Raw genomic sequence first — 518,522 nt, forward strand, 5'->3', positions numbered from 1 at the left:
CTGTCACTTAATACCTCTCTTGGTCTGAAGCGATTAGGTGAATTATTAACAGCAGCTTGCGATTTTTTGACCATTTACAAGAAATGTTAGCCCCAAAAAAACAAGGCATTGACTCCCCAATATTGCACACAGATAAAAGCAAGATTTCTGATCTGCTGCTAAAGCCGTTAATGCCAAAGTCATTGCTTGATGCGGAGGGGCGGCGGCTCTGCTTTGAGCTCCTCCCGAATGTCTGAGCTCCTCACCCTCCCTAAGGCTGAGCCCTGACACCCTGCGGAGGAAGCTCATTTCTGCCGCCTGTATCTGTGATCTCATTCTTTCAGTCACTACCCAAAGCTCATGATCACAGGTGACGGTATGAACGTAGATCGACTGGTAAATCGAAAGCTTCGCCTCCCAGCTGAGCTCCCTCTTTACCACAACAGAATGGTACCTCATCCGCATTACTGCCGACACTGCACCGGTCTGTCTGTCCATCTCCCGCTCCCTTCTTCCCAAAATCCCGAGATACTTAAACTCTCCACCTGAGGCGCTAGCTCGTCCTCCACCAGGAGAAGGTAATCCACCCTTTTCCGATCGATGCTAGTACCCCAAGTACAAATCAGCAAATACGCAGGTATATTCGATGATTCTTGTGAACTCTGGGGTGGCTTTGGGAAACTTTCACAATGTCCAGAATAATTAAATGGATTTAAAGTAGTTTCAGCGTCAATAAGAGACCAGTAAGGATGCAATTCAAAAGTACAGGGTAACATGCAAGAGCCAGTGAAGTAGCCCGCAGTGCACTGTATAAGTGTGTAGAAAAAAGTGCCTTCAATTATTGTTTTTAATTCTTTTATTAATCTTCTCATTCCACATACATACAAGAAGGATCTAAAAGCTCTGATTTCTGACACCAGAAATAATTCTTCTGTTTGATCTATTCATTTTATACGATGAAGGGAGAATTCGCATCACTAATATCGTCATGATATCAGCTGCCAGTTACTGTACTTCTGACACATTAAGGCAGCAATTTAAGATTAAGGATTATTTAGGCTGTGCTGTGCCGCAGACCAAGCTGTTTGCGGCACGGTGAGTCTGTTCTTCTGTTAATATAGAAACATATTCTGCTCTGACTCCTGCTCTGACTCCTGGAGATCCACAAACAGCTGCTCTCTCATTGGTGAGGCTTGCGCTCAATTTTTTCTGCCAGGAGTAACTGGATCGGGTTCCAGGCCTGGATTTCAGCATTGCTGTGGCCAGACTGATAATCCTACATGGGTTAAAGTGGTCAGATGTATGGCCCGCCCCGCACAGAGCTCCTGACAGCTGCCATTAAGCTTGTTCCAGGAGACACGAGGCCTTTCCGTGGACCGTCAACCTCATTATCTGATTTTTTCAGCATTGAACATGAGCATTACTTGAGCATCTGACCACATACAAAGTTAATGGATATAGCCAGCTATTCCTTCTTAAACAAGCGATGTGTGACCATTTAAAATTACTTAAATATTTTTTTGGGATATTGGGTCTGTTACTGTTATGCCTGTTGCCAAGATGAATGACCAGAACACACGGATCTTTTTATGTTTAAAAATAACATGAATTATGGTGAGGATGCTAATTTTCCTCACCTGGGATCTGGAAAAGACAAATTTAATAATGGTATAAAAGGGGGACTGAAATGCTGCAGCATTCAAATGTTTTAAATCACCTTTTTGTTTAAAATGCATATGAAAAATATTTGATTTCGGTTGAATGGATTAATGATTTTGTTTAATGGTTTTGTTTACATTACATTGGTAACGGAGTCCAGACCTGACTTACTTGCGCAGCTAAGAGCTTTGATGTCATTTACATCCATGACATCTTATTTATGACAAGGGAAGCGTTTGCATATCAGACACACTTCTTTGCCAGGTGATTTATCCTGCATAAAAGTTGCAGGACCCCGTGGAAAAACTGGTAATCCCACCGGGCATGGAGAATCTGGGAAATTAGATCCAACCCGTATTTTGATTATTTCCTCCTTTTCAGGCACTGAAAAACCCAACAAAAATGGGGGGGATGAAACAGCAGTCCAGGACAAACAAAAAGATCCCTTTATGACGAGAAACTGGGAAAAGAACACGGCAGTATGGACACATTGGGTTTAGGCTTACGGGTGAGGGGGGGATTCATAAATATTCAGGGAAATAAGAATCAGGTGGAAGAAAAGCTACACAAACACACCCCTGGTCATCCCGGGCCGTGAGGTGTCATTATCATCAAGGACCGCTGAAGCCATTTCAGGCATAACAACAGATACTCTTTCATTTTTCAGCACTGGATTTCCATGGAGTTTAGGAATATTCTTCGGATTCTATACCATAAACGTGCAATTATTTGTGTTATAAGAACACTAAATTTACACTTAAACCACACTATGCATATTCAACTACAGGATTCTTATGATACCCTGAGCAAATCTGGCAGAATCCACAGCTGAGCATAAATGGAACTTAGATTAACCTTCAAATGAAGTACATGTGTAGGTTTTTACCGCCGCTCATTTCAAGACAGCAGTCTGAGTGATTTGCAGGGAAGTTTGAAAAGAAAGAAAGACTTTTGAAGTACCAGTAATCCAGAGCAAAGCTGAAGCCCCAATTGGCCAAATCTCCCACTCAGCCGTCCAACATTCATCCACTGATCTGTACAGACTTGCGGGTGTCACGTCCAGCCTTCCCGCCTGTCTGATCCCCTCGTTTCTCCTCTGGTGTGGCTCTAAAGTCGCCACACCTGGGACTCGTTAGTCTCTTGTCCCCATCCTCCTGTTAATCACTCACAGCTGCCTTGTGTTTGATCCCTCGTTAGTCAGGTATATTACTGATTCCCAGGCTTGTGCTCCTGTCCTGCCATTGTTACCTGTCAGCATGTTGTATCCTGTCTAGTCCTTTCAATAAACCCCCCTTTCGTGGGTTTTGCTCAATCGTAGTCTGCATTTGGGTCGTCCCTTGTCCGCAGTCATGACAGCAGCAGGCACCTTGATCCTATCCTAGGAGACACAGAGCACAAGGTGGACAGAGACCCAGAAGGGTAGCAGTGGGCAATATGGCAAAAATATCATATCACAATTTTTTAAGGCAGGATCACGATCCACGATCTTATTGCAATTCTTATTCATGCTGGGTTAGACTATTTTGTAAGTTAATGAAAAGTACAATAAAGCGAATTCCCTTTTTTTAAAAAAAAAAAAAATATATATATATATATAGCTGTATAAAATAACAAAACATTAAAAATAACAATACACTCTCTTGGGTGTTTTGTTTTCAAGTTGTTAAAAAAGTTCTGATTGCAAACCATGGCAAATTTTGTATACAGTATATCTATTGTTTACATTGTGTTGGCTTTGTAAAATGCAAAAAAAAAAATCCATATTACCGACATCAAATACGTTTTAGGGACCAACTCCTCCATGTCGTCCAAGCCGATACAATGCGAAACAGGGAATGTCCCATGTTGTGCATCGCATGTTGAGTCGAGGTCACAAAAGGGAGAGAACTACCTACTGTTTGCTATTACCGGTTTATTGGTGAGTAGGAAAGGCTTTAGATGTGTGTATGAGCAAAGTAACTGCAACTGATAACTGTAGTGTGATGATAACGATCCGTCCATAAAGGCAGATCATGGATACACTGTAATCGGTTATGATCTAACACTGTGAAATGGCCCAGGCTTACTGAAGGGGATGTCACTGCATCTCAGGGCCCAGAAACAACGTCACACACTGTAAGACACTCAGACATGCCTGGATTTGGACTGGGGAGGAACCCATGGCAGAGCAGTGCAGCACGGACCCGGCATGCTCCACTATTACAAAGGAGGGATTGCATTCAGACATTCTGATAACACTGTTCTTGTTGTAAATTCTGGGTTACGGCCCATGTCAGAATGATCCTGCTTTTGATTGTGCTGTGTTGTAATCTTCCTTTTCCTGATAAATCCATGCAATCATGTAATTTGAATTTATATGTGCGGAAAACAGGTGTTTTGTGCAGAATATGTTTTTTACATATAAAGGAACTTCTTTTCTTTGTCTTGTTTGGTTAATGACATCATCTGCATGAAATTAATTAGTGTTAATACAGAGGAAAGTTATTACCGTGCCGCTCTTAGTGATGTCATAGGTAGCAGACGTTAGATGCTTTGCATGATGATGTGGCTCTGATCGTAGCTCATGCCCCAGATGAACAAAGGGCGAGACATGTCAGTCTTCCTGGACAGAGACATCATTTTCTAAGCCACAGACATTCCTGCATAATTACTGAAACTTTCCTGAAAGCCCTCAAACACTTTCTTTCTTTGTGATGCATTTCTACAGTGTTTCTCAACCCGGTCCTCAGGCTCCCCAACACTCCACATTTTTGCTCCCTCCCACGTCCCGTCACGCCTGTATCAGGCATTCGGTGTTTTTCATTGGCTGGGAACTGGGAGGGTGCAAAACCATGAACTGACTGAGGGCTCTGGACTCCGGGGTTCCCCACAACACACTTTGCTGAGCACAGGGACACCTACAATGAATTTTGCCAGCCCACAATCCCACGGGTGCGAGGGGAAAATGGCCAATCTAGCCCTGGTCAGACCATGGCCTAATCTGTCCAGCTAGATCATTTGGGATAAATATTCTAATAATATTGTAATATTTAATAAACAGCATCCCAGATGCAGATCCTGGCAATAGTTTGGTGTCCATCTTATGCCAATATGCCACTGTGTCCACCAAAGAATGTCAGCCCCAAAGAGTAAATTCCATTTGGGACTTAAGTACAAACAGATCACCGACTGGTTATTTGCTTTGTTATATTCTTTGCTTTGATAACATCTCTCCATTTAAGTAGCTTGATGTCTGACAGCAGTAACGCATCTCCTGGGGCATAGTGAGGCATGACGGCATGTTCTCCTGAAGGCTTGGGCAGAAGGCAGGACAGGCCTCAGGACAGGGTCCTGCCTTTTGAGGTACCAGCGGCGCGCAGCATTCCGCGCCGGAATAATCCGGCAGATATCCCGCGCGTCGGGCCCGTTAGCCAGCGCTGGCTCCGGCACGCGCCGAAACGAGAGCACACGAGAAGCGCCACCTGGACTAGATTCCCGCATTCTGGTCTGGTCACGGAAACCATCGACTACCCGGAGCAAAGGGACCTCTGACAAAAGAAATGAAGAAAACAGACAGAAAATGTAACTCATACGTCTTCCTGGGGATTACTTTCATTTTTACAGCAATAATCTAATCAGCGACTCTGAAAAACTGTTTTAGACAGTCCTGAACACTATCAGATAAATATACAATATATAATTTCAGGGTAGCTGCTAGAATAATTTGAAACATCTGCTTCTTTTCTGCTTACCTTTATCTCTTTCATACATTTTTTTTTCTGTGCCAGAAGCTCCAATCCTATCTCTCCATATAGGAATCGCGGCAAAATTTCATGAAGTACATCTTTGAAGCACACCATGCACGAGAGTACAGATGCCCATGAAGGCATCGCTTTTCCCAGAGCTTCCTTAATTCACTCTGCTCACCAACCATCTCCTTCATGAAGTGGGCATTGTGGCCTGAGCTGCATTCAGATGAAAAGGTAATTTATTTGGCGTCTGCACATGCAGGTACATTCAGGGATGTAAATTATGGGGGGATGAGGGGGTTGTAACCCCCCAATAATTAAAACCAGACAATGCAGCCCCCTGGACCCCCTTAAATGGGTGAAGACCTCAACCCCCCCAACGCTCAACCCAAAATGATGCCCTTGGGTACATTGTAGTTTTTTTTTTCACGCTGGCCATTGTGCTGTCCTGTCAGACACACACACGCACACACACACACACACACAGACACACACACACACACACACAGCAAAGGTTGGGGCCTGAGCACGAAAGGGCAGACAAGAGGCACCGACGCCAAACCTGTTGAGACACACACCATTTCCTTCAGCCGCCCCCCCACCCCCCCCATTCAGTGATGCCATATGTGCAGATAGGCTTCCGGCACTGATGTATGCAGCTGATGTACGTTCACTGCCCCCCCGACCTCAGCTTTGCAGACATGACTCAACACGCCGGAGTATTCCATAGTCACCCACATCTGCTTTCCATCCCTCTGCTGACGACTGGTCTGTGCACACCGGCACGCATCTGTCATCTCGTGCTGTCTTGTGTCGCAGCGTAACCCCCCCCCCCCCCCCCGCCAAGCTGCCGACGGCAGACGGCTAACTCGGGTTAAGACGTCTTGTTTTTCTGCCGGGAACCTGTGAAGGATTAACGATAGCGGCACAGGGGGGAGCTCTTTGCTCCGTCTGTGAGGGCGGGATGCAGCGGTTAATATGAAAACGGGTTTCCCTTCATAGTGACACGGGACAGCGGCGGTTTTTCATTAAAAAACATCATGCATTTCAGGAGTAGCTCTCCGAATTTTAACTTTAAAGTTTAACTAAAATCCTTAACAGAACTTGTCCTATGTGACACGTGTGTCACTTTCCTTACATTAGTGCATGATGCCTATTTTTTATAAAGGGGAAAAAGTCTGATCAAAGCAGCAATGGATGCAGCTTTGTGACCCCCCCACTTCCCCATGAGTTTTTTTTTTCATTTGATTTTAAATTGTTTGTAACTATCACTGAAAGTATTATTAATACCAGAGAATGTTTTAGATGGCAATCAAAACTTTAATGGATCACTAGACTCTTCTGGAGACCTATTAAAGGCGATATTGCATTTGTTGTAAATCTTGCCTTTTTCACCCTAATTTTGTTTTATTTGCTTTCTCTTTCATGCATTTCTGCTTGAGTCGACTCCTCGCACTGCTTGTGTGGATCATGTGATAAAGCGTCCTCAAAGGTTGGGACTTTTTCCAGCGGAACCACTTACCCACGCGCAGAAGAAAGAGGCCCATCTTAACAGCAGTGCGGCACACTGCAGAAATGCCAGCAGAGCCAGTGCTTCATGTCAGAGATGAAAGAGGCCCATCTTAACAGCAGTGCGGCACACTGCAGAAATGGCAGCAGAGCCAGTGCTTCATGTCAGAGATGAAAGAGGCCCATCCTAATAGGAGTCCAGCACACTGCAGAAATGGCAGCAGAGCCAGTGCTTCATGTCAGAGATGAAAGAGGCCCATCCTAATAGGAGTCCAGCACACTGCAGAAATGCCAGCAGAGCCAGTGCTTCATGTCAGAGATGAAAGAGGCCCATCTTAACAGCAGTGCGGCACACTGCAGAAATGGCAGCAGAGCCAGTGCTTCATGTCAGAGATGAAAGAGGCCCATCCTAATAGGAGTCCAGCACACTGCAGAAATGCCAGCAGAGCCAGTGCTTCATGTCAGAGATGAAAGAGGCCCATCTTAACAGCAGTGCGGCACACTGCAGAAATGGCAGCAGAGCCAGTGCTTCATGTCAGAGATGAAAGAGGCCCATCCTAATAGGAGTCCAGCACACTGCAGAAATGCCAGCAGAGCCAGTGCTTCATGTCAGAGATGAAAGAGGCCCATCTTAACAGCAGTGCGGCACACTGCAAAAATGGCAGCAGAGCCAGTGCTTCATGTCAGAGATGAAAGAGGCCCCTCCTAACAGGAGTCCGGCACACTGCAGAAATGGCAGCAGAGCCAGTGCTTCATGTCAGAGATGAAAGAGGCCCATCTTAACAGCAGTGCGGCACACTGCAGAAATGGCAGCAGAGCCAGTGCTTCATGTCAGAGATGAAAGAGGTTTAAAATGTTAACAAATATACACAACACATGACTCTCCCATCCATATTTAAAACACAACTCCAGACATCCAGCAATTCACAGCCTTTTCTGGGAAACACAGGGTGCACACTGTAGATTTGATGTCAAACACACACATTCACACAAACCCTCACACACTAAAGGCTATTTTGAGTCAGCGTGTCACATGACCTGTCACATGACCTACATGCACTGGAGGCCAAAACCCACATGTGCAGGGGAACCTCATGAAAACTCAAGCCTGATTTGAGTCAGATTCAAAGAGGAAGCCAGGGAGAGGTAAGGTGAGAGCACAATTCTGTGACACTCTGTACTGCAGTCTATGTAAAATCTATGCACATTTAAAAGGATTTTCAACACATTAAACGATTTCACTTTATATATTCTGTTATTATATAATGGATGAAGATATCTTAGAGAAATATGAAATTAAAATGCTTATTTATATACATTCTCTCCCAAACCAGCATAAAACCAGCTGCCCCCCAGGAAAGATTCTTGCTCTCAGTTAATGGAGGGCTTTGTACAATAAAGTAAGCATTTTATTAATATTCAACATGCCCGAGAGGACCCTCCATGCTTCCTCTGCAGAGCCACACTTCAGCTGTTTGTCATCAGTACGTCTCTGTGAGGATCACACTGCCTCACCGATTTCTCCATGTCATCTTCCTTCTGTCCTGCATAACATCCTACAAAAACGCTGCCTCACATTCTGGCCTTTCTGCAAAGTGGTGGTACGGTAGTAGTCCTGGTTTTCAAAAAAACTGCCAATTCAAAATGTCACCCAGAATTTCCTCCTCAAGTCCGCCCTTCTCTTCCAGAGTTTGGAGACTCTGCTGAGTGCTGACATGTGGACGGTTTTACCCCAAAAGCAAGAACAATTAATGGGGCTGAAAGGAAACGTTTAAGCCTGTTGACAGAAGTTAGGTGGTTTAACGTGGCACCGCTGCCTCGCACCTCTGGCCCTGAGTCCGGTCCCATTGCTGCTTGCAGATCCGGATCCTTTCCCTGCACCCCTCAGACAGCCCCAGCGCTGCTTGTCCGTCAGGCAACAGTGACTATCAGCCCCCAAATAAGCATCTTCCGTGACAGAAGCAGACTCACAACATGCACAGACTGACATATCTAACAGCATCACAGCACCAAAAATAAACCATGAAGGTTGCTTTCAATTCCTGGCAGAAATTAACATGCCAAAACACCCCTTTGACTTGTCAATGAAAGGTCACCTGATTGAGATCAGTCTTACTTACAGTTACGCCACACTGGTTAAATTGTTTTCTTATGCGCCTGCTTAGCCATACTGTTGCAGAATGGCAGTGGACTGTTGTAGAACGTTCTTGCTATAATCAGATACTAATTGCATTAACATGCTGGACTATGGTGCCTGTCTGTGATAATATATGGACGAATGCCTCATTTACATTTTAGCAAATATCTTCCTTTATCCAAAGCAGCACACATTTTTTGAGAGAAGTAGGGTAAGTGGTAACACTTTAGTTGGGGGGCAAATACTTAGTAACTCATTTACTAATGCAGGACAAATCAAGAATAAACATAGTCGCTACTTGAGATAACAGGTGTGTCACAATTCATTAATGATGAATAAAGATGAGATCAGTGTTTTTGTATAATTCATTATTTGTTCCTTCACAAAAGTTTATAGAATTAGCAGATACTGTAAGAAATAACGGAGGGCCGGTGTCGGTGCTGATTTTTGGGATGGCCTCCCAATCAGCCAATCACAGTGGGTCCCCAGGACCACTGCTTTATTATTGGCTGATTGAGAGGTGATCCCCAAAAGCCGCAGCGGCTCTCCACAGAACAGGTTCCCCACCCCTGAAATATAGTAACTGCTTGGGATAAAAGATCTCACAATTCATTAATGATGAACAAACATGAGATCAGTATGTAACTAACAGTTAGTTTGTGGTTCATTAATACATAGTGTAAGTAGTAGCATAATTCTGCATTATTTGTGCCTCCTCAAGTATTATGGGGTCAGATGAAGCTTGGAATGATTGGGAGATCGGGGCCTTGCTCAGGGGCCCAACCGTGACATCACTGTGCTGACTGTGGGATTCAAACCAGCAACCATCTGATCGCAGGCACAACAGCCTAAACGACTGAACCACAGACCAACACAAACATGGCCACAAAGAGTGTGGTTAACATGGAGATATGTATCTAGAAAGGGTTGAGGACAGTGAGCTGGCTGGAGCAGACAGTAGCATCGCACATGAGCTTGAAACATCACAACTGTAGGTCTCCCAGCCTCAGGCGGTCTTTCCAACCTCCTGGATCAGGCATATTCCTGTCCTCCCACCATCTTCCCCCTGGAGTTTGCCGTTTCCATATATCACCTCCCACGTGGGGCTCCTCTTTTCACCACATCCTTCCAAGCCTCTCTTCCTTAATGGCTTTTATGGGGTAATTATACACCATGCAGAAGGCAAGGCTTTGGGAGCGCAGAAATCGGCCGAATGGAGGCACCGGCGATTTTCAGATTTCAGTCATGTAGTAAATCAGGCGACTGAAAAACACAACCCTGGTGGAGGACCAGCAGACGTCCATGACTCACTGAAAGCTAAGCTGCCAATGGAATGTAACCCTGCCAGGATGACTGTATATTTCACTGGTGATGTATCACTGGACACAGCAACACAATGCACAAGGCCTCCTCGTCACAGCAGGCCCTTCAGTCTCCACCCCACATGCTGACAATGTGTTTTAATAACAGGAGCCTCCTAAGGACATTGTTTGAATGCAAGGCAAAGTCCGTGTTTGCATGCATGAGGTAGAAAATAAGTTACCATGGAGGCGGTTTGCCTGAAATACACCGAACGCTCGGCCACAGAAGACAGAGTAGCCATCTTTGAGGGAATTGCAACTTTCAGCAGCGCATGATGGAGAACGCTGCCTCAGTTTGAAAGGGCTGGACTGGAAGCTCTTCAAATTGCCAGGATTTATTATTAAAATAATTAAAGCTGATCGATCTGTTTCCATACTTCGCTTTCTGCACTGTAAGACGTCAGCATTGGCTGAGACAGAGATGTTATTAGAAAAGACTGGGGGGTTCACTTTCTAAATTAATAATCAAGGTGATTATGACCAGAAAAATCAGACTGAAACATTCATAAGCTGCCACATGTGCCTTACATTAGGCCTGAATCATTTTTTCCTTGGCATTCTTTATAATAAAGAGGAAGCATTTGTGAAACAGGAAGGCAGGTATATAAGACAGAGCATTTCCCCTGGAAGGTGTTTTGTAATAGGTTAGTTAGTTCCTGTATATTTTCTGGATATCTTTTTTTCTGGAATAGTTTTGTGTTCCAGGAAAAGGCCAGAAAAACTTGAATGAGAATGATTGTATCATGAACCTTTAAATTTTTTGGAACAAATCTTTAATCAGTCAACTTACACAGTCCAAAAACAGAATCACATGTTACCTCTCAAGAGTGTTATAATTTACTACAAACTTTGACACAAATACTACCTGAGCAGATGTGGGTAGTTCAAGTCCAGAAAGTACAAATCCAGACCAATATTTTGTTTAGACCAACCAGCTGAGTACTCTGTGACTGTGACTCTTTATACTCACCTGGTTGGTCAAAACAAAATGTTGGTCTGGATTTGTACTTTCTGAATCTGAACTATCCACCTCTGTACCTAAGGCCCCTACAGACAGACAGACAGACACGCAAAGGTTTGTAATTATATCTTTGTGGGGACTCTCCATTCATTTCTATGGAGAAAACTAATCACAATATGGCAACCCTAACCCCTACCCAGCCCTAATCTAAACCATAAGTAACCAAACAAAATACAAGACTTTTGGCATTTCTACTTTTTTTTTATTGCATACACAGATCTTTGTGGGGACCTGAAACATGGTCCCTTCAAGGTCAAATTAGCAGGCTTTTATTATTGTGGAGAACATTTGGTCTCCACAATGTAAGATAAACCCAATCACACGCACACACACACACACACACACACACACACACACACACACATACTTCCTGCAGACTGATCTCTTTAATGGTATTTCCTGCTGGTTATCATATTATTCGATTGTCATTCACTTAGTGTTTGTTAGTAATCATCACCATGAAGTTGTTGCATTTGTAATCTGTCACATTGTTCCTTGTTTCTCTAAAATATTCAGTACATACTAATAACACACTGAAAGCCATAATCTTCTAATGCCTCTTTTTCTTGTCAATTCTACACTGCATTTTGATGGACATCCCTCATAAGGAACCAACATTTGTGCAAATATATGCCCAGAATATTTTAAAATAACATGACGTATACTGTGTAATTTCATTACTGTTTAAGATTTATTCAAAATATATTCATGAAACAATAACACCAACAGGAAAAATACATTTTGAATGCTGGATTTAGAATTAAAGTAGGGATCACAATAAATAAATAAGACCTTATAAATCTGCATGATCCTTTTTTGTTGAAGCTACTGTTTCTTCTCTAAGTTACAATGGCAGACCAAATACCCGTATTATTTAGCGATTTCAAGCAGAAGTCTGACAGGTGCAGTGAAAAATGCCTAAAAGCTTTTTCATCATAATATTTCCTGTGTATTTTTGTATAGTAAAAATATTTTCAAATGTTTTATATTTTCAGATATCTTCAGATTATCCTTGAATGATGACATCTAGATTCATCCCTGTGTAAAATATCACTACGCTATCTTCTATCCTGTATGGAATACGCTACTTTGTATTTGTAATAGGCATGATATACATTTTTATAATATACATTTAATGTAAAGCAAGTTAACTTCCTCCATGTTGGACTGTTCCGTAATATCCAGTTAATGTATATTTCAACCCCCTGTTTCCTCTGTATCTAATGCCAAAGCGAAGGGCTTTGTGTGCTCCTGCCACAAAGCATCGTGAGGCTTTTCTGCTGAAGTGTCCCCCATGAAAAGTAGGACAGCAAACTTGCCAAAATTCAAACTGCGCCAGTAAGGTGTAAAGGAAACTTTTCAGCGCGGGATCATGCACAAAAGCAACGTGAAAGAATCCGAAAAAAATCTGGTTATTCATAACTGCATAAATATACATAAAATTAGACTTTAGCAACATGGAGATGATTCTGCATGAACCTTCTCATCCCTGATCTGCGCGCCAGTATAATCTCTGTCATTTTGTTACAAAAACATTCTGTGACAGGTCTGCAAGGTCACCTCATCCCTGAAGAGGGCATACAAATAGTGAGATTAGTACAGGATTAAAAGGCTAACCTCAATGGTTTCTGAAGCAGCCATTCTGGACGATGGCTGCCCTCTAACGCCAGGACATGTGGTCTGAGTTAGTTTATTGGCAAAAGCCGCATAATCTGGAATCTTCCTCACATGGACGGCGCCCAAGCAGACTCTCAGTCAGCCACAGATCTTTAGAGATCTTAGTGGAAAATCTGCATTCAGTTATGCTGTGAAAATACTCAAGTGAAACCTGGCAGATTCTGATTGGACGAAAACAAGGTGGGTTGCCTGGGTGCTGCTGAGACACATCGGATTGGCTGGTACGTCACTATCAGACAAACCAAGCTTATATACTCTGCTACACAGACTGGGTAATTACATAAACATTCATAGTATTTACTGGTAACCCATTGTTTGGTGCGAACACATTTCGTGCCAGTATGTTCTGAGGTCATATTCAATTTGCAGTCATAAAACACGAGGAAAACTTGACACAATGCAACAGCATCCAGCCACCGGATTTTCATTTTAAACTTTTAAGCTAACAGGCATGATTAGGGTACATTTACTCTGTGTTTTATGTACTAAATGTACTTTTTAAAAAAAAAGTTGCCCCCATTATACAATGTGTTCGCTATGTCAGTCGCTGCATATTGGAAACTTGGCATCCTAAACAAAGATGTGGCTGAAAAATAATGTGGAATCCCCACAGACTCAGAGGGTAGCTGGTTTTACATTTAGTTTAGGTATTTGGGAGGAAAAATGTTTTTTTGATAATTAAGCATATATATATATATATACACACACACACACATATTCAATGCTGTATTTTCATTTTGTTGCTAAATCTCCATTACTACCGTAGTGCCACCGCTAAGCTGTCTCTCCTTAAGGCATCAAACACCTGGCTGTGTGACCTGGCCTGTGCACCAGGACACTGTTTGCACCTCAGATTGCACTGATAACATACTTGAGCTCAAGTTTCTTTCCAAATAAACGGCAGAACTTGCCAGTTACCCTGCGAGAGCGTTGAACCCCCCCAGCGTGAGAGGACCTTCCTGCCTGTGCCATTGTTTTCCTTCCTGCCTGTGCACCCCCAGGATTAATTATAATCACAGTCTATTACTATAGCCGCTACCCATTAAAATGTACTTACATTCGACTCATTCGTATTTTCAACCAATTAAGTGAAATTAAACATTAAAATACTTTTCTATTGAAACATGTGGCATTATACCCAAAACAATATGAATTATTTCAAGAATCTATTTGAAAATGTTTTAACTATACATGATCCTCTACATAAGTACTGTTACATACTGTATGGAGTCCTGTCCAGGGTGTACCCCGGCCCAGTGCCCTGTGATGGACTGGCATCCCGTCCAGGGTGTACCCCGGCCCAGTGCCCTGTGATGGACTGGCATCCCGTCCAGGGTGTACCCCGGCCCAGTGCCCTGTGATGGACTGGCATCCCATCCAGGGTGTACCCCGGCCATGTGCCCTGTGATGGACTGGCATCCCGTCCAGGGTGTACCCCGGCCCAGTGCCCTATACTGGCCGGGATAGAGTCCAGGATCACTGGCACGCTTACAGGGATCAGTGGTTATCAGAGGGGCTCAGGGGGTAGTGTTTGGTTCAGCAGGCTAAACCTCCTTGTGTTCAGAAGGTTGCTGGTTCCAGCCTGGCTTCGGCTGAATAGTCACACATCTGTGGGCCCTTGAGCAAGGCTGTTAGCCCCCATTTCCGGGGGTGCCGCATGCTGGCTGCCCCGGCACTGTGACCCCCAAGCTCGCTGTCATCGGCATATGGGTCTGATGGGGTAAGATGGGGTGAAGTGAAAAGAGAATTTCCCCACAGGGATGAATAAAGTCTCGCTATTCTATTTAAAAGATGGCTGAATTTAATTTAATCTCTCTTTGTGTAGCTACTGTCCATCACATTCTGGTTTATGTGGAAAATCCATGTCGCTGTTTAAAAAGCCGTCCACATCGTTCCCGGGTTCCTGAGCCGCTCTGTCTGTGTGCTTGAGGGGTCACAGAACCGTGTGCTTTGTTTTCAAAAGAAAGAACATCGAGGACCTGCCCTCGTGTACGCATCGCAGTTCGGAACCCCGCGTGTAATAAGTCTTCACATCACACCATGCAGACGCATCCTGTGCCCCCCCCCCCCCCCCCCCCCGACATATTCGGGGCTCTTGATGGGCCCCTGCAGCCCCGCCAAGCCCCTGACACCAGACCTGTGATGCCTGTTCATTACAGATCCTTAAGAGGACTTACCAGGAGGAAAGCACGCCATTATGTGAAGTTAGAGAATACAAAATGGTTTCTGTAGGGTCTCAGAAATGTCCAAATAAGCACTTTGCCATTGAACTCTATGTCTGTAGGCACAGAATATGATTAAAGAAAAAAAGGTGAAATTCCCCCTCCCCCATTATTGACAAGAACAGAGAGATTTGCTGCTTATACAGTTTCTGTTGATGAATAACTGGAGGAAGGTGACACAGGCCAGAAATGTCCCAGTTTATCTCCGCAGCAGCTGGAAGCATCAGGCTGTTAACGAGCAGCACAGCCTGAACATTGGGCTTGTGGGTCCTCAGCTAACTTTCCCCCACGTGCAGGTAGCTCTCAAGAGCCTAATGAGCCTTTATGTCATGAAGCAGCATCAGCGCTGAAGGTCTTACGGCGTGATTAAAAGACATGTGGCTAAAACAGACATTTTCCATGGAGACTGAAGTAAGGAATTCCACTGGTGCACCTGGTGGCCAAGACTTGTTTTAGTGGTACATCCTTGAATGATCTGAAGACTTTTTTGTGTGTTTTGTACTTCTAGAAAGACGTTTGGGAGCATAAACCCACTCGTCATTTCCAACACTCGTCCAAATTTGTAAAAAGTACAATGAAAGTCAAATAAAAATCTGATCAGAGTCCATGTTTCCTTATATTAAACCAGCTGTACTGGTATTAGAGATTTATAACTTGTTCTGTTCATTCAAAGTAAAAAAATCACTAAATCTGGCACCAGACACAGACTTGTGACTTTACACTTTTATCTTATATACTGACACTAATAAGTATAATAATGTGTTGTGTTACTCAATCAGTACATTTAATTCGTAAACAATGTTATGTTTTTATTGATTTAATGAGTGCAGGGTCTTTAATCTTGCAATAGAAGTAAATAATGCAATTAATAGCCATGCATTCCTCCATAACACTGAGATCACGGACTTTTTATGTGCCTAAAGCAAAGAAATCTCATGGAAATTACCAAAACATACATAAACAAACCCAGAGTAGATGTGAGCAGTTTTAACTCCTCATGATTCTCGAGGGAAGACAATCATAATAGGAACGCTGTTCTATGGGGGATGGTTCAATGATTCTTATTATGGGTGAAGAACCAGGAAATGCACCAGAAAGTTTCTGTTTTCTTTTTAAAATAAAATAACTCACACTGATAGCTTTCGTTTTGATGATTCACACATACATTTGGTTTCAGTATTTCATCCCTAGTTGGGCAATATCTGATTGGCTGAATGACAGAAGCACTGATATTTCATCAAAGAAAACAGAGATACTTTGCAAGTGTGTATCATCTATCTATCTATCTATCTATCTATATGGACAAAAGTATTGGGACACACCTCTTAATAACTGAATTCAGATGTTTCACTCAGACCCATTTCCACAGGTTTATAAAATCAAGCACCCAGCCATGAGGTCAGGTTTATAAACATTTCTGAAAGGATGGGGCGTTCTGAAGAGCTCAGTGAATTCAAGCGTGGTACTGTCACAGGATGCCACCTTTGCAATAAGTCAATTCCTGAAATTTCTTCTCTGCTAGATAGTCCACAGTCAGCTGTAAGTGGTATTATCGCAAAGCGGAAGCCTTATGGACAAACAGAAACTTTACAAAGTGACAAAGTGGCAGACCAAGTAAAGTGAGCAGGGTCGCCGAGTGCTGAGGTGCATGGTGTTTACAAGGTGCCAACGCTCTGTTGACTCAATAACTGCAGAGTCCCAGGCTTCCTCTGGCTTTAACCCCGGCACAGAAACTGTGCGCTGGGAGCTTTATGGAATGGGCTTCCATGGCCGAGCAGCTGCATGCGAGCTTCACATCACCAACTACAATGCCAAGCACTGGATGCAGTGGTGTAAAGCACGCTGGCACTGGACTCTGGAGCAGCGGAAATGTGTTTTGTGGAGTGACGAATCACGCTTCTCTGTCTGGCAGTCTGATGGACAAGTCTGGGTTTGGCAGATATGCCAGGAGAACGTTACCTGCCTGACTGCATTGTACCAACTATAAGGTTTAGTGGAGGAGGGGTATGGTATAGGGTTGTTTTTCAGTGGCTGGGTTAGGCACCTTAGTTCCAGTGAAGGGAACTCTAAATGCTTCAGCATACCAAGACATTTTGGACAATGCTTCCAGCTTTGCGGGAACAGCTTGGGGAAGGCCCTTTTCTGTTCCAGCAACTCCATTTTGATGCCTATGGATTTAGAATGGGATGTCATAAAAGTTCCTATAGGTATAATGGCCAGGTCTCCTAGTACATTTGTCCATACAGTTATAGATTTTTTTTTTTTAAATCCACAATAAATTTAGGAGAAGATGACTATAACTAAATGTGAATAGATAATTATTCTAAATAGATGAAAACACATAAAAATTAACTATTCATTTTGTTGGAGTCAGAACTCCGCCGGGTCCGTTGATGAGAAGAGATTCACTGCACAGTCGAGGAGTAGTTGCAGGTCACCAGTTTATTCTCTGACAGATTGCAATCTGGGAGCAACCATCTGACACACATTCAGCATGTACAGGAAGAAGCTCGAACCCTAGGTGTCGGCTCTAGGTCTTTATAGGCCTTTTGGGGTGTGGCCCCCCTTTTCTGTACTTTTCCACCTACGTGACTCTACCACATACATTGACATTTACTCTAGTTAGCCATTAAGCACGTGTCCCCCCTCCCCTTTTATATTGTGCAAACATTAGAAAAAGTATTAGTTCGACCTGTTCTCTGGCGCAGGTCATCTCGCTATCAATTCCTGATTCCTCCCAACTTCATGAAGTAGGATCGCCCCATCCTGCAAGCCCAGTATCAGTTCCCCTGTCCAGTGTCTGCATTATATTCAACACTGTGTTATTAGACATTAGTAAATTAGTATTGGCATTATTGTATAATTAACCCCTCAATTTCATCATGCCCTGCTTTAAGCTATATTCTCCTTTTCCTCTATTCATTGTATGTTCTTTATAATTCTATTGAATCCCACAATTTTCACAGGCAAAACTATAAAGCATGATTATCCCTGACATGGTTTTACCCATTTATTGTTGTAAAGTTTAATTAGATTTGTTAGTGTATTATGTTTAATTCAATTTCTCAGTGGTCTGTATAATGTATTTTTGTTATTACAATAATCTGTTATTAAAACTGACTAGTACTGATTGTTTTATCAGATTATTTAAAGAGATGTTAACCTTGTCAAGCTATTTCAGGCTAACTTCAGAATGTGAGCAAGAGACAAAACAGGCAACCTTCCCAAACAGGAAAGCTTAACCTTGACATCTGAAATGTTACAGAAGCAAAAGGTTAGTGGGAACTCTGCAGTGTGGCTGAGAGAATAAAGGGCTCACAGAAGCAGAAGGTTAGTGGGAACTCTGCAGTGTGACTGAGAGAATAAGGGGCTCACAGAAGCAAAAGGTTAGTGAGAACTCTGCAGTGTGATTGTGAGAATAAGGGGCTCACAGAAGCAGAAGGTTAGTGGGAACTCTGCAGTGTGACTGAGAGAATAAGGGGCTCACAGAAGCAAAAGGTTAGTGAGAACTCTGCAGTGTGATTGTGAGAATAAGGGGCTCACAGAAGCAGAAGGTTAGTGGGAACTCTGCAGTGTGACTGAGAGAATAAGGGGCTCACAGAAGCAAAAGGTTAGTGAGAACTCTGCAGTGTGACTGTGAGAATAAGGGGCTCACAGAAGCAAAAGGTTAGTGGGAACTCTGCAGTGTGACTGAGAGAATAAGCGGAAGCCTGACTACTGGTCAAAACCACAAAAAATGCACTGAGTGAGTTTTGGAAATGTTCTCTTCTAATGTGAGAAATTAAGGACGCTAGGTGGATTCTGATTGATTTGTGAGGAAGACATTTGAGGACCAAACCTTAAAATTACTAGAAGCACCATCATATGTCCACCCTGGCCTCTAAATATCACTGCGGATGGATGTACAAAGAAACCCTTAAACTGACCAACTATCCAATAGGAAGGTTATGCGCCCTGCACAAAACGAAACAGCTTTACAAAAAATTACTAATCCTGGCTTGATAAAATATCTGTACAAATTTGGAAAGCCCAGAAAACACTGTAAGTCCTTGCACTATAAGGATGTGGCCAGTCAGCTGCAGCCTTTACCTTACTCAGGTCCACCTGGATCGACCCTCCTGTGAGGACAAAACCCAGGAAGGGAAAGTGTATGCTTGGGGAAATCACATTTTTCATGTACAGGTTATTCTGGAGGAGTCGCTGCAGCATTCTGTGGACATGTTGAACATAGTCTTGTTCTTTCTGAGAAAAAATCTGAACATCATCTAAATAAGCAAAAAAAAAAAAAACAAGTCAAGCATGCCCCAAAGGATGTTGTTAATTAGGTCCTGGAACATAGTAGGTGCGTTAGTGAACCCAAATGGCATGACTAGATACTCAAAGTACCCAATGGGTGTGTTGAAGGCCATTTTCCATTCATCACCTTCCCTAATCCGGACCAAGTGGAACACATTGCAGATATATCTAGCATAGTGAAAACGGTGGCCCGCTGAAGTACGTCGAGTTCATCAGCAACAATAGATAATGGTTCTTAACTGTGATATCGTTAAGGCCTCTGTAATCTACACATGAGCGGAGGGACCCATCTTTCTTTTCCACAAAAAAGAACCCTGCCTCTGCAGGTGAAGGTTGAATGATGCCAACCAGTGAGTCGCTGATATACTCCTCATAGTCTGTTGTTCAGGGGCAGACAGTGAGTACAGACCCCCCTTGGGAGGCATAGTACCCAGAAGCAGATCTATCACACAGTCATATGGGTGGTGCAGAGGTAGAGAGGCAGCTCAAAACTTACTGAACACCATCTGGAGGTCCAAGGATTCAGCTGGGATGGCTGGCAGATCCTGGCATTTCCCATTGGTCGTGGCAGAAGCATGATTCTTCACTCCATTTCCACTGCTCCAGAGTTCAGTGGCGGCATGCTTTACATCACTGCATCTGATGTTTGGCGTCGCGCTTGGTGATGTGAGGCTTCCATGCAGCTGCTCAGCCATGGAAGCCCATTCCATGAAGCTCCTGATGCACAGTGTTTGTGCTGGGGTCAATGCCAACGTAAGTTTACAACTTTGCAGTTATTGAGTCAATAGAATGCTGGTGAATTTTACATGCATTCAGCTACCCTTCTCTGTTACTTTACATGGTCTGCTACTTCATGGCTGATTGTCTGTTGTTTCTAAACACATCCACTTTGCAATAATACCACTTACAGTTGACTGTGGAATGTCTTACAAGGGAGAAATTTCACGAACTAATTGCAGAGGTGGCATCCTATGACAGTACTACACTTGAATTCACTGAGGTCTTCAGAACGACCCATTCTTTTACAAATATTTGTAAACCTGACTGCATGGCTAGGTGCTTGATTTTATACACCTGTGGCAATGGGTCTGAATGAAACACTTGAATTCAATGATCAAGAGGTGTGTCCCAGTACTTTTGTCCGTGTATTTGCATCTCAGTTGTTCTGTGGTGGTATTTTAAGTTCTGCTTTGCAATACTAACAGACGACTGCATTTCCAATCACTTTTAATGCCGAGTGCTTCTACACAATTGAGGCTCTCACTTTTTATTAGACCCCTTATCCGTTATCCGCCATTTTCCTTCCACTATTGCTGAGAAATCAAAAATGAGAATCTTAATGGATGCTTTTCAATAATCGAGTAATCGAGTTTAATCAAGTAATCGCGGTAGCTTTATTTTCCACCCTTGTCAATGGTCATGAGCTTTGGGTAGTGGCCAAAAGAACGAGAACGTGGACACAAGCAAAGTCTTGTCTGGCTTGAGTTGGTCGGGCATCAATCCAGAATGCATCCTAGAAGCCTCCCTGAAAACGTGTTTTGGGAATGTCCAATTGGGACGAGACCCCGGGACAGACGCAGATGCTCAAGTGGAAAAACAGGCTTTTGGCCTTACCTGGGCATGTGACACATTCAGAGACTTTCTCATCTTTCTCTTCGCTTCCAGTGTGCATAGAGTACACACGAATCAGAAGAGGACATACATAGATTCAGCTGTTTTATTATAACATAGTAAACCTAAATATTAATTGTAATGCATGACAGAAACTTTACAGCATATACTACTTTAGCTTTTGCAATTTATCAAAGCCCATAACTTCCCTACAACTATACAGCAGTTAATAAGAGCAGATTTAAAGACAAATGTTTGACAGTCATATAGAATTTCAAAATTGGGTCTAGAGATCATTGCAAATCTCAGGAGAAAGTGCAGAGCAGATAACAATCCTAAGAAGCATTGAGTAAATGGAGGACCTGGATTTACTCCAAGCACAGCTAGAATCAGCGGAGAACATGGAAACAGCATCTTGTGGGCCATGCGGTTGTAGGAGGGCTCTGGGGAGATCTGTGGTTTGTAGATACAGGAAATCTGCTACCTCAATTTTGCCCGGTCTCCTGTGATCCATCTGTCTTACTTTTCCATTTAGAATATAAATTTCTCTGTCCAGAACTGCAGTATGCGGCATGTACAGCTACAGCCTTCACACTTCCGCTTCGTAACCACTTGCTGAAAACCCAGGCTTTGCTTGAATTTAAATATACACATTAGCCCAACAATCACCAAGTATATTGCTTATTATTAACCAGCAACACACTGAATAATAATAATGTACAGTGGCTCTTTTATAAGAATGATGTAAGCTAAATTAACTACATGTAGAACTTTTACAACTGCGTAACCTCACAAATGTCAATCCACTACGTTGGCAAAATGCCAGGGACTGAACACATTGCTGTGACGGTGCTCAGGGAGAAGTCGTTATATCAGGAGTATTTCGTGGTCTGTCACAGCGAGTGCCAGTCTTTGGCACCTACTGAACGGCCATGAGACTCATTACTGCTGATTGATTTAAAATATCGTGCACAAACCTGACAGCAGTAAAAGGATGGGCGGGCGGGGGGTGAAATTATTTGCAGCCTAAATACCACATCAGACAAGGAAAACAAGGACTATGAGCACAAGAGGGGAAATTAAAGTGTATTTGAAAACATTCTGACGATAACAAATGCTATAAATATGCATAGAAAAAATAAATGTTACATCATTTTTTGACGTATCAGTACTTTCGACATAGTGTGATTTTTAGTACCTTTTCCATCCCTGGCTGCACAAGCTCACGGTCTCCTATTCCCCGAGCATTGCTTTAATGGCATCTGCAACTATGTCTTTCTCCTTAATTTCTTCTGATGTTCAGATCAATACATAAAAAAAATTATAGTCTCCATCAGAGTATCCTGCCTAGTCTTCAAAAACTTGGTCAGAATTTAAAAAATACACTAAGCATACTGTGACAACGATAGCAAAGCATTACGCAGAAATAATCAGTGCTTAGCTTGTGCCGGAGCTCAGCTACAGGCCCTCCGGCTCAGAGTCGTCTGCAGTCTGCCAAGTCAAACGATGAACCCAGAGTGATTCAAATTAATTTGAATTCAACTTTGGAATAAATACAAATTTAACTAAAAAAATGTATATTATTAAAATCTGTTGTGTTGCATGATATTTGGGTAATACTTTACAATAATGGTACATGAAATGATATTATGCATTATTTCATGTATGAATCATCAGTTAATACAAGAAATACATCATGAGTCATCAGGAAAATGCAGAAAGTATCCATGTCTCATACAGGACGGTGAAATCGAAACACTGGCCAAAATGGTGCTTTTTCTTTCACACATATACAGTATATGCGCAGCCTGGTGGCCAATCTTTACTGCTTACACATTCCATCAGTAAGAGCAGAGTGTGAAGGTTGAATTAGCAGAGCATTAGCACAGCTGTACATAAAATATAACAATCCACACAACATAATGGGAGATCAGAGTTCAAAAGAGGACAAATTGTTGGTGTGCGTCTCGCAGACACATCTGTGACCAGGACAGCAAGTCTTTGTGGTGTATCGAAGACACAGTATCCAGGGTAATGTCAGCACACCACCACGAACGATGGACCGTGTACAACATGAGTAACTGTGGCCGCAAGAGGAGGCTGTCTGAAAGGGATGTCTGGGTACTAGTCTGTGTTGTAGCCAAAAAACATGAAAGCTGCCCAACTCACTGCGGAATTAAATGCAGACCTCGACTCTCCTGTTTCCACCAAACTGTTCATTGGTCAGGCTGCTGTGGCCAAATCTTTGGTCATTTCTGCCAATGCCAGAGGCAGGTCGGGGGGCCCTTTTAAGAGACTGGGGGCAGGTGCAGGGCATGCTCCCTGATCTGCTGGCTGGCTCACGGGGTGGGTGTGACAGAACCACCCCGACGGCCACCTCCTGGAGGGTGAGACAGGCACCAGGGCCGGCCTTGAGGTCGAGGCCCGGGCCGATCCAGGTGGTCAGGTTGGATGTCGGGTCCAAGATGTCGGCAGCTAGAACCCCGGCATGCTCTTAAGGCCGATAGCCCTCCTAGTCCTGTTAGCTACACACATAGAAGTTGTTTCCAATAGGTGTACTTATGGGATGTATTTAATACCTGACTGCTCATATACTTATGTGAATGGAAAGGTTAGAAGGAGTAACAGTCACTTTAAGGACCTAGCAGGCATTCTATAACTACCACACATTTGTATTTGTATCTTTGTGGGGAACGCCCATTCATTTCTATGGGAGTTTGGAGTTAATTAATAAATAATTAACACATAAGTAATAGCGTAATACTATATTATTTGTACCCTGTGAAGTATAGTGTTACTGTGCCTTCATACAGCACTAAAACGCCAGACTGTTTTTAACCACAAAGTCTTAGTTTCATACTGATCTCATGTTAATTCATCATTAATGAATTGTGACACGTTCCTTATCTCAAGCGGTTACTATATGTGTTACTATATCTGATAAATCTAGAAACCTTTGTGAACTACTGAATGAACCACTGAAGGAAAAAGTCACATATTCCATTTCTTTCACACGCTCTGCCAGGCCGATGGTGAGCATAAAATGCAACGAAATTTCATTGTTGTGCACTAACCAGTGTATTTCTGAATGACAATAGAAGTGGCTATTCTATTCTATTCAATTTTGAATCATGACGCATGGTTTATCTCAAACAGTTACTATATTTGTTACTGTATCTGATAATTCAGTAAACCTTTTTGAAATACTGAAGGAATTACTGAAGGAACAAGTAATGAATAATATGTGAAATACTGATGTCATGTTTGTTAATTATTAATGAATCCTAACATCCTATTCTTTTATCAAGTAATTACTCTATTTGTTCATAATTTTTCCTTCATTAGTAACTGAGCCATTATTATGTATTTGTGCCCCATCATGTAAAGTGTTACCAATGGAGTTAATTTCTATATAGCATATGAGTTGTTTCTTACTTAATAAAAAATTCAGTAACATATGCCTATATGGTGTTTAATTAAATCAGCTGTATACTGTACACAATACTGTCCAACCTCTATCTGTGGACAAGTTGCTATGGCGTTCGTAAGCACAAAATACTGTGTAATGTGTTGTTATTAACTGGTATTGCTAACAATGTCTAACAATGAACCTGGCTTGAAATGGTATTGCTAACAATGGCTAACAATTAACCTGGCTAGATCAGCTATTGCTAAAAATGGCTAACAATTAACCTGGCCAGAACTGCTATTGCTAACAACAGCTAACAATGAACCTGGCTAGAACTGCTATTGCTAACAATGGCTAACAATTAACCTGGCCAGAACTGCTATCGCTAACAATGGCTAACAATGAACTTGGCTAGAACCCCGCCTACAGAATTTAAGATGGCTGCGCCCTTCATCGACAGAAATGAAAGCTGTAGTTATGTATAGTGTAATTGTACTTATGTCTTATTTGTTTCTCATTAAATCAGTCGTACACACAGTACTATTTAGCCTCTGTGGACATGGTGCTACGGTGTTTGTACGCGCAAAATACCGCTTAAATGCGTTGTTATCAACTGGCATAGCTATCAATGGCTAACAATTAACAATGGCTTTCCGAACATGGTTAACGCGGCTGTGACGTCATCCCCAGCCCCGACTTCCGGCCTCGAAGGTAAATGGAGCGCAGCATTAGCGTGGAAGCCAAGGGAGCGAAAGCTTAAAGCACCATCCATGTGGGACACGGCAGTGTGTGGTATGTGTTTAGTCAATATTATCTTTTATATTATATTACAGTATTTCTTGACGTTACTTAGCCAGTGCTATTGTAACGCTAGCTTTGGCTGACTTTAGAAAAGCTAGCGTTAATATAGCTCCGGCTGATTATCAGGCAAAAGAGGCTTAAATTTACACTCGTTATAAGTGAAAACCTTTTGGACAGTTTAGCCGAATCTATCTTGTAAGTTCATAATTCGTGTTTGGTTTCCTGAAGCTCAAACCTGTCACTTTTATAGGTTGACAGATTGCCTATAGGTATAATTTATGTCTCCCATTTTTTTCAGAAATCACTCGCTATCTAACGTTAGCAAACTTGCTACTGACAATAACTATAATGACAAGGAAAATACGAACTGTTATTGCAACGCTATTTGTGTTCTCTCTGTGCTGTTATTTCAATAGTGATGCATTGTTGTTGGTGTAATTTCTACACTGTTATATTGCCGTTTTTATCGCCATAATTGTTTTTACACCATTTATTTATTTTTTGTAACACTTGACGGGGCACAAATAATATAGTTGTATGCTATTACTTGTGTATTAACCACAAACTAAAGTCTTGGTTACATACTGAACTTACGTTAATTCATCATTAATGAATTGTGACGCATTTTTTTTTTATGACAAGCAGTTACTATACGTTATTATATGTTTTACTCTATGTTGGTATGTATACTGTTAATTCTGCAAACCTTTGTGAACTACTGCAGGAACAAGTAATGAATAACACATGTGAAACACTGATCTCGTGTTTGTTCATCATTAATGAATCATGGCGCATCTTTTATCTCGGCTACTATATTTGTTCATGATCTGCCCTTCCGTAGTTACTAAGTATTTGTGCCACGTCAGGTACAGTGTTAGGCTTTTTATTTTCAGTGTTACATGCGTATTTCCATTGTAACTATGTTGCAAATTCTACAGCCTAGAAACATAACTGAATGAAACTGCTGTGATAAGTTCATGACTGTTACTGTCCTACTGAGGTATTTATGAATATCCTTATGAAACCTTTCAGATATGTCCACAGAGAGGAAGGCTGCAACAAAGCGACCTGCTGATAAAATCATAGCAGGACCAGACAGTAGAAAAGGTGATATGTTTGACATTAGACAGTCAACATTTTTAAAGCATGCCAAAATGCATTCTCATTAACTGTGTTCTACATAAAGTATTTCTTCAGATTTATTGTGATTATTATTATTATTATTATTATTATTATTATTATTATTATTATTATTTTCACTCAACCAAAGCACGCCAATGCCAGATTGACCAACCGACAACTTCTTGGGGTGAAAAGACTACAGACGAAGGTAAACCATGTATTGCTCTGTTTTTTTTCCGGTAACACATGTAACTCAGCAACTCAGTTGCTACTCAAGTACAAATCATGAACAAATATAGAAACTGCATAAAATACATGAAACGTATGATTGATTAATGATGAATGAACATGGGATCAGTACATAGCTAACACTTAGTTTCAGGTTAATTACTACGATAAGCAAAGTCTGCTACTACATTATATGTGTGCCCTCAAGTAGTGTTGCCTTATTGTCTCCCATGAAGAATATTTTCTATAACACTTTACTTGAGGGGACACAAATAATTTAGTAACATTAATTAAGCATTAACTAAGTGTTAGTTCATCATTAATCACAATTTATGTATTCTATGCAGGAACTTAGTTAATTATTATCTAATTAGTTAACTAATAGTTCCTGAGTGAAATACATGAATTGTCATGACTGATTAATGATGAATGAACATGGGATCAGAATGTAACTAACACTTAGTTACTGGTTAATTAATACACTAAATAAACATATATTGCTACATTATTTGTGTCCCTTGAAGTGTGACCACATTTTCTATAAGTCTAAAAATGCATAAAATAGACAGCCATGTTTACTGTACTTAAATATAACTTAAAGTTGTGTTGTTGCTTTAGCTTCATTAAGAGTAGTATAGTGAAATTACTACTTAACAGACTAAACAGGCATATTTAAATAAATGCACACACAAGTAAATGAATACCTAGTAGTTATTGTCCTCTTGCGATGCTGGAAAATGCTTAATTATGCCCAGTTTGCTTACAGGATTGTTTGAAGTGTGTTGTGTTTATTTTCCATAATGTGTTGATACTTTCTTCCTCTCTTTTCAGAAGCCCCTACCGTGCAGGTGGCTCTGCAGAATGCCAGACAGATGATAGAACACCAGAAGGTAGAAATTGCAACATTAAAGGAGAAGGTTGATATGCTCACGCAAGACCGTGACTTCCTCAGAGAGAGACTTAAAGAGGGTAAGATGATCTTAAGAAAATACACTTACTCTTAGTGGCCATTTAACAAAAAATTACCTTTTTGCTGCACTTTGTAAGTGTCCAATCACAGACTGGGACCCATCTGGTGTCATGATCAGTCTGTCAGCCACCCTCCACCCTGTGCTGTACTGGTCAGCGTCTCACCTCAGGTGCCCAGCTGACTTGGTATCATTTAGGTGGTGGCTCATTCTCGACATGCCAGTGACACTGACATGCTGGTCCACGTGCTGCTGGTATGATTGTATGAGACACAGCGGCAAAGCTGGGGGGGGGTTGTACATGTCAGTATCACTGCTAGGCTCAGGGCAGTTAACGAGTCCATAAATAGCCAGCCAAGACCGTTTATGTGGTGATCATTGATAAGGGGTGGAGTTACAGTGTCCGGCTTCCTAGCAAAGTGGCCAGTGCGTGTACAGGAACTGTGGCACTGGAACAGTCAAGGGCTATATCAGTCAAAGCTTTTCAGTTATTTATATTGTTTGAAAGTGGCATGATATGGAATTTGGAAGTTATGTAGAAAAACATTTGTTCATGTCAGTGTGACAATAAGAATAAAACCACAATTTAATTCTTAATGAATAACAATAACTAATTTCCAGTAAATAACCTGTCAGTGGTTGATCCTGCCTGAGAAACTCTGTGTTCCATTTGCTGTTTGTCCCTTAACAGCTCTGGCGCTCAAAGCTTGGAAGCAGGAGGAGACCTCAGCGGGGCTGAGGAAGCAGAGTCTCCAGGAGACGGAGGACTCCTCATCCTCGCAGTCACTCGAGGACTCGGAGTACTCCGAAGAAGAGGATTCCTCCGAGGACAACAAAAAGAAGTCAAAGAAGAAGTCAAAGAAGCGGCCCAAGCCCAAAAAGCCCAAGAAAGTTAGGAAAATGAGAGGTATTGCTCGTCTAGTAACAAAATATACTGACCTGTTTCTACGTTTAATACTTCAAATGTAGAAAGTATGGGTAACACTTTACTCGACGTGGCAGAAATGCATAGTAACAGCTCTGTTACTACTGAAGGGAAAATCATGAACAAATATAGTAGCTACTTGGGATAAACGATGCGTCACAACTCATTAATGATGGACGAATATGAGATCAGCATTTCAGTTATTTATTACTTGTTCCTTCAGTTCACAGAATTAACAGGTTTGCAGAATTAACAAATACAGTAAAATATAGTAACTGCTTGATAAAAAATGTCATGATTCATTAATGATGAATAAACATGAGATCAGTATGTAACTAAGACTTAGTTTTTGGTTAATAAATACATAAGTAATAGCACATTTATGCCCCATCAAGTAAAGTGTTACTTTGTTGTTATAATAACGTGGATGTTTGCAGATTTTAATTTCTACCACCACAGCTTCTCCTTACACTGTAGTCTTTACCAAAGCGTTTCATCACTGCTGACTACCCACAGGTACAAACACACACATAGACACAGACACACACACACAGACACACACACACACACCCTTCTCCTTTATTTACTCATGCACACTTGGATCAGTGTACTGCTTGTCGAATATTCTTTCCTAATCTTTTGCTTTCATTTTGATTACCTTCATGCATCAAGGTCATTAATGGTGAATGTGTTCTTTGCCTCCAGTAAAAACTCCAGATGATTCCATCCGTCGCTACAACATGGTGTTGGGGAAAGTTCAGAAGGAGCACATTAGCAAAGCTGAAGCTTATGCGAAACTCGGAGTGGACAGAAACACCATCGTGTCTCAGGCCCCTATCGCCGAGCTCGCAGCTTCCAGTCCTGATATTTTCAAAACACTCAGGGCGACATTTAAAAGAAAAGACAGCCTGAGGCGGTTTGCAGAAACCTGCAGGAGCTTCTGTCAACAGGAGCCCACAGCTACTTCAATACTCAAAAAGAAGGAAGAAGGATGTTTACTGGACATTTATAAAAACTGGGCCTCCATTCCTCATCTCTCTCTCTAGCCTGTCAGGTCTGTTATACGAGTGAAACAGCTACACTAGTAAGACATACAGTACAGTAAGACAGGGTCTAGTAGGATTTTTTGTTTGTTAAAGGACATTCAGGCTCAGTTCCCTGTTTCAGAATTATTTGCACTAAAAAAAACTTATTGTTTGTAGTATGTTGTTTGAGGTGATGTTTTTGTGTTTAGTAGTTTGTATCTGTAAGTTTTTACATAACTGCTGTAATCAGTGTAGTTAAGAAACTTAAATTTTTATCACTGTGGTTACTGAGCATTTTGTATTCAAAAGCTGAGTATCAAAGCCGTTGACTGTGTACTGTGCAGTAAATGCCTTTTTGTTTTAAACAAATTTAACATTGTTTTGGAGATTGTTTTATTCTGAAGACGTATTTTTTGAAGGCACTATGCAGACTGAGAATGGAATAAAGTATTGCAGTTGAATACCTTTTTTGTTTTAAACTAATCGAACATTAGTTTTGTGATTGTGTTATTTTGAAGGCATATTTCTTTGAAGGCACCATGCAGATCGAGCACTGAATAAAGTATTGCTGAATTAATGACTTTCCTGAATTATTTCATTATTAAAGAAGTGAATTTACCCATTTTATGACAGTATAAACACCACAAACTCATTAAATATTAATACTTCAATAATGCTGAATGCAGGACTTTTTCTGTGATGCAGTGGTGGGTCATTGTTCAGTCGCCCATTTAAGTGTAAAGTACCATGTGGAACACATGGACATGATTACTAACTCATGAGAATGCATCAGGTGGACACCTTAGTTATTGCATTAATTGATATGTTACCCCTGTATTATGGTGTGAATGACACATGGATGCTTTCTGCATTTTCCTGATGACTCATGATGTATTCCTTGTATTAACTGATGGTTTTTTCATACATGAAATTACGCTTGGAAGTAATGTTGTCTCTTGTATCATTATTGTAAAGTGATACAGATTTTTCTCATATAATTCCATAAATTAATATGTGTTCAATATCTGACTTTTAATTTGAAAGGGAAAAACTGTGCCATGTGCATCCACAGAAAAATTGGAAAATTTAAGTTTTTCCAAACAAAGATAGTTATTCCAAAGCAGAAGACGGCCATCTTGGATTTTTGCTCCACCCATTTGCGTGGAACATGAGCTGGCTGAAGAAAGCACACTATGAGGACGCCCCCCCGCCCCCCCCCCCATGATCTGTTGGCATGAATTACATCACTGGCATGCAACAATTATGTTCATACATATTAACCAATACAAGCCACAGCAGGTCCTACTGGCTTTGCAACAGCAAATGGCTCTTCCATATATTGGTCAATCAGACAGTTTTAATGATGACATGTAATAAGGAAGTTTGTAAGAGAGAGTTTGGGATCGGGGAAAGATGGAAGACAGAGCTTGGGGTCAGGGAAGGATGGAGGACAGAGCTTGGGGTCAGGGAAATCCTTGGGAGTTAAAACACCACCAGGGAACCTGAATTTGGCCCCAGCTGCACTGTAAGGGGACTGTGGCAAACACAGAAAGGCCAATATTGAGGTCGAGCATTGAGACAGCTCTGACCAGAGGCCAGGATTAACAGGGCATCACAAACAGATGAACAGCAATGCTTTAACCAACTCTTTGGCTTTTTTTTCAGCTGAGAGGTAATTCTAAAGTTTAATGGGCGAAAAGGGCATTTCTGTTCACCATAGATAGGTTACAACTAATGCTCTATCAAAACTACTGGGCTTTTAAGAACACTCCCCCCAGAGTTTTAATGTCATCCTAAAAATATGTTTAAAACATTCCAGCTTTGTTCTTTTATCACATTTATGATTTAGCAATCAGACTCTGTTTCAATGCATTATTCATGTGTCAGTATTATATCTGCATACATTATGGTCACATCCAAACAATTACAAAAGTGTTATTTTTTATTATTTTCAGCAAACTAGCCGGTCAGGTCAGTGTTACTGCTGTGGTCATAGTTACCTGACAGTTGCGCTCTTCCAAACTTATGTCATATGTGCTCGGAACTTCAATGGAAAATACATTGACGAAAATAAATAAATGATACTTGTGCTGGTAAATCAACTTTGTTTTCAGTCTCATACTAATTTGTTATGGTTCTTTCTTTGCTTGTTTCGGGACGTTTAGCACATAATTGAACAAGCTTTTCATTCACATCCATCAGTTTATCATTCCGCTTTGTCTTCTGCTAAAATGTCCTGATATTTTGATGGATCATTAGGCATAAAATGATTTTTAAAATAAATACATAAATAATATAGTGTTTGTTTATTGGCTTAAGTTATGAATAGCTTTATATATTATATATAAGTCCCCCCTCTCCAGTAAAGACTCAGCCCCCTCCCTATCCATTCATCTCCAGTAACCTCTGGATGTAGGTCATATTGACACAGATAAAGAGACGATAATGGCACAGAAATGGATTTTACGACATTAGTCATTTATATGTCCCAAAAGGACAGGTGAACTGTTCTATCTGTCCAGCTGTTAAAATGTTCAAAATTGGGTCACAATAATCTTAAAAACAGAAGCTACATCTAAAATTGCCATACAGATCTTCTTATGTAGTAAACACATTTGAGGAAAAATCATTGTGATTATTCTGCAATTAAAAAAGGAGATCAAGGCATTACAGAATGAGGTAGATGATAAAGTGAGGAAGGACTTTAAATCATTAATGATACAAAGTTTCAGTGGCAGTCTGGCATTCTGCAGTAAGATACACACGCCAAACACAAACTCACTCTTCTGCTATTTCTCAACTGCTACTTTTGGTTTTACTGGGATGTGTGTGGAAAGTTTCACAAGAAGGGATTAATTTCTTTGCCAGTTTGATATTTGCATTTCCAGAATTGCAATGGATCCAAAAAATTTTGGAAAGACAATAAACACCAATAAATAAAGTCTACTATTTTTTGATTCATTTAATATGAAAGATGAACATTCTATTTTGAATTTTTCATATTCATAAATTAACCATTAAATACCTGTTAATCTGACATGCACAATGTAGAGATAGACCAGGAGTTTTGACCTCATTGACTCAAAGTTAGAACCTTATGGTTCTGTATGTGCATCTCCATGTGCAAGCAAATACAAACATGCAGAGATAAGAAATGACTCAGAAGCGTCGGACGTGCATAGATTGGTCACTTGTATTATCTTAAAGCTCTTCAGATATAAACATTCCTGATATAACACATGTAAGGGCACAGCAATAAGCTGATTTCCCTTTGTCACACCTGAGATTAGCAAATGCTAATTAAAATCTGCATGGAGGAACGATAAAGCTTTTACATCTGCAATGTGTATATACAACAGGCAATTTAGAGGGGAGTTTTAAGGGTGGGCTTCACAGGCAAATTAGGGGGACTTCACAGGTGATTTGCGGGGTTTCACAGGCAATTTAGGGGGACTTCACAGGTGATTTGTGGGGCTTCACAGGCAATTTAGGGGGACTTCACAGGTGATTTGTGGGGCTTCACAGGCAATTTAGGGGTGCTGCAGCTGCCCTGAATAATACTTTCTTTAAATCTACTGAGCAGTTCGTTCTGTTTTTTTTTCCCAAAAAAACTCAACTCAAACAGAAACATTGCGTTAATGTAAAACACTGGAAACTGGAAAGTTTTGGTTTTATTTACTGTCTGTCTTACAAGAGACCAGTGAGATCTGCAAGAAAGAGGTCTTGTTCACAGTATGTAACCTTGAAATGCTCCAGTTACTAGCCCCAGTCAAGCTATTGCCATAACTTTGTGGGGGGGAGGGGTTCAACCACCACTGCAGCAGCAGCACACAAGATCTCTGTTGCAATGAATTACCAAAATTTGCTGTTTTTCCATTTTACCTCAGTTATGTTCACCTAATCAGACTAAAGTACTGTATAGATTTCCTGCAGTATATTTCACAAAACATTAGCGTTTAACTCAAATTTTAATTCTAGCTCAAAATCTATGTTTCTCCACTTCCTCCCAGAATCTATCTAGCACAAGTGCTTTTTATTATATGTTAGGTTAGGTATGTAATGGACAAGGTGGACTCACTGATTCACCCGTCCTATTGTATAAAAGCAAAATGGGCTTAAATTAGCCGTTATGATAGCTGGATGAGTTGCAATGCAAAGGTAAAAAAGAAAAACACAATATGGTATGAACAGAACTTTTCATTTTGCAGCTTTATGCAACATATTTTCTGAAAACAATTCTGGATCATATATAGACGCAATAAATAGAATGACTCATAAAACCCGCAAAAAATCTTCTGTACTCACTCTGGTGTTTGTCCGTTTGAAGAGACCATGCTAAATAAAAATCTGATCTTCTTTAAAAAGAAATTAGAACATTCCAGAAACATCTTCATGAGTGTCTCTGGTTTCTAGAGTGCTGATATGCTGGGGGCAAGAGGAAGGCAAATGTTATCAATAAGCACAATGTAGTGAATTTTTCTGATAAGAATATGATGTGATCTTTTTCATGTCTCCATGTTTCCACTCATTGTAAGCCGTCACGGTATTGGAGCCCTTGCTTGCTATGATTTATCCAGAATTAAGTGATTATAACGTGCAAATGGGCTGGTGATGGTGATGCTGCAGCTGTGAACAGCTTTCCAGGGAACACGAGGCAGCACAACCGCAACTCCGTAGTCCTCGTGAGTTCAAACTTGCGAAATTTCAGCAAGATGGCCGACAGGCACTTTGACAGAACGTCTTCTGCTGATTTAAAGCCATCAAGGATCACACTTTTGTTCAGAAGGCATCACAAAAAAACTGTCTGTCTACTTGTTAAGTTTTAGGAAATCAGAGAAATGACTCCTCGGCATTCTAATCAAATCAGAAATCTGCAAACCTTCTTTCTGTGGCCATAATTACCAACAGACTCTTCACTCTAACGGCCATTCATTAAGTAACTGAAGCACATAGCCTTCCTCTCTAATTAAACCAAATAAGTGCTGTGATTGGTATTATAACAATGTAGCTAAATGGGAACCAGAAAACTCTGTAGCACCCCTGGACCGGAGTTATACATACTGCACAAAAGCACTTTAAGAGATTTTCAACTTCTGATACGAAATAGAAACCAGATCTGAAAAGGCTCACGTGATAATCGCCATATTGGAAATGTGACAACTTGTTGCAAAATAACAACTTCTAAAACTTTTACTTATAAAATTTGAACAACTGTGAAGAGGCAGGAAACTATTTCCTAGGCTTTGTTACAGGTAAAGACTGAACACATTCTCAAACAATCCTACAACAAATTAGTGTCGAATTATTGGTGAATCGGTGACTGTTAAAATAGCACTTGTGATGACCTTAAGGCTGTTACTCTTTGTCCTCTGGCCTTAACATTTTGCAAAGTACAGCTTCATGGAAAGTACTCCCAGTCGAGCTTGTGTATAAGAAAACAATGAATTAATATCATTATCAAATTGAATTGAAAAGAGGCATTAAATTGAGTAAACTCATATACTTAAGTGATTAAAGATACAAGCATCATGCTTTATTTCCCAGACCAATGGGTCTCTTTAGAATATCATTTCCAACAGATTCATCAGTATGGGGTTTGGATGCACTTTTAACCTGGCACTCTGCTTTTCTTTAACTCATTTCTAACGTTGGTTCATTTTTTGGTCATAGACATCTGGATCTAATTCCTCGACTGTGAATCTGCCAGAATGCAATCAACACATCGGGAGAAATATGAGCAAGAATATATCACATAAGTCCTCATTACCACAAACAATATATTTGTAAAGAGAAATTTACAGTAGATAGTTTAACTACACAGTCTTTTTTAAAATACTCATCGTCAGGCTTTGAGGATGTAAACTGCTTTGAGATCTTGGAGACATGATACATAATGTAGGAAATGGAAGATGCAAAGACAAGCCATCTTAAACTTAGCAGGGACGTTTCTGTGCACTGTCAGTCGCTGACAGATCACCTGATAGTCTCATTGGTTCCCATTGGGAGGAAGCAGCCGTAAGTGTCACACAGTAGATGAAAACAGAACCAGTCCCCAGGTGTCCCAGGTGAACATCTTGTCAAAGGGTGGCCTAAACGCTGATTTACAGTTATGCGTCGAATCAACGGCATCAGAACGGCGTAGCAGCAAAACCCTGCATTGCAGCCTGGTCCGCAACACCCCAGGAATGTAACAACGTGTCATGACAACGCAGAGCACAACTCGATTGGTCCGCTTGGTTTGGGCCGGTGTAATTACAGAGCAACACAGACACACACTGGCATAAATGTTCACAATGCAATCACCTCGATTTAAAAAGTCTGCACCGGATACAATTTAGGATGAACTTGGGATGCATTGTTTCTAATATCTTTGCACCACTGAAATCCAATTTATTAATATTTATTTATAATATTATAATTATGTATAAACGAGACGCTTACTAAGTTGTAATACTAGAGACATAAATATGCAACATAAAAATGGCACTTTGAAAATGTGTTTATTATTTGCTGTTTGCATAAGAAGAACCAAAGAAATAAAATGTAACTATCTGTACCATATTGAATTGCATATCATTGTGTTTTTTTAGAATCACATTGTATCTCTTTCAATATCGCAACATCACAATCCAGGTGAATCAAATGGTATCACATTCCAGATTCTTCATATGTATCATTAATATATGGGATCGTTGGCTATACATCGAGATGTGCATCACAGTGGCCTCGGTGATGGAGGTGAAATGCACCCCCAACACCATCAAACAAGTGCGCTCTGCTCAGGTTCGACACGGAAGTACAAATTAGTCTTAAGAGACAATCAGATGGAATCAAATTCACACTCCGGCCATGAGCTGACACACCGACGTCTGACTCCTGCACAAGATGCTTTATTCAGTTTCAGGGGCCAATAAGGATGTGGCCACGTGGCCCTAAGTAAAAGCAGGAGGCGAAAAGGGAGTTTCTAACAGCAGTTAGGTGGCTTCAAGCTACCATTTCAGGAAATGCTGTGTGAACCCAGGACAGAGGGTATCTTCATAAAGGTAATATTATCTGCTAAAGTACTCAGTCACATGGTTTCTGGAGTGATGTCTCTGCAATGTATAGTGTGTCATAGGAAAGGGTGAATGGAAAGAGTGATGAGGGGGATGGATGGATGGATGGATGGATGATTGGTTTATGGTGGAACACCATGCTCTTGTGGATTAGTCTACATTGTTCAGTATTTTGCCAAGTCAAAAACACGTCTCGATGAGGATGGTTCTTGGCTACTATGTTCCACATACATAGCATTAGCACTTAGCGGTTTTCCTGGCCTCATGTAAATCCATGGTTACTATTTTTCTCCAAAACATCAATTTAAATGGCTTTAAAACTAGCCTTTCAAAGCCTGCAGCAAGAAAATAAGAAAGTGAATCATGGAAAGGCAGTCTGGGGTGAATGTGCAATTCGAGCACATCTTCCTGTGTCACATTAACGCATTGCAGGTTAGGTCTCTGCAAACAGGGGAAAGACTTATTCTCAGAAACAAACTGCTGTCATTGTTAAGGACAGCTGATATCATTTATGGCTTCATGTAAAACCAACAGGACAGGGAGCCTGGTCTCATAACCAGTGATGTAGCATAATGCACAACGAAAGCCAAAAACGTGTGTCCTTCCTGATGCTATGAATCCATTTCCATGTCTACCACTACCTTCTGTGTGACTCACTGTCAACACACACTCCACAGCAGTCCCTGCCAAGCACTTACTGAGGCAGGACTCATTAATGGCATTAATGTCGGCTTTTTCGTGAATTTCATGCACTCAGTTTCCCCATAAACCATCAGAGAATCACTGTAAGTTCCTTGTAGATGGACTTTTTAAAGCTGATCTGTTTTCGTGTAAGAAAAATGTTCTATTAAAGGGATTGTGAATATCAAAATGTATTCAATGGAATTACTTGTTTGTTTTTGATTAATGTACACCTGTCATCACGAGGTGATAAGATTCACTGGCATTATTTTAAGATCAAAGGTCATTTTGATTTGCCTAATATGTTTCGGTGTAAGTTTTGGAATTACATACAACTGCAAAATGACTGCACTTCGGAGTCACACTTCTGTCAGAGTCACAGTCCCAAAGCACATACAGGTGTAATATTATCATTAATTCTTAAGACTCCCTTCATAATCATTAAATTGAACTGGGGCCATGAACATTGCATTTATCAATTTACTTGAACTGAGCCTACAGTGAATTTAAAGCTTTTAATTAGATTATTCAGAGGAACAGCACAGCGCATGCACTGCAATGATTAACATCAGCTACAGGATTAAGGAGAGGAAAAACAGTCCATAAACTACGACCAGCTAGACGACAGAGACCTTCATTTACTCCACAAGGGGCTGTATTGTTCAGACGCAACAGGAAAATTCCTCACAGCAGAAGTACTGAGTCACCACGCTCAAAAGTATTTTTTAAAAAAAGACTAAGATCTGCTGCCACATTCATGGAGAACGCAAATCCTTCTGGAACATTTCAGTCAACAGGAGAGAATAAAGTTCACAGATTCCAGGAAGGTATTGAAAATTTAACTGTTAGTTAGTCAGACTATATTCTGGGTAGTGCTTCCCAGAACAAAACGAAAACCACATGCAGTAAAAACTGAGATTATATCTAGAATGTAGTCTCATTAAACCAGGTGTAAATGCAAGTACCATGTAATATTAACTGCTGGGCATTATTCTGAATGAGAATGCATCCTGCAGTGAGCTAAAAGAAGCCCTTCTAGCTGAATTGTATGTCGTTCAGTGGGGCAGTTTTTAGACAGATTAGTTGTGAAACAATTTGGAGAGAATTATATTACTTTACAACATGAAAAATTGGCATTTTAATTACACGATGTATCAACACAGCAAAGCCTGATTGAATATCTCCAAGTATTACAGATATACTGATGCACATACTATAGTTTTATATTAATATTTTGTGGTTTCATACTGGATGTTGAAGACAAATTGCTATCAAGTATGTGGTAGAGTTGTATTTTTAAAAGATTTTACTTTTTATCTTGTTACTTGTTTTTCATGGAAATGCTTATAGATGTAAAGATACATGCAGAGACATAGCTAGAAATTGTGCCCCCCCCTGACAAAATCTTACCTTGGGTCCCCCCACCCAATTTCATGTGTAAAATTATGTATTCAGGGACCACTGTAAGGTGTGGGGGCCCCTGAATCTGCCAGGGTACCCATGCCCCTACTGCCCCTCTGGGTAGGGCCCCTGTAAAGTGCTGGGCCCCTTGAATCTGCCAGGGCACCCATGCCCCTCCTGCCCCCCTGGGTAGGGCCCCTGTAAAGTGCTGGGCCCCTTGAATCTGCCAGGGCACCCATGCCCCTCCTGCCCCCCTGGGTAGGGCCCCTGTAAAGTGCTGGGCCCCTTGAATCTGCCAAGGCACCCATGCCCCTCCTGCCCCCCTGGGTAGGGCCCCTGTAAAGTGCTGGGCCCCTTGACTCTGCCAAGGCCTAACCCTAACCCTAACCCTGGTTATACCAGCACTTCGACAAATTACTTAGTGCAATTTGCATCCATCATCCTATATTTTCTGAGCTAAGAATTGTCCTCAATTCACAGGTCTAACTTGGAGCCTATTTTGACATTTCTGTGGCAGCAAATTAAGGAATGTTCCGGATGAACTTTTTCTTCTCATCAAACGCGGTGATTTGCCTCAGAAGAACACTTGCATAGTGAAGATAACAACATGATTCACTTTATCTTGGCTCTGGGTGGATATCCTACTCACAGAATCCCAGCTGCCCCAAGTAAATGGGGGTCAGTAGTTGAGTAAGGATTAGATCACAATTTGGGTTTATTTTAGACAAAGTGTTATGAACTCATTCATAATATTATTGATATCAGGAAAGTGGGATTCATGTGGAAGTGATTTTTTACTCAGCCATAGTAGAATGACTGTTTTGTTATAGCTGATCTGACTGCAGTGTTCCTTTATGTAATGCAGATCCTCCACTAACGAGGTTCACGGTTCAATGTCCTTGGGCCACTAATCACAGTGAGGTTACTGCAAAGACCTACCCTGTCACGCAGCCCGAGCACAGCATTCCAGTTATTTGTGTCAGTATGCAATAGATTACAATATGTTCAGGGGTCCTAGCACTGGCAGATTCAGGGGACCTAGCACTGGCAGATTCAGGGGACCTAGCACTAGCAGATTCTGGGGACCTAGCACTGGCAAGTTCAGGGGACCTAGCACTGGCAGATTCAGGGGACCTAGCACTGGCAGATTCAGGGGACCTAGCACTTGATAAGGGCACCAAAATCTAAGATTAGCAGCCTCCGGTTAAGCTAAATCTACCAGCAAAAGTTACTGAGGGGCCCAAGGTGACATTTTGTTTGGAGGCCAGGAATTTATAGGCATGACCCTGATGAGACCTGGGGAGTCTCATTTATTGGATGCATTACTGTATGTAAATGTGGAAAAGCTAAATGCAGCCTGATCTAAGTCTTTTATGCATCTGCCTGTGCAATTTCTGAGCATGTAATTCAATACACCAAAGATATTTCATTGCAGACCACTGTTTATATCAATTGGACTTTGCTCTTTTGTCTTGTGGGTATGAGAGTATCGTGCAGGTATGCAGGGATCTGGGGCTTTTCCTGCCTGAGTTTAGATAAGGGAATGGCAGAGGTTCTGCTGTCCTGTCACTGTCCTGCCACTCGGTCAGAACCAGAAGCCATTATGCAATTTCTGTTTCCAGATTCTGCTTAAGTGGTTGCCAGTCACCATGCTTTCATCAGGGCCAAATGGAAAGGGATGAAAACCAGGGCTGAATTGCCACTGCGTGGTCACTGTCTCCTATCGAAGCAGTGCAGTGCAGTGCAGTGCAGCAGATGTTTCGTTGCCTGAAGTTAATCAAAAACTTTCCTGAATGACTCATTAGAACTCAGATGTAAAAAATGGGAAAAAACCATTTACAGCTTTTATGGGGACTAGGTAAGAAGTCAAGAACATCAGAAACATAAAAAGTCATTTTATAAACATTAAAAAGAATTGAATGTACTGCCTTCCAAAATTATTTAGACTGTTGATTTTTACTGGATTTTTTACTAGTGCATTAATATTTCTTCATATATTATATTTAATTCAAAATAACAATACTAAGAATTAAATGTTTTCAACATGACTTTTACAACAGAATCTGTATGCGTTTATATCACATATTCAGTAGAGCAAAGTGGGGAACCTTGAGTCTATCCCAGGTAGCCAAGGCAACAATGTACCCTGGAGAGATGCCAGTCCGCCCCCCAGGGCAGAGCCAAGCCAAGCAAACACAGTGTGCGACTCACACAGCAGGTTAGGGCTCCGTGCCTGCAGCTGTAAGTTCGCCCCTCCACATGCCATGTTCAGCAACGCCATCATATCACGAGGCCCTTAACCCTAATCACATTCAGCCCATCATTTGTTTGACCTTCTACCCTCAGGATGAAGATGCAGGTCTATTCCAGCAAAGACTAACAGAATGACAAACAGCAAGGGCTGCCAGAATGACAAACAGCAAGGGCTACCAGAATGACAAACAGCAAGGGCTACCAGAATGACAAACAGCAAGGGCTACCAGAATGACAAACAGCAAGGGCTGCCAGAATGACAAACAGCAAGGGCTGCCAGAATGACAAACAGCAAGGGCTACCAGAATGACAAACAGCAAGGGCTGCCAGAATGACAAACAGCAAGGGCTACCAGAATGACAAACAGCAAGGGCTACCAGAATGACAAACAGCAAGGGCTGCCAGAATGACAAACAGCAAGGGCTGCCAGAATGACAAACAGCAAGGGCTACCAGAAGGACAATCAGCAAGGACTACCAGAATGACAAACAGCAAGGGCTGCCAGAATGACAAACAGCAAGGGCTACCAGAATGACAAACAGCAAGGGCTACCAGAATGACAAACAGCAAGGGCTGCCAGAATGACAAACAGCAAGGGCTGCCAGAATGACAAACAGCAAGGGCTACCAGAATGACAAACACCAAGGGCTACCAGAATGACAAGCAGTCAGGCTGCTAAACAAAACTGCCCTACCCAAAAATCATGTCTGCACTTCATGTGCTATTTTGCACCTGCATAATTTGCACTGGAATCACTGATATCCTTTTAATGTCTGTCTTATTCTAAGTAACTATTTATTTGTTTGTTTTGTGCCACATTGCTCAGGGAGATGCTTCACTGTCTCATTGTTTTATGCAATGTCAATAAAGATATTTGGCTATTTGACTTTGACTTTGGAAGCTTCCAGCTGAGCTGATAAATGGCCGGACCCTGCGCTCAGACCTCAGGCTGTTCTCAGCTGTATGTACGTGTCATTGGAGAGTAAAATGGGATGTGTGAAAACCGAAGAACTCCAAATACAAACAGCAATAAAGCATCTTCACTGTTACCATCACTGAAACTTCCAGCTTCTCACTGAGCCGCCCTGAAGTCCTAAATATTACATTAGTTACATGACATTCTTAGAATTTCACAAGGACAGATATTTAATAACCACAGTTTGAATGTTATGGTGAATGGAAGAAATAACGGTGGTCTGTTAAAGTGAGACCACATCCTCTCCACAAAATACCAGGGATGCACGTAAATACTATACAAGTCCGTCTTCGCTGTATAAAGTGATGTGGCCGCAATTTCTTGTCGTAACAGCGCAAATGCATATATTTTTTTTGTGTGCATTTCTTCTGTTATGACAACAAATTACCGTGCATTTTAACCCTCATATCATGAATGATGGATGCATTAGCCATAAATTGTACTTTATGAATATTTGTTTTTCATACGTATTTGCGTGAGACATTATGTACCTGCAAAAATTTTGGGTATAATACTCAGATTTTATGTAAGTAAAGGAAGGTTTTATGTATGTAATTAAATATGGAAATAAATCATGCTGTGTGATATACAGTATAATACTTTTGCATATGAGACACTGTAAGGATGTATTGGCTGTTGTTGAGATTTATGATCGACTGTCCATGCAAATGGCTTTTCCTTAAGGGTGAAGCGATGGCACAGTGTGTCTGTAATTCGGGAGCTGAGGAACGGTTCACACACACGTACCTGGGTCGTTTCAGGATGGGGGTTCACACACATGGACCCGGGTCGTTTCAGGGTGGGGATTCACACACACGGACCCGGGTCGTTTCAGGGTGGGGATTCACACACACGGACCCGGGTCGTTTCAGGGTGGGGATTCACACACACGGACCCGGGTTGTTTCAGGGTGGGGGTTCACACACACGGACCCGGGTCGTTTCAGGGTGGGGATTCACACACACGGACCCGGGTCGTTTCAGGATGGGGATTCACACACACGGACCCGGGTCGTTTCAGGATGGGGATTCACACACACGGACCCGGGTTGTTTCAGGGTGGGGATTCACCCACAAGGAACGACAGAGAGGGAGGTTCCAGGGCCGAGCCACAGTGACTCATGCGCTCCGTGGGGAAGGCGCTCCGGAGCCCAAGGGCACCTCCTCAGCCCAGGAGCGCAGCAAGGACCTCGGAGCCACTGACGAATGTCACATTGGGCCCCTCGCTTCTGCTGTCTAGGGACCAGGAAAACATACCTGCTTCTCCACCCCCCATGAGCCCCCCGCCCACCCCCCGTGAGCACCCCGCCCACCCCCCGTGAGCACCCCGCCTCAGCCTTTCATTCCACTCATATGGAAAGTCAAACAATGTAACTTTGAAAAGAAGATTCCGTCTCTGATGGGAGTGTAATCCCCCCATCGAGACGAGCGGAACCGTACTCCGTACCCCCCCACACCCAGCATGCAAACGACACACTAACTCAGGGGTAATAAGCAGAGGCTGTACCAATTGCAAGGCTGCTAGTGTATGTGTAATGATTTCTCTGTGTCTGTGTCGCAGAGATTACTTCAAAACAGAAAAAGAGGATGTTTTAATGCATTGGAACCAATTTGGAGGAATGGAGAAATATGCCATTAGAATCTCATATAATTCGATGTCAGTAATGGCTGCTGAACATATTCATAAAATGAGAAGGAATCGTATCTGGATGTGTACTGGCGCAGTGGCGCAGTGGTGAGCACAGTTACCTCACAGCTATGGGACCAGAGTTTATGTGTCAGCCATGGCTTCATGTGTGTGAAGGTTGTGTGTTGTTGCTGTGGGCTTTGCCAGTGTGTGTGTGTGTGTGTGCGTGAGTGTGCCCTGTGATGGGTTGGTGCCCCATTCTGGGTGGTTCTCTGCTTTGTGACTGTATCTTCTAAGATCTGGACCCCCCACAACCCTGAATATGAGTGGTTACACAAAAGGGAGTATTACATAGTACATAGTATTATTGGCATTAGAATATTATACATATAATTTTTTCTAAAACAAGTTGCATATACAGTATATGGACATGTTGTATTTCTTTATTATTTCGCTTGGTTGTTTGTTTGCTTATTCCTCCGCGATCCTGAACTGGACAAGCAGTTACAGAAAATGGATGGATGGATGGATGGATGGATGGATGTTTGTTTAGTTGTAATGTTTTTCCAAAATGAATTGCTTCTGAATGATTTGCCATGGGTACAGTCTGTTTACAAAAACGTCATTTTCCAGCAGGATTTTCAGTATCACACAGAGAAATACTATAAAGACAACAACCCAGCTGTCATTTTTTTGCCCCAGAAATGTACTGAAGAATACATCTTCTACTTCTTTTCCAGGAATAGTTCAAATAAATTTACAACCAGAGGATTTATGGTAAAGCTCAACCTTTCTTTCTGACTCAAAGATGTCAAAGAAAGTTTCTTTACAGTAAGCACATTTCTGACCCTCTCTGGAAAAGCCTGCCAGCGAAAGGCTAAAATGCGAGAATCCACAGAGACGGAGGAGTGAACAACAGATGTGTTTCTGAGTTCTCCCCCTGCACCAGCGCCACCACCTGTGTGATTCCCCATATCGTCAGCGCTAACACCAAGGCATGTTCATGCACAGCGCTGACTCAGGGAGACCTTGTCTGCCTTCCAGAAGTCATCCGAGCGACAGTGGAGTGTCCAGCAGGCTTTGCTCCTCAGCTGCGGACACGAACAGGCAGTTACGCTGTTCCGGAAAGATGTTCTTCCTCCACCACAGCAGCCCCTTCGGGTCCATCTGCTGGGGATTTGGCCTTGCATGCGACTTCCAGCCCCACTCAACACCCACCTTCCTCTGTCAGCTTTTGGTCGTCTCAGTTAAGTCCCAGTAGGAGGAAGAACTGACACAATAGGAAAAAGATACCACAAAGATTCCCTTTCGTATAAAAAAAAAACTGTAAAGTCAAATGAATGTGGCTCTGATTTTGGACTGTGAAAACAGAGTGACCATAACGGGAACAGAAAAAAGTTTATCCTGCATTGTCATGATTCATTACATGAAATATTGATATGCATCATAAATTTTTATCCTAACCAGCTGCAAATAATTTTTCTTTTTTTGCTGAGCTGATTTTGAAGCTACTAACACTAATTACAGCTGTATGCACAGATACATAGATTTTAATTTTAGCATTGCGTTAACAGGAGGGGATGGGAGATAGGGTTAGGGTTAGGATTAGGATAATTGTTAACTTTACGGTTAGGGTTAGCATAACGGTTATGGGTAAGAGATTAGGGTTCTGGCTAAGGTTCTTCAGTTCTTGAGAAACTTGATCGACTTACATAAGAACCAAATATGGTGTGCATCAGTAATAGATGCTGTGTGCCAGTGATTGGCAGAATGCCCCGAAAAGCAAAGCCATTGAGATGCGCTTATGTTATACGGAGTTCCTACAAGAAGAATGACACCCAGCTAATGTTGTCTGTGCGGATGTAAGCGCTATTACTGCACTTTTCAACTCTAGTAAACAGGAAAACGACTTTTCAGCAATATATCCACCATTTTTCATTTTTTTAGAAGCCCTAAAACAAATTATCCGGTTATAAAAATAAGATTTAAGCAATGTCTCAATTCCCAAGACATAAAATGTCTAAAAATTATGTTGATATTAATCATCAGTTTTGCTTCTGCATACTCTGCTCTGAACAACTTGGATGCAGTTGGTACACTTTCAACAATCTCTCTTAATTGTGGGCCCTAATCTGTAGAAAATCAATATAATATTTGTATGTTTACAGTTATTCATTACCAGGCAAACCTTTTAATTTCATTCCAGATGCATATTGAAAATAAATTAAGTTGCAGTTTCTAACATCGGAAACGATCTGAAGTGTTAATTGTCTGTTTTCTTTTCAATGCACTCTTCTCAGTGACTGTGTGTGTGTGTGTGTGTGTGTGTGTGTGTGTGTGTGTGCACTCGCACGTACCACCTTATGATGCTACACGGACAGCAAAGACATTTCCATCGAAATTACAAATCAGAAAATGAATGTGGAATTCTAAAGTTCCTTTGTGTATGAAACTCTAAATACCACCAGCAATGAAAATGAGAATTTCACTTTTCAGTAACGGCATACGTACACAGCTGGGTGCCCCAACAGGTGGCTGCCCTTCGCAGACAGCTTGTTCTACAAAGAGCAAGTTGATGGAGGCGTAAAAAGAATTTCCCCATGAGGGACAATAAAGGTTAAATCATTAATGATGATAGCCGCATTGTAAAGGTCTCCTGCCTTTCTCAGATCTTCATCGAGGCTCATCAGTTGGGTCAACTTGACGCATTCTGATGCCATTAAAACTACCTGGCTAATTGACTGACATCCTTAATGGTGAGGCTGGTACATTGGAATTACGTCACTCATTGGTTTGAGGTAATTAACATTTGACATTAGTTGATATTTAATGAGCTCATTGACTGTTCTGTTAGGTGGGTACTGAACGGAAGTTGCTTGAGATATCAGAGTTCATAATCATATATCTAATGAAAAACCTCGTTAAGGTGATGATATGGCCTCATTATCTGGGAATTCTCTTGCACCTGAGTGAGTTTATGGGGATGACAATATGTTGCATAGTGATAATCTTGATGTCTTTTTTTTAGTCATTACACATTTACAAGACATAAGATACAAGGTCATGGTTCACAGGTGTTCATTAAGTGTGATCGCGCAGAGCGTTCAGAGCTTCAAACTTTCATAAATGTGATCCTCATTTGAGTAAATGATTTATGCAGGAATTCCTTTGCTGGGCCTGGAAATTCGCTGATTATGCTGAATCTTGTGATTGAAACAAAAAGCAGGAGAACAGATACAAAGAGCAAGAATGTGTAAATAAAAGCCTTTAAAAGGACATATGCTGACAACACCTGGAAGTTAAAAAGACCCTTATAAGAAATTTATAGCTTTTTTGAATAGATTTTCAGAGTCAGCTCTTTTTTTTCTGGTTTTGTGCTAGTCTGCTCGGTCGTGTGTCTCTGTGTTGCTGCTAAACCAACCGATTCAATAGCTAGCACATGGACCTTGTTAATCCTAGAGTAGATCCTTTGTTTACATATGTTCAGCCCTGTGATGTGGCAAATGAGTCATGGAAAGCCCTTCAAAACACGATAAACCATCATGCGCCTGGATGTCCAACCTCAATGCGACTTTTAGCGTATCCCGCTATAATAAATTTGCATGGGTTACCAACATAGCTAATCTGCTTATAAACAACTTCTGCCCACAGAACTGTTTAGATACTGAGCAAGTACAGCTTCCACAGAATATTTAGATTCACAGAAATTGAAGATGCTGGTAATTCTGAGTTCATCACAAATGACATAATGTAGCACATATTAAACTGTTGGCTAAGTATGTATTAAGTGACCTGAAAAAGAACTGAGTTTAACTGGGATTTAACTGAGCATTAAGGTACTTTTCCACTGTCACCAAGAACCATGCTGTACCTGAACCACAACGCAAACTGATGGTTTTCCATTGTAAAGTATGTGAGCCGTACCCAAGCCGTATCCGAGCCGTACCTGAGCCATACCCATGCTGTACCCATGCTGTACCTGAACCACAACGCAAACTGATGGTTTTCCATTGTAAAGTATGTGAGCCGTACCCAAGCCGTATCTGAGCCGTACCTGAGCCATACCCATGCTGTACCTGAGCCATACCCATGCTGTACCCATGCTGTACCTGAGCCGTACCCATGCTGTACCCATGCTGTACCTGAGCCGTACCCATGCTGTACCCATGCTGTACCTGAACCACAACGCAAACTGATGGTTTTCCATTGTAAAGTATGTGAGTCGTACCCAAGCCGTACCTGAGCCATACCCATGCTGTACCTGAGCAGTACCCATGCTGTACCCGAGCCGTATCCATGCTGTACCTGAGCCGTACCCAAGCCGTACCTGAGCCATACCCATGTTGTACCTGAGCCGTACCCAAGCCATACCTGATCCATACCTGAGCCGTACCCATGCTGTACCCGAGCCGTACCCGAACTGTACCCAAGCTGTACCTGAGCCGTACCCAAACTGTACCCGAGCTGACATGGCCCTGCTTACTAACAGGGCTGAAACATGACTAGATCAATTTGTTCTGTATGATTAATAACATACAGAATCTTCAAAGATCTTGCCAGAATGGAGCTTCTGTGAAACATTAATGGAATGTCAGGGCAGACCAACATCTGGCATACTGGGCATGCTGGGGATCCCAATGGGTTTGCGGGCTGCAAAAATTCACCCCCCTGAAAGGGAACCCGAAAGTCCAGGGCCCATATTTAATCCCAGTTGAGCCTTGATTGTTGATCCCAAAAACTCAGAAGAACAATACCCACGAGCAAGACAGCAATGGGATGTAACAAAGAAAATAAAAATGCAAGATTTCATCATTTATTGTGACTAAATATCATTTCATTCACCAAATCATATAAAGGCATCTTCGTTTAAATTATGAATTGATTTCTGTTATTTTCTTATCTGTAATTTAACCTGCTTTTTTATTTGTGATATATGTTTTCTTTCATCTATCTTCCAAAAACTGTTTAATGCCTTTTCTTCATGAAATGATATCAACAAATCTAAGCAAAGCATTGAAGAAGGATTTAGTTCTGAGGTACAAAAGGAGAGACAATGCAAACGATGCTAATGTTACAAACCCACTGAGAGAGCTGCCTGGGGATTACTGGTGTCAAAATTCGACTTTCTGATCAGAACATGAACACTAAATATTTATTAAATATTAAAATAAAGACAGTACTCCATTAGGTGATGATTCTTCATTGCAAATGATTCATTTAGAGCAACAAAAGTGTGATGGACGGATAACTTGACTGACTTATTTCCTGTTTGTATTCAATAGGTCAATGTAGCATAAGTAGCACTGTCAAATGATTGTTATTCATTTGCATGAAGCCCATGCAATAGTGCCATCCGCTTAGCCACCATGCTGCCTTGGCTAAAGGTATAGCCAACACATTAAAAAAGAAAAGGATTAATAAGGTATATTTCACACTGCAAAATGTATATCATGTAACACATCCCCCATGATAAGGAAGATTTGCCGTGTTATGGAATCGCTCCTGGAAGCTGTGGATTGTTGCAGATTTAGGCCTTGGTAAGGGATCCATTGTTGCCTCAAGAAAGTTATTCAACCTCCGCTGCTTTAGTTAGAAACATTCACCTGTGTAAATGTCAGCAAGCTGGTTACAGTTTTTGAAGCAATAAACATGCTGTGCTTGTTGTCCTTAAATGTATCTAATGCTGTATCCCAAAGTCTGTTGGGACTAAAAGCATTCAGAGTTTGGTCTTGGTCTTCACACTGTTGCTTGTGGATGGGTAATCTGAGGTAAATTGCAATCACTGAATTTTTAAACATCATCTAACTCCCAGATGATAAAAGCTGGATGCCACACAAAGTACATTTTGCTACCATCGGACGAAAATTTTCTAGATGGACAGAAATATCTTAGCCCCCTTGGGATCAGATGTATTAAAAGCAACTGAAGTATCGATTTGAGATTCATTTTATATGTATAGACAGACATACAGTATAGAATTAATACATTTGAATTAACACATTTCAGATTTGAAGACTTTGAACCAAATGACATTATCAAAGAGTCATGTCTAAGGTGCAGGTGCAAGTTTGGGTAAAAGTGTTGGTCTGGATTTGTATTTTCTGGACCTGAACCTTCCACCTCTCAGTCTTACTGTTTTATCTGCAATTTAACATAACAGCCACACATACATCTTATACATGTGGTCCTCAGATCTCCTAGCTAAGTGTATGGCAAAGCTCATGGTCACTGGCAGGACTTTTCCAGTCCACTGTTTACTCCTGGGGCCTGTATTACAGAGCAGGATTCCATGCATAGCCAGATAACTTGTTGGATTTAAGGTGGTCTGGGCTACACATAGGTGAACAAAGATAAAGGGCATTTGAAGTGAGGTACCTTAAATCCAACAAGTTAGCCAGCTTCATGATACAGGCCCCCGGTCAGGGTGGTGGAGCTGGAGTCTGCACTCAACCGAGCACGGGCTGGGGTACACTGGACAGGACGTCAGTCCACCACAGAGCATGTACTGTACACACAAAAAGAAGAGGACGGCCACAGAACAGGCAGTGAAAATGCAAGCTCCACACGCGAAAGGCAGAGGTGCCGTTCAAGCCTACAGTCCTGCAGGTATGCAGCACCAGTCCTATGCAGCAAGCCACCACACTACTATCATATAAGCTCCCTGTTTGAGAGTAGTAAAATCTCAATCTGTTGCACAAGTCCAAGCTTCACTGTTCCTGTCTTTCACTCACTCACACACATAACAAACAGATGTGCCGTGTTGGCGTGTGAAGGCATGATCTAAGCTCTCGCATTGGTGCTCAGGCTGTGTATTTTGAAATAAAATTTTTGTGGGCTCTCTTGTAAAAGCCGTTTATCTCTCACTAGTGTACTCAACAAAAACTACAGGCCGAAAAATAGGTGTTGATTAGCGGAACCGTTTTGTTAAATTTAGTGGTATGGATTAGTCAAAAGACCAATCAAATGTCTTTCAAATGTCAATGGCTTGCAGGCAGTCAAACCAAGTGGTTTGACTGCATTTGGTAAATTAATTAGTGGAATTTAGTTTATGAAAAACATAACATCATAGCTTTTCACTAAATAAAAAAAAATAACATTCCTCTTCCCACAAAGATTTTGGAAGTACTATTTACTGATTAAATATAGTTTCATATACCACATTTTTAATAGGTTTCCAAAGTTTATTGCAGCAGTTAAAACATGGGTCTTGAAATTTAAACACCATTATTGAAAATGATTAAGGTAATATCAAGTACCTTAAGATGTAAAACTGAAAATTTGATTTTTCTGCTGTTTTTTTTTTAATTTCATTTTAAGTTGTGAGAGGAGCAACAGTCTAATACAGACTAACACACATGTTATTAACTTTTGTCCTTGTTCTTATTGCATAACATACACTATAAGGCCATATACATGTAGCTGCCTCTATTAATTTGAAGAATTAGCTAATTAAGCTACATCCATTGGTAGAGCAGGTGTAACAAACATAGGCAGCAGGAAGAGTGGCCATAGAGACGAGGTTGCTGGCTTTAAACTTGGCACCATCATAAGACACCATCTTTCCACTACGGCAGTTCTTATGGTGAGGCCTGGCGAAGGGATGGAAAAGGAGGAACAGTCCGTGGAGTGGCTCCAACAAAAGGGTTTATTAAGAAACGGAACAGATCACAAAGGGAAAACTAGAAAATCAAGGGATCATAAGAGGTCAAGAACAAAACAGGAAAAAACCAGAACTGACTAAAATGACCACAAAGTAACACACTAGGGAACCGTGCAAAACTGGGAGCAAGACTGGGAAACAACCAAGTTACAACAATAAACACACAGAACTACTACAAACTACAGATCTACATGAACTACATGAACCATACAACTACAGCTACCAACACAGAGTAACAACAACAGTGACAAACCTACAACAACAATGACTTACATTCACAGAGAAACAAGGAGTAACAAGGGGCAGGTGTGGACCATAACAAAATCAACCCTAAAATCAGAAAAGGCACTGAACAACAAGCAGCAAGTGGAATACATTACAATTACAAGAATCTAGAGAATGTTTACCAGCACTGGGGCTTTACTACACAAGAAAAATCTAGAAACAAGTACAAGCAAAATATAAACCAGCAAGGCACGGGTAGGACAAACTATAAATGGGGACACAAAGTAAAGACTTAGAAAAACAACAGCAAAAGGTAAGGGGACTGAAGGGGTTCAGCCTCAGACACACAACACTGCAGACAGAGAGGGGGAAGCAGCATGGCCATTGACACCTGCTGGCCAAAAGGGAACAAGACACATAGGACAGGGTCAGACGGGCACTGGCCCTGACTGCAGTTTGCTAATTTTCTGCTCTGGAGTGATTGTGAAGTGGAAATGTCTGGGAGCGAGTTCATCTGCGAAATGTCTGGGAGCGAGTTAATCACAGAAAGGGATTTGCTCATCAAACATTAATACCTTTTTTTTTTTTTTTAATACCTAATGGCAGCAAATCCCACCAGCAGTGTCCCGACATGTAATGGAAAGCCTTTCATATTAATTTGCTGGGTTTCACAATGGGATGGAGAAGTTGGTGTCCCCATAGTTTTGTCCATATAGCGTAGAAAATGCAGGAAGTCTTGACAGTAATATTTAATAGAAATTGCAGATTTGAGTGACTTGTAAGACACATAAGAACATAAGAACATAAGAACATCTGCTCATTATGCATAGAACAAAGCGTGCCCATCATGTGAAATATTGCACATGAGTGCCCATCATGTAATGCAACATCTAAGAAGACTAAAATGATGTTTCATAAATTACCCAAACACTGACACTAAATAAGCAATTTTTATTAGTTATGCAGTAAGTTTATGAGATCGAACTAAGCACGTTAAAAGAGGCCCGGCAGTATTTTAAGAGGTCTCTAAAATGACGCCATTTCTCCTAAAGTGATTTAATGTAAAGACTTAACTGTGGTCATGCAATAACCCAGCTGTTTTGATAGTGCTTCAAAGGCTTTTAGTTTCGGAATTGTTACAGAATGCCATAAATCATTGTTGGAAACGATTTGTCTTTTAAAAAATCAGTACACACATTAAATCACAATTTCTTGGATGTTTGTGGATTTATTTTTCAGCATTCAAATTAAGTAATAGTGTTATTCGAGAAATGTTTATTAAGTTGGTCTATATAAAATGAATTACTTAAAAGCAATCAATTCTTTTATTGAGTTTTCAGTTACTATAAGTATCTGAGATAATGGAGAGAGGAGCATTACATTTATTTTTGCTGCTTATCATCCCAAATTGTCAAATACACTGTGCAATTGAACAAAACAGAATAGTGAGTAATCTATCCACCCATCTTTCATAACCACTTATCCAGTAATGGGTTGTGGGGCGTCTGGACACTTTCACACGAGGAACAGGGTAGGGGTCACCCCAGTAGGGATGTCAGTCCAGTCCAGGCTACACGTATTGACACATGCAGTCATACGCTGACATTTAACAAGCATGAGGGCCTCAGCACATGTTTTTAGGCTGTGGGAGGAAAGTATGAGGAGAACAAAAGGAGAACATATAAGCCGGGAACTGATCATTCTTTTCTAAGCTTTTTCATCCCATTTTTTGCAGGATCCTTTCTTACTTCCAACAAGTTTTTTCATCCCTTTGTCTTAAAAACGAATCTGTACCATGTATCTGTTCTGATTGAATTATTTATGGATTTTTTTAGCAAGCGTTTCATTTAAAATCTGCCAGCTTGAAAATGGCAGCAGTGCATCTTTATGGCGAATGTGACTGAAAGGCAAATTCCAGTGCATGTTCACTGACAAAAGGCGATACACCAAAAAATGTAACAAAGTGTAGCTTCCCCAGGGATAATCTTTACTGTGAGAGTTGCCAGTCATTGATTGCCTTGGGTTGTATTATAAAAACATGCAGAATTGTGGGTAGAAGATTTAATTTTTCTTTTCTTTTTTAACAAACTGACCAGAAAACATAAATGTTAGGTCATTATGATTTTACCAGCTCTATTAGTGAATACTGTGTGAGTATAGAGTGTGACAGTGTGAAAACTCTTCTAAAAAGATTACAGAATGACTACTGTCACTGTAAGCCAGTGATAATTCTGACAGCATATTTCGATTTAGTATGATTTAGTATTTTTGAGGAAAATGCTATTTAATTTTAGTCACCTGACTTCTTTTAGCACCCCTAAGCTACATCAACCCCAACAAAGCCGCCAGCCTGGATGGCCGCCTCAGAACACCTGCCTCAGAACACCTGCCTCAAGACCACCACCATCATCCCTATCCCAAGACAGGCAGCAGTCAGGTCCCTCAACGACTATTGTTCAGTGGCCCAGATCCCCATTATCATGAAGTACTTTGCATTACTGGTCCTTACTCACATAAAGAAAAACATTCCACCTTCCCTGGATCAATGCCAGTTTGCTTATAGGTGTAGACACTGTTTCACCGACCCTTCACATTGCCCTGTCGCATCTGGGACAGAAAGACAGCTACGTACAGATGCTGATCATTGACTACAGCTCTGCCATCACCCCAAGTAAGCTGGCTACAAATCTGATTGATCTGGGCCTCAACACACACCTGTGCAATTTGATTCTGGACTTTCTCACCAGCAGACTACAGACTGCACGCATGGGTAAGTATTCCTCCACTGTCATAACACTGGAGCACCACTGGCTTGTGTGCTCCATCACAGCGTGGTACCCAGGGAGCACCTCTGAGAACTGGAAGGCCCTCCAGTGCATCATCAGTACAGCCCAGAGAATCACTGGCTCACAGCTTCCTACCCTGGAGGAACTCCTCAGAATCCACTGTAGCTGCAAAGCCAGGAACATCTGCAGTAATCCAACCCACCCCATGCTTCTGCCATCCGGCAAGCGCCACAGAGTCCTGTACGCTCACACGGCACGACTGCAGAACACCTTCTATCCCCTCTCACACTGCTAAACACACTGGGCCCACTCCCCCCCCTCACCCCACTACAGCATCACCCCGAACTGTACTGAGACTTACCCACAGCACACACATCAGGCACTGCACACACAGAATATGCACTGTAGCTCTCCTGGCTCCTATCCATCACTGCGGCTGTCACACTCATCTCAGTCCCACAGTTGTGTTTTATAATCCATTATGCCGTGCAGTATTGCTGATACTGATCATTATCCTGCAGTAATGCTGCAATTCTCAACCGCTGCCTTTCTCGGGTACAATCATATATCTCCTGTGCAATAATTCATGCACGATATTCCTCTTATACTTTTATCTGTGTATTTGTATTTGTGCATTGCTATATGCTATTTTTTTTTCATAAATTTTTCTTTTAGATTGTATAATTTTTATTGAGGCTTCTAAACGATGATCGGAACCTCATCTCATTGTACTTGTACAGTGACACTAACGATATCTTATATCTTGCCTTTTGTCCTTTTTTGTAAAGCAAAAAGGAAGGACATTCTAGGTCATAAAGTTTGCATATTGTCATTTTGTGGCAGTTACCACTGGAGGTGTATGCAGCATTAATGCCCATCTCATAGCCTTCTCCATTACTACCACTATGCCATATCTTACAGGTTACCAAGCATCCAAAATAACCAAAGCAAAACATTTCAATTTCCTTCACATTAGCCTCATTTTATGCTTTTGTGGGATTTTCAGCCTAATTTGATGGCTTAAATTTCTTCGGGGACCTCCACTGTTTTACTGCCATAAGATTTTCCTCTTTTGTTAACTTTCATTGCAGTTGAATTCTTCCTCCATATCCAAATCTGTACTGGATCTGCTTTCTCTATTTAAATGCCTCAAAAGCAGGTTTTTTAATGCACCCACTTTTAAAATTACCTTGTTTATACACAAAGGACACACTCTTGTTTGACTGGGCATTGCTTATGCTGTGGTCATCCAAGATACTTTGGTGGAATGAACTTCTCTATTTCACTCCCTTGAAAGTGAGATTAGTATAGTTTCAATAATGGTGTCTCTACATGTGGTTCTGTGTAAGCACAATTAGTAAATGATAGCTACCTTTGAAAACACTCTAATTCATATCATTACAAATATTTGACAAGTGTAATTGGTCTATACAGGTATACTTCACTTGCTCCACTTGGCCAACCAGAAAATCGTTCAGAAAAATAACTCTGTATGCTGGTTGTAGATTTTTTTAAACAAAAAAATACAATATCTAGGTGGAATTTTATGTATTTATGGAGACATCCTGCGGGTTGTGGTTAAGCTGGGATTAAGCTGCTGAGTTTCCCATGCTGTTACTGTTCACCTACTGGGGCATTTCCAGTAGGGCTTCACTGCTGGAAACACTGGCTCACTGAGGTCAGGGGAAATGCCGTGGTGATTGCTGGCTGTTTGCCAGTCGGCCCGGTGCCTTGCTGGGCAGCGAGCAGATGAAATGCACCTAACCTGACTACTTATGTTCAACTTCTTGTGTCTCACCAATTTACGTTTGAGCTGGAAACCAGCTGCACTCCTGTGAGATAAAGCACTTATTGAAATATACCTGTGTATAAAAAAGAACTCCAGTTCCCAGCAGGCAAAGCGAGGGGCTCTGGCATGGTTATACTCTCCTAATGTGCGTTTTGTTTTTGCTGCATGTGGAAGATGTGAGATGCCCATGTTTCCATGAAGTAATATGGTTACTGACCACTGATTAGCGCTCAGATCCAGAATCATTTTCAAACCTTGCTCCACACTTCTGCCAAGTGTCAGTGAGTAATCAAGCAGCTCATACTTAACCCTTTAAGATGCAGGCTCTTCCTACATGCACAAAGCGTAACACCCCCTTCAATCAGATGACCGGAGCTGGGTCCTGCTTGGCCCTCTATATACCCATATACCCATATCAGCTGTCTCTTCAACCTCAACTTATCAGAATTATCAAGCACTTAACAATATTTTAAGATATAATTTCTGAGGACTATGCAGTTTTTTTAATTAAAAATCCTTCACTACTTCGTATACCTCTAGTAAATATATACATGCGTATTTTAAATTCACATACAAACTCATGCACACAAATATTGTGTTATGCATACAGTACGTTGGACATATACTCTTACCAGCTTTTGCATATATTTGACAATTAATTTTTTGTATTAGAGGTAGTTGGCTAGGAGCATACTGAAGTTAATTTCACAATACCATATGGGAAGTTAATCCTGAACATGTTGTATGCATATTCAAAATGATTCTATTTTATTTTAAAAGAAGAAAAACTGTAATATAATTTACTGAATACTGTATCTGAATTGCATAACAATTGTAATTAATTTCAGAAATCTCTAGTTCCCAACGGTCACTACTGTAGATCATAACTGCAAGAACATTTTTTCTAGTATTCCCAATTTTTAAAATTTTTGAAAACCAGAAAACAGTTTTACAGGCAACCAATTTAGTCCACTTTTTCATATCTGAACATGAAAATATCTTACAAAAAATTTTATAAAAATTGGTTACATTAATTTTGAGTCTGCTATTTTTATTTAATTTTGTTTTACCTCAGCACAATAACAAGCCCGCTAAGGTTTTCCAAATGGGGCTCACACAGCTCCCACAGCGTTTTAAAAACAGATATATTTCTTGGTAACTTTTTAGATGGAAAGATTCTGCAGAGAGAGGAATTGAGGCCACTGCAAGAGTCATTTTGGCTGAAAATGGAGATTTTGACAAATGGACAAGACCTTAGTGGAATAAGTGCACATGTGCTGTGTATCAGGTGAATTATGGCTATACATTTAATTAATGAGTCTGCCGCGTATGACCTATCTGTTTTCTTCAGTTACAACTTTCTAAAAACGCATGTTTCCTTCCTATATAATTTTAATCGTGTAGCATTTTAAAAAATGACAAGGAAACCAACCCATCAGAGGACTCGCATGCCATTCCCCTTATCAGAGAACATGGAGGAAACCCCATGACGACACGGGGAGAACATGCAAACTCCACACACATGGAGCCATGGAGGAGACTCGAACCCTGGTCCCAGAGGTGTGAGGTAGCAGTGTCAACCATGGTAGCACCATGCAGCTCTAGCTAGACAAATGATCTATCTATCCATCCATCCATCCACCTACCTACCTCAGAACTATGTTTCTGGGAATGTTTTAAGTTGGCTACAGGAAGCTGTATATGTCCCGTTATAAAACACCTCGTGACTAACTACAGCTCTGGTCAGGAGCCGAGGAAGAACTTAGTTGATCCACTGTGCTTTCCATGAAGTCATAGTTGGCAAGGCATTATTTGCAAATTTAAGCCGTGTTAAATGCCTTGCAAAAATGAGACAGAAGATCGTTTTTAGGGCATTTTGCCGGAAGACGTAAACACTGGCCTGTGACATGCCGTAGGATCCTCACCTTCTGCGATCTGCTACTTACTTGATGGTTTCTCCAATACAACAGCAGCCTTTTGCTCAAAGAAATACATTTGGCTGGGGCAATTACGTTTTCTTGTTTTGTGTACTCAAAAGAAATACTGCTGTAAACTGGGGACTGCCAAGTAACTCAGCCATCTACCTGGACTGTAGTTAAAATGCCAGACGGCAGAACATGCTCGTGAGTTACTCGTAACAGTTTCCTCACACCTGGTGTAGGGTGTAAGTTAAGTCAGCCATGGTTACCTTAGAACCTAGATATGTGCTGCTGTTTTCCTGCAGAATGAAATGTGCTGGTCTTTCAGAAGCCACTCTATCCAGCATCACATTCCGGGACTTTCCATGTATGCTGATTGGCTGTCGGCGAATTGGGAGGCTTTCATGCCCACTGTGTCCCACCGGGGACAGATTCCCTCCGTGTGTCTCTTTGATCATCATAATCAAAGTAATTAAGGTCCAAATCTTATATGGGCACCTCTGTGGTTGTATTCTATTGTGACATACAAAGATTTTATCAGATTTTTTCCCCTTACTTAGGTATTCTGCCACTATCGAAAACCTTTAACATGCTTCAATTTTAACGGCCCAGATCAAGAACGAACTTCAAAGGGATCCTATTGGTAAGACGAGTGTAAGGAAGTGACAGTATCTTCTATCCCGGCCAGGCTGTTTGAATTAAATACCAGATGTGGGCTTGGAAGATTTCACAACTGCTTCTTAGACTACCTTAAATCATGAGAAGATGTGAATATATATATATATATATATATATATATATATATTCACATCTTCTATATTCACATATACACACACACATACACACACACACACACATACTGTATTACCGTTCAAAAGTTTGGGGTCACTTAGAAATGTCCTTGTTTTCCATGAAAAAATACATCAATAGTTTGAATAGGAAATATGGCTAAATAAGTAGGAAATAGCGATTGACAAAGTTAGAAATAATCATTTCTGAAATTAAAATAATAATTCTTCAAACTTTGTTTTGTCAGAGATTCGTCCATGTGCAGCACTGACAGCCTTGTAGATCTTGCCCATTCCAGATGTCAGTTTGCTGAGGTGATCTGATTAGATTTCCCCTCGTGCTTTTGGAAGCTTCTCCCACAAGTTGGATTGGCTTGATGGGCACTTCTTACATACCATTCGGTCAAGCTGCTCCCATAACAGCTCAATGGAGCTGAGATCCGGTGACTGTGCTGCCCACTCCATCATACACAGAACACCAGCTGGCTGTTTCTTCCCTAAATACTTCCTGCATAGTTTGGAGCTGTGTTTGGGTCATTGTCCTCCTGCAGGACGAAATCAGCTCCAATCAGCGCCGTCCACAGGGTGTGGCATGGCATTGCAGAATGGAGTGACAGACTTCCTTTGCATTAGCAAACAACATTTCACTGGAACACAGGACTAATTGCTGCTGATAATGGGCCTCTGTACACCTATGTAGATATTCAATTTAAAAAATGGACAAAAACTTGCTTTTTTTCAAAATCAAGGACATTTCTAAGTGATCCCAAACTTTTGAACAGTAGTGTGTGTGTGTGTGTATCCCAATGATGAGACATCCCGATGATCAGTCCTGATTGCCCAGCACTCTGTCGGTGGTTTGTGGCTTTTCTCTCCTCAAACTGCTCTCAGTAGGAGCTCACCACAGCTGACCGTGAAGCCCTGCATTTCGGAGATCCTCTGACCCAGTGCTCTGGCCCTAATGATTTGGCCCTTGTCAAAGTCATTCTATCTCTGCCTTTTCCTTCCACATTCAGCATGTCAACCATGAGTACTGAAAGTTACCTGTCTATTATATCCCAGACCTTGACATGCACCATTTCTGCTGTATTATTCCCTTCCTGTATCGACGCTCCTCAGATTCTTGCTCACCATGTTTGTTTCTGTTTATACAATAACCTCGTCACATTGGCAAATTTGACATTCACAGTTTCAGCTATTAGTGAGTTGGCCGTAAACAATTGAACAGGAGTATTTTTGGAGCTTGCTGAAAGATTGCAGAAACTCACAGACGACATGTAAAACTAATACTGAAAATGATTTGGACCACATAAAATTATATAATCAGGCTATATAAATATTAGTGACACATAATATTTGTTAGTGTAAGTGCAAACTGTATCATTAATATTAAGAGTCTCAGCTTGGCTACGTCGTGCATCTTTGTTCCGGCAACTTGCCTCACTCACGTGTTTTTTAACTTTGAAACTTTTCAGCGTCAGTAATTTTGCATTTTTAATAATGAGTCCAACACATAGTGCTCCCCGTGTGTACAGCAGTAAATTTGTACAAACAGGAGCATAATTTAAATGGTTTGTATATTATATGAAAAAGTATAGATAGGAAATGACAAAACAAGTTTCAGTTTGTTTAGAAATTTGTAATAAATAGGCTTCCTAGATAGACTTCTTATTGTAGCATTGAAGCTAGCAGACGGGGATGAGGCTTGGGATCTATTAGGCCTGTTATATTCATGGGGTCTTTTGCCCTTAACCCTTGCTCTATATATATGCACACACACACAGAGTATATTTACATACGTACGCATGCATAAAAAGAAATTTTATCTTTAATTAAAACAATATCAGATTATTTGAATCTGTGCTCCATCTATTTGTAATCAAAAGGTGCATAATTGAAATGGTGTCTTTGCCATAGAGAATAGTAGAGTCTCAAATTTCAGCCTGTGCAAGTCGGTTACAGATACCCTTCACTGGAAACATACTATCCTGAATTCAGACAAAGGCTTTGCCAGTTCATGCAGGCTCTCTTCCTTGGAAGCCGCTGCTCATTTGTCTAAAACTGTTGAAAAACCGCATTTTTCTCCGACCTCCAGATGCTGAATTTCCAGGCCTCCTGAGCATTTTGTTATGTCTAAACCAAATGCAGATTTTACACCAAATCCTCATTTTTTGAGTAAAAAGGAATATGCAGACGTGCCTGTATATGCGTGTATATATGTGTGTCTGTCCTCAATACACCCGGTTTGTCCTGCAGTTGTCAGACTGCAGGGACACTCTCAAAACACCAACATTATTCACCGTTTGTAATGCCGTCACGTATCGCATAGCTTCCGTCTTATCGGAACAAAATCAATAATGGCAAGGCAGTATATTTTCAGTAGTTTTATTGAAAAATGCCTCCTTCTGTTTCAGAAATAAATAAGAAAACAAGCCTGTGGAATTCACAATTTGCAGCTAAGACATGGGTGCAATAGTTCTATATTCATAGCCTTGCAGACAATTTCCAACTGCAATAGAAACTGATAAAAACAACAAGTATATTCTGAATTTTTAAAAGCTTCACTAAATATACACCACAGACATGCAACTGCACCTTGGCTAAAATGTGTGTGAGTTGATATAATAAAACCAATACATATTTAGTTTAAAATAACAAAATGGAAACTAAGTTTAACTGCTGTTTTGAAGTCTGAAAATCTGTAGGCAGATCTCAGATCAACAGTCCTCTTTACAATGAGAAAGAGGTCAACATGTATAATTGCAATATAACACGATACAGCTTTATTCAACACTCGTGCTGAACTGTGATGCATATAACGCAGGATGGTGCCGTGTTGGTAACACGGGACTTGCACCTTCTTTGCAGAAACATTTTGCGGAATGCAGGTTTTGCCAGGATGAGAGCATTAAGACTGGATTCTTTGGTAAACATTTAAAGCCGTTATATTACAAGCAAAGACATGGAATGGAATGAACAGCAAGCTTAAAGATTTTCAGATTTTCTTCTTTGCGGTTTCTGTTGACACATCTGCCCCATTGCTAAGCCCAAGTCTGTATGTAACTATCCCGTGCTGAATGGCATGTAACAAGGAGCTAATCAGCCCTGTACCTCCTGTGGGGATTTACCTACATTTACACCAGTCATATGCGATAAGGCCACATAGAAATGGCTTTGAAATGTGGAAAAGCTTTATATGACCATCTCCTTGGATTCCTTCCGTGACAGTGACCTCTTTCGGCGCTGCGTTTGTGAGATTCCGGTTTCATAGTCTTCCTCCTCTGGGATGCTCACTACGGCGATTTCAGGTGCAGGCAGATATGGGCCTAGTTAAAGATATTGTTTTGGGCCAATTGAGCACAAATTCCATTGCATTCTAACCTTTGGAACACAATATGATATTTGTGATAAGCAGTCACATTACAGGCTTGTGTTTTGGCTGTGCAGCGTGTGCAAAGATTCTTAGCACAAAGTCTGAATACTGAATTTGTAAACAACTGTTGGCATTGAGCTTCATTGACTGTAATGCTTTCATTTACAACATTACATAAACAAAAGATTACACCGCACTAGCAGTCTGCTACACATTTCGGAATCAGGTACTATCCTTCGTTTTATCCCGGGAAACAGTCGGTGGTGAAAGAACACATTTTCTTTAGAAGGAAAAAAATAAGTACACAGGGATTATGTGATGATGCACTGCCTGATGGTGGGTCAGACGTAAAACTGCAGCCTTAAACGTGGCCCTGAGAAGAGATCTAGGTTGCTTTAGGCATTAAAAAGAGGTTATGTGGGCATTCAGCAAGCGGCAGGGAATCAGTCACAAGCTTATTAAATGTTATTTGATTTTAGTGGATGTGAATTAATCATCATTTACAAGGCGCTATTTAGTTTATTTACAGGTGTGAGCTCGACGTTGCCAGGTTAACATGTTTGTTGTTTTGGTTATGAATCCACCTTGTTAGTAGTGTTTACATGCTCCTCCATCAAAAGAAGCTCCGTTCCTGTTCACCGCTTGGCTTCAAGATGCAAACAGGCCGCTATGTCGCTGCCATCGCTGTCGCTTGTCTTATCTAGTTGCTGGTAGGTGTTGTTAGTACCACGACTTTCCGCTGTTTTGCTTGTTGTTTTAATGACGGTCAACAATGTTCGTTAATTGTATCCGTGGTGGTTATCCGTAAACAGGGCTCTTAAGCATGTGAGAAAATATCTCAAACACAGGACTTCAGAGTGGAAGCAGTACAGGTGACTTAGAAAGAGTATTATGCTGAACCTGTAACAGGCAAAGAGGACATCGGCATTTAATAGGAAAAACTGTTATTTTGCATTTTATAGTGTAATAGTATAGTATAATTCATTTATAAGCAATGCTGTACTATTGGCCATAATCATTTTGTTATGTGGGATCTAGAGAAAATGTACAGTATAGACCGACCTGGATATCCTTGTCCGTTGTAGGGAATCCCGACGCACTGGGAGGAGTCACAATAGCCAGAAGGGCCGGGCGGGCCCCTAACCCCAGTGCTGCCCTGACGACCCGGAGGACCACGAGGTCCCGGAGGGCCCTGCGACCCAGGTGGACCAGTCCGAGCCTCACCTGGTGGGCCTGCGGAGAGAGGGGTCAAAACCATAGAGAAGATTTTTAGAAAAGGGGGAAAAGTGCTTGGACTCTCTGACTTCATCCTTTTCACATTAACGGGAAACTGATTTCTGCTGCAGTGATGAAACAAAAAAAAAAGAAAAAATGACGGACACCGTGATACTTTGCTTCCCATGTCTAGACTGCATGAGCTGTGTTTGGGAATTTTCCGTATCTCTCACTCCTCCATGTCCATACATGTGTTGCCAATCAAGAGGCGAGTCACAGCACCAGGATGCGATTGGAACCCGAGCTGTGACTCGCCAGCAGCTGCCTCCCCTAAGCCGCCAGCCGCTTGGCTTCTCTCTGTTCGCAGAAACAGACCTGGAAGCGTCTGAGCTGACACCGGACCCCAGCGAGCCGCGTGACACTTTGCGATTCGCATGTCACTCTGCGAGTCTTTCTCCTCGGAGCCAAGGCCTCAGACCCGCATGCTGTATCACACTGAGACTGGACGTCTATTTTTTCCACTTCTCCCGAACCCTTCGCCTGCATAAATCACGCTTTTGTTGGACGGCTGAAAGACTGGAGGAGTTTTAAAATTAATGAGGATGCTGCATGGCTTTCGGTCTTGCAAACTGGGGCCAGAAACGCCTCTTTGAAAAGCATCCATGAAATCCAATACTGATGGCCTCCTTGAGACAGGACGGGAAGGCGTAGCTTTATGTCAAAATGGGAACCATGACCTTGTTAATTCAATTTAAATACCTAATTAATTCTTTGTCTGGACAGTAAGACTGCAGCATAAAAAATGAATGTGTTTGAACACAAAGGTTATTTTTCCATGACTTTAATTTTAAGCTCTTTTAACCATGAAAATGTAATTTAATCAACTTAAAGTACCATTATAACATGTGGCTCCCTTTTAAATAATGGCATAATTTAGGGTGTAAATGGAAATACTAACATTTTTGTATTTATATTCATAATTGGTGAAGTGTTTAAATGCTGACTCGCATTTATGTAACACAGCTGGCAACCCGCCAATGCATGAAACACCTCCGCAGATCACAGTCCCAGAACTCCCATTCTGAGACTGAGGCTCGGCTCAGAGATACACTTAAATCCCAGTGAGACATCCAGCTCAAAGATGTAGCGATAAATACATCAATTTTCCAGAATAGCATTTTTTTTAATCCATAGAATGTGACATGTTAAAGTTCACTGTATGTGCAGTGGGGTGAACAATAGGATTCAGCGTCTATTATGCTTCTAAATGTACGGAGGGAACCGTACCAGGGGGTCCGGATGATCCTCTCTGTCCTCTCTGCCCCGATCCTGGGCTTCCCCGCTCACCTTTCTCACCCGCTGTCCCTGTGTGTCGCAGAAGACAGATGGGACATTGTTAGAGGGCATGCGTACAATTGCCTGCATTCAAATCACAATGTATACAGGATGTATGCTGGAAACAGGACAACAATCAACATACTTTGGTGTTTCAACATGCAGAGGGGCTGAACATTCCTTTATGAGGGTTTATATCAACATGACAGATTTATTTCATTCATAATTCAATCAAGAAAAAGCAACCATGGATTGAACAAGAGGAACTGTGCAGGAGAACCTACTTCCTTGAAATATTTATGGGTAAAATGCAACATACAGTATTGCTCTAAGTTGTACATATTTATCAAGTTTGTTCTTAAACTGGTGAGCAAATGAGGGTCGGGTACCTCTCTCTCCTTGTGGGCCAGGCAAACCCGGACTTCCCGGGAATCCATTCCGTCCAGCTGGACCCAGCTCTCCACGGGGCCCCTGACTGCCAGTGGGGCCCGGAGGACCGGGGGGCCCGGGACTGTTGCTGCGGTAACCGTTGGGGATCTGGTTCAGCATTTCATTAACCCTGCCCATTTGGACTGAAACAGGACAGCACCAGTCAGACAATTGGAAATGATGCCAAGAGACTATAAACAACAAACAATGACGAATGATACCTTACATCACCATATCACAGGACCCTTGAAGGGTCTCCTTTTAGAAGAATCAATCATTTGCTTATTTGTTCTTACATTTTGCCATGAAATTCAGCAGAGCTTCCTCGAGTGCCCTGCTGACTCGCCCCGTTCCCAGAACACATGCAGACAGTCAGAAATGACTCCTCACCATTGACCAGCTGCTCACAGACCTGTCTAGCTATGGAGCGCATCATATTCTGAGAAGCAAAGTCTCCCTGAAAAAGAATTTCCTTCAGTCAAAACGCATTTCTGAAAAGAAGCCCCACATGCAACTGTCTAGACTGAAATGAGCTCGCTAAGAATTCACATTAGGTGTCTTTGAAAGGGTCCCAATCCCAAGACCTGATCAGGAAGAGCGTTTGGAAGACGGACGGATTGAAGAAAAGTCTCTAAAAGTGTTATTTTCTCCTTATCAGTAGAGTTAAATCATCAATGAGCCTCAGGACATCACTCCCAGCTATCTGACTTACCCGGTCTCCTTTATCTCCTTTTAAACCAGATGCTCCCTGTGGAAATGAAGAGACAAATATTACATTCTGGAAAGTATGGGGTGCTGCAGCTGACACCAGTGAAATATGCATGTGAAACTGTGAGTTAAGTGGCACACCAATCATCACAGATATAAACAGTTCAACTTCAGTCAACCAATAAATAAATTTTGACAAATGGATCATGTTGAGTCATTTTTATGGTTAGTAGATTCCTATGACTGGATTTATTAACTAACAACATTCAAGAAGTTATCCCCAGAGGCAAGAAAGAATCTAAAGTAATCCGAGTTTTTTAGAATGGGAAAAACTGAAAATGATTCCGTCATACAACAGAAAACACTGGCAGGCATAAGAATGAAGCAAGCGACAATGAGCAGGGTCTAGATATAACTGAATGTATATGTCACGTATCTTATTTACATATATAATAAGGTTCTGTATAGAACTGCATTGAAACTGCTCCTTAATTTAAAAGACTGTAGCAGATTCCTTATATATTTGTGAAACCCTGCACCTTAATGCAAGTCTTCAGAGGACTATTCTGAGATACGCAGCTGTAGTTCACTTCAAAGCATGACTCAGCACACCTTAGCGTTATAGTATTATTATTACTCGACGCTTTCATTGCATGACCTGCCCTCCCAAGCCGCAGTTCCTTTGCCCGTTCTTAGCTGGTGAAACACTGAACCGGGAAGGTCTTGGTCTCCAGAGCTACAAGCGACACTTACTGGGACACCCGTGTCTCCCGATTTCCCCGGCTTTCCTTCAGGTCCAGGCACCCCTGGAGCTCCCGGGGGACCCTGTGTGATGGAGAGTTTCAAACTAAATTTTCCCTAACATCACTGTGACACTGATGGGTCACAATTGCTAATAGATACCCATAATGCCACACTTTTCATAACCTTGCTTCACTAGCTTCACTAAGTGTTACACAGAGACACCTTCAGTTATGTACAATGTTTCCTGCATTCAGTAAAACTTGAAACAATGTTTCGTTCATCTTTTCGTTTGAGTGCTTGGTGATGCTGCTATTGGCCACGCCTGCCAGCGTACCATTGGTCCTGGCGGTCCCCGCGGCCCAGCAGCTCCTTCTTTGCCTTGAGGTCCCTACATTGAACAGCCACCAGAGTACAAAGGTTATTTAGACATGAGAAATAACTATGGTGCTCCAGCATGTGTGTGTGCGCTTTATTACATTAAACTTTTATTACATTATATCACATTGAATAAATGCATACAATATAGTGGCATTTTTCAATTCTAATAATTTTTTGAATATTTCAACATAATTTGAGAGTATTAATAAGCCAATGAGGTACATGAACTGTACGGCTGTAAAGCCACATTTTACATTACACACGCACACTTCTGAAGTAGCTGCATAACATCTTACCCTCACACCAGCCGGGCCGATGGGGCCGACGATGCCAGCAGGTCCAGGGAGACCCTGGGGAGGCCGAGGGAAGCATATTTAATAAGCAGCAGCCTCTTTCTCTCTCCCCACTGCACACACTGCACACACTGCACACACTGCACCTCTCACTGACCGAATCAAACCAGCTTCCCCATTGGTTTTCTGCTCTTAAAGTCACAGTAAATCTTCTTTTTATGTCTCATTTGCTCACAAATACTGCTTGGTTTTTATTGTCAGCCCTCTGGAATGTAATATATTCCAGATCTACAGGGGCCCTGAAAGGTCAGAGGACATGAGCAAGACACAAAAACATGAAGTAGACGCAAAAATGTAAAGACGAAAAAAAATTAAGCTCATTTAATGTTTTAAATGTGCTGCGGAAGTGCTCCGTGCCACAGGGGGCAGTATTGCACCTCTGACACCAATATCTATGGTTACACATGTGTCGACGTGCTACAAATTCAGAAAACACTAACCCATTAGGTTTTTAGTTTATATAGTTTATGGACAGAAAAAAAACACCTTATGTTTTGAGGTCAGTGTCATAAAATGAGCAAAAACTGAGCAAAAATTAGTCTCTTGGTGGACATAGCTGAGTGAATTGCTTTTATTTCATGGCTGCTTTATTTAACCCATACAGCAAATATAGGCAAACATTGATCTTTGTCTTTATTTTGAGACTTGAGTTAAATAAAGAATATGTCTATACTGAATGGTTGTTGTATATTTGCAAACAAGGAAGCCCACACGTTGTTTTAATAAAACTGTTTGATTTATCTCACACGTGGTTTTTATTTAAAAATTTATATTTAACACACTTAACAGAAAATATCATGTATTGACATTCTGCCTAAAAATCCCTATACGGTTTTTGGTTCTTATCATACAGCCCTATGGAACATACTGGTTAACATCCGTTTAAATGCAATAACCTGATTAAAGTGTTTACATGTGTTTTTAATAACACAATTACTGTGTCTACATGACTAGCTCCGTAATCAGGTCATTAAAAACACATGTACACACAGCCATAGTTAGCATAAACGTAGTCATAGTTAGCTAAAACAAAGAAACAAAAAGATATAGATCTCACCACTTGTGAGATATAACAATGATTCCTACCTTTCCCCTCCATCAAATTCCCTGTGAGTCGCTAACTGAATGGAGGTGTGTACCCTAAGAGCATAGTCAGATCCATGCAGCTCAATAAGTCCAATTATGTATGTTACTAACGGGAACATTTGGAAAACGTACCCTGGTTTGATTATAGCTGTGATTCTGGGATCTTGTGCAATATCACAACCGAAGCACTTGCGTTGCTTAGCACCAGGAACAAGTATTTTTGGTCTCTATTTATAATCTTTAATAAAGCACCAATTTGAATTGATAAAAAAAATGATGTGAACAGTATTGTGTCATCCCATATGATACAATACTGACCAGACAAGACCAGTCCAAGACCAGACCAGACCAGACCACAACAGACATGTCCAGACCAGAGAAGACAAGACCAGGCAATAATAATAATAATAATAATAATAATGCTACATATGAGTAAACATGACACATTGAAAGCACTTCATGATCCCATTGAGTTCATTTTTGAACCTGATTCTTTTTCACAATCGGATTCCATAAAAGGTATTTTTGCATGAAAGGCCCTTGAGAGAAGAGGACCTTTGGCCTTTTGTCTTTCTTCCTTAGAGGCCACATGCAGACTAAACAGTGTGTCTATTTTCAGACCTTCCACTGTTCGTCCCTGCTAGGGTTGCCGCTAACATCTATCGGAGAATGACATGATTTCTACAGCTAGCCTTCAGTCTGATGTAGCATGTGACTCTTGACCATCTTGCATGTATAAATCGTTTAATCATTATCTTCTGCATTCCGTGTCACAGGTGACATCCCTTCATATCCGAATTGCATGAAATATAATGGCTGTTGCGCTCTTCGTTAAAAGGCAGTGATTTCGTTTGTAGACTCTGCGCTAGTACTGATCCTCAGGCTAACCTTCTGTTTCAAAACCATACTTAGGACAAAAATGCCATGAAATACTCACGGAAGGCCCAGGTAACCCAGAGTCACCAGGATCTCCTTTGGGTCCAGGACGACCCTGAAGTAGAAAGGCAATAAATTTTAATGTGTTTAAAATACTTCTGTGAAATTGACTTTTCTGTGTATGTTGTTACACTCAAATGACACACCCCAAATCGATATCAGATGTTAATTAACATTTGGTATACTATACCATACCATACAACAACCCGCTTTTATCATCAGGAGTATACGAGGGTTAGTCGCTTGTAGTCATCATTGGATTTATGAGTGTGGAGCTTGACTGATTTGTGCCACAGACATGCAGAATCAGTTTGTAATGTTCAGAGAATGAGTCTGGAAGGTAGGTAGGAACAAGGTGGAGCTGTTTTGTATGGCTGCATTAACTCTAAATGATTTCAGCGTTTTCCAGTTAACTTCAGACACCAAACACTGTGACAAGCCAAGTTCCTGCCGTGATTGGTGCTCAGTCTGTATATCACTCAGAAAATAAGGGGATCATAACTCCTGTTTGCTCCGCGAGCGGCGTGCTGATGCCGCAGAGGTGTCAGACGGATGCTTCAGCACTCGCTTTGCAGCTGGATTCTTACCGCCTCTCCGGGAAGGGACAGGCCGCTGGGCCCCTGGGGGCCCGGCAATCCCATGGGGCCCGGTAATCCCTGATCGCCACGTGGTCCCATGGGGCCCTAAAAAAGGACAGCAGAGACAAAACGGATGAAATCAATCAAACATGGAGGACATTTGCTAACACCTCTGGCGGGCCGTCCAACATTGAATGCATCTACATGAAATTGCTGGAAGGCTACGAACAAGCCATGGAATGTCTCTCGATATATATCTGTCCAGCCATCCATAAATCACAAACACGATAACAAAAACCAAAAGTAAGGAGTTCACGGTTTTGTGAAACAGCTGTACGTTTTCCCCCTACTTAATTTTTGTAGCTACACAGCCACAGTTTTTTAGCAGTTCTGGCACTGGAGGCAGTAAACGTTCTGCCCTTCTTGCCACATTAGTAAAATGCTCAGTATCTCGACATACTGTGTGGTAGCTATTGTTGGTTTAAATACATTGAGGAACAGCGACAAGGCTGCGGCCTGCCGGGAAAGTCGTGCTGAGCAGTTCATTACCGCTGGGCCTGTCTCTCCCTTTTCACCTCGAGGGCCTTTACTGCCGGGTCCACCCTGGAACAAGAAGCGTATTCCATGAAGTTACCCTGAAAGCAGGCGGCTTCCAGGCAGCCAAAGATTTCCCACCATGTCGTTCGCGGTTATAGTTCACATCAGGCTGAAAGCCCTCCGCAGGCTTAACTGCGGCCATTATCGTTTCTGATGTCAACAAAGCTGGGAGCCTTATTGAGCAGAGAAAGAAAAACTGAACACCAATTGTACATCACGACCAAAACATCCTCATTCTGTACAACTATACACAAGTGGCCAACAGTCTTTCAATTGGAGTATAATGCAGCTGTGCTCATGCTGCAGCCTGGAGGGGGGGGTGAATGTTTACCGCGGGGCCGGGGGGGCCTGGGGCTCCCGTGCTGGCCGTCGTGCACGTGCAGGCGTTGGGGAGGGACGGACACTTCAGCTCGTCCCTCTGCGAGTAACGGAAAGAAGAAGAGAACCACGAGAGGCACGTGAGCATCGCCTGTGCCGGATGGTGGGGGGGGGGGGGGGGGGGAACATCGGGATGTGCCACGAGGGAGGGGGGCATTAACTCCCAGGTGGGGTAAGGACACTGCCCTGCTCCTGCTCCAAACCAGACAGCTGCACTGCTCTGCGGGACAGCCAGTGTAACGGGTTACAGACATTCGGGGGAAAATAAATCATGCTGAAAGTACAAACAGACGATAAAGATAAATACTGGAGACTGGACAAAAAATTCAGCTAAACAGTAAAATATTGAAGGTCAGACAAACATGCTGTTGAAAGATGAGAATTTTGAGCATTCAGTGTTAACTCAGGCAGCACTTAAAAACATGAGACATTAAAAACGGGTGCAATTATAAAAATTTCACCATTTTGGTTATCTTATAAAGAAATTAGTTGATCACATCAAATCAAAAAAGAAAACCCATGTAACACTGGCAATAAACAATTTAACAGTGGCACTCCGCAGAGAATCATATATGCTGAGAAGAAAGAGAAGAAAATGAAAATAAGAGAAAGGGGGATTTTTGAGAATCTCACAGTAAAAAGGATGTATCAGCACCTTTCAGTGATTTATTATTGTAAATAGTTTCCAATAAACATATTTAGCAGCATTTTCCAGGAAGAGGACAGTCTAAGAACAGCACCAGAAAAAAATATTATTAGTATTTTTAATTATTTTTAATGCTAAACTGTGACAATTCTGTTTATGAACATCAGCTGCTGGAATTGGTCCCTTTTTAAGTTTACAAAGTTTAGTCAAAATAACACAGTTCACTGCAAAGTCCATCAATATCCCCCTGCAACACATGTAAGGTTAACAACATTATGTTGCCACAATCTTGTCTTTTTCTTATTTACGCATTCAAACCAGTTCATTGTTCAGATGCCTCGGAGGCTGAATAGAGCAGGCCAGGCCAATGAGTGACATCATTTTCATCTGCAGACTGTTTGAAGCTGCAGCTGGATTGTTTAAATATAGTCATTATCCTCCACTGCCTTACAGCTCAAAAAACACACCCAAGAGCTCCAAACTGGATGTTTTTCTAAGAAAAGTCCACTTGGACTTTCATCATTTGGCCACTGATAACCCCTAGGAAAAGCATCAGGAATTTCTACAATACTAAGCTTATATGATTTAGTATGTTGGTGTTCCCTCTCTCTCTCTGCCCCTCGATAATGAGTCCCTGTTAATGCACTGGAGATTATTTTGCGGTTACGGCAGCACTGAACTGAGCAAACCCAAACACTGATAGCATGTGTGACTTTTGGAAGGGAGGTCAAGCAGAGGTCCTGTTACCATTGAAGGAACATCGCAGCATCTGTCCCTGCTCGTCCAGCCCAGGCTGCAGACAATGTCGAACATCTGGAGCTGGAACTGCAGGACAAAGAAAGCAGAAAAACAACATTAAACACCATGGGCCCATGCTAGGAGATCACAGTGAGCACGGATCCATGCCAAGGAGCACGACACATTTGACTTGCAAAGCTGAGCACTTTGGATACTACGGTATATGAACAATAATGAGAATGATGCATCCCACCAAGTTCTGTGCAAAAGGGGCCTGCAGTGGTTTACGGCAACGGCACACAATGAACGGCGATTTTACTGACCGTCGCTGATTCTCCTTTGGCTCCAATGGACTTGGACATTTTGCCGAGCACCTGGTATCCATCGGAGGAAGTGTTTCCAGCTTCCTTTATCCGCTTCTCTGCTACTTCCTGGCAGTCGACGTTGAGTTTGACGCTTTCTGGAGAGACGAGTACGTGGAGCTGCAAAAGTAAGACTCGTTTACTCTTACACACTCTTACACACTCTTACACACTCCAGCTTGTTATATTCAGAAGAAGTATTTCCTTTTTTCATTTATATCCCATGATAAGTCATTTAAAATGTTGACAAGAAACAGAACTTTTGTACAGAAGTTCTACAGAACAAAAATGGAAAATATTTAGAGTACTATAGCTAAGATATCTTAAATTTTCCTCAAGGCAATGGTGTGCGTTTTCCTTAAAAAAAAAGACAAAATTCATCTTACATAGTGATAACCAAAACACAATCACAATCAAAGCTCATGGCAACTACTGGTTAAAACACGCAAAACAATAAACACAAGGGGTAACGAACGAGAAGAAGTGGAAACATCAGATGGGATACCTTCCTCGTAATTGGAACAATGGAAAACATGCCTTTACAACTGATTTAAATTAGGCCTCCTCATTTTTTATGTCGGGGCCACAGCAAAATTGTGGGGCACTACATTTGGAAAACCAGGGAGTCTTTTCCTCTAGACTGACACAGTATAATGTTCGTTATGAGAACATGATCTCAATTTTCATACCACAATTAGTGTTGCTGTCACTCTGTGGTATAGCCAGTGCTGCTGACTCCGCCCCCATTTCAGCACAACACCATTATGAGGAAACATCTGAGTGCCCAGTGCCACACCACTGCAGTTACTGACATAACTGTAACGTATCAGTGGTTATTTTTCAGCAGTGGTTACTACAGCACACGCAGAGCTGATGTACTGTACTGCCCCGCTCGTCCGATCCTCCTGTGTGCCACGCCCCCTCGTTAACCTCGTGAGGAATCCCCGTGTCGTCAACTGTTTCGAGTTGTTTTCATTATTCCTGTCTGCGTTAGAGTATGTTTCCCCAGTCCTGTCAGTAACGTTGCTACCTGTCGTGCCCCGGGTACCTTGCTGTTCCGTGTTGTTCTCCAAATAAATCTCTCTCTCGTTACCCAGCTTCCCGACTCCTTCCCCTGTTTCCCTGGTCTGAACTCCCGCTCGCTTTGTGACAGCTGACCAAACTCACTCTCAGTGGCACAAAGATTTATCCAACCAAGACACAAAACCTCATAGGCTTTATAACAACAATCCTGACCATCTTTACACATGCACACAATTTGGGGCACTGGAATTTGGGAGAAGGAGGGGTGTACCACCCATTATTTAATTTGGATTCATGAATCCCAAAATAAAAATAGACTTTTATAGAAAATTATTATGTTGCAAACCATGAAAATATAAAACACTTTCCCGCGCCATTGATCTGCCTCATAGATCTGTAAGGTGAGGCTCCTAATGACCTAGTGCAGTGGTTCCCAACCCAGTCCTCAGGGACCCCAGACAGCCCACATTTTTGCTTCCTCCCAGCTCCCAGCCAATCAATAACACCAAACACCTGGTACAGGTGTTGGGAGCTGGGAGGGAGCAAAAATGTGGACTCTCTGGGGTCCCTGAGGACTGGGTTGGGAACCACTGACCTAGTGCCTGAAAATCTCTTCTGTGAACCCATGCATCTCCAAACTCTCAAGTTCATTTACCCCAAACGTACACGACCCGCTTCATCTCCTCGCCTCAGCATCCCCTCAGCCCTCAATGCCACTCTCTTCTTACACTCTGTATTGCCTCAAATTACCTGCCTTAGGTTTTTCTCTCTGTCCGCTGGTTGTGCGAGTTTTCCTTCATGGGTATTGTAGTTTTTTGTTTGTTTGTCACTTTGAGTACAGCATCACAATATAAAAACTACAAACAGTAGTATTATGACTATACACACAGGCTGTGGTCTACAAGGATGTCATTATGCACTATAGGCATCTCATCAATGGTAAAACAAATGTATCAATACTGTGTACTAATACTAATACTGTGAGAGATACGATAACACAAAAGCATCTGTGACTAACGCTGTACATCACAGGCACAGAAAAAATTAAAGTAACTGAAAAAACATGGATATTATTTATAGTTGCTGAGTGAGAACCACCTTCAAAGGGCAATAGATGTTTATAAAAGTCCATTGAATGTGAAGATCAAAAAAACTGGATATACTGTACATTCCACAAAACTGTCAGCGTTGTAAAAACCCATTTATTACAAATACTCCTGTTGTCAGGCACGTAAGACTCTACCAGACACCTAAACATAACAAACGAGACAGCAGGTTCGTAAATTAAAGGCAAAATGTCTGTTCCTTGGGAACACATCTCTGAAGACGTCTCAACACTTATGAACATGTTCCTCCAGCAGGGATAACGGTGGCATTGAAGCTCTCCCACACATGCCGGCGAATGTGAGTCATACTGATCGAAGCTGAATGGATGTTTAATCCCTTCTCTGATGAACAAATGCCTGCATGTCTGCACTTTGTAACATCAACAACTTCATTAAGATATGTGGTTCAACTAGACTCTCATTTTTGTTTTTTATGCTTTTTTTCTGCTGGTTAAGTAATGTACTTTGAGAAACTGTGTTAAATTAAACACTTTATCATTTAAAGTTTTCACAACAATGCCACTTTTCAAGAGTAGGACCACAGCGAGTCCACAGCCTCACCCAAGAGGCATAGTGAGTCCGCAGCCTCACCAAGAAAGGACAGGGAGTCTGCAGCCTCACAGAGGAAGGACAGGGAGTCTGCAGCCTCACCGAGGAAGCAAAGAGAGTCCACAGCCTCACAGAGGAAGGACAGGGACTCCACAGCCTCAGCGAGGAAGCAAAGCGAGTCTACTGCCTCCCCGAAGAAGGACAGGGAGTCCACAGCCTCAGCAAGGAAGGACAGGGAGTCCACAGCCTCAGCGAGGAAGCAAAGCGAGTCTACTGCCTCCCCGAAAAAGGACAGGGAGTCCACAGCCTCCCCAAGGAAGGACAGGGAGTCCACAGCCTCAGCGAGGAAGGACAGGGAGTCCACAGCCTCAGCGAGGAAGGACAGGGAGCCCAAAGCCTCAGCGAGGAAGGACAGGGAGCCCACAGCCTCAGCGAGGAAGGACAGGGAGTCCACAGCCTCAGCGAGGAAGGACAGGGAGTCCACAGCCTCAGCGAGGAAGGACAGGGAGCCCACAGCCTCAGCGAGGAAGGACAGGGAGTCCACAGCCTCAGCGAGGAAGGACAGGGAGCCCACAGCCTCACAGAGGAAGGACAGGGACTCCGCAGCCTCAGCAAGGAAGCAGAGTGAGTCCACAGTCTCCCCGAGGAAGGACAGGGACTCTAAAGCCTCAGTTAAGAAGCAAAGCGAGCCCACTGCCTCACCGACAAAGGACATGAAGTCTGCAGCCTCAAAGAGGAAGGACAGGGACTCTGCAGCCTCACCGAGGAAGCAAAGTGAGTCCACAGCCTCACCAACGAAGGACAGGGAGTCTACAGCCTCACAGAGGAAGGACAGGGACTCCGCAGCCTCAGCAAGGAAGCAGAGTGAGTCCACAGTCTCCCCGAGGAAGGACAGGGACTCTAAAGCCTCAGTTAAGAAGCAAAGCGAGCCCACTGCCTCACCGACAAAGGACATGAAGTCTGCAGCCTCAAAGAGGAAGGACAGGGACTCTGCAGCCTCACCGAGGAAGCAAAGTGAGTCCACAGCCTCACCAACGAAGGACAGGGAGTCTACAGCCTCACAGAGGAAGGACAAGGAGTCCACAGCCTCAACGAGGAAGCAAAGCGAGTCCACAGCCTCACCGAAGAAGGACATGAAGTCTGCAGCCTCACAGAGGAAGGACAAGGAGTCCGCAGCCTCATGAGGAAACAAAGCGAGCCCACACCTCCCCAAGGAAAGACAGGGAGTCAGCAGCCTCACTAAGGAAGCGAAGCTAGTCCACAACCTCCCCGAGGAAGGATAGTGAGTCTGAACCCTCACCGAGGAAGCACAGTGCATGTGGCAGAGGTGATTTGATGGGATGCCAGTCCATGACAGGTCACATGATGACATGCATACACACACACACACACACACACACACACAGACACACACAGACACCTGTTCACCTAACCAGGCTATACCGCTACCCACGAAGGCACCATGACACCCAAGTATTATAGTACCTCATCCCCAGTCCGGTGAAATGAGGATGGTGACGGCACAACAAAACAATGTCCTATGTAACAAATCTTCCCTACAAAACATGCGTTGCTAGGCTGGAATAAGCCGAAGACATCATCATGTAAACATAAAGCCATGTGTCTTCCACAAATTATAGATGGTTGCAATTCTAAAATGACTTGCTTCTTTTATTTTTTTAAAACATTTAGAATGTAACAGTCATCTGGCTTAATAGTAGAATCATTGCTAAAGGCTGGCACATTAGGGACCACAGGGGTAACCGATCCTGGCCCAGAGAGCTGATGTGCTGTAATTTTAAGTTTTACACAATTCTGAAACCTAGAAACAGAGTCCAGACATACTGTTAGTGAGCAGATACCTTTAATTGATTCAGATCTATGTACTCAGTACAGTATTTCATAAACAGTGACCTGAGGCATTCTGGATCTTGCTGAGCCTGAGGAATTAGCAGTTATATGAATGGGCCAATAAAAGAAAACCAAAAACGCTTCCCAGCTGTGACACAGTTATCGAAAGCAGAGTTATGACCTTCGGCAGCACTGGCAGGACGTGCCCCCCCCCCCCATGGCACACAAGTGGACAGACACACAGCAGTGATTCCGCTCGCTGGGAAGTGTGGGCTGAGCAGAGGAGTGACCGCAACAAGCCCCCCGCGGTCAGCTACCAAAGTGCGGCTAAGTCAGAATCCAGGCAGCGGAGCTGCGTGAGAGCCAAGGGCAGAGTAAAAAAAATAATAATAATAATAAATCTTCAAGCTGGCTCTCCTCAGGCTTTCTGAGGTAATTGCTTAATAGCTGGTGCGGTGACCCAAGATTTTCCAGACTGAAGAGCCAGGAGCTGCCTTGCTTTTTAACGGAAAGCTCTCATAGGTTCTTCTGGAAGTGTGTGACGTGGTCGCCCCGGCAACCACCCCTCTGCTGTGCCTCTTATAGGCACTCAGTGACATTGGTCCTGAACTACAGAACTAAAGGAGGGATGTTCCAAACTCTCTCGAATTGGCCACCTTCAAAAATGAAACAAATGAAAATTTGTATTGCATGCTAGCTGTTATATCGGCATTGGGTCCCAACTCAAGTGCTGGGAGGCAAAAATGGAGTCTTACAAGGGATTATTATTTGGACTGAAATGTTTATTATGACGAGCAAGAAGGGCTTCAGACACACAGCCTGGTAAATACTTTTGCCAACAAGGACCAAACCATAGCTTGAGCGAAGTGGCCTGCACTTGGCAGAGATCTGCTCTGCACTGCCCTTTCGCTCTGCTCAGCAAAGGTTCACTGCCTAACTGGCATCACTGCCCTCTCGCTCTGCTCAACAAAGGTTCACTGCCTAACTGGCCAAACTGCCCTCTTACACTGCTCAGCAAAGGGTCACTGCCTGACTGGCATCACTGCCCTTTCACTCTGCTCAGCAAAGGTTCACTGCCTATCTGGCATCACTGCCCTCTCGCTCTGCTCAACAAAGGTTCACTGCCTAACTGGCCAAACTGCCCTCTCGCTCTGCTCAGCAAAGGGTCACTGCCTGACTGGCATCACTGCACTCTCACTCAGCTCAGCAAAGGGTCACTGCCTGACTGGCCGCACTGCCCTCTCGCTCTGCTCTATAAAGGGACACTGCCTAACTGGCCAAACTGCCCTCTCTCTCTGCTCAGCAAAGTGTCACTGCCTAACTGACATCACTACCCTCTCGCTCTGCTCTATAAAGGGTCACTGCCTGACTGGCCGCACTGCCCCCTCGCTCTGCTCTATAAAGGGTCACTGCCTGACTGGCTGCACTGCCCTCACTATCCCACAGCAGCTGGCTGGCACAGCCAACACCATATGGTTGTAACAAATAACACTCATTCAGGTGAGAGAGAAAAATACTGGATTCCTCACCGTTTTAGTAAATGTCCTCATTCCAGTCATGAACTGAATCAACTTACATTCACTTCACATTCACCTCGAAGTACAACTGAAGCTATTGCTTAGCATGAATGCTGACCAACAATTGATCATCTTTCCATGATGCAATGCTCTATAATGATGCTAGCCTTAACGATGGGTTTTGTAACTTCCAAAAGCCCTTTGGGAATGCAGGTATTGCATGGTAACCAAGTACAACCTATTCAACACAGTGGGAATGCAATCACAGTTTTAAATTTAAGCCATACAGTGGAGATATGGAAGGATTGCAACCCTGTACATGTCCAAAGCTGTATTCCAATTCCAAGAAATGGAATATATAATGTCTTAGGAATGTAAGGCATCGCAGGTTTCTCCATATCCTCGGGACGTCATAAAGAATTCACCCGCGGTTCTGATGGCTGTGCTTAGCATAAAGTGATTAGAGTGCTGTTTGCTTACCTTGTGGAAGCTTCCATGGAAGATCTGCTTCACTTTGTCATTGTCGAACATAACTCTCTGGATCTCTCCACGGGTGTCCTTGTTATAAAATGATATTGCTTTTTTGGAAACTGGAAAAAAGAAAGCCCCGAGAGAAGACCTTCAGGTGACTCCCCAGTGGCACATTACTCAGTCTGTCTGGCTCAGCTTACGAAACGGAGGTGTGGGCACAGAGCCAGGGGACAGAAACGCCTGCACACAAACAAGCACCCAGGCGAGCCGGCAGGGATGCAGAGCGAAACCTGCCACAAGGCAGAGGAGTTTGGATTTTCCCGAGTGGCAGCTGGAGTTGGTCAACTGTAGGACATGCATGGCGACAGTCTATGTTCTTGAGTGATTACTAATGAGGAACCAGAGTAGCATTGGGATCTCATTAAAAACCATGCTGTAAGACCACTGCTTTATGATGCGGCTAACTTTAGCAAGCCCAGCTAACTTTAGCAAGTCCAGCTAACTTCAGCAAGCCCAGCTAACTTCAGCAAGCCACACTGCCGGTCGTATGACTCCATAACCCTTCTGAGAAGACAAAGCCTTACTGTCCACTGTAACGCCAGTCTCGGGCTTGTTGGCCTTGTCTGATATCTGCCAGATATCAAAAGCATCAGTAGGTGAGTCAGGGAGGAGACGGAACATCAAGATGATGGTGTAGGCTCGTGGCAAACCATCAGGGTGGATTTCTCTGTTGACACAAAGAGGGGAACAGATCATTGGAAGGAACGTGGAGAACCCACATCCCACTCAAGGAAGCGTTAGAGCCGCCACAAAAGCAAGTGCTTGCAATCACAGAGGTTTCTGTATATATTAACCACTTGTGTGAAATATACACCAGGGACATACTTACTATAGATATATATTAGTGGTGGCAGAAATTATGACAAGCAGTATTTGCAGTCTGTAATTTTAAGGTTTTAAGATTTTTCTTAAGGCACAAACTTAAGACAGCACTTTAGTGCAACTGAGAACACGACTTGGGAATATCCGTATTTTTTATGTTAAGTTCTGAACTGACAGGTCAGCCACTTATTACACATTGAGTTGGTTGATTTAGTCTCATAGTCTGGAAATGGCTACTCATACATACATTTCATCATACACATAGAGCGAGACCAAAGTCATATTCAGTGCAATTACATTTCCAATTGAAAGCTTAAAAATACATAAATGCAACATGAGCATTTTGAGCACTTGATTAGTTTTATGTAGAGGGTTAGGGTTAGTTGTTACATTTACGTGAATTATGTATTTAATATCTTGATGCTTGCCCACTGCCTTAAGGGTTTTTAAAAGCCCTCTGCTTATTAAAATAATTTCTAAAAATCATACAAAACTAAAGCCTGCAGGGCAGAGAACTTATTAACAGTCCAACTCACGTTGTTGGCTGGGTCAGAAATGCATTTTTGTGGAGCCTGTAGGCTGTAAAACTGTTAAAGGAGCCCGGTTCCATTGATACACCTTTTATGGAGGCATAAGTCTTTTCCGTTAAGTTGAAAACCTCCAGCATCCTGAAGCCTGCAGAAAAGAAGAGACATGGTTACACAACGTAAATTCACTGATCCCACAAAAACAGCATATGCTGAAACGTTTACTGCACGGCGCCTCACCAGGGGATGTAAATTCATTCAGGTAGATCAAAGGACAGCCTAAAAAAACACATAATAAAAATGATTCGATGAAGGATAAAGATTACAAATACAAAACAACTACAATGAAAAATGAAGTTTTCGTGAAGATAAGTTTACTTGAAGTGGCAGTTTCACAGATGAATGTCACGAGGTTATCCTGAATGGAGGCGAAGGCGTCAAAGTCATCCACCACAAAGATGTGTCTTTCGCTGGGCTTGCTTCCGATGTTCTGTAACTCAGCATAGTCCACGTCAGCCACGCCGACAACGAAGACGCTGTAGCCTGCAGGGAGCGCAAAAGAAAGTCCCTTATATTACATTTCTGCACCCAGTAACACGATACTAAAGCCCGATTTCGCACAGGATGTCTTCTCTTGCCTGCTTGCTGCAGCTTGGCTGCATTGACCTTGACTTCATCCTGAGACCGGCCATCCGTGATAACGACCAGGACCTTAGGCACGTTTCTCCTCATTCCATTTTCTGAAGTGAAGACCTTCTCACTAATATGCTTTAGAGCAATGCCTGAACAATGAAGAGGCAACAAACAGTCAAAATCAGGCAGAGAGCTCCCAGTCTGGTTCTTGGGGACCTGCAGACAGTCCACGTTTTTGCTGCATAACTGGTGTGCGTTTTGCATAAACATAGACTGTCTGCCAGGGAGCTGAGAGGGAGCAAATGCATGGAATGTCTGTGAGTCCACAAGGACCGAGATGGGAAGCACTACATTAGCAGACTATCATTGCATCTAAAAAGTGACTTGAAATTGCAGGGGTGAATTTGGAGCTTGTGGGAATTCTATTTAGACAAAAAATGTTCTGTGGGAGGAATGAAAAATGATTGGTTCGGAGTGATAACCAATTAGATTATAGAGGAGGTGGGCCCAAGCAACTAGAGGAGGCGGGACCAAGACATCTCATTGGTTTGTCCCGTCTCCTCTAGTTGCTTGGACCCACCTCCACTACAATCTGATTGGTTATCTCTCTGAACCAAAACCAAGCAAGATGCCGAGGACAAGTGAGACAGGTACCTGTTTTTGTATTTCCACCGCGATACTGGACAAGCTGAAGAGCAGCCAGGACTGCGCCCTTGTCATTGTAACTGTTCAATTTAAACTCAGTTTGGGCCCCATCACTGTACTGCGCAATGGACACCTATTTCCAAAGAAAAATTCAGTAAATGACAAGGTCTGTCCGCACTTGTGGGCCTTTGTGCTGTACAAAGTAGCTGGAAAAAGCCTCATTCTCATACCTGCATTCTCGAAGGGCTGATGATGTCAAAGGCTCCGATGGTGTTAAAAACAAACTGCACAACCTTGTTGAAGTTGTCATCGCCGATACTCCAGGAGCCGTCGATGAGGAAGACTACATCCGCTTTCGCGCCTTTGCAGACTGCGCATGAGAAGAAGTCAGTTAAGTCTCCGCAGCTGGGACTGAGGACGGGACAATAAAACCAAGAAAGATCTTGGCAAAATTTCAGAACTCAGTGTCAATGAGCCAGCGTGACACATTTCTTTTAAATTCTCACACTTTTCTTAAGAAAACAAACAAATAGACAAACAACAACTGCACACCATAAATAGTTGAGACGAAGAGTTGTTTTTTTTGTAAACGGTTGGCAGAATATGTGCTCTGTCTATCCAGCACAGTGTGGCCTATTTGCAATCTTCTGTAACATCTCTCCAAGACCATAAATTCGAATACAATGCCTAATGTTTACAGAAAAATACAAAATAAGCTGTGTGCTTTTGGCTATGCTACATGTGGTGGCTGCTTTTACCCACAAGTCCACTGAGGTTAGACTGGAGGCCAGTTTTGTGCATGTGCTCAACAGCAGCCCAACAAACCCACCTCTCAGACCACAGTTCCCCTAGTGTTCCCTGGGTAATGTGTGGTTCATTAAGTGCTGCCTTAGGTTTGGAATTGTCCTTGCTTAGAACTTTGGAATAATGCAGGCAGCTAAACTCGAGAAGCATGCTGAGTCACGTCCCAAAGGCAATGTGGCTTCAGAAAGTAAATCCGTTACACTCCGACGTATCTCCTCCTTACCTTGCCAAGCAGGAGGGATGGTGGGGGGAGGAGGGGGGGTCGGGGGCAGGGTGGGGGGGCTGGTGGGCTTGATCACTGCAGGGAGTGAAAGACAGTCAGTCGCACTTTCACGACAACTCCCCGATTTTGTGTTATAACAAATAAGAAGGCGACTGAAGCCGTGACTTACATGTTCGTTCTTTCACGCTAACCCCTGGTCCCTCGAGATTAGGGGTTTGCACGAACACCGTGGAGATGTACTCAGAATCGGGCGAAAGGCCATCGAAGCAGTACTGAGTCTGCCCGGCAGTAATGGTGATTTCCTGCTGTCCTCTACTAGAGGCTACGGAAAAAAAAGCAAATGGATGGATGGATGGATGGATGTTACGTTGAAAATGAACTTCTTATAATCACTTAATAATAGCAGTAAAATGTGAAGTAACAAGTTTCATTGGATATTTGCAGTCCAACATTCAATAGAAGTGGAGTTTTATACATCTTGCATCATGAGTTACTACTGAGGGGCTGTTTTATAGTCACCACAATGCTGTACTGGTTGTGTGATATGGAACGGAGGTTTGGCCACCATTTAGACTTTATCGTAAACGCTGTTGTGTATTTCTGATTTACCTTGCATTCACCCTAAGGGATTTTCTCTAACAACTGCCTTCTTCATTTGGGAAACTTTTTCCAGAAAGAATGATTAATGACATATATTTATGGATTTCATTACTTCAACATTGTCTTTTGTTTTTAGCTATGGTTGTAACACGGATACTAAACAGATGGATTCAACAGCAAATGGAAAATTTAATTATTCAATCTTTTCATCAGTAATGCAAATGCCTGCATATCAAATCACAGGCTGGCTTTTTTGACTAAACAAGGGAATAAACAGCCATTTCATTGTTTGGACACACTTAAAACAGGCATGAGTATCGCAAAGAAAATGTTCAGAACCAAGTCTTTGGCGGACAGAACACTAAAAAAACTTCATACTCAAATTTTGGAACATAAAAAATATTCATTTTGTTTACCATTAGTTGAGGAAGATAAATTGCAGTTTTTAAGCAAGAAAAGTCCTAAAACTTACGATCAACGGGGTCCAGCCTGATCCTGTAAGACGTGGCGGCTCGGTGAGGACTCCACTTGATACAAAATCTGTCATAACTAGTGTCAAACGCCTCAAGATTGGTCACGTTGAGGAACACTGCAAAGCATGAAATGAGAAATCATCAATGTATTGCAGAAGAGTGCCTATGCACACTGCAAAGCATGAAATGAGAAATCATCAATGTATTGCAGAAGAGTGCCTATGCACACTGCAAAGCATGAAATGGGAAATCATCAATGCACTGCAGAAGAGTGCCTATGCACACTGCAAAGCATGAAATGGGAAATCATCAATGCACTGCAGAAAAACTGCACAGTCACCATGATCACATACATGTGGTGCCTTGGCCAACAAGGGCTCCGCTGACGCCTGCATCGTACTGGGCAAAAACTTTGAGGTCATAGGTGGTCCCCGGGTACAGGTTGTGCAGAGTATACGAAGTCACATCGCCCACAAACACCTCCAAGGTCTCATCCTTGTCTGCAAGCACAAATTCATGCATGATCATTCATCATATTTGTGCATTAAAAACCTATTTCTATTTATCTGTAAAAGATAAGGGGATTTTTACGAAAATGCACTTTTTAATTCTGCATCATTCAGAAGTATGTGGTATTTTCTTATTAAAGCCAGCTACAGCAATCACACATGTGCTCCAGATGCAGCCTCACCAGTGGGCTGGTAAACCAGCTTGTAGCCCAGGACCGGTGCTGGGGCGGGGTCCCAGGAGACCCGGAAGCGTGTGTACCACTCATCCGAGACACGCAGGTTCCTGGGCTCCAAGAGCCCAACTGCAGCGTGGAGAAAGGCGGCACACGTTAGCATGTAACCCAGCAAGTGTGACCCCCCTCCCCCAATCTTCATGTTCATTATAAATCAGGCTCCCATTAACGCTATAGAAAACAAATGCGTAGCACTGCTAGCGGTGTATTAGTTAAACTGGGTTTATTTTTCCTTATGACTGAGAAAACTAGCTACTAGCTACTAGCTAGTTACAGGATGATCTCCACTGCGCTGAGCTCTCGCTAAACCGCCAGAGAAACATTCATTTTTGGATTAAGCCAAAGCTTTGTTCTTTGCATGACTCTTGTCAGGAGCCAGTTTTCCCAGAGAGTAGAAATTCCCGCATCTCCAACAGAGCTAGACCTGACCTGTGTGTGTGTGTGTGTGTGTGTGTGATTTTAGGTTTATATTACATTGTGGGGACCAAACGTCCACCACAATGTAACGAAAACCTGTTTTTTGAGGTTGTGGGGATCATTTTTCAGGTCCCCATGAAGATCTGAGTAAAACTGGCAAAAATCTCATATTTTGATTAGTTACTTATGGTTAAGGTTAGGGCTGGGTGGGGGTTAAGGTCGTCATGTTAGCGGTTAAGGTCATCAAGTGTTTTCCCCGCAGAAATGAATGAAGAGTCCCCACAAAGATATAATTGCAGAGCTGTGTGTGTGTGTGTGTGTCTGCATGTGTGTGTATATACATATATCTCACAATGGTGGATTCAAAGCGGGGGGGGGGTCATACTCATTAGACATTTCTGAAATCTAATCCAGCAAATGAGGTCATTGAAAAGGATGTGCTCAATATTTCCAGTAAGCTGGAATTAAAAACAAACAGCAAGCATGGAAGATGCTCCATCACTAAGGCCAGAACAGATCTTCCAAAACGGTGGGTGCAGAAGGAGATGAGGACGGCAGCACCTGTGCGCCCGTCTCCGGCCAGCTTTCCCCCTGGTCCTTCCACATAAATGGCTTCCACGTTAATGTTGTAGGGAGTGTCAGGCTGTAGATTCATCAGAATGGCATTGTTCCTATTGCCGGGAACCGCAGTCTGTGGTTTAACAAAGGACAAAGAAAACAGCAGAAGGACTCAGTGTTTTGGAACATGGCGAACATGCAGTCATGTAATTACTCTCAAGGGACCCGTACGTTTCCCAGAACTGTCACCGACAGAGACCCGACAGGATATTTAACACATCAGTCCATAAAATAGCAGGTCTACACATCTTCGCTCGCCGGACGCGGGACGCCGGCCACGTTCTTATCATGTCATTTTTAAGAGTGTACTTCCTTGGCTGCACCAAGAACGGCACAAACAATCCTTCCCGAAAAAGAAGAAAATATCTGTCATCTGCACTTTAGCTAAACTGTGCTGAATACTGTGACTTTTGAATTTTATATAACTGTTCCCATCATTAATAATGACGTAAATTGCTAGGTTGATCAAATTTAATTGAAACACAGGGGTAACCCAAGTGAACCAGAATTGTAAAAAAGTATTTCTGTATGTAATTTATATATTCCTATGCTTATATCTTTATCTGTATTTTATCATACGTATGTCTTTTATCTGGACCCAAAGTCTGTAATAAAGGTTTGAATGAATAAATGAGTATTTGTGCTTAATGTTGCGTATTATTTTAATTAATGCTGCAACATCATTTACACTAAAGAACTAATTTTAACAGAAAAACACAAATACCAAAATTTATGGAGGCCCGCTCATTTATTTACTCTCCATCAGTGCTTCCCAATCCGGTCCTGGGGGTCCCACAGACAGTCCACATTTTCGCTCCCTCCCAGGTCCCTACCAAGAGCGTGGAATGTCTGGCAGGGAGCAAAAATGTGGACAGTCTTGGGGTCCCCATGGACCCGATTTGGGAAACGCTGCTCTATACACAAAATGGTGCCATACCCCAAAAGTACAAAATGCACCTAGTGTTCTACAAGCTAGCAATCCTCGCCTCCAACCTCCATCATGTTCCCCCTCTGGTTAGTCTTTAAAATTTCTTGTCCCGAATTGGTCATGATTAGTGATTCCCTGGTCGCTGTAAAACAAGCTTCCACAGTGGCCCGGACAGATGTGCTGATGCTCCATTCTATTTGGAGCACTTGTGACCACACTGGGTATACAACACTGGAATGACAAAGTAAGCCACTCAGCATGCTGAACTCCCCAGACTTACTGACCCCTCACTCCCCGCATTCTTCTTTGCCTGGGAACGTGAAAGAACTAGCTAAAACTAGCTAAAAACATTATGAGTCTGTCTCTTGCTAGATACGAATCAGGGAAAAAAGTACTTAAAAAGAAACATGACAGGGAAACAGCCGACAGACAGCATGAGAAATGGAGCACCATTAGTTAGTCACAAAAGACCAGTGGAAAATTTTACGTAACGTCACAGCTTACTCAAGGTCTTTATCAGGGCTATTCAAATCACGGTCCTCAAGATCTGAGCCCTGCTGATTTCCCAGCATTCCTTTACCCATGAGCCAGGTGTGTGGCCAATCAGAATCAGTAATTATTAAACTGACTGCCTGGGAGAACTGAGATCAAAGTTTGGCCAGATTTCAAGAGCCTTGGTCTATATTCTCTCAAAGTACCTTCACACGTCAGCACAAATCTTAGAACGTTTTTGATTAAATGTGGCTTCTTAGGCTAAATTAAAAAATTTCCTGCAGCCAACCACATCCAGCACCCATGGTATTCCATGAAGAACTCACTTACAAATTCGGTGATGGGGTCCCCCGTCGTTGGCGCGTAGGAGATCTTATACTGCTGGACGGGTCCCTCTGCATGGTCCCAGCCTATGTTGAGGGTACTGGTAGTGGCACCAAAGACCCGCATGTTTCTGGGGCCGGTTCGTGGCACTGCCTCATTGACGAGAGAGACGGCGGTGACCGACCACAGAAGCATCAGCTAAGCACATCTGCATGCTCTGGCTCAGAGATCAGTGCATTTGTCTTTATATGCATGTTTGTGCGTATTTGTGCGCGATTACATATTTATTTGGGTATTAATGAACTTGAGAGAATAACTGCGCATATCTCCCCCTCATAAACAACAGCTGCCCACTTCTGGCTATCACCATTTCGATTAGCATTAGCATTAGAGCGTGTCGCCGTCTTCCCCGAGAGCCTCACATGTTTTGCCGTCTCCTTTTACCGCGGCCCCCTGTCCATCAGCATAGAGAGCTACGACGTCCACAGAGTACGGCGTGTCGGGAACGAGCTGATCCAGGAATGCGTTGTTGATGTTTCCTGGCACCAGAACCTACGGGAGACAGCACTCATTACTCCAGATCAGTGTGATTTCATTTCATTCGAGTCCGATGTCCATCTTGTTTAGAAATGCCTGTCCATATGCAAAAGATGACCCCGAAAATGTTGCTCACTTGGCTCTGCTAATATACATAATGACATCACTAATAATGACATCACTGAGACAGCTGCAAGTGACATAAAGAAAATGGACCCATTTGTCAATAATACCTTCTCAAGCTCAGCGGGCCGTTATGATCAGTGTTTCAAACAGCGTCTGCCTGACGCCAAAGCAAATATTTCTATCATGTGGTAATTGCTCGACATCCGACTCCATCACACGACTGCGGTAGGGTGCGTTTGTTCCGAAACACCTGGACCTACAGAGCGATATGATCTCGCGGTTCTCCATTCTGATAGCAACAGGAGAGGACCGACAGAAAGATCCACAGCTGACTTCAGGGCAGGCTGATCTCTGACCCTATTAAGCCATTGCCTTGTACAGAAGACTCCCAATACAGAGGACTCACTTCTCATACTGTAGTCTGTCCTGAACACAGTCACATCCCCCCCCCCCATGTCCCATCAAGAACGTCAACCTCCATCAGGACAACTCACAAATTCTGAAGGCCTGACTCCAGTGAGCGGGGCGTAGTTGACCCGGTACTGTTGGACCTGGCCTGTGGCGGGCTCCCAGCGGACGTTCAGGGTGTTGGGTGTGGGGTTGTACACCTTTATGTTATGGGGTGGAACACGTTGCACTGTGAGGAAGCAGGAGGAGACACGTCCCGTCGTTAACTTGGCGCTCCATGCTGACCAGCCCGTGGAGCGCGAACGGTCCTGCTGTGACAGCATCCCGCGGCAGATAAAGCTGCAGAGAAACTCAAAGCGTCCTGCTTGTAAACTGAGTCCAACCATTAACCTCCTGGTTTGGGGGCTTCTGCCAGCATAGAAGGGAATTTTACGGCCAACATGTTTGGCCTAGGAAGAGGAAAATTGTTTTAACTCCTACAAGCTCTTTTTTTAAAGCTTTTACCTTAAAACTAAAGCAGATGTCCTGTTTTCTTTGTAAAATTCAGCACTTTTGCTCCATACTACTGAATGTAGAGTAACCCAAATTCAGCTACAAAAGACAAGACAATCTTCTTTGCAGAATGCAATGGTAAGTAAATGCAGGTATGGGTCATGTAAATACACATCAAGCCAAGGTCTGTAACATGAAGGGCCATCCAACTGTTTCCTGGTCATGTTCATGCAAGCGAGTGCAGACGCAGGATTCAGACTCGCTACTCTGCAGGCGTGAGGCAGTAGGTATTAGCCACTACGCCACCAGCCCGCCCACAACAATGCAGAGATATTTACACTGCATGTCACTGGAGCAGCAGAGCACTGTAACATATCGCAGGATCATTACACAAAAGAAAGGGTCCAAATCTCATATACATCAGCTGGAAGGACAGCATTCCAACAAGCCTTGCTGGAAATAATTTTGCTGAGTGAGCTTGGGGATCAGGAAAAAGTCGTGGGCAGTGGAACTATAAGCGGGGTGAAGAAGACGGATGAGGAAGAGCTGAGGTTATCCCCTTAGTTCCATGTCACGGACACCTGGAGGGGATTCGTACTCAGCTTAATTAGGAACAGAAAGTTGCTTGTATATCTCAGCTCGCACACCCCCCCCCCCCCCCAATGGAACACATGGTGTTGAACTTGAAGACAGCTTTCACTGGTCACACAAATGGGCTTTGCCTCCCAAAATAAATGCCTCACTGCAAGGCGCTAATGCTCTTCAGATAGGCGAAACAGTAGACAGCTCTCATGTGAACAATGCCTGACTTTGGCTCGTGTGAGCGTTTCTCAGATAACTGATCCCAAGAGCACAGGAGGCGTGTAATGGCTAAAAGAAACAGCTCCCCGCTGACTAACAAATAAAAGTGTGGGAGACGGCCCCTTCCTTACATGTCTTTCCCTTCTCAGACTGGCGCTTGCCCTCTCCTTCTGGGTACACCGGGGCCACAGTGACGGTATAGAGTGTGTCCGACAGCAGGTTACGCAGCACTGTGCTGGTCGTGCCCCCGGAAACTTGTTCCTGTTCCGGAAAGACAGCAAATGTGTCATTTCTGCAGTTTGCAAAGAGCTTTCAAATGGTTCCACAGGAAGGGGGCTGTGGACATGCAACATAATGCGAAAGTGATCATCCTCCAGCTCTGGAAGGTCTCTGACGCTCGGAACGTCCAACACAGCGGCGCGTAAGTCACGTACCATGTCCTCCGCGCCTCCGGATGCGGGCACGTAGAAGATGCGATACTGGCGGACGTTGCCTTCAGCTGGCTCCCAGCGCACCTTGAGCGAGCTGGTGGTGGGTTCTGTGACCTGGAGGCCTTTTACACCCCCCAGAGGCTCTGAGGATCAAAATCAAAACCCTCTCTGAGCCTAAACCTTGGAAGATCTATCAGAGCAGACAGGTAGGTATCCAATACAACTTACTGAGATCAATAATATACTCCTTGTAAAACTAAATGTTCTACAATTGTTTTGGTTAATGAATTAGGCTAAAACATCTCCAGGAACTATAAAGTATGGTCAAGGAACTAGACTTGTGACCAGATGGTTCAAGGTTCAAGTCAATCAAAGAAATCCACTGTTGTGGTCAATGCAACTTCAACATCTGATCAACCGTAGACTTTGAGAAAGAGGTCTGGATAAACACTTATTTTTGTTTATCATTTATGATTTATTGTTACTGTCTAATAATGTCCGAATGTCTTTTTTACTGTCTAAATGTGTGTAATGTGGTATTGTAAACCTGTGATTTGCTTTGGGATTAACAGAGTATCTATCCATCTTTATTCGATCATCATTCGTAAGAGTTATGGCTCCGAACTCACTCGTCTTCCCGTTTTCGCTCTGCCGCTTTCCCTCCGCCTCAGAGTACACAGGCACCACCGACACCTTGTACACTGTGTCTGGCTTCAGGTTCCGCAGGACGGTGTTCCAGGTTATTCCAGAAACTTGATCCTATCAAGGACAAGAGGCAACGCTGTCAAAAGCCTCATCACCAAGCCATGCATTATTAAATATAAATATTTCAGTGTTATCAGCACTGATCCATTTTATAGCTTTTTAAGTTATTAGAAAAATAAGTTACAAAATAGATACAATATGTATTAGGCATAATGTTCTATAGGCAGATTCAGAAAAGGCCTCACAAGCTGTTCGGTGCCCCCGGTGGCTGGAACGTAGAAGACATTGTACTGGCGCACGTCCCCGTCGGCCGGCTCCCAGCTCACTCTGAGCGAGTTGATGGTGGGATCGGTGACCTGCAGCTTCTTAACTCCCCCCAAAGGCCCTGGAAGGAGCAGCATTTAAGCCTTTAAGCCCCTGTTAGTAAGCAGCCGCTTACCTCAGAGCAGAGACAGCCGCTATGCCTGGGCAGGGCCTCCAGCCTCGGAGCGGAGGCACCCGCTATGCCTGGGCAGGGCCTCCGGCCTCGGAGCGGAGGCACCCGCTATGCCTGGGCAGCGCCTCCGGCCTCAGAGTGGAGGCAGCCGCTATGCCTGGGCAGGGCCTCTGGCCTCGGAGCGGAGGCACCCACTATGCCTGGGCAGCGCCTCCAGCCTCAGAGTGGAGGCAGCCGCTATGCCTGGGCAGGGCCTCCGGCCTCGGAGCGGAGGCACCCGCTATGCCTGGGCAGCGCCTCCGGCCTCAGAGTGGAGGCAGCCGCTATGCCTGGGCAGGGCCTCCAAAATGGAGGCAGCCACTGCACAGCTCTTCTTACTCCGTTTTGCCACTTAAAATGATGCAAACACACGTTTTTGCCTAAATACAAAGTATGAATGAAAATGAAAGTTAAAGCGATTTAATTCTGCCCACTCACTGGTTCTGCCCTTCTCAGACTGGCGCTTGCCCTCTGTCTCGGGGTAAACGGGCACCACTGAAACGGTATAGAGGGTGTCGGGATGGAGGTTACGCAGCACTGTGCTTGTTGTCCCTCCGGAGATCTGGACCTGCGCATAACACAGAGAACATCGATCAGACACAGAAATGACACGATACTTTCTTTTCCCAACCCCTATAATTACTAGGACCACAAACCCAAGACAGACATCATGACAGGCAGTTTATAAATCTGCATCAACACTACTAGCAAGCCAACTGCAATGACAACTTACTTCAACACCTTTTCCATCCGAATGCAACGTGAAAGGAAGCACAAGAAGTATCAGCAGGACAATACAACATGCATTTTATAAGTATATACTGTGTAGTTATATGAGAACATATTTAACTATGTCAGGTGCAATAATAGGAGGATGAGAAGTATAGATATGTTCTAAAGTTAATGATAACCGAGTTCATATTAATTACATTTTGACCAAGGAATTTGCGTAGCTCAACCAATCAGCTGGGAAGAGGGTGGGGCAACCAATTCTTTTTAACTGTGGATTGCTGGATTATAAATGGCATTATTTTTTAATTGCTACATCACTAGGTAGTATGCATCACACCTAGCTTACCAAGCTAGAAGGCTGCCATTACGCATTTATTTATGCATTTATTCCACCGCATGCTACTGACTGGAGAAGTACAAGTACTTATTCCTTATAAATTGTTCCCTATTGACTTCACTGCATAAAAATGTCACATCCTGTACCGCAGCCACTTTCACTGCATCAAAACGTCACATCCGGTACCGCAGCCACTTTCACTGCATCAAAACGTCACATCCTGCACCGCAGCCACTTTCACTGCATCAAAACGTCACATCCTGCACCGCAGCCACTTTCACTGCATCAAAACGTCGCATCCTGTACCGCAGCCACTATCACTGCATCAAAACGTCACATCCTGTACCGCAGCCACTTTCACTGCATCAAAACGTCACATCCTGCACCGCAGCCACTTTCACTGCATCAAAATGTCACATCCTGCAGCGCAGCCACTTTCACTGCATCAAAACGTCACATCCGGCACCGCAGCCACTTTCACTGCATCAAAACGTCACATCCTGTACCGCAGCCACTATCACTGCATCAAAACGTCACATCCTGCACCGCAGCCACTTTCACTGCATCAAAACGTCACATCCTGCACCGCAGCCACTTTCACTGCATCAAAATGTCACATCCTGCACCGCAGCCTCTTTCACTCAAGGCCACCGACATGAATTTTTCGCACTAGTGTGACGGCACCTGTAGAGAGATGATAATTTTTCAGGTGGCTGTCGGGCCGTATCGTACCATATCTTCCACATCTCCTGGAGTCGGAATGTAAAAGACCTTGTACTCCCGCACGTTTCCCTCGGCCGGCTCCCACCGCACATTGAGGGTGGTGGTGGTGGGGTCCGTGACCTGGAGGTTCTTCACGCCGCCCACAGGCTCTGGGGTGGAGCAGACACTGCATCACTGCACTGGCCGTACCACATGACACTGAGGCCAGACCAGTGCACCGCAACTAATCAATTCAGAGCACTGTGTCATTACCCAATTTTCTGATATAGGCATAAAAGAAGGCAGGGGCAGAGTGAGGTCAAACGGATCTTCGTAATCTTCAGGGATTTGACTGGTTTAGTAGTGAAATTAATTGGGTACTAACCGGAATGTGGGCGTGTATTTTAGCTGCTCTGTTTACGATGCATTTCCTAAAGGCTATGGAATCTCCCACAGTTCAGAAGTCGAACACACCCTCGGCCCAGACGCACAAGCAAGCTAAGCACTTCAGCAGACGCCTGCACTCACTTGTTTTGCCGTTGTCAGACTGGGGCTTTCCTTGTCTGTCGGTGTACACCGGCACCACCGTCACCCTGTAGACCGTGTCTGCTTGGAGGCCACGCAGAACCGTGTATGTCGTACCCCCTGACACCTGCTCCTGTTTACGACGGCGAGATGTTAAACAATTTTTAACCTTTTAAAAAACCTGTTCCACCCAAACCTTATCCATATCTAATCAAACATGCTTGAGCTACCTGGAAAAGTGGCATTTGACATGTTTGTCTGGACTCTGTAGGTAAGGAGGTGGTTGGAGTGGTTCTGGTGTCCTACCATAGACTCGGAACCCCCGGCAGCCGGGACGTAGATGACCCTGTACTGCCGCACGTTCCCTTCTGCTGGCTCCCAGCGCACGTTGAGGGTGCTGATGGTCGGGTCAGTGACCTGCAAATTCTTCACTCCACCAACAGGCCCTAAAATGTTTTTCCTTTTGTTAAACTCCCAACTGCATGAATGGATATAATTATAACCATCAAAAGCACCAAGAATTACAAACTGCAAAGGCGTTCATTAGTGGTACGAATGTTTCGTCTCAACAGATAGCCGTGACTCACTTGTCCTTCCATTGTCTGACTCTGGCTTCCCCTCGCCTACAGGATAGACCGGCACGACTGTAACCCTGTACGGGGTGTCTGACAGGAGGCTCCTTAGGACAGTGCTGGTCGTGCTCCCTGGAACTTGCTCCTGTCCACAGCAAAAGTGAACATCTATGTTATTCTGGTGCAGCCTGTGCCAAGTGAATGATTTCTAAAGAAGGCCAACAAACCAAGAATTCGGTGGTTCTCTCCAAATCTCAAGCTTTGCATCGGTGACAACAGAAAAAGGTTGGCATGTGACCGTGACGTTTCGTCATCTGCATTTATTTATGCAGCGGACACATCAATCGAATGTGACATAAGATTGAGACGGACGGTCAGCAAGTCCCCGGAGCAGCTGGGGATTAAAGGTTTCTCTCAGGGGCCCGACAGCGAAGCCATTCTTCCAACCTCGGGATTTCAACCAGCAACCTTAGATCACTTTAACCCGCTGGACCACACACAACAAGGATTTCGTCATTTTAGGGAAATTACTGACATTTCTGGCACAGACCATACAGGACAAGTTAATTCCAACCACATCGATGAACTGAAAAAAAATCGGAAAAGATTCTTTCCCACTTCAGAGCCAAGCTTTCATGGAGATTGGCTTTTCTGATCCTCCAATGTGATGCTTGTCATGGCCTGTTTGTTGTAAATCAGGCGAAACGTTGCTGCTAAACACAAGGAGACAGTGTAATGATGCAAGCGGTCGATCCCACATTGTTGCATCTCTGCACAGCATTTTCAAAACCGATACCTTCAGGTGTTTTCAGTTTTGTCTAAGTTTGAAATTGGCTTGTGGTGATTGTGGTGTCGCAAGCAGAGGGGACTAACCAAAGCATGAGCCTGTTTGCAGGAAGAGAGAGCCTACACACATGAATGTGCTTCTTGATTAAGATTACGATTGAATTGATGGTTGTATAATTAATCAAAGAAGCAGTATGTTCCAAAATTAAGGTCAAAGGTCAAGTTAAGGTCAAACTACTCAGGAAACCACAGACAGCCCACATTTTTGTTCCTTCCCAGTTGCAGGTACGGAGGCAGCTATAACATGGACTGTCTGCGGATGCCTGAGGACCGGACTGGGAAACATTGTATTAGACTCAGTTACTCAAGCTATAGTAATAGTTTGTCACCGGGCAGCCCAATGCGTCCTCCTTACCGTATTGGTGGCCCCCCCAGCTGCAGGGACATAGGTGACCTTGTACTCCATGACATTCCCTTCAGCTGGTTCCCAGTGCACATCCAGACTGCTGATGGTGGGATTAATAACTCGCAGATTCTTTACTCCACTGAAGGGCTCTGGGAATTTAAAAAAAAGAACAGCATTTGACATACCTGTATGTAAAACTTTATAATAATTCTAATTATTACAATCGATGGAACCTGTATAACTGGATTAACTCCAGGAGTAAAAGTTACCCCAAAAAAAGCACAATATTATATCTTTCTATTTCCACATATGTGTGTCAACAGATGAAAACGACTCACTCGTCCTGCCATTTTCAGACTGTCTCTTCCCATCTCTGGCTGGGTACACAGGCACCACTGACACAGTGTAGGCTGTGTCTGGTTGAAGGTTCTTTAACACTGTGGATGATGTGCTGCCTGAAACTTTCTCCTACAGGAAGAGATTATGGCCAAGAGTGATTGGTGAAGGCAGGGCTATATAGGACGCTAGCGATGGTCTGTGTGAGGATGCTAACGAAGGTCTGTGTGAGGATGCTAATAAAGGTCTGTGAGAGGATGCCAATGAAGGTCTGCGTGAGGATGCTAACGAAGGTCTGTCTGAGGATGCTAACGAAGGTCTGTCTGAGGATGCTAACGAAGGTCTGTCTGAGGATGCTAACGAAGGTCTGCGTGAGGATGCTAATGAAGGTCTGTGTGAGGATGCTAACGAAGGTCTGTGGGAGGATGCTAACGAAGGTCTGTCTGAGGATGCTAACGAAGGTCTGTCTGAGGATGCTAACGAAGGTCTGTGTGAGGATGCTAATGAGGGTCTGTGGGAGGATGCTAATGAGGGTCTGTGGGAGGATGCTAACGAAGGTCTGTGGGAGGATGCTAACGAAGGTCTGTGTGAAGATGCTAATGAAGGTCTGTGTGAGGATGCTAACGAAGGTCTGTGGGAGGATGCTAATGAAGGTCTGTGTGAGGATGCTAACGAAGGTCTGTGTGAGGATGCTAATGAAGGTCTGTGTGAGGATGCTAACGAAGGTCTGTGTGAGGATGCTAATGAAGGTCTGTGTGAGGATGCTAATGAGGGTCTGTGGGAAGATGCTAACGAAGGTCTGTGTGAGGATGCTAACGAAGATCTGTGTGAGGATGCTAATGAAGGTCTGTGTGAGGATGCTAATGAAGGTCTGTGTGAGGATGCTAACAATTCTGGAGAACGGGGGGTTTCAGAGTCGCTGTGCCCATAATTCACGCACCATGTTCTCTCTGCCGCCTGCAGCGGGAACGTAGAACACTTTGTATTCGCGAACAGGTCCGTCTGCAGGATCCCAGCGCACACTAAGGGTGCTGATGCTGGGGTCAAATACCTGCAAGTTCTTTACTCCAGCCAATGGCCCTGCAGAAGAAGCAGTCACATGTCTACCATTGTCCAAATGCAAAGATGTCAGATGAGCCATCAGTCACTAAACACCGTTAACGTTCTCCTGACTCACTTGTCTTTCCATTTTCTGATTGGGCGATGCCCTCCCCCCCTGCATAGACAGGTACCACGGTAACAGTGTACAACATGTCCGGCTGAAGTTTCCTAAGAACTGTAGTGGTTGTGGTTCCGGAAACCTGGTCCTGTGTATGCAAAAAGGGACAAAAATGCATGAATCAAAAGACAATGATGCGCAATCTAATCATTTTGTAAGCATTATATTCAAACACAGTAAGGATGCTACGTCCGCCAAGGTCATAGAAATGTCTTACTACGGCTTCAGAGCCCCCGGCAGCCGGGACGTAGATGATCCTGTACTGCCGCACGTTCCCCTCCGCTGGCTCCCAGCGCACGTTCAGCGTACTCATGGTCGGGTCAGTGACCTGCAGGTTCCTCACGCCTCCCAAGGGTTCTGCCCAAAAAAAGGTCTCAGTCATGCATTTATTACTCAGCCGGTTCTGTGCAAGATGTAAACCAACCTGAAAAAGTCGTTGACTTTATAACATTATGAGCACCTGCATAACCAAACACACACGGGACATGCAATCGTTTGAACTTGTTATCTGGGCTGGATTAGCTATTGATTCCTATAAATACTACAGTGGTCCCTTGACTCACTCGTCTTTCCGTTTTCTGATTGGGCGATGCCCTCCCCCTCTGGATAAACAGGTACCACGGTAACAGTGTACAACGTGTCTGCCTGAAGTTTCCTAAGAACAGTAGATGTTGTGGTTCCGGAAACCTGGTCCTGTGTATGAATAAAGGAACAAAAATGCATGAATCAAATGGCAACGATGGATGATCTAATTCTTTCGTAATCATTATGTTCAAACACAGTAAAGATGGCCGCGTCAATTTGGTCCCGCCGACACGTTCAGTTTTGTTTCGTCTGGACGTCGTTTGAAGGACGTGGCCACCTTAATGATGCTACAGGAAGTGTCTTACCACAGCCTCGGAGCCCCCGGCAGCCGGGACGTAGATGATCCTGTACTGCCGCACGTTCCCCTCCGCTGGCTCCCAGCGCACGTTCAGCGTACTTATGGTCGGGTCAGTGACCTGCAGGTTCCTCACGCCTCCAAAGGGTTCTACCCAAAACGAGGGTCACAGTCATGCATTTATTACTTGGATGATTCGGTGCAAGATGTAAACCAACCTGAAAAGCAAAACTAGAGTAGTGCATGAGTAACATGCAATGGTTTGAAGTTGTTATCTGGGCTGCATTGGCTACCAATCATTATAAATACGACAGTGGTTCCCCTGACTCACTGGTCTTTCCGAGTTCTGTCTGAGCCATGCCCTGCCTCTCCGCGTAGACAGGTACCACAGTAACACTGTATAACGTGTCCGGCTGCAGTTTCCTAAGAACAGTAGATGTTGTGGTTCCAGAAACTTGGTCCTAAAAGGAACAAAAAATGCTTGAATGAAATGGCAATGATATAAAAGAGAACTGAAATGGGTTGGAATGTGTCTTAATTCGAGCAGAAAATGAGTGTAGCCCTTTTCTTAAACACTCAAGGCTAGAGGTCAACAGGAATGGCAAAGGCCGGACTTCCAAAGCGTTGTAAGAGCAGACGGCCGTACCATCATCTCGGCGCCACCTTCAGCCGGCACGTAGCTGATTTTGTATTGCTGCACGTTCCCCTCTGCCGCATCCCAGCGCACGTTCAGCGTCGTTGTGGTCGGGTCGGTCACCTGCAGGTTTTTCACGCCTCCCAGAGATTCTGGGGCAAAAACAGCTACATGTTCAAGGCTGCACATCAGTGCACAGCAAACAAAAACTACATTCATTTCAAATCTGTGGCTTCTTAAACTAAATACAACAACCAATTTACAAAAATAAAAACGTAAGAGCACAACCACACAACTTCAACAATGAAAATGCCAGGCTGAGTGCATTTTAATGTCACATTAAAATTATTTTCATAAACAAATGACGCCCCTTTCCAGAGCTGCAGGGCATTTGTCCTGATAAGTCAACATCCATCAGTGGCATCAAAGAGAGAGACTGCAGGGCACTTACTGGTCTTCCCATTTCCTGAGATGTCCTTGGTCTCCCCTGAAGGGAACACAGCTGCTACTGTGATGGAGTAGAGCGTGTCTGGGATCAGTTTCTGCAGGACCACAGTGTTCTTCTTCGGTCCCACCTGTGTCTGCTCAGAGCAGAAATCCAGCGTTTGTATGTTGTGAAGATGCAATGGGCAACATCTGTCATGTGCCCCCTGGACCAGTGCCAGGTAACCATCAAGTCTCTGGCCTGTCCCTGGCAGCTGGAATCCCGGAGGCTGACAGCCAATCACGATCGGGATTCCCTAACACGTACTTCACGCTATACTTGCAACATGTGATTCATACATGTGCAGACATTATAACACCTTTATATGCTTCCATTTTTCCTATTACTGAGAAATCTGGTTTTCCTTAACTTCAAATCCTTCAAAATAATAAACTACAAACACTGAAAGAAATTGCTTGTGAAAATGCAATTATATTTTGATTGCAGAGTTGATCTTCACCATTCCAGCAATGCGAGTTCAGGCTGGGTGATCCTTCGAAACGCCACAGGCAGAGCATTCTAACTTAATCTCATAATCCAGTAATGCTTCCTCTCTGGTCACAATGGTAATAAGTAACAACTCTCACATGTCCGCCGCCATTTACATTGTCGAAAATGCGCCATGAACACCGTGACTTGATTTCACACTTTTTTCATTTGGTCTAAATAGTTCCTGGGGGATTTTCGTACAAAAAGCCGGGGAATCCAATAATGAAAGAAAGTGCAACGTCTCCAGATTAAGGGGTATTGGTAAAACAGAATGAGGGACGTGCCCTTTGTCCCGTCACAGGATCAAAGGAGACAATACAAAGGATAGTTGCAAAGCCTTTAAAATCATTAACACATTTACAAACCAGTTAGGACAAATTTCTGGCTGATAATAAGTAAAAATCCTTTATATACAGCTACACTATAATATTACATTTAAAAATTCTTCAGACATTCAGACATATTCACAAAGAGCACCCCACTGCAGATTTATCAGCTGTCAGCCGTAGATTAGGCTGCATTAACAGAAGTTCAGAGATGTAATCAGACACATCACAATGACACAGAGTGTCAGAAGAGTTCTGTCACATGAAGGGTCATTTGAGGACATAGCCTAGAGCATCACTGACTGCTGTCACCAAAATCTTTAGCTTTCACAGTATCCCAGCTAATAAATCTGACACTTTATTTGGTTATTAATGTAGTAACAACCACACACATTACAATTTTCAAGTAACCACTCATTTTTCAATTATTACATGATGAATATCTATAAACATATGAGCCACATCCGTTGAATTTTAAATTTATGCCGCTAAATCAAATACTGATTTAGCCACAGTGCCACGGAAATGTATAACTGGAACAACTCTGCAGGATTAATAATCAAGTACTGGAGTGAGACCAGATGGACAGATGGAAAATGGGCTTTTTTTCATGTCATTGAAACACCATTTGCAGTGATGCAGTGGTAACTCACGAAAGAATATGCATGCAAGAATTCTGAATGCAGTGACTGAGCGTATTGTCAGATGCTGCACACAAGCAGCAGACTAACTGCGCACGGGAAGCACTCCCAGGAGATACAGAACTCCAGTCAGCTGGGCACTGCAGGAAGACAGCCAGTGCCTATTGTAGCCTGACTTTCTGGGATGAGGCTTTCCTAGGGGATTTATTGCAGGGCAGACCAGGAAGTGCAGCTGGAGACCAAACTAATTAGCGTCCAGTTATCAAGCTGCAGCTAGAATGTCGTCATGCTGTAAAACGACATTATGCACCACTCTATTCAACTGCAAAAGCAGGGTGCTTTTAAAAAACCTATAAAACCCCATTTTCTGTTAACCGAAGAAATACATTTTAATGGCATTAAAGGTTTAGTAGGAAATACTCTAACTTTAAGCAAAGCCCAAAAAAGTGTTATTTCAAAATTATTTATTGACAAAAAAATCAGTTCTGGCTTAACACTTATGATAATAAAAACTGGTTTTAATACTAACATTTCACCCACTAGTGAAGCCCGTTTCAGCCCCTGGGACGCACCAGTGTATTGCACACGTTTGTGCACACTTACCGTGAGGGTCTTTCCACCAGCAGCAGGAACATAGGTGATCTTGTAGTTCTGCACCTGGCCGGGGGCGGGGTCCCATTTCACCGTCAATGTAGTGGTGGTGGCGTTGAACACTTGCAGGTTACGTGGCGGTCCAGACGGTACTGGGGAAACACACCCAGTGAGTCAAAAACCAAGATCATACATGCAAAGAATGCAAAGCCGGCAACACTATCAACGGCAACAGCACTGTGGTACAGAAACAACAGAGCGAATATGATCTTTCAGGATTAGAAGATAACCTCATTTGTGGGGTCTATCAAAGCGCACAAACTCTGCTTGGCATTGTACATATGCAGTGATGATGCCGCAGCATGTCTGCTATTCACGCAGTGAGAAGCCTCTCATGTGACCCTCCCTGTCTCTCTTCATCGACTCCCTATACCAGGATTCCCTTAATTCTTTGTGGGCCAGAATCCAACACTGTCCACAGGTTCCCATGCTCAAACACACCTTAATCAGCAAATTATACGTTTTAGTAGGTGTGTCTGAACAGGGAAATTTGCAAACTGTGTCACAAACTGGCCCTACAGGACCAGAATTGGGGGACCGTGCCCTGTAGGGACTCGCATGAAGTTTGAGACCTTGGTGCTGGCCTTCAGGTCCTTGATAAACAGGCATCAATCTCCATCAAGGGCCCCTTAAGACCTACATCCTACATCTTACCCTCTATGGTCAGCAAATCAACACCGCTTGGAGCTCTCACTACCACGTGAGAAGTGCTACTCCAAAAGCTGGGTGGATCCCAGATGATCTCAGAATGATCTTCTGAACCACGTCCATTCAGATCCCTACTCCACTTTCAGCAAACATCTAAAGACCCATCTGTTCCAGGAAATCCTCTACCGGCTCGGTAACACTCTATGCTCCCTGACCAGGAAATCCTGTACCGGCCCGGTAATACTCTATGCTCCCTGACCAGGAAATCCTGTACCGGCCTGGTAACACTCTATGCTCCCTGACCAGGAAATCCTCTACCGGCCTGGTAACACTCTATGCTCCCTGACCAGGAAATCCTCTACCGGCCTGGTAACACTCTATGCTCCCTGAGCAGGAAATCCTCTACCGGCCTGGTAACACTCTATGCTCCCTGACCAGGAAATCCTCTACCGGCCCGGTAATACTCTATGCTCCCTGACCAGGAAATCCTGTACCGGCCTGGTAACACTCTATGCTCCCTGAGCAGGAAATCCTCTACCGGCCTGGTAACACTCTATGCTCCCTGAGCAGGAAATCCTCTACCGGCCTGGTAACACTATATGCTCCTTGAGCAGGAAATCCTCTACCGGCCTGGTAACACTCTATGCTCCCTGACCAGGAAATCCTTTACCGGCCTGGTAACACTCTATGCTCCCTGACCAGGAAATCCTCTACCGGCCTGGTAACACTCTATGCTCCCTGACCAGGAAATCCTCTACCGGCCTGGTAGCACTCTATGCTCCCTGAGCAGGAAATCTTCTACCGGCCTGGTAACATTCTATGCTCCCTGAGCAGGAAATCCTCTACCGGCCTGGTAACACTCTATGCTCCCTGAGCAGGAAATCCTCTACCGGCCTGGTAACACTCTATGCTCCCTGAGCAGGAAATCCTCTACCGGCCTGGTAACAATCTATGCTCACTGTCCAGGAAATCCTCTACCGGCCTGGTAACACTCTATGCTCCCTGAGTAGGAAATCCTCTACCGGCCTGGTAGCACTCTATGCTCCCTGAGCAGGAAATCCTCTACCGGCCCGGTAGCACTCTATGCTCCCTGAGCAGGAAATCCTGTACCGGCCTGGTAACACTCTATGCTCCCTGAGCAGGAAATCCTCTACCGGCCTGGTAACACTCTATGCTCCCTGAACAGGAAATCCTCTACCGGCCTGGTAACACTCTATGCTCCCTGAGCAGGAAATCCTCTACCGGCCTGGTAACACTCTATGCTCCCTGAGCAGGAAATCCTCTACCGGCCTGGTAACACTCTATGCTCCCTGAGCAGGAAATCCTCTACCGGCCTGGTAACAATCTATGCTCACTGTCCAGGAAATCCTCTCCCGGCCTGGTAACACTCTATGCTCCCTGAGTAGGAAATCCTCTACCGGCCTGGTAACACTCTATGCTCCCTGACCAGGAAATCCTCTACCGGCCTGGTAGCACTCTATGCTCCCTGAGCAGGAAATCCTGTACCGGCCAGGTAACACTCTATGCTCCCTGAGCAGGAAATCCTCTACCGGCCTGGTAACACTCTATGCTCCCTGAGCAGGAAATCCTCTACCGGCCTGGTAACACTCTATGCTCCCTGAGCAGGAAATCCTCTACCAGCCTGGTAACAATCTATGCTCACTGTCCAGGAAATCCTCTACCGGCCTGGTAACACTCTTTGCTCTCTGAGCAGGAAATCCTCTACCGGCCTGGTAACACTCTATGCTCCCTGAGCAGGAAATCCTCTACCGGCCCGGTAACACTCTATGCTCCCTGAGCAGGAAATCCTCTACCGGCCTGGTAACACTCTATGCTCCCTGACCAGGAAATCCTGTACCGGCCCGGTAATACTCTATGCTCCCTGACCAGGAAATCCTGTACCGGCCTGGTAACACTCTATGCTCCCTGACCAGGAAATCCTCTACCGGCCTGGTAACACTCTATGCTCCCTGAGCAGGAAATCCTCTACCGGCCTGGTAACACTCTATGCTCCCTGAGCAGGAAATCCTCTACCGGCCTGGTAACACTCTATGCTCCCTGACCAGGAAATCCTTTACCGGCCTGGTAACACTCTATGCTCCCTGACCAGGAAATCCTCTACCGGCCTGGTAACACTCTATGCTCCCTGACCAGGAAATCCTCTACCGGCCTGGTAGCACTCTATGCTCCCTGAGCAGGAAATCTTCTACCGGCCTGGTAACACTCTATGCTCCCTGAGCAGGAAATCCTCTACCGGCCTGGTAACACTCTATGCTCCCTGAGCAGGAAATCCTCTACCGGCCTGGTAACACTCTATGCTCCCTGAGCAGGAAATCCTCTACCGGCCTGGTAACAATCTATGCTCACTGTCCAGGAAATCCTCTACCGGCCTGGTAACACTCTATGCTCCCTGAGTAGGAAATCCTCTACCGGCCTGGTAACACTCTATGCTCCCTGACCAGGAAATCCTCTACCGGCCTGGTAGCACTCTATGCTCCCTGAGCAGGAAATCCTGTACCGGCCTGGTAACACTCTATGCTCCCTGAGCAGGAAATCCTCTACCGGCCTGGTAACACTCTATGCTCCCTGAACAGGAAATCCTCTACCGGCCTGGTAACACTCTATGCTCCCTGAGCAGGAAATCCTCTACCGGCCTGGTAACACTCTATGCTCCCTGAGCAGGAAATCCTCTACCGGCCTGGTAACACTCTATGCTCCCTGAGCAGGAAATCCTCTACCGGCCTGGTAACAATCTATGCTCACTGTCCAGGAAATCCTCTCCCGGCCTGGTAACACTCTATGCTCCCTGAGTAGGAAATCCTCTACCGGCCTGGTAACACTCTATGCTCCCTGACCAGGAAATCCTCTACCGGCCTGGTAGCACTCTATGCTCCCTGAGCAGGAAATCCTGTACCGGCCTGGTAACACTCTATGCTCCCTGAGCAGGAAATCCTCTACCGGCCTGGTAACACTCTATGCTCCCTGAGCAGGAAATCCTCTACCGGCCTGGTAACACTCTATGCTCCCTGAGCAGGAAATCCTCTACCAGCCTGGTAACAATCTATGCTCACTGTCCAGGAAATCCTCTACCGGCCTGGTAACACTCTATGCTCCCTGAGTAGGAAATCCTCTACCGGCCTGGTAGCACTCTATGCTCCCTGAGCAGGAAATCCTCTACCGGCCCGGTAGCACTCTATGCTCCCTGAGCAGGAAATCCTGTACCGGCCTGGTAACACTCTATGCTCCCTGAGCAGGAAATCCTCTACCGGCCTGGTAACACTCTATGCTCCCTGAACAGGAAATCCTCTACCGGCCTGGTAACACTCTATGCTCCCTGAGCAGGAAATCCTCTACCGGCCTGGTAACACTCTATGCTCCCTGAGCAGGAAATCCTCTACCGGCCTGGTAACACTCTATGCTCCCTGAGCAGGAAATCCTCTACCGGCCTGGTAACAATCTATGCTCACTGTCCAGGAAATCCTCTCCCGGCCTGGTAACACTCTATGCTCCCTGAGTAGGAAATCCTCTACCGGCCTGGTAACACTCTATGCTCCCTGACCAGGAAATCCTCTACCGGCCTGGTAGCACTCTATGCTCCCTGAGCAGGAAATCCTGTACCGGCCAGGTAACACTCTATGCTCCCTGAGCAGGAAATCCTCTACCGGCCTGGTAACACTCTATGCTCCCTGAGCAGGAAATCCTCTACCGGCCTGGTAACACTCTATGCTCCCTGAGCAGGAAATCCTCTACCAGCCTGGTAACAATCTATGCTCACTGTCCAGGAAATCCTCTACCGGCCTGGTAACACTCTTTGCTCTCTGAGCAGGAAATCCTCTACCGGCCTGGTAACACTCTATGCTCCCTGAGCAGGAAATCCTCTACCGGCCCGGTAACACTCTATGCTCCCTGAGCAGGAAATCCTCTACCGGCCTGGTAACACTCTATGCTCCCTGACCAGGAAATCCTGTACCGGCCCGGTAATACTCTATGCTCCCTGACCAGGAAATCCTGTACCGGCCTGGTAACACTCTATGCTCCCTGACCAGGAAATCCTCTACCGGCCTGGTAACACTCTATGCTCCCTGAGCAGGAAATCCTCTACCGGCCTGGTAACACTCTATGCTCCCTGAGCAGGAAATCCTCTACCGGCCTGGTAACACTCTATGCTCCCTGACCAGGAAATCCTTTACCGGCCTGGTAACACTCTATGCTCCCTGACCAGGAAATCCTCTACCGGCCTGGTAACACTCTATGCTCCCTGACCAGGAAATCCTCTACCGGCCTGGTAGCACTCTATGCTCCCTGAGCAGGAAATCTTCTACCGGCCTGGTAACACTCTATGCTCCCTGAGCAGGAAATCCTCTACCGGCCTGGTAACACTCTATGCTCCCTGAGCAGGAAATCCTCTACCGGCCTGGTAACACTCTATGCTCCCTGAGCAGGAAATCCTCTACCGGCCTGGTAACAATCTATGCTCACTGTCCAGGAAATCCTCTACCGGCCTGGTAACACTCTATGCTCCCTGAGTAGGAAATCCTCTACCGGCCTGGTAACACTCTATGCTCCCTGACCAGGAAATCCTCTACCGGCCTGGTAGCACTCTATGCTCCCTGAGCAGGAAATCCTGTACCGGCCTGGTAACACTCTATGCTCCCTGAGCAGGAAATCCTCTACCGGCCTGGTAACACTCTATGCTCCCTGAACAGGAAATCCTCTACCGGCCTGGTAACACTCTATGCTCCCTGAGCAGGAAATCCTCTACCGGCCTGGTAACACTCTATGCTCCCTGAGCAGGAAATCCTCTACCGGCCTGGTAACACTCTATGCTCCCTGAGCAGGAAATCCTCTACCGGCCTGGTAACAATCTATGCTCACTGTCCAGGAAATCCTCTCCCGGCCTGGTAACACTCTATGCTCCCTGAGTAGGAAATCCTCTACCGGCCTGGTAACACTCTATGCTCCCTGACCAGGAAATCCTCTACCGGCCTGGTAGCACTCTATGCTCCCTGAGCAGGAAATCCTGTACCGGCCTGGTAACACTCTATGCTCCCTGAGCAGGAAATCCTCTACCGGCCTGGTAACACTCTATGCTCCCTGAGCAGGAAATCCTCTACCGGCCTGGTAACACTCTATGCTCCCTGAGCAGGAAATCCTCTACCAGCCTGGTAACAATCTATGCTCACTGTCCAGGAAATCCTCTACCAGCCTGGTAACACTCTATGCTCCCTGAGCAGGAAATCCTCTACCGGCCTGGTAGCACTCTATGCTCCCTGACCAGGAAATCTTCTACCGACCTGGTAACACTCTATGCTCCCTGAGCAGGAAATCCTCTACCGGCCTGGTAACACTCTATGCTCCCTGAGCAGGAAATCTTCTACCGACCTGGTAACACTCTATGCTCCCTGAGCAGGAAATCCTCTACCGGCCTGGTAACACTCTATGCTCTCTGAGCAGGAAATCCTCTACCGGCCTGGTAACACTCTATGCTCTCTGAGCAGGAAATCCTCTACCGGCCCGGTAACACTCTATGCTCCCTGAGCAGGAAATCTTCTATCGGCCTGTTAACACTCTATGCTCCCTGAGCAGGAAATCCTCTACCGGCCTGGTAACACTCTATGCTCCCTGACCAGGAAACCCTCTACTGGCCTGGTAACACTCTATGCTCCCTGAGCAGGAAACCTTCTACCGGCCTGGTAACACTCTTTGCTCCCTGACCAGGAAATCCTCTACCGGCCTGGTAGCACTCTATGCTCCCTGAGCAGGAAATCCTCTACCGGCCTGGTAACACTCTATGCTCCCTGAGCAGGAAATCCTCTACCAGCCTGGTAACACTATATGCTCCCTGACCAGGAAATCCTCTACCGGCCTGGTAACACTCTATGCTCCCTGAGCAGGAAATCCTCTACCGGCCTGGTAACAATCTATGCTCACTGTCCAGGAAATCCTCTACCGGCCTGGTAACACTCTATGCTCCCTGAGCAGGAAATCCTCTACCGGCCTGGTAACACTCTATGCTCCCTGAGCAGGAAATCCTCTACCAGCCTGGTAACAATCTATGCTCACTGTCCAGGAAATCCTCTACCGGCCTGGTAACACTCTATGCTCCCTGAGCAGGAAATCCTCTACCGGCCTGGTAACACTATATGCTCCCTGAGCAGGAAATCCTCTACCGGCCTGGTAACACTCTATGCTCCCTGAGCAGGAAATCCTCTACCGGCCTGGTAACACTCTATGCTCCCTGACCAGGAAATCCTCTACCGGCCTGGTAGCACTCTATGCTCCCTGACCAGGAAATCTTCTACCGACCTGGTAACACTCTATGCTCCCTGAGCAGGAAATCCTCTACCGGCCTGGTAACACTCTTTGCTCTCTGAGCAGGAAATCCTCTACCGGCCTGGTAACACTCTATGCTCTCTGAGCAGGAAATCCTCTACCGGCCCGGTAACACTCTATGCTCCCTGAGCAGGAAATCTTCTATCGGCCTGTTAACACTCTATGCTCCCTGAGCAGGAAACCCTCTACTGGCCTGGTAACACTCTATGCTCCCTGAGCAGGAAACCCTCTACCGGCCTGGTAACACTCTATGCTCCCTGACCAGGAAATCCTGTACCGGCCTGGTAACATAGAATATCTGCCTTATTAGGTTCTTGCTTTCTTTGGTAGATGCCGAGTATCTCCTGCTCCAATCCTGCTTACACTCGTACCCGGCTTTCACTGGAAGCTCAGCCTGGCTGCACTAACGGCCAGTCGCCTCCTCAACAGCATGTATGTTTGCAATGTGCCATTTGCCTCACTTCTACTTTGCTTTGAACAAATGCGTCTGTTGAATAAAAATGAATGTAAATGTAAAATGTAAATTCAGCACACAAGTTCTGTTAAGTCTTTATGCTATACAGAATACTATAGTGCAGAGGAGTGGCGTCACACCTGTGCGCTGGCTTCCCATGAGGTCCTCGCTCTCAGACTCGTCGGGGTAGATGGCCGTGATGGTGACGTCATAGAGGGTGTCAGGGTCCAGGTTCTCCAAGAGCTGGGTTGTTTCATCGCTGTTCAGGATGACCTGGGGAGAGAGGAGGAGCGAGCCCCTTAGTTCATGCCACGCCTCCAGCGCAGAACAGGAAGTTTCTGATGAGCGCACACGGCACCCAGTGGATAGGGGGCGCTCACGTATTGGATGTCCGTGCTACCCTTCTTGACCCAGCCCATTCGGTAGAGAGCCACGTCTGGGGCACCGTGCTCCCACGTCACCCTGAAGCTCGTCTGAGTCACCTCCGAGAACCGCAGGTTCTTCGGGGCGGGGACCACATCTGCGCGAACAGACAGGGGAGAGAGAAGAAACGTGTTAAAAAGCTGGCCGAGCGCAGTGAACACGTGCTAATTAGCCTGACTGAGAACAGGGCCCAGCAAACACACAGTAGGGGGAAACCTGCCGTGTAAGCAACAGCTGCATCCGGACCAGAACTTGGGTGATCGCAAAACGACCTACAGCACTGTTTGTGCAGAATGTGCATAAACATGGGGAGGGCAGATTGTGTGAGAAATCACAGTGGGGGGAGAAAGAAAGCCCAGTTCTGTGAAGAGGGAATTAGGGACAGTGGCTTTGGCAGCCGAGGCAGAGCCGTTGCGAACGTTCATTGCTTGATTCTGTCCAGAGGCCCAAATCACAGGCCCTGAGCGAATGTTTCCACCCAGCGCGCCACCAAGGACCAGAGCGTACGTCACGTGGCTGAGCCGACATGCCCAGGCGGGCAGGCCCAGCTGCCATCTTCCCTTACCTGTGATGGCTTGTCCAATCATCGGGCTGCCCGTACCCACATCGTAAACCGGAGTCACGGCAACGTCATACTCCGTCTGGGAGATGAGATTCTCCAGATCGCTTCTGGTCACATGACCCCCAACCTCAACCTATACGCAAAACCACAGATAAGGACAATATTTCAGTTCAAATTTACCATAGTACTAATATTTATAAAACCAGACACATTAATCATTATTCAGTTTGTGACTTGGCAAGGTAAAACTTTAAAGTACACAATTAAATTTTGGAATAAAAAGCCAACCTGCGTATTTCACATTTCAGTGCTGGGCTTGATTTATTATATTTGGTTTTGTTTTCTGTTACTATAGCAAAAATGGACACACTGGGAGGAAACTCTTGGAAATTGTTTCATTTTTATAAGAGGATGTGTTCCCCATTTTTGATTTACCCTTTAAACAAAAACACGCTCCGTAAAATTCATCTGTGAAGTGCGTGAACAATCCTTAACAAATCTGGAAGCTTTTTAGGTATTTGTAAATCCAGGAAAAATCCAGCACTGACGGGAAAAACAAAACAAAAAACAAAACAAAATAGCAGTTCCTGTATCTAAAGAAAAATGACACAAAGTCTCTGTAAAAATTGTCCCATCCATGTATAAATTGTAATGCTTTTTACATGGATACCTGTGTCCCTTCAGTCATTTATCCAGCACAGAGGTGTGTATCATCCAAAATGGGTCAGTGGCATCTCAGTGAACTTTCTGTGCCTCAAAGGTCTACATTAAACAGAAATCCATACTGGCTGCTTCAGACACATAATCCGTCTGTCTTCATCAATAAGTAAATGTTGCCGATGTGAAAAATCCACCCAAGGCATCTTTAGGTTGGAAATCCTTTGTTTCCCAGAACATTTTCTCAAACAGAATTTTGTTTTTTTCGTGGGTTAAGGACGGGCGCATCCAATGGCACCCTCCTCTGCAAAGACGCGCTTTCAGGTGATCACACTGACACATACCGGGAAGCGCGGCGTTGAGGATGGGAGCCCTGCGGCCTACCTCCTTGGCCTCGCCTTCTTCCGGCTTGTAGGTGATGATGTACTTGGTCACCCTTCCTGGAGCAGCGTCCCAGTCCAGCTTCATGGTGCTATGGGTGACATCGGTGATCCTCAGGTTCCCTGCGGCCGGATAAGGCACTGTGCGCCGATGGGGAGGCGGAAAGAGAGACACACACAAGCCGCTTGAGGATGGGAAGGTGCTGTGGCACTCACTGCGGGCACTCACTGCGGGCACTCACTGCGGGCACTCACTGCGGGTACTCACTGTGGGACCTGAGCAGCAGTCAGTATCACATGCACAACATACTGTATATAACTACAATATAACACAAAATTTCCCATGTCTTCTTCCCATGTGCGCCATATACATTATTATTATTATTATTATTATTATTATTATTATTATTACTATTATTATTTTTATTCTTGTTGTTGTTTATTATTGTTGTAGTTATGCATTTTATGTATATAACTTCCTACTTATACGTAGTATCCCATTTACATGCTCATAGCTGCCTTTGGACTGGTGAACTGAATTAGGGCGGATATATAAAGTGGCTACACTGTAAAACCAATGTAACATCTTTGCAGTGAATGCATTTGGTCTTACTGTCTATTCACCATTTGTTGGAGCAAATTGTATTTTTCGCAGAATGCAGCTGAATAGCACTGTATAAAAGTGCAAAAGGCTTTCTAAACTGTTTCTGTTAAATATTATAGACAGGTGAACAGTCATTCACATCCAAATTATTACAGCTACAGCTGGGAACCGTTTCCCTCACAAAAACAATTTGTTTTGAGAGGGTCTTTGCACCTGAACGGTGTTTTCTTAAAGTGAGAATGGCCATAAAAACTGTTAAAAATGACGTGGACCCTCTGTAATGAGACCGGCCGGAAGGCAGCACGGAGAGACTGAAGCCAGACACGAAGACAAGCGGGACCTGTGTTTGTTACTGTCTGCATAAACTCCCTCCTTCTCGCCTCAAAGATGCCGTACCACTTAAGTGTCCTTTCAAAGAGAAGATTTCAAGGTTTACTTGATGTTAATTAATAAAACTCTGAAAGGAAATGGGATTAAACAGAATGTAAACAAAGTGCGAGGGGTAAACAGTGGAGCACTCACACGTGGTTTCAGTGCCTTTCAGCGGCTCGCTGCTGTCCTCGCCGAACACGGAGTAAACATTGACGATATATTCCGTCAGGGCGTTCAGGCCCTCCAGGACCACAGTGCTGACCGTCCCGTCTACAAAGACCTGCGGGAACAGCACCAGAGCACGTTGCGGAGAGGGATGCAGCGGACAAGTGCAGGCTGGTTTAGGAATGGCCTGCAACTGGATTTGCGCAACTCACATATTGTCATGCACCCTAAAGTCAAAGCACAGTTGCATAATTATATAATTCAGCAAGGCAATAAATTAAAAGAAAGGCTGTAGAATCCCTGTACCTCAGACCCACCTACACACATATTTCATCCAGTGGAAACTCTGTTCCAGTGCTTCTGTTCTTCAAGTCTAGTTTACGCAAAAATATTTTGCCAAAAAGGGAAACCGCATCAAGAGGCAGTGGCCGAACATGAAAGCTTCTCAAAAGGAGGTGGGTAGATGCCACCTGTATGTGTGTGTGTGTGTGTGAGCGGGTTTACCTATCCTTATGGGGACACAATGTCCCCACAACGTGATAAATATCCAGTTTTTTTCCCTTATGGGGACCGGTTTCCTGGTCCCCATAAGGGAAAACTCTATTTTATAAAAATCAGTGACTGCTATGAAAAAACTAAAAATGTAAAAACTCTTGTATTTTGTTTGGTTACTTATGGTTATGGTTAGGGCAGGGTGGGGGTTAAGGTTGTCATAGTTAGCGTTAGCATTTTTCCGATTGAAATGATTGAGCAGTCCCCATAAGGATATGTTTACCCTACATGTGTGTGTGTGTGTGTGTGTCACGATACCATAATTTCAAACTTTTCAAATTTAACAAACATCTGTAACTATAATAAAAAAAAACTACAAATGCCAAAAGTCTTTATTGTCTTTGGTTACTTACGGTTAAGGTTAGGGCTGGGTAAGGAACAGGGCCGTCTTAGTTAGGATTAGTTACACCCGTAGAAATGAATGGGGAATCCCCAAAATGATAGGAATACATGAAGTGTGTGTCGGTGTGTGTGGGAGAGGTGACACTAACTCCATCTTAGCCCAAGCGAGGACCAAAATAACCCACAGAGAACCCACTGAGGCTGACTTGGGCCAAACCAGGCTGACGTCAAACTAATGGTATGACTAGAGAAGATGTTGTCATAGGAGTGTCATAGGTCTGCTTGACCATTTATTCAACTCAAAATGTCTTTTCCATACAATACAAGTCAACCTGGTCACTTATAAGGACACGAGACACTGGATAGGAAGAGCAACGCTGAGGGAGTGGAAGCCCCAGCGGAGCAGCTGAGGAGCAGAAGGGAACAGCTCACCTGCTCAGGGACTCCTCCAGTCACTGCCACATACTCCACTCGGTATTTCTCCACAGGGCCAGCGGGTCCAGTCCAGGTGACGCGGAAGGAGTGGTGTGTCACCTCCGAGGTCACCAGGTCAGTGGGTGCATCTGGGGCTGCTGAAGCTGTGAGTCGTGGAAAAAAATAAAAATAAAAGGTTGTTCTGGATAATCACTGAGGCCCAGAACTGCTCTTCCAGTATGATAAGACAGTTACCTTCATATTCACTCAATTTCATTGAAAGATGAGCTTAAAGTAATGTTTTTTCCACCTTGCATGATGTTATTCAGAAAACACCACCTTATCATCATTATTGGGAACAAAGTGACTGGCTTCAGATACTTTCCACAGTCTCTGCTTCCTTCATTTGCCTTCTATGAGAGCCAAGTCACTGCGCCAAACTACCTCATCCCCTGCTGTTGTTTAAGATTTTGTTTGCGATGCTTTGGACATTTTAAATTGACAACCGTTTTAAAGCCACACACTCATCCCCCTGTCTAGCTGAGCAATGTGTCTCACTTTAGCTGGTCTCACTTTAGCTGGTCTCACTTTAGCCGATCTCACTTTTAGCTGATCTCACTGTTGCTTTTCATTGGGCGATAAGAAGAAAACGCCAACTAAGGCCTGTCCAATCGAAATATCTGCAGGGTATCAAGCTAGTACATGCTACTGTGGCTGCCAGTGCGGCACTAAAACGTCATAAATCTGTGAGACGGGATGGGGGTAGATCAGGACAGTGAGGACAACATGGCCCAAGAAAGAGGAAGATTTCACGGCAGCAGCTTCACCTCCGCCCTTCACGCTGTTGCAGAGGTTGACGGTGAGGTCATCCACAATGTCAAGCAGGAAGGAGAAGTCGTTCACATTGTACATGTGGATCTCATCTGGGTCTGAGGCGATGGACCTCAGTTCATTCTCATCAGCATTCTTAACACCTACAACCCACAACAATATTAATTGTACTGTTGTTCACGTATTTAAAATACCTTATCCAGTGATACAAAAAGCTAAAAACCTTAAAAACATCAATCCCAAAAATTAAGATGATGTTTTTAAGAAAGGTTAACATGAAATACTGTAAAACCAATGTAACTATGTATTTCATCTGTTACATTACCCACCAATGGCATACAGCTCAATGCCTTGATTTCGTAGCTTTTGGGAGCTCGCGATGATGTCATCCTGCGACTTGCCATCAGTAACGAGCACACCAATCCTGCGCGAATTTGGCCGCATGCCAACGCTTTCCTTGAAGTTGTTCTGAAGTATGAAATTCAGCGCCAGGCCTAAGAAATACAAATTTGACAGTCATTCAGAAATCTGTCATTACACTCACCAGGCAGTCATGTAGGTGTATAATGCAAATAAATATACTGCAGACATCATTCAGCATGTGAATACATCACTGCGCTGACATCATTCAGCATGTGAATACATCACTGCGCTGACATCACCCCTCGGAACTGAGGCAAAAGCTCAGCTATGGGTCTGTCAGGGTAAAGATTTTCAGCTATGTTATTAGCAATAATACCTTAGAATTAAATAACATTTGAATTATCTGTCGCAATGATGCTGCAGTATGGAGGGGAATCGAGTGCAATAACATAGCTGTACAAATATGCAAGATATGAGAAAAACGTAACACATGAGCTGAAGGAGCACTTCTGTGTCGTGTCTTGTGCACAGAGCCCATGCCACACCACTGCGTTAGACTTAAATCTTAACGCGCAAAACACGGCGGAAAGCCAAGGGGCCCCAGTACCTGTCATGGTGTTGCCCCCTTTGTAGGGCAAGTTAGCAACCGCATCCAGCAACGACTGGCGAGTTCTATGTGCGTGCAGGTGCCACTCCGTCTTGGGGTCGCCGCTGTACTGAGCCAGACCTAGGATGTGAACCCAGGACAACGTTAATGACTCTGCTTTCTAACACCCTGACAGAAAAAGGGCCTAAACCCCAGCCCAGCCCGGCTGTGCCCCATTCACCTATCTGGACCTTGTCTGGACCGATGTCGAAGACGCCCACCATGCGGCCAATGAACGCCCGGATGGTTTTGAAGTTCAGGCGCCCGATGCTCCACGAGCCGTCCACAAGCAGGACGATGTCCGCCTTCGCCTGGGTCTTACACTGGACGTCTGCCAAGGCCGGAGGCAGAGAGGCGTCAGATGGCAAGAGGACGGAGGGACCCGCGGCCTCCACAGCGTCAACAAGCAGCACGGTCAACAGACTCTGTCATGGAGTCACAGTGACTGAGAAACATGTAAGTGCAACAACTACGTGAGAGTGAGTGTAGAGAAGCCGGAAAGGAACAAGCGGTGATGTCTGGACAGGTCTGGAGATCAAAATCAATGACAAAATTGACACATTTTCTCCCACATTTGATTCCTGCAATTCATAGAAAAATAATTTTTATTTGTTCCACAGATTATGCATTACAACCAGTTTAAGTACAGCCCTCAATACACCGAAACAAGAAACGATTTTGCTTCTTCTGCTGTATGTTTTCTTCTGTTTCCTTCTCCATCGTCTCATGCTGCTGGAGCCCCCTGATTCCGCCACATCCAAGGGAGCACAAGATATACGAGATGTTCCTGTGGCAGAATAACTGCGCCTTCCATTTCGGCACCGATCTCACTACTCCAGACACCAAGGCAAAAGGGATTTCACATCCGCGACGCACAAAGCACAGATGCACACTCCTATTTGCCCCTGTCTCTGCAAGTGAAAAAAGTTTAGGAGACAACCAATTTATCTCTTAAAAAATGTGAATTATGGCTGGCAAATCCTAAACAATGCCTGTTGTACACAGCAAGTTTTTTTTTTAAGTTATATATGAGCTCCTTCAACATTGGCTTTAATACAGGAACCCTTTTCTTTGTTGTTAAAAGCCTCCCCGAAACACCATGTGATCCATGGATCGGTTCAGACGGACCTCTCACACAGTCTATACCTGTAGACCTCCAGGAGGTCAGGTGGCCTTCTGCAGATGGTCACTGGACCTCTGGCTTTTTAAAGGAAGAGCAGAAGGTTTGCTCAGCCTCATGCTGGTCCACAGCCTCCCAGTGCTGATAGCTCTCTAGCTTGTAAAGCATTTGTAATTGCAAACAGACTATTATTTTTTTCCATTCTGCTTCTTCTCTTTTTTTGGTCAAAAATGGAAAAAAGAATCCAATGTGTCAGAATAAAAGAACAGATGGAATATTCATTATAAATGTACTGGGTTTGCTTTAGGTTTATGGAAGAATTAACTGTATTTTTTGCATTTAGCATAGGAGACAAAAAAGACAGAACAACATTAAAATACACTATTTATACGTATGACACACATTTCCTCAGTAATATGCACACCATCGATCTCAGAAGCTGTATCAGTCTCATCAAAGGTGCACTAAGAAAACAAATATATTACCGTTTATGTCATCCGCATTTTTTCCAATATTAATGCTGCTGTTCATTATATAATTTGAGCCTAAATATAGTTGCTAACAGTTCTGACCACAAATAGTCAGCCCCATGACTGTCTGATAACGGCACCCGAACACAGCAATGTGGAACCAAAATGAGCGGCGCTGGTTCTACCTGTTGCATCGATGGCGGGGCCATCAGGATCATCACTGATTGTGGTTCTCTCTTCTCCAGCCAATGGCAAACTCTCGCCTCCATCAAACATCCCAAACACGCTCACTGTGTACTTAGTTCCAGCCCTGTCAATAAGGTACACGCACGTATAATCATTACATACTTCAAGATGCAAGTCCTAGAATTTGAGATACACATGGTAGGACACTAGCAGTGTTGGGTATTTCAGGTCCAGAAGATATAAATCCAGACCAAGGTTTTGTTGCTACCAACCACTTGAGCATAAAGAGTCACAATCTCTGACTGCTGGCTGGGAGAAGCAAAATGTGGGTCTGGATTTGTAGCTTCTGGACCTGAAATGCCCAACGATGGACACCAGATAATGTTCTGACCCCCCATCAATGCTCACCGGAGCTCCTCCAGAACCACAGTGTTGTCATAAGGCCCCACAAGAAGCTGTCCCAGATCCACATCATTTCCAATGGGATGGAAGGTGACTTTGTAGCCACGAACATCTCCTGGGGCAGGGTCCCAGGTGACCCGAAAACTGGTCTTTGTGGGCTCGGAGGTCTGGAGATTCCGGGGTGATTTGTAAGGGGACACTGCAGGCAAAACAATATACAAGACACTCATATCAGTAAAGAATGAAAGAAAAAAAAGTAAACCCAGGGCACAGACGTAAATCGTAACCCTACCGTCTACTGTGAGTCGCTTTTGGATCAAAGCAAAAGATGAATGAATGAATAAACATGACACCCTAGCAGGCTGCTAGTCTAATCATCCCAGGACTTTAATGTGCACTGACACCAGCCTGCCAACCGTCAGCATGTAAACTCTACCTGTTACATACATTACATATGTGTGGAATTATGGGTAACCCAGAACCCTCGGAAAAGCCTTCCAGCCCGGAAAAGTTCAATCACACATGTGGTTAATTATAGACCAACGTACGTGTCGTTCCTAGTCCTTGCCTGGGTTTTCCTTCTCCTTTCTTGTAGACGGGCAGCACCGTGATGTTGTACGTCGTGGTGGGACTCAGGTGCCGCAGCACCGTGCTGGTGGAGGCGCCCGAGACCCTGGCGGCCGCCTGCTTCCCGTCTGTCATGTTCCGGAAAGTCAGTCGGTAGCTGGCCACCCGGCCTGGCGCAGCCGTCCAGGACACCCTCATGCTGGACTCGGTCTCCTGGGAGACCATCAGCCGCTTCGCAGCGGCGGAGGCTACGGACGGAGAAGAACGATCACTGAGGTGTTACGCGACCACTAGGTCTGCTTACGCTGTACACCGCCTGATTGGATGATGACAAAATCTATATATGTGCACCGACCACAGGACTGAAATTCAGATGAAGCAATACAAACTATTCAATCAAACGTCAAAGTATTCAGCTGTAGTATAACTACCTTTTTTATCTCCTACTTATACTCATCTGGAGTACAAAATAATGCTCTGTAGTATTTATCTATTGACTATAATCTAATCTCCATTTGACCTATACTGTCCATCCATTATCTGTAACCGCTTGTCCTGTTCAGGATGGGGGGCGCCGAGAGCCTATCCCAGCACGAGGCACTAACAATACTGAATTATTTTGATACTTTTGAGAACCACATTGTGCTGTTGAGACAGCTAAAATAATAGGCATTTCTTTGTTTCTGGCCTTTACATACTTAAACCGTGCCAAATATAGTTACATAAATTATTCTTTAATTATTTAGACTGTTCCAATTCAGATAATTCATAACACTTGAACAAGTAAAGCACAGAATAGCTGAGGTCTGAAAAGGCATCCGAACAAATGTGGCTTTCATTGACACACAGAAATGTCGAAATGATTTCACGAGGGTTAGAACGGAGGCAACGGAATCTGTCGGACTGCTGAAATGGACCCAACCAACTTCCCAAGCTCCTGTGCCCCCACTGTATTGTACAAACAGGGAGATCACTCAAATATAATTTAAAGGCCCCCCCAGGGGCCGTCTTGGGACACCCGTGCCAAATCACTGAAGGTAAGCATTTTTCCATTAGTTCATGTGGCCCCACAAAATGTGCACATAAATTCCCTGGCCGTCGTGAATTTCCATGGCTGTGCGTGCAGTTTCCAGTCAGGCGATTCTGGGACAGCCTTATATATGGCCCGTCCACGCTACAGACACCAGACGCTGTGCACATTACCCCAGGCGTCACACATATGGAGCCTTTCAGGACCAGCTTACATCTCTGTGGCATCTGGCAGGGTCATGTGACTGGCAGCAGCAATGATCTCTACGCCACGTGTGAAAATAATTAAAGTGGTGATCATCTCACTTTTTCCACAGAAAGTCTGACATCCTAAAATGCACTCTCCTTTCACTTTTTATGACTTTTTGATCTATGACCATGTGACCTCCTTGAGAGCGGGCAGATGCTAATTAAGGCGGGTTTGAAAACTGCTTCTCTCAAAGTGCAATTTCCAAAGATTTTCAAACCACTCGGCCTTGTTTGCCGCAACTTCTATCTCTTAACATCTTGCTGTCTACTTTGATTTGATGGACTGTGTCCAGAAATAGACCTTTTGCACAAAGCCGGTTAAGACAAGAAAAACCGAATTAGAAACTTCAGGAGAACCAACAAAGGAGAGACGTTTTATAGGTGGCGTCTCTACTTTTGAGAAATTGCAGCCAGACTGAGCATCAGCTTTGAAAAGGAACCCAGAAGATCCCTCAGTATCTGTGAGAGTGTCTAGCTCCTATTGGGCGATGAGCCGCCGCTCTTTGGTGACATAGCTCTGCCTGGATGCTCGTTAGCACAAAGCTGAGATTAAACACGTTCATCATTTCGGCCGACATCCAAAGCGAAGGCATTTTAATGAAAGGCTTACTCATTTCAGAGGGAAAGCATTATGATTCTCTCTAGCCCCCAGGACAGTGAAATGCTGAGACGTACGGTATCATCTAAGGGCAGTTTTTTGTTTTTTTTTTTAGGAAAACAGGCTTCCACCCTGCCAAGCCCTTAATGGGCTCTTGTCGGCTCGCCAACATCAGCTAAATGCTCCGTCTTGCCTTCTGCAGTGACTGGGTGTGAAAGGCTGTGAGATCATGTTTTCCCTTCATGTGACAAAGAAACTATCACTAAGTGATATTTTCAGAATTCAGAATGAATCAGAAATGCCTAGTAGGTAAAACATACTATTAATGCCAAAATATGTTGCAATTATTCTGTACTATATGCATTTTCATAATTTAGAATATTGTAATACTGTAAAATTGTAGATACATTATGATAAAGTGAAATATTAAAAGAATTAACTACATTTACTAGCATACTGTGCTTTTTTGTGTGTTATGAAACCTGGCGGATTTGTATGGAGAACAGGAAGGCAGACGGAGTGTGATACCGTCTGTGGTTTCCTCGCCCTCCAGAGGTCGACCTTCTCCGTGGCTGTAGGTCGCAAACACAGACACCTGGTACTGGGTCTCAGGCTTCAGTCCACGCAGCACAGTGCTGGTCACGTCCCCTGGGACAGACACCTCCCCCACATCGCCGTCGAACAGAGACCTCCAGACGAGGTGATATGAGAGCACGTTGCCCAGGGCGGCCGTCCAGGAGACTCCGAAGCTGGTGTCGGTGACGTCATGGGTGTGCAAGTCCCGTGGCGAGCCCAACTCTGAGGAAAGGAAACGATCAGCTTGTTCAGGAGCTCCTTAAAGGAGCGAAAAAAGCCTTCATGATAAAATCTGCGACTTTCTCACTTAGGAATAATCAACAAACGTATTCAGTGGTCAGCTTTCCTCAGAGTTTTCCTGTTTAAAAGTTTGTTTCCCATTTGTGAAAAACTCCCAGTAAATCCTTTCCAATTAGTACACATGTGCCTTGCACTCCTTCACTCAATAGCCAACAGAGAAACATGAGCCGTGCTCCAATGACCTGAGCTACACTACCTCTCCAACTCTCAAAAATCAGCCAAAGAGTGCCTGACGAATGCAGACCCGGTTGGGGGGGCTACAGAGTACATTCACCAGAAAGCAAACTTGCCCCCACCTGCCTGAGATGTCTCGTGTAAAATTTTCTTCTTTCAAACACACTGTGCTATGTTGCATATTGTATCACGGCAGATATGAAATAACTCACTAGTCAGAAAATGCATTTTGCGTTGTAAGTGCATAAAAATTTCTCCCTTTTTATGCTTGCAAATAAATATATGGTTATACAACACAGGAGAATAAAAGAGTTTTACATTTTACCTAAAATTGCAGGAGCACGATTAACTTTAAGCATGTGTTTAATTTTAAAGATCAGCAAGCAAGCTGTGTCCGATTTCAGAACAAACTCTTTCCAGGGTCCACGCCAGAAATAATCCATCAAACATAATATTCTTCATGAGTAACCGTTCCAGCCTTGGCTTGGTTCTCATTTCCGTGATTTTACTGCACATGTGCGCTGCCCGCCTGCCCGCCCGCCCGCGCATGATTCTGCTGCCATTGGGACTGTGGGGCCACCATTAGCGAACGCTTCTTCGCCTCTATGTTTGACTTTTTTTTTAAGTGCTCCTGTTTTCAGGCCCCTTCATGTCTGGTGGAAACGGTGGCGAAGCGTGAGCCCCGCTTCTAAACGCTGCCAGATCCTCCTCGCCTGCCTCTGCTGTGTCGCCACATTGATTTTCTGAAGCGGTTTTTCCAGCCTGTGCTCCAAACCTCCATTCAGTACGCCTCTCGCTCGAACTGCCTCTCGCTCGCCCTGCCTCTCGCTCGCTCTGCCTCTTGTTCGCTCTGCCTCTCGTTCGCCCTGCCTCTCGCTCGCTTTGCCTCTCGTTCGCTCTGCATCTCGCTCGCCCTGCCTCTCGCTCACTCTGCCTCTCCTTCGCTCTGCCTCTCGCTCGCTCTGCCTCTCGCTCGCGCTGCCTCTCGCTCGCGCTGCCTCTCACTCGCTCTGCTTCTCGCTCATTCTGCCTCTCGCTCGCGCTGCCTCTCGTTCGCTCTGCCTCTCGCTCGCTCTGCCTCTCATTCGATCTGCCTCTCGTTTGCCCTGCCACTCGCTCGCGCTGCCTCTCGCGCGCTCTGCCTCTCCCAAGCTCTGCCTCTCGTTCGCTCTGCCTCTCGCTCGCGCTGCCTCTCGCTCGCTCTGCCTCTCGTTCGCTCTGCCTCTCACTCGCTCTGCCTCTCGTTCGCTCTGCCTCTCGCTGACGCTGCCTCTCGCTCGCTCTGCCTCTCGCTCGCTCTGCCTCTCATGACAGCCTCACGCCAGCCACTGCCCTTAAACACATCCAGCATGTTTAATGACGCTCCCTCAGTTTGCTTACACACTCAACTTGTTTTGTCACATTTTGAAATTTTTATCTGGCCATTTTGTGCTTTTCTGAGTCCATCCCATAAATCCAAAATTTGAAACTGAGTAGCTCTGGCAAACATCTGTACGACAGGCCGCTGTGAGTATATATTAAATGTTGCTCTGACATAATTTAAAAACCGTCATTAAAAAATCTCTGAATTTGAAGCATGTTCCTGCTTTTGCCTGTCGTCTTTTCGCAGAGGGCAGCCAGCAGGTGCTGGAAGGTTGAAGGGGGGGGCTGCCCTGTTTACATTCACGTTGCTCCTGCAGTCAGAGGCAGAGCCGGCAGCAGCCTGAACAGATTACTCACTTTGATGAGTGCCAGACAGGGGGACTCGCACAGACTCGGGTGCTGAGTCCCAGCGGAAAAATGAACTTCCAGACTCCCACAGATTGTGGCAGGAGAAACAGACCCCTGTCCTCCACCACCTCCCTTTGACCTACCAGCATCTGATTGTGCTGATTTGATTTACAGTTCTCTGCTATCGGTTCCTCCGGACCAGGGGAAGAGCGAGCTCTCCTAAGCGGTCACAGTGGCCAGTGCTCATTCCTTTCGAGTCTCTCCCGAGTAACACGTCCCATATGCTAGCGACGGGCTGCTCTGTCCTCCAAGTCTTGCACATACCAGATCCTCTATGCTCATTCCTACCACTTCACCGCCATTATGTATAGTGGAGACCATATTCTTTTTTGACTAACCAAAGCTATAATGATCAACAAAAATTACACAAAGTTAGTTACTTCATTTTAGCTGGCTTGCGAGAGGACGCTTACCGGCAGACACACGAATAAACGAAATAGAAGCATAGTGTGTATTGGCTGGGATGTGTATCCATGTTTCATGCAGTTATCGATGCGTTTACATTGCTAAAAATCAGGCTATTGCATCCACTCCTTAATAAATAAAACTTTGAAGCCTTTCTTTTGAACTTCCACTTTTTTTTTCTTTTTTTTTTTCTTTCCACTTTTAAATGTGGTCGTACAGTTTGCAAACCACCACTAAACACTGTAATATCTCACTGGCACCTCATTATTATCTAAGTTGCACAACTAAAGCTGGGATATCGATTGCATCTAAAACACTTATGTCATCTGCACGAATGCCCTTCACGTACCATCAACCAGTCCTAAAAAGAACGTATCATGTCCGTGTGATTGTTTAATACTTAAGGAACTATAGTTCATAGCACATTGCAGCCAGGGACCACACACAGCCACCGGAATATTCTAGAAGCCTTTCTAACATCTCTACGGTTGGTATCCAAAAAGCAGATTTTCTGAAATGTTCAAACTGGATCACATAAAGTGTTCCAGTGCTCTGATTTATCCTGGGCTTCAAGGCATTCCATGTTTCTGCGTGCAGTTGAGAAACATCATGCTGTCAACAGCAGTCGTAGAGCTATGCATCTTTCTGACAACCCAGCGTTTGTGACCCCCTGGTCTTGGATGGTATTTGCTTTGACACAGAGAGTGTTTTAGATAGTTTCCATTTCGCACGCTATGGTGACACGAGCAGGGAGCGTCGATCAGAACCAAAACACGGCGACACTCCATCAGTAAGGATCCTCGGTGGTCTGGGGGGTGAAGACCTCGTGGCTCAGCCAAATCTGGGTGCCGTCAACCACCAAAAGAATTGGTGTCCAATGGAAAGTGGTTGCAGGAGAAGCCTGTGGACTGTCAGGTTCCTAAGTGACAGCCAAAGAAAACGGCTTTCGAGGATCTGAATGGCTCTTCAGTTCCCCTTTATTCTCCACTGGGTGGAACAGAATTTTCAGGGTTACGTAAGCACAAAAATACAGATGTCAGTTCATGTCAGCACTACTAAATGTTTTTTCTCTGCCACTGAAGGGAGTGTTTAAAATTATAGAAATTTCCATCCCGTTGCCACAGTAAAAATAAATAAATAAATAACAACACCCTTAGACAGTAATCGGCCTCGTACTTCGGTGCCAGTTTTCAGTGTGGGAGCAGCTGGGAGCAGGACATGAGCGAAATTCTGGGAAAGGCAGGTGTCATTTTTAAACATTTCCCATGACTGGCAGCCCCCAAAAGTACTTTTCCTCTCCCTGAGAAGAAACAGATGGTGACGATGGAAGCAGGAGACGTGTTATCTATGATTCTCACTGAGTGCTGACACATACATCACACTGTAGTGCAATCAGTCAGCCAGGCTCAGTCAGATCATTACTGTGGTCTTTCAGGTCACAGCTACACACTTCAATTCCCACAATGCAACACGGCGCCCCACGGGTCACGTGTCATCCAACAAAGTCCTTGCAGCCCCCCCTGCCTGCAGATAAAGCTCTTTCTTCATTCCTATGGATGAACCTGTAACTGTATGTAATTTTTTTTTTAAATCGAACGTCTTCCAGATGTTAATTTCTGATGCTCAGAATTTCCTGGCCGATACCCATCTCATTTTCCAAGATCAAATCGAACTACAACGGTGTCTGTTGTCACGTGTGCTCTTCTGAAGCTCCGTCCGGCTTCGAAAGCCAAGCACTTCGCTGCAGGTTTAAAAGCAGGGGCCTGTCTGTTGGTGTCATGGATAGCTGCTATCTGAAATTGCTTTAGGTGTTGAAGACTAGGCAAGTCTTGACTGATTTAGGCAGCAGGCAGGGATGAAGTCACTACAGAAATACAGGTCATGCTGCATAAATCTACAGTGTTTATTTTACCTTGGTCCTGCATTAGTTACAGTCAGAACCAGGGGTAACTAAAATATGCTTGTCAATCTAACAATCATTTGAGCTATTCATTAAATATAGCAGATAGTAACTAGGCTGCACATTTGCATATTGCTACACTTTGCTGTTTAAGTTTTGATGATAAACTTTACATATATTTTAGTTTGGACCAATCCCAGAACCAGGTCCCAAGCCAGCCTCATGCTGGCATCCGAACACCTGCAAGTCTCAGGTGACAAGGCAGTCAGTGCTGTCAATGGCCTCACAGGCAGTCAGTGCTGTCAATGGCCTCACAGGCAGTCAGTGCTGTCAATGGCCTCACAGGCAGTCAGTGCTGTCAATGGCCTCACAGGCAGTCAGTGCTGTCAGCAACCTCACAGACAGTCAGTGCTGTCAATGGTCTCACAGGCAGTCACTGCTGTCAATGGCCTCACAGGCAGTCAGTGCTGGCAGCGACCTCATAGGTTGTGCTGTCAGCAGCCTCACAGGCTATCAGTGCTGTCAATGGACTCAGAGGCAGTCAGTGCTGTCAGCGACCTCACAGATAGTCAATGCTGTCAATGGCCTCACAGGCAGTCAGTGCTGGCAGCGACCTCATAGGTTGTGCTGTCAGCAGCCTCACAGGCTATCAGTGCTGTCAATGGACTCAGAGGCAGTCAGTGCTGTCAGCGACCTCACAGATAGTCAATGCTGTCAATGGCCTCAGAGGCAGTCAGTGCTGTCAGTGGCCTTAGATGGCAGTCAGTGTTATCAGTGACCTCACAGGCAGTCAGTGCTGTCAGCGACCTCATAGGTTGTGCTGTCAATGGCCTCAGAGGCAGTCAGTGCTGTCAGTGGCCTTAGATGGCAGTCAGTGTTATCAGTGACCTCACAGGCAGTCAGTGCTGTCAGCGACCTCATAGGTTGTGCTGTCAATGGCCTCAGAGGCAGTCAGTGCTGTCAGTGGCCTTAGATGGCAGTCAGTGCTATCAGTGACCTCATAGGCAGTCAGTGCTGTCAGCGGCCCCACATTCAGTTTTGTCATAATTATACACATATACGCAAAAAAAAAAAGTACAGTCAAATCTTGATTCATAATAAGTAAAGTGATGAAAAACAAGTAATAGTATGGAGACCGCTTTTAATTTCTAGACAACTGCAACTGTTTAAAGGATTTTGGAATAGGCAACAAAGACTACTGAAAAAAACTGAAAGAAGAAAAGAAACTGAAAGAATTTGGTTTGTTTAGTTAAAATCGAATAGCTCATGAATATGACCTTTTCTTGCATGGAAAAAATACTTCTAAATTTGACAAGATGTCAAGAAGACGATGCAAAATTATTGGAAATTACTCAACAGCAGAGTTAATCAAAGGTCAAAATGAAGTGACCCAAAGGAGCCTTAAAATGCCTTTTGATGCTGGGAAACTCTCACCTTTGGTGGTGCCATCGATCTGCATCTCCGGGCCAACACCAGACTGGTACTCGGGCGACACTGAGACGCGGTATGCAGTGATGGGGAGGAGATCATGCAGGACGATGGTGGTCTCGCTGCCTGCAGTGGCGGCCTGCAGCCTCTGCCCTCCTCTTCTCACTGGCACATAGGACAGGCGGTACCTCAGTACCGGGCCTGGGGCCGCCTGCCACGACACCCGGAAACTGTCTGTCGTCTCCTCAGTCACCCGGAGGTTGCTTACAGATCCATGTTCTGAAATGAGGTTAAGAAATTGTTTCAAATTTCCAGCTCAGTCCCTATACGATGCTATTCTGTAACCCAGTATCCCACCACCAGAAGTGCTCTAGCCTCACCATCCAAGGTCGTTTCCTCTCCTGTCAGTGGATAACTGTCTCCTATGTCGTACTGAGCGTAGACGTTCACCTCATACTTGGTGAGGGGCGTGAGGTGTGGCAGAACCACCGTATGTGTGTCACCCGGTACTGAGAGGGACACATACTCTCCAGTCAGGTCATCAATAGGCTTAAACCGGACCAGGAAGTACTCAACGTTGGTCTCACTGGAGGTCCATGAGGTACGGAAACTTCTGGAGGATACCTCTGTGAATCTGAGTGATTCCGGAGGAAGTAAACCTGGAAACAGTAATACTGCTGTTAGCAATCCCAGACTGAGTTTTCAGCAAGAGATTTAACGGAAACCTGTGGATTATCCCTGTGCAATCAACTGAATGTGAATTATTTAGAAAGCGTTAATGGCTTCAGAACTGAATGATTACCAAAGAAAAAGGAAATATTATAATATTTGACCAAACAGCTCCTCCAAAACAAGATTTTAAGGACAATAATAACAATTCCTAAAATGCCTATTAAAATTTTAACTATGTTAGTTATCTCAGACCTGGCTGTAAAACACGCTACAGCAGTGTAATGAGCAGCAGGACCTGTGGGCAAAGGAAAATTTCTTGGGGGGGCCAGCAACTGTACCGATAGGTCCCCCTTGGGGGGGTCACACTGGTTATTTAACTATGTGACAGTCACACTTTGGAAATCTAAGTCTCACTTCTCTATCTTTTCTACCAACTAAAATTTTGCTACATTCAGATTTACATGAACAAGATGGTAGAGAAGATCAAGAGAAAAATCTCAATGCATTTTAAAAGAAAGAAAGCTACGAAACAGCAGAAAACTGCGAGTTTGGAAGTAATTAGACTTTGGAGCTAGTGTGTACAGTATGTATCGGGAGAATTTGGAGGAGACCTTGCAGGACACAGGGATGATTAAAGATATATGTTGCAGCTTAGGCTAGTCAAATATTACCACAGAAGCTATGAAGATTGACATGCCTGCTATGCTGCAGATCATCTGAGATTTGTACAAGCAAAATAATTAAAAAGAAAAAAAAAACTGAACTCTTGTTGCCATAGTGTTAGTAAACAGTCAATGATAACAGATTGTGTAACCAGCATTCTGGGCTTAATACATAGATCGCCTTCTGTTTTCACTGCAGTACGATTCAGCCAACTGAACAAACTCAGCCTTTAAACACTGACTGAGATGATTATTACGAATGCTCAATTGGATAAAACTGTTCCGATTACACATGGCACTTTCAATTACACAGCACTAGTCTGTACAAACAAGAAAATGGCAAGCCTCAGATTTACATAATGACTAATTATAAGGACTCATAGGATACATACAGGTTCAATTGAAAAATATACTTTATTTAGAAAAAAAATATTATGCAACATGCTCTTTCATTTATAAAACATAAATTTTAATTTAAGAGAACTGTCCCGCAGCCATAACTATGAGGAATCTTGGGAAGTGTGTCATTGTCATAAACTGTTCAATGGTATAGAAGCTATGACTAAGGCTATAATAGCAAATGCATGATCCAGCAAACTCTAAAGCAGTGATCTCCAACCGGTGGATCGGCAAGACACTCCTAGTCAATCGCAGCACCTTCTACATCCCCCATTCCCCACTGAAGGGGACTCCCCCTTGGGCAAAATCTACCGAGGGACCTGTCTATCTCTGCACATCATGTATATATGTGGCAGTACAGTTAGTGTGACAATAAAGCCGTGTCTGATTATTTGTCTTTCAACATTCAAAATAACTGTACTTACTTTTTTTCCTTATATTGTGGAGTTCTTGCTCAATTCTCAGGCAGATCGATTGTGTCAGTTCCTTGGAAATCCTTTGGAAAGCATCAAAGTCCTCCACCGTGTAAACATGAGTGTCTGCTGGAGCATTAGCGATGGCCTCCAGCTCTGAGCGGACAGCATCCTTGACACCCACAGCAAAGATCTCCACATCCTGGCTCCTGAGTCGGGTGGCAGGATCTTTAAAGGCATCAGAGGATTTCCCATCTGTGATGAGGATCATTACTCGAGGCACGTTCAAGCGTGCTCCTTTGCTTGGCACGAAGATCTTCTCCCTCACGTATGTCATGGCCCGGCCCGTGTTGGTGGAACCTCCTCTGTAGGGGAAGGTCCGCACTGCCTTAACCACAGAGGCCAGGTCGTGGTGTGTGTTCAGGGCAAACTCGGTGTGTGGGTCTCTGCTGTACTGGACCAAACTGATCTGGACTTTATTAGGTCCGATGTCAAAGGAGTTCACCAGGACTTCCAGGAAAGCTCTCACTTTAGCAAAATTAGCCAAGCCAATGCTGTAGGAGCCATCCACTAAGAGAACCACATCGGCTTGCACATCCACTCCCAGTGAACATTCTGAGGGTGAGACAAAAAGAGTTACCAATAATTGTGGAAAGCAAATTGTACTAGACTAATGTTTCCCAATCTGGTCTTTGGGAACTCTCAGACAGTCCATATTTATGCTCCAGGGAGCCAAATTGTAAACTGTCTGGCAGGGACCTGGGAGGGAGCAAAATTGTGGACCGTATGTGGGTCCCCGAAGACCGGGTTGGAAAATACTCTACTAGACAACTAAAGCAATTACTTTCAATGAATGAGTTTAATCATATTTTAGTTTCAAGCTACAGGTTAATGTCTATACCTTCCTTTCATGAATTGCATAGCAAATGAAAGTTTGTGCCTGTAGACCACCTGTAAGTATCCAGCTAAACAGAACCTTACAGCCTGTGACTGATCTGATCGGAGTGTGCTGGATTCAACACCAACGACCTCGGAAGGAGCTGGCTATGAGCCTTCTTACCAAGGGAGACCTTGACAGGCTGGGTCTTCTCCATGGCCATCACAGGCTCACTGGGTGTCAGATCACTGAGAGCAAAGAGGCTGATCTCATACTCCGTCTCCGGGGACAGGTCCCTGACGTTCACGGAGGTCATGGAGGGCCCCACATATAATTCCTGCCTCTTGCTGCCAGCGAGCATGGGAATCATCTGGATCTTGTACCCTGTGATCTCGCCCAAAGACGCATCCCAAGTGATCCTCATGGAGGTAGAGGACACCTCTACCACTTGCAGGTTGGAAGCTGGTTCAACCACTGTGGGAGTAATGTAAGAAAAAAACAAAAAAAAAACATGTGATCTCTAAATAAAACCATCTCAATGACAACAAATTTCAAGGGTGTTTTTCAGGGTAATTGAAAATGATTCTGCTCAGCTTTAAACATCGTACTTTCATCTCCGCTGACGAGGGAATTCAGCTGCTCATCGACGGAGGCACACACTTGGGTGATGAGCGCACGCTGCACGTTTTTGATGAGGTTGAAGTCGGGAACGGTGTAAACGTGCAGGTTGTGAGGGGAGGAGGCCATCTGCTTCAGCTCATCTTCATCTGCCCCTTTGATCCCTAATCGGACAGGCAGCGTAAAATCGTAACCTTACAAGCTCTCATAAAGTCGGAAAATATACTGCAATACATTATAATTCACTCAGCCTTCCAGATGCAGAAAATTCAGTTATTCATAGCTGAAAGTCAATACCAAACAACACTGATGTACAAGCAACTACAAATATTTAAATAAAACTTCATTTGACTACAAAGCGGCAGCTTCAGCTCAGCTTCAGCTCAAACATACTATTGAAAATAACGTAAGCTAATGAATTCATTTGCAAAACAATCAGTATAGGTAACATACCCAATGTAAAAATCTCAACCCCAATGTTTCTGAGCTTCTTGGCATAGTCCTGCACGGGGTCTTGGGATTTCCCGTCTGTGATAATCATTGCCACTTTAGGGAAGCCTTTTCTGGCTCCCGCAGCCTCAGTGAATGAGTTCTTCAACAGAAAGTCCATGGCATCGCCTGGAGGGACATGTAGCCCTTTTCATTGGAACGTAACGGCAAACAGTGCAAAAGAAATCTGGGTAGCCTTTCTAATTAATATTCATACAATGTATACACGTTTTTTTTTCATAAGAAATACATATATAAAGTCTTAGCCGGTCAAAACGTTTCAAGCTATTTATCTGAGTAATATGTGTATATTTTCTCTGGGAAAAAATGGTTTAACATTATAATACACACAAATGAATGGTTACACGTTAAAAAAATAACAAGAAGAATCTCTTCTCTTCTCCAGAAAGTAACTGAAATCTTGTTGGATGGCTGGAAGAGCATCGCTTCAGTTCCCAAACCTCATTCCATGTATTCATTAAATTACACCACCAGCTGACTCAATTAATTAATCAAATTTGTTTAAAAAAATGTAATGAGGTATTGATTAGGCACACATAGTGTGCTAGTGGTTGAGCCAACAAATACATGGGTGTATGGAATGTGTATGGAATGTGTATGGGGTGTGTGGAATGTGTATGGGGTGTATGGAATGGTTAGTGCACATGCTGCGGTGACTATAGGAGAGGATTCGAAATTGCTCAGCTAACACATATATACCTTTAACATCGTTTTCTGAACTTTTATTCACTGCAGTTCATTCAAAGGAAAAAAAAAATGCTTTCCCTTTTCCATCTAGGTCGGGACAGACCTGGAGCCTCTGGTGTTTACAAAAATCTGAAGCATAGCTGAGAGTCAGGCGGTGACCCATAAGGCACAGCCCTTGGCCGATATGTGTGGAACGTCTGGCTGAACTTCTCACCAGCAGCCTTTAGACAATAAACAAAGGGGGGCGCCAGAGAGCCCTGCAGCTGGCAGCCAGCAGAAGCGTCAGGCTCCGCCCAGCACCTCTGCTGCACGTTACTGTAGCTGTTGTAGTATCCAGCTCAGTTTACATGCATTCTTATGGTTCCACTGCATTAATGGCAGATTGCACTGATGTTTTAAAAAGAAAAAAAAAGTAATTTTAATGTCTTAATGAAAGAGGAAGTTACACCACCTGCTTCTAACGTACTCTGTGTTAGCTTCCAGACCTTTCCAAGAGTAACTACAAACTGTCCATATGTTTGTTCTACTCCGTCTTGAGGACATCTTGTCAAGGGATTGATAATTATTTGAAATGGATAAACCACTAAAGTACCATGCTCTGTTACAGTCCCTATTAATAACATCTTCAAAGATCATATCAAAGGATTACATAACATTGTCACTGTTGAGTTAAGCCCATTAGCAGACTGTGCGAGATGCACGGCTTTTGTACCTGTCATGGTGTTACCGCCCTTGTAAGGTAGGCTGTTGATGGCTCGGAGAAGTTCACCGCGTTTGAGATACTGGTTCAGGTTGAACTCGGTCCTGGTGTCTGTGCTGTACTGCACTACGCCCACTCTGGTCTTGTCCTCGCCGATGTCAAAGGCGCCCGCCATCGCACTGATGAAGCTACGGATGAATTTGAAGTTCTCCCTCCCAACGCTCCACGAGCCGTCCACCAGGAAGACCAAGTCTCCAATGGTGCTGACAGAACATTCTGGGGGTGACAAGGCCACATTGTCATATACACCAAAAAAGAACAAATTATGAAAATAGAGGCGTTCAAGGCAACGGTCTGTACAGACACATTTCTAAAAAGAGAGCCCATCTGCTTTCCTACAGATTTCCCATCGCTAACCTGGATATAAGGATGACGGCATGAGTTTGCTTTTTGCTCTAAGTGTTCTGGAAAACACTCCTTTGGAGAACTGGGCTGCTACAGGTCTGCTTTTATCGTTTATCGCAGAAACAGTCCCCTGGCATTTCACGAAAGCCATTGCACATGAATCATTTTTATTCTTTGTTGTGTTCTGTGGAAAAGTTCCATGAAACATTTTGACATTGTTTTGTCAGTACTATCTTCTTGAACACAAAAACACAGACCTAAAAAAAATCACAAAATCTTTTAGTACCCTTTAATTCTGGTGTACTACAGAAAGGGCATCAATTGCATACTCTGAAACATCTGGAATTGTTATTTAGATGACCAAAGGATCATTGTGTTTTAACTTTAATCCTCTGGACAGACAGGTAATTCCTGATTTACAGAGGGATTTCAAAACCACAGACTGTATTTCTTCTGTCTGTAGACTACCTGCCTACTTGCACTTAGATTAAACAAAAAAGGGATGTTTAAGTTCTGGCTTCATTCAGGGTCTTCTAAGGTGAAGGAAACACCTGACCTTCATGCTGCCATTCCTCTCTCTGAACTCTGACAAAGGGCTTAGGAAATATATTTATGAAAAACTACTTTTCACTCCAGCAATTTACAGCACGCTCTCCAGACCCTGTCCAGACAAAGCAGAGCACTGCACTGCGATGCTTTAGCCATATTCACTGCACAGACCTGCCTACTGCACTTCACTGGCCAGTTTAACTAATTTCCTTTGGACTAAAGCAGATAACGATTTATCTCATTTTTAAAAATAATTGCCTAAGGCCCCTAGTGGCTCATGACAAAACTGCAAGCCATAGGCCTGCTTCAACTTTTCATGGCGATTTAATCCAAAAGGAGAGCAATATACTTACTAACTGCATCAGTGATTTGCGGTTTCCTCTGAGTTCCATCTGCACTACTTTGAACTAAAACACAAGAAAAAACAGCTTGGTACTGGTACTGAAAAAGTCCAATACATTAAGCAAGCAGCATCTACAAGTGTGCTGTGATATTCTTACCACAACAGATATTTAGCTAATCCATCCATCCATCCATCCTTCATAAAATCATTCAACTTCCAACCACTTATCCTGACCAGGACCATGGGAGAGACAGTATACAGATACAGACGATAGTTACTGATAGCAGATATTAATATTATAACGTTTTCAGTCTTGGGTATTTACTGACATAATTCCCTCCACAGTTTGTGGATTTATTCAGCTACACAGTCTTTCTATCTGAGAGATTTCAGTAGGCACCACATTTAGGGCTGAATTATCACTTTGGGCCCATAAACCATGCATTGGTTCCCTTGGACGCACAGCTAGAAGGAGGACAAGCACATACTCGTGAGCTGGCCTGAGATGGGGAGACTTTCCTCTTCCCCTCTGTAGGAAGCAATCGTTACTACATAGTTTAAATCGGGGGTCAGATCTGTAATGGATGTCTTTGTTGCTGAAGCAGGAAGCACTGATTCTTTAGGGAGTTCTTCTGCAATAGACAGATACAGACAAAAACATCACAAATCTAGCAAGAAATTAATGCCGTGTTTAGCTGGGCTGTTAAATCATATGGAGAAGCTACTTGTGTCCGAAATGAGGGACGCCTGCGACTGTAAATCTGCAGAGTCAAGGCATAATCCCCTGTAGCTCCAGCTCCAAATGCAGCTGGATATTATCCTAAACACTGTAAGCTCTGAAATTTAAGGACCCGTGCTGAACTATTGAAGGGCAACAAAAATGCACAGTAAAACACTCATGGATGCATTTCCTCTCGAGACAGGAAGCAGACCAGCCAAAAGGGGATTTCACTCCATAATGCTGCAAACAAAAAAAAAGTTAAGCTTCTCAGTTCTGGTTTGGCGCAAGGTTCAGAACTTCCATAAATACTTGGACGTGGTTTATTCCCAGCAGGATTGCATTAATCCAAAATCAGTTCTTCATGTGAGGGTCAGACCAGCACGGACGGCCAGTGAATACCTTCCAACAGTTTCTTACCTGTATCAGATGTCACAAGTATTCTGAAGCCGTCTATTTGTGATAATGGCCGCTTCCACGTCATTTGCACTGTGTTTTCATTTAGAATTTTAAATTTCAACCCTGAAGGTGATTCAACTGCCAAAGAGAAAAGTAGACATATTAATTCTGGACACATAAGCATTAAAGTGTATTAATAACTGTCAAATTGGTTAAATATTTTGAATTGACTGCATGCTGACAAAAAAATGTTCCAACAACTGAAACTTTTAGGGCCAAGCTGTCACATGAGACGGTGAAAGTAACAGTGAGGATCTGCACACTGGAAATAAAGGCACCGTGACTTAGGAGAAGGTAGAGGCCATTTTGGAGCAAAATGACATCTGTTTGAACTGGGTGACTGCGAATCCACAGCCCACAGCTCAAGCACAGGGATTTTGGAGGAAAAAATGACTCCAGACAGCAACTCCACAAGTGCAGACATTGAATAAGAGCATCTCATGCTGGAAGACATCAACGATGCATGCCCAACCAACACACACTGCTGGTTTTCATGGCAGAGATTTATTGACACAACACAACAAAACAGTATAACATTCACTCCTGTGCTACTAATTATACAAAAGAGCAGTATTTCCCAGTCTGGTCCTCAGTTACCCGCTAACAGTTCATGTGTTTGCTCCCACCCAGTTCCTGGTAGGGAGCGAAAATCTGGACTGTGTGACAGGGAGCTGGGATTGAGCAAAAATGTGCACTGTCTGGGGGTCCCAAGGACCAGATTGGGAGACACTGCGATAGAGTCTACTGTAGGCACTGAGGAAATTCACAGTGAAATTTCAAAATATACAAATAATTACAGTGAGAATGTAGCTGATATTTGTCTAATTGTGAAGAGTGCTATTGTCCTGAATGCCCCGTCTCAAGACTCATCCATTGCAAACATCCTGAAAAATTGTACAAAACTATCACAGGTGACTTTTGTGTACATTCTGTCTTTAAAGTACGTCTGAGAACAAGGAAGTGACAGACTGCTCATACATTTCATTAGAAAGGAAACAACTGAAATAGAGAAAGAGCACATTTCCAGCAAAATAATAAAAAAAGCAAATACATAAGCAACTACAGTGTGGCTGTGTGACAAAACCTGTTGTCTTTATGGTTTTCTTTGGGTGTCACATAACCATGCACATGTACATGAAAAGTTGTTTGAAACAACTTGAAGCACTGGACAGATTTCCATGTACAAGAGGGATCAGACAAACAAATTATAAATGCATATCATTTTAAAATGATATTCTTCTATATGAATCCTAATGTTCGGTATGCTCCCAACCTTAGATGATTATAACTCTAACATTTATGTATTTAATGCTATTATTTTTCTACATTTTCAATACAGTTACTGTTCAAAATGTATTAAATGAAAAGTTCAGGAAAGATAAATATTAGGTGACTCTCAATGGGTACTTGACTGTACTTGTGTTCTCGTGAACTGTGCATCCATTGTATCCTCGCCAAACGAGACTAATCCCATGATTCATTGCGCCCCAAGACCAGCCTGGCCAAGACCACAAGTACGATCTTTGCGTTATTGGTACTGAAATTCACTCATTGTTAAAGCCTTCATGCACTGTTAAAAATTTCTCTGCAGCATAAAAATGGATTATTATGTAACTAAGTTGGATTAAGCTATAATCAGCTATTACCATCAGATATTAAGTTCTTGTCTATTAAGGAAGTACTGTGTCTATTCAGTTTGCATGGTAAGAGCCCTACAGCTTCCTCTATGCCCTGTAATGACTTGGTTACCTGTGCTAGAACGGTTTAGCCGCATGTGGCGGCTGCTGCAGGTAGGAGGCGCTACTGCGCCGGACATGTGTGTCAGCTCACAGAGTGCAGGACATTTGGGAGCAAAGAATATCATTGTAAAATGTTGATTTGGAAGCCGTGGCTTGGATCAAATCCAGTACGCAGTGCACAGGACAGCTGGACCCCAGCAAAAGCCAGAGCGACACAGTGACACAGAAATGGGCACCACCAACCTGGGAGATCCATTCAAGGGCAGCGGTGGGAGACCCACTCACTCCTCGCCTCCGAGTGGGACATTCCTGACCCCAATGACATAAGCACTGCGGGGGGGGGGGGGGGTCTTCGTGCTATATACAGCACATGGTTTTTACACACACACACACACACACACACACACAGAGGCACACAAACACATACCCACAGCCAAACACACACAAAAAGAGAGACAGACAGGCGCACACAGACAGACACACACACACACACAAGGCACACACACCCAATACCACCATACCATTGTTTATGATTATTATTATTATTATTATTATTATTAATGACAAAGTATAAAGGTGAACTTTCAGGTTTTTCAAATTATTTAATCTAACAATAGATAATTTTATATGATAATAAGGACAACCAAAAACTCTGTTGTCATTTATTTAATACAATATTCCTGGATTTGTTTTAAATCCATTCATCCATCCATCCACCCATCCATCTTCTATACCTGCTTGTCCTAACATACCTAACCCCATAAGCACCGGGGGGTGGTTTCAGGTTTGTTCAGCACATAACATAGCTCTATGATGGTTTTCAGAGCAGAGAAACTAATCTGGATATATTCTTATTATTTACCATATATACCCATGTGATATTCAGTATCAGTGATATGAACGAGTTATGATGAGAAGACAGCATGGTGAGAAGTGTCATGTGATGAAATATCATGACCTTTGACCCCAGGTTCTCAGGATAGGCATTAGCCAACAGAAGTGTACAGAGGTAATAAAAGCTACACTGTTAATTACCAAATATCCAAAGACTGAAGAGTATGTGGTGATTTCAGCAATTTCACGCCTGTGTTTCTAAGAGTGGCTACATCAGCGTAAAGCTGTCTAGTGGCCCAAAAACTTTCCATTTTGCAAAGATATATACGAGAAAGAAATCGCCCTACTTCTAAAATCTTTCCATTGCTATGCATGGCAAGATAAAGAGAAATCTTTAGTCATCTATTGTCAGTGAACCATTTTTGACCATTGATGTTTGATTTTTATGTCTTGTGTTCAAAGGAAAATTGCCTGATTTTTGATGCATATGTATTTAATCAATTAACCAAATTAATTTTGCAAGTGCACTCAAATTTATTTTGGACCTAACTTGACCGTAACGATGAAATTATTTTCTTCACTATGGGGAAATGGCTTTGATTCAGATGGTTGATGGAGTGTATTTCTCATCTGATCCAAATCAGCAAAGGTGACATATTGATACAAACGACACATGACAACGGTGGTTTGCGGTACTGCTACGGCGCCGTCATCCGCAGAATATCTGCTCGTTACTAAACACGTACGGACAGTGTAGGGAACTGTGTAGTTTCGCTGATCTTAACCTCGTGAAATGTCGAAATCAAAATCGCGGTTTTAACGGAGTGACCTATTTCGACTTCACCATTGGGTAATGTCTACCTTTGTACTTCATGAAAGGGAAATCAGAATTCATGCTTTCTACAATGCATATCCGGTGAACATTCTTCTCTTTTTCATGTCCAACTTTTTCCATGAGGAACTAGTAGGAATATCAGCTTTGATAAACTGCACTCTTCTGCGTTTCTCGTCCGTACATCTGCTACGTCTGTTTGAATTACAGACAGTAGCGGTACTGCACCAGTAGGTGTCGCTATAACCCAGAACAGCTCGTCAGTCCAAAAACCATTAAAGCAATGCATAACTTCAGTTAGAAGAAATATTTCAGAAACATTTCAACGTAAATCATTTCATTCTTTTGGATAAAGTACCGTACATACCATTACAAAACTGTTTAATTACAAGTAGTATGATATGTGACGCATGTCTCTATAAGAACATGCGAATTACACCAGCATCGTTCGTGAGCCGAAGTAATTAAATCAAAATCACCGCGCTGCACTTAGGCAAGGTGAAGGAGAGGCGGCTGGCGTTACCTTGTGCCTCCACGGAGGGTAATATGAACGCGAGGAGCGCGGCAGCGGCCAGAGCCTGCCTCATCTTCGGGGTTTAGTCCTGCTTCAGTAGCGCATGAATGGATCTAGCAGAAGAGGCGCAAGTTACATACGGCGCATGAAAAATAAGGATACGGAATGTGGGAGCCAAAAGCCGCACGCATTAAGCATACAGTATGTATGCATTAAATACCATGTGCAGGCCTATGTAGCCACAGCGAAAGAAATTTGTTCTGTCAATCGGAAAACGGATAATCAGTAATAGGCAAGCTCAGCTTTGAATCACTCCTTAAATGTTGTTGTATTGCTAACTAAAAATATTGAATCATTCAATGATGTTCATCTTAATCAAACGCACCTCTACTTTTTAATCAAACGCACCTCTATATGTTTATTATTAGTATAAAAAGGGCGGGTGGGGGATAAACACAACCTGATAACGACATTCCGCGGTAAAGGTGTTTGCATAGAGATAAAAAATAAAATAATAAAGCGAATGAAACCGGGAGGAAAAAAAAACAGGAAAACAGCTTAAATCTTAAGATGAGTTTTAGCCCCCCCAAAAAATTACAGTTAAATGCTCTAAAACAAAGCATCAGAGAATCACTACTCCCTCTAAGAACACTGAAATAATTTAGCCTGTATCCCGAAAATAATTTGCAGGAACTCGGGCAATCTAGTAGCAATACTACAACGACAAATCTTCTATTTTGTCTATTTGAATTATGTCTATTTTAATTTACACGAAAATTTGTATAATTAGAACGCTAATTCATCAGCAAAGCCTAAATAGTAATCCACTGTTGATTAGTGAAAATAAATTTGAATATAGGCTACAGCTGCTGTTAAAATCTGACTGAAACCTAAGCATCAATGAATAAACAATACAGTGATATTTATTGAATAACGTTTCATAATGTCATAATAAACCATTACATTAGAATCAATTCTGTTTTGTTAACTGAATAATCTGTCTTTACATTAATTATAACCGGATTCCATAATGCAGTAGAACAGAGTAAGATAGTACTTTGGTTCCAGTAGTAGTTTATGATCAATAACATTGTTCTGAGTATATTTCCACAATATAAATTATTAGACATTTAATTGAAAACGGCGCTAACCTGTGGAAGTTTAGTTAGATGGATTGATTATGTTTTTTAAAACCAAGCTTCTTCAGCGGTGCCCCTGCGGAAACCAGATAGATGCGCTTCAGGGTGAAGGTTGAAGACTTCGGGCGGACGATGACTTAAAGCCCCGGCAGCAGATGTCCGTCTAGGAAGCCTGATTCCAAGTGGGGAGATTCTCTGCACAGAATCTGCTACTTAATAGGGGGCTGTTCCCAACTCTCGTTTTACTATCGTAGGCTCTTACGACACTCAGCAAAGGGGGAACGGTGCCACAGCTTAATGCGCAACATCTCCAGAAGCGGGGATGTACTTCTGGAAACTTTTGCATAATTCTCTACATTCCTTGAGAATGATGATCACCAAAAAGTGGATCTGCCACCGGACCCTGCGCATATTGAAGCTATAGCATCTGCGATTGGAAACCATGAGACGTGTTTCCCTGGCAATAAAAGCTATTTCTGTATATGAAACAATGGAAAAACAGAATAACATCTCTTTCTGGAACACAGCTTAAGAGACTCTTAGCACATCACGTTAATTCAGAACCACATTTGTATTTTATTTGGCTTTGACTGACTAAACGCAATACGTAAGTCGGAAATACATTGATTTCACACATTTTATTTGTAAGAGTAATATCAACAAGGAATATGATTACTTTAATAAGTATTTCTGGCTTTTTCACAAACACATAGGCGCATCTTTAAATATTCATGAAAATGTACATTTTTATAGGCGTAATTATGAATGTATAACACATTAGCTACAAATTCTTGAACAACACCGGCAATAATAACGATGATAATGATGATGATGATACATGTATATAATGAACATGTATGGAATATTTTCTCTCGGAAAGGTTTTGCTTGGTGCGTCGGTTACGAGTGAGTGACACCAAATACATTTCTTTGCAAATAACGCCCTCTAGTGATGAAATAGAAATATAACCATGCGATCATGATACAAGGTTTAATTCTGTTATTTCATGCGCTTATATGAAACTTGCGTGATTTATGAACATTTGCTGGTAGTAAATAATTAGGATTTCACTCAAGAATATTACTTTAGTACTGCAGGACCCACGTCGTCATACCCTGTGGTGATGAAGGTTTTACAGACTTAGAGAGAACGTCAAATCTCTCTTGGAAGTGTAGCTAATGAATTGCTTGGCACAGTGAGTGAACGCTGGTGTATGAATCTGGCGGGTACAGGAACACATGAGAGGATGACTGATGCGTTGTGGCCAGTTCATATTCAGCCTTCAATTCTTATCCAAATGAACGACGCTGCAATATTTTTGGTAGCATTACTCAGCCAAGATATAGAATTCAGTAAGGAAATCATCCATCTTTCACTGAAATCCAGAAAAGGGCACTACTTTTCATAAATTATCTAAGAATCATCCTGGGTATGATTAATCTACAATTCTACATCCAGCACTGTAAGGAGATCCTCCAACTTACAGGGAAAATTCGGGGGTTGGCGGCAGGATTGACACTCCAACCACTGGAAAAACTCACACTGGTCCATTTGGTGGGATCACCTGCTGCATGGCTGCACTCAGGATCTCATCCCTGAGATGCTTCGTTGTGTGGTGGGTGCGGCAACACGCTGTAATCCATGTGTGTCCCTTACCTCTAAGGATAAAATAATATATGCTGACATAAGATCCCTTAATTGTCAGAGTAAGTAATGAAGTGAGGGCATCGCACCCCGCTGGATATGAGGCGATGCAGCCGAAGGCCAGAGTGCCCAGCTGTCCACTGTCCACGGTCAAAGGCAGCTACAATGGGCACAGGAGCATCACAACTGGACCTTAAGGCAATGGAAGACGGTCGCCTACCAGCCACAAGAGCAGCCTGGTTTTACGCTTCAGAAGTCTACCATCAACCGCATCCTGGCACTGAGGGTTCTCCACTTGTGGCAGAAGCAACATAAAGATGGCGATCCAGGGTGTAATACAGGGGACAGTGTGTAATACAGGGTGAAATACAGGGGACAGTGTGAAATACAGGGTTTAATACAGGGACAGTGTGTAATACAGGGTGAAATTCAGGGGACAGTGTGTAATACAGGGTGAAATTCAGGGGACAGTGTGTAATACAGGGTGAAATACAGGGGACAGTGTGAAATACAGGGTTTAATACAGGGGACAGTGTGTAATACAGGGTGAAATTCAGGGGACAGTGTGTAATACAGGGTGTAATACAGGGGACAGTGTGTAATACAGGGTGAAATTCAGGGGACAGTGTGTAATACAGGGTGTAATACAGGGCACAGTGTGTAATACAGGGTGTAATACTGGGGACAGTGTGTAATACAGGGTGAAATACAAGGGACAGTGTGTAATACAGGGTGAAATTCAGGGGACAGTGTGTAATACAGGGTGAAATACAGGGGACAGTGTGTAATACAGGGTGAAATACAGGGGACAGTGTGTAATACAGGGTGAAATTCAGGGGACAGTGTGTAATACAGGGTGTAATACAGGGCACAGTGTGTAATACAGGGTGTAATACAGGGGACAGTGTGTAATACAGGGTGAAATACAGGGCACAGTGTGTGATACAGGGGACAGTGTGTAATACAGGGTGAAATACAGGGGACAGTGTGTAATACAGGGTGTAATACAGGGTGAAATACAGGGGACAGTGTGTAATACAGGGTGTAATACAGGGGACAGTGTGTAATACAGGGTGAAATACAGGGGGCAGGGTGTAATACAGGGCGAAACACAGGGGACAGTGTGTAATACAGGGCGAAATACAGGGGACAGTGTGTAATACAGGGCGAAATACAGGGGGCAGTGTGTAATACAGGGTGAAATACAGGGGACAGTGTGTAATACAGGGCGAAATACAGGGGGCAGTGTGTAATACAGGGTGAAATACAGGGGACAGTGTGTAATACAGGGTGAAATACAGGGGGCAGGGTGTAATACAGGGCGAAATACAGGGGACAGTGTGTAATACAGGGCGAAATACAGGGGACAGTGTGTAATACAGGGCGAAATACAGGGGGCAGTGTGTAATACAGGGCGAAATACAGGGGACAGTGTATAATACAGGGTGAAATACAGGGGGCAGTGTGTAATACAGGGTGAAATACAGGGGGCAGGGTGTAATACAGGGGGCAGGGTATAATACAGGGCGAAATACAGGGGACAGTGTGTAATACAGGGCGAAATACAGGGGACAGTGTGTAATACAGGGCGAAATACAGGGGGCAGTGTGTAATACAGGGCGAAATACAGGGGACAGTGTGTAATACAGGGGACAGTGTGTAATACAGGGCGAAATACAGGGGACAGTGTGTAATACAGGGTGAAATACAGGGGACAGTGTGTAATACAGGGTGAAATACAGGGGGCAGGGTGTAATACAGGGCGAAATACAGGGGACAGTGTGTAATACAGGGTGAAATACAGGGGACAGTGTGTAATACAGGTAGGTGCTGCTAACTGCATGCAGTGAAGTAGCAACACAAGTTAATTCCAACCCACTTAACCACTGAGCCACCTATCACACCTCAAAGAACAATCAGCACAAGAGACGGTGTATCTTCCGTTGCTATAAAACAGCCAATTCTGGTCAGGTCAGGTCAGGTTGGGGAGCATGCACTGATGCAGTACGTTGCCACACCCACCACACAGAGAAACTCCTCGGGATCCCGGCCGGCGACCCCCCAGGCAGACACATGGTCCAGTCCCACCCCCTAGAGATGGCCATCCATCTGCCGCAGCCCTGTGTTACGTGGGCGTCCCCTCGGCCTGGTCCAGCCAATTGGGAGGATCCTGTGAGCCGGATCACCCTCAGGGAAACGCGCCACATGGCCGTAGCGCCATAACTGACGCTCCCTCATAATGCAGGTAATGTGCCTCATTCTGGACTCCGACAAAGTCAAACCAGCGGTACCCAAGGATTCTCCGAAGAGACACAGTACCGAAGGAGTCCAGTCTTCGTCTCAGCTCGCTGGATAGTGTCCATGTCTCACAGCCGTACAGCAAGACAGGGAGCATCAGGACTCTAAAGACCTGGACCTTCATCCTCTTACAAAGATATCGGGAGCGTCACACACCCCTTTCCAGCGACCTCCAGAACCTCTGTCGATATTCATATTTGCGCTCGATGAGATCCGTCAGTGCCAGGATGCGGTCGATGGCAGACTTCTTAGGTGTAAAACCAGACTGCTCTGGTGACTGGTAGGCGAGCATGTGATCACAGATCCTGCTAAGGATGACCCTAACAAGGACCTCACCCGGCCCCGAAAGCAGGATGACCCTAACAAGGACCTTACCCGGCACCGAAAGCAGGATGACCCTAACAAGGACCTTACCCGGCACCGAAAGCAGTACCTCCCTGTAGTTGCCACAACCCAGGCGATCACCCTTCCCTTTCCAGATAGGGAGCACAAGTCCCGTTTTCCAGTCAGCGGGGATGAAGCCCGACTCCCAAATGGAAGCAAAGATTGCCTGCAATGCCAGGAAGACGGTCTTACCACCAGCCTGGAGAAGTTCACCCCGGATACCACAGATCCCCGCGGCCTTTCCTAGTTCCAGCTGTTTCACCACCCGTGAGAACCGTGGACCCAGAGATGTCCAACGTCCTAGCCAGAGGATTAGCTTTACACCACTGCTCAAAGTAGCCGGCCCAGTGGGTCACAATTGTCATCCATAAGGACCGTCCCATCAATTCTCAATTGACTGAGCCAACAATTCCAGTCGAAAAAGTAACAACTTCTTAGGCTTGTTGAGGGACATTAAACAGCAAGAGCAGCTAAATTCTTCCTTTATTATTGATCCACCTCTCACACCACTGCGGGGGAAATTTCCCACACTGCTTGTACAAGTGCTTTAGAGAACATTGCTCAATTATATTTAGCAGATGCTTCTATGGAGAGCAGGACCAGCCAGAACCCGGAGCCATTGGGTGTAATGGCCACACCTAATAAGGAGCTAATGGTGGGTTCACACTGCCACCCGGAGGACTGGAAAGGTACTTAAGGTACCTGAATATTTAAAAGTGAGCTAAAATTGAAAGCCTGATACCAAAAAACAAACATTGTAGCAGACTGTGAAATCACAATTTAGTGTGATAATCTTGGTGTTGCCTTATAATTACAAAGAGCATTACCAAAACACAAAACAAGCAAAACCAACCCAACCAAGACAACCTCAGGAACGATGCATGGTAAGGATGCAGTTCTCAAAAGCACTTGCTAGAAAACTGAATTTCACCTTATGCATAAAACAGAAATACTGAATTTTGATGTGTAGACGAAATATTAAAAAAAGAAAAACACACAAAAAAACAATATACAAAATACAACAAATGCTACTAAAAGTTGTAGAAAGCCACTGACCTGCTAAATGACAAAAATAATTAACAGGCTGGTCTTGGAAGCTGCTTTTATTGTTTGCAGTTTAGTACAGTACAATCAATAAATATTGATCCCAATTACATTAACAATTGCCAGTATGACCGGACAAAATTCATTCCCTGATTATTAACATAGTTTACAACTGAAAACGGTGATTTGAAACAGGGGTGAACATGAAATTCAGTCCTTCTTCTTGGGAAAAGCAGCAGATACCAATTCATATATGACATAGCCAGTTCCTGGAGAAGAAAAAGGGATCCAAGGATTGTAAGTGAGCAACAGTGAAGCATGACCCAACAAATAAGCCACATTGTTTTGTAAACATTTAGCTTAAAATGCAGCAGAAACAGAAATATGAAAGTGCCAACGATCTCAATATCAGAGCGAAATTCAGTGCACCTACCAAACACAGTGAGTGCCATTGTGACCCGGTACAGGAGTGCATCGCCAGAGCCGCCCTTCAAGTGGATCGGGATGCCATTGTCCTCCTGCAGAGACGGAGGAGGAGGATCACACAGAAGCTGTGGGAAGACACCGACCGCTTGTGTGCGCAGGAAGCAGCTTGTTAACGTAAATGTAAAAGGCTATGAGCGACATGATACGAAGCGTAATGTGTGTGCTGCCTGCACACTGTGGCGTCTGCCTGCACACTGTGGCGTCTGCCTGCACACTGTGGCGTCTGCCTGCACACTGTGGCGTCTGCCTGTCTGCCTGCACACTGTGGCGTCTACCTGTCTGCCTGCACACTGTGGCGTCTGCCTGTCTGCCTGCACACTGTGGCGTCTGCCTGTCTGCCTGCACACTGTGGCGTCTGCCTGTCTGCCTGCACACTGTGGCGTCTGCCTGTCTGCCTGCACACTGTGGCGTCTGCCTGTCTGCCTGCACACTGTGGCGTCTGCCTGTCTGCCTGCACACTGTGGCGTCTGCCTGTCTGCCTGCACACTGTGGCGTCTGCCTGCACACATGCACGTTGTCCACTGTGTGCATTAAAGAATTTTCCTAAAAGGAAACAGCAGGGTTTAGGCATTAATACTGCATACGGTACAGACTGGTTATTTTAAAGGACGTCTGGTCTACATGCTCATTTCAGTTGCCACACACCTGCGTTTGCTACAAAGCAAAAAGCACCAAGCGGTGGATGGGAAGAGTGGATACATTAACCCTAACTCCTGAGTAGCCATGGTAACGTTAGACAATTTCTCATATATACCCTGTTTTAATTCCCTCAATACCAGGATAAGTCAGGGACTGCTAGAGATCCTTGATCCATTCATGCATCTAGTATATTTTGATTCAGCATAGTAAGGACCAAAAACTCAAACTAAAGAAAACACACTGTTTTGAGGTAGGACTGCATGTGCCTATTCTGACCTTTTTAGGAAAACTGCGCAATCGCATGTTACAATGTAGAAAAGACAGCCTGCAATATCACTGGAAGAAAAGCTACCTGAAAAGAACTGACAATAACAGGTAGGAAATAAAGATTTTGTTACTGTAGAATTAGCAAAGCCCTCGAGCCCACAGCTACTCAGCAGTGAGCATTTTGTTTCTCGTGCTCCATGCACAGCAATTAGTTTTCATAGTTTCAGCCCAAGCTACACCTATTAAGCTCAACGGAAGACATACTTATCTGTCCGCCTATAAAAAGGAAGAGAGGTTTTCATGAGACCACAGACCACACTTACAAACCTTTATCTCATGTTACTCATCACAGCAAATTCGTTGAATTTTACCCCCCAGCCAGTCGATGAGAGACCAGTTCTGAAACTTCTCACAGATCTGGTCAGCATGTGCATTCAGGGTGCCTTCAGAGGATCACCCGGTTGCAGATGCAGTTACCACCTCAGTGGGGGTCCACAGGAGTTATATTCCAGAAGGATCCCCAAAGTCCTGTCGACTGGGCAGCCCGGAGAAGCGCAGGCCCATGTCCCCCAATCCCCCGTGTCGCCCATGTCCCGTCGCTGCACCCCACTCACCTGGAACATTTTCTGCTTCTCAGGCACCTTGTTCACCTGCCTCCGGGCACTGCTGCTGATTGCCCGGCGAGAGATTTGCCGGATTGCCTGTGTGGAGAATGAGGCCGGAAGACAAATCATCAGTGATCAGTTTCTCCTACAAACACATCCTAGGCCTGTAACAGCTAATCACACTGTTTTCAGGTTTCTCTGCTCGAAAATACAACGGTGATAACACTGACTGACAATATCCTAACAACCCATTATAATCGCTTCTAACTCACAATCTATTACTTTGTGAGAAAATGCCATAATGCCGATACTACACCAGAAAAACTGTGACAAGACTATAGACGGCAACGTAATAGAAGTACGTTTAAAATTTTTAAGTTCTTCAAGAATAATTTGCACTTTCATTTTCCCAGCACAAGTTCGTCTATTGAATATTCGTGGGTGCAATATAGGAAGTCCGTCTCTAAGCAAATTTAACTGTCTATACACTCACAGCATTTAGAGTTAACGTTTGTAAAGGGTGGTCTCTTTTCAAGACATTTAAGTCAAAAGATAGGTCGTAGCTAGCGTAGCTAATGCCCTTCGTAATCAGAAGGCAACACTAAGACAGTCGCGCTAAAATATAATTCCCCAATTTGCCCCACTGCGTTTTATCAATGTAAGGAATTCAATTTTACCTCACTTTTCAGCTTTTAAGTACCTTACAACCGAGTCAAATATTACGAAATCAGACCGCAAATGATCGGCCTGGTACTGACAGTGACCGCCATGGCAGTTAACTCGCCGACATAGTCATATTAGGTATCATATATGACTCGTAAGTCCATTTAATCTAAATTTTAATGGCTTACGAATGAATATTCAGCAGTATTTAAGTAAAAAAAATGTTAATTACCTGAATATGTCTAAACATCCTGACCGGGGTAGCGCTTCGTAGGTGAAACACAAGGGCACTGCAACTTTCAAGTCAGAGATGTCGGCGCGTTTCTTCTTCTGTGTTATTTGAAATCGTGCGTGCAGAGGACCTCTGCCACCTGCTGTCTGGGAGGGGAACTGCAAGCCCTTTCGAGTTTAGAGGTTATCTATTTCTTTATAGTTAGACACTAATAAGAAATCATTCATGCGCTATAAGTATTGAACCACAGGGAACAATGCACACCATGTAACTTTCATAGGCTTATTGTGTTTTTATACATATTTATTAATGACTGCACTGCGTCCATTCCCCGTCAGTGAGTTTACGCGAGAAGCTAGCTGTTGTAGGCGAAGTGCACAAACATTGAAATGTTAATTAAAATTCGCCCATAAAACCCTCCCGGGTTTTCTGGCTTGATGATGTATGTGGATATATATGCGAATCTATACTGAAATATTAAACCTTAACTCCAATACCGTGGTAAAGTTATAGCTTTATATGCAGTTTTCCGACTGTAATATCTTTCGGTATTTGTTATATATTTAGTATAATGCTTAAAGCACACTTTACGGGACATGTCTGTATTATTTTAGGTTTATCCATGCTGTCAGGTTGCAGCAAGTAGGCAAGTGTATCTCCCACGCTGACCTCTTCGGGGCTCCGCATGAATCAGCTTTAAAGGTCAGAAAGTGTCCGCACAGCCAAGTGCTTAAGTTAAGAATAGGATGAACGGAATGGTAAATGGTTCTCGATCACAAAACTAACTGCGGGTCTGCCCGTGGCCCCCAGACAAACTGCTTAGGTGCGTGGGCAGAGCCATACGGCACCTTAGATAATCAGGTGGTCATCGGTTGCGATGTCATTTTCTCTTTAGATGAGTTTGAAAGTCATGAACAGGACATCACTCAATAACTGTCCCAGGCTGGTTATTCCTGAATGACTGTGTTGGGAAATATTTTGATTTATTAATTAAAAACACGTTAAGGGCTTCATTTAATGGCCATCAGACAAAGTGGAATTGATATTAATGTAATTTATGAAACAAGTATAGCATTTTAATTATTTGTCCATAAATTCTGAAATTCTGAAACTTTTATCAATACCACACCAAGGTGGGTCTGGATTATTTATGTCAAAAGTACAGTAACTGGTTTGGTAGAAAAACTGTCAAAATCTGGGGTCCCAAATCCTCCTAGCTGTTTATGATCCTGTTGGGTACATATTTTCTGACACTTAAGGGTATTTGCAAATAAATGTGAGATGTATTACTACAAATGAGGAACAATCCAGAGACATTAATATTAGTCAATTTGTATGTAATTTCTGCATCCAAAATTCATTTGAAATTTTACAAAACTCAAAATGACAAAGTAGATACGTGATGAGTCATTTTATTTGATAAAAATTAATTTGGTTTTGAAACATATTCAATCACACAAGATATCAAAAAATAAGTTTATAAATGAATTTAAAGTGCAAAATATGATTTTTAAATGAATACTTCTCTTAAAAATGTAAGAGAAAAAAACAAAACCATATTTTGTAAGTATTCCTCCAAAGCAACTGATAAGGCTACAGAAATTTAAATGTTTTGGTCCATTTGGGTAAACAAACAAAAAATCCTCTTATATAAACTGTAATTGTATCTCCAGAATCAACAGAACTTACTCTTGCTTGTTTGAGTTAACTCACATCAGTAATAAAATACATTAGCTTTAAGATCTAGAATTATGTACTGAATAACTTCGACATGACATCACAAAAAAGGAATTTTCTCACCTTTTTTTTTTTTTACACCTCACCACACAGACACACAGTGGAATAAAGACAAACCCACATGAACCACCCCAAGTGGTTAGTAAATGAAAATCAGACACATTCATCCAGCAAAACACATGCAAAGTAACAAGCGGGACTCTAGTTTGACAGCATAGCAAGTCAGCCGATAATCTGCCATTGTCCATAGCTAGTGAAAGAACTACTGAACAAGTTACCGAATTGGCAATTCACACCTCAGGGTGACGAGAAAAAGTCACAAATAAAACTTACCAAGATGCAAATGAATCAAGATCACATATCAAATAAATGGCTATTTTTTTCATTCTATAATAAATAATAGCAGATGCTCAGTTTGCTGACACTAATATGCGACGTCCATTTGTGCAACGTCTGCCTTTTGTCAGGCAGATTCAATTCTACAGGAAGGACATTCCATTGACCCGGACAAGAGCATTCCGGAGAGGATCCATGCGGCCTTCGCACTGCTCTACCCTGCCAGCTTAGCTGGCGATGTCCGCGTTGTTGCTGCGGCTGCCATACTTGTGGTGAATGATGAGAAGCACCACACCCAGGAAGAAGCAGACCGAGCCCACGGTGATGTAGGCGATGCCCAGGAAGGGATTCTTGCCCCCCATCCAGGAAATCGTGCTCAAGATCATACGCTTGCGGCCCTCGAAGCTACGGACGGGGTAATCTGACGACGGCGATGCTTAGGAGAACGACAGAATTGCATGAAACGAGATCATTTGGAATTTCTAGGAGTTTGGAATTTTTCCCAAATCCAGAAATCTACATTGAACAACTTTAGAGAAGACCGTGTAACAACCTACAAATGTTAAATATCTAATTTGCCATATCACTTAATGGGCCCTTGTCAACACCAAGTTACTGAATTGCAACGTATTTACAGAGCAGTTGCTGACCTATGAACTACAGAAACCAGCAGTTAATGTTGCTATATTTACTGTCTACTAAGCCTTTTTACTTTTATTCCTGATACTGTTTATTGAGCAGATTGTTAAAAACCCAGTGGCAAACTTTTGCTGGTGGCACTTAGCACTCAAGTGCAGTGAAATACATTGATATAAATAGCCCTTTATACATTACCCTGCAGTGCTTTAAGACTCTGCAAAACAGAACCTATCATTTTTCTCCTATTGAAGAGACTTTAGCTTCTCACTTAAAGGATACTGTATGTGATCAATAGGGTGTAATTGCCCCGAGGCAGAGTAGGGGTGGCATCCCCCTGTTTCTCAATGATGCGGTACAGCTTGCGGAAGGTGGGCAGAGCCGCCGTGCGCATCCACACAATCAAATCCTCGTTGATGAAGCCGTTGTTATCGGGGTCAGTATCCAGCTGATAGACGTACTTCTGCCAGTTGACAGGCTTTGTGGTACCTGCAGGGAAAGCTCAAGGTCAAGCCACAAGGGCAAGAATCAAAGCGATGGAAATTACAAGGACGTTCACTCGCCCTTGCGTCTGTTTGACGGAGTAGGAAAAGTAGGACCTTGAAAAACAGCAGAGAGATTGGAACCGTCTCCCACCGGGTTTCTGAATTTCACATGCTTGTCTGTCCACCAAGCGATGCCCGTCTTAACCAATCGAATCGGTATCTTCGTTCCATTAGGGTCATTGTAATACAACTCCAACGTATCTGCAACATTAGGGGAAAGAAGTTCTGCATCAGCTCCGGAACACAGGATACATTGATAGCACCGGTGATCCTATTTAAATATATCTGACCATTAAACAGGCTGTTGGCAATGGCCCCGCAGGGGGCTATCGGCAGGCCGTCATTCGTGCGGTACGGTTCACATTCCTTGCTAGGATCCTGTAAAAATTAAAGTTGACAAATTTTAGTAACGGGGACAAACAACACATCTTCTACAAAACTTTATGGGGTGCAAAAAATATTTTCCAAAACATGAAGCACATCTGCCAAGATTCTGAGAAGTTTTGCAGACAGTTTAAAGGTAAAACAGGCCCACATCCTGAATCAAAGTTATTCTAAGAGAGTTGCGGCTGTCTTGGCCATCGGCTCCAGTGCCCGGCACACACCTTCAGGGAATTCAAGTTGCCATTCAGCTGGCTGTCATCTCTCGACTTCACGTAGCGGCGGTGGTTCTGATAGTAGTTGGACAGTCCGTAGTACATGAACACATTGCTCTGGGGAGAGAGCCAACAAGGTGCACACTGAAAATCCATTTTCAAAGCATAAACAACGCATTGGGCCGACAATAAGATAACACCCCCCCCCTCTCTTTTTGGCAAGTATTTTTTGAAAAATAGTTTTTGGAATACGAAATCTTACCTTTATTAAAAAATAATTTTATCTGAGAAGATCATATAATAAATTAACCAGGAACCACAGTTTAAAAAGCAACCACAGGCAATCGGATTACAGCAAGTGTACTAAACAGCAAACATCCCAAAAAACAAATGTATTTGGCCTGGGGTAGATAATTTAACTTAAACTTAAAGTCCACAACCCTTGAAGGCGCAGAATGTTTCCGGTTCAGCAGACCCACATGAAGAGGGTAAAAGACGTATTTATACTTACATATTAATAAGTGATATGACAGCTCATTTAAAATGAACTTTACTATCTTTATTTACAGCCACTATCAGGGGTGATAACATTTTTGAAATGCAGATTTTTAAAAAAACTTTTCCCAGACAGCATTTATTTTAAAAATCAGTTTAATACTAGCAGCGGCACAGACAGGCAAGGCAACGATTTACACGTACTCAGGGATACACGCTAAACACACGCCACGACACTCAGGGATACACGCTAAACACACGCATTACCAGGGCTGCCATATCTCACGCTTTTTGTCTCCCGCACTTATGCAAGACATCTTACAGTAAATCTATATAACGGTAAGTCAAAACACCCGTTACAAAGTAACAGATCTGGCGTCATCTATCCCCTTTTGTGTCTAGACCCCGAATATAAGATGACACCACTTAAAATCTTATATTCGGGTCAACAGGGTAAGCAAGAAACACTGATGCAAAGAAATATCAAATATACACATTTAGATTTTAAGTTACCAAATTCAAGGAAAATACTACGATGGAACAGAAGCTATTCAGAGTTGGGGAAGCATTTTAAGGACAGACAAAATTAACGGCACACATTTACGACAAACAAAAGAATCTCTAATCTAATCCCAACCTGTACTATAAAACTCCACACCATTTATATAAACAGCTGCCTTAGCAATCTACTTTCAGACGTACAACTCATCAGGGCTCAGTATAATTTGCTTCTATATTCTGAAACCCCAAAACCGACAGAACATCCCAGTGCTAATCTTTCAGGAAATGGAGAATTTCAAAACACCAATGTCACACTGTTCTTTATTACAAACACATATTCCATAGCTGTATAAACTTTTTTTTTTATTTAATTTCCCCTTGTAGAAATGGACACCTGACAACTGCATTATTCTGTTAACTGGTTCATTTCTTGTTGCCCCAATTAAAACAACACTTGTTTAAAAAATAAAAATAAAATAAAAAAAAAGATAATTCAAGATATCAGCGTAACCATCTCCCTGCTGTGAGTTTACCTCAAAGGGCTGATCCAGAGAGAAGGCCACTGAACATGTGCAGGGCTTTGTAGAGTTCCAGCTGTAGTTCTGAGAGCAGTTGAAACATGGGCTTGACATGTCAACACCGGTATAATCAATCTGTAAAAGTGTCAAACAGAGGGAGAGGTTTCAGAAACATTAGGGGCTACAACCAGGGGCACTGCTAATGCTTTTAAGCAGCCTCCGAGGATCTAAAAGGAAATACAAATATCTTAACAAATTTGTCATTTGAATAGAAAAGCAGTCGCACGGCATGACGTGCATTCACCGCCCTGTGAACACAGAAATTAAGAATAGCAGGAATGTTTTTGCCGCGGGAGAGAAGCCCAGTTTCCTGAAATTAAACCCAGTCAACAATAAGACACACCACTCCAGACCGCATTAAAATAAGACAAGACAGAATGTCCGTGTCCGGTACCACAAAAAACGTAAATAGAACCGACGAGTAGCCATGAATACAACAAGATAATATAAGTAAACACAGACAATTAGCATTGCATATATCCCTTGAGCAATCAACAGGTGATGATTCATTTTAATCTACGGAACTAAACATCTTTATATAACCAAGTATCAGTCATATAAATGAAATACTACAAAAAGACGGAGCAGGAAGTGGAAGATGTGCGGGTTACCGACCTCGTACTCCTTGATGTTGTTCGACGTTACATAGAGGCCAATGCCGATGGGGATGAAGAGGAGCCCGATGATGAAGAACGCAGGCAGCACCGTCCCCGCGGTCAGGATCGGCTGCCAGGCAGGCAGCCGCTGCTGCTTGAACGCCGTGTTGTCTGGCTTCCTACTTTTAGCGTTAACGCCGCCGGGTCCCGGGGCTCCGGAATGGTGCCCGTCTTCCTCTTTCGCGGAGTAGCTAGACGCCATCATGGCTACAACCACAGCACAGCTGCCCGACTTGCGCTTTAGCTAAACGGCTAACTTTCACAAAACAACCTTAAACTGTCACAGAAGTGCCCGGCACTACGGCGACTCCGCTATACCGCGTAATACGCAGGAATACAGGTTATATCGTTCACTTTGTTCTGATAAATTGTTTTTTAAAGTGCCAGGTCGTTAACAATAGAACAATAAAATAGAACTAGATTCCGGGTCCCAGCTTGCTACCGCCATACTCACCTAATGAACGGCTCAACTTAGCTTAGCTATCCTGCAAGCCGACAAACGTGACGTGTGTAATGACGTCAATACGCCGGGGCGACGTGAAGGCGGAAATTTACATGTTACTCCTACTGTTAGCAACAACAGCGATAAAATTATAAACAATATTTCCATATTATCCATCATCATCATTAAAATAGAGAGCTGCAACAGGAAAATTCAGTAAAATTTATATTTGTTACTGCAACCAAGAAATATAAGGAACGAATAGTTTATACATTTTATACGGTACAACAAATACAATTGATTGGTTTTGAAATCCTTTAAAATTGGCAATATCAGAAAACATATCTTTGTATAAATATCCCAGTCAAAACCACAGATTTTTAACGGGACTATAACCAAGCTAAAGGATATCAGGAAATGTGGCTATTTGGCTTGATGTTCACCTGCCTGGATGAGAGACATTCAAAATGACCTATGCTATAACCTGCACAAAACCTACAGTGAGAAATAACATAATGCCGATACTGGCAAATGATACACTTTCTACCAACTGAATTACAATTTTCAGGCACAAAACAAATATTTGCCGGTACCATGGTTCAATGGTCTTTCACAAAAGTTATGATATTTATAGTGAAAACCTTATATATAGTATGTATTTCAAATGTAGTTGGCAGTTTTTTGATGGTTTTTTTTTTTGGTAAAGAGAGTATTGTTTTATTCAGTGCATGTTACACTTTTCTTTGGGATTGTGCTTCTCCCTACTAAACTCTATTAACTTGAATATTTGACAGTAGCACAGATGTTGTCCTTCCCTCTGAGTTTAGCTGAGCACAGTGCTGCGAATGTGCCCTTCATGTCTCCCTTCTCTCTCATGCTGCCAGATTTCGGTACATTTCCAAGACTCCCCCGCCATGCCAGAAAGCCCAGAGTCAGTGAGAGCAGAAGCTGGCCCCTCTGGCATCAGAGTGCTGACTCTCTGGCGTCGCCTGAAGACCATGGATCTGGATCCACTGCCTTTTCGTCTGAAAGCAGATGTGCAGCGATGGGTGACAGCTTCATCTTGGTGGAACTTTCACATGGTGCACAATATTTTCTAGAAGATAAAAACAGATTTAAAGATGAAATGCTATGGTAATATGTACAAAGCATTGTTATAAAATATTCTATAACATCAATGAATATGATTGTGTGCAGTGTGAATGGAAAGACATGTGACCTATGTCTTTCCCTGCACACTGCACTAATGCAGTTGACAAAAAGTTTGTGAATGTTACCCTGGATCACTGTTTCAATTAACTCCAGTTTCTTCATTCACATTCTACTCAGACAATCTAGTGCTTTGGAGCCCCAAAAAACATGATATAATTGTGCAAAAATGAACTTCAACATTCTATCTCATAAAATATTCACTAGGATATTATTAAAAGATCCCTGCATTTATCTGTTCATCATCATGGCCGCTTATCCAGTACAGCGTCGCACTGAGCTCATACCCTGTCATCATACCCTGACATAAAAGTATAAATGAGAACATGATGTTCGTCCAGTTTTTGACAGCATTGCTGACACTGTAGACATTTAGGGCCTGTTTACACTTGGTTTTAAAATGCGTCTTGGGAGATCAGATCACAAGTAGGCAGCTGAAAGCCATTGCCGTTTACATCTGTGTTTACCAAGCATCTCCCTGTTGTGTAGCTGACCACTTGTTTTTAGATTTCATTAGTGCTGTCCATTTGCGATCCAGTCACCAAAGACACCGAGTCTGAACAGAGCCTCGTATTTCACAGGTCACAATTATTTACTGCATGTTTTAATGTTTATTGCTCACTTTCCATTTATTGTTGTTCATTGTTTTGGTTACTTCCTATGTTTCCTTCTAAAACAGTATTCTATTTGCTGCTAGGATGATTTTGGGGAGCTATGGAATGAAGAGCAGAATTGTGCGAAAATTGCACGGGCTGGACTGGTGAAACATGGATTTACATAAGAACATGAGAAATTTACAAATGAGAGATTTATATAGTCTGACAGCATGGAGAGAAAATGATTGCTACCGTATCAGAGCATATTATGCAACAACCTCCACTGGCCAGTGTAGCCGTATATTGTTACAGTGGGAACTTTTACTGTATTTCCATGATTTGCAAATGTGACCCGCTGACAGAAAAGTATTCTTCCAAATTCAGTTTTAATACATTTTTTAAAACTCTGTAAATCACTTGAGACAGAATAACAGATGCAATAGGTTTAAACTCATTTTTGGAATCCGCCATTGTCAAACCTATGCAGTTTCATTTCATCTAATTGTTTTACTTCGCCTAAAACTCAGAACATTGGCATTATATTCATCTCCTACATATATACAGTCTTATTGTTTTCATTAAATTGCTCCTTTATTTTCAGAATGAAAAGATGAGAAAGGAGTTTTCAGATGACATCTCTCGTAATCACACAAAATATAATTAATTTGTATAATTCTTAATAATGGCCACATTTGAATACTGAAATATGAGATAATTAGGCAGGAATAACCTTGGAATATCACTTTTTCACAGTTTTTTGATATGATGAAAATATACGTTTATTATAATTTAATTGCCTTTTAGCAAATGCCTTTAACCAAGCACATATGCATGCAAGCATGGATTTGTAAGGGTGCTGTTCCAGTTTACAACTAATCATTTGTAATTATCAAATATTCAGTATCAAATATTAAGGCACAGTAAATTGCCCTATCCATGTTAGGTATATTGAACAAGCTTTCAGGCAGCTTAATTGTAAATCTTTTATTTACATATGTGTTTAACCATTTAACAAAAAAGTATATCCTACTATAATTTCAGCCATTAATTAAAAATATATGCACTGGATTTTTTCCAGATCTGGAAGTTCCACTCTAGACCATATTATTCTTCTTACTAAATAAGCCCTGTTAGAAGTGTTGCCCCATCATTAAGAGGAGCTAGTGACATTGTACTGATGAATATGATGACTGCAGTTTCTTTGCAGGGCTGGTACATGCAATCATTGTACTTAACTGGGAGCCTGCATGATGAAATCCTTATATCACTAACATGAAGTCATGGGGAAGACATCACACACACAAAGCATGAGTAAGTCATGAGTAAATATAACTGTGAGCCTACCCCCAGCACAGGTGAGGGTTAATAACAGCACAGGCTTGCCAGGGGCACAGGTAGAAGATGCTCACACAGATACAGGCATGCTGGAAGATATAATTAACGTCAGATGACACAAAACAGCAAAGATACCCGTGAAACATGTTATAGATTATTTTCGTGCTTGAAAGTCAGTTTGCAGCTTAGGGGCTCTGGTGTTTGGGTTCAGTAAGTTATACTGAGTTCACAGGCTGCTCAGTTGCTGGGTGCAGGATGGACCATGTTTTTAGCCCGCTCTGCCATGCAGGCCAACGGCGACTCTGTCATGCTCAGTGAAAGCCGTCTCCATGGCAATGCCCCCCGAGGCTCTCAGCCCGTCCCGCCCCCCTGCACTGGCAGAGGTGCCCCCCGCCGGCGTCTTCGGTCCAGCCTGAGACTCTAGCTTTGTCGCCGTGGAGACAGCCGGCATGCCCGGAAGCGCTCTGCCTGGGGTCATACCTTTTGAAACAGGGATGCGTGTGGATGTGGATCGAGGTGACTGCACGTCCTGCCTGTGCTGATCGGGGGGAAGAGGGGGGTGTAGTGGGGGGGGGGCATTCAAGGAGGAGGTGAGGAGGAGAGACAGACAGAGGCACGACAGAGTTTAAGGACGTGCTTCAAACAAAGCACTTCCAGCCAGTGAAGACCTGATGTTTAGCGGATGACCGGCACTTGGGCACATTCCTGTTATGTCATTTATAAGTGAATGTACATAGATACATATGCCTGCCCGTTACAGTAGCACCTTTCAGCTAATTTTCAGTATTATAGACCATGAGGACTCAGCACTGGATCAGTGGGACACAGTGTGTGCAGGTTTCTGTCCTCCCTAAGAAGGTAAATTATTGATTATTATGCTGACGGAACCAATCGAGCCGCCTGCTCAGTGCCGAGACAGGCTGCGCTTCACAATCAGCTGGAGAACCTGCACACACTGCAGACTGTCAGGCTGTCAGGTTAAATCTCACTGCATATAAACACGATTTCTATTATTACCTTACACGCAGTGCCGGTGTTACTATGGTTTTGCTTTTTCATATTACTTTCAATTTTCAATTCAAAATCCAGTTTAGTTTTAGTTAGTTTTCACTGTGTTTTTATTAGTTTTTATTAGTGTCAATTGCAAAGATATATTTCTGTTCAGTTTTTGTATATTTTAGTTTCAATTTAAGTTTTACTAATTTTATTGCTGTGGATAGACTTAAATTTGTAGAGCTCTTTGCTGTATCTGATCTTCAGAGAATCCTACATGAATGCACAGTGCACACGATGTACTGATGTCCTCTAAATGGACAAAATGTGTTCCTGGAGCCATTAATGGTTTACAAGGAGCATGGTGGTGTGCAGGTTAGCGATTCTTCACTCAGACACCCAGACGGTTCCAGAACTGTCCTCTCCAATACGAGTTAAAGGAACATGTCATTCGGTGTCAGTTACAATCACAGGTGCGTCAGGATACCTACATAAGAGGCCTGTCTCTCTGGATGTATAAGTGCAGAAGGTCATTCCAGTGTTAGTGCACTTCATACAGTAGAGTAGGAAATGTATTAACTTGTCTATACCTGGACTGTGAGCTACCTACGGAGCAGTCAGCACCTGATATCGTTTTGAAACATTTCAGTAGCAACTGAAATATAGAAGATTTGAATCATTATTTTTTTCTTCAATGAAACACTTCCCAACATTTATAAATAACCATTTTAATATGATTATGGCTACCTCTTACATTTTTATACAGTATTTGTGATGTTTGGTCAACTTTGGATAACTGTCCATGTTCAATAATGTTAGCTTTAATATCTGATGGTGTCAAATTGAGTTAATTTTATCGAAAATGAATCTCACAGCCTTTTTATGATTAAACAATGTTTGGTTCTGTCTTTTACAAGGAGTGATACTTTATGGTGTCTATGGCCCATCTGAAGGTGGTGGACACTCACCACAGACTGCGTGGGCCGTGAGGGGGCAGAGGCGATGGGGTTGATGATGATGCTGCTCATGATCTTGCCGGGGGAGCTCTTTGCAGCCACTGGGGCGCTGTGACTTGGAGATGGCCGAACTGTACCCGTGACGACCTCTTTGGTCACTGTCGCCACGGTGATGGAGGGTCCACTGGCCTCCGTCAGCCGCTTGAATTGGGGTGCCAGGTGGATGTGGATTTTGTTGTCCTCCGTGGTGATGATGTTGCCATTGGAGCCGTACTTTCGGGTGGGTGTGGCTCCGCCCTGCCTATCGGGGTCCATCTTCAGCACCTTGCGGCCTGTGAAGGGCTCCTGAGTCTCTGGCGAGCTAGTGGAGTCAGAAATGGGGGAGGTGCTGACAGTTATGATGGAGACTGGGGACAGAGGTGACTTAACCTCATCAGATGAAGTCGGCTGGCCCCTCTCTGGCGATTTGGCCCTGGAAATAGCGGTGATCGTGACGGGCGACTTGTTCCGCTCTGCATCCTGTCCCCCTGCAGCCTCACGGCCATTGTTTCTGGATGATACTTTGGTGGGTGTTGGGACAATGGTGATCCGTGGCATCTGTAGGCCCAGGGTGGGGATTATGGTTGTGCTGGAAAAGAAGTCCTCTGCACGGGGACTGGTGATCTCCAGCGTCGCGCTGCTGTTTCCATGGTCCGGCGTTACCTTGATGTGCAGAGGTCGCCCTGGCATCTGGGACATGGTCATCTCGGGCGGTTGCGTTGACTCCTCGTTATTGTGATTTGTTTTGTCCTGTCTGCCTCGGCTAATGGTGTCCTTCTTTCTCATCCAGGGTGTCCATGATTTGCTCATGTTCATCTCACTGGCTGCGGGGGGGTACCGCTCCAGAACGGGCTTCTTCAGGACTTTCTGCCGAAGGTTGCTCATGATGTGGTTCTCCTCGAGGACAGATTTCCTGATGAACACAGCTGCTGTGTCCTCCTCCGCTGCCTCGCTGGTGCCTGCATCGGTCTGAACCCCTGTGGAAGCTAAAGGCACATCTACGATCCGCCTGCCGTTGACGCTGGGCCGCAGGGCACGGCTGTACCGCTTGGTCACCTCCAGTTCCTTGGTGAGGTTGAGAACCTCCTGGTTCATGATTTTCTTTTTGTTTTCCTCTTCGATGAACCTCTGCTGTAGAACAGAGTATTCTACCTGAAGCTGAGTCAGTTGGTCCTCTTTGTTCATGAGCTCATGAATCTTCTCCTTGAGAGCTTGGACATCGGCCTGAAGGTCCCTTGTTTTAGCTTCTTCGATCTTGCATCGCTGTCTCAGCTCTGCTTCCTGACTCACAGCCTCTCCCTTCTCAATGGCTTTGTTTCTGGCAATCTGAGTCTTCATTTCCTCCAGCAATTGAGAGAGCACATTTGTCTTGTCTTGTTCCGTCCTGAACTTCTTCTCTAGCAAGTCATACTCATCCTCGGTCTTCATCAGATCCCCTTCCACAACCTCAAGCTGCTGCAAACGATTTTTTAGCCGTTCGATCTCCATTGTGAGCTCTTTAACTTTATTATCTTCACTTCCAAGTCTTCCAAGCTCTATCTTCATCCTGCCTCTAGCAGATTCCCCATCGGCTTCCTCTAAGCTGTCCAGCCTCTTCCTCATTCGATTAGCCTCCGAGCTCAGATTATTGCACGTCTCCTCTTCACATGCTAGTTTGCACTTTAGTTCCTCATTCTCCTTTGTGAGGTCTGTCACCTTAGCTTCCATTTCTGATTTTAATTTGAGAAGCTTTTTGCTCTCCTCAATCAGCTTCTCTGTAACCTCAGTGACCTTAGCTTGCTCCGCTTTAAAGTTCTTATTCAAATCCTCATTCTTCTTTTCCATGTGTTTAATTCTTTCTGCCATATTCTTTCTTTCATCTACCAGTATCACAGTGAAAGACTTCAGCTTCTTTAGGTCATCCTTTAGACTATTTTCGGCCTTTTCAAGTCGCGATTCTGAAGACTCGAGATCCTTGACTCTGCTTTTCATCGTCTCCATTTCTTTAGTCATTTCTTTTGTCAGACTTTTCTCTTTTTCCAACGTGACGTGCAGCCGCTCACATTCCGATCTGTTCCGATTAAAAACCCCCTCCAGCTTTTCCATCTCAGCCATTCTCTTCTGCAGTTTCTCCACTTCTTGCTTTAGATCCCTGCTGCTGTTCTCCTCATCCTGCAGTCTCCTCTGTAGCTCTCTGCACCGAGATTCTGTCTTCATGATCTCTTCATCTTTGCCTTCCATCTCCAGGACCATCTTGCGCAGGTTCTCCAGTTCGGCCATCAGGCTTGAGTTGCCACATTCCCCCCTGCTGATCTTGTCCCTCAGCTCCTGCAGCTCCTCCTCAGACTTCTGCAGAATCTTGTTGCTCTCTTCAAGCTCTTCGAGACGTCGACTAAGGCTAGCCAGCTTCTGTTGTAGCTGTCGGTTTTGGGTCTCCTGGACGGCCAGCTTGGCAATCATCTCTTCATGGTCTTGCACAAACTTAGTTGCCTTGTGCTCCAGCTCCAACTCAAGCTTAAGAATCCTTTGACTGTCTTCTTTGCTCTTTCTGCTAATGGTTTCCACCCTCTGCTCTTTGTCACGGAGCTTCTTGTTGAGATCCTGGATTTTCTGGGCCTGCTGACCAATCTGCTCGACGTGTAATTGCCTCTCATCCACCAGCATTAGGGAAAAGGACTTCAGTTTGGCCAGTTCCTCTCTCACCTTCTCCAGTCGCTGTTTGTGATCCTTGTCTTTACGTGCCTGACATGCCTTTTCTTGTTCCAGAAGCCTCTTTAATCTAAAAAAGAAACAAAAACATACTTAGAGACATCATTTGGATCATTGCTTTATTCTCTGATTAAATGCTAATCATGGTGCAAATGCAACAGTAGACCAATATAGGAAATATAATCGAATGAGGGCTCAGGATTGTATCACCACTATGCACGTACAGCCAATGCTCCATACGCCTTTGAAACACGACAAAAAACAATCAGACATACGGCGCCTGCATCTCCGGTCTGTGCCTTCAGTGCCTTTCAAACACTTGTACCGAAGCTCACCTCATATTTAGATGAGCATTTTCACATCCACATCTGTATGTAGGCAGAAAATGACATTTCATTATTTCACTATTTGCTTTTACAGCAGAGATTTTGTTCATTATTAAATGGATCTGTCTAGAATATCTGAGTCCAAAGCATTACAAGATGTTAACCAATCATTCAGCCAAAAATTCAGAAGTGAAATTGTGAAAATTGTGCCACTGGAGATTAGACCTTTAAAGTTCCCTGTCTACCGTTTGCACGCAGCTTGTCCCATAATCGGCAGAATCGGCGTTATGGTGTGCTGGATGCGGTGCGGGGAAAGAGGATAAATTAAAAAGGCATGACGGGAATGAACAAAGGAATTCTCCAGATTAGAGAGAGAGACCCCATGTGACTCTCAGAGAGCGGCCGACGTGCCTCTCGCACATGCACTAGCACAGAGCTGTAAGAGATGAGACACGCTGCAGTGAAAATCACAAGCTCTCTTCTGCTGTTCCAAAACATTCTATTTGAATCATGACCCAAAATGATCTTTTGTCAATGTGTGGGGTTTCCTGCAAACCATTTCCATTCTCTTCACACAGGATGTGTGTGTCACTGCCTGCAACAAGTCCCTGAAACCAGAGAACAAGTAACTGAAACTGGACCATGAACATGAGGCATCCTTGCTCACTTTTGCGGATGCCTGCCTCACAGAGTCCTTTTTAATAATCCCTCACCAGTAAACTTCCTTGTGCCGATAGGGGCACCCATTTGCATTCTGAAACGGCACATAAACAAGTTAATCATTTTTCAAACTTACCCTCTAGCCAGGTTGCTCTGCACATCATCTTTCCGTAGCTAATGTGCTTTAAGTTCTGCTACAGCGGTGCCTCCAGAACTTCTGCTTCTCCACGGGGAATAAGCCATCACATTCCAGCCATGTCATCAGAACAATGAAAGGTGAATGTTGTGTAAAATAGCAATGGACCACGGACTGATGATGTCATCGCGCCCATATATGGCTCGGAATTGTGCTGTTCTAGTTTGGACACTGAGGAGGAGGGATTTAAACTAAGAGGAAGGCATTTATTGCTCTTTACTCTTTTTTCCTCTTTTTTTGCAGCTGGCAAAAGGGGATCCTGTTTAGTGAACAGAAACAAATGAATGTTGCACATAAATGTGCAAATATCTGGGTAATAATGGCTTCCCCTTCTACTAAAACTGTTATCCGTGACCTAGAACAGTTTGGTCACCCAGCGTGTTACCACAGCGATGTGTGCGTAAAGCTGGGATCTGAAAAAGGCAACGCATCCAACACACTCTATTTCATCACTCCAGAATCACGATAACACCTCCTGATCTTGGGGAAGGGGGGAGCCTGTTCATTCATGTGTGTTACTTAATCTTCTTTAATGTGCTGATTGCTGTGCAGTATGTCAGAGCGTGTGAGGGGAATACAGCAACAGCGCCCGTCTGTCAAGGCTGAGTAATGAGAACAAGTCAATGTTATAAATCTTGTTACTCTGTGTTTCTGTTGGTTCTATTGTTGTAAATCTTACATAAACAAACCACTGACTTCTGTCTGGTCACATTATTTATTTATTCTTTATTTAATCAGCATTTTACTTTTATTCAGCCCTTTCTCTTCTCAATTTAATTATCAGTTTGAAAAAAATTTTTTTTTTTGCTTTGAAACATTACATCTGATAATATTTTATAATTGTATAATATTTTATAACATGATGATATTTTATATTATACCCCTGTCTATCTAACCAGCTTGACGGCCTTGATTGTTTTGCATGGCACCTGAAAGTAAATTCTGTATATGTTAAATTACTTTCAGATAAATAAACAATTCTGATTTCAAATGGTTGTCTCAAATGCCAACAACGAATTGGTTTACTGATAGATAAACAACAGTAAGGAAGGGCAGGTAGAGAGTGCTAGATGGACGGTCTGTAGAGAGGACATCTGGCAGATAGATACTTCATCAAACCTTTGAGCACAGCTAAAAGCACCGGAGTTTGCAGAGAACTGGGTTTATCTTGCATGCTACAATGAACCTTTTCTTTGTATGACACTCAGAAGGCACTTTTTTTTGTAAAGCTGCTCACAGAACTTTACACATCAAAGCTAAATAAATTTGTTTAATCCTCAGGTTAAGTTCTTCTTCCACATTACACTGAGGTGCAGAGTTAATCACTTTTAGGTACACATCCACCTTTATTTTGCAACTCTGGGCTGAGTCAAAATGTCCCAAATTTAAGGACATGCTGTAATAGTTTAGAATAATGGATGGATCCACTCTTCAGCTTGACAAAAATATTTGTTTGGCAATTTCTGTCCTTGTCCTGACAACCAGCAACACCAGTGCATTGTCCTTCGGTCCCACTGGGGTTTATAAATACACCATTAATCTGCATATTGAACGTCGCAGAAGCATTTTAACCCCTCTTAACATGAACTAAAAGCCGCGTAAACCTCTATGTAAATTAGATTTACATAAATCTGAACTGACATAAAAAATCCCCACCGTACACATCATTTACAGATAGCGCTTATGCAAGCACATTAAGCACAACCCAGCCGTCATCCTGGTTCTCGCATGACTTGTTCTGTAAACGCATCTATTCTAAATAGTATAGTGCATTATACAAATGAAAAGAATTAATTTAATCTTTTATTACAATATTTGATATATCTGACAGTTACTACAGAATTATACTAAATGTGTAATTTTAGTCCTTTGCTTGAGACGAATGCCTCTATTTAGTTACAGTCAGCTAAGATAGGTTACCCTGGGCAATGTTACACAGCTGCCAACTTTGTTTAGCTGGCTGGAATGAGATTTTAAATTCGAGACAAGTCTGCACACGCATTTACATGCATGTCTCAGTATTATTACCTTGTACAGTAAATAGTCTGTAGGGTTTGCAAAATGGCTCAACACTTTTGATGTAGCTAGTTTTAAGTTTATAATGGAACAACACAGATTTGCCGTAAGATTTCTAGCATGAGTCTGGGAGTCTGTATGCGTGAGCGTCACGTCGGATGCATTAGAGTTGGAGACCCTGCAGTCTGCCAGCCAGGCCCTAAGGCCTGATATATAAAGGGAACACAGGGGTGCAAGTTGAGAGTTGTGAGAGTTGGCAACCCTGATGTTAGGTTATGCTGGGCTAGGTTAGGCTATGCTAAGCTAGGTTAGGCTATGCTAGGCTAGGTTAGGCTATGTTAGGTTAGGCTATGCTAGGCTAGGTTAGGCTATGCTAGTTTAAGTTAGGCTATATCAAATGGGGGGGGGGATCTGACATGCGACTTTTGACTTACGTAAAGGGTTGAAAAACGGTCTATGTGCGTAAGCTGAGGATTGCCTGTACTGTGTTACTCTGAAGCATCAGGCGGCCTGATGAATACCCCTATAGTTACTAAAAAAGTCCAAGAAAGGCCACGGCCCATTAATAGTTTCGTGACAAACTGGATAGTAAAAAGCAGGATGTTTCTCTGGAACATGCCACCTGATATTTATGCCCCGGAATCCTCCATCTCCATCTCGTTAACACCTTCCGATGTGGTGCGCTAAAATAACGCTCACTTCATCGCATGGGGAATATCAGCCCCGAGACCTCGGCTGACCTTTGTGCGGTCAGGAGCCTCATTTGGTGCTCGGTCAGAGACAAAGGCAAGCGGGTAAATGGAGCAGGAAACCTCACGCATGTGACGATCCTGTGATAATATCCGTGTTGCTGGAATATTGTGCCGGTGATCAGTGGGGTTTCTGGGGCTGGTTATGGACATTACCTGCTGTGATAGTAACAGACACTAAGAGCAGACTAAGCAGCAGATTAGTGCTCATTACAGGTAACTATTCCAAGCAAGGATTTTTTGTTTTCTTTGGAGTTAAGCCAACCTGCAAAGTTTTTATTCCTGTATATGAATCTATCCCTACAACCCTGATGTCAGGCTTACCTACCGTGTTAGATTAACTGTTAATTATCTCACCCTGACTGCGCTGATGTCCTGCACCCCTGTGTTCCCTTTATATATCAGGCCTTAGGGCCTGGCTGACAGACTGCAGGGTCTCCAACTCTCACGCATCCAGCGTGACGCTCATGCTTTCAGACTCCCACATTCACTCAGAAATCTTACGGCAAATCTGTGTTGTTCCATTATAAACTTAAAATTAGCTACATCAAAAGCGTCGGGCAGTTTGCAAACCCTACAGACTATTTATAAGGTAATTAAACTGTTACATACGTGTAAATGCGTGTGCAGACTTGTCTCGAATTGAAAGTCTCACCCCAGCCAGCGGACCAAAGCTGACAGCCCTGAAACATGTATAGAAATGGGAAGACTGAAACATGTATAGAAATGGGAAGACTGAAACACGTATGGCTCTCAAATGGGATTAAGAGGAAAAGGACATACTCGCTGTGGCTTTTCAAATACATTGAGAGAAGATCCATCTTTGTAATTTGAACGACCTGATTCTCCATTTGTCCTAAACAAAACCAGGCGTACTCAAATCCTGATAAACAAAATTGATGGATTTTAGTGGTTTTCCCTTTCAAATTAATGCGTGATGTAACAGACTGGTGCATTTGGATTGGTCCAAAATCATGACTCTGAAAAGGGCTTCTCTAGGGTAATGCTAAGGTATCCCACATGACAGAGAATGGGGGGCAGTAGTGATTCTGGTGGTGTGGAAAGGTTAGGGTTAGGGTTAGGGTTAGGGCTGCGTGCAGGAAGAAGGACGCCTGTACAAAGTCTCGCTGGCATTGTCCGTGCTAGCCTGAGTGGCCTCTTTGGTCAGGTGATCAATGACATCAGCAGACAGGAAGCCAGGAGATGACCACAGAGGGCTGGAATGTGTTATTGCGTCTGGCTGAGAGACTGTGAGGCCCATTACTGGCTTTTTAGTCAGGTGGTCTAGGTGAGATAAGGAATTTTTCCTTTTTTCAGCGGAGAGTCCAGTTTATAGTAATATCAAAGTCTACATCAAATGTGGATTTAGTGGTTTTTGGCATACAAACAAAATATTCTTTATATTTGTCAATATTTTGCAAATGTTGAAGAGAGTGTATTGTTAAAAACCAGTGATAGATGGTTTTATGCTTGCATTTCTTGTTGAGTGCCATTGAATTCTTGTCCTTGTATGTCATGCTGGTGATATCACTGCAGTTTCAGGCCGACAGCCTGCTTATGCAGCGGTTAACGGACCATGGTGAGATTATGGGCTGTCATCAGCCCAGCACAGTTAGCAGAGTGTGAACGGGCAATGGGGCACCGAGGGGGGGGGTCACTTAGGCAGAACAGCATGCAGACGCATCTCCTAGGAGACCCTGGGGCTCTCAGATCCCTGGAAATGCTTCGCAGAGCCGCTGGGACGGAACCCCATCAAGGAATTTGCTGCAAACCCATACAGTAACTAATTAACTAAATACTTAGTTATGCTTAGAACTGAATGCATGAATTATTGCGTGGCAGCAATACTTTGAAAACATTTTCATGGCAGAATCTGATTCATCTATTAAACATTGAAGTCTTTTGGGACTTATAGCCAATAAACCCACCTCAAATGTCATAGAAAATGTTTTAATTAATGAAATTATGCCATTTTGCATTCAGGCACAGTGAAATGCTTTTTTTTTTTGCATAATATGCCATTTTGCTTATAGCTGAGAGCGCAGCCTGCGTCCGAGCGCATGGCCATTTATCCAGCCCCCCCAGAGAATTATGGGGGATTGAGGGCCCAACGGACATGTGACTATTCTGCTGAGGCCCAGATCTAAGCCAGTGATCTTTCAATCACAGGCATAGAGGCCTAATCCGCTGAGGCCTAACCCACAGAGGCCTAACCCGCAGAGGCCTAAGCCACAGAGGCCTAAGCCACTGAGGCCTAAGCCACAGAGGCCTAACCTGCAGAGGCCAAAGCCACAGAGGCCTAACCCACAGAGGCCTAACCCACTGAGGCCTAACCCACAGAGGCCTAAGCCACAGAGGCCTAATCCACAGAGGCCTAACCCGCAGAGGCCTAACCCACAGAGGCCTAAGCCACAGAGGCCTAATCCGCTGAGGCCTAACCCGAAGAGGCCTAACCCACAGAGGCCTAACCTGCTGAGCCACACTGCATCCACCCCCCCATGAAAGTTTTTTTTCAGCCACATTCCAAGGATGCACTACAAATAGATTCTTGTTTTCCTACAAAGCTTTGCTATAGATGAGGCCTGCAGGTGATTCATGCTCGTAAAGTGGAGCCACAGTGGCTCCCAGTTACCCCCATTCCACATGATTCTCCCACTGGATCACTGTACAGGACAGACAGGCTAGAGGCGCACCTCCAGGCAGGGCAGGTAGATGGCGCCGATAGGGATCGGCAGCTGGGCTGCGCTTATCAGACGGGATCGGATCATGTCACACTGGGCAGCCGAACAAACTCCGCCTACTGAGGAGGGTAACCCCGCCCACAGACCACTGTTTGCAGCACCAGCCACAGGGTGCAGGCGCTTCCCACCCTGCCTCACCCTGCCCCACCCCGCCTCGCCCTGCCTCACCCTGCCCCACCCCACCTCGCCCTGATTCGTCCTGCCCTACCCCGCCTTGCCTCACCCCACCACGTCCCCACCCCGCCTCGCCCTGATTCGTCCTGCCCCACCCCGCCTTGCTTCACCCCACCCCGTCCCCACCCCGCCTCGCCCTGCCTCAGCCTGCCTCACCCCGTCCCACCCCGCCTCGCCCTGCCTCACCCCATCCCACCCCGCCTCGCCCTGCCTCGCCCTGCCCCACCCCACCTCACCACACCTTGCCCTGCCTCACCACGCCCCGCCACACCCCACCCCGCCTCGCCCTGCCTCACCCTGCGCCACCCCGCCTCACCCTGCCTCACCACGCCCCACCCCGTCCCGCCCTGCCTCACCCTGCCTCACCACGCCCCACCCCGCCTCGCCCTGCCTCACCCTGCCCCACCCCGCCTCGCCCTGCCTCACCCCGTCCCACCCCGCGTCGCCCTGCCTCACCACGCCCCACCCCGCCTCGCCCTGCCCTGCCCTGCCTCACCACGCCCCACCCCGCCTCGCCCTGATTCGCCCTGCCCCACCCCGCCTCGCCCTGCCTCACCACGCCCCACCCCGCCTCGCCCTGCCTCACTACGCCCCGCCCCACCCCGCCTCGCCCTGCCTCGTCCCGCCTCACCTCTCCCTGTCCTGCTCCAGCAGGCCGGTAAAGTCGTCGCTCTTGTTCATGTAGTCCACATGCTTGCGCTTCTCCTTGTCCAGCTCGTGGATGGTGCGCCGGTGGCACTTCTCAGCGATCAGCAGCTGCTCCAGCATCCGCCGATACGTCTCACGGTGCTTCTCCTCCAGGTGATCCAGCTGCAAACAACAGCAATAAGATCCCTAAGGAATCTGCCGCTGGCTTCGGCTGTCTTTGGCCATATCGAGGCTCTTGGAGCTCAAGAAGCCAAGGAGGATGCATGGGGATCATCTGAACCCCTCAGATCAGAACCTCGATGTTTGCAGTTCAGCCAAAAGCCAGTAAATAGCCATTGGGTCACTTCAGGAAGGTCACCTACCTCTGCCATGGGCAGCTGGTACACGTCGTCGCTGATGGACTTGGTGAACAACCCGTCCCGCTGCAGGGCCTGCAGGACGCGGGATGGAGCCGCTGAGCCGTAGTGGGCTTCCAGGGCCTCGGGCCGCAGCCGCTCCGACTTCAGCATGTGAATGACGTCGTCCCGCGCCTGCAGAGAAAACCCGTCACGGATAACGGGCCTTAATGGCATGGAGTAGCCGGAGACAGATACAGGTTTTCAAGACCGTCATCAGCTTCTCGTGACTTGGCCAGAAGTAACCCCTGTTTGTGAGAAGCCTTAATGACATCCGTGAACTGAAAAAAAAAAACAATGTTTTTATGTAGATGGTGTGGGGGGGTTATACAACTGCAGTGGGATGGAATATAGGACCATGTGAAGGAAGGGTTAGGGACTTTATTTGGGGATGGGGGAGGGGCAAAAAAAAGCATGAAGGAAACAAACTGAGAGGAGGAGACAGGCGTCATGGTGTGGTTGGGCTCCAGCTGTCGGAGGATGAGAGGTGAGAGAAAACTATAAGCTTATGATTTTAAATGGAAAGAATGAATGTGCGCACTTGTCACCTGACTCTACACCGTCTTGGGACATGCAGCCCCCTTGCTGCAGAAGCATATCCGACAGAGAACAGAACAGGATGTCTCATATCGGAATCCACTGATGTTATTCCAACATGCACCAATAGGTGGAGCAAGATTTCCATTTTTTCTCATAAAGTCTATCAAGTCACACGCAGCCTTCAGCCAAATTATTTCTCATAAATGATTCTTCACTGATTTTGCTTCTCATATATGCTGCTGTCTAATAATGCAATACCAAACGTCATGAAGCAGAGTTGCAATTAATCTTATTTTGCAAAAATTGAGTTGAAAAGTAAGAGTGAACATGAGTGTAGGTTTGGAGGTGGGGGCCAAATCAGCCCCAGACCCCTCCACGCCCTAAACACATGCAGTACTGTGTCCCAAGCATTAGTACCCAAACCGTCTGTACCAAAACCGTCCGTACCCAAACCGTCCGTACCAAAACCGTCCGTACCCAAACCGTCCGTACCCAAACCGTCCGTACCAAAACCGTCTGTGCACACCGCACCACACTGTACAGTGGACGTGAAAGATAATAAATTTTTCCATTGCTCCTTCTACCACCCCCCAAAAAGGGTGGAAGACCCCTGGTCCAGATGCTCTCGTACCGTAAGCCTGGGAACCTTTAGCGACGCGCCCGCTAACGGCATTAGCATGCACCATGGGTGAACGGGCCAGCAGAAACATGGGCACGCTGCTAAGTGGACCAGCAGGGGTCGGGAGAAGAGGGGGCAACACACAGCTGCCCCATCACTCTCCAGGCGGCCATTAATAAAGGAAACTCCATCAGAAAATAATTATGGGGCCCCGGTACGAGCGACTTCCTGTCTCCACCCGGAGCCATTCGCCAGCAGCTCCTCAGGGACGCCATGATGAAGGGCTGCCGGCTAAACGAACCCTAAAGTGCCACAGCCAGCGAGCTGCAGTTTCAGCTGGTATTTGCACATGAAAGGTTCCCTACCTGCACCTCGCCCTCCATAACTCCCAGCAGCTTCAGCAGAGCCTCTTGGGGAAGCTCCTTCAGTCCTGGTTTTTGTGCCCCGGACTCTGAGCTTTTCTGTGGTCCTTTTGCCGTCCTGCCTGACAGGTTCTCCTCGTCTTTCTCCTGTCGGGGTTTCACTCTCCTTTTCTTGGAACACTGGACATTCTCGTCCACATCTTCTCGGGTGACATCGGGCAGCTGGGGGACGATCACTTGCCCACTAGTTGGGCTCTCCACAGCATTTTTCCTGGATCTCATCCTTACCTAGTAAAAGAAGCAGAAATCAGCATGTGAGCAATCCATCCCATAATAAACAACCGATATTCTCAACGAAAACAAGCATTCATGCAATACACAATTCCAGGGGTATTTCATGTACGATGACTTTAAAAACTTGGAAAGTGACCAAGGCTTGGTTATTAACCCATCTACAAGCATTATCATACCTAGTTTACTATGCACAAGTAACAAAATAAATGCAATGTGCAATTGTAGTAGCTTTCAGACAATGCTGCATTAAGAGCACTATGCCAGGATGCGCCAAGATGGCTACTCATCAGCATCCTATGGTTCTTGCCCAAAGCAGCCAGTAGCAAGTCAGGAGATGGAGATGCTCAACGCGCAACATCATTGTCTGAAGACTTTCAGCACCATGGACAGTGTTCCTAATGACCTGAGAGGACAACTTCGTAATTAATAGCGATGGAGAAGAATTCATGATGTTATTATCCACCAGAAATCCAATAATTCCTTCTCTTTCATGTTTTTTTCTTTTTTATTATCTTTCACGTTTTTTCTCGCCACACCAGTCTTACTGTGTCTATTACTGTACGGTTTTATTTTAAATTGTCATCATCAGTCTAGCAAACATACATACAGGCTGTCGGGGCCCAACTGTGTTTGAAACACACTGCGGCTTCATAGCTGCTGAAGGCTAAATCCCCCACCTGCGTAAACGGAGACTCGGGGAAACCTGAAAGTGCTTCTTCATTATTTCAGCAACAATGGAAAAGGCTGAAGGGATGCTGGTAATGCCGGCTGAGGTGTCTGGGTGAGGAGAGAGACGCAAGCGGGCGAAGCAGCTTCAGAACCACATCTCGCTCCAAAGAAATGCGAGGGAAAGGAAACTGTGAAGCGGATTCTCTGATTGCAGCTCTCTGCCTGAAAATCCATCCATCCATCCAACTATCCATCAATATATCCATTTTGTATAACTGCTTGTCCAGTGCAGGGTGGCTGGGATCTGGAGCCTGTCCCAGAAGCTGGGAAGGGAATGACCCAGGACAGGGCAACACTCACTGCAGAGCACACACACACACACACACACACACACCATTCCTGCACAGTCACACAATCTGACCTGCCAGAAAACAACAATGAAACAATGAAACCACAATGAAAAAAACACGGGCCGTTTGGGTCCAGGATCTACACTGAAATATCCACGATGGTGCAAACATACCTGCTGTTCATTCATTATCTGCCTCACTAGTGCTTTGGACAAAAGATTCTGCTAAATAATTAAGTACAAACAGATCATAGGATTATCATTCCTTCTGTGTGTTGTATGTAAGTGCTGTCTATAGACAAGAGGACCAGTCAGATGTAGTGATGCAGTACAGACAGAAGCTTTCCATGCTTTCGGGAGCCGTGTGAGAGGACACGGATAACAGGGTAGGCTTAGCTAAACCCTCACAGAGAGCACACGTGTCTCATATGCCACGTTGCTCTCCTTCAGCTGAGAACTCCAAAGGACACAGGCCCTCTGGCAAATGATCTAAACTTATAGAGTGTTCAGGTGCCGGACTGGGATTCACTGTTCAGTCGCAGGTCAAGTCCGCGAGGCTTCCGAGCTGTTCGTGAGACACCTGCCTCAGGCCGAAAGCTCGCTGCGGGACGTGTGTCTCACCCCGCGACACGGGACGGGACTACCGAAGGCCTCTGCGGGGCCCTGGAGTTCATGCCCCCACATCAACCCTTCATCTGGTGAAAGTTATCAGCTGTAACAGAGGATGTGTAACTGGATCCTCTGAAGCGACTGGCTGTGATTCGCCCGGGGGCCATACAGGGCAGTTTAACCAATCGGAGAGGCACTGAGATGGGCCGACAGACCTGATCACTGCCCATGACCTATGACAGTCCAGGTTCATTGTCAAATTTAAATAGGACTAAATAGAAAATAGAAGCTCGATAAGATTCCAGTCCTCCTAGCTGGCTAGCTGATCGCTATGCGTCTCCTAAATTAGCCTATTTTAATAAGTCTGACTGTGACTGACTGTGCCCTTTATACAGGGCTATATGAAATGGGGCAGATCCTTTGAAAGATGCCAAAGGACAGATGGTCTATGAATTACTGTCTGGACAAAACTTAGCAGCAATCGATATGCTACAATAAATTTTTGGATTTACAATACATACCACCTCACTTAAGGAAACTTAAAGCATGAAACTCATACAGAAGTTCCGAAATGCACAGAGACAGCCAGCATCCTTTGGCGTTCCTTCCCCACAGACTCTCTCGGGGATCATAGTAATTACCCGCTATGCTCTCTGCTGCCATATTTTACCTCAAGCTCACATCACAATGTTTCGAAATAGAGGAGGAGGTGTAGCGCTTAAATGTGTCAAAGGCGCATTGAAAATCTTAGAGGATTCCTGATGAATACGCTCATCTCCGCAACCCGACAGCAACAGGCGAGTGTTTGTGCAAACCGAACTCTCTTCAACTGCAGGGATCTGTCACACCTTGCATAACACCTGTTACGTTACATCATACAGCCTTTCACATTTGACTCGTATTGGCTGGTGGTCATAATAGTTTTTTATTCTGGTTTTATATCCACATGACTTTTTCTACTCCTGTAAAAAGAGTCTATAACCCAACCAGCAGGTGTACATCGCTCTAAAAGAGCCAGAAAAACAAAGTGCTTAAAAAATATATCTGATATCAAATGTGCTGCTTCTGCCCTGCCTGCAAAACACAGCGATGTTTAGCATGCGATATATCAGGCAGTATGTCCCCACGGCCACGTATCACACACGTGAGCATTAATTACATCTATGTATGAATTTATATCTAGGAATGTTCTGAGAATATGGCCTTAAGCCACTCAGCTCCCTGGTTCTCACCACCCCACAATCAGACCTGGCCTGCCCTCATTGACGGGGGCTGTAAGACCAGCACATTTACAGAGGCTCATTGGGATCCATCGTTTTGGACTAGTGGGGACCTGCAGGGTCATACCCAAGGGCTCTTTAAGAGCCAATGATCAGGGGCGTGGACTGGGGCGGGGCCAGAGGGGCACTGGCTCCCAGCTGAAAGCTGACTGGTATCCAGAATGCCCCCTCCATCGATTCCAAGCATGTCATTGGCTCACGATGAGGTTGACCCATCTTGTGCCCCCACCTCAAAAAAAATCTCAGAATCACCCCTGAACATGTGTACACTGCCTGGTATGTCACATGTAGCAATTTGACACCAATCAGGGATGTCGTTTGGATGGCATGCAGTGAGGATGAGAGCTCTGCTCGCTGTGGTCACATGATCTGCTTTTCTATTGCACCGCACACATGAACCATGAATCCTTTATTTGAATATAATCTCTAGCAGCTTTGCAAGCTAACTGGTAAGGAATTAGATTAGGCTTGAGGGACTTTATTGATCTCAGAATATATATGCAAGGTGCAAAGACAATATACATACAAACAAGTAAACACAGGGCAGACAAATTACACAGTACTCAAACACAATCCTGAAAAGCTGAGTAATATTGCGCATGAATATATAATTAAATAATAAATGGTGAAACGGTCAACCATACACCACAGGAACTGGTAGAGCCCTAGCATGTAACAAACAGGAGATACAGGTTTTTTATTTTTTTTAAATGACAGATTCCATTATATGATAGAGTTGACAGCAGGAATGGCGACGTGCATAAACACGAGCCGCCGGGATACCTACCGCGGCAGCGCGCACACGAGCCGCCGGGATACCTACCGCGGCAGCGCGCACAGGGGGATACCTACCGCGGCAGCGCGCACACGAGCCGCCGGGATACCTACCGCGGCAGCGCGCACACAAGCCGCCGGGATACCTACCGCGGCAGCGTGCATTTTAACAGGTACGAAGTTCTCAAGGTCCTGAACCGTAGTTTGTGACGGAGTGTGACTGTATGCCGAGAAAATGTTGGCAGCCAAATGGTAGCAACCAGTTTAGTTCTGAGGTTATAAATAGCGCTTTGAGGGGAGAAGCAAAGTCTCCTGTGGCCGGAGGATCTCGGCTCGCTTCATTTTAAATGTCACTTTGATTTTCACAGAGACTGAGAGCCGCTCATACAGACTCTGCCAACAGCAATATGGCCAAACAAGGCAGACAAAGGCAGCAAATACCCAAGCAAGGCTTGAGATTAGGACCATAGTGTATTACTGGCTACTGAAATCACTATTATGGCAAGACAGGTTCATTTGCATTGTGTGTGTCCTACCAAATCACACAATACCATCCACATGTTTCACGTTGCTGTTCCTTTGGATTAATGTCCGTTTCAATGAAGGATGGAAACTAATAAAAATAATGGAATCTGTAATAAGCCAATTGTGTCTTAACTGCGTTTTAGCACATTTTGCTAATTTTATCTTAATTTTTTTCTTGTTTATCATAAACCTACAATGTTAATCAAGAGAAATGAAAGGGTCATTGTTGCTATATGATGACCTAGTGAACTGGTTTGTATATACCAGGGGTCTCCAACTCCGGTCCTGGAGAGCTACTATCCAGTAGGTTTTCTGTCCTACTTGGCTTCTGATGAGCCACACCTGACCCTGGTATCTATCTGAGAACAGGTGTGGCTCATCAGAAGCCGGGTATGATAGAAAACCTACTGGACGGTAGCTCTCCAGGACCGGAGTTGGAGACCCCTGGTATATACGATGTTTCATAACAGATGGCACAACCAGATTAACTAATTTGATTTTAAGATCTAACCCAGTAAGAGGTTAGTTCTGTCCTGCGGCTGTAGTCTGGTGATTCTTTTAAGGCACCTAAGAAATTTGCTCATTCTCACACCAGCTGAAAGCCGCACACATGAATTTTGAAAAGTAGAGCTTAGTGTAGCATGTTAAACTTGATCCTCCACCAGAACATTTGCTGATATTATCATGAATTTGCCTCATTGTTTTTCCTGACTCCGACCATTCAGAAGAAACCTCTTAAAAGCCTGACAAGCTGGGCTCAGCTCTTCTTTGGCTAACAGCATCTTGAAAGGGGGGGGGGGGGTATTAGCCAAGGAAATCACTTATTAACCAAAAGCCTGTGGTTGCATCTGTATGTCAGTGTCAGGCGGAAACATTTTCAATCCCAGACCATATTGTTTTATTTAACATGCTTCAAAAACTACACAGCTGTATAAATATGTTAAAACAGCCCTATAAATCTTACTTGAAAAAAACTGTCACAAGTATCTAATGGTGTAACCTTTGTCCCAGTGAGGCTAAGAATCTCACTCAGCACCCTAACATCCCACTCCTATCGCCCCACAACACGCAGGAGGGCAGCCCCACCTGTCTGCTGCTGAAAACAGCTGGGATATTTATAGGGACACTGCTTGTGAGTCGCAGCAGGCAAGGCCAGAGGACGGGAAGCCAGCGACACCGAACGCACGTCATTCACGGCCAGGCTTCTCCCTTCTCAGTCATCCCGCAGCTCAACAGGTGGCAGCTGTGACCAGTCCAACAGCACTACCCGCACTGGGAGCTTTAGCGCGGCTCCCAGTGCAGCTCCCAACACCTCCCAGTGCGGCTCCCAGTGAGGCTCCTATAGCACCTTCCAGTGCCTGCCAGTTACGCCCTTGTCACGTTCTGCTTGTCGCTATTTTCCTGTTTTTGACAGTAAAGCAGACTGTGTGACTCCACACTGCACTTTTACCCCAATGGTCAATAATAATGACGTTACTGATCCCTGTGGGCAAATCCTCTTTTCACCTGGCCCGTCTTGTTCTCCATGACACACATGTAGGAGAGAGCGAGCTTGGCGGCTTGGACGTGTCACATGGACGGGGGGCTGTTCTGCGGAGGCCGGGGTCACCCCAGCCACCTTACACACGCGCCTGAGCCCACTGAGCCACACGCTGCCCCTAGTGGCACACTGCAGTTATACCCATGGTAACATTACATTTGCATTACATTATCTATTTATATTTTACTGGAATAATTCTAATTATTTACCCTTCTTAAGAGACGTACAATACAGCAGAACCCCTTCTGGGATTTGATTCATGAACCTGCTGTCCTACGTAAAATAAGGCATTTAACTTGAACTGTCACAGTAATACATTCAGTTATATTATTCTATATATGATTGTATGTATATTTTTGTTTCATTTTATGTGTTCAAAGGCATCACACAAGTATAACATCCATTCAATCTAAATAAGACACATTTAACCTTGTTTAAATATATTTCTGTTCCACGGCATTTTATTCTTATTGAAATATATTGCTTTATGTCACTTAACATCTCTTCCAGCCGTGATGCAGGTTTCACACTCGTACCATTTTCTAGGTGCCATTTTTATTCTTGGCTCTGACAGCACTGTACTGGGCCAGACACTTAACCTGAGTGGATTCACCCGGCATCCAGCTGCACGAATGGCTAATGTCAGCTATTTACGCCGATTATAACTACACAGTCAGGGTCAGGGCATTCAGTCCTCATGGGAGAAAGATTCTGTGAGTTTTTAACTTTTGATCTTTTAATGATATGTCTTCCCTTTGAACAGCCCACTGAGGCACTTTCGGTCAGGGGCTGAAGAAGGTGAGAGTCCTGGAGAAGCTGTGCTAATCACAGAGGTCATGTGACACAGTGCCCCTGTCATGTGACTGGGGTGTGCAGTGACCAGCCCCTAGCATATCAACCACTGCTGTGGCCTACAGCCTGAGCTCGCCCTGGGCCCATCTAGTTCACTAAGGGAAAACTGGCCAAAATCCCTGAAAGGTGCCCTCAGGAGAGAGGCGGCAGAGTGGGAACGGCACCCTGACGGCTTCAGCGTGAAGGAGGGAAAGGATGGAAGGGATGAGATCTGACTTAATGCAACCTGATTCACATTTACATTTCACTCTATGGAATTTCACAGGCAATTGCTGGCAATCTCTCCCAAAAAAAAACTGCAGGAATACAGAAGAAATATCATTTTCTCTGGGCTATTCTGGTAAAGGGAAAGCCGTGACGAGCGGCAGTTGTAGCCACACGCTTCATTTCACCAGATGATTAAACACACATGACACCATCAGCAAGAGCTGGGAGCTGCAGCGTTCAGCTGTAATGAGCAGGTTTGGCGCCAAGGCTCCATCCTTCGGGAAAAATCGGAATCAATAAAAACAAGAAAATGACAGTGGCACGTGCATTTCTGGCATGTCACTGTGTGTATTCGTGTAGAGGGTTAAAGGTCATGGCGGAATTCCTCTGCCTGTAGTACGTGGCTCCTGTCCAGTGAGCTCTCTGACCTCAGGACAGGGCTGCGCTTGGCAGGAGACATGGGGCTCGACCCAGAAATCAGGCTGAGCTAAAATTAGTCAGCATTGGCTACCAGGCAACATCTGGCTGGATTTTAATCTGTAAAGTGAGATTTTGCATTAAAATATACATTTGTTAAGTAATACTACCAATTTATGATACTATACATATGTATAGTAGCAATATTAGCAAATTAGCAAATGAATTTGCAATCGTCAAATTCATTTTGCAATCAGATCTTCCTTCCCTATTTTTATGTAATTATTTTCTCTAGGTCCCATTTGCATTTGCAAATGGTATTTTTTCTGTGGACCTTTCAGGTCCAGAAAGATAAAATCCAAACCAGGATTTTGTTTCAAACAACCAGTTGAGCATAAAGAGTCACAGTCACAGAGTACTCAACTGGTTGGTTGAAACAAAATCTTGGTCTGGATTTTTACTTTCTGGACCTGAAATGTCCACCTCTGTAAATATTAGAAGTCCAGTTCAGTGTAGCACATTCCGAGCTTCAGGAACGTATTCCTGTGCCTTCGATGAGCGTCAGGACTTCTCCTGAACAGCTACCTTGATTCTGGGCTTCCTGCCTCCTGTTGTTAGCTTAGCGAACGGCGTGCTGAGCTTGCAGGCCGGCACACGGAGCCCTCGTCACCGGTGTGGCCAGCGGCCATCAGGCTGCATCACACAAGCTCCCTGCATTGTGCCTTCAGTAGCTATTCAGATAGGCATGTACGGCAAGGCGGGAGACAAGAGACAAGGACGTGTTGTTCTGTGAGTAAGATGGACCTTCACGTCTGGTTGACTCAGCAGGGATCTAGTATTGAGGTGTTGATGAAAATGTAAAATTACTGAAGTGGAAACAGAAGACTTTGATCAAAAAGCTTCGACGTCTGAAGCCCATTATATGCCATTTAACCCCTAGGGACACTGGGGTCATAAAGTTAAAAATGGAATTCCCAAACTGGAGCGACCGTGAACATCTAAGGCAGATGTATCAGCAAGGAAAATAATCTTGCTGATGTTTCCAGGAAAAAAGCGAATTTTCACCTTCAAAATGCAATAAGTAGTAACCTTCCCACTGACGCTCCCGGATCTGCTTTGCATATTGATTTTTCAAATATCGCAGAACATTCAGTGTAATGATTAAAGTGCACGAACTTAACCTATGCACATCAACAAAATTAAACCATTTAAGGAATATAGCACCAGGCATTGTTATATTGTTGCGGAAAATGTCTGATCAGTCTGACCAACCAAGCTCCATAGAAAAAAATCATGAATGCTGAATAAAATAATGCACAGCAGATTTTTCCTGATAATAACTTAAGCGCTGGCCCCAGAACCAGGGAATCGCAGGCGATGTTCCGACTTATGGAGGGTAAAGGTTACACTTCAGCAGTTTCTGAGGAAACCTGAATGCGCTGCAGGCATTTGGAGATAGAGTTCCTCTTTGCAACGTTATTCCGTTTTGATTGAGCCAAAATTCTGGAATGAATTCCAGATCACCTGTGACTCAAACCCAGCGCTGCAAGTTGACTGAGTCAGCCAAGGCGGACGAGAGCAATGAGAAATGCAGCAAGATAATGCTGCATTATTTATTTACTTATTCATTTATCTCCCCAAGCCGGTGCGTGGAAGACCTGAACTGGAGAAAGTCCTTCCAAAAGGATGACATCACTAGCCAGATGCAGCCTGGTATTGCATGATTTTTGGGTGGAATGAGGATGAGGTCACTTCCCCCATAAAGTGAGAGAGACCGAGATGGAGGGGGCTGCTACTGAGACAGCCTCACATTTCAATTATTTACAAACTGTGTCTATAAAACTCTCGGCCTTGCTTAAGGTCAACGGTCAGTTCCTCATTTTAAATGTACCGCCTGGGGTGTTTTACGTTTCGGCAGAATATAGATAAAGGCAGAAGCAACAAAAATCTAAACCCTATAAAAATACACTGCTTTCTAGTGCGGACCAGTTGTGAGGACACGTGAGCAGTGTCGCGCCGGGCCGCCTTGCCCAGGGTTAGGAGGCAAAGCAAGGCCCCCTCCTCTCGCTCGAGTTACTGCTGTCTTCTTCTCAGGGAAACCCCCCGGGGAGGTGCAGGGTGATGCACACCAGCTGTGCAGCCTCCCATTGGTCCAAAAAGACAGAACTGAACAGTGACAGTGACGAGAGACCTGTTTACGCATTGGGTGACATTGGAGATAGACCTGGGGCCGCGTTAGACGCCTGCAAGGATGCCTCTGGGGCCCTGGAGGGCCACATGGCGGGGGGGTTGGGGGGGGGGTGGAGCAGGACAGGCAACTCTGGCCTTAACCGGCATTTAATGCTTTTTATGCACGAAATTCATATAGCCATTGTAAGTCCCTATAAATGACCCCAAAAAAAAACACCTTTTCTGGAACTATGATGCCTTCATGTCACTTTGTATGTCATATTTAACCAAGTAAATGGTACACAGTAAGAAATTTCTGCCTTAAACTGTGGTTTTCTCTTACTGCGGTTTTAAATACACTGAAGGTTGGCCGTCGCCAAGGTGACCAGTATGATAAGTCATTAGTCTAATTTATAGTTCAGTCTTCTAGAGAATTAACAAGAAATATCTTTCTGCTGATTTAGGTCATTGATTATCCAGTAAGCACAATGCCCTTTATTACCTGTTCAGATGGAAATGTATTGTGATGCATCCCTTTATGTTTTTGTTACAGACAAATTCATACTCTAAGGCTGACATTGGGGCTCTGAAGCCATGTTTTTCTTAAGCTATTTCTCTCTTCGTCTGTGCCAGAAGCTGCATCACAGCACATTCATCTTAGACCGGAATAATGGTTTATTACTGTTTTATTTTTTTATCTCCCCATTGAGTCAGAAAACAAACAAACAAAATGCAAGCCACCCTCTCGATACATGTTTTGTTGCCATGACAGCAGGGGGACCGTCCGCTCGCGACGCCAAACATTATGGCCCCGGCTGCTATTTCCAGCGCGCGGAATTAGCGGGCTGATGTCATGCTTCCCTCTCCCCTTATCGCCCGGAGCTTCTGCCTTCCCCTTCGTGCCGATGTATGCGGTCACCGGCTAAAGCTCGATATCGAAGCAGCCGGCAAAGAATCACTGTCATAATGCAATCGCATCAGCCCTGGCGGTGAAGTCAGCCTGAGAGAATATCCGGGGTGGGTGGGCACTCAGAGAAACACGCAGATGTTCAGTGTGGGATTTCGGGGATGGGAGCGGAGCCGCCGCTTCACAGTATCCTGTCTCTGCTTACGGTGCGCTTTATAAACATGTATACATACTTTGATATACACGCAGTTATATCGGATGTTAGCACAAGCGGTAAGCCACACATTTTAGAACAGATTACTGATCTTCCAAATGCATAAACATCTTTTCCTTTTTATGTTCGTTAGTATAACCCAAAAGCCAAAACATTCATAATTTTAAAACTGTTTGGTTAACCTTTTAAAACATGCATGCAAAATCATAAATATCCATCCATCCATCCATCCATCGATTATCAATACCGCTTCATCCATTCGGGTCGCGGGGAAGCTGGAGCCATCATAAATATTACAATTGTTTTCAAATAATAATTTTAAAAAAATTATCCTTAAAGGAATTTTTACATTTAAGACAGAGAAAACCTGACATGACAACGAATAAAAATTATTTTACATAATAGCTTTGATAATCATTAATTAATTTTGGATCCACAATAAAAAATAAAATTCCAGGGTGTGACAGTTAGCAGCTAATGTAGCTTAACCTCTAACAATCAAGAATTTTGGGGCTTCTGTTATTGCACAAGGCCACGTGGTGATATCAGTAATAACGGCAATGTATTCCGTGAAATACTATAATTACATTACATTGACCTGATTTCTTTTATACTTACTGAAACAGAAAATAAACTTAAATATTTGAAATATGCGTTTCACCAGTGTTTAGAGGACTGTACTGTACATACTGTAGTACTGTGAAAAGTGGGTTGATGTGACGTCATTGTGAAAAAACATCCTATTAATCACATCTAACATTACACTACAGACGGAATATGCACCAGGAATTCTTTCACTACTGAACTTTGTGTATAAATCCCTTAATGGATATTTTTTATCTCCAAAGCACCATTTTTCATTCCGGGTCCTATAGGATAACTGAAGGGATCTGCTTGGTACGGCCAAATTCTCTGGAAGGTGTAATCTTTCAGCATTAAAATGTTCTGTCATGGGCTATAAAGCATGACTAACCCCTTCTCCTTAGTGATGATGAAATGGTGGGAAACTCCACAAAATACAGGTTCATTAGAATGACCCTCAAACAAACTGTAAGTCAGAAACATTTTATTTTCTCTCCATCGAGTAGTAACTCAATTTACTGCCATTTACCTTTTTTGGGGGGGGTTAGGCCTCCAGACTGAGATTGTGAAAGTAATGAGGAAAAAGTGCCTTTGTGGCGTATGAGAGTTCAGTTATTTTGAATATATAATTTAATAAAGTTGATACGACCAGCATCTTTGTACACTGAATGATTCATAATCCATTCCTGACTCAAATAAACAGCTGCACAATATCTACAAGTACCTCCCACTGGCAATCATTTCACAATTCATAAATATATTTAAACGTTTACAAAAATTCTAATAAAATAAAACCTCAAAGCTTGCACATATCTTACCCGCTATGATACATGTTTTATTCATTTTAAGGGGCAGCATCCTTGTCAGTTAAGTGAATCAGAGTGACAGTTAGCACAGAGAATATCTGGGGGTTTTTCACACCATCCTGAACTGCACAAGTACTGGGCATTTTTACAGTTCTGCTTAATCCTGCCCATAAATGCCGGAACCCTGCCTGCCCAAGTCTGGCCAGGTCTCATGCAAAGTGAATATAAGTCAGCTTTAAGGCAATGTGACCTGCCCTTTTTTGAAAAGATCTCGAAGACAGTCCTTCTTACCAGTTCACGAGCTCCCAGGCCGCAGGTCAGAGGTCGGTGGAACGTGTCAGTCAAAGGGAAGGTAATCCTAGAGCAGACACCTTTTGTCAACAAATGATGTACGCGCTCTGCAGCCCAACTCCAGATTCATCAAGCAGGGAGGCTGCTTGTACCTGGTCAGATTTTTTCTTGTCCTGCTTTTGGTTCAGAGGTCGTGCTAGAAACGTGAAGCAGAAAAACGACTACGGCACCCGGTCCTCCCCGTCAGACCAGGTTGCAGCGTGGAAGGACACACAGAGGAAAGCACTGAAGATGTGAGAGCGTGGCTGAGTGAGAGAGACCAGCAGGGAGGAGGGGAGGAGCAGCTTCTCGCTCTTTCCTTTCCGCTTCTTTCTTTGAAAACTTAATTTCCCTCTCAGCAAATGAGCTTCCAGGACACATCCAGTCGATATCTGCTGTCAGGAGTCCTCTTCCCCTCACAGCCCTGCTTCTGCCCACGGGCCGGTGGAATGGCCAGTGTGGGGGATCGTGTCTTGGCTATATTTACACAGCACTCCCATATGCTCAGGGGTGTCAGTGCCCCAGAAGACTGAGGCAGGCTTTTCCCAACCACACGCTGGGAAGGCTGGCCGGGACTGAGCGGAGAAGCTCAGCACTCGCACACCTCATAAAGCGCCACTGTTCACCTTACAGACGCGCATTTCATGTCTGAAATGGCACATTTCCTTCACTTACCCGTCATTATGCTTGATAATCATGCTTTTTATGCAGAGTATTGTTTTAAATCAGTGAAGATTAATGTATACATTTTTCTTCACCCTAAAGCAATTTCTACTACAAGTTTGTGTGCATGAAATATCTGATTAACGTTATATGTAACAGAGATGAATGCTGTGACTGTTTTTTCTCAGACCCAGTCCAGAAGAGATTCTTCCTTTATGGAGACACGATTGTGCTCTGTGGATACGCAAAAACAGGCAAAGATCTGAACAAGCTGCTGTCAGAGGATCACTCTTGAATGCCAGAGTTCGTGGGCTTTGCTCTGTGGGACTGTGTGTGCCGTAGATTCCATCGGGCAGGAACAAAGCCATCTGCAGACATGTTACTTTGGTCATATTGTGCCTTTAACAGTATCATGGTCAAGGATACTATTGTACAATCACTATTTCTGATCTTACAATTATACCTTTGCTCTAATTACAATTACTTCTGTTCTCATTGTTATTCTGTACACACTAAACTCTAGTTTACTATACAGCACAATTTGGACCAATAAAATGCCAATTGCTATACTAACATTGCCCGCTTTGCTGTAAAATGATGGAAAACCAGGACAGCTAGATCGTATTTGAGTTGGCTACTGTATAAGGTGTCCATCGTTACGTAGCTTAAGTAAAGAAAAGCTTCACACCAGGGCAGGTGCACAGATGTTTTGGTCTCTTGCCTCGAAATATCACAATTCACACCATAAAAATGTGCATGGTACCATAGAGACCAGCATATCCCAGCTGAGATCATGAACTGCTCAGTGTTTTGATTGAACCATAATCTAATCTCCACACCCAAATGAAGTCATGTGGCTGGTTTTAGTGAGGAGAAGGGTTATTGTTTTTTAAGATGGTGAGTGTATATTTTCATTTCTGACCTGGTGGTCGTCCCACTGCTAATTCAACATTACACTCACAGCTAAAACACACCACTTGTGCGGCTGCGATGGAAAAATGATGTATTTCCGATTAAACCTATGGGTAATAAATAATGTGGTGACCGGAGGACTCTCAGCTTGTACAGTACATTTAGGAAGTAGAGAAAAACGGCCTCACCCCTCCATTTTAATGTGGTACATTCCACACTGAAATCTCAATTAGACTTTTGACTTTACTTAAAAAATGGATACTTGTAGTTTTGATTTAGAGAGCTGCAGTTCATCATACATACATACATACATACATAGAAGCAGATAAATCCTGGTGTGTGTTCAAGGGCAAATGATTTATGCTGGAAAAAATACAGTGCTCATCACTGTATGTAATGTTTGCAGTGACCCACATACAAGTGGTTTTGAGTTCTCAGTCTGTATACATTATGTTACTGGACAATTGATTAAAAAACAAACAGTACCATGGCATCTTGCAAATTGCTGCGGAAAATGCATACTTTGGAAATTATAGATTAAAATTGATATATTTTACCTAAGAAAAGAAAGTCTAATATTAAGATCATGTGTCTCATCTATGTACTAGTGTGGGTTCTTGTGGCTGGATGCTCTGCTCTGCTCCAGTTCCTGCTGCAGTCAGCAGAATGCTAAGCACAATTCATTATATATAAGTGAAGCGGTGAGTGCCTTTCTGTGCCACTTCCTAATGCTCCAAGACGGTTATCCTTCTGAAACTTTCATGCAGTGTTAAGGAAATATTAATCTGGTGTGGAACTAAATGGGAGCATTACTTTTGCATTTGAATTTAAGTAATTGGATAACTGGATTCACAATGAAAGCCCCAAATCTCATAAACTCAATGTGCAATATTTTCCCATGTGGACAGAACATGTTCCCCAGTCACGTGACAGATACCACATGATTAGGATGAATTAAACACTCAATCTGCTATATATTATAATATTGTGATTTGCAGGTTTCTTGTTTTAATTAGATCAAATAACCAATTAAGCTGGGAGTATTTGAATAATATTACAAATGGGAAATATAAGCTTGTCAGAGAATCATTATACAATTTTTAAAAAAAATTTAGATGAAAATGTAATGTATTTAAACATCCTTATGACTCATTTAGCAGCTAAGAGAATTATGAAGGAGAGATGAACCATCCAGAATATTCCAGCCTGCGTTTCCATCTGACCAGCTTTACACAAAGTATCCTCACTATTCTTTTATTCTTGTAAAAGACAGTTGTTTCAGATTACATCAATAGTGATGTGCCATTTAAAATGCCTAGCCATTACTTTGTCTCTGTTTTATCTCAGGGACAACTGTCACGTTCCAAAACATGGAGGAGGCAGGAGCAGGAGGAAAGGCAAACCAGTAAGGAATTTATTGAAAGGAACAGGATCATTGTCACGCCCCGCTCCGTCCGCTCCCGATGTGTGCCACGCCCACCTCATTACCTCCTGTTTCGCCCTAAGTGTTCCCACCTGTAGCTCGTTCTCTGTTACCTAGTCTTGTGTATTTAGTCCGAGTCTCAGTCTGTATTCCCCAGATCTGTCATTGTGTAGTGTCCGTTGGATGTCCGTCCCTCCAAATAAACCCCGTTACCCTGACTACCTGGCTACGCTCGCCTGCTTCCTGCCTGCTCTACCCGCGAGCGTGACAGAATGACAGATCTCCCCGAAAGCACGAAGCAGCAGTCCGAGCACCACCGGCTCGGACTGCTGCAAACTTTCGTGTATTGGCAATCCCAGCCAGAGGTCCTGGAGGACCCGGTAGCCATGGAGCTGGCTAGCCGGGGCCGGGACCTGCTTCAAGAGGAGCGCCCGCCCGGACAGCATTACCCGCTGACGAAAGCCCGGAAATGCCTCCGTCGGCTACAGCGCCGGCTCACCGAGCGAGGAGAGGAAGAGCCGGAGGCGACTCCCACGCTCTACCTGGGAGCCTGCACTCTCCTCCCCGCCTGGGATGACACCGCCACTACCAGCCTGGCCCGCCTCCATCCGGAGAAGCCACCTCCGATGGAGGCGTACTATTACCGGCTGGAGCGTCTGGGCGTCGGAGGTATCCGCGCCGTAAGAGACGCTATTCCCCGGGTCCCGAGAGCCCTTAAAGGGAAGGCGCCTGCGCGCTCGGCACCCCTCCTGCCGCCTCCGGACCTGCATGGTCCGGACCCTGCTGCAGCTGCCGCCGCTCTGCCTGCGGCACCGCCTGCTGTAGCATCCGCCGCTCTGCCCGCGGCACCGCTTGCTGCTGATGCCGCCGCTCTGCCCGCGGCACCGCCTGCTGCTGCGGTTGCTGTCGCCGATCTGCTCACGGCTGCACTGCCTGCCGCTGCCGCCTCTCTGCCCGCGGCACCGCCTGCCGCAGCTGCCGCCGATCTGCCCGCGGCTGCACTGCCTGCTACCTCCGCCGATCCGCCCGCGGCTGCGCTGCCTGCTGCCGCCGCCGATCTGCCCGCGGCTGCACTGCCTGCTGCCGCCGCCGATCCGCCTGCAGCACCCCTTTGCCCGCCTGTCCAGCCCGACTCGCCTGTCCAGCCCGACTCGCCTGTCCAGCCCGACTCGCCTGTCCAGCCCGACTCGCCTGTCCTGCTTGACCCGCCTGACCCGCCTGGCTTGCCTGCAGTCCCGGTTGCTGGCCGCGTGGAGGCTGCGCCCGCCGAGGCGCCCCCTGCTGGCTGCGTGGAGGCTGCGCCCGCCGAGGCGCCCCCTGCTGGCTGCGTGGAGGCTGCGCCCGCCGAGGCGCCCCCTGCTGGCTGCGTGGAGGCTGCGCCCGCCGAGGCGCCCCCTGCTGGCTGCGTGGATGTTGCGCCCGCCGAGGCGCCCCCTGCTGGCCGCGTGGAGGCTGCGTCCGCCGAGGCGCTCCCCGCTGGCCGCGTGGTGGAGGTGCCCGCCAAGGCGCCCCCTGCTGACCACGAGACGGCGGCGCTCGTCTTGCCCGTCCTGCCGGCACCTGAACCGCCCGTTTTGCCGGTCCTGCCGGCACCTGAACTACCTGTGTTGCCTGTCCTGCCGGCACCTGAACTACCTGTGTTGCCTGTCCTGCCGGCACCTGAACTACCTGTGTTGCCTGTCCTGCCGGCATCTGAACTACCTGTTTTGCCTGTCCTGCCGGCACCTGAACGGCCTGAGGTGGCCACAGTTACGCCCCCTGCTGGCCGTGTGATGGCGGCGCCCGCCGTGGCACTCCCTCCCGGTCGCGTGCTGGTGGCGCCCGCCAAGGCGCCCCCTGCTGACCGGACACCCGAGGCGCCCGCCCAAGCGGCCTCTGCTGGACTCATGCCCGCGGCCCTGCCTGAGGCCGCCGTTCCGGTCCCGCCCGCGGCCCTGCCTGAGGCCGCCGTTCCGGTCCCGCCCGCGGCCCCGCCTGAGGCCGCCGTTCCGGTCCCGCCCGCGGCTCGGGATGCCCCGCCTGCGGCCACGCCCGCGGCTCTGGCTGCCCCGCCTGCGGCCACGCCCGCGGCTCTGACTGCCACGCCTGTTGCCTCATTAGAGGTCATGACTCCCTCGCCCTTACCCCAGCAAGGCCGACGCCCCCCAGGACCCCGCCTGTCAGTGTCCCGTAAGGGACGGGGACACAGGCGTCGGGCCCGGGTCCCGCCCGCCCTGCCCCCTGGCTCGCCCGTTCGGCCCCTGGCTGTGGCTCGGTGGCTGCCTGCGGGTCCTGCGCCTCGGGGTCGGCGGTCGCCGCCGGGTCCCCCCCTGGTCCCTGGGTGCCGGTCCTCGGTCCCGCCTCCGGCTCCCGGTCGGCCGCCTCCGGGCCCCCCTGCTCCGGCTTGGCGTCGGACGGCGCCTTCGCCGGCTGCGGCTGCGCCTCCGCCTGCCGCGGCTTCCCCCTCCTGCCTGCCTTCCCTGGTGTTCCCTCCTGCTCCCTCCTGGTCCCCTCCGTCACTCCCTCGTCCCGTCCCCTTGGTCCCTGGGTGGTCCCCTCCTGCTCCCTTCTCCCTCTCCCCTGCGGCCCCTCCGGCCGCTGCCCGTCGCCCGCCTGGGCCTTTTCGTGCTCCCCTTGTTCCTCCTCCCTTTCCGTTCGTCCCGCCTGTTTCTCCTTCTGGTCCCTTTGTCCCTCCTTTTGGCACCCCTGGCCCTTTCGTGTCGCCTGTGGGTGTTCCCCCTGTGTCTCCCTTCTGGGTCTGTCTCTCCGCCTTCCCTGTTCTCTGTCAGGTCCTGTCCTTCGTTTCGTCCCTGTTCGTCTTTTGCGTCTCCGTCCTGTTCCCTGGGTTTGGTTGACGTTCTGTTTTGTCTTTCAGGTCCTGTTCCCTCGTCCCGTCCGTCGCCTCCTCCCTGGCGCGCCCGGTGTGCGCGCCTTTGGGGGGGGGTTATGTCACGCCCCGCTCCGTCCGCTCCCGATGTGTGCCACGCCCACCTCATTACCTCCTGTTTCGCCCTAAGTGTTCCCACCTGTAGCTCGTTCTCTGTTACCTAGTCTTGTGTATTTAGTCCGAGTCTCAGTCTGTATTCCCCAGATCTGTCATTGTGTAGTGTCCGTTGGATGTCCGTCCCTCCAAATAAACCCCGTTACCCTGACTACCTGGCTACGCTCGCCTGCTTCCTGCCTGCTCTACCCGCGAGCGTGACAATCATGGCAAACTGAACAGACCACAAGGGATCAAACAAATGCACAAGTAACTAAAGGGCAAGCAAGCAAGCAAGCAAGCAAGCAAGCAAGCACACACTGGGATGCCGTCAATGACCAGACTGGGGAGCACAGGACTGGGAGGCACACTTATACATCACTAATGAGGGAGCAGACGAGAGGCAGCTGTAGTCAGGCACAGGAGGGCTGAAACGAGAGGTAAGACAAATTAGTAACACGTGTGGCTCGTAAAGAACAAGGGGGCATGAATGCAGCGCGTGACAACAATTTTATAATCTACCTGATTTTATAAGCACAAATGAAAGGTACTTGGCTGTAGAAGGATTAAATCTGTTCAGCTTGACACTTGCAAAGCAGGACAATAGCGAGGCAGCAGCATGGCTCTCCAGGAAGTCTTAGAGACGCAGCTGGTTTATTTTTATTTAAAAACTGAATATCGGACACACTTACGCCAGTAACGGAAACTGTCAGGCCTGCCTTCATCACCACAGTTTCACCTATTTCTTTTCCCCAAGCCTGGGCTGCACAGTCTGCCTTTGGAGAAAACCTTCAGCAAGAGCCACTAGGGAGGTTCTGTCAAGATCCTCTAGACTAGACAAGACATGATAGGAAACACATTGCTTTCCTTCACACTGAGTAAGTCTGTCACATGCTGCAGAAACACAAGCTAGAATAAGTCAGACTAGAAGACATAAAGTCGCAACGAGGACGGAAACGGTGAGGCTGGGCCTTTCGGCCCGGCCCCTGAATCTGTCACTGGGTTTGTGTCCCGCGGGTGACACAGGAGCCGAAATAAACAGCAGCACTGGAGCGCAGTGATGGCAGGCCTCCAACCTGTCATAAATAAATCTCAATCAAGCCCCCGTGTGCGTCACATGTTTATTCGCAAGACACCTAAACTCCTCGTGTCTGATTTCTGCCAGTGAAGATAAAGTCATTCTGATTATTTTAAAGGGAAAGTAATTCTCACTGTTTGGTCCGAAAATGCATTCCGGTTTTTGTCATGGTCACCAAAACAAAATGCAGATGAGGATCAAGTGAAAATAAATGAGTATCTTTTTACTGACACATGGCAGGGTGAAGCTATTTTCAACAGGCGATTAATGTGCTTGTAAATTCACGGTTCATGTCATGTTTTATGACTGGGCAAAAAAGAAGGCAACAATGGACACACTGTGCTGAATTTAACGAATCTGGCTGAGGCACGGAAACATTTTGCATAGGAACTCAGCTTTTTTTAGCTTCCAGAGAGTTATATTAACCTTTACACTCCGGCAAGGGATCTACCGTTACCCCTGACAATAGATTTTCATTATATCACATTTCAAATTATAAAAAAGGAGGGATTTTGTTTGTGCAGGCACTCAAGTATTGCCACTTAAGTTTAATTGGCTCCTTCATTCATAGGTGAAGTAGCACATAGTGGATTTTGTGTTTTCACTTATTGCTTGATAGCCGATTACATTGCTGATGCTAATGAACATCAGGGCTGCGGCATGACGTGCTAATCAGATTAACAGGGCTGCAGAAAATAGGCCCCTGGGGTCATGCAGAGAGAAACGACATGACTCACACTCCAAAGGCGTAAATTATCAGCTGGTAACCTGAGACACACACGCGGATCACATTTAACTGGACCATGGTAGACATTCCCCCTTGAACGAACTTCAAGAGTTTTCCTCTTGATAGGTGACAGTTTGGCTATTTGTAACTGAGAATTTCTATGGCTTCAGGTCCTCACGGTGTGGAGTATAAGTCCTGGCCTTGTGTAATTTATTTCCAACACCTCAGACGAAATTGCAAGCAGAGTGATGCAAGAAGCATGACCATATCTCTGAACAGCGAAGACGTCCTATGGGCTGGTAATTTGTCTCCTGTTATTCTCTTGTTGAGCTGACATGTGTCTGCTGTGAGCGATGGCTCGCATCCCGTGATGCTTTCTGTCACAGACAGAATGGGTGCCTTTCAGAATTTAAAATGATCCAGTCCACATGGCTCACGCTGTTAAGTTTGAGCAGTAAAATATCATCTTTCATTCACCCCCTTCACTAATCAGATGTCAGCCACACAGAGCATCCGGGTCTGTCAAAGTCTTGTACGACATCTTTGCCTATTCCTGTCAAAACACCACAAACTGAGAGAGCTCCCATGCACTGTGTCTCCTGTCCACTCCACGCTGCATCTTGTTTATTTCATTCCAGCTAGACAACTTGCTCCAATAGTTTGCCCACTTTCTTGCCTTATTTTCATTGTCTACTCCTGCCGTTTCACCCTTCCAAGAACCTGCCCAAGAATCAGTAAGGGTTAAAGCCTTGGACGACCCCACTCATGGCTGTGAGACCAGACTGGAATCCATGTGAGAACTCAAAAGTTTAAGTTCAAGTTCCAGGCATCAGTTCCAGTCTTATATGGAAATAGGGCTGATTCTCCTTTTGACCATCACACCTCCTGAGGTTCATTCTTCTCCAAAGAATAACATCAACAATGCAAGCAGTCACCTCCTCATGGACATAGCACTTCACAGCATGTAATTTCATGATTGCTCTGACTGCTCAGACACCTAGAAGCCAAAGGGTAGTAGATGTGATATACATGAAAACAGCATTATTAATTACATTTACCCTTGCTGTAAAATCAAACTGCACACACTGACATCCACTTGCAGACATTTAAGCTCTGTTGTTGAGTCTGACCTGTTTGTGAACACATCCATAGATATTATCATATTTTCTACATTCAGGCAACATCAACCTTTATTGAGCTTCTGGTAATACACTGTAAATGTCAATCTTATTATTAACCTGAACAGATATACTGAAGCAATGTCTATTGCCAAGAAAATCATTAATCAAAATAATCAAATAATATTAACTATTGTGTTTTATAACTTGTGCATTCTGTTCTTTTATGATCTTTTGATCATTTCCTGTAATGCAACCACATCCTTCACCAGCATGGAGGTGTCTTTGATGCCTTTGGACAGTCTCATATACAGTATATTGACCTAGGAAATGGTGGGGTGCAGCCATTCATTCAGAAAAGTGCTCACTTGACAAGGATAAGCACTGAAGAAAGGCTGCGTATCCCAGCATGCACTGCACAGCTGTCCCATACCTCTGAAGGTTCCCTAAACAAATTCAGCACTGTTTATTGCAATGCCAGCAAACATCACAAAACAAACAGTTTTATTGTATTTAAAATATGCTTGGGCATTGCAAGAGTAAAATATGCAATCAACAGACAGTTACCACACAAGGGCATAAACATAAATTCTAGCCCCCCCAACACAATGTCATCATGACACCCCTGCCCAATTTTACGTATAATTTTATGCATTTGTGACAAAGTGCTGTGTTCCTGGCGATTGGCAGCACAGGGTAATGTACAGCACAGCATTACCTCAGTAGCACAGTCAACTCTTACACTTATATAATGTACAGCAAAACATTAGCTCAGAAGCACAGTCAACTCTTACACTTACGTAATGTACAGCACAGCATTACCTCAGTAGCACAGTCAACTCTTACACTTACGTAATGTACAGCACAGCATTACCTCAGTAGCACAGTCAACACTTATATGTCATTTGCTTTCTGTTGGCTTGGCAGCTGCAGGGATGCACACAGATTCAAACAAACAGTACACGCGCATTTACATCATTAACCCGAAAACACGCAAGTAACATACACTTATTATGCTACCTATCAAGTGTTTTTCCCCTGGAATCTGCAAGAGTATCCATGCCCCTGCAATCCCCCTGCAATGCCCCTACAATGCCCCCGTAATGTCCCTGTAATGCCCCTGCAATGCCCCTACAATATCCCTACAATGCCCCCGTAATGTCCCTATAATGCCCCTGTAATGCCCCTACAATATCCCTACAATGTCCCTGTAATGCCCCTGCAATGCCCCTAAAATGCCTCTGCAATGCCCCTACAATACCCCTACAATGTCCCTGCTACCACAGAGCAAGGAAAAAAAAATTGTATGGGCTGCATCTCAGAATTGCAGATATTTGAATATGGTTACCAACTGAAACCTTTATGAGTACTCCGGAGATTTTTTTGACAGCGCTAATTAGAGCATGTGGTGTGGTAGCTCAGTGAACAGCATTGCTACAGTATGCGAGTGTGGTTTCCACCGTGGCCAGGAATATTTCGAGCTCCCTTTCCCGTGTCTGCATGGATTTCCTCCAACAATGCAAAGGTAAACTGATGCCACTGACCTGCCCTATAATGCTGGACTGGCATCCTGAGCAGGTGGTATCCTGCCTTGGGACCTGACGTTCCTAAGATATGTTCAAAACTCAACATCTCCAACTACAGTGTTTCTATACCTTTCCATCCACAAGGCCCAGCTATTTACCATTTACCATGTTGGCGGCCGGGGGGGGGGGGGGGGGGGTAGGGGGTCACCTTTGCATAATTTTGCTAACTGGGGGGTGGTGCAGCTGCTGGTGGTGGGGGGGGTTTCCCGTTGGCAATTTTTTTCAGATCAGGTTTGTGTCCATGCTGTATACTATAGTACTGTACTATAGTATTGTATTACACTTGTATTGGGCTTCATTGTTTTATTTTGTGTGATATTTTATTTATCGTCTTCTTTATTTCTGGTGTTTTTAAGCATGATGAGAGTTATGCCTTGGCACAACAATTGCCCTCGGCATAAATAAAGTTTCACCTCATTTTATCATGGACCAAACCATGTTTCCCTGCCACAATCCTTGCTCTTCACAATGGTTACTCTTCATCCCCCTCAAACACACAATCATATGTCATTTTGAGTCATTTATACCATAAGAATTTTAGACTTAATTTGTTGTCCAAAAATGTGAATAGGAAACTATATTTTTCATGATGATATTATGAAATTATTTGATACTTGTTCTCTAAACATTCTAATTTCAAATAGGGTTTCAGGCTGACTTTTAAAACGAACAGATTTAATCTGAAATTAGTATACGTGTCAAGCTACAGTGAAAACTGGGGGCTTTTAACCGAGAGACTCGACACCTATGAATTCGCTCCTCATGTCAGCATTGGCCCCCAACATATACCCAGTGCATGCTCCGATCCATCGCAAGGGAATGTCGCCACCTGCTGTGTTCGCAACTCCCCGCCGTGAAAGAACGACCCGGTGATATTTTATGTATTAAGAAATCTATAACTATTCTTATCATGCATTATATGCTGAGTTGTATTAATTTGCAACGTGCTTTTTTGTCTAAAACATAAAAAGTTGCAACTGCAAGTGCACCTGTTTATTTAATTACATTTAATAACAGTAGGAGCTGGTAATCTGCATCTAGCGGCATGCATTAAAACACATTTATAACTTTAAAGAATAAAGCCTTGGTTATTTTCAATAAAGACGCTTTTTCAGTAAATGTTGGATTTCCTACAAACTGGCCCCGCGGCCTATGCTTATCGCATCCGGGCGCTTGATTTGAGATGCTTGCAGAGGACGGTATGTTAAGTTGACATTAGTAACCGAGCCGCTGCGTGCTTGATACTTAACAAAACTTAGTCCTAATTCAACAAAACTGGTTGTCATCCACTTTGCACTGAGAGTACTTAACGAAAATGAACGGAGTTTCATTTTCTTACTTTAACTTTACCAACGATCGGTAAGCATGGGAAATGGAGGCGGTAGTAAATCGAACACAATTGCGCTGAGCGCGAGAGTGTCCGCGGTGCGGTGCGCGAGCTGCCAGCCAATGTAACGCTTCCCCCCCGCCGCGCAAATGACACCAATATACGCTCCGTGCATAAGCATCAGGCAGCCCGCAGACTGGCGAATTTAAAATAAGTCTACAGAGGCGGAGGACAACGGGGAGAAGGTGAGAGCGGAGTGTGAGAGGGGGACGCGAATCAGCCGAAGCACGCCGCGGCGCTCCGCGAGAGCAGACATTGCGGACTCGCGCCGCGAGACGCGAGCGGCTCCGTAACGGCGAAATGGAGTAAACATGGCCAGCAGAAGGACTGCTTTCATCGAAGGTAGGCCAGCGACGGCGTGCTGCGGCGGTGCCGGAGAACCGGCTCGAACCCTAGACGTTATTCAGGCGGACACCCTACAGCGCCGTTTACATTTATTAGTGTACAACGCAGGCTAGTTAGCCTAGCCGCCTCATTTGTTGCGGATGACCGGTAGCTAGCCACCGAGCTAGACAACTAGCTATATGCTGTTTAATTTGGCCTAGCCACGGGGCTCTTGTATTTTTGAGGTGCAGCTAACTAACCCTGAGACGTTTTAGCCAGATTCGTGTATATGTGCTCTAAACGCCGCTTTTAAAACCGGGGTTTTGTTTAGTGTTGTAGGTAGCTGGCTAACAATAACATTTGTAGTTGGTCTTCCAGTTTGCTGGGTTGTTCATCCAGTGCAGACGCGGTTTAGGAGGAAACCTAAGCAGCCTTATTAAAATAAACGTGCAAAACTATTGAAATCCGCCAGTAACGTGTGTATGTATATATTCTGGTTTTCATGTTTTGCGTGGTGGCCAAAGCCCAGTCGGCCTATTGAAGTGTTTGATAGGTGATGGAGAAGTGTTCCGTCATGGGGGCAATAATCTGCATGCGTGTGTGCCACCATGTATCTAAGTAGCTACAGACAGTCACTTTAACGTAAAACAATTAAAGACTCATCCTGTTTTATTGATATCCTTAGTTTTATTCGTTTGAAGTAGCCTCTAATCACCCTACATTTGTTCTGTTATACTATAGTCAACAATTAGAGTATTTTAAAACCAATGTCACTGAATTGTCCACACATATTAAATCTAACAAGTTAACAGGATTACATCAGCTGGTATGTGTAGACAGGTCGTATGTTGCATTTTGAAATCTATTTGTATTTAGACAAATATAATGGAAATGAAGCGACGTGTTTTAAAAGGCAGAGCTTGGGGCCGAATTTACACTGGTCACAAATGTGTTTCTGCAGCTAGAAGTGTTGGCTGAGCTTGGTTTTAAGTGGCATGTTGGTGGGGAATGTGACATGTTAGATTATGTGTGTTAGGGTGGGGTGGGATTCTTGCAGTAGAAGCTATGTAGTGAATAGTGGTAGACTGAAATTAAGTGGCATATGTCTTAGAATCGTGAAGGGTGATCTTAATGTGTTTTAGGTACACCATGGGCATCTTTATGAACTGTAATGTTACATCAGGCATAGTGTGATGAGTATCTGAAAGCAGCAAAATGTAAATATGACCATTTCTTGGAAATGTCTCTTGAAAAATGCAGGTGCAGTTTGTCAGGACTAGAGACTGTTCTGTTGACAGGGTGAACAAGTCCTGTGATTTAAAACATGCATGTTGCTTAAAACGTTGTGCTGTATCTTGCAGGTTTCTTGCCAGCAGAGTTGCTGTACGTAAGTGAAGTTGTAGAATTGTAAAAACAAAACTATTTATTAATTTAGATATTAATTGGCTGAAACTTTGCTTAGTTTCTTTTTTGGTGTGAAGCCCTGCAATTACTCAGCAATGTCAGTCTGAGAAATTTAATCATCTGTAATAGTCGACTAGGCTGGACAAGATTTTTTTGAACCTCTCAATAATCAGTTCTAAGTTTTTCTTCCAGCTTTCCTTCTGTTTTATTGGAATATTCAAATATTATTTAAAAAAAATAGACACAAGTCTTATCGATGACTCTGGTCCTCTAGAGTAACCCGTAATCCATCCTGGACTGGGGTTTCTTCAAGGACTGCTGTGGGAGCCCCTGCTGTAGCATTAAGAGAGAGAATACAGGGAGTATCACGAATGAGCAGTCGCCCAGTTCCTTTTACTCATTTTGGATGCTTAATTACCAAATTGGGATTTTAATGCTAATCTGTATGATTCTATGGTCCAAGTGAGTCTCCAGTACTGCATGAATAGTAAACTTAAAAATTCTACTTCTCATAGCATAATAATATTTTCTTTGTTTTGAGGTGAACTAGTTTGTGTCTAATTTTCATTTCTGTTGTGTTTTGGGTTTGACCTTATTTGTCGCCCTCCTGGATTTTGCACACTTGGAGTACTTCCTTGCCACGCTTGTCTTAAAGGCTAGAGGGAGTCTGTGCTTATGACCTGGCAATTATTTTCGGCGTTTCTCTGAACTTGCTATATATATTTTAAGTCGGGTCTGAGAACTGTGCTTCCAATGTCTAAATTGGTTTAAATCCTACTGTTTTTTCCCCTCAAACAAGGCACTTGCATCACTACAGTAAAATTATTCAGGTATTTAAATATCTTACAGATTATGCATTCTATCACTGTTATTCCACAGTTTGGCCAGGATGCTTACAACTGTGCTTTTGCTAATCATTGTTTCATTATTGTAATAAGCATTTAATAATTTCATGCTTATCTTATTGTAGGACATGCCCATCCTCTTTAATAGTTCTTTGGCCCTTATTACTGAAGATATGTTCTGACTTTGTCAGGTTTGTGCTGCCAGATGACTCAAACTAAGATGAGTTGGACCACAACACCATTATAATGCGCAAGTGGATGAAGGGTGTTACAGATGTAATTCTGATTTAATATGTTGAAGCAGCGTCATCCCAGTTCCATGTTTTTTGTAGGTTTAGTATTTACTTCAGCTATCAGGTATTTATGGCCTATAAAACTTGATCAAAATGAGCATGTGAGGGTGAATTGTTGTATCTTCGGGGTGCTTTACTCCATTTATTATATTTGGCATAAATTGCCAGAATGAATTTTGAGTAAGTTAATGTTGACGTTATGGATGTGTAAGTCCCGAGTTTGTTTGCTGAAGTATGAAAGTTGCCTTCATTTTATTGAGCTGAGTTACCTGAAGTTCGGAGCATTAGTATTGAGACTCATGTAGAATCCTTTTGTGGGGGGGGGGGGGGGGCTGGGTGATGCATAAGCTTTGCTTCAGAATTACCTAGATATCCCAAGTGGCTATTTTGGAGAAACTGTGTCAGGAAATACTATATCGTACGGAATTGTTAAAATAAGTCTGCCTTAGTGCCACTGCTTTAGAAACTTGTGCATAATAGTAGCATAGCATGATACAGGGATACAGCAGCACTTAACATGGTGCTGAGTGTCTAAGCGTATTAGAAATTGTCAGGCCTATAAAACTGGCTGTACTCTGAATAAGGGTTTTTGCTAAACACTTGTCGTAGTGTAACCTAATCAGTTTGCTATCTTTTAGTCTAATGCAGCATGTTTGAATGTGATGCTGAATCTGGCACTTATGCCCTTTTTTGTAGCAATGTATCCTGGGAAGGACCCCCCCCCCCCAAGTCCTGTTCCTGTAGGGATAGTTTTGCAGGAATTGATTGCACTTGATTGAGCTAATTATACCAAACTCATTTAGTGCTCCCTTTCTGTTCTGCGGTTAGCTTTTTTAGGGAGATCTCTGAAATATGCTTGTGCTACATCCCAGCAGGGTCAAGAGCAGAACATCTGAGCTTGTGTGTAGAAGAAATGGGTGTGTAACCAGGGAGCCGCACAGAGCGGAAAATGATTTACGGCATGCCTGTCTGCACTGGTCAGCGTTCTGTATGCAGTTCATTGTAGCTGGGTGGGCTCTTATAGAAAAGTGATTTGTAGGTAACATCTTGAATCTGTATCATTTCTTAAAAGCTTGAAAGAAACGGTTTTAAAAATGCTTTCGATGCATTTAATTGTATTATATTACACCTGAATTTTAATTAAAGGAATTTGATTGTTTACTAGCTAATTTTAGGAGTGAGAATCAGGAGAATCAGTTCCCTTTTAGCTATAATGCAGTATGATCACTGTGATAAGGTGCATGGAAAAACCACAAACTCATATGATTGGTTGTGTTACCTTGTGACTTTGCTATTAAGTAGGGGTGGGTGGTACACCAGGATCATAGTTATTACCAGTGTGATTGTGCACTATGATATGGATTTGCACTATACCATTAACACCGTGGTAAGTCAACAGCCCAATTATACAGCAGCCTATTAATAAAAATAAAGCATTTTATTTTCTTCCAAGCTTCAGTTGTAATCTGAATATTTGTTCTCATATATAACCGGTTTTTCTGCGTTTTGTGAATTTCCTGTTAAATTTGGTTGTATCTACAATGACAATATTCTATATTCCATACTCCGATAGAACATTAACAAATTCAAAAACAGATTCCAGGCAGATTTTGTGTAATTATACACATTAAACAATAATAACCTGGTTACATGTGTGTATAGCAGCAAATTAAAAAGTGAAACATTTGCTAGATCGGTTTATCTGTTGCCCACTGCCGTCATGCAGGGTGCATGTAAAAGGCACGACTGCCCAATTAACACGAGAACCACCTTCTCCCAGGTCAGTGAACATCAAACTGCTTTAACCGCCAAGCAAGATGTACTTCAGCGTATGCAACCCCTTTGTTTACACTAATGCGCCATTAGTGTTAATAACGGCAGCATATCTAACACCCTCAACCAAAACGCCGTAATGTTCCTAAGAGAGTGGCTGCTCTGTCCTGAAATCATACAGCTGACAAGTTTTGAAATGCAGTATGGTTTTTATGAAATGTTGGATAAATGGACGTAGTTTATTGGTGATTTAATTTTTTTATAAATCACAACTGTATAAATGACTGTTTTCACACACACACACACACACACACACACACACACACACACACACACACACACAGAAACTCAGGTGAAACATGTGTTTTGACGGTAGTCATCTCTAACCCATCTGGTGCAATGCTTTCAGACTCATGCTCAAGCAGGACATCTTACAGCAAATCTATATGATCCCATTATAAACCTAAAATTAGCGACATCAAAAGTGCTGGTGGTGTTTACAAATCCTACAGGCTATTTACAAGGTAATGAAACTGTTGCGTACATGTAAATGCAGGTGCCTGTGTGTGCAGACTCATCCGGAATTGAAAATCTCACTCCAGTCAGCTGACCAAAGTTGGCAACCCTGTGTTTTTATTGTAAATTACCTGTAAAATCCACTTCTTTCAGCTGAAACAGCTTATCATTCACTTTGTGTTGTTACTCTGACAATTATGCATTGAATATGAGAAAACATTACGTCTGTCACTTGTTACATGTTTTCAAAGATCACCCATACCCAACTGTAATAGTGCTTAAAGTGAACGTATAAAATATATTTTTTAAATTTACATAAATGGACAGGTCATGCTACTCCTCCCAAAGCTTGGAAAAAATTAATACCGTGATATATCATCACCATCCAAAAAGTGAAAAATACCTTGATGATAATTTTAGGTCGTATCACCTGTACTTGTAAGTACCTGGTGTCCAGCAAGTCTGTTTTTATCAAGAGGTGGGGCCAATTTTCATTCAAAATTGCAAATTAGATCACAGTCAAGAATAGAAGCAGAGGGGGTTATTCTCCTGTCCTTTTTTTTGCTTAATGGTAGTAGTTGTACCTTCATTTTCTATTGTTTCTTTGTTTGCCAGATAGAGTGGTGAGTGTAGATTTTTCAGTGTTAATCTAAATGACATCGCTTTGCTGCTCGATAGGGTTTTTTTTCTGCTGCTGCTTCCCTCTTCATTATGAATTTATGAATTTGCCTCCACTGACCGCTGCTAAACTATGGCATCTGCTGTTCTTAGCTGAAGTACTTTTTGACCCAGTACCTGTAAAAACCAAACCTCTATGCATTGTTCAATTAGTTTAGTTTTCAGTTTTGTTTAGTTTTCAGCCATAGGAAGTAGTATAGAATGGCATATATAATCTTGCTTTATAGGTGTTTTTACAAATGCGTGTTTTTAAAGCCTTTGGAAATGGCATGTGTAGAGCTGGGTGCGATACCAGTATTACGTTCTTCTTGTTTGCGATGTTTCCAAACAATCTTGTCACTCTCAGTATACAGTGATGTTTCCAGACAATCTGGGAAAGCCATTGTCCATTAGTGTGAATCACATAATTCCAGCATTATAACTGCAACAAAAATCAGCATAAATAATAGGTTTCCTGGAGCAGAACAGCTGATCTTGGGGAGGGAAACATCTGGATTATATTAAGTGATGCTCAGACCATTCTGTTAAACCATGCAGACTTGATTGCCTTTTTGTGTTAGATGTTCTAATAGCATTTCAGAAATCCATAGCTGTGAACTGATTTCAGTTGTATCTGTATTTAAGCTCTTGAAAAATCGGAGTCGAAGAAAGATGGAGGTTTCAAGGCAAACTGGAGCTTCTCCCTTTCTGATGCCAGTGAGGAACAAGCGAACCAGTAAGCACTTCTGCAAGGGCCATTTCTGCAGAGACCACTGCACCTTTGCTTATTTTTTATGTGGTAGTTCCTGATCACCGATATCTGCATTAGAATGTACAGCTGTTGAATGTGGCCAAGAGGGACCGTAGCATCTGGCAACTTTGCTTTTTCATCTGACTTTTCTGATGTAAATAAGGCCACTTTTGAGATATGGTGCCTTTGGTTGAAACTTGTAGAACCAATTTTAGTTCTTTATTTGTGCATGTTGTGTGTGGCACTCATTCTGCAGTGTAAAACAATTGTAGATCGACATCTGCTTTGTTTTTTACTTGAATGTAGCAGCAAACCTCAGAACTGACTTGGCTGTTAGTACAGAAGTGTACCTGGGTTCTCTTGGGTCGGATCCACTGTGTTCAGCGCCTGACTTGTTTGCTTTTCCCTTCGATGCAACACAGCAGTTCCCGAGTGACCATGGAGGAGGCGGAGGAGCAGCAGGAGGGTGCGGCCGGGGGCAGGCAGGTACGCTTCCTGCTTATTAGGGCTGCGCGGTTTCCGAGACCACATGGCAATACAGGGTGTTCCACCTTAACTTGTGCAACCACTTTATTTAGAAAGTAAGAGTAAATAAAACAACAGAAACATTGAAATCACACTTTTAATGTTACAGGTTATTGTTTATAGTTATGTAACACATGTTATTCAATAATTCCACCCGTTTTTTCAATTACACTTTCCAGCCTATGACGAAAACTCTGGCACGTCTTTCTTACATATGCCTCATCCATTTTGCTCCAAGTTCTGGTGATGGATGCCCTCAGAGCTTGCACTGATGAATGTGGTTTCTTGCAGGCCTCCTGCTCCATGTATGCCCAGATACTATAGTCCAGGGGATTGAGTTGGGAGGCCACATGTCCTTACCCCAGAAGTTGGTCATGTTCTGCTGCAAAAATTCTTGGGTCTTCCATCTGGAAAGGTCCTTTGAATCCAAGGTAGCACATGCTTTGTCAACATCTTGATATAGGCATCAGCATTCACCCTCTCATTTTGTGGAATGAACACAGGCGGACACTTTTTGCCATTGGATGCAACAACCCTTAGTACCATGACTTTGGCAGGGTTTTTTGTCTTGGAAACATGTTTCACACAATCAGGGACATCCTTTACTGCATCTGATGAAATATAACGGTTGTTTCTACGGTTGAGACCCCGATCAACACAAAACAATTTTTCATCACTGAAGAGGATGACTCTGCCAGATGAGTGTTTAACATCATGCAAGAGAAGTTTCGCCCTGTCTACCCTTTTCTTTCTGGAATCTTCAGTTATTAGGTGGGTGCTGGTGATGGCCCTAGAAGTGGCACCAAGGTCTTCTTTCACTATGCGATGCATTGACGTAGTGCTCACACCCACATCCTTTGTCATCTTGCATATTGAGCGCCATGGGTTGGTGTTTATTCGGTTTTTCACCTTCCTAATGACGTCTTTGCTTCGAACACTTCTACGTGAGCCAGTAGACCTTTTCTTCACATCTCCTGACTCTCTGTACAGTGTTTCTGTGTAAGTTTAAGGCACTTGCAATCTGCTTAGGAGATCTCCCGGCACGAGCAAGATCAATGATGGCCTGTCTTTTGGCTTCCATCTTTAAGAATGAGACAGTTAAGGCTAGGCAACCTACTTAAGAGTATTAGTCTGGTAATTGTTTATGTGTTTCAGGTGAAATAGACGACTATACCAAATTAGATTGTTTGCAGGTGTGTGGTTTAAGAGTGCACAAGTTAAGGTGGAACACCCTGTATTTGAAATTTTCGGAAGTCAAATGCAGTGCTCACAGAAAGTCTTGAGATGCTTGCTTAATTCAGTAAAAATATAGCAAATTTTGATTACGCAAATGTAGACATTAGAGTTTACTGCTGAGGACAGAGAGAGCATCACATCAGATTTTTATCAGTCTTTTTTTAATGTGTTACATTGGCATTCAATTGTATACAAGTTCTAATTTTATAGGAATTTCCTCAATACAGACAGCCAGTTGCCACATAATCAAAGTTATCAGATGGAAGCTGGCATGTTTGTTTCTCTCCAAAAGTCTCCTCAGCTGAAGAACTTCACAGTGGGCGAACACTTAAAGACATACGAGCGCAAGCAAACTAACCACTCGCGGCTGCTGAAGGGGAACGGCCTGGGGGTCCACAAGCTAGCAGCTGGAAGGAAGCACAGGTACTACCTTGATGTAATTTTTGAAAGGATGTGGCAAAACAAACCAACTTGTCTGGAGGAGGGAGATTATTCATTCTAGCTGATAATGTGCCTCTGTGTATGGAACATCAAAACCTATTATCGCTTCAGCGAGTTGTGAAAGGGAAATGGAGATCCCAGTGGTGAGAACTGGAGCAGTTGTGTTGTTTTTTTTTGATTGGAGCTTTATCTCCCCTCTTATTTCTTTCCCCAGTGAAAACCCTCATGCCGTAACTCCACCGCCCAATAGAACCAATTATTTTGTTGTCAGTCATACGCCGCCACAAGGGGTCGTCGTTCAGGGGCGGCTGTTCCAGCATGCTAATGCACCTGCTGTTATAGGGAAGACCGTCCAGAGGTAGGAGGCATCGTCGTGGGATCTCGGTGTGTTTATGTTCACGGTGAACTTCAGGATGAGTGTGATTTGCAGCCTGATGTACTTTAGACTTTGGCTAAGCCTCAGTTCTGTGTTTTTATGGAGATTGTTTTCAAGTCTGACGACTCTTTATCAGAGTTGTTCCAGTAAGACTTTTGTTAACAAAAGATCCACTTTGTAAAGTAGCTGGTTTCTTACCATCTACTGTTGTGTCATCCTAAAGCAACTTTGACCTGAAGGAAAGGTGAGCTGGTTGCTGGGTGAATATCTGAGCGCATGCTGGTGTGGAGTCTGTTTCCAGGTGTCCTAGCTCATAATCTGTGTTCCATCTCATGCTTGGGACAGATCATTTCTTGTACAACATGCTTGTCAATTAGAGGCTGGCTTGGCTGCCTTGTCGTCAGTCACAGTCATAGTGATGTTTGGCTGGTTCCTCCCATTCTGCTCTTTTTCCATCTAAACTTCTGGATGCTTTTTGCTATTGCAGTGGTGCTTTTTTGCAACTGTTTTGCACGATGTGTCTTATAATGTCTGTAATCTCCTAGACTGGATGATGATGTCACAAACGGAACTTTAATCTAGCCTTGGATTTATGATAAATTGGCCTTATTTTAAATGCATTATTTGTGTGTTCTGTGATTCTTCCTGGGTAGATTGATTTCACATTTATGACGAGTCTGCAAATAAATAAATATTCATATTCATGTAGTTACAAATGTGTAGAAATGATTTCCTGAACTGAAAAAAATATGCAGCATTTTTATTTATAGAACATGCATATTTTGAATGAGTTTGAATAATATAAAGGAAAGCTGACTTAGAGAATTTTTCCCCTTGCAGAAAAGACTACAATACCCAACAAATCCAAAGAGTGGAGTTAGACAGCATTATACTAACTTGCCCAGAAATCCCAGGTAAGCAAATTTGTCTTGTATTTGTTGTTTCATCTTTGGTACACTAATAGGACGAGAGTGCTGTACATGGTGAGTGTCACCAGCTAACCGCTGAACTGTCAGCTTCTCATATGTGATCAGACAGGAGGACCACCTCTCACTTACATTTACAAAGTGTTTTGCTTTTTGTCAAGAAGGCCTTAATATGTTACCACAAATATGCACAGGAGACTGGAAACGTATACTCTGCAATCGTGGTAATTCTGCACTTAAATCAATAATGGGGCTTTTTGTAATTTCCCCCCTGAAAGGCATCGTCCCCTTTGTCTGAAAGCTGTGTGCCGTCCATATTTTGTGTTAGTGGGGAGAATGTTCACTTGTCATGGAGGTTGTCTGGGAGGAGCAGTTGACAGTCTGTTAGAAACAAGCCCCTGTGGCTTAGGTTGGGGGTCAGCTGGCGGCTTGGGGAGGGTAGGATACGTCTCTATCGCCAATCCGAGGATCTCCGTGAGAGAGCCGGGGGGCAATGAGGCCGTCAGTCCCCAGGGAAGCTGGGGAAGAGGACGTGGTGTGACCTTGAAATGGTGGCGCCGTCGGATCGGGCCTCCTTTCCAGATTGCCGTCCTGTCGGTGGCTGTCGTTTAGGGTCCTGCATTCTGCCCTCTGCTGCAGTGAGCCCAGAGACGGATGTGAAGCGCCGGGTGCAGCAGAACAGGCGGCGGTCCTTTCTGGAGGCCCCAGGGAGCGTCGCCTCGTCAGCCAAGAGGATGGAGGTCAGGAGCCCGCAGGCGGACGGCAGCTCCAGGGGGTCCCGGCACTGCCAGAACCCCACGCGTCAGGCCCGGGGTCACGCCGCTACGGCACGGCTGGGATGCCCCGACAGTCTCTCTGTCACACTCCCATGTGCACGGCCTTCCCCAAACAAAGGGAATTTTGTAGTATGCTAAAGCCTTTCAGAAGAAAACAATCAATCTACCCAGCACCCTGTGTGGTCTCTGTACAGAGAGTGCTTAATATGCGTGCACTGTGTGTAAACCTTTAACCTTTAATAGTGAGGAAGTGGATTATGTGCCTGAGCTTGTATTAGCTCTGTCACCCCCAAGGAAGCCCCTTCCTGTGCAGCACTCCTGTTTTCACATGCGAGAGACACGGCTGCTGCACGCATTTGTTATAACACTTTGTGTAGCAGCTATGCCCATTTTCTCCTCTGTTTTTATTTATTCTTGTTTTCCAAAGTAAAGTCCCAGTTGTTATATCTGACCTGCTTCGTTAGCAGTCACAGTGCCCAGTGCATCACTGAGCTCTCCGCAGTCACGTTCCCTGGTCCCCAATGACCCCTGATTTGATTGTAAGCCACTTTGGCAGGGAGGGGTCATCGTGATATATAGTGCTGCAGTGTAGCTGGCCTTGTCCTGGGGTAGAGGTGTCTTGCACACGTCGTGTATCGGGGTCCCGGTGTCTGGGTGTCTGGCAGTAGAGGGAGCCGGAGGCATGGTGAGGTGTTGAGGGGTGTCAGCTGTGGAGCTAAATGGCTGCTGTGCCGTGTGGGTCAGCACTGACTGACTCTGTCGCATCTCATCAGCCCCAGCCGCTGGATCCTCAGGACTACCTGACCGTGTGCGGCAAGTGCGACAAGCCCAGCGAGGATCATGTGCGATGTCAGAACTGCGGCAACCCCCTGGCTGAGGATACCCCAGCCCCTGCCCCCACCCCCGCGGAGCCCCGTGTCCCCCCCCTGGCCAGGAATCCCATCCGGCCGCAGGCGGCCACGGGACCAAGCAGCCTGGCAGTGAGCAAGAGCTTCTACGGCGCGGCGTCCGGCATGAGGGGGCCGCGGGGCGACGTGGTGATCAGCCCGCCTGTGCGCATCACGCGGGGAAGCCTGCCGCTGGACGGGCGGCCTGCGGGGGCACCAGGGAGCGCCGTCACCTACTCCAAGGCCTGCAGGGGCAAGAGGCAGCTGCCCAGCAAGCAGCACGAGCTGAATGACCCCAGTGAGTCCCGGCGTGAACGTGCGGGGCGGCTCGGGCTCAAGAACGTGCGTAACCCTTATTGTGTGTCCCTGAACGCCTCACTGTGCTGAGCACGGCTGCGGGGGTGTGGGGTTGTGGTGAGCTAATGTCACTATGCTGCTGTCACAGCTAAAAGGTTTGTGCCCAAAAATAACTACACTGTGCCTTTTTCAGCCTCTCTCATTTCTTTGTTTTCATGCGGATCTCCAAAAGGAATTGTTGTTCTTGGAAAAAAAACGTAACAATAGGAATATCTGAATCTGTTCAGAAATGCAAGTTTAATGGCTGAAGTGAAGTTAACGAATCTTCTGTGGATCTAGGGATCTAGGTTTTAACAGCTCTAGACGGCTGGATATTTGGTGACTAGTGCATGGCCTCTAGCGACTAATTGGTTATGATAACAGTGTGCAGGTCGGACTAGGTGAGGTTCTGCTGTAGAATGATTTGGACGTCGTCTTCAACTTGGTGTTAAGGCTCCAGTATAATATTTGGTGTCTACAGACCACAAACACCTGCACGGAAACGGAAATCGCAAACTGCCGGGGGCCCTGCAACTGTACAAACCACAAAAATCTGAATATATTGTTTTATATTAATATTGTGCTGAATTTTCTGTGAAATATAGTAATATTTGAAAATTAGCCATACCATACTGTTGAATATACATTATTTGACCCACTTTTTAATCTGCATGCTTGCATATTTGACAGTTAGATTTCACTACGTCTCCAACGAAAGCTGAGCATTAAAAGGAACTGGAGTAACCCTTAATACAAACAGTGAACATTATGCAATAACCATGCATCAGAAAGTAGCCTCTCACTGCTCTGCAGGGCAATTTTGTGTCTTTTAATCACAAGCTGGTTGTTTCGCGTCTCTATCTTAGCGAGATTGACTTGGCCATTTACTTGCGCTTCAGTCACCCTTATACTGTACTTGCTGCTGTCCTTCGGGTTAGTGGATCTTGTAGAAAGACAGCTAGGCTTTAGCTCAGGAATGGAATGATTGACTTCCTGTAGAATGTTTGACTTCCTGTAGAATGTTTGACTTCCTGTAGAATGTTTGACTTCCTGAGAGTTTCTCCAAGAAACTGCTCTACTCTCTTTTTGTGTGGTTTTCACCAGGCTTTTAAGTCTTTTGTCTGAAGAAGTTTGTCTAACTGCTGACCCATGGTTGTTTTTCTAGGCCCCTTTGTTTCAGTCTGGATCATTTTTGCACCTTCCTCAAAGATCTTGGCAGGACGGTCAATGCAGGGAATCTAGGCCCTTTTCAGGCCTGCCAGTTAACCTAGATGGTTGCATGTTTAACCTGTGGGGGGTAATTTATTCAAATTCTTCAGATCCTCTTATGTTATAAAGACAGTTCAACACAAAAAACATCAAAACACAGAACTGATATGAAAGCAAAGAGCTTCTTGCGCTCCCTCAGTGTTACACATACACCTTTGATATTTATATTATCGATGCCTGTAAATTATAATTATACACTGCTACTTCCAGTTGTTTCGGCCAAGTTCTGTAAGGCAGTAATTGCCGTGCAAGTATTTCTAATATTTGTGTGGATGTTGCAGTATTTTAAACTTTTTTTTTTTTTAATTTTAAAATATGGACATTCACTGTATTGTGGAAGGAGAAATATTTAATTCTTCAGCATATTCTTTGGTAATATGGGTCAAATCTGGCATGCAAAAACTTGAGAAAATATCCTATTTAAAAAAGCCTACTTAAAAGGTTCTACTTTATCATTTATGTATTCAAAGAGCAAAATTGCCAAACTTTGAATCCTCATTTTCAAGCATCTATTTTTCCTCGCAGTAGAATGACACAGATCCCGTAAGCGTGAAAGATGCTGAAAGCCATGCAGCATGTGATGCTCAGCTTTGCTCCAGAGTCCAGCAATCGGCAGATAACTAAAGAGTTTCCCGTTAATGTCTGAGGTCTTTCCCGCTAGTATGAGGTCACACGCTGATGCGAGTCTCATCTGTGCTGTTTCAGTTGTGCTGTCCAGCGATGACGAGGACCAGGATGGAGAAAACAGCAGCACCGGCAGCGTCAGCCGGCTGGACAATGTCTCCCCGCGGCCCGCCGATTCGGCACACTCCTCACCGGCGCCCTGTGGTGGCAGACTGGAGGCCGCCGTCAAAGTCCTTCCAGAACAGGAGGAGCTGAGCTCCAGCTTCTTCATGGATATGGACTCCAGGATCACCCTGCCGAGGAAGAGTCGGATGAAAGACCAAGTATGTAGCAATGGTCATCTGTTGACTGAGTTTTCGTGGTGTGCCCCCCCCGCCATGGATTGCTAAATTACAGGTACACCTTTGTGCTGATGCAGACGGTCTGCTCCACCAGATACTTTCATGTGGCAGCAGCAGAACATAAACAGCGTACACACTAGAGGTTCAGTTCTGTGGGACTTTGCACTAGAAGACATAAACATACTGAGCGTGTGGCTCAGCGACCTAAGCCTCTGTGCCTATGATTGGAAGGTTGCTGGTCAAGCCTGGCTTCAGTAAAATAGCCACGTCTGTGGGCCCTAGAGAAAGGCCCTTAATAGATGCACCCTATTTCCCTCTGTGTGGTTTTGATCTGGTCTCTCCACAACAATGAATCGCTTTCCTTTAACTTGTGTGTCCCCCACCCCCGTGTGGGTGGTGCTCTGCTGGCGGTCGCCAGACCGGCTTGGCAGTGCCGTGAGGCTCTGCTCATCCCCAGCCTTTCCCCTACAGTTCGGGAATGCGGTGGCTGATGATACCACCAACCTCAAGCGGCGGAAGGTCATCAGCAATATGAACAGCATCATCCTGGACTGCCGGAGCGTGCGGCTGGGCTCGCTGCGCCGCATGGTCACCAAGCCTGTCATCGTAAGTCCGCCCCGCGCACGCCTCACCTCCCCCATCGCAGCCTCTGCTGTCGAGGCCGAGACTCTGTTTAGAAAATGAAGGATGTGCCATAATCAGAGGCTTTCGAATCCGAGGGTCTCTATTCTCATGCTTCATATCCATCTGCATTTTCTGCCCCGTGGGACTTGGATCTGAGTGTAAAAACAGTCATTTCCCTTTCAGTTCTCCGTCGACTACATCCAGCTGGAAACTGAAGGTGAGGGATCGGCGGTGCTGCTCTCCCGCAGGCAGACCCGTCGCACCGGGCTCCGTTCTGGCAAAGCTAGGCGCTGGTCACCTCTTGAGTCACAGGGCTGATAACTGAAACTGGTGAAATGCATTTTTTTTTTCGCCTTGGGCTGCATTTGTTTGAAAGTAATCGTGTTTCAAAGTCTTGGTGGGTGGGCAGGTTGAGGGCTTATTGCAGGAGCTTTATGTCTGGCAGTCGGAAGCCTCATGCCGTCTCTGCTCACACAATTACAGCCGTCCTTCGGCAGGGCGCCATAAAGGGGGAAGTTTAGGATTTCCTGAATGATGGACCCGAAAAAATTTGGAACATCATTGGATTGGTCTGGGTTGGGGCCCAGTATGATGAGTTTGTAGCACCATCCTTCAGCTTTGATACATGTGTGTGTGTATTTAGTTACATGATGTAGTTCAGCACAGGCGTGCGCCTGTCTGTATGTGCCGGGGTGGTATACTCTGTGGTATATACATACTGCCCGCTCTATTACAGGGCATTCTGTCACTTTGACAGCCATATACTTTCGGTACATGCAAGCTTAGAGTATAGCTGAACCCTCTTGGTGTCCCGTGGCAGGTCCAGAGCAGGACGTCCTGGAGAAGGTGAGGCTGAGGGCCTCTGAGCTGACCAGCTGCGAGTGGTGCACCGTGCGCAAGCTGCCTGTAATCTTCCTGCAGACCACAGCCAGCGAGTGCCTGCGTCTGCGCAGCCAGCTCAGGATGTCTCGTGGGCGCAGCTTGTGGTACGACTGCAAGAGCACAGGTGTGTGCCTAGGGACCCCCTCCCTCGGGTTTGTGGACCGTTGTGTGTTTTCCCTTGCTTGCTTCTCATCAACATCACCCTGCCGGCGACTCGGTGTTCAAGCCGCGCAGATCAGGTGTGTCTGTGTGTCTAATGAGGTGACAGTTTTAAAGACTTACACTTTGTCGCTTTTGGCTTTGGTCAGATCTGGCTGAGCAGTACATCGTCTTGATCTTCGAGGATGGGCTCTCAGTGCGGGTGGAGGCCATCCTGGAAGAGATTCTTCAGGAGATCGGCAGATCAAACAACTTAAGTGACTTTCCAGCCAAATTGTCATTTGAGGAAGCCAACAAGAGACTAGTCCGGTATAATGGATCAGAAGCAAAGGTGAGTGCACTCATGGGCGTTTCCACGGTGTGTGTGAGTGAACGATGCACTTTGTCACTCAGTGGTGGGAACCCGCTGATGGGTATTTGACATTGCAACAGTGCAGCAATGGTTGGAGTTACAGTGCTTCTGAGTTATCACTAGGGGGCACCATAGGGTTCCAGATTAAAGGCAACGTAGCATACAAAAGCGATGAACTCTCTATCGAGACATGTTCTGCTTTTAAGATGCTATTATGTGTAGCGTGCCTTTTGCCACTGTTTTAGGATATCTTTTTACGATATCTTTTACGAAGAGAATGAGCTGTCCAGGGGTCGGTAGTGCGTTGATGGTGTCTGCCTTCCCTGCCCCATAGCTATCGGAGGACGGTCGTCAAGGAAGGACACGCCAGTCTACACGCCTTCAGCCCTTGTTCGAGGACGATGACGACGAGGCAGAGGACATGTCTGAGCTCCAGCCCACCTTCACGGGACCCGTAGTTAAGTAAGTGACACTGTTGCCCTTCAACCTCTCACTGAGCCTCTGAGGTCAGCCTTTCCTAGAATAACATGTCGTCTTGTCTGTCAGGTTGATGGTTTACCCTCCGGCTCCAGCCAAAGGGGGCATTTCTGTCACTAACGAGGACCTTCACTGTCTCAATGACGGGGAGTTTTTGAATGACGTCATCATTGACTTTTACTTAAAGTAAGTCGTCACCTTTTGTTGTACGACTTTTTGTGCTTCCAGGCGTTTGGAAACTGGAGGAGTCCTTCCCATTGGTATTTGCATATGTGTGTTATTTGTTAGGTATTTGGTCCTTGAGAAGTTAAAGCTAGAAGATGCCCAGCGCAGCCATATATTTAGCTCCTTTTTCTACAAGCGTCTCAACCAGAGAGAGAGAAGGAACGTCCCGGACGCTGCCCACCTGCCGTGAGTCTGCGTTGCCGTCATACGCATGCAGTCTTAATCCCTGACAGTGGAGGGCCAGTGCCAGTGCCACAGTGTCTGTGTTACACTGTACATATATCCTATTATATTTCAATTATCAGATTCAGTTATTCAGTTTTTTTTTTCTTTTTGTCACTTTTTGTCACTTTTTGAAATGGTTACTTTATTTGAATCAGTTGGAACTTTGTCCACAAATTCAAAAGTTGCAAAATTCACGATAATTACTATTACAATTTTTTCTGTAAAATAGATTTAGATTGTGTTTAGGATTTAAAAAAAAAAACAACAACTAAATAATTAAAGAGATTAACTTGCTGTCTTAATCATATTGAACAGACATCTGCATAATTCCTGTCTCAGTATTTGTGTGTGTGTGGTGGGGTGTTTGGCCAATATAAACCAGACCTTCTGTTTCTTTGGTAGCAGAAGAAACTCACACCCCCCCCCCCCCCACCCCCCGATTTTTTTTCCAGAATCCAGAAAAAGAAGCACAACAGGGTGAAGACGTGGACCCGGCATGTGGACCTGTTTCAGAAGGACTTCATCTTTGTCCCCATCAATGAGTCGTAAGTGTCTAGGCTGTCACCTGCATGTTCTACAATTCTCACACAAAAAGAAAATCAGTTGGAAAATCACCTGGTGCCAGTACAATCACTCCGACACGACTCCTGGTCACTAAAATCACCTGGTGCCAGTACAATCACTCCGACACGACTCCTGGTCACTAAAATCACCTGGTGCCAGTACAATCACTCCGACACGACTCCTGGTCACTAAAATCACCTGGTGCCAGTACAATCACTCCGACACGACTCCTGGTCACTAAAATCACCTGGTGCCAGTACAATCACTCCGACACGACTCCTGGTCACTAAAATCACCTGGTGCCAGTACAATCACTCCGACACGACTCCTGGTCACTAAAATCACCTGGTGCCAGTACAATCACTCCGACACGACTCCTGGTCACTAAAATCACCTGGTGCCAGTACAATCACTCCGACACGACTCCTGGTCACTAAAATCGCCTGGTGCCAGTACAATCACTCCGACACGACTCCTGGTCACTAAAATCACCTGGTGCCAGTACAATCACTCCGACACGACTCCTGGTCACTAAAATCACCTGGTGCCAGTACAATCACTCCGACACGACTCCTGGTCACTAAAATCGCCTGGTGCCAGTACAATCACTCCGACACGACTCCTGGTCACTAAAATCGCCTGGTGCCAGTACAATCACTCCGACACGACTCCTGGTCACTAAAATCGCCTGGTGCCAGTACAATCACTCCGACACGACTCCTGGTCACTAAAATCGCCTGGTGCCAGTACAATCACTCCGACACGACTCCTGGTCACTAAAATCACCTGGTGCCAGTACAATCACTCCGACACGACTCCTGGTCACTAATGCTGCTCCTCAAATAAATCTCTTGCCTGTCTTGAAATTGATGCCTTTGCTTTCATGCAAGGTAAATTACAGTAGACTTGCATGGTAGCAGTTGTGCAGTAATGAGGCCCCTCTGCAGCACTGAGCAGCCTGTAAAGTTGCTGGTGTTGCATGGTTCTCGCATCAACATTGCATTTTCTCTGGTGATGGATGCACAACGGGGTCCAGGTGACATGGAAGGAGAATAGCAGGTGACATGATGGTTCTGACTGCAGGGCTCACTGGTACCTGGCTGTGATCTGCTTCCCGGGCCTGGAGAGACAGATTTGCGAGCCCAATCCTCTGTACCAGGGCCCGGGGTCTGTGCCAAGGGCCAGCCCTGTAGACGCCTCGGCAGAGGACGAGCTGCTGCGGGTGTCACCACCTGAAGAGGATGGCCAGCACATTGCAGACGCCTCCTCCGAGAGCGACTCCAGCAGTGATCAGACCAAATGCTCCACAGCGCCCCCCAAAGGTGGTGGACGGGAGCACCGCGCAGGACTTAATGGCCAGAGCAATCCCCAGCCATACTATACCGGTGAGTCGCCCACAACAAAAGTAGAAATCATAAATTTGAAGCAGTCAGAACACAACACCTAGACAGGGATAACTGCAGTCACTTAGATCCAAAATGTATTTTCCTGTCTGTGTAGTCATGTGACCACCTCTGCAAGTTGTTCTAATTATATGCACCTGTGCTCTAAAATAGCTTAGCTGATTTTTTTTTAGAAACAGTTTGGTTAAAGATGTACACAAGAAGGCGTCTTCAGCACTGTTTGCCGACCTTGGGCTGTTGATAAAATCTCCAGATTTGCGTGTGTCCCTGCCAAGATCTGCAGCATTTCTCTTCAGTTTCACTTTGGCATGGCACTGAAAGGCCCTGTTTGTCTCTCTAGATGGCCTGCACCGTATCAGTGTCTGTTATGGAGGCCAGGGAAGAGCTGAGGATGTGTGCACCTTCTCAGACGACCAAAGCTCCAGTCAGGTAGGTGTCCTACACCTTCTCACTGTTATGCAGAGACGGCTGCAGTGAGATGCTTGTCTTCTGGTGTAGATATGGATTTGAATGCAGGCGTCGAATGCATGACATTTAGAAGAATGTAGATTGTTGAGAAAAATCAGTGTTAAGTCAAGGAAGTGTGCTGTCACCTTAGGAAATTTTACGTACAGGATGTTCTTTGTGTGGCAATCTGAAATGTAACTGGAATCTGTCTTTGTCTCTGGAAAGGATGAGTGCAGTGAGGATGGCACTCTGGCGGATGATAGTCTCACTTCCTGTCAGAGCACTGAATGGACCTCCAGAGACACCATCTGTAAACAGTAAGAGGCCGCACTGAACTCTGACCTTGCCTTATCACTAGGAGTACTTACTTCAGCTGTCAGTAGATGGCGCCATATCCACAGTGCCCCTACTGTTTTTGGAAAAGGTTCCTTAGATTATTGCAGCAAAGTTAGTTGCCGAAGATTAATTTCAGTCCCCTGAACCCCCCCTATGTCTTCAATGGTTATTTTTGCTGATTTTATTTTTTTCTATGTAACTATATATAGTATTTATTCTTACCAATATAAAGAACAACAACAAATTGTCATTTTAATAATTGCTAATGTAAATGTCATTTGGTTAATCTTTTTTCTAGTTGAAAACAAACATAATAATAATGTCCTTTTAATAACAAAACAGATTAAAATGTATATTTCAAATGAATTTCTAGATAAAACAGACTGCTGTTTTGCCCTAGGTGTATGCCTTCATGCAGTAACCTTGGATCAACTCTTACGACCATACTGACAAATCAGCAAGAATGTGAAGTGATCTGTGCTTGTTTGTGTCATTCTGATTCCCAGGCCTTGCATCCTTATTATGGACTCCTTGCGTGGTCCAACCAGGTCAACGGTGGTGAAAACTTTACGAGAGTAAATCATTTTTAATCTGCTTCTTTGTTGCTCTGCGTAATCTTTAAGTAGTCATTGGATGAAACGGCGTAGTACCAGCTATGTAATAAACAATGAATAAGCCTTATTTTTACAACTTCATAGTCATCCCGGTTTTCAAGCTGGTTGTATATTTGCCGCACAAGAAATTAAATTTTTTTAAATTTCAGTTAATTACACAACGTACTGCTGAATGCTCTGTATGCAGTCAGCTACATGGTACCCGAGGCTGTATTTATGCGCTTGTCATTGGCTTGTAAACTGTATATACATTCAAAATAAGGCACAGAAAACTGCCATGTTTCATGGCCGCTGTTGTCCTTCTGCAGATACCTGGAGGTAGAGTGGGAGGCTAAGAGGGGAACCCAGAGGAGCTTCGGCAAGGATGTCATGAGAGGATCCAGTCCCCGCGTTCCCCAGCAAGACAACTTCAGCGACTGTGGGGTCTACGTTCTGCAGTATGTGGAGAGCTTCTTTGAGGTGAGGTTCCCATTGGGCTGCTTCTGCCTGTGCTTTTAAGCACTTCAGTGAGATGGTAGACGTTCACTGTGGTCCTGCTGGGAGATCTTTGCTTTTAATTCCCAGAAGGAATCCTGTGCCTCCGGGCTCTTGTAGCTGTGTAAAATCGGCTGTGTGAAACCTGTCTAATGCTGTCCTCAGTCTCACCCTGTTTCAATCGTGCTTTCCAACCCAGAGCCCCATCCCCAGCTTCCATCTGCCCATGAACTTGTCCGAGTGGTTTCCGCAGCAACGAATGAAGACCAAACGTGAGGAAATCAAGGAGCTCATTCTTAAAATTCAGAGCCAGCAGCAATTGGACAAGAAAGGCCAGTGTGCCCCCAGAGACCTGGACCCAGGGGATGTTTCTGACCTGAAGCCCCCCCCGAGCCCCTGAAAGCCAGCACTGCTGCTGTACTGTTATCCTGTCATGGTTCGCCTTGGTCCCGCTCGGCCTGTTTTGGCCCAGACTAGCCCCAGTCACCCGATGGGCCACCCGTGATTCTACGCTGCTGGACTCCCTTATTTCTATTCTATTAAACCGACCTATTCCTTCCGTTAATGACAGAGAACATTTTAAATTTGTATCAAATAAAAAATGTACATATGTTGAGTTCATGCTGCCTTTGTAATTTAGTGTTTGTTTTTTTCCCCTCCCATTCATAACCTTTCAGCTGCTGCGTTACCAGAAGGCTGTTACACTTCTATGGAGCTTGAAGAATTTGTGTGATACACTGTTTCAATGTTCATGCACAAAGCTTTCTCCCCCACCTTTGAGCTATGTGTAAAGTGGATGTTACTTTGTTGAAAATGATCCAGTGGGAGTTTGTTATTCACCTTTTCCAGGTTATTTTTTATTAAGGAAAGTTGCTAGCTGGTGCCTGTTTAAAACGCCTTCTGACCTGTGACCACGTACTTGTGGATAAACCTTGAGTATTAAACAAGTGGAAATGGAGGAAAGACCTGCGCTTTACTTCTTACTATGAAAGATTTAGTGTTTTGTCTATTTTTTTATTTTATTTTTTTTTAAGAGTGGATGCTTAATTGTAATGATCCGTCTGAAGAGATATAACAGGGTTTCATGTCATTCCTTTTGCCAGGGAACAACTTCCCTCACCTGTTTCTTCTAACTTGCTAGTTTGTCAGGTTATCTGGTTAATTATTCACAGAAGAGCACCTCTTCCGCCAGTGCCATCTGCTACCCTGCAATGAAGCCCGGCAGATGGATGGGCCACCGCCTTCGACGCTGTGTCTTAAGGAGACTAGGAACATCACAGTGCAGCAGACCGTGGACCAATCATCAAACTGTCAATAAATGGCAGAACTAACTGATGGAAGCATCCTGAAGCTCTGTTAACTGTCAGACACCCGTTCACCGCATAATAATGGCATCCCTCGGTCAAGACAAGCATAATGGAACGCCTGCTAACTGTCACTGCTGCAGGAGGCCATGCAAGGCCATGGGCTGCTGTGTCTTCAGATTTTATTGCATTTATAACTTGTCTTGCGACTCAGAACCTTTAATGTGAAGTGCCACTAATTTGGCCTTCATTTAAAAAAAAAAAAAAAAACATGTCTACATGTATTTATGTAAACATACATACAGTATGTAGTTAATGGTGTCCTTGTGTAGAATTTTCATAAATCTACCTTGTAAGAATTTTATTTTATTTTTTTACGTTTATTGGTACCGTGTCTCAGATGTGCCTGTGCCGTGATTTCTGCTCGCATTTGGGAATGCTGCTTCCCTATTTCCCATGATGCACCCTGCGGCGGCAAACATTGTCAACTGTAGCACTTTGTGAAATTGTGCCTGGTATTTTCCTACAAACCTCTGCAAAAAACTGCTGACGTGGCATGATGATGTTTCCCCTCACGAGCTGTTCCCTCTGACCAGAAGATGTGATTGTATCTGGTTCTCGTAGCCTCTGGCTCTTTCCCTCAGCACTGGCTGTCGTGTGGTAACTCTGATCACAAATGTGCCACAGCATAATGCGCACATCTTTTGTTAATGTCAATGTTTTCTGCGTCTATTGACTTGGATTTAGTCTATAGATTCATGGAAAATCTCTTCTGCAAGCACAGGTCTTTCGATGTTTTATATTTGACTAAAGTATGAATATGTGTCTGCAGTCTAGTTTTCTCACTGCTGTTTATTTTCCCCCATTCTTCTTCATCTTTAGAAAATATATTTTTCTACCACGAAGAACAACATAATCAGTGGTTTGCTTTAACCATGTGGATGTGAAGGTGTCGTCATGTTGACATTAATAAAGAGGGTATTTGGCTCTCCAAGTGAGCAGATGATAAGGGCTGGGTCCTGTTCAGCATGAAGTGATAAATTTAGGCATAGATGGAAAAAGCATTTAAAAGTAAGAGTATTCTCTGTGCTGTGTGCACTGCTCTTGTTCCTTCCCAGACCATTCACTTCACTTGTTGAGCTTGTGTATTAGTACGTGAGTGGGCAGTGGTGGCTTGATGTGGGCAGTGGTGGCTTGATGGTTAGGGTAGCGCACTTGTAATTGAAAGATTGCAGGTTCGAATCCCCCACCAGCAAGTCACCACTGAGGTACCCTGAGCAAGGTACCGTCCCCAAGCACTGCTCCCCGGGCGCTGAATTAGCTGCCCCCTGCTATGTCACGAAAGTCACATATGGGTCAAATGCAGAGGTCACATTTCATTGTTGCGCACTGTGTGCTGTGGTGTGTTGACAATGACCACTGATCACTAAATTAAATTAATTAATTAAATTAGTAATGTGTTGAGGACCTGCATGTACAATGGAACGTTTCTCTTAAGTTACTATATGGCAGTGGGACAAGCTCAAGATATCAGACGAGAGCCATATTGCTTAAGGCCATGCAACTTTAAAGGACAAGTCCTGTTTTTCTACTTTGGGGATGAATTGCTCAGTTCTGCATTTGATGCTCGATTGCAGCTGTGAAAATATCCTGCTCTATGAATGGATTAGTCACCCTGAATGATATGTGACAGCGGGGGAAAAAAAACATGCTAAATAGGTAAATCCTTAAAATGCCAATCACATGCTGACTGGTTAGATAACAAAATTATTTAATACTGACGACAGACATGAATAGACAAAGATGGAGTCACTAGCCTGTTTAGTTTAAGATAAAATCATATGTACACGTTTGAAGAAACGTATTTGTTCATTAGGTAACATGATGCAGTTCTGAGTGCATCAGATGACCCTCTCATTAGAGGCCCTTACGCTATATTAGCTTTCAGTCTCGGATAGAATGTCAACTATTAAAAAATACGTCGAATGTGTTAGGTTACTGGACTTAAAAAATTAATGAGCACCTAGACTGACACGACGTAGTCTTGGGGGTAATCATCAGGGTTCGAGTTGGCAGGGGATGCACATGACATGGCTGCCACCGCCCTCTGGGAAAAAAAGTGATGGGGACCATCTTCCTAAATGGTCAGTTGTAGAGGTAAAGCAACCCAGCTTATTAGCAAAACAGTCCGCACTGTGATTGTCCGTCCAACCCCCTTCCTGCTGTGGGCAACCCACCACCCCCTTTGAAATATTTTTATTTTTATTATTTTATCTTTATATTAATACAATATAAATTTCATATTAAATTATATTTCGTATTATTTTGTAAGGGGGCCCAGCAGCGTGGCTAATGGAACTCTATTGTTTTTGTTTGAAATATTTTCGACCACTGGTAATCATAGGGACTTAAGGGTTATCTTTAGTAATCGGAGTTTTATGGTGATTTTTTTTCTGGTTTCAGTTTAAAAGTCTGAACGGAGAATGGCATTAGGTGGAACACCTGCTCTTTTTTGTCTTTAAAACGGAACACAATGTCATGGAGGAATTTGAGCTGACGTGCATTTGATTTAATACTGGGTGATTGTTATCAGAGTTCCTGTCTGCTATTTTCATGGTATATATATATATATATATATATATATATATATATATATATATATATACACATTATATTATATATACGCTGTGTAAATTCAATTATAGGTGTTCGAACGCAGTGAAACTTGGATCTGTATGCATTGAATGTGTGGAGCAGCGCCCCCATCGGCTAACTAATGTAAGTGCTTATTTGGGGCGTGACGTCATGCCGTGTCTCTCCTCCGCTCCTGGCTCGGCGCTTAGTGGCAGAGGAGAGCTCGGCTGCTGCCGCCGACCGAGGACGCCGACCGGGGATCTCTCGGGGGGAAAACTTTTTTTTTCCACGACAGTGCCGGTTAAGCAGAACACAAAGTAAGTACGGTAAGAAGTGATGCCCTCCTATTTGTAATGGCGGTAGGTGTTACGGGGGTGGTCCGCCGCTAGCCGGCTGGTCGCGAGCCGTGAGCGGCTCGCCGGTGATGTCGCTGCTAATGGAGGCTGTCAAAACACGGCAGCCCCGCTTGTTACAGTCCACAGATTTTAAAGTGGTCTGTACGGCTGAGTGATAACATTGCCTACACCTGTCCCGCACGGTCTTGGCATGTAGTTGGGGATTTACAGCCGGCTTTTTATTCGCGCAGGTGAATTTGATAAGCAAAAGTGATGCTACGGGACGGCCGGTGGGAAAGCTCACAGCCGCCAGGTTCATGTCCCGCCGCTTGTCAGGAGCTTTTTTCTCCTCGGACGGTGTGTCGCGGCGCCTTCCTGCGTGCTGTCACTGTGTAAATGTTAAATGCGAACGTAAGCGTTCGTAAGGTGCATAGGATGCATTGACGCCTGCGTTTGCCGTCACTTTTGTTAAAACTAAAACCTGGCTTGTTAACTTCAGCCCGGTATCGGGGGGAACACCTTGCGCTGGCGTCAGCTAATACGGGCGTTATTTCGTGCTTAGAAATGCGGAGCCTGCAAAAGAGGGAGCCGGAGGGTAGGCCCTCCGAGTGTCGCCGCGGGTTCAAAGGTTGCTCGTTAACTCGAGACGCCTTCGGTGCTTCGTGCCAGCAGCTTGCGGAATTGTTCGGAACGGGACGCCGCCTCATTGACATGCAGCGCCCGAACCGGACTACAGCCATTTACTCACTGCTGTCCGTTGCCTTTCTGTTACATTCAGTTGCAGAAGCCATCTTTTTGTTATTTAGTTGTTTCCAAGTACATTTATTTGAATAAGTTAATGTGCCATAAAGTTTTTGCACCTTTATTTGAGTGTTTTATGAAGGGCCACAGGGACTTGAATATGAAGCCTTTTGGTCACAAATTCAGTTTCCCAGAATTCACCCCCGCAATGATCACATGATCAGCTGTAGTATGATTTGTATGTATTTATGTAAATATGTACTCTTCATCTCGGTCACATTGCCCTGGTGGGAGCTTTCTGCGTGGATATCAATCGCAGCGCCACAGTAAAGAGACTCAGCGTGAATGATGTCAGTCATTATTACTGCGCTGAGCAGATTATCTTTGAAAGTCCTGGTAACACGCTGATGGTTGGATATGTTATACTGATCCTTAATCATGGGTTTTTTTTTTTTGTAATGTGTAATGTTGGAAATCTGCAGCTCATAATTTCCCCTTGTCATTCATTTAGTCTCGCCTGCTTCATTGGGTTTATTAGTGCAGTTATGTCATGCTATTTGCATGCGGTTAAGGGAATTCTGAATAAACTCATTAAAAAAATAAAAATATGTGATGTTTCCCCTTCTGGGAATTATTAAAGCACTGAAATTAAAGTAAATGTGCTATAGCCTACTATATAATACTATACAAGCAAAATAATTTCATTCAATTTTCCATGGAACACTGACATATCTGAATTGTGAGACATTAGTTGTAACATAGATCGTTGTGGTTAAGTAAATACTTATATGCTAAGTGTCACTATGTGAATGGTTAGAGTAAAAGTGCCATTCAGTAACAAATCGGGAAGAATCCCGGACATCTGACCATCTGTGTTACTTGTCAAAATGTATCAGAGAAATACACAGTATTAAAGGTTCATTAGATAAGGTATTGTTTAGGCTTTAATTTTGAATGAATGTGGTTAAATTATAGGTCTTTGTGTCTGTTTTGTTTGCTAGTGCAGTATGTAAATTTTTTTGTCTGTCCTCCCATATCTGGGGCCAACGGCCACATTAAAGTGTTGATCTGAATTGTCAATTGGTTGAATTTGGATATTATTCATTACTTACTGCCTGTGTAGTATGTCTGTTAGTCCATCCATCCATCCATCCATCCAACTATAATTCTCTATATCAGGGTTGTAGGGGATGGCTGCCGGCTATCTCAGTCAGCACAGGCCACATGGTATGCATTAGTGTTTCAGTATATCATTAGCCTGGGGATACAACATGCCATGTAAACTGCCAGAGGTTTCTGCTTAGGATTACTGATCAGGATGTGAATCTTTACCCTGTTTCAGTGAGTTTTGACGGGACAGATTGGTGTCCTGCATATACCCTAATTTATACCATAGTCTTCCTGGATCATCAGCTTCTGCCCCCAGGCCACTTTTATATATTTTTATATAATTTTTTTAATACTTATATAGTTAACTTATTTTTTGTTATTTTGTTACTCTTCTAAGTTGTTTATTGCATGGAGTAGCGGGTTTCTCATTACACTGCTGGTGTACAACATACATGTGATACATAAATCTCTTAAACCTTGAATCTTAAGTCTTGGGATAGGCTCTGGAGCATCCGAGCTAAATAAACAAATGAATGACTGGATGGATGGATGGATCCACCTTTAACTAATGAAACATGAAAGGAGCTTAAAAAGGACAGGTCAGGTACCCATGTTATGGGATATCATTTGTTTTACTAATTGCCGTGTTGTGTAGTATTGTGAGAACCTTGGACATTTTTCAAAACACTTTCACAGTTTTTCATATATATTCTTATGATAACTCCGTATGCATTTAAAATCATCGCTGCAAGCTGTCAGATTCTCACCAGGGGTACCTGGGACAGGCCACACGGTGCGTGTGCTGATTTTCACTTAAGAAACATGCTTGTTTTTAATTGAGCTATTGGCTATTGAGTGTATATTGTGGTTTCTGTCATGTTGAAGGAGGATTTGAGAACTTATTGTAAGTTTTCAGTTCATTTTAATTTGAACTTGTTCATACAACAAAACTTTTATTTTTGTGAAACTTAAAACCACCAGTTAAATTTAAATTAGATCATTTATTTGCAGATAACTGCTCAAGGGCAATTAGTCATTCAAGAACATAACCAATCATTCCTATTCAAATATATTAAGCAAATGATTCATTTCAGTGACAGAAATTGTTGCGACATGTTTTTTCACTAATACAGGTTACACTTCATCCTAAATACATTTTCTTTAGCTTGGCTGAAAAAGCAGTTGACTGAAAGGTTAAATAAAGACTCGGTTGGACAGAAACAAGCAAGCAGTCTAGTGCATGGGAAAGAGCGCTGGGCATCCCTGCTTTATTTTTCCGGCTGATGCTACTGAGATGAATCCTAAGCGGTATAGATGCAGGGCTCTCAGTAGCGCCTCTGTGATGCACCATGTTTTCATAAGATGGATGTCCAGCATGCGTGCTGAGCCGCAGCTTCGCTTTGCTGCTCCAATGTGCACGTTGGGGTGTGGAGATGCAAGGGCGCAGGTGTAATCAGAGGAACATGAGATGATTTAGTCATGGCGCCAGGCGTGGCCCCTTCTGAGTTAGCCGTGCTGTCTTTATCACGTTACCTCTGCCGGTGCCCCATTTGCCCCGCCGCATGACGCGGCTATGTAGTGCGTGGCTGTGTAGTGCGCGGCTGTGTAGTGCGCGGCTGTGTAGTGCGCGGCTGTGTAGTGCGCGGCTGTGTAGTGCGCGGCTGTGTAGTACGTGGTGTTGTACGCTGGCACCTGCTGTCTGCACCTTAAGAGGAAACTATTGTCATTTTATATGGTTTTAATTAGGCATGACAGGTATTGAATATTTTGTGCCATCATATCGGCCAGACATACTGCCATATATATTGGTTTGATGCTATTTTCAATAGCAACACTATTTTGATGTTTTGAAATGATTTAATTTTATCGTTTGCCTGATTTTGTCGCTTATATTTCTGAATACCACAGTGTGCCATATTACCACAATACCATCCATGTCTGCTACTCTAAACTACTCTTCTGGATGGTCAAAAATTGCCAACTTTTTTTTTTTTGTCTTTTTACTTTTTTCCATACAATGTGTCGGCCCCTATCAGTCTCACTGCACCTTCTATGCTGCACTTTGCTATAAATGCAAGAAGAGTTTACAGTTTTAAAAGGTCCCCAGGATTTTAAAATGTAAATACAGCTCTGGAAAAAATTAAGAGACCACTCTGTTTTTTTTTCTTTCTTTTTAAATCAACATTTTTAAATCCTGGTTTAATCCTGGTTCTGCTGGCAGTAGGCAACACTACTAGGCAGGCTGCTTCCAAGCTCAAAGATTCTAAGACAGCAGTACACAAGAACAAGGTTTGACAATAACCAAACACCAGCCAGGCAGAGGGCAGAAGCAACTTTCTAATGCCGGAGATGACTGTCAAGTTATCTGGCAGTGCTTCGTAAATCAGAGGATGACCTCAAGTGACCTTCAAAAAGAATGGTAAACATCATGTGGTATGAAGTGCACTGCTAGGACAATCCATGACAGGCTCCTAGAAGCAGGACTGAAGACCCCTAAAGCAAGGAAGAAGCCCTTCATCAATGAGAAACAGGGAAGAGCCAGGCTGGAGTTTACAAAAAATGTGTATTTTACACAGGGTCATACCCAAAAATTAAGAAAGGAAAATTGTTTTTTTTCCCCAGAGTTGCATATGGGAATATCATACCAATAGAAGGTAATCGGGAATTCTTGCTCTACACCTTGCTAGTGAGAGAAGGAAAAATTGGCAGTTTGAGAAGCCCATAGATGTCATTTGGGAGCAATGTGATGCAGTAGTGTGGTGTGGATGAATCTGGAGAGTGGGGTAAATGGAAGTTACTATTCACTTTAACCAAAAATAGGTTCAGGTGGTTATGGTTCCAGTTTTAGTGTCAAGTGTGAATGTTAATTGCCATCTTGTCTAGTGTAAACCAGTCCAGTATGTGAAACTGAATGGAACATGTGATGGTCACTGGATGAAGCTTCAGCGTGTTTTATCTTCTCTCTCTAAAGAAACTTGACAAGAAGAAGTCAGGAATGTGAACTGCAATTTGTAATACAGCTAAGACCCCTTTAATTTAGAAGCCTTGTTTGCTGCTGAACCCAAAGTAAGAGTAAGGGGACTTTGTCCTCCTGTGGTGGTACTGTCACACAGCCAAACCAGGCACCGAGATCAGAACCCCTTAAGCTGTGAGTCCTGAGGCTGACTATCGGCAGTGTGTCAGTGGCTCTTGTCTGGGGCAGCGTGCTCCTTGGCTTCCTGATTTGTTGGGCGGTACACAGAGGATGGTCATCTACACGATGTGTAAAGCTCACCACAAGCCATTGTTCGGCAGAGATAATATCTGGCCCCAGGCAAATGCAAATGAGCCTAGTCTGGCTGCTGTCATGACCTTGTGTTTATGTACACTCTGTGTGTTATGGTCACTCAAGGCCTGACTTGGAAAGCGTTTATTGAAGGCTGGCCATCTCACAGTTGTCAGTGTCACACCTGGAGTTTCAGGGTCTAGCCCAAGTGTAGACTATACCAGTGTTTCCTAGTCCGGTTCTCTTGCTCCTTAGTAATAAGGCGGTAGGGAGCTGGGAGGGAGCAAAAATGTGAACTGTCTGTGGGTCCCCAAGGACTGGGTTGGCAAAACACTGCTCTATACAGCTGATAAGATCCACAAACGAGTAAGCAAGAGATTGAGTCTGGGAAGACTGCTGTGGATCAGTTGGCTAAATGCCAGCTTAAAGGTGGAGACTGGTCGACACAGAACCTCGAACAGTGTGTCCTAATTGATCTTGCTATTGTTGTGCAGCTTGACACCACATTTACCGTATTCCAAATGTCTGGGGATTTGATAATGATCAAACTTGTGTGTAAAGGCTACATTTTCAGATGTTACTTTCATATAATGCATGGGGATGTGGTTATCTACCTGAAATGTAAGCACTTTGTATGGTACAGTGCTTTAAAAATATTTAAAGTGTTCTAGATAATATGGAGATCTGTTCATTTTTCCTCTCCCTAAAGGAAGTGACAAGCACTCCATTGTTCCCAGTAAATCCTTCATAACCTTTGCCTATTCCCCGGAGCCCCAGTGAATCTTTCAGAACTGCTTCCCTATAGCTTGTCATGACTGCTGTCTGACAGCACAAGGGAAAGTATTGCTGCCGTGTTCTGTGTGACACTAGCCTCTCGTGAGAGTATTGCTGTTCCTGAGGGCTAACTGCTAGCATGACTTTGACTCAGATGTGTTCCTGAGGGCTAACTGCTAGCATGACTTTGACTGAGATGTGTTCCTGAGGGCTAACTGCTAGCATGACTTTGACTCAGATGTGTTCCTGAGGGCTAACTGCTAGCATGACTTTGACTGAGATGTGTTCCTGAGGGCTAACTGCTAGCATGACTTTGACTCAGATGTGTTCCTGAGGGCTAACTGCTAGCATGACTTTGACTGAGATGTGTTCCTGAGGGCTAACTGCTAGCATGACTTTGACTGAGATGTGTTCCTGAGGGCTAACTGCTAGCATGACTTTGACTCAGATGTGTTCCTGAGGGCTAACTGCTAGCATGACTTTGACTGAGATGTATTCCTGAGGGCTAACTGCTAGCATGATACTTTGACTGTGATGTTTTCCTGCAGGCTAACTGCTAGCATGATACTTTGACTGTAATGTTTTCCTGCAGGCTAACTGCTAGTATTGGCATGTCTGTGATGTCTTCCTGACATGTTTCCTGTAAACTTGTGTCTTAAAAATTAGATCCATTTTTAGACTACACTGTCATTTTAGGGACTGCTTAAGAGCATGGCCTTATTGCAACAATAACTCTATACCAGACTTTAAAGTTCCTATAATTCACATCATTTGGAAACGATAAACCATCCTATGTTTATTGAATTCCTGGATTCTTGAAAAGACCTATAAAACTGAATAAAACTAGCATGACCTTTAGCACTCTTGTTACTGCAGCATGCATGAGATTTCATCAGTGTAGGTCATCAGTTCCCGCAAGTTATTCCCCCAAGCTTGACAATTCAGCTGCAAATCGTTCCGTGGCAACACTGTAAAGTTATACGTAATTAGAGAGAAGCTTTATTGCCACCAATTGTAAAAGGTAATTAATTGTGTTAGGTGTCATTTGGAATCCAAATTCTTTATAGTTTTAAATCATGACTCTCATCAGTTTTCCAGTTTGCTTTTTAACTTTCTGCTTATCTGACTGACCTTCGCCCACTGCAAAAAATGTGACTGCCTTGAATTCATTTTTATTTATATTTTAAACATAGTTATCGGTACAGAATCTGCAGTGAAGGTCAGCTGCGGGCTATTCTTTGTTGAATTTTTGGTATTAGGCTTTTGTGAGGAAGTGTAGTGTATCTACAGAGCCACAGCAAGACCGTAAAGCTCTACAGCCACAGGAATCTACCAGTGTAACCATGGCACACTGTACCAGTTGGACAGAGTATTTTCAGTTCCATTTAGCTGCTTTCTCACCTACTCACTGACTCATTTTACTGCACTGTTATGGCACTAAGCTGTCGTGGGCTGGGATTTCTCCAATGTTTAACTTCTTCAGCAGTTAAGGTTGGTGTGATCCATTTATGGGTGCTACAGTTTGACTCACGGAGGGTAAGTTTGGTCAATCTTTAAGCTGGCTAAGAAGTGCAGCAGCCTCCTGTTAGAGATTGTGCCCAGTTTGTTGCTGAGGTCATCAGAAATAAGATCAGTGAACTGTTGGAGGGAAGAGTGGCTCAGATTCCCTAGACCGGTGTTTCCCAATGTGGTCCGCAGAGACCCACAGACAGTCTATGTTTTTGGTCCCTCTCAGCTCCTGGGAGGGAGCGAAAATGTGAACTGTCTGGCAGAGAGCTCAGAGGAAGCAAAAACATGGACCAACTGTGGATCCCCGATGACCCGATTGGGAAACCCTGCCCTAGACTTCATCTTCCCATCTCTGTGCTTTTCTTGTATGAATGAATGCATTGAATCTTCCTTAAGCAACATTTATCGAGGTATCAGTCCTGTTCAGCTTGTTTTTAAGTTGAATTCTGAGCCAGTAAACCATCTTTGGTCTGCCAACCCTGACCTTTGACTGCTTTGATTGACATCTGCTTCATGTTTAGCTTCTCATGGATTTCTAGATCTGAAATTTTGAATATATGTGGTCATCTTTCGCCAGTGTAGAAGAAAAGCTAAATGGCGTTAGTTTTTCCGTTAGAGTTTTCCCATTACAGCTTTCCATTGATCCAGAACAGATGAATGTGATGGGTGGAATGGTAGCATGTGGAGGTACTCATGCTGTGGCCCTTTCATCCAGAATTCAGAACATTAATGGGTCTGCTGACCTTGCTAATGCCTTGGAAGACATACCTATGAGAGGAACTTGTATCCTCCAGGAATCAGTTCTGCGGCATCCGGCCTGACAAATGGCACAGTTTTTGTGATCGGCGTCGCTAAGTAATGGGCATTGCTGACATGCCCGTCTGCTTTTGTCTGTGCTGCCCGCACAATAAAAGGAATCTTTTCACTGTAAGGCAGCTTCAGCTTACAGAGTCTGGTATAAATATCCCATTATGGTTTGGCGTGGCAGCCGGCCGTTGACGGCAGACGGGTCTCTGCAGGATTGTGCTTCTCCCGGGTTGTACCGATGGTGAATCTATGCTATGCAGAATCAGTTCAGCCTTAACTGACACACCCGCCGCCGGGAATTCAGGGGACCACAGCCCCTGCGAGGCATGCGGTGTGTGACATTTCCCCGCCGGCGAGTCACTCTGCTGCTGGCCTTGTTCCAGGGAGGCGGGGCTTGCCATCACGTAGAAATGACGCATATGAATTTGCATATCAATCCAGATGTGATGACACTTTGGACAGCAGAGCAGGGTTTGCTTAATGATGCCATGTCACACTCTAATGAAGCTGCCCCAGATCTTCTTTACAGCTGGAGGGAGTGTGACAGATGAAGAATTAAAGATTGTAGAACTTTCAACTGTGAAGACTTTGATGATGTAGTGTTTTCTGATTCATCATTTATACCATGGCATTGCCCACGTGATATCAGTTTTCATTTGATTGCTTTTGATTCCCCCTGGACAATTTAGAAAATGTATTGTAAAGTGTTTTGCCCCAACTTTCTCATGAGTGAGCTACTTGAGTAAAAATTTGGCTGATTAAAAAAGAGATGTTATGAGCATGTTGTGATATTTATTAATGCTGATGAGCTGGTTTTGATTTCGGTCATGGAAAGGACCTGGGAGCCCTTGTCAGGTCCCAGCAGGTGTCCCCATCCTGGATGGTGGCCAGGGGCACGCAGGGCCGTCTCTGCTCTCACTGGTGCTCCATGTATCTCTGGTGTTTTGTGCTTCACGGCCTCCGCCTCGCATGACGCCTCCTTACTACAACAGTGAACCCTCAGTCTCGCGCTTGTGAACAATCCCCGCTTGTGCTCCCTCAGTGTGGGCTTCACATGCATAAATCGGCCAGGTCGCACATTGTAGTCAAGTCTGCTTCATGGAATGGAACTATTTCAGTTATTTGGGTACATTGCCCCCCCCCCCCTAAAAAAAAATTCTGCTGCTTCATTGTAGTAGTTGAGAGCTATTGAGCACGTTTCTGGGTGTTCAGTAGTCCAGCAGTTATTTGGCATTGGCTGTTGGTCCACTTCAGCCGTTGCACCGCTGGAGGCAAAAGCAGCAGGTCTGTCTGCTACCCTGCGATGCCGCTCTTGGGGGCGGAACAGCCGTCCCCCACCGCCTCACGGAGCCCTGTGTCTAGCGACATGGCGGCTTGCTTTCCCAGAGTGAGGCTGCTCTGGTCATTTGGTGGATGATGATGGAATGAACCTCTGAACCATGTCAGCAGACCTCTCCATGCCTCAAGACCTGTGCTAGTCCGATGCATCTTTATGTTCCCTGAATGGTTTTAGTGTTGCATTTCTGGTCCTTGAACAGTCTTATTAGTTTCTTGCTTTGTTTGGAAGATATTGTGTAGGTCCTGCACTAGTGCTGCTTATACTCATTCCTGGGCCTTCTTTGGAAGCTCAGCCTAGCTGCACAGTCAGCTCCTCGACAGCCATTTGTTGGGTTGTTGGCCTAACTTGTATGTTGCTGTAAAATGTAAATGTGATGCTGTCATTGTATTGCCCTCCAGTGATTTGGTGTGTGTGTGTTGGGGGGTGAGGGAGCGAGCAGGGAGCCCGTCTCATTGCTGCGTGAGCTTCCTCTTCTTCCCCCTCCATGCTCTGCTGTGCTCTGGCCGTTTCAGGGGGTGCTTATAAGAAAAAATAGCGGAATGGCCTGTGGGGAACCTCTTTGTTAGGGGGAGGAGGAGGGACCCACGATGAAGTTTGAATAGTGGCCAAAGGACTAGACCTGAGGGAAAAGGTATCATTATACCTTTAACACGATACTTAACTTCAGCCACCTCTGCACAAATGGGCGTGTACCCGTAACTGTGTGCGACGCTTTATAAAAGATCATTTGTCTAAATAGCGCAATGTGTGAGAAGTGCTAATGTATGACTTGTATCGTGGCAAGCAGTCGGTGTTGTGTGAGCCAGACAGCCGTGCTTCCTGGCCTGTAGACACGAGCTGAAGTGCCATGCACCCTAACCATGTGACGTGTGGGCGGAGCCTCGCACTGAGCCTCAGACTGCAGCCAGCTGGGTCTGCCCGCTGTGCTGCCTGTGTGGAGCTTGGCACCTGAAGGCTCTTCTTTTGCATCCTGACTGGCTGACATGCCCCCCCACCCGCCGCCAGTCTCGGGTTACACGCGATTCCAGTTTGGCAGGCTGGTGATCGTTGCCTTTTGAAAGGGCGATGGCCCTTGTTTTCTCAGAATGGCTCCGGTCCTTTATGAATTGCCCTGCCTTGGCCTTTTTTTATACACTACACAAAACAATGCGACTCGTGGAGAGACAAAACAAACAAACGGAAGTGGAGAACTCGGTGCGCGGCCTTTGGAAGATTCCGCCGCAGCTCATGAAGCTGGCAGTGCCTTCCAGCCATAGGTGATGTTAAAAATCACCCCTCCGTGGCTCTCCAGCTCGAGTGAGTGTCCCGGCTGGACACGGGAGCAGAAGAGTGCGCTGTTCGAATGGGAAAATAGGGCCTTCAGAGTGGATTTTGCACAGTGACTCATTCAGATGCGCCCACACACACGCACACATCCACGCCCTTTCTGCTTCTTTATTTAGACACAAACCTGGCTGTCCCTCACCTTCTGTTTGCTGGGAACCCGTGTGTCTACTTTGGCTGTTCTTTTCTTTCCCTGCTTCTCTCTTTTATTCACAAACATGCCGCTGTAACCAAGTGAAGTAGATATTTCCACCATGTTTCACTGTGACGAAATAACACCATCTATAGTTAGAGCACTTGGAGTAACTTTTAATTCTGTTTTTAAATGCATATTTTCTGCTGCATAGTGGCTACGATGTTTGAGTCTGGACCTGTGAGCCTGTGGTTTAGACACTCAAAATGATTAATTACTCTCAAGATGTTACACCTGTCCATTGGTGGACTGTTGAATCTTGATCTTTGTCACTGTTCAAACCTGAATATGGGGTTTTTGCTAAGTGAAACTAATGAAATTCTTGTTGTGGTATTAGTAAGTTTAATGTTTGTGTGTATCACAATTGTGTGATACCTATGATTTTCACTGTAAACACAAATGCAAATGTCACTCTCAATCAAAAATCTGACTGCTAATTAGGCCTTATGGGTGTTTATACAGAACAAAGCAAATCCTGTGCATTTTTTTATTTTTGGAAACCTGTGTGTGTTTTCGGAGATGCAGGGGACACACTGTAACAGTCTGTTGGGACATTCACACACGGGTCAGTTCTCATCCCACCAGGTTTGTGCCAATGGCTTCACCCTGTTTCCCAGACAGTCCAGTAGTTTTGTAATTGTGGGAGATTTATTAATCCCAGAGAGAACGTGCGCATTGCCTGGGGATTGAACCCAGGCTCCTGTCTGGCAGGTGAGAAATGCCACCACTGAACTACCAATGTCTCCATTGTGCTAAATGTATCCATTGCAGGTAAAGTATGCCTCTCAAAATTGATTTGATTGTATGTGCTTTTAAATGATATAAATGGGCAGATGTCAGAGAAATCTTTAGAGTTCTGGGAATTTATGTCTGATTTTGTTGTGTGGCACAGTTAGGATTATGTGACCGGGAAAATTCTGGATTTGCATGTTTGCATATTCTACATTTGTTAACAGATTGAAGTTGGTAAGTTAAACGGGGTACATTTGTCTGGGGGTGTTTTTTCCTCAGCATTTATTTCATGTACCCCAGAACAAGTCAGCAATTGTCCAGAAACAGGAGGAAATTTAGGATTAAAACTTCATTACTTCATTTAGGATTAAAACTTCATTACTTCATTTAGGATTAAAACTTCATTTTGCACCGTAATTCTGGCGCTGAATTCTCGACAAGTCACCTTACTGCAGACTGACTGCGGCACATTTTCTTGGGGTGAAAGCCTTACAGCAATGTCATTAGCCAGTTAATCACTCGATGATGCAGCTTGTTCTTCCTGCTGCTCCACTTCTGGTCCAGTAGGTTGTAGCAGTCTTAGAATCCAGGCCACCCCATCCAAGGTCATCACATAGCAGTGCCCAGAAACATAAGGAAGTGAACTTTGTTTTAGAGAGTGAAATAGGTCAGGTGAGCCTCCTGGCCTAATCTGTCACATTAGTCACCACTAAGCCAAACCTTTGGACGTCGTTATTTCACCAGTTTATTGCAGGGTAGGCTATCTCTGACGATTAAGTGTAAAAAGCTTCCTGTCTCTTCCTCAGGATTAAATTTAGTCTCACAGCATTTAAATAGAAGTGAAGAACAAGGTTTTTCTTCATCACTTAGCTTGGGGTTATGCCAACTATCTGCATGTATTCACGGCCATTGTGGAGAATGACAGATTTGATGGTTTTCTTTTTTTAAGTTCCTTATGAATGAACAGAGTTTGAATGTAATTAGTACAACAGAGATGGAGTGTAACTATTTCCTGGTGTTCAGTCTGTTGGACTTTGTAATGTCTGTGGAGTTTTATATGTTTTTTGAGCCAGTAGCTAAGGAGAGCAGCCAATTTCAGACACATCCTGCCACCAGGACCCATTATGGGTTTGCTGGTAATCCATTCGAGGGTTTCATGTACTGCTTATCCTGCTTTACTGGTTAGTTCCTTCTCTAATTTTAGTTTAGCATGAGAAGCAGACAGGAGGAGTTCATATGGTGCTTAATTGTAAAAGATATTTTGAATCGCAGATCAAACTGTCAAACTCCTTCGCTGTTCTGACCCAATCATCATACTGGATTTTAGATGCAAGCCGTTTACTCTGCAGCTCATCTCTATGGTTCTATTACAACAGGCTGTTAAGTACAATGATACCATTTGGTTGTACTGAATGTCCACCCATACACCCACCCACCCATCCATCCTTTTTCCATGACCTCACATCCGGAAAGAACCACTGTGCTCCTGCAGCATTTCTCCCATGTGCCCGGAATGAGGCAGCACACACCCTAAAGGTGAAGGCAGTCCTTGGCTGCTCAGACGCTCATGCACATAATCAGCCAGCGATTCAGCAACCCGGAGCACCTGGAGGAAAGCCACAGAGAACACAGAGAACACGCAAATTCCACACGCACGGCTGACACGGCCTGTGGAACTGAACATGCCATCTGCTTTGTAGTTTCATGACTGAGGTATAAGCTAGTCTGTGAGAGACGATTTTTGTATGTCATTTACATGATGCACGTTTCCTGGGGGTTTTGTCTAAGAGGGTCGTCCTGTGATCATTGCCATTCATGTTTTCTCTGGCCTTTGACAATTTTTATTTCCTCTTGTACTTTTTGGTTACATTTTACATGGAATTGACCAACAATATTTGAATTATTTGCCACTGGTGCTAAAAGGGTGATTGTTAGGCTCTGTGATTCACAAAACATGACTGGAATGATTAATAATTGGGCATTTTGGGCTCGGACTGTGACCTGGGGCCCGGCCAGACGAGGGGGCCTTTGTCCAGGGCAGTGGAGCCCAGCCCGGCTGCGTCTGAGCATGAGAAACTTCACTGGGGATTCTGGGTGCTGTGTTGCGTAAGCAGCCAGATCGTAGCCATCGTTTCCTGGTTACAGTACCACTTGGAGTCTGCTTGTGTGTTTCTGGTTGGTTCTCTGTATTTTAACATCAAACATCACAGTGAATGGCCAAGCAACTGGCACACAGTGATGTCCAGTATGGTCCTCTGTTTTGTTTTGTCGTTTTTTATTATTATAATTTTATTTCGGTTAGTCCTGCTCCCCCACCCCAGAGTAGCTAGGCTTCCTGACTGCAAGTGACATTTTGGTGCCTCTGGCTGTTTCCCTGCCGCCATTCGCCTGCCAGGGTCAGTGGCCTGTAAATCTCTCTTTATCCAGTTGCCCACAATTTGCCTGTGTGCTGTAGCTGCACAGAGCCATTTGCTCCATAGCAGGATAATCGGAAGCTAGGGAAAATGCAGTGCACGGAGAGAGAGAGATGCAGCAGTGAAGGAGCTTGGTGTACTGCCCAAACCACAACAACTAGTTATCTGAGGTGTGCATATCGTAACTGCTAACAAGCATGATCAAGGAATTTATACATGGAGGAAAAGGCCCCATCTGCAACCTGAGACCACTTTGGCATCCGCCTACTAATATAAACACTGTGTCCTCGCTTTCCCTGGTCTAGCCACAGTTGTGTGTAGAGCGCAGTGCCAGCAGGTGGAGCCTTATGCAGAGAGGAGCAGGAGGAGAACTGACCGACCTGACCTGGGGCACAAGCCCACATATGAGGAGGTTTCAGTTCCTGTGTCTTGAACCAAATGCACATGAAAGCAGATGCCTAGGAAGCAGGCCCTTTATAGCACAGTACTAACTGACAATACTCTCGTCAATAAACCTACTACCTCCGCAGTCCTGCAAAATCATTATTGTTTGGTGTCATCTAAGACTTTAGGGATGATCATATGTCAGCATGTGCAATTTCTGTCTTCATTCTTAGACAAAGGGAGCTTCCGCGCCGAGCCGCCTTCATGCACCCTGTCGCTTTGCAGTTTGGGCGTGTGTAACGGCCGGCTCGCTAACGCTGCCTCGCTGCTGTCTCCCTCAGGGCCTGCCGCAGAGCCGCGCTCAGCCATGGAGGACGGCAAGCCGGTGTGGGCGCCCCACCCAACGGAAGGATTTCAGCTGGGAGTCATCGTGGACATCGGCAGTGATAGCTTAACCATCGACCCGCTGAAGCAGAGGGGCAAGGTCCGTCCATGCGATAGACCCCCAGGGCCTCCTCATGCCTCCTCGCGCCTCCTCATGCCTCCTCGCGCCTCCTCATGCCTCCTCGCGCCTCCCTGCTCCCTGCTCTCCTAGTTGTGGCTGTGCAGACACACCAGGGCACTGGCACCACTGCAGCATGCATGTTCTGCGCTCGTGTCATTCCCGGGGTCCTTGCAGGACTCCATCCTTGCCAGTAGAGCGGCGCTCTTTGCATTACCTGGCCTTAGCTGACTGAGAGGAAGTCTTCGTCCCCGCGTTGACCTTCCCACCCAGGGCTGCCCGACAGCCAAACCAGCTTGTCTCAGATGTCCCGATTTAGATGGAGAATGCATTCTATTTCCGTCTCCCCAGGTCCCGTCTCGTTCGCCGTGCGGGAGGTGGGAAGATGGCATCCCGCTTTGTCCTCCGCCCCTCCGCCCCTCCGCCCATCCGCCCGAGGCGCATCAACGCCCTTTTCGTTAATTTTTTTTTAACTGACGGGGGAGTGAGGGACACAATGCACGTTGTGTTTGCACGATGTGTGCCAGGGTGTGTCGTGAGTGAATGAGGCCATGTCACTGTTCCAACAATGGCAGCTGTGTGCTTGGTATTAGCTAATGTGTCCCCTAGGCCAGCGCCGGGTCCCTTCGTGTTGGGGGTGACGGCAGCGGCCGAGCCCAAGGGTGAGCCCATCATGTGCTCCGCTTTAATGACGCCCCCATCGGTGGGTGATCCCTCTCCCCCTGGGAATCACACCTTCCCCTGCCGTCCGCCGTGCCATCTGCCCCCTTCAGTGTGCCTAATGCCAGGGGCAAACAATGGCATTTGTAGATCTGTAATCTATTGAATTTTAATGGCAGCCTTTAAATCCCTGTATCCTCTGCATACATCGGTGTTCCCACTCTTCATCCAGCTCCCGTCCCCGCCAGCAGGGGGCATCCAGGACAGCGTGCCAGTTTATCACACGGCACATGCATGTGCAGCTTTTCAGATGTCAGTTCCCCTTAGGTGTGACTGGAACCCTCAACCAGGACCAGCCCATCCACTAGGCGACATAGGCGGCCACCCAGGGTGGCAGCTTCTGAGGGGTGCCGACTGATGTAGGGCGCCCCTGGAAGTATTAGCGCCCTCTGCAGTACCGGCACAGAACAGCTGCGTGATGTAAGGCTCCTCTAGAAATACTAGCGCCCTCTGCAGTATCGGCATAGAACAGCTACGCGATGTGGGTGATATGGAAAGGTGTCAAAGATGCTGTTAGGTTAGCAAAGGGTGACCAAAAACAATATTGTTTACAGGCCAGGCAAACAATTTTTTAATTGCGATTAATTGCATATACAATCCTGTTGCAATGCCATAAAAAATATTTTATAGTCTGCATATTGAGCATAGATTAAATTCTGTGAAGTTTTCACTGATACTTTTCTCCCAGTGGAGATTCAAGGTTAATTAAAGAAAGTCACAGAAATAATAATGCATTATGACTTCTAAGTGCCTGTTATTTAAGACATATCACTGTTATTTGTAAGTACTTAAGTTTTCCTTATGTCATAATTTTACTTACTATATTATTTATTGCATTATAATATAATATTAAGCCTTATGCAATCTTCATCTGTATAACTCATCCTGGCACTGGCTGCAGCGGCCAGCGGGACTGTGGTGGAGCTCGCCGACGTCACCACGTGGGCGTCCACCAGCCGTGCCCTCAAACCGGGATGTGAGGCCGCGGCTCTGCCCACTGAGCCACCGTGGTGCTTCTGTAACCGTCAGAGAAAACAACGTCTAAATTTCAAAGCATTCAAAGTGCAGCATTTCCACCGTAACCCGCAGTGCTCCGCAGTGCCACGCAGTGCTCCGCAGTGCCACGCAGTGTTGTCTTGCCATAGGAGCCAGGATTCCCGAAGGCCGTAGCTGGTATTGGTGGAGGTGACTGTCTTTTATCACCACACTCGCGCTTAGATTTTAGAAGCCTTGTTCTCCCCCAGCAGATGCTGTAACAGCATTGGAGCTGCTCTGCGCATCCGAGGCAGACAGACTGACTTGTAGTGTCATGTGATGCAGTTTCAGGCCAATAATTCAAATATTTCCTACAGGATTTCTGCAAAGAATTCCTACTAGAGACAAGCCCTCTGTACTTTATTGCAGAAAACTTCAGAGGGTCCTAACTGGCTGTAACAGCAACCTCACGCTACACTAACCCTTTGCTGGTGTTGTTTCAGCTGAAGCCGTTTAGGTTAATTAGACAGCCTGGGGCATGAACTGTCAGTAGTGCTATCAGGTGTGATGCAAGATATTTTTAATGAAAACCTTTGTTTAGGATCTTTTATGAACTTCATCTATGGAATGGATTAGTAACTGTCTGTAAAACATTCTTTAAGTAGCCTGTGCTCTGGGGTTTATTCACCCCAAAGCACCCAGTGCTCTGGGGCAGTGTTTCCCAACCCAGTCCTTGGGGAACCCCGGACAGTCCACATTTTTGCTTCCTCCCAGCTCCCAGCCAATCGGGAACACCGAATACCTGGCACAGGCGTGCTGGGAGCTGAGAGGAAGCAAAAACATGGACTGTCCGGGGTTCCCCAAGGACTGGGTTGGGAAACACTTGTCTGAGGGACACACACAGGCTTGTTCTCCAGCGACTTTGCAAACCAGGAACAGGTGATGTTCTGTGTGAGGTCAGAGAGGGAGCCAAGGGGTGTGAGGACAAGCCTCCATAGCAGCTCTGCGAACTTATGCATCCTGATCAGCTTCCCAGCCGCGCTCGTACGTTTCTCCTAAATGCCTTCCTGCATTGCGAAGTGCTGGGTCCCCGGAAGGGAGACACATTTGCATGAGGTCCTCCCGCCTGCTGCAGCAAGCTGTAGCCATCTGCAGTGGCGTGAGGTTCTGACTGCGCGGTTGTCACCCTCCCCCACGATGCAAGCTTCACCCCAATGGGATGTTTTCCATATTGACCAGAACATTGTTTGGGATTCTTGAGTTTCACTTGATTCCCACAATGTGTCTCAAAGCTGCATGATCAACGTTGTATCTGTTATGTATCTGCTCTCCTGCAAGCTTCACATCTCTGACGGACAACCTCAGAGGAAGCAGGGCAACTGAGAGGAAGAGCTTCCTCTGAGGGCTTTGACAACTGAAGGAGACCCTGGCCTGTTCTCCTGGGATCTCGAGATAGCAAACTGCAAGGACGGGTCAGAAAGGACTGAAACAAACGCTGCCTCTCTAATGCCTTTCCTTATGTTGTAGACATTCTTGGCTCCAATCAACCAAGTATTTCCTGCAGAAGATGATGTCAACAAACAAGTAGAAGACAACTGTAAGGCAAAGCTTTGCTTTGTTTAATTGACTTTTGGGATTTTGGGAGTTGGCGTTCGATATTACTGACAAACATGCCTATGCCTGCACATTTGCACCAGTATATTGCCTTATAGAGCATATAAGTCAATGCACTAGTATAGTTTTAAATAACAATGAAAAAGACTATAAAAAGTTATACAAATGACATTTTGATGATATTTTGTTTGACCTGATGTTTTCCTTTGATAAGTTTGCCTGGTTGTTCTGGTACCCATTGTGCTCCTTGTTTGTCCGTCACAGGTTCCCTTATGTACCTGAATGAAGCGACTCTCCTCAACAACGTGAAAGTGCGATATAGTAAAGAGAAGATCTATGTAAGTCTGACCTTTTGCCATCATCCTCCTGTGGTTTTTGAAAGGAAGCCAGGTCTTTCAGCGCTGCATGGAGAGGAAAGCCAGTCTGAAATCTCATGTTTATCCACCTGGATGTTCAAAGCGCTTTTTATCCTGAGCCCATACAGCATGAAAGAGCTTTTCGAATCCTTACTTTCCGTAGCTTTACTTGCCTCATTGTATATGTCCGTGCCATGAAGCGTGAGACTCTCCCAGCAGAGCGTAGGGTCACCACCTTAGCTGGGCAGGTTGTGGAAGGGAAGGCCGAGTCTGCCATGCAAACCGGCCAGAGTACAGGCCTGCGTGTGTTATGGCAGGCCTGTTTGTCTGCGTGTAGCTGGGGCCGATTTACCCCTCTGTATGTAGCTTCCTGAGCCGGGCACACGGCCAGCCGGCCAGAGTACAGGCCTGCGTGTGTTATGGCAGGCCTGTTTGCCTGCATGTAGCTGGGGCCGATTTACCCCTCTGTATGTAGCTTCCTGAGCCGGGCACACGGCCAGCCGGCCAGAGTACAGGCCTGCATGTGTTATGGCAGGCCTGTTTGCCTGCATGTAGCTGGGGTCGATTTGCCCCTCTGTATGTAGCTTCCTGAGCCGGGCACACGGCCAGCCGGCCAGAGTACAGGCCTGCGTGTGTTATGGCAGGCCTGTTTGCCTGCGTGTAGCTGGGGCCGATTTACCCCTCTGTATGTAGCTTCCTGAGCCGGGCACACGGCCAGCCGGCCAGAGCACAGGCCTGCATGTGTTATGGCAGGCCTGTTTGCCTGCGTGTAGCTGGGGCCGATTTGCCCCTCTGTATGTAGCTTCCTGAGCCGGGCACACGGCCAGCCGGCCAGAGCACAGGCCTGGCGGCTCTCTGGCAAACAGCGTCCTGCACACACCTCTGCCTGCCCTTGTCACCCACACACGCCACTCGTGTCAATAGGGTCAGCAGTAGGTATGAATCCTCAGTAGATGGAGAAACGCCACTTTGTAAGGCTCTTTGCTCCATGTTTTTTCTCCTTTGTCTGAATACTGATTATTTATACTTGTGCTTTCGTTTTGTGCCTGCAGACTTTTGTAGCAAATATCCTTATAGCGGTGAATCCTTACTATGACATCCCCAAGCTGTACTCGCTGCAAACCATTCAAGCCTACCGGGGAAAGTCCCTGGGCACTATGCCCCCCCACGTGTATGCCATCGGTGAGTATTCTCAGAATTTTCAGTCATTACCCCCGCCTCCACCAGGGGGCAGCAAAACCATGCAGTATAAATGGGCAGGGTTTTTAAACTTTGTAAAATCTTTTTTTTTTTTACGCCTAAACTGCTTTATGGAAAATATGTGATTAGAAAGTGTCAACAATATTATTTTGGAAATCATACTCCCTCAGTGCAGGCACAGTTGGTATTTCGTTCTCATATGTGATTTCGGATTTGGTTACCCATCGAAGCATTTGATAGTGGCTGCGAACATCTGGTGCTGTGTGTTTCAGCGGACAAGGCTTACCGCGACATGAAGGTGCTGAAGATGAGTCAGTCTATCATTGTGTCCGGAGAGTCCGGGGCAGGAAAGACAGAGAACACAAAATTTGTCCTCCGGTAAAACCTGATTGACTTTGGTTGGTTGTATGGTTTTCCATTTGTTTTTTTTTTACAGTTTTTATTTCCTTACACTGAAATGTTTGCTGCACTAATTGTCTTGTTTTGTTTGTTGTAGTTATTTAACTACAACCTATGGTACAGGCCAAGATATCGATGAGAGAATAGTTGAAGGTATGAACCATAGCTTTCATTGTGATCGTACCCTCAGCATGAGTGTGTTTGCTGTTAAATAACTGGACTCTGGCTGCGCTGTTTCTCGCTCTACAGCAAATCCACTTCTTGAGGCTTTTGGAAACGCCAAGACAGTCAGGAACAACAACAGCAGCCGTTTTGGGAAGTTTGTAGAAATCCACTTTAATGAGAAGGTATCACCAGCCATCATTCACTCTGTGTAAAGTGCATCATTCGCTGTGTGTAAAGTGCATCAGCCACTGAGCAGATATATTTATTCAGTGTGGCGGACTTCTATTAAAAAAATGAATAGGAGCCATTTTCCCTGCATTTATACCCATTTATACAGCAGGATGTTCTACTGAAACCATTTAGTTCACCACAGGCCGCTACTTCTCTCCCGCAATACAACTTTTGGTCCACAGCACTAATTATATTTTTGTATGATGCTGAATGTTTTGACTTTTTAAATAAGTTATACACATAGCTGCAAGAGTTTACTTTGTGTTCCAGTTTCCTTGTCATGCTATGTGAGGTGTTTCCTTGATGACACTTTGCCACTGTGTCACTATGGCGACAGCCTTTTCTTGAGCCTAAACTGACCCCCCCCCCCCCCCCCCTATTTCAGAATGTGGTGGTGGGGGGCTTCGTGTCACACTACCTGCTGGAGAAGTCCCGCATCTGCACGCAGAGCCCGGAAGAGAGGAACTATCACATCTTCTACCGGCTGTGTGCCGGGGCGTCGGAGGACATCAGCCAGCAGCTGCACCTGGGCTCCCCGGACGCCTTCAGGGTGAGATCACGCCTCCATGGCCACGCGTCTGCGGCTAACGCGTCTGCGGCTAACGCGTCTGCGGCTAACGCGTCTGCGGCTAACGCGTCTGCAGCTACAGCCTCACAGATGTTTGCTTAATTCTATGGCAATGTTACACACACATTGGTTCCAGTATAACAATAGTCCATTGACAAGCAATGTGTCTGTGTGGAAGGTATGTTGTGTAGATATGTTGCATTTTCTTTTTATTAAGTGTCATAATCTTTTTTTGAATGACTCATTCACTGCTGTTCTTTCCATTTTGCTATTAGTTGCAGTTGTAGTCATTGGCTCCCAAAGGGACACTAAACACAAATGTTTAATGTTATTACAAAGGCGTTACTAATTAAAAAGCCCCCAATGAGACTGCTTATCAATGAACTTTTTAACCCAGAACAGCTGCTTTAGAACTATAATTTGGGTTTCAGTTTATTACTAATTGAAGATACTTTTTAATTAAAAATTTCTGATTGTTTCTAATATCATAAACAAATAAATAAAATAAGGATTTTTGTTATAGAACCAATAAATTTGAGATATTCTTTCTGTGAGGACCCGATATAGCCCAGGCCTCCTGCCATGATGTTGTACTTGGTAAGACCACTAGATGTCACTTTGTTTCCTTCAAAAGCACCTTTGACTGTTGTGTAGTCTGTGCACTTCCAGCTTCCCCGGATTTCTTCTAGCTGCTGTTGCTAGGCAGTAGGCTCTTGGGTCATTTGTCCCCATACAAACCTGTCCCTCATAATGCTTGGCGTCTGCCTGACACCAGGGTGAGAAGTAACTAAGTGACATCAGCGTGATTTTCGCTAATGGGGATTCTCAGGCTGAGTGATGCTGCATTAAGCGGCTTGATGTTTCTTATATCCTCCATGTTAAACACTGACGTAAGTGTCAATGCATAATTAAAAGATGTTTCTGCACAGCAATATATTTAAGGCAAATTTATATTAAAAAGTTTGCCGTACGTTTTATGAATGATCCTTTTTAAACTTGCTGTAGTCTGTGGTGTTGCCCCCTGTTGTTGTTTTGCACCCACCCTGCGGCGCCCCCTACTGCAGATAATTGGGCCTTTGTTGGGCTAACGATTTCCTCTGATAATTACCTGCTTGCGGAGCGACTCAGATGTTTTCATGACGACAATTATAGAAGTACAATTAGAGCTAAATGAAACTGACGGGCGGGTAATGGCAACCTAATGGCAGATGCCGAATATGTTCGGTGCACCATTCAAGCCGAGAGAGACGGTGGGGGGGGGGAGACGACCTCGACCGCAGGGGCCCCCTGAAGGCGTCTTTCTTGCGAGAGTCTTTGTCAGCCTGCATCCTGTGTATCACCACATTATACAGAGTAACGTAGTAATGGCAGGATAGCCTTTAGATGCTCATAAGTATGAGCTACTTTTATTTTGGTTTATTTTGCTGCTGTAATGATAATATTGAGCCCTCAGAGTTAAAGAAGAGTTGGAGTTATTTAAATAAGTGACACTCATTCTATAGCGTACTTCTAATATTAATACTAATGGATGATCATACATTTGTAAGTATGGTCTTCCTGTATAATTCTCCTGAGAGTCACAGTGATGAAGCTTGTGCCAGCAGCCACGGCTTCCCCTCCGCGTGCCGGAACACGATCCCGCCGGCCAGAGCCGGCTGCCGTCTGCAGCTCTCTGGTGCATCTTTAGCGCGTGACCTGAGTGAGCATGTCCGTCTCTCCCGCTCTCTCTCCCCCTGATGCAGTACCTGAATCGTGGCTGCACCCGCTTCTTCTCCAGCAAGGACACCGAGAAGGAGATTCTGCAGAACCGCAAGAGTCCTGAGGTAGGACCCACTGCACCTGCCTCAGCATGTACCACCGTGAAATGGGAACATAGTCAGTGGGGAGACCTCAGCAGGTGTTTCAGGATGGAGATCAGTCCATCCCAGCGCCCCTGTATGTCCTTTAAGCGGCTGGGACCCAGGCCTGACTGCACAGAATAACTCCAGATGATCCAAGCATCGTTATTTCTGCTGGATGTATAATGATTTCTGTCTGTTCCCTCAAGCTTTGGTCCCAGTGACCGAGTTGTGCTTTGGGTGCCAGTCTGTCCCTCCTGTCAGCCGTTTTGGTTCCCAGCTTTTTCCCACTCTGAAAATCCTGTAGTGACTTCACGGTGGATCGGGGGCTGGTGCCCCCTGCTGTATGGGTGTGGTGTGACACTCTGGAGGAGTGGCGTCCCCACGCTTATGGACCGACCGATCAGGACAGGTGTCAGTGCTCACACCTCAGGTCCACATACTCATGATGTGGGTACATTTTCCATGGAGGAAAAAAAACAGAGAGGAAGCTTTGATGTGCTGTTGCGTCAGGGAAGACCCTGTCTTTGCCTTTCCCGTCTCTGATATGTCATTCTGAAGACTTTTATTAATGCTGTATAAAACACCCCTTGTCACACCATGTAATTTATTCATGGTTGTTATTAAAAATAATAGGAATATCAAGAATCTAATCCATGCCCCTAAGGAACATCAATGATGAACTATTTAGGAATTTCATCAGTGCAATATTCTGCTAGCTTTTGGGACGCTACAGGCAGCCTCTCAGCCTGGACTTAATGCTAAGGTCGTATTTACAGTGAGAGTTCACCCAGTGAAGCACTGTGTTTAACAGCATAAAACACAAATGCATGTGATTTTCCGTGTTTAACTGTCAGATAGGATTTATGGATAGGCTGATGAACTTGGCTGCAATGTTAGTGTGATTGTCTTTCTGGCCTTGGGTATTGCATCATTTTTGCAGTTTATGTTCTTTTTAACTTGGCCGGTCCTGCTCCTAGAGGACCCTCGCAGAAAGGCGTATGTGAATGTTACACAGACACTCGCTCCCGTGGCCGTCGGCTGCGTGCCGGCTTCGCTCTCTGTTGGTAATCCTGCTCGTATGTTTGTCCTGCGCTGCCATTCGCTGTAACACACAGGACAATAAGGTGACCACAGCCATTTCAGCCGTCTCAGGGAACAGGCTGTTTTTGTGGTGTTGCAGCATCTGTTCTTTGATCTCTCGATGCATGTGGGTGTCTCTGCTGGGACTGGTGCCTGTGCTGCCCCCCCCCCTGCCCCCAACCCTTCTTGCTCTTTTTCTTCCCTCGACGTGTCACCTTCTCTGAGCAAGGTCACGGGCTGTTTCAGAGGAAGGGCCTCACTTCCTTCTCACCAAGCTAACTCCTGGAAGACAGTATGTGCCACAGAAATGTAGAAATATGCTTTGATCTTGATCTCAAAATGTGCAATTTATAATCAATAGAAAATCTAATAATTGTAATTATCATTATGGCAATTAATGAACATGTATAATTAATAAAAATGTAATGATTTGTTTTCTGCTATTGATTTTTAACAGACAAAACAACCATGTTAGAGAATAGATTTATTTTCACTTTGTGGCACCCTACTGTGCTATCCTTTCTGTCTGTCTGCGCGTGTGTCTGCGCGTGTCTGCGTGTGTCTGCGTTTGCTCCTTACTTGTAATGCAAAATGTCTGGATGTGACAGGAAAGCTCCTTTGGTCATTTTTAGTACAAAAACATGTTTTAACTTTCTAAGATTCAGTCTACAGGTAATTTAAAAATCTTGCATATGGTGTTTCTGTAGTTAGTTCCTTATTCCAGTCCTGCCTGAAAGTTGGAATCCCCTGCTGTTCACCCCCTAAGCAGTAGAAGTGTGCTTTCTGTGTGTTGAATGCCGTGTCACATGGCTGGCTGGGTCACATGGTTGGCTGGGTCACATGGTTGGCCGTGTCACATGGCTGGCCGGGTCACATGGTTGGCTGTGTCACATGGCTGGCTGGGTCACATGGTTGGCCGTGTCACATGGTTGATCACCGTAGACCAGGGGTCTCCAACTCCGGTCCTGGAGAGCTACTATCCAGTAGGTTTTCTGTCCCACTTGGCTTCTGATGAGCCACACCTGCTCCTGGTTTTTTCCTGAGAAGGTGTGGTTCATCAGAAGCCAGGTAGGATAGAAAACCTACTGGACGGTAGCTCTCCAGGACCGAAGTTGGAGACCCCTGCCGTAGACTAAGCTCTGCCCCGCCTGCCAGTGCCAAACAGCCAATCCACACCTGAGTAGATATCTTGAGCTCCTTGCATCATTCTCTGAGACCCAAATTGATTGCATGAGCAGAGGGGGCCAGGCGGGCTGGTCAGAGGAGATGTCGACGGCTGCCTCATGGGGGCGCCGAGCTTGACTGCGATATCATTGGACAGCACCTGAAGGCCGGCCCTCTGAAGGACCCGCTGCTGGACGACCACGGCGACTTCAACAGGATGTGCGTGGCCATGAAGAAGATCGGCCTGGATGACGCCGAGAAGCTGGACCTCTTCCGCGTGGTGGCGGGAGTCCTGCACCTGGGCAATGTAGACTTTGAGGAGGCGGGGAGCACGTCAGGTGAGCTTCCCCCACACACCCTGTCACTGGGCATCCTTTGGGGGTTTTCAATACGCTAACGATGAGGGTGGGTGACATTAAAGAACGGCTTTATTTCTGGGGCGAATCTGAACTTGAAATTGAACAATAGGAATAAATGCAAAACATAACGAATTTACATAATAAGTTCACATAATAAATAAAACCTAACCCAGCTACAATAATATAGCACTAAATAACTTAACACCTTAAATATATAAATAGAAATAAATTCAAATAACTTAACTAATAACTTAATAAATGCAAATAACTTTACATAACGTCCAGGTATCTCAGCTACACTTGAGATTTAGGCCTTTTATCCGTGTTTAAGTTAGCTACTAGCTAACAGTAGGCATCTGCTGACATCAGGGCAAGTGTAATGTTAACTAGCAGTGGCACGTGAGGTGCAGTGATGCTTTTGTTTCCTGAGCACCAGAGGGCAAATTATCAATTAACAGCTCAGGCGTTTGAATGCAGCAGTACAGTGCAGTACATACTGATCTTAAAGGGACTGGGGCCATATTGGCACTGGGTTTCAGTACCCAGCCCTACCCATGACAGGGCTAAGCCCTGCGGTCACGGCATGATGGCACCTGCAGATGTGTGGCGGCTCACTGCGTAGTAGCAATGGGCAAGATGATGCTTCAGGAACTCTTCGCTGTATTTATTGACTCAACTAGATGGTGCTCCTGGTTTGCTTTGGGGCATGTTTCATGTTCTTTTTTATTCAGAGAGCACCATCTAGTGGGGTCAAAAAATACAGCAAATGGTTCATGAAGTGTCACTTTGTCTGTCACTACTGCGTAGTACTGCTGTCAGCATGAAGTCAACCCATAGCAGCCATGACAGTGCAGCTTAGTGTTCTTCTCAGTTATTTGAAGCTTTTATCCAAGGCAACTTACAGTACAGAGAAGGACCCCAAATTTTTTGTGCTTCCTGGGGTTTGAACCCACAATCTTTGCATGGTTAGCGCAATGTTGTACTTGTTGAGCTACGGAATATTTTAGGGTCAGGGTGTGGGTCAGCAAGTTAGAACACTGTGCCTGTGATTGGTTGGTCGCCTGTTCAAATCCCTTGGTTGGCAGAGTGATGTCACCATTAGACCATTGGGTCCGTTCTCCAAAAATGTGAATGTAAGTCATGCTCTGTGAACGTGTGAGAGTCACTTATGATTAAAATAATGTTGCTTGAAGGTATCTGTGGGCTATGCTATGAAATCTTATTAGGGGGTTTAAACGGAAATGTTAAATTGCGTTTATGACAAAGGGGCTGGAATGAGTTGCATCTCTTCTTGGCTGGATGTGCCCGATTTGTGCATTTTCTGCATGAAACGGCGTAGTGCTGAGACCTGACCCAATCCGACCCCGGCGTCCTGTTTGAACCGTCAGCACTTGTTTTCACCAGACAGATGGATTTCTCTCTTTAAATGGGGGCGGGGACGGCGCGTTCCTGCTGTTTCCCAAATGCTAAGCGCGCCGCTGACATTCCCGTGCGTCCGCTGGACTGGCTCTGCTGTCTTTATCCGCATGCATGCTTCGGAATCGTAATGAGGACGTGTGGCTGGGCCGGCTTAGTGTGCGCAGGATCATTCCACGGGGCAAGCGGCCTGGAATAAACGGCATGTCGCGGCTCGAATCCCCCTCCCCGCTTGTAGTGTGGCCCCGGGGGCCCTTCACCCTGTAGACGGCCACATTTCAGGGTGGCACTCGGGAGTCAGCGTGTCTCCATGGCGGGGGGGTCGATTACTGCCTCCCTCTCTGCACTGTTCGCTCATGTGATCTCCTTGCAGCTTGCTTCCTCTGCGCTCTGCACGCTCTGCAGTGAGGTGCACTGCTGTTTCTAACCATCCCACAGTGGGGTGTGTGATTGTGTCTGTGTGCCTGACTGTGTGTATGTGTGTGTGTGTTTCTGTGTTATTTTTCGGTCCCCACAAAGGGAAACTCAATTTTATAAAAATTTGTGAATGCAATCAAAAAACTAAAATTGCCAAAAATCTTGTTTTTCGTTTCATTACTTATGGTTATGGTTAGGGCAGGGTAGGGGTTAAGGTTGTCATAGTTAGCGTTAGCATTTTTCCCATTGAAATGAATGAGCGGTCCCCATAAGGATATGTTTACCCTACATGTGTGTGGTTCTGGACGATGGATGGATGATATCCCACTAAGAAGTGTGACGGAAATTTGACTCTTCTAATCCGTGCTGGACACAAGCACAGTTATGGTGCCTTAATCTCAAACCGCAGTTCATATGCCTCTGTCACTGCTACACTGCTGGTGATTGAAGTGGCTCCCCATTGGTTCTGTAAATTGCTTTGGGTGTCTTGAAAAGCGCTACATGAATGTAACATTCATTCATTCATTCATTCATTGTAAATATACATTCACAGATTTGTCCCCACAAGGCAAAATGTAACAGGTTTTCATCACATTGTGAGTACATTTGGTCCCCACAATATGATAATTACATGACCACAAAGACACAGACAGAAGACAGAGTCAGACAGTCTGTCCTTTTAGGGGAACAAGTGCAGGCAGCAGACTGAAAGCAGCAGAGGAAGAAAGACCACATGCGTTATTTAAGCCGAAACTCTGCTGCACACACAGAGTCACAAAGGAGGCAGCAGACGATTCATCTCCAGCAGAGATCCCATAAATCAGGTGGGAAAAAATGGACAAGGCATCAAAGTACCATCACATCAGAAAAAGTGATTTCTGCACTTCACCTTGAGTGAATGCCTCCTGAGTAAGAGGGCAGAGATCAGGCATTAATCAGCTTGTCATCTGGGTGTGGAAGGCGTGATTTATTGGGCCACGGTAACCTCTCTTCTTTAATTGAATACTCAAATGACCCCCATTAGCTTGTTGCTACGATACTCGATCAGTGTTGATATTATTGTTTTTCTTTTAAATCCCTCTCCTATCCTCAGTGAGGAGGACGGCGAGGGGCAAGGGGCGGGTGGGTGGGGGGTGACCTTATCAGAGCAGAGACAAGCTGTCACCCGGCTGTGACGTTCACACTCCCGCCGTCAGAGGGACGTGCGTCCTTACTGCTGACCGTGAGTGGAACATAAACCACACATGGACGCCCCAAGCAATGGCTCGCTAATGTTCATTTATGGTGGTTAGGTTTAGGGTTATGTCTGTAGAAGTGAATGGAGAGTCAGCACAAAGATATAGATACCTAATCTCTCTGTGTGTGTGTGTGTGTTTGTGTGTCTGTGTGTGTCTGTGTGTGTGTGTGTGTTCGTTCTGTCAGGTGGATGCACCATAAAAAGGACATCCAGCAAGACCCTTGAGTTCTGCGCCGAGCTGCTGGGGCTGGAAGAGGAAGATCTGCAAGTCAGCCTCACCACCAGAGTCATGCTCACAACAGCAGGGGGCGCCAAAGGCACGGCAATAAAGTAAGAAAGCCTGGGATGATTCATGCCATGTGTTAGTGTTTTGGATACATCAGTGAGAAACAGTCTTTGTTTCTTGCATGTTTTTTTATAGCTGGGTGAAGTCACCATTTTGTTTAAAGTGGAAGTTAAAGTACCAAAATAGTCGTTTAGTAGTTATATAATCTAAATATCACTGTGTGGTTTGGGTGTGTGTATATAATATGTTTGCCTGCTATTTAGCCTTTTGGTTTAGTGATGGCCTGCTGGTCAGCCGTTGCTCGCACACCCTGAGCTGGGGGGGGGTTCATTACGGAGATGCTGTATGGGGGTGGGCGCTGGCATTTTCTGGCTGCTGTGGGTGGCTGAAGCTTTTTTTTTTATATCTGCCTTTATTTCCTGACATGGGTTTCTTGGAAGTGAACTTGTGTCCTTAAGTGCTGTTCCTGGCGGGATCCAAACCCACGCCGTCCCGGCGTCCCTATTAGGCCTGTCCGTCTCTGCCTGCCACTCACTTTCTCCCGCAGCCTTTGGTTGTGGAACCCCCCCGCGGCGAGCTGACGGCAAGAGGTGGGACTGTGAGCTGCGCCCTGTCAGTCTCCCTGCGCACGGCGGTGCCCCCCCGTGTGCCCCCCCCCCCCCGTGTGGTGCCGGCAGACAGCAGGCACTGGGGGTCGTGTCCCACTGCCCTGCGTAGTGAGGAGCTCCGTCTTTCTGCAGATGTCGCTGTCTGAGAGTGAAGCCGTTAATGATCTACGCCCAGCTGGGGGGTGGAGGGGGGGGGGGCTCTTTATATGCTTCCTTTCCTTTTGTGTTTAGATCATAGAGGTGCTGGTGGGGAAATCTCAAACTCCCAGGAATAACACTTCGTGCACCATGGGGGGGGGGCGGGGGCTGGAGCCCGGGCGTGTGAGTCTGTCTAAGCATGCATGTCTACGTGCATAGAGGGATGATTGGGAGAATTTGAGATAATTTTCTGCAGAATAGATTTAATGTTGCTGACACCATGGTTGGGGTTGGGAGGGGGGGTGCTCAGGGAGGGGCTGGGCCGAGCTCCGGAGAAAGCAGGCTATCGCACATGTCGGCCTCCTGAAGCCAGACACCCACATCTGAAGCTATGTCTGAGGCAAGGGGAGAGCGCCGTGCCCCCAGGAAGCTGTGCCTGGAAGCAGGCCTGGCTGCAGCAGCACGATGCCAGGTGGGTCGTCGGCGTCTCAGAGGTGCGGCCGCAGACGGCTGTAAGAGGTCAAGGGCCACATTCTCCTTAACATTGTGGGTGGTCCCGGCCCGTAATAAGTGCCCCCGGTCTGGTGGTGAGGCCCTTCATTGGAACACGCAGAGAGACTCTCCTGCTTCAGTGATGGGCTCCGTCTGGGGCTGCAGAGGTCTGGCGGGCGAATGGAAAGGTCGGCACGCGCCTGCGGAGATTTACGACGTGGACTGCAGCAGCGGCCGCCGCCGTGTCCTTTTCACGCTCACCAGAGGCATTAAATCACCGGCACCGCTGATCCTGCACGGAAATTAAGGCACCTTAGTCAGAAGTGTCACAAACTCCACCTTACTTAGAACTTCTGAAGTTCCTTTAATTTGTACAGGCAGAGTGTGGGACAAATTCATCTTTCTGGCCCTGACTTATTACTGTTATTTTACTGCTTCTCTTGCCCAAAGGGTGGCTGACAGTTTTATGACCCTTAAGTCTGCTACCTGTTCCCTGAAGCCGTTCCAGTCAAGTAGTGTGTGGGTGCTGTTGTGTCAGGATCTCCACAGGGGATTTAACCTGCAGTCTTTACGGTGCTCGTTGTGCCCAGTGTCATTCCCTCAGGGTTACCATCCTGGTTCTTCTCCGTTATGATGTAACACAGCAGGCCTGTACTGGTGTCAGAGGTTCGTACGCGGGTCGCAGCCTGTGGGAGCGAGGTGGATGAGGCCCGGGTTCTGACCCAAAGCGCTGTGCCTTCCCCCAGAGTGCCTCTGAAGGTGGAGCAGGCCAACAACGCACGGGATGCCCTTGCCAAGGCCATCTACAGTCGCCTCTTTGACCACGTGGTGAAGCGGGTCAACCAGTGTTTTCCTTTCGAGACGTCGTCCACCTTCATCGGCGTGCTGGACATCGCGGGCTTCGGTCAGTGCCCCCCCCCCCCCCGTCCCCCGGTTTGTGCTGCAGCCGCCACAGGCGGGTGCTTCCTGGCTCACGGCCTCTCCCTCTTTCACAGAGTACTTTGAGCACAACAGCTTTGAACAGTTCTGCATCAATTACTGCAACGAGAAGCTGCAGCAGTTCTTCAACGAGCGCATTCTGAAGGAGGTGAGTGCTGTGTGGTCGCGGCCCCCGGCTTTAACGACGCGATTTGTCTCTGATTTTGGCCGGCGTATCGCTTCTGGACACGCCAGGATGACATTTCACTATCCTTCCGGAGAAGCTGGAAGCTGGCTGGGCCTCTTTGATCTCTGCTGCTTTGCACTGTACTTATCAAGGTCATTTAATGTTTTATTTCAGCCCTCATCACCCCTTCCCAACCCCACCCAATATGATATGTATTTGCAGGAACAAGAGCTGTACCAGAGGGAGGGGCTTGGGGTCAATGAAGTTCATTATGTGGACAACCAAGACTGCATAGGTAAGCATCTGCAGAAGATGCCAAATGCATCCAGTCTTTCTGTTTGTTTGTCCCATTCATTTCTCAGAACCCCATCATGATCACTGCCTAAAGGTCCAGCCCCATGCCATGCGAGTTGTGACCCCGCTGGTTTTTTGGAAGATGTATGCTCTGGGACTGAGTGGTGGCTCAGAGGCTAGGGATCTGTTCCAGCAACTGGAAGGTTGCTGGTTCAAATCCCATGAATGCCTGCAGTGATTCTACTCCAATGGGCCCTTGAGCAAGGCCCTTAACCTGCAATTGCCTCATCCTGGGTATGACTTCAATCTACATCCAGCCCTATAAGGAGATCCTCCAACTTACAGGGAATAACTTGGGGGTTGGTGGCAGGATTGGCCACTTGAGAAAACCTCACACTGGTCCATTTGGACTAGTGTGGTGCTGAGGTATCACCTGCCACATGGCTGCACTCTGGTTCTCATCCCTAAGGTGGTTTGTCGTGTGGTGGGTGCAGCAACGTGCTGTATCAGTGCATGATCCTTACCTCCTCCTATGCTCTGGCACTCCATCTCAGTCCTCCATTATTGTCTGCAGTTAGCAGTGTGCAGCAGCAGTGTAAACCCAGTCTGAGCGTGCTGAAAGTGCTGCCCTAAGGGGGCTGGATCAGTCGAGCTGGATTGGTCAGGGTCGGTCTGGATTGGGCTGGCTTGGACAAGGTTAGGCTGGGTTGGTCTGAATTGGTCACAGGCATATGCATCATGTGATTACCCCGTCCAATGGCAGCAAAGCCGCCCCCTCTTCGCTCTCACTGTTGTACCATGTTTCTCTGACTCACCGGTCCAGGGGTTTGTTGTAGTATGTCTGCGGTGTCACTCTGCCCCCAGCCCACTGAGCCCTTCTCACCTCACCTGCAGACCTGATAGAGGCCAAGCTGGTGGGCATCCTGGACATCCTGGACGAGGAGAACCGCCTGCCCCAGCCCAGCGATCAGCACTTCACCGAGGTCGTGCACAGCAAGCACAGGGAACACTTCCGACTGACCGTAAGGCTCTGCCATTGTCATCATGGTCACAGGGCGTGTGTGTGTCTGTGTCTCTGTGTCTGTATTTGTGTGTGTGTCTGTGTAGCATGTGGCTGGACATTAAAAAGGGGAAATGTGTGCGCTGTGTACATGCATGTGTCTTGCTGTCACAGATTCCCCGGAAGTCCAAGCTGACAGTGCACAGGAACGTGCGGGACGACGAGGGTTTCATCGTCCGGCACTTCGCAGGCGCTGTGTGCTACGAGACGGTGCGAGACTCCTGCTTTCACTCCAGCCCCCCAAAATGGACCCTAGGCAGACCCCTTGCTATTCCCCTGCCAGACCCCCCTGCAGACCCCTTGCTATTCCCCTGCCAGACCCCCCTGCAGACCCCTTGCTATTCCCCTGCCAGACCCCCCTGCAGACCCCTTGATATTCTCCTGCCAGACCCCCCTGCAGATCCCTTGCTATTCTCCTGCCAGACCCCCCTGCAGACCCCTTGCTATTCCCCTCCAGACCCCCCTGCAGACCCCTTGCTATTCTCCTGCCAGACCCCCCTGCAGACCCCTTGCTATTCCCCTCCAGACCCCCCTGCAAACCCCTTGCTATTCTCCTGCCAGACCCCCCTGCAGACCCCTTGTAGACCCCTTACAGACTCTCTGCAGACCTTCCTAGGACCTTTTTCCTGGTTGTATTTAACAGAATATGTCTTCATTACTGTTTAGTATTCATTCTTACACTACAAACACAATTATCTCCTCCCCATCTTTGTGGGTGACAAGGATAAGTGATGATTCTTTGACAGCTTCAGGAATGGGCTCACATGCGCCTCACCTCTTCATTCTGTCTCCAGATAAAATTTGTGGAAAAAAACAACGATGCACTTCACACATCACTGGAGGGCCTGGTCAGCGAGTCCAAGGACAGGTTTGTGCGGGAGCTCTTTGAGAACTCGAATAACTCCAAGGATGTGAAGCAGAAGGCCGGCAAGCTGAGCTTCATCAGCGTGGGCAACAAATTCAAGGTGAGGGGGAAGCTCTCCCTCATACGGACACGGGGCTCCTTTGGTTGGCTTGGCGGGGGGGGGGGGTCCGCGGAAATCACCCTCAGCACCTCTATCGTCAAAATCGTAATGAAAAAGTCATAAAAGTGATAAGGCTGAAAGAATGTTTCATTTCCTGATGCATCGTGCATCGCAGCTGGCAGTCAGTAATGCTGTGTGATTCTCGGGGAGTGTCCACATCACAGCGCTGTTTACCTGCAGTCAGTATCAAACATTCATGGGGCCCCTCAAACGGGGCCACAGAGGGGAGGGGCCTCTACGTCTGACAGGAAATACCAGCCGATGAAGATACTGATGCTGCATGTCAGTATATCTACCTAGTGTCTGTACACATACACACACACACACACACACTCATACATACAGACACACACAGAGACACACATACAGACACACACACATACACACACACACACACACATCTGACACACACACACATACAGACACACACAGAGACACACATACAGACACACACACACATATAGACACATACAGACACACACACAAGACACAGACACACATCTGACACACACATCTGACACACACACACATCTGACACACACGATACACACACACACACACACATACAGACACACACACATACACAACCGACACATACACGCACACACACACGATACACACACACACACACTCATAGATAATACAGTATACTGATGTCAGGAAAATATTGTGGATTTACAGGGAGTGTAAGCTGTACTAGGAGTACAAATGGATTGTGTAAGTAATTGGAGAGAAAGGGCCTTGTTTGCTCAGATGCTGGTCGTACAATTTCCGTTGATTGTGCCTGAAATCTATTTGCAGCCGCGAGGATATAATGCCTTCTAGATGACCCTCCTATTAACATATAAATCTAATAAAGACATCCAGTTGTAAAAACTGAAATGCATAAAAATACCCACATTTCAAAATGCAAATGAAAAGGTTATTTTTTCAAGTTGCGCTGCTTATTTTTTCGCTCCCAGCTGCACTTCTAAGGGACATTTACAGCTGAGAACCTGCTGCCTATCAGGGTGACTTAGTGCTCCTCCATGCTGAAGCCGGACCTCGAGTCCTGGCCTCCTGCTTCATGGCCCAAAGATATTGGCACTTCTGTCTCTTCCCCTTAAGTCCCCACCCCCCCACCCCCAGTGAAGGCCGAGCTGTAAAGCGGCAGGTAAAAAACCCATCGTATGTCAACTGGAGTCCTGCCTAAGTTTGATCTCCGCTCCCATTTTCCTCTATCATTCAGTGCCTGTATTTTTGTGAATTATATATCGGATCTGGATTGAACTTCGGGTTCTCTGTAGCCTACAGGAAGCTGTAAGTGTGTGAGCGGCTCCGTGGGGCCACAGTGCTGTGTGTTCAGGCTCCTTTGGTCATTAAATCTAATGGCCTCCCTTCTGTGCCTCCTCTCTACTCCTCAGCCCAGCTCCTCCAGTCTCTCCCCCTGTCTCTCAGTCCCTCCTCTAAGAGTGCTTTGATTTGAGCTGGATGAGGCCAGCTCAGGATGACTAGAAAGACAGGCTGTAAAAATCGATCGTGATGAAGCGTAGAGTCAGCCAGACAGTGGGGCGGCAACGCGTGGTTAGCGGCTGTGTGCTCCCTGCTAGCCTGGCCAGGAGACCCCGATAGGCCGCTTCTTTTGGGATACCCGCTTCCTCTTACCACGCTCCCCCTGTGAGTCATCTTCACCTGTCCTTCATCGTCCCAGCAGGTTCTCTGCCGTTTGCCAGCCTCATGTCCGCCGGTTTGTCAGACCCTCTGCTTTTCCTGTCGTGAGCTTGCGTGAGTGTGCGACCTTTCACACTCTTGATGTTGCTTGTGTGTTAATACATAGAAGCTGCGTTGGTAATCAGTGGTGAACATCTGGCCAGTCCTCTTTAATTTGTCAGATACACAGACACTCCTTTCATGATGTTTTCCCGTTGTATAATGATGTCAAGTGAAACAGGATGTCAGCTTTTAAATACTTACACTTATCTGAGATTAAATATCGACTAATAGGTGTCTTGCTGGGTGACCCAGCGTTTCATTTGTCTGAAGGTTATTCTTCTGCCGTGTCCCCAATATGGCTGGTTTTCACGCTGGTTCCTTTTCCATGGGCCCAGCATGCGATGCGGCGCTCAGCCTGTGGTGCGGCCCGTCATGCTTAATTTGGGTCATGATTTTGTTTTATGGCCCGGAATGCCTGGATCATCGGGCACTGTTTGGAACGCTCTGAAAACTACGGGATGATGCGTAACGCCCCCCCGGTGGTCCTGTGGGGTGGCGTCTCAGGATGTAGCATCTGGTTGTCCTTGCCGTGACCTTGAGTGAAGCTCTGGGGGGCATGTGAGGTCAGCTGTGCATGTGACGTTCACGGCAGGACTTCACCACGGGGCCCCTGGTGGCATCCTGGCCGCGGTCAGCCTCCCGCCATCCATGGCTGCCCCCACACTGCTGTCCACGTCGGCCTCCCCTGTTTGCATGAACAGTTTTTGAGTCTGTTAGCCTCAGAGTGTGTGCTCCGAACAAGCCTGAGCCGTGCGCTGGCCTTTTCGGACCACGTAACGAGTCTGTTCTGCTTTGTTTTGCAGACCCAGTTGAACATCCTCCTGGAGAAGCTGCGTAGCACGGTGAGTACGCACAGCTGCCTCTCGCCCTTTGCCTTGCTCCACCCCAATATAGTTCCTACCCCGCCCCCCTCCCAAATTGCGGCCGCGACGTCGCTAATGCTAATGCCAACATTGGCGGCTCGCTGTGGTTTAAGGGCTCTAGCTTCATCCGCTGTGTGAAGCCCAACCTGAAGATGGTGAGCCACCAGTTTGAAGGAAGCCAGATCCTGTCCCAGCTGCAGTGCTCAGGTCTGTGTGGGCCTTCATGGCCACCATACATGGCTAAGCAGTCAGACACGTGATTCACAGTAGGAAACAGATATGCATCTGTGATGGGGAAACAGAACATAAGGCAGTCAGTGAGTGGGAAGTATAGGAGTATACACTCAGGACCCACTTTATTAGGTATACCTAGCTAGTACCGGGTAGGGCCCACTTTATTAGGTACACCTAGCTAGTGCCGGGTAGGGCCCACTTTATTAGGTACACCTAGCTAGTACCGGCTAGGACCCTTTGTCTCCAGTACATTTAGCGCATTTGTAGTACATTTGTCTCCAGAATTACTCCAAGTTCTACCTTCAGCCATTCTACACACCACTGTTGTGCTGAGCTGGTGTTTTTGCTGAATGTGGTTTTCATCGCCCTGTTCTCTGTAAGCTCTAGACACTGTAGTGCATGAGAATCCTGGGAGGGTGGCTATACCTGGGGTGCAGGGAGCAGCCTGTTGACAAGCTGCTGTGTGCTGGCGTTCCTGGAGAAGCTTACTTGGGTTTTGTGGCCAAGGCAGATCCGCTGAGCTCACCGCTGCTGCTCCTTTCCCTATAGGCATGGTGTCTGTCCTGGACCTCATGCAGGGGGGGTTCCCGTCGCGGGCCCCCTTCCACGAGCTCTACAACATGTATAAACAGTACATGCCTGCCAAGCTGACCCGGCTGGACCCCCGACTCTTCTGCAAGGTCGTACTCGCATACCCCCTTACTCCTATAAGGGCCCCAGTCCAATTTATTATTTCTTGTGGGCCGCATTAAAGGATTAAAATTCATCTTTGGAGAAGTATAGCCCAGCTGTTGATTGCCGCCTGTTAAGCCAGTCTTTGGTTCTTAAAGGACCAGGGTGACGAGCTTCTATCAAGATAATTGATAGGTTGATCCTTCTTGAGCATTTTTTCTGGTTATCTTCCTCGCTAACGGTAACAATCAGATATCCTTTATCCTTCAGAAATAGGCAATTTAAACCCCTGTGACAGACTATTGGAGTCATCAGTCAATAAAAGCTTATTTTACTGTTGTCTTCACTTTACCTCTAGGCTTTATTCAAAGCGCTCGGACTGAACGAGAATGATTACAAATTTGGGCTCACGAGGGTGTTCTTCAGACCTGGAAAGGTAGGACCTATTCCCCTTGGCCTTCAAACACTGCTGGGCCCTTCCAGGGACGTGGAGCTCCGCCGGGGCTCCGACACGCCAGCATTTGTTCTTTTTCCACATTCGGCACAAACACCTTCTATGAAATTAGTGGAAATGGGTTTTAAAAATAACCCAAACTGAGCAGATGGGGTAGGCAGCATGTGAGAAGCCGCAGTCAAGGAAAATGCATGTTATTCTAACAATGCTGTTGAGATATGATGAGCTCTGATAGATCCAATTACGGGCGAATAGTCCAGATGTGGTCACTTTGTCTGGGCAGCCGGCTCAATATATCCTCATCAGCCGCGTTCCCTCTGTCTCGCACGCTCTCCTCACTCCGTCCTCCCTCTCTCTCTTTTTACACTTTCCCCCTAAATCACTCTCTCTGCCTCCCTTTCACACAGCCCAAGCTCGTTGTTCTTTTCGAGTGCCTTCAAAATTGGATAGAATTACATAAAAATCGGATGAGAATTATGATTTATATTTTCACATCATTTGGTTATTAAATATATCAAGCGAGGAAATTGTGTGTGTGTGTGTGTGTGTGTGCCCAGATATACCTTACCTTGTGGGGACCAAATGTCCGCACAATGTGATGAATACCTGGTTTTTGACCTTATTACGGCAAAGTTTTAAAAAAATCTGTGACTGTAATTAGAAATTTAAGAATGTAAAAACTCTTGTATTTTGGTGTGTGTGATATGCATATAAGTGGTTAAATTGAATCAATGGTGAGTTTATTGTGTTGGATGAGAGCCAGGCAGTGATTGGCTGAGCTCTGTAGTCCCGCCCACCATGGGCTTGCCTCCTTCCTGTTTGCATTCTCCCTTCATCCAGAGCCAAATCATCACCGTGTGTCCCTCCATCTGTCCCGTGCCAGTTTGCCGAGTTTGACCAGATCATGAAGTCGGATCCCGAGCACCTGGCTGAGCTGGTCCAGCGTGTCAACAAGTGGCTCATCTGCAGCCGCTGGAAGAAGGTCCAGTGGTGCGCGCTGTCCGTCATCAAGCGTACGTAGAAGGTCCAGTGGTGCACAATGTCCGTCATCAAGCGTACGGAGAAGGTCCAGTGGTGCGCAATGTCCGTCATCAAGCGTACGTAGAAGGTCCAGTGGTGCGCGATGTCCGTCATCAAGCGTACGTAGAAGGTCCAGTGGTGCGCGTTGTCCGTCATCAAGCGTACGTAGAAGGTCCAGTGGTGCGCGTTGTCCGTCATCAAGCGTGCGCAGAAGGTCCAGTGGTACGCGCTGTCCGTCATCAAGCGTGCGCAGAAGGTCCAGTGGTACGCGTTGTCCGTCATCAAGCGTACGTAGAAGGTCCAGTGGTGCGCGCTGTCCGTCATCAAGCGTACGTAGAAGGTCCAGTGGTGCTCAATGTCCGTCATCAAGCGTACGGAGAAGGTCCAGTGGTGCGCAATGTCCGTCATCAAGCGTACGTAGAAGGTCCAGTGGTGCGCGATGTCCGTCATCAAGCGTACGTAGAAGGTCCAGTGGTGCGCGCTGTCCGTCATCAAGCGTACGTAGAAGGTCCAGTGGTGCGCGATGTCCGTCATCAAGCGTACGCAGAAGGTCCAGTGGTACGCGCTGTCCGTCATCAAGCGTGCGCAGAAGGTCCAGTGGTACGCGTTGTCCGTCATCAAGCGTACGTAGAAGGTCCAGTGGTGCACAATGTCCGTCATCAAGCGTACGGAGAAGGTCCAGTGGTGCGCGCTGTCCGTCATCAAGCGTACGGAGAAGGTCCAGTGGTGCGCAATGTCCGTCATCAAGCGTACGTAGAAGGTCCAGTGGTGCGCGATGTCCGTCATCAAGCGTACGTAGAAGGTCCAGTGGTGCGCGTTGTCCGTCATCAAGCGTGCGCAGAAGGTCCAGTGGTACGCGTTGTCCGTCATCAAGCGTACGCAGAAGGTCCAGTGGTACGCGTTGTCCGTCATCAAGCGTACGTAGAAGGTCCAGTGGTGCGCGATGTCCGTCATCAAGCGTACGTAGAAGGTCCAGTGGTGCGCGTTGTCCGTCATCAAGCGTGCGCAGAAGGTCCAGTGGTATGCGTTGTCCGTCATCAAGCGTACGTAGAAGGTCCAGTGGTGCGCGATGTCCGTCATCAAGCGTACGTAGAAGGTCCAGTGGTGCATGCTGTCCGTCATCAAGCGTACGTAGAAGGTCCAGTGGTGCATGCTGTCCGTCATCAAGCGTACGTAGAAGGTCCAGTGGTGCATGCTGTCCGTCATCAAGCGTACGCAGAAGGTCCAGTGGTACGCGTTGTCCGTCATCAAGCGTACGTAGAAGGTCCAGTGGTGCGCGATGTCCGTCATCAAGCGTACGTAGAAGGTCCAGTGGTGCGCGTTGTCCGTCATCAAGCGTGCGCAGAAGGTCCAGTGGTATGCGTTGTCCATCATCAAGCGTACGTAGAAGGTCCAGTGGTGCGCGTTGTCCGTCATCAAGCGTACGTAGAAGGTCCAGTGGTGCATGCTGTCCGTCATCAAGCGTACGTAGAAGGTCCAGTGGTGCATGCTGTCCGTCATCAAGCGTACGTAGAAGGTCCAGTGGTGCATGCTGTCCGTCATCAAGCGTACTTAGCACAGGACTGCCATCTGCCAGAGGAGAGTCCCTATGCGCAGACTCCAGGGTGCTGTGTTTCCTCTCCATTTAACAGCGTGTTCTCACCACATGTTCTTGATGCTGCTGTTTATCCAGATGATCGTGAGCTTTCTCGTCACGTAGTGGCAGGTCCGCTCCCATCTGATAGGGAAGGTCTTTTTACATTTGCTGCTGGGCATCATTTCTGCTGGGCAGTTAAACTTTACACTGTAACAAAAAGCAGCTTGTTTTTATGAGTGCGACATTAATGTGGTACTAGCCGTATAAGGGGAAAGCTTCAATGTCATATGCAAAGGTATATGGAAATGTGAACGCTATAATGATTAGTGCTGTGACGACACAGCATTACATAAAGTATTGCTAAATCAGGGCAGGAATAGTAATATGGCATCCATCCATCTTCCTGCTGCTTATGCTGATCATGGTTTATCTGGAGCTTATCCCAGGAAACCCGGGGCTCCAGGCTGGGGTGCAATATGCTGTCTAATTTGGAAGATGATTTTCTATTATAGGCGTTTTGGGGTTTTAATTGAAGGTGGTGTGTGGAGGTGTTTTGTGGCCAGTTTGGCCTTTATCAGTGTGTTTCTTGCCCCGGCAGTAAAGAACAAGATGCTGTACCGGGCCTCCGCATGTGTTAAGATGCAGAAGACGGTTCGCATGTGGCTCTGCAGGAGGAAACACAAGCCCAGGTGGGTGTCCTCCACATCCCCGCCTTCCACGCACTGCTTCTCAGGGGCCCTCAGCATTTTTACTGTTCAACCCAGAAGACGTTCGATTTCAGCTGCTTCTCCCACGCCGTTCATGTGCCGTGTGCCACTTTGACCCGTCCCGATTTCCTCTGCCCGGACAGGATCGAGGGCATGGTGAAGGCCAGGACACTGAAGCAGAGGATCGGCAAGTTCAGCGAGGTGGTCAACGGGCTGAAGGAGGGCAAGCAGGAGATGAGCAAGCAGGTCCAGGAGCTGGACATCTCAGTTGACACCCTCCTGGCCAAGATCAAGGTAGGAGAGGCTCGCTACACTGCAGGTCACGCAAACAAAACTGTGCGTTGATATCTGCAGTCTCATTGCTGCGGGGGCTGGAGATATCCAGCTGCAGTGCCGTAGATATCCAGCTGCAGTGCCGTAGATACCCAGCTGCAGTGCCATAAACCTGCATCTTCTGTGGTGGCCGAGTCAGCCATTGTTGTTTTCCCTGCAGTAATGATTTTATCAGACGTGAGGCAGATGCACACTCTGACCAGGTGTTTGGGGTCACCAACTCCTCTGTGAGCCAAATAATGCATGAAGCTGCTTGGCAGCTTGCCTTAGAGTCCCCCCCCTCGCCCCGCCCTCCCCAGTCACTGCGTGGTCTGCATCTCCGCAGAGGTACTGCAGACCATCATACCTCTATCACTGCCCAACACCAGGGAGCAGCACCTGGGGTTGGGACTGTGCCAGGGGGACCTTTGGGGCAGCATCCGGGGTTTCGGACTGTGCCAGGGGGACCTTTGGGGCAGCATCCGGGGTTTCGGACTGTGCCAGGGGGACCTTTGGGGCAGCATCCGGGGTTTCGGACTGTCGGCATTGTGTTTTTTAGACAAGGCAAACAATATTGGCTGCTGACTTGTCTATCTACCAATCAGATGTATTTTTAGACTGTATACTGTACTGTCATGCCATCAGCAGCTCTGGCCAAATCTCAGCAAGTGGCGAGAGGCACAGGAGTGTGATGTCAGCAGGCATTGACACTTTAGGAAACAATGAAGAGGCAGAAGGTTATATCTGAGTTTTTCCACAAGCAAACAGGCAGGTTTTTAAGGGGTCTTTATGCCCCCCTTTTTTCAGTCGTCTTTCACGGTTCACCCCTTCATGGGTTGGACAGGGACAGGGCGCTGATCTCGGGAGCCTCATCACAGGAGAATGAGCTCCTGTCGGTGTCCTGTCCCCCAGAGTTTATGATGTTATCTCACGGTCTCGGTGAGATAACCGAAAGATGGGCCTGCTGATGTCATCACCATAAATTTGACCCTGTGCCGTCAGGCCTGTTCTCGGCATGCCGTGAGCGGGTCTCGGCATTAAAGCCCCCCTCCCCCGCAGAGCACGGTGATGAGCCGCCAGGAGATCGATCACGAGTGCCGAGCCCTGGGGACGCGATCCGAGCAGCTCCTGGCCGCCATGCAGAAGAAGAAGCAGGAGGAGGAGGAGCGGGAGCGCCTGCGGCACATCCAGGAGGAGATGGAGCGCGAGAGGAAGAGGCGTGAGGAGCAGGAGCAGCGGCGCAAGCAGGAGGAGGAGGAGCGCCGCCTGTGAGTGACCACCAGGGGGCGGGGCAGCAGGGTCACACCAGGTCGCTCTGGCTCAGTTCAGTTTAATTCACTTTGATTCACCTGATTCACCAGGAACTGCATGCGAGTCCTGTGTGTGTGAGCTGCGGAGAGTCAGACAGCAGCGTTCTAGCCAAGCCAGTCAAGCTCAGATCACAGGAAAAGACAGGAAACAGAAAAGCTTCTTTACTCCTCCAAGGAGACTGCACTCAGATCACCTTTCAAACCTGCTGATGCATCACATGAAATGTCACATGATGTGTCACATGACAGTTCAGGCCTGCGAGACCTGGAGTGTTACACACACACAGGGCCTTGATGGAGAGTTCCACATTGTCATGATCTTTATGCTGATTGGCTAATGGTCGCTCGGGTGTCATTGATGCTCTAGAGGGCCCTTTAATAGCATAATGGCACAATAATCTGCCTGAACTTCATCACATTCATGGCCTGTGAAATTCGCTTTCATGGTCTCACATACGGGGTGGGTGGGGGTTTTTAAAGCTACTCTCCTTTGCTGAACTGTTTTTTTGTTCATTTTTACACATCCATCCATCTATCTTCCACCCACTTTGCCAGTACATGGTCAAAGGTTATTGCATAAACAGAACTCGCTTTATTTTTGGTCCAGCATTCATGTCAACACCCTGTTTTAATAGCCTTTGTCCCCCACAGGAAATCAGAGATGGAACTGAAGAGGAAACAGGAAGAAGAGGAGAGGAAAAAGCGGGAGGAGGAAGAGAGGAGGCTCCAGGTTGGTGTGCAGTCATGAGGGTGACCATGTTACTGGCCCAGTCCTCAGCAGCAATAGTGTCACTATAACTGATATTAGCGTAACCAAAAAAGTTTTCTCTGTGGCTCATTTTAATCGCTGGTGCTCAGAGTGCCTGAAATAATGTGCTGCTGTTTACTCCAGTGCCAGGAAGAGCACTGGCCCCTTGATTCCATTGGACCCTGACACCATGTCCACAGTCCTGATCTCCTGTGGTTTCCCTGGGCTCCTCCCACAGCCCACTCTGTCATCCCAGCTCTTTATCCTCCATTCCTGCAGTTTGCATCATCCCTCTCTGTCTCCTGTGTTGACAAATTTGTTTTGACGAGTCCTTCTAGAATTTCCACTCTACGTTTCTTCTGTTTTTTTTCTAAGATGATTTTTTTTTTCCCCCGTCCCCGTTCCAGTGTCGTGTCCCCATTAGAGTTCCCCGTCCCCCTCAAGCATGCTGTCCACTTTACAGCGCCACTTAGGCGTGCTGGCCCCGTCCCCACTCGAGCGCGCTGTCCTCATTCGGGCGCCTCGTCCCTATTCGAGCGCACTGTACTCATTCGGGCGCCTCCTCCCTACCCGGGCGCCCCGTCCCCACTCGAGCGCACTGTACTCATTCAGGCGCCTCCTCCCTATTTGGGCGCCTCCTCCCTATTCGGGCGCCTCGTCCCTATTCGAGCGCACTGTACTCATTCAGGCGCCTCCTCCCTATTCGGGCGCCTCGTCCCCACTCGAGCGCACTGTACTCATTCAGGCGCCTCCTCCCTATTCGGGCGCCTCCTCCCTATTCGGGCGCCTCGTCCCTATTCGAGCGCACTGTACTCATTCAGGCGCCTCCTCCCTATTCGAGCGCCTCGTCCCTATTCGAGCGCGCTGTACTCATTCGGGCGCCTCCTCCCTATTCGGGCGCCTCGTCCCTATTCGAGCGCACTGTACTCATTCGGGCGCCTCCTCCCTATTCGTGCGCCTCGTCCCCACTCGAGCGCACTGCCTCGTCCCCACTCGAGCGCACTGTACTCATTCGGGCGCCTCCTCCCTATTCGGGCGCCTCGTCCCTATTCGAGCGCACTGTACTCATTCGGGTGCCTCCTCCCTATTCGTGCGCCTCGTCCCTATTCGAGCGCACTGTACTGATTCGGGCGCCTCCTCCCTATTCGAGCGCACTGTACTGATTCGGGCGCCTCCTCCCTATTCGGGCGTGCTGTACTCATTCAGGCACCTTGTCCCTACTCAAGTGCGCTGTACTCATTCGGGCGCCTCGTCCCTACTCGAGCGCGCTGTACTTATTCAGGCGCCTCGTCCCTACTCGAGCGCACTGTACTCATTCGGGCGCCTCGTCCCTACTCGAGCGTGCTGTACTCATTCGGGCGCCTCGTCCCTACTCGAGCGCACTGTCCTCATTCGGGCACCCCATCCCTACTCGAGCTCGAGTCCCTGTACTCATTGGGGCACCCCGTCCCTACTCGAGCTAGAGTCCCCGTACTCATTCAGGAACCCCGTCCCTACTCGAGCTCGAGTCCCTGTCCTCATTCGGGCACTCCGTCCCTACTCGAGCTCGAGTCCCTGTACTCATTCGGGCACCCCGTCGCTACTCGAGCTCGAGTCCCTGTACTCATTCGGGCACCCCGTCCCTACTCGAGCTCGAGTCCCTGTACTCATTCGGGCACCCTGTCCCTACTCGAGCTCGAGTCCCTGTACTCATTCGGGCACCCCGTCCCTACTCGAGCTCGAGTCCCTGTACTCATTCGGGCACCCCGTCCCTACTCGAGCTCGAGTCCCTGAACTCATTCGGGCACCCCGTCCCTACTCTTGCTCGAGTCCCTGAACTCATTCGGGCACCCCGTCCCTACTCGAGCTCGAGTCCCTGTACTCATTCAGGCACCTCGTCCCTACTCGAGCTTGAGTCCCTGTACTCATGCGGGCACCCCTTCCCCACCCGAGTGCTCAGTCTCTCCCCACGGTTACAGTGGCAGGAAAGCCCTTTAAGTGTCAGCCTATAATTATTCTCTGGAGTTCACAGTGTAATTATTCTCTACCTTCCCCGAATTCTCGGATGTGTCACATCCTGAGATATGGAGCGCTGCACAAGACAGCGCCTGGAGACTAGCATCAGAATGGGGGGGGGTCTGGCTGCAGTATTTTTGCTGAGGAACTGAGGTCCACCCAGCCGATTCTCAGCCACCGCCGCCGCTCCTCATTTACCGTGGCCCCTCGCAAGATCGTTTAGTCCAGTACAATAAAATCAATGTGATACAGCACAATTAGGGGTGTCGTCTCCGCTTACCACTACGCTGCGCTTTTCACCGGGGGATAGAAATGTGCATTTTCGCTCAGGCCGTTTGTTCAAGCTGTTCTCTCCCACCCTACGTTCAATTAAGGTAAATATGATTAGTGCTGAAGAAAACAGCAGCATGTGCGTCGTACTAATGTGATTAATCTATTTTGTTTTTTTTCACATTCTTTTTGAAAATTTAAAGGTCATACCGTATTTGTTCTCTAATTAAGCATGACAACATTTGTCAAGAGTAAAACAAATATTATTACTGTGTACGAGTAACTTTAGCAGCATTTCAAGGGTAAAAGTAACTAGAAATGAAGATTGGAGGTTCTTAAGCACGGAGACATGTAAAACAGCGAACCAGCTTTGTTCTCCTCCTTCAGATGTTTGACTTCCACGCTGTTTAATGTTGCTGAGTTTAATAAAAATGAGACACAGTTAGAGTAACATTGGGCTTTCAGTAAGTAACATGCTCATTGTCCTGTTGTCACCAGGTGACAGCTGTCCTAGACAGGGTCCCCGGGAATGACACTGAAAAACCTCCACATGCATTCTTCCTGTAGCTTTCAAAGATAGAAGTGTCACTGAGAAGCAGAGGCCTTGATGGCCTGGTTATTTTTTTGTATGCCATCGTGATCATGCTGCTCAGCTTATCTGGGCTGTTACAGTCCAGCTATAGAACTTGTGAAGTATTGTGGAAGAACGATTCGATGGCAGCACCATCGATCATCGCCCTGCCCCCGCCGCCGCCGTCAAAGGCTCACTCGACCGTGCTCGTACCGTCATAAATCCCAGCCCAGTTCATTATGGGCACCGAGAAAACTACACACTTCTTGTGACAGAGCAGGAGAAATGAGGCCGTCAGCAGCCTGCCAGTGCCAAGAAGCTGCTGGTGCCTGTGCCAGTGTGGGAGCCACACTTAACTCTGTTAGCCTGTCGTGCTAATTTCCATGCCCGGTATGTTTATGCACTTGGCTTAGGCTTAGTGCACAAACACACACATGCATACATACAGTGATGGGCACAGCTAACTGAAAAGTTAGCTTCGATAACCGCTAATCTGCTAATTCCAAAGTTTGATTTGATAATGCTAAACCCATAAACCGCTAAAGCAGGGGTGTCAGACTCCAGTCCTGGGGGGCCGGAGCCCTGTGTAGCTTAGCTCTTTCCCTGTTCCACCACAAATAATTCAGCTCAAGAGCTGTGTGGTAATTAGCACAAGGAGTTGAATCAGGTGTGTTAAATGAGGGTGAACCAAAAACTGTGCAGGGCTCCGGCCCCCCAGGACTGGAGTTTGACACCCCTGCACTAAAGTATGTAGAGGAAGCTAATGACATACTTAGAGAACTGAAATTCTAACCTATTTAGCAATTTAATTTGATGCGTCTGGAGTGATTACCTGAGGGTATATAAAAGTGGGAATCGCTGGATTCTGTAAAGCCTCTATTCCGTTTGCAAGATATACGCATTTTTGCTGACCCACGCTGACATTTTTTCCCTACTGTACGTAAAGCCACTTGGGGAAATATGGCATTAACTGAGAACTAGGAAGGAGGGTCTCGGAGTAAGCAAATATGTTACTATGTATAAGAAACTTTAGCAGCATTTCAAGGGTAAAAGTAACTAAAAATGAAGCTTGGAGGTGCTGATTTTCTAAAGCTGAGAATTGGAGGTTTTTAAGTATGACGTCATAAACGGCAAACCAGCGTCGTTCTCAGCTTTGGGGTGTTTAACTTCCACGCTTTTTACCATCGCATAGTTTAATCAAAATGAGACACAGTTGGAGCAACACTGGGCTTTCAGTAAGTAACACGCTCATTGTCCTGTCGTACCTAGTGCCGGCCGCCCTAGGCGAGATCCCCGGGAGGGACACCGAAATGCCTCCACATGCATTCTTCCTGTTAGCTATTGGACTGTAGCTCTGTGAATCAGGACCTGGAAAATAATGGGGGGCTGAAGCAGAATTTCTTGCTTAGCTGGATAACTTGTGGTATTTAAAGTAGTCTGGGCAACTAGGTCATCTGAAATCTGACTGAATGTGACTAAGCAAAAAATCCAGCTTTGTGATACAGGCCCCAGCTCTCTGCTTAGTTTGCATGAACTTCATCTTTGTTCACTTTAGGGGTGGCACGGTTCACAAAACCCACGGTTCGGTTTGTATCACGGTTTTAGGGTCACGGTTTTCGGTTCTGTACGGTTCTTGTTATTTTTTCTTTTAATCTTTAACACTCCAGAAATGTACTTCAGCATATGATATATAGCTTAATTATCCACAATTTAGGATACAGTATTAAAAAAGTTATATCATGTAGGCTAATCATGCATAAACTGAATTTGACTTGACTTAAAGCACATTATTAAAATTATTAAACATTATTAATCCCAGAACAGTAATAAAATAAACATAAATACTAAAAGAATAGATCGCTGTAATCGCTATTACAGTTGGGTATGGGCACGCGGTCTTATTTAGAAAACATACAAAAAGAGACGCATATAATGTTTAATCATTCGTTTTGTATTTGTCCAGTCCACGGGGTTTAATTTAATTGGGGATAGTTAAAATGATAGATCACCTATCTTGATTAAGCCTGATTCTGTTCGTTTTATATATATATATATATAAAACGTGAAAAAAATTGGTATTAATTATATTGAATGTTCTTGAGTAATCGATAAAATCAATTTCTGTGTATGTACAAGACATCAATCTGTAATAGTGCAAAATATGTCCAGTTGATATGTCTAGTATGATCATCTGGCAATAGCCTGTAGGTCTGTGTGGTCAGACACTGTGCAATAAACAGAATTTTTAGGAACATGGCAAATGTTCACATTGCAGCATGGAAGCAGGCTCACTGTTACAACGCTGACCGGGGAAGCAGAGGCGAGGAGACCTAGGATCGGGGGAATGCGGGGTTTAATGAGCAAAAGGAACACAGACGAGCGGTAAAGCAGAATTACAATATAATGACCGGACTGGAGAAAGAAACGGAAACGCGGACTAAATACAATGGAGTAATGACAAATTTGACAACAATAAGGAACAGCTGGTAAACACGGGGAATCCACACAGGGTTGACGAGGGGGCGTGGCACACGGAAAGAACGGACGATCGAGGCATGACACTCACTGGAGTGCTTTGTCACAGATAACTTAATTTTCTTTAACAAAGTGCCTAACCGCACATTAAATAAAGTCACACAACAAAGACGCACAACAATTTTTAGATGTTGTGCTATCGGTTGGCTGAAATTTAAACGTTTTCTTCAGAGACAGGTTGGTAACGCCGAAAACACGAGCTAAACGCAGCAAACGAAAGGCTACCGGAAATGACTTAGCTGGCTGAACTTTTACCGGAACTACGTCACACCGCTCTGTGCATATAGCCTATTCTTTCGCGCGAAAGGGAAACACACTGACGTCACATACGGGGCACGAGGCTACATTGCGCATGTCATGAACCGTCGAACCGTGCGACGCATGCATGCTCCGAACCGAGACAAGCGAACCGAACGGTTCGGTTTTTTTTCATGAACCGTGCCATCCCTAGTTCACTTACATTTTGGTCAGACTACCTCAAATCCAAGAAGTTATTGACAGTCATGTCTTGTGTTTACACATAGTCAGCTAACAGCATACCAGATAGACCGCTGCAGACACGCTCGCAACAGATCTGAACAAATACGTCATTTTAGGAGTTTATGACCGTTTGACTTGAAAAATGTTAGATTTACAGTTAGCGGAACCAAATTTAGCAGTAGTTAACTGGTCTGTTAACGGTTTTCAAAGTTAGCAGAGATGCTAATCTACTAATGAAAAAGTTACCTTCGCTAGTTAGCAGTTAGCGGATTAGCGGAACCCTGGCCACCACTGAATACATACGTCTGTGCATGTTATTCCCAGTGAAATGTAGGATTTCCTTATTAATTCTGGTTCTGCCACTGAAACAGTTTGACAGGCTTTATTCACAACCTCATCTCTTATGAATTCGGAGCCTGCAGAAGCTACACTATCTGTACCTCGTCTGATTCACTTACTGTTCAGTGTGTGTGTGGGCCGTGACATCAGCTCTGCTCCCTTCCTGTCCCCCATCGTCATTCTGATACGGACAAGCAGCAAGTGATGGGCACTGTTTGGTGTGGGCTTCTGAGTATAGTCACTGAGTGCTCCATATCCCCCCCCCCCATGTCTCCTTCCTATTGCCCCCCATGCAGGCAGAAGTGGAGCTGCAGCTGGAGGCGGAGCGTGAGGCGGAGGCACGGCGCCAGACCATGCTGGAGCAGGAGAGGCGGGACCGCGAGCTGGCCCTGCGCATCGCACAGAGCGAAGCCGAGCTCATCGCAGACGACACGCAGATTGATGCTGGGCTACGCAGGTAAAGCCCTCTGCTGGCCTCTGCTTGCTGTTCTGCTCTTTCTCGATTGTTGCTGCTGCCATTACTTCATAGCCAGTGGCTTAACGACAGAGCGCATCGTTGTTTGCTGAAGACTGTTGAAGGACAAAATGATGGTTCATGAACCACTTTTTGATCACATTAGATGGAGCTCTCTGTTCAAAAAAGGGTACAAAGCATACCTCAAAGCAACCCAAGAGCACCATCTAGTGGGGGGCAGAAAATATTGCAAATGGTTCATGAAGTGTAATTTTTTCTATCACTGCTGAAGCCATTAAGGTTACTTCCGTTGCTCAGGGATACAGCCGCAAGGACCCTCTAAAGACTGAAGTCCTTAGCTGCCAATGAAATTACCCAGCTCAGAGTCTACAGGCTGGCACTCTGAGACATTGTGGAGAGTCACTGTAAACTCTCGCCCACACTAGAACAAGCACAAAGCTAAAGGCTGGAACAGTGTTCCATCAGGAACAGGGACCACGGTCAGCAAAGCTGTCCACAGGGCATCTAACATTGATGTTACTTTCTCAGCTTGTTTATGAGAAAAGCCCAGTATTTTCTTGACTTTTGTTTTCTTGTTCTCTCAGTAATGACACCTTTGAGTCGTCCCCAGAGGGAACCAAGTAAGAAATAACTCCCCGCCCCCGTTCTCCTCCACCCTACTAAAATTATAGCCCCAAATTAAAGCTAACCCCTGCATGCCACATAAATCTTTCAAACTAATCTACAGCAGCGTGACTGGTAACAACTAAATTATTAGTGATTAACTGTGATTAACAGGCTTTTCTCCACAAAACATCAATCATCTGAAAACATCGAAATTATAAGACAAAATTTAGCATTAGCATCCGGCCGGAACGAAGCCAAAGACAAATTTAATCCAAACACTTTTCTGTTTTTTTATGAGGCGCAAACGGGGACGTCTGCCTGATCAATCAGCTTTCCACAAAGAATCTCTTTCTTCTGCTTTCTGATCTTCTGGACTTGTGGCGCTTTGCAGCCGCTGGCCCCCTTTAACTTGGTTATCTTTTGTTTGCAGCTTCGGTGAACCTCAAAAGATGAAGGGCTTGAGTGTGTATGTTCCATTTCTACATTTCTTTTACATATAATTATGCAATTATAAATACTTCATGTTCAGAATCCTCTACACTTAGTCTTGAATAGTAAATAAATTTCTGCCAAGATTTTAAAGCAGGGAGCAAGCAGTGTGACGCACACACACAGACACACACACACACACACACATATATATACTCACATATATATACACACAGACAGAGACACACACACACACACATATATATATACACACAGACACACACACACATATATATACTCGCATATATGTACACACACACACATTTACGTTCATTCTAATGTTTTTTATACTCTGCCCAGTGGTTCTGTATCCTCAGTACCATCCCCCCATCGTTGCGCACAAATAAAACCTCTGCACCATTTTCAATTGTAAAAATTGAAAAACATTTTATGCATATATATGAGCTAGTAGCCCATTTACAGTTTTTTTATGACCTCTGCGGTTCACGTCACACACGATGTGAATTGCTCAAAGGGGGCAGCGTTTGTGTGGGAGATGTTTGTTGAATCTAGCGCCGAAATGTTATTGCATTGGATAAATGTAAATTGTAGGTCAGAGCTGATGCCAGTCTAGTGAGATATGGCCAGACAAAGTGAGTGTGAGTGTAGATAACCATGCCAAACACACATAAACACCCCACCTCCCCCCAAGACCAGCACCCCCCTCCAATAAAGCCAGCTCTTGCAAGCTCAGCATCATTTCAGCACATGCGATTCGGTGTGGTAACTCCACTTAATGCGATAAGGAAGCGAGATGCTGAGCTGCTTCTCTGAAGTGTGTGGAGTACAATAGCCGGCCGCTCTCCGCAGGCTCTCCACGCCTCCTGGCCGGTTAGCATGCGGTATCTCCGATGCCTTCGCTTGGTGCACACTGCTCCTCTGAGAATCACGCCCAAAGTACAGACAGGCGCTAGGTTGGTGCACGATAGGAAGGTTTCCTGCACGCTCGGGAAGTTGTCAAACGAGCGAAGCTGTCGCCCGCTGACCGCAGGCAGCATAAGGCGGTCCCTAAGCATACTCCCCAGCTGTGGTCTGCAGTCTGTCTGACCGCTGCTTTGTACCTTTGCTCATAGGAGGTATAAGAAATATCACAAGAATGACACGTGTTTCCTGTGGCAGAAAGCATTTGCTGGGAGATATCGGATATGTAGTCTGCAGGCGAATACGGTGTGTGGTGAATGTGTCCACGCATGTCTAACCTTTACGTGCTGGAATTATCGTGTCCTTTTAGGGAAGAGATGGCCAAAGAAATGTCTGAACTTCTTGCCCGGTGGGTTTGAGACACTTGTTCATGTCTACTGAGATCAATCAGTCAAATCCCCAAAATAATCAAATCTGAGGTTGATCTACACATACGAATCGCCAGCCCACATGTGAGAACTTGCATAATTCTCCTAATTTACCCAATTTGATTTCCTGTAATTGAATGTGGCAAATCTCTGTACTGTGAAATGTTGCTATTGAGTGATGTGTGTCTGCACATTTGGGGCCTGAAGATCTGGACTGCGGGTGGGCATCCTGTTCATCTGGAGCACTTTAAAATTTTAAGACACTTTGAAATTAAACAAAAAAAATACACAAATGGAAAACTCATTAGTATTCTTGGATTTTATCTTTATTTATTTATTTGTTTGTTTGTTTTATTATTAATTAGTAGATCATTTTTTGTCTTCCCAAAGAGAAAATTCCAGACTTTCATTGAATCTAATCCATTACTGCGAGAAACGTAGAAAGCAATTTTAGAGTTTGAGTGAAGTTCATATCATTTAAATATTCCTTACTAAAAAGTGACTTTATTAATGCGGCATCACGTTAATACTAATGCTACTACCTTTAACAATTTGCATAAAACATTCATATGTTGTTTATGTGTCTAATTCTTTATATTAAATATAAACAGTATAAATCATATAATATATTTCAGTACATTTTCCAGCTAAAATGTCATATACACGTGTATGTATATGCCTGTCTGTGTATATATATGTGTGTGTGTATATATATATATATATATATACACACACTCATACACACACATATATATTCCATAATATTCCAGCAGTACTTCAGCTGTCGGTACATTGATCCTCGCCTTGCATTACCCTAACAGCAGCAGCGGCCCTCGCTGTCAGTGAGATCCTGCACTGTGTCATTCACAGCCTTTAATCTCCTGCCTGCTGGCTGCGTCCTCGTGGCTCATCGCACCAATCCGCTCCCACACACGCCGTGAGAGACACCCGGCCCAACGCTGGGCTGCGGGGGCGCAGGTCACAGCCCAGAATAGCTGCCTGGCCTTGACGGCGATCCCCTAATGGAGGGCTGAATCAGCCAATAGGATTAGCGTGGGGACACATCCGTACCCAGCACCTCTGCTGCCCCACTTGGCATCCACACCTCATTTGACGGGAACCCAGCACAGCGAATGACATCATTTCAGTTGGCACCCTGCAGATGTAAACGCATGTGCAGACATTTCCCATAAGTATGAATTGCCAAGCTATTGTTCTCAGCTATAAATATTCCCCTTTTGCTTTCTGCAGTATGATATTCTATTTCCTTTTGCTCAAATTCAAACCAAACAAATTCTGTCCAATGTGTCCTCTCAGTGACCTCACCCACCACAGTGACTGTTACGGTCTTATTTTGGGGCACCCATTCCCGCCCTCCATCCAGGACCCCTTCCCTTCTACCCCCACCCTGTGGTTGACCCCCTTCTTTCTGCTTCGCCAGGGGCCCCCAGGTCCAGGCCACCAAGGCAGCCAGCGGTGCCAAGAAGTACGAGCTGAGCAAGTGGAAGTACGCCGAGCTCCGCGACGCCATAAACACGTCCTGCGGTGAGTGCCGGGCGCCTCGAGGCTCTTCGGGCCAGTGAGAGGTCACTCAGCCCCAGTCCTGGCCGGCCTTCCAGCTTTGGGAGGCTGTTAAACTGGGCCAGTTCAGACCGGACCCTTCTATTGGATCCCAGGAAAAGGCCCTTGTGAAGGACAGAGTAGGTCATGCCAGCTAATGCATTTCTATGGATTGTCCTTCAAAATCATCTGGTGTTGAAACATCACACGTGTAAGCAGGCGGGCGGCGTTCTGGGTGTGATGTGTGTGAGGGTTTAGGATTTTCCTGGGCTGAGCTGCCTAATGACCCCCCCCTGCCACCCCACACGCTGGGTCCTCCGCCTTTTCTATCAGCTCACTTTGTGGTTCATTTGCAGCAGCGTCATTTTAAGCGGAGCTGCCATGAATCTGTATTTGTTCCTTGGTCCAGGAACGTGGCCACATCAGTCTGCCTGTGTTCCCTACCCAAGGTTTTTGATGTCATTTTTTTTTTGTATTTTTTGCCTGAAGCACTTTTTTGGACCTGTACCAATTATGGTTCAACTGGAAGCTGGAAGTGTGGTTTAAAGTTTACGCATTTTGCAGCGACATTGGAGTGGGGAAATCTCGGGGTCAGAGAACTGGGTGAGCTGGCATCCGGTGCCCGTGGAGTAGTTATGCCCTCATGGGCTCCTTGATCGAGGCCCTCTACTGGCCATGGGATTCAAGCCCACAATCTTGGGTGCGGGCACAAATTCCATAACATCCTGAGTGGCAGGCAGCCCTTTTCTGGGCACAGCCACAGATCCCATAACCTCCTGAATGGCCGGCAGCCCTCTTCCGGGCACAGGCACCGATCCCATAACCTCCTGAGTGGCAGGCAGCCCTCTTCCGGGCAAGGGCACCGATCCCATAACCTCCTGAGTGGCAGGCAGCCCTCTTCCGGGCAAGGGCACAGATCCCATAACCTCCTGAGTGGCAGGCAGCCCTCTTCCGGGCACAGGCACCGATCCCATAACCTCCTGAGTGGCAGGCAGCCCTCTTCCGGGCAAGGGCACCGATCCCATAACCTCCTGAGTGGCAGGCAGACCTCTTCCGGGCAAGGGCACAGATCCCATAACCTCTTTGCTGACTCCAATGGCTGCAAGCAGCACAGAAGTAGATTGCTTTTGTTTATTATTTAAACATTCATTTATTTAATGTCGAGCATCAAACACGTGGAAATGCTTTTTTAAGCTCAATTTTTCATTTTTTGTATGCAAAGTAATAAAAATATTTTTTTTCTGAAAAAGGTTTACCTCTCTCAAATAGGTAGTAGTCTGACTTGAGAAGTGCATTAAGTGTGAAATTAGTGAAAACGTTGAGGAGACAAGCATATTAAGATCCATATGAATCCCTTTCCAATCCCATCTCGCTGGTCTGAAACTCTGCTTGTGCAGTGGTGTGTTGATTTTAGACCATGATTTTTTTAAGGCACAGAGTAGTATGATGCATCCGTGGTGGGCAGTGGGCATTCCTCTAACTGCGTAGGGTTACTGTGAATGCCGGCTCGCCTGCACAGTCCCCATGGTGGGTGTTCCTCTAACTGCGTAGGGTTACTGTGAATGCCGGCTCGCCTGCACAGTCCCCATGGTGGGTGTTCCTCTGACTGCGTAGGTATTGTGAATGCCGGCTGGCCTGCCCAGTCCCCATGGTGGGTGTTCCTCTAACTGCGTAGGGTTACTGTGAATGCCGGCTCGCCTGCACAGTCCCCATGGTGGGTGTTCCTCTAACTGCGTAGGGTCACTGTGAATGCCGGCTCGCCTGCACAGTCCCCATGGTGGGTGTTCCTCTAACTGCGTAGGGTCACTGTGAATGCCGGCTCGCCTGCACAGTCCCCATGGTGGGTGTTCCTCTAACTGCGTAGGGTCACTGTGAATGCCGGCTCGCCTGCACACAGTCCCCATGGTGGGTGTTCCTCTAACTGCGTAGGGTCACTGTGAATGCCGGCTCGCCTGCACACAGCCCCCATGGTGGGTGTTCCTCTAACTGCGTAGGGTCACTGTGAATGCCGGCTCGCCTGCACACAGCCCCCATGGTGGGTGTTCCTCTAACTGCGTAGGGTCACTGTGAATGCCGGCTCGCCTGCACAGTCCCCATGGTGGGTGTTCCTCTAACTGCGTAGGGTTACTGTGAATGCCGGCTCGCCTGCCCAGTCCCCATGGTGGGTGTTCCTCTAACTGCGTAGGGTTACTGTGAATGCCGGCTCGCCTGCCCAGTCCCCATGGTGGGTGTTCCTCTAACTGCGTAGGGTCACTGTGAATGCCGGCTCCCCAGTCCCCATGATGGGTGTTCCTCTAGCTCCTTATGGTCACTGTGAATGCCAGCTCGCCTCCCCATGGTGGGTGTTCCTCTAGCTCCTTATGGTCACTGTGAATGCCGGCTCCCGAGTCCCCATGGTGGGTGTTCCTCTAGCTCCTTATGGTCACTGTGAATGCCGGCTCCCCAGTCCCCATGGTGGGTGTTCCTCTAGCTCCTTATGGTCACTGTGAATGCCGGCTCCCCAGTCCCCATGGTGGGTGTTCCTCTAGCTCCTTATGGTCACTGTGAATGCCAGCTCCCCAGTCCCCATGGTGGGTGTTCCTCTAGCTCCTTATGGTCACTGTGAATGCCGGCTCGCCTCCCCATGGTGGGTGTTCCTCTAGCTCCTTATGGTCACTGTGAATGCCTGTCCATGAACTCCCGTTGTTTCTCTTTCTCCCCGCTCAGACATCGAGCTGCTGGCAGCCTGTCGCGAGGAGTTCCACCGCCGCCTGAAGGTCTACCATGCCTGGAAGTCCAGGAACAAGAAGCGCAACACTGACTCTGAGCAGAGGGCGCCCAAATCGGTCACCGACTACGGTAAGGGGCCCCGCCCGAATCGGTCACCGACTACGGTAAGGGGCCCTGCCCGTCTCTCTGAGGTCCTTCTCCGGCAAAGGTTCGGACTTCCCAGGCCCCTCTCTTTGGGTGGAACCCTTTCAGCTGTGCTTTCTTTTCCAAAACGTGGCTTTTACCCCCCAGGAATTATTTGATCAGGCCTCAGGTCACCCTATAGATGCTCCCCCAGCTCAGCTGAAAACCCCCCATCGATATTTCTTTGTCTCTTTAAGATTATGGGCATAATAAGGGAAACAAATATAATTAGCAGCTTTTGGCGCAAAGAAGTCTGCGCTTTCTGTGAGGCAGCGTGAAAAGCTCTCTGCTGGAGAGGGTTTGAGTGACACAGGAGCCAAGGTGATGCTAATGGCTTCGGGGCTAACTCTCCTGTTGAGTGCGTCCGATGATAAAGCCCCCCCGTCCCGACCCTGGCAGCAGCGTTTCCAAACCCGCCGCTGTGCTCTGTGAATAGTTAAATAGCCCTTCACCTCTGAATTTTCTGCAGAGATCAGCCGATGTTACATAAAATGCAAGTGTTAGGGTGTCCTGTCAGTGTGATGGGCGTCTCAGGCCGGGAACATGCCGGCAGCCGCCTTTACTCTGTCGCTGTTCCCTCTATCTCTTAAGTTACTGCTTGAAATTAAAGGCACACTTTTCTTATCGAGTGCAGTTTGTGATGGTTCTTTGAATTTCTCTAAGAATTTCTCTAAGAATCTGAAGAAGTTTTTTTAAACTTTATTGTCAAAGAATAGTTACTACATATGAACTCTTTTGTTTTTAATCTGAGATGCTAGTAGGTTGTTCTTTTTTTCTTCCCTCTTGTAAACCAGCGTATGCCTGTATGGTGTCTGAAAATGCACGTGTGCTGTGTTACTTGTGTAACTGAGCATGTTTGTTTTCAGATCTCGCTCCTTTTGTGACAAAGGCATGTAAGTGTCCATCGGCGACAGTAACCACACTAACCTGACTAACCACCCCAGATATAGAGACTTGAGGGTGAATTATGAGCATGACTGGAAAGGGTTAGTTAGTCTTGGTGATTCGGGAAGCCACTACCAACCATGTTGGCTACATGAGTTTAAGAGTATTAACCATGATGGAAGTTTCGCAATGTCTACCTGAAATTTTGCATTTTAATAGAGAAACTCAGACAATAAAGATGGCCACAATTTTTTTAATGCAGCAGAATGTCTGGCTTATGGACAGCTCATAGTTACAAATGGACGCCATGAAGCCTGTTACATTAAATATTGGGGTTTAATGGCTCGTAATAACGGCTGCACATGGTACTTCGGAACACTCATGAAAACATCAACGGTTTGTCAACTCATGGTATAGTACAGTCCCATATGTAATTACTTTGATTTTTACTGTATTATTATTATTATTATTATTATATTATGTACTATATTTTTTTTCCGACTTGCCTAAAGATTCATCCCAAAGTCAGACTCGTTTGTAACCTCTGGAGACTTGTCTATATCTGTAATGGCTGGTTGGGCAGATAAAAGCTGTAGTTATTTAGAAATGAATCATTTCACTCCTTAGTTTTTTGGGTTAGTTGGACTCATACAGCAATTGAGTAGTAATAGTTTGTTCACAAAGATCTTGCCAGTTTTTCATCAGGGTTGTTGCACACAGCCACTCCTGTCAGGTAACTTGTGTGGCATCACATTTTATCAAGTACTCTTGGGACAACCACAGGCTTGGAGCATGTGTAACGTTCCATGGGGCGTGGGGCACCCAGTCTGAGACAGCAGGGAGGGACTCGGCAGGAGGGTGAGGTGGCCGTGCCGGGAGGAGGGTGTGGTGGCGGCGCCGGGAGGAGGGTGAGGTGGCGGCGCCGGGAGGAGGGTGTGGTGGCGGCGCCGGGAGGCGGGTGAGGTGGCGGCGCCGGGAGGAGGGTGAGGTGGCGGCGCCGGGAGGAGGGTGTGGTGGCCGTGCCGGGAGGAGGGTGTGGTGGCGGCGCCGGGAGGAGGGTGAGGTGGCGGCGCCGGGAGGAGGGTGTGGTGGCGGCGCCGGGAGGAGGGTGTGGTGGCGGCGCCGGGAGGAGGGTGAGGTGGCCGTGCCGGGAGGAGGGTGTGGTGGCGGCGCCGGGAGGCGGGTGAGGTGGCGGCGCCGGGAGGAGGGTGAGGTGGCGGCGCCGGGAGGAGGGTGTGGTGGCCGTGCCGGGAGGCGGGTGAGGTGGCCGTGCCGGGAGGAGGGTGAGGTGGTGGTGCTGGCCACTAAGCCCCTCCCATGCCCCTGTTCTCAGTCTGATGTTTCATCTGGCAGTATGTGCCGGATACACGAAGATAAAGCATGGCATGCTGCTCCCTTTCACATCTTAAAAACAGATTAAGCAGTGTGTTGCTTTAAATACCTGGTTACTTTTTACCAACATTTTTCCCTAAAAAGTTTTAAATACATAAAATAGTGGATCTCAGTTGTGTATGTGGCACAGTGGATCAGGACTGTAATCGGAAGGTTGCTGGTTCAGATCCCGTGGTCGGCCAAGTGATTTCAGTGTTGAGCCCTTAACCCCCAGTTACTTCCAGGACTGGCTGCAGCTGCTTTCTCACTTGTATGTCACTTTGGTTAGTCAGCGTCTGCTCACTAAGTAAATGCAAGTAACCCTTTGCTGGTCTGGGGCCCATGTCCTCTCCCTGTCCTGCCAATAAGCAGCTAATAGACGGCCAGCAATAGCAGCTGCTTGCTTCTCTTCTCTGTGTTCGGGATGAACTTCCTGGGGCTTCCTGTGCTTGGAGTTGCTTCCGCGTTTTATTGGCCATTTTAATTTGCAGAAGGGAGCTTCTCAGTGTGATACTGCAGCATTAGTGACAGGTCCTTGTGCAGGACGGCTATAAAGGGCGTAGCCACACTTCCAAGCTGACTTCCTGCCCTCGCTTCTCCATTTCCTGCCCGACAGCGACGCAGAACGCCGCCCCGCCCATCCCTGCACGCCAGCATGAGATCGCCATGAACCGGCAGCAGCGATACTTCCGCATCCCGTTCATCAGGCCCAGCGACCAGTACAAGGACCCGCAGGCCAAGAAGAAGGGCTGGTGGTACGCGCACTTCGACGGGCCCTGGATCGCCCGGCAGATGGAGCTCCACCCGGAGAAGCACCCCATCCTGCTGGTGGCAGGTCTGAACCCCCGCCCGCCATCGCCCCCCTGAGGAGGCTGCTGTCCATCTGCTGCGTCGGCCTGCCAGGCCTGCGGAGGCTGGACAGCGCTAACAGCGCTAAGATTGGAAGCTTTTAAAAAGGACCCTGGTTTATTAGCACTAATTAGCACTGATCACAGATTGGGCAGCGCTGAAGGCGGGTTACTGGCAGCTTTCTCTGTGGGTGGCCGTCGTAGCCATCGCTCACCTTGCCGAGGTGGGCCACTGTTGTCACGTCGGCCAGATTATCTGCTTGCAGATGTCTGTCTCTGTGAAATGTGCTTCCCCAGCCCTGCGAGATCATCGGTAGCTTGTGTACACACTTTGAGCCCATGGCTGTAAGTGACTCGGTACATCTTCTGCTGTCACATAACCTCTCCACCACACACCTTGACACTGTCTGGTCATGGTCCACAGAGACACGGGTCCATTCCAGCCCTGTATTTCTGACCGCAAGCCTGTCTCTCCTGCATGCTGTCTCTCCTGCATGCTGTCTCTCCTGCATGCTGTCTCTCTTACATGCTGTCTCTCTTTCCTGTTGCGTCTCTTTCCTGTTGTCTCTTTCCTGCATACTGTCTCTCTTTCACTCTCTACTGGTTTCACTGGGACCATCACAGGCTTGGCTCATGCCTGCAGCAGTGAGTGACTAATATTGCCCACGGTTTCCTGTGTGCCACAATTCATCACCGTTGAAGCACAAATTTAGGTTCATCGGAATAAGCGAGTAGCACAGGGAAAATTATAGAGGCAAATAACACTCAGAACTCAGACACTTTCTGCAATGTTTGTCCATACTTGCAAAAATCGTTTGTGCCAAACATGAAGCACGGGACAGCATTACAAGACACATTGACAAGCGGTAAAGTGTTACAAAGAGTCATTCACAGTTCAATATACAGCGCCCTTCACAATTAATGGATTTGTAAAAATTCAACCTTTGAAATAAATTTATTCAAAGAGAAACAATTCCTTCATCAAGAAATAATTATTTCCAACAAAAACACACGTGTCGCCGTTATTGGCATTTAATACTTTGTACAAGCTCCCGTTGTCAGTACAACAGCACTGAATCTTCTGTAACATTCTATAAGGTTGAAAAATACAGAGCAGGACATCTGAGACCATTCCTCTGTACGGATTCTCTCCAGATCACCCAGGGTCCGAGGCCCTCTCTTGTTCACTCTCCTCTTCAGCTCAGCCCTCAGGTTATCAGTGGGGTTCTGGTCAGGGGACTGAGATGGCCATGGCAGAAGCTTGATTCTGCGGTCAGCTAACCATCTTTGTGTTGATTTGGACATGTGCTTAGGATCACGGTCCTGCTGGAAAATCTGATGATAACCCAGTTTGAGTTTCCTGGCAGAGGCAGGCCACATTTTTTATTAAAAATGTCCTGGTATTTCTTGGACTCCATAATGCCATGTACCTTAACAAGGAAAGACATACAGTCCCAGAACAACCACAACATCACAGAACCTCCACCATATTGTACAGTTGGGATGAGGTTCTTTTCATTATATCCATCCTTCTTTTTACACCAAACCCATCTTGAATGTTTATTGCCAAAAAGCTCCATTTTTGTTTCATCAGACCATAGAACATGTCCTCTTCCAGGCAGGTTTCTAACAGTTCCGTTTGATGTCCACTTTTCTATTATCACCCCAACAGTGGAAATGGACATTTTAAGGCGAGTAGCTATTTTTTAATACCCATTCCCTGACTTATGAAGGTCAGCACACTTCTCCCTCATTGGTCTGTATGTTCTATCTTACCCATGTTGATGGATGACTAAGGGAATTTGGCCTCTGTGTCGCCTCATGTTTGTACCCCAGTTAATCAGCAAGTCATGGATTACAGCTTGAACGCTCCTACACACTCCATCAACTCAAAGATGTACAATTTACATGGGAAACATGCTTCAGTTACATTGTGTACACTATAATTTCCAGGGGTGACAATAATCATGTTTTTCTTAAAAATATTATTTCTTGATGACTGATTTGTTTATCTTTTTAATTAATTTTTTTTCAATGAAAGGTTGGATTTTTCTCATTTTTCTTCTAATGCTTTTTACAAAACTTTAGAAGGGGTGCCAAAAATTGTTGAAAGCGCTGTATACCAAGCTAAAGAATACAAAAGACATTTCAAACTTACAGAAGAGACGTCTTAAGAGAATGACATCAGAATACCATGTGCAAACGTGACTGTAAATTATACAGGACACCAGGATGCTGAAATCAATAGCTCAAACCACCTGCAGTTCAGACCTGGTAACCCACCTGAAGCTAAGCAGGTTTGGGCCTGGCCAGTACTTGGATGGGAGACCAACTAGGAAAGTGGGTTGCTGCTGGAAGAGGTGTTGGTGTGGCCAACAGGTTAGTCTATCCTGTGCTCTGTGTGGATCCCAATGCCCCAGTGCAGTGACAGGGACACTGTGGCCGACAGGTTAGTCTATCCTGTGGTCTGTGTGGATCCCAATGTCCCAGTGCAGTGACAGGGACACTGTGGCCGACAGGTTAGTCTATCCTGTGCTCTGTGTGGATCCCAATGCCCCAGTGCAGTGACAGGGACACTGTGGCCGACAGGTTAGTCTATCCTGTGGTCTGTGTGGATCCCAATGCCCCAGTGCAGTGACAGGGACACTGTGGCCGACAGGTTAGTCTATCCTGTGGTCTGTGTGGATCCCAATGTCCCAGTGCAGTGACAGGGACCGTGTGGCCGACAGGTTAGCCTATCCTGTGGTCTGTGTGGATCCCAATGCCCCAGTGAAGTGACAGGGACACTGTGGCCGACAGGTTAGCCTATCCTGTGGTCTGTGTGGATCCCAATGCCCCAGTGAAGTGACAGGGACACTGTGGCCGACAGGTTAGCCTATCCTGTGGTCTGTGTGGATCCCAATGCCCCAGTGAAGTGACAGGGACACTGTGGCCGACAGGTTAGTCTATCCTGTGGTCTGTGTGGATCCCAATGCCCCAGTGAAGTGACAGGGACACTGTGGCCGACAGGTTAGTCTATCCTGTGGTCTGTGTGGATCCCAATGCCCCAGTGAAGTGACAGGGACACTGTGGCCGACAGGTTAGTCTATCCTGTGGTCTGTGTGGATCCCAATGCCCCAGTGAAGTGACAGGGACACTGTGGCCGACAGGTTAGTCTATCCTGTGGTCTCTCTGGATCCCAATGCCCCAGTGCAGTGACAGGGACACTGTGGCCGACAGGTTAGTCTATCCTGTAGTCTGTGTGGATCCCAATGCCCCAGTGCAGTGACAGGGACACTGTGGCCGACAGGTTAGCCTATCCTGTGGTCTGTGTGGATCCCAATGCCCCAGTGAAGTGACAGGGACACTGTGGCCGACAGGTTAGTCTATCCTGTAGTCTGTGTGGATCCCAATGTCCCAGTGCAGTGACAGGGACACTGTGGCCGACAGGTTAGTCTATCCTGTGGTCTGTGTGGATCCCAATGCCCCAGTGCAGTGACAGGGACACTGTGGCCGACAGGTTAGTCTATCCTGTGGTCTCTCTGGATCCCAATGCCCCAGTGCAGTGACAGGGACACTGTGGCCGACAGGTTAGCCCATCCTGTGGTCTCTGTGGATCCCAACAGCCTTAGAAAAAAAAAGTGCAATATAAATGTAACATTCATTCATTCAATGTGCGAATTCCACAGGTGTGGAACTGACTAATAACTAATGTCACTTAATCGGTATCATTGGTGCCCAAGTAAATGGGAAAACAGTGCCGCTTCTGATTATTTCGGTACATTTCTGGGACACTGTGTTCACTCATGTTTGGTTTCTGTGCTTTTTCTTGGAGTTGCTCATAATGTCCATTCAGGAGACAAAGCAGCTCATGCTGTCATGTGCACAGTGCATGTCCTCCCTCTGTGTGTCTCTGCTGACTTACCTGCTTCTCATTCTGCTTCTCTTTTCAGGTTATTACTTTGATGTCTGAATTTTTTAAATATTGTTATCAAAGTTACTTTTGGGTTTAAAAATAATTTGTTCCCCCCCCCAGCCAGTGAAAGCCCTGACAATCCATCTGTGTGCCCCCCACAGGGAAGGACGACATGGAGATGTGCGAGCTGAGCCTGGAGGAGACGGGCCTGACCCGCAAGCGAGGCGCCGAGATCCTGGGCCGGCAGTTCGAGGAGATATGGGAGCGCTGTGGCGGCATGCAGTACCTGCGGAAGGCCATCGAGAACCGGCTGGCCCGGCCCACATTCGCCACGGCCATGCTGCAGAACCAGCTCAACTAGGCCGAAGTGGGCAGGCCTGCCAGTGCATGATGGGAAGGCGGAGGCCACCAGCACGGAGAGCAGTGAGCAGTGCCCTCGTGTGAAAGTGAACTCTCTATTTTTTCATAATTAGCTATTGTTTTCATTCTTTTCACTTTTGATTATTTTTCAACGTCAGCTGCAGCATTTCTATGCTGAGATGTCAGCTAGACTATGGGAAGTGTATATTTCTCCTATAAAATCCACTCTTTGCTTTAATCCTACTTCTGTTTTAACTGTGAGGCCTTAAAGACGATTCTTGCACACGGTAATCGCTAAAACGCAACACTTGTCAATGCTGCTCCTTGTCGTAAGAGATTAAACTCACCTGGAATTTTTCCGATAGTATATGTTGATTATGAAAATATTCTAAATGGTTTACTTCTGTTAGTAATTTAAAAATTTTCTTTTCCTGCATAACAGGAATTTTAACAATGAGCTTTTTGTCACAGCTGCTATCATGACTGGATTTATACTGAAGATTTGCAGTTTATGCTTTTTTGTATAAAAACAGGTACAAAGGGGCTTTAAACCTTTCATTGATTTGCAGAGTAGACATACGAAATAACGGTTTGGCGTTTCCTGATGTTCACTCCTTCACACACACTCGTACACACACATATGCACACGTTTTGTATTCATATCTTTGTGGGGACCGTCCATTCATTTCTATGGGCATACCCCTAATCCCAACAATGACGACAAACAAAATACAAAACTTTTGTCATTTTTAGTTTTTTGATTGCAGTCAGATTTTATAAAATTGAGGTTACCCTTTTTGGGGACTGAAAAAAAATGGTCCCCACAACATCATCATGACAGGTTTTTATTACGTTGAGGGGACATTTGGTCCCCACAATGTAGTGAATACAAAAACACACAGAGACACACACACACACACGGGGCTCGCTGTACAAAGCATCCTCCACGCTCCTTTCGGGTCCGAGAGCGACCACGGTATCTCTGGGAACAGGCTGCTCGCCGGGGTGCTTGTGAGCCTCTTCTCCTTTTCTTTGGGCCACTGCGCTCTGCAAAGATGGATTCTGATTGACTTGGTCGGCCTCCTCATCCCTCTGGCGCGAGCTCACTCTGTTCCCTTTCATATTCTGAAAAATGAGCCTAATCGTAAGTGTAGGAAGGCAGATACAGGCACATCTCTGACGCAGTGGGGATGAGGGCAATCTCACGCAGTGGGGATGAGGGCAATCTCACGCAGTGGACACCACACCCTCCGCCCATTAGGGTACATCACTCGTCTGTCTCTTTGTGTTCCTTTTTTTTTCTTTTTTTTTTTTTAAATATATATGGTTAAATAATCCAGGATTACGTTGCAGGGTTAGATATATTATGCTCTTGTTATTATATTTTATTTTCAAATAACGGAATAGTAAAAGTAGACGTAAATGATGCAATTAAGCATATATAAGCAAATATAGCAAATATCATGGGGGAGGAGTTTTGTACAGGGAACAAAAGTGAGGTTTCTTGCAGATTAGGTGTGATTGACATGGTAAAATAAAGGGCAGCCTTGCCCAGATTCATGAATGCATGATGTGTCTTTGGCAAGAATTTGTTGTTTTTTTTTTTTGTTACCTTGACCTCAGATTTTTATATATATATAGTGACATCTATATATAGAAACATTGTTTATGAACTTTGAGGGCTATTTTACACAATGAGATTGAGCTGAGCTATTAAAAACCTTGCCGACTTGCCGAAGCCTATTTAACCTACAGCTAGTTAGCAATATTTTTGTAACAAACACAACAGGGAGAACTGGACTGCAGCCAGGAAGCAGCAGCAGCAGTCGCACGTGGGGTTGGCTCTGGGAGCCCATTCTCCGCCTATCCCACTTGCGGTGGGGACTTCGGCCACGCTGCAGGCTTCCCAGCCGGTGTGCGCACAGGATGGGCCGGAACACGCCCCCGGTTATCCATCGGTCATTTGGTCTCTTCCTGGACTTTCCTGTGATGTGTATCGAATGATGCCGACACTGACCGGCCCTTCACATGCTCTGATCGATGCTCCTGATTCTGTTTTTTGGCTCGACACTTTTCTAATGCCAATTTCTAACAGATGTCCTGTGATGCAACAATAAATACATTCCTTGTTTAACTCCAAATGATATTTTGTTATTTTATACTTAAGTTGCGGGCATTTAATTACAGTGTTATATACCACAATACAAAGTTATAGTAGGAAAATTTTGCTTTAATATACATTTATGGCGCAAAATGGGAAAAGTCACACATTCTACTGTCATACAGTTACAAATGTTTCATTTTATTTATTTGTTTTTTATATTCACGCACCATATAACTAATTGCTGAATTATTTGAACCATAAACACAAAAGTCTATTGCGTACTTATTCTAAAAATCTACAGAAATATATATAAAAAGGATTAATGAATGATGGATCAAACTAAAGGAATGAGTCATCTATAAAAGGCGTTTAACTCAAGCTGCTGCCATTACTTACTGCTTCCAATACTACTGTATAAGTATTAATTTTATATATAGAAAATATTTGTTCTGGGGCACAAAATTAAGGTTTTGTCTAAGTAACTGGCTAGTGACAATGAATGCTACAAAATCATAATACAAACCATATTCTTTTTGAATCCATTTGTCTTTCTCTACGGAAACTGCGCTACTGGGAAAAATAGGCCAAAAGTATCGTGATGATAATGTGTTCTGATTATGACAAAATTTTATGCAAAAAATCTCATTTTGAAGAAACGAGTAAATTTGGGAAAGGGAAATTTTTTTTTTTAAATCATCCCTACAGTAGCATCATCACTCCACACGTGACATCAAAAAGGAAGATGCTTCCGTCCGTCCCCCCACTCTGTAAAGGGGGTTTGCGGATTGCTGGACCACCCTGTATCTGTTCCATCTCCATAACCTTCCTCCTTCTTGTTCAGTCGTTCCCTCCATCCCAGCAAAGTCACATTGCGAGCCATTAAACGTCACCGTTGCCGACTGGGGTTTGAAAAGCGGGAGCGGCTTAGGGGGACGCTGCCTTCTCACTGCTAGCTAAGGGGGGGGGCTGTGCTGTGTCCTTCACCGACCCCCCAGCGCTCCTGTCCGTAGCTGTCATGTCTGAGCAGGAAGCAGGAAGTATGCAGTCTTGTCATTATTATTTTTATTCCTGTGTTCAGCATTTCTCACTGAAAAATGCAGAATATCTTAAATTACGTTCATTTTGCTGATAGCAATTATTTGCAATTTTTCCACAGTAGTTATTCTGATGCAAATATGGTTTGTAATTTACAATATTTCTGTCTTTTCATTAAATTATGTTGTTTTTTTTTGCAAATGTTATTATGGGGGAAAAAAACATTGGCATCCTTAAGATTAATTAAGATATATTTACATATTAGTTTAGGAAAATATACAACACATAACATAAATACAGTGGTACCTCAGTTCTCAAACTCATTAGAACTCGAATTTCTTAAAAGTCGAACCAACCAGTTTGGAAAAAAAATTACCTAGAGCTCGATCTGAATCTCAGAAGTCAAACCGTGAACGCTGACCTAAGATAACTTGTACGTGCGGGGAAATGAGTCACGCGGCACATCTCTCAGCGGAAACAAAGGGTAAATCTTCAGTCTCAGCCTCGCATTCGCTGTGATAGCATCGTGCATGTTTACACTAGCTGAATACAGTAAAAATACAATTAGACAATGATACACAGTAACAGTAATTATTATTATATAATAAAATACATTTAAAAATAAATATTTCTTATTCATTATATTAATATTAACCATTAATATATTTAATTACAATAATATTGCCGTGCCGGAACAGAGACAAAGGTGCAGACGTCAGGGTATCGGGGAATACGGGGTTTAATTACAGGTAAGGCAGACAAAACGCAGACTGACAATACAATGACCAGGCTGGGGAAACAAACTGAAACGCGGATGAAATACAGAGGGCTAATTACAACAACCAGAAACAGCTGATCACACAGGGATTCCACAAGGGGGCGTGGCACACGGAAGGAGCGGACGATAGGGGCAGGACACATTGTTTGGATACATTAATTTTCTTACTTTACAAATTACTGTTTTGATAAATGTGCTTAGATGTGTTTAGTACAGTATATGCTATTCTTGTTTTATCCGGTTCATTTTGTGTTTAAATGCTAAAAAAAAAACATATTTAGGCGTAATTTTTTGGGGCCGGGAACCAATTAATTGGTTTTCCATTATTTCTTATGGAGAAAAATCGATCACAACTCGAACGTTTTAGGATTCGATCCGGAGTTCTGAACAGATTAAGTTCGAGTTCTGAGGTACCACTGTACTGTTGATTACATTAGAATATTTATCCAATATTCAATTACCTTTATTACACCAGCCAGTACAATATTAATCTATGGAGAATTCAGTACAAAGAGTTTTGGAAGTATAAGGCTACATTACCATACAATGTTTATAATTTATGTTTGTAATAACGTTATCCAAGGTTCGAAACATAGGCAGACAGGGGTCCTATAGCTATATAGGCTAATCATTAAAATTAATATAAGCACCAGTACAATGAAAAGCTGAACAATAGCTCTATAAATTGATTCAAATCGAAATTCCGAGCAACACAGACACCTAGCTGGGACTTAAAGATGGTCAAAATAATCGTTCAGTATTTTTACACCATTGGAGATCAGTGTGACGAAACAAGCCTGACCAATATCCACTTGGAAAAACACTGGGATTTAGGGAAGATACTGCTGTAGAATCTGTTCATCGTATAAACAATGATTTAAAAATGGTGGAAGAGTTTTAAAATGACAGCAATTCTCCAGCTAGCTAATATTACCCAGCTGGCATTAGATAGCTTACTGAGGCATTAGGCATTAACGTAATTGTACTTGGATATATCAATAATGCAAATATATTTGCAGGGTTTAAAAGCTTTGAAAATCTATGTTTTAATTATTCCAGGCCTATATACACACATATTAAACATTAAAATATTGGCTCTACTCAGAATGAATGGATTTTTGTTTTTGGTGTGTGCTTTGATCTAATATTTTATTTGGCTTGTGTTTAAATGTAATTCTGTATGCCACAGACTACCTGCCAAACTATATTTCTCAGTGGTAATTGTTCCAGACACATTTTTTTTCTCCCTTCTACAATTAAACATCCTGTTGTTGAAATGCTGTTTCCTACGCGTGTATCGTGTGAGATATCCGCAATATGGAGGCATGAACGTTTAGCCACATAAACACTGAATAATATTAAGAACACGAACAATAGCAAAGCTGGCGTCTACCTCGTCCTCGTGTACAGCAATGATAAATCAGGATTTCAGAGATTAACTTGTCAGCTCTGGCAATATTTGCCTGTAAAAATGGAAAAACAGACAATTAGTGAAAAAGGCCAATGCTTAAAGAAAAAAATAGTGATGTTGTGTTAAAAAAAAAAGAATGAAACTGTAAATTATTGCAAGCGGAACAAATCACACTAGATTAAGCAGAGGAGGTTTTCTGGAAGGAGAACATGTTAAAAAGCATCTCTAAATTAAATCTGAATAGTTGTTTAAAGAATTCCTTGTTAAAATAACAGGCACACATTATTGTGTAGAGGGAACACTACTTGACAGGGGCAAAAATACTTAGTAACTCAGTTACTACTGAAGTACAAATTATGAACAAATCATGAATAAATATGGCTGCAATGTGATAAAAGATACATCACGATTAATTAATGATGAACAAACATGAGATCAGTATTTAACATGTTATTCATGATTTGTTCCTTCAGTAGTTCACAGAATTATCAGATGTAGTAACAAATACAGTAACCGCTTGAGAAAACACGCATCACATTTCATTAATGATGAATTAACATGAGGCCAGTTTGTAACTAAGACTTAGCCTGTCGTTAATTAATACACAAGTTACAATATAATACTATATTATTTGTGCCCCGTCAAGTAAGGTGTTACCGGAGAAGATGAAGTATCCTCTTCTGAATTAAACAAGTCTGAATCCAAAATATGTTAGTACATTTCTTCAGACACTTGTCAGATTTTGCATAGCTTAATACCGTGTGTTTTGATCCCACTGATTCCTTTCTTTACCTTTGAGACAGAACTGCCTCTGTCGTCCACTGCATATCACGCAGTGTCATGCTAATGGTTCTGTCTGTATAAGAATTATTTCTGAAGTAATTTAATGTGAAGTGATAAGACAGTTGAAGTTTGGGCCCATAATCAGAGATATCTAATTGGACAGGGATGGGATTCCTCTTTGGATTTGGAATTTTATCATTCAGACGTAATTTTCATCATCAAGGTTGTGTAACAGTATTATATATAAAATATATTGTAGAAAGAAACCTTGTCTGATAGTGTCCTCGAGGAAATACTACAGCAGAGACTGACGCAGAGTTATTCTGATGATAAGTTTGTATTACAGAGAAATCATTTCTGTACTGTTGGCAGAAGAGGCAAATGGCTTGTTAGAGCAGCAGGACAAACCAAAGGGCATGTAATGGGTGACTGTTAGCTGCAGTCCAGGACATGTTAGCCGTTATCTTTTGCAGTTTCCGTGGACGTTGGTGCCGTGCTTTATTTTTACCTCGGTAATGAGGTGTTTATTTTATCGACTGAGTCTGCTGTGTCTTCCTCTGTGAGCTCCCAGGAATTATCAGAAAGCCCCAAGTGAGACAGAGAACTCGCCAGTTGAATCTGGGCACCATCGTCACTTTCAAAAACCGGGTTCACTCTCATTGTGCTCTTCAGTGTAAAACTACTGTCAGTTTGTCTATAAAACAGAAAAGACTGTATCCTGAAATGAGTAGACAAAAACCTGTTCAGAGATTGTATGTATAAATGCATGTTACCCATCCATCCATTTTCTATACCTGCTTGTCCAGGTTTTTGGGGGTCTGGAGTCTATCCAAGGAGCTACAACACAGGGCAGGAAATAACCCAGGATGGGGCGCCAACCCGTGGCAGGGCACAGTAACATACCATTCTCACCTATGGACAACTTGGTAACTCCAATTCACCTTAGAATGTTTTTGGATAGCATGTTTTTGCACTGTTGGGGAGGGATACTAGAGAAAACCCCACAACGGCCTGGGAAGAACATGAAAATGTCACACAGGTACAGCTGGAGCAGAGACTCGAACCCCAGTCCCAGAGGTATGAGGCAGCAGTGCTGACCACTGCATCACATACGTAGAGCTGGAGCAGAGACTCGAACTCCAGTCCTAGAGGTATGAGGCAGTAGTGCTGACCACTGCATCACATACGTAGAGCTGGAGCAGAGACTCGAACCCCAGTCCCAGAGGTATGAGGCAGCAGTGCTGACAACTGCATCACATACGTAGAGCTGGAGCAGAGACTCGAACCCCAGTCCTAGAGGTATGAGGCAGCAGTGCTGACCACTGCATCACATACGTAGAGCTGGAGCAGAGACTCGAACTCCAGTCCCAGAGGTATGAGGCAGCAGTGCTGACCACTGCATCACATACGTAGAGCTGGAGCAGAGACTCAAACTCCAGTCCCAGAGGTATGAGGCAGCAGTGCTGACCACTGCATCACATACGTAGAGCTGGAGCGGAGACTCGAACCCCAGTCCTAGAGGTATGAGGCAGCAGTGCTGACAACTGCATCACATACGTAGAGCTGGAGCAGAGACTCAAACTCCAGTCCCAGAGGTATGAGGCAGCAGTGCTGACCACTGCATCACATACGTAGAGCTGGAGCAGAGACTCGAACCCCAGTCCCAGAGGTATGAGGCAGCAGTGCTGACAACTGCATCACATACGTAGAGCTGGAGCAGAGACTCAAACCCCAGTCCCAGAGGTATGAGGCAGCAGTGCTGACCACTGCATCACATACGTAGAGCTGGAGCAGAGACTCGAACCCCAGTCCCAGAGGTATGAGGCAGCAGTGCTGACAACTGCATCACATACGTAGAGCTGGAGCAGAGACTCAAACCCCAGTCCCAGAGGTATGAGGCAGCAGTGCTGACCACTGCATCACATACGTAGAGCTGGAGCAGAGACTCGAACCCCAGTCCCAGAGGTATGAGGCAGCAGTGCTGACCACTGCATCACATACGTAGAGCTGGAGCAGAGACTCGAACCCCAGTCCTAGAGGTATGAGGCAGCAGTGCTGACCACTGCATCACATACGTAGAGCTGGAGCAGAGACTCGAACCCCAGTCCTAGAGGTATGAGGCAGCAGTGCTGACCACTGCATCACATACGTAGAGCTGGAGCAGAGACTCGAACCCCAGTCCTAGAGGTATGAGGCAGCAGTGCTGACCACTGCATCACATACGTAGAGCTGGAGCAGAGACTCGAACCCCAGTCCTAGAGGTATGAGGCAGCAGTGCTGACCACTGCATCACATACGTAGAGCTGGAGCAGAGACTCGAACCCCAGTCCTAGAGGTATGAGGCAGCAGTGCTGACCACTGCATCACATACGTAGAGCTGGAGCAGAGACTCGAACCCCAGTCCCAGAGGTATGAGGCAGCAGTGCTGACCACTGCACCACCCTGTGCGTGTTTCCTTTAAAATGAAAACTTTGCCAAAATAACTCCTGCTTACACCGAACTTGCTGTCTTTCTGGTGAAGGTACATTTTCTGTGTATGAACATGGTGAAACTGATCACCGCAAACACAGTGGTGAGGAATCCCAGCAGGCAGGCTGTGAAGAGGAAGGGTGCTACAGGCAGGGGAGTCATGCAGTGCCCTCCTTGGAGGTCCCAGTGTTTACCTACAGGACATCTAAAAAGGTTGAGAGACACAGGTGAGAGCAGCAGGCGAGCAGAGCCTGGTTCAGCCAGAGTGGAAGCTGGTCTTCCTGTCAATCAGGGTGGCATCGCAAAGGTACCGGTTCTCAGTCAAGAGACGGACAAGTCAGAACAGAGAGAACGTCCAGTGGCTGAATCTCCGTGGCTGCGGAGAGTCGTCTTCTGGTCCCATTAACAAATTAGAATAATAATAATAACAGTAGTAGTAGATGTAATGGCAGTAGACTGCATACAATGTGAAACTGAGTGGACCAAAGTAAATGTTTATAGATAACTAGAGATGTTTGTGCTGTAAAAAGGGAGTTGATCCTACCTGCAAATGGCACCGTGCCCTGGAATAATCTCACACTGCTCCCCGTTGAGGCAGTAGGCCTGCTGGAGGTTACAGACACTCTGGCAAGGCAGGCCGTCCAGGGAAATGTAGCCAGGGTCACATAAGCACTCGGCCTCTTTGCTCCGACTGTTTACCACACACTGAGAGAATTCGTTGCAGGCCAAGAACTTGCAAGGGTCTGCTTGATCAGCTGAAACGGAGCCAGGAGGAAGGCGCATTAGTATGAATGAGATTCACGCCGGCCTGCTGCCCATTATCCCCGTCCTCTGGCAAACTGCCCACCTATTACCACACAATGAAGGCTCTGAAGGACCTTTGCTGATTTTTTTAATGAGGTGAAGACCGTGATAAAAGCCTTAACCATATATGGTTATTTAAAAACGGCTAACTGTATGGGAACAATGAGCACGAACTGACAAAGTTTCCCTGACATCAATGAGCATTTTTTATTTTTTCCTGACAGGTGAAACGAGTCTTCTATATTAACGCACAGCTATTGGCACTAATCTTGTATAATGATAAACATCAATCCTCTCACACCTATCAGCTCATTCCATCTAACGATACTTACCAGGCTCCACATCCAGGGAGCGTGTGTCGATATCAATATGCAGACGCTGGGAGGCCGCGCTGCAGAACTCCTCCAGCACGCAGTGCACAGCCTGAGTGATATTGTACGGCACAGACTTCGCAAACTTCATCTTGCTATTGACCACAATGCTGCCGTTCCTGAAGTTCAGGATCTCCAGCTGCTTGAATCCCGTCAAGTTGGACTGCAGGTATGGAAGTAGCTGGAAAATAATGGATGATCTTTAGAAAAGGAACGTCGTAATAGAGACCCAAGCCCACTACTGCACATAGTGTGACACCTGCCAAATACTATGACACCACATAGCAGGATTTTGTGCTTAATGACAAAACTGTTACATTCCACCTCGCACACTCTGATTTCCAGTTGGTGGTAAATTTGTTGACAGGGTGGCCTTGTCCTTGCTAGCTAATTTCACTGAATAGCAGAACGACAGACGTCTACCTATATTGTCTTTTATTCCAGTTTAAAACAAATGGCAGCAGCCTAAATATAATGCAAAGTAAATTTTAAAGAAATCTCATGCTTTGCATAAATTAGGACAAGGTTCCCCAATTCTGGTCCCGAAGGGCCCATCTGTAACGCATTTTATAACCGGCGAACCCTGAGTTAGGAGTAACAAACTATATAATTGCACTAATTGTCATGTATCCAGTTTCATATGTACGAAATTTCACAAAAAAGCCTCTAGGATGTATCTCATTATGATACAGTGTTTCCAAACACGCGCATTTCACTACCAGCACTCATATAACAGGGCAAGTCATTTGTTGCCTGTTTCTGTTTTTTTGTGCCTGTTTGTTTTGTTCCATTTATCAAATGGTTCTTCAGTAGTTTATCTCTTCAGCCATCCAGATAACGCCAATTAATTACACAATTATCGATTAATTCAATTTCCAGTTGTCCAATTTGCTTCTTGGTTGCACTGTAACTGTTTACACTGTATTAGAAGTTGGTAGATGATGATCAACAACCAGGTAAAAATGGGTTACACTTTTTTAGCTATATATTTGAGAGTCTTCGTTATTTTTCGCAGGCTCTGGCTGTATCATACATACTACAATGCCTAGCTATTGTAACACATTTTGATATGATTTGTACGATCTAGCTACACAGTAATGTGTACTTTCTTAGTTATAGATGTCATTCTCCTAAATAAAGGAGAAGCAATGGAGACATATCCGGCTTTTCAAATCTATTGTCTCCTGGAGGAAAATGAAAGGCAGATACTTCGGTTCATTTCAGGATTTTCTCGTGAGAACCCTGGATCTGCTGAATCTGCAGGTTCCTCTAGATCCCCACACATCACCCCTCAGCATCACAACACGTCTCACATCTCTTCTCCTAACCCCTGCTGATAATATATTTCGGTCCAAAATGATTCTTTATGTGAAACACTGGTATCTCATTTCTGAGTTCCTATCTGTTCGGATTGTTTTTCAAAAAGCGATTAGAATTTCCTATTCCCTACATTTGTCGCTTCTAGATATAAAGATTTTTTGTTTGTATTCACTAGACAGTTGTTTATTTTCCAAACAGACTTTAATACATTTGTGCAGCAGTTGTTCACTTTGATTATTTAGTTATTATTTAGTATCATTTACTAGCAGCACAATAAAACAAATATTCTTGAGAAAATCAAAATGTAGAACAATGTTTACCCACCAGTTCGAGGAACCTGTTCTCCAAGGCTTTGTACTCTTGGGAGCTCTTGTTGAACAGGTCATCGGAAAAGACCATGTTCGTGACTCGCAGGCTGAAAAACACCACTAACTCCTTGCCCTTGCTGGCTGTAGTCATGGAAGGAGTGGTGAGGTACTTCAGTGGTGGGACCACAGTGGTCTCCGGGTGGTCTCCGCTGCCGTAGTCCTGCAAGTCCATGGTTTCTGTGCTCACCATGTCTGTCTGGTTGAATTGGGTTGGAATAGCTGACAGAGTCGTGTCTATGAGTACGTCTATGTCTGAATCAGTCTGGGTACCTACACTCACTTCTTCAGTATCATATAAGTCAGGGGCTGTGAATCCCTGTGTATCAGGTGTGATGGATTCGGTGGGTGGCTTCGTGGTCAGCAGCTCCTCTGTGACTAAGACATCAGCCGTGGAATCGGCATCACCGGGCTCCAGGCTCTCTCGACTGATGCTGTCTTCTGATCATGTGGAATAAACCATGAGGAGAGGAAAGTGCATAACATGGCGGGAAATACGCTTAAGGAAGCCAGCTTTCTATTTTGTGACACTATTTATTTGCTAATGAAAGAATGGCAGCAGCGAATCTTAATATTTAGAGATGTTTCCTGACCGAAATGTAGCCATTAGAAAGCTTTTTGTAGAGCAGAGCTATATTATATATGGACCTGCTATTTATAAATGCCTATTATTGATATTATGCTACATAAATTGTTAAATAAAAGTGTTAAATACACTATTTTGCTGGATGAGTGCTGTTGCTAGGAAATAGTCATTTCATTTAAAAATTGCAGTTTTGTTGATTACCCCGGTAATACCTGTGGAATCTTTCGCATTTATGCATATGGTCTCTCCATTTTTTTTCCCCTGTTTCAGATGATATCCTTCACTGGAATTATTATTTTGATAATGTTGCATTACATTAACTTATCCAAAGTTCAGAGCGCAGGGTCTGCCAGTCCCTGTAGTGATTGGGGTTAAGGGCCCAGCTTCAGGATGTGACCCAGCACCCATCTGGTTTCACCGATGTTCTAAGCCACTGAGTCACACAGCAGCCACTTGGCTTTTTTGATACTGTTTTAATCAAATTGCAGCCACTGTTCAAATATGTGCGTTAATGTTGATTCACCATTCAGATTTTCGTACCTGCCGTGCTGGTATCGGGTCGCGACGTCACCTTCGGGAAGTCTTCTTCCACGCCTGTAGTCCCTCCCTGATCGACGGTTCTGTCTCCCTCTGCCCCGTCTCCGGAGGTCAGGTCATCTTCTGAGCCTCGCTTACTGTCATCCTCTTCTGCTCCAATGACTGTTCTGTCAGTCATTTCTTCTCCATGAAGGACCAGAGTCTCAGTAGGGTCCTCGGGCAGATATCCTGCACCCGCAATGTCTTCCTCAGCCTGTGAGTCTTCAGTTTTTGGAGGTTCAATGGTGTCATCAGGTTGAAGGTCATCAGTACTTGAATCGTCCTCAGTCTGCCGGTCATTGATATTATCTAAGTTAGACTGGAGGTCACCAGTAGTATTCTGAGCATGAAGACCAGATTCATGCCCGCTGCCGGGGATTACATTTTTACTGATGTCATCAGTCGGAGCAAATGGGTGCTTTTCTGGAACAGAGGTAGAAACTGGATTATCAGGAGTCTGGAAAATATCCTGTTCCAAAGGTTCAGATAGAATGAAGTCTTTCAAGAGCTCACCATTGTCCTCGTAAATGGATTCTGTCGCATCTGTTATTATTGGCTTGACTTCTTCAGGCTTGTTTATTGACGGCATTGTTGCGACGAGATCGCTGCTTGTCAGCTCGGATCCATTCACAGTCCTATCAGTGATCAGCTCCGGGGCGCTGGCGGCCGTGGAGGGAGGAGTGGCAGCTTCCTGCCTGCCCGCCGTCTCCTCGGGAGTGAGAGGAACTCCCAGGAGCGTCTCCTCCGTCGCGGTCACAGGCTCGTCAGTCGACTCTGTCAGGTCGCCGGTGGCTCCTGAGTCCTGTGGCTTACATTTACAATGTGTATATCTGTAACCATATTTACTCATTTCTGTAAAGCAGCAATGCAGAGAATCTCAGCAGTGAGTAGGAAATGCAGGCAGTAACTCACCACGTCGCTGATGACTTCTGAACCTTCCACCATTGGTGTGGGGGTTGGGTGGGTTACTTTATATAACGAAGAAGAAGAAGAAGAAAACACCATGCAAATGCTGGTAGAATTTCTATATCTGCTGTAGCAGTATGATTGTTCAGCAAAGTATGGAATAGCAAACACTTGGTATAACATTTAAACTGATAGTGATAAAGTAGAGATTTTGACGGTTTTTACGCAGCTGCCATTTGAATCGTAAGTCAGGATCTAGAGGAATCTTTGAATTTTCTGCCAAACCTGGATCAAAGCTGAGGGACCTGAGATCCACCGGCAGGGCGTTGTCTTTCGTCAGAGCCTTCTCTATCATCATCTTCAGGCTCTTTGTAACAGAAGAGGACGTTTTCCCATCTCCATCTGCTGCCTCTTTATCATCGACGTCAATGGATTCCATGTCCATCTCAAACACAACACTGTAGTGCACCGATATGCCACTGCATTTGAAGAGCAGAAATGTTTCATGAGAAGACGATCCAAATGTCATACGCTGCACTCTGCATGATCGCTGTGGATTCCTAGGAACTTCTTTTTGCTTTCGATATTTTACATTCCCTTACAAGTTTTCCACAATATAACTTTACTAACTTGACAAGCTTGACCTGCCCACTGATATTATTTAACAGAGGATCCTTCATAGTCCTACAGTAATCCTTTATTGTCATCAAGTCTTGAATCCAAAGGTACTGACTGGCGAGGCACATAGAACTTTCGAACAATATAAAACAATAAAGTTTTTGCCGTCGGCCAGCATGTTGTTTGAAGGAGGACAGTGGAGGAACATTAACCAGTCAAAAGTCTCTGCACACCACAGGTTTTTACCATTTTTCCATTTATTTCATAAACTGCAGATTCTTTTATCATTGTTAAGCTTTGGAAAGTTGAGTGAACAACTATAAATGAAAATGTAAGTCAAGTAAAACAAGTTTCCTTTATAAGATGGAAAGAGTGTGTAAGAGTGCATGTCTGACATCCTATTAACTGGCTGTGTGGTGATGGAAGAGTCACATTCTAGGCCGTCCTTTAACTTTAAATGCGTTAGTTAACCGTTTCATACCATGAAACAGCAGTATTTCATGTCCCTTGTAGACAGAATGTTTCACATTTTCTCTGCTGTTATAACTGCTACAGGAGGTTACTTTGATGAATCAAAGATATGACATTTTCTTGCTAATAAAGGTACTCAAACAGTAAACATGCTATAAATTAATTTGTTAGTAAAGAATATTGAATGTATTTTTAGTGATTTTTATGTGAGTAACATGCAAATGTAGAAAATCTCAGTGTGTGCAAAAACTTTTGACTGGTGGCGTATGCGAGACCCTATTGGCAGGTAAGAGAGTCAGGTGACCATGGCGATTCATGCTGGTCTGACCCAGCCGCCTGTCGCGCAAAGTCACTGTGAGTTTTGGTGTGTTCCGGGAGCTGCAGGAAGCGTGCAGTGCACGTTGTTTTTCAATTACATGTTTGTGGCTTTGCAAAAGGTCTTTTTTTTTTTTTTTTGGTAATTGGCTAACTGCCAACCACAGTTTAAAAAGGATCTCTCACATCCAGCTGTGGTCGTCTTCATTGTGCTTCTGATCAGGGCTCAACGAATTGGCTAATTGCGATGCCCGTTGTGATCAAAACACAATTTCCATCACGGACATGGTATTAAAAAGAGTCACCTATGTAGTTTATTTTTTACTACGGACACAGACGAATCTCGCTCTGGACACGTTTGTCCGTGTGCAGACAGGCTGCCGATCTCTGCTCCTGATGCCTTTCCGAATAATATTTCACTTTGCATTGAGCCCCATTTGATGCTGCCGTTGAGCCAATTTGCTGAAGGTAATTAAAGCAATTGCCAGCCTGGCATTAGTAAGTCGGTGTGGATTGTGGCCCAGCTCCCCACACCAGCTACATATCGAACAGAAAGCCACCAGGAACAAGCACAGATGTCTACAGGAAAAACTCCAGAGGTTTCTCATCACTATTCAATTACCCATCAGTCTCCAGTGCCTCGCTGCGATTGACAGAAACAGGGAAAGAGAAAAATAATTAGTCATTATTTCTGAGCCTGCTATTTTCTGAAGTTATAAAAATTTTGCACATTATATATATATATATACACATATATATACACGCATTACTTATTAAAGTATGTATCATTTTAATTGTATTACATTTAATAATTATATGAATTATTAAAGCACATTGTGTAACAGTATCGTGGGTACAGATTTAATCAATTCACAGTCTCCATTCCAATCCAGCACCTATCTGGACTTAACCGAAGACTGCAGTTCTAATATTTTTCTCTGAAATTTGAAGAATGTGGCATCCAAAGGAGCTGCTCAGAACCAATGAATGAAGTTTGTAAAGGCCGGTCAGGCCAGGCGGAGCATTGAGGCTGTGCAGGATAGAGGCGAAGTGGAACCCGAGTTCCCGCCTGCAGACCACCACGTCTCACTGAGACGTTGTCAGGAAACAGCATATTGCCAAAAAGATGGACATTTTAACCTGACAAGCTTTCGACCGTTTGGAATTCTTTATGCTGCCATAAAAAGGATTCTAAGAAAGAACTGTAGGGATGCAACCTTATTCCCAGCAGTCTGATGTCTTTGAATCCTGGTAGCTTGTCAAAACTTTGCTGCATCTGAGAAGACAAGCAATCAAATACTGAGATCATAAGTAACCCACAATCAGTGCAATGTCTGAGTAACATCTCAAGTTTAGTAGTAAAAGTAAAAGTAAAGTAAAAGTAGAATCGTCAGTGTATGACCACTACTGATATTTCACTAATCTCTGTAAAAAACCATTTGTAAGATTTTATCCTAGATTATATAAATCTTGAAATTGAAGTTTGCTACCCTCTCCAGAATTGTATCCTGCCCATCAGCAGTACAATTCAGTGATCTGACAATGAATAAATATGATTATGATTAAGGAACAAAATGACATGGACAGATGCGATACTCATCCACAGAGAGCAATGAGCTATTGAAGGGTATTGAGTTTATTCTTTGACATTAATCATCTTTAATGGAATATCAAGATAGCCAATTAAACCACACCAATTCTCCCATAATCTTTGAAGATTGCTTTTTTGCATATGCAGGCCTCTGTCCAAAGACCTCAGCTGTCACAAATATCATCACACTAATACATGTGAAGGCAGAAAGTGTGAAATATCATCCTTTCTTATTTTTGCCTTTGTTGTGTTTCGTGGTCTGAACACCTACTGTCGCCACGCTATATTGAAGACCACACTAAGCGTGGACTGTATCCCGGTTCAGGAGATGCAACCTTCCAAGGCTGCATTCGAAGACCCGGTGTATCACGGCGGTGCGATAAGGATGTCCCACCTCGGAGGCACCGTCAAATGCGGCCTGCGGAGTCGCGAAAGATCCACCCAATCGATCCCTTGCGCCCGTCCTATCGCCTAGCAGGGACACACCCTCTTTACCCCCACACAACGAATCTTCGGATACGTTGGGCTGCAAAGGATCGATTGGGTGGATCTTTTGCGACTCCGCAAGAGGAGCACGCATTTGAAGGTGCCTTCGAGGTGGGACATCCTCCGCACCGCTGTGATTAAGGTCTTCGAATGTAAATTTCCTTCTACCCCTGAATTCAGACACAGCCCATGATTCAAGCAGCCTACTAAGGCTACATGGACCGTGTCCTACAAAGCCGATCAAAGGTCTAAGACGGGGGTGTCAAACTCCAGTCCTGGGGGGCCGGAGCCCTGCACAGTTTTTGGTTTCCCCTCATTTAACACACCTGATTCAACTCCTTGTGCTAATTACCACACAGTTGTTGAGCTGAATCATTTGTGGTGGAACAGGGAAAGAGCTAAGCTACACAGGGCTCCGGCCCCCCAGGACTGCAGTTTGTCTAGGACATGCCTGGATTTACTTGCTTAGTAAATCAGTAAATTCACTCCAGATGGTCTTAACATCCTAATGGATGTGCAGGTTCTTCAGCTATCTTGCCATGGCTGTTGGAGCTGCAGGCTGTTAGAGAGGGGAAGGAGCCCAAAGAGAGAGCGACCTGTACCTGATCCCGCAGGTTCTGGGTGAGGTCATGGTACTGGGGGCTGTCCGGGTCATTCAGAAGATGGCCATATTCCGGGTTCACAATCGTAATGGTGAACTCTACCGCTTGCTCCACCAGCTGCTCCGGCACAATGTTGGGAAGTTCGGTCTCCTGATAAAACATCATTAAGTCATCAAGCCTTCAGAAGTAGCCCCACCATAGACAGCTGCCTTCAGCCTGCATAGAAATGTCTAGCCCAACAGGAATCCCAGCAGCTTGGGGGAGGCATCCTCACCTCCACTATAGTCTTGGTGACATCTGCGACGTCACTAGGAGATCCCGGCCGGCTCGGTGTTGGACCATAGGGTGGTGTCTCTGTTGGAATTTCTTTTGGACCTGCACACAATGTGTTTTCTTTTAAACATGAACTTCCTTCTCCACATTGTCGCCACATGTTTTTAATGGCTGATTACACATGGTTTTGTAACAGGCTGTGTACAGTACCTGCTATGTCAGCTGCGTTCTCAGTCGCTGGTCCCGTCTTTATTGTAGAATCACCACTGAAGTTATAAACAGTTGTTAGAGACACATACATACTCCATATAGTCACAGGGCCTGAAAGATGCCATCCAGTAATAAAACTGGCCAAGATAATGTCTAATGCTTATGTAAGGCCAGTGTGGAATGCAGGAAATGGAAAAAAGGCATGTTCATCCCAGGGCAGGAATCATCTGACTGTGAATGTGGCAACGATGGTAGGAAGCAGGCTAATGACACGGGAGAAAATGGCAGAAATCGTCTTTAAATGGGAAACCTGTCACACACAGTGAGAGCGTGAGGGCTATGGCAGAGAGAGCACAGTGTTTGCAGATAAAGGCAATTTCATCTGAGCTGTAGGTACACATCTCATAGAACCAAAATGAGTTTATTAATCTTTGATGCCTTATATTTATTAAAAAGAAAAAAAAACTAGTTTCTAATTGTGAACAGAGAATTCACAGTGAGGCTGGGACTGTCTGTCTGGCTTTTCACTAGTGACTGTTGGGAAAACCTACAGTATGGTTACCCAACCCCCCACCAACTGGCAAAATGCATCATGGGTATGTACATATGTGTGGTTGGTCTGGACAAAAGTCAAAGGCTGATTTTTAACCTCAGTCCTGATTACAGACACCACAATATGTTTCAGTTCATTTACCCAAATTGGCTTACAGTAGAGGGAAAGGTCACAAATTTTTTGACATATGTTTCCTGGGATTCAACCCCACAACCTATGGGTTATTAATGCAATGCCCTACTTGTTGGGCTGCAGGAGCAGGTCATAGCTATGAGGCGTTTTATTCTCTTCTGTGACCAAATTGTTTGCATGAGTGCTCACATATTAACGTGTTTCACATGCAGTGATAATGACAACAAATTGTGGGGGCTGCCCCCCCCGCTGCTACTGTATCATTAATCAGGCACCCATCCTCGTCCCTCACTGTAGTCCGCGCCGTATGTCTGTGTGCTTACCGCCCACGAAGCTTCTCATCTCGCATGTTCACTCTCTTCAGGAAAAAAGAAAGAAAAAAATAAATGTTAAAAGAAAAAAAGTGAATGTTTCCCTATGTAATATAATATGTAATTTCGCACATGCACACATAGTTTCTCTGCTAAAAGTAATGATTTCAGTGTAATGCTTTATGTTGTTTCAAGTGTACAGGCTTTGATATCGGTCAACAATAGAATATGTCTGTGTGTGTTTGATGATCTGACCCCTAGAAGGACATTCTGTGCTTTATAATGACAGTACTATGGAGACCAGCTGGGTATTTGTCAGGGAATAAAACGTCTGGCATTATTACTGATTCATCACAGACATTATCTTCGATCCAAAGGGCATCGAATACAACTTACCCTGGACAAATAACAATGACTAGCGGAGTCAGTAAAACTATTAATGAAATAAGTGCATTCATTAGTCAATCGCGACACAAGCACTGGTGGGAGACGCCACAGCAACCTTTCTCCTCTGTCATCCTTATGTTTACACAATGCCTTTTGCCTTTAACCTGTGTTACATTTTAACAAAAGTGTCCTTTTTTCCCCAAAACAATGCTACATGATATTCAGGACTGGGCAACACGTCCAAAAGACTAGTGCTGTACAGGCAAATACGCTTAACTTTAATCCCATGGGTACAGGGTTTAGCTCAAGGAAAGGCTTACTGCTCGCAGTAAAATCTGATTTATCCCTGAAATAAAATCATGCCATTCTAAATTACTGTACTTGCAAGTATATTTAATTAGTAAAATCACTTATATCTTTCATATATACTTCACTGATGGGTTGAACTAAATAATAGTGAAATTATTCTGAAGCAATTACACCTTTATGAATGATACAGGCCATAGCAGGCAGGACAGGACAGACGGCAGAGTGAACGCTGGATGCACAAACGCGCACACACTCACACACACTCACACACAATGGGTCATGTAGGGATGCCATTTAGACTCCCAGCATCATTTTGGACTGCGGGGGAAAATCAGAGAACCCAACCCAGCCCCATGTGGCACCTGCATCTTTAACACTCAAAGCAGAGGCAGGATTCGAACCCCCAACCCGTAGGTGCGAAGTAACTGTGAAAGCTATGATTACCTGAAATGTGTGGGTGAGTTTATATGAAGCAGCCAGTTTCTATAAACATAACCAGCCTCAAATAAGTAAAGGAAACTACACCTGGTTTGAGATGGTGGGGGTGGCCTGTGATTCTGCTGGGGGGGTTGTGGTTCAGCAGATTAGAGTAATGTGCCTGTGAAGGTCATTAGGTCAAATCCCAGGGCTGGCAGGGTGATGCCCCTGAGCGAGGCCCTAAGCCCCCAGAGTGATGTCACTGCTGGGCCCCTGAGCGAGGCCCTTAGCCTGCAGAGTGATGTCACTGCTGGGCCCCTGAGCGAGGCCCTTAGCCTCCAGAGTGATGTCACTGCTGGGCCCCTGAGCGAGGCCCTTAGCCCCCAGAGTGATGTCACTGCTGGGCCCCTGAGCGAGGCCCTTAGCCCCCAGAGTGATGTCACTGCTGGGCCCCTGAGCGAGGCCCTTAGCCCCCAGAGTGATGTCACTGCTGGGCCCCTGAGCGAGGCCCTTAGCCCCCAGTTGCTACCAGGACCGTCTGTCCCCGCTTTCAGTTGTACGTTGCTTTGGATAAATAAATTGTAATTGTTTGTGGACGTGTTTGGGGGCCACGTCTGAGACATGAGGTCGCTCCTTGGTTCCTTGTTATATATTGGCAAATCAAGACCAGGGTTCCCAGTTTGTGTCAGCTTGATGGTTCCTGCAAAGGCGCTTGAGGCACAGGCCGTGCTGCGCGGGGGGGGCGTGGCTACTCACCCGGTACACCATGTCGATGTGCTCCTGCGAGTTGCTGAAGTTCCGGGTCAGGTCCGCGATGCTGAGCGACTCAAACTGGCAGCTGTGCACCCATCTCTGGTACTCGGCCGTGCTGGGGATCCTGTCGAAGAAGATGCGGAAGGCTTCCCAGATCGCCTCCTGGCAAACTGGTAAAAGACAGACAGCTGTGTATACAGTCATAGAGTCCAATTTACCTGAGGAAAAGAGATTTAGTTAGATGTGATTCTTTGAAACTGCACAACAGACTTTTTAATTATAGCTTTTCATCCTAGATTTTCTGGCCCATAAAGCTTCCACAAAGCGGGAAATTGACATTCATAGCTTGTGCACCATACCCTCAAGGGATGCCCTTGATAGCCAGAGCAAACCATGATCAGCTCCTTGACAGCACCAGCCAAAGAGAGCGTTTAGGTCACGGACCTGGTGATTAGCATTATCGTAACACATGCTATGGCTTGCAAACAAATGTAAGTACATTATCTCCATTTAAACGTGACAACAGGGAAAAACAGAACAACACTTCAGTTATACACACTGAGGTGTGATTAAGTGATACTACTGCCTTCCACACAAGGGTGCGGGGTGTCTCTGTCTCTCCTCTGAGCCTGAGTAATGTCTGCATGGCGCCCACTACTGCGTTTCTAGAAGTTCCAGAGAATTATCGTAATTCTTGGAAAAGAAAATTCAATTAGTTTCATTTTAATTAACACCAGATTGCATCGTTTTTTTTAATTACTGGTGGAAACACTGTCCTAAAACTCCCTCTTTAGACTTGTTTTAGTTTGTAAGTTAATGTACTTCTCACAGTAAATTTCTGTATATTCACAGCCTCATGATAAATGCTTCAGTAACACGGAACCTCCGCATTTCGAGCTCTGTGTCTTCAATTAAAAACATCCAGAGGTCTGGATATTACTCTAAAGATATAAGAAACGTATGAATATTAAAGTTCTTTCTAAAGGCAACGTCCATTTAATTCACTGCCGTTTCAATATTTCAAGTTAATCAACTGTGGCAGTCTATAGGGTAGCAAGATGTTTTTTTTATTAAGAACCTGAAGCTTCGTAAAAACCCAAATGGATATTAAAATGCTTGGAAATTTGTAATTATTTGTGGTTTGCATACCCCGTATTGCATTTATCCCCAACGGCGGGGGGCTCGAAAGCCATTCCAGCCAGTACAGAGCTGGGCTATTCAGCATAGGGCTGCACGCACACCCACATTGCAGGCTAATTACAGACTCCAATTAGTCTAACTGCATGTGGCTGAAGAGTGGGAGGAATGAAGCGTGCCTGCAGGAGACAGTGTAACACACAAGAAGCTCAGGTGGCATTCTAACCCCTATGCCTAAAGGTGTGAGGAAACAGTGTAACCCATTCACCCCCCCCCCCAATCTATTACTGATAACGATTCATTTAAAGAATAGGGTGAAAGGAAAATACAGTGGTACCGCGGTTCTCGAACTTAATCCGTTCTGGACTCCGGATCGAATCCTAAAAAGTTCGAGTTCTGATCGATATGTGTTTTTTTTTTTTTTTTTTTTTGCATTTAAACACAAAATGAACAGGATAAAACAAGAAGAGCATTTTTTTCTTAATGGCTTCCAAAACGATAAAGATCTTATCCCAACATTACCCCTGTCCTGCCCCCCCCGTTAACCTCGTGTGGGATCCATATGTGATCAGCTGTTTCTGGTTGTTGTCATTAGTCCTCTGTATTAAGTCCACGTTTCAGTTTGTTTCCCTAGTCCTGTCATTGGGTACGTTCGACTTGCTTACAGCGCTGGCTTAAAGCAACGCATTCTGATCCTGACGCAATGCATTACGGTTAGATGCATTGTGACCTCTCACCCGGCTGCACAAACTGGAACCGCCTCCGTGACGACACACCTTTGCCCTTATTGGCTGAAGAGTTTAGTTACACGCATGACCTTTGTATCCCAGGCAGTTCCGATGCGTAATCTGCTGTTTCTCCCGAATATCACGTAAAGCAGTGAGAACTGGTTTTCAGTTAATTTACCTGGTAAAATAAAGTTTAAATAAATGACATAAATGCTCTAATAGTACACGTAAGTTAGTGGTTTATTTATTGTCAGTTACTGTAATGTTGCGCTGCTTTATTTGGTTAATCGTCCAGTCTGTGAAGAAGGCATTCAAGTAAGAATTGCATTGTAGTATGACTCATTTCCTGGCGCATACAATTTATATTAGATCAGCGTTCACGGTTCGACTTCTGATATTCAGATCGAGTTCTAGGTCAAACTGGTTTGTTTGACTTTCAAGAAATTCGAGTTCTAGTGAGTTCTGGAACCGAGGTACCACTGTACTGATTTATTCTGAAGCAGATAAGGCTACGTCGGCACTAATACGTTAAAAATTCTTTACGCAAGTTTCCTAGAGATAAAATCTGAGTCCGCACTACCATTTTCACTAAAATACGTCTGCGTTCACACTGCTCTGTGTAAAAGGCAAATGATGTAGCTATAAGAGTGGTTGTTCTTGTATTTATTTCTGACATTTTTCATTTGCACATTTAACCAAAGCTTTATATAATATATTTTTTGAAGTGCCGCATTTTGTTTGTTGTAGCTCAGGCACAACATGTCATTTGCACAGGTTTTGTCCAACCAAAATAAATAAAATCATTTTTTTTTTACTTTGACTAGTAATAAAGTTCAGCTTTTATAAATGCTTCACTGTTGATTAATCTCAGACACAACCATGTGCTTAAAGTAAATTCATGTATTTTATTTAGCAAAAGCGAAATATCACAGTACTGTATACAGTGTCAGAAACACAAAGCTGTACATAAAAGGAACCGTCACAGCAACAACACAGGGATCCAGAAATGTAGTCACTACACGTCTCACTCTCTCCCCCTCAGTTTCAGTGCGCTCTCATGTTCGATGGCTGGATGTCTTTATCATAAGCTAGAGCTGCACTTAAACCTGTCTCATTTTGAGCTCCACAATAATTGTAAATAGCATACAATGTTCACAAAACACGATTTTGCTGCACACAAGCAAGCAAAACAACATATACCAGGTAGCGAGAGTCCGCTACATCCTCCATGCTCACATGTGGCTTACTTCCGTGAAAAAAATGGAAAGGCATTCTTCATTCCCGTTAAGAATAACCCAGTAGGAAAAGAGACATCGATAGGAAGAGAGCTAATCAGGAATGGGTCACGAGCTAAGTACGACTCAATCGGAGTTCACTGATGTAGGCGGCACCTATGTTTATATTTCTGAGCGTCCGCACTAATGCATTTACAGAAAGATTAGTTGTTGGTGACATTATTCTCCGTTTCTAAAAAAAAAAGCTATGATAGTGCGAACGGAAGGTTAGATCGGAAGAATTTTTTTGCGCTACTAAACGACAATGTATCAGTGCGGACGGGCCCCGAGTTCATGCTGACGCTCACTTCCTGTTCACACTAAGGGCCCTTACCTCGGAGTTTGTAGTACGCTTGGTGGCTTGCTATGACCTCTTTCACAGTTTCCTGAGGACAGACTTTCACACCCGTCTGGAAGAAAGTTGACCTTTTTGGTCGATGCCGTTCCAAATCAGATATCTTCATCGAATTAGTTTTTGATGTCCTTAACAGTTCCATCAGACCCAGTGAACTCCTTGTTTTCATCTCAGATACTGCATCTCTGCTGTTACCCTCTGGAAAAGAGAATACAATAAAGAGATTTATGATGGTACAATTGCTGTCTAACATTACAAACCATGGAGTATGCGCATATGAAATATGTATGAGATATTTAAATACATTCTTTACTTTCTTTGGTTAAACAGAATGCTATAAATTCATCACTGTTGGAGAAAATGCAGGATCTGTGAACTGCCTGTGGGTGTAACCATGGTTACAGAACCTGGTCAGAATGTAAAAGGTAATACAATGTTATCATATCTCTGTTCTACTTGATTTCGCTGTGCTACTATATTAGTGTGAATGTCAATATATTATTGCATGGACTCATGAATTTCAGGGAACTCTTGTTGGTAGGGAGGGTAACAGCATATATCCTGGTAACTAGAAGCTCTTCTGTATTTGGGAAAAACTCTAGCAGAGCTTTCATTCTGTGTATCTGTGGCTTTCATTCTGTGGCTACATTTTTATGAATCAGCTGTCACGATGGCATGATGTCACAGGGTCTTATTTGAAGTCTTTGTGATTGAAGATCTGATGGTGACCATGACAATGAATCTCTTTATGAAGGTTTGCCTCGCACGTCATCTTGGACGGTACAAGTGAATTTAAAGACCATGGGTCTGAATTCTGCTAAGATGTCACATGTCTGCCCCAGAAATCTTGCCATTAATGGTGGCAAAGGCTCCCTTAACTGGTCAGAGGTCAACCCCAGCCTCACCTGCTCAACATGAACAGACCCTATAAATGTATATACAAACTCAATCAGATCGACATAATGTGCTAATTCCTGTTTCCTTTTCTGAAACTTCATTCATTTCAGTTTTGAATTACACCAAGAGCGCCGTACACTAGCCAGCTTTTTGAATATGAGGGTTCAGAATCTTATCGGAAAGGTTTTTTAGTAATTGTCCATGATGTTGGTAACCGAGTATATAGTCAAAAAACTGATTTTCCTAATTAGAAAAAATACTTTTAGACCAGATCTGCCTGACCAGATGGTATTTATACTTGCATGCAGTGGCTCACTGCGGGGCCTCTATTCTGTTGCCTATTTATTTTGTATTACCTTCACACTCATTCCAGTGTGAAGGTAAGACACACTCATTCCAGTGTGAAGGTAAGACACACTCATTCCAGTGTGAAGGTAAGACACACTCATTCCAGTGTGAAGGTAAGACACACTCATTCCAGTGTGAAGGTAAGCCAAAATAAACAGGCAACAAAATAGACACCCCGCAGTGGGCCACTGCCGTTAGGTCCCAATACCCGAAATCTCATCAATCCTTAGGAATTTATGCCTCTAATGACGGTATTCATGCACGCTTGTTTGTTACGAGCTGAGCCTTGACACACGTCCCATATGCGAGACGTCAGCAGTCCTTCACTGAATTTGCAACCATGGTGATTAAAAATCTCGGTTTAGTTGTGTGTAATTCCTATATATTGGATTCCGCTGCTGCATCATCCATCACGCCGCGTGCTACGCAAACATCCATTCAGCTCCGTCTTTTACTCATCATCCAAGGACACGGTCCCCACGGTAAGCTCAACGTACATCAGGACACGGAGATCAGCCCAGCGTGTCAGTACGGCTGATGGTAATTTACCCTGACGCCTCTCCCTTTGTCGAAAAAGAAAACAATCTCCCCATTTTTACAAACGTCGTTGAGATGGCTGTCCCCAGAACACATGACAGGCGCTGTTATTCCATGCATACAGACGTACAACGCTGCTATACATACAGTGTAATCTGACAGAGGAAATGATATAGTGTTATATTCACACCTGCTGACAGAGGTGCAGACCAAGAGTGCTTATGGAGACAAATTATGCTGGAAAAGCCCCACATTCTGGTGTAATGAAATGGATTAAAAAAGACCTCAAACCCACTAGTTCACATTACCAATTTGTGCAGGTATGTAATGATGTCAGAACACTGTGCCTTATTGGTGGCTGCATTTACATAAAACGGCACTCAATGTGGTGCATATTCTATACTGTAACTTACACTGTCACTAGAAATTAAATGCATATCAAATGTGTAGCCAGCTAGGCTTTTAGGCATAAGACGATAGGGCCTGTGTTTGCAATGAACCTCAAATGATTATGTAAAGACTCAAAGAGGTTCATGCAGTGAGTCCTATTGTGTAAATGGGCGATGGCTTCCGTCCATTGACTTTCATTTATTAGTGTTTAAAGGGTGATAGAAAATTCTCCTCTGGGAATACAAACTGAGTTTCAAAATTATATTAAAACTAAATTCATATTCAAATTAATATTTTATCAGTTTGGGTAGAATTTTTCTCATTATATGATTTTAATGTAATCTTTTTAATATATGTTTTATTTCATTATCCAGTGCACGATGCTTCAAACCTAAATCTGAAATTGATGGATATTCTTTGGCAGAGTATTTAAGGTCAAGTACTGTTAATCCATAGAAGAACATAGCTTCCTTTGCAGTGTAAATGTTTTTTTGCATTACAGCTCAGTAAAAACAGACTGTCAGTTGGCATCATTAGTAGAATCCATACAGCCTATTGTGTGGCACAAAAATGAGCACTGGGCACCGGACGGGCGACCTTGTGGGCTCAGCACTGCCTCAGCTGAGCAAACATGCGAGCTCCCAAATGCAGGTGATAACAAACTTAACTTCTAACGTTTTCTAAAATAACTTGACCTTGTACTTTTAACCTCAAGAATCCTGAATAACTTTATCTTTTTCATAAACACGGGAGGTGTGTGATTGCAGTGAACCAGGATAATATTGTGGACTTTTCATTAGGACGCTCTACTTGTTTATCATTTTTAAAATAACAGGCTTGGTTTAGGGCTCACCTGTTACTCCAGTAGCTTGAAGGACGAGCAGAAGCAGCACAAGGAAAAGTCCCGCCTTCGGCAACATGATGGAATGACTTGCTTAAAAATACCAGTGTGTTGGGCTCTATAGGAGCGGGAGTCTCCACGGTATCCGGGGCCCCTCTGCCGGGAAGCGAGTGTCTCGCTGGCTGCGTCCAGCAGCTCTAGATCATCCTGCATGAGATTCAGGTCCCTGCACAGTCCCCAAGCAGACGCTGGACATTCCACGATGGTTATGGTAGGTCTGGCAGCTTTGGACAGAGCAGGAGGTGACGGGGAAGTCCGAGTGTGACACTAGCAACGGGGTTAAAAAAGCAGGCTTGGTTTGGGGAATAATCTGTTTATCTTCTTCTCAGACATAATCCAGCTTTACCCGAAAGACCAGGAGTAGCTTCATCCTGTTAGCGGCTTCATGTGGCAGCATCTGTTATCTCTCCCACCCTGCCGATTCTGCCCGCCATTTTCCAGGCTCCTTCCCATCCACCACCGACCCAGGGAACGTCCACCCTAACCCTAACCCCTAATCCTAATCCTAACCCTAACCCCTAATCCTAACCCTAACCCTAACTCGCGTTCTCTGCTGCCAGACAGGCCCTTGGTCGCTTGTTTGTTTCTCCTCAAGGGAACATGGCCAAGCAGTTCATTCTCTCAGCTGAGAGAGGATTGGCAGCTGGTCGCTCTTATTAACAATCGGCAGCTTTAAGGCAAATCTGCTCAGCAGTTCTGATGAACTTTGATCCCCTTGATTTGGATGTTTGGGGGAGAGTTAGAGCTGGAATCCACCCGTCATTTATACCATGTAGCCAAGAAATATGTGCATGTATAAATAGTGCCAATAGTTTTGATTATATTTTTCTCAACCATCAGATCTGAAAGAAACGCCACCCGAGCAGAAATTGCCTGTGAAGTTTTGTGTTTCTGTCATTTACCACTTTGAAAGTTTCCTTTATCTATGCGGATGCAGGATCTGCTGTTTGTTTTAAACTGTTTCTTTTGAGGCTGTCATTGTTTTAGATCTCAATTGTTATGGTTTTTGTATCATTCTGTCTCGTAAGGATTACAGGCATGTTGGTAGTTTATAACACATTCTGGAAGTAAATCAGACCACTAATTAATGTCTTCATGTAAACCAAGATTCCCAGTATGGCTGACAGAACACTTTCATGATCTTTCTGAATTGATGCTGCGTAATGAAGTTCTGAACACAGTTAATGATTATTCACTGGTTATCATCAACCACTGACATTACTGTGATTGAGTGAACATTATTTTCATTTTATTTGAACGTTATTGCAGGTCCACTTTTACTGAGCCTCAGCTAGTACTTTGTATACATCACTAATGTTGTCATGAGGGGACACATCAACCTGCCTTTATCCTCCAGACGAGCATCTAGGCTCTGTCCCCGTTGCTGCTCTTCCAGAGAACACCATGTCAAACGCAGATGAATCCACACAACAGGAGATAAAGCGAAAGGCGCAGACGACTGATCGTTTGCGTTTGTAGGCCGCTATTAAGTGGTTTTATCGCTCTTTTTGAAAGCAAAAAATTAATTCCAGAGCAAAATCGCTGTCGGCAGCTACAAAGATGTGGGCAAACAAAAATCACGTCTGTGAATTAAAGTCCCGCGGTTCTCTGTGGCGCAGTGCAGTACTTTAATTTAACTTTCAGCATTGATATGCATATTTAGCCGAAGCGAATAATGCACTCATTTAGGAATGGTATTATCAAACTGAGAAATGAAGTGAAATCTCCTAGAGATTACTCTGTTGCTGTATACATTTTAATTGGACTCTAATAGGCTTGTTTTGAGACCCTCATCCTGTTTCCTGATTCTTGGCACCCGGTATGTCTGCAGTAACGCTGACAAAGAGACCGATCACCTGGATAGCTAAAGGGATCGCGGAGCGCACTGCCGTCCGCCGCAATACAAAGTGCGCAGCAGCTCATAATCCCCCGGCTAAACTGGCATCCACGATCGCTCTGCCCTCCACGTACGGCTTGTGTCAGTTACCATTTGCGCAGCGCTGGTGCCCCCTGACGAGGAGGCAATCAGCTGTGCCTCTTAAGCCCGTCGTTATGCCCTCCTTGGTCTGCTGAGATGATTGGGTTTTAGACAGGATTAAATGGCTTGTCCAGTGGCATCTCTACTTAGAGAAGCTGAACACTGGCCAAACAACGCCCTCATCTGGGATGACTGTGAGCCCCCAGGGTTTTAAGCAGCAGCGACATCCCCTCATAGCAGCGTAAACAGTAATCATAGTAGCTGCACGCATGTGAATTCATATTAAGAGCCGTGCACAGGCAACATGAACGGAGATCACTGATCTGCTAGAGTGTGCCGGCTCAGTCCCGTAAATCCGCACTGCCAGTGCTCCGGCTGCAGAAATCCTGCAGTGCCTGTCGAGCCAAATGCCATGAGATTCCGCTCCGCACGCTTCCTTAGGATGGAGAGCAATGAGGAGAAACACTGATACGGAAAAATAACTGAAAAATAGATAATGCCATAAAAAAGAGGTACAAAAAAAATCACTGATACATAATTACATCCTAAATCATAACTATATCTGACTTGCAGTATGCAGTATTGATTAATGGAAATTTACGCATTTTAAAACATTTTTGGTCCTTTTGTTAAAGGATTCATCTATTTTTTTCCCTCAAATTCAGCCCAATAAAGCGTCTTAATAAGCTCAGGGACACACATCTCATTAGTGAGCCCATGATGTGCTGTGAACAAACTGAATAATATGCTTTGTTACCTAATAACTTAATTAGATAAGCAGCATGTCAAAAGGCATCATAATGTCTTAGCTGGATTAATGGCATGTAACAGGTCACGTCACGCAATGTGGGGAGCGCGAGAATCCCACGGTCCCCGTCCTTCCTGTCACTGACACAAAGGCTTTTATTTAACTGCCTTTAAAGCAACTGTGCCAATCCAGCCCAGTGGAGCCGTGGGGGCTTGGCAGCAGGGAATCGCTGATTTTAAGAACAGCATCTGGCGCGTGTCATTCATTCATTCATTCATTCATTTATTCATACATTCACCTGATATTTAGGTAAAGCAAGATGTGCAGCACATCAGTACGTTATTCAAAAAAATAAAATGCATTTAAATATAAAGCATGCATTTACATAATGTATTACTTAATGCAATATCTCTGCTCAGCCTAGCTTATAGAAATGTATTCAGAAGTTTTTTTTTCTTAGCTAATGGAAAACTGCTCCATTAAAAGCGTCCTCATACAGGTCGTTAATTCCATAAACCTTTCATTTTGATTAGTTCTTTAATTAAGCATCAATTGCAATTAAGTCAACAAGTAATGTTTGATAATGTAATTGTGCCTTGTGACTGTCACAATATGCATCTATTGCAATAAACAACTGCTCATAAAATATAGATGCCACCATAGGGCGCATTACACTGGTGTGTGTGCACTGGCGTGTGTGCACTGGTGTGTGTGCACTGGCGTTTGCGCACTGCCGACCGTGCTTAAAGTAACTTCCATTATTTAAGGTCATCAGACCCGGAAAAATATGCACAACAGACCATATGAGACTCAGAGGAAGCCGAACTGGCCGAGTGTGAACCACGCGACATGTGGCGGCTTTTCATAAGACTCTGGTCCTATAGACTCTCTCACTGTCACCCAGCCTTTGCGTAGATGATCGGCACTGTTCCTTCTCCTCGTCACAGAATGGAACGCAGTGCGCGGCTCCAAAAAGGCTGTTTCATAACTGGAGTTCAGGATAATCTCAGTAATGCGTCATACTTCCTCTCTTGGGAATCTGGAGATTTGTGCACAGATTAGACTCTGCGAATAGCTTGGGCTCTTTCAAACTTTCCTGCTCCAAGCCCTGAAATATTGGCGCTTTCAGACAGATCAGTAAATGCGCAGTGCAGTATTATACATGTAGGCCTACATATGCATTTGGCTACATGCACAGTTTGCGTTTGGATTCCAAGAGTCCCTTGTGTAGGCTTAGTATTGTGGCTTAGTATTGCAGTATGATTTCATATCATGATACCTGCAAGTTTATATCATCTCCTTTTCAGGATGACTTCTAGGCTTATGCCTTATTTGCTGCTGAACAGGAAATGAAATGAGGTTTCAAGCATGCTTGAAGTGTTTGAAATAATAATTATAAAAGACCTAATGAATTAGAAATCGCTGCCTGCTTCTCTGACTGTCAGGCAGGAACATGCAATGTTTACAATGTTCCGTTTCATGTAGAAATGGAGAACCTCCAGTTGTCCTTTTCTGCGATGAAACTTGAGAGTAGCTGTAATGTGTACAGTGATCACTAGAGGGCAGAGCATATGCAGTATAAATAGCAGGGTTATGACATTTAAAAATGATTTTATGAAATTCATTAGTTTAAAAACCAATCGCTCTGTGAAATCCCTGTATATTAATACAGATCTGATCTTCTACACGGCAATATGGAGACGTGATTAAAGGTTCACATGGGTTTTGTGCATTTCCTCAGGAGCAGTAATGCACAGCATCAGCAGTGTCAACTGTAAGTTAAGTAGCTAGGATTCTGAGCAGCTGGCTGCGTTTCTTTAGCTCCAGCTGGACATACAGTACCATCTGATTCATTGGAATTGCTTCAGTAACTATCCATCGACCCATTGCTCTTCCGACCGCTTACCCAGAATGGGGTTTTGATGAGCCTGGACTCTGTCCAACGCAACACAGGGACTGCGAACTCCCTGGATGAGCTGCCAATCCGCAACAGCGCACGTTCACACACGATGGACGATTTCGAGACACTCATTTGTGTCACTGCGAGTTTTGGGGCTGCAGGGGGAAAGCTGAGGAACACTGGGTAAACGTGCGCACCAGAGGCGTGACCACTGGGCAGACTGGGAAGAAGCAGCCCGGGAACCTGCTACTAACCTCAGTCCCCCTTGGTATATTTTGCTGGTTGCAATCAACTGGTTGGCCAGCGATGAAATAAACCATTATCCATGATCCATTAATCGCGTCCAGCGATCGACCTGGAAAGAAGCTGACATCAACCCACAGGTTGGGCAGCTCAGGTTTGTAGCCGATATAATGCCGGCGTTGAGAGAGAAAGACCATCCCTCACAGGACCAGCTCGCTGGGAATATTCCCAAACTTCCTGATCGCTAGTTCGCACCTGGGTGCGATGCTACGGAGCTGCTCACTGAGCCGCATCCAAAAAACGTATTTTTGAACAAGGAGTAAGAATGAAAATAAAGCTTGCAGGCTGTACACAGGGTTTGTGTTTGCATGTTAACTCCTACTGAATTACTCATACGAAGAAAATCCTGTTAGCCTGATCAGTTTGCCAAGATAACACACCAGAGGGCTATAATTGCTGATAATCACTACTTATAGACACAGTGCTCTGTGGTCTCAGGACAAGCGTAATTTCATAGTTGACTGGTGGGTGAAGATAGAGGACATAAGAAAACCTGGAATCTCCTATCCTGAGCATGTGGTAGAAGAATTCCAGAGATCACACAGTGAGACAAACCTCCAGTCCTCCAGCTATGCTGAGAACGGGAAATTAAATGCGGTTTATGGGTAAAATCGATCCAGCGTCCATGTTCTTCTCGTGCACTGGCTTGTGCTGTGCAACACTGGCCCACTGCACATATTCACTGACAGACACTTTTACTATAAGCCACAAGTGTGAATTGTTATTTGTTTTTGCGCTTTCAGAGGTTTCACTTTTAGTTGTGCTGTACATATGGAACTGGCTAAAACTGAAGGTCTGTTTACATGAAAATGTATTGTTTAATTGGACACAAATGTTGTATTCTTTTGGATACCACACTGACAGATGGTAGAAACTGGAACGTCCTTAGTTATACTGGAGCCTGTCTCACTGCCACAATGCAGTAAATTCCAACCCTTCTGCTAGAGCTGCTCAGGAAGATTCCTTTGTATTCCCACCAATGGCAGAAGAATCTCGATAGTGCTGACTGCCTTTATCCTGGATCGCAATCTTTACATTAATTTCACAAAAATCCAAATGTTATAGAGTAGGGTGGTTTTTACATTATTTAAAGTGAAACTTGCATTTTAAATGGCCTGTATATTAACCCGCAACGTCTACTCCTAATTTCTTGATGGTCGACCCTTTTTATGTATCTCTAAAAAAAACCAAATGTTCTGAAGATAATATGCTTGATCAATTTCAAAAAGGCTTATATAAAATAACTCAGAAAAAAATGTATGTGTGTGAATAGAAAGCTGTATAAATGTCTTTGCAGCATCTTAACTTGTTAGCACTACCATACAGCATGAGCCCTGTCCTCGAACCACTCTGTATTGTGTGTTTGGCACTATACACCTTGAGAACATTTTTTGTTTCATGTGTTTTTCAGATTATGGGTTTGCATCTGTGAATAATATATATACATATATTTTGCAAACTGCAGGCTGGTTCTTCTCTGTTTCTCATTAATAAAAGGCTTCTCTTCTCTTCTTGCTTTATGGGACTTTAGTCCTGCCTATCAGTGCACTTCACCCCACTTCATGTTTCCCATTCTTTTTGAAGGTCACTTGATGTCATCCTGTGATTCATAATAAACTTTCAGATTAGGTAGCAGCCATCTCTGGCATTAAAAACTTGCTTCCGCCCTCTACCTGGCTGGTTTCTGGTCGTTCCCAGTGTCTCCTGATTCATCTCGTTCTTGTGTACTGGTATCTTAGGAATCTTTGAAACTGGAAACAACCTGCTGCCCACCATAGCCTTCTGCTGACAGAACCAGGCTTAAACCAGGATTTAGAAATGCAGATTTTTAAAGCAATATTGAGTAATCTCTTCCAGAGCTGAATGTGTGTTCATCTGTGCACAACGGTCACGCTGCAATATGCACCGAATTTCCCCCCAATATCAGTAAAGTCCATCTTAACCTTAATAATACTACATGTAGACACAGTGTGCCCATTTTCATCATACAACTAGGATTTTCTAAAAGAAGAAACTCATTTCCAAGTAACATTCTCCATCAACACCTCTCCTGTTCTGGTATAAATTTGACGGCCAATTTGTTGGTGTTCAGGCTGGTTTAGCGATTACAGATGACCTCATTTTCTCACCATCTCAATGAAATACATGGACAGCATTTTCTGACTGTTGCTATTCATCATGTGCAATTATAACTTCAGTTCTTGAGTATTTATTTAAATTTTTTTAATTAGTCTAATGCTGATGATTTTTGGGGATATGAATTATGCGCAAACTACTGCGGTTTGTTATCTTTTTTGGAAAAAAATTTGTACTAAAAAAAGTGAGTCAAAATCAGCAATTTTAATGTGCAAATTCAATGTAAGAGCTTACAATGCATTTCAGGGATGAGTGCAAGCATGGATATGCCTGAACTATGAATGGAAAACCTTGGTGGGTAATCGACAGCAGCTCTTCACAGGAGAGAACATGCCTATTTTCAAAGACTTGGTTCATTTTCCAGGAATTGCACGATAGTAAGATTTTCCCATGCCTCACTTCTCAGAACTGTTAACCAAATCCTGAAGGCTGAAATCAATCTTAAAATACCATTTCAATCCCAGAGTTCTAGTGTTTTTATGTATTCAAGCAGTGCAACTTCTTAAAAGAACCGCAAAGCTCATTCTGAAACTGAAAGCCTTTCGCATGCAAAATATGCAACCTGCCTTTCTTCAGAGCAGTGTTTCCCAGCCCGGTCCTCGGGGACCCACAGATGATCCACATTTTTTCTCCCTCCCAATTTCCTGCCATACAGTCCACATTTTTGCTCCCTCCCAATTTCCTGCCATACAGTCCACATTTTTGCTTCCTCCCAATTTCCTGCCATACAGTCCACACTTTTGCTCCCTCCCAATTTCCTGCCATACAGTCCACATTTTTGCTCCCTCCTAATTTCCTGCCATACATTCCACATTTTTGCTCCCTCCTAATTTCCTGCCATACATTCCACATTTTTGCTCCCTCCCAGTTCCCGGTCTGCAGGTCCCCGAGGACCAGATTGGGAAACACTGCTGTAGAGGGCCACAGGGATTCAGCTGGTCTGGAACGGAATTTTACAAGGTGGACTTCGCATCTATCCGAGCTCCAACCATCTCCATGAAGCTGAAACCCTGCTTGGAATCAGTTGGCACCTGCCTAATAAGCCTGTGTGCTTTGGCCAGCCTCTGTGCACTGTTGTCATGGGAATGTCCTGCATTTGGCCGTACTAAAGGAATCAGGGACATCAGAATGGCCAAGGCAAGATCAACACTGGGATGCCATTCAATTTCATCGGCTCAAAGAAATGATAGATAGTTATTTGACAGCAAGGTATAGACACCGTTTTAATATTCTGCACATTTGAGTGGGGCTGGTGTTATTTTCATAAAGCCCTTATTGGAAACATAACCCTAAATACAGTAATCGAATCAATTACACATTTGGATGCAAAATAAAGCATTTTTAGTATTCCAGGGCAGTTCTCAATGTTTAAATCCCTTAAAACAATTTCCACATAACAGTGAAAGGCAGTAATGCCTTTAAACAGTGCAAGAATTTCACTTTGAAGAGCTTATTACACTTAGGTATATGAAGAAATACCTCATTCTTCACAAAAGCCTACAGTGTCCAGGTACATCAAGTATTGAAAGGCAGATATAGTCCAGGCTGTAGGAAACTCATTTCCCCCCTTTATTAGCCATGAGGGGCTTCCGGAGAACGCTGTGCATTCAAAGCAGGATCTCATGGAGCAGGGATGAGTTACAGCCTGGCCTGAGAAGGACGTCGCCACGAACACCGAGCTCACGCTGCGTCCGTCATGCTTCTGCTCACATCTTTGTTGCCATTTTCAACCTCTCATGTCCTCATCACACTCTTATATTCAATTAGTGTCTGTAATCAGTTTATTGTCCAGGAACATCAGACAAAGGCTGTTGTTTCTTCCCAATAGGAAACTCACACACAGATGGAATAAAGTTCCAGGAAACTAGGACATTAAATGGAGATTAAGCGTCACAGCGAAGAATATGCTGTCATGACACTGGGAGCATCAGCAGATTCAGAATCAGGACAGATAAAACAGAGGTATCCTGCGGAGATACTGGGCAACTAGCAAGCCAGGCTTCTTAAAGGAGGATCTCTGGTTCTACCCTCAAACCATGGGGCTGTTTTCACAAGATAAAGTAGTTTTGTTTTACTTGACTCAGTACCTGACTCCAGTATGTCCCACTGCAATCTAGAGATATTATGCTACAATCTAGAACAATCTAGGACCAGCAAAGTGCTTAAGAATTCATTTTTGCAAAAAAAATAGATTAGACAGACAGAATAATACACAGACAGGCAGACAGACAGAATTATAGACAGACAGACAGACAAACAGACAGAATAACAGACAGGCAGACAGACAGACAGACAGAATTATAAACAGACAGAATTATAGACAGACAAACAGACAGACAGGCAGACAGACAGACAGAATTATAGACAGACAGGCAGGCAGGCAGACAGACAGAATAACAGACAGCCAGGCAGACAGACAGAATAACAGGCAGGCAGGCAGGCCAGCAGACCGACAAAATAATGCTCAGACTGACAGACAGACAAGTCAAGTTGGGGAATATGCACTGATACACCCCTTTGCATCCCCCCACCCCCCACTCTCCCACTTAACGAAGACCAAAACTAAAACACAAGCAAAAAGTATCAAAAGTCTAATTTTCACGTTTGCACATTTATTTGGTTCTTGAAAAACAAAATTGGGCAACTTATGTCATATCAAAAATATTGCATTATCTAGGGAATGTAATTGGAAGTCATTTCACTTTGTAGGTAGTCTGTCAATCTCTGCCATCATACCTGCATACATAAACAAACAGATTCTGTGGGTGAAAACTGTTGTAATTTCTGGCCTTCTTGTGTGTTTATGGAGAATTATTTACATACGGCTCACTCGAATGAAACATATGTTATTCAAGTTCATCCACTGTTTCTCAATTAAAATTAAAATGAAGTAATCAAAGATTTAAACTAACTAAATTCTCTGTAGCTGACTTTCAGTGTGATTTCTTTCCTTTCCTCTTAAATAGAAAACTTGTTTCTGGAATAATAGTAATAGTAAAAGTGCATTCAGATTGTCTGATTTTCCTACCCCATTTTCCAGATTGAACCTGTATTCACTTATGAAAAACACCTCAGTAAGAATGTAACACGGTGGCCAATCATAACGTCAGTCATAACGTGGTATCATTGCACTGGGGAAATATGTGTCGAATGGCACTGCTTGTTTGTTCGCTTAGGTTTACTGATTAATCTGTTACCTATTTTTTAAACAGATGTTTCATTCTATATGATATTCAAATTGGACAAAGATCTATCATTGTACAACATAGGCTAACGTGTGAAAATTAGGCTTTTGATACCTTCTGCTTGTATTTTTATTTTGCTCTCTGTTATTTGGTAAAGAGCCATTTTAATAGCACTGTATTAAGTTTCTTTTGAGTTATGCTTTAATCTAGGGAGCCAGATGTAAATAGTTCCCTTTAAACTCACTATAATGCCAGAAATTAAAGCAGTTCTCTGTTTTAAAATATGGCCCTTATATTTTATATTAATGCTCCTTCTTAATTCTTCATCTCTCTGATTCAAAATGTAAATATAAAGATTATTGGATAAGATCACAAATTGCTTTAAAGGTAAAACCCTTCCTACATCAGTACCCTTATCTGTTAGGTTTTGCTTTTCGTTCAGATAAAGGATTCGCCACGTATTACCCAAATCAAATATCTTATACTACAGTATTTCCAAATTGGGGTTAAAGACTAAAGTTACTGAAGTCTGACTTTGAAAATCCTTTGGCTAGGAGCATCTTTTCAAGTCATCCTTGGAGTGCTCCAGAAAGTGTTTTCCGCAGGTCCTGCTGTTCTGCAGAGAAGTGTAACAGGATTCGCACTATCTGTCATGGGAATCTGCCGCAGGCTGTCATTTTTGTTTGTTTATCGGACATACCGTATGCTGGCTCAGGGGGTCCTAACAGCCGTGACAAGCCTGTACCAAGGAGAGCCTCAAATCAGGGAGCACTTGTGTTTTCACAAGGAGGAACTTCAAAGTGAGGAGACAGACTGCAGCTTCACCCTGAGAGACCCAAATGTAAGTGACTTTGCATATCCAGACACGACACCCAGATACTCCTCACAGCTGTCAGGTGTCAAAACCAGAGGGAGGAAGTTTAGGTCCAGAGAGTAAAAGTCCAGACTAATATTTTGTTTCACCCAGCGAGTTCAGTACTTATTAATACTGGTTGGTTGAAACAAAATCTTGGTCTGGACCTGAAATTCCCACCTCTGATCACTGTCCTTATCCAGGGATCAAAAATCCTGAGAAATACATATGTATGTATCATACAGGATATCAGATTGCCAACACGGAAATCTTTTATGACAGCTAGATGTCATTATTCATTGATATACAATATACCATACCAATGTAAAATTACTGTAAATTTCATTGTAAATGAATTGTCATTCTCATAAAAATAATGCTAGTTCAGTGATTAGCCTTGCCTAGACATAACTTAATCAAAAGGGTCTGACAGGCAGATTAAACTGCCTCTCACATGTGAGCAAAGATGCAGATGTTATCAATAACCAAATAATTTTTTGTTAAAGTCAGTGAATGTGCATATGCAGCTGGGGACACGCCAGACAAGGTCAGAGAAAGAAAAGCATCTTATGCAAATTAGACACAGAGGCCAAGTAACAAAACATCCCAGAAGCTTTGCGAGGCTGAGGGTTTGAATCCTGTGTGTAATTAGGTGTGAACTATGTTTATATTGTGGGGAACCAAATGTCCCCCACATCTGGGGGGGGGGGGTCTGCATGTTCTCACCTTGTTATGCAGGTGTTGGCTGGGTTTCTGCCCAAAGACTAACCCTTTGCCCTGGAATGGACCAATATCCTGTCCAGGGTGTACCCCAGCCCCGTGCCCTGTGATGGACTGGCATCCCATCCAGGGTGTACCCCAGCCCTGTGCACTGTGATGGACTGGCATCCCGTCCAGGGTGTACCCCAGCCCTGTGCCCCCTGATGGACTGGCATCCCGTCCAGGGTGTACCCCAGCCCGTGCCCTGTGATGGACTGGCATCCCGTCCAGGGTGTACCCCAGCCCCGTGCCCTGTGATGGACTGGCATCCCATCCAGGGTGTACCCCAGCCCTGTGCCCCGTGATGGACTGGCATCCCGTCCAGGGTGTACCCCAGCCCTGTGCCCCCTGATGGACTGGCATCCCGTCCAGGGTGTACCCCAGCCCTGTGCCCTGTGATGGACTGGCATCCCATCCAGGGTGTACCCCAGCCCCTTGCCCTGTGATGGACTGGCATCCCGTCCAGGGTGTACCCCAGCCCCGTGCCCTGTGATGGACTGGCATCCCGTCCAGGGTGTACCCCAGCCCGTGCCCTGTGATGGACTGGCATCCCGTCCAGGGTGTACCCCAGCCCCGTGCCCTGTGATGGACTGGCATCCCGTCCAGGGTGTACCCCAGCCCGTGCCCTGTGATGGACTGGCATCCCGTCCAGGGTGTACCCCAGCCCCGTGCCCTGTGATGGGCTGGCACCCCGTCCAGGGTGTACCCCAGCCCCGTGCCCTGTGATGGGCTGGCACCCCGTCCAGGGTGTACCCCAGCCCCGTGCCCTGTGATGGACTGGCATCCCGTCCAGGGTGATCCCCAGCCTTTTGGCTGCATTACCATAACCAGGCTAAATGTTTCGAAGGTGGATGGTTGTCCATGGTCACACGCTGCTCCGCCTGTCCTTGTCCCCTTGAGGCCTGTGCTATGGCAGCTGCTGACAGCAGCCTCCTTTGTCCCCGGTGTCCCAGGTGACCCACATTCTGAATGATTAGCTGGACTTCTGTGTGAGTCTGGGTTTGGCCTTATTGTGCCAGATGCCCATAACAGTTCTGCCCAAAGATAATGTGTCCTACAAGATTCTACCCACGTCCTTTGGCATAGGCTAAAGTATCTGCATTTGTTATTAAGGTGTGGTGTCTTTGTCCAGGACATCATCAGCAATCATATACTAAATACAATATATCCATCCTACAATCACTCTATGAAGTGCTGAGCAGGACTAAAGAACAGCAGAGAAAATGACCCTCAGAAAATGATGTTAAACATTACTGCACCGACAGAAATAGCACAGGAAAATGAGCCGAATGAGTTTAACTTTAATGTAAAACAATCAGTAAGACATGTCTGCTCTCGCCTCCGTCCTCCATCTCGCTGAGGTCCCATGACAGCCCTGAATTGTGTTTGTAACAGAGAAATTTGAGCGTCTTTGTGAAACATGTGAAGACAGACAGATCTGTCCTAAGGGACGCCTGCTCTGGGAATACTGGGCGGCGTGTCGGCAGGTGGCCCGGCGGCGTGTCAGCAGGTGGCCCGGTGGCGTGTCGGCCGGTAGCTCGGGTGGCATGTCGGAAGGTGGCCCCGGCGGCGTGTCGGAAGGTGGCCCCGGCGGCGTGTCGGAAGGTGGCCCGGCGGCGTGTCGGAAAGTGGCCCCAGCGGAGTGTCGGAAGGTGGTCCCGGCGGCGTGTCGAAAGGTGGCCCGGCGGCGTGTCGGCAGGTGGCCCGGCGGCGTGTCGGCAGGTGGCCCGGCGGCGTGTCGGAAAGTGGCCCCAGCGGAGTGTCGGAAGGTGGTCCCGGCGGCGTGTCGGCAGGTGGCCCGGCGGCGTGTCGGAAGGTGGCCCGGCGGCGTGTCGGAAAGTGGCCCGGCGGCGTGTTGGCCGGTAGCCCGGGCGGCGTGTCGGAAGGTGGCCCCGGCGGCGTGTCGGAAGGTGGCCCGGCGGCGTGTCGGAAAGTGGCCCCGGCGGAGTGTCGGAAGGTGGCCCCGGCGGCGTGTCGGAAGGTGGCCCCGGCGGCGTGTCGGCAGGTGGCCCCGCCCGCGTGTCGGAAGGTGGCCCGGCGGAGTGTCGGAAGGTGGCCCCGGCGGCGTGTTGGAAGGTGGCCCCGACGGCGTGTCGGAAGGTGGCCCGGCGGCGTGTTGGCCGGTAGCCCGGGCGGCGTGTCGGAAGGTGGAGCGGCGGCGTGTCGGCAGGTGGCCCGGCGAGGTGTCGGCAGGTGGCCCCGGTGCCGTGTCGGCCGGTGGCCCAGCGGCGTGTCGGAAGGTGGCCCGGTGCCGTGTCGGCCGGTGGCCCGGCGTGTCTCTCAAGGAAGCAGCCATAAGAAAAGATACATTCCAAACTGCACACTGGAATGAGGCCTTTCTGGCTGCCAAACCACATGCATTTACTTCTGCCTTCAAGCTAGAAGTGAAGCAAACTGCAGAAACTCTGCATCAAATGCAGAAGGTCCCTTCAAAAGGCAAAAAATGTAACCAGCTCCATAATAACTTTTGAATGTTATCACCGTGTACGTTTTCTCAACAATCTCCCTGTTACTGCCGCACATCTGAGGAAGGTGCCTGTTGTAAAGCTGTTTATTATCTGTTTCATTACCAGCAAGGCTGGGAGGGATTTTGCAGCCGGGAAATGCAACGATGATGTGTGCATGTGGAGTGACACACCTGTCACACAGCTTGTCACAAGGGGCCTCAAGTTATACTGATGCATTGCTTTTGACTCCAACTGTCACCAGGTATTTGAGGCTCAGCCTGGTGATCCATCCAAGATGATGAAGTGGGTCTCAGATCAAAGATAAAACTGAAACAAAACTGATGTGGCAATGCAACCGTCAGCGTATTCATACAAAAACAATTATATGCAAAATAATATTTGCTTAATATACAGAAGTTTAATAAGCAGGAAAAACTGAAAATTGTAACAAACCAGCCTAGAAAACAATTAAAGCATATGAACAGGAGACAACTGCTTCATTTGAAATGAAATTTTTAACAGCATATGTATTATTGAAGGCCTCACGCTGTCATCTTGCCATTGAGATTTTCTCAATAGTTAATTCTGGGTCTTTGATGTCGTCACAAGCTCTGTCCCGGCATTCAAATGTGATGATATTGTGGATGTGAAAAGATGATATAGAAGGTGATATCATATAATACAAGGCATATTAATAAGTTATTATTTGCATCCTTTTGCAACATTTGTAACCTTTTCATTTTCTCATCAATACCAGAAGAGCAGAATTACAATAAATGAGGGAAAACCACATGTAAAGCATGTCTCACCTATCCAGACAAGACCTGACAGCACATGTATGTTCTCTGGGTGTGGGTTAGGGTTAGGGTTAGGGTTAGGGTTTGAAATTCAAAGTGTGTGTATACACACATACATACATACACATACACACACACACACACACATATATACATAAACAATACATTTTGTTTCTAGGTTTTTCCTCTGACTGCCTCACTGTTCATTCCAGGAAATGGGTTTGATTAGGGCTGGGCAAAATGCCACAAAAATATCATCATATTTTCAGAGATTTTTGCAATATTCATATCACAATATTTTATAATTCATGTGATGACCACATCGTTTTCCTAATAGTCATGGAGTGTTTGACAGGTATAATCATAAATTACACCAACAACAGACTCATACCTTGATGGAATGTGTGTAAAAATAATATATTATAACTGTTTATTATGTAAGAGAAAAAGTGGTTTGGGCTATATCACAATATTCACGATATTCAATTTGATGGTGGTATGAATGTTCATAATCACAATACCATAATATATCAATATATTGCCCAGTATTAATATATATCCATTTTATAAAACTTAAGCAATAACGTTGCTCGTGGTCTATGGCCATTTCACACTATGAGGTACCGCAATCAAGTTCGACTGAACCCATGTACGTTATATTTTTTGAGCCAGATTTGGAATCACGATTCGGGGGGCTTGAGGTCCCCTGCCGAGCTTCCCTGCCATCAGCTAAAGCAGCTGAGGTTGCCCACATTCCCTGTAAGCAGCTGAGGTTGCCCACATTTGGCCGCCATTCCCTGTGACCTTCCCGGTGCCAGAAACACACAAGGGCAGATAAACAGGCCATAACACAAATGTTACATCCACAAGCGAGTGAAAATTCAACGTGATGTCATTATTTTCTATATAAAAGTGGAAAGTTCTTGCGTCTGCTTTTGCAAGTACACAGCTGTGTGAAAACTATGCAAAGACCGCCCTGCCTACTCATGCCCGGACAAAATATGAGCATTTTCAGTCACACTGCTATGCACATGCTGACCTTGCAATGCAGTTAGCAAAGGCAGGCAAGGAGCCATTAATTATTGTGGGCTTGCTGCAGTGTAAGACACACGTACATGCGCCATGTCCAAAAACACCTAATCGGAACACCTCCCTGGGGCCGACAGTCTGCTCCATAACTCATCTCTGACCGTTGGGGACAGATTTGTGCGGAATCCTTTGCTCCAGAAATCCATCTTCAGGTACTTTACAGTTGTCAAAAGGAATAATCAATGTTCTTTTCCACACAGAAAAGAAGTTCACTCTCAGTTGTAACAGTATATTAACTTGTAGGCGTCCCTTATGTCCAGCCCTAGGTAGCATGAGCTGGAGTTGTGTTGCATGACTTGTGCCTGTTCAGACAGGCAGAGAGCTCGCAAGTAACTGAGGCATTCAAAGTTTACATTTCATTGTCACAGAGGGATTGTTATTCTCTGTGTGTCACGACATGAAGGACAAAGGACTCGAGAGCAGCCATTGTAGTGAAACAAAAGGAGTTTATAAGCTAAATTAACAAAGTAGGGAAACAAACTGCACTGCGAAGGATGAAAATGGAAGGACTGGGAATTAGGAAGGACACAGACACCAGGAAGGCTCAACATCAGTGACTGGACTGGGGAACATAGGACTGGGAAGCACGTATATACAGGACTAATGAGGGAGCTAAAGAGAGGCAGCTGGGAGTGATTATCATGAGGGTTCGGAACGGGAAGTACTGTAAGACAAACAAGTAACATGTGTGGCTTGTTACGATCATGCTAGGGAGGACACAGGAGGGTCAGCTGGACATGGAGGGCAGGATGTGACACTGTAACTGAAAGAATCCGCTTTCAAGGCGCACAAAGAAGCCTTTGTAATATAATTCATGACCACTGAGTTAATGTGTAGCTTATGACATTATGTCTTGTCATAAGCTGACTTTCAGTGATACAGGTACTTGGGCGTTAGGACATATCAAAGCGAATTACATGAGATGAATCGATGAGCAGCTAGGTACCAGCATAAAGTCATAATTTGCTCCCAAATGTCCCTCTTAATGTGTTTTTGCCCCTGTACTATTAATATATTCATCAGTTCCAAATACTTCTCGTAAAATATTCCACATAAGCAGCTCCTGCTCACTGTTCAAGGTTTCATGAATCAATCCTTCTTTAATTTTCTGTTTTAATATCTTTCTCCACCTAAAGACATGTCATTAGCTTTAACTGGTAATTTAAATCAGATAAAATAGCAAACCCTTCACACACAAATTGGCTTCATACTAGTTTCACCGTTAATTTTAAAATGTTCCTATAAAATGGATTAGACATTTATAATTATGAGCATTAACATTAAGAAACTGGAAATGCACGCAACTGCCACTGAGTGTATATCATTACTGTAGGTGGTTAGCACTGCCGCTGATTAGCACTGCCACTGAGTGTATATCATTACTGTAGGTGGTTAGCACTGCCGCTGATTAGCACTGCCGCTGAGCGTATATCATTAATGTAGGTGGTTAGCACTGCCGCTGATTAGCACTGCCACTGAGTGTATATCATTACTGTAGGTGGTTAGCACTGCCGCTGATTAGCACTGCCGCTGAGTGTATATCATTAATGTAGGTGGTTAGCACTGCCGCTGTTTTGCACTGCCGCTGAGTGTATATCATTACTGTAGGTGGTTAGCACTGCCGCTGATTAGCACTGCCGCTGAGTGTATATCATTAATGTAGGTGGTTAGCACTGCCGCTGATTAGCACTGCCGCTGAGTGTATATCATTAATGTAGGTGGTTAGCACTGCCGCTGTTTTGCACTGCCGCTGAGCGTATATCATTACTGTAGGTGGTTAGCACTGCCGCTGATTAGCACTGCCGCTGAGTGTATATCATTAATGTAGGTGGTTAGCACTGCCGCTGATTAGCACTGCCGCTGAGTGTATATCATTAATGTAGGTGGTTAGCACTGCCGCTGATTACAGTAGCACTGCCGCTAAGCGTATATCATTACTGTAGGTGGTTAGCACTGCCGCTGTTTTGCACTGCCGCTGAGTGTATATCATTAATGTAGGTGGTTAGCACTGCCGCTGATTAGCACTGCCGCTGAGTGTATATCATTAATGTAGGTGGTTAGCACTGCCGCTGATTAGCACTGCCGCTGAGTGTATATCATTAATGTAGGTGGTTAGCACTGCCGCTGATTAGCACTGCCGCTGAGTGTATATCATTAATGTAGGTGGTTAGCACTGCCGCTGATTAGCACTGCCGCTGAGTGTATATCATTAATGTAGGTGGTTAGCACTGCCGCTGATTACAGTAGCACTGCCGCTAAGCGTATATCATTACTGTAGGTGGTTAGCACTGCCGCTGTTTTGCACTGCCGCTGAGTGTATATCATTAATGTAGGTGGTTAGCACTGCCGCTGATTAGCACTGCCGCTGAGTGTATATCATTACTGTAGGTGGTTAGCACTGCCGCTGTTTTGCACTGCCGCTGAGTGTATATCATTAATGTAGGTGGTTAGCACTGCCGCTGATTAGCACTGCCGCTGAGTGTATATCATTACTGTAGGTGGTTAGCACTGCCGCTGATTAGCACTGCCGCTGAGTGTATATCATTAATGTAGGTGGTTAGCACTGCCGCTGATTAGCACTGCCACTGAGTGTATATCATTAATGTAGGTGGTTAGCACTGCCGCTGATTAGCACTGCCGCTGAGTGTATATCATTAATGTAGGTGGTTAGCACTGCCGCTGTTTTGCACTGCCGCTGAGCGTATATCATTACTGTAGGTGGTTAGCACTGCCGCTGATTAGCACTGCCGCTGAGTGTATATCATTAATGTAGGTGGTTAGCACTGCCGCTGATTAGCACTGCCACTGAGTGTATATCATTAATGTAGGTGGTTAGCACTGCCGCTGATTAGCACTGCCGCTGAGTGTATATCATTAATGTAGGTGGTTAGCACTGCCGCTGATTAGCACTGCCGCTGAGCGTATATCATTACTGTAGGTGGTTAGCACTGCCGCTGATTAGCACTGCCGCTGAGTGTATATCATTAATGTAGGTGGTTAGCACTGCCGCTGATTAGCACTGCCACTGAGTGTATATCATTAATGTAGGTGGTTAGCACTGCCGCTGATTAGCACTGCCGCTGAGTGTATATCATTAATGTAGGTGGTTAGCACTGCCGCTGTTTTGCACTGCCGCTGAGTGTATATCATTAATGTAGGTGGTTAGCACTGCCGCTGATTAGCACTGCCGCTGAGCGTATATCATTACTGTAGGTGGTTAGCACTGCCGCTGATTAGCACTGCCGCTGAGTGTATATCATTAATGTAGGTGGTTAGCACTGCCGCTGATTACAGTAGCACTGCCGCTGAGTGTATATCATTACTGTAGGTGGTTAGCACTGCCGCTGATCAGCACTGCCACTGAGTGTATATCATTAATGTAGGTGGTTAGCACTGCCGCTGATTAGCACTGCCGCTGAGTGTATATCATTAATGTAGGTGGTTAGCACTGCCGCTGATTAGCACTGCCGCTGAGTGTATATCATTAATGTAGGTGGTTAGCACTGCCGCTGATTAGCACTGCCGCTGAGTGTATATCATTACTGTAGGTGGTTAGCACTGCCGCTGTTTTGCACTGCCGCTGAGTGTATATCATTACTGTAGGTGGTTAGCACTGCCGCTGATTAGCACTGCCGCTGAGTGTATATCATTACTGTAGGTGGTTAGCACTGCCGCTGTTTTGCACTGCCGCTGAGTGTATATCATTACTGTAGGTGGTTAGCACTGCCGCTGATTAGCACTGCCGCTGATTAGCACTGCCGCTGAGTGTATATCATTAATGTCACTGGGACTGTGCCCCCTCACTAATTTCAGATGCACTCTGGGATTTTGTTCTGGACACACCCACTCCTGATTCCATGCGTGTGGAATTTGCTTGATATTCCCATGGGTTTCACCCAGGTTTGCTTTTCCTCCCAAAGTTCAAAACTGTGCAATTTGTCTGTAGATTGGTCATTGTGTGTGTGTGTGTGTGTGTGTGTGTGTGTGTGTGTGTGTGTGCACGCGTGTATACATGTGTGGATTATGTTTATATTACATTGTAGGGACTAAATGTCCCCCACAATGTAATAAAAACTGTTTTTTGATGTGGTGGGGACCATTTTTTCAGTCCCCACAAAAGTAACCTCAGTTTTATAAAAATCTATGAGTGCAGTCAAAGAACTAAAGTGTCAAAAGTGTCATATTATGTTTGGTTACTTATGGTTAAGGTTATGGCTGGGTGGGGGTTAAGGTCGTCATTGTTGGGATTAGAGAGAGAATATTTGTATTTTTGAATACAAACCGGAAATAAGCCATTCAAGATCTCCATTAGCCACACTTTTGTTTTAAATAAATCTGATGCAATCTTGCTTGTTTACAACTTTGAAAGCATCATTTGCAGCTTTATAATTAATAAATATTTAGTGTTCATGTTCTGATCAGGAAGTCAAACTTTGACTGTCAATAATCCCCAGGCAGCTCTCTCAGTGGGTTTGTAACATTAGCATCGTTTGCATTGTCTCTCCTTTTGTACCTCAGAACTACATCCTTCTTCCATGCTTTGCTTAGATTTGTTGAGACCATTTCCTGGTTTATGTCAGCCCAGTCTGCAGTCATGTGTTCATTCAAATTGTCAGCATGTTGTCATAAAGGCTGTATTCAGTGTCTTCTGCAGTAGCTGTTCTGTAGCCTGTGCCGCAATCAGCCTGACAGAGATCAGACTGTGTTTCTTATTTCCTCCTTGTCATTCCTATTTTTCAAAGCTCCACTCCTGTCCAGTCGATGCATAAATGTCTCGAGGAACAAACTGCTGGAGCTTGGAGGCCATTTGCTGTCTACCATGATTTTTTTGTTATGGCAAAAGGGCAAGATAGAAATATGACCCATCGTGACGCTCGCGATGAAAGGGCATTTTATTGAAAACACCAGATACAAAAGGAAACCATGAAGGGTCAAAACAAAGGCAGGTAACTAAAACAAGAACTAACTAGGCTACAGCTAAAGACAGAAAAACTCAGAGGAAACATAAATAAGAGACACATGCAGAAAACTAATGCAATGCAGCACATTCAACCTCAACAAAGACCCAGCAAGAACAAAACACAATGACGAATTTAAGCAGAAGGGAAGAGCAGCCATTTAAATCCCCAACTAACGAGGACTTAAACAAGGGGCAGGTGCATGCTATTAATAATCAGCAACCAAACACAAGAGACTGGGGCAACAAGGAACAGGTGAGGGTAATAAACAAATACTGAGGTACAAACACAAGAGACTGGGGCAACAAGGAACAGGTGAGGGTAATAAACAAATACTGAGGTACAAACACAAGAGACTGGGGCAACAAGGAACAGGTGAGGGTAATAAACAAATACTGAGGTACAAACACAAGGAGATGCTAAAACGTGGGATAACTAAAATCATGGATAACTAAAGTACAAAACAAAGGTTAAAGATAGAAGAAATCTTAATAGATAAGCACAACAAAAACAGACACATGAACACAAAACGTCTAACAGAGTGAGGCTTTCCTCTAGCTAAAGAAGCTTAGCCCACTTAGCTACACAGGCCTAGAGAGCAGGCAAACACACTTGGAATAGTATAAGCCTGGGAAACACTGGAAAAACAGAATGGCCAGTGACACCAGCAGCTCAAATGGAGAGATGATGGACTGAATGGAACCCTGACACTTTGAAAGGAGATTGTTGCTAAATTGTACATCGTAACCCAAATGTAAATTCAAGTTATACATTATTTTTAACATTTAATAATAATTTAATTCAGTGTATTTTTATAAAGCGCTCTTCCGAACAATGCCAAAGCACTTCATACATGATTACACAAATACGTAAAGCAAGCAAATATAGATATACTGTAAGAGGAGAAAAAATACCTTCGGTTGGATTAGCAAAACAAGCTTCAAGGTAAACTGGCTGCCCATGTTAACTATGCCAACCAAGTTTAATTATATTAGCAAATATCAGCAGGTAAGTAGGTAATGTTCAAATGTCCATTTCTGGTACAACAATAATAATAGCGACAACAACAGCAAGCTCTGCAAACTCAAACTAATATGCTAATCTTTATCAAGCCTATCTGTGGATGTCAGAGACATGTATGAACTGACAGAAGAGGATAATTGCAATGTTAGCCTAGCGGTTCACCACGAATTACAGAAAAGGTACTAATGGCATCTTACTTTCAAAAACAGAATGTAACATTCGCTGCAGTGGTTTCTGCATAATGACACTGGTAAGCATGGTCGCGGTCTGTTTGAATCCGAGCCATGAATTTTTTTCTTTTCCTTAGTTTGTAAACAATGGAGACGCGGTTCTGAAAGGCAGCCAAGAGCCACTAAGAGTGAGGGCCTCCTTGAATTTGGTACGATTGACATTCTTGGGAAGGCCAGACACACTGTGCCAAGCGAGGGTGCAGTCACCTCTCTTCAGTCCATTTGGGTATGATTCATCTAGGTCAAGCTTCCTGTCCTGGATTAAAAGGAACAGGAAATAAAATCTATTTTCCAAGTCACATAACCTGAACATGGCCAGGATCACTGCTGCCTGTATTTCCCTACTCTACTTATCTTCTTTGTCAATAGCTGAGCTACACTCGCCCGTTTGCTAAGAGGATGTTGCACCAATGCCATTGACATAGGGCCGTATCTGCTCTGGAATGACCAGCACATCAGAATGTTGATGTATTTTCCAGATATCAGCTGAATCGCTAGCAGATACAGATGGGCCTATTCTTTGAATTCTACCTGAGCAATACAACATCTTTAACACCTGCAATTGTATGATTCGCTTCTAATTACAAGAAATTAATTATGTTGAAAAGCATTAAAAGTTATGCATATGCCATTTGTATGACGCCATCAGAGTGGTGGTGGAAATGGAACCAGTATAGTAGTCTTGGGGGTTCCAGGGCTCAGGAACACGCTGCCAGTGACCCATAAAAAATGGTCTGCTCACTGCCATCAATTTTCCAACCTCTTATGTTGGACAGTGTTTTGCGTGATGTGGAGCCATATGGGGCACAATGCAGGGTACAGCAGAAATGGGATGCCAGTCTGTCACAGGGCACAGTGGGTATGGAATGCCAGGCTGTCACAGGGCGTACAGCGGGTATGGGATGCCAGTCTGACACAGGCGACACAGCGGGAATGGGATGCCAGTCTGTCACAGGCCGCACAGCGGGTATGGAATGCCAGTCTGTCACAGGGCTCACAGTGGGTATGGGATGCCAGTCTGTCACAGGGCGCACAGCGGGTATGGGATGCCAGTCTGTCACAGGGCATACAGCGGGTATGGTATGCCAGTCTGTCACAGGCGACACAGCGGGAATGGGATGCCAGTCTGTCACAGGGCACACAGCGGGTATGGGATGCCAGTCTGTCACAGGGCGTACAGCGGGTATGGGATGCCAGTCTGTCACAGGCGACACAGCGGGAATGGGATGCCAGTCTGTCACAGGCCGCACAGCGGGTATGGGATGCCAGTCTGTCACAGGCCGCACAGCGGGAATGGGATGCTAGTCTGTCACAGGGCTCACAGCGGGAATGGGATGCCAGTCTGTCACAGGGCGCACAGCGGGTATGGGATGCCAGTCTGTCACAGGGCGCACAGCGGGAATGGGATGCCAGTCTGTCACAGGGCTCACAGTGGGTATGGGATGCCAGTCTGTCACAGGGCGCACAGCGGGAATGGGATGCCAGGCTGTCACAGGGCGCACAGTGGGTATGGGATGCCAGTCTGTCACAGGCCGCACAGCGGGTATGGGATGCCAGTCTGTCACAGGCCGCACAGTGGGAATGGGATGCCAGTCTGTCACAGGCCGCACAGCGGGTATGGGATGCCAGTCTGTCACAGGGCTCACAGTGGGTATGGGATGCCAGTCTGTCACAGGGCGCACAGCGGGTATGGGATGCCAGTCTGTCACAGGCGACACAGCGGGAATGGGATGCCAGTCTGTCACAGGGCACACAGCGGGTATGGGATGCCAGTCTGTCACAGGGCGTACAGCGGGTATGGGATGCCAGTCTGTCACAGGCGACACAGCGGGAATGGGATGCCAGTCTGTCACAGGCCGCACAGCGGGTATGGGATGCCAGTCTGTCACAGGCCGCACAGCGGGAATGGGATGCTAGTCTGTCACAGGGCTCACAGCGGGAATGGGATGCCAGTCTGTCACAGGGCGCACAGCGGGTATGGGATGCCAGTCTGTCACAGGGCGCACAGCGGGAATGGGATGCCAGTCTGTCACAGGGCTCACAGTGGGTATGGGATGCCAGTCTGTCACAGGGCGCACAGCGGGAATGGGATGCCAGGCTGTCACAGGGCGCACAGTGGGTATGGGATGCCAGTCTGTCACAGGCCGCACAGCGGGTATGGGATGCCAGTCTGTCACAGGCCGCACAGTGGGAATGGGATGCCAGTCTGTCACAGGGCGCACAGCGGGTATGGGATGCCAGTCTGTCACAGGGCTCACAGTGGGTATGGGATGCCAGTCTGTCACAGGGCGCACAGCGGGTATGGGATGCCAGTCTGTCACAGGGCGCACAGCGGGAATGGGATGCCAGGCTGTCACAGGGCGCACAGCGGGTATGGGATGCCAGTCTGTCACAGGGCGCACAGCGGGTATGGGATGCCAGTCTGTCACAGGGCTCACAGTGGGTATGGGATGCCAGTCTGTCACAGGGCGCACAGCGGGAATGGGATGCCAGGCTGTCACAGGGCGCACAGTGGGTATGGGATGCCAGTCTGTCACAGGCCGCACAGCGGGTATGGGATGCCAGTCTGTCACAGGGCGCACAGCGGGTATGGGATGCCAGTCTGTCACAGGGCTCACACTATGGGCAGTTTATAGGCAGTGTATGGCATAAGGAACATTCCTGTTAGACCATCATGACTTCTAACTAACTGAGAAATCCTACTTTGTGAAACACGCCTCTTCGTGGCCAGAATCCAACACAGTTCACAGGTTTCACTGCTCAAGCACACATACTGAACCTGATAATTAGCTCTTCAGGACGTGTTTGATCTGGGAAATCTGTGAACTGCGTTGGGTCCTGGCCCTCTAGGACCAGAATCAGGGGTCGCTGTCTAATTGTACATCTTTGGACTATAGCAGAAAGACGGAGAAACCAGCAGAGGCAGGATTCAAACCCCCAACGATGCCAGGTTGATGCAGCCATGCTACCTGCTGGGCCACTGTACAGCTGGGCATTTAATTCTTTAATTAAAGCAGCGTTTCCGGCATGATTTCATGATTCTGTCTCTGCCCACACAACCTACTACAACTGCAGTCTACAAAGCATCCCAGACCCCCAAAATCTGCCATTTATGGTTGGAGATTCATTATGTCAGAATGGAACACCTGCCTTCTGTTCCATGTCACAGCATTATTAATTTTGCTGCTCCTTCACAGTTCACGGCCTTGAAGGGAGCCAGATGAGACAGTCATCTTTCACGGAAACGCCCCCGGGCTTCCTTTATGTTTCCCATAGTGCCGCACCCCAGACCCCGACTCGCAAGGCATCCGTCTGCTTCTCATCTTGCGTTTTTGTCTTGCGATGATATTCAGCCTCCTAATACTGTAAATATATGGCAGTGGCGTAGCTGTCTACCGGTGATGAACACGTTCTTTTTTTGAGCCAAATTAGAATTAGTGCACCTGCTTCCAGTACTGACGTATCGTGCGTTCTTCAATGTGTGAATTTTCCATTGCGTATGAAAGAAAAAAAATCTTCAAATATCGGTGTGAGTTGGAAAACAGAAGTGAAATGAGGATTTGCTACTCGTATTAAATATGTGTTTTTTTCAATTATGTCAATAAATATAAGCTTATACAGCAACAGATGGGTCTTGCTCCTAATATATTGAGAGTTTCAGTTTCCATGACAACCTAAGGGCAGATCTTTCTAAATCTACACAGCCATTAAAAAGGTTTGACGATCCTTGATCACAGCCATTCTCAAGTGAGGGATGTTCAACATTGCTGACATCCAGCCCCAGTGAGTCTGAAATAGCACTCTGCTCCTGACCGTGGCTGGACCACCTCCCAATAAATTCAAGATCTAAATATGAGTGCTAGGTAAGAAAGGATTATCACTCTGTTTTTTATTATTTTTTTTCTATTAACTTTGAAACGTATGGCAGCAAGATGCTATTTATAAAAAAGGCAATTGAAGGCAATTGAACTTCTTTGGAAAAATAACCACAAACAACTATAAATCATTCTGTGAAGAAAACCTTGCTTGGAAAAATCTGCTGCACTGAATTTTGTTAATTGATTAAATGAAAACAATGTACTTCACATTGTATGTCAGACAAATGGACACAGTGATTTATTTCACGTATAGTAGTAGATAATTGTGGGGAAATTGAACAGGGTCTGTGAACATGGATGATTATTCAGGGATTCTTATTAAGGGATCATTTTTCTCGGAGGAGGTGGGATAGGGAGGAAATTGGATTTTTTTTTTGTGTTTTTAATGAACATAAAGATGGACAGTTCGCATGTAAACCCCTTGTCGTACAGACGCTTTATTACACTTTATTATTTGAATGTGTAAAATGTGTCCCAAATCCATTTTATTCATTTAATCCATTTAAGCTCTAAGTTTGAATCTAGTGGGACATTGTCTGTTCATACCCAAAACTAACATTCTTTAAATACCAGCACTTTTGAAATTGTTGAGGGTAATAAACTAAGATGGTTCTTATTGAATTTCTCCATGGTGCAGCACAAGAAGCTTAATTCCAGAAGCGGAGTGAGATGACATTTCAGATCAATGATTTGAATAAAATGTGCTGCCCCTTGAAGTGCATGGCTTTTAGGCGCTCCCACACATGGCTTTTAAGCGCTCCCGCGCATGGCTTTTAGGCGCTCCCGCGCATGGCTTTTAGGCGCTCCCGCGCATGGCTCTTAAGCGCTCCCACGCATGGCTTTTAGGCACTGCCGCGCATGGCCTTTAGGCGCTCCTGCGCATGGCACATGGCTTTTAAGCGCTCCCGCTAATAAAACGTTGCTCCCGCACATGGCTCTTAGGCGCTGCCGCACATTACTTTTAGGCGCTCCCGCGCATGGCACATGGCTTTTAAGCGCTCTCGCTAATAAAACGTTGCTCCCGCACATGGCCCTTAGGCGCTGCCGCGCATTACTTTTAGGCGCTCCCGCGCATGGCCTTTAGGCACAACCCGCGCATGGCCTTTAGGCGCTCCCGCGCATGGCACATGGCTTTTAAGCGCTCCCGCTAATAAAACGTTGCTCCCGCGCATGGCTTTTAGGTGCTCCCGCGCATGGCTCTTAGTGTCGCTCCCGTGGCACCGTTTCCTGCAGGAAAGTCCAGATGCAACATCAGCTGGAGAAAAGTTTCACTATTGATTTTATTCCTGCCTGTTAGCACCTACAAGTTAATGAAGATTCCAGGGCTGCAGGCTTGGAGCTGGGATTTCAGACAGACAGAGCTGGCTCTCAGCACCAAGAGTGACCTCGGGTCCCATAAAAACTGAGGTAAGGCTCTCTGTGCAAAATACTGATTGGGGGGTACTTTTGAAGCTAACTTTTTGTAGCAACTATAGCACCAGTGGCGGAATAACTGTACACTGTACCCTGGGGCAAAAATGGACCATGTCCCCCCTTACAAATTCACACCGAGAGCCTGCCTATGCCAGTTGCAGCAGGTGCAGATGATGAAATTTAAGTAGCCTCTGAATATCATACCCATCATGCACTGCAGTAGTTAGCAAATTCCACAAGTATGCTTTTTTCATTAAATACACGCCTTGGCAACAGAGTTTGACTACAAAACATTATAAACTATTACATTTTATAATAGTTTTAAGTATTGTACCAAATGGTTTTTGTGTTATGACTCCCACCATAATTAGATTGTGTACACAAAAATGACAGTTATAAAAGTAGCATGTCACAAGCCTATATATTGTGCATATGCAGATGGAGGGGGCCCTTAACATTGTTGGCTACCTGTTTGCCCCTGCATACTGTAGCATAGCTATCTGGATGTTTGCTTTTTTCTTTCAGGCATAGCATGTAGCATAAGATGTTACTATAGGATTGTCTGCATCTGCCTTCCTTTCTACTATGGAAGCTGACTCAAAATTATCCTTCTTCTCTGTCACCAACGGGATGATTTCTCTTAATTTTTTGAATGACATTTAGATTTGGCCAGAGGGTAAGCCAGTTCGGGGGGGCTTAACTGAACGGACTGGAACATTTTGATAGGCGTCAACGTGGCATCAGAGAGACAGCCTGAGAGAAAAGTCAATAAAGATCAATAATGGTGTGAAAGGGTTGCTCTCAAAAACACAGATGCGACACATCTCTTAGATGTTGCGCGTGGGCGGCCTCATTGTGAGCATTTTAGGCTCGCTGCCAATTAGAATTTGAGGAGAAAGTCGCTCATTGGCCCACTCGCCTCTCATATTAATGTGTGTTTGTGTTGAGCCCTTGTAAAAATGGGCCGATGTTCTAAAAAGAAGCATCTCATGAAATAATGATAAGATTGTTGGGTAACCATGACATTGCATTAGGAACATCAATTTTTGTTGAGTGCTTCTATGTGTTTGTCAGAAACAAGAGAAGAAAATAATTTTAGTCTCAAAACATCTACGAGATGAGAAGAAATTCTAATAACGGTAAAAGCTTGATACGTGAATATTCAATATGTGGAACTGAAGGTTTCAATGATAGCAATGCTGTTGAAGCACAACCCATACAAATCGGTAATGCTGGCGTTACCTAAGACCGTGAGCAGTCAGCTTTCAAACGAGAGGCTCCAAACAGGAAACGGTGCCTTGGTTTGCCTCCCTGAACACCCTCCCTCAGTCCTACTGCTTATTTTAACGCCCTCTCTTAAACTTAGCTTGACTTGAATGTTACCTGCTAAAAATCTCTACTACAGCTTAATTACCCGCAGAGTCTTCCGCTCTCCTGCGGCGCTTGAGCCGGCCGACTGAGGCGTCCGTCGCATTTTAAAATGCCCCACAGAAATGTCAGCGATAGCAAGATGCTTCAGAAAGCGCATAACTCGCAGTAATACAGCATTGAATATGCAGTAGTATCTGAGTTATAATCTGGAAAAAAAAAACCCTGTTTAATGCACAGCTATGGGAGACGTTTGCTGTGTAAACTAACGTACGTCTGACTGCTGAATGTGGCGGAAGGACGTGGGGTTTGCCGGCATGAATCTTACAGCCGGGATCCTGCTCTCAGGGGCCTGGGTCTGTCTTACACTGGCTGCACCAGCTCAGCCCATCGAGACTGGGTGACATTCGTAGTCAGTTCAGCCTCACCCTAATATTAAAGAGCGGCACGCCTGTTGCACATGTGATAAATGGTCTGCGCTTTTATCACTTGGGTGATTCTCCATCCCGCTTTCTAGCTGCAGGCGTGTGTCATGAGAGAGGACACTGCATGAAGCAGTTTATTTCCCTGGTGACTCTGCACTGGCGTGCTGCTGCAGTTGTTCTGAATAGCACATAGCCCCAGTCTCTTTGCAAAACTAGCAAGCTAGTTTGAGGCTGCTTGTCTAAAACTAATTCTGTGTAATGACACACATCCCAACCTGGTATCCCAGTCAAAAAATGACTCCCCACTTCCCGGGTAGTGATTGCTCTTCGTCTCCTTCTTCTTTCTAGCTCCCCTTCCTGCTGAGAGCACCAGACACCTCCGCTATGAATGTCACGGGTTTTAACGCCAGAGATTATTCGCTTTGTTTTTTTTTTGGCAAATGCTTGGGAAAGCGTGAGTGAATCTTACAGTAACTGTCATCAAAGACTTGGAACTGTCGACCTCTGGAGCTGAAGTCTTGCTTTAAATTTCGTGATTCTGTCTATCAGGAATTTTGTTGCTCTTCTGGAAATTGCAAAAGGGAGGGCTGTCCCAAGCTGATGGACCAACCAGGGTCCCCGTAACACAGAGACATGTTGATTAGGGAGATTGGATTCTCACTTTGATAAAAACCATGCAATAGGGGCAAATTCTGTTACCAGAATCGCTAACAGAACAATAACTTCTGTTAGCGATTCTGAGACACCAGTTCGATCCATATATACATATATTTTATGATGATCAAAATCTAATATCGTTCAGTAAACAAGATTAGAAAAGCAAGCCGTTGCATTGGATTTTAACTATAGTTTCACCTCCTCTATATATCTGAGAATGTTATATATTTGAGCATTCAGGTAAAACATTGACATTATAAATAGCTTAAGACAGACAGCAGTAAAATAGTTGGATAACCTTAATTGAACCACAATTTATCTAGAATACAACCTTTCTTGGAATCTGTGGATGGTTTACAGTACTTATCATCAGGATGTTTTATGCTGTTTTTCTAATAGATTTTATTAAACATCTTGAACCGGACATGTGAGATAATATTGCAGAGTAAGATATTACTTATTCTCATTATGAAAAACCATTCTCATGCTGTGCTTCCATGAGGTGTAGACAGGCTGTCAAGACCCAGAACCCTTGGTAGTTAATTTCATCTGGTCATCACCAAAAATGCAACAATATTCTACATTATTACGTATTTCCTCTAATTTGCTTTATTTGTATATTTAAACCTTTATCTCAAATTGAAACACCTTAGTTGTAAGAAAATGTTCCTGTGAGGGTTACAATGATCAGATGTGACACAGTCAATACAAAGTAGAGTACCATTAAAACTTATACATTTTAAGGCATAGAAAAAGCTTCATGAATCATAATTACATTTAATGTCCCACCCACCTTAATGGCTATTTACCTTTTTTGCTTTTAACTCATAAATAAAACCAAGTAAAATATTTTGAGCACTCGATTTTAGGCATCCCTGTACAGAAACATTCCTGAATTAAAATAATCCACCAAAGTACGATAAGCATAAGACATTAAGTTTATATGATTATTTGAGTGTGTTTAAATAAAGATTAATAGCAGTGCTGTGTAACTTGTACTGACTTCTGGGTCACTGACCCCAGCAAAACCATTACACACCCTGCAAGGTTCAACACACTTAAATAATAATAATGTTAATATGTATAATTTAGTGACACGCTTCAGTGAATTTATCAAGGATGAGTAAAGGTGTAATTCAGGCTCAGGATTTCTAGAGCAACTAACACCTCTTTGGTCCTTTTCTTACTTTCCCCAAAGAATATAACCAGTCAGTGGTGTGTTATTTCTTTATTTGTTTTTCACCTTGCAGTAACAGCAGTGGTTTGAACCCCACCTGTTTTTTAAATGTAATTCACACATAAATGCTAAGGAAATACAATGCATTTGGTTTTATGCAAAAAAAAGCTGAAATGACATAATTTCTTTTTTTTCTTGAATGAACGATGAATTGTATTATTTAGTATTGCAATGCTATGCCTTTCCATACAAGACTGAGTCCATAAATATCTTTTAAAAAACGTCTAGCCCATTTCAGTCACTTTAGTTGTAAAAGATCTCAATTGCATTTTTACTTTTCAGAACTTATCAGAGGTAGGTAATGTAACTAATCTGTGGCAGTGTTTCTGACAGGATGTATTTTATTTCCAAAGATGCTGCAATTGCTTATTAGTACATGCTGGCTTCTGTAAACGGGTAATTAAAATGTGTTTTACAAACATGTTGTGATATGTTTACAATACAGTCCAGGACTGGGCACATTTAGAGGTTTGTTACAATCATTATAAACCTGTATTTTTTATATTCTTTTATGTAGTCGGTATATCCATAAACCCACATATATTAATCCATATCAGAAAAAATAGTAAACAAAAAGGAAGTATACACAAAGGTAGACATACACAGAAAGCATTTCATTTGAGTACTTTTAGAGAACAACAAATTGAAAAGCAAACAGCAATATAGAAAGGAAAACATAGAGTAAATGTTACATATAATGAAAATATGCAAACACAAATTTGGAAAAATAAAATCTTGGCCGCAGTGAATTGATCACATGTCCATTCTATCCATGCCAATATTAACCCTATATCTGCTAACTGTATAAGTCAAATTATACTTGATTGCCTTGACTCAGTTCATTTTAAATAGTAATATGCAAATATGTTGTGAGAGAATATGGATCAAGTAAAAATTTTCCTCCCAATAAGGAATACAAGAAAATTAAAGTCAAAGCACGACAATGCGTAATGAAGATATGCAGATGAAGAGAGAAAATACAAGGGGCAGGACAGCATCAACCGAAACAAGAGCGTGCTGTTCGCGAAGGTGTGCGCGAGCTTCATAGGGAGCTATTTAATGCGCTGTGTAGAGTGTTGATGGTTCTTTCAAATCCGACTGTGTCCGTCACCAACAAGAAAGAACTTAAATAAATAAATAAATAAATAAATAAATAAATAAATAAATGCACGCACACATACATACATAATCACAGCAGCCTCTGACAACAATCTTGCAGCAAAAAGCACATTTCTTTTAAGTCGATAGTAACTTCAAATTTACATTTTTATTATCAAACAGCAACAGGCTCAGGCAGTTGTGAAAATTCTACCTGGCCTTCAGCACAGATCAAAATCGGCGTGAATGACCTGTTAGTTCGCTGTTCGTCGTCTTCAGAGCAGCAGATACAAAGCGGAGTGCCAGTACTGTGCTGTTTATTTGTTATTCACATTATTCATTAAGATCGCTAACACATCTGTCACTCTTGATTGTTTTTCTCATCTAATGAGCATCAGCTACATAGAGTGCATCAATTATCTTATGAAGATATTCTGTTATTTATAGTTATCAGACAAACCATTATGAACATGATGTACCTGGTCAGTTTCATGACAGCAGAAATACTACAATTTCAATATACATATATTTTCATTCTACATAAAGTTTTTAAAACCGAGCGCATATTTCTCTAGCCGACTTCTTACTCATAGACATTAACAGCGTTTTAAATAATGCTTTTTGTAAGTAGCCTATATTGTTTCTGACACACGTGCCTGGCTACGGTTCTGGGTGCGATATCATGAGAGACAGCATCTAAAACGTATTAGTTTGTGAAAAGCCTTCTTAAAATCTTCATTTGACATAGTATAAATGATCGGATTTATTAAAGAATTGAGATAACCAAGCCAGGTGAATACATCAAACAACTCTGGGTACATGCATGATGTACATATTGGCACCAACAGCGTGTAAATAAAAAACGGCAACCAGCATATGATATAGGCGCCCAGGATTATCCCCAAAGTTTTGGTGGCTTTTCTCTCCCTCGCAGCAGAGATCCTCTTTTTCTCTAAAAGCGAGTCCGACACGGTCACCTTCACCTGGGTCGGGCTGCCGGACGGAGCGCGTTCGCGCGCGGTGATTTCCTGCGTGCCGTAGTTCGGGGACGTGCCGGACGCCGCGGATCCCGGCGAGTCCTCGATCAAGTGCGCCGAAGTGAGCCTCTTCCCCTCTTTTTTCAGCGGCTGTTTTAGGATCCTTTTCCTGGCCTCGACGTAGATCCTACCGTAGAGCACAATAAGTAGCAAGGTGGGGATGTAGAATGCCCCAAAAGTTGAATAGATAGTGTAGAAAATGTTGTCATTGTTCACGTTGCAACTGTTCAGCTCCTCGGCTTTCACATGGCGCCAGTATAGGGGCGGCAGGGAGATGGAGATGGCTATGACCCAGGCGGTAACTATCATCCCGGCAGCCCGGGCTGTGGTCCGCTTTTTGGAGTACTCGATGGCATCAGTTATCGCCCAGTAGCGATCCAGCGCAATTACGCACAAGTGAAGGATAGACGCCGTGCAGCAGGATATGTCTGAAGATAACCAAATGTAGCAGACGATCTGTCCTAATGTCCATGTGTGGCTCACTGTGTACACGACACTTATGGGCATCACCAGGATGGACACTAACAGATCCGTGACCGCCAGCGAGGCTATAAGGAAGTTCGCAGGAGTGTGCAGTTTCCTGGACTGGTAAATGGTGGCTATTACGAACGCGTTAGACAACGTAGTGGCAAAAGTTATGACGGACAGGGTTGCACCTAAGCCGGCCTGAAAAGCAAGATTGGGAGATGCCCCGCCAGGTTTGGATGTGTAATTGGAATTGGTGTCGTTGGCTGAAGTGTCCAGTATTCCGACATAAATGACAGGCGTCGGGTTCAGCTGGCTTGGACGCTCCATCCCTGACGAGCAGCTAGTCGCTGGTTAACGTAATGTCTTCATTCATATTGTTTGGCGTTTTCCCACACTGACAAAAGATAATTGTTTTTTAATTGAAGTTAGTATTAGTCCATCTGAAATTTCGCTTTAGTGATCACTTATTCCATTCAAAAATTATATAGTGGTTAAGGGAAGGCACTTTTCCTTTTTATATATAAAATTTGTTAAGCTGGCTTGTAAGCAGGGTATCATTTAGCCATTTACATCTCCATTCAGTTTCAAAATTTTAAATGAATATAGCTGAGAGATATTTTAATAGACAGTTGCATTGTATTCCATTTAGTCCTTAATGCGGTTTAAATAACGAAAAGAAATGTAATTAATTAAAGTAGTTCAACAAGTTTAAATGTAAAAATCATAGCATGTTTCGCAGTTTTTCCTTTTTCCTTAGCCTAGATATTTTAGTCCATTGTTAGAGGCGTTGGGATCAGTTCTGCGGATTCGGTAGTACTTAGTTGTACTGGTCTGCGCAACTTGCAGCTTCACTTTATACAGCCTTTGCAAGCAGAAACTGCCCGAACAGGTCGCAGTACTCCTCTCTCACTCCTCTCTCACTCCCTTTCTCCCCGAAAGGAGAGCGGGATGAAATCCACCGGGTCATAATGCCCCTGGGTTCCTGCTCTCTGCGCATGAAACCTTGCAATCGTTTGACAAATTAGTATTCAAATACAATCGCTGTTAGAACAAAAATGATTCAATAGCTGAAAAATATTTCACAGATACCTATCTCTATGTTCTAAAACCCCTACCTCAATCTAAGCATATAAAATCCAGAATTAACAGAAACCATGTTTATCAAATTATTACTTTGGAAACCCTTATAAACATATTTAATACTTGTGTTGCATTTGACATAACAGTTGGTATCACTCATTACAATTTGCAATTAATCATGCACTTTAAACGTCAAAAGCACTAATTCTGAAATCCATCCATCCCTTTTTTTATAGCTGCTTGTCCTATGTACAAATCTTAATCTTGCATGACCAGAAAACATGACATAATTCTCTCTCTAAACACTAACCACTCTCTCTGTCTGGGAGATAATGTTCAAATTGAATCTGCATTCTGACAGTCAGCTCATTGCAGGGATCCCTAGACCCCACTTTCACTCACTTTTAATATTATACATTCAAGAACATCACAGGTAGAGTTAGATGTTTGCATTTGGGGGGCAAAAATGCATCTTGCTTATTTTCAGGATCTATCCTCCCTTGTCCTGTTCTGTCCTTTCCCTGTTTGACCAGTGGGTGTCACTGGTCATCCCGTTCTGTTCCCTGTGTTTCCCTAGATTTACCCCTGGCTATATTCCACACCACTTTCCTTGTTCCCTGAGCCATCGTGTGGTTGAATGGGCTGAGCGTGTGGCTGTGAACCAAGTATCCACTTAGGACATTTAGAGTATTTGTGCCTCAATTTTTTAGTAAACCCCACATTTTATCGTGTTCCTTGTGTTTATCAACTAGTTTAGTCGTTGAGTTTAGTAGCTTTGTTCTTAGTTTCCCTGCCTGTGCCCAGTCTTGTATCTATGTTCCTTGTATCTCCTGGAGTTTGAGTCCCTAGTGTTTGATTGATTGTAAGGTGCAATATGTCAGCATATAACACAATTTTAACCTCACAACAGCATCCATTTACTGAGACAGTAAACAGCTGCATTTAAATAACTAAAAAACAACTGCTAAATCTCTGCATAATACTTTCTATTAGCTAGGCAAGTAACACATTTGGATGCTGAAGACATGGCAAGAAACCTTTATTCAACAATGATATCTTGCCAAAAGGTATTTATTTTGGCCTGCCCACTCCATAATTGATTATTGTGTGAAAAAAATCAATATATGATATAAGGCAGCAACTTAGACATACAATATCATCTGTGGAGATGTTCTTATAACAAATGCTTTGTTAACAACAAATAATTCATATAAAGATATTGAATTGCCTTAAACTATTGTAATGAAGAAAACTGTAAAATTGAAGTACATCATAGAAATTCTTCTACCTCGTCTTGCTCATCATGAGACCTACTCCTACTTTGGAGACAATAACTCGCCAAACTGTGTGTCTCCAGACTGAAGAAGAAAGCTACACCCAGAGGGGGAGGTGTGACATGCGTGGAACATGCTAACTCCACACAAACGGCGGAGGCGGGATGCCAGCCTGCAGTGCTGGAGGTGTGAGGTGGCAGTGGTACCCAGTGGTACCCACAGTGGTACCCACAAAACCACCACGCGCCCCAAACCCAGATCAAACTGCTGGGACATGTACACTTTATTCCTGTTACCTATTAGCACAGGGCTATTAAAGTTTAATTTTCTTCCTCCTGTTTCTGTTTTCCCTGCTGTAAGCTGTTTTTAATTTCTTAATTACCAGCACTGTTCGATCACCTCCATGATTGGGGTCAGGAAGACATTATTAAGTTTTTCCCAATATTGGCATTTTGGATATATATATATATATATATATATATATATATATATATATATATATATATATATATATATATATATAGTAATGTGCTTTGTGACAACTTATATGCAAAATATGCAATACTAAGTAAAATTTTAATGATTAAGATTGCTTTTATTTCTTTCTGGTTTTGTATAATTTACACAAATGTTAGAATCCAATTTGACATTGAAATTTTCATAAGCAATATTACATCTGCTTCTCTTTCCTATTTTAATATTCCTATTTTTGTATTGTTCATGAGTCAACAAATCCTATTCACTGTGTTAGAACTGAATAGCGTGTCATTTTGATAGTTGCGTATAGAGGGTTGTTTTGATTAGTTTTGGGGCTGGTCATTTATTCAGGCTTTTTCATTAACAATCACCTTACCATGGAAACACCAGAGGCAGTACCTGGCAAAGGCACTAAGGTCGCAGACAAACAGGACATGGAAATTAAAGCCACCTTCCTCCTGAGGTGAGCTTCTCTGAAACCATGTCCACAAAGTATTTTTCTATCTGTGAAATATCTTTTCTGTTCAGAATTATCACTGAGTACATGCGTCACTCGCTCACATTAAGTTTTAAATGGACTGACGTATAGGGATATTGTTCCAAATTGTTTTAGTATTACGTCCTTGTTAAAGTGACTGTCCTACCCATAATTCAAATGTGAAGGTCTTCCTTTGGGGTGAGGCAAAGCACCCCCCCCCCCCAAAAAAAAAACATTTTAATGATGTATTACATAAATATCTTTTTGGAAAAGGAGATATGACAAAACCAAGTCTGATGAAAGTGTGCTTACTAGAATATTTAGGTAAATAGATAGGCTACACATTGAATAATTTATTTCAAGAAGGTCTTTCTGCAGATTACAAAATATGTAAACACTTGCCCTTTACACTGCAGCAGACAACAAGTTGATTGGTTTGCATGCTGGGTTAAAGATAGAATAAAAGGAAATCATTTTAAAACATATCGACATGAAAAAGAACGAGAACACATTATTTAACCTAATTAGTGCACATTTATTTGGGGGGGGGGGGGGGGCTAAAGTGCCCCTAAAATGACCACAGCGACGCCCCTGTGACTGACTCAACCAAATTATGTCATCTTGCAGGTTGAGTGCGGAGATAAAATGTCATCCTTTGATTATGGTGCACCTACGATCACTTCAATATTTCCATCTGATTAAGTGAATTGAATTACAACCTCTGTTGCATCTGAATGATTCATTCAAAATAATTATTTAAAAAATTCAAAAAGGACGTTTATTTCCCTCTTGGCAGATAGAGTTACTTTTCACATATAAAATGCGCATGGATGCGAATTTTATATCCTTTATTCACTTACAAAACTAATTATGCATGTAACTTAAGAATACAGCTATACCTGTAGGAATAGTGCTTCAAAACGTTTGATTTTCTTATTTATACAAAACGAGGTTTTATGGCACGGGGAGGGGGCAATGGCTGTTGTGGAAATGTTATGTTACGGACGGAATAAAAAGTAAGGATGTGCAGATACAGCGATATAATGAACCAGCAGCCAGTGCTGGGCGTGGCCCGGTTTGGCACGTGACTGTATCGCACCAGGTTAACGCGACAGGCGAAAGCAACATGTCGCTCTATCAAAATATTGTTTAATACTACTAGATATAGATTTGGCCACTATTACCGAGGACTCCGTTTAACAGCGATGGCCGCAATATTGCCGGATGAGAAAGGAGGAAACTACTGCGGGGAAAGTAATTACCTTTTCAGTTCATTAAAAGAAGATTAACTATGTTCACGATTGAAACGCAGTTAACCTTTTACGGCTGCTTTTACTAATGAACTCCCTAAGTTAGCCGTCCAGCGCGGTTAGCCAAACGTTAGATCCCTGCCTACCGAGAGTAACCCGAGATAGATAAGCTTATTTTTATTTTAGCCCAAATTCCCTCCAACTTTTCCACTAGGCGCGAGTCTAAAATAACTAAACTGCTGTATGTTGCTGACCATTTGAGGGGAGTTAACTTAATCTAATTTAATATTAAGTGAAAATTGATGATAAAATTGTGGATTTCCCAGTAGCCTCAGAGTACTGGGTCTGGCGGGTCATGTGCTGAGTAGCGGATACCCACCTATTTGGATGTGGTTAGACAGACGATAACAGCTTATACTGGCCCGTGTGTTTGGCTGTGGTTAAACCGACGATAACAGCTTATACTGGCCCGTGTGTTTGGCTGTGGTTAAACCGACGATAACCGATTATACTGGCCCGTGTGTTTGGCTGTGGTTAAACCGACGATAACAGCTTATACTGACCCGTGTGTTTGGCTGTGGTTAAACCGACGATAACCGATTATGCAGCCATCGGCCGAGGAAAGAGGGCATTTCGGGTTTTTAGTGACCGGCCTCGTCGTGCTGGCTTTGCCTCCGCGACCGAAACAGAGTTTACAAAAAGGGTTAGATAGCGACTAATTGATAGTTAGATGGCAGTAATTTACAGTTATTCATCTACCATTAATACTACAATGATTAACTGTCAAGGGCCGTGGTCACCGCATTTGCCTCCATTCATACAGCTCAACTAAGTGCGAACTGAGTCAAATTCAGCCATCATTTGAATCATTAAGCAAGATTAATTTAATACAGTGAATCGTTTAAGCACAAAGAATCCAACATCAAAAGCTGTTAAAACCACGTCAAGATTAGTGTTTGGGTGTGTGATTAATTTATATGTGGTAATAGATTTGATTTCATTATTTGCATATGTATAATCATAAGGAAGGGTGTTTGTGCTTATGGGTGTCACATAATCTTTAAGTAACTTTATTTCAATGCATTTTAGGTAGATCAAACGAGTGAGTAACTGCTTTCTTTAAATTGCCAGTTGTGATATTAACTCACTAAGTCACCTTTCTGGGCTTTATGATTTTAAAAAGGAATATTGTAACAATTATGCTGTATTTCTCTCAGACTTCTTTTAAGGGTGCCTACCTCTGCCTGCTGTTTTGGAGTTTGCATGTTCTCCCTGTCTGACATGGGTGTCCTTCTGCAGTCCATAGGCATGCATTTGGGTTGATTGCTGTCTCTGAATTACTTGTAGAGTATGGTTGTATTCAAGGTATGGTATTTCCCTGTGATGGACTGGCATCCCGCCCAGGGTGTACCCCAGCCCTGTGCCCTGTGAAGGACTGGCATCCCGTCCAGGGCTTACCCCAGCTTCATGCCCTGTGATGGACTGGCATCCTGCCCAAAGCGTACCCCAGTCCCGTGCCCTGTGATGGGCTGGCATCCCATCCAGGGTGTATCCCAGCCCCGTGCCCTGTGATGGACTGGCATCCTGCCCAAAGCGTAACCCAGTCCCGTGCCCTGTGATGGGCTGGCATCCCATCCAGGGTGTACCCCAGTCCCGTGCCCTGTGATGGGCTGGCATCCCATCCAGGGTGTACCCCAGTCCCGTGCCCTGTGATGGGCTGGCATCCCATCCAGGGTGTACCCCAGTCCCGTGCCCTGTGATGGGCTGGCATCCCATCCAGGGTGTACCCCAGCCCTGTGCCCTGTGAAGGACTGGCATCCCATCCAGGGTGTATCCCAGCCCCGTGCCCTGTGATGGACTGGCATCCTGCCCAAAGCGTACCCCAGTCCCGTGCCCTGTGATGGGCTGGCATCCCATCCAGGGTGTACCCCAGCCCTGTGCCCTGTGAAGGGCTGGCATCCCATCCAGGGTGTATCCCAGCCCCGTGCCCTGTGATGGACTGGCATCCTGCCCAAAGCATACCCCAGTCCCGTGCCCTGTGATGGGCTGGCATCCCATCCAGGGTGTACCCCAGCCCTGTGCCCTGTGAAGGACTGGCATCCCATCCAGGGTGTATCCCAGCCCCGTGCCCTGTGATGGACTGGCATCCTGCCCAGGGCTTACCCCAGCTTCATGCCCTGTGATGGACTGGCATCCTGCCCAAAGCGTACCCCAGTCCCGTGCCCTGTGATGGACTGGCATCCCATCCAGGGTGTATCCCAGCCCCGTGCCCTGTGATGGACTGGCATCCTGCCCAAAGCATACCCCAGTCCCGTGCCCTGTGATGGGCTGGCATCCCATCCAGGGTGTACCCCAGCCCTGTGCCCTGTGAAGGACTGGCATCCCATCCAGGGTGTATCCCAGCCCCGTGCCCTGTGATGGACTGGCATCCTGCCCAGGGCTTACCCCAGCTTCATGCCCTGTGATGGACTGGCATCCTGCCCAAAGCGTACCCCAGTCCCGTGCCCTGTGATGGACTGGCATCCCATCCAGGGTGTATCCCAGCCCCGTGCCCTGTGATGGACTGGCATCCTGCCCAAAGCATACCCCAGTCCCGTGCCCTGTGATGGGCTGGCATCCCATCCAGGGTGTACCCCAGCCCTGTGCCCTGTGAAGGACTGGCATCCCATCCAGGGTGTATCCCAGCCCCGTGCCCTGTGATGGACTGGCATCCTGCCCAGGGCTTACCCCAGCTTCATGCCCTGTGATGGACTGGCATCCTGCCCAAAGCGTACCCCAGTCCCGTGCCCTGTGATGGACTGGCATCCCATCCAGGGTGTACCCCAGCCCCGTGCCCTGTGATGGACTGGCATCCCGTCCAGGGTGTACCCCAGCCTCATGCCTATGGATACACTGACGAGCTTCTTCAATTGAACTTGCTGCATGGATGTACATTACGTCACAATGAGTTGTCTAGGTTCTAGATCTTTTTCCTTTAATATTTAATCCTAGAGCATGATGGAGGACTCTGGTACCTGCGGACGGCTAAGCTGGCAGTGGCAGTTGCCATAATAAGGAGCAGGCCGAAGGGGTGGTCAGGGAGGGAGCATGCGGAGTTCCTGGCCAGCAGACTCCACTGTGAGGACAACGACTGGAAGGCCAAGGCCCAGGGGCTGCAGGAGGAGGTGCTTAGACTGCGGCAGGAGCTCCTCCTCAGCAAGACTCGGGCGGAGATCACGGGGAGCAGCGTTGCCGGTGGGTACATGGACCAGCCACCTGGGTGTATTCTATACACAGGAAGCTTTCAGGGAGATTACGTAAAGCCTTTGGACAAAGCTGTTTAATACATATGTATTGGCAATAGATGTTACACTTAATATTTGTCAGTAAGGTTCGCAGAGGTACAAATTTACATATGAAAGCAACATTGTGTGGCTGTACTCACACAGAACGGTCTGTGTTTTATTCTGCCAACAGTGCAGCTTAAACTTTGTGAGCAGTTGGGTCTGAATAAGAGACATATTCACCCATGCATCATATGTGGTTTATAATACTTGTCGTTAATCGCAAAATAGGTTTGTTTCATAATTTCTTTAAAAAAAAAAGAGAACCTGCCACCTATTCTCTCATTTAAGGGTCCAATTGAAATCTCCCTGAGAGCAGATTAATGAGTTTCGACATCATTGGCACAAAGTTGCCATGGGGACAGGTTTATAAATAAAGAAAAATATTATTCAAGCGAATGTGACTGAAACGAAACAAAATGCATAATGATACCCAGTGACAATTTATATTAAAAGAAAAGCTTGGAATCTTTTTGGGCTTTGGGAATTGGATGGGGTTGTAATTTGAGGACCGTTGTTGTCGCAGGAGAGATTTATTTACTGACTTGTTGTGGGCTGATAAATTACGGCTGGTTGATTAGCATGCAGTGTACAGATATTTTACCCACAATCCTGTACTGGGAAAGCAGCTGGAAGATGGACGGGCAGGTACTCAGAAATTCAGATCTGTGCTAATCGTTCAGCTGTTTTGTTCGTAGAAATGATCTGAGGTGGTTTTATGCACAACACAGGAGATCCTCCGATGGATGGGCGGTCCCAGGCAGCTGAGGAGTCCATGCGGATTAGCGGCCCCTGGGAAGGTGACTCCGGCTTTGGGACAGGCAGCAGCGTGGAGATGCTGCCCCTGGGCGCGGATGCTGAGGTGTCCCACGCTTCGCATTTTTCTCTGCCGCCTGCCCGCTCCTTCAGCGCATTGCCATCTGAGCGGTCCTGTGCCGGAAGTCATGGTCGCTCCATGGACATAGCTATGCTCCATCACACGCAATTCCTGCACAGCCTCGTCGGCCTGGGCCAGCCGGCCGATAGCAGGGACCTCCCCGTGGTGACAGACGCGCTGTGCCAGCTCCTCTCCTGCATGGTTGAGGCCTGGGCCGACCCCCGGCTCCTCCCGCCGCCGTCGCTGATCCTTCAGGCTGCATGGGTGGTTGCCCAGGCGCTGGAGTTCCTGAGCGGGCCGGCATGCGTCGAGCTTGTGGGACGAGCGGAATCCTGCCTGAAGGAGCTGACGGCTCTACTGCTGGGCAACACGCGGCTCAACTGGGTAAGAACCGCTGCTCTCACGCTCTCGCGCTCCAGATCCTCTCAGCTGAGGCGGGACGCTCCGATAAGATGAAGGGATCATCCAGCAAGTTCTTCAGTACGAGGGCTGAGTTGTGCAAAAAAGATTATTAAAAACCAGACGTATAGTGGGATATTATTGAAATAATTACACATGATACAACATGCTTATAACTTCAAACTTCAGCCATGATACCAGAAGACAGAATCACACTTCATTAGTAAATAAAAAAATATAAACTAACCTTATGCCGGTGAAAAAATTAAGCTTTAAGAATGAAATGATACTATTAACGTTTCTGACAGTGTGACTCACCCGAAATATTTGCCATGAAACTATTTTTGACGTCCTTGTCGACAGCACTTAATTTAAAATCCTGCGTTTTTATGACCTTTCATGCAGAACTGTGCTGTTCATCCTCAAATGAAGAAGACAGGGAGTTATCAGTGTCCATCTTAGAATGTTATTTTGACTGTTCAGGATTCATAACAGATCTATATGATCTTTCAGACTCATTTTGGTAATTATACTTCCGCCTTGTTATCATTAGATTATTGTCATCGAAAGAATTTATAGACAGTAAAAAAAGTAATGCGAAAAAACTGCTTCACTGATGGGACTTTCTGGTGTTTTCTGAAATCCAGCATGTGGTTTTCCTGCACTGTAATGCAACAATGAAAGTAAAAATGCCATTAACCCACAGTGGGTTTCATGTGGTGAAATGCATATTACACTTGTAATTCTGAATGCATGTGTCCATCTTTTCTAGAAATGTACCTTTCTGTTGTGGAATGTCGGTTGAGGTCTTCATGTCCGGAATCTAGGCATTCTGTCCGCTGCCTCCTGATTTGCACTCCCTCTCTCTAACAGCTGCCTCCTGATTTGCACTCCCTCTCTCTAACAGCTGCCTCCTGATTTGCACTCCCTCTCTCTCTAACAGCTGCCTCCTGATTTGCACTCCCTCTCTCTCTAACAGCTGCCTCCTGATTTGCACTCCCTCTCTCTCTAACAGCTGCCTCCTGATTTGCACTCCCTCTCTCTAACAGCTGCCTCCTGATTTGCACTCCCTCTCTCTCTAACAGCTGCCTCACTCTGTCTCGGACTGGGTTTTCCAATTGGGAAGCACAACACCGAGCCGAGCGTGACACGGGACAGTCATATACAGCATTCCTCTGGCTCTGGGCAATTCCCCTCACCTTTCCCCCACAGCCAGCCATCCATCCATCCATCCATTTTCTGAAACCGCTTCTGAATCCCGGAGGCTACGGGCAAAAGGCAGGAAAAGCCCAGGATGGGGCTCCAGCCCATGGCAGGGCATCCCCCACGCCCCCTTACCCGTGATTAGCAAGTCCTGCCTTCTAGCATTGCAGCTCATTATCTCATTGACGGCAGAGGAACTTCCTGGTGCCTGTAGCCCGTACTCTGCGTGCATAATAATTATGCAAATGTGATTTACAGATAAAAAATTGTTTGACAGACACAACATTAAGCAATGCCAATTCGTTGCAACAGTACATGTTATATACAGAAAGACTTAGATTTGTATGCTACAAGCGGAAAATATTTTCAAAAACATAGGTGTGCACATTTATTATGCAACTGAGAAATACAGTACATTTTTTGATAATTTCATGAACAAAGAACAAAACATATTTTTACATAATTCTAAATAATTATGATTTTAGCAGTGAATTCAGAAGCTTAACAAAGGAAGTTTTACCTTTGGAAATACTTTCATTTGTCAATATAGCCGCCTTTCTTTTCTAACCCTTGTATTGCCCCATTATCCATTGATCCTGTCAGTTTCTTTTATGTCACTGGGCCTAATTTCTGATGAAGCATCCAAGACGGCTTCCCACAAGCTGTTCAGTGATGTGTACTGCTGTCCTCCTCTGTAGATCTCCTTCTTTAGGAAGGTGAGCAACCATGGGGGCAAAGTCATCATTTTGCTGTCTTTGAACCCTTTGCTGGCCAGCCAATCTCTGGTGTATTTCCATGCATGAGATAGAGCATCGTCTTGCATCAGTATCGTGCACTTTTTGAATACCACTGCTTAAGGAAGGTGTCCTCCAGGAATTTGTAGTCGTTTCTGGAGTTCATTTTCGAGCTGTCTTCCACCTGAAATGGTCCAACCAATTCACTGCTGGTAATTCCAGCCCATATCATTATCGCTCCCCCCCCCTTGGTGTGCAATGCCGGTCAGCAACCCAGCCATGGCCCCTCCCATCAGGACCAACCCGGGTCACGCATCTCATACGTCCACAAAACCTTTGAAAAATCTCTTCATATATTTCTTTGCCCGTTCTTGACGCTTTCGCTTATGATTATTATTTAAAGGAGGCTGTTTTAATGCCTTTCTGACCCTGCCAATCATGTGAAGCACTTTGCAGCTTGTACTCCTGCAGTGTAAAGGAAGTTTGCGGTTCTGAAAGATGGTGGCACTTGAAGCTAAAGGCTTCCTGCATACTTCCTGTTTAATTCTTCTCAGGTCTCTAGTTAATTTGCGTAATTTCTTCTCGACGCGCTTTTTGCGTCTCTGCGGTCTCGTGATCGCGACTCAGCCCCTTCGCAGTTTCAGTGGTTTGGTAGCCCTGTGAAAGCCAGTTAACTATTTTTGTGTTTTCATCTTCTGTTAGGTCTCCTTTTTCACCCATTTTTACAACTTTGCACGCCTGAATTTAAGCCTTTTCCTCACTTTAAGCCGGACCCTCTCCTAATAAAGCCATTAAATCACCTGAAAATGTTTACACTAAGTGAATAATGCAGTTAATATGGTTTTTAGTTGACGAAAAAGCTCTTGGAGATGATTTTCCATTAGAATACAGACTTGCATAATAATTTTGTACACAGTGTAGTTTTCACACTTGTGACCTGTGGATGGCGCTCTTGGTTGTTTTAAAATAACCAGTCTGAGATTGAAATAGTGCATCGCTACAGTACTTCCGAATAACTACAGTATAGTTGTTATCAGCATTTTGGATTGTTCGACCTTACGTTTAAGACCTGCAATGTACGCGTAATCTTTTTTAATGATATCGTTTAAGGCCACGTCTTGAAGTGGTAAAAAAAAACGTTAAATCAATTAAAAGCTCTTGGAGCATGAAGTATGAGTGATTAATTTGGTGCTGGGTTCGTGCCTTTGAAGCAGCTTCCGTCCACTTTTATAGATCTGAGGAGAACTTAAGAAACGACTGTTAGCCGTTCGATTTCCTGGCTTCTCAGCTCCTTGCGTTTTCCAGTTAAAGTTGCAAATGCATTTTCTCTCTCCACAAGGACACTGTACACTACTAAATAACGGCTTTTAGCCTGAATTTGAAAATTCATCATCCAGGCACTTTTTTTTTTTTTTTTTTTAACAGAGGATCTGCCATTCAGATAAATTACTATGGACAAACCCAGATATGCTGGCCGGAGCAGGTGCTGTCAGATCATGTTGATGATGTGATTATAGAAGTTTATATTTTGTGAGATTAGGTTATCAGACTTGATTAGATTAAACTGACGGATTTAGACAAAAAGCATGAATATTATTACAACGGAGGACGCTGTGGAGGTGTCCACTGACAGACTGTAAAAACTGTGCTGAAGGCCAGGAAGTCACCAACAATTCAATTTACTCCAGATGAGAGAACCTTAGCAATGTCCGCGTGTCCTGAGTGCAGTGATGATGTTTTTAGGATTCAGTGGTGCCCTTGTATATGTAACTGAAATTGTCATTTAAGTCATAATTTGAAAGTATTGCAGACTGAATGTGCTTTGAGGTGATTTAGGAGCGATGAAGCTGCTGTTCTGCTTTAATAATGATTCTGCTGCTCTAGTAGTAAATCCATTGTTAACTTTATATTGGCCTTTTTTGTTTATTAGATGCCGTCTATTCGCCAGTGTCTCTTGATACCCATATAGATTGGATCTCTCCAAATTGCCCCTTTTCCGCCTTAGTCTCCAACCTTCCTAATAGGTTGCTCTGTCATTGGGTAATCGCTCCTTTAAAGAGGCGTGTAGTTGGATTAATTCTATCATTAAAAGGTTTTCTGTTACAGATGGAGCACGAGTGCTTTTGTGAGAGGAACGCTGACTCAGATCCAGCCAGCAGCTACCAGCCTTTTAAATCCTGTACCTCTGCAAGAAGGTTAAATAACGATATCTGTCCGTGTGTCTATTGCCCCTTCTTGGTCTTTTAGACAAGAATATAGTCCTGGCTGCTAGTTTGATTCTGTTTTCATAAACCCAAGAAGCTTCTGTTGAGCAAGCTGTTCAATTACTGCATCTGCCTCCATCTGACATCATGAAGTCAGTGGCAAAAGTTTTAATTTCTCAATGTCGATAAGTACGTAACGTGCATGAGGCCATTGCAGTTCACCAGTCTGGTTGATCAGTCCTCATTTACATGAAGGCATTTGTGTGAAGTTGTGGTGAGAAGGTTACATACACTTATCAGGGCCATGAATGTTTGATTAATTCTGGGCTTTTGATGATTTACTTGAATCGTTCTTTTTTTCCAGGATGGAATGATTATGCAACATACATCTTCAATGATTTTTAAAAACAAGGATTGGATGCACAAGTTTGAATTTGTTTGACGGCACTCATTGGATTGATCAATACTCAGAACAATGGGAAAGTCCATGGAACCGTGAAGATCTAAGAAGGAGAATTGTAGATTTACACAAGTTTCACCTCAAATCATCAGCTAGACCAGGGGTCTCCAACTCCGGTCCTGAAGAGCTACTATACATTATGTTTTCTGCCCCACTTGGCTTCTGATGAGTCACACCTGTTCCTGGTATTTACCTGAGAACAGATGTGACTCATCAAAAGCCGGGTATGATGGAAAACCTACTGTACGGTAGCTCTCCAGGACCGGAGTTGGAGACCCCTGACCTAGACAGTTGAAACTTGGACGCCATTCGGTGCTCCAGCAGGAAAATGATCCCAAACACACCACAAAACTGGTTTTGGAATGGATAAAGCAGGCTAACATTAAGCTTCTGGAATGGCCTTCCCAAAACCCCGACCTCAACCCTATTGAAAATTTGTGGGCTATGCTTGAACGCCAGGTCTGTGCCAGGAAGCCAACCAATTTAAATTAACTCTACCAGTTCTGCCAAATATCCAGCCAGAATTATGCCAGAAGCTTGTTGATGGCTACAAAAAGCGTCTGGTCAAGGTGCAGCTTGCTAAGGGTCATTTAACCCAATATTAGAGGGCGTGTGTGTATATTTGAGCCTGTGTGGATTGCAGAAAATCCAAAATGTATTTGAACTTGTGCGCCCAATTCTTGTTTTTAAAAATCATTGAAGATGTACGTTGTATAATCATTCCACCCTGGAAAAGGAATAGTTCAAATAAATAATGAAAAACCCAAAATTAATGACATTCATGCCCCTGATGAGTGTATGTAACTTTCTGACCACAACTGTAAGCTTCACCAGGCTTTATTTACTTACAGTATTTCCTGTATTCATTGTCAGGTGACCTGCATTACTGCAGCTGCTCTCTTGTGGCCTGGACTCTCGCCAGGTGGCGTCCTTTCACACCGCGAAGTGTCCTTTTAGAGGCAGCATGTTAATCGTCTGGAGACGGCGTAGGAGAGGGAGGCGAGCTTGCCCTGCAGTATCAGCTGCCAGCTTGCTATTCTCACAGGGCCTCACCTGTGTGAGCTGTGTGTGGGTCTTGGGTCTTGGATTGCAGCAGAGTGAGTCTTGGCAGCAGAGAGGAGGGAAATGGCGGCAGAGGGACCGACTTCAGCTGGCTATAGCGTGCCCACGCGCCTCTCGAGGTTTTCAGTGCCCCTTTTTAATCACTGATGATTTCCCTGGTGGAGCACACAGTGTTGAAATCACTGGGCACACGGTGACACTCCTGGATTACTCAGCCAGGCCCAGGCGTGCCACGAGGATGATTGACAGAGCCACGTCCAATCAGAATGGCCAGCAGGGTCGAAGTGGGGGTTGATGCTCTGTGTCTCGTCCTTCAGCGGGTGTGATGTTTCTGCTGCCCCTGATAGGCCTGCCTCTAACTGGCTGGTTAAGCGCTGTGGGGATGTCAGCACCTGAAGCCCAATGCGCCCTGATTGGCCAGAGAGAATTGCAGATTATAAAGGCCCAGTCTTGCTCAATTGTCACACACGATCGGAACAGACTCCTTTTCCGCGCCAGTCGTTGGAGAAAGCTCCCGTTTCTACTTTTGTTTAGGGGATGGCTGCTTGCCTGGTTGTGTGTGGGTGTTTTGCCTAACAGCCACATTCGTTTGTCACATTTTGTACAGCATAAGATTTTTTTTTTTCTACAAGCAGTCAAATGTGTATAAGATTTCTGCTGTTCAGTAATTCATAATGATCATAACCCGCACCTTTTGAATGTCCTTACGTTCAGGGGGTGGTCGTTATATCAGACCCTCACCCAGAACCTGATGTTAGTGCCTTGGCCCCTCCCTCTTTTACACACACAGGTTACCAGTTGCAGTCTCTAGTTTGACTTGCTAAGTGTTTACAAGGACCAGTCATTTGTGCCCCATGTTACAGAGTCCTGCTCATCTTCCTGTTTATGGCTTATTGGAAGGAATCTCCTTAAATCCTGGAATGACTCTCTCTGACTTCTGCGTATCGCAGAACACAAGGCACATATGAAGCTTGGGTTCTGTATCACATTGTGAGCCTATATTTGAATAAGTGAGTATATTTTATAATTTTTTTTAGAATTTTAATTACCTTTGGGATCAATAAAGTATCTGTCTTGTCCGTTCTGTCCTAGTACATTAGTCAGATTTTACATAGAACATGCCACCACCCTTAAGCGCTTTGCGCAGGCAAACAGGCGTCGAACTGGGCAGTTGGTCTTCATGCGGCCGGGGCTGCGAGGGAGCGTACTGGAGCGCATTTCCGTCAGCAGCGTATAGCGCAGCCGTGCTTCGGAAAGTGACCTTTGCAGACGATTAGGGCGGATTCTCTGCTTAAATGATCTTGGCCTTCGGGTCTTTGTCAGCGCTGGGTCCTCGGCGGGCGGATGCTCGCATGCTCGCAGCTGCGGTGTCGGCAAGGCGAGGGGGGAATGCAGATTGTAAAGGGCACGTTTACAGCTCTGTACCGTGTTTTCATGTGTTTCTCCATGTGCTGTAGGGATTTGCTGATGCTCGCGTGCCTTCATTTCAGCAGTCAGGAGATGGTATTACAATGTTTTTCACAAGTCCCCATAAGGATTTGTGGGATCTCATAAGATTATCTTTACATTTAGTCTTTTTCTTAATCATCTGTCTGCAGTAATAGCAATAGTGTCAGTTTACTGGTGTATGACGTCATCTGCCATTGGTAAGGATGAGTGGTCATGTGATCACTCCCCTGTGAAATCACACCTTGAACAAATGTCACAAATGTCCTACATGTTACACTCGTTGTTTTGTTTTTCTTTAAACTCCCTGCGGCGTTTTGATCATTTTCCTGGCTCAACTGAAGTTTCTAGTAAAGTCAAGCCAGAGGCCTTTTCTGTTCTTTTATTAAAACCTAATCTTAAACATCTTTAGATTGTTTTGATTGTTGGTAGCAATTTTTAACCTTTATTATTTGTTAATTGGTTTTACTGTTCATTCGAATGCCATGAATATAGCCCTGGTTGCTGGCATGGTGTTAAAAGCCAGCCTGACTGATTAAACACCCCCCATGGCCCGCTGCCCCCCCCCCGGAGACGCTGCAGGCTGCTCTCCTCATGCACGTGTCCCTCTTTGGTGTGCTTCAGTTCCAGAGGCAGGAGACACTGGCTGACTGTCTGGCTGCTCTGGGTGGAAGCCCGTCACTGAAGCTGCCGTTCATCCTTCATGCCTTCTGTGAAGTTAATGCCTTTGGGGAACACCTGTTGCAGGTACAAACACAGGCTCCAGCCCTTTATGCTTCCTGCAAGCAATTATGCATGCATGCACGCTCAGGCGTGCTGAGAATGCAACACACATGCATCACCTCTAAATTCACTCACTGCCTTATTCATGTCTTAAGCAGTTTTTTTTTTTACCTTCAGGTTGAAAGGACTCTTCCTTGTTTCATCCACACCACGCACTCGCATTGTTTAAAGTAGTATCGTGTCATTCGATAACACATAGTTCCTTATCTACTATCTCTAATGTTACAGTCCTTTATTTATAATAATTGTAACTTGTTTGTTATTCTTTCAAGTTGTGTCAGAAGAAACCCAATCTGATCTTGGAACTTGATAATCGACCTAGCTCTGAGTTTGATGCGATCATGTGTGACTCTGAACTAATTCGCTTTTACTACTCAGGGTGTGTTGAATTGTAGCAGGTTAGCCGTTTGCCATATATGTACATTAAGCCATTAAGGTTCACCACTCTGGCTGCAGATGGGCTCATTTTGATGAAAATGTGAGCTAAACCAGGCCTTATTTCACGTGACACCAAGCATACTGCCCCGATCATGTGCTTTGGACAGATCTTCATTGTTTGATATGTGTCAGTGCTGTTGCTTGACAGCAGTCATACAAACTCAGCTTTCTGATTCAGTGAAACACATTGATTCTTTGGCATGAGCCATTGTTTAACATGGAACTTTAGAGTATTACACAATTCTCTGAAGATGGAAATTCTGGCACTTTCTGTGGTACGAAATTTCGCATTTGCCGATCAAGTTCTGTTCAGTGAAGCGTAATTTGACGTCAGCAAGCCCATACTAATTCCTCATTTCAGATGCATAAAAAATGAAATGCATTAGATACGTATGCCATTTTTTGATGATGAACAAAGCAAAATAAATATTCAGTAGTTGTAACTGGAATGTATAATTACCCAAATAATTAGGTGTTTAGTATTCTATCAAACTCTTTAGTTTTCTATCAAGTATTTCGTATTCAGTGCAATGCTGATTGTTGATTACAAGGGTTTTTTTGATCAAGTACTAAGATTTTTCTGATCGTTATTATAATTTGTGTGATCGGGAGGTTCTACACCTTCACGTGTTTCTCCTTAACCTCATCTGGTGACATCGATTTTTGTCTCTTCGTCCAATCTGGGATTTCAGCATAAGGCTCCTGCTTGCTGTATTCTGTGCTGTTAGATGGTGTCCTTTGACTAGAGGTCAGTCTTTGTGGTCCTTTTTGTTGTAATGTCATTATTGCCTGCTACTCTCTGCTGTCAGCCTTGATCGATAGATTGAAGGGCTTGTTTCTCTGCTCTGAGGCCTTCTTTTGTAAGGTACCTAAGTATACTACATGGACAAAAGTTTTGAGACATTGAATTCAGGTGTTTCAATCAGACCCATTGCCACAGGTGTGTAAAATCAAGCACCCAGCCATGCAGTCAGGTTTACAAACATTTGTGACTGAATGGGTCGTTCTGAAGACCTCAGTGAATTCAAGCATGATACCGTCATAGGTTGTGAAATTTCTCCCCTGCTAGATATTCCACAGTCAATTGTAAGTGGTGTTATTGCAAAGAGGAAGCCTTTAGAAACTCAGTCACGAAGTGGCAGGACCACATGAAGTAACAGCGAGGTCACTGACCGCTGAGATGGATAGTGCGTAACAGTCCCCAGCGCTCTGTTGACTCTGTAACTACAGAGTTCCAAACTTTTTTTTGGCATTAACCCCAGCACTGAGAGCTGGGAACTTCAGTGAATGGGCTTCCATGGCTGAGCAGCTGCATGCAAGCCTCACATCACCAAGCGCTGGATGCAGTGGTGTAAAGCACACTGGTGCTGGACTCTGGAGCAGTGGAAACGTGTTCTGTGGAGTGACAAATCCAGCTTTCCTGTCTGGCAGTTTGATGGATGAATCTGGGTTTGGCAGATGCCAGGAAAACGTTACCTGTCTGACTGCATTGTGCCAACTGTAAAGTTCTGTTCCAACATGACTGTGCCCCAGTGCACAAAGTAAGGTCCATTAAAACATGGTTGGGTGAGTTTGGTGTAGAAGAACTTGACTGGCCCACACAGAGCCCTGACCTCAACCCCATCAAACACCTTTGGGATGAACTAGAATAGAGACTGTGAGCCAGGCCTTCACGTCCAACATCAGTGCCTGACCTCACAAATGCTCTTCTGGATGAATGGGCAAAAATTCCCACAGACGCTGCAAAATCTTGTGGAAAGTCTTCCCAGAAGAGTGGCAGCTGTTATAGCTGCAAAGGGGGGACCAGCTCCATACTGATGCCTGTGGATGTAGAATGGGATGCCATAAAAGTTCCTGTAGGTGTAATGGCCTGGTGTCCCAACATTTGTCTTCCTATTACAGTCACAGAAAAGCACTAATGTTATGATATGCAGCCACATGTATCTAAAGTAACTTTGTAGATCGGGGGGGGGGGGGTTTGATGCAGCCTTTTGATACATGATGCTTTCTTGGTGGGAAGCTTGATCAGCTGCAGGCACGAAGAAGTATTAACAAATAAGAAACCTGACAGTGGGTAATTCCCCATTTCCGATAAGAATGAGTCACTCTGGAATGAGTCACTTGGGGTGCTGTAATTTTACACGTACACACACTGTAGCCAGGGGAAACGCTAATGAGAACAAGATGCAGCGGGCAGAACATTCTGCCCGAACATCCAGCAGCTTTCTGAAGGATAGGACTGCTTACCGAGCCAGTGAGCAGAGCGTGTGGCCGAGGTTTTGCGGCGTCTTGCTGGTGTTTGCCGCACTGGAGGCAATCGGTGTGAGATGGCAGCCTGAGTCTTTGCTCTTCAGTGCTTATCGTGTCCATGATTTAGCAAAGCAGTCGCATGTGGCCTGCTAAGTTTAATAAGCATAAACACATGGCAAATTTATACAGATTATTAACTTTTGGGCGTCACAATATGCATCTTATTAATATTTTAGGCATACTAATAATTTGCTTATTGAATTGCTGGTGAAAAATAATGTCCATATAGTGCAGAAAAGCTGGCCTGCATTATCTAAAGGCCTGCATTATCTAAAGGCCTGCAATAGCATATAGTTTGTTGTTGTCAAAATACAATTTAATTAAACGGTCTGTTTGATTTTCTAGAGGAAAATTAATCATTTAGATTAATTGAACAATCAATGAAATAGTCGATAGATTAATCCATAGAAAGATAGTCGTTAGTGGCCTCTCCAAACCCGGCGACGCCTTTTTCACCTGCTGAGTTCCTTGAAGGCTCACGTACCGTATGTGCAGAGAGCATCACTGTATTTTTAGAGTGTAAGTTAGTGTGTGACTTGGCTGAGAGCTGACTGTGACACCTGCTAGATCAGCGCAGTCTTCCTAAATACTAGAAGCAATCCTGCTGTTGTGTTGAATTCTGCATTGTGTTGATTTAAATGCATCTAAAGGTGGCAGTTCGTTATGAAATCGCTCTCCAGCTTCCCAAGTGCGTCCTGCTGATCTTGAATCAGTGCTAATGCTAAAGCCATCCTCTGCACTGACTCTAGGGAGGAAAAATAAACATGACTAATAAACAGGTTGTCATGTATCGATCTTCATTGCTGTACTCGTACTCTGTTTGGGCTGCATTAGTACATTGTATATAGCGACAGAACTGCGGTAGTTATTTTACAGAATCATTCTAAAAAAAAATATTGTCACTTGGGGAAGGATGAGAAGATTTTCCTCTGGATCCCCATCCCTGAAGCCCTGCAAGGGCAGCCCTGTCATGCCACTTTTATTTTTAGCGCCCCCTTCTGTCAGCGATTTTATATGCGCATATTCGAGAATCAGTTTCTTTTGGTTAACCCCTTGCTATGAGATGACCACAGCTGCTACGTGTTTGTGTCTTGGCGCGTTTGCGGGATCGTGGGAGTTCTGCAGCAGCCGTGTACTTAGCTGTGTGGGTTTGGCGTACAAGGGCAGGCTGGGACTCCCCTTGTGTCACGTTTGTTCCTTTGTTTCTCTTTAAAGGCGCGGTAATCGCCGCCGTGGCCGTGGGTTCGCCCCGGGTGGTTTCGTGTGTTTGTTTTGCTGTAGCTGTGGTGATGTGAGTCACGCTCAGAACGAGGGAACAAAACGAGGGAATTTAGGTCACATATTATTGGTTTTCTTCTTATCAGCAGGTTGCTGTTCTATAAAAATAAGACCTTGGGGGAATTATCACCATAATGGGGGCCGTTATTAAAATGGGTGAGTGGGAAAGAGGCTGGACACCTGGGGGGGGGGATATGTCAGGCAGCCTTCAGTGACTCACCACATGAGTCAGTGAGGTAGCGGTAGCGGTAGCGCTGTCACCCGACACGCAGGGCCTCAGGTAAATAGGCACCGTCCGTCATGTCACAGCGTCCAGGGCTGCGGAGAGGTGGCTGGTGGGGTGGGTGGGCGTGCAGCAAGATATGGGCACGGAGCAGCACGGAGGGCGGCGTGTCTCAAAGCAGCTGGCTGCCTTGACTGCACATGGGAGTGAGAGCGAACTTCAGCGGAGGTCTGTGGCCTGTACTACGAAGCGAGGTTACTGGCTTGTCTGGGTAACCTGTCGGATTTAAGGTACCACAGTTTAAAAACTTCATATTCGTTCACTTAAATTTGGCCCAGACTACCTTAAATCCGACAAGTTACCCCAATAAGCCAGTAACTCCACTTCGCAGTACAGGCCACTGCAAAGGTCTGTCTGAGGCTGTAGAGAAGGCCACTGCCAGCTGGTTGTGTGGGGTCAGCGAGAGCTGTAGTCTGGAGGTGGTCTGTAGGAGGAACAGACTGCTTCTGCCACAAGAGACCAGAGCATATACCCCGACGTAAGAGAGCCTGGCTCGGAGGCTGCCTGCCTCTGCCGCTCTCACCGCCTGCTGGCTCGGAGGCTGCCTGCCTCTGCCGCTCTCACCGCCTGCTGGCTCGGGGGCTGCCTGCCTCTGCCGCTCTCACCGCCTGCTGGCTCGGAGGCTGCCTGCCTCTGCCGCTCTCACCGCCTGCTGGCTCGGAGGCTGCCTGCCTCTGCCGCTCTCACCGCCTGCTGGCTCGGAGGCTGCCTGCCTCTGCCGCTCTCACCGCCTGCTGGCTCGGAGGCTGCCTGCCTCTGCCGCTCTCACCGCCTGCTGGCTCGGGGGCTGCCTGCCTCTGCCGCTCTCACCGCCTGCTGGCTCGGAGGCTGCCTGCCTCTACCGCCAGGAGAGAGGCACTCTCAGCGCCTGCTGGCTCGGAATCCGCGCTCTATCAGAGCAGGAATCTCGTAAGGGAATCGTTTGCGAGATAGGCGCTTTTCATTGAATGCTCGCTCCTCAGGAGGGCGAAACCCGGAGCAATCGAACGGTACACGCTTTAATCCGAGGGTTTGCAGCCGCAAGGAGAATGGAGGTGGTTAAGTCAGAAACGACAGCCACACTTGTCTGCAGCACCATACAGTTGTGAAGATGATAAACAGCATAACGGTGTCAAACATTATTTGCATAATCTGTATACCTTGTCTGCAGATGAAATAAGGACACTTGTCCACACGTTTTCTTGGTGACATTTTTAGCCATTAATGACTAAGGAGGTTGTGTGAGTTTGAGCCCTGCGATGGGTCGGTGCCCCATCCTGGGTTGTTCCCTGCCTTGTGCTTGTAACCTCCAGAATAGGCTCTGGACCCTCTCAACCTTGAATAGGACAGGAAGTTTCAGAAAATGGATGGATGGATAGACTGAGCAGGTGTACCTTGGTGTCTTGGTATTAAAAAGCCTTTGTATTTAACTTGTTAGTATAGTAGTGTGTTCACCTGTAGGATTTCATGTTTTATAGAGGAGCTGCATCAGTCTTTCCTTTTTGTTTTTTTGCGGCGGTGATAAAGTAGTGAGAGTCATGCAGTTTCCACTCATCATTTCCATCCATCATGTGACCACTTACCACAGTCAGAGTCGCGGGCAGGCAGATGTATTTGAGGACATTGCCTGGTAATGTCCCCGAGTGTCGCAGCACGCAGAATAAATAACGGATAATGGATAAGATGTCAGCAGACATCGTCTGTTCAGTCATGTCCTATAAGCACTTATCCAGAGCAGGGTCATGGGGAGCGTGGGTGCTGGCCCTCAGAGGAGAGGGGGTAAGGCTGGGGCCCCCGAACAGGGTGCTGGCCCTCAGAGGAGAGGGGGTAAGGCTGGGGCCCCCGAACAGGGTGCTGGCCCTCAGAGGAGAGGGGGTAAGGCTGGGGCCCCCGAACAGGGTGCTGGCCCTCAGAGGAGAGGGGGTAAGGCTGGGGCCCCCGAACAGGGTGCTGGCCCTCAGAGGAGAGGGGGTAAGGCTGGGGCCCCCGAACAGGGTGCTGGCCCTCAGAGGAGAGGGGGTAAGGCTGGGGCCCCCGAACAGGGTGCTGGCCCTCAGAGGAGAGGGGGTAAGGCTGGGGCCCCCGAACAGGGTGCTGGCCCTCGGAGGACAGGGGGTAAGGCTGGGGCCCCCGAACAGGGTGCTGGCCCTCGGAGGACAGGGGGTAAGGCTGGGGCCCCCGAACAGGGTGCTGGCCCTCGGAGGACAGGGGGTAAGGCTGGGGCCCCCGAACAGGGTGCTGGCCCTCGGAGGAGAGGGGGTAAGGCTGGGGCCCCCGAACAGGGTGCTGGCCCTCGGAGGACAGGGGGTAAGGCTGGGGCCCCCGAACAGGGTGCTGGCCCTCGGAGGAGAGGGGGTAAGGCTGGGGCCCCCGAACAGGGTGCTGGCCCTCAGAGGACAGGGGGTAAGGCTGGGGCCCCCGAACAGGGTGCTGGCCCTCAGAGGACAGGGGGTAAGGCTGGGGCCCCCGAACAGGGTACCAGTCCATCACATGAAGGACAGTTTAATGACACTGAATTCTCTAACCACGTGCTTTACTGGACAGCAAGAACTTGGTCAATTTGAGTTTGGCCAGTTCCAGTTTAAATTCCTGTACTCTGCACCATCACACAGACAAGCACCCAGTTCTTACCCTGGGGTGTGACTTTTTTGCTTTTGATTTTTGGTTGAATCAGCAGTTTCGTGATTCGACAATTGTCAGTGTTGTGAAAAACGGTGGAACATCAGAAATGTTGCCGTTCAGAATTGCTGCTCTTGTTTTTGTCTTTCATGTGATTCTTGTCAGTTTTAAAAGCGTAACAGCAAATGTCTTCGGGCTTGTGGGGTATTTGAGCTGTTGTGCAGTCAGCGTGACCTTTTCAGGGAAATTAAAGTGCACCCACACAACACCCTGAGATAAAGTACGCTCATAATCTCTGTCTGTCCCAGCCACAGCCACATTTAAGAAGAAGCCGTGCTTGTAACTCATCTCTATTTACCATTATGTCTCCACTGTAGGAATTATGGCTGTTGGGGGTATTAAAGTATGTGGCATTTTGTTTTCAGGAACATCTTCCTCTGTATTTAGATAGAAAGCCAGACTTTGAGTCTTCAGAAGCCTTACAGGTAGGATTTAGTCGCCGTCAGTATTTGCGGCTCATCTAATCTGCAGCGTTGGATATCAGCGCAAGGTTCCCCTCGATCTGAAGCAGCTTATCGTGGCTAGTCGGCGTTTGCCGGCGTCTCAGGGACGCTGAAGCAAGTCGTTCGCAGCATTGCTCTGAACTCTTATATTTGATTTACTGGCGAGAAGATGAGATGTTTCCCGAACGACTGACACCTGGCGATCATGTGGCCCCTTCGGCACGACGCGGAGGACCTTCAGTGGCACGCGCCTTAAGCGACAGCCGCACAGGTGTCTGGTTGATAGGCGCCTGCCGCCCAGCTCAGGAACGCACGTTTAGGGACATTTTGCGTTTTAAAAGGCATGTCGGTCTGCTGTATACTCCCTCCAGAGCTATCGGCTTCAGTTACGAGTGGGACTCCGATCCGGAAAATATTGAATAATTTACGTTTAATAGACTTGGAGTATAATTTTTTTGGCTCTATCCTAAACGTTTTTTTCATCTATCTGCATTTCTGTTAAAGAGCTCTGCTTGCCTCACACGGACAGGATCTGTGGATTTATCGGCCTGTCCTGCAATCGGTCACACCCTGACGGTCGTGTCTCGACTCCAGATATTAATAGCTGTGGAGGTGGACCGGACCTCTCGCCAGGAGAGACAAGCCGCTCCCTGAGTATGAAGGATGGAGACATTTAGCCTCGCCCCGCCCAAACGGCAGCTCTCCGCCGCCCCTGACATGTATGCCCTGACCCTCTCCACCATCCCTCATGAGTCTGAACTCGAGCCCCCACCAGCTTCTCCTCCTCTCATCCGAGGGATGAGGAGACCCCCCACCGCCAGAAACCGCGTTAGCAAATCACTGTGGCTCTCCACCCTTTGAAGATTAGCTGTACAGTCATGAAGAGTGGTAACTACCCAGAAAAGATCATCTTTACAAAGAGCCTCTAACAAACCCGTGGGTTTCCATTGCCTTTCCCACGCCTGTGAGTCACTGGTAGAACCGGAGGACGTGAAAACACGTCAGGGCTGCCTTGCCGTGTCCCAGCGCTGGGGGAGAAGCTGCCCGAGGGCTGCTGTCTCCCAATTTCACGGGAGGTCTGTTTCACAGAAGAGTCTAGAGGAAACCACCCTGTAACAGCTGTGAAACTGGGACCCTGAATGGAATTCCGTGTCGGTGTGACAGTGGGCGTGCCGCCGTTCACGCCGGGCTGCCGCCTCCGTTTCCACGGTTGCGGAAAGGCACCCCTGTTGGTTTACTGCAAACTTACCCACGTAAACGTGTCAGCGTTTGGGTAGCTCAGCACACAAAGCCATCTCCCTCATCCCGAGACACATTTCCAGGGGGAATTCGCTTCCACCATGGAACCAGGATGCAGCTGGGTGGGGTCACATGATCAAAGCAAATTGCAGAATAAAATTTAAGGGGTGCACCGTGCACAGGCTTCAGTGTGTCTTTAGTGCACAGTGTTCGACTCAAACTTAAATATCACTACTTGACTGCAGCAATATCATAATTGGGTATCTAATAAAATGGCTTATCTTAGTAAAATGGTGAAACGTGTATGTAAATATCACAATACAGCAACACAAAGGTTAAGCCGACTGAAGATGATTGCAAATGAAGCTTGTGAACTAGACAGCTGCTACGTCTATGAACACATCTGGCAATAGTGACACAAGCGTGAGAGGTTTCCCTGAAAATCGTCAGGGTGCCCCTGCACAGGGTGTATGCGAAGTACGGGCGCTTTTACACCGCACCACTTCCTGTCGAGTACCAGTACCTAAAGTACCAAAGCAGCATAAAGGAATTCAGCATAAATTCCCATCTGGGAATGATTTAAACTGCAAGGATGAAAATGATTATGGTTGCCTCACGGAGCATGCCAATGCAGCAAAGGTAAACTTTAAACAGATTTGTTTAATATATACTGGATAATCTTTAAAAGGAACAATCATTAAATTTGCAAAGTTTGCTAAGTTTTGTTTCCTATGACAGAGTAAAAAAAAAGAAAAAAGTTTTTACCCCAGAGGAAAATCAGCACCTTGAAGTAACATACTTTTGGTACTTTCTTTAATTACCTGGTGCAGTGGAAAAGCACCCTAATCCTTTCTAGTTTTCTGATGTCAGGTATAGTGAAAGAAATGTGATGTGCAGCATGTCTTCTATGTATGTTGATATTGGTCTTTTAAGGCAGACAATGGCCGTGATAATTACATCTGTTCCTTTCGTTCTTGACAACCATAAACGGTGTCGAGGTGGTGGAATTGGCTTCGGCTCACATTTTTTGTGCACATGGTACACAGGTCTTGTTAAGAAGAACATATTTTTATCAGACTTGCATGCACCACATTTACTCTTCTGAGGTCTTGATGTTTGATAAGCGTTTCATCAAAGCTGAGTACTAAAGTGGTTTTAAGAAGAGGCCTGACTGAAAAAAGATCACGCGTTGATCAAAAGATTAAAACATCTGCATGCTATTAACTCTGGACTGTAAGCCATTGAAAACAGCTTAGACCATGCAGAGGAAATTAAAAGACCCCCCCCCCCCCTCCCCCACTATCACTGGCCTGGATATTGTGTCCCTTAACACCCAAGCTTCAGAAGACATGGACCAGTGATGCTCATCAGCACGTCATCGAACTGGGCTTCCTGAGTTACACTTTGTATCTTATAGATGCTCAGGTGCAAGAGATTTTAAGACTGAGTAAGAAGGGCTTTTAATGACCTTTTAAGAAGTCAGAAGCTTTTTGTGACCTCTGAAATCTATAAAAAACATTATTTGGTAAACTATATATGTCTGCTTAAAAAACAATATCTCTACATCCTTTTCAAGAGAAAAAAAACACAGTTGTGCCCCCTGTTAAGCAAGACAACAATAACTAAGTTCTCCAGTGAGGAAGTTAATATCAGCTCTCATGGTGTAGGGTTAGGATATTGATTATTTCTGAGAACAGCTCTTTTTATGGAGTTCTTTATTATGAATTACCTCAACTGTGCACTACAGTCCACTGAGACCTTCACAAAATGCCATGCTTTCATTAGTTTGACGTGAATCACAGTTCCAGTTGGAAAAGTGCTACCTGAATTCTCCTTTGTGGGGGCATTTAAAATCGAAGGGAGCCCACAGTGGGGGTCAGGGAAGAGTCTGTCGAAGTGTTGAAAAGAGAACTTAACGGAAGGCTTTGTGCGATATTGTACCTCTCGCGTCCTTAGAGTTGTAGTGTTTTTAGCGACTCAAGCTTGTAATTTATTGGAATGAAAACAGTAGTGAACTATTGAATGCTCTTCACCTATCTATAAGAAAGGGGACAATCATCTTGACCTGACTTTGCTGTTTCTTATCCTATATAGCAATTATCATTTTGTTTAATTATTTAATTTAATTTGATATATAATTTAATTAAAAAAAAATTAAGAACTTTTCATGCAGCTGAATATTCAGGTGCTGCACCGTACTCCTGTGAAAGCATTAAGTCCTTCTAGGCTGAGGATCTGAAGATGAGGTTTCTTGGTGGTTCCTCAGCAGTTCCTTAGTGCTCTTGGCGTTTTCCTGCTCCGGCCTGAGTGTCCATGGCAGGACACTGAATCACAGGAAGCTCAAGCTCCAAGTCTCCTTGATTTTTATTTTTTATTTTTTTAGCTGTGGTGTTTCGAATCCGTCATCGGAGAGAGCAGGGAATATGTTTTATCCCGATTTGGATGTGATGCCTTTGTTACATTTTGTATTCCTCTTACCCTTGTGAGGAGCAGATTTTCATTTGCTCGGTGAATCTGCTTCCTTTCTGAACAGCGTACAGCACTCCGCAGATTGTGCAGTGAAAGCTTTCTTTACCTCCATCTGCTTGCCTGAGCCCATTACCTGTTACACGCCACACCTAGTACTCGGCGAGGTACAGGAAGCCGATGGGATATCCATTGTTCAGTCTGAAGTTCCACACATCCTGCTGAAATAGCTTAATGGTGGTTAAGCGATTCAATGGTGGTTTAATGGTGGTTATTTGGATAGAAGGACAGACCCTTCTGTGAAACTAGATTTGCCGAATTCGTCATGCCTGCCATAGCTGTTGTGTTCTTATTGCCTGGAGAAGATGCACCTTGCGGCATGTCTCACATGGCCCAAAGTGGTAACTAGGCATCTCCATCTCAAGGAGACCTTCCATTCTACTCTGTGATGGTCAGACCCATTCTGAAACCGCATCCTGTAGCCTTCACGTGCAGAGAGCACATTTTGTCATTTGTACTTCATGCTCTGAGATGCTTGCTCACATGACCCCTGCAGACTGTCAGGTAACAGTAGAGGAATTTCAGTAAGTAGCAGTAACAAAGGACACGAAAACAATAAATACAAAGCAACTGAATTATATAATAAAGGACACTGAAATTATGTGTTGACTGGTGAGCAGATGACTCATTAGGTCTGCAGTGCACCTGTGTTTTATACCTAGGCACTGTCGTGGAACCTTCTGACTTCCTGGTAGAAGCTATTTTTGTGCTGTCGCTCCTGGGTCGTCTCCTCAAAGCAGAGGTGGGACGAGAGTGAGTGTGCGGCGTGACTGAAAACTTTGACAGCGCTGCCCCGCCCTTCTGAGTCAGGATGTGGTGAACATCTCCTGAAGTGAACACAGATGTGTCGTGGTCATGGCCAGAGCAGACTGCACTACCCTCGGGGTACCATTCTGAGATGGTTCCATACCGCGGTATGATGCATCCAGGGAGAATGGATTCCACTGTGTGGAAGCTGCTGAGAGCTCCTGGCATCATCTGGAAGGCATATTCACGTTGGTTTGCTCTTGGTTTTGAGGTTGTGTGTGAGGAACACTTCAAGAACTTAGGAATGTAAGCATGTTTATACTCTCCAAAGCTTTCTTGGCACTGTGGATGAGAGTTGTGCCTCCAGCTTCCCTGAAATCGATGTCTAGCTCCTTGTTCTTCCTGATGTTATTCTGGCACAACATCTAGACAAGAGCCAGATTTCCTTCCTGTAGGCTTACTCACAGTTGTTGGTGCTGTGTCGCACGATGGTGACATCATCAGCAAACCTGGTGGAATTGGAGCTGTGTCTTGTCACACAGTTATGAACAGAGGGGTGTTGAGGATCAAGTTGGAGATGGGTTTGTTTACATCCTAGTGTGTGCCATTCAGAATGTCTACAGTCCAGCTGCCCAGAATCTTGGTAAAAAGTCTTGAGAGGATCAAAGTATTAAATACTGAACTGTAGTCTACAAATAGTAAACAAGGCTCAACACAATACATTTCCCAGGTAACATCATCCCTACAGTAAAGCCTGATGGCTAAGGGGTTGCTGTTCATCAACAGGGACTATGAAAGCCTGTCAAGACTGAGGGAAGTATTGTCAGTCAAATTACAGGCAGATACTTGAGGAAAACCCATTTCAGCCTGCTGAAGACTTAAAATTGGGGCAAAATGTAATCTTTTAGCAGGGCAGTGATCCTAATCACAAGGCCAGAGCCGCGCTGGAGTGACTTCAGAAGAAGGCAGCGAGTGCCCTAGGGTGGCCTAGTGGAAGTCCTGATCTGAGTCCTGCCGAGAATCTGTGGCAAGACTTGAAAACCGTTGTCCGCAAGTTGTTTCTAAGCAACTCTGGGGAGATGAACAGATTTACCAGCAAGAATGGGCATAAATTGCATCAAGCTGGAGTGAGACACACACTTGGAGTAAAATTTCAGCTCAAAGGTTTGAGTACATATGCAAGCAGCATTAAAATAATATGTTTATAAAACTGACATATTATTATTTTGAATTGAAATATCACTTGGAGAAAAAGATTAATGCATAATCTTATCAGAGAAGTGTATGATTTTCTCAAGGGAATGATTTGGCAAAGCGCTGGATGTGGTAATATTGTGACCTTCAGGTCTGTTACAAAAGTCATATTACATTTACATTATTAATTGCATTTATATGACATTAGTGTCTTAATGGCACTAGAGCTGAAAAGTGCAATGGTTTGTGAATGTTGTGCACAATTGAAGTCACTCTTGGAGGACACCATGTCAAAACAGACCAAGGAAGCTCGCGGTAAGTCCATCACATGGCTTTTTGCCATGTTCAGCAATCAGCTTGCCAGGAAGTACACAAAATTGCCTGCTTTAGTATTGCATTTAGTATTGCATTGCTTTGTGTGTAGTGATTCAATTTATGAATGTGCTCTTTGCACTAAGGCTGTTTGTGGTTTGCCCTCATTTTCGGTGTCGTTTAAGGATGAACATGACATCCTTTGTTGTGCTTTGAAGCAGTGCATTGACTTGGAGCTCCGTCTAACCGGGCGAGACTCTGCCCAGAGCTGCTGTATCTCCTTGGTTCTTATTTTCTGCCTTCACTGCGTCAGGAGCTGATCAAACGAAGCAGATGTATTTTTGAAGGCTGAGCTGTAGATGTAACATGCGGACGTGTTTGTTTGTCCTGCATGATGAGAAGTTGGCATCATCATCGCGTGTCAGTGCTGAGCAGCCCGCACCCGCACCCGCACCCGGCCAGGGGCTTGTTAGCCGACCGCGGGTGGAGGGGGTTGATCTCCGCAAGCCTTGGGCCGCGCACAGAAAGCCTATGCATTTAAATGAGTGTTAAGTCCGTGGCAAAGGGCTGTCCTTTGAGCGCGCAGCAGACTCGCTCTGTTACGGAGCCGGTCGTCCCCTTGGCGGCTCCCAGCAGAGGGTCCGCATTCCTCCTTCCCCGACTCCTGTGGGACATGGCGTCGCGCCCCCCCCCCCCCCCCCCCCAGTCTCATTGCCCCCCCCACCCCAGTCTCATTGGCACTTAGGTCTGCTCAGCACCTGTATGCGCTGGGCAGATCGCTCTGCACGACTCTGCACGTTAGAGTGCAGCCTATTCCTGCTGTCCCTCCTCACTGCTCCTCATCGCCAGCGGTTAACTGCTTTGAAGTCAGTTCACTTCCTCAGCCAACGTGGAGGCGAGACCTTATCCGTGTGTACAGGGATTCTGCTGAAGTGCTTGAGGATGTTTTTAAGTAGATAACGGTTTGCTGTGAATGATCGGACGCTTATGTAGTGTGTTTTTCTATTTAGTTGTCTCTGTTTGCTAGTAAATGTGTCTTGATACCATTAGAGGCTGTTTAAGGTGTAGAAAACCTAGAGGTAGTTTTCCCATTTTCTTTTAAATTAAAGACACAATATAGTGTCTAGTTTCACAGAGACCTGGAGTTTAGATCTAGATCCTAGATTAAGGTTCTCTGTGTCTTTAAGATGCTCTATCTGCACCAAAAGCACAGGTTGGCACAGCAATGCCTCTTAAGTGAGATGCCCATAATTCACTGGGGGGCAGAGTAGCCCCATCCAAAGAAGTATCGAAGAGAAGCCCAAGCGGTGAACTTAACACAGAACTGCCTGGCTTCTTCCTCATTGGCTAAAGGTTGCCTAGCGTCACTCGTCATGTGACTTGTCATGCGGTCCAACCGTGAAATAAGTTAAAAGTTAACTTGTCATGAAATATGTGTCCTTTCTTTTTTACCCGTTTCCATTTATTTTCTCAAGTTTGAATACCAGTGACAATAGCCCTAGCTAATAGGTCGGGTTATAGAGATTGATATCTGCAGTAGGAAATGCTGAAATAACTAACCCCCCCCGCCCCAGGCCCAGCTCACACGCAGCGTCAGGCCCCCCCCCCAGCTTTTTAAATGTAAATATTTCCGGCCTTTGCTGCTTGGTGTCCCCTGAGATCAGCGCCTCCTGGTTTCCTACATGGGGATGGATTTCAAAGACGGTTTTGGGGAGAGAGATGCCGTGCTTCCACGTCCATCCAACCGAGTATTCCCACCCCATTTCAGAGACAGAAATATCTATTTTTTTGAGTCAGGCCTTTGTAATTACGTTTTTTGGTGACCTGGCTGGATAGCCGCTTTTGTTTTTGCTGTGGCGGGGAGCTTATCAGGCCCCGTCGTGTTTTCCGGAGCAGCCATAGCCCAGCGAGATCTCCGCACGGCTCAGAGCCGGGACTCCAATCAGCTCGGCTGCTTAAATGTCACAGGGGCTTCACATCGCCCGGCGGGGCTTCAACGGCGGATTCTCAGACGCCGTCTGCGTCCAGCGCCGTTTCAATCCCGGCTGCCGTGTGGAGTTCTCATTATGCGGCAGCTCCCGTGGATCAGAGCAGGGAGAGAGGGGCCGTTCGGGGCCTGACATCCAATAAGGAGGGAAAAAATCACAGCCGGCTGCAGGAACCCACGCAGGTCAGCATCCCCCAGAGTTCCTGCCAGTGCTGTTTGAGTGGCTGGCACTGGGGACAGAATGAGGATGAACAAAGAGGTCCTCTGCGCTACGTCTTCCTACTCTGGTGACCTTATGAGAAAAATAAAAACATACATAACAAAAGATGTTGAAAAAAGATGAAGCTCAGTGTCTAGAGTGAGGAGAAGATGTTGCTTATTTGTGGCTCTGCATATTAAAAAAATGCCTCTGCTTTTCACATCCTGCTGTTTTTCTGCCAGGAATGAACATTACTCTCTATGCTAGCAGTCTGCCGGTATTGTAGGGAATAGCCTGCACCTGTGTGTTTTCTAGTTAACCATTTCCTGGTCACTGTTTGCTCTGTCTCATCCCTTCTTCTGTACATTTGTTTCTTTAGCAGACACTTTTATCCAAAACAGCATGCAGCTGAGAAAATCAGTCAGTCCTTGCAGCTGTTGGGGTTAAGGCCCTTGATCGAGGGTGACATCACTCTGCTGACCGTGGGATTTTATGTCTTTAAGTCTTTATGATGCGTTTCTTGATAAAGTGGTTCCTGCCAGATTATCTGGAATCGTCACTTTATGAATAAAAATGCCTTCAGCCCAAAAATATGATGTTATCATGATTATTTAATTTGTGCGATTCGGAAACAGTTCCAGTCTTTCACCTCCCTTTAGCAATATTGTAGGCTGCTGTTGAATTGACAGATGGGCAGATATTGAAGTGTCCAAGCAGCACAGCTGTTGAACGTCTAGAGAGGAACATAAAATACACTCTGTTCAATTCCGACAACAGCACATTGCATCTGCCTTTTTAAAACACCAGCCTGTTCTTGTGAGACTTTAAGAGCGTGATGTGCCTAGTCATTATGTAGCCTGAAAACAGGGCGTTAAAGGTGTTCACCTGGAGAAACGGCTCTTGGGGCACCGTGGCTGCATAGTGACGCGTCGCGTGTTTTCTCCTGAGTGCACTCCGGACAGGGTCTCTGGACCAGATGGTGCTGGATCAGCGCTGGTTTGCCAAAAAAGACCCAGACTGGTAGATACAGTCGTGGGTAAAGAGAATCAGGCCAGTGACGGCATGTGATGGGGCTGGTTTTCATGGCGCCCTGACCTTGGTGCTGTCGATCTCTTTCAGAACCTGGGCGAAGGGCTTGGCCAGTTTGATGTGGCTCGGTACGAGAACTGCTTCTACCTGCTACAAGTCCTGGAGCGGCTTCTTCTGGACGAAAGCGGGGAGCGGAGCAGGCTGGCCTGGGAGCAGAGCCCCTCGCTGAGCTCCGTGCTCAGCCGCCTCGAGCTCAACGTGCTGCGGCTATGGGCGGACTTCCCGCTGCTGGCTATCTACATGTGGAGGCTGGAGGCCTGCCTCAAAGGCACCGGGCCCTGAGCAGGCGCCGTCCTCCTGCTCCTCTGTCGTAGAGTGTTTGTCCTGGGATGGGGCAGGTGGAATGGCCCCACCCAGCCAGCGGGCCAAACCCACGTGACCAAAGCGAATCCTCCATCCAGGTCATGAAACCTTAGAACACAAGGGCCTGACATTGGTGCTACAACTTTTAAATTAACACATTTAAAGAGAGAGACGTCTTTTTTACAAACCCTGCGGCAAAAGCCACCTTTCTGTCGGTGTGATTGGCAGGATTTGAAAAAGCACATTAAAGGGAAACTGAAAAGTGAAAGATTTATCATTCGCACCCATTTGCTTTCTCTCGTTTGTTACCTCCCTTTGCGATTTTGATTGTGTCAAATTGGAGAGAACACTTCATAAACGCCCCCCACCAAAAAAAAAAAATTATAAAATCACATCACAGATCACGGGACTAACACCCTTTAGAGAACATCGTCTGAATGGGGGTAGGAAATGCAATAATTGCAGCTAAGTGAGAATCAATGTGATGCCCCAAGGGAGACAGAAAAGCAAACCAGTGTGAGGGAAGCGACAGAGTCATGTTTGTCGTCGTTTCCTTTTTTTGGCCCGATGAAGCTCACTGGCGCAGTGCCCTCGCACCGTGACCCGTGGCTGAACTGTGTCCCAGATTTTAAGCTCTGAACAGCCCATTTTGCAACCCAGAGCCCCGTGTGTCAGCTCTGCCTCTCGGGTCGCATGGGACGGACAGACAGATGGGGTGCCCCCTGACGCCTTCCCGCCCCGCCGGCCGCCCGCGACCCGCGGCAGCGGCGCTAAATAACGCTCCGTGCGTCACGACGGCGCCGCCTTCCGCTCCGCGCCGCGCCCCCGATATCCATCGCTGCCTTTGTTCTGCCGCAGGCGCCCATCTTCCTTGGCCGCCCAGCCGCGATCGCCTCATCTTTCATATCCTGTTGCTGGCGGTCGGGGGGGAAACAGACGGGCTTTACGTGCTCGGATGTCTCAATGCGCGGGAGGGGGGGGGCGCAGCACGCACTCCTGCCAGTTTATGCCCTTTAAGGATCCGAGCGTTTGTGCAGCCAGTGAAGGCCTTCCTCACCACGCCGCACACCAGTTCACTCCCAGGAGCTCCCATTAACATCTTCAGAGAATAGGTCACATTACCACACATGGCTGGGGCCTTAATCACTAGATGGTTCATTTCAGCTTGTTCCCTTTATGACTGAGACGTTTATTTGGAATCTCTCAGTGAGAGTTAAAAGAGGATGTTTTCTTAAAAGCTCAAAAAGCTCCAGCAGAATCTCCATTTATTTTGCAGGAAAACATGTACTTTGACCCAGGTGAAATTGTCTTTATGAACAGTGTGAGCACACACACACACACACACACGTTTGCATGTATCTCTTAATGTGGACTTTACATTCGTTTTCTATGGGGAAAATCCCATAGTCCCAACTCTGACAACCTGCACCATAAGTAATCGGAAAAAAAGACTTTAGGCATTTTTAGTTTTTTGATTGTAGTCACTGGTTTTTATAAAATTGAGTTTTCCCTTGTGGGGACCGAAAAACTGGTCCCATTCGGTCCCCACAACGTAATATATATATAACACAGACACACAGAAGAAGCAGTCATAACATAACATGCAACAGCAGCATGTAGCTGATTACTGGAAATTAAATGTCAGTAGCGTGAACGTGTTCCAGTTTATTTATGTGTCTATGTAAGGTATTGAGTCTCGAGAGCACTGTGCTGTATCATTAAGACAGAACTGACTGTAAGCCGGGGAGCACGTCTCTGTCTCTGCCGTTTGACGGCGTGCCCCTGGGGGCAGACATTACAGCAGGTGGCGGCGTGTGATGTCACACCTTGCTGTCAGATTTGGTCCCCGGAATGCTGCTGCAGTGTCTGTAGAATCACTCAGGCTTCAGATAGACTCCGCTTTCTCCCATGAGTGCTGTTTGCTGTGCCGTGCGGCATGGTGCTTAATCTGCTGCCGCATTGCCGCCCCCCGTCACCCTGCATGCCCTTCCAAGGCACGGCCATCGCCTTATGGGCCACCATGCTAATGAAGTGGTACGTGGGGGGCGCTGGAGCTTCTCGGGGGGCTGTAGGGTTTTAGCTAAAATCCAAAATCTCTCAGATCAATTGGAGCCTTTTAGGGTTTGCTGCACTGGTTTAGGATTTTATAAGTAATCATTTCATTTATTTAATTACAGAGATAGAGGCTTCTTATTTGCCTGGTTCCCTCGCAAGGTCATGCACAGTGCAAGGGCCACGTTTTCCTGCATTGTTCACAAGGGCGTTCAGGAAATATTTACCAATAATAGTGCAATGAAGTTTAAACCTAATTCATACCTAACATAAGAACCATCACACAGGTCTCCTCACAGAGGGTCAAGTGACCATAGTTGCTCAAATTCTGTATTTTTCCATCTGTTCACCCTTCCAATTTTGGATTCTTCATTTATCCTTAAAAAGGCCACACTCTTTGCTCTTGAATTTAATGTAAAATAAAGTTGTCCTCCGAAGAGGGGGGGGGGGGCAATAAAAAATTTTTTTTTAAAAAAGGTAAAATAGAAAAATAAAAATATCCCAGTGAAATCCCACCATCACATTTCAGTTTACTGAGCTGCTGGAGTTTTTCTTTAATGACATTCAAATGTAAATAAAATGAATGTATTTGTTTTTTCACGCTTTTGACATAATGACACAGTAAGCCCTGCACTGGCCTCTAGTCATTTGTGAAATGCTTTTTTTTTTTAAAGCTTTTACACAATATATATATGTCTGCAAAATCTGATTTAGCCTCCCGGTTCCAAGGTGATTAATGACTGACAGAGAGAACTGCAGAACCTCTGCAGAACATCAATTTTCTTGGAACCCTCAACAATCAATGTCATGGCTTTGGACGAGATGTGGGGTCTATCGGGGCTTGGGCTATAGGACTGGCGCAGGAGGCGCCCTGTGCCTCTGATTGTTCCCCGTTCTCGTGTGTTTGATCTTGGTGTCCTCAGCGAGGACCCTCACTAGGTTTTCCATAATGAAAATAATATGAATAGCCATTAATTCCAATTCAGCCTCTAATCAAAAGTGACCTTTAGTGCAGATGTATCATCAAACAACCAGGAGGAAATATTACATCTGCAAGCTGATCCTGGGTGTAATAGTGAAGAGTCCAGTTTAATGGAAACATAAATGAATGGTGCTCTGAACTGAGATTGATTCGCCAGTCATCTTTTCTGACGGAATGCATACAAATACTGGAGTTTATAAAAAAATACTGGATTTTAGTGTTGAGTGCTTATAGCCTTAGAATTGATTACGTCCGAGTAGATTTCTCTTGTTAAAACTTGGAACAGAGGGATCATTATTATCCTGAAAAATGTTTGAATCGCCTTCTCTGTTGTCCAGTGGTTCCAGTAAGGGCTTTTCATCAAATGCTTGCAATCCAGGCCATAGCTGTAGCCACCAGCCAACATAAGCAAATGTCTCTTATATTATATATTATTTATAGCGTTTTTATAGATGATGTCAGTTGGCTTATTTTCATTCAGTTTTCCCTGGCATTAATCTGGTAGGGGTATCTAAAGGTCCCTATCAGAAATAATAGCAAATTCATTTTCCGAGATGAAAATCTTTACAGAGTTTTTCAAGCTAAATGTTCGGGGAAGTACAAGGAATTCTGTCATAGGTTTTCTGTTCTCTTAGGGATGCATAAGAGAAGCATTTCAGATACTGCAAATCAAAATGCAACATTTTAGTAGTAGGTTATTTCCAGAATTGAAATGACATTTAAAGTTCATTAACCAATGTATACCAAGGATACAGACAAAACATACAAAGGTATAAATCCTAGTTCAATGAACGAGAAACAGAAGGAGGAAATCGGCAGAAACATCGCCACTTAACCCTCCTGAGATGCACCCCCACATCAGAGTTATTGGTGTTTTCTGTCAGTATGTATTGCAACATCTGTGCAATCGCACTGGGACGTTAGTTACAAGCAGCAGGCTTCTGCGTGGCTGGTGCTGCTTCCACAGAAAATCCACCTCCAGTCATCAGCACACACATTGTTTTACAACAAATTTCTCGCTAATATATATATTTTTTAATTGTGTCAGACAGATTACGGCCTGCTTCATCCCTGTTCGTTAAGGCCATAATAGCAGTGAAACGAGTTTTTCAGAAATGAAATAACTGGAGCTTTACTGATTATTGGAAAAGTTATTAAATCATGCCTCTGTGTTATTACAGTAATAAACAACAAACAGTGCAGCTAGGTTTGGAGCCACTTCAGTCACTATGTATCATGCTAATAAAGTCAGAGCTGCTCGATCTTCACTGTATGGCCCACACCTTTTGGGCAAATCTGGTCATTTTTGATGGGTTTTTGACTTCTTTACGAAATCATATATTTTTTTTTAGCTGAGATGGAGTTGATATCGGCCAGATTGGGGCGTTTTTCTACTCAGCTGCTATGTGTGACGGGGGTGAGGTCTAGGCAGTGTAGGGAAGTCCTTCAGGTTTGTAGGACTCTGCAGAGCACCAATCGGCTGCCGCCTCACTGCATTTCCTCCTGCAGATACATCAGGATTCTAGTGCATGTGGGCAAAGGAACGTGTTTCTCTAGCGTGCTTTATAGCGTAAACTAGCTGTCTTGATTCTTACACTCAGTGCTAGAATTATTTGCAACCCTCATGAACGTTAAATCTTACTGTACAGGATGAACCACGGGGGCAATAGTGCAAGTCTTGTGTTTCATTGTAACAGAATGTAGTTATTTTTGAACAAAGAACATGATTTAGTAATACCATGTGAATTGGAAGATGTAGGTTTCACAAATATTGGCGACCCCTAGTTTAATGACAAGGACGACGGCACCGACTCTCTCTCTGTACCTTTTATCTCGGTTGAGAGCCCTTGTAGAGGGACACTGGACATTCCTCCTTGCAGTGTAACTCCAATTCTCTAACATTCTTGGGCTCACGCTGGTGGACGGCCCTCTTCAACACCGCAGGCTCTCAGTAGGGTTCCAATCTGCAGACTGAGATTAAATCTTATTAAATATGAATCCTGGCAACCATTTCTGTGTTGATTTAGATGTGTGCTTGGGGTCATTATCTTGTTGAAAGGTCCATCCATGGCCAAGTTTCATCCTTCTGGCAGAGGAAGCTTGGTTTTTGACTAAAATGTCCTGGTATTTCATGGACTTTGTGATGCTTTTGATGTTCACAAAGGCTCCTGGGCCACCTGCAACAAAACAGCCTCGAAGCATCAGTGATCCAGCACATGTGACAGTGAGTCCCAGACCGATTCTTTGAATGCTGTGCCCTTTGGTCAACAAACATGTCGATGTTGTGTTTGACCAAAAAGCCGGGCCGCTGTCTTATCAAACCACCACGTGCGATTCCAGTCGTAATTCCAATGATTTTGGCAAACTTCAGGTGCTGCATTTGGAATGGATTTTGTTGAAAAACTCTTCCAATCACCTTTTGGTAATGTGAATGGCATCTGACAATCGATTCTGAAATGTTACAGCCTCAAGGTTCAAGCAAACTGCAGTTCAGAAACTGATTTTTGGGTCCCTTTTTATCATAAATCTCACCGTGTGTCGGGGCACTATGCTGATACGTCTTCTTCCAGGTAAATTTTCAAATGTTCCATGTTTGTTGTTGTTGTTATTAATATTCATACACTATACATGACTTCCTGTACACTATACATGACTTCCTGTACACTATACATGACTTCCTGTGCAACAAGAGAATCATATTTTCACCATGGATGCAAATTTCTTTGATGTGAATAGTATGCAAAATTCTTGAATTAATTATTTTTATTAGATAACACAGCATGTAGTCAGAGTATGGAATAGTCTTCCTGCTAGTGTAGCGGAAGCTAAAACCATGGGTTCCTTTAAATCAGAGCTAGATAAGATTTTAACAAATCTGAGCTATTAGTTAAGTTCTCCCCAAACGAGCTTGATGGGCCGAATGGCCTCCTCTCGTTTGTAAATTTCTTATGTTCTTATGTAATGGTAAGCAATTTTTCTACACATTTTGATTTTTGATATGCATTGTTTTTACCTGTCGTCCTTTGAGGTTGCATTTTGCCAGCCAGTTTTGATGGGTAAATGTCATCTTCAGCATGTGTTAAACATGCTATTCAGGATGAGCCCCAGAGTTGTTCCCTGTAACTGCAAGGCTCAGGGTCTCCAGAACCCACAACCAGAAGCAGCCACAGGATGGATGGGTGGGTGGATGGATGGAAAAGCAGAAGAAAAGGCGAAGAATCAAAGTTAACTTTGCTGCTGTTTTCCAAAGTCAGTGTGTTACGAGCCCCTTTACCTACAGGTGGGCTGGACCGCAGAACAATGTGACTTAAGTGACTGGAGGATTAGAGTTTTTTTTTCTTTTCTTTTCAGGAGCAGGGTGGAGGGGGGTTACAGGGGGAACTGGGAAGAGTCAAGCACCTGGGCTTTGGGGGGGGGGGAAGCAGCGGGAACAGAGCCATCGTTACATGCTGGCTCAGAATTACTGGGGGGGGCACACTGATTTATACATTCAAACAAGAATGCGAGACACGTGGAATGCGTCAGCATGAGTCCACTGCCAAATCCCAGCCCAGGAGCTGTTGAAGGTCACGCGCCTGACAAGGTCGGAAACCATCACACCTAGCATCTCCGCATAGTGGAGCGATGGTTCAGTGCCATGCTCACCCATCTAACAGGAATGTCCTTCAAAGCGTATGGGCCTTCAAGTTTTAGGTGGTTCCTAGCCCAGTACACGAACTACAGCATCATCCTGGACCACACCTAGCTAGTGAGCGGCGTTCCTCATCCGTCATGTGAAGCACGTCGACTTTAGCGAAAGTTTAACACCAAAGTTGTCATTTCTCATATTTTGCAGTTTGACGTAGCGCCATAATGTCAGAGCTTATCGATTGCTTGTCTGCCGCCGGCCCGGGGACCCGCTCAGTATGCGCTGCTTCATCCTGCCACTCTCCTTTGAGTTCTCATCAGAAGCTTCCTCAGACTTTGCAGCGAAATAAGCAAAAGGGTGACATGGAGAAGGGACAAAAATAGACTGACAATTACAGGACGGCCCCCACTCTACTGAATCACTGACGGAGAAATAAGAAAAGACAAGAACAAGATAAGAAGAGCAAATGAAAGACATTTTATAGCAGTGAGCCGTGAGTGAGAGTCCTTCACAAAGGCTGCCAAAAGAGAGATATTTTTTTAATTTTACTTAGACTTAGATTATCTTATAATATTTTACTTTTTGTTTCATGCTTTGAAATGAGCGTAATAGAGAGAATGTGGGAGTACAAGGAAGATTTTTGCTTTCGCTGTGGTATTATAGACGTAAAAATCATGTCTGAATCGCTGTCGCATAGGAGAAGATCTGCACCATGGAATCAAAACTTGTGACAGAATTCTCCTGCGATAACAGATGCTGAAGAAGGCCTCACTGTCTGCTGGGAATCCCTCAGGCTGGGGACACGTGTCCTTGTCCTGGTCACCATAGCAAGGTAATACAATAAATTCAGCTGAAGTAGTAAATTATTGTGCCGAGAAACGTGCACTACAGCCTGGAGCCTGTGCGAAACCAAGGGCCCCCCCTGGGGGAAAAAATCTCTTTCATTTCTCTTTGGCTCTAAAAAATAGCCACTAGAGAAGTTAGTGCTCCCCAAAGAGAAGGGTTCAGTAATTAGTAGGTGCAATGCAATCAAAACAAAAGCCACTGGCCGTCCTACTGGAAAAGGCATGAATGTGGACAATATGGCAAATTTATTCAGATTTTAGTCAATTTTGTCATAATTCACAATAATTACGTAGATGTTGCGTATCTCCTGCTCCAGTCCTGCTTACACTCGTACCTGGACGTTCACTGGAAGCTCAGCCAGGCTGCACTTACGCCCAGTCGCCTCCTCAGCAGCCGTTTGTTTGTAAAGTGCTATTTGCCTCAAATGTTCATTGCTTTGGACAGAAGCGTCTGCCAAACATATCAATGTAATGTAAATGTCACATCTTTCCCCCTTCTTGCTGGGAAAGAGATTCTTATTTAATCTGGCAGTTTGCAGAAGCTCTGGTTGAGGTTGGGAACAAATCTTCTGTGCCAGTGAGAAACAGCGACACTGAAAATCCTCCTTTCTAAGGATTCGCCAGGTTTGGAAATAAAATCAACAAAAATCAAACAATCACTGTATGTGATGCATGTAAGGATGAGAAACGCAGTGAATGTAAGCAGCCAGGGCCGATGCTTTTAAGCTACTGCAGCTGACTGATGCGAATTGGTGGCATGATGCCTGTTTACAGAGAGATTCTCACGGTCCAGGTCCAAACCACCACTAAGACCTGAAGTGTTGGCTTAGCAATAATACAACCTGGGGGAACCTGGGGGCGCTAAGGCTGGAAAATATACGGCAAAATTGTGTTTAAATACCTAAGCAGCAAATTAAACCCACAACTGGTAGAATATTATGAAAGAGTATTATAAGCATGACAACTTAATTTAATCTGCACGTTTTTCCCTCAGCCTTCGTCACGCGTATTTCGTAGGTATCTCAGTATCACCGCTCTGGCCTGTTCCGATGCTTCGCACTAAATGAGACGTATTTGCTTGATGTGCTTCTCATCAGTAGCATCTGCTAAATCCACCGTTTTCAATCTGCCAATCGGTCCGCGGGCGACACTGTCATTTCTGACTTATCATCTCTCCCTCCTATCATCAAGGCTTTCGGCTGATGTTTCCTGTTTGGTCTCAGATCAGAATCCTGTGGGTGCTGGTGATTGTCGTTACTGTATATGGTACAAAGTATTTTCTATACTTAGTTAGAAAGGTAAACTATATTTAGTTTACCTTTCTTCAGATATCCCATTCTGTCTTTCTTCTGGTCAAAATTTTTACATTGTCCAATACTGACCTAAACCTGCCTTCAATACGATTTAGTATCTGTTCAGAATCCTGGTTGGCTCCTGTGTGCAACATTTGCTGTATTGCAATGTCTGACCTTGTTTAACAATTACTGTAATATCTCTTGACCGAATATTATCCTAACTCATGTTTTCACTCAGGTCCACTATAGATCATTACTCTTTTATTTCTCCTTATAATCAGTCTTTACTTTTATTCTGACTGCCTTTTATTCTCCTCCTCCTGCAGCCTGCTCTCTACAAACCATCCTCTCCCAGTCTCTACCAGAGGTGTTGCTTTCTCTGCTAAATTCCTGGAGTTTCCATAACCCTAAGTTTCATTCCCTCACTCCACAGGAAAATGTCTCAAGTCGTCGCGGCCCATCAGACATGGCTTTCTGAAGCTCCTCTCGGACCAGCGTGCCTTAATGACCGAAAGCGTCTATTTCCATAGTCTTCCATGGGAACTTGTTTTCCTGGCACTGAAATGGTAACCAGTCACAGATACTGCAGTTAGCTGGTGCCCTACAGGCTCCAGTGTCTCTGATCACCTTTTGCTTTTAGGTCCATGTTTATGGCCCTTTCACATCCCCCAGAAACAACTGTTGCACTATTTACAAATATTATTACTTACAGTATGTTACTGTGTGTTTATTACTTACTGTATGTTACTGTGTGTTTATTACTTACAGTATGTTACTGTGTGTTTATTACTGTACAGTATGTTACTGTGTGTTTATTACTTACTGTATGTTACTGTGTGTTTATTACTTACAGTATGTTACTGTGTGTTTATTACTGTACAGTATGTTACTGTGTGTTTATTACTGTACTCTGATTTACTGGGAGTCGTTACTTCGTCGTTAACATGCACAATGACAGTAAAGTTGACTTTGACTTTTTCCATGTACTCGACTAAGAAGAATCTCCTTTATTTTCACATTTAGCTCCTTATTCATTCTAATTTGTGGGAAAATGTTACATTTTTATTTATTCGTTTGTTTGTTTTATTGTCACAGGTTAAACATATGCTTTGCTCCTCAGTGAGGAAACAACACGACCTTTTCAGCAGGTGCCTGACGACTTCCTGGCACATTAATTTAACAGCCAGTTGAGGAATCCTGTTCAGCTTAAGGCCGCCATCCCTTGGCTCCAATTATTTTTCACCGCAACAGAACTCTTTGTCACAGTCAGCTAATGACAGAACGCAGACTCGCAGCTGCAGTAATGTAATGCTATGTTTTATTTTTGTTCAAACGTGTTGGTCCAATGCTAATTAAGACAGAGCCAAAGGACATTCAAAGTGATAAATTATCCATCCAGTACATATTCCAGCTCGCCTTTGTGTGGCCCCAAGGACCCCTGAGGGCCCAGAGATGAGTAATGACCATTCACGGTACATGCAGGTGAGGTAAAGGAGAGTCTGTTTCCATCATCTTCCTCTGCTTCTTGGCGTATCAGCAGTGAGAGCACCAATATGGCAGCCTGCCTGTGTCGCACATGGTTCTGGTTCGTGCTGCTTGTCTTTGCCCATGATTGGTCACTTGCATCCTTTTCGATACCCATTGTCACCTTCCAGTCACGACGCCGCATTTTCTTTGCTTCAGACATATGGCACGTTTAGCGCGATTGCTGGTTATCGCACATTTAGCCAAAGTAGCTGGTTCCTGGCGCTTGAATTGAACGCTTCAAAGAGAGAAGCACTAATAGGCTCACAAGAGGTCAGCTGACCATCGGGGTCATGTGTCCATCCCTGCTGCTGTCGGTAAGACCTGAGCATTGCTGTTCCCATGACGGCAACAGAAACTTTTTGCTTTACGAAGCCATTCTTGTGCATCCCATTTAAACATTTAATTCGAAACATGCATTGATTCCTCATCAGATTCGGTGTAATTGCACATTGTGACTTTAAACAGGACCTGCTGTCCACAAATGAGGTCAGGATTAGTGACTAGAATTTATAAGCTGAACATTTTCTAGACTAAACTTTTAAACTCCAAGCGATTAGACATGTGAAGGATTTCCGCTGCTTGATTTGATCCGTTGCCTAATTAAAGACCATCGTCACAAACATCATATTTGCTTATTCAGACCAAACTCCGCATTAGCGACCGATGGGCGCTTAGACCTTCGGACCGCTGCGGCTGCTGACCAGCCAATCATACAGAAGCGTCTAGGCGCCTATCAGATGGGAAGGCGAAGGGCCGGGGGGCTTGTTCACCCAAAAGACCCAGGAACCTCAACATTCATTAACCGTAGTTAGGGGCGGAGCTGGAAATTCTGGGCCCCCTGGCCCTTTTTGTCCATATAATTTTACAGTAATGCTTTGTATTTAGTGCACCTTCATAATGCATTCATAATGCATTCATTGAACATTCATAAACAGCATGCAAGTAACATCCTAACATCCCTTAACAGCTTTAATGTACATTAATGACAAACATTTCATGATTATACAATTATAAAGTTTGTTATTATTATAAAATGTTTGTTATTAATGTATGTTACAGTTGTTAAGGGATGTTAGGATGTTAAGGTGTACATGCATGATGTTTATGAATGTTTTATGAATACTTAATGAATACATTATGAAGGTGCACTGAACTTTTTATGAATGCAGTATAAAAGCATTATGAAGGTGCAGTTAATGTAAAGCGTTGTCAATTTTACATAAACAAGGGGCCCTATGATGTATGGGGCCCCCTGAATCTGCCAGGGGACCCGTTCCCCTGATGTGTTTCTGGCCGTACATCTGCCGTGTAGCGTTTTTGAGGAGGAGGTGTGAGCAGCACATCCACCGCATTCGGTGTCATAATTAAATCTGTCAGATAGACCGCCACGGTTGTATTGTGAGAGAACTGCTGGCGCTGTGATTTTTATGGAGAGCGCATTATATACGTGCGGAAGTTTTGGATGTGAACGGTTTTGTTCGCAGAAGCCTTGGCCGCTTATCAGTCCTTGGCTTCATTTAGCCGGAGTGAGACACGGGAGGCCTGCATTGACGAGGTCACTCGGGGATCCCCAGCGGCTCTGTAGACATCCGGCCTGCCGCTTGCTCTTTGCAGCTGGAACCCTGTGCCTGAGCCACCGTGCCTTTGACTTGTCTGTACAATGACACCCTCGCAAGTTCCGCCGCTGCTTTCTGTGCCTCTTTCTTCAGATCTTACCGAGGCACCAGTGCAAGGCAGCAGCGCATTTCCCATGCACTTTTGAATAGGGGGATGCTTTCATAAACTCCGGCTTGTGCTACGTTCTGAGCTCCACACACTGAACTCAGCCCGGTTTGATGGACCGTTTTCGCCGGGAAAACGGAAACACAGAGATGGGTTGATGGTGTGCCCGCTGCTTCCCGTCATTTGATCCTTTTAAAAAATGGAATTCTCTCTTTGATTTGCTTCCCCCATGCCGTCCATAGGCTGATGATTACACACGTGTAGTTCTCTCTAGCTTTCACAAAATCACACGTTCGGTTGGAGTGTCCACAAGCGCACTCTCCGCTCGCTGCTGGAATCCCCCCGTCCAAGCTAATTAGCATATTCATGAGGGGGTGATCTCAACTGCTGGGGCGGGGGGGGGGGGCTTCTGTCCCTATTGAACCATGAAAAACATTTGAATATGTCATTACTGATTCTGCCATTCAAACACACAATCCACAAATTCTCTCCTGCCAACCTCAGTTAAGAGTCTTGCAGGTCTACCAAGACATTTATTGAATTCATTACGTGTATCTTATAGGAAAATAATTGTCCACTTGCAAACTATTTTTAAAAAATGTATTTTATTTCGTATTTTTACAACAGCTTTTTACTTCGACCTCAGTTTTTCTTTGCATTCCTTTCCTGTTTCGATTGGCTCTGATCTCACTTGAACTGTAGTCCGCAGGAACTGTAATTTAATCCAGGTGGGCTTTGTGGACTAAGGCTGTATTCTCCTCATTTATCTTCATTCGCAGCGCAGTCGCACCTCTGTTCCTCTGGTAAGCAGGAGGAGTGAAAGTGAAATGTTGCTTAAAAGCAGCATGAAGGAATAAGCTTCAGAACGAAGCAGGAGGTTCAGCTTCTGTCTTTCAGTCTCAGTGGTACCACACCTGTGCTCTCGCATTCGCCGCTGACATTTCTGAAGCAGAGAAATTGACAAAGACTATAACTAAATACCATCAAGGTGTGGGATTGCAGTTTGTTTGCCTGCCATAGGCGTACATACTCTGGTGGGGAGAGTTTCCATTATGTCTTCCACTGAATATTAATATTGACTGACAGATTGACTGCTCTTTGCTCAGCTGAACATGGGGCGTTGGAGGGGGGGGGGGGGGCTAATCCTTAGAAATGTGCAGGAAATCTGTGCTTTTCCATTCCTGCAGTGCCGTACAGGGATTAAGCGGTGCATGTTGGGGAACCATAAAGGGCAGGCTAGTTAAAATGTCTCTTAAACACCAGCGGGTCCCCAGTGAGGCCGCAGATTTCCGGTCAAATATTTCACACCCGAGTTTTGCACACCTTTCACTTTTAAGGTCACACGTATCACTTTTTATTTCCACTTTTTTTTGCCTGAAGTGTTGTGGCCAAAGCACTCTCTAGTTGACACAATGTGCAGTTCTGTTGTGAGCTGTGTGGAACGTGGTTAGGGTATGGCAAACGTCTTATAAAGGTGAACGCAACATAATCACTTTTTAGTCTAGAAACTGAAGGCCTGATATTGTTATGAGAAGGGAATATAGCTCCCTACCGCGATAATGAAGCTTTCTCAATTTTTTTTGACCCGGTACATTGCAAGGCAAGTTATAGAAAGAAACATCTTGAGTAATTTATTTGGTTTGTTTGTTTTAAACATGGGTTTGGTGTTTTGAAACCAGCGTTCTTTGATGTCATTTATAATTGATGTCGCTTTGAGAGTTTTTCTCCTCCGTCTCTGATGTCTGCCACGTTCCTGGCTCAGCTATAAATTACTACAGCCGGGAAGGTCATGATTCCAGTCAGGAAAGCCATGATTCCAGTCAAGAAGGTCATGATTCCAGTCAAGAAGGTCATGATTCCAGTCAGGAAAGCTATGATTCCAGTCAGGAAAGCTATGATTCCAGTCAGGAAGACCATGATTCCAGTCAGGAAGGCCATGATTCCAGTCAGGAAGGCCGTGATTCCAGTCAGGAAGACCATGATTCCAGTCAGGAAGGCCATGATTCCAGTCAGGAAGGCCGTGATTTCATCCAGGAAGGTCATAATTCCTGTCAGGAAGGCCATGATTCCAGTCAGGAAGGCCATGACTCCAGTCAGGAAAGCTATGATTCCAGTCAGGAAGACCATGATTCCAGTCAGGAAGGCCATGATTCCAGTCAGGAAGACCATGATTCCAGTCAGGAAGGCCATGATTCCAGTCAGGAAGGCCGTGATTCCATCCAGGAAGGCCATGATTCCATCCAAGAAGGCCATGATTCCAGTCAGGAAGGCCATGATTCCAGTCAGGAATGCCATGATTCTATCCAAGAAGGCCATGATTCCAGTCAGGAAGGCCATGTTTCCAGTCAGGAAGGCTATGATTCCATCCAAGAAGGCCATGATTCTAGTCAGGAAGGCCATGATTCCAGTCAGGAATGCCATGATTCTATCCAAGAAGGCCATGATTCCAGTCAGGAAGGCCATGATTCCAGTCAGGAAGGCTATGATTCCAGTCAGGAAGGCCATGATTCCAGTCAGGAAGGCCATGATTCTATCCAGGAAAGCCATGATTCCAGTCAGGAAGGCCGTGATTCCAGTCAGGAATGCCATGATTCTATCCAAGAAGGCCATGATTCCAGTCAGGAAGGCCATGATTCCAGTCAGGAAGGCCGTGATTCCAGTCAGGAAGGCTATGATTAGACTTTTCAATTTAGCAGGCATGGCACCAAATGGCCAGATTTGTTTTTAATTTATCGGAAACAAATGCAACTGTCACTGCGTTTCTGACCTCGGGGGGCTGGCTCCAGACCCACCATTCTACCCCAGAATGTGAGCCCGTGCAGCCCAGCGCTCTTCAGCATTTGGAAATATGTTCTCTTTGTTTTTGACATTGTCAGTATAATCAGCAAATTTAACTGCCTACATGCAATCAACAATATCCTTTTTCTCATTCACTCACCACTTGAGGTTATGATAAATTACAGCAGCATGGTCAGCAAACCAGGGTGAAGGGTTCGGTTTATTCATCAACAATGGATTTTTGTCAGCTATGTTTTCAAATATATCTCAAAAACAAATAGACAAGTTTGTTCATATATCTGTGATATATTGACTGTTTTATAATTGGTCTAATAGATGCATTGCTGCTCTGTGGCATCTGGAAGTTGGGTATGTATAAAGCATTCAAGGGTTCCTTTTGAGTTTAGAGGGCTTCTTAGACTTTGAAAAATATAGACATTTTTTTTTGTTCGCTCATGAAAAAATCATAGTGATGAAAAGACAGCAAGTTGGCAGTTCTGTATTTGAAAATAGAATTGTGCCCAGATTTATTGATGTAGACATCAATCATAACCGCCCTGCTCTCCTTCCGGCATTATAGTGGACGATTATAACATGTCTTGGCCCCAAGGCCAAGTTCCAATCATGTTTCCGAGTGGAAACACCGTTTTCCTTGTTTCATCTTGGCAATATCCATGTGAAGACTGGAGAAGCCAGCGTGGTCTGTTTACATGATTATACAGTAGCATCAGGAAAACTATATGGGCTCTATTTTAACGATCTGAATCGCACAGTGTGAAGCACATGGCGATTACTTCTTTAGGGTTTGGCCAACCTACTTCTGCTAGTTTAATGGTGGACAAATAGCCGCAATACCAGATGCATGGTTGTACTTAGTCCTGTTCAATTAGTTACTGTAATTCTGATTAATAGTATGACTAACCCTTATGACATGTATCTTAAAATATTTTGATGTAAACTTTAATGTTTTAATCTTTTGCATTCTGATCTTTTTATTTTTAGTCTTTTGTGCCACAGATGTTCATGAGTTACAAAAACAGAGTCTGAGTCAAGTCTCAAGTCTTCAACGTGGTTCCAATTTGACATTAATATTTATCAAAAATTTAACCACCTATTTGTTTTTCCCTATTAGTAACTGATGTGACTAAATAGGAATCAACACACAGACAGTTAAAAATTGCTGCCTCATAGTTCCTTTGAGCTTATATACATTTTCAAAGTAAATACTATTTCAAATGCCTTTGAAGCAATACATTTTTTGGACCTAAGCACTTTCCCAATGTATATCATGTAGATTTTAAAACTAAGACTTTCTCAAAAATAACATTATGATGAAGACATCCCTTTCAGGAAATTTTGGCATAAATTAATGATTTGGACCATACATGTATGCACAAACTGCTGTGCTGAAAGCCTGTCAGACTGTGTGTGTGTGTGTGTGTGTGTGTGCAGTTAAATGATTATGCAAGTAACACCACAAACTCCGTGTTAAAAAGTTAAATTAATGTGTGCAGTCGTGCCGCTCTTTTAGTTACGGGAAAGCGGTCAGTGATATTACTGTTCAATCGAATTAGTTGCTGGCGTTCTGTTTTTACTTTATTAAAAACAGTTAAAATTGAACGCGTGACAAAGCTACAAATAATTTAAGACATACCACTACACGTCGTACTCGGGGTACAATGAAGAGGTGCGGGCGCTTTCTGAGTGGTAAGAAAATACAGCTTGACTTGGATGGGAATGTCAGAAACGTTTTTGGAATATACCTGCTAAATTATTAGATTTATGGCGATCTATGCCAATCCATATCACTGTATAACACAATGTTTATATAATTTACCATACAGGTTAAGCAACGCCTATTTCTAAGCAGTGCCTTCTAATGTAAAATAAAACTCGGCATCACATTCGGGATATCCTGCGCTTCGTCAGATTGGGTCCGCGTGTTGTTTCCCGATGTCACCTGACGTCACGCACCATCATGTCTTTAACGAGTCGCACACTCAATGCTTCGCATGTGTAGAGAGTTCAGCAGAGCCTTAAAGACTCTTATTGTTCACGAGACACTATCAACGAATCGGAGTCGAGTCCAAGTCAAAAAATAACGAGCTGAGTCGAGTCAGAAGTCAATTTAAGAGCAACTCGAATGCGGCTCCAGTCCCCATCTCCGGTGCACGCTGCGTCCCTGAGGGCGTAACAGGCAGCGTGCGCGCTCCATGCCGGTGCCCATTCAGATGCGTGTCGCTGACTTTATAACAAGCCCTTAAAATAACGGTGAAATACTGTGCCGTTGACTTTGGACCAGATTTTTCTTGGTCAAAAACGCGATTGCTTTCCGCTGCGTGTAAACAGAGACGCCCCAGCGACTTCACTTTAAGACCAACGCCCACGGGCGCTCAGACGGACGCATGGTTTAAATCTGCTATTTAAACCAAGTGCGTGCTGGCCGGGAAAAGTGTGTCAGCAAACATGAGGCGGGTGTAAAATGTAGAGTCCTATATCTTCTTCTAAGTTCATTTTACTGCATAACCTGATTAAAAAAAAAAACTAAATGATGAGTCACTCATAAATGGTTCACACTTTGTGGGCGAATTCATGTGTCAAATATCATTTTGTATTAATGTGTAAAGGACCAAACTGTACCATAAGGATTTTATTCTGTTATATGATCAATCTTGACTGCAGCTATTGAATTTAAAATGTAATTTATACCTTTGAAGTGCCGAGTAGTCCCATCGTCTTTGTTGTTAATTTATTTTGCCCATATTAATTACAGATAATTATTGAAGCAAGAACAGGACAAAAAGTACCTGATGTTATGCAACTGTGTTTCGCCGTGTAAATAATGATGCCATTTAAATCCTGTCGCCACACTGACTGGTAGCTTGTTGGCTTATTAACACATCTGTGAGAAGTTGCTTTAGTTGGACATTATCCTGAGATGACACAACTTTGTACCCTATTGGAACAAAAACGCAAGAATGCCCCTAATATGTGATACTATACATTCTCATTGTCTTCAGATCCTGAGAGGTACGTTTCACCGAAGCATATCGCTAAAAATATAGCGTCAGCAGGATCAGCTGCTCCGTAACATTATAGAGTGTATAATGTAAAGTGTAAATGCAGAATACCGAGGGGATTCATTATTTTTTAACTCGTCAAGCCTAAATCAGATGAATAATGCAATAGAAGGTTCCAGAAGTTAGCATGTAAAAAAAACACAGCAATAGAAGAAACACAGTGTGCGACTCCACTGTTGCCTTCATATTGGCATCTTAATCCCCCGGGGGTACAGGCAGGAAGTGCCACTCTGAGCCTCTGCTGGCAATCAGGTCAGTGTCCTGTAAGACCAAGTGCTAAGGTGGAGTTAACAGTTGGACCTGGGTAATTGTAATGCTCTTCTAAGATGTTTCTCATTGCAGCACAGCAGATGTCCCTGTAGTTTAAAAAAAATACAAGCTATCCTCGTCAGAATGGTTTTATTTTTCACTTTTCCAAACAGTCTGTCCATCTCTGGCTGTAGGCCAACATTGAAAAGTTAAACCTCTCACATTAACACAGAATTTCGCTTGGCTATCGGCCCGATAACTTCGGCTGCTTGGCAGTCAGTGTTTACAACACCGAAGCTTTCAAAGTTGTGCGCGCGAGTTCTTTCATTTTGTTTACCAGACGGTCCCGTTGAGTCATTTGTAATCACACTGCATGGTGCACCGCAAAGCCAGTTGCTACCGATGTTGTCCAAAATGTTTGGCAAATAATTCCCACTTGGCTCTCGGAGGGTCCGCTTCACTGTCTGCATTCCTCGCATGACCTTCCTGTCCTGTGTAAGGACTACGTCAGTCGTGTGGCATCGGTAATGAAGGCACAGCGAGGCCAGACTGTCTCATTAACATCGTTACGGTGAATAAGCAGCAGTAGGCAGAGGCTGGTACGCCGTAACCCGCCAAGCGGTGGCTGGGCGGCTGTGACGCTTCTGGAAATGATCTTTGGCTCTCCTCGCTTCTCCCGTCCTTCCTTCTCCAGCACGCACACTGTGGGGACACGCCAGCCGGCTCGGTGTGGGGGAGGGGCCCCTTCCCGTTCAAGGTCCTCCTGCTTCTCTTTCACTTCTGACACGCCGGTTTTTTTTTCGCTTCTTGAAGAGGGAGGTCACCACAACCTGCAATGAATAATTTTGGATTGACTTGACGAAGCACTCAAGGATGTTTAACCCCCAAAAGGATGTTTCTTTTTGATACAACAAAGAGTTGGGAAGATTATATTAGGCTTGTATATCATGAATATTACAGCATGCCCCCCCCCCCCCACCCTCACACACTGATGCCCATAAGCCACAGCCATTAAAGAAAATGTTTCAACAACTGACAGATAGCTGGAGGGAGCAACTGACAGCAAGGCGTAATTAGGGAGATTTGTATGTGATTAGTACAGCAGAGCTGAGTACACTAGTAACCCTGTAGACAGCTGCTTGTAAGTCATCCTTAAGCTTTCACATTAACCGTAGTAAACAAGACCATCTAACCAGTAAGCAGTAGGGGCTGGGAACATCAGAGCCAGTGAGACCACTGACAACCAGCGGCGGGGAAAATTTTAATTACAAAGAACTTGCTGGTGCCAACAAGGTCAGCTTCTAATATCTTTTATCCTCTTTAAGTTAAACCAAATTGCATAAACTAAATTCTAACTGTATTCAGGTATTCAACTTTAAAATCAGATGCAGTGTTTTGAAACATACCACATGCAACACGGGTAACAGCATAAATTGTACAGTTACAAGAAAAATTAAACACTCTACAGCTGCTTTGTGCTTCATCTTGCCACCATGTTAACTTGACCCCGAGGTGGCAGGACGACAGTTGTAATTACAGCAGTGAAACACAGAGGGAGATTTTAAACCAATCAAACTATGACAGCACAGCCCACTGAAAAAACACATCTTTGACAACGTTTTGAGGAGTGTCTTATAATGCCTGAGCTTTTGTCCTTGATTTTCACATGCAGGCTAATTCACAATAAGGCAATTTAAATGCTTTGTCTTGTGCAATAATAACTGTAATTCACTTTACATCCAATTTAAGTCCTAGCATCCCGCCCCCTGGCCCCTGCCTTAAAACGCAGGTGTTTGCATATTAATTCCCTTGACATTACATTAAAAAACACTTTGGAATGATGCCTCCTGCCAAGACAAATTGCAAAAAGAACTATTTTAGTCTCATGGGTTATTAGGAGATACTCTGGGGATTAATTGAAGAAATGTGCATTTGTAACAGACCGATATAGTGATAAATGAGCAAGAGCCTATTTGAGTTTTTTAAATAATTTTTTTCTCGTGGTTTTTTTGTCCAGGATGTCCTTCTGAGATAGAACCAGAACGTATTTTTTTTTAAAGGGCCATGCGCCTAAGCCGTGATCCATGCCAAAGATTTAAAATCAGCCTTGGAAAAGTTACATGAAGCTAACATTAATTAAAGACAGAGGTTTTGCTGGTAACACTGGCCATATCAAATCAATTGACACATACATCATTAAATGATTGTACTTGGTACTCAATGGCTACATAAATCTTTTAAAGATTGAAATGTATGTGTCTCCTTTTGGCCAGTGTGAGCTGCAGATTCCAGTTAGGTCATGTGCTCACACGCCTACAGGCGCTTTCACCCAAAGCAACGTACACTTGGAAACTCAGGTTCAGCTAGTCCCTCGAGCAATCGTGGTTAAGGGCCTCGCTCAGGGGCCCAACGGTGACATCACTCTGTGGGGGTTAAGGGCTTTGCTCAATGGCCCAACAGAGCCATTGGGATTTGAATCGACAACCTTCTAATCATGGCATGGCGCAGGCATAAAGAAGGTGACTATACACTGGCAGCTCCATGAACACAAGGGGTTTAGTAACAAAGTAACCCAGAAATACACACACATAACACCTACAGAACCACATAGAATGACTCACTAAACACAGAAAGGAACCTAAATACACCAAACTAACCTGGGCTAATGAAGACACAGGAGTAATCAGTTCACACAAGCAGTTATCTCACCTCACCCCAGTTCAGATGTTCTAGCTTGTTGATTGGTTGATTAACTAATCAACCAATCACAGAGAACACAAGGCAACAGGTGGAACCAATGAACAGAGGTAATCACAGAACTAGGGAACTTAACAGACTACTAGAAGACCTTAATCAGACGCTAAGAATACAAAGCAAAACTAATCACAGAATCCAAAAATACATGTAAACTAGAATAGAGCACAAGGAGGGCAAACCGCAGATGGGAAAAACGAATACAGAAAAAACACCCGTAAATACGGGGGGATGGAAAACCCAAAACTACAAACACAGAGAATAAAAGACCAACAAGAAAATTAAGCAGGAGAGACCAGATCTAAGCAGGGTTTGAATGTGTAGCCAACAGGTCCTCAATCGCAGAGCTGCATGCTTAGCCCACTGAGCTATGCAGCTACCATGGAGTAGGAAGAACACGCAAGGGTGAAGGACTGAATAACAGAGGACAGGATGGCCAGTGACATCTACTGGCCAAACAGGGAAGAAACATGAGGAACCAGGTCAGACAGTACTAACCTTGACACACGAGAGTCCTAACCCACCGAGCCACACACCAAACCTCGCCTTAACTGTCCTTGAGGACTGTTGAATCATTTTCATTTTTAACTGTAAAGACATATCAAGAAGGTCTTCTACATTATCTGAAGCTCTTTATGATATGAAGTAGTTTTGGTTTGGGCTGGCAAAGGGGTGCAGTAGTTAGCACTGTTGTCTCAAAAATCTGCAACCAGGGTTCAATTTGCTGGTGTGAGTGTGCCCTGTCATGGGTTGGTGCCCCATCCTGGGTTGTTCCCTGCCTTGCACCTGTGATCCTGAATAGTTAACACAGTTACAGAAAATGGATGGATAGAAGTAGTTTTGGTCAAGAAAGCAGGCCAAGAAGAACTTTGTGTTCCCTTATGCTGTATTCAAGATGAAAGCAAGGCCGCATCTGGAACCAGTTCACACAAGCAGTTATCTCACCTCACCCCAGTTCAGATGTTCTAGCTTGTTATTAACCACAATGCATTTAATGTGCATTTGCATTCACTGGCTGACGACTCCCCATTCTGCTCGCAAAACATAAGATGGACACAGTGGAAGAAGAGTAAATAGAAGAATTTATTTATCCCACAGATAAATGTAAAGTCAGGCAGCTTGTGGTAAATAGTTACTATAAAGGTGGGTCTGATAATCAGACATTCTGCAGTTAATAATTACCTCACGCTGTAAATAATTTCCCTGAGGTAATCGCAGGATTGTTGAGTGTACGCGATGAATGGCTTGTGAAAGATAACATATCGCCATATTGTATAATCTTCTCATTTAAAAGGACACAGTGCCTGGGTCTTGGGTTCAGTTAGTCATTTGCTTGTGCTGTGCGGAATGGTCTGTTTGTTTGTTTGTTTGTTTGTTTGTTCCTGCTTTATGCTTGCTGCATTGCTTTCCTGTAATCTATTTATGCACAAGCGAATTTCTGCTGGGTGGATTCAGTCATTGATGACTGAAATCTCCATTGCGGACTGAAGACGTTATTTTGCCATTTAATTAAGAGATTCACCATACAATTTAATTTCTGTCTCACCAAGTTAATTCCTTTTCTAATTAGGCAGCTTATTTATTTGCTTGTTATATTTTGTTAGCTATTTAACAATGGAGTTTGGTGATAACAGATGAAAAGAAACATCATTCAGATTTTTCTATGCACAAACAACATTGGCCAGAATTACTTGTGATGTAATTGTTCTCGTGTCCAGTTCAGCCTTGTGCCTTGAGCCTCCAGGGACAGACTCCAAGCAACGACTCTGCATTCGACATGGATGGATGGATGGGTGGATGATTCAATCTTATGGTGAAGTTGAAGGAGTTTATATTTGCATGTATACATTTTTGCCAGTTCAAATATACAGCAATGTCCTATTTTTTGAATTTTCTTTTTTTGAGTATATATATATTTTTTTTTGGCTTCTCTCTTTTAGGTGCTTGGCAGCCGGATGACAAATTCTCCAATAACAACACTATTATCACTGTGTTGTAATACAGTTTCCACACAGCGATTCAATTTCAGCAGTATCAGTACGATTACAGTCAGTCTCCTACTCCGCTTCTCCGAAGTGCTGCTTTTGGGCCTCAATACCAAAATTAAATGTCCATCTCCGAGTCCAGGTGCTTGTCTCCACCCCCCACCCCCCATCCCCGAGCCCCCAGCCCCCATGTCACACCAAGCCTGGAGGGTTGGACTGCAGGGAGAGCACATCACTCAGTAAATACCCACAAAGCGAAACTTTGTCATCTATCTTCACGCCAGTAGCTCAGGACACTATCAGTCGCTGAGTGTTTATCGCTTTCTGTTGCACGGCTCTCCGCAGATAATTGCTTCCCTTTCTTCATCCTCACGCAGACTCCAGAAGTGGTTTTAGCGTCACTTCACTGGTTCTAAGAGTTTAGAAAAAAAAGCATTTAAGAGGAATGCAGGCTGGGTCGCGGGTTTTTTCAGGTTGCTGAAGTTTCCCAGCCTGATTTTCATTATGTACCTGTGAAGGACTTTAAAAGAGTTGCAGTGGGTAAACTTTAGATTTCCCCCAACTGCTTTATCTCATAGTATGTATAACACTGCACAACTGTAATGCAGTGAATTACAGACCGCTATGTATAACACTGCACAACTATAATTCAGTGAATTACAGTCCAGTATGTATGACACTGCATAATTGTAATGCATTTTATTACAGACTGGTATGTATAACACTGCACAACTATAATGCAGTGAATTACAGACCGGTATGTATGACACTGCACAACTGTAATGCAGTGTATTACAGACCAGGACCAGCAAGGGCAATTTCTGGTAATGCCAATGAACCAGTCCTGACTAACAAGGCCTTTAGTAATTTATTACTGAATTCACCAGTCAGCCTGGAATGTGTATGACTGTAATACTGTAGCAACTATTTCATGTATAACGATCTTTAAGCAATCAATAACATAACATTCTCCTCAAGAAAATTTCCACACCATGCTGTTTAGCTGACCTTACAGTGACAGAGCAGGATAGATGAATCATCATTTATTAATTCCAGTGTATCTGTAGTGTGCAGTGTATAATTCCAGTGTATCTGTAGTGTGCAACTAAAAACCTGGTGTCGGGGTTATGGTCACCTGGGACGGGTCACCTGCTTCTTTAATGCAAAGACATGGGAAGAAGAATATGACAGTGCACCATGCCATGGAACCTACTGGAAGGCTGCTGCTTGGCCATAATCAGTCGTCCGTGAGCTCAATATAGAGATGGCACTGAAGAACGAGCAACAAAAATGCATAGATGTTTTCTCTGAGGCCATTAGTAGTAACTACTAATGTCTATACGTTCTATTGTCGCGATCTATCTTCCAGTCAGTAACTCTTATATACAGAGGACAAAACAAATAGCTGTGTTTTTACTCTGTATTAAAAGTTTGTGGTTGCATCCCAGCAGGCATGTAGATCCATGAAATAAAAGCTGCAGCGAGAGCCTTTTGTCTTCCTAATGAACAAAAGCTGGGCGGCACCAAAGAAACCAACCAGGCAGATTATGTGAGAATCTTCAAATATAGTTGGTGCAAATCCATTTAGAGATTTAGAAGTGAAGCATTAAACTGATAAAAAATGCACTGTGCAAAATGTGAGGATTGTGTTTTTCAAATCCACAAGGAGTTGGCTGAATATGTGTTTTTGCAGGTGAAGTCATAAAGGGATTGATTAATAATGCAGAGAGCTGAGCTTATTGTTCAGACCTGGCCAAAGCCTGGGGTCTCCCTCAGATGTGTTATTTTTAAATGATTCAGTGCTTCTGCTCCATTACAGACATTGTCTTCTGGCCACTTGTCTTAGTCGGGGTTGTGGAAGGCTGTGTAGCAAACCTCCAACAGTCCAGGCTGGGTTACAGGCTGGACAGGATGCCGGTACAAGTTGAAGACGTGACAACTTTCTCTTATGGAAATCTTGTCCATTTTTAAACTGGAATTGACTTTTGTTTTAATGCCCAGATGCTCCAGTTTAGCTGAAATGTCGCTGTTCTTTTCAGCTTTTCCGTTTCTTCGGCACTTGTCTCTGAAAACATTTCCTGGTGTTTTTGTTTATTTCTAACAGGAGCGACGTGATGTCGCAGTTGCCTTCCCATGATGCACTGCAGGGGTAGCAGGAACAATGTGCCAGGCTGCCGGGCACATTTTGGCGAACCGCGTGAGTGTGACATTGCTGGAAAGCAGCAATGACCTGGCCAGCGAGAGCCTGCAAACCGGCCAGCCTGCTCCCTGCGGCTCTGCCCAGGTATGCGGTTACATACCATCAAAATCTCTCCGCGTGAACCTGGATCCCATCAGCGTGCCTTTCTGAGTTCGGGAATAAAAGGTGCCTTTTAGCCTCAGCAGGATAGGGGGCGCGGGGCAGAGCTACAGCGGAGGCTCCGGAGCGAGGCGGCCAGAAGCCGCGCGGCTGAGCTCATGTGGCCCGAAATGTCAATAGACAGAGAGGCATTTAGGCTGCGTGCAGACCGCTGCATTAAGAGAGCCCCCTTCTTCCGGAAAGGCTCCATTAGCTCTCAGAGGAGGGAGACGCCGGCCTTTCTTTCTTCTTTACCTTTAGCGACCTTTTCAGGGGAAAACCGCAGGGGCCATTTTTCACTGTTCGTTACTGATTATAGCGTAAAGAGTTCGGGCTCCTCCTGCATTTAAATTAGAGGGACCAGCACAGACGACTCTCAGCTTAGAAATGCTGTCTGAAGCTATTGGAACATGCAGTAGTTATGCTGATTTATTAGCTAAGCCTATAGCCGGTGCCCCCCTGCGACAAACACCATTTATGTCTCTAGCTGGGAGTTTACCGTGAGATCTGTTACATTGGAAGGGAAGAACAGAGGACAGGGATGTAAGGCAAACGCTTATTAAGTTCTGCAATGTCACACTCGTCCCACATGCATTAACTCACCAGTGAAATGAAACTTTATTCACCCTTTGCACAAGTACATGCTTACCTTTGCTTACCCCACCTTGCTCTCGTGCAGGTGAGGGGGGGGGGGGGGGGGGTCACAGTGCAGAGTCAGCCAGCCTGCAGCACCCCTGGAGCTGGGGGCTAAGGGCCTCGCTCAGGGGCCCACGGACATGTGACTATTCGGCAGAGGGTGGGACTCCAGCCAGCCATCTTCCAATCACAGAAACGGGAGCTTCTCCCACGGAGCCACATCCCAGCCAATGACCAATGGGACGTCACTGACCCCGTTTGCTAATGAATATGGAAGCAGCTTGAATCTCATCCATTTCTTTTTGCCTCAGAACTCAAGGTGCAGAAGTGGGAGAGGCAGTTACTCAAAGCAGGGGACTGTGTCTCATGTGTGGCATAAAGTAAAACTAATGCTGGCCAATATGTCTTTGAACTTCTCCTTCCCCGGAGAGCTGGCGTTAAGCTCATAGTCTCACACGGGGTGATTTAGTAGCCAGTCATGTACAGCCTCCTCAGACCTGCCAGGATTATTCACAATAGCTTCACCTTTAGGACGCTGCCAGCGATTGCAGGGGAAGCAGAGTGCCGGTTATTCAACAAACGATTTTGTTTGTCATTGAACACATTAGCCATGTTATTAATCTTCCATGGAGCCACTCTGCTATGAATACAGGCCCATCTCCACCTACTTTCCCCCATGAGTTCAACGTCACGGTGAGGAGATACAAAGCGCGAGGTGCAAATTCACTAGACTTTACGGGAAAATTATAAAAACAAACGGCATTAACTTATGGTTCGTTTCTGTGGCCTGGCTCTCCTCAGACAGAGTGGCCATTTGGATGCAGAGGGCCGTCTCGCTGAAGCCGGAGCATGTTCACTGGGAGGGGGAAAGTGTCGCTACATCCTGCAGTGCTCTGCGGCCTCCCAACGAGGCCTGCACTGTATGAGGGAGGGCAGGCCTGCTGGCGTCAGCATGGGGAGCAGCTAGCTAGCCCAAAGTGAGATTAAACACTGCCAAGTCTTTATCAGAGACAAAAGCAAAGCTGGACGTCAAGGCCGCAACATGCCGGCGAGGAAACAGAAGAGCAGGTACGCTGTCTCTATAGGCCATGTTGTCATCCACACTAATATATGAAGAATTTACAAAACTTCATAAATCCATGCAGGATCCTGAAACTATACGAGAAGCTGTGGATACGAGGCAGGAAGTTTCCCAGGATGAGGCACCAACCCATAGCAGGGCACATGAAACACACCAATCAGGCACAGGAAGCACACCAATCAGGCACAGGAAGCACACCAATCAGGCACAGGAAGCACACCAATCAGGCACAGGAAGCACACCAATCAGGCACACATGCATAGCTATGGGCAGTCTGGTAACTCCAATTAACCTCAGCATGTTTCTGGACTGCGGGGGGGGCACCAAAGTATCTGGAGGAAACCCCACGACGACACGGGGAGAACATGGAAACTCCACACACACGGAGCCATGGGGGAGAATGGCCGCGGTGCCCCCCCCTGAAAGGCAGGCTTCCTCCTCAAATGTCACAGCATTGGCAATGAAGAACTTAGATTTTCTAAAACTAACTAAATCCACAACACTGATGCTTCATAATGACATACTGAGTTTTGGAATATCGCTCTTCATATAATCATGTTGGATATACAGTATTATGCATCCATCCAGCCATCGTCCATGCCACTTATTCTGGCAGTAAGCAAGGCAGAGGACACCCTGGATGGGATGCCAGTCCATTGCGGGGCACGGGGCTGGGGTACACCCTGGATGGGATGCCAGTCCATTGCGGGGCACGGGGCTGGGGTACACCCTGGACGGGATGCCAGTCCATCATGGGGCACGGGGCTGGGGTACACCCTGGACGGGATGCCAGTCCATATCACAATCACACACACAATAAACATTTTAGAGACACAATTTCACTAGACAGCATATTTTTGGACCAATATGTGGCTTTTTATTTGCATATAAAAATGGGAAAATTCTCTCACAGAGAATGTAAGTCCAGTGACATAAATTTAACAACCAAAGTCTATAACAACTTAATTCATATGACTGTGCGTTTAATATAATCGTGGCCTCAGGGAAACAAAGTCACCTTTTCAAGATTTTAATATGGTAACACACACACCCCTCACATCTGTTTGCTGTACGGATTTACAGATGGCGTGCGGCACTTGTGCTACTTTTGTTAGTGGTGTAGAAATTTTGTGGAGACGCCTCCCCTAAGTTGGCAGGACCTGAACAACAAAAACTGTGGGGATGTAGCCGGTAAACCATGCCTTAAAAAACATCTTAGTAATTTATTGCCTATTAACTTCTTTTGATTAAGAAAGAGTGCCAAAACATTCTTGTCATCATGAGTTTCCGTGCAGGGTTTTCTTTTTTTTTTTTGGAATGAGGTTAGAAATCATTCATTATTTTTCAATGAGAAGCAACATGAAGATGCAGACATGTCTGTGTGATGTGCAATGGAGATGTGTGCGTGCTTTCATGGAGGAGAGCTGACGACGCATTAAATCAGCACTTTCCATATGCTGAGACATTAATAGTCAGTGAGACATGAAGCCAAATAGCCAATAACTGGTGCTGTGTCTCTCATAAGGCGCATTTATTACCACTGAATTGTGAAAAGCGATGCCACTGCAGTCATGTCGCCGGTTGGAGGTCAGGTGCTTTGTTCCCCATATAAAACCTGTTAGATCCTTTCACACCTTTCTGATGTCTTGCTATTGCTAGTTCCTGATTGCAAACCATCAGGATTTTTTTTAAATTATATTTGTGTAGTTTACTTCTGCTTTGTATATTTTTGTTTGTGCATATTTTACTACTGCTCCACTCAGTGCTGTGATGGTCAACTAACAATTTGTGACATATATTTTGCTTTCAGTGCTCTCGCCATTAGATGTGGAAGCACTCATGTTAACCTCAGCCAAGATCGTGCAGCTTAAAAAGCCAGAACTATGGCCTTAACACAAAGCCCCCCCCCCCCCCCTTAACAGGACCCATCCACACATAATTCCAGTGTATCCCCCATGAAGGTGTAACCTTCTTCTGTGCTGTTATTTTGCTCTTTTCTGTTAGAAAAAAATCTAATTAGCAAAGAATGAAAAATAATAAAGCCTCGCTATAAAGATGTGGGACTGTAAATGGCATCTTATTATCAACGAAATGTGGCAGCGTGATCGGAAAAGAAAGCTTGTGAGCGATTAGAGTGAGGATGCGCCACTTGGCAGACACGATTTAACTGATAAATCTGAATTCAGCAGCTGGGATATTTACTACCCATTCAAAGCTTATGCAATTGATTTCATTATGAAAACATTTGTAAAGACGACGCAAGTCAGACTCAAGTAAACATTGTTAACCGCAGGGGCATAGCCAGACCTGAGTGAGACCAGGGTGTATACTGTCAATACGCATTACCGTATTACCTGAGTGAGACCAGGGTGTATACTGTCAATACGCATTACCGTATAACCTGAGTAGGACCAGGGTGTATACTGTCAATACGCAGTACCGTATTACCTGAGTGAGACCAGGGTGTATACTCTCAATACTCATTACTGTATTATCTGTCACGGATGTTTTACTGGCTGATCTTCATCAAGTTCTCCAGTTACATTTAAGGCTTCTTTTGATTCTGTTTCAACTACAAAAACTAGTGAACTAATTTCAATTGGCTTTTTTTAATAATATATTCCACCTGCTAAAGTGCACGCATCATTCAGAGAACTCGGAATCAGCGCAGTATCTGATCCGCAGTTAACGTGTAGGACAGGTGTGGGATATTTACACGTCGTACCTGCTACCTTATAATTAACTTTTTTAAAAATAATACTGCATCTGATTTTTGTGCACTTGATTATTCACTTTTATTCATTTCTATGACACAGGATTTGTATGTCTGCTCTAAAGTTCTGGGTAATGTCACCATCAAATAAATTAAACCACACATAATTGCCGGCTGGCCATTTACATATCGGTGTCTAATTACAACAGTTCAAGAGGCACAAGATAGATTGCCAAGAGCGAAGTCGTAGTGCATGACTTAACCATAAGCTCTTGCTTATCCTAGATAAGAGAGGGACACTCCATTAACCACTAACAGACTCGTTTTAAATAAACTAATGTTCTGAATAGTTACACGAGCCAAGATGTCGCCATTTATGCCCACCTTTGTTTAATCATTTGCGTGACTGCTGGCGTAGTTAGAAACGCGTCGATCTCCCAAATACAGCCTAGGCATGAACCCCAGCGGCGGGGTGCAGCACGTGCTCGGCCAGACTAATGCACCGCTGCACCACTGCCAGACCATCTTTGTTCTTTAACATCGTGGTACTGAAATTCAAAACTCAAAAAAACCTGCGTCCACTGACATTTGACACATCTAGACGGGCGTCAGATGTGACAATCAATGGCTGAATTAAAATCATAGAAATTACTTCGGATCCTTACAGTCTGCTTTTGGGATTGCTGTCCTAGTTAGAGAAATTCTGATGAACTACTAGGGATTTTTTGGCATTTAACACATCTGGCAAATAACAACCTAGGTCTTATTGCCAAACAGAAAGTTGGCAACATCTGACATTTTTTATGATCGCGTAGAACAGACACTGTGAAGAAACCTAATCTGTTTATCTTGTCAGTTCGACGTCAGGCACGCATCGGGGTTTTGCGGCTTTGCAGTGTGAGACAATGTTTCTTCTGCAAGATGGACGATGCGTTTGGTTCTTAAAGGATTGTTAACAAGAAAAAAGGTTAAGTGATTAATGCACTGGATTTGTGTGCAGTGGGAGAGGAAATACAGTGCCCTTAACCTCGCTGTATGTTTAGGGGAATATTTACAGGAGTGACGTTTTCTGAGCTGGCTTGGGCTGCTTCCCCTTCCTTCCATCACCGTTCCCTGGCCCACTTCAGCCGCCACACACCCGGCATTTGCAGTGCTCTCTTTATGGTGACCCCAGGCCATTTTCTGTGCCCATAATGTGGACTCCTGGATATAATAAAACATAAACAGTAGCTGTGGATTCCGAGCAAAAGCCAGACGTTTTCATTTAAGCTCTTCTCCGTGGTGCTTTTCGTGCTTATTATCGTTCACTGGTGGGATTCCTGTAATGCCTCGTGATGAACATGTACCATCTCAGTGCTTCTGCGGCTGTTCAGAGGGTAGTAGTGGTGGCCTGACTCATACACCCTACTCACCTCTGAATGACAGACACAGGAATCGCATGAGGAATTTCAGTCTTAAATTCCTGTAACAGACAGGTAATTTTGGAAACCTGTCTCTCACCACCGACTGGGTGGTATTGTTAAATCACTATTTGCAAAGATCTTGTGCCACCCTGTGCATTTTTGTGGAATGGCAGTCCGAACTAAAGGCGAGTAAACACATCTTCTATGATCACATCTGCATTACGTTTTCCTTAATAGCAGGCCGTATTACAGGCTTGTTTCAAATAATTGTAAATCCAGCTACAGTATATATATATTGATATAATTGCTGTTCCAGCAGTGCAAAAATGTTTAATTGAGTCTGACTTGCATCGTCTTACAGCATAATACTGTCTTACAGCTAGTGTGGTTTATACTGAACATGCAAACGAGTTGAAGGACGTTTTTAGCAATGATTGTGTGCCACTCATAGTTGTTCCCTTTCCCAACCCTGGACCAACAACTCAGCAACATTATAGACTGAAGTAAGCTAGTAAATCATTACATTTAGGTGGAAATTCTTGTTACTAAGTTGTTGATGATTTTGAAATCAAAAAGCTAAATCATAAGCAATTGTAACTCTGGAGACTAGATGTGTAATGACTGTAAATTGTGACAAAAAAGATGGTAATTGATTTCAGATGCTCATAGGATAGGATAGGATAGGATAGGTGTTTGCATTTCTCCAGCTGTTCCACAGAAGATAAACATGGACTACACAACTGAAATGTTCTTCATTTTGTAATTTTCATAGCAAGCACATGTGGGCCAAGTCTGACTGAGATGCAGCACATCTGGCTATGTTCTGGCAATGGAGAAATGCTTTGGGCCGTATCTGGTCCAATCAAGTTTACAATTCTGGCTAGCATTAGCCATTCCTTATATGGGCCAATGTTGGCCGAGAGTCTTTTAGCCTGATGTCACATCACCATTAGCAAAAGGGTTTCAGGCCAGAGCTAGTCCTACCATGGGAAATGATTCTGGCTCAGATCTGGAATCTCATATGTGAACCAGTTTCAGCAAGAAATATTTCTTCTTGATATCATATAACTATAAGAACAAAAAGGTTCATTTGGGCCAGAAATGGCACAATTATGGCAGTTATTTCTTAATTTTGTATTAACATGACAACTCACAGCATTTTTCAACTAAAAAGGACTGACTGGTCTTTTTGTATTTTGTCATTTTTATTGTATCTACCTTTAACTAGATGTTGATTACATTTTGTAAGTGTATTATGCAAATATATTGTCATGCCCTGTCTGCTTGCCCCTCTCGTTCTGTCCATAGTGTGGTTCTAACGGGCCACACCTGTTGCTTGTCTGGTCTTACCTCTCGTTTCAGCCCTCGTGTGGATCGCTCCAGCTGCCTTTCATTTCAGCCCTCGTGTGGATCGCTCCAGCTGCCTCTAGTTTCAGCCCTCGTGTGGATCGCTCCAGCTGCCTCTAGTTTCAGCCCTCGTGTGGATCGCTCCAGCTGCCTTTCATTTCAGCCCTCGTGTGGATCGCTCCAGCTGCCTCTCGTTTCAGCCCTCGTGTGGATCGCTCCAGCTGCCTCTCGTTTCAGCCCTCGTGTGGATCGCTCCAGCTGCCTCTAGTTTCAGCCCTCGTGTGGATCGCTCCAGCTGCCTCTCGTTTCAGCCCTCGTGTGGATCGCTCCAGCTGCCTTTCATTTCAGCCCTCGTGTGGATCGCTCCAGCTGCCTCTCGTTTCAGCCCTCGTGTGGATCGCTCCAGCTGCCTCTCGTTTGCTCCCTCATCAATGGAGTTTATAAAGTGCCTCCCAGTTATGTGCTCCCCAGTCCAGTCACTGGTGTTGCTCCCTGTATGTGCCCTTAGAGTTTGTCCTGTGCTTAAGCCTTGTCCAATCCACATCTTCCCATTTTGACCTATTTGATCCTTTGAGTTTGCCCTGCTTCTATTTTGTTTTCCCCAGTAAAACCCTTTTTGTTCCCCCCTAGGCTCATCCTCGCCTCCTTCCTTGCCCAGGCATGACATATATATTGTAGCAATGGGTGTGGATGGTAGGAGAAAATGACGTGGCAATGATTCCATTTAAAGAACACCAGAATGTTTTTATTTGAATACTGTGGGAGTTCAGAAGCAGTATTACAGAGTGTTAAAACTGCAAAATCCTGGCCCACAACTGTCCCCACTTTAAGATGAACGAGCCATCTCCCCCACAGTGGTCCATCTCGATATATTATACAAAATAGGAAGAGAAGCATAGAAAGTATGTTAATGTTAAATAACATTGTATAGATTAAATATATCATAACTATTAACTGCTACTGATTCAAGAAATGGAAACATTTTGGACTTCTGACCATTTAGATTTATGAATATGGAATTTACCAGAAGTTATAATAAGGTGGAGCAAGAAAATTGCATTTTCCCCCAAATAACACATTAATAACTTGGACAAACTTCAACAAAGATAATCAGAAACATGCAAAACTAACCCAAACAGCCACCAAGGCTCATGGGAGCCCAAACCTGAAGCACCCCGTCATTCCAGAGCGGGGAGTCTTGCTCGTGCACAGCTGCCCAAAGCTCCCAAGCCAGAGGCGACAGTGGCAATGAACAACTCCCTAGAAGGAAGAAGCCTTGGGAGGAACCAGGACCTCAAAGGGGGAGCCCATCCTTCAGGGACCGGCAGAAGGCGGCAAATGAGCAAAATGGCAAAGTTCCAATTCACATAATAATAATAATAGTGTGAGTTTTTTTTTGTGTTACATGAATGGTTATGTCTTTGTGTTAAATGAGCCGCCCAGACATGTAATAAGAATTTCAGTTTATGACTGACAGTAAAGTTGTATTGTATCTAATAATAATAATAATTATTATTATTATTATTGTTATTATTATTATTATTATTATTATTATTATTATTATTATAAGAAGAAGTCACTATGAAAATGTTAAGGCTTTCAGTGGACGCGTGCCACGCTCTAAAGCAAAGCCAAACAGGCGATTTCAGAGACTGTCGAGCGAAGTGGCAAAGTGCAAATGTGATTTTGCTGTTCAAGGCTAATCAGATCATAGGCAGAGGGCGAGCAACAGGAGGGAGCACAGGAAGGCAGAATGAAGTTTGAATCAATGCATAATATTAATAACAAGAAGTTATTTATGTAGTAGATTAAACCAGAGTATCAAATTAAACCTCTGTCGAGTGAAACGCATGTTAAGTACTGCAGTACCAGGGGGGTGGCCCCCACCAGCACAGCCCACCATAGCTCCTGAGCCATGCATATACAGTAGCTCCTATCTATGTCTTGTTATAAATAGTGGTGGCAGTTTTGGCCAGAGAAGTCGGTCTGCTGGGGTTGCAGCAAAAGGGGTACCGACTACCCTTCTGCCCAGAAGCCCTCCCCAAAGCCCCAGATGGATGATATAGGAGTGGCATAGCGAGGGAGGTGCTGCCCCGTCTTCCTGAAGTGACCTGTGCAGCGCACCCTCGAGCTACCCTTGCCAGCCCACAAGACCCTCGTTGCCTGGTGAGGAAGGCGGGCACTGTAGATTCCTACTGCTCCGTAGCCATGGAGTACTCTCCGCTTCCCAAGAAGGAAGGAGTCACGGTGCGAGCCCAACTGCGGCCACGATCACCAGAGGCAGCAGGCGAAGGCCGCTCTGTTCGAGCATCAGGAGGTGTGTCGCAGCTGGGAGGCCCAGCTAGCTCCGGAGTGGCCAAGGAGGCGTGCCATGCTCTAACGGTCTTGGTGGCAGATGAGTGGTGAGCTGGAGGAGCAGCAAGGCCCGTGCCAGTGGAACCTGGAGAATTTGCACAAGGCGTTCCTATCCACGGTGGGGGGCAGCAGGTTCCCTCACAGCTGCACAAGAGGAAGGTTCAGCGCGCAGTGGGTCTTGCCACCCATCGGCAGGTAAGACTCACCAGCGCTCACGAGCTGATGGCTTCCCCCCTTCGCACCAGTGGCTGCCACTGGACCCTGAGAGTTGTCCCAGAACTGAGGTGGGGACTGGGGGTGGTGATTAGGATGGCCAACAGAATAGTGGAATAGTGTGAATAGTTGTTGTGCTCCTGATTGTCATGTATACCTTTACCCAGTTGTATGTGTAACTCCGACGTGCTGTAGTTGTTGCGTGATGATCCACCGTGTGTGAGCCTATGTTTCTATTGTGTAACGTCCCTGTGTTTCCATGGCATGTATTGTTGCACTGTTGATGTTGCTTGGCAACTTCGCGTTAACCCCTCTCTTCTCATTCTCCACCTACTCCATGCCTTGCTCTGCCAGGCACCACGGAACTTTAGCTAGGTAGCATGAGCTGCTGTGGTTACCCACAGCTAAGATAATCAGCACAGTTTGTGCTGAAGCTTTTCCTGTTGCGCAGCCTTTTCTGTCAAGCGCTTATACAGTATCTGACAGATAAGATTATGTGTTCCTCTGGCATGTTTCTTGTAAGTTATGTACAGTGCAACACCTGCATATGCAGATTCGGTTCACTACAGTATTTGAAAAATAATCTATTCTTCAGTTTTAAACTCTGCAACTTTCCACCCTGTCGCAGAAATTATTATTTTATCTTATTAGCTATTGTTGATGATTTGTTGCATGTAATTAATAAATAAATATATTATATGTATGTATGTATGTGAAAAACTAGTTAGGCCTATATATTTTATTGGCGGCGGTTTAGCTGTCCGCAGTTGGTATTAGGGCGTTTCTCCTGCAGATGGGGGGGCACTACTGTACTGTATATAGATGGTAGTTTAAGTCCTTTAAAATAGTTTATTTAGTTCTTGCATTTAAAGTTACATCTAGAGAAGCTCCGGTCGATCGGCAACCAATTAAATCGGCTGATTTTCAGTCTTAATTACTACATCGACGGCCTTTAATTTGACCAAACTCAAATACCGATTTTGCTGATGACATAATTAGGGATGCACAGGTCCGTCAGCCACCGATCATTATCTGCAGATATTCATTCTAAATAGTTTGATCGAAGCTCTCATGAAGGCCAGTCAGAAAAGCCACCGCTCAAATTAGGCAGGTTTCCATCCAATAGATTTTATGCACAATAACTCCTTAACCCTAAAAAGTGGGTATTGGAAACATTGTTTAAGGCCTCGTCCACACGGACGTTCGAAACGAACGCCCTCTGATCGCCATACGCGTTTTTCCTGCGTTTTGTAGCTGCGTTCGATTGGCGTTTCACTGGCATTCGCTTGACGCTGTTTTACACCAGCCTGACGCCCAATCTGTAGTTTCGTGTATTTACCTGTGGGGGCAGTAATTACTCTTAAGGTTTCTAATGTATATTTCGAAATTTAAACAAGATGACGAAATCACATTGTAAAGTTCTAGTTTTACATTTAAAAATTACTTTCAAAACGTGCATAATTTGCGTCTTTCATTTTCAGTTTTTATGTGATTTTGTTTCGGGTTCAGTGTGTGTGTTTCAGTCGCCGTTTTCTGAGTATGTCGCACCGGTAATAAGTAGCCAAAGTTATGCTGTACTCTCGAATCCATCCGTAATTGTTGAGGCATTGGAGAGAAGCGGTGTTTATTAATTGCTTAAATTTGGGGGGGATCAGCTGCAGTGTGTAAACTAATTTTTAAGTTAGAGGTCCAAGATGCATTTATGTAAATTTTATTTACATCCACACATCCATCAATCTCCCCACTGCTTATCCTGATCGGGGTTGCAAGGCTTAATGATAATTACGACCGTAATTGCTGTAACACTATAAATATTTATATCGCATGGTTTTATGCTGAAATATTTCTACAGCTTTTGTAACTTCATATTAACTACAGTTGAACCCTATGAGCAGGGGCGCCGTAAGGGGGAGGAAAGCTAGGACGATTCCAAGGGCCCCTGAGTGACAGGGGCCCTAAAAAATTAGGAAAATAACTGGATTGGTTTGGACTGGGGGGCCTAATATGATATGCTTTCATGGGGCCCAAAATCTCTAGCAATGCCCCTGCCTATGAGTAAAGCCAGTTGAAAAGAGAAAGCAGATACGGTGCATCAGTTAAATGAGTTTTTCTTTATAGATGTCCAGATTTCCAGTTGCCTACTGAGCTTTTTAAATTGGTATTTTAAGCGAAAATATTAGCACCAGTTGATCCGTCGGTTGGGTTACTCGTAATATTGGTATTGTACCAGCAGCTGATTAATTCACTGCTGGTACAATACCGATATTACAAGTATCACGTTTTCCGTAAAATGTGGTTTCTCGCAGTTGTCGTACAGAATCATGGGACATATTCGGTCCTCCCGAACGCTAACCGAACGCCATGTAAACGCAACGCGTTCATCGGGATTTGACGCCAAGAAAACGTTGCATGCCGTTTATTTGACGCCACCTGAACGCGTAGCCGGCCGGTGCTGAACGCCCGTGTGGACGCTTTGATTTGATTTGTAGTCGGAATAATAATAACTAATTACATAATACCAATAATAATTATACGGTAATAATAAACGTAACTACATACGGTACTGTACTGTACCGAGAGCCGCCGAAGCGCTGAAGCCGCGATATGTGTTCACGAGAACCACAAAGCAGTGCATGCCTTCGGTATTAAGAAGCACTGCATTTCAGTTTTTAATATAATAGGCTTTATGGCAGTTTGTTCATATGTACGAGCTATCCGTAAGACGGACATTCTTAACCCAGGGACTGCCTGTATATCCTTTTTATCTGGACATGAAATTAACAGAAGTCAAATGAATACATTTTATCAATACATGTGCAGTTCTGGATGGAAACATGCCTGAAAGAGTTGGGTTTTTTTTGCAATAAGGAGAAACTTTTACAGATTTTCCTCGGGTATTATATCATTGCATATGCCGTTTTTATCGATAAAAGTCAGTTTTATGGAAAAACAATGATCACAAGAAATTTCGCTTTTGACGAACATTTGTTTTGTTGCTAAGACTATGTACATCAAGTGGGTGGAAACATAGTTATTCATACTGCTTATCGGTTCCTTATCCTTATTGTTTGGCAAGAAAAAAGGCATTTCATTATAAACAAATACAGCATTGCTTTATTAATGCATTACCACAACATAATTTCTTCTGCAACTGCTCAGTGACAAAAGTGTACTATTAAAAAAATAAACATTTCTGCCAGTTTGAAGGAACTTCACAGCCTCAGTCTGACAATCTACATAAAGTTAACATTTTAAAAATGTATTATAGGTTGGGCTGGGCGGTGTATTGATAAAATATCATGTTATGATTGTGAACATTCATACTGTCATCAATTTGAATATCATATCGCGATATAGCCCAAACACCTCTCTTTCTTGCGTAATCAACAGTTATAATTAATGCACTATTTTTACACAAATCCCACCAGGGTATGAGTCTCTTGTCATACCATGCTCCATAACTATTAGTAAAACATTTTGGTCATCATAATCAGAAAAACTCAAAACCACCTGTCATATTGTACTGTTTTCTACATATGAATTTTAGAATATTGTGATTATCGATATTGTGAAAATCTCTGAAAAAATTGTGATATCATTTTTAGGGAATATTTCCCAGCCCTAATTGTAGGCTACAGTATTAATCATAGCAAACAATTTACTTTCAGGTAATAAAAATTTAAGCCTAGTTGCAGAAATGTATACCTGCTGCCACTGGAGATCCACATCTGGGCCGTCACCAGGCCTGCTATGGCCCGTATCTGGAGATCCACATCTGGGCCGTCACCAGGCCTGCTATGGCCCGTATCTGGAGATCCACATCTGGGCCGTCATCAGGCCTGCTATGGCCCGTATCTGGAGATCCACATCTGGGCCGTCACCAGGCCTGCTATGGCCCGTATCTGGATATCCACATCTGGGCCGTCAGCAGGCCTGTTATGGCCCGTATCTGAAGAACCAGATACGAATTTTACTATGTGGGTAGCTGTTCAGAAATGCATCCCAGCGTAGTCCATCTCTGCACATCACTGCTGACTGGGACTCAACACCTTGCTGAGCAGCAAAATATGTCAGTCTGAAATAAACAGACGAAAGGGTGCAGAGAAGTATGTGCCTGATTACAAGATGTACTGGTTTATGTTGGGATTGGGGGATACGCACCTGTAGCTTAATACCTGAGAAATTGTATTTTGTGCTGTAGCATATGGGTTTGATTACTACTTGTAGGTTGTCACTTATTAAAATAGTACTGAGTTGAGATGTTGTAAGAGAATTTGTGGTGAGGATAGTATGCAGAAGAAGAACATAAACATGAAGCTCTTACCGTTATAAACACTAATATGCATTCACAATATGACTTTATACCAGCAGCTAGATCTGGCTGGAATACAATCTAGCTATTTTCTCATTTTTATGTTGATTATGACATGAAAAGAGGAGATTTAGGATACTTCAAACTTCATTCTTTTCATTTTGCATGTCACTGGATGACATTGAACTGTAGATCCTTGATCTTGATATTTCTGATCAAGCTCTTGGGCAATTGATAAAGATTCCTCTTATGTTGCAGTTTATCCTGGTATGGTAAAGATTTGCCACTGGAGTTTGTATGCGTGATTAAGTTGGCTAAATTTGCAAACTTCGGGGTATTTTACTTTTACCTTAATTGTAAGAACTGTACTGACTTGTATGTTAGATGATGTGCTGGGATTAAGTTGGGAATGCCATTCATCTCCAGAGGGATTGTGAGGGTGAGAAGAACATGGATATTAGAGTTTCTCCTCTCTGCGCAGGGTGCTGGGGGTTAAGGGTCTTGCTCCAGGGCCCACAGACATGTGACTATCGTGCCGAGGTCGGGCTTAAACCAGCACCCTTCTGATCACAGGCATGGGGGTTTAACCCACTCCGCCACACGCTTACAGGACACACAGCCAGTGCTGTTTTCAGTGGGTGTTAGTCTTACACATACTGTATAACCAGTGACCCAACAAAAACAGTTTAAAGAGTTATTTAGCATGTATATTATTACAGTGTCACTGTCAATCAAGTATGACTAAAAGAGGTAGCAGTTTGGCAATACACTGTGCAGACTTATAATAAAAGTGCGACTCCTTTTAGTTATACTTGATTGATTCTGTTCTTGCGCTCCAGCATTCTGACAATTGTGCTATAATAATAGGATGAAGCTCGTTCTTTTTTTTACCATATGTGTCACTGTCGAAACATCCTCGTGTGGCGTCTGGTTCCATCAGCATGTATGCAGAATGTTATGCTTGTGTACCAGTGTAGCTTATAAACTTGCGTGCATTCTCGTTACTTGACTACACCACGTGTGCTGTATTTCACTTCGGCTTGTTTTGCACTGTATGTTTTGGCGCTTTCACCGCCTGAGATGGGAAAATGAATACGCCCATTCAAAATCAAAATTTTCAATGAGACTCTTTGTTTTTCCGTCGTCTCTGTTTTTCCGTTGTTTCTCAGATATATGTGCGCAAAGCTTCACGGAAAAGGGGATCCTTTTAGTATATGGAAGCTACTGTACCCACAAACGAATCGCCAAATCTAAACTTAAAGCATCAAGTATGTTACTTTCCAGTTGTGATTTTTCTTTTTTTGGCAGAACAGCCCTCCTCTCAGTGACGACAAAGTACAGACAGTATAAAAATGACAACGGGCGGGGTCGCTGGGGCTGCTGTCCGGGCTGAAGCCGCTTATATCGCTTTGCTGGGAGTCACTGCAGACATACTGTATGGGGGCTGAAAATGGGACGCAAAGCTGCCGCTGCGATTTTAATTCGGCTCTTGCTCTGCCCTGGTTATTTTGATCTCCTCGCGGGCCTGGAGCTCACCCTGCTGCACACCAACGATGTTCACGCACGAATAGAGGAGACTAATACGGACTCCGCCAGATGCACCAAAGGGAACTGTTACGCCGGGGTGGCCAGGAGGTTTACTAAAATAAAAGAGATAAGGAGTCAGGAGAAGAACGTGCTGCTCCTGGATGCAGGAGATCAGTTTCAGGGCACCATGTGGTTCAACTACTACAAGGGTGCCGAAGCTGCACATTTCCTGAACAGACTTGGATATAACGCCATGGTAAGAACATCTCCGTTATAAAATAACGCATTTTTGTTCTCCTCGTTCATGATAATAATGATTCTTTTAATATTACCACTACTAGTAGTTATTATGTAATGTAATGTTTCTATGTTACCTTTTCCGGACTAATGCGTTTGCTTATTCGATGGAGATTCCGCTATAGTTAGTCATATGCTGCGTACTTTCAAAATGATACGTCCCTAACATCCAAGGCAGTGTTTGCGTTTATTTTTTCGAGTTGCCCCCCCTAAAGTGTTCTTTAGCCCCCAAATAAATGTACACTGATTAGTTTTAAATAATGTGTTCTCATTCATTTTCATTAAAATCAGACCCGTCTATTAAAGATGTTCATAAATCCGAAGTGACATTACTGCATGAAATATACTTACAGGATATTTCCCAGATCAAAATGTAATGTGACATAGGCAGATGAAAGTGTTTTTCTGTACTTTATGGCTTTATCTATAACGTCCTCTAGTAATCTTCTGAATTAAGTGTAAACGTTTAAAGGAAGCCGGGCACTTCGGGGAAAGAGCTGTGCCCCCCCCCCCCCCGGCAGAACATATTTGTGACAATGTCTCGATTGTAAAAATTAGTAGCCTATCTGTTTTTAAATAATTCATATTCATTGTAGGTATTTAATATAGGGGGGATGTCGATTCATTCACAAATCGCGTTTCTTCGCCTTGGCGATTTTATTTCTTTTTATTGCCACGACAGTTAAGATCGATGGATGTAATCGGCATCAGTGCCGATATCTGGGCATGTCGCTCCCATTTGTCACCATGATCTATATGCGAGTCTGACGCCGCGCCGTCAGTTTGGCCGGATTGAAGTAAAGGCGCGCGCGGCATGTTCGTGTTACTGGTTTCGGTCGCGTGGGTTTCGCGCGACACCAGCCCGGGCCAGACGACCACTAGCGCGTGAGGTCACGGGCAAAAGGGAGCTGCACGCGACGAGCGGATGAGGTATGAGTTTGAGGAAGTGCTATTAATATTTTGTAGAGCATCCAGCTATATTTTATACAAGAACAGACATTTTTCAGTTCACATTTTCTAGTTGTCCTTTAATATGTAATTTTTATACGTTTTACAGTAGCGTACTTGCTGTACAGGTGGTTCTGTTGGCACATTTTTAATTCTGATCCCTTAATTGCTAACATGATGGAACTGCTGTAGGTTCCCGAGTACACGTCTATTTGTTGAGTAGGCCTAGAGCTCCATAAAGACCAACTAATGTAAGAATATACTGCATTTAGTTTAAAATGTAGTTCTAAAATGCTCTGAAGGAACCATGTTAAAACCAACAAACATTTTTATGCAAGATTAACTTTTCTTCAGAAAAAAGTAAAAAATTGCAATTTCCCACTTTCAAAATTGCCATATATAGCTATTGAATCGGCAAACAAACATTGAATATTGAATAACTCGATGTTTTTGGACTCAGTGTCTCCGAGTGTCCATCTGTATGTTTTTATGGGCGGTTTTACACTGCGAAGTGAGGCGGCATAACAGCGGTACGAGCTCTAATGCATGAGCACCGGAGGGGGAAACGCGCATGTGCTAAACCAGGGGTAGCCAATCTTATCCGCAAAGGGCCGGTGTGTATGCAGGTTTTTGGGATAAAAAAAAGTTGTACAAACCCAGGTGTGAGGACTCTTCAGCCAATCAGTCCTCTAATGAGTAATCTAATTAGGGAGTTGCAGCGAAAACCCGCACACACACAGCGGCCCTTTGCGGATAAGATTGGCTACCCCTGCGCTAAACCATCCTGGTGTCTATTCATGCTTATTAAATTACCATCAATACGGAGATCTTTCTAAACATCTTTGTCATTGGAGCTGCTCAATACACTCATTATTAAAGCCATAAAGTCGTATGCCTGCTACCTTAGAATCTCCATTAAATGTATTTTTGAAAATATTTAGGTTAAAATCTGGTCTTATTCTATATCGATTGATGGTGCCAGTGTGTGTTCGTGCCGGTTTGACTTGGGACCGGTGTCGTTGTCGTAAACTAAAACTGAAATGAAAACGGATACTACATGAAAGAAAATAATTCGTGAACTGAAATAAAAACGAAAACCATATTTACTTGAATCTGCAAAAAGTACCGCCACGTCACCAACATTTTGTTTACCTTGTTCAATCACAGTATCTCTTTGCATGTTGTGTCTGCTGAGCTGCTTCTTCCTTCTTCGCGACTTCAGTGCTTATCGCTTGTGTCGCAGGTGACGTGCTCTGCGAACTTAAAAAAAAAAGCGGATACGGCAATTTTACACAGATTACTAACTTTGGGGAATCACAATACGCATATACTGCCGAAAAGCCCGCGTACATTATCTACAGCCCTGCAGTGGCATACAGTTTTCTGTCAAAATAAAACTTGGTCAAGTTGATCTTCTGGAGAAGAATTAATCGTTTAGATTAATCCGCCAATCGATAGATTAATCTACAGAAAAAAAGTCGTTAGTTGCAGCCCTACGCTAACACCTGCTACTCCTGGGACTTGCTGAGGGTTTGCAAGCTTGCAGTTACAAAACCCTTGAATTTACAATTTCAGTTAGTGGTGGCTTCTCTGGAGAAGGCTGCCATGATTCACACTGAGTTAGTCACATTTTCCCAAGGGGTCTTTAAAAAGCACTCATCTGCATTAATGGTTTGTGAATAACACACAAAGGCTGAAGTTTGTAAAAAAAAAATATAATCATTTTAAATCAGGTTTTAGTCAATCAAGTCTTTTGTCATGGCTTGATTGAATTGTGAAATATAATTGGCCCTTCCAAAATTTATGAGGTAGGATTTGGTAAAGTCACACTTTGTAATCAAATAAACTATGTCTGAATTTTTAAAAACAATTTGCTTTAATTCCAGGCCCTGGGGAACCATGAGTTTGACAATGGAGTTGAGGGACTAATTGCACCATTTCTACAGAACGTGAACTGTACTATCCTCAGTGCAAATATCAAGCCAGATGCGAGTCTGGCTTCAGGCATAAGTGGCTACTACTCTGCTTATAAAATATTTGTCATGGAGTCAGAGAAGGTGGCTGTTGTGGGTTACACAACTAAGGAGACGCCAGCTTTATCTCAACCCGGTAACTGTACCGAGAAGCTTCATTTCTGCTTTTCCTTCTCTTTAACACTGGCTGCATGACAGATGCTAGAAATCATAAATTTGGCTCATGACTTTTATTTTGGTATGTTACATTTCGGGGGCTTTTATATTAGAGGAATGCAAAATAGTGACCTGAGACTCTGAATGTGACAAGCGGATTGTTTCTCTGCTTCTGTTTCTGGTTTTAAGCATGTGAAGTTGTGTTTTATGAAGTCACCACAGTGTTAGTTTTTCGGGTGGGGGGATGTTGGCACAAAATCTGTCTCCAGAAAATATGTACGCATACACAGACAACAGATTATTGATTTAATATTGCCAGTCACAAGGGTATATCAAAAGCATAAATTTGTGGTGTACACAGGCATACTTGTACTTATATGCGCGTATTATTTTCTTATCTCCTGCCCGGACAGGCCCCCACTTAAAATTCGAGGATGAGGTTACAGCCCTCCAGATTCAGGTGGACAAACTCAGGACAATGGGCATTAACAAAATCATTGCACTGGGACACTCTGGCTTCATGGTGGACAAAGAAATAGCTAAGAAAGTGCGGGGTGTCGATGTGGTTATTGGAGGACACACAAACACCTTCCTCTACACAGGTATGTGACATCTGCCGATCCCTCGGAAATATCCACGCCGATGACTGCTTTTTAAATGCTGTCATACTCCTGTGTGTCTTTGTCTTGCGTAATATGTCGTTCATCTTTGAGACACATTTTTTCTTATTGTATCATGAAAATCCCAGATCCGTGATAAAACCATTACTGTGTATCTGAGGATTAGCGCGGCGTGACCGTGTAAACATGGCGTGTTTGCCGCCAGCCGTGGTCTTTCCAGCGTCTGCTCCAGGGATTTTTGCGTGCTGCGGTGTCTGGAGTTTACGGCCGGCAGCAGTCGCGTTTCTGAAAATGTCTTTTTAACTGAAGCGAATAGCTAGAGCCAGAGAAGCTGCAGTCATGATGATGCACAAGGTCAGACACAGGCAGCTACATCCCCTTCTTGGCAAACTGAGTCAACATTTTACTGTAATCCAATGGTACATTTTACTTGCAGTTCTTATTGACTTATCTGGCGTTTATGAAGGCACTTGTTTCTTATTGAAGGAACGCCCCCATCCAGAGAAGTCCCAGAGGGCACGTACCCGTTCCTGGTGAGGTCGCACGACGGTCGCGACGTCCCTGTCGTACAGGCCTATGCCTTTGGAAAGTACCTGGGATACCTCAAGGTGACCTTCGACAAGAACGGCGACGTAACCGGGGCTACGGGGAACCCAATACTGCTCAACAGCAGCATCCCGCAGGGTACCTAAAGACTCTCAATAGATTTTTTGTGCTTGTTTTTTTTTCATGAACTTTTCCATAAGTTCTCTGTAATATGCACCTGAAACAGCTAGGCATGCCATTGTCCGATGCGAATACTATTGCTTTTGGAAAAGCATTTGTTTTGAATGACAATAGTGGTTACTCAGACGGTTGACGGATATATGAAGTTTCCTTTAGGCTATTTCACTTGTTTTTGATAGCAAAAAGCCATTGTTTTTACGGGAGGCTCATATTTGAGTGCGATCTCATTCTTACAGGCATTGCCGTACGAGGTCAGGATGAAGGCACCACTGAGTAATTAAAGATGCTTATCCTGTCTGTCTGATTGATCTTTTACCTTTAGATCCTGGCATCCGTGCAGAAGTGGAGGACTGGAAGAGGAAGCTTTCTAATTTTTCCGCAGAATTTATTGGGACAACCCTAGTATATCTCAACGGAACCTTTGAAGAATGCCGATTCCGGGAGTGCAATCTGGGAAACTTAATTTGTGATGCCATGGTAAGTGCGTGGGCTTTGGATGTGTCTGCAGTCTTTGAATCGCTTTTAGGCAACATTAATAGCATTAGTAAATGGCACAGAATGGCATACAGTAAATGGGAGTGATTTCAGAGTAATGTTCAGAGTATATTAGAGCGTGTTGATCTCCAGGGCACGGCAGAGAAAGTCTCCGCCAAGACACCCTCAGACGTAGGATGTCAATGTTTAATCCTCTATTCAAGGCAACATAAACTATGTGTGACTAATGTCTTTCTTAGTGTAGGGTGTCACCCCCTTGTCTGGATGCCATTTTTAATTTTTAGCGTTTTTCATACAGAATTAAATACGAATAACCTGAAGCAGTAAACAGGAAAAGCAGTCTTCTGTCTTTTTTTTTTTTTTGTGTTGATCTTTTTTATATGTTGAAAATGGTGCCTGCTCTGTTACTCGAAGGTTCATCACAACATTAAGTATGCAGATGAGGTCCAGTGGAACCACATCGGCTCCTGCATCCTAAACGGTGGCAGCATCCGGGCCTCGATCGACGAGCGCAGTCGAAACGGTGAGTCACCATTTGGGGGCAGCGCCGGCAGCCCAGTGCAAATAGTGGATTTTAATGGCTGACTTGTTCTGCTCATCAGGCTCCATCACCATGGAGGACCTCATATCGGTGATGCCCTTCGGAGGCACGTTTGACATGGTCCAGGTAAAAGGGTCAACGCTGATGACTGCCTTCGAGCATGCTGTCCACCGCTACGGAGGAAACACGGGCGAGTTCCTCCAGGTCTCGGGTACGAACGTGGCTGTTTATATGCGCCTGAAGGGCGTTAATGCAAAATGACGTGTCAGACAATCATGCAAAATCACGCAAAATCACGCAACCTCTCCTTCCTCGTGCCTGACAGGGATTCAGGTGGAGTACGACATGTCGAGACCTCCAGGCAGTCGTGTGACGTCGACTCGGCTCCTCTGTACCCAGTGCCGAGTGCCCCAGTACGAGCCTCTTGACCCGAAGCGGGTCTACAAGCTGCTTATGCCATCCTACATGGTGGATGGAGGGGACGGCTACTCTATGATTAAGAATGAGAAACTTAAACATGACAGTGGTAAGTTCCTGAAAAGCCAACGGAGCCAGTGGTGAGTGACCACACACCATTCACTCACACACCATACACTCACACACCAATCATTCACACACCATTCTCACACGTTAATCACTCACACACCTCTCACTCACACGCCATACACTCACACACCATTCTCACACGTCAATCACTCACACACCTCTCACTCACACACCATACACTCACACACCAATCATTCACACACCATTCTCACACGTCAATCACTCACACACCTCTCACTCACACACCATACACTCACACACCAATCATTCACACACCATTCTCACACGTCAATCACTCACACACCTCTCACTCACACACCATACACTCACACACCAATCATTCACACACCATTCTCACACGTTAATCACTCACACACCTCTCACTCACACACCTCTCACTCACACGCCATACACTCACACACCTCTCACTCACACACCTCTCACTCACACACCATTCTCACACACACCATTCACTCACTTATGCACAATTTGGTAACTCCAGTCAGCATCCGCATGTTTTTGGGCTGTGGGAGGAATCCAGAGTACCTGGATTTTTTCCAGAGGAACGGATGAATGTAAATATTTATAGACCAGCACACTTTGAGTGATGAAGTAGGTGGAGGTGGTTTGTCGTGCTACTCCACAGATGCTGTTATTTTGCTTCAACTGTGTAGTGAACCCACAAGACGTGACATCACAGTATCGGTCTGGGCTGGGTGGAGGGGGAGGGGACAGTGAATCAGCCTGGCAAGACACACTATCAACATCGCAAAATAAAACATAGGCAAGAACAGCACTTGGAGAAATTAAATTCGAATAAATAGTATCCTTGAAAATCAGTAGTGCACCTTTAGTAAGTTCCAGGTTTACAACATCATGTTTACAACAAGAGGCTTGGGTGGACAGCTTTCTTGGAGAAAGATGGATTGAAAACATTCATGAGTATTATCATGGTTCGCACAGTCATGCAGTTTAATTTGTTTTGGTACTCTGCTTTGCCTAAGTGTTAGGTAGGGTTCAGCTCCAGTCCTGGATGAACAGCAGTAAACCCTTAATTACTTTTCTGAAGTACCGATTAAGGGCAATTAAGGCAGGAAGGAAACCAGCACTTACCTCAGCTTTTTTTTGTGAATGGAAAGAAATGTAGACGTACAAACATTGTGAGCTCAAGAAGAGTAAAAGAGGAACCTGAGAGGTATGCTTTTCTTTCAGGGGATCTAGACATCTCTGTGGTCTCCAGGTATATCCAGGAAAGGAAGAAGGTTCATCCAGCTGTGGAAGGCCGCATAAAGATCTCCAACTGGCCCAGGGCGGGGGCGGCTGCGAGGGACCTACCACTGCTCACTCTGGCCTTGGCTTTGGCCACTAGCCTGTGTAGTGTCCCGTCCATCGCCTGACCACGGTGTCTGCACTGCTGAAGATCACAGCCAAGAGGCAGTCGGAGCATGTGACCTCAGATTCGGCCCACATGTGGCCTAGACTAGTACCTACAAACGCTAGAACCTGATGAAGACCTTTTCATATTAGGAAATAGAGCTGTTCTCGGGTTCTTTAGTGCTGTCAGAGTTTAGAACAATGAATGGATACAAAAAGTGACCTCCTGTCTCAATGCAAATTCCATGGAGGCTACTGCTCTGATGTCAGTCACACGAAGTCCCCTCTGGCCCAGAGCTCACTGTTGCCTTCCTGTGTTTTTATACTTAAATTTGAAAGATGTTTGAAATGGCGATTAGAGCCAAGAGGACCAAATAGGACCTGGATGAATTAATCTTTTAGAAGAAAACTTGACAAAGATGATGTGGAGTCGACTGCCCTGTGAGGATAGACAGATGTACCACACATTAATGCTGAAATTCACCAGCAGTGTCCCTAAGAAATAAACAAGACATTTGTTGGTCCCCATAACATAAAATGTACCAAGTACATCCATATAGCAAATAGTCATTCATAATGGTAGGTTATCGATTCAAATCAGTTCCTCACAAGAGTTAAATTGAATTTTAACTAAATAATTTTAATGCATCACCAGTGCTTCAAGTTTTCCATCCATCCATCACCATAACCACTTAATCCCAACTGGGGTCACCAGAGCCTATTTCAGGAACAGGCAGAAACCGACCATGGGCAGCCGCCAGCACACCTCGGGGCACACTCACGCACACACACACACTCACGCACACACACACACTCACGCACACACACACTCACGCACACACACACTCACGCACACACACATTCACACACACACTCACGCACACACACACACTCACGCACACACACACACTCACGCACACACACTCACACACACACTCACGCACACACTCACGCACACACACACTCACGCACACACACATTCACGCACACACTCACGCACACACACGCTCATGCACACACACGCTCACGCACACACACACTCACGCACACACACACACAAGGCCAACTTAGAGTCGCCAAGTAACCTATCGTGCAGACTTTTCGCCTGTGGGAGGAAACCAGAGCCTCTGACAGAAACCCACATAAACACGGGGAGAGCATGCACACACCACACAGAAACACGCCACACAGAAACACGCCACACAGAAACACGCCACACAGAAACACGCCACACAGAAACACGCCACACAGAAACACGCCACACAGAAAGGTCCTACAGCCCGACCTGGGGATCGAACCCAAGACCTTGCTGGGAGGCAGCAGTGCTACCACCATGCCACCCAGGTTCAAGTTTTGTTATTTTAAATGTTAAATAGCTGACTTGACGTGAGCAGAAAGGCTTGTCTTTGCAAATCATCACTGTTGCTCGTTGCCCACAATTTACTTAGACCAGTGTGTGCCCCTAATGACAGAACATTAGAAGCATTTTTAGTCAGTTGCCAGCCTGCAAAGAAAATGTGAAAATATCCTAGTGGTCCTAAGATCAAGATCTTTCAAGAGAAATATATAGTCTGCCAAAATAAAGCGAAATATAAACTAAGGCTGGGCAATTCAACCATAATTTTGGCTTGTTACAATTATCAAACCGAGTCTTTGTGTTATAAATCCAGAGCACCCCTTTCCAGATCCATTTTATTTGTTTCTCAGTGGAATTATATTTATAAAGGAAATCCACTGTTAAAAAAGTTATTTTTTTTAAACTTCAGTAAATGCAATGAGTATTAAATATTATGATTTTTTACCATAGTCGAGCAGCCCTTATATAAACAAAAGATAGTCATCCTTTGGAATTTCTATTTTAGTATTGTTTTTTATCGCCAAGTGCTTTTACATAGAAGGAATTTACTTTGGGTGGGTCACGCAAAACAATCAAAGACAATCAGGACAATATAATAAATTATACATAGAAAATTAATATAGTGCGTAGTGCAGAGAACATGCATGGTGCGTGTGGCTGGATGGACGGACGGGAGGGGGGGGGGACATGGGGGGGACACCCATCCTGCAAAAGAGGGGCAGTGTTTTGTAGATGTCAGTACCATAAGAAAACAGCGTTCTTCCTTCTGTAGTTACTGTTTATGATTCCAGAAATTAAAAATGATGTAAAGGTCATCGTATTTCTTTCGTATTTTCCTGGGACACAGAGTAAAACTCTCCTGAGAGGTATGAAATAATTTGAGTGAAAAAATGTGGTAGAAGTTACTTTATGTATCCAAATCAGAAAAACAAATTGTTACAGTTTAAAGTGCTTCATGTAATTTTCTATAAATGTTGTCAGTATACAAAGTAGGTGAAGCTGGTCTGTATCGCCTATTGCAACATTCATCTGAATTGATATTAAAATGCCTGAAAAGGACACCTTTTACATTTCACCAATTTCTATGCAAAATCAGCTGAATAATATATTCAATGCAGCAGAAATCTTATCCGAACCCTTTGACACCTGTACTTTTAAAATAAATGATATCTTTATTCATTTGTGACAGTCTCATGCAAAGAGTGTGCCTTCGAGGTACATATGTGGTGTTTATAAAAACAGCCCTGAGAGAAAAGGGTGGATTGCCCTCCCCTGGAGGGGGTTGGGCTACTGCAAACAAGCATAGGAGTCTAAGTATCTTTGGGTCTTGTTCACGAGAGAGGGAGGAAGGGGGCAGGAGATTAACTGACGGATGAGTGCAGCATCAGCAGTAATGTGGATACTGTACCATTATTTTGTGGTGAAGAGAGAGCTGAGCTGGAAGGTAATGCTACTGATTTACCAGTCAATGTACGTTCCCACCCTCACCTGTGATCATGAGCTTTGGGTAGTGACCAAAAGAATGCGATCACGGATATAGGTGGAAGAGATTAATTTTCTCCGCAGGGTGTCTCGGCTCAGCCTTAGGGATAGGGTGAGGAGCTCAGACATTCAGAAGGGGCTCAAAGCAGAGCCACTACTCCTTCACATCGAAAGGAGCCAGCTGAGGTGGTTCGGACATCTATCTAGGATGCCTCCTGGACGGCTCCCTGGAGAGGCGTTTTGGGCTTGTCCAACCGGGAGAAGACGCCCGGGGCAGACCCAGGATATCTCTCAGCTGGCCTGGGAACGAGGAGCTGGAGGAGGTGGCTGGCGAGAGGGAGGTCTGGGCATCCCTGCTTAGACTGCTGCCCCTGCGACCCGACCCTGGATAAGCAGCAGAGAATGGGATGGAATGGAAGCCAGGAAGGAGTCAACTCCACTTCCCAACCAATCACTAAGGGTCGCAGTCCATCAGCCAATGGACATAATCTGACAACATGACCCTGCAACACCTCCCCCAATCGGCTTTCACAATGCAAGCTTTATTCTCCTTCCCAGACTTGTTGATGTGCCATTGAGTTAAAAAAAAAAAGCAGGACATCATAAATTCTGATCTGATGACATATTGTCAAGGTCTTTAAAAGGTCTTTAAAAGCATGCAATTCATTTTTAAAAAGGACATTTTTTGAATGCTTTCCATTCAGTTTTCCACAATTGGAATTTGCCTATTACATTTTATACCGTGGCAATGTAAAGGTTGTTGATTCATTCTCTTTGACCGCACTTGTAGCGCCAGCCATCTTTAATCTTAACTAATCTTACTCAAAATTCCAGACATAGAACACTATTGATGGCAAATGCTTAATCATCAGGAACGAAGTAGTTCTACTAATAGTTTTCATACTCTGGAGCACTGAGGGTTACGGTGCTGTGCTTGTGTCTGGACGGTGACTGTGTCCAAGCCCTGTGGAGAGCAGGGTGATCATATCGCTGTTGGCCTTTCAGCAAGGTCCTGAGTGCCAACCGCTCCAGGGACACTGGCTTTAGAAAAACTGGCGTGCAAACAAACCGTGGACAAAATCGTACGTCTGCATTGCATGACTGCCCAAGTGAGCAAGTGCTTTTAGGCGCAATGAGAGCATTAACACTCAGGACACCTCTTCATATGAAGCCAATGCCAAGAAAAGTAAGCAAGGACGACCACGTCGACCCTCAATCTGAGCTCCTGTAAACCATTAAGTCAGAAACACACTTTGTAATAAAATAACCTTTATTAGTGCAACATTATACACTGGAATGTCGGTATTCACTGAAGATCTGACATACATTCTTAACAAAAATCCTACTGAATATCGGTCCCTCCAATGGACTAGCTTCCCATCCAGGAAGTTCCACGGCCCTGCGCTCCCTGAAACGTTTCCAGGACCCCTGCGACTCTACATTCTGCAAGTGACTGGAAGTTGGGGTGAAGGAATGAATCTGCGCCAGACAGGGGGATTTACAGTGTCTCTGTATTGCACATTCTTTGGCTCATGGTGAGACAAACATGAAAAGCCGTCTACTTCCATGGCGATGCATCCTTCTGCAGCTAATGGGGGGGGGGGAGAGATTCCAGCAATCAGCGACAGACCTAGCATGACCTTCAATGCCACATTCATACGCATCCCACACGTCCCTCCATTCTTTGCATTGCCGTGCTTGAAATAGTTAACCATGGCCTACGATTCCACTGTACCTTGCTTAGTTCTGGGAAAAGCTCTTGAACAGCAATGTCCAGCAGGACGTAGGTCATCTGCAGGGCAAAGGGGAACAGAAAATCCAGAAAGCTCCGCACCTTAGAAGTAATCGAGAACGCTAACCAGCCACCTATAGCTCACCTGCTTGTTGAGGACCGGCTGCTGCAGCCCATCAAAGAGGAGACGGACTCCTTCGTATTTGGCCTCCTCGCCGATGCACTTTCCCAGCAGCTCTGAGGACATGAGGTACACAGCATTCATTCCCAGCATTCCAGAAGGGAACACAAACCACAGCATAATCAGAGGTTGCAAGCCCTACACTGGCAGAGACCTTTGTTAAAGTACACAGAACATTAACCCTTAGAACCAGACAAATGCAAAACGTGTTTGTTTTCGCACCCATTAATCTCGGGCCTTCATCTTTGGACTGGCACAACTCACAGATATGAATCACATATGGCTGGAATTGAGAGAAATTACTTGATCCCATCATCCAAGTTGAACACTAAAGTATTGCAGAGTAATCCTGTCTGCAATGAGACATATATTTTAAACATTTCCCACTAAAACACACCCCTAACAAACCATAAAATATCAATATTATTCACATTAGATGGAAAACAAAGTGCATTTTCGCTTTGCAAGGATCCACGTACGTCTCCAAACACTCAAAAATGGGCTGGAGTTTTACTAGAAATAACTAACACAGCATTCTATTTATTAGCAAGACAATTGCTTTCATTTTCGTAATATTTATTCACAAAAGTTTGTATGTGTGTATTTGATGTCGGGCTCCGTCAAAACAGTTGAAATAGAACATGCCCTTCGTGTAACTGGAACACCTCCAACATGTAAACACAATGACGTACTGCAGCGTTGGTCTGCTGTTCGAGGCTAAAATGCAGACTGATAGGTATAACCAGATATATATAACCATGCATTGCTGTCTATCAGATACCTTCAAGTTACCAAATGGATGCAAAATCAAAGGTACTCATTTCTGCCGAGCACTAACCATGTACAATGCTGAGCCATTGAAGGTCCCCAATGAAACCCCTGCATTCCCACATCATATAGATTCTAATCCCAACATTTACATTATATTTGTAGTGCCTGCAACTTTTTATATTAGATGAGACAAGAAATTGAGAAATTTCAATAAGCGCAAGTAGTTTTTCTTCATAAAAAGGATGATATCAAGACTGTGTCAGCATTTACGCATCAGATTATGACATATCTGAGTAGCCCAGAATGTCCTGAACACAAAAAACAGAGAGAATATGTGGCTACCTCATGTGCATTCCAAGTAATACGCGTAAAATCAAAGGGGTAGAAAACGTTTAAAAATGGAGGGTTGAAAGGGTTACAAAAGCATGAATCAAACTGGTCCAGTGGGAGATGGTTTCCCGTCATACTGGTTGTGCCTTTTATTGCAAAGCAGACCAAAAATATGCATTTGTTCTCTCACAATAAAATGCCTGTTATGAGTATTTCGGGTTTTCCACTACAACTGAGAAAAGGAAATGGAGAATATGCATAAAAAGTCAGCACAACCAGGGAAAGACTCGGAAAAAAAACATAGGAACCGAAGCAGCATTAGCATAGATATTCGGCCCCTAATGAGAATCCGAACAGGGACAGCAGCAAATCTCCAGGCTGCTTCCTAAGCACAGACTCATAAACCTCTAGTAACACTCCTGCCTTTGACTCCATTTGCTGCTCACAAGATACCTTAACGCAAAGATACCTTAACGCAAAGATACCTTAACGCAAAGATACCTTAACGTGGCAGTCAGCATTGTGGTCTGTCCAACTCAAAGAATGAACAGTAACTCAGTAAGATTCACCATTTTTGAATCCGGCCATTTGCCATTCGCCTGCCTCTCCTAAGAAACCTTGGACATCCTCACTTTCCAACCACAGTGACCCAGCTCATTAACTGGTCTCCAAACCCACAGTAAGCTGAGCCTGCTGGATCTATCGCACACAAGGAAAAGCGGGTGGTCCCAGGGTGGGGAATTTAAAACTGCTGCTCTATACAAAAACACACAGCGCAGGTGTGGCCAGTGGCCTTCTGCATTGTACTAGGGGCACGTAATAGGATTAGCCGGGGGTGTAATTCAAGAAAGCATCCTGACAAAGACCACACTACAACACAGCCGGGGTCATCTCTGAGCTTCCCTACTGCACTACAACACAGCTGGGGTCATCTCCGAGCTTCCTCACTGCACTACAACACAGCCGGGGTCATCTCCAAGCTTCCCCACTGCACAACAACACAGCCGGGGTCATCTCCGAGCTTCCCCACTGCAGAACAACACAGCCGGGGTCATCTCCAAGCTTCCCCACTGCACTACAACACAGCCGGGGTCATCTCCGAGCTTCCCCACTGCACAACAACACAGCCGGGCTCATCTCTGAGCTTCCCCACTGCACAACAACACAGCCGGGCTCATCTCCGAGCTTCCCCACTGCACAACAACACAGCTGAGCTCATCTCTGAGCTTCCCCACTGCACAACAACACAGCCGGGCTCATCTCCGAGCTTCCCCACTGCACAACAACACAGCTGAGCTCATCTCTGAGCTTCCCCACTGCACAACAACACAGCTGGGCTCATCTCTGAGCTTCGCCACTGCCAGGCTTGCAGAGTCTGGATTTCATTCCTACTACAGCTAGTTTTCACAACTACATACAAACATGGATTTAGGCTCAGAATGGAGAGCGCAAACCTGCAAAAATAAAGGTTACCCCCATGATTAAAATGGAAGTGGTACAACCCACAGGAGCACTGACCTGGGATGTAGCCCATCATCTCTTCAAAGGTCTTCTTGGCTCTCTTCTGCTTGTCATCAAATGAACGTGGTTCAGTGTCCTCACAGAATACCGCGTCTAAAACATCAACGGGCCCGTGTAAGGAGGGCACAAATGAAAGGCCCAATGTACTACCTGAAGATCAGCTTAGCAAATTTATCACCAAAATGTTCATTTAATTTTAACATTAAGACTTGAGAGCACAGAAGTGGACAGAAGCCATACATTTGCTTGTTCATTTTGAGGAGGCGAGGTCTGCATGCAAACCACAGCGCGGCAGCGTGATGAGGGAGACCGCACACCGCACAGCAGCGTGATGAGGGAGACCAAGCACCGCGATGAGGGAGACCACACACCGCACAGCAGCGTGATGAGGGAGACCAAGCACCGCGATGAGGGAGACCGCACACCGCACAGCAGCGTGATGAGGGAGACCGAGCACCGCACAGCAGCGTGATGAGGGAGACCAAGCACCGCGATGAGGGAGACCGCACACCGCACAGCAGCGTGATGAGGGAGACCGCACACCGCACAGCAGCGTGATGAGGGAGACCGCACACCGCACAGCAGCATGATGAGGGAGACCAAGCACCGCGAAGATGGAGACCGCACACCGCACAGCAGCGTGATGAGGGAGACCAAGCAGCGCGATGAGGGAGACCAAGCAGCGCGATGAGGGAGACCAAGCAGCGCGATGAGGGAGACCAAGCAGCGCGATGAGGGAGCAGGGGTGAGGGATGAGGGAGACCAAGCAGCGCGATGAGGGAGACCAAGCGGCAGCGCGATGAGGGAGACCACGCGGCAGCGCGATGAGGGAGACCACGCGGCAGCGCGATGAGGGAGACCACGCGGCAGCGCGATGAGGGAGACCACGCGGCAGCGCGATGAGGGAGACCACGCGGCAGCGTGATGAGGGAGACCACGCACCGCGTAGCAGCGTGATGAGGGAGACCACGCGATGCTCCTGCAGCACCTGCTCCAGCTTGTCCTGCAGATAGTGGTCAGCCCATGCTTCCAATGTGTTTTTCAGCAGGATGCGGCCACCAGACAGCATGTGGTGCATCCAATCGGGGATGCGGAACACAACGCGGCCTGCCAATCAGCACACAGGGGGAAAGTGGCTCACGTTTGCTATAGCCTATAAAAAATACAATTAATACTAAAGCTGCCACAATTACTCGATTTAAAAAATGCATCAATTAAAATATGCCTTCTGGATTACTCGGCAATATGGCGGAAGGAAAACAGCACATAGCGGATTATGTTAGCCATAGATTATTATAAATGATGCACCCTTCATCCTCTTGGAGTGGCCTAGACTGTTTTTGTCATTGCAAATTAATTTGCTTAATTTACTTTGTATGAAGGATAGCCCTGTCGTTTAGTCGCTTCATTTTAGGTCTACATAATATCACACATAATAAGGAACATAAAACTTATGTTTTAATGAACATATTTGTGTATTTTGTATGGCTGCTTGATTATTAATAACAATTGAAATCAGGGTCAGCCAGTGCTGGGGGTGATTGGGGGTTAGGGGCCTCGCTCAGGGGCCCAAAGGTGACATCACTCTGCCGACCCTGGGATTTGAACCAGCGACCTCCTGTGTAGATCAAACCATCATCCTGCATTTACTCGCCCTCTCCATCCGGTTCAGTTACCATCAGGTTTTGTGGGCTTTCCGCTGTACAGCCTGGCCAACTAGCAACTTACCGATATACATCAGGTAGTCATACACTCCCTCCACAGTGACCATCTCCATGAAGCAATTCTGATTGTGGCGCCTCTCGGTGGCTTCGGCGCGGTTGGCGTTGTTTTCGTAAAGGTCATTGAAGAGCTGTCCAGAGGAGAAACACGAGAGCCTGAGGCGAAGGTCCTGAAGCCGCCCCCCACGTCCAGCCCAAGACGCTCCCAGGTCAGCTCGAGGTGGTGCCGTGGGTCATCTACTGACCTTCTTGTTGTTCTCGGAGGTGGGGCTCAGGATAGTGAGCTCAGGCCGGCTGGGTTTCGGTTTGGAGGCCTCACACGAGTTGAAGAAAGACTGCAAGAAAGGCTCCAGGTTTTGTCCTTTCTGGAGGATCAAAAGCCAAAGTGTCACAGGACACAAGCAGCAGGTGCAGACCAACCCACCGATGCATGAAGAAGAAACCGGAAAGAATTAGCATGGCTGCCATTTATATTACCGTCACACAGCAAAGCAAACAAAGTATTATGATTAAATATAAATGCTATCAGGCTGAAATCTCTTATCCTAAGAACACATCAAACTCATCGTAAATGCAAGATGGGAAAACAAAAAGAAATGTCTCTTTTACCTCTTTAATTAATTTCCCAGGAACTGACTTGATAATTTTCCCTGCGCAGGTTTAAAAAGAAAATGAAACTGACATGTTAAGAGTTCATGAGGTATGGAGAAAATAAAAAAGAATTAACATAAGTAATGATTTGTCCATTAAGGTCTAAGGCAGAGTACAGTGCAGAGCATTTCACGCTCATGAACGGAGTTTGTGACAGTTCAGCCATAAGCAGCCCAAATGGAGTTTAACTGCCAAATCATCATTACAGTGTCAGGTGGTTAGCTAATCAGCCAGACAGCACTGCCACGTACCCAAGTTCACGTCTGGGAGCATCTTTTCCAGGAACTGTGACTCCAAGCTGTTTGGAGACAGGAAGTCAGCCAGAAGCTGGCTGTTGCTGAGCTCCGGGTGCAGTAGCAGTTTCTGGGGACGACAGCATGCAGGCCACTGACCGAATGACAGATCCAGGGGTTACTTTCCAATTAGCTACCTTCAGGTTTAAGGAAGCTGTACTGCATGCAACGCTGTCAGATCGACAAGGACACGAAAAAGTTTCTGATAAGAACTCTCAGTAAAATCAGATCCGCAGGTTTCATTTAATATAGACGAGGGCTACAGTGTTCATTTGTTTAGTACTCAGATACTGTAACATTACAGGAGTATAAGAAACATAAAATTAATTCTCAAAAAACCCTCTATGAAATGAGTAACACATAAATGGTATGACTGCGGATTTAAAGTGTCAGTGTAGGACAGTTACACCTGTTGCATTAGTGCTAGGTGTGAGTTTTTGAGTCAGAAAATATGCAGAACTAAAACATTCTCAACCTCTCCTCCATTTAATGAATACCTGCAGATATTCTTCAAACTCCTCCCTCTTGGACGACAAGAACTCAAAATTCTTTGGCCCTAATATCCGTTTGGATGGTAGCTGGGCATCCGGAAATGAGCCTATGAAATAGAACAACAGGCGGGCCATGGCTTAACCGGCAATTTCACGCTTTAGCATTTCATATTGACGCCATGGCTAATTAGATTAAGATTGAATGACATCGCTTTGGGTCAATTGGGGCCCAATATTACAGGTTCCCAGTAACTCTGGACAAACAGTGAGAAGAAGCGGAACAGAGGCAAGACAAAAGAGGAGAGATGTAATCGAAGGAGCGTGACATCTACCGTGAAACTCGGTAAGTTTCGACTCAAGGACGTAGAATTCGAGGTATCGCCTGAAGATGGACCAGCTCTCAGTCGCATGTCCGACTGAAACAAAGACAGAACGGGGACACCTGTGAGCGACGCCCAATCAGCCAGATCATCTCCTGCCCAAGATCCCCCCCCCCCCACGAACCCACCCTCCTTCCTGTCGTTACGCTGCACGTCGATGCAGAACACGGGGGTCTTCTCCCGCTTCAGGTCGTCCTCGTAGAAGTCCACGTACGGGATGCTGATGCTCCAAGCAGACAGGTTGCGGTGGGTGCTGCCGCTTCCGGCTGCCTCCGCTGGGGGGTCGTCCTCCAGCACCACCGTGGCCTCCTCCACCTGAGCACATCCAGCCAGACGGAGAACGCGTAACCAGCAGGAAGCTGCTCTGCAGTGCCAGGGAAACAGAGAGCCAGCCGGGGCACAACTGTCCCGCCCCCTTCATCAGGAGCAGCAAGCTGCAGGAAGCCCTTCCCTGTCAGCTCTTTAAACATATATACTTAAACCCCAGCAACATTCAACGTAAAGAAGGCAATAAAAGGCAGTGCCTGGGGGGGGGGGGGCAGTACCGTGTCGTCCTCGCCCTCGGGGGGGCCGTACAGCGGCAGCATAGCCCCCTCCATGGTGCTGTTTCTGAAAACACCTTTGATCTTGCTGCCTATGCGGCTGATTCCGGAAGATTCCCCGCGCCTCAGCGGATTCCTAAACAACAGGCACACACAGCCAGACAAAGATCACGGGTTCAGCCTTCGGAGGCCACATGTTCACGAGGAAAGATGGAGCCGTTCATCCTGAGGGAAGCGGCCGAAAGCCGCTGCATTCCCACCGACACGGATCACGCTGGGGAACTTTGTTGTGTGCACATGGCACGCGAGGGGGGGGGGGGGGGGGATTCTCTCTTTGATGTGCATTCCCACACAAAGACCTGCATCCAGGCTAAATGTCACCATTAAACTGCTGAGACTATATGATTCCTGAGTGAGTGTGTGTGTGTGTGTGTCTGTGTGTGTGTCTGTGTGTGGCCTCCCATGCAGTGTGCACCCCAGCTTTCAGCCCTCTGCTCCAGCCTCTGACATGACCCTGACCACACCGGTAGTGCTAAAGCAGGAAAAAGTCAAACAGTTTTCCCGTAACATAAACACACTACATCCCCTTTACAACCTTCTGCTGCATCCTACAAACATTCTACAGAGTAGATATTAAAGGTCCCACACACGCAGTCATTTTCAGATTTTTCACTTCAGCGCTGTTGGTTTCAAAATCTTATTAATGGGTGGAAAAACGCCTGTCATGTTGTTTTCTCTTGACTTCCACCTCTTAATCAACAAGACCTGAGATTTTAGTGCAGTCGCATAGCCTTTAGACACGGTAAATGTGGATGTGGAACAAGATTAAACATTCCCAAACCTATTTTCAAAATGTCAAGACATCGCAGGGGAATATCCAGGCGGTTAGTTGCCAGGACTGATGCGGTTCATAAATGGTGACAGAGAAACACAGTACAAGGAGTACCCCCCCCCACCACGCAAAGTCCGGAGACCTCCGGAAACGCTGCTGTGGACGATAGCATGAAGAGAGAGACAGCAAGGCTGGGGGGGCACAGGAGCATTAAGGAACCATGCAGAGGAAGAGGGGGGGGGGGGGGGGGGGGGCAGTCACTGAACACAGAACGGGGGGGGTGGTGAACAGCAGGTGTCAGGGACATACAGTCTCTCTGCAGTGACGTTGACATCGTATAGCTGCAGATATAAGCGGCATTAACCCTGCCGGGGCTGAATCTTTCAGCCACTTGACTAAACTAATTACCATGGTAATGGGCCCCACTTAACACTCCTTCCGGCACTGGGGCTGCCGGCAGGTCAGAGAGGGGCAGGAGAGGCCCGCAGTGCAGCTCAGCGGGACCTTACAGCACTCCGACGCACCGCGAAGCCGTCCAATCGTGCATACGAGCCATTTAACATCAGACATGAGGGAAAATTCACATGCCGTGTTTTCTAAATCAGACAGATCTTGAACTCAAACAGCCGTTACAGCCAGCAAGCGCAAAATAGCTCTCAGTCACGGATACAGGCCAGTCTCCCAGTGCGTCTCCCAGACCCCTCGCGTGTGTTGGCCAGCGCCTTCCCTCCACGGTAAGAAAATACTTGCCACCCACTTCCAATTGCATGACCAACCTGAAAGGAACGGGCTTTGAATTGCAGTGCTGCAAATAGCAGGACTAACCTTTCAGGCAGCGCTTTTCAAAAGACGCATTTCCAAATTATAAATGCATTTACAAACTGAAGCGTGTCCTGCATTACAGACATGCGACGGTCAGCAGTCTAGCAAGTGACGCCCCCCCCCCAGGACAAACTCATATCTCACATGCAGGAGTGAGAAGGAGATCAGGCCAGTGTCGTGCCGGGAAAATACTTACCTGATGTCATCCAAATTCAGGCTATTTCTGGAACAACAGGTACATGGAATTAAAGCTGCCTGATGTTTAATCATTTTTTTTTTATTAAAAAATTAAAAATGGATTGTGGACGGCTGCCCTGCGGTTGTCTGCAGTCAGACAAACTCTACTTGGCATCTCATGCTTAATTTAAAAAAAAAAAAAAAAAGCTTAAAAAGGAGGATCAGAGTCTCAAAGGCTTTTTATGAGCAGCTTGTGGAACTCTGGGTTAGAAGAGAGGTGGACGACAGAACCCTGAGTTAAAACAACACGGGGGCTGTAAAGTAAAACAGTACACGTGGGCGTTACAAGCAGGCCATTCCAACATAAACACTGCGTGGGTTGCAGAGTACGGAGGGAGACGGATGTGGACACACGCCAACCTGATATGTCGGGAGCTCCTGACCGGAGATTCGGCCCCCTTCAGTAGATGCGTGAAGTACTGCAGGCGAGAAAAGGGGGGAAAATGTAGGATGAACACTGACTGCTCGCCATGATACAGCCACACAATGCTGCGTTGTCTCTGAAAAGGAAGGCGGAAGAATTTCCACGTGATCTAAACCACTTTTGGGAAGCATCTCCCATATATTCTCGCATGGATTACCTCATCGCTGTGGCAGAACATAGGGGTGAAGACATTCTCCAGTAGTGAGAAAACGTGCTCGTAGGCCTCGAACAGGCAGGGCGAGGTCTGCAGCTTCACCACGTCACTGTAGGATCCCTGAGCGACTGAGCCATAAAGGGAAGGACTCAGATTCCTACAGGCAGTACATGTGTACTAACCATCAGCAGGACAGGCAAGAAAAACAAACAGCCAGAACTGTACAGAATTACTACCCAAGGAAGTAGGATGTTGACACTGAGGAACTCCAAGCGAAGATTACATGCCACATGAGACACATCTACAACTGGGAAAACACATGCTCTCACCACCTCAGACTTACAGCGCTTCACCCTGACTGCATGTGAACCGTTCGCTGAATTTGTACGATCACTTTCCTCAAAACGGGCAGAAGAGCCCGCGGCCCCCCTGCACGTTACCGTAACGGGCCGTGATTTGTGAGCTTACTCTTCCGTATTTCTTCCACAATGACGGGGTCGAAGCGGATCTTGTCGATGCTCTCGTCCAGACAGTAGGTATCGTAGAGCTGCTTCACCTCCTCGTGCAGGGCCTGCATCTGAATATCGCTCAGCTCTGGGCACAAGATTTTGTCGTTGAATTCCTCTGGGGGGGGGAAATTAGTGGCAAAAAGCTCACTGATCAAGAAAATTTGGCCTAGTTCCACGCAAAACAACCCCTTTCTATGGAACCCACTCTGGAGCAAACATCTCATGGGTGGTGCCCTCTGGGACTCGTCTTAGAGATCCATGCCATGCCTTAGTGGAGAAGAAAAGCAGAGACCTGGACTCACCTACAGCCAAGCAAAACTGCAGCACATGCACCGCACCTTCCTGTTTTAGGAAATTCATGAAGCGGAACAGGAGGTCCTGCTGTCCACGGATCTCCTTCAGCTCCAACTTTAGCACCTACAGACATGAGGGGATGATTGGTGAGTCACGGCCAGTGGTACGGCTGCAGGAAAGAAGCAAACGTGCTTACAGATGACTTTCTGTTGCGTGACTCAGAATACTTCTGCAGGAACGGCACTAAAGCAGATGTGGGGCCGTTGGCCGGCTCGGGCTGGGGGAGAGGAATAAAATGGGTTCAGCCCATTGGCTGGGCGAATGGAGACACACCTCTGAGAACGGAGTACAATACTGCCACCTAGTGAGCTCTAATTATAAGCAGCCGTCACTGACTTTGTTGCGGAAGGAACGGTTCACATGTACCTACCGGAGAATCATCGATGAAGATGAGTACCAAGTGATTCACGGTGTCCTGGGAAAAAGTGTCAACAAATCACAACAAAGAAATAAAACACCAGCTAGGCAACAGTCACCCAGAACAGAGAGCTTCTTCCTGTCCACGTCCACTCAAAGATTCCCAGTGACGATGTCTCACACTCACAGGGTCAGCAAGAAAGTCCATGGCCGGGAGTAAGACGGAGCCGGCCAGAATCTCCCGAATCAGCAAGGCGAGGGACCTGCGAGTGAGACACACACGCGCACACACACACACGCACGCACGCACACACACACGCACACACACACACGCAGAAACACTCAAGTGGCTAAAATGACAGAAGAGCGGCTTCCCATTCGTTCTAATGGTTTATTCTGCAACGCTGCACCTGCAGTCAGAAGCCTTCGGGGGCAGTATGTAGGGGAAGAGCATCTCCGTCAGCTTCCTGAGGTATAGCAGCTCGTCTCTGCGGCTCCGCAGCGCCACGTGGAGGTCGGATCCATACTCATCCAGGGCCGCCAGCTGCAGGTGTTCTGAGTTTCTCACTGGGAGTCCACAGAATACTACAATTTACCATCAATCCTGCTGCGCGCGTTTCTGAATGGCTTAAAAACTACGTACAAATACCTTTTTGCCGAGCTTTAGCGACTATTTCGATGTGCTTCATAGCCGCTCTGAGGACTTTGCCTGTTATAAGAGACGGAACATCAACCTGGGGAAGGAATGGAAAGTCGGAGATGCTTTTACTGGTGGCCCATTTTTAAAACAATTTTCACACTTTTTTTTTTTTTTAAGCAAGACACATCAGATTTAAGACAAAACAAATTACACCGAAGGAAACTGTTGTGCCACGGCATAAGTCTCAACGTGCCTAAAAACACTAAAAATAAAGAATACCATAAATACAACAAATATAACACAAAAATAAAAAAAGGAATCCAAGTACAATACAAGTGGAATACAATATTAGTAAAATGCAAGTATAAAAAAAGATGAGGTGCAACTAAAGTGAATCTGCATAAGGGGCATAAAAAGGACAAAAATACAGGATAATAACTTAGACATGATGTTACCTATAAACAAAATCTTAAAAAATGCAACTGTTCCAAGACCAGTTTTTTCATATATATGTGGCCTGTTCAGAAACCTTTAAGCCTCAAAGGCCGACACTGGAACTGAAAATAGTCCTGCGACGAAGTTCGAACCCTTTGACGATGACACCAACACAAAGACAGCTGACAAGCGTGCAATACCCTGCTCCTCCAGAAGGCGGCAGGTGCTGCTGGTGAGACACGGCCCATGTCTTGAGCAAACACCTCAGAAACTGAAGCGGCAGGTGCCCAAATTATTGTGGGGGAGCACAGATCAATAGTCCATTCCCACTGAACAATGGAGCTGCATCTTGTGGCTTTTCAAAGCCTGAAGGACAGAGCAGACCGATAACAGAGTGTCTCTGCTGGGTCTTAATCGTACCCCATCTCCAGTCATGCAGAGAAGGACGAGGGACGCGAACGCAGTCCGAAAAAACTATGGACCCATATAAACAAAACAAGAATATAAACAAATCAATCCCTCTGAGGAGTTTCAAAGATTCAGCATTTTCTTTGAACTGTATTGTACACCGTTTTGTATATTTTATAATCCGAATTTACTGTGTCCGACAGTTGAAAGTGCTTCTTTAGGGTTTACCTTCTGTGCTCGCCGGACCAAGACGGCTGCAAAAAAACGCAACGACACTCTCAGCTCGTCCACAAAGGTCTCGTCGTCCGTGACGTCCCTTAGGAGGAGGAGAAAAGGTCATTCAGGTGGGGAGAGGTTACTTAAACACCCACGCCAGGCCCAGTCTCCTCCTGCCAAAAACACAGGCGTCCTTCACACAAGGGGACGCGATACCTTTCACTAGGGCTGGAATATAAGATCCGCGCATGCAGAGAGACACAGGAATCACGGGAAAACTGTAACACGTACCTGTACCAGGGATACACGAAATTCTCAAGGACCAACTCCAGAACCTAGAAAACAACAAGAACAGGACTCGTCCCAAAAATACCACCAGAGACCTTCATTTCAAAAGCGTGGCATTAGACATCAAGGCGGCACCTACCTCTGCGATAGACGTGTCCACCTTGGAATATACCTTCAAGTCCAGCCATGGCTGAAAGTTCTCCAGCTGCAACGTCAGCCTGCCAGACAGATAGACGCCTTTTATTCTTTATTACAATAATGACATTAATGTACAATAACATTAAATTAGGTATTAAAGCACATTTGATAGGCTATATAATAAACTTGTTACATACTCTAGTTTGAGTCACAATCAAGGTAAATTTCCGTTGTACTAAAAAGAAGTTCCACTAGATGGCAGTATAGTACAAGTTTGTAAAAGTTTTAGACTCGCGCTATTTCTCTGGGGGTTTGCAATAGTCCGGCTCAAGTCGGCAGAAACCATTTAGTAAAGTTACCAAAACCATGTAACAAAGAGACTTATAAGGATTTGTGAAACGTGGGATATGACTTTGACTTTACCAAAATGAGACAACAAAAGAATTTTTTTTCAGATGGTAGACTAGTTTTTCTAGGTCTTTGTTAGCTTGATAGACAACAACCCTGATAAATGACCAAACATCTAAACGTGTGAATTTGTTTAGACACTTGCATGACAACATCAGTTACTAAAATTTATCTTTATACAGAGGCAGCAAACTTGCTCCCTTAAAGTACTTTCAAACCAGATCAGGAAAAAAAAGAAAGAAAAAAAAAACTTTCATTTCCTCAGCTTCTTTTACCAGATGTCGAGTGTTCCTGCTCTGCGTGTGAAGGTTCCTTTTTCCAAACCACAGTCCTGGGCAGGGACTCTTCTCTAGCCTGACATATCTCACTCCAGCAGAAACACAAGCTACCATCTCCAGAGTCCAGAGAAGATATCACATTTCAGCAAATGAATGAAAACAGCGACTGCAATCTGCAAGTGTGGTAATCCTCCATGCTACAGCACTACTGCTCTGTCCCTCGTCGAGGTCCAGCTCGCCTGCAGCAGAAGCCCTATCATAGCGCCCATGGATACAGGGTAGAGAACCCAGGGTTACTTGGACCAGAGTGTTATCACAGATTAATAATGAGTGGAAAGACTGAAACACCAACAATTCAAAAAGGATGAAAAGGTGAGACGGTAATTTTTATATGCATGAATGTCGCTCGTCTGACTGATGAAGATTCTCATGCTCATTTGCGCCGAGCTCTGAATCAGGAAACAAACCTCAGCACACAGAAGGTAGCGGCGATGTCACAGGGACACTAAATGACACGGACGTCTGTTAGTGCAGGCGTCTCGCTGAGAGCTCAGGCCTACCTGTGCCGTGTGCACTTTGTCTTCCCACAGACTGCACAGCTCTGACCCAGAGGAAACAGTTCTGGTTGTTCCTCCTAGTCAATAAAACCAAAGCATGAGGCACAGCCAAAACCAGAGCGGTACAGCAGGAACTGAAAACGGCATGAGGAAGAAAGGGGGGCGGTTTGCCCACTTGGCAAAACTCCATTTACCTTGGCTCTCGGCTTAATGGTGAACAGCATGTTGGGCAGTAGGGACTCTGGACCGATGGAGCAGTAAAAGGTGACCACACCAGCCAGGAAGGACCAGAAAACCATCAGGATGTAGAGGTACCTACAGCAGCAATAGGAAACGATTTTCAGTTTCTGTTCCTGCTTGGAACGTAATCGGTTTGGTGTGTTGGGGGCCCATAATTTCTAGTGTAGCCCCTGCATCTTACACAAAAGTTACATCTTAGCCTATATCTGATAGCAGTGGCCTCCAACCTGTACATAACAGCGAGAGCTACTGGCATGAAGAAAAAATGAGCTTCTGAATCAAGATGCTATATTTTGCAGACCAGGGGAGAATTCCCCACCCGCCACAGCCCTGTCGGCATCTCCTGGGAATGTCCTAAAGATCATCTGTAGATCACGGTCAACTAGTTGGTGATCACTGCTACAGAGAGTCACAGCGGCCCAAAGCTGGTTCTGAAACTATGGGCACAAGGAAGGGAATAACCTTGGATGGGGCACCAACCCATGGTGGGGCCCACAGACCACTCATACATACAGTCACACCTCCAGACAGTTCCCCTTAGCTGGGCTGTGGGGGGAGGCAGAGAACCAGGGCAAAACCCCACAATGACACATCATGTGGAGTCAGACTGGAGATATACTATAGATAAATAATGGATATGGAAATCAGGTCCTCTTAAACTTACAGCATTCCATTAAAAATGATAATGGCTTCCGACATGATCTGCATGGAGATGGGAAGGCTGGGACACTGAACATGTCATTCAGTAACCTTACTAATTAAGTAACTGATGGGGGAATCACGGCAGACATGCAACACTGTATAAAAGCTGCCTTACACTTACCCGTGCAAAACAACAGTTGATAAGAGCAGGAATGCCAGAAGGAAGCAGAAGAGCGGATACTGGCGGCCAGTTTCCCGGAGGAGATCCACCTTCAGACCCTGCTTCAGGGTCTCCAGCGAGCTTCTTATACGCAACATCGTGGTCTGGAGGGACAGACGCACAGTACCATCATATGACAGTCTGCTTGAACATGTCTGTAAATTATGCATGCAGATTGTCGCGAAATGCTGAAATATTAATTCCGGCGATTTCCCTCCTCTTACTGTACCTGGGTCAATACCAGTAAAAATGCGCACAACCGTTACTTGGGTGTCTAAAAAATTAATTATTTTAATGCAATACACGAACTTCAATGTTATACTTGGTAAAAGAGTGTAGTTGCTTGCATAAGTGATTACACAAACTGGACAACTGTTTAATTACACGGCAAAATATAACTGTAGGCAGATTTCGATTAGTATACGTATATATCTTGCGTATATATGTTTAGTTTTAGCAATACTTTAATAATGCACATTAATCAAACTTTTAGATGGAAGCGTCAGCAATAGTGAAACTACTGACAGCCGTCCACGGTCCTGTAAATGTGTAATGTAAATCCTCTCATACTTTAACAGGCAGCTAAAGGGTGATCGCTGAGGACACGGACAGGAAGCCCACAGACCATTCTGGGGTTTTCACTTTTAACGAATCGCTTGTATATGTATATGCAATTTATTCGACACAGTTATATCGGACCTACCATGTAAATACATAATTTAGCTAGCTGGGGACAAATGTAAGTTAATCTGCCCATCTGATATTCACTTACCTTAGCAACTGGTTATCTTCTTGAATATCAATTCGAATTAAATATGTGACGAAAGATAAATGGCTACATGTTTTAAGTGCGTAAACACTGCGCTTGGTTAGTGCATTTTGGAATTGTATTTATATTTTCATAGCGAGCGAGGCAGTTCCGGTTTACTCTGACAGACGGCCCCCTTGCCTGACGTCACTTCCGCTGGCTGCTCGTCGCGGTCTGGACTTGTCAGGTGACACGCGACTTAAAGAACACGTCTCTTTTACGTATGGTACGAGTGCTATTTATAAGTTAGGCGGTTAGGTCTAGCATAAGAGAGTATTTCTAAAATATTTTAATTTGTCTCAGGGGTATTTCGTTTCTGGACTGCTATATGATCCGAGGCGCATGACTTGGCATTGGGTGTGGTTGGGGCTGTCGGACTGTATTGCCCACCTAGGGATGGGCTCCTCTGGTGCACCAGCTTTACGAGGCACATGGGCATGGGCGACACTATACATTTTTAATTCAACAGCGAACTTTATGAACTAGTAGTCCCATTATTGACATCGGCATGAAAGATTTTTAAAATATGACAATGATGCTAATTTCGAAAGTTGTATGAATATGTATACATTATATTCTTAAAACTAAATCCCATTACAAACTGGACAATACTAGATTTACTACAAAAGTGTAAACAAAACAAAAAAAATGAAAATCAAAATGTACTGTTACACTCAGACCCATTCCTTCTGCTTAATACAATGAAAAAAAAATTAAATGTCATGGGCTTCTGGGATTCTCGTTTCATAGTTACTGTAGATACGTGAGCAGGAAAAGTACGGCAGTGAATTTAAATGCATCAGACATTAGTAATTTGAGATAATTTTTCAAATGATCATTTTGCAAGATTCCGTCGGTTTTTTTTTTTTGTTTTTTACAGTAGCCTCGAGATTCGTGGGTTTAACACACTATTATACTGTATACATACTGTATTACGGCATGGATGGTATTATACCAACGCGTACAGCCGTCGAGGTCATGCACTATTTTTAGTGATGCTCTAGGCACGAACTGCCCGCACAGTTTATTCATTTTTAAACAATGACAGATGAATGACCCATGCGTTGTATGCAAAATTTTAACTAAATTCTAAAGCTTACTTTTTAAAGTAAATTTGTTTCATTCACAAGTACATTTTCCTTTGAACATTATAATTTCTATCATTAATTTACAGATTTTGTGAGGACTGATGTCTCAGTCTCGGCAATCTTCCGGTCATTCCCTTTAACCTTTATTCGGCGGATTTTCCTTTCTTAAAAATGAATATTGACGTTTAACTACAATCTTCATATCACGAACATTTAACAGTGGTTCATGGTCATCGTTCCCAATTACTCAGATCTGGAGGACTTCACTTGGCCCATTGTGGACACTTTATAAACAGCAGTACAGTGAGAAACTGCCGACGTGTGGATGCGAACCTCATTGAATGTTAAGCACTACCGTTAATATGATAATAAGCGGTGGGCATCACTTTCTTAAACTGAAGAAAATTCTTGGCATTACTGACCATCGAAACCCAATTACTTTCCACACAAATTTACAACTGAAACAAGAGTTGACAGCATTTACCAGAAACAGCTAGATCATTATTTTTGAGATTAGAACTAAAATAACTCATTGCTAAAATATTGCCATTCAGAAACATTTTCTTTCTTTGGGGAAAAAACCGCTATTGCAAAACAGTAAAACGTATCACCTTACCTCCTCAATTTTTTAACCAGCAGCCAGCGGCATTTAATCGCTGCATTCTGTGCTCTGCAGCGACGGCAATGCGAGCATGTCGTCAGCCAATGCAGGTGTCCCTTTAAGTGCTAAGACAAATAAACCACATTCTGACGTAATCATATAGTTAAACCAAAAGTTCCATATGAATGTTATAACACACATGCAAAGTCAGTACCCTGTAAGTACTTTGGACCCGTTTTAAAATCCACCTACCGTATCTGATCGATACCTAAAACACAGCACCCTCTCCCTCGCAGCTCTCAAAGGACAAACATTTTATATACACTAGACTCATTCAAAAGCTATAATCATTCAAGAAAACAAGGTTTTTAGGCGTCACTGGGTCCGAATTGTAAAATCATCGTCATACTGCAAATTATGGTGCATGTTCCAGCAGGTAAACGAATGACATCAGTAGTGACTGATAATTGCCCTTCATACAATGCATAGCAAACAGTTTTAAGACACAGATAAAAATCAAAAACTTTATTACAAAAATAAGTTACTCACCTCATCTTACAGTATAAAACAATTTATTTGCAGGAATGCAAAAACGGTTGTTGGCCACCAACAATAGTTTAAAACCGGTAACAACTTTTCAAAGGTCTGCTTGTAATTATACAGATTTGAGAGGGAGTTAACTGTGTACAAAACCAGATCAAGTGTTCAGTTTCCTTTTTGCAACTTATGGAATAAGAAAAAAATACACGGCTGCAGTATCCCCCTTAAACCAGGGGATCGATCGGTCTTCCTGGACACAGCGCTGTCGTCGCAGTCACGCACACCGTAACTTATGACCCTTTTACCGTTCACATGAATGGAACGAGGGGGAAAAAAAGCAGCTCTTTATGATATCCATCACTGTTCGTGGTGTGCATGATTACAGCTGGTACACAAATGACATCCAGTGACCTCCAAAAATAAACGTGTACACAGCTTTCAAAACCGGTGAGTTAGTATCAAAAAAGACTCATCTGCTGTGAGAAAGGGGGACACCGCAGAGATATTCAAAAGTAGCTGTGAAGCTTTTTTTATGTTCAAGCTCTTACAAAAGTAACATTTTTCTAAACTATCATACAACCAGTAACTACATAATCTGAAGAAGCAAGGTAGCTAATTCAGTTCAAATAGGATGAAGGCAGGGCTTGTTCAGGCTCATCATATGAGATTAGTATACATGCCCAGTTTGACTGTTCACGATGTCAGGGCAGCACCAGCTCTATATTACAAGGAGCAAATCAAGCTCCGCCGCCGCCGCTGCCCATGTGTGCATATTTAGTGGGGAACAAGCCCTGCTTTCATCAATAACGTTTCCTTATTTACAGTACAGACAGGGCAGTTTAATCCTCTGTACTGAGGTAGTTAACCAACCCTTAAAAAGACAAGTTCTGAAAAGAACCACTTTCCTGGAATGCCTGACCGCAGATGCCAGGTGGTTACACCTAAAACCGGCAAAAACATCCTCTTCAAAACCTCTCCAAATCAAAACAATTTAGATTAATATATTCCAACATAAAGCTGCAATTAGAACGAAAAACAAAACAAAAAAAAAAAAAATATACAATAGCATCAAGCTCCTTCGAGCCACTTCAAAACTAAGACAAAGTGCAAAATACATTTTACATTTCATTTCGGGACGAGAATCCCTCAGGAAATCTGAACATCTTTGATAGGTACTTAAAACGACGGGGCAGGAACAGGGGAGGTGGCAAGTCAGCTAAAATGCAAGGCTTTTTATCCAAATGTGTACGAAGTAAAAGTCCAAGCACGTAACAAGTCTCGAATTTGCTCCGATGATTATCTTCGTGGTGGCAGTCTGGGAGATGCTTCTATAAGGCTGGAATATCATTGGACCATCGTGTTGACCTTAGCCTCGTGTCCATTGGCAGCTTCTGGTGTAACCCCGCACAGCAAGTCAGTCTTCATAGTAAAAGTTCAGGACTGGTGTCAACCCCCTTTCCCTGCCAGTCAGGTGACAAAAGCATCCAATCAGAAGAGCATCCAAGATGGCACAGAGAAACATGGCGATTCGAAAGAGTTACATGACGTTCAACTAGGCAACGAAAGTCAAATGGCCATACATCTAACCTTATGTGATACCCAGAGAGAGACGGTCTTGCTGGGATGTGTAAAGGCAATGGTTCATGTCCGGCGGGGGGAGATGTCAAAATGTGTCCCTTTCACACCTTAGTTAATGGGAATTTTGTGCCTCCAGTTTAAACATGACTGAACAGGAGAAAACACCCCAAGTATACAGGACACAGAGGGGAATAATACAAAGGGCACAGGGGAAGAGCACCGTCCAGCTGTCCATCCAGTGGCCTGTGCTACGAAGCGGGTTCCTGGCTTATCGGGGTAACTTGTCGGATTTAAGGTACCACAGTTTAAATGGACTTCATATTCGTTCACTTACATTTTGCCCAGACTACCTTAAATCCGACAAGTTACCCCGATAAGCCAGGAACCCGCTTCGTAGCACAGGGCACTGGAAAGCTGCGATTTTAAGCTGTCAGCACACAGAAGATCCCAGCTCCAGCGTCACGTTTCATGTCACCTTCTCTGAACGCGTCTCATTCATACGGCTCCTGCATTCAGCTCCCACACTCACACTCCCCCTGCCTGACAGACACCCTGCAGTAGCCGAATAGAAACCAGCTCTGACTTTACATTTTAAAGGCACAGAAAGTGACACGGCGACACTCAGCCTCCATGTGCCAAACCCTATTCAAACCCCCATAATTAGCCTCAAATTTCATGCAATGTGACTGCTGCAAATTCACATTTCAGCCAATATGAAGTTTTATTTTTTTAAAGTGTGTGTTCAAGCAGCAAAGAACTTTTTTTTTATGCAAAATGCTATTTTAGATGCTACAGAGAGCAAGTTGGGGGAATCGTAAAAAGAATTACCCCATGGGGATCAATAAAACTTAAGGATTTGTGTAATTTATAATAGTTATTTAAATTGTTTTTAAACAAAACCTTTGCCTTTAAGACAGATACTACTCAAAATGTACAGCCAAACAATATACAGGGAAATCGTAAAACAAGATGCGAGTTTCAGACACCACATCCCAGCAGGCCACATCCCAGCAGGCCACATCCCAGCAGGCCACATCCCAGCAGGCCACATCCCAGCAGGCCACATCCCAGCAGGCCACATATTGGTGTCTTTGCCAATAGCAAAATTCAGAAACATAAAAGAAACAATAAAGATCAAGTGAACATGGATGCATCATTTAAAATTTTTTATTTAAAATGAATGTCAACTTCAATCTATGCATAGATTGCTGATTTTAAGTTACTTTTAAAAATATGCTTACGTTTATGAAGTTACCCTTGTCTGTACTGAGAGGTCAGTTAGGTTCTCTGCTCCACCCAGCATTACGGTATGAAGTGAATGCTTCTACACCTCGTCCGTGCAGTACTATATGCACTGCGCAGCGGGAATCTAAGAGCACTATATAGCGAGAGCTGTCAGAGAAATCAAACAGCATTACAAAATTGCAGACTCACTATGTAGTGCACTATTTAGGGAATAGGGAGCTATTTCAAATAATAGCGAGTAGGGAGCTATTTTTACACACAAGTGCAAATGATTAAATCTGGTAACAGCTTTTAGTATCAGTTCACCATAGCAAACAAAATGAAGTATTCCGAAAGCACAGGAGCACACAAATGCAGAGCCTGTCAGACACGGGGCTAGCGGACTCAAAGTGAGCTGCCTTGAGGAATCCCAGTACGATTCCAGGCTGGCAGATTCATAACCATGGCAACCAGACTGAGCACCACCTCGGAGCCCCTACCCCCCGCCCCCCGCCCCTTCACCTCCACGGTCGCCCCCCACCTACCCCACGGCCTCGCTGCTGCATGCCCCCTCGGGCTCCTCGTGCGCCCCTGCTCGGCCCGGGGCCCCCCCGCTGAGAGAAGCTGGACCTGCCTCGGGGGGCGCCAGCCCCCCTGCCCCGTGCCGGGGACGAGCCCCGAGCGCCTCTGCCCCCCCTTCCTCGGACTGGGGCCTGGAAGTCGTCGTAGCCGTAGTACGGGTCCTCGTATCCACCGCGGTAATTATGGTAATCATAGTAATCATAATAATCCTCGTAGCCGTAGTACTCAGGGGGATACGTGTAACCTGCACGGCTGGCACCTCGGCCTCGGCCTCTCGAGGGAGGGGGCATGTGGGGAGGGCCGTAGTAATAGTAATCGTCATACCTGAGGATGGGGGGGGGGGGGGGGGGGGGGGGGGAGGGAGAGAGAAGGGGACATTTTAAAGATGGATGAATGAGACGTCCAGAGGCTGAACAGGTGACCATTAAGGCGACAAGCGAAAACGGGGACGACCCGCATAGTGGGGGGGGGCAACCACAAGCCAATCAGAACACGCCGCTCACATTTGAGTCTTGGCCGCCTGCCTCTGTGCTTTGCGCTCTTTCCGCTTCTGGTCCGGGGGCTTGGCGAAAACGATTTCGATGTGCTCGCCCTCCAAGTCTTTGCCGTTCATCTCGGCCAGTGCCTGTGGTGGGGGGGGCGGACACAGGGAGAGGGTCACGGGCAGCTCCGCTACTGCGGGGGGGGCAGCCGTGCTCCGGGGTGGGGGGGGGGGCGTACCTTTACGGCGCCGTCCCTCTCATCGAAGTGGATGAAGGCGTAGTCTTTCAGCTTCTTGACTCGCTCCAGCTTGCCGAACTGGCTGAAGGCCTTTTCCAGTTTGTCTTCCGTCACAGTGCTGGCCAGGTTCCGCACAAACAAGACCTTCACCTGCGTGACAAGCGCAGGAGACATCACACGCAGAACCCGACATCTGTCTGTGGCTGCACACCTAAGACTACACCACTATTGTGATCAATAGTGACTTTGGGACACTTGGAGACTGGAACACAGAAACATCATTAATCAGGTCTCAGTTCAGGTCCACAATTTCAACTTTCAGACTAATCAGGGACTAACAGGTTAACCCATGACAGGGCCGAGCTGCAGCAATTCACCAGCAGAGCCTCCACACTGACCTTGGCCATGACCTCGGGGTCGGGGTCCTCGATGGGGTCGGCCCACTCCACTGTCACCACGTTGCCCCACACTTTGACCTTGCCGCTCATCAGCCGGCGGCGGGCCTGAGCGGCGCTCTTGTGGTCCTCGTACTCCAGGAAGCAGAACCCCCTGTTCTTCTTCTTGTCGTCCGGCTGATGGTAAAGTATGACGTCACTGAGACCTTCTGCAAAAAAGGGTGGAACAAAAAGAGAAAGGAAGAGGAAAAAAAAGTGAACAAACCATTCTAAACAGGAGGCGTGGAAAGAAAAGACAAGGAAAGTACTTCAGGCCCAGCGCTGTCCCGCCACGAAAGAGGCTCTGTCTGTATTATTATTATGAGCATAATAAACGAGCACTTCCTGCAGAGCCCAGCATAACAGCAATAATCACATTTGCCACATGATATCTGACCACACCGCTACTGCGAAGCTGCACTCAAATCATTAGGTGCTCCTACTTACATTTGATTCCAATAAAGAATTTCAGGCTTATTAAACCTTCAGATACTCATCTTTTAATCAACAGTAAGAAAACAGACTTTGCGGAGACGCCCACTGAGGCCGGAGCGAGCCTCTCTTACCTGTGACTTTGGCAAATTCTTCTACAATCTGCTCCTTTGTTTTGCTCTTGGGGATGGAGCCCACAAACAGTCGGTTATTGGCTACGGAAATGCACACGCCGATGTGTTTGCCGGGGCGAATTTCGTTGTTATTACACTGCGAGGAGGAGACAGAGAGCCCCGCGGGCGCCTTAAAGAGCCGGTCCCAGAGCCGTCGGCAACCGGCGGCCAATCAGGAGCGGCGGGGCGAGGACACTCACCAGTTTAACAGCGGCCTGGGCGGCCTCCTTAGTACAGAAAGTGACAAAGGCGTAGCCCCTGTTTAGGCCGCTGAGGGGGTCCATCATGAGGCGGAGGTCCCAGATGGGGCCCGCTTTCTCAAACAAGGGTACGAGCTCATCCTCAAACAAGTCTCTTGGGATTTTACCCACAAAAATCTGCAGAGAAAAAGGAGCTGAATGAGATCAACATCAATTTCAGTCATCACCCTGGGTATACGGATATCACAGTTTGTATAAAGTAACTGTTGGGGGGGTGTCCCGTCAGATCTTAGCGGTAAACTGTCAGCGCAACACAAGTCACTCCAGAACAGAATATACGCTTCATCATGTGGACACTAGGGGCAGCGTAGCAGGCTAAGCGAAGGTGGAAGCTTCCACAGGCAGATTTTACACACTGGTCTGCGGGGGGGGGCTTACCTCTGTACCGATGGTGGGCTGTGCGCCCGAGTACACGGAGGATGGGGGGGGGCCGCCATACTTTCGCTGACCGGTCGTCACGTCGAGTGTGTAGCTGGTTCTTTCCAGCAAAGCCTATCAAGTGATGAAAAAGATCAATCTAATCCACAGGCGAACCCCTACGTGAAAGACTGCTGTCCACCATACACACTTTATAACTCCGCAATACAAGATATTTACATGCAAATATCTTGTCTCATATGATAAAACAGACTCTTCGGACAAAGTCAAAAAACAAAAGTGTCCAACAAACATTTCCTGTATCATTCACCTAGAACACAACTTACATCGTTTAGCAGAAGCTGTCACTGTAAATAAGAAACTGTTCTTAATGCTTTGCCTGGTAAAATAAAGGTCAACGAATGAACGCATGCACATGCTTTTATGTCATAAAGCTAAATACACTGTTACGTCTTAAGTTAACCCAACAAGCATTAACCGTAGCAAAGCCAAGACATGACTGCTTGACTGAGGTGGACAGTTCAGGCCCAGAAAGTACAAATCCAGACCAAGGTTCTGTTTCAACCAAGCAGCTGAGTACTCTGTGACTGTGACTCTTAATACTGAACTGGTTGGTTGAAACAAAACCTTGGTCTGGATCTGTACTCTGCTGCTTGACCGTACCTTTATTTTGGCCTCATCCGGTCCTTTGCTGGAATCTGAAACTTTGGTGCCCTGCTTCTCCCGCTGCCTGTACGTCTTCATCACACCGCAGAGAAAGGCACTTTTGTTCTAACGGGGAAGGAGAGGACTGGTGGGCTAGGAGTTAACACCCCGGACGCGTGTCGTGCGACGGCACACCCGGCAATGCACCGGGCACACTCACTTGCACATGCGACAGATCACTATCCTTAAACTGGAGTAAAACTTGCAGGGCGCCGTCCTCATTAAACTCCTTCAATGCCTCAATCGCCCTCTCGTCCAAGTCACAGTGTGCTACCAAGCCTATGACAAAGACAGGGGAAACAAAGGGGAGGCCATGAGTTAGCACTCCGCTAAGAGCAGGTACGGCCTCACACGCCAAAGAGCCATCCAATCAGATCTTAGCAGTTAGCTCTTAAGGCACGGAGTGGTAAGCAACAGTAAACTGTCAGAAAACAAGAACCGACAGAACGTCACTCGCTGGGCAAAGAAACCGGCGGGCCCACAGAGCAGCGTCGACCTTGAGTCAGACTGTGCATTTTTAAACTTTACGCTCACAAACAAAAGGTCTTCATTTTCACCTTTTCAGCACCAGCGACAACAGATGTCGTAAGCTGATATCGGCATCATCTCCATCTCCACCCCTGCCGGAAAAACCCAGCCCCAAATGCACCCCCCCATAATTAGCGTGACCACGACGGGCTTTCAGGGGCCACATCACCTGTCTCAGCCGTGGATGGCTGCTGCCATTGTTTCAGCGTGTGCCCAGCTGGCGACACCCCCCCCCCCCCCCCCGAGACCAAGTGAGGACACCCCCCACCCTGCCCCCCAGCCCCGGGCTACTGTATGCTTATGCCACATTAATCCCCGAAAGCATACATACAAAAAACGCCGCCTGCTTCAAATCGCTCTGAAAGAGACATAAATACATTCAAATCGTTAAGTACCGTAATACTGGGGGTGTGGTTGATTTTTTCCTTTTAATTTTACAACTGCAGTACCCATTTGTATGGAAACCACAAAAAGTTGCTTATGGATCACAAATCCCACAGTCAATAGAAATGCTGATTGTAAAGGACATGCAAAAAACTGCAAAATTAAATCTGTGTGGAGAAAATCTTTTGGATGCTTAGTGTTCCTTACCTGCTATGTAAATTTCGTCTAGTTTTTCAGCAACTTTCTGTGGTAAACCAGCGTCTAATAAAGTCTGGAAGTGTTCAGAATGGGTAACTGCAGCACTGGTGTCCATTGGTTCTTCAGTACCATTTCCATTAACATGTTCTGTGGCCATGTCTCCAGACATCTGTGCAAATGCAATGAGCCAAATTAATCCAAAAACTGAGTCAGGGTTAAAGAGTTACGAAAATAACGGGATCAGTAAATAATTGAGGTTATTTTACAGCCGCGCTGCAGAAGCATGCACATGGCGGCCGCATCGCTAACGTCGGCCACTGCAAGCGTTAAACGGTGGATGAGGTTTAACCAGCTGTAATGATCGGCACTAAATAATGCTGAACACGTCAAACAAGTAGCTTGTCCAGGCAATAACTGCGATAAACGCAAGAGCCGCCGCGCCAAGTTTTGAAGCGAGTTGAATCGGGTACGTGCACAGCCCCGATTGCTCGTGCACGGTTCGGACACGTTAACCACTTTAAGGGAACTAAGCCGACTACTTGTGCATGAAGGTGGGACGGCGAGCCACCATTAGACATGCTTCCCGCCTTGTGCTTCGGCTGCCGATGAGGTGCGAGCGGCGGCGCCGCCGAACAAAGCCGACACCCCCACCCATCCGCCAGCGCCGCCGCGCTCCGTACACGTGTTTCTGTACAGCGGTTTCCGGCAAGCATCTAGCCTGGTGGCTAACGCCGCTGGGCGGGTACGGCGTGCGGGGCACCCAGACACCCAAAAGCTCCTCCGCGGGACACATGCTACACTCTGAGGCGTATTAAATGGCATACAATCAGAAATAACGGCCTGGCTATTTAATAAGGAGGATGCTAGGCTAGCTGGGCTAGCCCCTCTGCGTGCTGATGTTAGCCAAACCACACAGCCTCCCGATCATTTGTTCACGTAGCCCAGCTAAGCTGACTGTAACGTCCGATTTATTGTAGGCACCAAATAAGGCGCTGGCTTCGCGGCCAGCTAACATAAGCCCAGCATACGGCAGCGAAACGACAATAAAAACAATGACATGCGTGCAGCACATGTCACCGCGCTGGAAAATCGTGTCTAGGAAGATAGGCGATCCTAGACTCATCTGGCCTGGTTTTGAATGAAACGTGCCCCTATCGCAGCCCTGTCCCCGGTGGCTGACTGTCTGGAAAGGTGCTGCAAATGCTGAATATTCAAGGCTGAGTGTAAACGTACGTAACGCTGGAAAGGATTGCCAAGACGGGATCGGAGAGCACGATTTAAGCACGCTGTATTGCAGACCCGACTGGGCATTTCACAAGGCCTAGTTGGCCAACGTGCCGCCACATAACTGGAGTCCATTTTCAAAAAGCCGGTTTGAAACACCATCCAAACCAGTTTCCACATTGTTTAAAAGCACTACTAGAACAACAACCATAGCGCTACGGAAAGAAGCCTAGCTAGATGGCAATTTAGGACATATTTACCTGCTAATGGTTCGCGGTGGTATGTGGTATAGATTATTTCGGAAGGAAGGGAATTTGGAAAAAAACGGAGAAAGGTGTATAACTCCCCGCCGTAGGTCCGGCTCTGCTCCTCCACTGTAGATGATGTAAAATGGCGGCCGCGATCACGCCGAGAGTTTCTCACGACTACGGGGTTTCTCGCGGAGGAGCACACGGGCTCGCCTCCTTTCGCAGCACAATCGGCGGCGCGCTCCGAGCGCCAGCGAGCGTCAGGGGCGTGGCCGCGACGGCGGGGGCGGCGCTAGCCGCAGGTGGGCGTGGTCGCCCGTATCGCCAGGCCCAGAACAAAGGCATCGGCCGGGGAACTGGGGCGAAGTTTGGAGGCGCGTCCGTTTTAAAGTAGTGGCAGCCGCTTTGTACGAAAATGTCGTGCTTTACGTTGGATGCAGTCACGGTTTACTCTCTGTTCCTTATCCATAATTATGAACGTAGGAAAATGAAAATGCACGCACGTGACTATAATGACTAATAATCCTTGCAGCGTTAACGCGTCCATAATGGTTTTATTTGTCGTATTTCATTCAGTTCCTTTATTTCACCAGCCGAAGTATGAAATAGTTTACCTAAGTATTGTAACTTTAATGTAAACGGTCTTAAGATACTGTACGCCTGGTAACACTGGAGCGACGCCGACAAGGAGAGAGTGCGTATTCCCAGCAAAAGGGATATATCACTTTTAAAACCAAAACATTGCGGTGTTACATGACAGCATTCCTGCTGTAGTTCTTGCTTTTTTCTGACATAGACTTGTTTGACATCTGACATGTTTTTAGCTGACATAGTTTCGTGGTATTTTTGTTGTACTAACTCCTTTTTTGGTTCATTATAACTCCTACTCATGATTTTATAGCGTTCTCCCCAAGTGTAATTTTAAACTATGCCTCAAAATACATTTTCTGTAATAACAATAATTGATCCATAGGGCTCCACGTTTTAAAATACAAAATCCATACTTCGGATGAGATGTGAAACTGTGGTCCTGAGTCTGAGGTCATAAAAGGTCCCTGGGCATCTTCTGAAAGTGTAAGGGTGGTACCTCGATGTCCTGGCTAAACTGCCCACTGTGGCCCTTTCAAATCTGGCCTCCTAATCCTCCCCAGTATCTAACTGGTGAATTCTCTCCTGTCCCTTCACCTTAGCTACTGTGTGGTGAGCGTACTGGTGCTGAATGGCTGCCGTCGCATCATCCAGGTGGGGGCTACACAGTGGTGGTGATTGAAGTGGCTCCCCATTGGTTCTGTAAATTGCTTTGGGTGTCTTGAAAAGCGCTACATGAATGTAACATTCATTCATAATTAGAAATTAAAATTCATGTATGGAGTTTGCATTCTATTACTACATTTTTTAGCAGACTCTTACTGAAAGCTACATACATTATAAGAGAGCAGCATCATACAGCTCTTTGATTGACTGGGGGGGGGGGGTCCTTTTCTCAAGGACCAGACACTGAAACCACTCTGCTGATCCAGAACTGGCATCTTTCCAATCAGTGGCACAACATCCTCCCCTGCTGAGCCACGCTTTTACGTGATATTGCGTTTCTACACTGACCATAAATGATGGAGTAGCATTCCATGCAATATGCATTCCATCCCTTACACATGGAACAGACTTCAAGCTGAACTCCGTCTGCACAACTTAATACTTTGGCCAGGTCTCCCTTGAAAAAGAGATCTGTGATCTCAATGGGACAAACCTGGTTAAATAAAGGTTAAATAAAATATAAATAAATAAATATTCCCCCAGATGACCCTATACTGGATTGACAACTGGAAAATGAATTGATGAAAATCAGACCCAGCATTTTTATGATTACATCATTTAGCAAAATAAAAGTCACATTTGAATCAGTGCACAGAAATGAACCGCATAGTAAGTATACTGAACTGTGCATTGGGTATCAAGTTAACCAATCACAGAGCAAAGTTTTGATGGCACTCACCTGCTTCGAGTAAAGAAAACACTTCAGTTTAGTCTGACGCTGTAAGGCTGGGCTGTTCAAATCACAGTCCTCAAGGTCCAAGTGCTGCTGATTTTCCTGCCGTCCTTTATCTGTAAGCCTCATGTGTAGCTTCCGGCCAATCAGAATCAGTAATTATTAAACTAACTCCCTGGGAAAACTGAAAACAAGGCCTGGATTTGGAATCGAGGGGCAGATTTAAAGACCCCTCCTTTAAGGTGCGTACAGTGGTTCTGTCACCCTATCCAACACCTCAGATAATAATCTGGGGTGAGTTTCCCGAAGCGTTCTTAACGCTACGTCGTTCTTAAGTTCTGTGTTAAAAGATAGAACTAACGAACGACGTATCGTTAAGAAGGCTTCGGGAAACTCACCCCTGATTTGTAAAAAGTCATGAAATAAGGCAACAAAGTTGACCTTCTGAGGTCGAAGACGCACGCTTGGAATCAGCAAGCTGCAAAGTGATGCTTTAACATCTGTGGAATACTGATGACCCTTCACAGCTGTCCAAGTCTTTCTCCCCCACACACATAGCAAAGATTCACAGAGGACACGAGAGTATACCAGGCCATAGCCAAGGATTATAAGGCTCATTTCAGTCCCGTGGAAGGGTGACATCATGGATGTGACCTACAAACTGTGACATTGTGGGTGCAGTTTTCCCATCTGCACCCTACACAAGCCAGTGTGGTGGACTGACTCATCGATGGACTTTGGCTTTGACATTGACCACACTAGCTTTTAGCAAGCAAGCCCACTCTTTTTTTTTCCTATAATGTTAGCTTGCTTGGTGGGGGGGGGGGATGCTGGGTAGCCATTTGAACTTGGACCCCAGGATATTTTTTACTCCCCCCTGCTTGGGAGTTCTTGGTTTCTCTCTTCCATTGTCATCTGGCTTTCTCTCTCTTCTTAATTCTCCTTGTTTTTGTATCATTCTCTTAATGATGTAACTTATCACAACACACCCATGTAAAGCGACTTTGTTGTAAAAGGCACTATATAAAAATAAACTGAATATTTCCTACAGCTGTTACTGTTCACGCTACAAAAAACCACAGGTCAAGTCATGTTAGTCACCCCAAAAACAGACATGGACAAATATCCTAAAAAGCCAATAAAGCTTACAAAATGAGGAAATATGGAAATCACACTTTAAAACCCGCCCAGGCCAATGGAAACGGAGCAGGATAACAGGGTCATACAGGACATAATGCAAACATTCTTAGCATAATGCAAGACTGCTCAATAATTAAAAGGTTTGCTTGGAATTATGACTACAAATGGATGAGCCCCAGCTTTCTCAAGGGAGGCTAACTTGCACTTTTAAATTCTCCTGCTGTAGACTTTGCATTTGGTCATATTGAAATACTGACATTCATGCCTTGCCCACATGTACAAACATAAATTTTAAAATGGTGTTTTTCCTGTGTTAAAAAAAAAATCCCTGTACACACGAACATTGCAACGTAAAGTGCTGCAGGTGAACGGGGAAGAAGGCAAGCCAAGTCAGGAAGTCAACGAAATGGGGTTTTATTCCGAAGACAGGACCGGGGGGAAGCACATCTACAAACGTCAATGACAAGTCTGGGGAAAACTAACCGAGACGTGTACTAAATACACAAGACAAGCTGAGGGTAACGAGCAACAGGTGAGAACAATCAGGCAGAAACAGGAGGTAATGAGGTGGGCGTGGCACACACGAGGGTCGGACGGAGCTGGGTGTGACATTGTCTTCAAAAAAATTTCTATCCACGCGAAACCACTAAAATGGCAAAACAGGCGGCAGAAGCCTAACTGCCACTTCTGTTAAATTGAAAACCATGGTGCACATTCCGACACCTGTGTTGAGCAATATAATGCGAGAGCGACTCAACATTTATCTGTACACGTGTAAGAAGTCCTGTCAGCAAGATTAGCACAAGCACTGTTTCGGCTAAGTCCGCCATTGCTCAAACTCGCCTAATTTATGCAGCAAACAGCGCACACTCTGACGTTAAACAAAGTGGACAACGGCACATAATCTGACGTTTCGAGCCAAAAAACTCTTTTCCCTGTGTACGTCGACGCTGAAAACGGAGTTTCTTAAAATCTTCACCCTAGATGGAGTTTTGCAAAAGCTCTGTTTTCAGTGACCCGAGATGCCGTTTACGTGTGGACAAAAGCCCAAGGCATATAGATTAAGGTGTTTCAAAATATACTCATATACGTGTGGACAAGGCATCAGTCAAACAAGATTGTCTTCAGTATCAGACTTGATTACAAAGAATAACTGGCAGATATGCAACAGCTGGGCTGTAATCTGTGGGTCAGAAGCCATTCTTGTGCCTTGACTGAGAATCAATATATTTGAAAGTGTTCAGCTGTAATAACTTGCAGGTAAAATAACCAAGAGCCTTCACCTGCATGACCACAAAGCCAGCCATCTCCCAGAGCAGGCACTACGCTCACAGTAGGGTTGAGGGCCAATGTTTGTAGAGACACAGGATAAAGAGAAACCCATTATTTTCCATTTGCAATTCTCATGAGTGACCCAGTCATGCTCTCCATAGCTTGGGGAGCTGGGGGTGTATCATCCAGTGTGTAGGGTCCCTGCAGCTGGGGGTTAAGGGCCTCGAAGGGCTCACAGACATGTGCTGGTTTGAGCCCCAGTCCTGGCAGAAGTCAACCTTCCGATCACAGGTGCAGATGACTAGTGGCTCAGCAGGTTAAATAACAAACATGTTGCTACAAAAAAAACCCCTCCACACACTTGAGTTAAAGAATTTTATTGCTCAGTTAACACTTCCAGCTCTGCTCATTACCAGCGTTTCAGACTTTAACCGGAACCTTCCACCAGCTGCAGTCCTGAAGATTCAGCTTTGCCGTTCATTCTGCAAAGATGTCCATTCGTTAGCACATACAGGTCTACTAATGGCATCAACACTTAAAACCCAAGATTAAAGGTTGCATTTCAGAAGTCAGATCCGAATATATGACTTTCAGTCACATGAAATCAGGTTCGGGATATATTCATCATTAAAGCAACCAGTATGTAACCTGTCGCTGGGTTAGATTTCCCCCTCCAGAAAGCAGGCTACCTAAAGCTCTTGAAGTACTTGTGTTCAACCAAAAAAAGCATCCTAATTTAGGCACTAGTGTCATTTGGGTTTCCAAGCCCATTCAAAACTCACCCATTTTCCATCGTCTTCATCTATCCAGTGTGATGCACTGGAAAAGAAAGATCAAAATGCATAAGCCATCCTGGCTGATTATTGTCCATTCATCAGTTCATTGGGAGATGGATCATACAATTGCTGTACAGAAACAAATCTTAATTTCGATTATCCAAGTTACCACTATCATTATGTCCAACTCTGGTTTCGATATGATCACGGAGGCTTCAGTCCACTAATCCCCGACCAAGATATGCAGTTGAGAGATTTATACAATCTTAGGATAAGATCGGTTGCGCCAAGAGTATTCAGATCAACACCAAGTTAGGCCATTTCAATGTAGTATCTAGACCAGGGGTCTCGAACTCCGGTCCTGAAGAGCTACTATCCAGTAGGTTTTCTGTCCCACTTGGCTTCTGATGAGCCACACCTGTTCCAGGAATTTACCCGAGAACAGGTGTGGCTCATCAGAAGCCAGGTAGGATAGAAACCTACTGGACAGTAGCTCTCCAGGACTGGAGTTGGAGACCCCTGATCTAGACATGGTGGCCACAGACATCACCATTAGAGAATCCACAGCATTTTTAATGAAAGCAATGAGAAGTTTCAACTTTAAAGCTAGTAAATTCTTCATTTTCTGTAGGCAGAAAAAGTACTATACATTTGCCATATCGAAAGACATTCAACATTTATCTACGTTTAGGCCACTGTAAACTTAACATTCTTTCCATTACAGTGGAAATATACAGCCCCTTTAATACAGAAATGCTACAATAACGTTATGCAATATTTCTGGATATTAATCGTGGCCAAAAGTTGAGAATGACAAGTATTGACTTCCACAAAGTTCGCTGCTTCAGCTTTGTAGATCTTTGTCAAGATGATTCTATAGTATATTAAAGTTTAATTACAAGTATTTCATAAGTGTCAAAGGCTATAATATTTGCAGTGTTGGCCCTTCTTCAAGACCTCTAATTTGCCCTGGCATGCTGTCAATCAACTTCTGGGCCAGATCCTGACTGATGGCAGCCCACTCTTGCATAATCAATGCTTGGAGTGTCAGAATTTGAGTTTGTCCACCTGCCTCTAGAAGATTGATTGTGAATGGGATTAAGGTCTGAGGAGTTTTAGCCATGGACCCAAAATTAAAAAAATTGTCCCCGAGGGTCAAATGTCAGTGTTTAGTTCCCTGAGCCACTTCGATATCAATTGTGCCTTATGGCAGGACACCATCATGCTGGAAAAAGCATTGATCACCACCACTGTTCTTGAATGGTTGACAGAAGTTGCTGTTGATGTTCTGGTATCACTCTTTAGTTGTGGCTATATTCCTTGCAGGTAACTATGGTTAACAATAACTTCAATAATTTTAAGCACCACCCTCCTTTTAAAAGCATCCAGTCTGCTATTCTAACTCGGTCAGCGTGTGAGTAATCTACAGCCTTGTCCTAGTCAACATTACCACCCGCGTTAGCAAGAAAATCACTGAAATTACGTCAGCAGGTCCTTTGGTGGCAGGGCTGAAATGCAGTGGAAATGGGGCTTTTTGTCGGATTAAGTTCATTTTTAATGGCAGAGGGGAACTTTGCAATTAGTTGCACTTCACCTGATACATCTGCACAACATTCTGGACTACAGGCAGATTGCCATCACAAAAACTGAGGCAGTAGACTTTGTAAAAACTAATTTGTGTCGTTCTCAATTTTTGGCCACGGCTGTATGCCAAGAAAGTGATTAAAATCCTATAGCGCAATATAAAACTTTGCGACGCCAGAGTTTGTACTAAATACATCCACAATTTAATTCCAGTAAGGTACAATTACTTACGAAAGTTAGGCAGTATTAATGGTAACTTTATCAAGAAATTTTACCCAATAATTCATACACCACACACAGAAACCCGATAGGAAATGGTATAAAGATATTTTCAACTCAATTCAGCAGTGAATAAACGCAAGGTACAGAACGGGGGGGAAATACATTTTCCATATTGATTACCCAGTACAGTGAACAGGAACGTAGTGATATGATTATTGCCTTAAGTAATCAGCGTTTTAATGAGCGTCTCTGAATACATCTGAATGGAGATGTGCAGCTACTGCATCGGCGATGCATCGACCACGTGCCACCGGAATCGCAGGCACTGCCGCGTGCAGATCCGAGTGGCATAAAGGTTATATTTCTCTCACTCACACACACCTTAAACGGCCAATCATTCATACTGGAGCCTGATGAAATAAAAACGCCGTGCACACAGAAGCAAAAGAGACGGCCAGACGTTAAGCCCAGTACACGATTCACGAGTTAAAGTCCCTCAAACGTAAAACTAGGAATCCTAAGGTAGTTTAATCGTCATATAAAACTGATTTTGAGTGTTAATCCAGACTTTCAGTGCTAATAACCGATATACCCTATATTATACATACCTGCATAATCGCAGTCACCCTCCTGTTCTCAACCCGATAGACGACAGGGACAGAAAAGACCAAGTGCTCCGTTTCGCGGCTTTTTATACTGCATGTCACCTGCCGTTTGGAATAAGCTGATTCCACGATTTCCTGCCAGACGGTGCTATACAAATGTTGTGCACGGGTAAATATTCGTAATAAGTTGAGTTAATGTTGGATCTGTGTCTACGAGGAAAACGTTCTATTAGTCTTAAAAATAAGATCTTTTTTCCCCAGTAAATCAAAACTCCATCTTCATGTACCAAATTCTACGAATTATACTGATAGGCTATATGTTATTTTATTGAAGCTAAAATTATTGTGGTTTCCAGGACATTTTAGTCAAAATTTCAGTCTTACATGTGCACGTATACGTGTATATATTACACATACATGTATAAAACGGGCAAAAGTCTCTCAATCTACCACAATTGAATTTTTAATGTATTTTTCTTTAGCTTTGCATATTTTATTTATTCCTCAAGTACTAGGTTTGGGTATTTCCTCATATCAAATTGATAGTGAAATTCGATAAGTTACACGTTAGTTACAAGTATACTTGAGGCCGTGTTGCGTTCCACTTGCAAACACATGATGTCGCTGTCATCTTATCTGTGGCTTAACGCGCGCCCTAAAATACTGGTCGTCTTAGCTTTCTCTCGAATACAAAATAATTGTATTGCTTATATTGCTGTCGTTTTTATCTAGGATGACATACAGAGCGAAGACACGCAAGTTAAGTTCAAACAGTTTAGCACATTAATGCAAACAAATGAAGAGCGATGTGAGTTATGGGGGGCGGGGGTCATTATCAGAAAATAACAGTGTCTTCCCAAAGGCAGCACAACAAGTGAATTAATCTTTTCTGGGGTCAGACAAGTGTTGAGAGACTTTAAGGAGGATATATTTAGAGATGACCCCAAAGCAAAAGCCTGTATCGTTTGTTAAGACACATGATGAATACTGGAACAAGGCTGCAAACGTCACACACAGTGTGGGAAACAAACCGTTCATTTACTGCACTTGGCCTGTTGAAGCCCACATGCAGTGGATTCTGCCAATGGTCACAGCTGCTGTTACAAATTCTGGTGAAATACAAATATTTAGAATGGAGGCTCAGTAGGTATACAGCTACAGGGTCTGCTAGTTTGTTTAAGATGCCCATGATAGACTGGTGTTTGATCGTGGTTCCAGCCCTCTAATACAACCCAAACAAGATGAAGCCCAGAAGGGCATAATCCTAGGCAGAATGGATAGCAGATGTATAGGTTCAATATAGCTCCATTTTGAAATAACACTTTTGTGGCTTTTTTTCAGCCATTTCAAAACACCAGGAAAAGTGATGCTTCGTGGTTCTGTTCTATAAGTCATAATGACTTACTTAACCTTTTTTTTCAGTGATACTTGTACCTTGGACCTCAGCAACTGATTGAGGAAAACAAGAGAGCACAACTTGACGTACAATTTGTATCCTAAAATCAATGTATTCTTATCTCAGTGAGGTCAGAATATGATGAAGAGCTCAAGGATTTTTGCTGTTATTGCTTTCAATGAAATACAACGGGTAAAATCGATAAAATGACCCTTAATCCAAGGTCAGAATCCTACTATGATTTGGAGCAGGACCTGTGTTCAGCTGTTGTTCAGCCAGGCTCATTTTCAGAGACTAAAAGTCATTTCACTCAATAGCTGAAGATGGAGGTTAGAGAGGTTGGAGAGATCTTAGTGTCTGGTACTCCAGACCTCATAAGTGGAATCAGCAGGGTCTGTCCCACCCATCTTTTAAGAAGGCCCCCGCTTCTCCTCGTGATATTAATCCCTCTCGTCGTCAACCCCTTATTATTCAGACACGCTTCTAGAATAGCAGCAGATTGACAGGGATAGAAAGAGTCTAGAAGCCAAGATGAGCAATAAATTATCCCCCGTGGATAAACACTGGGCTCTTTTGAGCAGACAAGAAATATCTGGGCATAAGTACAGTATTAATAAATTCAGTCACTTCAAGCACTACACCAAAACGCCTTCATTCATTTACTGTCCAATGTCCTATGCATTGTCACTCAAAAAAGTGAAGGCGAGGTCAGAGGAACCCAGCTGTCCTCCCACAGTACCCCCTGATGAGTCTTCAGTTTATGCGATTCTGTGTCTACACCATTCACATCACGCTCAGAGGAGTCCCCTGTGGGCTTGTTAGAGTAGTTTCGTATTGAGGCAGGTTGCTACAGTATCAGAAGACAGGAATCCTGCCGACCAGAACAGCCTTCAAGGTATTCTTGAAGAGGCCTGTTGCTGTAGGTGAATGATGTAGAGGATGTTGACCCATCAAATGGCTGGACCCATTAGGGACTGACCCGGGAAGGGGAATAATTGCATTTGCATGAGTGTTAATTTTGATGTAATGAGAACCTAGACGCATCACCAAGTCAGACATGAACATTTAAGTCAAGGTTCCCCAATTCCGGTCCTGGAGTTGTTCTTCACTGTGGCTTAACGCGTGCTGTTACCAATTCCGGTCCTGGAGGGTCAGTCTGCAACACAGCTTGCAGATTTCCCTGCTTAAACACATCTTATGTGTTTCTTATATCTCAGCTAACGACCAGGTTTAGTTGATGTGTTCCTTTCCGGACTGATTGGGGAACACTGATCTAAGTCAATTTTTCCACAGTGGTTTTCAATATAAGGTTACCCAGAGTGACCTAAGACTCTTTATATTACACATGTTTTGCTGTTGACATACAAAGGTGCAATCAAGCAGCACATTTCTTCAGTGCGTCACACTCATTTCCCTCTTTTGCATCTTTTACTTAAATCTTATTATGTGTCATATTGTGTTTCTGAGGGCTACTGAACCCAAAGCATATTAAAGAACAAAGTTATGGTAATTGCAGCATTTAGGGTTAAATAATTATTGGATTTCAGATACCAAGACCAAGTCCTAGACAAGGGATATGAAACTTGAAGACATAATTGCAGTATATGGACATGCTGAGCAGAGGAGTGTGTTCTCATACACCAGTAATGTCCTTCCAGTCCACAAACAGTTAACAGCTGGGATTATAATATTGAAAACAAACAAATGGAAGACTAGATCAAAGTGCAATTTCCTGAAAGATGCTAATGACAGTGATTAAATTAGTATAATGATTCATTTATGATAACGCAAAATTAAAATTCCAAAGATTATCTTGGTATTAAGGCATACAGTTTATGATGAGTTGCTAAAATATCTTTAGATCTTGGGGAAGTGGATACCTAGGAGAATATTGTTAATACATATAAGAGAGATCCGGGAAAAATTGCCTCGTGAAACGGCCTGTTCCATATTTAATTTGCTTCATTTCTGCTTCAGTTCTCGCAATCTCATATATTCTGTGACTCAATTATCTGGGCGGACTTTCATTGGAATGCTGCAGAGCTTTCGGTGTCACTGCTCTGGCCCGCCTGCAAGGGCCTTTCCGCTTTTGGCTCTGAGGTTCAAATTCCATGCCTGTGTCAACCTTACCGGTAACTACTGAAGGTGACAGCTCCAGAGGTTCGACAAAGCAGGTGGCACATCCTTCTCATCTTCTTCGTCGTATCATTGTTTATTGTACACTGGTTACCTTTCTTAAGTACTGCAGTCATTTTTTTATTGGATCCTAGAAAGTTTTAGAAAATAAAAATGAATTTCTTCTGCCGGTACTGAGAGTCCGGTAATAGCATCACAGTCTGCACATGAACCAGCTGCATGAGAAGGCAGCCACATTGAGACATCTTTGGAAAGAGTTGACATCCTGTGATTATGTGAGCCGTGCTGATTTCATTTTACTAAGGAGAAGCTTTCATCCAAGCTGACAGTAAGTACACAGAAGCTTATCTCTGGCACAATATTTGCCAGGTCTATGACTACACTCTAACACAACATTAGCAACTGTTCCTATCCATTACTCATAGAATGAAATACGCTGCTATGACACACTTCTTTGTTTCTGTTCTATCTTTGCATGCCAGGAGTTCCTCCCCCTCCCTAAAGGTGAAGCACGCAGTTTCACATTTCTGCTCTGAATGTATGTTGCCTAGATACTAAAACCAACTGATAAAATTCTGCATCCCTTGATCAGATGTCCGTGCTTTCAAAAGTTGCGCTCACAGTGGCCCAGTGGCCGCAGAAGGAATTTGACATTGCGGGGGCGGGGGTGAATTTACCCCCTGGGGGGGTGGGTGCGATGTAAATTGTGACATGCAATAATCACACTGTGAAAGGATGTGATGTACAGAAGATTAAAATTAAAAATTAAATAATAAAGTCTTCATTTAACATGAAACTAACACTGTTTAGGGTAAAGTTTCACAACTAAACATAACTAATAAAAATAACTGATCCATATCATAAAATGATTTTGTCGATATATTATTACATCGTTAAGTATTGTTCTCGCAGTCGGCATGTGCAGCAAATTGGCCTCAGGAACATAATGAAAGATAAGGAATGAGCTCTTAATTTGACATGGTGAAAGCTGTTGAGGATGTATGTCAGACTGAAGCTTCACGGAGAACGAAATGTGATTTTAACTGAGGAGTAAGAGTGATAGGATGGGGATTTCTGCCAATACTGGGGGGTTGCGTCTCCCCGTCCACCTATATCCCACGACCCCTGCACTTGCTTCCCATAAGATGTGCTGCTTGTAGAGACACAACAGTGATATTGACCTGCACAGGGCCTTGTATGTGTCACATGAGAGATTAAGAGGAATAAGGGAAAGATGAACGGGGAAGTGAACAGGGATGAAGAGGAATAAGGGAAAGATGAACGGGGAAGTGAACAGAGATGACGAGGAATAAGGGAAAGATGAACGGGGAAGTGAACAGGGATGAAGAGGAATAAGGGAAAGATGAACGGGGAAGTGAACAGGGATGAAGAGGAATAAGGGAAAGATGAACGGGGAAGTGAACAGGGATGAAGAGGAATAAGGGAAAGATGAACGGGGAAGTGAACAGGGATGAAGAGAGGAGTGAGATGTTACTCCTGACAGCTCAGATCACCTTATGTGGGCAAATACAGGCAACTGGAGTTCCTGAGGTGACACTGAGCTGCTGTTGTGGTCTTGCTCAGTGGAGTGAACGTCCTTCCTTATCCCTCATGGATGGCTGCATGTATGTGTGGCTGGAAATATGTTGCTTCGATATAAACAGGGCCTTTAAAAAGCTTTGTGAAAACAGCCCTAACTGTCCCGTGTTGTGTCATGGGCATTCGCTGCAGCTCCAAAGTATCACAGTGAGAAATAAACAGGCAGCCTTGCGCATCCCTGCCAACTGGCGACTTGGTCAGACTGGCACTGTCGAGAGAGAGCGAGCGTCCAGGTGGGGGGACTATCTGCCGCTGCCCGCAGATGAATGAACGCCGCTCTACAGCCTTTTCTCCAAAATAGCTGGACGCCAAGCTGTGCGCCGAAATAAACAAATAAATAAATAAAACGGCCAGCTGCACTGGTGGCGCTCTGCAGTGGGGACGTTTCTGACACAGTGGGCGGGACATTTCCACAGCGGGGAGCTCATTTTCTCCTCTATATTCACTGTCACCCGTCCTCGGTCGCAGACAGCCCCCCCCCCCAACCCCAGGCTGCAGTGAAGCAGTGCTACACTGAGAGAAGGTGTAAATATCGTTTGTCACCAGATGACAGTGCATGCAGCAACAAGTACAGTATACCTATTTCCAATCCCATCTGACATATAAAGACACAAACCAGCCACACTGTTAAGACGGAGCAGCCTTATTCTTGATGGTAAATGTGTCACACTGAAAGAAAATAATGTTAAATCCCTACTTGGTTGGGTAAGTCTCTTAAAATGACAGTATTTTTGTGGTTGGATATGCAGAAAGTGCATAATCCTTTGGTAAACAAAAGCCTGCATGTGTATACATGCATATATATCTGTCTTATTCTGTCCAAACTCTCCTCTATATTGCCCCCCCCCCCCCCTTGCGTTTTCAGATGGGCACCAGGCCTATAGTTGGCAAGTGGTTATGGAAGAAGGGTTGATTGATTAATTTCTTGCTTTGGTCAGTTTTGCTAGTTACTCTTCAATCTCCCATTGGTTTTTGACTGGTCTAGCACCGTTTGTGGTCCAAGATAGAGGAAGTTTGCAGCGTCATCCTCAGGACCATCGCACTTTGACAAAGGGTGTGCGCCTACGCCCAGCTCTGCAGCTTGGAAGTGTAGCGGTCAATCAGTTATGTGTGAATATAGCCAAAAATAGCAAAGATACAATAACTTGAATGATTGTGAATGTGAGTTTTGCTTGATTTGGCCCTTTTATGTGAAACGAGACACCCAGGTCTGAGTACAGACTCCAGAAGCATGTCTTCAGTGAAGCAATGACTCACCCATCTTCCATCTGTTTATCCTACGGTGTTTCCCAACATGTGCACTTAACCGTACCCGTGTTCCCATGTACCCGCTTTCCGGCATCTTCCGTGGCCGAGGACCAGTGCCAGTACTAAGGAGTACAGAGGACGGTGAAAATCCTCAGATGTTTTTCTTGCCCCAGCTCAGATATCAAGGATACATCAGTTGCATCCTCAGCAGACGAGACCAATCCCATGATTCATTGTGTCTCAGGTTTGTACTTGGGAGGCAAGTTAGCAAGACGGCTCTTGCCAAGACCACATATGACCTTTGCATCCTTGGTATTGAGACACAGACCTAGTCAGGCTCGAGGGAGGAGGCTTGGATCCTATCCCAAGCAGCTTAGGGCACAAGACTGGCAGTATCCTCTGCACAGGATGTCAGGGTAGCCATCCATGTAATTGATATTTGATATTAATCATTTTCCCCCAGATACTGTGACATTGTTACCTTGTGGAGGTATTAATTTGAGCAGCATGACACCACAAGCTTAAAAACGGCACCTTTAAACCTTGTGTAATTGGCACAGTGGAATGCATGGAGCCTCATTTTAACCTGCATCTGTGAGGGTTCTGCTTTTAGAGCCGTTACCTTTTTCACAGGATTCCCCGCTGGCCGGCGATCAGCTGTGTTTTAATTCACACGCGCTGCCTCCATGCCCGGACCCTTTGTCAGCGCCGTCCTGAGCATGACGGGCAGCAGAGTGAGGCGGCCTCTCTTTGCAGTTGCTGGATGAAAGACGCGGCTCAGTGCTTTGTGATCATGGTTCGGTGGGATGGAAAAACTTCGCTCCCAGGTGCCCCGTGAATCCAGGCCCCTTGGCGTTCTGAGCTCACACCTACCAGCCTAAGGTTTTAATTATACACTCACCTAAAGGATTATTAGGAACACCATACTAATACGGTGTTTGACCCGCTTTCGCCTTCAGAACTGCCTTAATTCTACGTGGCATTGATTCAACAAGGTGCTGAAAGCATTCTTTAGAAATGTTGGCCCATATTGATAGGATAGCATCTTGCAGTTGATGGAGATTTGTGGGATGCACATCCAGGGCACGAAGCTCCCGTTCCACCACATCCCAAAGATGCTCTATTGGGTTGAGATCTGGTGACTGTGGGGGGCATTTTAGTACAGTGAACTCATTGTCATGTTCAAGAAACCAATTTGAAATGATTCGAACTTTGTGACATGGTGCATTATCCTGCTGGAAGTAGCCATCAGAGGATGGGTACATGGTGGTCATAAAGGGATGGACATGGTCAGAAACAATGCTCAGGTAGGCCGTGGCATTTAAACGATGCCCAATTGGCACTAAGGGGCCTAAAGTGTGCCAAGAAAACATCCCCCACACCATTACACCACCACCACCAGCCTGCACAGTGGTAACAAGGCATGATGGATCCATGTTCTCATTCTGTTTACGCCAAATTCTGACTCTACCATTTGAATGTCTCAACAGAAATCGAGACTCATCAGACCAGGCAACATTTTTCCAGTCTTCAACTGTCCAATTTTGGTGAGCTCGTGCAAATTGTAGCCTCTTTTTCCTATTTGTAGTGGAGATGAGTGGTACCCGGTGGGGTCTTCTGCTGTTGTAGCCCATCCGCTTCAAGGTTGTGCGTGTTGTGGCTTCACAAATGCTTTGCTGCATACCTCGGTTGTAACGAGTGGTTATTTCAGTCAAAGTTGCTCTTCTATCAGCTTGAATCAGTCGGCCCATTCTCCTCTGACCTCTAGCATCAACAAGGCATTTTCGCCCACAGGACTGCCGCATACTGGATGTTTTTCCCTTTGCACACCATTCTTTGTAAACCCTAGAAATGGTTGTGCATGAAAATCCCAGTAACTGAGCAGATTGTGAAATACTCAGACCGGCCCGTCTGGCACCAACAACCATGCCACGCTCAAAATTGCTTAAATCACCTTTCTTTCCCATTCTGACATTCAGTTTGGAGTTCAGGAGATTGTCTTGTCCAGGACCACACCCCTAAATGCATTGAAGCAACTGCCATGTGATTGGTTGATTAGATAATTGCATTAATGAGAAATTGAACAGGTGTTCCTAATAATCCTTTAGGTGAGTGTATATCTGTGCTGATTGTGGCGAGGACCTGTTTATGTTCTGGTTCTGTTCATCTTATTTGTGCTCTGTATCTACTTATGTTATGTATCTGTTAACGGGAAAGTATCTGCAGTTCGGAGTTTCATCTTAATAAGAGCAATGGTATGAACATCCATCCCTTTCCCACACCCGATTGTCCTGTTCAGGGTGGTGGGGGTCTGGGGCCTATCCCGGAGGCTATGAGAATAACCCATGGCACAGCAGGGGGGGGCAACCCAGAGCAGGGGCATGAATGTACCTTACTGGATTATTTACATATCCGATGAAACACGGGACGGTTTGGGGGCATGAAATCTGTCCCGACTCGCTATACATGTGGCTGGCATGTTCTTCCTGTGTTTCTCTGGGTTTTGTCCAGCGTGTTTTTTTCATCTTCGGCCTTGTGTTTGCAGCACAGTGCACAGCATGTAGTTATAAGAAACATATACTGTATATGAAACCTAGAATGAAATAGCGCCCCCTGCTTTGCGTTCTGTGCTTCCTGCAATGGGCTCCCAGCTTGCTGTGACAATATACTATACAAACACTTATGGAACATGGATGGATGGATGGATCAGGCCCGTAGCCAGAAATAAATTTTAAGGGGGGGTCCAGCAATGTTTTGATAGCACCCCCCTTGACAGATTTCACCAACCAAGGACCCGAATCACATTTTTAGATGGGTTAAAACTCAGTAATTTTACTGCCTGGCTATGTTCCAGATCAGTATTAAAAATCCCAGGACGGTTCAAACCGGTTATTTTACTATGCGGCTACATGGCTGAGAGGAGCGCCCAAAACATTTTAGGAGCTTTTAATGCCAATATTTATGTAAACCCACAGTTTATTTGATATTCAACTATTGTAACGCGAGACCTCAGTTACAGTTAAGGGGATTCAGCTGTTGCATGGTAGCAGACATACAGTTTACTGGTAGAAACGTCCAGCTGGATCACCTGCTTCGGGTTTCGGGTCTGGGGGACGTCCGTCTGCCCTGGCCAAACCTACCCAGCATCCAGAGGGTATAAACCACCTGTCTGTAGGTCTCTCAGGCAGAGACACGGCCCAGTGATCCCAGTGAGGCTAGGCTTAAACTGTTACTCATCAGTCATCAAACGGCACTGCTCTCTTACTGCACCCTCACAAACATGCACCACCCAGCAGGCAGAAGCATTCAGTAATTTTCAGCTCATTATGGCAGAGCAAACAACACAGTCCAGACAGGTGGTGTGAACCCCCTTTATAACTGCATCGCAAGCAGATGTCTGAGCCTTTCCAATCAAGCTAGAAATATCTCTTTTCTTTGAAGTTTTCCATTCCTGTGGTAGTTATAAAATCTTCTTGTTTCTGATAGTAATATGAAGTTTTCTGGTAATGCTTTACATTAACTGCACCTTCATAATGCATTTATAATGCATTCATAAGCAGCATGTTAGTATACGTTAACATCCTAACGTACCTTAACATACCTTAACTGCTTTAATGTTCATTAATGACAAACATTATATGATTATTCTATTATAGTCATTGTTATTATTAAAAAATATCTGTTCACTGACAAAAGCACCTACAACGGGCACATGAGCAATGGAAGATGGTTGCCTGGTACAATGAATCCCGTTTTATATTGTAACATGTGCACGGCCGGGTGCTGCACATGTTGGGCATCTATGGGATGAGCTGGACCAACAGTCTGCATGGTTACGGGGTTCCATGTGTGGCATAGCTTCATGCCTGTGTGTCACACAGCATTTTTACTAAATAATGAACATTGTTTGCTTCACATGGGTTGGTCATAATGTTTTGGCCCATTATATATATTTTAATGGTAATAAGGAATGTACAATTTATTTTATACTGGGAATAAATAGTAGCCTCTTAAGAAGTGAAAGCTTCATAAATCTCATTATTTACAATCCAAAAAAGAGTGCCAACACTAATTGATAATTGATCACAGATTTTAAAATGATGTTCTGATTCCTGGAAATCAACTGATTGTTTATGGGAAAAACATCACTCTTATTAACTTATTTACACGGCACATTATATATCTGTTTAATATAAATGTAAGAATGCACTTTTTCATTTGGTAAATCTCATTCATCATGTGCCATTTATTAAAGAGACTCACCCCCAGCTCCTCTTCACATATGACTTTATATCTTATAAAATTTATACCATTATAAAGTGACAAAAACATTTTCATTCATTTACTTTCATCTGTGTTTCCACACAATTCTTGAAAAACATCTGTGTGACTCATTTTAATAGCCTTGTAATCAATAACATTCTGTAAATATTGTGAATATGGGTTTTATGAAAACTCATAATGCTCTGTTGGGATTTACTGATAATATTACATCCCCTTCACAAACATAAATATGTTGTGTTATAGAAAAACTGCTAGAACTATTAAAAACTTTAGCTGAAAACGTTCAGTTGAATCTCTTTTTTCCATTCTATATTCAGTATTCCTTAAGCATTCAGAGAAAAAATGTAATATAGGTAAAGATATTTTTCTGATTTATTTTAGGTACAATTTGTATATGTTTTGTTTCCTTGTTTGTTTCCACTTTTTATTTCCTCTTAGTTAAGGTGCAAAAGGAGCCCTCACCTGCAATGTACTGTATGGCTATTTGTCTATAAAAGTATAGAAGCCCCAGTATTATATGTCACATGACGTGAACTGTGTCTCATGAACTAAGCATTAATGTTGCCCTGTACTTGGTATTTGCATATCCTCAGAGTAATGTCTCTCCTGACACTTCCTACACGCCACCATTTTCATAATAATCTTTCTAAGGAGAAAAATTTAGAAACAAAAGAAAAAAACGTACCGAAGTCTTCTTTTTTTTCACCATCTGTAGAAGTAAAGTCCCTCAAGGAATGATGGCGAGGAATGTTGATATTTAATAGTTATGTTGTTATTTTATGTTATTATGCCTTAATAGTTTTTAATGCACTTGTTGAATCTACAATGTAATGGTTTATGTTCGATTACTATCAGCTTTTTTATTTGGTTGATTGTTTGATATCTTTGTGACAGGGTGGGGGCCAATCCGGAATGCATTCATCAATTCAAATCCAAATCAGGAAATGGAACTTGGGATTGGGAGAAAAAAACTATGGGGAACAGAATTGGAATTGAGTTCGAATTCCAGGGAGATTTAAATTCCAACTCCATTTCCATTTCATGATTTGGATTGGAATTGATGAATGCATTCCGGATTGGCCCCCACCCTGCTTTGTGACATGTTTGCTAAGTCTGTCCTCTGGTGTCTCCCCACCCCAGCAAGCCCAGGGGGTGCATGAGCTAGCGTAATGCAGGAGGGCCAGATGTGCTGTTTCCTCGTTCAGGCACCGCTTCCGTAGTCCACGTTTTGAATTTGTCCTTCAAAATCGCTAATGCTTAATTTACATGAACTATTGCTGCATGGAAGGCACATTCTGATGTAAATCACAGCCTCTGGATTATCACTGATACACTGACACCTACAGTTAAAAATAATGCTGCATGTAATTGATGTTCTGTAGCAGTAATGGACAAAAAATTTTGTCCATTTTGGTTTAATTTCTCTCTTAATATGTACTTTTTTAACTCCTGTTTTTCAGATACCTTTCCTCCATTTCTTATTCGAATGTTTAAGGACAAGCAGCAGGAAAGTATTGCTGAGGTTTATGTTTTGGGGAAGCTCGCCTTGCACATTCACATGGGGGCTGACCGCTTTCGATCATCCCAGCTCCTAGGACAGGGAGCAAGCGTCCTGAAGTGGTGAAGCAGCATATTACTTGGCACCGTCTCTATTGGGGACTAAAATAGACAGTAGCTAGTGCAGTGGAGGTCATTAGTAAAAGCAGCATTGTGCCCTGGTGGAGATGAATGTGACTTTCCCTTTTAAGATAGTCTCAGACATTCCCAGGCTGACCGCTCTCTAAATCCAGGATGCTGCATCGATAACAGTGAGTCTGATCTTAGAACGTTGTCATTTCCTTCCCATAAGCCTCCCAGTAACACCAGTGCTCTGTCGCTTTTATTTATTTATTTGTTTATTTGTTATTTGATCCGTGTCACAAACCAGTCTGATTGGCTGGGGTTGTCTTCACCATCTATCAGAGGGTTTGAAGTCCTGTATCCCCACACATTGTGCACACATTTATAACTTTTCCATCTCATGAATTCATAGTGAGTTGATTTGCTCTTCATACTGCATGCACTGCTGGGCAAGTGCACGAGAGCCACAATATCCTGTGTCATGATAATGCATTTTGACAAATTGCTTCATTTGCCTTCAACTGAGCTGAAAATGGCGTGCAGAGGAGATGCCCGCATCACATTCAATCACCAATTCACCGCTTGTTTCACAAATATGTTGCAGTATAAACTCCTTGGATTTATGGACGTTTTGGATGGAAACCTGCAGCACAGATTGCTGTGACATCGCACTCTGCATACAGCAGACCTTTTCAAAGGCGATTCGCTCATAAGATATATCACTTCCATCAAGTATTTGACTGGGATCATTGTAATGTATAGTTTGTGTATGTGAGACATCGGTTTTCCTGATGGGAATAAAGCTTTCCGTGTATGTTTAGGGGTTCAACAGGGATTTGAACTACCAAGATATTCCTTAATGCGCTACATCCTTATGATATCACTATGACATCTGCTCTCTTAAAAGTGCAGGTACGTACAATCAATCAAGCTACTGTTGTTTTTCTGCACCAGTTGGTGCCCTTGCAACATACAGTTTGATGTGAAGAGATTGCAGTGATCAGCCATCTTACCTGAGGGACTCTCTCCAGTGAAATCAAAGGGTTTCTGCAGCATCCTGGGCCATGAACAGACAATTTATATACATATCTAAGAGTTTTCCTACAATATAAAAATGTTGTACCTTTGTATGTAATAAATTATTGGCATAATTTGTAATTTGATTCAACTGGATTGAGTGCTTGCCAAAACGTGACCTATTTCACAGAGTTAAGATCAACAACAACGATCCAAACACATCTCCTAAAAGTTAGGCAGCAAATAAATAATTCAACAAATCAAGAAGACAACTTGACATCAGTAAAGATCCTATTTAAATAAATACCAAGAAGTGATGTCTGGAGATAAAAGCTCAAAATCACATAGTATTCAAAATCACACTTCCTAAGCCTTGCAATGCATCCCTCTCTTCTTGTTGGCGAAAGACGCAGAGCAAATCAGCTTTGATGAGCCAGCAGATGCTGATGATATTGATTGTGATCCATCTGAAAATGGAGGCTCCAGTGACAGTGAAGTGCTAGGATAGCTAGGATAAATAAACGCTGCCTTTCTACACCGTCTGAAGGTCTGGTAGGAGGTTGCATCACCTTTTGTGTTTAGAGGAACAAAACATGCCTATAGTTTAGTTTATTGCTCTGTTAATAGTTAACTGGCAATAACCTAAATTCACCCCTCAGAGGATCAGTTCCTTAGCTTGGTGGAGAAAATCTCTCGACTTAATGATGACACCAACCTCATCTCACTCCCCATAGCTTGGGGGTCACAGCGCAGGGTCAGCCAGTATGTGGTGCCCTGGAGCTGGGGGTTAAGGGCCTCGCTCAGGGGTCCACGGACATGTGATTACTCTGCTGAGGCCTGACCCGGCAACCACAGGCACAGAGTCCTAACTCCTCATCAGACCCCATGAAATCATACCTCACAAACAGAGCTGGAAAGTTCAGGTCCGGAAAGTACAAATCCAGACCAAGATTTTGTTTCAAATAATCAGCTGAGTCCTCTGTGGATGTGACTTTTTATACTCAACTGGTTGGTTGAAACAAAATCTTGGTCTGGATTTTTACTTTCTGGACCTGAACTATCCAGCTTTGCTCACGAAGCACTCCTGCATTCCAAGTGAGGTCAGGGACATTGGTCGCTGCAGAGACTACAAAGCTTCTCCACAAGACAGCTGATGTCTTCGGTCATGGCGGTGATCCTGGACACCTGGTGTGACAGAAGCCCGAAGATCGAGGCCTTCTTCTGCTTGTATGGGGGTCTCCTGAAAGAAAAGCTACAATCCAGTCAGCCATCGAGGTGAAAGCTTTTTGCTGCTCTTGTCTTAGCCTGTTTGTGATTACTAGTGTTTGATTTTCGGGCTTCTGATGACTACCTCTTTTGGATTTCAATTTGGACTTGGTCGCTTCGCTTAAATATTGTATAACAAACAACAACAACAACAACAAATTTATTTTTGTATAGCGCATTATCACAACATTACATCGTCTCAAAGCGCTTTACAGCATCCCCACCCAAAGCCCCCAGTGAGTAAGCCATAGGCGACAGTGGCAAGGAAAAACTCCCTAGAAGGAAGAAATCTTGGGAGGGACCAGACTCAAAGGGGGAGCCCATCCTCCAGGGGCCGGCAGGGAGAGTGAAATACAGTTAAATCTTAGACACAAACAGGGAGCAGGGGGGAGATGGCAAGCCGGTGCCAACGCTCCCTCCAATCGCCAGGCAGCCAGAAGGCAGGGAGCGGGTCATACATGGAAGATGACACAGGCAGAACGGCGAGCTGGATGCACGGACGTCATTGGTAGAGGCGACGTCACATGTAGCAGGGTGTGCTGGACATCTTGATAGATTGAGGGCTCCAGGCAGCACCCCCCAGGAGAAGTAGGGGAAATAAAATATGCAATTAGTCAAAGTAAGGGAGACTATAGGCAGTGCTAAAAGGTAGATGAGTGCAATATGAAGTGCAATGCTCCGGCAGATATGGCTATGGCAGCATAAGTAGGAGGGAGAGGCAGGTGGGAATGCAGGCATGGGGAGTCCCTGAAATGTCAGCACTTCAATCCCACAAGCGATTGTGAAGCTAGAGTGACAGCACTGTCAATTCAGTTTATCCAAAGCCAATGGCACCGATCCCCACCCAGCTCTACACCTCACACTATAGGTATAACTGGGAGTGAGGAGTTAGCTAGAGCTAGAACTAGTGTCCCTATAAGCTAAACTAAACAGGTGTGTTTTTAGTCTAGACTTGAATATTGAGAGTGAGCCTGAAATCCGCACATCCGGTGGAAGACCGTTCCACAGCTGAGGAGCTCTATAAATGGTCTTGTGTAAAGGTTGGAGGGAATGGTTGCCATTTATTTAATCTTTGTCTCTGTTTTTGTGGATAGCTAGGAAGTTAGGTTGTGGCTTCATTTTTTCTTTTTGTTTAGGGATCGTCTTAGCTAGAGTTCACTTTGTAAGCTCGCTTGTTTTGTTTATTAATTTGGCCGATGTCGCTCCGGAAGTTCACCCTGGTGCTCAGTATCCCCATTTGTCACAATATACCTAAAACACATTGCTGTCATTGTCCTTCACGTCCCATTACCCTCTATCTCTTTGTGTTCCCCGTTCTGTCCAACATCTGATTACATCACGACCCCAGACCGGGACCTGGCATGCTGGACTCACTCGCTGAGACAGGATGAGGAGGTTGAAGATCTCCAGGGACCTCAAAATAGAGCCACTGCTCTTTCGGATTGAGAGGAGCCCGGCTGAGGTAGTTTGGGCATCTCAAGCGGCCGAGGAAGGTCCCCCAGGCCAGTCCCGCTGCGCCGAGAGCTCAGAAAGTCTCAGGACATGCTGCAGGGGACATATTTCCCAGCTAACTTGAGAACATCTAGGGAAGCCCCACAATGAGACCATGGAACAAGAAGAGCCGTGTGAAAATGAGATGAAATGAGAGCAAATGTATAAGACCACTGGAAAAATCTGCTGTAAATTTCATTAATCCGTTGCTGTGACTAAAAATGTGAATACTGCAATTTCTCAAGATAATATCAAAAAATTAGTTGGAAAACTAATTAATTTTATTTCATGGTTTTGCTAAAATCAAATGAAATCGTAGGTGATGTTTTTCCTCCTCTGTGTAGCTTTGACATTCATTAGGCTGAATGTACTGTTTTCCATTTTCCAATCACTTCCAGCACAGGGAGGCCCTGGAGCCTATCCAGCTAGTGGGAACATAGGACCAGGAACACCTGGAACGGGATGGCACTGCAGGGAGGAACCAGAGGAACCCACACAAACATAGGGGGAACACGCTAGTATTGTTAATATAGTGGTTAGTATGGTTCCATTGATGCTCTGTTGCATCAACTTGGCTGCACTTGTTTCCTAAGTAGTAACTCAGTTACTACTGTAGTACAAATCATGAAAAAATGTAGCAGATCCTCAAGATAAAAGATGCATTGTGATTCATTAGATATCAATAGAATAGGTTAGTAGTGGTAAATTCCTACTTATTAAATAGTTACCAATATTTAATACGTAGATAAAGATATTGTATACTGATGACACTTGAACACTGAGTTCAACAACTTACTGCTAAGTACATAATCAGTAATGTGCTTGTAACTAAGACTTAGTTAATACAGTAAGTAAGTAAAATATATAATCTGTTCTACATAAAATAACATTTTGAAATATATTTCCTGAAATATTTTTTTTCAGTGGTGCTAATGCCCATCCTTTCTGACTGCATGAGATGTTACATACTGTGCATCTCATTGGCTAAAGTCTGCTGTAGGGCAGTTCTGTTCGACCTTTGAAGGTAATTCTGTTACGCAAATGTCATGTATTTCATGAAGGGTGCAGCGCATTATGCAGTATAATTTGATAGCTGGGATACAACAGCAGAGAACTAGAGTATTTCAAGTAAAGCAGGGCAGATCTTTGACACTTTTTCAGTGTACATAATCATTATCTATTTACCAGATACTGATAATTGTAGTTCTATTGAACCAATAAGTAGGTTTGCTCAAGTAAAACAAGACATGGGAACGTACCACTACTTATATATTCTATTAATTAATGTACTTATATGTTAATCTCATGTTCGTTCATCATTAATGAATCGTGTAATTGTGGTATCACTTTACAATAACACTACTCCGAGAAAGCATTTTTGTGTCATGCAGCGATCGTTCCCATCCTCGTGTGTGCCACGCCCCTTCATTCACCTCGTGTGAAATCGTCTTGTTATCAGCTGTTTCTACTTGTGTTTAATTAGTCAAATGTATTTAAGTGCTTTTCTGTGAATGGCTCCCCAGTCCGGTCATTAGCGTTTTAATGTTGTAACATCGTCTCTGTTTGCTGTTCCGTGCTCCTGAGCGCATCGTACCCTGAATAAACCCACGTTTCTCCTGCACGACGTGACATTATGAATGGTTTATAATCAGGTTGTTACTTTCTTTTTGGGTTTTTTTATAATTATGTTGTAACAGTTTGTAAATTTTGTATTTGTAGGTACAAAAGAAAGTAGCGTTCAGGCTCTTTCAGAGTGACTGTTTTTATTTTGCACTGGAGAATTGCACTTTAATTTCGTTGTACAATGTCTCATTGCTACAATGACAATAAAGATTCTATTCTATTCTATTCTAAATCATTAATAGACAATTATGAACAATAACCATTTATCAGCTGCAAAATGGAGCCTTAATCTAAAGTGGTACCATAAATGTAAACATGAAAACTTCACACAGAGGAGGGGTCAGATTCAAATCCCTCACCCAGAAAGTGTTTACTTAGATTGGGGGGGGGGGTGATGTTCAGCCACAAACCTGAGAGGAGCTGCATGAGCGCTCAGCAGGTTTCTCAGCGTGGTCATCGTGGTGACCTCATGCACGCTGGGCTTTTCTTCTGAAGCAGAGGAGGGCAGGTCCAGGCTGTTCAGGTGTGGGAAGCTCTCTGCTGGCCAACACGGGCACAGAGAAGATGCCATGCTGGAATGGAATACACGGGCAACGTACTCACAGCGTGACAGGAACCAATGTCATAATTGTTTAATTGTCAGGGTAGGCATTACTTATTTGATCAACTAAAAGTCTAAAATAGGTGCTCTATTAATTCAGGAAGTTAATTAAATGTCATCCCAATGATAATATCCAATTAGTACCCGCACCTGTGTACAAATACAGCAAAAATATGATTCCATAGCTGGATCAGTAACAGCAGTCACTCAAACATCCAGATAAGATGGATAGCAGACTCGGTCGCAAGGTTCCTGCAAGAAAGACTCCCTGGGCTTCAGCACATGCAGCCTGCGAGTGCAGCAGCAGGGGGTCCGGCTGCCACTCAGCTCCCCATCTTGTCGCATTTAATGGTCCCGTCACACGGCAGCCGAGCCCAAGCGGGGGATGACTAAGAAGACACACCTGCACTTTTAATGCTTTTTAAATGCAATTAAAGAAGTTATTTCCAGGTTGAATTCTATCTCCGGGGTGATAATTATAAAAGGCCACATTCAGCTGATTGAGGTAAAGTGAAAGCACTGATTGGTATGTATAATCGGCAAAATGGAATGGGGGCGGGTGAAAATGACAGTAACCAAGCAGGGGGCGACTGCCCTGCACTTTCTGGGGTGTCCTTCACCCTGACCAGGGGGCTGCCCTGAAATTAACCAGACTATGAAAACCCCCTCTCCACTGAGACGACACAAAAACAACTAACACATACAGAATGAAAATACCGTCCATAAACAGGAATCCGATGAGGCTGACAGAACGCGACAAATTTACAAAGAGCTGCACCAAAGGACCGCAGACCATGAAGTTTAACGCATGGAGTGCTGCAGCTTCTGTTCCTGTCGCTGTACACCTTCTGGATTCTGTTAGCTGGCTCTACCAGGTCTGGACGGAAAGAAGTATTTTAAAAAAATGGCCATATACATATATTTTTTTTAAACGTTGACACGATTTAAGAAGAATCTGACTGGGCCTCTGATCTCTGATATGCGGTCACCTCTCAGGCTCACCGAGACGCCAGTGATCCGGACAGGTGGGTGCAGCTTCCTGCAGCTTCTCCAGTGACAGCAGGAAGCAGATGCAAAGGCAGGGGGGATGGTGGACGTCTTCCCAGATCTCTCTGTTTGGCACGAGAAATTAGGCGACACAGAGGCTGTGGTTGTGTGTGCGGAGCCCATCGCTGAATGATGCCTCACTTTTTACCACGTCGCTGTTTATTAGTTCAAAGCTGTTATCCATCACACCAAAGCCGCTGGTTTTAAAATGTCTGTGGCCAAATTCATCAAATGATATTCTGAGAATTCCCACACAATTTTATTCATTTTTTTGTTTGTAACTGTTAATGGTATTAAATTAGGGCCCTAACGGTTCATGTACAGTATTCATTGTCTGCTGTTTTGTACATCATTTTCGGCTCAGTACCCACAATAAAACAAATGGATACATCTACTGACATGGGCAGAACCTAAATTTACAAGTAGCTGTTCAGCATAGAAACCGTCATGCTAATTGTGGCTTTGAGTTTGCTACAGTTGGTGGTAATCGGCGGATTGGGAAAATTTGGGTTTCTTGATAAATTACACCAACACTGGAGAGTGAGTAGTTGATAAGCCTAAGCTCTGTTATTTTTTGCTGGCATCGTCGTCCGAGCGTGTGTACGACTGGAGAAAGGCAGAAACAGCCTCCGCAAGGAAGTCTCTCCGTGGCATTTAAGGGGCTTTTGCCAGGAAAGTCAGACCAAGCTACAATATCACTACAGACGTGCAACCATACTCAGTAGTAGAGAACACCGGATTGTTACTCAGACACGGTGACACAAGCAACTGTTCCTAATCGTGTTTGTGTTTGCATTTTCAATAATTAATGATCTCTAAGCAAATTTTGTTTTTCCTGCTGCACAGAACCTAAATCTGAGGTTTGTGCCGAACCGTGTCTTTTGTGTACCACTATACCCCTACCAATCAATATTTAGTATTTATATGATTCTGTATTTCTGTGTAAAGAAAAATGGTATGTGTTTTTGACAATTTTTCTAATCATTAAGACAGTTTAAATTAAGACTAAATCACTCAAGTGCCAGATACCTGCCAGCTCATGATTAAGTCCCAGTTGATATTTTTCAGTTTGACATTAATTAGTAATGTTAGTATTATAGACTTATCATTGTAGAAATGGGGGTGTCATGGAAACGTAGGTAGCCTTAGGGGGAAAGGAGGGGGAAATTCCGGGGAAGGTTTTCACTGCGGCCTGACGTCCCAGTGGGCTCTCGTCGCTGAAGTGAGTCAGTCATTTCACGCTTTGGCTCTCGGCAGTGACATCACACAGACAGATGTGTGGCTGCTGGCAGCCTGAGACTGAGGCGGCATCACGCCCCATCTGTATGCCCAGGAATAAGCCGTCTTTAGGACTTGCAGCGCAGTGTGACTTTCTGCTAACGGGGTATATAACCCACTGCTGGCCCTACAAGTCACTCTTAGAATAATCGATTAATACCACTGCAAATTAATAAATCGCCATCCATCCACACACTGGCTGTGCCTGAATTCAGGGGCTGCATCTGGCGCAGGACACGAAAGTCTACGAAAGTGTAGCCTTTGTAGGCTGCATTCTTCAAAGGTCCAACAGAAAGTGCTGTCAAATGGGACGTGCTAGCCTATGGATAATTTCCTATTTCCTATTTGCATCACCAGCTGTTTCCGCCATTGCCTTTGTGTCACAAAGCACCGCCCCTATTCTCGAGCCGGGACACGCCCACTTTACATCAATCAATCTGGGAGTGTGTTGGCAAAAGGAGGATGCATTTGTAGACTGCATCTGAAGGGGCCTTCGAAATGGGACAGCCCTGTCGCAGTGTCGTGACGCCTGTGAAGGAGCCTTCGAAATGGGACAGCCCTGTCGCAGTGTCGTGACGCCTGTGAAGGAGCCTTCGAAACGGGACAGCCCTGTCGCAGTGTCGTGACGCCTGTGAAGGAGCCTTCGAAACGGGACAGCCCTGTCGCAGTGTCGTGACGCCTGTGAAGGGACCTTCGAAACGGGACAGCCCTGTCGCAGTGTCGGGACGCCTGTGAAGGGGCCTTCGAAACGGGACAGCCCTGTCGCAGTGTCGTGACGCCTGTGAAGGAGCCTTCGAAACGGGACAGCCCTGTCGCAGTGTCGTGACGCCTGTGAAGGAGCCTTCGAAACGGGACAGCCCTGTCGCAGTGTCGTGACGCCTGTGAAGGGGCCTTCGAAACGGGACAGCCCTGTCGCAGTGTCGTGACGCCTGTGAAGGAGCCTTCGAAACGGGACAGCCCTGTCGCAGTGTCGGGACGCCTGTTAAGGGGCCTTCGAAACGGGACAGCCCTGTCGCAGTGTCGGGACGCCTGTGAAGGGGCCTTCGAAACGGGACAGCCCTGTCGCAGTGTCGTGACGCCTGTTAAGGGGCCTTCGAAACGGGACAGCCCTGTCGCAGTGTCGTGACGCCTGTGAAGGAGCCTTCGAAACGGGACAGCCCTGTCGCAGTGTCGGGACGCCTGTGAAGGGGCCTTCGAAACGGGACAGCCCTGTCGCAGTGTCGTGACGCCTGTGAAGGAGCCTTCGAAACGGGACAGCCCTGTCGCAGTGTCGTGACGCCTGTGAAGGAGCCTTCGAAACGGGACAGCCCTGTCGCAGTGTCGTGACGCCTGTGAAGGAGCCTTCGAAACGGGACAGCCCTGTTGCAGTGTCGTGACGCCTGTGAAGGAGCCTTCGAAACGGGACAGCCCTGTCGCAGTGTCGTGACGCCTGTGAAGGGGCCTTCGAAACGGGACAGCCCTGTCGCAGTGTCGTGACGCCTGTGAAGGGGCCTTCGAAACGGGACAGCCCTGTTGCGCTGCTGTGACGCATTTGGTCTTTGAATGCAGCCTTAGAAGGATGCAGCCCCTGAATTTGGACACAGCAGTTATCTAACCACTGGTCTTGGTGAAGATCATAGAGATTGGGCTGGAACCAGAGGGCGGCCTGGGATTAAAAATCGCCTGTGGGGTCTCTCACAGTAAGCTTAGGAGGCCACATCTTTATTGCATACCTGTCAAGTTTTGGATTTGAAAATAAGGGAAATTTTCCGGCACCCACCGCGAGCCGCCCCACCACCCCAACCAAGCTCCAGTATACCTTACATTTTAAGACAGGTGTACAAGAAATCTAAAATAACCACTTGTCATTTACATCTTATTTTCATTACACATTTTCTTTTAATTTCTCTTGTTCACTCATGTGGCTCTCTGGCATTCGCTAATGACTTATTATACAGATTTGTTGCAGACTTTGTATCCGTGTTGAAGTCGTCACAGAAGGTGAAAGTAACGTTGTTTTTGGCACACAGCATTGCCATTTTAACCTCCGCATTTATGACCTGGTTATTGTTGTAAATGACCTGCAGACTGCTGCAGGTGGCAGGTCTCGCGAGGCTACTGGCAGTTCAGTTTGGAGAGGCAGAGGTTTTTTTTTTAAATGATATTATAATACGGGAGATTTACGGGAAAATACTAATATGGGAGGACGGCGGGAAAGAGGGGTAAAATATGGTAGTTTCCCGGCCAAAACGGAAGACTTGACAGCTATGCTTTATTGGCCCACCGCAAAAATGTCAGTTCAGCACCGGCTGTAGGCTATTACAGCTGGCAAAATTTGGGCATGAATGTCCGCAAGATGCTACTCTACCAAAGGGACTCTTGTGAAAGGCAGTGGTCAAAGAAAGGAAATGTAAGGAAAGCCCAACCATTGATTAGATAAGAGTAATGAAAAACATGAACAGCTTAAAATAAATGTGCAAAAGACATCCACATGGTCATCATATGAACCAGTAAGTACATTTAATCTGAAATATAATGAATCGTGTACCATCTGACATTTTTCAAGACTTTACATGTGCTCACAAATTAACAATACAAGGTAGATCAGGGCCTTTAAATGAGATGCCTGACATGTCCTTCTTATACCGTAATGATAAACGGTACCTGAGTGAACTTTAGAGACTTAGACGGAAAAGCAGCAAAGGTTTGCGAGGACACGCAGAAGACCAGGACACTAACTGCTGTCTGCGAGCAGGAACCTCTCTCACTGTATGCTCAGAAAGGACGGAATGGCAGAGCCCGAAATGGCTCAGTGTAAAACACACAGCCTTTGCAAACATAAACATCCCACACCTGCCCAGCAGCCAGTCCAAGGTGAACCTTCAAAACACAGAGCAGTTTTGTGGAAATGCTTTGCAGATGCAGAAAAAACATCAGTCTTAGCTCTGAAATGACATCACTGTCAGTAAGCTACGTCTGCTTTTGGAGATGCTCTATAATGTTAACCGTGGCTTGGTGTTTTCTGATTGGCTGACACCTGGCTTCCACAGCAGCTCTATTGGCTCCCCTCCCTCTCTGCATTTAGGACATTTTGAACTAAGAGACAGCACTGGATATTAGGTCCAAGTACAGTGCTTAACGATACTTTTATAACAATACCTGTGGGCGACGTGCTGACTCACTGGGTGTCACTGTCACATCACACCTCCGGGATTCAGAGTTTTCTTCTCATCCTTGGCTCTGTATGTACCGAGTTTGCATGTTCTCCAGATGTCCGCGCTGAATTCTCCCAGGTTCTCCCCCTTCCAGTCCGAAGGAACGTAGTTAAGTAAATGGGTATCTCTCAATTTTCCAGAGTATAGGATCGTGTGCATCCAGTTCATGGTATCCTCTGTGCTTCATGGACTTGCCCTAGGGTATGGAAAGATTAGTCCTCTTTAGCTTTGATTATTTAGTAAGGTACAGATGACCCTAAAACATACTCCTTGTTCCGTATTTTGTAGCCTGTTTTAGTCCTGCACACCCTGTATACCTCGTTTCAATGCTTTGTGTATATTAAGCATATTTTCACATGTACATACAATTTTCTGCATGATGTGTTGTTGGTGGTGTCTGAAGGCAGCTAGCCAGGTCCATGGCTTTGTAAAGAGTTATAAATGTCCTCCCTTTTCGAGCCACAGTAAGTAGATCCTGCATCCCAGAGTTCTGTAGGTAAATCCCTTCAAAGTCTATACTTGAATGGTAAATAATTCATTAAAAGGCTATTAGTATTGTTCAATAAGCCATCCATCCAACTCCCAATTGCTTACCCCGAATGGGTCACAGACGTTCAGTACTCACCTCTATAACTGTGATGCTGTCACGGAATGTTCTGGTCACTGTTAAAATAGAAAAGTTGTGGGTGTGGCCCATATTTACCTTGTTTCCCCTCCATTTCCACCATCATTTGATTTTTCAATCACATGATAAATATTTGCCTCCAAAACGGGGAGCTGTGGGGGGTGGCAGCCATGAATCACGCCTGCGCAGTGCGCAGTGCTCGTGTCGCCTGCGCAGTGCTCGTGTCGCCAGCATCCCGGTGAGAAAAGGCACCATTCACAGACTGCTTGCCTCCACATTGTGAATTGCATCTGTGTCTAATGTGCTTCTTCTTACGTTTAATCTATCACTTTTCTAAAGTATAGCAGTTTGTCATTATTGTTTTGACCAACAAAGGCGACGACCTTGAACAACCTTGAGAGCTGAATAAGTGCTATTTGCAATGCATGAATGGCTCCTTGCAGCAACTGAGCTGGGAAACAAGATTTGTGCACACAGGCCCGATAAATCTCACTGTCAGGCTGCACCGTTAATATAAACTGGGGCAGCCTACAATTAATGAACATATTGTTACTGATCCAATTAGGAATTCAATTCATCGAAGGGCCCAGAATGCAAGAAATATGGCTTATTTAAATTGTCCTTCTGGCAAGACTGAATCTAGTGCACTCTGGAATCTGTTGCACTTCAGGTATTATGTAAGCATGAAAAGGAAGCCGTTCTATTTGAAATATAAAAGACAGTTTCAACTATGAAGTGGTGTTCTGTACACCAGCTGAAGTTGTGAACGGAAAAGGCTGGAAAACGCACGGTAGGTGTGATTACAGCTCTCTTACGGGTTTAACCCAATGAGAAATGATCGCATCCCTTGATCCGCATTAATCCCAGCACAGTAGTGATTAAAAGCATTATTAGTACCGTTATGAGCCATGAGTCTATGGTGAACACCTTAGGAATGCGATGGGAGAGGCATGAACAGCACGGAATAGCACTCAGGGCAACATTGAATAATGTACAATATTCAGAATTCAACTATAACTGTATTCTGGCACCCTAACCCAGTGTTTCCCAATCCAGTGCTCAGGGAACCACAGACAGAACACATTTTTGCACCCTATCGGGTGCTGGGAGGGAGCAAAAATGTGGATCGTCTGGCAGAAAACTGGGAAGGACCAAAACCATGGATCGTCTGTGGGTCCCTGTGGACGGGGTTGGGAAATACTGCCTTAAACCACAGTGCAATACATTGAAATCTGTATACATCATAAATTTCACATGGTTACTTCTGAACAGTGCAATATATACAGAGCTTATTTATTAAATATTTCTCAGTGAATTCCCACAGATATATATTCTTATGTACTGTGTTTGTTCTTTAATGTTGCATAGTATACTTATTTAATGTTATTTATGTCATTACGGATGCAGCAGCTAAGTTTTGTTGTACTTGTGTAACTTGCACAATGTCAAATAAAAATCCTTAATCTTTGGTCCAATAGCTTAAAGAAGCACAGGGAAAGTGCCACCTCATGGGTTGGAGGTTCATATCCTGTCAGGATTGGTGCCCGTCTAGCCCTGTCCAGCAGTTCCCTCTGTCCATCCCATTTGCTGTTCCCCTACTGTGTCTCCCTCCTACCTGGGCTGCCATGTAACTCAATGCAGCTCAGAGCCAGACATCTCTCCATCATGATTATGAGGCCTGCCTGACCTTTGTATAAATATTTTGGTTTTATTTTGTTCCCTTGGTGTCTGGTTTTGCTAATCTCTCTGCTTTTGTGTCCTTGTTAATGCTTTCCGAGCCCATGCCTTGTTTATGTTCTGTTTTACTTGTGTTCCTAGTCTCCTCTAGCCTGACAGACCTCAGTGTCTGTTACTGTTTCCTAGTCTTTAGTGCCTGTTAATTAATTTGTGTTCCTCCTTATCTTTAGTATTGCTGTTCCCAGTGTTGATCCCTGTTTCTGGTATTATTGTTGTTCCCAGTGTTGCTTCCTGTCTTTGGTATTATTGTTGTTCCCAGTGTTGCTCCCTGTCTTTAGTATTGCTGTTCCCAGTGTTGCTCCCTGTCTTTGGTATTATTGTTGTTCCCAGTGTTGCTCCCTGTCTTTAGTATTGCTGTTCCCAGTGTTGCTCCCTGTCTTTGGTATTATTGTTGTTCCCAGTGTTGCTCCCTGTCTTTAGTATTGCTGTTCCCAGTGTTGATCCCTGTTTCTGGTATTATTGTTGTTCCCAGTGTTGCTCCCTGTCTTTGGTATTATTGTTGTTCCCAGTGTTGCTCCCTGTCTTTAGTATTGCTGTTCCCAGTGTTGCTCCCTGTCTTTGGTATTATTGTTGTTCCCAGTGTTGCTCCCTGTCTTTAGTATTGCTGTTCCCAGTGTTGATCCCTGTTTCTGGTATTATTGTTGTTCCCAGTGTTGCTCCCTGTCTTTAGTATTGCTGTTCCCAGTGTTGATCCCTGTTTCTGGTATTATTGTTGTTCCCAGTGTTGCTCCCTGTCTTTGGTATTATTGTTGTTCCCAGTGTTGCTCCCCGTCTTTGGTATTATTGTTGTTCCCAGTGTTGCTCCCTGTCTTTGGTATTATTGTTGTTCCCAGTGTTGATCCCTGTTTCTGGTATTATTGTTGTTCCCAGTGTTGCTCCCTGTCTTTGGTATTGTTGTTCCCAGTGTTGATCCCTGTCTTTGGTATTATTGTTCCCAGTGTTGCTCCCTGTCTTTGGTATGGTGTTTTACCAGTTTTGTTTTGACTCCTCACGATCCCTTTGTTTTTTGATTTGTTAAATAAATCCTACACATACAGCCAGGTGAACTGGCATCTTAATATGTGTGTGTGTTATGTGTAGATTACATTGTGGGGACCAAGGAGTTAAGGTTGTCATAGCTGGGATTGGAGTTACGCCCACAGAAATGAATGGTGAGTCCCCATAAAGATATGAATACGTGTGTGTGTGTGTGTGTGTGTGTGCACCCGCCCTGCAGTGGACCTGCATCCCATACCTGTCTTGCTCCCTATACTTCCTTATATAAGCCCCAGGCTCCATGCAGTCCTGCACTGGATGAGTGGCTGGAAGATGGATTGCTGGACGATACGCAGGAATAGATTTGTGTACCTTACTGACAAGGAACCGGCTATAATTAAGATGGTGGCCATAACGGCCAAAGGCCATGTTAATCAGCGATGCCTTATGCATCTCTGACAATAAAATACAACGTGGGAAATAAAAACATGACCCCTTGAAATGACCTTTGGACCACACAGATCCTTGCATCCCTCTGCGCACGATGCCACTTCACACGTGTCTCTGAAGGCTCACTGAGCCACAGCTGCTCGTTCTTTATTCTAGCCGAGGACACAAACGACAGGAACCACATGTTATTTGTGACCTATTGCTTAGGAACCGGTGGGGGGGAGCAAGGGGGTGAGAGGATTACAAGCCAGAATGGAAACAAAATTTAGATGCTGGTTATTCGTCTTCAGACACAGTGAGGTTTCCATTACATTTCAAGAGACTATGGAATATTTCCAGAGGAATTTAGTTCATGTATGATGAGCAAAATATATTCCAAAGAGAAATTTCAGACAACTGGCCTTCTTAAAAAAAGTGTTGGGTAGTTTTATGATAATTCCTGCTGAATAATCAATTGACTTTCTCATTTTTGAGCTGCAAATACAAAATGCAAAAATATGCATAAATGGTCCCAGAAACATGTCATAGTTACATACCTCCTTGTTCTGCAATCCCGTAAACCTCATCCCACCTCCAAATATCAAATGGGCAGCATATTCTTGCAGCAATTCTAGTGAGAAAGTCAGGCGTACTTTTTAAGTACGGAAAGTGTTTGTGTTTTATACCATTTCACTATAAAAAGGGGGCAACGGTGGCCGAATGGTTACGGAAGCGTGTTTGCGTTTTCGGGTTTGAATTCCCGACCAGTAAGGTACCATTAGGTACCCTGAGCAGGGCGCCACCCCCATGCCCTGTTCCCCGCCTGATAATAGCAGCCCACTGCTGTGTCACATATGGGTTAAATGCAGAGGACACATTTGGTTGTTGTGAGCTGTAGTGTGTCGACAGTGGCGATTACTCACTTTCACTGGTGGTGTTTTAAGATGATGTGAGGGGGATGTAGGGCTCTCGAAGGAACAAACAGGCACTTACAAAATAACCTTGCATTAACAACAATACCAAGATGTTGGATCAAAGGCAATGCGAAATGACGTCGTATTACAAGTGATATCAAATAATATTATATATATCATAAACAATAATAAAACTGCTAATACAACTGATTTTATATATATATATATATAAAGTGACAATAAAACATGCGTACATGGAAAGTACAAATTGATATTATTGTTATTGTGATTCTCATGCAATGATAATTAATCCCAATAATGATTGAATCAGTACACAGACACTGCAAAGCTATTCACACTCGGACGTGCCATCATCACCCACCTTCAGTCTTAGACTGGGAGCCCGTCTCAGTCCTGGCAGGAGACCAACACGTGAGTCCTGAGAAAGTGCGCTCTATCCCACGGCTGAGCTCCAACCAACACTGGGATCTCCCCCTTCCTTTATACAAATTTTCGGGCACTACGTGCGGGCAGGAGACGAGCTGGCCAGGCTCACCCCTCCCCTCAGGTAATGCTTTCTCAAATTTCCAATTTTGTCCGGATAATGCTGCTTGTGGCTTAAATTAAAAATAATAAGACAAGTTCCTATGATCCACACGTTCCCCTCTTCCTTTGGATAAGATCAGTATCCCACATACACCGTTTGCTAGATACAGTTTCAATCAAAAATAATTAGATAAGTGTCCTTGATCAACATCTTCTGAGAACGAGATAAGCATCCCACATATCAATCGGTGATGTATAAAACGTGTTAGACCACCCCATTCTTCCCAGGAAAACCCCTCAGAAATACAAAGTAAGCGACCTTGAACAAAGTTAGCATCCCGTAAAAATAACGTGTCCTTGAACACAATAAGTATCCCAGGACAAGAATTTTAGGACAAAATAAGCATCTTTACTCTCATGAGAAGTTTTTTGTGAGAAACAAGTTATACAAGTAATCAGCGAAAAACATGTTAATGCAGTTTCGACCTTGGTACAATATTATGGGTGAATCACAGACAACGTATCTGAATATTGGGATGATCAGTCCATACACGATCAGAATCAATCCACACCTCAATCACCTCATATGTATGTCTGCTAGGTGGAGTTGGAGGTACTCCACCAAATTGTGAGTAGTGAAGTCGGACAATTACAACCTCCCAGATCATCACAGTGACAGGGGGACATTCAACATATTTCTTTAATTCTATGCTACGTGGGCGACGTGGCCAGTTGTGTGGCCACCTGTGAGTTCGTCTTAATACAGGTGGGGTGAGAATTCAAATGCAGTCTGGTTAACTGGCAGGAGCATCTCTGCATAACTGACACAAAGCATCCAGATCATTTCTGGATCATTTCAAGTAGATTAGCTGATACATAAACCCCAATCAACAGATTCTGAAAAACATTAAGATCTAAGTAAGCAGATGACATAAGTAAATCCAAAAATCTTCTACTAAAACAATGTTGCACATTTTTGTGTGTACAGTGCTCACAGAAAGTCTTGGGATGCTTTCTTAATTCAGTATAAATATTGCAAATGTATTGACTTTATAAGAAAAATCACTACTTTATTCATCTCACATTAGACACAACCAATAGTAAATCATTCATTTCAATTAGTAATAAATTAAAACCCAAATTATAATTCTAAAATAGCTGTTCCGAGTTAAGGACTTCATTAACAAGCAGTTTCATTTAGGGCTTTTTAATTAGAAACATGTTTGCAATAATGTAAAATACCAAAGTTTGTGTTCAGTATCACTTTGGGATTTGCAATTAATAGCAAAACAGCAAGAACAGAACTGAATGAGTCAGTCAAAAACATTATTATACTTAATAAAAAGAATATGTCTGTGCAGAGTATATGTGCAGGTAAGCTAAAGATCGCTTGTCAATGGCCTTTTGTTATGAAACCAATAAATGTGCAACATTTTTATAGAATAACACAAGCATCCATGTGAGCCTGTATTTTATATTACATCCCTAAGATCTAAAATTAAATATTAAAATACAAAGCTAAATGAAACTGGAAATATGTTGTCCTGCAGATGCTGACAATCAGTTTTGAGTTTATCTCAAGGTCGCAAGAAACACAGATTTTCACTCTGCTAATCACCAGCCCTGGGCTCTTGCCACTGTGGGAGAGGAAGTTAGAGGTGCTGGGAGCCATGTGACTCTCTTCTCACAGCCTTCTCTCCCTGCTGACGTGCTGATGTCCGGCCTATCGCGGGATCCACACCGTTGCCCCCAATTCCCGCATCTGGCTTCGGCCCCTCCTAAGCCTCTTAATGACAGCTAAGGGACATTCGTGGGCTGCCTGTCTGTGCCCTGGTTAACCTCTGGCGGGGGAGCTGCCAGTCAGAACCCGGTGCTGCTGAACCGGCAGAGCAGAGGATTAAAGCGAAGCCACCGAGGCACCTGTTGCATGGCCGCGGTGGATGGCGGCGCATTCGGAGAAGGAGCCCTGCAGTGCGAAAAGGACTCTGCAAAACCTCCCAGAATGCATAGCAGCGATGGATGGTGGCGCATTCGGAGAAGGAGCCCTGCAGTGCGAAAAGGACTCTGCAAAACCTCCCAGAATGCATAGCAGCGATGGATGGTGGCGCATTCGGAGAAGGAGCCCTGCAGTGCGAAAAGGACTCTGCAAAACCTCCCAGAATGCATAGCAGCGATGGATGGTGGCGCATTCGGAGAAGGAGCCCTGCAGTGCGAAAAGGACTCTGCAAAACCTCCCAGAATGCATAGCAGTGAAAGAGCCCTGCAGTGCGACTCTGCAAAACCTCCCAGAACAGAAAACCAATAATCAGCTGCCAACAGACACATAAAATATTATCTTTGTTGTTTCTGAATGTCAGTATTACTGGCAAAAGGTTCCAGCTCTACTTTATCAACATAAGTTTTTGTAAAGAAAATCAATTATCCCCAATGAACCTTTGTAGTCCATTATTCTTCTTAGGTGACCCCCCCCAGGGCCTATTATAATATTATTATATAATGAATATACATACAGGGTCACGAGAGGTTCAGAGCCTATGCTGGAAATAACGGGCACGAGGTGGGGAACAACCCAGGAGAGGGTGTCCTAACCCTAACCCTAACCCTAACCCTGCACACACACACACACACACACACACACACACCGTTCACACCTACAGGCAATTTGGTAACTCCAATTAAATTCAGCATGTTTTTTGGCTGTAGGCTGCAGGCCAAAAAAAAACGGCAGAAAACACAGCACAGGGAGAATGTGCAAACACCACACACACAGAGCCATCGCAGAGACTCGAACCCGGATCCCAGAGCTATGAGGCAAGCATGGTAACCACAGCACTGCTGTACAGATCCGGACGCGGCTCCCACTGTCGCACTGGGGCACGAAAGCAGGACTGCGGCATGCCAGCGACACTAATTCTATCACACGCCGTTCATCCAGAACCTTCTAGTGAGGATAGAGAGTGATGTGTGGTAATTTCATTATTATATGATCTGGCCCCCACTAATTACCCTTTATCAGAGTTATTTGCTAATAAATAAGTACTGCAAAGGTTGCATTACGGATATTGCAGTTATGTATCACGGATCTGGTCACTGATTGTTTCACAGATGTGCAGTCATCATGGCTATGAGGTGACAGCAATTGCTAATGGAACGCTGGGTACTGAAAGGCAGCTCATATACACATAAGGACCTCCCCCCTTGCTGTAAAGCCCGTAAGAGGCTCCCTAGCCATGTGCCGTGTATGGGTGTCGCGTGTCACTTCACGCATTGAGGATAATGAGCCTGATATTTTTACCGCGGTGCTGAGTGTGTAAGCAGGTCCAGCCACATGCTCATCACCCCAGTGCTGTCCATCGTCCCCGCTCTCCCCAGTCAGCATAATCCCCCCGCAGTCTCCGTACTCAGACCCTCATCACAGATAATCCCCCTTCCTGTTCTTCACCTATTCGCCTTTAACCAGCAAGCGGTTAATAACCTTAAACCACTTCAGGAACAGGGGAGGACTGGCAAGAGAAAGCAGGCCCCAGTCGGACCCCTTGATTACCACCATATAGGTTAAACACCTTGCAGCGTAATCAAAACGCAGCAGCTTGAATTGTCACCAGGAGCAGGGAGTTTGAACACGTAACCGCTGTTCTTAGTTCCCTGCATTGGCTTCCTGTTCGGGTTAGAGCCGACTCAAAGTTCTCCTACTTACATATACGGCACTTAAAGGTCTAGCTCCTGCCTACCTAACAGAACTGATTTAAGTTTAGAAGCCGCATCCTCCACTCAGATGACAGAATGCAGGTTTCCCTGTCATTCCACAAATAAATAAAGTGACAGTAGGTGGTAAAGCAATCTGCTACAGGGCCCCTATGTTGTGGATGGTTTATCAGTCTATGTTTGGGATGCCGATTCAGTCTCAGTCTTTAAAACTCGACTGAAGACCTATTACTTCAGTTTAGCTTATTACCCGCACTTTTACACATAACTCGCCGTAACCATGGCTGCCGGTGCCATTTGTATTCACTATGCTAGTCCATTAATGTGTCAGTGCAGGTTCTGACCACCCATGTTCTCTGCCTTCCCACATTTCCGGATGGTGCCCGAGGACGGAAAACACCCAGAGGTTTTTTTTTCTCACTACTTTTTTTTTGGTTCCTCTCCTCGGTTGTCATCTGGCTTTCCTTCTTTCAGTCTGTAAAATTGCGTAATGATGGATTCTAACACACCCTTGGCAGGTGCCTTGGGCAGCCTCTGTTGTGAAAAGCGCTACATAAAAATACATTGAATTGAATAGAAATATTATTTGCCTTTTGCGTTTCTGAATTTAACATTTAAGTATATATTTTCAGTTACCTTTTTCCTTTAAAAAAAAAAAACGACAAATTGAAAATAAGTACTGAACCATTCATTACTATGATTATTTTGGTTCCGAAAAAAAAGATTTTTCCAAAAAAAATGCTTAAAGGCTTTTCCACTGTATGGATAAAAGTTCTCCTTTAACTACTTGGCAAATGTGTGTAATATCTCTACACTCTAACACTGCACGGAAGATGGATGGATAGGTGTGTAATATCCCTACACTCTAACACTGCACGGAAGATGGATGGATAGGTGTGTAATATCCCTACACTCTAACACTGCACGGAAGATGGATGGATAGGTGTGTAATATCTCTACACTCTAACACTGCACGGAAGATGGATGGATAGGTGTGTAATATCTCTTCACTCTAACACTGCACGGAAGATGGATGGATAGGTGTGTAATATCTCTACACTCTAACACTGCACGGAAGATGGATGGATAGGTGTGTAATATCTCTACACTCTAACACTGCACGGAAGATGGATGGATAGGTGTGTAATATCTCTACACTCTAACACTGCACGGAAGATGGATGGATAGGTGTGTAATATCCCTACACTCTAACACTGCACGGAAGATGGATGGATAGGTGTGGAATATCTCTATACTCTAACACTGCACGGAAGATGGATGGATAGGTGTGGAATATCTCTATACTCTAACACTGCACGGAAGATGGATGGATAGGTGTGTAAGATCTCTACACTCTAACACTGCACGGAAGATGGATGGATAGGTGTGTAATATCTCTATACTCTAACACTGTCTCCAGTTTGATCTTCTAACAAAAAAGTTGTTTTTGTTATTTACAAATTTGCTCTGTGTTTTCGTATAACCCTGCTGGTAACAGATCACCGTTTTTGGCAAGAAAGCCACGCAAACACTCAGTTTTTGACGGTGGGGGGGGGGGGGGGGGCTCGGGAGACGGCAAGCTAATTCTTCTGCTAATGAATCAAAGCTTTGCCAGCAATTCCAAAGTTGAAGGGAAAATTGAGCTGATGAGGAGATTTCAGACAGAACCGTTAGCTTCCAGGTGGGCGGTAGATGATGAATATCACATCACTGGTGTTAAATCCATTCAGTATAACAGCACCACTGTGATGTGGCTAATGACTGCTACTTCAAACGTGCCCCAGTCTGTCTTTATCATTCACCAATTTATCATTGTAAACCTGAGATATGATTCGATGAGAGAATGATGTTTCGCACGTCTTTTTTAGCAGGTGATTCTGACTGGCAGTGCCCAAAATGGAGGGTGTATGTGCTGTTAAATGATATTGCATCTGGGCATGATTTACCCGCCTACTCAAGTACATCGGCATCAGACCTGCAGTCTAAACCCCGAGGTCACTTGGTTGTGGTGTAAAATAAAAATTGTTGAAATTGCAAAAAAAGTTGCTCTGTAGCATCTGAGCTCCAGTTCTGTGAGTCACGGCCCAAACATATTTCAGACATTTTCTTAAATTCTAAATAAAACTGGGAATACTTGTCTTTGGTGATCATGACCTTCTGCATTTTAGCCAGTCTCTTTCATAGATGTTTGTCCATTATGCCAGTGCATTGTGATGCCTCAAAGCACAACCTTTTGCAATTTACTCCACTGAAGTACTTAGTCTTCACCACAAGACACAAGGCCACAGATGCTCATGCCCCAAAAGAGATGGATCTCCCTGCATTCATTTCACACCGTTTTTTTTTTTTTAACTGGCTAATCATGGTCAATAACATAGCTAATAATAATAAAAATAAGGAGCAAGATATAGCATCCTCCATGACAGCTTTGTCCAGAGTGAGATCTTCATTGGTAATAGTTCAAGCAATGCTGATGGCACCCCCATCTGCCCTGTGGAAATGCATGCTGGGAGAAAGGTCAGTAGCTCATAAGTCATTTGTCTACCCGCATGTATGAACCTTGTACGCTTGTCAGGAGGGGGCAGGTAAAAAAATAATTGTGCATGAATGTTTCGGCCTTGATGCACCATTAACCTTGATGCGCCACTGAGGTGTAAGTATTCTGTTTATTTACTGTCATTGCGCCACTTTACATTAATCCATTCATCATTTTCTCCAGAGAGCTTCTCAGAAAGTCTTGCAGTGCTGCTGGAGTCCTACTTCCCCTTTTTGCACATTATCCACGCTGCATCTGTACCTGCGAAGACCCATAATTGCACGTTGCAACAATAATTTGCTCGTACAGAGTGTTACATCTCTCTTTGAAGCTTCTGATTCCATTATTTAATTGTTCCTTTAATTTTCCTGGTCTTTTTTTGTCATCGCAACATTGACTCAGTGAGCCTTTCTTTTCATTTAAATTTTCTCCAGCTCTTGTTCCTCCAACTGACACTAGAGTGTTTCCTTTTCCGTTGAGTGCTAAATAAAAGAGAATTCATTATAGAGCGTAGCACAGTATACAGACGAGCCTATTAACAGTCAAACACACTGTTTGTTCCTCCTTAGCCAATACCTGCTCATTCTGGGAGCAGGAATAGTGCGCTCTGGTTCATGGGCAATGACTGCAACAGAAATATTTGAATTCATCACCCAGGTGTGAATATTGGGAGAATATTAAATTGTGTCAGAGTGCATTTGGGCTGGGTGACCGTGGGGCTGTCAGAGTTATGCAGAGAAAAATAAGCGGCGGCAATGCAAAGCATTGAATGAATGGAAAAATAAACATCAGGACGAAGCCGTCAAATAGTGATCGGTGAGGTCAGAGGGGGTGGCTGGCTGTACTTCTTGGAAAAATGGCACTAAAGAAAGACTGAATCCTTAAAACTGCCCTCAGCCTGCGACAAAGAGCTAATAATGAATGTCCATATTCTCAACAGGCTCCGGAGCCTCGCAGAGCCCAGCGATTCAAGGTGAGACGACGTTGTTTGTCTCTTGGTCAAGCAGGACCAGAGTAAGAACCGTCAACGGCTTTGGTATGATAAAGGCAGCTAAAAACTGCCAGTCGGGCCTTATGGAGACTCATTGTATTTAATTACCTTATATAAAGTCTTTTACGAAGTTTCGGATTGAATTAGGTAGCTGTTCTTAGCGTACGAGGAATGATCCCATTGTCAAAAAATGTCTCACACATGACTTCTCAGTTTGGTTAAAATGAATTCACTTATACTTGCGATTTATTTAAATGAAAATGAGCAATCAGCACCATTATCCCAAGTCTAGCAGTTTATGCATTTGTGTATAGTATTAATGTTAAACAAATGCTTGTCTGAGCATGTACACAGATACACATGTTCATTCATGCATTTATTCAGCTTTTAACCACATAACCTAATTGGGGTCAGCAGGGGCCTGAAGTCTGTGTCAGCAGAAGAGGACAGGGGCACAGCCTACGAGGTGGCCCGTCACCGGGCACAATCCACGGGGCGGACAGTCACCGGGCACAGCCCACGGGGCGGACAGTCACCGGGCACAGCCCACGGGGCGGACAGTCACCGGGCACAGCCCACGGGGCAGCTCGTCACCGGGCACAGCCCACGGGGCGGCACGTCACCGGGCACAATCCACGGGGCGGACAGTCACCGGGCACAATCCACGGGGCGGACAGTCACCGGGCACAGCCCACGGGGCGGACAGTCACCGGGCACAGCCCACGGGGCGGACAGTCACCGGGCACAGCCCACGGGGCAGCTCGTCACCGGGCACAGCCCACGGGGCGGCACGTCACCGGGCACAGATCACGGGGCGGCACGTCACCGGGCACAGCCCACGGGGCGGCACGTCACCGGGCACAGATCACGGGGCGGACAGTCACCGGGCACAGATCACGGGGCGGACAGTCACCGGGCACAGATCACGGGGTGGACAGTCACGGGGCACAGCCTACGAGGGGGACAGTCACCGGGCACAGCCCACGGGGCGGACAGTCACCGGGCACAGATCACGGGGTGGACAGTCACGGGGCACAGCCTACGAGGGGGACAGTCACCGGGCACAGCCCACGGGGCGGACAGTCACCGGGCACAGATCACGGGGTGGACAGTCACGGGGCACAGCCTACGAGGGGGACAGTCACCGGGCACAGCCCACGGGGCGGACAGTCACCGGGCACAGATCACGGGGCGGACAGTCACCGGGCACAGCCCACGAGGAGGACAGTCACCGGGCACAGCCCACGGGGCGGCACGTCACCGGGCACAGATCACGGGGCGGACAGTCACCGGGCACAGCCCACGGGGCGGACAGTCACCGGGCACAGCCCACGGGGCGGACAGTCACCGGGCACAGATCACGGGGTGGACAGTCACGGGGCACAGCCTACGAGGGGGACAGTCACCGGGCACAGCCCACGGGGCGGACAGTCACCGGGCACAGATCACGGGGCGGACAGTCACCGGGCACAGCCCACGGGGAGGACAGTCACCGGGCACAGCCCACGGGGCGGACAGTCACCGGGCACAGCCCACGGGGCGGACAGTCACGACGCACAGCCTACGAGGCAGACAGTCACCGGGCACAGCCCACGGGGCGGCCCATCACTGGGCACAGATCACGGGGCGGACAGTCACCGGGCACACGCTACAGGCCATTAAGAGACACCAATCATCAGAAGACGGAGGAAAAGCACACGACACACAGGGTGGAGGTGGGACTCCATCCCCAACTGTGTGAGGTAATAGTGCCACTCGCTGGGGCACAGTACCATCAGGGATTTAAAACTGCATGTTTATCTGAACTGCAGGAGTCTGAGCTGTGAGAGGGAGCCATTGTACCCCGAGAAAAGACCTGAAAATACAAGGACAATGTGCAAAATCCCCACACAGAAAGATGGGGCCTGAACAATCCCATAATGCTAGAGGCGTGAGGTGACAATGTATCAGCATTCCGACGGCAATCGTCACACCAATGGCTGACTCAGAATGACCTTCCTGTGACAAGCTCTACTGCCAGATCTTCAGGAAGTCATTAATTAGTGAAGACATCCATTCATATATCAAAGAGATGGAATGATGTGCAAATACTTATTGATGGGACAATTGCACCATGTTCACAAAATAACTTGCCTGTCTCATTTTGTGCTTTTTACAGCGATCCATGACAGTCCTTGTATGGGATGTAACAGGTAACATGCTGGTCGACATTTTGATGACCGAATAGCGAGCTGTGGTGACATTTGCCACGGACAACTAAACAAAAGCACAGAGAGATGCTCTCTGTCACATGAACTGGAAACTAAAACGGTCCCACTTATAAAAGACAATTACAGTTTTCTGCCAAGTTTAACATTCTTTTAAGATCCTTTTCATAAGTAATGTGACAAAAGTAAAACACTCCTCTAAAATGTATTTTTCTCAAATATATTTAGGCAAATAAAAATGCTGTAGAATAGAGAAGCCACGTCATTTTTAAATGCGCTGTGTTAAATTTTAGCTGTTTTCAGTGCCTTAAATATATTGTGACTAACTACTGTTTACTGCAGGGTGTTTTAATGAAATTACCTCACCAATGAGCAGGAGCTGCAACAAAAAGAGAGAAAAAGACACTTCAGTCACAGATTAAACACCACAACGCGTGTTCAGCTCAGAGAGAGGAACTGTTCCAACGACAGACTATTCCTGATATTGATTCACAGTCTTCGACATGGAGGCCATAATACCTCAAGATGCTTTCATCCGGCATCTGCCAAATCCTGGAATGTGCTATCAAATCACCAGAATGGGCCGCACAGTAGTAAGAATGACCAAACAATACGCCTGATCTGACTTAGCAGACAAACTCTCCTGCTCGAATCTCGGAGAGGTCCTTTTTTTCCCCCATACCAGGAAAGTTTGCATTCAGAGGAAATTGTTGCTTGCTATCTCAAGACATATTCTTTTCAATCAGTATCCATGGAGACATGTTCCATGGCAACGTTTATGACTGCACAGCTTGTAAGGCTGTGCTCAAAGGACATGAGGGAATTTACATATTGGAGTCACTGAATTTTATTGTTATAGTAACTGTCCAATAATTTTTAAAAAAAGATGATGATCTACGTGAAAATGAATGAAAAAGCTGCGATGGGGTGGTTGTCTGTCCCGGATTGCTCCCTGCTTTGTGCCCATTGTTTCCAGGATAGGCTCCAGCCCAACACACCCCCCCCCCCCCATGAAGCCCAAGTAGTAAAGTGGTATAGAAGATGAACAATAATAGTATGTGTTTATAGTAATTTGAAATTAACAAGCTGTGACAAAAAAAGCGAAGACTCTGGAATTGAGTTTGCAAAGTATCATTGGAAATGGATCATTGAACTGCTTCCTTAGTGATAAAATGATCAAATTAAATCAGACTTGGAATTTGATTTAATCTGTGCGCATCAACTAGTTCTAAGATGAGATTAAATCAATATAACATTCTGCTACTCCCTCAGCTTGATTAAAAACAAAAGTCCCATCCAAATATGGGGCTGGTTGGGAAAGTAAATGAGGAACCAGTAATGACTCAATAACATAAAAATAAATAAAAATATTACAAATTATTACATGAATACTTCATAAACAGTTTGATTATGTAATATGTGCTTTTGCAAAGAAACAACCTAACAGAAATGTGTTTCAAACGTCACTGAAATTGAATAAATTTCCCTGTATTATTTTAGATATCATTCTATAAAAATAGAAAAAAAACATACATCAGGGCATTATTTCATAGTGTAAATATATTTCCCTTACACTAAAGATTAAGATATACTTTGCTTGAAGTACAGAAGTTGGGTTGAAAAGTTATGAAACCAAAAGTAATCAACTGTGAATCCTAATGAAAAGCAGGATGAGATGGAGTAATCCATCAATGGACTTGTGGGTAAACAGACTCAGGTTTCAAGAGACAAACAGACAATGTATCCTCCATTCAGGTAAAATAAATTGTGCCCTTTAATGTCGATTGACATGTCTGCCAGGAAAATAGACTATTTCCTGTAAATAAAGTGAAATTTCATGTAAATAAAGGCATTGGCCTCTGGAAAACTAGTACTAGCATTACTTATCAAAGCAGTCCAAGAAAAAGGCAGACATATGGATGGTGCTGTGTGCCAACAGACATAATGCTGATATCACATGTAAACAGTTCTGCTGTTCTGACCCACGCAGTATAATGAGCCTTAATGAAGACAGCAGCTGCACTGTGTGTGACTGCAAACCCCGGCAGGTAGATAAGGAAGCTGCCCATTGACCACACTGAAGACTGATTTCAGTGAATGAAGAGGCCTTGTAACTTACTGCTAAAAGCCTCCATGTCAACATCCATCCGTCCATCCATCCATCCATCCATCCATTTTCCAACTGTTTGCCCAGGTCACAGGCCAGTTACGGAAAACTTAAAAAGTTTGCCAATATTTAAGGTTTTAAGCCCTGAATCTTAAGAGGTGTCACCCGTTATTAAAATAAACATTCCCCTGCAAAATGATTGGGTACCTTTTTGTGTAGAGGATACTGTTTTATATCAAAATTTCATGGACTTAGAAAGAAAATAATTTCATACACAAAACATATTCTTTTGGAATTTGCTAGAACTTTAATGGCTGGAATAGTGGAATTAGATTTTAAAAATGGGTGGTCACTTGCCCATGTTTAAGGGCACTAAAACGTGTGTGATTACAAGACCTTCCTCGCTACAAATGTCATTAAAAAGGTTTGATTATTACAAGTTACTTGTTCGATAGGCCAGGCCAATCCAGCCAGGGGGATCTTATTGGCTAAAAGACCATTTTGATTCATCCTGATAGAGGCCGCACTCTGCAAGCTCGGGTAATCTATGCCCACCCTGACATTTCCATCTTCCAGGTATTGTTTTACTGGGAAATATGACCCTCGCAATTATCCAGCATGTGCTGGGATAAGCTTAATTGGAAAACAGAACAATTTTTTTTTTCTTCCGGCTAAACGGGTAGATCTGCTTATGCTTTTTAATGCCTTCAAGCACAAGATTTTAAATCTTACAGCTTATGTTAGCAAAGCAACAGAAATGCTACTGAAACATGAATATGCAAATAGCTTTTTTGCTAGCACGGCTAATCCAATTTATATAATGATAAATAAATTACAATAGATAAGAGAGCAAAGCTTATTAACTAAATGAGATTACTATTGCAAGTTTCATTTTTCACTTGCTTGGAAAATTTTTCGCTCCATGCGAAATTCCACCAGGGTGATGTATACGCATCCCCATACACTCTGCACTGCAGCGTGAAAGGTGCATCACGGTTAAGAATGCTCTGCGTTTTTTCATTCATGGGAGCTTTTGGCTGGATCTGCAGAACAGTCATGAAAATCTACAAAGCACTGCGGACGTCACCTGAGCGTCGCTCATTCACGTGGTCGAGGTCCTTCCTTTGATCAAATACCAACCTCCAAGAGTAGAGAAATGGAAACTGCCCCTTGGTGCTGCGCCGGAATGTGGCTGCATTTTCAGGGCTCACTGTCAAACAGTAATCAAGTCACAGGCCTAAAATGGACTTTATTGCCTTTATAACTAAAACAAACTGCTGTCTGTGGTCCAGAAGGCGGGTTTAGTGGCAAAAGTTTCTGAAGAGAAAGACTAAAGCTGATAATAACAACAGGATTGGTTGATAAGGTCTAAGGAGCTAAACTGTATATATGCAGGAATGTTTCTCTGAAAAGTACAACACAGGAGAGAATCTAATGCATACCAGCTCTTGTCATGTGACAACGCTTGGTATATACTGGAATTAGCTTTGAAAACAAGCTTCCCCCACTCAAAGTCCAAGTAATAAATAACTGTTGCAGAAACTTTTATCACTGATATCGTAATAATAAAGAAAATTGGCTTTTCAGCTGTATTTGCCAGTTATCTGCCGTGGGTTTTTGTTGCGATTGGAGTTCGTGTTCATGTATGCTGCTGGGAAAAGGCGTCACTTATGCTCGAGCTGAAGGACCAATTAAGGAGCTCTTTAAGGCTTGTTTAATTAATATTACTATTTAATATTATTTAAAGTAGTAGCAGTGATTATTACATCAATAATAATGTCATTCACATGAGCAACTTCATTTAGTGATTACATTTCAGAGAGTTAAGGAATTAGTATTTGATTAAATGTTTGGCAGTTAAACTCACAGGAGACGATCTTGTACCACCAACAGGTACACTGAGATTGTTACTTTATGACTGAATGTTGGATGACATTATCTCAGCATACAATCAAATATTCCATTTTAAACCGGACTGACTATAGGAAGGTAAAGTCAACAAATATGAATTACCATACTTACAAACCTATTGTCACCTTTTAATAATCGGCAAACACATAGTGAGAGGTACTTACTGTGAAGCAAACAGAGGTGTATTAGTGTGAGTAATCCTGACCCGCTGTAAACACTTTTTGTCCCTGAGCATATTTGCATAATTGCCTTTTGATTCTGAACATTTTCTTCAATTATGTGCAAAACACAAGACAGAATAAAGGATACATTGTAATTCAACCAGCACTCATTACTGCTTAATGGAAGTCACTTCAACGTCATTCTGAAAACATCTTGTCAAACTATCCCAGTTCCTACAGATGCTCTAGTTGCAGCAAAACAAACACAAGCCATTCATAATTTTCCATTAAATTCTTAATCAAAATGAAAGGTTTTTCAAGCTTTGAAATAAGTTTTCAAACAGAAGCGTATAAGCCCTTTGCACTCTTAAAAGAATTGTGTCGCTATGAGCTCGATACCATCTCCTGTATTGATACATTTATGACTAGAATATGACTAATGTTCAGACAGACAGTAGTACCTATTAAAATAACACAGCAGACGGTGTAAAGGATGTATTGAAGTACATCGCATGGCTGTCACTGATATTTTCGAAGTTCTGAGGCATTCTGTGATATTGTGTTGGTATTTTGATGTACCCCTGGATTTTGTGCGTTCTCCGATTAGCGGATGTCCGTTTGGGTCAGGCGTGTCACTTGTGATCCATGGGCCGTGACCAGATTCATGGCCACCAGTGCCGCCAGGCCGCAATCTGGATGCCCGTCCCTTAGTTCACAACCTCCGCCTGTAATTCATGTCTCCTGAAGGCTGTGGTTTATTGACTCGTGCTGTATCAGATCATACTGTCTTATTTTCATTCATATGACTTATACCTCAGATAAAATGTTTTGGAAAAACGTAGTATATGGGGAGATAAATCACAGAAGTAGAGCTGCTTTCCAGGGACATTTGCCTACGTCAGCAGCTGGGAGGGGGGCTATCGTTCCATCTGTCTTTACCCCAAATTGGAACTCTTGGTACGGAGAAAATCTGAGACAGGTGTTTAGGGGTATTTAGGTGCAGTGTTACGGTTGTCTGAGCATGTCGTGGCAGATAGATGGCACCAGAGAGGTGGGGGCGCTGTGTTTACGGCAGAGCAGGGGAGCACCTAGCCAAAGACTGACCGTGCTGCTCGTACGGCGCGGTTCAGAGTGGGCCCCGCCAGGCCGACCGTGCTGCTCGTACGCCGCGGTTCAGAGCGGGCCCCGCCACGCGGACCGTGCTGCTCGTACGCCGCGGTTCAGAGCGGGCCCCGCCAGGCCGACCGTGCTGCTCCTACGCCGCGGTTCAGAGCGGGCCCCGCCAGGCCGACCGTGCTGCTCCTACGCCGCGGTTCAGAGCGGGCCCCGCCACGCTGACCGTGCTGCTCCTACGCCGCGGTTCAGAGCGGGCCCCGCCAGGCCGACCGTGCCGCTCGTACGGCGCGGTTCAGAGCGGGCCCCGCCAGGCCGACCGTGCCGCTCGTACGGCGCGGTTCAGAGCGGGCCCCGCCAGGCCGACCGTGCCGCTCGTACGGCGCGGTTCAGAGCGGGCCCCGCCAGGCCGACCGTGCCGCTCGTACGGCGCGGTTCAGAGCGGGCCCCGCCAGGCCGACCGTGCCGCTCGTACGGCGCGGTTCAGAGCGGGCCCCGCCAGGCCGACCGTGCCGCTCGTACGGCGCGGTTCAGAGCGGGCCCCGCCACGCTGACCGTGCCGCTCGTACGGCGCGGTTCAGAGCGGGCCCCGCCACGCTGACCGTGCTGCTGGTACGCTATTAATTTCCCCGATGTATTAGCCCCTAGCACATTAAATATATCTGTCACTTAACCATGGTATTGAAGGGGCTCTCCCTCGTTTTTTCCCACCATGCTCCCTGGCAGGAAGCAAGCAATCCTCCCACATCCTTTTGCATAAATCCAGTACAGCTGTAATGTCGAGTACATGCCAGTGCTGCTAATATGTGGAGGTTTTAGCGGAGACTCTATACCTCAAATAGCCCCCAGAGACAGTTTTATGGCTGGTCTCTTAGCTCCGTGTCATGGCTGAACCTCAGGACGCCTCATGCCCCCCCCCAGGCCAGTCAGCTGACACGGAGACCCTCTCACCCTTCAGTTCTACAAACAGCTGTCACCTGTCAGCAGACCAGTGCAACTGCTGGGGACACCCGGGTGACTCACAGAGACGGGCAGGGGCGGATTAACGCCCTTAATCCTAGGGGCCCCACATGTGCCAGCCTGCAAGGGGCCCCCCATTGGCGCGGAGGGGGGCGGGGTTGTGGGGCCCACAGACTACTGTAGCCTAGGGGCCTCTGTACACCTTAATCCGCCCCTGGAGACGGGGCACTGCCAGCGGTCAGGGACGGGGCACAGCCAGCGGTCAGGGACGGGGCACAGCCAGCGATCAGGGACGGGGCACAGCCAGCGATCAGGGACGGGGCACTGCCAGCGGTCAGGGACGGGGCACAGCCAGCGATCAGGGACGGGGCACAGCCAGCGATCAGGGACGGGGCACTGCCAGCGGTCAGGGACGGGGCACAGCCAGCGGTCAGTGACGGGGCACAGCCAGCGGTCAGGGACGGGGCACAGCCAGCGGTCAGGGACGGGGCACAGCCAGCGGTCAGAGACGGGGCACAGCAAGCGGTCAGGGACGGGGCACAGCCAGCGGTCACGGACGGGGCACAGCCAGCGGTCAGGGACGGGGCACAGCCAGCGGTCACGGACGGGGCACAGCCAGCGTCAGGGACGGGGCACAGCCAGCGGTCAGGGACGGGGCACAGCCAGCGGTCAGGGACGGGGCACAGCCAGTGGTGGCTCCAGTTTGTACAGCACCCAGGCCAAACCCCCCCTCAGCATCCTCCCCCACCAATAAAAATAGTGAGTCCATCTCCCCCTCCTCCGCCTGCCCCTCCAGGCTACAAAAAAGCCCTATTCTGCCCTGCCATTTTTATTAAGACATTTGGAAACAAATAATGAGAAAAATTTAAACAATATAAATATGATATATATACAAAACAAGATTCATAAATATCAAAAAGTAACAAAGACAAACTGAAGTAAATTGTGTTATATACATAAAAATAAAAAAATCAATTACAATATTACCCTACTGGCTAACAAACATCTTAGAGTTATACTGGCTCATTTCCTTACATGCATAATATTATTACTCATAAAGAGGTGAAACAGCTGCAAACCTTTAAATCTGCATGTTTCTCCTCTTCTTCCTTCCTCTTTTTTCTAAACTGGGCGCCTGATGTCGTAGACCTTCTTATCGGTTTGTGTTGATCTGGCATTCGAGAGTCAATGCATTACCCATCCTCCAAAAGTATCGTCCAAGAGTCAACAAATTCACCTTGGTGATGTGCAGACTGGCTTTACATTATTCTTAATGATTTTGCACAAACCAGACAAAAATTCAACAATGCCTGTGAAAGTGTATTATGAATGAATTGTGGTTTATATAATGTTAGAGGGGCACTTTGATTCCTCTGCTCCCCCTACCCCAGGCGTCCAGTGGGACGAGCTGAGGCCCCGTCTCGTATTTCCGAGCGGCAGTGTGCAGCTCACAAACCAGACTCAGGGCATCCACTGCAACAAGGCTAACTGACCCACGCAGTGACATGATGTCATTGACGTGATGTGATGAGTGATAGAAAACCGATCGTGCAAATGTCATATCTGATATTTTATCATGTGGGCCCCCCATGTCGCCCCTGCAAGATGCCACCCAGAGCGGCTGCCCAAGTCACCCACACCTAAATCCACCAGTGGCCCCCACCCATGATGAGGCACGGCCGGTAAGCATTGAGTGGCGCCGATTAGGAGCAGTCAGGCGGCCTGTGAGGACAAGGGGATTGAACGAGCAGCGAGAAAAGACGGGGCAAAGAAGAAATGATGCTTTATTGGCTATTTGTGTGAGTACAAATACAGTGGAGTGCTTCTTTTCGCAAATCCCATCATCCTGTCATATGAGACAGAAACACATACATATGGGAGCGCAGTCAAAAGTACCAGTTTGTACCTTTGAGGGTACAGTTACTCGACACTGGGGCTGTACCCTCAAGGGCCTACCAACTGTACCCTAGTTGTAGGTAAATGTACCTTTTAAGGTACAGAAATGAACTCTGAGGAACATTTTTGTACCATTTGGGGTACATTAATGTTGTTTGTACCTTGGGGTTCAAAACTGTAACAGAGCTGGACCCAATTTGTCTGACGGTGGGGGAGCAAATCTTTGGTCAGCCATTTATTTGGCACCCCTGAAACATTCCAGGGGGTTCGGGGCCTCGCTCAAGGGCCCGACGGACATGTGACTATTCTCCCGGGCAAACACATGCAGGGGGACATGCCTGAGCACCTGCCCCTCAACTAGGAGGATGGAACTCGAACTGGTGACCTTCCGGTCACAGGTAGAGAGGCCTAACCCCCCTCCAAGCCGTCCCACTACAGTGTAAACATACAAATGAACATGTTCTTCGCTTATTCCTGCCTCCTCACGGGCACCAAGAACGCCGCCTCTGCAGTCCACTGCCAAGACACCGGCTGGGACGTCTGCCGGCTGCTGTCCGGCCTCCTGCACCTCCCCACCGCCGGGAGCACCGGCCTCCTGCACCTCCCCACCGCCGGCTGCTGTCCGGCCTCCTGCACCTCCCCACCGCCGGCTGCTGTCCGGCCTCCTGCACCTCCCCACCGCCGGGAGCACCTCCAAAGCCCTGCGGCCGTCTCCCCTGAACTCTGGCACTGACCACCTCACCCAGACCCTAACCTCAGGCCCTCAGATTTCATGTCCACTCAAAACACGATAGATCTGCAGACTATCCCTGGGCCCAAGGTGGGGACCCCAGTCCAGCAGAAGGCAAACACATTTTCTTTTGTATAAATCATTTGATTACATCAGAATCATCAGACTAATGCTACTTTGAAGGAAAGATTACTAACCTGAATCAGGGTAACCATAATCTAACATTAGTATGTTCATTTAGATGTTAATCCTCTGGAGAATTAGCAGGAGTTAGATAAGAACATCTTTGCTTCCCTGGTTTGGTTTATCCTGCTTGTCCTTCCTAGCGTTACCCCTCAGTGTTTCTCTATACTCCCTACTTTATGTTTGTAGTTTGTTCCACCTGTTGTCTTGTGCTGTAATTGATTAATTGATTGATTGTCCTCACCTGCTCCTCATTGCCCCTGGTCCTGTATAGCCACACCTGCTCCTCATTGCCCCTGGTCCTGTATAGCCTCACCTGCTCCTCATTGCCCCTGGTCCTGTATAGCCACACCTGCTCCTCATTGTCCCTGGTCCTGTATAGCCACACCTGCTCCTCATTGCCCCTGGTCCTGTATAGCCACACCTGCTCCTCATTGCCCCTGGTCCTGTATAGCCACACCTGCTCCTTGTTAGTAATGGTGTTCAGTGCCTTTGTCCTGCCCTTGAGTCAGTTATTGTGTTAATTAATGTGCTTATGCTACTGTGTGTTGTATTCTGCCTACCTGCCTAGTCCTGTTCCTGTGTTTCCCTAGTTCCTGTAGCTGGTGTATGTATGGTTCTGTTAGTTCTGTATGTTATGCCCTATTTAGTTCTGACCCCTTGTGGTCTTTTTGCTTTGTATTTTACCCCAGTCTAATAAAGCCCATTTTGAGCTGGAGCCCCTAGTGAATTATCAGCTTTTTTCCCACCTACGCCACGCTGCACCACAACAGAGCCTGAGAAAATATCCAGTGTAAAAGAATTTTCTGTTATTATTACCATGAGGTGCGTCGAGTCCACGTTGACTCTTGGCAACGATATAGAAAATTTACCTGTGGAAAGTTTGGTCTTCTGATTGTCTGAAACATTTAGAAGATGTGTATCTTTTAAATACAGTGATCATTAGAGTAAAAAACAGTCCTGGTTTGTCATCCCTAATCTGCCATCTACGGACATTAGTTAGTTCAAATTTTTGCAGCCAGGAGGCCGAGAGAACCAGAGCTGTGAGGATCTTCAGGCCTGTTTTGGGAGGAGTTCCTGCAAAGGAAGGATACAGTCCCAGAGTGGGGGGAAATAAATAACACTGTTAGTGTGTCTAAATCACCCATAGTGTGTGTGCGCTGTGAAGGACCACCAGTGTGTCTCCTACCCAGGGCCAGCTATCCATAAGGCAAGGGTAGGCAGTCGGAAAATAGGGCCACCATGAAAACAGGATTTACAGGAGTGACATTTACAGATAATATGATCATTTAAAGGAGAGTGATGCTTTATGGATCCCTGTGGGGAAATTCCCTTGTTGCCATTAGGCACACAGAGACAGGAGCAAGCGAAGGGCAGCCGCCAGTGGCATCCTGCACAGCTGGGAGTTAAGAACCTCACAGCCATCTGGTACCTATGTCGGGCTGGCCTCAAACTGGCAACCTTCTGATCCCAGGCTCATCATAGACAAAGTTGCCCCTCCCTTCCTGGCTGTAATGGGCTATTCCTACTTTGAAACTCCCCAGCTTTCGTTTCACACTGGATTCTGATGGAAGGCTACTGGTTCTTTCACTGCCAACCGAACACACGAGATACAAGACTAACATTGCTTGTCCCATGAAGAGAACACAATTAAACGAATCTATGGAAAAATTCAGGACTTACCTTAGCTTCAGGGGCAGAGTAAGGTACAGGCTATACTAAGCTACAGCCTAAGGTCATGGCAAAAGAGGGAACGGTTAAACTTCTTAAATCTGGCCGATCAAGCTGCCGGCACAATATCCCTCTCGCCCGCATCAGCAAATTTCGCCCACTGCACTCCCGCCCCTAAAATGCCCCGTAAGTTACACTATCAGAACCCCACACTTTGGCTGGAGATATATTGATTTTACATGGTTTTCAATTCCCTTCCGTTTCTCTTTCTGCTCCAAAGATGAGCTCAAATGGCCCCTATAAGGGGGCCCCCTACCCATGTCAGGCTAGGGCCCCGGGAGAAGTTAGTCCTCCCTGTCCATACCCTGTGATCTGTGCTTCCTGAGTTGGGCTCGGTAGATTAGACAGCACTGCAATAGAGCCCTGATACTGCGGTTTGCTTTCTGATGAAATGCAGTGCCAGTGACCATTTGGAGGCCACTGTCTGGCTGTCTCCTGCACCCGCATATCTCACGGTTCAGACTCACCCTCCCATCTGGTGTGCTGCATCTCCTCGGGGTGCTGGTTCTGCTACGTGGCCAGCCTAGTCACCAAGGTGAGGACTTAAATGCCACGAGACAGATACGGACGCTCTCCTCAAGCGAGCTTCACTGCCATGTACTGTATA

General features: G+C 44.9%; 13 protein-coding genes, 7 long non-coding RNA genes and 1 other non-coding gene across 50 annotated transcripts; 7 read left to right on the forward strand and 14 right to left on the reverse strand.

The window, feature by feature from the left end:
• Positions 1-4,781: 4,781 nt before the first annotated feature.
• Positions 4,782-6,182, reverse strand: LOC111834493 (uncharacterized). The gene is made up of 3 exons (XR_002836023.2): positions 6,105-6,182; positions 5,370-5,582; positions 4,782-5,165 (listed from the first exon to the last, which is right to left on the reverse strand). It is a non-coding gene; the product is annotated as an uncharacterized lncRNA (long non-coding RNA).
• A 19,060-nt stretch (positions 6,183-25,242) lies between these two features.
• LOC111834492 (uncharacterized) lies at positions 25,243-30,255 on the forward strand. The gene is made up of 6 exons (XM_023793838.2): positions 25,243-25,401; positions 26,443-26,517; positions 26,681-26,740; positions 27,592-27,729; positions 28,420-28,635; positions 29,359-30,255. The coding sequence occupies exons 1-6, from the start codon at positions 25,269-25,271 to the stop codon at positions 29,697-29,699; spliced, it is 963 nt and encodes a 320-aa protein (XP_023649606.1). The 5' UTR covers positions 25,243-25,268; the 3' UTR covers positions 29,700-30,255.
• A 30,951-nt stretch (positions 30,256-61,206) lies between these two features.
• LOC111834491 (collagen alpha-1(XII) chain-like) lies at positions 61,207-139,429 on the reverse strand. 3 transcript variants are annotated; one of them, XM_023793835.2, is made up of 78 exons: positions 139,216-139,427; positions 138,074-138,177; positions 134,107-134,223; positions 133,457-133,600; positions 132,979-133,032; positions 131,684-131,947; positions 130,228-130,392; positions 129,765-129,938; positions 129,340-129,630; positions 128,292-128,894; positions 126,514-126,792; positions 126,140-126,412; positions 120,109-120,378; positions 117,686-117,952; positions 117,144-117,336; positions 116,735-116,859; positions 115,141-115,290; positions 114,921-115,040; positions 114,280-114,444; positions 113,947-114,093; positions 113,138-113,283; positions 111,797-111,926; positions 110,675-110,811; positions 109,637-109,766; positions 109,029-109,168; positions 108,789-108,921; positions 101,166-101,305; positions 99,074-99,203; positions 98,635-98,774; positions 98,320-98,449; positions 97,999-98,138; positions 97,672-97,801; positions 97,326-97,465; positions 97,067-97,196; positions 96,830-96,969; positions 95,892-96,021; positions 95,563-95,702; positions 94,377-94,506; positions 94,096-94,235; positions 93,793-93,922; positions 93,295-93,434; positions 91,932-92,061; positions 91,264-91,403; positions 90,943-91,072; positions 90,317-90,456; positions 90,014-90,143; positions 88,676-88,818; positions 87,941-88,070; positions 87,525-87,667; positions 85,718-85,847; positions 84,689-84,808; positions 84,351-84,497; positions 83,997-84,113; positions 83,094-83,246; positions 82,925-82,999; positions 82,128-82,267; positions 81,907-82,030; positions 81,258-81,401; positions 80,998-81,162; positions 80,860-80,898; positions 80,629-80,767; positions 79,795-79,937; positions 79,220-79,329; positions 72,655-72,813; positions 72,341-72,418; positions 70,901-70,987; positions 70,522-70,575; positions 69,982-70,077; positions 69,396-69,449; positions 67,316-67,369; positions 66,976-67,029; positions 66,651-66,722; positions 65,902-65,937; positions 65,580-65,646; positions 65,150-65,332; positions 64,713-64,790; positions 63,273-63,443; positions 61,207-62,163 (listed from the first exon to the last, which is right to left on the reverse strand). In XM_023793835.2, the coding sequence occupies exons 2-78, from the start codon at positions 138,135-138,137 to the stop codon at positions 62,030-62,032; spliced, it is 10,920 nt and encodes a 3,639-aa protein (XP_023649603.2). In that variant the 5' UTR covers positions 138,138-138,177; positions 139,216-139,427; the 3' UTR covers positions 61,207-62,029. The 3 variants fall into 3 exon arrangements, with proteins under 3 accessions (XP_023649603.2, XP_023649604.2, XP_072558937.1); XM_023793836.2 differs by having other exon boundaries at positions 61,207-63,110; XM_072702836.1 differs by lacking the exons at positions 61,207-62,163; positions 63,273-63,443; positions 64,713-64,790; ... (4 more) ...; positions 66,976-67,029; positions 67,316-67,369 and adding an exon at positions 69,131-69,150 and having other exon boundaries at positions 69,347-69,449; positions 139,216-139,429.
• A 5,188-nt stretch (positions 139,430-144,617) lies between these two features.
• On the reverse strand, positions 144,618-147,624 carry cox7a2a (cytochrome c oxidase subunit 7A2a). The gene is made up of 4 exons (XM_023793850.2): positions 147,466-147,624; positions 146,580-146,666; positions 145,007-145,091; positions 144,618-144,842 (listed from the first exon to the last, which is right to left on the reverse strand). Exons 1-4 carry the CDS (start codon positions 147,481-147,483, stop codon positions 144,784-144,786), a joined length of 249 nt encoding a protein of 82 aa, XP_023649618.1. The 5' UTR covers positions 147,484-147,624; the 3' UTR covers positions 144,618-144,783.
• A 1,237-nt stretch (positions 147,625-148,861) lies between these two features.
• On the reverse strand, positions 148,862-154,060 carry LOC111834497 (cell cycle control protein 50A-like). Its single transcript, XM_023793849.2, has 7 exons — positions 153,505-154,060; positions 152,845-152,964; positions 151,325-151,432; positions 151,010-151,097; positions 150,774-150,920; positions 150,457-150,663; positions 148,862-149,959 (listed from the first exon to the last, which is right to left on the reverse strand). Exons 1-7 carry the CDS (start codon positions 153,748-153,750, stop codon positions 149,766-149,768), a joined length of 1,110 nt encoding a protein of 369 aa, XP_023649617.1. The 5' UTR covers positions 153,751-154,060; the 3' UTR covers positions 148,862-149,765.
• On the forward strand, positions 153,465-155,523 carry LOC140581009 (uncharacterized). Its single transcript, XR_011984105.1, has 2 exons — positions 153,465-153,604; positions 154,872-155,523. It is a non-coding gene; the product is annotated as an uncharacterized lncRNA (long non-coding RNA).
• On the reverse strand, positions 154,200-184,334 carry LOC111834495 (filamin-A-interacting protein 1-like). 5 transcript variants are annotated; one of them, XM_023793841.2, is made up of 10 exons: positions 183,867-184,334; positions 183,715-183,781; positions 171,233-171,517; positions 169,676-169,843; positions 169,297-169,475; positions 159,089-161,873; positions 158,711-158,775; positions 157,608-157,665; positions 157,137-157,216; positions 154,200-155,083 (listed from the first exon to the last, which is right to left on the reverse strand). In XM_023793841.2, the coding sequence occupies exons 3-10, from the start codon at positions 171,509-171,511 to the stop codon at positions 154,951-154,953; spliced, it is 3,747 nt and encodes a 1,248-aa protein (XP_023649609.2). In that variant the 5' UTR covers positions 171,512-171,517; positions 183,715-183,781; positions 183,867-184,334; the 3' UTR covers positions 154,200-154,950. The 5 variants fall into 5 exon arrangements, with proteins under 5 accessions (XP_023649609.2, XP_023649610.2, XP_023649612.2 ...); XM_023793842.2 differs by lacking the exon at positions 157,137-157,216 and having other exon boundaries at positions 183,715-184,334; XM_023793843.2 differs by lacking the exon at positions 158,711-158,775 and having other exon boundaries at positions 155,049-155,083; positions 183,715-184,333.
• Positions 184,335-194,990: 10,656 nt separating this feature from the next.
• On the forward strand, positions 194,991-217,651 carry senp6a (SUMO specific peptidase 6a). Of its 10 annotated transcripts, XM_072702614.1 has the most exons (26): positions 195,600-195,948; positions 197,292-197,313; positions 197,609-198,164; positions 202,064-202,154; positions 202,592-202,655; positions 204,223-204,353; positions 204,586-204,729; positions 204,971-204,991; positions 205,588-205,661; positions 206,286-206,413; positions 207,223-207,634; positions 209,647-209,888; positions 210,378-210,512; positions 210,714-210,747; positions 211,351-211,536; positions 211,721-211,902; positions 212,258-212,385; positions 212,470-212,586; positions 212,689-212,811; positions 213,303-213,395; positions 214,498-214,799; positions 215,158-215,246; positions 215,490-215,581; positions 216,107-216,175; positions 216,523-216,673; positions 216,888-217,651. In XM_072702614.1, the coding sequence occupies exons 5-26, from the start codon at positions 202,608-202,610 to the stop codon at positions 217,086-217,088; spliced, it is 3,102 nt and encodes a 1,033-aa protein (XP_072558715.1). In that variant the 5' UTR covers positions 195,600-195,948; positions 197,292-197,313; positions 197,609-198,164; positions 202,064-202,154; positions 202,592-202,607; the 3' UTR covers positions 217,089-217,651. The 10 variants fall into 10 exon arrangements, with proteins under 10 accessions (XP_072558708.1, XP_072558711.1, XP_072558709.1 ...); XM_072702607.1 differs by lacking the exons at positions 195,600-195,948; positions 197,292-197,313; positions 197,609-198,164 and adding an exon at positions 194,991-195,100; XM_072702610.1 differs by lacking the exons at positions 195,600-195,948; positions 197,292-197,313; positions 197,609-198,164 and adding an exon at positions 194,991-195,100 and having other exon boundaries at positions 206,313-206,413.
• Positions 217,652-220,800: 3,149 nt separating this feature from the next.
• myo6a (myosin VIa) lies at positions 220,801-287,453 on the forward strand. Of its 8 annotated transcripts, none has more exons than XM_072703223.1 (36): positions 220,802-220,952; positions 235,894-236,036; positions 239,277-239,346; positions 239,628-239,701; positions 240,772-240,901; positions 241,192-241,297; positions 241,416-241,471; positions 241,568-241,665; positions 242,100-242,264; positions 244,025-244,105; positions 246,525-246,705; positions 249,982-250,126; positions 252,067-252,224; positions 252,316-252,407; positions 252,648-252,720; positions 253,614-253,741; positions 253,894-253,989; positions 254,574-254,744; positions 257,360-257,398; positions 257,533-257,626; positions 258,203-258,333; positions 258,684-258,761; positions 259,663-259,792; positions 261,974-262,064; positions 262,226-262,376; positions 263,454-263,662; positions 264,356-264,434; positions 270,939-271,099; positions 271,702-271,737; positions 272,154-272,189; positions 273,444-273,482; positions 274,943-275,046; positions 277,768-277,899; positions 278,820-278,846; positions 280,826-281,044; positions 285,114-287,453. In XM_072703223.1, exons 2-36 carry the CDS (start codon positions 235,920-235,922, stop codon positions 285,311-285,313), a joined length of 3,897 nt encoding a protein of 1,298 aa, XP_072559324.1. In that variant the 5' UTR covers positions 220,802-220,952; positions 235,894-235,919; the 3' UTR covers positions 285,314-287,453. The 8 variants fall into 8 exon arrangements, 7 of the variants coding, with proteins under 7 accessions (XP_072559324.1, XP_072559322.1, XP_072559325.1 ...); XM_072703221.1 differs by having other exon boundaries at positions 220,802-220,943; XM_072703224.1 differs by lacking the exon at positions 278,820-278,846 and having other exon boundaries at positions 220,802-220,943.
• Positions 287,454-290,622: 3,169 nt separating this feature from the next.
• impg1a (interphotoreceptor matrix proteoglycan 1a) lies at positions 290,623-309,937 on the reverse strand. The gene is made up of 17 exons (XM_023810182.2): positions 309,722-309,937; positions 306,252-306,418; positions 304,395-304,429; positions 303,387-303,442; positions 303,178-303,278; positions 302,904-303,053; positions 301,370-301,500; positions 299,106-299,299; positions 298,827-298,882; positions 298,428-298,722; positions 297,879-298,337; positions 296,712-297,193; positions 295,029-295,248; positions 294,437-294,647; positions 293,918-294,097; positions 291,932-292,117; positions 290,623-290,692 (listed from the first exon to the last, which is right to left on the reverse strand). Exons 1-17 carry the CDS (start codon positions 309,909-309,911, stop codon positions 290,665-290,667), a joined length of 3,141 nt encoding a protein of 1,046 aa, XP_023665950.2. The 5' UTR covers positions 309,912-309,937; the 3' UTR covers positions 290,623-290,664.
• Positions 309,938-345,384: 35,447 nt separating this feature from the next.
• LOC111842989 (5-hydroxytryptamine receptor 1B-like) lies at positions 345,385-347,642 on the reverse strand. The gene has a single exon (XM_023810174.2). It carries the CDS (start codon positions 347,127-347,129, stop codon positions 345,978-345,980), a length of 1,152 nt encoding a protein of 383 aa, XP_023665942.1. The 5' UTR covers positions 347,130-347,642; the 3' UTR covers positions 345,385-345,977.
• A 3,430-nt stretch (positions 347,643-351,072) lies between these two features.
• Positions 351,073-381,132, forward strand: mei4 (meiosis-specific, MEI4 homolog (S. cerevisiae)). Of its 3 annotated transcripts, none has more exons than XM_072702954.1 (5): positions 351,076-351,363; positions 354,345-354,595; positions 355,416-355,945; positions 363,694-363,816; positions 380,586-381,132. In XM_072702954.1, exons 1-5 carry the CDS (start codon positions 351,317-351,319, stop codon positions 380,835-380,837), a joined length of 1,203 nt encoding a protein of 400 aa, XP_072559055.1. In that variant the 5' UTR covers positions 351,076-351,316; the 3' UTR covers positions 380,838-381,132. The 3 variants fall into 3 exon arrangements, with proteins under 3 accessions (XP_072559057.1, XP_072559055.1, XP_072559056.1); XM_072702955.1 differs by having other exon boundaries at positions 351,081-351,365; positions 354,353-354,595; XM_072702956.1 differs by lacking the exon at positions 363,694-363,816 and having other exon boundaries at positions 351,073-351,363.
• Positions 355,922-358,369, reverse strand: LOC111849755 (uncharacterized). Of its 2 annotated transcripts, XR_011984171.1 has the most exons (4): positions 357,684-358,369; positions 356,741-357,385; positions 356,279-356,624; positions 355,922-356,050 (listed from the first exon to the last, which is right to left on the reverse strand). It is a non-coding gene; the product is annotated as an uncharacterized lncRNA (long non-coding RNA). The 2 variants fall into 2 exon arrangements; XR_011984170.1 differs by having other exon boundaries at positions 356,279-357,385.
• An 18,017-nt stretch (positions 381,133-399,149) lies between the features above and the next one.
• Positions 399,150-401,730, reverse strand: LOC111843056 (uncharacterized). The gene is made up of 2 exons (XR_002838051.1): positions 401,674-401,730; positions 399,150-399,846 (listed from the first exon to the last, which is right to left on the reverse strand). It is a non-coding gene; the product is annotated as an uncharacterized lncRNA (long non-coding RNA).
• Positions 401,731-421,505: 19,775 nt separating this feature from the next.
• Positions 421,506-431,888, forward strand: nt5e (5'-nucleotidase, ecto (CD73)). The gene is made up of 9 exons (XM_023810149.2): positions 421,506-421,936; positions 424,812-425,034; positions 425,468-425,656; positions 426,161-426,358; positions 426,723-426,877; positions 427,310-427,418; positions 427,498-427,647; positions 427,762-427,962; positions 429,195-431,888. The coding sequence occupies exons 1-9, from the start codon at positions 421,604-421,606 to the stop codon at positions 429,377-429,379; spliced, it is 1,743 nt and encodes a 580-aa protein (XP_023665917.1). The 5' UTR covers positions 421,506-421,603; the 3' UTR covers positions 429,380-431,888.
• Positions 431,889-433,447: 1,559 nt separating this feature from the next.
• On the reverse strand, positions 433,448-449,913 carry snx14 (sorting nexin 14). Of its 2 annotated transcripts, XM_023810222.2 has the most exons (30): positions 449,740-449,913; positions 448,929-449,071; positions 448,060-448,180; positions 447,869-447,942; positions 446,624-446,702; positions 446,488-446,531; positions 446,209-446,296; positions 445,147-445,231; positions 444,908-445,064; positions 444,685-444,760; positions 444,511-444,555; positions 444,277-444,357; positions 444,089-444,203; positions 443,746-443,901; positions 443,281-443,405; positions 443,060-443,118; positions 442,659-442,685; positions 440,812-440,944; positions 440,395-440,581; positions 440,219-440,302; positions 439,893-439,993; positions 439,354-439,465; positions 439,061-439,101; positions 438,697-438,816; positions 438,459-438,582; positions 437,673-437,837; positions 436,728-436,823; positions 434,073-434,164; positions 433,931-433,987; positions 433,448-433,783 (listed from the first exon to the last, which is right to left on the reverse strand). In XM_023810222.2, exons 2-30 carry the CDS (start codon positions 449,063-449,065, stop codon positions 433,754-433,756), a joined length of 2,811 nt encoding a protein of 936 aa, XP_023665990.2. In that variant the 5' UTR covers positions 449,066-449,071; positions 449,740-449,913; the 3' UTR covers positions 433,448-433,753. The 2 variants fall into 2 exon arrangements, with proteins under 2 accessions (XP_023665990.2, XP_023665991.2); XM_023810223.2 differs by lacking the exon at positions 442,659-442,685.
• A 2,061-nt stretch (positions 449,914-451,974) lies between these two features.
• On the reverse strand, positions 451,975-461,256 carry syncrip (synaptotagmin binding, cytoplasmic RNA interacting protein). 4 transcript variants are annotated; one of them, XR_011984089.1, is made up of 13 exons: positions 461,085-461,224; positions 459,610-459,769; positions 458,651-458,769; positions 458,449-458,556; positions 457,786-457,899; positions 457,348-457,524; positions 457,109-457,244; positions 456,507-456,709; positions 456,109-456,258; positions 455,892-456,013; positions 455,352-455,712; positions 454,824-454,974; positions 451,975-453,464 (listed from the first exon to the last, which is right to left on the reverse strand). XR_011984089.1 is itself a non-coding variant. In XM_023810256.2 (12 exons), the coding sequence occupies exons 2-12, from the start codon at positions 459,767-459,769 to the stop codon at positions 453,426-453,428; spliced, it is 1,692 nt and encodes a 563-aa protein (XP_023666024.1). In that variant the 5' UTR covers positions 461,085-461,224; the 3' UTR covers positions 451,975-453,425. The 4 variants fall into 4 exon arrangements, 1 of the variants encoding a protein (XP_023666024.1); XR_002838047.2 differs by having other exon boundaries at positions 456,507-456,712; XR_011984090.1 differs by lacking the exon at positions 459,610-459,769 and having other exon boundaries at positions 456,507-456,712; positions 461,085-461,256.
• Positions 461,257-465,832: 4,576 nt separating this feature from the next.
• Positions 465,833-468,760, reverse strand: LOC111842986 (uncharacterized). The gene is made up of 3 exons (XR_002838034.1): positions 468,662-468,760; positions 466,254-466,290; positions 465,833-465,953 (listed from the first exon to the last, which is right to left on the reverse strand). It is a non-coding gene; the product is annotated as an uncharacterized lncRNA (long non-coding RNA).
• On the reverse strand, positions 466,031-466,104 carry LOC111843064 (small nucleolar RNA SNORD50). Its single transcript, XR_002838054.1, has one exon. It is a non-coding gene; the product is annotated as a small nucleolar RNA SNORD50 (small nucleolar RNA).
• Positions 468,714-470,585, forward strand: LOC111842987 (uncharacterized). The gene is made up of 3 exons (XR_002838035.2): positions 468,714-468,827; positions 470,081-470,149; positions 470,283-470,585. It is a non-coding gene; the product is annotated as an uncharacterized lncRNA (long non-coding RNA).
• Positions 470,586-484,689: 14,104 nt separating this feature from the next.
• Positions 484,690-493,314, reverse strand: LOC111842980 (uncharacterized). The gene is made up of 4 exons (XR_002838033.2): positions 493,084-493,314; positions 492,403-492,654; positions 486,749-486,910; positions 484,690-484,769 (listed from the first exon to the last, which is right to left on the reverse strand). It is a non-coding gene; the product is annotated as an uncharacterized lncRNA (long non-coding RNA).
• Positions 493,315-518,522: the final 25,208 nt, after the last annotated feature.

This window comes from Paramormyrops kingsleyae, chromosome 19 (genome assembly GCF_048594095.1).
Source record: "Paramormyrops kingsleyae isolate MSU_618 chromosome 19, PKINGS_0.4, whole genome shotgun sequence".
Classification (NCBI taxonomy): Eukaryota; Metazoa; Chordata; class Actinopteri; order Osteoglossiformes; family Mormyridae; genus Paramormyrops; species Paramormyrops kingsleyae.

Excerpts from the sequence above, each read along its gene's own strand:
- LOC111834492 (XM_023793838.2), top strand. The coding sequence starts at position 25,269 with ATGGTTAACGCGGCTGTGACGTCATCCCCAGCCCCGACTTCCGGCCTC. Across the intron at positions 26,741-27,591 it reads TGAAAAGACTACAGACGAAG|AAGCCCCTACCGTGCAGGTG; the intron begins GTAAACCATGTA and ends CTCTCTTTTCAG. Across the intron at positions 28,636-29,358 it reads GAAAGTTAGGAAAATGAGAG|TAAAAACTCCAGATGATTCC; the intron begins GTATTGCTCGTC and ends CTTTGCCTCCAG.
- LOC111834491 (XM_023793835.2), bottom strand. The coding sequence starts at position 138,137 with ATGAGGCAGGCTCTGGCCGCTGCCGCGCTCCTCGCGTTCATATTACCC. Across the intron at positions 88,819-90,013 it reads GTCTGAGAAGGGAAAGACAT|TGCAACGTGTTCCACCCCAT; the intron begins GTAAGGAAGGGG and ends GCTTCCTCACAG. Across the intron at positions 84,498-84,688 it reads GCTGGTTTACCAGCCCACTG|ACAAGGATGAGACCTTGGAG; the intron begins GTGAGGCTGCAT and ends TTGTGCTTGCAG.
- cox7a2a (XM_023793850.2), bottom strand. Across the intron at positions 145,092-146,579 it reads AGAAGCAGAAAATGTTCCAG|GAGGACAATGGCATCCCGAT; the intron begins GTGAGTGGGGTG and ends CCGTCTCTGCAG. Across the intron at positions 144,843-145,006 it reads AATGGCACTCACTGTGTTTG|GAACTGGCTATGTCATATAT; the intron begins GTAGGTGCACTG and ends TTTCTTCTCCAG.
- LOC111834497 (XM_023793849.2), bottom strand. The coding sequence starts at position 153,750 with ATGATGGCGTCTAGCTACTCCGCGAAAGAGGAAGACGGGCACCATTCC. Across the intron at positions 150,921-151,009 it reads TGCCAACAGCCTGTTTAATG|ATACGTTGGAGTTGTATTAC; the intron begins GTCAGATATATT and ends CTAATGTTGCAG. Across the intron at positions 149,960-150,456 it reads CACCCTATTGATCACATACA|ATTACCCCGTCCGTAGCTTC; the intron begins GTATCCTTTAAG and ends CGCCGTCGTCAG.
- LOC111834495 (XM_023793841.2), bottom strand. The coding sequence starts at position 171,511 with ATGAGATCCAGGAAAAATGCTGTGGAGAGCCCAACTAGTGGGCAAGTG. Across the intron at positions 158,776-159,088 it reads CACGGCCCACGCAGTCTGTG|TTGCTACTGAAATGTTTCAA; the intron begins GTGAGTGTCCAC and ends TCTATATTTCAG. Across the intron at positions 157,217-157,607 it reads ACGCATCCCTGTTTCAAAAG|CATGCCTGTATCTGTGTGAG; the intron begins GTATGACCCCAG and ends TATATCTTCCAG.
- senp6a (XM_072702607.1), top strand. The coding sequence starts at position 195,016 with ATGCTCCGATCCATCGCAAGGGAATGTCGCCACCTGCTGTGTTCGCAA. Across the intron at positions 202,155-202,591 it reads AGTGAGGAACAAGCGAACCA|CAGTTCCCGAGTGACCATGG; the intron begins GTAAGCACTTCT and ends GATGCAACACAG. Across the intron at positions 210,513-210,713 it reads TGGTCACCAAGCCTGTCATC|TTCTCCGTCGACTACATCCA; the intron begins GTAAGTCCGCCC and ends TTTCCCTTTCAG.
- myo6a (XM_072703223.1), top strand. The coding sequence starts at position 235,920 with ATGGAGGACGGCAAGCCGGTGTGGGCGCCCCACCCAACGGAAGGATTT. Across the intron at positions 253,742-253,893 it reads GGGAACACTTCCGACTGACC|ATTCCCCGGAAGTCCAAGCT; the intron begins GTAAGGCTCTGC and ends TTGCTGTCACAG. Across the intron at positions 258,334-258,683 it reads ACCCCCGACTCTTCTGCAAG|GCTTTATTCAAAGCGCTCGG; the intron begins GTCGTACTCGCA and ends CTTTACCTCTAG.
- impg1a (XM_023810182.2), bottom strand. The coding sequence starts at position 309,911 with ATGAAAACAAGGAGTTCACTGGGTCTGATGGAACTGTTAAGGACATCA. Across the intron at positions 306,419-309,721 it reads AGCGTACTACAAACTCCGAG|TTTGCCAGGAGGCGATCTGG; the intron begins GTAAGGGCCCTT and ends GTCTTTTACCAG. Across the intron at positions 298,883-299,105 it reads GTCCCTCAGCTTTGATCCAG|TAACCCACCCAACCCCCACA; the intron begins GTTTGGCAGAAA and ends CGTTATATAAAG.
- LOC111842989 (XM_023810174.2), bottom strand. The coding sequence starts at position 347,129 with ATGGAGCGTCCAAGCCAGCTGAACCCGACGCCTGTCATTTATGTCGGA.
- mei4 (XM_072702954.1), top strand. The coding sequence starts at position 351,317 with ATGGCCGCAATATTGCCGGATGAGAAAGGAGGAAACTACTGCGGGGA. Across the intron at positions 351,364-354,344 it reads GGAGGAAACTACTGCGGGGA|AATCCTAGAGCATGATGGAG; the intron begins AAGTAATTACCT and ends CCTTTAATATTT. Across the intron at positions 354,596-355,415 it reads CACGGGGAGCAGCGTTGCCG|GAGATCCTCCGATGGATGGG; the intron begins GTGGGTACATGG and ends TGCACAACACAG.
- nt5e (XM_023810149.2), top strand. The coding sequence starts at position 421,604 with ATGGGACGCAAAGCTGCCGCTGCGATTTTAATTCGGCTCTTGCTCTGC. Across the intron at positions 426,878-427,309 it reads ACTTAATTTGTGATGCCATG|GTTCATCACAACATTAAGTA; the intron begins GTAAGTGCGTGG and ends TGTTACTCGAAG. Across the intron at positions 427,963-429,194 it reads GAAACTTAAACATGACAGTG|GGGATCTAGACATCTCTGTG; the intron begins GTAAGTTCCTGA and ends CTTTTCTTTCAG.
- snx14 (XM_023810222.2), bottom strand. The coding sequence starts at position 449,065 with ATGTTGCGTATAAGAAGCTCGCTGGAGACCCTGAAGCAGGGTCTGAAG. Across the intron at positions 444,761-444,907 it reads CCGAAGGCTTCTGACTGCAG|GTCCCTCGCCTTGCTGATTC; the intron begins GTGCAGCGTTGC and ends TCTCACTCGCAG. Across the intron at positions 443,902-444,088 it reads GCAGTTTTGCTTGGCTGTAG|AGGAATTCAACGACAAAATC; the intron begins GTGAGTCCAGGT and ends TCCCCCCCCCAG.
- syncrip (XM_023810256.2), bottom strand. The coding sequence starts at position 459,769 with ATGTCTGGAGACATGGCCACAGAACATGTTAATGGAAATGGTACTGAA. Across the intron at positions 457,900-458,448 it reads CGGATGAGGCCAAAATAAAG|GCTTTGCTGGAAAGAACCAG; the intron begins GTACGGTCAAGC and ends ATCACTTGATAG. Across the intron at positions 457,245-457,347 it reads CCCAGGCCGCTGTTAAACTG|TGTAATAACAACGAAATTCG; the intron begins GTGAGTGTCCTC and ends TCCTCCTCGCAG.